The 498186-nt window shown below is 33.8% G+C and overlaps 2 protein-coding genes, 3 long non-coding RNA genes, 255 other non-coding genes and 24 pseudogenes across 261 annotated transcripts; 23 read left to right on the top strand and 261 right to left on the bottom strand.

Moving 5' to 3' along the window:
- Positions 1-14129: 14129 nt before the first annotated feature.
- Positions 14130-16037, bottom strand: LOC126887712 (uncharacterized). Its single transcript, XR_007699155.1, has 3 exons — positions 15357-16037; positions 14998-15259; positions 14130-14651 (listed from the first exon to the last, which is right to left on the bottom strand). It is a non-coding gene; the product is annotated as an uncharacterized LOC126887712 (long non-coding RNA).
- Positions 16038-33647: 17610 nt separating this feature from the next.
- LOC126888987 (5S ribosomal RNA) lies at positions 33648-33766 on the bottom strand. Its single transcript, XR_007699789.1, has one exon. It is a non-coding gene; the product is annotated as a 5S ribosomal RNA (ribosomal RNA).
- A 305-nt stretch (positions 33767-34071) lies between these two features.
- On the bottom strand, positions 34072-34190 carry LOC126888986 (5S ribosomal RNA). Its single transcript, XR_007699788.1, has one exon. It is a non-coding gene; the product is annotated as a 5S ribosomal RNA (ribosomal RNA).
- A 305-nt stretch (positions 34191-34495) lies between these two features.
- LOC126889152 (5S ribosomal RNA) lies at positions 34496-34614 on the bottom strand (annotated as a pseudogene).
- A 305-nt stretch (positions 34615-34919) lies between these two features.
- On the bottom strand, positions 34920-35039 carry LOC126889144 (5S ribosomal RNA; annotated as a pseudogene).
- Positions 35040-35344: 305 nt separating this feature from the next.
- On the bottom strand, positions 35345-35463 carry LOC126889026 (5S ribosomal RNA). The gene has a single exon (XR_007699831.1). It is a non-coding gene; the product is annotated as a 5S ribosomal RNA (ribosomal RNA).
- A 305-nt stretch (positions 35464-35768) lies between these two features.
- On the bottom strand, positions 35769-35887 carry LOC126889154 (5S ribosomal RNA; annotated as a pseudogene).
- A 3291-nt stretch (positions 35888-39178) lies between these two features.
- On the bottom strand, positions 39179-39297 carry LOC126889094 (5S ribosomal RNA). Its single transcript, XR_007699898.1, has one exon. It is a non-coding gene; the product is annotated as a 5S ribosomal RNA (ribosomal RNA).
- Positions 39298-39602: 305 nt separating this feature from the next.
- Positions 39603-39721, bottom strand: LOC126888985 (5S ribosomal RNA). Its single transcript, XR_007699787.1, has one exon. It is a non-coding gene; the product is annotated as a 5S ribosomal RNA (ribosomal RNA).
- Positions 39722-40026: 305 nt separating this feature from the next.
- Positions 40027-40145, bottom strand: LOC126888984 (5S ribosomal RNA). The gene has a single exon (XR_007699786.1). It is a non-coding gene; the product is annotated as a 5S ribosomal RNA (ribosomal RNA).
- A 305-nt stretch (positions 40146-40450) lies between these two features.
- LOC126889008 (5S ribosomal RNA) lies at positions 40451-40569 on the bottom strand. Its single transcript, XR_007699812.1, has one exon. It is a non-coding gene; the product is annotated as a 5S ribosomal RNA (ribosomal RNA).
- Positions 40570-40874: 305 nt separating this feature from the next.
- On the bottom strand, positions 40875-40993 carry LOC126889031 (5S ribosomal RNA). The gene has a single exon (XR_007699836.1). It is a non-coding gene; the product is annotated as a 5S ribosomal RNA (ribosomal RNA).
- Positions 40994-41298: 305 nt separating this feature from the next.
- Positions 41299-41417, bottom strand: LOC126888983 (5S ribosomal RNA). Its single transcript, XR_007699785.1, has one exon. It is a non-coding gene; the product is annotated as a 5S ribosomal RNA (ribosomal RNA).
- Positions 41418-41722: 305 nt separating this feature from the next.
- On the bottom strand, positions 41723-41841 carry LOC126889012 (5S ribosomal RNA). Its single transcript, XR_007699816.1, has one exon. It is a non-coding gene; the product is annotated as a 5S ribosomal RNA (ribosomal RNA).
- Positions 41842-42146: 305 nt separating this feature from the next.
- On the bottom strand, positions 42147-42265 carry LOC126888999 (5S ribosomal RNA). The gene has a single exon (XR_007699803.1). It is a non-coding gene; the product is annotated as a 5S ribosomal RNA (ribosomal RNA).
- Positions 42266-42570: 305 nt separating this feature from the next.
- Positions 42571-42689, bottom strand: LOC126889030 (5S ribosomal RNA). The gene has a single exon (XR_007699835.1). It is a non-coding gene; the product is annotated as a 5S ribosomal RNA (ribosomal RNA).
- Positions 42690-42994: 305 nt separating this feature from the next.
- Positions 42995-43113, bottom strand: LOC126888982 (5S ribosomal RNA). Its single transcript, XR_007699784.1, has one exon. It is a non-coding gene; the product is annotated as a 5S ribosomal RNA (ribosomal RNA).
- A 305-nt stretch (positions 43114-43418) lies between these two features.
- On the bottom strand, positions 43419-43537 carry LOC126889101 (5S ribosomal RNA). Its single transcript, XR_007699905.1, has one exon. It is a non-coding gene; the product is annotated as a 5S ribosomal RNA (ribosomal RNA).
- A 305-nt stretch (positions 43538-43842) lies between these two features.
- Positions 43843-43961, bottom strand: LOC126888980 (5S ribosomal RNA). Its single transcript, XR_007699782.1, has one exon. It is a non-coding gene; the product is annotated as a 5S ribosomal RNA (ribosomal RNA).
- Positions 43962-44266: 305 nt separating this feature from the next.
- Positions 44267-44385, bottom strand: LOC126889080 (5S ribosomal RNA). The gene has a single exon (XR_007699884.1). It is a non-coding gene; the product is annotated as a 5S ribosomal RNA (ribosomal RNA).
- Positions 44386-44690: 305 nt separating this feature from the next.
- On the bottom strand, positions 44691-44809 carry LOC126889001 (5S ribosomal RNA). Its single transcript, XR_007699805.1, has one exon. It is a non-coding gene; the product is annotated as a 5S ribosomal RNA (ribosomal RNA).
- Positions 44810-45114: 305 nt separating this feature from the next.
- Positions 45115-45233, bottom strand: LOC126889011 (5S ribosomal RNA). The gene has a single exon (XR_007699815.1). It is a non-coding gene; the product is annotated as a 5S ribosomal RNA (ribosomal RNA).
- A 305-nt stretch (positions 45234-45538) lies between these two features.
- On the bottom strand, positions 45539-45657 carry LOC126888979 (5S ribosomal RNA). The gene has a single exon (XR_007699781.1). It is a non-coding gene; the product is annotated as a 5S ribosomal RNA (ribosomal RNA).
- A 305-nt stretch (positions 45658-45962) lies between these two features.
- Positions 45963-46081, bottom strand: LOC126888978 (5S ribosomal RNA). Its single transcript, XR_007699780.1, has one exon. It is a non-coding gene; the product is annotated as a 5S ribosomal RNA (ribosomal RNA).
- Positions 46082-46386: 305 nt separating this feature from the next.
- On the bottom strand, positions 46387-46505 carry LOC126889104 (5S ribosomal RNA). Its single transcript, XR_007699908.1, has one exon. It is a non-coding gene; the product is annotated as a 5S ribosomal RNA (ribosomal RNA).
- Positions 46506-46810: 305 nt separating this feature from the next.
- Positions 46811-46929, bottom strand: LOC126889029 (5S ribosomal RNA). Its single transcript, XR_007699834.1, has one exon. It is a non-coding gene; the product is annotated as a 5S ribosomal RNA (ribosomal RNA).
- Positions 46930-47234: 305 nt separating this feature from the next.
- On the bottom strand, positions 47235-47353 carry LOC126888977 (5S ribosomal RNA). The gene has a single exon (XR_007699779.1). It is a non-coding gene; the product is annotated as a 5S ribosomal RNA (ribosomal RNA).
- A 305-nt stretch (positions 47354-47658) lies between these two features.
- Positions 47659-47777, bottom strand: LOC126889105 (5S ribosomal RNA). Its single transcript, XR_007699909.1, has one exon. It is a non-coding gene; the product is annotated as a 5S ribosomal RNA (ribosomal RNA).
- A 305-nt stretch (positions 47778-48082) lies between these two features.
- LOC126888998 (5S ribosomal RNA) lies at positions 48083-48201 on the bottom strand. Its single transcript, XR_007699802.1, has one exon. It is a non-coding gene; the product is annotated as a 5S ribosomal RNA (ribosomal RNA).
- A 305-nt stretch (positions 48202-48506) lies between these two features.
- On the bottom strand, positions 48507-48625 carry LOC126889027 (5S ribosomal RNA). The gene has a single exon (XR_007699832.1). It is a non-coding gene; the product is annotated as a 5S ribosomal RNA (ribosomal RNA).
- A 305-nt stretch (positions 48626-48930) lies between these two features.
- Positions 48931-49049, bottom strand: LOC126888975 (5S ribosomal RNA). Its single transcript, XR_007699778.1, has one exon. It is a non-coding gene; the product is annotated as a 5S ribosomal RNA (ribosomal RNA).
- Positions 49050-49354: 305 nt separating this feature from the next.
- Positions 49355-49473, bottom strand: LOC126889120 (5S ribosomal RNA). Its single transcript, XR_007699924.1, has one exon. It is a non-coding gene; the product is annotated as a 5S ribosomal RNA (ribosomal RNA).
- Positions 49474-49778: 305 nt separating this feature from the next.
- Positions 49779-49897, bottom strand: LOC126888974 (5S ribosomal RNA). Its single transcript, XR_007699777.1, has one exon. It is a non-coding gene; the product is annotated as a 5S ribosomal RNA (ribosomal RNA).
- Positions 49898-50202: 305 nt separating this feature from the next.
- On the bottom strand, positions 50203-50321 carry LOC126888973 (5S ribosomal RNA). The gene has a single exon (XR_007699776.1). It is a non-coding gene; the product is annotated as a 5S ribosomal RNA (ribosomal RNA).
- A 305-nt stretch (positions 50322-50626) lies between these two features.
- On the bottom strand, positions 50627-50745 carry LOC126888972 (5S ribosomal RNA). The gene has a single exon (XR_007699775.1). It is a non-coding gene; the product is annotated as a 5S ribosomal RNA (ribosomal RNA).
- Positions 50746-51050: 305 nt separating this feature from the next.
- On the bottom strand, positions 51051-51169 carry LOC126888971 (5S ribosomal RNA). The gene has a single exon (XR_007699774.1). It is a non-coding gene; the product is annotated as a 5S ribosomal RNA (ribosomal RNA).
- Positions 51170-51474: 305 nt separating this feature from the next.
- LOC126888970 (5S ribosomal RNA) lies at positions 51475-51593 on the bottom strand. Its single transcript, XR_007699773.1, has one exon. It is a non-coding gene; the product is annotated as a 5S ribosomal RNA (ribosomal RNA).
- A 305-nt stretch (positions 51594-51898) lies between these two features.
- On the bottom strand, positions 51899-52017 carry LOC126888968 (5S ribosomal RNA). Its single transcript, XR_007699771.1, has one exon. It is a non-coding gene; the product is annotated as a 5S ribosomal RNA (ribosomal RNA).
- A 305-nt stretch (positions 52018-52322) lies between these two features.
- On the bottom strand, positions 52323-52441 carry LOC126889099 (5S ribosomal RNA). Its single transcript, XR_007699903.1, has one exon. It is a non-coding gene; the product is annotated as a 5S ribosomal RNA (ribosomal RNA).
- A 305-nt stretch (positions 52442-52746) lies between these two features.
- LOC126888967 (5S ribosomal RNA) lies at positions 52747-52865 on the bottom strand. Its single transcript, XR_007699770.1, has one exon. It is a non-coding gene; the product is annotated as a 5S ribosomal RNA (ribosomal RNA).
- A 305-nt stretch (positions 52866-53170) lies between these two features.
- Positions 53171-53289, bottom strand: LOC126888966 (5S ribosomal RNA). The gene has a single exon (XR_007699769.1). It is a non-coding gene; the product is annotated as a 5S ribosomal RNA (ribosomal RNA).
- Positions 53290-53594: 305 nt separating this feature from the next.
- On the bottom strand, positions 53595-53713 carry LOC126888965 (5S ribosomal RNA). Its single transcript, XR_007699768.1, has one exon. It is a non-coding gene; the product is annotated as a 5S ribosomal RNA (ribosomal RNA).
- Positions 53714-54018: 305 nt separating this feature from the next.
- On the bottom strand, positions 54019-54137 carry LOC126889079 (5S ribosomal RNA). The gene has a single exon (XR_007699883.1). It is a non-coding gene; the product is annotated as a 5S ribosomal RNA (ribosomal RNA).
- A 305-nt stretch (positions 54138-54442) lies between these two features.
- On the bottom strand, positions 54443-54561 carry LOC126888964 (5S ribosomal RNA). The gene has a single exon (XR_007699767.1). It is a non-coding gene; the product is annotated as a 5S ribosomal RNA (ribosomal RNA).
- A 305-nt stretch (positions 54562-54866) lies between these two features.
- On the bottom strand, positions 54867-54985 carry LOC126888963 (5S ribosomal RNA). The gene has a single exon (XR_007699766.1). It is a non-coding gene; the product is annotated as a 5S ribosomal RNA (ribosomal RNA).
- Positions 54986-55290: 305 nt separating this feature from the next.
- LOC126889015 (5S ribosomal RNA) lies at positions 55291-55409 on the bottom strand. The gene has a single exon (XR_007699820.1). It is a non-coding gene; the product is annotated as a 5S ribosomal RNA (ribosomal RNA).
- Positions 55410-55714: 305 nt separating this feature from the next.
- Positions 55715-55833, bottom strand: LOC126888962 (5S ribosomal RNA). Its single transcript, XR_007699765.1, has one exon. It is a non-coding gene; the product is annotated as a 5S ribosomal RNA (ribosomal RNA).
- A 305-nt stretch (positions 55834-56138) lies between these two features.
- Positions 56139-56257, bottom strand: LOC126889020 (5S ribosomal RNA). The gene has a single exon (XR_007699824.1). It is a non-coding gene; the product is annotated as a 5S ribosomal RNA (ribosomal RNA).
- A 306-nt stretch (positions 56258-56563) lies between these two features.
- On the bottom strand, positions 56564-56682 carry LOC126889119 (5S ribosomal RNA). Its single transcript, XR_007699923.1, has one exon. It is a non-coding gene; the product is annotated as a 5S ribosomal RNA (ribosomal RNA).
- A 305-nt stretch (positions 56683-56987) lies between these two features.
- On the bottom strand, positions 56988-57106 carry LOC126888997 (5S ribosomal RNA). Its single transcript, XR_007699801.1, has one exon. It is a non-coding gene; the product is annotated as a 5S ribosomal RNA (ribosomal RNA).
- Positions 57107-57411: 305 nt separating this feature from the next.
- LOC126888961 (5S ribosomal RNA) lies at positions 57412-57530 on the bottom strand. The gene has a single exon (XR_007699764.1). It is a non-coding gene; the product is annotated as a 5S ribosomal RNA (ribosomal RNA).
- Positions 57531-57835: 305 nt separating this feature from the next.
- LOC126888960 (5S ribosomal RNA) lies at positions 57836-57954 on the bottom strand. The gene has a single exon (XR_007699763.1). It is a non-coding gene; the product is annotated as a 5S ribosomal RNA (ribosomal RNA).
- A 305-nt stretch (positions 57955-58259) lies between these two features.
- On the bottom strand, positions 58260-58378 carry LOC126889078 (5S ribosomal RNA). Its single transcript, XR_007699882.1, has one exon. It is a non-coding gene; the product is annotated as a 5S ribosomal RNA (ribosomal RNA).
- A 305-nt stretch (positions 58379-58683) lies between these two features.
- Positions 58684-58802, bottom strand: LOC126888959 (5S ribosomal RNA). Its single transcript, XR_007699762.1, has one exon. It is a non-coding gene; the product is annotated as a 5S ribosomal RNA (ribosomal RNA).
- A 305-nt stretch (positions 58803-59107) lies between these two features.
- On the bottom strand, positions 59108-59226 carry LOC126888957 (5S ribosomal RNA). The gene has a single exon (XR_007699760.1). It is a non-coding gene; the product is annotated as a 5S ribosomal RNA (ribosomal RNA).
- Positions 59227-59531: 305 nt separating this feature from the next.
- Positions 59532-59650, bottom strand: LOC126888956 (5S ribosomal RNA). The gene has a single exon (XR_007699759.1). It is a non-coding gene; the product is annotated as a 5S ribosomal RNA (ribosomal RNA).
- Positions 59651-59955: 305 nt separating this feature from the next.
- LOC126889077 (5S ribosomal RNA) lies at positions 59956-60074 on the bottom strand. Its single transcript, XR_007699881.1, has one exon. It is a non-coding gene; the product is annotated as a 5S ribosomal RNA (ribosomal RNA).
- Positions 60075-60379: 305 nt separating this feature from the next.
- Positions 60380-60498, bottom strand: LOC126888955 (5S ribosomal RNA). The gene has a single exon (XR_007699758.1). It is a non-coding gene; the product is annotated as a 5S ribosomal RNA (ribosomal RNA).
- Positions 60499-60803: 305 nt separating this feature from the next.
- Positions 60804-60922, bottom strand: LOC126889098 (5S ribosomal RNA). The gene has a single exon (XR_007699902.1). It is a non-coding gene; the product is annotated as a 5S ribosomal RNA (ribosomal RNA).
- A 305-nt stretch (positions 60923-61227) lies between these two features.
- LOC126888954 (5S ribosomal RNA) lies at positions 61228-61346 on the bottom strand. Its single transcript, XR_007699757.1, has one exon. It is a non-coding gene; the product is annotated as a 5S ribosomal RNA (ribosomal RNA).
- Positions 61347-61651: 305 nt separating this feature from the next.
- Positions 61652-61770, bottom strand: LOC126888953 (5S ribosomal RNA). Its single transcript, XR_007699756.1, has one exon. It is a non-coding gene; the product is annotated as a 5S ribosomal RNA (ribosomal RNA).
- Positions 61771-62075: 305 nt separating this feature from the next.
- Positions 62076-62194, bottom strand: LOC126888952 (5S ribosomal RNA). The gene has a single exon (XR_007699755.1). It is a non-coding gene; the product is annotated as a 5S ribosomal RNA (ribosomal RNA).
- Positions 62195-62499: 305 nt separating this feature from the next.
- LOC126889076 (5S ribosomal RNA) lies at positions 62500-62618 on the bottom strand. Its single transcript, XR_007699880.1, has one exon. It is a non-coding gene; the product is annotated as a 5S ribosomal RNA (ribosomal RNA).
- A 305-nt stretch (positions 62619-62923) lies between these two features.
- On the bottom strand, positions 62924-63042 carry LOC126888951 (5S ribosomal RNA). Its single transcript, XR_007699754.1, has one exon. It is a non-coding gene; the product is annotated as a 5S ribosomal RNA (ribosomal RNA).
- Positions 63043-63347: 305 nt separating this feature from the next.
- On the bottom strand, positions 63348-63466 carry LOC126888949 (5S ribosomal RNA). Its single transcript, XR_007699753.1, has one exon. It is a non-coding gene; the product is annotated as a 5S ribosomal RNA (ribosomal RNA).
- A 305-nt stretch (positions 63467-63771) lies between these two features.
- LOC126889014 (5S ribosomal RNA) lies at positions 63772-63890 on the bottom strand. The gene has a single exon (XR_007699819.1). It is a non-coding gene; the product is annotated as a 5S ribosomal RNA (ribosomal RNA).
- Positions 63891-64195: 305 nt separating this feature from the next.
- Positions 64196-64314, bottom strand: LOC126888948 (5S ribosomal RNA). The gene has a single exon (XR_007699752.1). It is a non-coding gene; the product is annotated as a 5S ribosomal RNA (ribosomal RNA).
- Positions 64315-64619: 305 nt separating this feature from the next.
- LOC126888947 (5S ribosomal RNA) lies at positions 64620-64738 on the bottom strand. Its single transcript, XR_007699751.1, has one exon. It is a non-coding gene; the product is annotated as a 5S ribosomal RNA (ribosomal RNA).
- A 306-nt stretch (positions 64739-65044) lies between these two features.
- LOC126889118 (5S ribosomal RNA) lies at positions 65045-65163 on the bottom strand. Its single transcript, XR_007699922.1, has one exon. It is a non-coding gene; the product is annotated as a 5S ribosomal RNA (ribosomal RNA).
- Positions 65164-65468: 305 nt separating this feature from the next.
- LOC126888996 (5S ribosomal RNA) lies at positions 65469-65587 on the bottom strand. Its single transcript, XR_007699799.1, has one exon. It is a non-coding gene; the product is annotated as a 5S ribosomal RNA (ribosomal RNA).
- A 305-nt stretch (positions 65588-65892) lies between these two features.
- Positions 65893-66011, bottom strand: LOC126888945 (5S ribosomal RNA). The gene has a single exon (XR_007699749.1). It is a non-coding gene; the product is annotated as a 5S ribosomal RNA (ribosomal RNA).
- A 305-nt stretch (positions 66012-66316) lies between these two features.
- On the bottom strand, positions 66317-66435 carry LOC126888944 (5S ribosomal RNA). The gene has a single exon (XR_007699748.1). It is a non-coding gene; the product is annotated as a 5S ribosomal RNA (ribosomal RNA).
- Positions 66436-66740: 305 nt separating this feature from the next.
- On the bottom strand, positions 66741-66859 carry LOC126889075 (5S ribosomal RNA). Its single transcript, XR_007699879.1, has one exon. It is a non-coding gene; the product is annotated as a 5S ribosomal RNA (ribosomal RNA).
- Positions 66860-67164: 305 nt separating this feature from the next.
- LOC126888943 (5S ribosomal RNA) lies at positions 67165-67283 on the bottom strand. The gene has a single exon (XR_007699747.1). It is a non-coding gene; the product is annotated as a 5S ribosomal RNA (ribosomal RNA).
- A 305-nt stretch (positions 67284-67588) lies between these two features.
- On the bottom strand, positions 67589-67707 carry LOC126888942 (5S ribosomal RNA). Its single transcript, XR_007699746.1, has one exon. It is a non-coding gene; the product is annotated as a 5S ribosomal RNA (ribosomal RNA).
- Positions 67708-68012: 305 nt separating this feature from the next.
- On the bottom strand, positions 68013-68131 carry LOC126889074 (5S ribosomal RNA). Its single transcript, XR_007699878.1, has one exon. It is a non-coding gene; the product is annotated as a 5S ribosomal RNA (ribosomal RNA).
- Positions 68132-68436: 305 nt separating this feature from the next.
- Positions 68437-68555, bottom strand: LOC126889093 (5S ribosomal RNA). The gene has a single exon (XR_007699897.1). It is a non-coding gene; the product is annotated as a 5S ribosomal RNA (ribosomal RNA).
- Positions 68556-68861: 306 nt separating this feature from the next.
- Positions 68862-68980, bottom strand: LOC126889116 (5S ribosomal RNA). Its single transcript, XR_007699920.1, has one exon. It is a non-coding gene; the product is annotated as a 5S ribosomal RNA (ribosomal RNA).
- A 306-nt stretch (positions 68981-69286) lies between these two features.
- LOC126889115 (5S ribosomal RNA) lies at positions 69287-69405 on the bottom strand. The gene has a single exon (XR_007699919.1). It is a non-coding gene; the product is annotated as a 5S ribosomal RNA (ribosomal RNA).
- Positions 69406-69710: 305 nt separating this feature from the next.
- LOC126888995 (5S ribosomal RNA) lies at positions 69711-69829 on the bottom strand. The gene has a single exon (XR_007699798.1). It is a non-coding gene; the product is annotated as a 5S ribosomal RNA (ribosomal RNA).
- A 305-nt stretch (positions 69830-70134) lies between these two features.
- LOC126888941 (5S ribosomal RNA) lies at positions 70135-70253 on the bottom strand. Its single transcript, XR_007699745.1, has one exon. It is a non-coding gene; the product is annotated as a 5S ribosomal RNA (ribosomal RNA).
- Positions 70254-70558: 305 nt separating this feature from the next.
- On the bottom strand, positions 70559-70677 carry LOC126888940 (5S ribosomal RNA). The gene has a single exon (XR_007699744.1). It is a non-coding gene; the product is annotated as a 5S ribosomal RNA (ribosomal RNA).
- Positions 70678-70982: 305 nt separating this feature from the next.
- LOC126889072 (5S ribosomal RNA) lies at positions 70983-71101 on the bottom strand. Its single transcript, XR_007699876.1, has one exon. It is a non-coding gene; the product is annotated as a 5S ribosomal RNA (ribosomal RNA).
- A 305-nt stretch (positions 71102-71406) lies between these two features.
- LOC126888939 (5S ribosomal RNA) lies at positions 71407-71525 on the bottom strand. Its single transcript, XR_007699743.1, has one exon. It is a non-coding gene; the product is annotated as a 5S ribosomal RNA (ribosomal RNA).
- Positions 71526-71830: 305 nt separating this feature from the next.
- On the bottom strand, positions 71831-71949 carry LOC126888938 (5S ribosomal RNA). Its single transcript, XR_007699742.1, has one exon. It is a non-coding gene; the product is annotated as a 5S ribosomal RNA (ribosomal RNA).
- A 305-nt stretch (positions 71950-72254) lies between these two features.
- LOC126889123 (5S ribosomal RNA) lies at positions 72255-72373 on the bottom strand. The gene has a single exon (XR_007699927.1). It is a non-coding gene; the product is annotated as a 5S ribosomal RNA (ribosomal RNA).
- Positions 72374-72678: 305 nt separating this feature from the next.
- LOC126889071 (5S ribosomal RNA) lies at positions 72679-72797 on the bottom strand. Its single transcript, XR_007699875.1, has one exon. It is a non-coding gene; the product is annotated as a 5S ribosomal RNA (ribosomal RNA).
- A 305-nt stretch (positions 72798-73102) lies between these two features.
- On the bottom strand, positions 73103-73221 carry LOC126889092 (5S ribosomal RNA). Its single transcript, XR_007699896.1, has one exon. It is a non-coding gene; the product is annotated as a 5S ribosomal RNA (ribosomal RNA).
- A 305-nt stretch (positions 73222-73526) lies between these two features.
- On the bottom strand, positions 73527-73645 carry LOC126888937 (5S ribosomal RNA). Its single transcript, XR_007699741.1, has one exon. It is a non-coding gene; the product is annotated as a 5S ribosomal RNA (ribosomal RNA).
- A 305-nt stretch (positions 73646-73950) lies between these two features.
- Positions 73951-74069, bottom strand: LOC126889125 (5S ribosomal RNA). Its single transcript, XR_007699929.1, has one exon. It is a non-coding gene; the product is annotated as a 5S ribosomal RNA (ribosomal RNA).
- Positions 74070-74374: 305 nt separating this feature from the next.
- LOC126889091 (5S ribosomal RNA) lies at positions 74375-74493 on the bottom strand. The gene has a single exon (XR_007699895.1). It is a non-coding gene; the product is annotated as a 5S ribosomal RNA (ribosomal RNA).
- Positions 74494-74798: 305 nt separating this feature from the next.
- On the bottom strand, positions 74799-74917 carry LOC126888936 (5S ribosomal RNA). Its single transcript, XR_007699740.1, has one exon. It is a non-coding gene; the product is annotated as a 5S ribosomal RNA (ribosomal RNA).
- A 305-nt stretch (positions 74918-75222) lies between these two features.
- On the bottom strand, positions 75223-75341 carry LOC126889124 (5S ribosomal RNA). Its single transcript, XR_007699928.1, has one exon. It is a non-coding gene; the product is annotated as a 5S ribosomal RNA (ribosomal RNA).
- A 305-nt stretch (positions 75342-75646) lies between these two features.
- LOC126889143 (5S ribosomal RNA) lies at positions 75647-75766 on the bottom strand (annotated as a pseudogene).
- A 305-nt stretch (positions 75767-76071) lies between these two features.
- LOC126889025 (5S ribosomal RNA) lies at positions 76072-76190 on the bottom strand. The gene has a single exon (XR_007699830.1). It is a non-coding gene; the product is annotated as a 5S ribosomal RNA (ribosomal RNA).
- A 305-nt stretch (positions 76191-76495) lies between these two features.
- LOC126889153 (5S ribosomal RNA) lies at positions 76496-76614 on the bottom strand (annotated as a pseudogene).
- Positions 76615-79905: 3291 nt separating this feature from the next.
- LOC126889107 (5S ribosomal RNA) lies at positions 79906-80024 on the bottom strand. Its single transcript, XR_007699911.1, has one exon. It is a non-coding gene; the product is annotated as a 5S ribosomal RNA (ribosomal RNA).
- Positions 80025-80329: 305 nt separating this feature from the next.
- On the bottom strand, positions 80330-80448 carry LOC126888934 (5S ribosomal RNA). Its single transcript, XR_007699738.1, has one exon. It is a non-coding gene; the product is annotated as a 5S ribosomal RNA (ribosomal RNA).
- A 305-nt stretch (positions 80449-80753) lies between these two features.
- On the bottom strand, positions 80754-80872 carry LOC126888933 (5S ribosomal RNA). Its single transcript, XR_007699737.1, has one exon. It is a non-coding gene; the product is annotated as a 5S ribosomal RNA (ribosomal RNA).
- Positions 80873-81177: 305 nt separating this feature from the next.
- LOC126888932 (5S ribosomal RNA) lies at positions 81178-81296 on the bottom strand. The gene has a single exon (XR_007699736.1). It is a non-coding gene; the product is annotated as a 5S ribosomal RNA (ribosomal RNA).
- A 305-nt stretch (positions 81297-81601) lies between these two features.
- On the bottom strand, positions 81602-81720 carry LOC126888931 (5S ribosomal RNA). The gene has a single exon (XR_007699735.1). It is a non-coding gene; the product is annotated as a 5S ribosomal RNA (ribosomal RNA).
- A 305-nt stretch (positions 81721-82025) lies between these two features.
- LOC126888930 (5S ribosomal RNA) lies at positions 82026-82144 on the bottom strand. Its single transcript, XR_007699734.1, has one exon. It is a non-coding gene; the product is annotated as a 5S ribosomal RNA (ribosomal RNA).
- A 305-nt stretch (positions 82145-82449) lies between these two features.
- On the bottom strand, positions 82450-82568 carry LOC126888929 (5S ribosomal RNA). Its single transcript, XR_007699733.1, has one exon. It is a non-coding gene; the product is annotated as a 5S ribosomal RNA (ribosomal RNA).
- Positions 82569-82873: 305 nt separating this feature from the next.
- On the bottom strand, positions 82874-82992 carry LOC126889121 (5S ribosomal RNA). The gene has a single exon (XR_007699925.1). It is a non-coding gene; the product is annotated as a 5S ribosomal RNA (ribosomal RNA).
- Positions 82993-83297: 305 nt separating this feature from the next.
- LOC126888928 (5S ribosomal RNA) lies at positions 83298-83416 on the bottom strand. The gene has a single exon (XR_007699732.1). It is a non-coding gene; the product is annotated as a 5S ribosomal RNA (ribosomal RNA).
- A 305-nt stretch (positions 83417-83721) lies between these two features.
- On the bottom strand, positions 83722-83840 carry LOC126888927 (5S ribosomal RNA). The gene has a single exon (XR_007699731.1). It is a non-coding gene; the product is annotated as a 5S ribosomal RNA (ribosomal RNA).
- A 305-nt stretch (positions 83841-84145) lies between these two features.
- On the bottom strand, positions 84146-84264 carry LOC126888926 (5S ribosomal RNA). Its single transcript, XR_007699730.1, has one exon. It is a non-coding gene; the product is annotated as a 5S ribosomal RNA (ribosomal RNA).
- Positions 84265-84569: 305 nt separating this feature from the next.
- On the bottom strand, positions 84570-84688 carry LOC126889070 (5S ribosomal RNA). Its single transcript, XR_007699874.1, has one exon. It is a non-coding gene; the product is annotated as a 5S ribosomal RNA (ribosomal RNA).
- A 305-nt stretch (positions 84689-84993) lies between these two features.
- Positions 84994-85112, bottom strand: LOC126888925 (5S ribosomal RNA). The gene has a single exon (XR_007699729.1). It is a non-coding gene; the product is annotated as a 5S ribosomal RNA (ribosomal RNA).
- A 305-nt stretch (positions 85113-85417) lies between these two features.
- Positions 85418-85536, bottom strand: LOC126888923 (5S ribosomal RNA). The gene has a single exon (XR_007699727.1). It is a non-coding gene; the product is annotated as a 5S ribosomal RNA (ribosomal RNA).
- Positions 85537-85841: 305 nt separating this feature from the next.
- On the bottom strand, positions 85842-85960 carry LOC126888922 (5S ribosomal RNA). Its single transcript, XR_007699726.1, has one exon. It is a non-coding gene; the product is annotated as a 5S ribosomal RNA (ribosomal RNA).
- Positions 85961-86265: 305 nt separating this feature from the next.
- Positions 86266-86384, bottom strand: LOC126889069 (5S ribosomal RNA). Its single transcript, XR_007699873.1, has one exon. It is a non-coding gene; the product is annotated as a 5S ribosomal RNA (ribosomal RNA).
- A 305-nt stretch (positions 86385-86689) lies between these two features.
- Positions 86690-86808, bottom strand: LOC126888921 (5S ribosomal RNA). The gene has a single exon (XR_007699725.1). It is a non-coding gene; the product is annotated as a 5S ribosomal RNA (ribosomal RNA).
- Positions 86809-87113: 305 nt separating this feature from the next.
- LOC126889068 (5S ribosomal RNA) lies at positions 87114-87232 on the bottom strand. The gene has a single exon (XR_007699872.1). It is a non-coding gene; the product is annotated as a 5S ribosomal RNA (ribosomal RNA).
- Positions 87233-87537: 305 nt separating this feature from the next.
- Positions 87538-87656, bottom strand: LOC126888920 (5S ribosomal RNA). Its single transcript, XR_007699724.1, has one exon. It is a non-coding gene; the product is annotated as a 5S ribosomal RNA (ribosomal RNA).
- Positions 87657-87961: 305 nt separating this feature from the next.
- LOC126889067 (5S ribosomal RNA) lies at positions 87962-88080 on the bottom strand. Its single transcript, XR_007699871.1, has one exon. It is a non-coding gene; the product is annotated as a 5S ribosomal RNA (ribosomal RNA).
- A 305-nt stretch (positions 88081-88385) lies between these two features.
- LOC126888919 (5S ribosomal RNA) lies at positions 88386-88504 on the bottom strand. Its single transcript, XR_007699723.1, has one exon. It is a non-coding gene; the product is annotated as a 5S ribosomal RNA (ribosomal RNA).
- A 306-nt stretch (positions 88505-88810) lies between these two features.
- On the bottom strand, positions 88811-88929 carry LOC126889128 (5S ribosomal RNA). Its single transcript, XR_007699932.1, has one exon. It is a non-coding gene; the product is annotated as a 5S ribosomal RNA (ribosomal RNA).
- Positions 88930-89234: 305 nt separating this feature from the next.
- On the bottom strand, positions 89235-89353 carry LOC126888918 (5S ribosomal RNA). Its single transcript, XR_007699722.1, has one exon. It is a non-coding gene; the product is annotated as a 5S ribosomal RNA (ribosomal RNA).
- A 305-nt stretch (positions 89354-89658) lies between these two features.
- On the bottom strand, positions 89659-89777 carry LOC126889066 (5S ribosomal RNA). The gene has a single exon (XR_007699870.1). It is a non-coding gene; the product is annotated as a 5S ribosomal RNA (ribosomal RNA).
- A 305-nt stretch (positions 89778-90082) lies between these two features.
- Positions 90083-90201, bottom strand: LOC126888917 (5S ribosomal RNA). Its single transcript, XR_007699721.1, has one exon. It is a non-coding gene; the product is annotated as a 5S ribosomal RNA (ribosomal RNA).
- A 305-nt stretch (positions 90202-90506) lies between these two features.
- LOC126889065 (5S ribosomal RNA) lies at positions 90507-90625 on the bottom strand. The gene has a single exon (XR_007699869.1). It is a non-coding gene; the product is annotated as a 5S ribosomal RNA (ribosomal RNA).
- Positions 90626-90930: 305 nt separating this feature from the next.
- On the bottom strand, positions 90931-91049 carry LOC126888916 (5S ribosomal RNA). Its single transcript, XR_007699720.1, has one exon. It is a non-coding gene; the product is annotated as a 5S ribosomal RNA (ribosomal RNA).
- A 306-nt stretch (positions 91050-91355) lies between these two features.
- On the bottom strand, positions 91356-91474 carry LOC126889127 (5S ribosomal RNA). Its single transcript, XR_007699931.1, has one exon. It is a non-coding gene; the product is annotated as a 5S ribosomal RNA (ribosomal RNA).
- A 305-nt stretch (positions 91475-91779) lies between these two features.
- On the bottom strand, positions 91780-91898 carry LOC126888915 (5S ribosomal RNA). The gene has a single exon (XR_007699719.1). It is a non-coding gene; the product is annotated as a 5S ribosomal RNA (ribosomal RNA).
- A 305-nt stretch (positions 91899-92203) lies between these two features.
- Positions 92204-92322, bottom strand: LOC126889064 (5S ribosomal RNA). The gene has a single exon (XR_007699868.1). It is a non-coding gene; the product is annotated as a 5S ribosomal RNA (ribosomal RNA).
- A 305-nt stretch (positions 92323-92627) lies between these two features.
- On the bottom strand, positions 92628-92746 carry LOC126888914 (5S ribosomal RNA). Its single transcript, XR_007699717.1, has one exon. It is a non-coding gene; the product is annotated as a 5S ribosomal RNA (ribosomal RNA).
- A 305-nt stretch (positions 92747-93051) lies between these two features.
- On the bottom strand, positions 93052-93170 carry LOC126889063 (5S ribosomal RNA). The gene has a single exon (XR_007699867.1). It is a non-coding gene; the product is annotated as a 5S ribosomal RNA (ribosomal RNA).
- A 305-nt stretch (positions 93171-93475) lies between these two features.
- LOC126888912 (5S ribosomal RNA) lies at positions 93476-93594 on the bottom strand. Its single transcript, XR_007699715.1, has one exon. It is a non-coding gene; the product is annotated as a 5S ribosomal RNA (ribosomal RNA).
- Positions 93595-93899: 305 nt separating this feature from the next.
- LOC126888911 (5S ribosomal RNA) lies at positions 93900-94018 on the bottom strand. The gene has a single exon (XR_007699714.1). It is a non-coding gene; the product is annotated as a 5S ribosomal RNA (ribosomal RNA).
- Positions 94019-94323: 305 nt separating this feature from the next.
- LOC126888910 (5S ribosomal RNA) lies at positions 94324-94442 on the bottom strand. Its single transcript, XR_007699713.1, has one exon. It is a non-coding gene; the product is annotated as a 5S ribosomal RNA (ribosomal RNA).
- Positions 94443-94747: 305 nt separating this feature from the next.
- Positions 94748-94866, bottom strand: LOC126889061 (5S ribosomal RNA). The gene has a single exon (XR_007699865.1). It is a non-coding gene; the product is annotated as a 5S ribosomal RNA (ribosomal RNA).
- A 305-nt stretch (positions 94867-95171) lies between these two features.
- LOC126888909 (5S ribosomal RNA) lies at positions 95172-95290 on the bottom strand. Its single transcript, XR_007699711.1, has one exon. It is a non-coding gene; the product is annotated as a 5S ribosomal RNA (ribosomal RNA).
- A 305-nt stretch (positions 95291-95595) lies between these two features.
- On the bottom strand, positions 95596-95714 carry LOC126889021 (5S ribosomal RNA). Its single transcript, XR_007699825.1, has one exon. It is a non-coding gene; the product is annotated as a 5S ribosomal RNA (ribosomal RNA).
- A 305-nt stretch (positions 95715-96019) lies between these two features.
- Positions 96020-96138, bottom strand: LOC126889060 (5S ribosomal RNA). The gene has a single exon (XR_007699864.1). It is a non-coding gene; the product is annotated as a 5S ribosomal RNA (ribosomal RNA).
- A 305-nt stretch (positions 96139-96443) lies between these two features.
- On the bottom strand, positions 96444-96562 carry LOC126889090 (5S ribosomal RNA). The gene has a single exon (XR_007699894.1). It is a non-coding gene; the product is annotated as a 5S ribosomal RNA (ribosomal RNA).
- Positions 96563-96867: 305 nt separating this feature from the next.
- LOC126888908 (5S ribosomal RNA) lies at positions 96868-96986 on the bottom strand. Its single transcript, XR_007699710.1, has one exon. It is a non-coding gene; the product is annotated as a 5S ribosomal RNA (ribosomal RNA).
- A 305-nt stretch (positions 96987-97291) lies between these two features.
- LOC126889058 (5S ribosomal RNA) lies at positions 97292-97410 on the bottom strand. Its single transcript, XR_007699863.1, has one exon. It is a non-coding gene; the product is annotated as a 5S ribosomal RNA (ribosomal RNA).
- Positions 97411-97715: 305 nt separating this feature from the next.
- LOC126888907 (5S ribosomal RNA) lies at positions 97716-97834 on the bottom strand. The gene has a single exon (XR_007699709.1). It is a non-coding gene; the product is annotated as a 5S ribosomal RNA (ribosomal RNA).
- A 305-nt stretch (positions 97835-98139) lies between these two features.
- LOC126888906 (5S ribosomal RNA) lies at positions 98140-98258 on the bottom strand. The gene has a single exon (XR_007699708.1). It is a non-coding gene; the product is annotated as a 5S ribosomal RNA (ribosomal RNA).
- Positions 98259-98563: 305 nt separating this feature from the next.
- On the bottom strand, positions 98564-98682 carry LOC126889057 (5S ribosomal RNA). Its single transcript, XR_007699862.1, has one exon. It is a non-coding gene; the product is annotated as a 5S ribosomal RNA (ribosomal RNA).
- Positions 98683-98987: 305 nt separating this feature from the next.
- On the bottom strand, positions 98988-99106 carry LOC126888905 (5S ribosomal RNA). The gene has a single exon (XR_007699707.1). It is a non-coding gene; the product is annotated as a 5S ribosomal RNA (ribosomal RNA).
- A 305-nt stretch (positions 99107-99411) lies between these two features.
- LOC126888904 (5S ribosomal RNA) lies at positions 99412-99530 on the bottom strand. Its single transcript, XR_007699706.1, has one exon. It is a non-coding gene; the product is annotated as a 5S ribosomal RNA (ribosomal RNA).
- Positions 99531-99835: 305 nt separating this feature from the next.
- Positions 99836-99954, bottom strand: LOC126888903 (5S ribosomal RNA). The gene has a single exon (XR_007699705.1). It is a non-coding gene; the product is annotated as a 5S ribosomal RNA (ribosomal RNA).
- Positions 99955-100259: 305 nt separating this feature from the next.
- On the bottom strand, positions 100260-100378 carry LOC126889056 (5S ribosomal RNA). The gene has a single exon (XR_007699861.1). It is a non-coding gene; the product is annotated as a 5S ribosomal RNA (ribosomal RNA).
- Positions 100379-100683: 305 nt separating this feature from the next.
- LOC126888901 (5S ribosomal RNA) lies at positions 100684-100802 on the bottom strand. Its single transcript, XR_007699703.1, has one exon. It is a non-coding gene; the product is annotated as a 5S ribosomal RNA (ribosomal RNA).
- A 305-nt stretch (positions 100803-101107) lies between these two features.
- On the bottom strand, positions 101108-101226 carry LOC126889055 (5S ribosomal RNA). Its single transcript, XR_007699860.1, has one exon. It is a non-coding gene; the product is annotated as a 5S ribosomal RNA (ribosomal RNA).
- Positions 101227-101531: 305 nt separating this feature from the next.
- On the bottom strand, positions 101532-101650 carry LOC126888900 (5S ribosomal RNA). The gene has a single exon (XR_007699702.1). It is a non-coding gene; the product is annotated as a 5S ribosomal RNA (ribosomal RNA).
- A 305-nt stretch (positions 101651-101955) lies between these two features.
- On the bottom strand, positions 101956-102074 carry LOC126889024 (5S ribosomal RNA). Its single transcript, XR_007699829.1, has one exon. It is a non-coding gene; the product is annotated as a 5S ribosomal RNA (ribosomal RNA).
- Positions 102075-102379: 305 nt separating this feature from the next.
- LOC126888899 (5S ribosomal RNA) lies at positions 102380-102498 on the bottom strand. Its single transcript, XR_007699701.1, has one exon. It is a non-coding gene; the product is annotated as a 5S ribosomal RNA (ribosomal RNA).
- A 305-nt stretch (positions 102499-102803) lies between these two features.
- LOC126889054 (5S ribosomal RNA) lies at positions 102804-102922 on the bottom strand. Its single transcript, XR_007699859.1, has one exon. It is a non-coding gene; the product is annotated as a 5S ribosomal RNA (ribosomal RNA).
- Positions 102923-103227: 305 nt separating this feature from the next.
- LOC126888898 (5S ribosomal RNA) lies at positions 103228-103346 on the bottom strand. Its single transcript, XR_007699700.1, has one exon. It is a non-coding gene; the product is annotated as a 5S ribosomal RNA (ribosomal RNA).
- Positions 103347-103651: 305 nt separating this feature from the next.
- On the bottom strand, positions 103652-103770 carry LOC126888897 (5S ribosomal RNA). Its single transcript, XR_007699699.1, has one exon. It is a non-coding gene; the product is annotated as a 5S ribosomal RNA (ribosomal RNA).
- Positions 103771-104075: 305 nt separating this feature from the next.
- LOC126889196 (5S ribosomal RNA) lies at positions 104076-104194 on the bottom strand. Its single transcript, XR_007699965.1, has one exon. It is a non-coding gene; the product is annotated as a 5S ribosomal RNA (ribosomal RNA).
- Positions 104195-104499: 305 nt separating this feature from the next.
- Positions 104500-104618, bottom strand: LOC126889053 (5S ribosomal RNA). Its single transcript, XR_007699858.1, has one exon. It is a non-coding gene; the product is annotated as a 5S ribosomal RNA (ribosomal RNA).
- A 305-nt stretch (positions 104619-104923) lies between these two features.
- Positions 104924-105042, bottom strand: LOC126889195 (5S ribosomal RNA). Its single transcript, XR_007699964.1, has one exon. It is a non-coding gene; the product is annotated as a 5S ribosomal RNA (ribosomal RNA).
- A 305-nt stretch (positions 105043-105347) lies between these two features.
- LOC126889052 (5S ribosomal RNA) lies at positions 105348-105466 on the bottom strand. Its single transcript, XR_007699857.1, has one exon. It is a non-coding gene; the product is annotated as a 5S ribosomal RNA (ribosomal RNA).
- A 305-nt stretch (positions 105467-105771) lies between these two features.
- Positions 105772-105890, bottom strand: LOC126889194 (5S ribosomal RNA). Its single transcript, XR_007699963.1, has one exon. It is a non-coding gene; the product is annotated as a 5S ribosomal RNA (ribosomal RNA).
- Positions 105891-106195: 305 nt separating this feature from the next.
- On the bottom strand, positions 106196-106314 carry LOC126889019 (5S ribosomal RNA). Its single transcript, XR_007699823.1, has one exon. It is a non-coding gene; the product is annotated as a 5S ribosomal RNA (ribosomal RNA).
- A 305-nt stretch (positions 106315-106619) lies between these two features.
- LOC126889193 (5S ribosomal RNA) lies at positions 106620-106738 on the bottom strand. The gene has a single exon (XR_007699962.1). It is a non-coding gene; the product is annotated as a 5S ribosomal RNA (ribosomal RNA).
- A 305-nt stretch (positions 106739-107043) lies between these two features.
- LOC126889051 (5S ribosomal RNA) lies at positions 107044-107162 on the bottom strand. The gene has a single exon (XR_007699856.1). It is a non-coding gene; the product is annotated as a 5S ribosomal RNA (ribosomal RNA).
- Positions 107163-107467: 305 nt separating this feature from the next.
- LOC126889192 (5S ribosomal RNA) lies at positions 107468-107586 on the bottom strand. The gene has a single exon (XR_007699961.1). It is a non-coding gene; the product is annotated as a 5S ribosomal RNA (ribosomal RNA).
- Positions 107587-107891: 305 nt separating this feature from the next.
- Positions 107892-108010, bottom strand: LOC126889190 (5S ribosomal RNA). The gene has a single exon (XR_007699959.1). It is a non-coding gene; the product is annotated as a 5S ribosomal RNA (ribosomal RNA).
- A 305-nt stretch (positions 108011-108315) lies between these two features.
- Positions 108316-108434, bottom strand: LOC126889110 (5S ribosomal RNA). Its single transcript, XR_007699914.1, has one exon. It is a non-coding gene; the product is annotated as a 5S ribosomal RNA (ribosomal RNA).
- Positions 108435-108739: 305 nt separating this feature from the next.
- On the bottom strand, positions 108740-108858 carry LOC126889049 (5S ribosomal RNA). Its single transcript, XR_007699854.1, has one exon. It is a non-coding gene; the product is annotated as a 5S ribosomal RNA (ribosomal RNA).
- Positions 108859-109163: 305 nt separating this feature from the next.
- Positions 109164-109282, bottom strand: LOC126889189 (5S ribosomal RNA). The gene has a single exon (XR_007699958.1). It is a non-coding gene; the product is annotated as a 5S ribosomal RNA (ribosomal RNA).
- A 305-nt stretch (positions 109283-109587) lies between these two features.
- Positions 109588-109706, bottom strand: LOC126889048 (5S ribosomal RNA). Its single transcript, XR_007699853.1, has one exon. It is a non-coding gene; the product is annotated as a 5S ribosomal RNA (ribosomal RNA).
- A 305-nt stretch (positions 109707-110011) lies between these two features.
- LOC126889114 (5S ribosomal RNA) lies at positions 110012-110130 on the bottom strand. The gene has a single exon (XR_007699918.1). It is a non-coding gene; the product is annotated as a 5S ribosomal RNA (ribosomal RNA).
- Positions 110131-110435: 305 nt separating this feature from the next.
- LOC126889188 (5S ribosomal RNA) lies at positions 110436-110554 on the bottom strand. Its single transcript, XR_007699957.1, has one exon. It is a non-coding gene; the product is annotated as a 5S ribosomal RNA (ribosomal RNA).
- Positions 110555-110859: 305 nt separating this feature from the next.
- Positions 110860-110978, bottom strand: LOC126889187 (5S ribosomal RNA). Its single transcript, XR_007699956.1, has one exon. It is a non-coding gene; the product is annotated as a 5S ribosomal RNA (ribosomal RNA).
- Positions 110979-111283: 305 nt separating this feature from the next.
- Positions 111284-111402, bottom strand: LOC126889047 (5S ribosomal RNA). Its single transcript, XR_007699852.1, has one exon. It is a non-coding gene; the product is annotated as a 5S ribosomal RNA (ribosomal RNA).
- Positions 111403-111707: 305 nt separating this feature from the next.
- Positions 111708-111826, bottom strand: LOC126889186 (5S ribosomal RNA). Its single transcript, XR_007699955.1, has one exon. It is a non-coding gene; the product is annotated as a 5S ribosomal RNA (ribosomal RNA).
- A 305-nt stretch (positions 111827-112131) lies between these two features.
- On the bottom strand, positions 112132-112250 carry LOC126889185 (5S ribosomal RNA). The gene has a single exon (XR_007699954.1). It is a non-coding gene; the product is annotated as a 5S ribosomal RNA (ribosomal RNA).
- Positions 112251-112555: 305 nt separating this feature from the next.
- On the bottom strand, positions 112556-112674 carry LOC126889046 (5S ribosomal RNA). Its single transcript, XR_007699851.1, has one exon. It is a non-coding gene; the product is annotated as a 5S ribosomal RNA (ribosomal RNA).
- Positions 112675-112979: 305 nt separating this feature from the next.
- On the bottom strand, positions 112980-113098 carry LOC126889089 (5S ribosomal RNA). The gene has a single exon (XR_007699893.1). It is a non-coding gene; the product is annotated as a 5S ribosomal RNA (ribosomal RNA).
- Positions 113099-113403: 305 nt separating this feature from the next.
- Positions 113404-113522, bottom strand: LOC126889184 (5S ribosomal RNA). Its single transcript, XR_007699953.1, has one exon. It is a non-coding gene; the product is annotated as a 5S ribosomal RNA (ribosomal RNA).
- A 305-nt stretch (positions 113523-113827) lies between these two features.
- Positions 113828-113946, bottom strand: LOC126889045 (5S ribosomal RNA). The gene has a single exon (XR_007699850.1). It is a non-coding gene; the product is annotated as a 5S ribosomal RNA (ribosomal RNA).
- Positions 113947-114251: 305 nt separating this feature from the next.
- On the bottom strand, positions 114252-114370 carry LOC126889035 (5S ribosomal RNA). The gene has a single exon (XR_007699840.1). It is a non-coding gene; the product is annotated as a 5S ribosomal RNA (ribosomal RNA).
- Positions 114371-114675: 305 nt separating this feature from the next.
- On the bottom strand, positions 114676-114794 carry LOC126889183 (5S ribosomal RNA). The gene has a single exon (XR_007699952.1). It is a non-coding gene; the product is annotated as a 5S ribosomal RNA (ribosomal RNA).
- Positions 114795-115099: 305 nt separating this feature from the next.
- LOC126889182 (5S ribosomal RNA) lies at positions 115100-115218 on the bottom strand. Its single transcript, XR_007699951.1, has one exon. It is a non-coding gene; the product is annotated as a 5S ribosomal RNA (ribosomal RNA).
- Positions 115219-115523: 305 nt separating this feature from the next.
- On the bottom strand, positions 115524-115642 carry LOC126889010 (5S ribosomal RNA). The gene has a single exon (XR_007699814.1). It is a non-coding gene; the product is annotated as a 5S ribosomal RNA (ribosomal RNA).
- Positions 115643-115947: 305 nt separating this feature from the next.
- Positions 115948-116066, bottom strand: LOC126889044 (5S ribosomal RNA). The gene has a single exon (XR_007699849.1). It is a non-coding gene; the product is annotated as a 5S ribosomal RNA (ribosomal RNA).
- A 305-nt stretch (positions 116067-116371) lies between these two features.
- On the bottom strand, positions 116372-116490 carry LOC126889181 (5S ribosomal RNA). Its single transcript, XR_007699950.1, has one exon. It is a non-coding gene; the product is annotated as a 5S ribosomal RNA (ribosomal RNA).
- Positions 116491-116795: 305 nt separating this feature from the next.
- On the bottom strand, positions 116796-116914 carry LOC126889179 (5S ribosomal RNA). The gene has a single exon (XR_007699948.1). It is a non-coding gene; the product is annotated as a 5S ribosomal RNA (ribosomal RNA).
- A 305-nt stretch (positions 116915-117219) lies between these two features.
- LOC126889043 (5S ribosomal RNA) lies at positions 117220-117338 on the bottom strand. Its single transcript, XR_007699848.1, has one exon. It is a non-coding gene; the product is annotated as a 5S ribosomal RNA (ribosomal RNA).
- A 305-nt stretch (positions 117339-117643) lies between these two features.
- Positions 117644-117762, bottom strand: LOC126889088 (5S ribosomal RNA). Its single transcript, XR_007699892.1, has one exon. It is a non-coding gene; the product is annotated as a 5S ribosomal RNA (ribosomal RNA).
- Positions 117763-118067: 305 nt separating this feature from the next.
- On the bottom strand, positions 118068-118186 carry LOC126889178 (5S ribosomal RNA). The gene has a single exon (XR_007699947.1). It is a non-coding gene; the product is annotated as a 5S ribosomal RNA (ribosomal RNA).
- Positions 118187-118491: 305 nt separating this feature from the next.
- LOC126889042 (5S ribosomal RNA) lies at positions 118492-118610 on the bottom strand. Its single transcript, XR_007699847.1, has one exon. It is a non-coding gene; the product is annotated as a 5S ribosomal RNA (ribosomal RNA).
- Positions 118611-118915: 305 nt separating this feature from the next.
- On the bottom strand, positions 118916-119034 carry LOC126889034 (5S ribosomal RNA). Its single transcript, XR_007699839.1, has one exon. It is a non-coding gene; the product is annotated as a 5S ribosomal RNA (ribosomal RNA).
- Positions 119035-119340: 306 nt separating this feature from the next.
- Positions 119341-119459, bottom strand: LOC126889177 (5S ribosomal RNA). The gene has a single exon (XR_007699946.1). It is a non-coding gene; the product is annotated as a 5S ribosomal RNA (ribosomal RNA).
- Positions 119460-119764: 305 nt separating this feature from the next.
- On the bottom strand, positions 119765-119883 carry LOC126889176 (5S ribosomal RNA). Its single transcript, XR_007699945.1, has one exon. It is a non-coding gene; the product is annotated as a 5S ribosomal RNA (ribosomal RNA).
- Positions 119884-120188: 305 nt separating this feature from the next.
- Positions 120189-120307, bottom strand: LOC126888896 (5S ribosomal RNA). Its single transcript, XR_007699698.1, has one exon. It is a non-coding gene; the product is annotated as a 5S ribosomal RNA (ribosomal RNA).
- A 305-nt stretch (positions 120308-120612) lies between these two features.
- On the bottom strand, positions 120613-120731 carry LOC126889041 (5S ribosomal RNA). The gene has a single exon (XR_007699846.1). It is a non-coding gene; the product is annotated as a 5S ribosomal RNA (ribosomal RNA).
- A 305-nt stretch (positions 120732-121036) lies between these two features.
- Positions 121037-121155, bottom strand: LOC126889087 (5S ribosomal RNA). Its single transcript, XR_007699891.1, has one exon. It is a non-coding gene; the product is annotated as a 5S ribosomal RNA (ribosomal RNA).
- Positions 121156-121460: 305 nt separating this feature from the next.
- LOC126889171 (5S ribosomal RNA) lies at positions 121461-121579 on the bottom strand. The gene has a single exon (XR_007699940.1). It is a non-coding gene; the product is annotated as a 5S ribosomal RNA (ribosomal RNA).
- A 305-nt stretch (positions 121580-121884) lies between these two features.
- On the bottom strand, positions 121885-122003 carry LOC126889169 (5S ribosomal RNA). Its single transcript, XR_007699938.1, has one exon. It is a non-coding gene; the product is annotated as a 5S ribosomal RNA (ribosomal RNA).
- Positions 122004-122308: 305 nt separating this feature from the next.
- LOC126889040 (5S ribosomal RNA) lies at positions 122309-122427 on the bottom strand. Its single transcript, XR_007699845.1, has one exon. It is a non-coding gene; the product is annotated as a 5S ribosomal RNA (ribosomal RNA).
- A 305-nt stretch (positions 122428-122732) lies between these two features.
- LOC126889161 (5S ribosomal RNA) lies at positions 122733-122851 on the bottom strand. Its single transcript, XR_007699937.1, has one exon. It is a non-coding gene; the product is annotated as a 5S ribosomal RNA (ribosomal RNA).
- Positions 122852-123156: 305 nt separating this feature from the next.
- On the bottom strand, positions 123157-123275 carry LOC126889038 (5S ribosomal RNA). The gene has a single exon (XR_007699843.1). It is a non-coding gene; the product is annotated as a 5S ribosomal RNA (ribosomal RNA).
- A 305-nt stretch (positions 123276-123580) lies between these two features.
- LOC126889086 (5S ribosomal RNA) lies at positions 123581-123699 on the bottom strand. The gene has a single exon (XR_007699890.1). It is a non-coding gene; the product is annotated as a 5S ribosomal RNA (ribosomal RNA).
- Positions 123700-124004: 305 nt separating this feature from the next.
- Positions 124005-124123, bottom strand: LOC126889150 (5S ribosomal RNA). The gene has a single exon (XR_007699936.1). It is a non-coding gene; the product is annotated as a 5S ribosomal RNA (ribosomal RNA).
- A 295-nt stretch (positions 124124-124418) lies between these two features.
- On the bottom strand, positions 124419-124537 carry LOC126889160 (5S ribosomal RNA; annotated as a pseudogene).
- A 305-nt stretch (positions 124538-124842) lies between these two features.
- LOC126889037 (5S ribosomal RNA) lies at positions 124843-124961 on the bottom strand. The gene has a single exon (XR_007699842.1). It is a non-coding gene; the product is annotated as a 5S ribosomal RNA (ribosomal RNA).
- Positions 124962-125266: 305 nt separating this feature from the next.
- Positions 125267-125385, bottom strand: LOC126889013 (5S ribosomal RNA). Its single transcript, XR_007699818.1, has one exon. It is a non-coding gene; the product is annotated as a 5S ribosomal RNA (ribosomal RNA).
- Positions 125386-125690: 305 nt separating this feature from the next.
- Positions 125691-125809, bottom strand: LOC126889005 (5S ribosomal RNA). Its single transcript, XR_007699810.1, has one exon. It is a non-coding gene; the product is annotated as a 5S ribosomal RNA (ribosomal RNA).
- A 305-nt stretch (positions 125810-126114) lies between these two features.
- On the bottom strand, positions 126115-126233 carry LOC126889140 (5S ribosomal RNA). Its single transcript, XR_007699935.1, has one exon. It is a non-coding gene; the product is annotated as a 5S ribosomal RNA (ribosomal RNA).
- A 304-nt stretch (positions 126234-126537) lies between these two features.
- On the bottom strand, positions 126538-126656 carry LOC126889151 (5S ribosomal RNA; annotated as a pseudogene).
- Positions 126657-126961: 305 nt separating this feature from the next.
- On the bottom strand, positions 126962-127080 carry LOC126889129 (5S ribosomal RNA). Its single transcript, XR_007699933.1, has one exon. It is a non-coding gene; the product is annotated as a 5S ribosomal RNA (ribosomal RNA).
- An 11724-nt stretch (positions 127081-138804) lies between these two features.
- Positions 138805-138923, bottom strand: LOC126889022 (5S ribosomal RNA). The gene has a single exon (XR_007699826.1). It is a non-coding gene; the product is annotated as a 5S ribosomal RNA (ribosomal RNA).
- Positions 138924-139228: 305 nt separating this feature from the next.
- On the bottom strand, positions 139229-139347 carry LOC126889117 (5S ribosomal RNA). Its single transcript, XR_007699921.1, has one exon. It is a non-coding gene; the product is annotated as a 5S ribosomal RNA (ribosomal RNA).
- A 305-nt stretch (positions 139348-139652) lies between these two features.
- On the bottom strand, positions 139653-139771 carry LOC126889106 (5S ribosomal RNA). Its single transcript, XR_007699910.1, has one exon. It is a non-coding gene; the product is annotated as a 5S ribosomal RNA (ribosomal RNA).
- A 305-nt stretch (positions 139772-140076) lies between these two features.
- Positions 140077-140195, bottom strand: LOC126889004 (5S ribosomal RNA). Its single transcript, XR_007699809.1, has one exon. It is a non-coding gene; the product is annotated as a 5S ribosomal RNA (ribosomal RNA).
- Positions 140196-140500: 305 nt separating this feature from the next.
- Positions 140501-140619, bottom strand: LOC126889109 (5S ribosomal RNA). The gene has a single exon (XR_007699913.1). It is a non-coding gene; the product is annotated as a 5S ribosomal RNA (ribosomal RNA).
- Positions 140620-140924: 305 nt separating this feature from the next.
- LOC126889103 (5S ribosomal RNA) lies at positions 140925-141043 on the bottom strand. The gene has a single exon (XR_007699907.1). It is a non-coding gene; the product is annotated as a 5S ribosomal RNA (ribosomal RNA).
- Positions 141044-141348: 305 nt separating this feature from the next.
- Positions 141349-141467, bottom strand: LOC126889137 (5S ribosomal RNA; annotated as a pseudogene).
- Positions 141468-141772: 305 nt separating this feature from the next.
- On the bottom strand, positions 141773-141891 carry LOC126889032 (5S ribosomal RNA). The gene has a single exon (XR_007699837.1). It is a non-coding gene; the product is annotated as a 5S ribosomal RNA (ribosomal RNA).
- Positions 141892-142196: 305 nt separating this feature from the next.
- On the bottom strand, positions 142197-142315 carry LOC126889002 (5S ribosomal RNA). The gene has a single exon (XR_007699807.1). It is a non-coding gene; the product is annotated as a 5S ribosomal RNA (ribosomal RNA).
- Positions 142316-142620: 305 nt separating this feature from the next.
- LOC126889102 (5S ribosomal RNA) lies at positions 142621-142739 on the bottom strand. The gene has a single exon (XR_007699906.1). It is a non-coding gene; the product is annotated as a 5S ribosomal RNA (ribosomal RNA).
- A 305-nt stretch (positions 142740-143044) lies between these two features.
- On the bottom strand, positions 143045-143163 carry LOC126889095 (5S ribosomal RNA). Its single transcript, XR_007699899.1, has one exon. It is a non-coding gene; the product is annotated as a 5S ribosomal RNA (ribosomal RNA).
- Positions 143164-143468: 305 nt separating this feature from the next.
- LOC126889134 (5S ribosomal RNA) lies at positions 143469-143587 on the bottom strand (annotated as a pseudogene).
- A 305-nt stretch (positions 143588-143892) lies between these two features.
- On the bottom strand, positions 143893-144011 carry LOC126889084 (5S ribosomal RNA). Its single transcript, XR_007699888.1, has one exon. It is a non-coding gene; the product is annotated as a 5S ribosomal RNA (ribosomal RNA).
- A 305-nt stretch (positions 144012-144316) lies between these two features.
- On the bottom strand, positions 144317-144435 carry LOC126889006 (5S ribosomal RNA). Its single transcript, XR_007699811.1, has one exon. It is a non-coding gene; the product is annotated as a 5S ribosomal RNA (ribosomal RNA).
- A 5402-nt stretch (positions 144436-149837) lies between these two features.
- Positions 149838-149956, bottom strand: LOC126889073 (5S ribosomal RNA). Its single transcript, XR_007699877.1, has one exon. It is a non-coding gene; the product is annotated as a 5S ribosomal RNA (ribosomal RNA).
- A 305-nt stretch (positions 149957-150261) lies between these two features.
- Positions 150262-150380, bottom strand: LOC126889149 (5S ribosomal RNA; annotated as a pseudogene).
- Positions 150381-150685: 305 nt separating this feature from the next.
- Positions 150686-150804, bottom strand: LOC126889062 (5S ribosomal RNA). Its single transcript, XR_007699866.1, has one exon. It is a non-coding gene; the product is annotated as a 5S ribosomal RNA (ribosomal RNA).
- Positions 150805-151109: 305 nt separating this feature from the next.
- On the bottom strand, positions 151110-151228 carry LOC126889148 (5S ribosomal RNA; annotated as a pseudogene).
- A 305-nt stretch (positions 151229-151533) lies between these two features.
- On the bottom strand, positions 151534-151652 carry LOC126889050 (5S ribosomal RNA). The gene has a single exon (XR_007699855.1). It is a non-coding gene; the product is annotated as a 5S ribosomal RNA (ribosomal RNA).
- A 5959-nt stretch (positions 151653-157611) lies between these two features.
- On the bottom strand, positions 157612-157730 carry LOC126889039 (5S ribosomal RNA). The gene has a single exon (XR_007699844.1). It is a non-coding gene; the product is annotated as a 5S ribosomal RNA (ribosomal RNA).
- A 305-nt stretch (positions 157731-158035) lies between these two features.
- LOC126889147 (5S ribosomal RNA) lies at positions 158036-158154 on the bottom strand (annotated as a pseudogene).
- A 305-nt stretch (positions 158155-158459) lies between these two features.
- Positions 158460-158578, bottom strand: LOC126889028 (5S ribosomal RNA). Its single transcript, XR_007699833.1, has one exon. It is a non-coding gene; the product is annotated as a 5S ribosomal RNA (ribosomal RNA).
- Positions 158579-158883: 305 nt separating this feature from the next.
- On the bottom strand, positions 158884-159002 carry LOC126889016 (5S ribosomal RNA). The gene has a single exon (XR_007699821.1). It is a non-coding gene; the product is annotated as a 5S ribosomal RNA (ribosomal RNA).
- A 305-nt stretch (positions 159003-159307) lies between these two features.
- On the bottom strand, positions 159308-159426 carry LOC126889122 (5S ribosomal RNA). Its single transcript, XR_007699926.1, has one exon. It is a non-coding gene; the product is annotated as a 5S ribosomal RNA (ribosomal RNA).
- Positions 159427-159731: 305 nt separating this feature from the next.
- On the bottom strand, positions 159732-159850 carry LOC126889003 (5S ribosomal RNA). The gene has a single exon (XR_007699808.1). It is a non-coding gene; the product is annotated as a 5S ribosomal RNA (ribosomal RNA).
- Positions 159851-160155: 305 nt separating this feature from the next.
- Positions 160156-160274, bottom strand: LOC126888992 (5S ribosomal RNA). The gene has a single exon (XR_007699795.1). It is a non-coding gene; the product is annotated as a 5S ribosomal RNA (ribosomal RNA).
- A 305-nt stretch (positions 160275-160579) lies between these two features.
- LOC126889081 (5S ribosomal RNA) lies at positions 160580-160698 on the bottom strand. The gene has a single exon (XR_007699885.1). It is a non-coding gene; the product is annotated as a 5S ribosomal RNA (ribosomal RNA).
- A 305-nt stretch (positions 160699-161003) lies between these two features.
- On the bottom strand, positions 161004-161122 carry LOC126889085 (5S ribosomal RNA). The gene has a single exon (XR_007699889.1). It is a non-coding gene; the product is annotated as a 5S ribosomal RNA (ribosomal RNA).
- A 304-nt stretch (positions 161123-161426) lies between these two features.
- On the bottom strand, positions 161427-161545 carry LOC126888981 (5S ribosomal RNA). Its single transcript, XR_007699783.1, has one exon. It is a non-coding gene; the product is annotated as a 5S ribosomal RNA (ribosomal RNA).
- Positions 161546-161850: 305 nt separating this feature from the next.
- Positions 161851-161969, bottom strand: LOC126889083 (5S ribosomal RNA). The gene has a single exon (XR_007699887.1). It is a non-coding gene; the product is annotated as a 5S ribosomal RNA (ribosomal RNA).
- A 305-nt stretch (positions 161970-162274) lies between these two features.
- On the bottom strand, positions 162275-162393 carry LOC126888969 (5S ribosomal RNA). Its single transcript, XR_007699772.1, has one exon. It is a non-coding gene; the product is annotated as a 5S ribosomal RNA (ribosomal RNA).
- Positions 162394-162698: 305 nt separating this feature from the next.
- On the bottom strand, positions 162699-162817 carry LOC126888958 (5S ribosomal RNA). Its single transcript, XR_007699761.1, has one exon. It is a non-coding gene; the product is annotated as a 5S ribosomal RNA (ribosomal RNA).
- Positions 162818-163121: 304 nt separating this feature from the next.
- LOC126889009 (5S ribosomal RNA) lies at positions 163122-163240 on the bottom strand. The gene has a single exon (XR_007699813.1). It is a non-coding gene; the product is annotated as a 5S ribosomal RNA (ribosomal RNA).
- A 305-nt stretch (positions 163241-163545) lies between these two features.
- Positions 163546-163664, bottom strand: LOC126889130 (5S ribosomal RNA; annotated as a pseudogene).
- Positions 163665-163969: 305 nt separating this feature from the next.
- LOC126889017 (5S ribosomal RNA) lies at positions 163970-164088 on the bottom strand. The gene has a single exon (XR_007699822.1). It is a non-coding gene; the product is annotated as a 5S ribosomal RNA (ribosomal RNA).
- Positions 164089-164393: 305 nt separating this feature from the next.
- LOC126888946 (5S ribosomal RNA) lies at positions 164394-164512 on the bottom strand. The gene has a single exon (XR_007699750.1). It is a non-coding gene; the product is annotated as a 5S ribosomal RNA (ribosomal RNA).
- Positions 164513-164817: 305 nt separating this feature from the next.
- Positions 164818-164936, bottom strand: LOC126889082 (5S ribosomal RNA). Its single transcript, XR_007699886.1, has one exon. It is a non-coding gene; the product is annotated as a 5S ribosomal RNA (ribosomal RNA).
- A 304-nt stretch (positions 164937-165240) lies between these two features.
- Positions 165241-165359, bottom strand: LOC126888935 (5S ribosomal RNA). The gene has a single exon (XR_007699739.1). It is a non-coding gene; the product is annotated as a 5S ribosomal RNA (ribosomal RNA).
- Positions 165360-166628: 1269 nt separating this feature from the next.
- On the top strand, positions 166629-166747 carry LOC126889036 (5S ribosomal RNA). Its single transcript, XR_007699841.1, has one exon. It is a non-coding gene; the product is annotated as a 5S ribosomal RNA (ribosomal RNA).
- Positions 166748-167086: 339 nt separating this feature from the next.
- On the bottom strand, positions 167087-167205 carry LOC126889145 (5S ribosomal RNA; annotated as a pseudogene).
- Positions 167206-167510: 305 nt separating this feature from the next.
- Positions 167511-167629, bottom strand: LOC126889135 (5S ribosomal RNA; annotated as a pseudogene).
- Positions 167630-167934: 305 nt separating this feature from the next.
- Positions 167935-168055, bottom strand: LOC126889163 (5S ribosomal RNA; annotated as a pseudogene).
- Positions 168056-168360: 305 nt separating this feature from the next.
- LOC126889132 (5S ribosomal RNA) lies at positions 168361-168483 on the bottom strand (annotated as a pseudogene).
- Positions 168484-168788: 305 nt separating this feature from the next.
- On the bottom strand, positions 168789-168907 carry LOC126888924 (5S ribosomal RNA). Its single transcript, XR_007699728.1, has one exon. It is a non-coding gene; the product is annotated as a 5S ribosomal RNA (ribosomal RNA).
- A 353-nt stretch (positions 168908-169260) lies between these two features.
- On the top strand, positions 169261-169379 carry LOC126889155 (5S ribosomal RNA; annotated as a pseudogene).
- A 1015-nt stretch (positions 169380-170394) lies between these two features.
- Positions 170395-170513, bottom strand: LOC126889136 (5S ribosomal RNA; annotated as a pseudogene).
- A 305-nt stretch (positions 170514-170818) lies between these two features.
- On the bottom strand, positions 170819-170933 carry LOC126889165 (5S ribosomal RNA; annotated as a pseudogene).
- Positions 170934-172683: 1750 nt separating this feature from the next.
- LOC126889033 (5S ribosomal RNA) lies at positions 172684-172802 on the bottom strand. Its single transcript, XR_007699838.1, has one exon. It is a non-coding gene; the product is annotated as a 5S ribosomal RNA (ribosomal RNA).
- A 305-nt stretch (positions 172803-173107) lies between these two features.
- On the bottom strand, positions 173108-173226 carry LOC126888913 (5S ribosomal RNA). Its single transcript, XR_007699716.1, has one exon. It is a non-coding gene; the product is annotated as a 5S ribosomal RNA (ribosomal RNA).
- An 830-nt stretch (positions 173227-174056) lies between these two features.
- Positions 174057-174174, top strand: LOC126889156 (5S ribosomal RNA; annotated as a pseudogene).
- A 1017-nt stretch (positions 174175-175191) lies between these two features.
- LOC126888902 (5S ribosomal RNA) lies at positions 175192-175310 on the bottom strand. The gene has a single exon (XR_007699704.1). It is a non-coding gene; the product is annotated as a 5S ribosomal RNA (ribosomal RNA).
- Positions 175311-180708: 5398 nt separating this feature from the next.
- Positions 180709-180827, top strand: LOC126889141 (5S ribosomal RNA; annotated as a pseudogene).
- Positions 180828-188337: 7510 nt separating this feature from the next.
- Positions 188338-190376, top strand: LOC126887705 (uncharacterized). The gene is made up of 3 exons (XR_007699149.1): positions 188338-188633; positions 189042-189932; positions 190005-190376. It is a non-coding gene; the product is annotated as an uncharacterized LOC126887705 (long non-coding RNA).
- A 2309-nt stretch (positions 190377-192685) lies between these two features.
- LOC126889191 (5S ribosomal RNA) lies at positions 192686-192804 on the bottom strand. The gene has a single exon (XR_007699960.1). It is a non-coding gene; the product is annotated as a 5S ribosomal RNA (ribosomal RNA).
- Positions 192805-193109: 305 nt separating this feature from the next.
- On the bottom strand, positions 193110-193228 carry LOC126889180 (5S ribosomal RNA). Its single transcript, XR_007699949.1, has one exon. It is a non-coding gene; the product is annotated as a 5S ribosomal RNA (ribosomal RNA).
- Positions 193229-195922: 2694 nt separating this feature from the next.
- LOC126889166 (5S ribosomal RNA) lies at positions 195923-196041 on the bottom strand (annotated as a pseudogene).
- A 3763-nt stretch (positions 196042-199804) lies between these two features.
- On the bottom strand, positions 199805-199923 carry LOC126889159 (5S ribosomal RNA; annotated as a pseudogene).
- A 4386-nt stretch (positions 199924-204309) lies between these two features.
- On the bottom strand, positions 204310-459256 carry LOC126887702 (DNA topoisomerase 2-binding protein 1). Of its 2 annotated transcripts, none has more exons than XM_050655370.1 (20): positions 459089-459256; positions 438196-438427; positions 427121-427263; positions 422700-422943; positions 415967-416235; positions 409539-409825; positions 407006-407088; positions 394616-394906; positions 380627-380744; positions 376800-377039; positions 358233-358424; positions 314512-314814; positions 298015-298191; positions 277096-277346; positions 269114-269257; positions 256437-256575; positions 249059-249123; positions 248723-248983; positions 215686-215909; positions 204310-204564 (listed from the first exon to the last, which is right to left on the bottom strand). In XM_050655370.1, exons 2-20 carry the CDS (start codon positions 438280-438282, stop codon positions 204360-204362), a joined length of 3723 nt encoding a protein of 1240 aa, XP_050511327.1. In that variant the 5' UTR covers positions 438283-438427; positions 459089-459256; the 3' UTR covers positions 204310-204359. The 2 variants fall into 2 exon arrangements, with proteins under 2 accessions (XP_050511327.1, XP_050511328.1); XM_050655371.1 differs by having other exon boundaries at positions 422700-422940.
- LOC126887704 (uncharacterized) lies at positions 222004-224696 on the top strand. The gene is made up of 3 exons (XR_007699148.1): positions 222004-222480; positions 222539-222733; positions 224514-224696. It is a non-coding gene; the product is annotated as an uncharacterized LOC126887704 (long non-coding RNA).
- Trnal-uaa (transfer RNA leucine (anticodon UAA)) lies at positions 371846-371929 on the top strand. Its single transcript has one exon. It is a non-coding gene; the product is annotated as a tRNA-Leu (tRNA).
- Trnal-uaa (transfer RNA leucine (anticodon UAA)) lies at positions 372193-372276 on the top strand. Its single transcript has one exon. It is a non-coding gene; the product is annotated as a tRNA-Leu (tRNA).
- Trnal-uaa (transfer RNA leucine (anticodon UAA)) lies at positions 372367-372450 on the top strand. The gene has a single exon. It is a non-coding gene; the product is annotated as a tRNA-Leu (tRNA).
- On the top strand, positions 372712-372795 carry Trnal-uaa (transfer RNA leucine (anticodon UAA)). The gene has a single exon. It is a non-coding gene; the product is annotated as a tRNA-Leu (tRNA).
- On the top strand, positions 372885-372968 carry Trnal-uaa (transfer RNA leucine (anticodon UAA)). Its single transcript has one exon. It is a non-coding gene; the product is annotated as a tRNA-Leu (tRNA).
- On the top strand, positions 373059-373142 carry Trnal-uaa (transfer RNA leucine (anticodon UAA)). Its single transcript has one exon. It is a non-coding gene; the product is annotated as a tRNA-Leu (tRNA).
- On the top strand, positions 373581-373664 carry Trnal-uaa (transfer RNA leucine (anticodon UAA)). The gene has a single exon. It is a non-coding gene; the product is annotated as a tRNA-Leu (tRNA).
- Trnal-uaa (transfer RNA leucine (anticodon UAA)) lies at positions 373926-374009 on the top strand. The gene has a single exon. It is a non-coding gene; the product is annotated as a tRNA-Leu (tRNA).
- On the top strand, positions 374273-374356 carry Trnal-uaa (transfer RNA leucine (anticodon UAA)). The gene has a single exon. It is a non-coding gene; the product is annotated as a tRNA-Leu (tRNA).
- Positions 374795-374878, top strand: Trnal-uaa (transfer RNA leucine (anticodon UAA)). The gene has a single exon. It is a non-coding gene; the product is annotated as a tRNA-Leu (tRNA).
- On the top strand, positions 374969-375052 carry Trnal-uaa (transfer RNA leucine (anticodon UAA)). Its single transcript has one exon. It is a non-coding gene; the product is annotated as a tRNA-Leu (tRNA).
- Trnal-uaa (transfer RNA leucine (anticodon UAA)) lies at positions 375142-375225 on the top strand. Its single transcript has one exon. It is a non-coding gene; the product is annotated as a tRNA-Leu (tRNA).
- Trnal-uaa (transfer RNA leucine (anticodon UAA)) lies at positions 375316-375399 on the top strand. The gene has a single exon. It is a non-coding gene; the product is annotated as a tRNA-Leu (tRNA).
- Positions 375838-375921, top strand: Trnal-uaa (transfer RNA leucine (anticodon UAA)). Its single transcript has one exon. It is a non-coding gene; the product is annotated as a tRNA-Leu (tRNA).
- On the top strand, positions 376012-376095 carry Trnal-uaa (transfer RNA leucine (anticodon UAA)). Its single transcript has one exon. It is a non-coding gene; the product is annotated as a tRNA-Leu (tRNA).
- Positions 376186-376269, top strand: Trnal-uaa (transfer RNA leucine (anticodon UAA)). The gene has a single exon. It is a non-coding gene; the product is annotated as a tRNA-Leu (tRNA).
- Positions 459257-459590: 334 nt separating the features above from the next.
- LOC126887703 (replication termination factor 2) lies at positions 459591-493373 on the top strand. Its single transcript, XM_050655372.1, has 4 exons — positions 459591-459660; positions 460348-460457; positions 460530-460921; positions 492786-493373. The coding sequence occupies exons 3-4, from the start codon at positions 460539-460541 to the stop codon at positions 493309-493311; spliced, it is 909 nt and encodes a 302-aa protein (XP_050511329.1). The 5' UTR covers positions 459591-459660; positions 460348-460457; positions 460530-460538; the 3' UTR covers positions 493312-493373.
- The last annotated feature ends 4813 nt before the right edge of the window (positions 493374-498186 follow it).

The following is a 498186-nucleotide window of genomic DNA, read 5'->3' as shown; positions in this document are numbered from 1 at the left end:
ACTTCATAAGTATGAGAATATTGAGGAAATCCAGCTCCTCGATATCTACTACTGGACAAACTAGAAGATTGAAGAGGACAAAGCCTTTTGAACTAGTTTGAGTGATAGGTGATAGTGAAAAGCAGAGCGTAGTGCTTGTGTGCCTGTGTATGTTAGAATAGTGCACGATCTTGTTAGATTAGATAAGAGACGCTATAGGGTAAGCTCTTCATTTTAAGGAACAGTAGTAATTTAGGTTAAATTAAAATTGCTCATTGGTCAGTTATGACCAGATTGTAATTCTCTGATGTTTGGCAAAAAGGGCTGAAGTCAGAATTGCACATCAATAATGTTTTGATGATTTCTGGACCATAAAAAAAGTGTTGCAGACTTAAACTGTATGTACCAATAAAAAGAGCCGATTTTTCTGGTCCAGAAATCATCAAAACATTATCGATGTGCAATTCTGACTTAAGCCCTTTTTCCCAAACATCAGAGAATTGCAATGTACAATTCAATACAAATGAATCATCATCGTAGTGATGATTATGGAAAAAAATATATATATATAGAAATATATATATTTTGTGCAATAAAAATGTTTATATTTATCAAGGATGTATTATTTGGTATGGCCACATATACTTCTGGTATATCGTCGGTGATGTGACAATACCTCCTATCTGCTTTTTCATGAATTTTGTAGGAGACGAAAAACCATTTTTAGGGTCATCTGTTTTCACATGTAAATTTTGACATGTTTTGTAGTAAATAGATAATTGAATTTACTACAAAACATGTCAAAAAATATCATATGAAAACAGGAGGTGACTGTAAAAAAAGTTTTTAGTCTCTCTTACAAAATGGTTAACAGTTAATAGAGAGACAGATAATCGAGGTTCCACTGTATAGTGAAATTTGGACACCCGACACCCCATACAAATTTTATGGGGGTTTTGTTCGTTTAAACCCCCCCCCCCCCCAAACTTTTGTGTAAGTTACAATTGAATTATTATTGTGGTACTATTAAACACAATGTTTTTAAAACTTTTTTGCCTCTTAGTACTTTTTTGAAGTCAGTTTTTATCGTGATATTTTGAATATTTGTCAAATCCACCACATATTTGTATATGGTTAAGTACGATTGTAGAGACTAATAATATGAAAATTTATTTATGATTTACATTTTTAGGTATATTTTGAACCATTTTAAAAAGAAGCCATATCTTGATAAAAAGAGCTTTATCGAAAAAATAGAAAGAGGTAAAAAAGTTTTAAAAACACAGTGTTTAACTAATGGTACCGCAGAAATAATTTAATTGGAACGTACCCAAAAGTTTGGGGGGGTTAAAGGGAACAAAACCCCCATAAAATTTTTATGGGGTGCACAAATTTCACTATAATTTTTCTTTAAGATGTTACTGCAATAATATTGCTTCATGTCCATTTTCAATAAAAAATCTTTAATAGTTTTCGATATATTCGAAAAAATCGAATTTTCATTTTGTATCTTCAAAGGGCTGTAACTTTTTTTGTGTGCATATTTGTACTAAGGTAAGTTAGGTTCATTCAAATTATTTTTGGTCCCAGAATATGTGATTTAATTTACGACCAATCTTTTCGGGACACCCTGTATAATAAATGGGATTAGCTGGCTTAAAAATTCATAATCTACGTTCTGTAGAAAATATACAGTTTTTGGTTTCTTTTTAACTAGATCTTAATATCTAACCAAGCATTTTAAGACCTTTTTATTATTTTTTCGATGATATATTCATGTTTTTAGTTTGTTCAAAATATTCTAGATGATTGTACACTATAATAGATAGCCAACTAAATAAACACAAAAATTTTATTTTTGTTACAGCCTGTATATAAGTTTACCTATATATACAGTGCATTACGCACCACCTTAAAAATTGGGCATTTTTGATGTCTCGAATTTCCTAAACCTGTTGTCCCATCTAAGTGATTTTTTTATAATAATATAGCCTGAGGCTATAGGTTACTGCCTTATGCTTGTCATGCACGGGGAGCTATACTGTAATATATATTATATCACGTCGCTCTCTATAGTAATGAGTGAGCCTGCACATACGGAACCATTAGTTCCCTGTCTGCAGGCTCACTCATTACTATAGAGAGCGATATGATATAATATACATATATTACAGTATAGCTACCAGTGCATGACAAGCTTAAGGATGTAACCTATAGCCTAGGCTATATTATAAAAAAATCACTCAGATGAGACAACAGGTTTAGAAAATTCGAGACATCAAAAATGCCCTATTTTTAAGGTGGTGCGTTAATTTCTTGGAGAAGTGTATTGTAATTTAATGTAAATAATGTAATATCCAATAATTGTAATTTAATATAAGATGTAATATAAGTTCCTTAAAAATATATTTTTTATTTCCCACCATACATTCTCCACAGGTCTAAATATCGATGCTAGACGTCCACCGGAGGTCCTCTCAGGACGTTAGATGGACGTTCGGCAGCAAGACATTGGACCAAACTGGGACATCCTATGAAGGTCCAATTGACATTCACTGAACGTCCCCTCGGACGTTAGGTGGACGTTTGGCAACGTGGCATTTGGACCAAAATAGGACGTCCTGTTAAGGTCCAATTTACGTCCCCTAGGACGTCCGATTAAGGTCCAATGTATGTCCCTTCGGACCTTAAGTGGACGTCCAACAGACATTCGGTAGCGCGACATTTGGACCAAAATAGGACGTTCCTTGGACGAAAACGGACCTCCCTAAAGTCTGTGAAGGACATCCTTGTGCTATTAGGGATGTAGGTATATAGTATCTTTATTCTATTATATTCTACTCTATTTCAAACCTATTCTATATAAGTATCTACACATTACACCTATTATCATCATCATCATTCTCTTTGCCTTATCCCTATGCAGTGTCGGCTTCCCTAATTGCATTTCTCCACACAATTCTATCTTGAGTCATATCAATGTTAATCCCCTTTACCAACATGTCCTGCCTTATCGTCTTCTTTGGTCTTCCTCTCCTACTCCTTCCAGGAATCTGCACTTCAGCTATTCTTCGTATTGGGTGATTAACGTCTCGATGTTGAACATGACCAAACCATCTTAACCTATGCTCTCTCATTTTGGCATCAATTGGTGCCACACCTAGACTTCCCCTAATATACTCATATCTAATTTTATCCTTCTTTGTCACTCCACTCATCCATCTAAGCATTCTCATTTCCACCACATGCATTCGTTGTTCCGCTTTCTTTTTCACTGCCCAACATTCAGTTCCGCGCATCATAGCCGGTCTTGTGGCTGTTTTATAGAATTTTCCCTTCAGCTTCATTGGAATTTTTCTGTCACAACACACCACTCGCTTCTTTCCACTTCATCCATCCAGCCCTAATTCTACTGCATGCATCTCCATCTATTTCTCCATTACTCTGTAATACCGATCCTAGGTACTTAAAACTATTGCTTTTCACAATCATTTCACCTATTATATTATATTTTACTTTATTCTATACTATATATCTATTCTAATCTATCTATATATTTCATTTAATCTGTTACATTCTACTCTATTCTGTTTTAAATCAAATACTTTATTAGTAAGTATCTACATATATATTACATCTATTCTATTATATTCTACTCTATTCTATTTCAGTTTATTTTATACTATATATCTATTCTAATCTATCTCTCTATTTTATTTATTTTATTAATCTGTTCTATTCTATTCTGTTTCAAATCAAACACTTTACTCAAACAAAGAAACAAACGACATTCAAAAGCTTCTAATAAAAAAATCATTGCATTGGTACTACTGAAAATATTGACATTTTTACAGGAGACGTTAATTTCATAGAGGTATATATTAACATAGAGTGAGCCTACTTTCCGCGCTTCCTGACGACAAGATCTCATGGACTGGTTTGCGGCATCTCTTTCTAACACATTGTATCCAGAATCTGTGATGACATTCAGTGTAAGTATAGGCACGGAAGGGGAGGACAACTGTAGCAGCTTTAATATGCGTAAGAGTGAAACAGCACTAATCCAAATAAAAAAGATGGTGTCGTCACTTCGCTCTGAATGACACTCTCTCTATGCTAATATATAACTCTATGGTTAATTTGTCCAATTCGTTCCTCTATTTGCGCATGTGCAAGCAATGTCATATAAAGGAATCTTTTATTTTGACAATTGACATTAAATAGTTTTGTAAATTTGTAAAAAATTATAAAAATAACTTTTAAAATGTGCTGAAGTTCTGTATAAAATCTGCTGTTACCTGTAATGTAGATAAAAAGTAAAATAAGATCATGGAAAAAAGTAAAACGTTGACTTTAATTAGTATTTTGTCATTTAAAGAACAGAACAACATAGAACATAACTGATAATAATCATCCTGCAATATAGAAGTACATTTAGAAATAAATACTCTATTTTAGGAGTTGTTAAATACTTGTGCATATTATGGGTATATAAAATGGGGAATTTATGGACAATGTATTGCTATCCAGTTCTCAACTGCAGCAGTTGAAGTGCTTCCATTATAAATATTGCTTGTTATTGAAAGATTTGGTATTTTGAAGAGATTTTTCATATTGATATGTGAAATGAGATGCAATGCAAGAAATCTTTTGTTCAAAGAATATCAGCTTTACAAATATTGCAGTTGTTTAGAGAAAACATTGAAATACTTTCAACTGAACCTGCGGTTATTTAATCGAACAAGCTGTGACAGTACATTTTTAACCAGGAGAAAATCTAGTGCAAATATATGTGTGTGTGTTTGTTTGTTTTAAAATGTTGCCATTTAAGGCAAATACAGTAAAAATTCCGTTAACCGAAATGTCTTGACAGTTTAAATAATTTTGTCAATAAAAAGTAAATTAAACAGCAATAAAATTAAGGAAATTGAACATGTTTAGACTGTTTTTTAAGGAAATCTTCTATTTTCTTTTGTGTTTCCCTTTGACAACGATATTTTGTAGCTCTATCTCTCCAATACTATGTAATTTGATAAAAGAAGAATACAAAAAACAATGTTATTTTTAACCGAAATTCTTGTTATCCGAAACAGCCTCCCCCTGAATTATTTCGATTAACGGAGGTTTTACTGTAAATGGCTAATGTTGATAATATATTATTTTTCTAGGATTGCAGTTTGTTAATAAATTTATAAATATGTACATACATGATATTGGTGTTTGATTTGAAATGATTTTAAGTATCATTTAAAGTATGTTATATCACATTCCGTTAAAAGAACTTCCACAACTAGCAAAAATGTATGATAAACAAATTGTTTTAAAGGATAAAAATAATAATAAAGGAATTAGCTGTATGGTGGGTTTTTTATAGTACATTTAAATAAACAAATGCTGACAGCATGCAAATGAAAGTGTAATTAATACTTTTGGTTCAAAACTTTATAGATTGTAATACATAATGGATTAGAATTTAAAAAATAAATACTTAAACCTTTGTTTTATTGTATTAACCTCTTTATATTGTTAATACCATTTGGATTGCATATCAACCAAAGGATAACATGGAACAAATACCTCCAAATGAAATGCAGGCAGTTGGATCTCAAGTTCAGACAAATGTACTGGTTCCTTGGTAGGACATCCAAATTGTCATTAAATAACAAATTACAACTATACAAAGCCGTGTTGGTCACAACTTTGATTTTATATTATTATGTTTTTGTTCCTTAGTACCCATTGTTTACTGCTATTTGTTGAATGATGTACTATTCTATCTTGAAGTTATTTATGGCATGGGTATTTCTGTCAGTGTATGTAACATATTATGTAGACTGCCAATAGGATTTTTCAGCCCTTCTCATTTGTTTAGAACTTCTGTTCTATGAGAATGAGAAGTGTTGAAAAGTCCTATTTATGTTGTGTTAGGATGGGATGATGAAATGTGTCAGTATTTTGTATTAGATAAAAAAAATAGCAAGTTGCCCGAATCATCATTGTAAATCAAAAACAGGTCTTTTGAGATATTAGACTTTGGCATCCATTTATCCAACGTTGTAATAGGCATCAGGAAAAGAACAAAAAGAAGAGAACAATACGTTGGGCAACTTGCTACTTTTTTTATCTAATACAAAATACTGACACAATTCATCATCCCATCCTAACTATTAGGGTAGCTATTGGAGCCACCTCAGAAAATTTTACTTTTGTTTAATATTGGTATGTAAATTTTTTCTTTATACGGTCCACGTTGCCTTTAAAACTTTAGAAATGGACGGTATGCTTCTGTTGGAGTGATTTAGTGTTAAATAATAAAGTTTTTATTTCTACTATTTTCCTTGGTGAGATGTACCACTAGTGTAATGAACGTGCAATGTTTACTAAATTCCCAAAAAATTGTATAAGACTGTCAGAATATCACTGGAGAGCAATGGAAACTCTCAGAGTTTATTATAACTGTAAACACCAAGAATACAAAATAAGAGGCACACGAGTTGCAAGCTAGCTGGGCAGCACTGATAAACAAAGGCATCTGAGTCACGCATTACCACTATTGTCGGACTATTATTTATTGCATTCATTAAGTGCAACAAGACAGTCAAATGGAAACAAATGCATTAATATATTATACACTTCAATGATATACCCTTTCTCTAAAACATTGAATTTTACTACGTGGCTCTAATAATTTGATCACCCACTGTATGTTACATAGACTGACGGAAATATCCATATCATAAATAACTTCGAGATATAATTATAGAATTGCACGCATCATGCAACAAATATATATATGTAGCAGTAAACAATGGGTACAAGGAACAAACAATTAACAGAATCGAAAATCAAAAACTGCATAAAAAAGCCTTGAAATTAGTCTTCCCATTATCATAGAAAAAACCAGTACCTATCTTCTTCTCTATCACAGGTAAGATATCAACAAATATGTAGCCAAACACATAAAAAGAAAGGAATAACGCCAGCTTTCAGAACTAACAACTTACAAATATTTTAAATAAATCTTGTGGGAAGATTGAAAACAAGTTTTGTTTATTGTTAGACATGAATTTCCAACCATCGAATCCGTTAATTCTTTTCATTACACTTTAAGCACACTACACTCTAAAATAAATTTGTAGTAAAGTGTACAATCTGATAAAATAATACCGTCTTTTCCGTTGGCATCGGTCCATTTTAATTCGTATCTACTTATCCAATATATTTGAAAATATCATTTAACCTAACCTATTTTTTATAGTTTAGACTTAGGGAATCCATCGACCTGTCAAAGTTAAATCACGTGATCTTTGGTTGGCACACAAAACTGTTGTTATACTACATTCGCTCTCGCGAGATTTTTTTTGAGACATTCGGAATAGGAAACCTACAACACAAAAATTCCTATACTACATTCGCTCTCGCGAGATTTTTTTTGACACATTCGGAATAGGAAACCTACAACACAAAAATTCCTACCTCACACTATTAACTGCTAAAATCAATTCAAATCAACTTAATCTTTTATTAAAAAAAGAAGAATTATTAGAAATAGTGGGAGTGTCTACTAATCTTATAAAATTTTGTGAAGTTTGTTTCTATAAAATATTTTTATTTTGTACAATAAATAATTTTCTCATTTGTTATCAATACATTATAATAGTTTAAATAAATAATTATTGATTGGGGTAAGGTTTATGTTATTTTTATGTCCGTTTACTATTAATAATATTGGATATGAGCAGGTGCGTTGGTTTTGTAGTAATGTGTGTGTGTGTGTTAGAGCATTATTGGCTTCGGAGTCAATGTCCATTCGCCATCTTACCTTTTTGGGATTATTTGTATTATTTATGCGGAAGCTCCAAAGGAGTGCTTCCTGCTTTCTACTGATTTGTTCAGGTATGTATCCAATCACAATCCTGCTCTAATTTTACAAAGAACTATTTTATATACCTATATCTAATTTTCAACGATTTTTGTTTTTATTTGGAATTATTTCTTTTCATTTTGATTTTTTTTTTATCATTTTTTTATGTATTTTTTTTTTATTTATTTATTTTTTTTTTTATTTTTTTTATATATATATATATATTTTTTTTGATATTTTTTTTTTATTTTTCATTGTCTTTTTTTCAATATAATTTGGGATATTAGACTAGGACACAATTTGACGCTCAGGGGTCGATCAGAGCATTTAGACGAGACAGGTGGACCTCGGATAGGCGTAGGGCTTAACACGAAAGGAAAAAAAACATAGGTTATAAACTTAATCTAATACATAAAATATGTTTGTACAAAATTTGATAAACATTGAAATCTTCTGCTCTTAATAGTTGAGTTAGGTTATATGGTCTGGTGATTTTGTGTATTTTTGCCATTTCTTCATTTAATAATTTAACCTCGTTTATTATTCTAGAACAGCCTAGGATCATGTGCTCCGCTGTACCTTCTTCTCCACATGAACAATTAGGAGAATCACTCAATTTTATTTTATATTTGTACTGGGGAGTTAAAACATGGTTGAACCTTAACCTGCACAAAACAGAGAAAAACCGCTTGCTTCCCGACAGTCTTGAGAACCAAGACTGGCCAGGAGGCTTGGTAACTATGTTTTTATAAAATTTTCCCTTTGGACTGTTACTATACATTTCTCTCCATTCGGCTAGTATTATGGGTTTTACGTGGCAGGCAATTTCACTGTGGGGACATTTATAACTTAAAAGCTCTCCAGTTCTACTTCCTTTCTTAGCATCTTCGTCCACTTCTTCATTCTCTTTTATTCCACAATGTCCTTTAATCCAAACTAATGATACATTGATTTTTTTTGTTTGTAATTCTTGAAGTTTAATAATTATATTAGTCAAAATATAATTACTACTGACTTGGTGGATATTTTTTATTTTCATAATAGCACTTTTACTATCAGAACAAATTGCAAATGATTCTGCTGTAATTTTCATATTACTTATATACAGGAGAGCTTCTAATATGGCTATTAATTCTGCAGTATATATTGTAAGCTTTTCATTTAATTTAAAGGATTTTTTATGATTTTTATGTGGATCAAATATAGCGCAACCTACTTTCTTGTTGTTCTTTGATGCATCCGTGAATATATATTGACATCTGGGAAGATACTTTTCTAAATCCTCCTCAAATATGTATTGTCTAATCCTTGGGTGAAATTTTGAATAGTCTTGGAGAAAAACACAGTTAATTGGATGGATGTTATAAATATTTATGCTATATAATGGATCTATATCTGAAGAGTATATTTCTTCTATTACGTTATTTATTACATAATATGACTCAGTAATAGTTAAACTTTTTTTCGACTTCCAATAACTATGGGTAAGATCCGATGTAAACAGTATATTGATTTTTTGGACTAAGTTGCTATTTTTAGAACTTAATTTAGCTATAAAATTGGAAGCTAAAATCTTTCGGCGATATTTTAGTGGAGTTTCTGCTACTTCGGCAAATAAGCAATCAATTGGTGTACTTTTTAAAGCCCCTAGGCATAGCCTTAGACACTTATTTACTACGTGATCTATTTTTTCTAGTTGACTTTTGGAAGCTTGGTCATAGAAGAAACTACCATAATCCAGTATTGACCTAATGTAGGATTTGTACAAAAGGATTGCTACGTTTGGATCTGATCCCCATTTTGTTCCACACACTGACCGTAAGATGTTAATTCCTTTTTCAGTTTTCTTGATTAAATAATCTATGTGGTTTTTCCATGTCATTTTTTTATCCAGATACATTCCTAGGTATTTTACAGATGCCCGTACACTATACTTTGTTGTATCCAATGTTATTTCTGTTGGAATGTGTTTTCTTTTCCTCGTAAAAATGCAGACTTCTGTTTTTTTCCTGGAAATTTTTAGGCCATTTTCATTGCACCATTTATTAAGGTTCTTATAGGCTATATTTAATTTTTTGCACCCTTCTTCAATATACTGGCATGGGGAATATATACAAATGTCATCGGCAAATTGTAGTATAGAAACGGTCTCACTACATTTAATTTTACTTTCCAGATCTGCTGTATATATTAAGTATAGTACAGGGCTTAGTATACTTCCTTGTGGTAACCCAATATTGGTCGTTTTAGGTCCCAATGTTTCATCATTTATATTTATTGACACTGACCTATCGGAATATAGTAATCTTATACGTGAGGTCAAAGATTGGGAGATTCCCATTTTTTCCATTTTTTCATAGAGAATGTCTAATATGACGTTATCATATGCTGATTCTATGTCTACGAAAATTGCTGGAACGGAGTTGTTATTAGTAAAGGCGATATTTATATCACTTACTAGGTTGCCGATATTTTCAATAGTTGAGCATCCTCTTCTGAAGCCAAACTGTAATTTAGGTAATTTTTTATTATTTTCGAGCCAATGAACTAGTCTGACTTTGATCATTCTTTCTACAGTTTTTAATACACAAGAAGCTAGAGAAATTGCTCTATATGACTCTGGATCTTCAGCATCTCTATTTGGTTTCAGAATTGGGATTGCTTTATATTCCTTCCAGCTTGTTGGAAATTCTGCCCGATTCCATATTGAGTTAATTATGTTGCGAAAAATTTCAATACTTGATTCTGACAAACTAGCGAGCATTTTATAATAAATGTTATCAACTCCAGGTGCTGTGTTATTGTTTGTTTTAATTGTTTTGTAGTAATTTCCAGTCACTTCTGACAACTGAACTTTTCAAAAAAGAAATTACTAACGTCAGTGTCAAAAAAAATCTCGCGAGAGCGAATGTAGTATACCTCACACTATTAACTGCTAAAATCAACTCAAATCAACTTAATCTTTCATTAAAAAAAGAAGAATTATTAGAAATAGTGGGAGTGTCTACTAATCTCATAAAATTTTGTGAAGTTTATTTCTACAAAATATTTTTATTTTGTACAATAAATAATTTTCTCATTTGCTATCAATACATTATAATGGTTTAAATAAATAAATATTGATTGGCGTAAGGTTTATGTTATTTTTATGTCTGTTTACTATTAATAATATTGGATATGAGCAGGTGCGTTGGTTTTGTAGTAATTTCCAGACACTTCTGACAACTGAATTTTTCAAAAAAGAAATTACTAACGTCAGTGTCAAAAAAAATCTCGCGAGAGCGAATGTAGTATACCAGAGAAGTTGTCAATTCCTAGTAACTTCCCTCTATCTTTGAACCCTTAAGCCAGGATCACACGAGGCTAGTTATTCAAGTTAGGATAGCAAGCTAGATATCCTGGTATCGTAGCTTGAGTTACTGTCCTGGCTTGGCGCATGCTAGAATGGTTTACATGTGGCTGGAAAATTTTCAGCCAGTCACTGTACTATTGCGAGATCAACAACTGTCAACGACAGCATACTAACCCCCTCTGTGGCTCAGTGGTCAGGGTGCGTACCTTTGGATCGAAAGGTTGAATGGTCGTGAGTTCGAATCTCACCAGGGTTTTTCGTTTATTTTAAATTAATAAATGAAAGTAATTTCTGTCCTTGTGGGATCGGTACTCACCAGAGAGACTGCAGATGTTTGGATACAATTAGCGTCTCTTTGGAAAGACAATGACGTCTACTTTGCAAAGTAACAAGACACTTACTCAACATACACACTACATATTACTCCCCTGAGTTAGTGATAAGTTATAGTCTAAAAAATCATTATGAAATTGACTGGCCAGTTGGTTGTGAAAACCAGTGCCAATACACAAAACACACACAAAAACGCTTTACCAGCAAGAGTTTTAGAAGTATGTGGTTATCTCTTTAAAAAAATAAAACAGGTCGACATTATGCGCTTGCCGTTTAAAAACACTAGCTTTGCGGGCCAGACGAGGGTGGTACACATGCCAAGATAATAAAACCAATAGAGAAGGAGCTTAACAAAATAGAACTCCATGCTATTAGCCGATCCTAGCTTAAGACACTGACTTACTGTCTTTCTCATTAGCATACTAGCCTACATGCGAAGCTAATTCTGTATACATGGAGCTAGTAATACTAACATGCTTGTTTAAAAGCGCTAGCTTGAAAATCTAGCCTCGTGTAATGCGGGCATTAGAATCATAAGGTCTGCTTATACATCATTCATAGATTAGGTCAAAATAAGAATAGTTGTAAATAATAAATAAGTTATTATCAATGAATATAGATGCTCTGTATTTATTGTTATTATTTAGAAAAAACTGACATCTTTAACATACTACATTTTAAGAAATCCTGATTGTTTTATTGATAATAACCTAAACTCAATGTAATTATTGATTTTTCTTATTTGTTTTTTGTCGTGATTTTGAGGTAGTATAGTATTTAAAGACATTCATTAGATTAATTATTTTATAAACTTTACGTTTTTGGTGATTTTGAGTGCTGACAACATGCCTGTGACTTGTATATTAGTGAACTGTGGAAGTCCAACTGATCCGGATAATGTTAATTTTAATTTGTTTTTTGTCCTGATTTTGAGCTAATATAGTATTTAAAGACATTCATTAGATTAATTATTTTATAAACTTTACGTTCTTGGTGGTTTTGAGTGCTGACAACATGCCTGTCACTTGTATAATAGTGAACTGTGCAAGTCCAACTGATCAGAATAATATTAATTTTAATTTGTTTTTTGTCGTGATTTTGAGCTTAATATAGTATTTAAAGACATTCATTAGATTAATTATTTTATAAACTTTACGTTTTTGGTGATTTTGAGTGCTGACAACATGCCTGTGACTTGTATAGTAGTGAACTGTGGAAGTCCAACTTATCAGAATAATGTTAATTTTAATTTGTTTTTTGTCGTGATTTTGAGCTTAATATAGTATTTAAAGACATTCATTAGATTGATTATTTTATAAACTTTTCGTTTGTGGTGATTTTAAGTGCTGAAAACATGCCTGTAATCTGTATAGTAGTGAACTGTGGAAGTCGAGCTGATTGGATAATGTTAATTTTTTTCATGTTCCCTCTATAGGGCTTTTCATTCACAGTCATTTGTTTTGAGCTTCTGTCATATGTCGTATAATCCGTGTATAGTAATCGATGAAAAGCCGTATTAGAAACTCATTTATGTTTCCTCACCTAACTAAATTGTCAAATAACAGGACGCACTCATGCTAGGAATTATGGTTTTTATTAATATTATGACAATTATGTATTTATATGTGACACTAACGTAACTAGTGACATTCATTTTTAGGCCAATGTGACAAACTTTATTAATAGTACTAAATTTTAACATTTATCCCCTATTTTGTTAAAACAATATTATTTTGTTTTTCATTCTATTCAAAATAAATGCAGTTTTGACAGGGAATTTGTTTTGTTATTGATTTATTCCATATAGACCTGGATCCCACGTACCAAAAAAAAGTTGATTAATAGCAAGCTGAAAATTTATTAATAGCTTAATGGTGTCTAGTCCGACAAACTTTGATGTACGGGAACACTGGAAGTTTTAACTGTGGAACAGGTTAAAAATTTGGAACGTCAAACTACGAAAATGTTTATGTAATTTGTCAGATAAAACTTCCAGTTGATTTGCTACCAATTCATTAAACTCTCATGCAAAAACCAGACTGGTGAAAAAATCACCAACTGGGCATTTTAATGATAGAACACGAAGACCATGTCAAACTACAGGAATCATGTTGGTTAGTAATAGCAGTCTGATTTTTGCATGAGAATTTAATGAAAGGATAATAGATCAATTGGATGTTCTGTCCGACAAAATATATGGGATGTTTTTGTAATCTGATGTTCCAAATCTGAGTTTCCAAACTGTTTCACAATTAAAACTACCCCTGTTCCAGTGTCACAATACATCAAAGTTTGTCCAACTGGACACCGTTAAGCTATTAACAAATTTTCAGCTGGCTATTAATCAATTTTTTTGGTACACGGGATCCAGACCTAATAGGTTTGTTCATAGTACGACACAAACGATTAGCAACTGCTGCCAACCATCAGATGCATGAGCAGTTAACAGTTAGCGTTGTGCAGTTAATAGTTAGCATTCATAGACTACGAATGCACATGTGTCTGATGGTTGGCAAGAGTTGCTGATCGTTCTACGAACAAACCTATCAGTAAGCACAATTTGTGATATCCATGGGTAGTTACTAACAGAAAGAGGCAGGATTCGATTTTTAAAACATTTATTTTAGAGTCAAAACATAGTCATACCTTAAACGATAAATGTATATTATCATTACAAGTTGATACTAATTACAAAAATAAATACACATTTAAAAGACCAATACATAATTACTCATGATGAAGAAGAACATTATAATTAAAAATGAATAACCATTTTCATATCGCTGCAACACAATGCCAAAGCCATCTTATATTTCAATTCGTTTAGTGAGCGCAACAAGCACTCTGACTGAACAGTTTCAAAACTCATTAGTTTTTCATCAGAGAATGCATATGTTGCTATCTCCAAACCATGTAGCTGTAACATATGTACATACATTGGGTTCTTCTTCGTCTGTCTTGCCCTGAGCATACTAAGCTAAAAATAGGATTGCTGCAATATGGCTGCAGACTTCACTATTACCGGCCATACGCATACAATGTAAATTTGCTATGTCATCAGAACTGGCTATCACCCCACCCAAGCATTTAGTCGTTTAGCAAGGTTTTTTGGAAATGCTTCACCTAAAAAAAATATTTTATTTTTTTGGAAATTCTTCAACTACAAAAATTTATTTTTATTAGAGTATTTGCGTTCTTTACAATGATTGAGAATATTTTATTTAAAATCAGACATTCATATAATATAATTTTAGAACAATCATGACAGTAATTCAAATATATGGCAGTAATAAATCATTTTCAGAGAATTATGGAGTTCGCAGTTTACAGATTAGGACGATGATATGTCTGGTTTCATACAGATATATAAACGTAAATAAATCTAATATTTAAAACCAATTTATCCAAAAGACACTAATACTGTTATCCATATATTTCTTAATGGTGAATAAATAAAATAAAGGCATACCTTTCCGACAATAATATGGAAATCAGGAAATCATTAACAATTTTTACTCCATTCAAAACAAATCCAGCTGTAAAATATTTATGTGCCTGAAGGCTTTTGTGTGCTTTCATCTGCTGCTTAGAGTAGCAACTGCGAGATTCCACCAGATATGTATAAATATCTATAATAGTAACTTGATGGACTGCACTTTACTGTAAAATCCAATTCTGACTGAATTGCGTATGGATCTAAATCCCCAATTATTTTCAGCTTCAATAAATATCTAGAACAATAAAAGAAATAATGTTATTGCTTGCAAAATTCATCATTATTGATAAATATCGAGGCAAAATGAACAGTAAAAAAATTGTTTCGCCTACCTTTCTCGCAACATCTGGAGTTTCCAATAATAATTTCCTTAAATAATCAGTTTGCATTGTGGTAAAGTTTATAAAGTTCACAAAAACAGGAAACGAAATTTAAATGAATCCAAAATACGACGATAAACAATGAAAAATCATTGAAAAATAGATGCAAACATAACCTCTTTGTTAGTTTGTGTGCCAACCAGAGGTCACGTGGTTTGGATTGCCTAATAGGTTCGTTCCAAGACGACACATTTGTACGATCCCTTGAACCGCCACGAAATCGATTGGACTGTTTTAATGCGCAGAATCGCCCTTGAACGGTTTTCTTTCGATCTCGATCCGATTACCGGTACGTAACCCTCTTGGAACGAATTCGTGTACCATTACCATTTCAAGTTCGAGTTGCGCCTGAGCCATTTTCAGTGCGAGTACCACTGTACCACTAGTAGTTTGCTAGATGGTTATGGTTAAAAATTAATATTTCTAATGTCCACTTTACATCAACAATAAATTGAATAAGAAATTGACAAAGTTATTCAATACCAAATTTGACGAGTACAAAATGTATGGTTTGTAAAAGAAAGTGAAATAATTTGATGAAATAGAACAATTGGATATGTTTTATTTTGTCAATTTTCTTTTTATTCACGGCAAAATTGGATGTAGAATTGTGTTTTGTATAAGCCAAATTTGACCTTAAATAACTTTTCAATTTCTTGTTCAATTTATTGTTGATGTAAAGTGGACTTAACATGTTCATTAAACATCACTTCAGCTTCAAAACCTTCCCCAGAATCGATATCTGACATTAAATCGTTGTCTTCTATGAAAAAAGAAAATAATAAATTATCCATTTTTATAAGATTAATTTGAAAAAAAAAGAATTAATAATTATTTAAACGGAAATCAAGATTCACAGGTACTAATAGCGTAAATTGTGGATTATTCTATTATTGAATCATCAGCTGATCTCATAGCAGTGACCAGTAAAAATAAAAACAATCCTAACTGCGCAAGTCAGTACAAATGGTTTCTGCTTGAAGGCATGTATCAAAAGGGCCGTTCAGTTACCGATTTCGAAGCGGTACATGGATCGCTTGGAACAACACGGTGTACGATACCAATCATCGTTCATGTTCGCTTGGAACGCATTTTTTATAATGCGCATGACGAGGGCAGTACGAAGGACGGTTTTCATGTCACTTGGAACGCGCCTTATATAAATAGTTATAAATAATTATAGATAAATAATTTAATTGAAATCTACACTAACATTTGTTTAAAAGCACATTTAGATATTATGAATACTTTGTTAAAGAAAGAATAATCTATAATAATGTTAAAATATACTACTAGTTAAAGAAAGAATAATCTTTTTTTAGCCGTAATAGGTCCACTGCACATTATTTAAATTTTGGCACGAAATTCAATATGACATTGCCTGCACATGCGCAAATAAAGGAACGAATTGGACAAATTAACGTCTCCTCATTTTTACAACATTTATTCCAAGTTCCTTCAATTTTTTTGAGGACAAGAAAATTTTGCTTTCAAGAAATTCACGAATTTATTGGCGTCAAGTTAATAACGAACAAACTTGGATGTCAAATTGTGCTTTGAGAACACGTCAAATTTGGCCTTGAATAACTTGGTCAATTTATTGTTCAATTTATTGTTGATGTAAAGTGCACTTTACATAATTGTTTAAACAAAAGAGACCCAGCCAGAGCAAAACTAACAGACAGAACTGCAAAAAAAGCCACTAATTTCCATTTTCCCACCCCCTTATCTTATATGCATTTTCCAATCAAAATTTTTAGGTTGTCATGAACATGAAAGACTCAACCTCAACAAATAATAATAAACAAAAAGCTCTACTTCCACTTCCCGCCAAATGGACACAGGTTGGTGACACTGAATTCACGCCAAATAAATGAAAAAATAGAACAATTTTCTTTTTCTTCACGTGAAGTTTATAACGAACAAACTTAGATGTCAAAGTGTGCTTTAACACGTCAAATTTGGCCTTGAATAACTTTGTCAATTTATTGTTCAATTTATTGTTGATGTAAAGTGGACTTAAGTTTGTTCGTTATAAACTTCGTGAAGAAATTGACGAAAAAGAAAATTGTTCTATTTTTTCATTTATTTGGCGTGAATTCAGTGTCACCAACCTGTGTCCATTTGGCGGGAAGTGGAAGTAGAGCTGTAGAGCTTTTTGTTTATTATTATTTGTTGAGGTTGAGTCTTTCATGTTCATGACAACCTAAAAATTTTGATTGGAAAATGCATATAAGATAAGGGGGTGGGAAAATGGAAATTAGTGGCTTTTTTGCAGTTCTGTCTGTTAGTTTTGCTCTGGCTGGGTCTCTTTTGTTTAAACAATTATGTAAGTATTATAAAAACGTTTTCAATTTTCTGTATTCTTAGGAAACGAATTATTTATGCATATTATTACCTGTAAATAGTAGTACCTATTTCCTATTTCTTTTGATTTTTAATTGTAAAGAATAGAAAAATTACCATTCATTTTAATTTTTTAGAATCAGCTGAAAGTGGTCTACAAAAAAACCAGGAAGGAAACGTATTATAGCCTTGTTGTGGCTATGAAAGGCAAAAGAAAGATACCTATAAAAAGTGTATTGACTAGTTGGAAGAAACTCCACATTGTCGATGCATAATAAGATATTACTTTATAAACAAATATCAAGACCTAGGAATGGAACCTGGATAATATAGTCATCAAGAAGATAGCAGGAGGTCATGAGCAACAACAACTTCATAAGTATGAGAATATTGAGGAAATCCAGCTCCTCGATATCTACTACTGGACAAACTAGAAGATTGAAGAGGACAAAGCCTTTTGAACTAAAATAGTTTGAGTGAGAGGTGATAGTGAAAAGCAGAGCGTAGTGCTTGTGTGCCTGTGTATGTTAGAATAGTGCACGATCTTGTTAGATTAGATAAGAGACGCTATAGGGTAAGCTCTTCATTTTAAGGAACAGTAGTAATTTAGGTTAAATTAAAATTGCTCATTGGTCAGTTATGACCAGATTGTAATTCTCTGATGTTTGGCAAAAAGGGCTGAAGTCAGAATTGCACATCAATAATGTTTTGATGATTTCTGGACCATAAAAAAAGTGTTGCAGACTTAAACTGTATGTACCAATAAAAAGAGCCGATTTTTCTGGTCCAGAAATCATCAAAACATTATCGATGTGCAATTCTGACTTAAGCCCTTTTTCCCAAACATCAGAGAATTGCAATGTACAATTCAATACAAATGAATCATCATCGTAGTGATGATTATGGAAATATATATATATATATATATATATATATATATATATATATATATATATATATATATATATAGAAATATATATATTTTGTGCAATAAAAATGTTTATATTTATCAAGGATGTATTATTTGGTATGGCCACATATACTTCTGGTATATCGTCGGTGATGTGACAATACCTCCTATCTGCTTTTTCATGAATTTTGTAGGAGACGAAAAACCATTTTTAGGGTCATCTGTTTTCACATGTAAATTTTGACATGTTTTGTAGTAAATAGATAATTGAATTTACTACAAAACATGTCAAAAAATATCATATGAAAACAGGAGGTGACTGTAAAAAAAGTTTTTAGTCTCTCTTACAAAATGGTTAACAGTTAATAGAGAGACAGATAATCGAGGTTCCACTGTATAGTGAAATTTGGACACCCGACACCCCATACAAATTTTATGGGGGTTTTGTTCGTTTAAACCCCCCCCCCCCCCCAAACTTTTGTGTAAGTTACAATTGAATTATTATTGTGGTACTATTAAACACAATGTTTTTAAAACTTTTTTGCCTCTTAGTACTTTTTTGAAGTCAGTTTTTATCGTGATATTTTGAATATTTGTCAAATCCACCACATATTTGTATATGGTTAAGTACGATTGTAGAGACTAATAATATGAAAATTTATTTATGATTTACATTTTTAGGTATATTTTGAACCATTTTAAAAAGAAGCCATATCTTGATAAAAAGAGCTTTATCGAAAAAATAGAAAGAGGTAAAAAAGTTTTAAAAACACAGTGTTTAACTAATGGTACCGCAGAAATAATTTAATTGGAACGTACCCAAAAGTTTGGGGGGGTTAAAGGGAAAGAAACCCCCATAAAATTTTTATGGGGTGCACAAATTTCACTATAATTTTTCTTTAAGATGTTACTGCAATAATATTGCTTCATGTCCATTTTCAATAAAAAATCTTTAATAGTTTTCGATATATTCGAAAAAATCGAATTTTCATTTTGTATCTTCAAAGGGCTGTAACTTTTTTTGTGTGCATATTTGTACTAAGGTAAGTTAGGTTCATTCAAATTATTTTTGGTCCCAGAATATGTGATTTAATTTACGACCAATCTTTTCGGGACACCCTGTATAATAAATGGGATTAGCTGGCTTAAAAATTCATAATCTACGTTCTGTAGAAAATATACAGTTTTTGGTTTCTTTTTAACTAGATCTTAATATCTAACCAAGCATTTTAAGACCTTTTTATTATTTTTTCGATGATATATTCATGTTTTTAGTTTGTTCAAAATATTCTAGATGATTGTACACTATAATAGATAGCCAACTAAATAAACACAAAAATTTTATTTTTGTTACAGCCTGTATATAAGTTTACCTATATATACAGTGCATTACGCACCACCTTAAAAATTGGGCATTTTTGATGTCTCGAATTTCCTAAACCTGTTGTCCCATCTAAGTGATTTTTTTATAATAATATAGCCTGAGGCTATAGGTTACTGCCTTATGCTTGTCATGCACGGGGAGCTATACTGTAATATATATTATATCACGTCGCTCTCTATAGTAATGAGTGAGCCTGCACATACGGAACCATTAGTTCCCTGTCTGCAGGCTCACTCATTACTATAGAGAGCGATATGATATAATATACATATATTACAGTATAGCTACCAGTGCATGACAAGCTTAAGGATGTAACCTATAGCCTAGGCTATATTATAAAAAAATCACTCAGATGAGACAACAGGTTTAGAAAATTCGAGACATCAAAAATGCCCTATTTTTAAGGTGGTGCGTTAATTTCTTGGAGAAGTGTATTGTAATTTAATGTAAATAATGTAATATCCAATAATTGTAATTTAATATAAGATGTAATATAAGTTCCTTAAAAATATATTTTTTATTTCCCACCATACATTCTCCACAGGTCTAAATATCGATGCTAGACGTCCACCGGAGGTCCTCTCAGGACGTTAGATGGACGTTCGGCAGCAAGACATTGGACCAAACTGGGACATCCTATGAAGGTCCAATTGACATTCACTGAACGTCCCCTCGGACGTTAGGTGGACGTTTGGCAACGTGGCATTTGGACCAAAATAGGACGTCCTGTTAAGGTCCAATTTACGTCCCCTAGGACGTCCGATTAAGGTCCAATGTACGTCCCTTCGGACCTTAAGTGGACGTCCAACAGACATTCGGTAGCGCGACATTTGGACCAAAATAGGACGTTCCTTGGACGAAAACGGACCTCCCTAAAGTCTGTGAAGGACATCCTTGTGCTATTAGGGATGTAGGTATATAGTATCTTTATTCTATTATATTCTACTCTATTTCAAACCTATTCTATATAAGTATCTACACATTACACCTATTATCATCATCATCATTCTCTTTGCCTTATCCCTATGCAGTGTCGGCTTCCCTAATTGCATTTCTCCACACAATTCTATCTTGAGTCATATCAATGTTAATCCCCTTTACCAACATGTCCTGCCTTATCGTCTTCTTTGGTCTTCCTCTCCTACTCCTTCCAGGAATCTGCACTTCAGCTATTCTTCGTATTGGGTGATTAACATCTCGATGTTGAACATGACCAAACCATCTTAACCTATGCTCTCTCATTTTGGCATCAATTGGTGCCACACCTAGACTTCCCCTAATATACTCATATCTAATTTTATCCTTCTTTGTCACTCCACTCATCCATCTAAGCATTCTCATTTCCACCACATGCATTCGTTGTTCCGCTTTCTTTTTCACTGCCCAACATTCAGTTCCGCGCATCATAGCCGGTCTTGTGGCTGTTTTATAGAATTTTCCCTTCAGCTTCATTGGAATTTTTCTGTCACAACACACCACTCGCTTCTTTCCACTTCATCCATCCAGCCCTAATTCTACTGCATGCAGCTCCATCTATTTCTCCATTACTCTGTAATACCGATCCTAGGTACTTAAAACTATTGCTTTTCACAATCATTTCACCTATTATATTATATTTTACTTTATTCTATACTATATATCTATTCTAATCTATCTATATATTTCATTTAATCTGTTACATTCTACTCTATTCTGTTTTAAATCAAATACTTTATTAGTAAGTATCTACATATATATTACATCTATTCTATTATATTCTACTCTATTCTATTTCAGTTTATTTTATACTATATATCTATTCTAATCTATCTCTCTATTTTATTTATTTTATTAATCTGTTCTATTCTATTCTGTTTCAAATCAAACACTTTACTCAAACAAAGAAACAAACGACATTCAAAAGCTTCTAATAAAAAAATCATTGCATTGGTACTACTGAAAATATTGACATTTTTACAACATTTATTCCAAGTTCCTTCAATTTTTTTGAGGACAAGAAAATTTTGCTTTCAAGAAATTCACGAATTTATAGCGTCATAAAGTTAGCGAAACGGTTTTTTCAAAGTCGTTATTTTGACTTCTAGCTTAGCTCAAAAAATTGCACCTCGTTTGCGGATAATTGCACCATTCAAAATTTCATTTGCGGAGTTTCCGTTTTCGAGATATGAGCAAATCAAAAGTGGAGATTTCGGCGCAGCGCTAAAAATAAATGTCGATTTTCAGGGTATAAAATGCCGTAAAGTCACTAAATAACCATATCAAAAAATTGCACCTCGTTTGCGGATTATGAATAAACTGGTTTTAATTGAAAATTGAAAATGTTATAAAGGAAAAACGATATTAATGTTGGTTGCCTATACTGTAGGGGCAAAGGAATGCCAGAATAATTTTCACTTCTGGTAAACCTAAACTGTAAGGCTAAAAGTAGTATGTACCATAGTCAAAATAACTCCTCCTGACTTAAAGGTAATGCCTCCTTTGAAATTTCATTTGCGGATATTCCATTTTTAAGTTATATCAAAATGAAATTTCTCGGGACAGCGCCAAAGTATATATTTCCATTATCGGGATATTTATTAAAAGCTGTAAAAATAACAATAACTATATCATTTAATTTCTTCTGGTTTGAGGATTACGAATAGACCTGGTTTAAACTAAAAATCATAAAGCTTAAAAATTTTCCGAAGAAAAAAATTTTCCATTTTGGTGGTCCTAAACTGTATTTGCAAAAGTATTATCTGTATTGTAATGTATATCTAAAATTACTGTTTCTGACGTAAGAAAATCCCTCCATTCGAAATTTCATTTGCGGATTTTCCGTTTTCGAGATATAACCAAATAAAAAGTTAAGATTTCGAATAAATTTTCATTTTCTGGGTATAAAAAGCCGTAAAATTGCTAAATAACCATATCACCTAATTGCTCCTCGTTTGCGGATGATAAATAAACTGGCTTTAATTGAAAATAATAAAAATTGAAAATTTTATAAAGAAAAACGATATTAATGTCGGTTGTGGTTGCCTACACTGTAGGGGCAAAGGCAAAGGAATAGTAGTGATGTTGATTATAGTTACTTTCGAGGATTCGTTACAAATCGTTACTTTTGTACAAAGTACTAATTTACAAAATAAAAATGTTTACCATTCTTATTCAGTTACAATGCGAAGACAAAATAATCTTACTTTTCAATTAGAATACGGAGTGCAATCCAGCACTCTGAATCGAGATTTTCGATTCTTATAGGAATCTCATCGGAGAGAGCTTAGGCTGGTTCTCCATATCCTAACTGACCAGCACCGAGAGCTTTTCCCACACATTGCAACTGAAACAAATAGGGTAGGTGACTAGCGTCATCTGGCAATTGAAAGATGAAGTTTTTCAATCCTAATAGCAACATTAATAATATTGAAAAACATTAAAAATATTACTAAAAGATTTTTAAATTGAAAACTTATTGGTCCACTTCCCTGGTGACACCTCCAAGGCTTCTACAATATGCAAGCCAAATGGATGCTGCAGTGAAGACAAAGGGAAGGAATTCTACACTATGCAATTCACATCCCCGTCTGCAGCTTGGTAAAGTTCCAACGGAAAATGCACCTAGTTACTCTACGGAGTAATACGACTATAAAGTAAAAATGTATACCATTTTCATCAGTTGCCATGCGAAGGCAAAACAATCTTACTTTTCAATTAGAATACGGAGTGCAATCCAGCTCTCTGAATTGCGATTTTCGATTCTTATTGGAATCTCATCGGAAAGAGCGTAGGCTTGTTCTCCATATCCTAACTGACCAGCACCGAGAGCTTTTCCCACACATTGCAACTGAAACAAATAGGGTATAGGTGACTAGCGTCATCTGGCAATTGAAAAATGAAGTTTTTCAATCCTAATAGCAACATTAATAATATGGAAAATATTAAAAATATTACTAAAAGATTTTTAAATTGAAAAACTTATTGGTACATTTTCCTGGTGACACCTCCATCCATCCATCCATCCATCCATCCATCCATCCAATGGCACTACAGCCCAAATTGAGCCTTGGCCTCCTTCAACAAGCTTCTCCAATCATTTCGATTTACCGCTGTTCTTTTCCATGAACGCGTTCCCAGGAAGTTCCTGGCATCCTCATCGACTTCGTCTTCCCATCTCTTTTAAGGTCTTCCAACAGGTCTTTTTCCCTGCATTCTTGCATTTAGCAATTTTCTGGGGATTCAATTCTCATGCATGCGGACCACGTGCCCTGCCCACCGTAATCTCTGCAGTTTAGTGTATTGTGCTAGAGTTGGTTCGCTATATTGCTCGTATATTTCTCTATTATACCTAATTCGCAAGTTGTTATTTTCACTTATTGGGCCCAGTATCCTACGGTATATTTTTCTTTCAAACATATCTAATGCATTGGCAGATTTCTGTGTCACCACCCATGTTTCGCAGCCATAACTTACTATGGGCCTGATTATTATTTTATATACCCGGAGTTTTGTTTTCCGGTGTACGTCTCGCGATTTGAATATGTGGCCCATCGCGAAATAGGCTTTATTTGCCAGCACAAGCCTTCTATTTATTTCCGGTTCTTCTTCATTGCTTGCAACCAGATCCATTCCTAGGTACGTAAATCTATTCACATGTTGTATATCGTCAATAAAGTGTTGTTGCGCCGGTCTATTTGATCTGGTTTGTATGAGTAGTTTTGTTTTATTTGTATTTATTGCTAGCCCTACTGCCTCTGCACTCTGTTTCAACTCAACGTAGGTTTCTTCCGCTGCATTTATTGTTCTGCTCATTATGTTTATATCATCTGCGTATGCTGCTAATTGGGTAGATTTGTTTGTAAGTATGTTATTTCCTCTCACCGTCAACCGACTAATTACATATTCAAGAACAAGATTAAAAAGCGTTGGAACCAGTCCGTCGCCTTGTTTCAGTCCTTGCGTTATCGTATATAAACGCATCAGTGATCTGTCCTTGAATACATACCTGTGCTTCTGTTTCTGTAATTGTCATTTGCACTAGTCGTATTAATTTTGATGGTATGCTAAATTCTTCCAATATATTAGGTAGAATTGTTCTATCTATTGAATCATAGGCTTCTTTAAAATCTACAAAGAGATTGTAAACGTCCATGTCATATTCCCATATTTGTTTAACTGTAAATAGTTGGTCAATGGTAGATCTATTTTGCCTAAACCCTGCTTGATATTCCCCGATGATTTTTTCCGTGAGAGGTTGAAGTCTTCGATTAAGGATGTTTGTGAATATTTTGTATCCCGAACAAAGTAAAGAGATGCCTCTATAATTCTGACACAACAGTTTGTCTCCTTTTTTATGAATAGGGCAGATTATACTTTTCTTCCATTGTTGGGGGATTTCTTCTTCTATCCATATCTCTCGTATTAGCTGGTACATCTGTTGTGTCAAATTCCTTCCTCCTTGCTTGAGTAGTTCTGCCGGTATTTTATCTATTCCCGGTGCTTTATGGCTTTTTTGTATGTGGATTGCCGTTTGGACCTCCTCTAGCTTTGGGGGTCTAGTTAATTCATTTTCTTCTTCATCTTCCCCCAGTTCTTGTTGTTGTACCTCCTGCCATGTCTGCTGCTGCCTTTGTTGTTGTAATGGTGGTTGTGCCCCTTTGTTTAATACTTCCTTAAAATATGTCATCCAGGTTATCTTAATTTCGTCCATATCGCTAATGATTTCACCCTTCTTATTTTTGCAGAGGCTAGTCTTCGGTTTGTATCCCTGTCTTAAATGTTTGATAAGTTGGTATGAACTACGTGTTTCATCGTTTCCTTAAACTCCCTTTCTATATTTAGTATCCGTTGATTTTCGTACTTTCTCTTTTTCTGCCTGCACAGTTTATCTGCTCTTCGTCTTTTGTTCTCAAATTCTGTTTTTCTCTCTCTAGTACGTCTGAGTATGTAATTATGTGCTTTATTTCTTTCCTGTATAGCTTGTTTGCATTCTTCATCGAACCATGTTTCTTCTCTCCGTTGTGTCTTTGTTCCTAGGACTTCTTTCGCTGTGTTTAGTATGATACTGCTTATGGTGTTCCATTGATTTTCTATTGTGGAGTCTGCTCTGTTTTCTTCTAGTAATTTTTCATCCACTGTTCTCTCAAATCTTTCTTGTACCTCAGGGACTATTAGGTTATGTAAGGTTAGTTTTTCTTGTTTTGGATATTTTTCCTTTACCTTTCGACTGATTTTGCATCTAAACCGTGTCTGCACTAGTAGATGGTCTGAGTCACAGCTTGCGCCACATCTGCTTTTTACATCTAATATACTCGTCGCCATTCTTTTTTCAGTCAGTATATGGTCTATTTGATTTATTGTGTTTCCCTATGTTTCCCTATTACCCCTATGTACTCTTCTTCTTTTCCGATGTTGGCGTTTGTGTCGCCTATCACCATTTTAATGTCGTTTCTTGGTATTGAGTCATAGATTCGTTCTAGATCTTGATAAAAGGCTACCTTAGTGTCTTCTTCCTGTTCATTTGTGGGACAGTGCACATTTATAAGGGTTATGTTAAAGAAATGCATTTTTATCCTAAGCTTGCAGATTCTTTCATTGATGGCTTGAAAATCTGTTATCAGGTGCTTCATTTTATTATCTACGATAAAGGCTACTCCAAATTCTTTATTTCCATCATCTTTACCGCTATACAGTATAGTGTGTGTTTTAGTGTCCCGGCTACGTTTTCCCAACCATTTAGTTTCTTGTACTGCAGTGATTCTAATTTTATATCTTTTCAGTTCGTGTATAAGGATCCTCTGTGTTCCTGGTCTATTTTGCGTTCTGACATTCTATGTTCCCAGCATAAATTCCATATTCCGTTGCCAAAGTCGTCGTCTTGATATCCGTCCATTCCGAGGCCTATCTGAAGGTTTCGTAGTAGTACTTTTTTACAAGAATAGGTTACTGGCCTATCGCCCAACCCCCTTTTCGGAGGACCATTTCTCCCTTGCTCGTCAGCCCTTACATACTTTCCACTGGGGTTGGTTACCCAATCTCCGGTAAGGTTGCTCAGGTTCTCCAGGGTTCACCCGTCGGTGACACCTCCAAGGCTTCTACAATTTGCAAGCCAAATAGATGCTGCAGTGAAGACAAAGGGAAGAAATTCTACACTATGCAATTCACATCCCCGTCTGCAGCTTGGTAAAGTTCCAAAGGAAAATGCACCTAGTTACTCTACGGAGTAATACGACTATAAAATAAAAATGTATACCATTTTTATTTAGTTGCAATGCGAAGGCAAAACAATCTTACTTTTCTTACTTCATCTTTCAATTGCCAGATGACGCTAGTCACCTACCCTATTTGTTTCAGTTGCAATGTATGGGAAAGCTCTCGTTGCTGGTCAGTTAGGATATGGATAACAAGCCTACGCTCTCTCCGATGATATTCCAATAAGAATCGAAAATCGCGATTCAGAGAGCTGGATTGCACTCCGTATTCTAATTGAAAAGTAAAGGCCGCGTCTCACCATCAAATAATTTGATCAAACAGTTTGAGCAAACTTGACGTATTTGAGGAAGTACGTCAAAGTGACGTCACAATTGCAGTTTTTTTGAAATTCTAAAAATCTGTGCTCTCACTATCAGTCTAGTTTGATCAAATTTTTTGTATTGAGTTGTCTAACTTGTTTGTACTTTATTTAAAATTAAAATTTTTCATTATTATCCACAATGAACATTCAGGATGTGACGTCACTAACTGTCACTTTCTTGTCACTTTCAGTTTGCTCAAACCAGTTTGATCAAATTATTTGATGGTGGGACGCGGCCTTAAGATTGTTTTGCCTTCGCATTGCAACTGAAAATGGTATACATTTTTATTTAATACGCTCTGAGCTTCGCTGGTGTCGCTCCTAGCGGATTACTAATGCAACTTTTACCGGTAATTTTTAAATTTATTATTTAATTGTTATCGCTTAATTCTTACAACACAAAAAAGTAATTAAATTGTAATCGATTCTTTAAAGATTTTGCTAACCATTTTAACGTTCTATTAATGAAATATTAATTTCTTACTTCGGATACTTTCACAATTATCGTGTAGATGGCGCTTAGATTAATTTATAATTACATATTACAAAATATTAAAAAAACTTAAAATTCAGTATTTAAAACGTAAGTATATTTAAGGTAAAAATATACACCAGAGCTTTGACCAACTAATATTATTTCCTATTAATGTTTTTAATTTAAATGTTTTAAATTAATCACTTTGACATTTATGTCAAATTTCCGGTAAAGGTTTACATACTTGTCAATACTGGCGCTCGCGACTTTTTAATTATCCCATCTACCTACGAGCTCACAGCGTATTGGCTCCGTGCGTCTCCCCTCTACGTACAGTCACGTGATACGCTGTCAGATTTTGTAAGGACGTTTTAACATTGAGTCTTATGGGATTATTTTGTTAAACTTGAATATTTTATTTTGTAGTGATAATAATCGAATACAATTGTTAGAATTCATTAGTTATTAATTTATACTGTAATTTATAGTGCAACAAAATATTTTCTTTTTCGTTAATAAATATTTATTGACATAAACTGCGATAGTGAGGTTATGCATACAAAATCAAACTGATAATCAATATTGGAAAGTGAAGAATTTATAGTGCGTTTTTATTTTCTGTTTATATTAATACATAATATCACTAGCGTAACACGATATTTTTTTAAATGTCTCATTTAAACATACACAAAGCGTCCTTATAAAATTTCAAAAAACCGCCACCATGAGCAGGTCGGTCGATTTTGCTTTGACACTTTGTTAACGCTCGGAGCGAATAGTCGTATTACTCCGTAGAGTAACTAGGTGCATTTTCCGTTGGAACTTTATACCAAGCTGCAGACGGGGATGTGAATTGCATAGTGTAGAATTCCTTCCCTTTGTCTTCACTGCAGCATCCATTTGGATTGCAAATTGTAGAAGTCTTGGAGGTGTCACCAGGAAAATGTACCAATAAGTTTTTCAATTTAAAAATCTTTTAGTAATATTTTTAATATTTTCAATATTATTAATGTTGCTATTAGGATTGAAAACTTCATCTTTCAATTGCCAGAAGTCCCCTACCCTATTTGTTTCAGTTGCAATGTGTGGGAAAAGCTCTCGGTAGCTGGATTGCACTCCGTATTCTAATTGAAAAGCAAGATTGTTTTGCCTTCGCATTGTAACTGAATAAAAATGGTATACATTTTTATTTTGTAAATGATTATTTTATACAAAAGTAACGATTTGTAACGAATCCTCGAAAGTAACTATAATCAACATCACTACTATTCCTTTGCCTTTGCCCCTACAGTGTAGGCAACCACAACCGACATTATACTACATTCGCTCTCGCGAGATTTTTTTGACACTGACGTTAGTAATTTCTTTTTTGAAAAATTCAGTTGTCAGAAGTGACTGGAAATTACTATAAAACCAACGCACCTGCTCATATCCAATATTATTAATAGTAAACAGACATAAAAATAACATAAACCTTACGCCAATCAATATTTATTTATTTAAACCATTATAATGTATTGATAGCAAATGAGAAAATTATTTATTGTACAAAATAAAAATATTTTGTAGAAATAAACTTCACAAAATTTTATGAGATTAGTAGACACTCCCACTATTTCTAATAATTCTTCTTTTTTTAATGAAAGATTTAGGGCCGGTACTTTATGTCCCGGTTAAACCTCGGTTAGCTAACCGGGGTTTAATCGGGACAGAAAAGTACTTCATAGAGCCTCTTGCGTTGTAATAAAAGCAATTATAATTATCATTATAATTATTTATGAATATAATAATAAGTATAATTGCGTTTATGTCTATGTTATGCATATATTTCTGTCCCGATTAAACCCCGGTTAACTAACCGGCTGTTAACGGAGACATAAAGTACCGGCCCTAAGTTGATTTGAGTTGATTTTAGCAGTTAATAATGTGAGGTAGGAATTTTTGTGTTGTACGTTTCCTATCCCGAATGTCTCAAAAAAAATCTCGCGAGAGCGAATGTAGTATAATATCGTTTTTCTTTATAAAATTTTCAATTTTTATTACAGTAGAACCCCGTAAATCCGAACCCCGCGAATCCGAACTTTCGGCAAATCCGAACCAACGGAAAGTGAAAAAAATTTAAAAATTCAAGACAAAAACTTAAAAACATGTTTATTATACAGAGTAAAGCCAGAAAATTGGACAATGTAGGATTACTAGGACTTTGACATTTAAAATTTCTTAAAAATAAATATTTTACTTTAATATATAGGTTTATAAAGTGTTTATAAAGGTTAAACACAAACTTACTTTGGTTCTCTCGTAGTCAACTTGAGTCCAAAAATATTGTCCACACTCTTGCGAGAACGTTTGGCTACTCAAAATCACAATGAAAGCTTTGAACTACTAGTTAAGGCTAACTTTCGGATAATCCGAACTTTTCGGAATCCGAACAGGCTGTCCCCCCAATTAGTTCGGATTTGCGGGGTTCTACTGTATTTTCAATTAAAGCCAGTTTATTTATAATCCGCAAACGAGGAGCAATTAGGTGATATGGTTATTTAGCAATTTTACTGCTTTTTATACCCAGAAAATGAAAATTTATTTGAAATCTCAACTTTTTATTTGGTTATATCTTGAAAACGGAAAATCCGCAAATGAAATTTCGAATGGAGGAATTATCTTCAAATCAGGAGGAATTATTTTAGATTTGGTGGATAATACTTTTGCTAATACAGTTTAGGCCCACCAAAATGAAAATCTTTTTTCTTCGGAAAATTCTTAATTTTTATGATTTTTAGTTAAAAGTTAAAAATTTTAGTTTAGTAAAAATAGTCCTGTCGCCAGGGGGGGTACAACGGCCTCCTTAATTCAGATGGACTTACTCAAGTTTTTTTTATATATTTTGACCCGCAGAATACGAATTTTTTGGGTAACAGTTGATCCGGATGTCGATAAGATTGTTATAGACAAAGAACTTGAGGAATTACATAACAGCGATTTCTCGCAAAACAAAACATCTTTTTGTATTTTTTGGGTCATTTTAAGCAAAAAATATTACTACAAGTTTTTTCGTAGAATGCATAGTTTTCGAGATAACCGCGGTTGAACTTTCAAAAAATCGAAAAATTGTAAATTTTAAACCCGAATAACTTTTGATTAAAAAATAAAGTAGCAATTCTGCTCACCGCATTTGAAAGTTGAAGTCAAATTATATCGGTTTTGATTATTTGCATTGCTAAAAATTTATTATTTTATTGTTAAAGAAAGCTGTAAACTGTAGTAAACACCTAGTATGTGAGTGATGTTTTCTATGATTTCTCATTTAAAATCGAACGAGTAGGTAGAGTAGCTACAAGTGCAAGCGAGGCAATTTCTACGTAGCATGCGTTAAAACGCATGTATTAGGCACGGGAAACCTATGTGTTTATAGATTAGTTTAACAATAAAAAAATTAATTTGTAGCAATGCAAATAATCAAAACCGATATAATTTGACTTAAACTTTCAAATGCGGTAAGCAGAATTGCTACTTTATTTTTTAATCAAAAGTTATTCGGGTTCAAAAATTGCAATTTTTCGATTTTTTGAAAGTTCAACCGCGGTTATCTCGAAAACTATGCATTCTACGAAAAAACTTGTAGGAATATTTTTTGCTTATAATGACCCAAAAAATACAAAAATATGTTTTGTTTTGCGAGAAATCACTGTTATGTAATTCCTCAAGTTCTTTGTCTATAACAATCTTATCGACATCCGGATCAACTGTTACCCAAAAAATTCGTATTCTACGGGTCAAAATATATAAAAAAAACTTGGGTAAGTCCATCTGAATTAAGGAGGCCGTTGTACCCCCCCTGGCGACAGGACTAAAAGGTATATTCATATTCATAATCCTCAAACGAGGAGGAATTAAAAGATATGATTATTTAGTGGTTTTATAGCTTTTGATATTTACAAAAAGGAAATAAACACTTTGGTGCGGCGCCGAAAATTTGGTGCTACTTCGGTATGCGGTCTACGGCAGAGTTTCTAGTTTGGTATGCGGTCTACCGTCTGATATGCGATCTACGGCAGTTTAGCTGATTCGGCATGCGGTCTACGTACAAAAACAAATTAGAGAAACTATTACAAACTTTTTATTTATTATTTATATTTATACTTTACTTTACTTGTCATACTTGTGCTTTACTTCACACTTCAGGTGTTATTCTGTCTAAATCCCGAACCGAGGATTAGCGGCGTGTAATTTGGGTTGCCTATATAAACTTGAATCAACGAAATGGGCCTTGAGTGTTAATTTAAAACGCTGAAAAGACCGTTTAGTGATAATAAAAAGGGTGGATTGTGATTGCGCGCAGCGGTCAAATACCTCCTGCCCTGCGGTTCTCTCACTCTAATACCCGTAAGTTGGGTTTGGACCGAAGGGTTAGGTCTTCCTCCTTTCAGGCAAAAACCGATATTTACTGCGGTTGCATGATATTTAATATTAAAATAGTATTGGATGTGGTAGAATGTAGACTCTTTGTATAATTACCAATTGAACAGTGAAGCTGTTAGTAATAATAAAATAGTAATGTTTGTAATAGTTTCTCTAATTTGTTTTTGTACGTAGACCGCATGCCGAATCAGCTAAATTGCCGTAGACCACATATTAGACGGTAGACCGCATACCGAATTGGCACCGAAAATTTTTATTTTTTATAACTATAAAACGGAAAATCCGCAAATGAAATTTCAAAGGAGGGATTACCTTTAAGTCAGGAGGAGTTATTTTGACTGTGGTACATACTACTTTTAGCCTTACAGTTTAGGTTTACCAAAAGTGAAAATTATTCTGGATTCCGTTGCCCCTACAGTATAGGCAACCAACATTAATATCGTTTTTCCTTTATAACATTTTCAATTTTCACAATTTTCAATTAAAACCAGTTTATTCATAATCCGCAAACGAGGTGCAATTTTTTGATATGGTTATTTAGTGACTTTACGGCATTTTATACCCTGAAAATCGACATTTATTTTTAGCGCTGCGCCGAAATCTCCACTTTTGATTTGGTTATATCTCGAAAACGGAAACTCCGCAAATGAAATTTTGAATGGTTCAATTATCCGCAAACGAGGTGCAATTTTTTCAGCTATGGTAGAAGTCAAAATAATGACTTTGAAAAAACCGTTTCGCTAACTTTATGACGCTCGAATTTATTGGCGTCAAGTTAATAACGAACAAACTTGGATGTCAAATTGTGCTTTGAGAACACGTCAAATTTGGCCTTGAATAACTTGGTCAATTTATTGTTCAATTTATTGTTGATGTAAAGTGCACTTTAGTGATAGTCCAGGTTGTGAGAGGTTGCTCCCTCATGTAAAATGTTTCTGATTTGGTTTCTTCTATAGCACAATTGTACTTGCAATATACTGTTTTCTTTCTGCTTTACTTCTAGTTTGCTTTGCTAAACTATAGAACACATGCCATAGTCCTACTGAATAATATTACACTTGAATGTACAACTTTCATAATATGTATTTAATTTTTGTCAATGGCCCAGTGTTATTCTTATTAAAATTATATCAAAAGTTAAACAAGGAAAAAAAGGAAGGCAACAACATGCGGTGTTCCCAAGCGGTCACCCATCCAAGTACTAACCGCACCCGACACTGCTTGACTTCGGTGATCGGACGAGAACCGGTATATTCAGTGTGGTATGGCCGTTGCCGATTATAACTGAAACAAATTGATTTAAAAATGAGTAAGTGATAGTCCAGGTTGTGAAAGGTTGCTCCATCATGTAAAATGTTTCTGATTCGGTGTCTTCTATTGCATAATTGTATTTGCAATATACTGGTTTCTTTCTGCTTTACTTCTCGTTTGCTTTGCTAAACTATATAACACATGCCATAGTCCTACTGAATAATATTACACTTGAATGTACAACTTTCATAATATGTATTTCATTTTTGTCAATCGCCCAGTGTTATTCTTATTAAAATTATATCAAAAGTTAAACAAGGAAAAAAAGGAAGGCAACAACATGCGGTGTTCCCAAGCGGTCACCCATCCAAGTACTAACCGCACCCGACACTGCTTGACTTCGGTGATCGGACGAGAACCGGTATATTCAGTGTGGTATGGCCGTTGCCGATTATAACTGAAACAAATTGATTTAAAAATGAGTAAGTGATAGTCCAGGTTGTGAAAGGTTGCTCCATCATGTAAAATGTTTCTGATTCGGTGTCTTCTATTGCATAATTGTATTTGCAATATACTGGTTTCTTTCTGCTTTACTTCTCGTTTGCTTTGCTAAACTATAGAACACATGCCATAGTCCTACTGAATAATATTACACTTGAATGTACAACTTTCATAATATGTATTTCATTTTTGTCAATGGCCCAGTGTTATTCTTATTAAAATAATATCAAAAGTTAAACAAGGAAAAAAAGGAAGGCAACAACATGCGGTGTTCCCAAGCGGTCACCCATCCAACTAATAACCGCACCCGACACTGCTTGACTTCGGTGATCGGACGAGAAACGGTATATTCAGTGTGGTATGGCCGTTGCCGATTATAAATGAAACAAATTGATTTAAAAATGAGTAAGTGATAGTCCAGGTTGTGAAAGGTTGCTCCCTCATGTAAAATGTTTCTGATTCGGTTTCATCTATTGCATAATTGTATTTGCAATATACTGGTTTCTTTCTGCTTTACTTCTCGTTTGCTTTGCTAAAATATAGAACACATGCCATTGTCCTACTGAATAATATTACACTTGAATGTACAACTTTCATAATATGTATTTCATTTTTGTCAATGGCCCAGTGTTATTCTTATTAAAATTATATCAAAAGTTAAACAAGGAAAAAAAGGAAGGCAACAACATGCGGTGTTCCCAAGCGGTCACCCATCCAAGTATTAACCGCACCCGACACTTGCTTGACTTCGGTGATCGGACGAGAACCGGTATATTCAGTGTGGTATGGCCGTTGCCGATTATAACTGAAACAAATTGATTTAAAAATGAGTAAGTGATAGTCCAGGTTGTGAAAGGTTGCTCCATCATGTAAAATGTTTCTGATTCGGTGTCTTCTATAGCACAATTGTACTTGCAATATATTGGTTTCTTTCTGCTTTACTTCTCGTTTGCTTTGCTAAACTATAGAACACATGCCATAGTCCTACTGAATAATATTACACTTGAATGTACAACTTTCATAATATGTATTTCATTTTTGTCAATGGCCCAGTGTTATTCTTATTAAAATAATATCAAAAGTTAAACAAGGAAAAAAAGGAAGGCAACAACATGCGGTGTTCCCAAGCGGTCACCCATCCAAGTACTAACCGCACCCGACACTGCTTGACTTCGGTGATCGGACGAGAACCGGTATATTCAGTGTGGTATGGCCCTTGCCGATTATAAATGAAACAAATTGATATAAAAATGAGTAAGTGATAGTCCAGGTTGTGAGAGGTTGCTCCCTCATGTAAAATGTTTCTGATTTGGTTTCTTCTATTGCACAATTGTATTTGCAATATACTGTTTTCTTTCTGCTTTACTTCTAGTTTGTTTTGCTAAAGTGTAGAACACATGCCCTAGTCCTACTGAATAATATTACACTTGAATGTACAACTTTCATAATATGCATTTCATTTTTGTCAATGGCTCAGTGTTATTCTTATTAAAATAATATCAAAAGTTAAACAAGGAAAAAAAGGAAGGCAACAACATGCTGTGTTCCCAAGCGGTCACCCATCCAAGTATTAACCGCACCCGACACTGCTTGACTTCGGTGATTGGACGAGAACCGGTATATTCAGTGTGGTATGGCCGTTGCCGATTATAAATGAAACAAATTGATATAAAAATGAGTAAGTGATAGTCCAGGTTGTGAGAGGTTGCTCCCTCATGTAAAATGTTTCTGATTTGGTTTCTTCTATTGCACAATTGTATTTGCAATATACTGTTTTCTTTCTGCTTTACTTCTAGTTTGCTTTGCTAAACTATAGAACACATGCCATAGTCCTACTGAATAATATTACACTTGAATGTACAACTTTCATAATATGTATTTAATTTTTGTCAATGGCCCAGTGTTATTCTTATTAAAATTATATCAAAAGTTAAACAAGGAAAAAAAGGATGGCAACAACATGCGGTGTTCCCAAGCGGTCACCCATCCAAGTAGGGGAAAGGTAGGTAAAGTGGAATGGGTGGGTAAAGCGGAATAAGCTTAAAATTTAATTTCAAAATTGGCGGTTTTTGTTGTAACTCCTACCACAATATACCTTTTGACATTTGGCAATATTTACTTCAATATGGCGCACTTTCATTGATATGTTCATGTGAGTTAAACAAGATCATTGTTTTTTAACAAAAAGTTGTAATATTTGGTGACTAAGACGAAATTTCTTATCAGCAACAGGTAAGTTTTTCTAACCGTATTTATTATCTATTGTATAAAATGGTTATTTGTGGACATAAATACTCTTTCTTTAACTTATTAGCACGTTTGGTTAGTAGCTATCGTGTTTGTACAGAAAAAATGTTGATGCGGGTAAAGTGGAATGAAACGTATGCGGGTAAAGCGGAATGACGTTCCACTTTACCTCCTAAAAGTTTAACAATGTTATTAAGTGACAACATTTTTTTAGCATGCCTAATTTTTACAAACGAAAGACTTCGCAGCAGAGTTGGGACGAGAAGGCAATGGCTGAGGCTCTAACTGCATGTCAAGGTGGTTTATCAATTCATTCTTCTGCAAAACAATATAACATTCCATCGACAACTCTTTTTAGAAGATTAAAGCGACCACCAGAAGAACGTTTAGTGAAGCAACTTGGACGATTCCGTTGCGTGTTCACGGTAGATCAAGAGAAGATGTTGGTAGACTATATTCTTAAAATGGAAGAACGCCTGTTTGGGCTAACTATTTCTGACTTAAAATATCTTACCTACGAGTTTGCCATACGAAATAACATTGAACATAGATTCAATAATGAGAAGAAAGAAGCTGGTAAAGTATGGTTGCTTGGTTTCATGAAACGGCACCCAGTTCTTTCACTTCGACTTCCAGAAAAAACGTCAGCAGCGCGAGCGTCAGCATTTAACGCAGTTAGTGTCGGAAGGTTCTTTGATTTATTGGAAGACTTATACCAAAAACACAACTACAAACCTAACCGCATCTATAATTGTGACGAAACCGGAATCTCTACCGTGCCAAATAAGCCTTCAAAGATTATTTCAAAAAAGGGGAAAAAGCAAGTAGGAGTTTTATCATCAGCTGAAAGAGGTACGCTTACAACTGCAGAAATTTGCTTCAACGCTGCAGGGGAATACATCCCTCCTGCTCTTATTTTTCCACGGGTGAGACATCACTTGACATTCGACATTGGAGTTCCTCTGAATACCAAAATTTTCACGCATGCTTCTGGATGGATGCAGACCGAAATCTTTACGGCTTGGTTTCACCATTTTATTAAATTTGCGAAGCCTACCTCCAAGGACAGGGTTTTACTAATTTTAGATGGCCATTCAACCCACATAAAAAACATTGAAGTCTTAGAGCTTGCTAAGAAAAACTTTGTAGACATCCTGGTGCTACCACCACATTGCACACATCGACTTCAGCCACTGGACGTATCATTTATGTATCCCATGTCGACCTTCTATGAACAGGCAGTGCGAGTTTGGCTGCGAACCCACCCGGGGAAAGTTGTGACGATTCATGATGTCGGTCCTCTCTTCGGAGAAGCTTACTTGAAGGCAGCTAGTATGGCAACAGCTATCTCAGGATTTAAGAAGACGGGTATTTGGCCGTTTGAGAGACCTGATCCAAACGTTTTCGTGGCTGCAGATACAACTGATCGTCCTGGGCCTCTACTCGCTACATCTAACCTGCCATCAGCGTCCACTCCAGTGTCAAATGACATTCTCCTCCATAAGACTATTGTTAGTCCTGCGGATATTTTACCTATCCCACGGGTCGCTTCAAATATCGAACATCCAACGAAGAAAAGGGCTCGATCAGGAAAAACTGTAGTAGCAACTTCTACCCCTTTTATTGAAGAGTTAAAGAATTTGAAGGCTCCGACCCCAAAAAATCCAACCAAGAAAGTTACGAAGCAACTATTTCAAAGCGACAGCGAAGAAGAAGATGATGCAAACATCACCATTTATAGTGACACCGACAGCGGTTCAGAGTTGGACCTACCAGTTCAAATTCCTACCATAAAAACAGAAGATATTAAGGAAGGGATATATGTAGCTGTAGAGTACAACGGACAAACATTTCCCGGTTTAGTAATTTCAAAATCAGGTGAATCAGCGTCTGTAAAGTGTATGGAAAGGACGCAAAAATATTTCAAATGGCCTAATAAAGATGATGTATTAGATTACAACATTAAGGACATTAAAATGATTATTAATGAACCAAAACAGTTAAGACGAGGGTTTTTCAATGTTCCTGAGCTCTGTTTATATGCTTAGTTGAATAAATAATATTAATTCATTTTAAGTTTTTGTATTCCGCTTTACCTCCAATATGGCGGGTAAAGTGGAATATTACACCACTTTTACTTTTGACGTTTTTCTCCGAAGTGGTGATATATTAGTTTAATTTCTTAACAGTACTACGTAGGGCTATAACGTAAGTGGCTTCTTCCATAAACTCAAACTTTTAAGACGAATACTTCTACCGGGATACAAGCTTGAATCGGTAATTATTCCACTTTACCTACCTTTCCCCTACTAACCGCACCCGACACAGCTTGACTTCGGTGATCGGACGAGAACCGGTATATTCAGTGTGGTATGGCCGTTGCCAATTATAACTGAAACAAATTGATTTAAAAATGAATAAGTGATAGTCCAGGTTGTGAAAGGTTGCTCCATCATGTAAAATGTTTCTGATTCGGTGTCTTCTATTGCATAATTGTATTTGCAATATACTGGTTTCTTTCTGCTTTACTTCTCGTTTGTTTTGCTAAACTATAGAACACATGCCCTAGTCCTACTGAATAATATTACACTTGAATGTACAACTTTCATAATATGTATTTCATTTTTGTCAATGGCCCAGTGTTATTCTTATTAAAATAATATCAAAAGTTAAACAAGGAAAAAAAGGAAGGCAACAACATGCGGTGTTCCCAAGCGGTCACCCATCCAAGTAATAACCGCACCCGACACTGCTTGACTTCGGTGATCGGACGAGAACCGGTATATTCAGTGTGGTATGGCCGTTGCCGATTATAAATGAAACAAATTGATTTAAAAATGAGTAAGTGATAGTCCAGGTTGTGAAAGGTTGCTCCATCATGTAAAATGTTTCTGATTCGGTTTCTTCTATTGCATAATTGTATTTGCAATATACTGGTTTCTTTCTGCTTTACTTCTCGTTCGCTTTGCTAAAATATAGAACACATGCCATTGTCCTACTGAATAATATTACACTTGAATGTACAACTTTCATAATATGTATTTCATTTTTGTCAATGGCCCAGTGTTATTCTTATTAAAATAATATCAAAAGTTAAACAAGGAAAAAAAGGAAGGCAACAACATGCGGTGTTCCCAAGCGGTCACCCATCCAAGTACTAACCGCACCCGACACTGCTTGACTTCGGTGATCGGACGAGAACCGGTATATTCAGTGTGGTATGGCCGTTGCCGATTATAAATGAAACAAATTGATATAAAAATGAGTAAGTGATAGTCCAGTTTGTGAGAGGTTGCTCCCTCATGTAAAATGTTTCTGATTTGGTTTCTTCTATTGCACAATTGTATTTGCAATATACTGTTTTCTTTCTGCTTTACTTCTAGTTTGTTTTGCTAAAGTGTAGAACACATGCCCTAGTCCTACTGAATAATATTACACTTGAATGTACAACTTTCATAATATGCATTTCGTTTTTATCAATGGCTCAGTGATATTCTTATTAAAATAATATCAAAAGTTAAACAAGGAAAAAAAGGAAGGCAACAACATGCGGTGTTCCCAAGCGGTCACCCATCCAAGTACTAACCGCACCCGACACTGCTTGACTTCGGTGATCGGACGAGAACCGGTATATTCAGTGTGGTATGGCCGTTGCCGATTATAAATGAAACAAATTGATATAAAAATGAGTAAGTGATAGTCCAGTTTGTGAGAGGTTGCTCCCTCATGTAAAATGTTTCTGATTTGGTTTCTTCTATTGCACAATTGTATTTGCAATATACTGTTTTCTTTCTGCTTTACTTCTAGTTTGTTTTGCTAAAGTGTAGAACACATGCCCTAGTCCTACTGAATAATATTACACTTGAATGTACAACTTTCATAATATGCATTTCGTTTTTATCAATGGCTCAGTGATATTCTTATTAAAATAATATCAAAAGTTAAACAAGGAAAAAAAGGAAGGCAACAACATGCGGTGTTCCCAAGCGGTCACCCATCCAAGTACTAAACGCACCCGACACTGCTTGACTTCGGTGATCGGACGAGAACCGGTATATTCAGTGTGGTATGGCCGTTGCCGATTATAACTGAAACAAATTGATTTAAAAATGAGTAAGTGATAGTCCAGGTTGTGAAAGGTTGCTCCATCATGTAAAATGTTTCTGATTCGGTGTCTTCTATTGCATAATTGTATTTGCAATATACTGTTTTCTTTCTGCTTTACTTCTAGTTTGCTTTGCTAAACTATAGAACACATGCCATAGTCCTACTGAATAATATTACACTTTAATGTACAACTTTCATAATATGTATTTAATTTTTGTCAATGGCCCAGTGTTATTCTTATTAAAATTATATCAAAAGTTAAACAAGGAAAAAAAGGAAGGCAACAACATGCGGTGTTCCCAAGCGGTCACCCATCCAAGTATTAACCGCACCCGACACTGCTTGATTTCGGTGATCGGACGAGAACCGGTATATTCAGTGTGGTATGGCCGTTGCCAATTATAACTGAAACAAATTGATTTAAAAATGAGTAAGTGATAGTCCAGGTTGTGAAAGGTTGCTCCATCATGTAAAATGTTTCTGATTCGGTGTCTTCTATTGCATAATTGTATTTGCAATATACTGGTTTCTTTCTGCTTTACTTCTCGTTTGTTTTGCTAAACTATAGAACACATGCCCTAGTCCTACTGAATAATATTACACTTGAATGTACAACTTTCATAATATGTATTTCATTTTTGTCAATGGCCCAGTGTTATTCTTATTAAAATAATATCAAAAGTTAAACAAGGAAAAAAAGGAAGGCAACAACATGCGGTGTTCCCAAGCGGTCACCCATCCAAGTACTAACCGCACCCGACACTGCTTGACTTCGGTGATCGGACGAGAACCGGTATATTCAGTGTGGTATGGCCGTTGCCGATTATAAATGAAACAAATTGATATAAAAATGAGTAAGTGATAGTCCAGTTTGTGAGAGGTTGCTCCCTCATGTAAAATGTTTCTGATTTGGTTTCTTCTATTGCACAATTGTATTTGCAATATACTGTTTTCTTTCTGCTTTACTTCTAGTTTGTTTTGCTAAAGTGTAGAACACATGCCCTAGTCCTACTGAATAATATTACACTTGAATGTACAACTTTCATAATATGCATTTCGTTTTTATCAATGGCTCAGTGATATTCTTATTAAAATAATATCAAAAGTTAAACAAGGAAAAAAAGGAAGGCAACAATATGCGGTGTTCCCAAGCGGTCACCCATCCAAGTACTAACCGCACCCGACACTGCTTGACTTCGGTGATCGGACGAGAACCGGTATATTCAGTGTGGTATGGCCGTTGCCGATTATAAATGAAACAAATTGATATAAAAATGAGTAAGTGATAGTCCAGTTTGTGAGAGGTTGCTCCCTCATGTAAAATGTTTCTGATTTGGTTTCTTCTATTGCACAATTGTATTTGCAATATACTGTTTTCTTTCTGCTTTACTTCTAGTTTGTTTTGCTAAAGTGTAGAACACATGCCCTAGTCCTACTGAATAATATTACACTTGAATGTACAACTTTCATAATATGCATTTCGTTTTTATCAATGGCTCAGTGATATTCTTATTAAAATAATATCAAAAGTTAAACAAGGAAAAAAAGGAAGGCAACAACATGCGGTGTTCTCAAGCGGTCACCCATCCAAGTACTAACCGCACCCGACACTGCTTGACTTCGGTGATCGGACGAGAACCGGTATATTCAGTGTGGTATGGCCGTTGCCGATTATAACTGAAACAAATTGATTTAAAAATGAGTAAGTGATAGTCCAGGTTGTGAAAGGTTGCTCCATCATGTAAAATGTTTCTGATTCGGTGTCTTCTATTGCATAATTGTATTTGCAATATACTGTTTTCTTTCTGCTTTACTTCTAGTTTGCTTTGCTAAACTATAGAACACATGCCATAGTCCTACTGAATAATATTACACTTTAATGTACAACTTTCATAATATGTATTTAATTTTTGTCAATGGCCCAGTGTTATTCTTATTAAAATTATATCAAAAGTTAAACAAGGAAAAAAAGGAAGGCAACAACATGCGGTGTTCCCAAGCGGTCACCCATCCAAGTATTAACCGCACCCGACACTGCTTGATTTCGGTGATCGGACGAGAACCGGTATATTCAGTGTGGTATGGCCGTTGCCAATTATAACTGAAACAAATTGATTTAAAAATGAGTAAGTGATAGTCCAGGTTGTGAAAGGTTGCTCCATCATGTAAAATGTTTCTGATTCGGTGTCTTCTATTGCATAATTGTATTTGCAATATACTGTTTTCTTTCTGCTTTACTTCTAGTTTGTTTTGCTAAAGTGTAGAACACATGCCCTAGTCCTACTGAATAATATTACACTTGAATGTACAACTTTCATAATATGCATTTCGTTTTTATCAATGGCTCAGTGATATTCTTATTAAAATAATATCAAAAGTTAAACAAGGAAAAAAAGGAAGGCAACAACATGCGGTGTTCCCAAGCGGTCACCCATCCAAGTACTAACCGCACCCGACACTGCTTGACTTCGGTGATCGGACGAGAACCGGTATATTCAGTGTGGTATGGCCGTTGCCGATTATAAATGAAACAAATTGATATAAAAATGAGTAAGTGATAGTCCAGTTTGTGAGAGGTTGCTCCCTCATGTAAAATGTTTCTGATTTGGTTTCTTCTATTGCACAATTGTATTTGCAATATACTGTTTTCTTTCTGCTTTACTTCTAGTTTGTTTTGCTAAAGTGTAGAACACATGCCCTAGTCCTACTGAATAATATTACACTTGAATGTACAACTTTCATAATATGCATTTCGTTTTTATCAATGGCTCAGTGATATTCTTATTAAAATAATATCAAAAGTTAAACAAGGAAAAAAAGGAAGGCAACAATATGCGGTGTTCCCAAGCGGTCACCCATCCAAGTACTAACCGCACCCGACACTGCTTGACTTCGGTGATCGGACGAGAACCGGTATATTCAGTGTGGTATGGCCGTTGCAGATTATAACTGAAACAAATTGATATAAAAATGAGTAAGTGATAGTCCAGTTTGTGAGAGGTTGCTCCCTCATGTAAAATGTTTCTGATTTGGTTTCTTCTATTGCACAATTGTATTTGCAATATACTGTTTTCTTTCTGCTTTACTTCTAGTTTGTTTTGCTAAAGTGTAGAACACATGACCTAGTCCTACTGAATAATATTACACTTGAATGTACAACTTTCATAATATGCATTTCGTTTTTATCAATGGCTCAGTGATATTCTTATTAAAATAATATCAAAAGTTAAACAAGGAAAAAAAGGAAGGCAACAACATGCGGTGTTCCCAAGCGGTCACCCATCCAAGTACTAACCGCACCCGACACTGCTTGACTTCGGTGATCGGACGAGAACCGGTATATTCAGTGTGGTATGGCCGTTGCCGATTATAACTGAAACAAATTGATTTAAAAATGAGTAAGTGATAGTCCAGGTTGTGAAAGGTTGCTCCATCATGTAAAATGTTTCTGATTCGGTGTCTTCTATTGCATAATTGTATTTGCAATATACTGTTTTCTTTCTGCTTTACTTCTAGTTTGCTTTGCTAAACTATAGAACACATGCCATAGTCCTACTGAATAATATTACACTTGAATGTACAACTTTCATAATATGTATTTAATTTTTGTCAATGGCCCAGTGTTATTCTTATTAAAATTATATCAAAAGTTAAACAAGGAAAAAAAGGAAGGCAACAACATGCGGTGTTCCCAAGCGGTCACCCATCCAAGTATTAACCGCACCCGACACTGCTTGACTTCGGTGATCGGACGAGAACCGGTATATTCAGTGTGGTATGGCCGTTGCCAATTATAACTGAAACAAATTGATTTAAAAATGAGTAAGTGATAGTCCAGGTTGTGAAAGGTTGCTCCATCATGTAAAATGTTTCTGATTCGGTGTCTTCTATTGCATAATTGTATTTGCAATATACTGGTTTCTTTCTGCTTTACTTCTCGTTTGTTTTGCTAAACTATAGAACACATGCCCTAGTCCTACTGAATAATATTACACTTGAATGTACAACTTTCATAATATGTATTTCATTTTTGTCAATGGCCCAGTGTTATTCTTATTAAAATAATATCAAAAGTTAAACAAGGAAAAAAAGGAAGGCAACAACATACGGTGTTCCCAAGCGGTCACCCATCCAAGTACTAACCGCACCCGACACTGCTTGACTTCGGTGATCGGACGAGAACCGGTATATTCAGTGTGGTATGGCCGTTGCCGATTATAAATGAAACAAATTGATATAAAAATGAGTAAGTGATAGTCCAGTTTGTGAGAGGTTGCTCCCTCATGTAAAATGTTTCTGATTTGGTTTCTTCTATTGCACAATTGTATTTGCAATATACTGTTTTCTTTCTGCTTTACTTCTAGTTTGTTTTGCTAAAGTGTAGAACACATGCCCTAGTCCTACTGAATAATATTACACTTGAATGTACAACTTTCATAATATGCATTTCGTTTTTATCAATGGCTCAGTGATATTCTTATTAAAATAATATCAAAAGTTAAACAAGGAAAAAAAGGAAGGCAACAATATGCGGTGTTCCCAAGCGGTCACCCATCCAAGTACTAACCGCACCCGACACTGCTTGACTTCGGTGATCGGACGAGAACCGGTATATTCAGTGTGGTATGGCCGTTGCCGATTATAAATGAAACAAATTGATATAAAAATGAGTAAGTGATAGTCCAGTTTGTGAGAGGTTGCTCCCTCATGTAAAATGTTTCTGATTTGGTTTCTTCTATTGCACAATTGTATTTGCAATATACTGTTTTCTTTCTGCTTTACTTCTAGTTTGTTTTGCTAAAGTGTAGAACACATGCCCTAGTCCTACTGAATAATATTACACTTGAATGTACAACTTTCATAATATGCATTTCGTTTTTATCAATGGCTCAGTGATATTCTTATTAAAATAATATCAAAAGTTAAACAAGGAAAAAAAGGAAGGCAACAACATGCGGTGTTCCCAAGCGGTCACCCATCCAAGTACTAACCGCACCCGACACTGCTTGACTTCGGTGATCGGACGAGAACCGGTATATTCAGTGTGGTATGGCCGTTGCCGATTATAAATGAAACAAATTGATATAAAAATGAGTAAGTGATAGTCCAGTTTGTGAGAGGTTGCTCCCTCATGTAAAATGTTTCTGATTTGGTTTCTTCTATTGCACAATTGTATTTGCAATATACTGTTTTCTTTCTGCTTTACTTCTAGTTTGTTTTGCTAAAGTGTAGAACACATGCCCTAGTCCTACTGAATAATATTACACTTGAATGTACAACTTTCATAATATGCATTTCGTTTTTATCAATGGCTCAGTGATATTCTTATTAAAATAATATCAAAAGTTAAACAAGGAAAAAAAGGAAGGCAACAACATGCGGTGTTCCCAAGCGGTCACCCATCCAAGTACTAACCGCACCCGACACTGCTTGACTTCGGTGATCGGACGAGAACCGGTATATTCAGTGTGGTATGGCCGTTGCCGATTATAAATGAAACAAATTGATATAAAAATGAGTAAGTGATAGTCCAGTTTGTGAGAGGTTGCTCCCTCATGTAAAATGTTTCTGATTTGGTTTCTTCTATTGCACAATTGTATTTGCAATATACTGTTTTCTTTCTGCTTTACTTCTAGTTTGTTTTGCTAAAGTGTAGAACACATGCCCTAGTCCTACTGAATAATATTACACTTGAATGTACAACTTTCATAATATGCATTTCGTTTTTATCAATGGCTCAGTGATATTCTTATTAAAATAATATCAAAAGTTAAACAAGGAAAAAAAGGAAGGCAACAACATGCGGTGTTCCCAAGCGGTCACCCATCCAAATACTAAACGCACCCGACACTGCTTGACTTCGGTGATCGGACGAGAACCGGTATATTCAGTGTGGTATGGCCGTTGCCGATTATAACTGAAACAAATTGATTTAAAAATGAGTAAGTGATAGTCCAGGTTGTGAAAGGTTGCTCCATCATGTAAAATGTTTCTGATTCGGTGTCTTCTATTGCATAATTGTATTTGCAATATACTGTTTTCTTTCTGCTTTACTTCTAGTTTGCTTTGCTAAACTATAGAACACATGCCATAGTCCTACTGAATAATATTACACTTTAATGTACAACTTTCATAATATGTATTTAATTTTTGTCAATGGCCCAGTGTTATTCTTATTAAAATTATATCAAAAGTTAAACAAGGAAAAAAAGGAAGGCAACAACATGCGGTGTTCCCAAGCGGTCACCCATCCAAGTATTAACCGCACCCGACACTGCTTGATTTCGGTGATCGGACGAGAACCGGTATATTCAGTGTGGTATGGCCGTTGCCAATTATAACTGAAACAAATTGATTTAAAAATGAGTAAGTGATAGTCCAGGTTGTGAAAGGTTGCTCCATCATGTAAAATGTTTCTGATTCGGTGTCTTCTATTGCATAATTGTATTTGCAATATACTGGTTTCTTTCTGCTTTACTTCTCGTTTGTTTTGCTAAACTATAGAACACATGCCCTAGTCCTACTGAATAATATTACACTTGAATGTACAACTTTCATAATATGTATTTCATTTTTGTCAATGGCCCAGTGTTATTTTTATTAAAATAATATCAAAAGTTAAACAAGGAAAAAAAGGAAGGCAACAACATGCGGTGTTCCCAAGCGGTCACCCATCCAAGTACTAACCGCACCCGACACTGCTTGACTTCGGTGATCGGACGAGAACCGGTATATTCAGTGTGGTATGGCCGTTGCCGATTATAAATGAAACAAATTGATATAAAAATGAGTAAGTGATAGTCCAGTTTGTGAGAGGTTGCTCCCTCATGTAAAATGTTTCTGATTTGGTTTCTTCTATTGCACAATTGTATTTGCAATATACTGTTTTCTTTCTGCTTTACTTCTAGTTTGTTTTGCTAAAGTGTAGAACACATGCCCTAGTCCTACTGAATAATATTACACTTGAATGTACAACTTTCATAATATGCATTTCGTTTTTATCAATGGCTCAGTGATATTCTTATTAAAATAATATCAAAAGTTAAACAAGGAAAAAAAGGAAGGCAACAATATGCGGTGTTCCCAAGCGGTCACCCATCCAAGTACTAACCGCACCCGACACAGCTTGACTTCGGTGATCGGACGAGAACCGGTATATTCAGTGTGGTATGGCCGTTGCCGATTATAAATGAAACAAATTGATATAAAAATGAGTAAGTGATAGTCCAGTTTGTGAGAGGTTGCTCCCTCATGTAAAATGTTTCTGATTTGGTTTCTTCTATTGCACAATTGTATTTGCAATATACTGTTTTCTTTCTGCTTTACTTCTAGTTTGTTTTGCTAAAGTGTAGAACACATGCCCTAGTCCTACTGAATAATATTACACTTGAATGTACAACTTTCATAATATGCATTTCGTTTTTATCAATGGCTCAGTGATATTCTTATTAAAATAATATCAAAAGTTAAACAAGGAAAAAAAGGAAGGCAACAACATGCGGTGTTCTCAAGCGGTCACCCATCCAAGTACTAACCGCACCCGACACTGCTTGACTTCGGTGATCGGACGAGAACCGGTATATTCAGTGTGGTATGGCCGTTGCCGATTATAACTGAAACAAATTGATTTAAAAATGAGTAAGTGATAGTCCAGGTTGTGAAAGGTTGCTCCATCATGTAAAATGTTTCTGATTCGGTGTCTTCTATTGCATAATTGTATTTGCAATATACTGTTTTCTTTCTGCTTTACTTCTAGTTTGCTTTGCTAAACTATAGAACACATGCCATAGTCCTACTGAATAATATTACACTTTAATGTACAACTTTCATAATATGTATTTAATTTTTGTCAATGGCCCAGTGTTATTCTTATTAAAATTATATCAAAAGTTAAACAAGGAAAAAAAGGAAGGCAACAACATGCGGTGTTCCCAAGCGGTCACCCATCCAAGTATTAACCGCACCCGACACTGCTTGATTTCGGTGATCGGACGAGAACCGGTATATTCAGTGTGGTATGGCCGTTGCCAATTATAACTGAAACAAATTGATTTAAAAATGAGTAAGTGATAGTCCAGGTTGTGAAAGGTTGCTCCATCATGTAAAATGTTTCTGATTCGGTGTCTTCTATTGCATAATTGTATTTGCAATATACTGTTTTCTTTCTGCTTTACTTCTAGTTTGTTTTGCTAAAGTGTAGAACACATGCCCTAGTCCTACTGAATAATATTACACTTGAATGTACAACTTTCATAATATGCATTTCGTTTTTATCAATGGCTCAGTGTTATTCTTATTAAAATAATATCAAAAGTTAAACAAGGAAAAAAAGGAAGGCAACAACATGCGGTGTTCCCAAGCGGTCACCCATCCAAGTACTAACCGCACCCGACACTGCTTGACTTCGGTGATCGGACGAGAACCGGTATATTCAGTGTGGTATGGCCGTTGCCGATTATAAATGAAACAAATTGATATAAAAATGAGTAAGTGATAGTCCAGTTTGTGAGAGGTTGCTCCCTCATGTAAAATGTTTCTGATTTGGTTTCTTCTATTGCACAATTGTATTTGCAATATACTGTTTTCTTTCTGCTTTACTTCTAGTTTGTTTTGCTAAAGTGTAGAACACATGCCCTAGTCCTACTGAATAATATTACACTTGAATGTACAACTTTCATAATATGCATTTCGTTTTTATCAATGGCTCAGTGATATTCTTATTAAAATAATATCAAAAGTTAAACAAGGAAAAAAAGGAAGGCAACAATATGCGGTGTTCCCAAGCGGTCACCCATCCAAGTAATAACCGCACCCGACACTGCTTGACTTCGGTGATCGGACGAGAACCGGTATATTCAGTGTGGTATGGCCGTTGCCGATTATAACTGAAACAAATTGATATAAAAATGAGTAAGTGATAGTCCAGTTTGTGAGAGGTTGCTCCCTCATGTAAAATGTTTCTGATTTGGTTTCTTCTATTGCACAATTGTATTTGCAATATACTGTTTTCTTTCTGCTTTACTTCTAGTTTGTTTTGCTAAAGTGTAGAACACATGACCTAGTCCTACTGAATAATATTACACTTGAATGTACAACTTTCATAATATGCATTTCGTTTTTATCAATGGCTCAGTGATATTCTTATTAAAATAATATCAAAAGTTAAACAAGGAAAAAAAGGAAGGCAACAACATGCGGTGTTCCCAAGCGGTCACCCATCCAAGTACTAACCGCACCCGACACTGCTTGACTTCGGTGATCGGACGAGAACCGGTATATTCAGTGTGGTATGGCCGTTGCCGATTATAACTGAAACAAATTGATTTAAAAATGAGTAAGTGATAGTCCAGGTTGTGAAAGGTTGCTCCATCATGTAAAATGTTTCTGATTCGGTGTCTTCTATTGCATAATTGTATTTGCAATATACTGTTTTCTTTCTGCTTTACTTCTAGTTTGCTTTGCTAAACTATAGAACACATGCCATAGTCCTACTGAATAATATTACACTTGAATGTACAACTTTCATAATATGTATTTAATTTTTGTCAATGGCCCAGTGTTATTCTTATTAAAATTATATCAAAAGTTAAACAAGGAAAAAAAGGAAGGCAACAACATGCGGTGTTCCCAAGCGGTCACCCATCCAAGTACTAACCGCACCCGACACTGCTTGACTTCGGTGATCGGACGAGAACCGGTATATTCAGTGTGGTATGGCCGTTGCCGATTATAAATGAAACAAATTGATATAAAAATGAGTAAGTGATAGTCCAGTTTGTGAGAGGTTGCTCCCTCATGTAAAATGTTTCTGATTTGGTTTCTTCTATTGCACAATTGTATTTGCAATATACTGTTTTCTTTCTGCTTTACTTCTAGTTTGTTTTGCTAAAGTGTAGAACACATGACCTAGTCCTACTGAATAATATTACACTTGAATGTACAACTTTCATAATATGCATTTCGTTTTTATCAATGGCTCAGTGATATTCTTATTAAAATAATATCAAAAGTTAAACAAGGAAAAAAAGGAAGGCAACAACATGCGGTGTTCCCAAGCGGTCACCCATCCAAGTACTAACCGCACCCGACACTGCTTGACTTCGGTGATCGGACGAGAACCGGTATATTCAGTGTGGTATGGCCGTTGCCGATTATAACTGAAACAAATTGATTTAAAAATGAGTAAGTGATAGTCCAGGTTGTGAAAGGTTGCTCCATCATGTAAAATGTTTCTGATTCGGTGTCTTCTATTGCATAATTGTATTTGCAATATACTGTTTTCTTTCTGCTTTACTTCTAGTTTGCTTTGCTAAACTATAGAACACATGCCATAGTCCTACTGAATAATATTACACTTGAATGTACAACTTTCATAATATGTATTTCATTTTTGTCAATGGCCCAGTGTTATTCTTATTAAAATAATATCAAAAGTTAAACAAGGAAAAAAAGGAAGGCAACAACATGCGGTGTTCCCAAGCGGTCACCCATCCAAGTACTAACCGCACCCGACACTGCTTGACTTCGGTGATCGGACGAGAACCGGTATATTCAGTGTGGTATGGCCGTTGCCGATTATAAATGAAACAAATTGATATAAAAATGAGTAAGTGATAGTCCAGTTTGTGAGAGGTTGCTCCCTCATGTAAAATGTTTCTGATTTGGTTTCTTCTATTGCACAATTGTATTTGCAATATACTGTTTTCTTTCTGCTTTACTTCTAGTTTGTTTTGCTAAAGTGTAGAACACATGCCCTAGTCCTACTGAATAATATTACACTTGAATGTACAACTTTCATAATATGCATTTCGTTTTTATCAATGGCTCAGTGATATTCTTATTAAAATAATATCAAAAGTTAAACAAGGAAAAAAAGGAAGGCAACAACATGCGGTGTTCCCAAGCGGTCACCCATCCAAGTACTAACCGCACCCGACACTGCTTGACTTCGGTGATCGGACGAGAACCGGTATATTCAGTGTGGTATGGCCGTTGCCGATTATAAATGAAACAAATTGATATAAAAATGAGTAAGTGATAGTCCAGTTTGTGAGAGGTTGCTCCCTCATGTAAAATGTTTCTGATTTGGTTTCTTCTATTGCACAATTGTATTTGCAATATACTGTTTTCTTTCTGCTTTACTTCTAGTTTGTTTTGCTAAAGTGTAGAACACATGCCCTAGTCCTACTGAATAATATTACACTTGAATGTACAACTTTCATAATATGCATTTCGTTTTTATCAATGGCTCAGTGATATTCTTATTAAAATAATATCAAAAGTTAAACAAGGAAAAAAAGGAAGGCAACAACATGCGGTGTTCCCAAGCGGTCACCCATCCAAGTACTAACCGCACCCGACACTGCTTGACTTCGGTGATCGGACGAGAACCGGTATATTCAGTGTGGTATGGCCGTTGCCGATTATAACTGAAACAAATTGATTTAACAATGAGTAAGTGATAGTCCAGGTTGTGAAAGGTTGCTCCATCATGTAAAATGTTTCTGATTCGGTGTCTTCTATTGCATAATTGTATTTGCAATATACTGTTTTCTTTCTGCTTTACTTCTAGTTTGCTTTGCTAAACTATAGAACACATGCCATAGTCCTACTGAATAATATTACACTTTAATGTACAACTTTCATAATATGTATTTAATTTTTGTCAATGGCCCAGTGTTATTCTTATTAAAATTATATCAAAAGTTAAACAAGGAAAAAAAGGAAGGCAACAACATGCGGTGTTCCCAAGCGGTCACCCATCCAAGTATTAACCGCACCCGACACTGCTTGACTTCGGTGATCAGACGAGAACCGGTATATTCAGTGTGGTATGGCCGTTGCCAATTATAACTGAAACAAATTGATTTAAAAATGAGTAAGTGATAGTCCAGGTTGTGAAAGGTTGCTCCATCATGTAAAATGTTTCTGATTCGGTGTCTTCTATTGCATAATTGTATTTGCAATATACTGGTTTCTTTCTGCTTTACTTCTCGTTTGTTTTGCTAAACTATAGAACACATGCCCTAGTCCTACTGAATAATATTACACTTGAATGTACAACTTTCATAATATGTATTTCATTTTTGTCAATGGCCCAGTGTTATTCTTATTAAAATAATATCAAAAGTTAAACAAGGAAAAAAAGGAAGGCAACAACATGCGGTGTTCCCAAGCGGTCACCCATCCAAGTACTAACCGCACCCGACACTGCTTGACTTCGGTGATCGGACGAGAACCGGTATATTCAGTGTGGTATGGCCGTTGCCGATTATAAATGAAACAAATTTATATAAAAATGAGTAAGTGATAGTCCAGTTTGTGAGAGGTTGCTCCCTCATGTAAAATGTTTCTGATTTGGTTTCTTCTATTGCACAATTGTATTTGCAATATACTGTTTTCTTTCTGCTTTACTTCTAGTTTGTTTTGCTAAAGTGTAGAACACATGCCCTAGTCCTACTGAATAATATTACACTTGAATGTACAACTTTCATAATATGCATTTCGTTTTTATCAATGGCTCAGTGATATTCTTGTTAAAATAATATCAAAAGTTAAACAAGGAAAAAAAGGAAGGCAACAACATGCGGTGTTCCCAAGCGGTCACCCATCCAAGTACTAACCGCACCCGACACTGCTTGACTTCGGTGATCGGACGAGAACCGGTATATTCAGTGTGGTATGGCCGTTGCCGATTATAAATGAAACAAATTGATATAAAAATGAGTAAGTGATAGTCCAGTTTGTGAGAGGTTGCTCCCTCATGTAAAATGTTTCTGATTTGGTTTCTTCTATTGCACAATTGTATTTGCAATATACTGTTTTCTTTCTGCTTTACTTCTAGTTTGTTTTGCTAAAGTGTAGAACACATGCCCTAGTCCTACTGAATAATATTACACTTGAATGTACAACTTGCATAATATGCATTTCGTTTTTATCAATGGCTCAGTGATATTCTTATTAAAATAATATCAAAAGTTAAACAAGGAAAAAAAGGAAGGCAACAACATGCGGTGTTCCCAAGCGGTCACCCATCCAAGTACTAACCGCACCCGACACTGCTTGACTTCGGTGATCGGACGAGAACCGGTATATTCAGTGTGGTATGGCCGTTGCCGATTATAACTGAAACAAATTGATTTAAAAATGAGTAAGTGATAGTCCAGGTTGTGAAAGGTTGATCCATCATGTAAAATGTTTCTGATTCGGTGTCTTCTATTGCATAATTGTATTTGCAATATACTGGTTTCTTTCTGCTTTACTTCTAGTTTGCTTTGCTAAACTATAGAGCACATGCCATAGTCCTACTGAATAATATTACACTTGAATGTACAACTTTCATAATATGTATTTAATTTTTGTCAATGGCCCAGTGTTATTCTTATTAAAATTATATCAAAAGTTAAACAAGGAAAAAAAGGAAGGCAACAACATGCGGTGTTCCCAAGCGGTCACCCATCCAAGTATTAACCGCACCCGACACTGCTTGACTTCGGTGATCGGACGAGAACCGGTATATTCAGTGTGGTATGGCCGTTGCCGATTATAACTGAAACAAATTGATTTAAAAATGAGTAAGTGATAGTCCAGGTTGTGAAAGGTTGCTCCATCATGTAAAATGTTTCTGATTCGGTGTCTTCTATTGCATAATTGTATTTGCAATATACTGGTTTCTTTCTGCTTTACTTCTCGTTTGTTTTGCTAAACTATAGAACACATGCCCTAGTCCTACTGAATAATATTACACTTGAATGTACAACTTTCATAATATGTATTTCATTTTTGTCAATGGCCCAGTGTTATTCTTATTAAAATAAGATCAAAAGTTAAACAAGGAAAAAAAGGAAGGCAACAACATGCGGTGTTCCCAAGCGGTCACCCATCCAAGTACTAACCGCACCCGACACTGCTTGACTTCGGTGATCGGACGAGAACCGGTATATTCAGTGTGGTATGGCCGTTGCCGATTATAAATGAAACAAATTGATTTAAAAATAAGTAAGTGATAGTCCAGGTTGTGAAAGGTTGCTCCCTCATGTAAAATGTTTCTGATTCGGTTTCTTCTATTGCATAATTGTATTTGCAATATACTGGTTTCTTTCTGCTTTACTTCTCGTTTGCTTTGCTAAAATATAGAACACATGCCATTGTCCTACTGAATAATATTACACTTGAATGTACAACTTTCATAATATGTATTTCATTTTTGTCAATGGCCCAGTGTTATTCTTATTAAAATAATATCAAAAGTTAAACAAGGAAAAAAAGGAAGGCAACAACATGCGGTGTTCCCAAGCGGTCACCCATCCAAGTACTAACCGCACCCGACACTGCTTGACTTCGGTGATCGGACGAGAACCGGTATATTCAGTGTGGTATGGCCGTTGCCGATTATAAATGAAACAAATTGATATAAAAATGAGTAAGTGATAGTCCAGGTTGTGAGAGGTTGCTCCCTCATGTAAAATGTTTCTGATTTGGTTTCTTCTATTGCACAATTGTATTTGCAATATACTGTTTTCTTTCTGCTTTACTTCTAGTTTGTTTTGCTAAAGTGTAGAACACATGCCCTAGTCCTACTGAATAATATTACACTTGAATGTACAACTTTCATAATATGCATTTCGTTTTTATCAATGGCTCAGTGATATTCTTGTTAAAATAATATCAAAAGTTAAACAAGGAAAAAAAGGAAGGCAACAACATGCGGTGTTCCCAAGCGGTCAACCATCCAAGTACTAACCGCACCCGACACTGCTTGACTTCGGTGATCGGACGAGAACCGGTATATTCAGTGTGGTATGGCCGTTGCCGATTATAAATGAAACAAATTGATATAAAAATGAGTAAGTGATAGTCCAGTTTGTGAGAGGTTGCTCCCTCATGTAAAATGTTTCTGATTTGGTTTCTTCTATTGCACAATTGTATTTGCAATATACTGTTTTCTTTCTGCTTTACTTCTAGTTTGTTTTGCTAAAGTGTAGAACACATGCCCTAGTCCTACTGAATAATATTACACTTGAATGTACAACTTGCATAATATGCATTTCGTTTTTATCAATGGCTCAGTGATATTCTTATTAAAATAATATCAAAAGTTAAACAAGGAAAAAAAGGAAGGCAACAACATGCGGTGTTCCCAAGCGGTCACCCATCCAAGTACTAACCGCACCCGACACTGCTTGACTTCGGTGATCGGACGAGAACCGGTATATTCAGTGTGGTATGGCCGTTGCCGATTATAACTGAAACAAATTGATTTAAAAATGAGTAAGTGATAGTCCAGGTTGTGAAAGGTTGCTCCATCATGTAAAATGTTTCTGATTCGGTGTCTTCTATTGCATAATTGTATTTGCAATATACTGGTTTCTTTCTGCTTTACTTCTCGTTTGTTTTGCTAAACTATAGAACACATGCCCTAGTCCTACTGAATAATATTACACTTGAATGTACAACTTTCATAATATGTATTTCATTTTTGTCAATGGCCCAGTGTTATTCTTATTAAAATAATATCAAAAGTTAAACAAGGAAAAAAAGGAAGGCAACAACATGCGGTGTTCCCAAGCGGTCACCCATCCAACTACTAACCGCACCCGACACTGCTTGACTTCGGTGATCGGACGAGAACCGGTATATTCAGTGTGGTATGGCCGTTGCCGATTATAACTGAAACAAATTGATTTAAAAATGAGTAAGTGATAGTCCAGGTTGTGAAAGGTTGCTCCATCATGTAAAATGTTTCTGATTCGGTGTCTTCTATTGCATAATTGTATTTGCAATATACTGTTTTCTTTCTGCTTTACTTCTAGTTTGCTTTGCTAAACTATAGAACACATGCCATAGTCCTACTGAAATAATATTACACTTTAATGTACAACTTTCATAATATGTATTTAATTTTTGTCAATGGCCCAGTGTTATTCTTATTAAAATTATATCAAAAGTTAAACAAGGAAAAAAAGGAAGGCAACAACATGCGGTGTTCCCAAGCGGTCACCCATCCAACTATTAACCGCACCCGACACTGCTTGACTTCGGTGATCGGACGAGAACCGGTATATTCAGTGTGGTATGGCCGTTGCCAATTATAACTGAAACAAATTGATTTAAAAATGAGTAAGTGATAGTCCAGGTTGTGAAAGGTTGCTCCATCATGTAAAATGTTTCTGAATCGGTGTCTTCTATTGCATAATTGTATTTGCAATATACTGGTTTCTTTCTGCTTTACTTCTCGTTTGTTTTGCTAAACTATAGAACACATGCCCTAGTCCTACTGAATAATATTACACTTGAATGTACAACTTTCATAATATGTATTTCATTTTTGTCAATGGCCCAGTGTTATTCTTATTAAAATAATATCAAAAGTTAAACAAGGAAAAAAAGGAAGGCAACAACATGCGGTGTTCCCAAGGGGTCACCCATCCAAGTACTAACCGCACCCGACACTGCTTGACTTCGGTGATCGGACGAGAACCGGTATATTCAGTGTGGTATGGCCGTTGCCGATTATAAATGAAACAAATTGATATAAAAATGAGTAAGTGATAGTCCAGTTTGTGAGAGGTTGCTCCCTCATGTAAAATGTTTCTGATTTGGTTTCTTCTATTGCACAATTGTATTTGCAATATACTGTTTTCTTTCTGCTTTACTTCTAGTTTGTTTTGCTAAAGTGTAGAACACATGCCCTAGTCCTACTGAATAATATTACACTTGAATGTACAACTTTCATAATATGCATTTCGTTTTTATCAATGGCTCAGTGATATTCTTGTTAAAATAATATCAAAAGTTAAACAAGGAAAAAAAGGAAGGCAACAACATGCGGTGTTCCCAAGCGGTCACCCATCCAAGTACTAACCGCACCCGACACTGCTTGACTTCGGTGATCGGACGAGAACCGGTATATTCAGTGTGGTATGGCCGTTGCCGATTATAAATGAAACAAATTGATATAAAAATGAGTAAGTGATAGTCCAGTTTGTGAGAGGTTGCTCCCTCATGTAAAATGTTTCTGATTTGGTTTCTTCTATTGCACAATTGTATTTGCAATATACTGTTTTCTTTCTGCTTTACTTCTAGTTTGTTTTGCTAAAGTGTAGAACACATGCCCTAGTCCTACTGAATAATATTACACTTGAATGTACAACTTGCATAATATGCATTTCGTTTTTATCAATGGCTCAGTGATATTCTTATTAAAATAATATCAAAAGTTAAACAAGGAAAAAAAGGAAGGCAACAACATGCGGTGTTCCCAAGCGGTCACCCATCCAAGTACTAACCGCACCCGACACTGCTTGACTTCGGTGATCGGACGAGAACCGGTATATTCAGTGTGGTATGGCCGTTGCCGATTATAACTGAAACAAATTGATTTAAAAATGAGTAAGTGATAGTCCAGGTTGTGAAAGGTTGCTCCATCATGTAAAAGGTTTCTGATTCGGTGTCTTCTATTGCATAATTGTATTTGCAATATACTGTTTTCTTTCTGCTTTACTTCTAGTTTGCTTTGCTAAACTATAGAACACATGCCATAGTCCTACTGAATAATATTACACTTGAATGTACAACTTTCATAATATGTATTTAATTTTTGTCAATGGCCCAGTCTTATTCTTATTAAAATTATATCAAAAGTTAAACAAGGAAAAAAAGGAAGGCAACAACATGCGGTGTTCCCAAGCGGTCACCCATCCAAGTATTAACCGCACCCGACACTGCTTGACTTCGGTGATCGGACGAGAACCGGTATATTCAGTGTGGTATGGCCGTTGCCAATTATAACTGAAACAAATTGATATAAAAATGAGTAAGTGATAGTCCAGGTTGTGAAAGGTTGCTCCATCATGTAAAATGTTTCTGATTCGGTGTCTTCTATTGCATAATTGTATTTGCAATATACTGGTTTCTTTCTGCTTTACTTCTCGTTTGTTTTGCTAAACTATAGAACACATGCCCTAGTCCTACTGAATAATATTACACTTGAATGTACAACTTTCATAATATGTATTTCATTTTTATCAATGGCTCAGTGATATTCTTGTTAAAATAATATCAAAAGTTAAACAAGGAAAAAAAGGAAGGCAACAACATGCGGTGTTCCCAAGCGGTCACCCATCCAAGTACTAACCGCACCCGACACTGCTTGACTTCGGTGATCGGACGAGAACCGGTATATTCAGTGTGGTATGGCCGTTGCCGATTATAAATGAAACAAATTGATATAAAAATGAGTAAGTGATAGTCCAGTTTGTGAGAGGTTGCTCCCTCATGTAAAATGTTTCTGATTTGATTTCTTCTATTGCACAATTGTATTTGCAATATACTGTTTTCTTTCTGCTTTACTTCTAGTTTGTTTTGCTAAAGTGTAGAACACATGCCCTAGTCCTACTGAATAATATTACACTTGAATGTACAACTTTCATAATATGCATTTCGTTTTTATCAATGGCTCAGTGATATTCTTGTTAAAATAATATCAAAAGTTAAACAAGGAAAAAAAGGAAGGCAACAACATGCGGTGTTCCCAAGCGGTCACCCATCCAAGTACTAACCGCACCCGACACTGCTTGACTTCGGTGATCGGACGAGAACCGGTATATTCAGTGTGGTATGGCCGTTGCCGATTATAAATGAAACAAATTGATATAAAAATGAGTAAGTGATAGTCCGGTTTGTGAGAGGTTGCTCCCTCATGTAAAATGTTTCTGATTTGGTTTCTTCTATTGCACAATTGTATTTGCAATATACTGTTTTCTTTCTGCTTTACTTCTAGTTTGTTTTGCTAAAGTGTAGAACACATGCCCTAGTCCTACTGAATAATATTACACTTGAATGTACAACTTGCATAATATGCATTTCGTTTTTATCAATGGCTCAGTGATATTCTTATTAAAATAATATCAAAAGTTAAACAAGGAAAAAAAGGAAGGCAACAACATGCGGTGTTCCCAAGCGGTCACCCATCCAAGTACTAACCGCACCCGACACTGCTTGACTTCGGTGATCGGACGAGAACCGGTATATTCAGTGTGGTATGGCCGTTGCCGATTATAACTGAAACAAATTGATTTAAAAATGAGTAAGTGATAGTCCAGGTTGTGAAAGGTTGCTCCATCATGTAAAATGTTTCTGATTCGGTGTCTTCTATTGCATAATTGTATTTGCAATATACTGTTTTCTTTCTGCTTTACTTCTAGTTTGCTTTGCTAAACTATAGAACACATGCCATAGTCCTACTGAATAATATTACACTTGAATGTACAACTTTCATAATATGTATTTAATTTTTGTCAATGGCCCAGTGTTATTCTTATTAAAATTATATCAAAAGTTAAACAAGGAAAAAAAGGAAGGCAACAACATGCGGTGTTCCCAAGCGGTCACCCATCCAAGTATTAACCGCACCCGACACTGCTTGACTTCGGTGATCGGACGAGAACCGGTATATTCAGTGTGGTATGGCCGTTGCCAATTATAACTGAAACAAATTGATATAAAAATGAGTAAGTGATAGTCCAGGTTGTGAAAGGTTGCTCCATCATGTAAAATGTTTCTGATTCGGTGTCTTCTATTGCATAATTGTATTTGCAATATACTGGTTTCTTTCTGCTTTACTTCTCGTTTGTTTTGCTAAACTATAGAACACATGCCCTAGTCCTACAGAATAATATTACACTTGAATGTACAACTTTCATAATATGTATTTCATTTTTGTCAATGGCCCAGAGTTATTCTTATTAAAATAATATCAAAAGTTAAACAAGGAAAAAAAGGAAGGCAACAACATGCGGTGTTCCCAAGCGGTCACCCATCCAAGTACTAACCGCACCCGACACTGCTTGACTTCGGTGATCGGACGAGAACCGGTATATTCAGTGTGGTATGGCCGTTGCCGATTATAACTGAAACAAATTGATTTAACAATGAGTAAGTGATAGTCCAGGTTGTGAAAGGTTGCTCCATCATGTAAAATGTTTCTGATTCGGTGTCTTCTATTGCATAATTGTATTTGCAATATACTGTTTTCTTTCTGCTTTACTTCTAGTTTGCTTTGCTAAACTATAGAACACATGCCATAGTCCTACTGAATAATATTACACTTTAATGTACAACTTTCATAATATGTATTTAATTTTTGTCAATGGCCCAGTGTTATTCTTATTAAAATTATATCAAAAGTTAAACAAGGAAAAAAAGGAAGGCAACAACATGCGGTGTTCCCAAGCGGTCACCCATCCAAGTATTAACCGCACCCGACACTGCTTGACTTCGGTGATCAGACGAGAACCGGTATATTCAGTGTGGTATGGCCGTTGCCAATTATAACTGAAACAAATTGATTTAAAAATGAGTAAGTGATAGTCCAGGTTGTGAAAGGTTGCTCCATCATGTAAAATGTTTCTGATTCGGTGTCTTCTATTGCATAATTGTATTTGCAATATACTGGTTTCTTTCTGCTTTACTTCTCGTTTGTTTTGCTAAACTATAGAACACATGCCCTAGTCCTACTGAATAATATTACACTTGAATGTACAACTTTCATAATATGTATTTCATTTTTGTCAATGGCCCAGTGTTATTCTTATTAAAATAATATCAAAAGTTAAACAAGGAAAAAAAGGAAGGCAACAACATGCGGTGTTCCCAAGCGGTCACCCATCCAAGTACTAACCGCACCCGACACTGCTTGACTTCGGTGATCGGACGAGAACCGGTATATTCAGTGTGGTATGGCCGTTGCCGATTATAAATGAAACAAATTTATATAAAAATGAGTAAGTGATAGTCCAGTTTGTGAGAGGTTGCTCCCTCATGTAAAATGTTTCTGATTTGGTTTCTTCTATTGCACAATTGTATTTGCAATATACTGTTTTCTTTCTGCTTTACTTCTAGTTTGTTTTGCTAAAGTGTAGAACACATGCCCTAGTCCTACTGAATAATATTACACTTGAATGTACAACTTTCATAATATGCATTTCGTTTTTATCAATGGCTCAGTGATATTCTTGTTAAAATAATATCAAAAGTTAAACAAGGAAAAAAAGGAAGGCAACAACATGCGGTGTTCCCAAGCGGTCACCCATCCAAGTACTAACCGCACCCGACACTGCTTGACTTCGGTGATCGGACGAGAACCGGTATATTCAGTGTGGTATGGCCGTTGCCGATTATAAATGAAACAAATTGATATAAAAATGAGTAAGTGATAGTCCAGTTTGTGAGAGGTTGCTCCCTCATGTAAAATGTTTCTGATTTGGTTTCTTCTATTGCACAATTGTATTTGCAATATACTGTTTTCTTTCTGCTTTACTTCTAGTTTGTTTTGCTAAAGTGTAGAACACATGCCCTAGTCCTACTGAATAATATTACACTTGAATGTACAACTTGCATAATATGCATTTCGTTTTTATCAATGGCTCAGTGATATTCTTATTAAAATAATATCAAAAGTTAAACAAGGAAAAAAAGGAAGGCAACAACATGCGGTGTTCCCAAGCGGTCACCCATCCAAGTACTAACCGCACCCGACACTGCTTGACTTCGGTGATCGGACGAGAACCGGTATATTCAGTGTGGTATGGCCGTTGCCGATTATAACTGAAACAAATTGATTTAAAAATGAGTAAGTGATAGTCCAGGTTGTGAAAGGTTGATCCATCATGTAAAATGTTTCTGATTCGGTGTCTTCTATTGCATAATTGTATTTGCAATATACTGGTTTCTTTCTGCTTTACTTCTAGTTTGCTTTGCTAAACTATAGAGCACATGCCATAGTCCTACTGAATAATATTACACTTGAATGTACAACTTTCATAATATGTATTTAATTTTTGTCAATGGCCCAGTGTTATTCTTATTAAAATTATATCAAAAGTTAAACAAGGAAAAAAAGGAAGGCAACAACATGCGGTGTTCCCAAGCGGTCACCCATCCAAGTATTAACCGCACCCGACACTGCTTGACTTCGGTGATCGGACGAGAACCGGTATATTCAGTGTGGTATGGCCGTTGCCGATTATAACTGAAACAAATTGATTTAAAAATGAGTAAGTGATAGTCCAGGTTGTGAAAGGTTGCTCCATCATGTAAAATGTTTCTGATTCGGTGTCTTCTATTGCATAATTGTATTTGCAATATACTGGTTTCTTTCTGCTTTACTTCTCGTTTGTTTTGCTAAACTATAGAACACATGCCCTAGTCCTACTGAATAATATTACACTTGAATGTACAACTTTCATAATATGTATTTCATTTTTGTCAATGGCCCAGTGTTATTCTTATTAAAATAAGATCAAAAGTTAAACAAGGAAAAAAAGGAAGGCAACAACATGCGGTGTTCCCAAGCGGTCACCCATCCAAGTACTAACCGCACCCGACACTGCTTGACTTCGGTGATCGGACGAGAACCGGTATATTCAGTGTGGTATGGCCGTTGCCGATTATAAATGAAACAAATTGATTTAAAAATAAGTAAGTGATAGTCCAGGTTGTGAAAGGTTGCTCCCTCATGTAAAATGTTTCTGATTCGGTTTCTTCTATTGCATAATTGTATTTGCAATATACTGGTTTCTTTCTGCTTTACTTCTCGTTTGCTTTGCTAAAATATAGAACACATGCCATTGTCCTACTGAATAATATTACACTTGAATGTACAACTTTCATAATATGTATTTCATTTTTGTCAATGGCCCAGTGTTATTCTTATTAAAATAATATCAAAAGTTAAACAAGGAAAAAAAGGAAGGCAACAACATGCGGTGTTCCCAAGCGGTCACCCATCCAAGTACTAACCGCACCCGACACTGCTTGACTTCGGTGATCGGACGAGAACCGGTATATTCAGTGTGGTATGGCCGTTGCCGATTATAAATGAAACAAATTGATATAAAAATGAGTAAGTGATAGTCCAGGTTGTGAGAGGTTGCTCCCTCATGTAAAATGTTTCTGATTTGGTTTCTTCTATTGCACAATTGTATTTGCAATATACTGTTTTCTTTCTGCTTTACTTCTAGTTTGTTTTGCTAAAGTGTAGAACACATGCCCTAGTCCTACTGAATAATATTACACTTGAATGTACAACTTTCATAATATGCATTTCGTTTTTATCAATGGCTCAGTGATATTCTTGTTAAAATAATATCAAAAGTTAAACAAGGAAAAAAAGGAAGGCAACAACATGCGGTGTTCCCAAGCGGTCAACCATCCAAGTACTAACCGCACCCGACACTGCTTGACTTCGGTGATCGGACGAGAACCGGTATATTCAGTGTGGTATGGCCGTTGCCGATTATAAATGAAACAAATTGATATAAAAATGAGTAAGTGATAGTCCAGTTTGTGAGAGGTTGCTCCCTCATGTAAAATGTTTCTGATTTGGTTTCTTCTATTGCACAATTGTATTTGCAATATACTGTTTTCTTTCTGCTTTACTTCTAGTTTGTTTTGCTAAAGTGTAGAACACATGCCCTAGTCCTACTGAATAATATTACACTTGAATGTACAACTTGCATAATATGCATTTCGTTTTTATCAATGGCTCAGTGATATTCTTATTAAAATAATATCAAAAGTTAAACAAGGAAAAAAAGGAAGGCAACAACATGCGGTGTTCCCAAGCGGTCACCCATCCAAGTACTAACCGCACCCGACACTGCTTGACTTCGGTGATCGGACGAGAACCGGTATATTCAGTGTGGTATGGCCGTTGCCGATTATAACTGAAACAAATTGATTTAAAAATGAGTAAGTGATAGTCCAGGTTGTGAAAGGTTGCTCCATCATGTAAAATGTTTCTGATTCGGTGTCTTCTATTGCATAATTGTATTTGCAATATACTGGTTTCTTTCTGCTTTACTTCTCGTTTGTTTTGCTAAACTATAGAACACATGCCCTAGTCCTACTGAATAATATTACACTTGAATGTACAACTTTCATAATATGTATTTCATTTTTGTCAATGGCCCAGTGTTATTCTTATTAAAATAATATCAAAAGTTAAACAAGGAAAAAAAGGAAGGCAACAACATGCGGTGTTCCCAAGCGGTCACCCATCCAAGTACTAACCGCACCCGACACTGCTTGACTTCGGTGATCGGACGAGAACCGGTATATTCAGTGTGGTATGGCCGTTGCCGATTATAACTGAAACAAATTGATTTAAAAATGAGTAAGTGATAGTCCAGGTTGTGAAAGGTTGCTCCATCATGTAAAATGTTTCTGATTCGGTGTCTTCTATTGCATAATTGTATTTGCAATATACTGTTTTCTTTCTGCTTTACTTCTAGTTTGCTTTGCTAAACTATAGAACACATGCCATAGTCCTACTGAAATAATATTACACTTTAATGTACAACTTTCATAATATGTATTTAATTTTTGTCAATGGCCCAGTGTTATTCTTATTAAAATTATATCAAAAGTTAAACAAGGAAAAAAAGGAAGGCAACAACATGCGGTGTTCCCAAGCGGTCACCCATCCAACTATTAACCGCACCCGACACTGCTTGACTTCGGTGATCGGACGAGAACCGGTATATTCAGTGTGGTATGGCCGTTGCCAATTATAACTGAAACAAATTGATTTAAAAATGAGTAAGTGATAGTCCAGGTTGTGAAAGGTTGCTCCATCATGTAAAATGTTTCTGAATCGGTGTCTTCTATTGCATAATTGTATTTGCAATATACTGGTTTCTTTCTGCTTTACTTCTCGTTTGTTTTGCTAAACTATAGAACACATGCCCTAGTCCTACTGAATAATATTACACTTGAATGTACAACTTTCATAATATGTATTTCATTTTTGTCAATGGCCCAGTGTTATTCTTATTAAAATAATATCAAAAGTTAAACAAGGAAAAAAAGGAAGGCAACAACATGCGGTGTTCCCAAGGGGTCACCCATCCAAGTACTAACCGCACCCGACACTGCTTGACTTCGGTGATCGGACGAGAACCGGTATATTCAGTGTGGTATGGCCGTTGCCGATTATAAATGAAACAAATTGATATAAAAATGAGTAAGTGATAGTCCAGTTTGTGAGAGGTTGCTCCCTCATGTAAAATGTTTCTGATTTGGTTTCTTCTATTGCACAATTGTATTTGCAATATACTGTTTTCTTTCTGCTTTACTTCTAGTTTGTTTTGCTAAAGTGTAGAACACATGCCCTAGTCCTACTGAATAATATTACACTTGAATGTACAACTTTCATAATATGCATTTCGTTTTTATCAATGGCTCAGTGATATTCTTGTTAAAATAATATCAAAAGTTAAACAAGGAAAAAAAGGAAGGCAACAACATGCGGTGTTCCCAAGCGGTCACCCATCCAAGTACTAACCGCACCCGACACTGCTTGACTTCGGTGATCGGACGAGAACCGGTATATTCAGTGTGGTATGGCCGTTGCCGATTATAAATGAAACAAATTGATATAAAAATGAGTAAGTGATAGTCCAGTTTGTGAGAGGTTGCTCCCTCATGTAAAATGTTTCTGATTTGGTTTCTTCTATTGCACAATTGTATTTGCAATGTACTGTTTTCTTGCTGCTTTACTTCTAGTTTGTTTTGCTAAAGTGTAGAACACATGCCCTAGTCCTACTGAATAATATTACACTTGAATGTACAACTTGCATAATATGCATTTCGTTTTTATCAATGGCTCAGTGATATTCTTATTAAAATAATATCAAAAGTTAAACAAGGAAAAAAAGGAAGGCAACAACATGCGGTGTTCCCAAGCGGTCACCCATCCAAGTACTAACCGCACCCGACACTGCTTGACTTCGGTGATCGGACGAGAACCGGTATATTCAGTGTGGTATGGCCGTTGCCGATTATAACTGAAACAAATTGATTTAAAAATGAGTAAGTGATAGTCCAGGTTGTGAAAGGTTGCTCCATCATGTAAAAGGTTTCTGATTCGGTGTCTTCTATTGCATAATTGTATTTGCAATATACTGTTTTCTTTCTGCTTTACTTCTAGTTTGCTTTGCTAAACTATAGAACACATGCCATAGTCCTACTGAATAATATTACACTTGAATGTACAACTTTCATAATATGTATTTAATTTTTGTCAATGGCCCAGTCTTATTCTTATTAAAATTATATCAAAAGTTAAACAAGGAAAAAAAGGAAGGCAACAACATGCGGTGTTCCCAAGCGGTCACCCATCCAAGTATTAACCGCACCCGACACTGCTTGACTTCGGTGATCGGACGAGAACCGGTATATTCAGTGTGGTATGGCCGTTGCCAATTATAACTGAAACAAATTGATATAAAAATGAGTAAGTGATAGTCCAGGTTGTGAAAGGTTGCTCCATCATGTAAAATGTTTCTGATTCGGTGTCTTCTATTGCATAATTGTATTTGCAATATACTGGTTTCTTTCTGCTTTACTTCTCGTTTGTTTTGCTAAACTATAGAACACATGCCCTAGTCCTACTGAATAATATTACACTTGAATGTACAACTTTCATAATATGTATTTCATTTTTATCAATGGCTCAGTGATATTCTTGTTAAAATAATATCAAAAGTTAAACAAGGAAAAAAAGGAAGGCAACAACATGCGGTGTTCCCAAGCGGTCACCCATCCAAGTACTAACCGCACCCGACACTGCTTGACTTCGGTGATCGGACGAGAACCGGTATATTCAGTGTGGTATGGCCGTTGCCGATTATAAATGAAACAAATTGATATAAAAATGAGTAAGTGATAGTCCAGTTTGTGAGAGGTTGCTCCCTCATGTAAAATGTTTCTGATTTGATTTCTTCTATTGCACAATTGTATTTGCAATATACTGTTTTCTTTCTGCTTTACTTCTAGTTTGTTTTGCTAAAGTGTAGAACACATGCCCTAGTCCTACTGAATAATATTACACTTGAATGTACAACTTTCATAATATGCATTTCGTTTTTATCAATGGCTCAGTGATATTCTTGTTAAAATAATATCAAAAGTTAAACAAGGAAAAAAAGGAAGGCAACAACATGCGGTGTTCCCAAGCGGTCACCCATCCAAGTACTAACCGCACCCGACACTGCTTGACTTCGGTGATCGGACGAGAACCGGTATATTCAGTGTGGTATGGCCGTTGCCGATTATAAATGAAACAAATTGATTTAAAAATGAGTAAGTGATAGTCCAGGTTGTGAAAGGTTGCTCCATCATGTAAAATGTTTCTGATTCGGTGTCTTCTATTGCATAATTGTATTTGCAATATACTGTTTTCTTTCTGCTTTACTTCTAGTTTGCTTTGCTAAACTATAGAACACATGCCATAGTCCTACTGAATAATATTACACTTGAATGTACAACTTTCATAATATGTATTTAATTTTTGTCAATGGCCCAGTGTCATTCTTATTAAAATTATATCAAAAGTTAAACAAGGAAAAAAAGGAAGGCAACAACATGCGGTGTTCCCAAGCGGTCACCCATCCAAGTATTAACCGCACCCGACACTGCTTGACTTCGGTGATCGGACGAGAACCGGTATATTCAGTGTGGTATGGCCGTTGCCAATTATAACTGAAACAAATTGATATAAAAATGAGTAAGTGATAGTCCAGGTTGTGAAAGGTTGCTCCATCATGTAAAATGTTTCTGATTCGGTGTCTTCTATTGCATAATTGTATTTGCAATATACTGGTTTCTTTCTGCTTTACTTCTCGTTTGTTTTGCTAAACTATAGAACACATGCCCTAGTCCTACAGAATAATATTACACTTGAATGTACAACTTTCATAATATGTATTTCATTTTTGTCAATGGCCCAGAGTTATTCTTATTAAAATAATATCAAAAGTTAAACAAGGAAAAAAAGGAAGGCAACAACATGCGGTGTTCCCAAGCGGTCACCCATCCAAGTAATAACCGCACCCGACACTGCTTGACTTCGGTGATCGGACGAGAACCGGTATATTCAGTGTGGTATGGCCGTTGCCGATTATAAATGAAACAAATTGATTTAAAAATGAGTAAGTGATAGTCCAGGTTGTGAAAGGTTGCTCCCTCATGTAAAATGTTTCTGATTCGGTGTCTTCTATTGCATAATTGTATTTGCAATATACTGGTTTCTTTCTGCTTTACTTCTCGTTTGCTTTGCTAAACTATAGAACACATGCCATAGTCCTACTGAAATAATATTACACTTTAATGTACAACTTTCATAATATGTATTTAATTTTTGTCAATGGCCCAGTGTTATTCTTATTAAAATTATATCAAAAGTTAAACAAGGAAAAAAAGGAAGGCAACAACATGCGGTGTTCCCAAGCGGTCACCCATCCAACTATTAACCGCACCCGACACTGCTTGACTTCGGTGATCGGACGAGAACCGGTATATTCAGTGTGGTATGGCCGTTGCCGATTATAACTGAAACAAATTGATTTAAAAATGAGTAAGTGATAGTCCAGGTTGTGAAAGGTTGCTCCATCATGTAAAATGTTTCTGATTCGGTGTCTTCTATTGCATAATTGTATTTGCAATATACTGTTTTCTTTCTGCTTTACTTCTAGTTTGCTTTGCTAAACTATAGAACACATGCCATAGTCCTACTGAAATAATATTACACTTTAATGTACAACTTTCATAATATGTATTTAATTTTTGTCAATGGCCCAGTGTTATTCTTATTAAAATTATATCAAAAGTTAAACAAGGAAAAAAAGGAAGGCAACAACATGCGGTGTTCCCAAGCGGTCACCCATCCAACTATTAACCGCACCCGACACTGCTTGACTTCGGTGATCGGACGAGAACCGGTATATTCAGTGTGGTATGGCCGTTGCCAATTATAACTGAAACAAATTGATTTAAAAATGAGTAAGTGATAGTCCAGGTTGTGAAAGGTTGCTCCATCATGTAAAATGTTTCTGAATCGGTGTCTTCTATTGCATAATTGTATTTGCAATATACTGGTTTCTTTCTGCTTTACTTCTCGTTTGTTTTGCTAAACTATAGAACACATGCCCTAGTCCTACTGAATAATATTACACTTGAATGTACAACTTTCATAATATGTATTTCATTTTTGTCAATGGCCCAGTGTTATTCTTATTAAAATAATATCAAAAGTTAAACAAGGAAAAAAAGGAAGGCAACAACATGCGGTGTTCCCAAGGGGTCACCCATCCAAGTACTAACCGCACCCGACACTGCTTGACTTCGGTGATCGGACGAGAACCGGTATATTCAGTGTGGTATGGCCGTTGCCGATTATAAATGAAACAAATTGATATAAAAATGAGTAAGTGATAGTCCAGTTTGTGAGAGGTTGCTCCCTCATGTAAAATGTTTCTGATTTGGTTTCTTCTATTGCACAATTGTATTTGCAATATACTGTTTTCTTTCTGCTTTACTTCTAGTTTGTTTTGCTAAAGTGTAGAACACATGCCCTAGTCCTACTGAATAATATTACACTTGAATGTACAACTTTCATAATATGCATTTCGTTTTTATCAATGGCTCAGTGATATTCTTGTTAAAATAATATCAAAAGTTAAACAAGGAAAAAAAGGAAGGCAACAACATGCGGTGTTCCCAAGCGGTCACCCATCCAAGTACTAACCGCACCCGACACTGCTTGACTTCGGTGATCGGACGAGAACCGGTATATTCAGTGTGGTATGGCCGTTGCCGATTATAAATGAAACAAATTGATATAAAAATGAGTAAGTGATAGTCCAGTTTGTGAGAGGTTGCTCCCTCATGTAAAATGTTTCTGATTTGGTTTCTTCTATTGCACAATTGTATTTGCAATATACTGTTTTCTTTCTGCTTTACTTCTAGTTTGTTTTGCTAAAGTGTAGAACACATGCCCTAGTCCTACTGAATAATATTACACTTGAATGTACAACTTGCATAATATGCATTTCGTTTTTATCAATGGCTCAGTGATATTCTTATTAAAATAATATCAAAAGTTAAACAAGGAAAAAAAGGAAGGCAACAACATGCGGTGTTCCCAAGCGGTCACCCATCCAAGTACTAACCGCACCCGACACTGCTTGACTTCGGTGATCGGACGAGAACCGGTATATTCAGTGTGGTATGGCCGTTGCCGATTATAACTGAAACAAATTGATTTAAAAATGAGTAAGTGATAGTCCAGGTTGTGAAAGGTTGCTCCATCATGTAAAAGGTTTCTGATTCGGTGTCTTCTATTGCATAATTGTATTTGCAATATACTGTTTTCTTTCTGCTTTACTTCTAGTTTGCTTTGCTAAACTATAGAACACATGCCATAGTCCTACTGAATAATATTACACTTGAATGTACAACTTTCATAATATGTATTTAATTTTTGTCAATGGCCCAGTCTTATTCTTATTAAAATTATATCAAAAGTTAAACAAGGAAAAAAAGGAAGGCAACAACATGCGGTGTTCCCAAGCGGTCACCCATCCAAGTATTAACCGCACCCGACACTGCTTGACTTCGGTGATCGGACGAGAACCGGTATATTCAGTGTGGTATGGCCGTTGCCAATTATAACTGAAACAAATTGATATAAAAATGAGTAAGTGATAGTCCAGGTTGTGAAAGGTTGCTCCATCATGTAAAATGTTTCTGATTCGGTGTCTTCTATTGCATAATTGTATTTGCAATATACTGGTTTCTTTCTGCTTTACTTCTCGTTTGTTTTGCTAAACTATAGAACACATGCCCTAGTCCTACTGAATAATATTACACTTGAATGTACAACTTTCATAATATGTATTTCATTTTTATCAATGGCTCAGTGATATTCTTGTTAAAATAATATCAAAAGTTAAACAAGGAAAAAAAGGAAGGCAACAACATGCGGTGTTCCCAAGCGGTCACCCATCCAAGTACTAACCGCACCCGACACTGCTTGACTTCGGTGATCGGACGAGAACCGGTATATTCAGTGTGGTATGGCCGTTGCCGATTATAAATGAAACAAATTGATATAAAAATGAGTAAGTGATAGTCCAGTTTGTGAGAGGTTGCTCCCTCATGTAAAATGTTTCTGATTTGATTTCTTCTATTGCACAATTGTATTTGCAATATACTGTTTTCTTTCTGCTTTACTTCTAGTTTGTTTTGCTAAAGTGTAGAACACATGCCCTAGTCCTACTGAATAATATTACACTTGAATGTACAACTTTCATAATATGCATTTCGTTTTTATCAATGGCTCAGTGATATTCTTGTTAAAATAATATCAAAAGTTAAACAAGGAAAAAAAGGAAGGCAACAACATGCGGTGTTCCCAAGCGGTCACCCATCCAAGTACTAACCGCACCCGACACTGCTTGACTTCGGTGATCGGACGAGAACCGGTATATTCAGTGTGGTATGGCCGTTGCCGATTATAAATGAAACAAATTGATATAAAAATGAGTAAGTGATAGTCCAGTTTGTGAGAGGTTGCTCCCTCATGTAAAATGTTTCTGATTTGGTTTCTTCTATTGCACAATTGTATTTGCAATATACTGTTTTCTTTCTGCTTTACTTCTAGTTTGTTTTGCTAAAGTGTAGAACACATGCCCTAGTCCTACTGAATAATATTACACTTGAATGTACAACTTGCATAATATGCATTTCGTTTTTATCAATGGCTCAGTGATATTCTTATTAAAATAATATCAAAAGTTAAACAAGGAAAAAAAGGAAGGCAACAACATGCGGTGTTCCCAAGCGGTCACCCATCCAAGTACTAACCGCACCCGACACTGCTTGACTTCGGTGATCGGACGAGAACCGGTACATTCAGTGTGGTATGGCCGTTGCCGATTATAACTGAAACAAATTGATTTAAAAATGAGTAAGTGATAGTCCAGGTTGTGAAAGGTTGCTCCATCATGTAAAATGTTTCTGATTCGGTGTCTTCTATTGCATAATTGTATTTGCAATATACTGTTTTCTTTCTGCTTTACTTCTAGTTTGCTTTGCTAAACTATAGAACACATGCCATAGTCCTACTGAATAATATTACACTTGAATGTACAACTTTCATAATATGTATTTAATTTTTGTCAATGGCCCAGTGTTATTCTTATTAAAATTATATCAAAAGTTAAACAAGGAAAAAAAGGAAGGCAACAACATGCGGTGTTCCCAAGCGGTCACCCATCCAAGTATTAACCGCACCCGACACTGCTTGACTTCGGTGATCGGACGAGAACCGGTATATTCAGTGTGGTATGGCCGTTGCCAATTATAACTGAAACAAATTGATATAAAAATGAGTAAGTGATAGTCCAGGTTGTGAAAGGTTGCTCCATCATGTAAAATGTTTCTGATTCGGTGTCTTCTATTGCATAATTGTATTTGCAATATACTGGTTTCTTTCTGCTTTACTTCTCGTTTGTTTTGCTAAACTATAGAACACATGCCCTAGTCCTACAGAATAATATTACACTTGAATGTACAACTTTCATAATATGTATTTCATTTTTGTCAATGGCCCAGAGTTATTCTTATTAAAATAATATCAAAAGTTAAACAAGGAAAAAAAGGAAGGCAACAACATGCGGTGTTCCCAAGCGGTCACCCATCCAAGTAATAACCGCACCCGACACTGCTTGACTTCGGTGATCGGACGAGAACCGGTATATTCAGTGTGGTATGGCCGTTGCCGATTATAAATGAAACAAATTGATTTAAAAATGAGTAAGTGATAGTCCAGGTTGTGAAAGGTTGCTCCCTCATGTAAAATGTTTCTGATTCGGTTTCTTCTATTGCATAATTGTATTTGCAATATACTGGTTTCTTTCTGCTTTACTTCTCGTTTGCTTTGCTAAACTATATAACACATGCCATAGTCCTACTGAATAATATTACACTTGAATGTACAACTTTCATAATATGTATTTCATTTTTGTCAATGGCCCAGTGTTATTCTTATTAAAATTATATCAAAAGTTAAACAAGGAAAAAAAGGAAGGCAACAACATGCGGTGTTCCCAAGCGGTCACCCATCCAAGTACTAACCGCACCCGACACTGCTTGACTTCGGTGATCGGACGAGAACCGGTATATTCAGTGTGGTATGGCCGTTGCCGATTATAACTGAAACAAATTGATTTAAAAATGAGTAAGTGATAGTCCAGGTTGTGAAAGGTTGCTCCATCATGTAAAATGTTTCTGATTCGGTGTCTTCTATTGCATAATTGTATTTGCAATATACTGGTTTCTTTCTGCTTTACTTCTCGTTTGCTTTGCTAAACTATAGAACACATGCCATAGTCCTACTGAATAATATTACACTTGAATGTACAACTTTCATAATATGTATTTCATTTTTGTCAATGGCCCAGTGTTATTCTTATTAAAATAATATCAAAAGTTAAACAAGGAAAAAAAGGAAGGCAACAACATGCGGTGTTCCCAAGCGGTCACCCATCCAACTAATAACCGCACCCGACACTGCTTGACTTCGGTGATCGGACGAGAACCGGTATATTCAGTGTGGTATGGCCGTTGCCGATTATAAATGAAACAAATTGATTTAAAAATGAGTAAGTGATAGTCCAGGTTGTGAAAGGTTGCTCCCTCATGTAAAATGTTTCTGATTCGGTTTCTTCTATTGCATAATTGTATTTGCAATATACTGGTTTCTTTCTGCTTTACTTCTCGTTTGTTTTGCTAAACTATAGAAGACATGCCCTAGTCCTACAGAATAATATTACACTTGAATGTACAACTTTCATAATATGTATTTCATTTTTGTCAATGGCCCAGAGTTATTCTTATTAAAATAATATCAAAAGTTAAACAAGGAAAAAAAGGAAGGCAACAACATGCGGTGTTCCCAAGCGGTCACCCATCCAAGTAATAACCGCACCCGACACTGCTTGACTTCGGTGATCGGACGAGAACCGGTATATTCAGTGTGGTATGGCCGTTGCCGATTATAAATGAAACAAATTGATTTAAAAATGAGTAAGTGATAGTCCAGGTTGTGAAAGGTTGCTCCCTCATGTAAAATGTTTCTGATTCGGTTTCTTCTATTGCATAATTGTATTTGCAATATACTGGTTTCTTTCTGCTTTACTTCTCGTTTGCTTTGCTAAACTATATAACACATGCCATAGTCCTACTGAATAATATTACACTTGAATGTACAACTTTCATAATATGTATTTCATTTTTGTCAATGGCCCAGTGTTATTCTTATTAAAATTATATCAAAAGTTAAACAAGGAAAAAAAGGAAGGCAACAACATGCGGTGTTCCCAAGCGGTCACCCATCCAAGTACTAACCGCACCCGACACTGCTTGACTTCGGTGATCGGACGAGAACCGGTATATTCAGTGTGGTATGGCCGTTGCCGATTATAACTGAAACAAATTGATTTAAAAATGAGTAAGTGATTGTCCAGGTTGTGAAAGGTTGCTCCATCATTTAAAATGTTTCTGATTCGGTGTCTTCTATTGCATAATTGTATTTGCAATATACTGGTTTCTTTCTGCTTTACTTCTCGTTTGCTTTGCTAAACTATAGAACACATGCCATAGTCCTACTGAATAATATTACACTTGAATGTACAACTTTCATAATATGTATTTCATTTTTGTCAATGGCCCAGTGTTATTCTTATTAAAATAATATCAAAAGTTAAACAAGGAAAAAAAGGAAGGCAACAACATGCGGTGTTCCCAAGCGGTCACCCATCCAACTAATAACCGCACCCGACACTGCTTGACTTCGGTGATCGGACGAGAACCGGTATATTCAGTGTGGTATGGCCGTTGCCGATTATAAATGAAACAAATTGATTTAAAAATGAGTAAGTGATAGTCCAGGTTGTGAAAGGTTGCTCCCTCATGTAAAATGTTTCTGATTCGGTTTCTTCTATTGCATAATTGTATTTGCAATATACTGGTTTCTTTCTGCTTTACTTCTCGTTTGCTTTGCTAAAATATAGAACACATGCCATTGTCCTACTGAATAATATTACACTTGAATGTACAACTTTCATAATATGTATTTCATTTTTGTCAATGGCCCAGTGTTATTCTTATTAAAATTATATCAAAAGTTAAACAAGGAAAAAAAGGAAGGCAACAACATGCGGTGTTCCCAAGCGGTCACCCATCCAAGTATTAACCGCACCCGACACTTGCTTGACTTCGGTGATCGGACGAGAACCGGTATATTCAGTGTGGTATGGCCGTTGCCGATTATAACTGAAACAAATTGATTTAAAAATGAGTAAGTGATAGTCCAGGTTGTGAAAGGTTGCTCCATCATGTAAAATGTTTCTGATTCGGTGTCTTCTATAGCACAATTGTACTTGCAATATACTGTTTTCTTTCTGCTTTACTTCTAGTTTGCTTTGCTAAACTATAGAACACATGCCATAGTCCTACTGAATAATATTACACTTGAATGTACAACTTTCATAATATGTATTTCATTTTTGTCAATGGCCCAGTGTTATTCTTATTAAAATAATATCAAAAGTTAAACAAGGAAAAAAAGGAAGGCAACAACATGCGGTGTTCCCAAGCGGTCACCCATCCAAGTACTAACCGCACCCGACACTGCTTGACTTCGGTGATCGGACGAGAACCGGTATATTCAGTGTGGTATGGCCCTTGCCGATTATAAATGAAACAAATTGATATAAAAATGAGTAAGTGATAGTCCAGGTTGTGAGAGGTTGCTCCCTCATGTAAAATGTTTCTGATTTGGTTTCTTCTATTGCACAATTGTATTTGCAATATACTGTTTTCTTTCTGCTTTACTTCTAGTTTGTTTTGCTAAAGTGTAGAACACATGCCCTAGTCCTACTGAATAATATTACACTTGAATGTACAACTTTCATAATATGCATTTCATTTTTGTCAATGGCTCAGTGTTATTCTTATTAAAATAATATCAAAAGTTAAACAAGGAAAAAAAGGAAGGCAACAACATGCTGTGTTCCCAAGCGGTCACCCATCCAAGTATTAACCGCACCCGACACTGCTTGACTTCGGTGATTGGACGAGAACCGGTATATTCAGTGTGGTATGGCCGTTGCCGATTATAAATGAAACAAATTGATATAAAAATGAGTAAGTGATAGTCCAGGTTGTGAGAGGTTGCTCCCTCATGTAAAATGTTTCTGATTTGGTTTCTTCTATTGCACAATTGTATTTGCAATATACTGTTTTCTTTCTGCTTTACTTCTAGTTTGCTTTGCTAAACTATAGAACACATGCCATAGTCCTACTGAATAATATTACACTTGAATGTACAACTTTCATAATATGTATTTAATTTTTGTCAATGGCCCAGTGTTATTCTTATTAAAATTATATCAAAAGTTAAACAAGGAAAAAAAGGATGGCAACAACATGCGGTGTTCCCAAGCGGTCACCCATCCAAGTAGGGGAAAGGTAGGTAAAGTGGAATGGGTGGGTAAAGCGGAATAAGCTTAAAATTTAATTTCAAAATTGGCGGTTTTTGTTGTAACTCCTACCACAATATACCTTTTGACATTTGGCAATATTTACTTCAATATGGCGCACTTTCATTGATATGTTCATGTGAGTTAAACAAGATCATTGTTTTTTAACAAAAAGTTGTAATATTTGGTGACTAAGACGAAATTTCTTATCAGCAACAGGTAAGTTTTTCTAACCGTATTTATTATCTATTGTATAAAATGGTTATTTGTGGACATAAATACTCTTTCTTTAACTTATTAGCACGTTTGGTTAGTAGCTATCGTGTTTGTACAGAAAAAATGTTGATGCGGGTAAAGTGGAATGAAACGTATGCGGGTAAAGCGGAATGACGTTCCACTTTACCTCCTAAAAGTTTAACAATGTTATTAAGTGACAACATTTTTTTAGCATGCCTAATTTTTACAAACGAAAGACTTCGCAGCAGAGTTGGGACGAGAAGGCAATGGCTGAGGCTCTAACTGCATGTCAAGGTGGTTTATCAATTCATTCTTCTGCAAAACAATATAACATTCCATCGACAACTCTTTTTAGAAGATTAAAGCGACCACCAGAAGAACGTTTAGTGAAGCAACTTGGACGATTCCGTTGCGTGTTCACGGTAGATCAAGAGAAGATGTTGGTAGACTATATTCTTAAAATGGAAGAACGCCTGTTTGGGCTAACTATTTCTGACTTAAAATATCTTACCTACGAGTTTGCCATACGAAATAACATTGAACATAGATTCAATAATGAGAAGAAAGAAGCTGGTAAAGTATGGTTGCTTGGTTTCATGAAACGGCACCCAGTTCTTTCACTTCGACTTCCAGAAAAAACGTCAGCAGCGCGAGCGTCAGCATTTAACGCAGTTAGTGTCGGAAGGTTCTTTGATTTATTGGAAGACTTATACCAAAAACACAACTACAAACCTAACCGCATCTATAATTGTGACGAAACCGGAATCTCTACCGTGCCAAATAAGCCTTCAAAGATTATTTCAAAAAAGGGGAAAAAGCAAGTAGGAGTTTTATCATCAGCTGAAAGAGGTACGCTTACAACTGCAGAAATTTGCTTCAACGCTGCAGGGGAATACATCCCTCCTGCTCTTATTTTTCCACGGGTGAGACATCACTTGACATTCGACATTGGAGTTCCTCTGAATACCAAAATTTTCACGCATGCTTCTGGATGGATGCAGACCGAAATCTTTACGGCTTGGTTTCACCATTTTATTAAATTTGCGAAGCCTACCTCCAAGGACAGGGTTTTACTAATTTTAGATGGCCATTCAACCCACATAAAAAACATTGAAGTCTTAGAGCTTGCTAAGAAAAACTTTGTAGACATCCTGGTGCTACCACCACATTGCACACATCGACTTCAGCCACTGGACGTATCATTTATGTATCCCATGTCGAACTTCTATGAACAGGCAGTGCGAGTTTGGCTGCGAACCCACCCGGGGAAAGTTGTGACGATTCATGATGTCGGTCCTCTCTTCGGAGAAGCTTACTTGAAGGCAGCTAGTATGGCAACAGCTATCTCAGGATTTAAGAAGACGGGTATTTGGCCGTTTGAGAGACCTGATCCAAACGTTTTCGTGGCTGCAGATACAGCTGATCGTCCTGGGCCTCTACTCGCTACATCTAACCTGCCATCAGCGTCCACTCCAGTGTCAAATGACATTCTCCTCCATAAGACTATTGTTAGTCCTGCGGATATTTTACCTATCCCACGGGTCGCTTCAAATATCGAACATCCAACGAAGAAAAGGGCTCGATCAGGAAAAACTGTAGTAGCAACTTCTACCCCTTTTATTGAAGAGTTAAAGAATTTGAAGGCTCCGACCCCAAAAAATCCAACCAAGAAAGTTACGAAGCAACTATTTCAAAGCGACAGCGAAGAAGAAGATGATGCAAACATCACCATTTATAGTGACACCGACAGCGGTTCAGAGTTGGACCTACCAGTTCAAATTCCTACCATAAAAACAGAAGATATTAAGGAAGGGATATATGTAGCTGTAGAGTACAACGGACAAACATTTCCCGGTTTAGTAATTTCAAAATCAGGTGAATCAGCGTCTGTAAAGTGTATGGAAAGGACGCAAAAATATTTCAAATGGCCTAATAAAGATGATGTATTAGATTACAACATTAAGGACATTAAAATGATTATTAATGAACCAAAACAGTTAAGACGAGGGTTTTTCAATGTTCCTGAGCTCTGTTTATATGCTTAGTTGAATAAATAATATTAATTCATTTTAAGTTTTTGTATTCCGCTTTACCTCCAATATGGCGGGTAAAGTGGAATATTACACCACTTTTACTTTTGACGTTTTTCTCCGAAGTGGTGATATATTAGTTTAATTTCTTAACAGTACTACGTAGGGCTATAACGTAAGTGGCTTCTTCCATAAACTCAAACTTTTAAGACGAATACTTCTACCGGGATACAAGCTTGAATCGGTAATTATTCCACTTTACCTACCTTTCCCCTACTAACCGCACCCGACACAGCTTGACTTCGGTGATCGGACGAGAACCGGTATATTCAGTGTGGTATGGCCGTTGCCAATTATAACTGAAACAAATTGATTTAAAAATGAATAAGTGATAGTCCAGGTTGTGAAAGGTTGCTCCATCATGTAAAATGTTTCTGATTCGGTGTCTTCTATTGCATAATTGTATTTGCAATATACTGGTTTCTTTCTGCTTTACTTCTCGTTTGTTTTGCTAAACTATAGAACACATGCCCTAGTCTTACTGAATAATATTACACTTGAATGTACAACTTTCATAATATGTATTTCATTTTTGTCAATGGCCCAGTGTTATTCTTATTAAAATAATATCAAAAGTTAAACAAGGAAAAAAAGGAAGGCAACAACATGCGGTGTTCCCAAGCGGTCACCCATCCAAGTAATAACCGCACCCGACACTGCTTGACTTCGGTGATCGGACGAGAACCGGAATATTCAGTGTGGTATGGCCGTTGCCGATTATAAATGAAACAAATTGATATAAAAATGAGTAAGTGATAGTCCAGTTTGTGAGAGGTTGCTCCCTCATGTAAAATGTTTCTGATTTGGTTTCTTCTATTGCACAATTGTATTTGCAATATACTGTTTTCTTTCTGCTTTACTTCTAGTTTGTTTTGCTAAAGTGTAGAACACATGCCCTAGTCCTACTGAATAATATTACACTTGAATGTACAACTTTCATAATATGCATTTCGTTTTTATCAATGGCTCAGTGATATTCTTATTAAAATAATATCAAAAGTTAAACAAGGAAAAAAAGGAAGGCAACAACATGCGGTGTTCCCAAGCGGTCACCCATCCAAGTACTAACCGCACCCGACACTGCTTGACTTCGGTGATCGGACGAGAACCGGTATATTCAGTGTGGTATGGCCGTTGCCGATTATAAATGAAACAAATTGATATAAAAATGAGTAAGTGATAGTCCAGTTTGTGAGAGGTTGCTCCCTCATGTAAAATGTTTCTGATTTGGTTTCTTCTATTGCACAATTGTATTTGCAATATACTGTTTTCTTTCTGCTTTACTTCTAGTTTGTTTTGCTAAAGTGTAGAACACATGCCCTAGTCCTACTGAATAATATTACACTTGAATGTACAACTTTCATAATATGCATTTCGCTTTTATCAATGGCTCAGTGATATTCTTATTAAAATAATATCAAAAGTTAAACAAGGAAAAAAAGGAAGGCAACAACATGCGGTGTTCCCAAGCGGTCACCCATCCAAGTACTAACCGCACCCGACACTGCTTGACTTCGGTGATCGGACGAGAACCGGTATATTCAGTGTGGTATGGCCGTTGCCGATTATAACTGAAACAAATTGATTTAAAAATGAGTAAGTGATAGTCCAGTTTGTGAGAGGTTGCTCCCTCATGTAAAATGTTTCTGATTTGGTTTCTTCTATTGCACAATTGTATTTGCAATATACTGTTTTCTTTCTGCTTTACTTCTAGTTTGTTTTGCTAAAGTGTAGAACACATGCCCTAGTCCTACTGAATAATATTACACTTGAATGTACAACTTTCATAATATGCATTTCGTTTTTATCAATGGCTCAGTGATATTCTTGTTAAAATAATATCAAAAGTTAAACAAGGAAAAAAAGGAAGGCAACAACATGCGGTGTTCCCAAGCGGTCACCCATCCAAGTACTAACCGCACCCGACACTGCTTGACTTCGGTGATCGGACGAGAACCGGTATATTCAGTGTGGTATGGCCGTTGCCGATTATAAATGAAACAAATTGATATAAAAATGAGTAAGTGATAGTCCAGTTTGTGAGAGGTTGCTCCCTCATGTAAAATGTTTCTGATTTGGTTTCTTCTATTGCACAATTGTATTTGCAATATACTGTTTTCTTTCTGCTTTACTTCTAGTTTGTTTTGCTAAAGTGTAGAACACATGCCCTAGTCCTACTGAATAATATTACACTTGAATGTACAACTTGCATAATATGCATTTCGTTTTTATCAATGGCCCAGTGTTATTCTTATTAAAATAATATCAAAAGTTAAACAAGGAAAAAAAGGAAGGCAACAACATGCGGTGTTCCCAAGCGGTCACCCATCCAAGTACTAACCGCACCCGACACTGCTTGACTTCGGTGATCGGACGAGAACCGGTATATTCAGTGTGGTATGGCCGTTGCCGATTATAAATGAAACAAATTGATATAAAAATGAGTAAGTGATAGTCCAGTTTGTGAGAGGTTGCTCCCTCATGTAAAATGTTTCTGATTTGGTTTCTTCTATTGCACAATTGTATTTGCAATATACTGTTTTCTTTCTGCTTTACTTCTAGTTTGTTTTGCTAAAGTGTAGAACACATGCCCTAGTCCTACTGAATAATATTACACTTGAATGTACAACTTTCATAATATGCATTTCGCTTTTATCAATGGCTCAGTGATATTCTTATTAAAATAATATCAAAAGTTAAACAAGGAAAAAAAGGAAGGCAACAACATGCGGTGTTCCCAAGCGGTCACCCATCCAAGTACTAACCGCACCCGACACTGCTTGACTTCGGTGATCGGACGAGAACCGGTATATTCAGTGTGGTATGGCCGTTGCCGATTATAACTGAAACAAATTGATTTAAAAATGAGTAAGTGATAGTCCAGTTTGTGAGAGGTTGCTCCCTCATGTAAAATGTTTCTGATTTGGTTTCTTCTATTGCACAATTGTATTTGCAATATACTGTTTTCTTTCTGCTTTACTTCTAGTTTGTTTTGCTAAAGTGTAGAACACATGCCCTAGTCCTACTGAATAATATTACACTTGAATGTACAACTTTCATAATATGCATTTCGTTTTTATCAATGGCTCAGTGATATTCTTGTTAAAATAATATCAAAAGTTAAACAAGGAAAAAAAGGAAGGCAACAACATGCGGTGTTCCCAAGCGGTCACCCATCCAAGTACTAACCGCACCCGACACTGCTTGACTTCGGTGATCGGACGAGAACCGGTATATTCAGTGTGGTATGGCCGTTGCCGATTATAAATGAAACAAATTGATATAAAAATGAGTAAGTGATAGTCCAGTTTGTGAGAGGTTGCTCCCTCATGTAAAATGTTTCTGATTTGGTTTCTTCTATTGCACAATTGTATTTGCAATATACTGTTTTCTTTCTGCTTTACTTCTAGTTTGTTTTGCTAAAGTGTAGAACACATGCCCTAGTCCTACTGAATAATATTACACTTGAATGTACAACTTTCATAATATGTATTTAATTTTTGTCAATGGCCCAGTGTTATTCTTATTAAAATTATATCAAAAGTTAAACAAGGAAAAAAAGGAAGGCAACAACATGCGCTGTTCCCAAGCGGTCACCCATCCAAGTATTAACCGCACCCGACACTGCTTGACTTCGGTGATCGGACGAGAACCGGTATATTCAGTGTGGTATGGCCGTTGCCAATTATAACTGAAACAAATTGATTTAAAAATGAGTAAGTGATAGTCCAGGTTGTGAAAGGTTGCTCCATCATGTAAAATGTTTCTGATTCGGTGTCTTCTATTGCATAATTGTATTTGCAATATACTGGTTTCTTTCTGCTTTACTTCTCGTTTGTTTTGCTAAACTATAGAACACATGCCCTAGTCCTACTGAATAATATTACACTTGAATGTACAACTTTCATAATATGTATTTCATTTTTGTCAATGGCCCAGTGTTATTCTTATTAAAATAAAATCAAAAGTTAAACAAGGAAAAAAAGGAAGGCAACAACATGCGGTGTTCCCAAGCGGTCACCCATCCAAGTACTAACCGCACCCGACACTGCTTGACTTCGGTGATCGGACGAGAACCGGTATATTCAGTGTGGTATGGCCGTTGCCGATTATAAATGAAACAAATTGATATAAAAATGAGTAAGTGATAGTCCAGTTTGTGAGAGGTTGCTCCCTCATGTAAAATGTTTTTGATTTGGTTTCTTCTATTGCACAATTGTATTTGCAATATACTGTTTTCTTTCTGCTTTACTTCTAGTTTGTTTTGCTAAAGTGTAGAACACATGCCCTAGTCCTACTGAATAATATTACACTTGAATGTACAACTTTCATAATATGCATTTCGTTTTTATCAATGGCTCAGTGATATTCTTATTAAAATAATATCAAAAGTTAAACAAGGAAAAAAAGGAAGGCAACAACATGCGGTGTTCCCAAGCGGTCACCCATCCAAGTACTAACCGCACCCGACACTGCTTGACTTCGGTGATCGGACGAGAACCGGTATATTCAGTGTGGTATGGCCGTTGCCGATTATAAATGAAACAAATTGATATAAAAATGAGTAAGTGATAGTCCAGTTTGTGAGAGGTTGCTCCCTCATGTAAAATGTTTCTGATTTGGTTTCTTCTATTGCACAATTGTATTTGCAATATACTGTTTTCTTTCTGCTTTACTTCTAGTTTGTTTTGCTAAAGTGTAGAACACATGCCCTAGTCCTACTGAATAATATTACACTTGAATGTACAACTTTCATAATATGCATTTCGTTTTTATCAATGGCTCAGTGATATTCTTATTAAAATAATATCAAAAGTTAAACAAGGAAAAAAAGGAAGGCAACAACATGCGGTGTTCCCAAGCGGTCACCCATCCAAGTACTAACCGCACCCGACACTGCTTGACTTCGGTGATCGGACGAGAACCGGTATATTCAGTGTGGTATGGCCGTTGCCGATTATAACTGAAACAAATTGATTTAAAAATGAGTAAGTGATAGTCCAGGTTGTGAAAGGTTTCTCCATCATGTAAAATGTTTCTGATTCGGTGTCTTCTATTGCATAATTGTATTTGCAATATACTGTTTTCTTTCTGCTTTACTTCTAGTTTGCTTTGCTAAACTATAGAACACATGCCATAGTCCTACTGAATAATATTACACTTTAATGTACAACTTTCATAATATGTATTTAATTTTTGTCAATGGCCCAGGGTTATTCTTATTAAAATTATATCAAAAGTTAAACAAGGAAAAAAAGGAAGGCAACAACATGCGGTGTTCCCAAGCGGTCACCCATCCAAGTATTAACCGCACCCGACACTGCTTGACTTCGGTGATCGGACGAGAACCGGTATATTCAGTGTGGTATGGCCGTTGCCAATTATAACTGAAACAAATTGATTTAAAAATGAGTAAGTGATAGTCCAGGTTGTGAAAGGTTGCTCCATCATGTAAAATGCTTCTGATTCGGTGTCTTCTATTGCATAATTGTATTTGCAATATACTGGTTTCTTTCTGCTTTACTTCTCGTTTGTTTTGCTAAACTATAGAACACATGCCCTAGTCCTACTGAATAATATTACACTTGAATGTACAACTTTCATAATATGTATTTCATTTTTGTCAATGGCCCAGTGTTATTCTTATTAAAATAATATCAAAAGTTAAACAAGGAAAAAAAGGAAGGCAACAACATGCGGTGTTCCCAAGCGGTCACCCATCCAAGTACTAACCGCACCCGACACTGCTTGACTTCGGTGATCGGACGAGAACCGGTATATTCAGTGTGGTATGGCCGTTGCCGATTATAAATGAAACAAATTGATATAAAAATGAGTAAGTGATAGTCCAGTTTGTGAGAGGTTGCTACCTCATGTAAAATGTTTCTGATTTGGTTTCTTCTATTGCACAATTGTATTTGCAATATACTGTTTTCTTTCTGCTTTACTTCTAGTTTGTTTTGCTAAAGTGTAGAACACATGCCCTAGTCCTACTGAATAATATTACACTTGAATGTACAACTTTCATAATATGCATTTCGTTTTTATCAATGGCTCAGTGATATTCTTGTTAAAATAATATCAAAAGTTAAACAAGGAAAAAAAGGAAGGCAACAACATGCGGTGTTCCCAAGCGGTCACCCATCCAAGTACTAACCGCACCCGACACTGCTTGACTTCGGTGATCGGACGAGAACCGGTATATTCAGTGTGGTATGGCCGTTGCCGATTATAAATGAAACAAATTGATATAAAAATGAGTAAGTGATAGTCCAGTTTGTGAGAGGTTGCTCCCTCATGTAAAATGTTTCTGATTTGGTTTCTTCTATTGCACAATTGTATTTGCAATATACTGTTTTCTTTCTGCTTTACTTCTAGTTTGTTTTGCTAAAGTGTAGAACACATGCCCTAGTCCTACTGAATAATATTACACTTGAATGTACAACTTGCATAATATGCATTTCGTTTTTATCAATGGCTCAGTGATATTCTTATTAAAATAATATCAAAAGTTAAACAAGGAAAAAAAGGAAGGCAACAACATGCGGTGTTCCCAAGCGGTCACCCATCCAAGTACTAACCGCACCCGACACTGCTTGACTTCGGTGATCGGACGAGAACCGGTATATTCAGTGTGGTATGGCCGTTGCCGATTATAACTGAAACAAATTGATTTAAAAATGAGTAAGTGATAGTCCAGGTTGTGAAAGGTTGCTCCATCATGTAAAATGTTTCTGATTCGGTGTCTTCTATTGCATAATTGTATTTGCAATATACTGGTTTCTTTCTGCTTTACTTCTAGTTTGCTTTGCTAAACTATAGAGCACATGCCATAGTCCTACTGAATAATATTACACTTGAATGTACAACTTTCATAATATGTATTTAATTTTTGTCAATGGCCCAGTGTTATTCTTATTAAAATTATATCAAAAGTTAAACAAGGAAAAAAAGGAAGGCAACAACATGCGGTGTTCCCAAGCGGTCACCCATCCAAGTATTAACCGCACCCGACACTGCTTGACTTCGGTGATCGGACGAGAACCGGTATATTCAGTGTGGTATGGCCGTTGCCGATTATAACTGAAACAAATTGATTTAAAAATGAGTAAGTGATAGTCCAGGTTGTGAAAGGTTGCTCCATCATGTAAAATGTTTCTGATTCGGTGTCTTCTATTGCATAATTGTATTTGCAATATACTGGTTTCTTTCTGCTTTACTTCTCGTTTGTTTTGCTAAACTATAGAACACATGCCCTAGTCCTACTGAATAATATTACACTTGAATGTACAACTTTCATAATATGTATTTCATTTTTGTCAATGGCCCAGTGTTATTCTTATTAAAATAAGATCAAAAGTTAAACAAGGAAAAAAAGGAAGGCAACAACATGCGGTGTTCCCAAGCGGTCACCCATCCAAGTACTAACCGCACCCGACACTGCTTGACTTCGGTGATCGGACGAGAACCGGTATATTCAGTGTGGTATGGCCGTTGCCGATTATAAATGAAACAAATTGATTTAAAAATAAGTAAGTTATAGTCCAGGTTGTGAAAGGTTGCTCCCTCATGTAAAATGTTTCTGATTCGGTTTCTTCTATTGCATAATTGTATTTGCAATATACTGGTTTCTTTCTGCTTTACTTCTCGTTTGCTTTGCTAAAATATAGAACACATGCCATTGTCCTACTGAATAATATTACACTTGAATGTACAACTTTCATAATATGTATTTCATTTTTGTCAATGGCCCAGTGTTATTCTTATTAAAATAATATCAAAAGTTAAACAAGGAAAAAAAGGAAGGCAACAACATGCGGTGTTCCCAAGCGGTCACCCATCCAAGTATTAACCGCACCCGACACTGCTTGACTTCGGTGATCGGACGAGAACCGGTATATTCAGTGTGGTATGGCCGTTGCCGATTATAAATGAAACAAATTGATATAAAAATGAGTAAGTGATAGTCCAGGTTGTGAGAGGTTGCTCCCTCATGTAAAATGTTTCTGATTTGGTTTCTTCTATTGCACAATTGTATTTGCAATATACTGTTTTCTTTCTGCTTTACTTCTAGTTTGTTTTGCTAAAGTGTAGAACACATGCCCTAGTCCTACTGAATAATATTACACTTGAATGTACAACTTTCATAATATGCATTTCGTTTTTATCAATGGCTCAGTGATATTCTTGTTAAAATAATATCAAAAGTTAAACAAGGAAAAAAAGGAAGGCAACAACATGCGGTGTTCCCAAGCGGTCACCCATCCAAGTACTAACCGCACCCGACACTGCTTGACTTCGGTGATCGGACGAGAACCGGTATATTCAGTGTGGTATGGCCGTTGCCGATTATAACTGAAACAAATTGATTTAAAAATGAGTAAGTGATAGTCCAGGTTGTGAAAGGTTGCTCCATCATGTAAAATGTTTCTGATTCGGTGTCTTCTATTGCATAATTGTATTTGCAATATACTGTTTTCTTTCTGCTTTACTTCTAGTTTGCTTTGCTAAACTATAGAACACATGCCATAGTCCTACTGAATAATATTACACTTGAATGTACAACTTTCATAATATGTATTTAATTTTTGTCAATGGCCCAGTGTTATTCTTATTAAAATTATATCAAAAGTTAAACAAGGAAAAAAAGGAAGGCAACAACATGCGGTGTTCCCAAGCGGTCACCCATCCAAGTATTAACCGCACCCGACACTGCTTGACTTCGGTGATCGGACGAGAACCGGTATATTCAGTGTGGTATGGCCGTTGCCGATTATAACTGAAACAAATTGATTTAAAAATGAGTAAGTGATAGTCCAGGTTGTGAAAGGTTGCTCCATCATGTAAAATGTTTCTGATTCGGTGTCTTCTATTGCATAATTGTATTTGCAATATACTGGTTTCTTTCTGCTTTACTTCTCGTTTGTTTTGCTAAACTATAGAACACATGCCCTAGTCCTACTGAATAATATTACACTTGAATGTACAACTTTCATAATATGTATTTCATTTTTGTCAATGGCCCAGTGTTATTCTTATTAAAATAATATCAAAAGTTAAACAAGGAAAAAAAGGAAGGCAACAACATGCGGTGTTCCCAAGCGGTCACCCATCCAAGTACTAACCGCACCCGACACTGCTTGACTTCGGTGATCGGACGAGAACCGGTATATTCAGTGTGGTATGGCCGTTGCCGATTATAACTGAAACAAATTGATTTAAAAATGAGTAAGTGATAGTCCAGGTTGTGAAAGGTTGCTCCATCATGTAAAATGTTTCTGATTCGGTGTCTTCTATTGCATAATTGTATTTGCAATATACTGTTTTCTTTCTGCTTTACTTCTAGTTTGCTTTGCTAAACTATAGAACACATGCCATAGTCCTACTGAAATAATATTACACTTTAATGTACAACTTTCATAATATGTATTTAATTTTTGTCAATGGCCCAGTGTTATTCTTATTAAAATTATATCAAAAGTTAAACAAGGAAAAAAAGGAAGGCAACAACATGCGGTGTTCCCAAGCGGTCACCCATCCAAGTATTAACCGCACCCGAAACTGCTTGACTTCGGTGATCGGACGAGAACCGGTATATTCAGTGTGGTATGGCCGTTGCCAATTATAACTGAAACAAATTGATTTAAAAATGAGTAAGTGATAGTCCAGGTTGTGAAAGGTTGCTCCATCATGTAAAATGTTTCTGATTCGGTGTCTTCTATTGCATAATTGTATTTGCAATATACTGGTTTCTTTCTGCTTTACTGCTCGTTTGTTTTGCTAAACTATAGAACACATGCCCTAGTCCTACTGAATAATATTACACTTGAATGTACAACTTTCATAATATGTATTTCATTTTTGTCAATGGCCCAGTGTTATTCTTATTAAAATAATATCAAAAGTTAAACAAGGAAAAAAAGGAAGGCAACAACATGCGGTGTTCCCAAGCGGTCACCCATCCAAGTACTAACCGCACCCGACACTGCTTGACTTCGGTGATCGGACGAGAACCGGTATATTCAGTGTGGTATGGCCGTTGCCGATTATAAATGAAACAAATTGATATAAAAATGAGTAAGTGATAGTCCAGTTTGTGAGAGGTTGCTCCCTCATGTAAAATGTTTCTGATTTGGTTTCTTCTATTGCACAATTGTATTTGCAATATACTGTTTTCTTTCTGCTTTACTTCTAGTTTGTTTTGCTAAAGTGTAGAACACATGCCCTAGTCCTACTGAATAATATTACACTTGAATGTACAACTTTCATAATATGCATTTCGTTTTTATCAATGGCTCAGTGATATTCTTGTTAAAATAATATCAAAAGTTAAACAAGGAAAAAAAGGAAGGCAACAACATGCGGTGTTCCCAAGCGGTCACCCATCCAAGTATTAACCGCACCCGACACTGCTTGACTTCGGTGATCGGACGAGAACCGGTATATTCAGTGTGGTATGGCCGTTGCCGATTATAAATGAAACAAATTGATATAAAAATGAGTAAGTGATAGTCCAGTTTGTGAGAGGTTGCTCCCTCATGTAAAATGTTTCTGATTTGGTTTCTTCTATTGCACAATTGTATTTGCAATATACTGTTTTCTTTCTGCTTTACTTCTAGTTTGTTTTGCTAAAGTGTAGAACACATGCCCTAGTCCTACTGAATAATATTACACTTGAATGTACAACTTGCATAATATGCATTTCGTTTTTATCAATGGCTCAGTGATATTCTTATTAAAATAATATCAAAAGTTAAACAAGGAAAAAAAGGAAGGCAACAACATGCGGTGTTCCCAAGCGGTCACCCATCCAAGTACTAACCGCACCCGACACTGCTTGACTTCGGTGATCGGACGAGAACCGGTATATTCAGTGTGGTATGGCCGTTGCCGATTATAACTGAAACAAATTGATTTAAAAATGAGTAAGTGATAGTCCAGGTTGTGAAAGGTTGCTCCATCATGTAAAATGTTTCTGATTCGGTGTCTTCTATTGCATAATTGTATTTGCAATATACTGTTTTCTTTCTGCTTTACTTCTAGTTTGCTTTGCTAAACTATAGAACACATGCCATAGTCCTACTGAATAATATTACACTTGAATGTACAACTTTCATAATATGTATTTAATTTTTGTCAATGGCCCAGTGTTATTCTTATTAAAATTATATCAAAAGTTAAACAAGGAAAAAAAGGAAGGCAACAACATGCGGTGTTCCCAAGCGGTCACCCATCCAAGTATTAACCGCACCCGACACTGCTTGACTTCGGTGATCGGACGAGAACCGGTATATTCAGTGTGGTATGGCCGTTGCCAATTATAACTGAAACAAATTGATATAAAAATGAGTAAGTGATAGTCCAGGTTGTGAAAGGTTGCTCCATCATGTAAAATGTTTCTGATTCGGTGTCTTCTATTGCATAATTGTATTTGCAATATACTGGTTTCTTTCTGCTTTACTTCTCGTTTGTTTTGCTAAACTATAGAACACATGCCCTAGTCCTACTGAATAATATTACACTTGAATGTACAACTTTCATAATATGTATTTCATTTTTGTCAATGGCCCAGTGTTATTCTTATTAAAATAATATCAAAAGTTAAACAAGGAAAAAAAGGAAGGCAACAACATGCGGTGTTCCCAAGCGGTCACCCATCCAAGTACTAACCGCACCCGACACTGCTTGACTTCGGTGATCGGACGAGAACCGGTATATTCAGTGTGGTATGGCCGTTGCCGATTATAACTGAAACAAATTGATTTAAAAATGAGTAAGTGATAGTCCAGGTTGTGAAAGGTTGCTCCATCATGTAAAATGTTTCTGATTCGGTGTCTTCTATTGCATAATTGTATTTGCAATATACTGTTTTCTTTCTGCTTTACTTCTAGTTTGCTTTGCTAAACTATAGAACACATGCCATAGTCCTACTGAAATAATATTACACTTTAATGTACAACTTTCATAATATGTATTTAATTTTTGTCAATGGCCCAGTGTTATTCTTATTAAAATTATATCAAAAGTTAAACAAGGAAAAAAAGGAAGGCAACAACATGCGGTGTTCCCAAGCGGTCACCCATCCAAGTATTAACCGCACCCGAAACTGCTTGACTTCGGTGATCGGACGAGAACCGGTATATTCAGTGTGGTATGGCCGTTGCCAATTATAACTGAAACAAATTGATTTAAAAATGAGTAAGTGATAGTCCAGGTTGTGAAAGGTTGCTCCATCATGTAAAATGTTTCTGATTCGGTGTCTTCTATTGCATAATTGTATTTGCAATATACTGGTTTCTTTCTGCTTTACTTCTCGTTTGTTTTGCTAAACTATAGAACACATGCCCTAGTCCTACTGAATAATATTACACTTGAATGTACAACTTTCATAATATGTATTTAATTTTTGTCAATGGCCCAGTGTTATTCTTATTAAAATAATATCAAAAGTTAAACAAGGAAAAAAAGGAAGGCAACAACATGCGGTGTTCCCAAGCGGTCACCCATCCAAGTACTAACCGCACCCGACACTGCTTGACTTCGGTGATCGGACGAGAACCGGTATATTCAGTGTGGTATGGCCGTTGCCGATTATAAATGAAACAAATTGATATAAAAATGAGTAAGTGATAGTCCAGTTTGTGAGAGGTTGCTCCCTCATGTAAAATGTTTCTGATTTGGTTTCTTCTATTGCACAATTGTATTTGCAATATACTGTTTTCTTTCTGCTTTACTTCTAGTTTGTTTTGCTAAAGTGTAGAACACATGCCCTAGTCCTACTGAATAATATTACACTTGAATGTACAACTTTCATAATATGCATTTCGTTTTTATCAATGGCTCAGTGATATTCTTGTTAAAATAATATCAAAAGTTAAACAAGGAAAAAAAGGAAGGCAACAACATGCGGTGTTCCCAAGCGGTCACCCATCCAAGTATTAACCGCACCCGACACTGCTTGACTTCGGTGATCGGACGAGAACCGGTATATTCAGTGTGGTATGGCCGTTGCCGATTATAAATGAAACAAATTGATATAAAAATGAGTAAGTGATAGTCCAGTTTGTGAGAGGTTGCTCCCTCATGTAAAATGTTTCTGATTTGGTTTCTTCTATTGCACAATTGTATTTGCAATATACTGTTTTCTTTCTGCTTTACTTCTAGTTTGTTTTGCTAAAGTGTAGAACACATGCCCTAGTCCTACTGAATAATATTACACTTGAATGTACAACTTGCATAATATGCATTTCGTTTTTATCAATGGCTCAGTGATATTCTTATTAAAATAATATCAAAAGTTAAACAAGGAAAAAAAGGAAGGCAACAACATGCGGTGTTCCCAAGCGGTCACCCATCCAAGTACTAACCGCACCCGACACTGCTTGACTTCGGTGATCGGACGAGAACCGGTATATTCAGTGTGGTATGGCCGTTGCCGATTATAACTGAAACAAATTGATTTAAAAATGAGTAAGTGATAGTCCAGGTTGTGAAAGGTTGCTCCATCATGTAAAATGTTTCTGATTCGGTGTCTTCTATTGCATAATTGTATTTGCAATATACTGTTTTCTTTCTGCTTTACTTCTAGTTTGCTTTGCTAAACTATAGAACACATGCCATAGTCCTACTGAATAATATTACACTTGAATGTACAACTTTCATAATATGTATTTAATTTTTGTCAATGGCCCAGTGTTATTCTTATTAAAATTATATCAAAAGTTAAACAAGGAAAAAAAGGAAGGCAACAACATGCGGTGTTCCCAAGCGGTCACCCATCCAAGTATTAACCGCACCCGACACTGCTTGACTTCGGTGATCGGACGAGAACCGGTATATTCAGTGTGGTATGGCCGTTGCCAATTATAACTGAAACAAATTGATATAAAAATGAGTAAGTGATAGTCCAGGTTGTGAAAGGTTGCTCCATCATGTAAAATGTTTCTGATTCGGTGTCTTCTATTGCATAATTGTATTTGCAATATACTGGTTTCTTTCTGCTTTACTTCTCGTTTGTTTTGCTAAACTATAGAACACATGCCCTAGTCCTACTGAATAATATTACACTTGAATGTACAACTTTCATAATATGTATTTCATTTTTATCAATGGCTCAGTGATATTCTTGTTAAAATAATATCAAAAGTTAAACAAGGAAAAAAAGGAAGGCAACAACATGCGGTGTTCCCAAGCGGTCACCCATCCAAGTACTAACCGCACCCGACACTGCTTGACTTCGGTGATCGGACGAGAACCGGTATATTCAGTGTGGTATGGCCGTTGCCGATTATAAATGAAACAAATTGATATAAAAATGAGTAAGTGATAGTCTAGTTTGTGAGAGGTTGCTCCCTCATGTAAAATGTTTCTGATTTGGTTTCTTCTATTGCACAATTGTATTTGCAATATACTGTTTTCTTTCTGCTTTACTTCTAGTTTGTTTTGCTAAAGTGTAGAACACATGCCCTAGTCCTACTGAATAATATTACACTTGAATGTACAACTTTCATAATATGCATTTCGTTTTTATCAATGGCTCAGTGATATTCTTGTTAAAATAATATCAAAAGTTAAACAAGGAAAAAAAGGAAGGCAACAACATGCGGTGTTCCCAAGCGGTCACCCATCCAAGTACTAACCGCACCCGACACTGCTTGACTTCGGTGATCGGACGAGAACCGGTATATTCAGTGTGGTATGGCCGTTGCCGATTATAAATGAAACAAATTGATATAAAAATGAGTAAGTGATAGTCCAGTTTGTGAAAGGTTGCTCCCTCATGTAAAATGTTTCTGATTTGGTTTCTTCTATTGCACAATTGTATTTGCAATATACTGTTTTCTTTCTGCTTTACTTCTAGTTTGTTTTGCTAAAGTGTAGAACACATGCCCTAGTCCTACTGAATAATATTACACTTGAATGTACAACTTGCATAATATGCATTTCGTTTTTATCAATGGCTCAGTGATATTCTTATTAAAATAATATCAAAAGTTAAACAAGGAAAAAAAGGAAGGCAACAACATGCGGTGTTCCCAAGCGGTCACCCATCCAAGTACTAACCGCACCCGACACTGCTTGACTTCGGTGATCGGACGAGAACCGGTATATTCAGTGTGGTATGGCCGTTGCCGATTATAACTGAAACAAATTGATTTAAAAATGAGTAAGTGATAGTCCAGGTTGTGAAAGGTTGCTCCATCATGTAAAATGTTTCTGATTCGGTGTCTTCTATTGCATAATTGTATTTGCAATATACTGTTTTCTTTCTGCTTTACTTCTAGTTTGCTTTGCTAAACTATAGAACACATGCCATAGTCCTACTGAATAATATTACACTTGAATGTACAACTTTCATAATATGTATTTAATTTTTGTCAATGGCCCAGTGTTATTCTTATTAAAATTATATCAAAAGTTAAACAAGGAAAAAAAGGAAGGCAACAACATGCGGTGTTCCCAAGCGGTCACCCATCCAAGTATTAACCGCACCCGACACTGCTTGACTTCGGTGATCGGACGAGAACCGGTATATTCAGTGTGGTATGGCCGTTGCCAATTATAACTGAAACAAATTGATATAAAAATGAGTAAGTGATAGTCCAGGTTGTGAAAGGTTGCTCCATCATGTAAAATGTTTCTGATTTGGTTTCTTCTATTGCATAATTGTATTTGCAATATACTGGTTTCTTTCTGCTTTACTTCTCGTTTGTTTTGCTAAACTATAGAACACATGCCCTAGTCCTACTGAATAATATTACACTTGAATGTACAACTTTCATAATATGTATTTCATTTTTGTCAATGGCCCAGTGTTATTCTTATTAAAATAATATCAAAAGTTAAACAAGGAAAAAAAGGAAGGCAACAACATGCGGTGTTCCCAAGCGGTCACCCATCCAAGTACTAACCGCACCCGACACTGCTTGACTTCGGTGATCGGACGAGAACCGGTATATTCAGTGTGGTATGGCCGTTGCCGATTATAAATGAAACAAATTGATATAAAAATGAGTAAGTGATAGTCCAGTTTGTGAGAGGTTGCTCCCTCATGTAAAATGTTTCTGATTTGGTTTCTTCTATTGCACAATTGTATTTGCAATATACTGTTTTCTTTCTGCTTTACTTCTAGTTTGTTTTGCTAAAGTGTAGAACACATGCCCTAGTCCTACTGAATAATATTACAGTTGAATGTACAACTTGCATAATATGCATTTCGTTTTTATCAATGGCTCAGTGATATTCTTATTAAAATAATATCAAAAGTTAAACAAGGAAAAAAAGGAAGGCAACAACATGCGGTGTTCCCAAGCGGTCACCCATCCAAATACTAACCGCACCCGACACTGCTTGACTTCGGTGATCGGACGAGAACCGGTATATTCAGTGTGGTATGGCCGTTGCCGATTATAACTGAAACAAATTGATTTAAAAATGAGTAAGTGATAGTCCAGGTTGTGAAAGGTTGCTCCATCATGTAAAATGTTTCTGATTCGGTGTCTTCTATTGCACAATTGTATTTGCAATATACTGTTTTCTTTCTGCTTTACTTCTAGTTTGTTTTGCTAAAGTGTAGAACACATGCACTAGTCCTACTGAATAATATTACACTTGAATGTACAACTTTCATAATATGCATTTCGTTTTTATCAATGGCTCAGTGATATTCTTGTTAAAATAATATCAAAAGTTAAACAAGGAAAAAAAGGAAGGCAACAACATGCGGTGTTCCCAAGCGGTCACCCATCCAAGTATTAACCGCACCCGACACTGCTTGACTTCGGTGATCGGACGAGAACCGGTATATTCAGTGTGGTATGGCCGTTGCCAATTATAACTGAAACAAATTGATATAAAAATGAGTAAGTGATAGTCCAGGTTGTGAAAGGTTGCTCCATCATGTAAAATGTTTCTGATTCGGTGTCTTCTATTGCATAATTGTATTTGCAATATACTGGTTTCTTTCTGCTTTACTTCTCGTTTGTTTTGCTAAACTATAGAACACATGCCCTAGTCCTACTGAATAATATTACACTTGAATGTACAACTTTCATAATATGTATTTCATTTTTGTCAATGGCCCAGTGTTATTCTTATTAAAATAATATCAAAAGTTAAACAAGGAAAAAAAGGAAGGCAACAACATGCGGTGTTCCCAAGCGGTCACCCATCCAAGTAATAACCGCACCCGACACTGCTTGACTTCGGTGATCGGACGAGAACCGGTATATTCAGTGTGGTATGGCCGTTGCCGATTATAAATGAAACAAATTGATTTAAAAATGAGTAAGTGATAGTCCAGGTTGTGAAAGGTTGCTCCCTCATGTAAAATGTTTCTGATTCGGTTTCTTCTATTGCATAATTGTATTTGCAATATACTGGTTTCTTTCTGCTTTACTTCTCGTTCGCTTTGCTAAAATATAGAACACATGCCATTGTCCTACTGAATAATATTACACTTAAATATACAACTTTCATAATATGTATTTCATTTTTGTCAATGGCCCAGTGTTATTCTTATTAAAATAATATCAAAAGTTAAACAAGGAAAAAAAGGAAGGCAACAACATGCGGTGTTCCCAAGCGGTCACCCATCCAAGTACTAACCGCACCCGACACTGCTTGACTTCGGTGATCGGACGAGAACCGGTATATTCAGTGTGGTATGGCCGTTGCCGATTATAACTGAAACAAATTGATTTAAAAATGAGTAAGTGATAGTCCAGGTTGTGAAAGGTTGCTCCATCATGTAAAATGTTTCTGATTCGGTGTCTTCTATTGCATAATTGTATTTGCAATATACTGGTTTCTTTCTGCTTTACTTCTCGTTTGTTTTGCTAAACTATAGAACACATGCCCTAGTCCTACTGAATAATATTACACTTGAATGTACAACTTTCATAATATGTATTTCATTTTTGTCAATGGCCCAGTGTTATTCTTATTAAAATAATATCAAAAGTTAAACAAGGAAAAAAAGGAAGGCAACAACATGCGGTGTTCCCAAGCGGTCACCCATCCAAGTATTAACCGCACCCGACACTGCTTGACTTCGGTGATCGGACGAGAACCGGTATATTCAGTGTGGTATGGCCGTTGCCGATTATAAATGAAACAAATTGATATAAAAATGAGTAAGTGATAGTCCAGGTTGTGAGAGGTTGCTCCCTCATGTAAAATGTTTCTGATTTGGTTTCTTCTATTGCACAATTGTATTTGCAATATACTGTTTTCTTTCTGCTTTACTTCTAGTTTGTTTTGCTAAAGTGTAGAACACATGCCCTAGTCCTACTGAATAATATTACACTTGAATGTACAACTTTCATAATATGCATTTCGTTTTTATCAATGGCTCAGTGATATTCTTGTTAAAATAATATCAAAAGTTAAACAAGGAAAAAAAGGAAGGCAACAACATGCGGTGTTCCCAAGCGGTCACCCATCCAAGTACTAACCGCACCCGACACTGCTTGACTTCGGTGATCGGACGAGAACCGGTATATTCAGTGTGGTATGGCCGTTGCCGATTATAAATGAAACAAATTGATATAAAAATGAGTAAGTGATAGTCCAGTTTGTGAGAGGTTGCTCCCTCATGTAAAATGTTTCTGATTTGGTTTCTTCTATTGCACAATTGTATTTGCAATATACTGTTTTCTTTCTGCTTTACTTCTAGTTTGTTTTGCTAAAGTGTAGAACACATGCCCTAGTCCTACTGAATAATATTACACTTGAATGTACAACTTGCATAATATGCATTTCGTTTTTATCAATGGCTCAGTGATATTCTTATTAAAATAATATCAAAAGTTAAACAAGGAAAAAAAGGAAGGCAACAACATGCGGTGTTCCCAAGCGGTCACCCATCCAAGTACTAACCGCACCCGACACTGCTTGACTTCGGTGATCGGACGAGAACCGGTATATTCAGTGTGGTATGGCCGTTGCCGATTATAACTGAAACAAATTGATTTAAAAATGAGTAAGTGATAGTCCAGGTTGTGAAAGGTTGCTCCATCATGTAAAATGTTTCTGATTCGGTGTCTTCTATTGCATAATTGTATTTGCAATATACTGTTTTCTTTCTGCTTTACTTCTAGTTTGCTTTGCTAAACTATAGAACACATGCCATAGTCCTACTGAATAATATTACACTTGAATGTACAACTTTCATAATATGTATTTAATTTTTGTCAATGGCCCAGTGTTATTCTTATTAAAATTATATCAAAAGTTAAACAAGGAAAAAAAGGAAGGCAACAACATGCGGTGTTCCCAAGCGGTCACCCATCCAAGTATTAACCGCACCCGACACTGCTTGACTTCGGTGATCGGACGAGAACCGGTATATTCAGTGTGGTATGGCCGTTGCCAATTATAACTGAAACAAATTGATATAAAAATGAGTAAGTGATAGTCCAGGTTGTGAAAGGTTGCTCCATCATGTAAAATGTTTCTGATTCGGTGTCTTCTATTGCATAATTGTATTTGCAATATACTGGTTTCTTTCTGCTTTACTTCTCGTTTGTTTTGCTAAACTATAGAACACATGCCCTAGTCCTACTGAATAATATTACACTTGAATGTACAACTTTCATAATATGTATTTCATTTTTATCAATGGCTCAGTGATATTCTTGTTAAAATAATATCAAAAGTTAAACAAGGAAAAAAAGGAAGGCAACAACATGCGGTGTTCCCAAGCGGTCACCCATCCAAGTACTAACCGCACCCGACACTGCTTGACTTCGGTGATCGGACGAGAACCGGTATATTCAGTGTGGTATGGCCGTTGCCGATTATAAATGAAACAAATTGATATAAAAATGAGTAAGTGATAGTCCAGGTTGTGAGAGGTTGCTCCCTCATGTAAAATGTTTCTGATTTGGTTTCTTCTATTGCACAATTGTATTTGCAATATACTGTTTTCTTTCTGCTTTACTTCTAGTTTGTTTTGCTAAAGTGTAGAACACATGCCCTAGTCCTACTGAATAATATTACACTTGAATGTACAACTTTCATAATATGCATTTCGTTTTTATCAATGGCTCAGTGATATTCTTGTTAAAATAATATCAAAAGTTAAACAAGGAAAAAAAGGAAGGCAACAACATGCGGTGTTCCCAAGCGGTCACCCATCCAAGTACTAACCGCACCCGACACTGCTTGACTTCGGTGATCGGACGAGAACCGGTATATTCAGTGTGGTATGGCCGTTGCCGATTATAAATGAAACAAATTGATATAAAAATGAGTAAGTGATAGTCCAGTTTGTGAGAGGTTGCTCCCTCATGTAAAATGTTTCTGATTTGGTTTCTTCTATTGCACAATTGTATTTGCAATATACTGTTTTCTTTCTGCTTTACTTCTAGTTTGTTTTGCTAAAGTGTAGAACACATGCCCTAGTCCTACTGAATAATATTACACTTGAATGTACAACTTGCATAATATGCATTTCGTTTTTATCAATGGCTCAGTGATATTCTTATTAAAATAATATCAAAAGTTAAACAAGGAAAAAAAGGAAGGCAACAACATGCGGTGTTCCCAAGCGGTCACCCATCCAAGTACTAACCGCACCCGACACTGCTTGACTTCGGTGATCGGACGAGAACCGGTATATTCAGTGTGGTATGGCCGTTGCCGATTATAACTGAAACAAATTGATTTAAAAATGAGTAAGTGATAGTCCAGGTTGTGAAAGGTTGCTCCATCATGTAAAATGTTTCTGATTCCGTGTCTTCTATTGCATAATTGTATTTGCAATATACTGTTTTCTTTCTGCTTTACTTCTAGTTTGCTTTGCTAAACTATAGAACACATGCCATAGTCCTACTGAATAATATTACACTTGAATGTACAACTTTCATAATATGTATTTAATTTTTGTCAATGGCCCAGTGTTATTCTTATTAAAATTATATCAAAAGTTAAACAAGGAAAAAAAGGAAGGCAACAACATGCGGTGTTCCCAAGCGGTCACCCATCCAAGTATTAACCGCACCCGACACTGCTTGACTTCGGTGATCGGACGAGAACCGGTATATTCAGTGTGGTATGGCCGTTGCCAATTATAACTGAAACAAATTGATATAAAAATGAGTAAGTGATAGTCCAGGTTGTGAAAGGTTGCTCCATCATGTAAAATGTTTCTGATTCGGTGTCTTCTATTGCATAATTGTATTTGCAATATACTGGTTTCTTTCTGCTTTACTTCTCGTTTGTTTTGCTAAAGTGTAGAACACATGCCCTAGTCCTACTGAATAATATTACACTTGAATGTACAACTTGCATAATATGCATTTCGTTTTTATCAATGGCTCAGTGATATTCTTATTAAAATAATATCAAAAGTTAAACAAGGAAAAAAAGGAAGGCAACAACATGCGGTGTTCCCAAGCGGTCACCCATCCAAGTACTAACCGCACCCGACACTGCTTGACTTCGGTGATCGGACGAGAACCGGTATATTCAGTGTGGTATGGCCGTTGCCGATTATAACTGAAACAAATTGATTTAAAAATGAGTAAGTGATAGTCCAGGTTGTGAAAGGTTGCTCCATCATGTAAAATGTTTCTGATTCGGTGTCTTCTATTGCATAATTGTATTTGCAATATACTGTTTTCTTTCTGCTTTACTTCTAGTTTGCTTTGCTAAACTATAGAACACATGCCATAGTCCTACTGAATAATATTACACTTGAATGTACAACTTTCATAATATGTATTTAATTTTTGTCAATGGCCCAGTGTTATTCTTATTAAAATTATATCAAAAGTTAAACAAGGAAAAAAAGGAAGGCAACAACATGCGGTGTTCCCAAGCGGTCACCCATCCAAGTATTAACCGCACCCGACACTGCTTGACTTCGGTGATCGGACGAGAACCGGTATATTCAGTGTGGTATGGCCGTTGCCAATTATAACTGAAACAAATTGATATAAAAATGAGTAAGTGATAGTCCAGGTTGTGAAAGGTTGCTCCATCATGTAAAATGTTTCTGATTCGGTGTCTTCTATTGCATAATTGTATTTGCAATATACTGGTTTCTTTCTGCTTTACTTCTCGTTTGTTTTGCTAAACTATAGAACACATGCCCTAGTCCTACTGAATAATATTACACTTGAATGTACAACTTTCATAATATGTATTTCATTTTTATCAATGGCTCAGTGATATTCTTGTTAAAATAATATCAAAAGTTAAACAAGGAAAAAAAGGAAGGCAACAACATGCGGTGTTCCCAAGCGGTCACCCATCCAAGTACTAACCGCACCCGACACTGCTTGACTTCGGTGATCGGACGAGAACCGGTATATTCAGTGTGGTATGGCCGTTGCCGATTATAAATGAAACAAATTGATATAAAAATGAGTAAGTGATAGTCCAGTTTGTGAGAGGTTGCTCCCTCATGTAAAATGTTTCTGATTTGGTTTCTTCTATTGCACAATTGTATTTGCAATATACTGTTTTCTTTCTGCTTTACTTCTAGTTTGTTTTGCTAAAGTGTAGAACACATGCCCTAGTCCTACTGAATAATATTACACTTGAATGTACAACTTTCATAATATGCATTTCGTTTTTATCAATGGCTCAGTGATATTCTTGTTAAAATAATATCAAAAGTTAAACAAGGAAAAAAAGGAAGGCAACAACAAGCGGTGTTCCCAAGCGGTCACCCATCCAAGTACTAACCGCACCCGACACTGCTTGACTTCGGTGATCGGACGAGAACCGGTATATTCAGTGTGGTATGGCCGTTGCCGATTATAAATGAAACAAATTGATATAAAAATGAGTAAGTGATAGTCCAGTTTGTGAAAGGTTGCTCCCTCATGTAAAATGTTTCTGATTTGGTTTCTTCTATTGCACAATTGTATTTGCAATATACTGTTTTCTTTCTGCTTTACTTCTAGTTTGTTTTGCTAAAGTGTAGAACACATGCCCTAGTCCTACTGAATAATATTACACTTGAATGTGCAACTTGCATAATATGCATTTCGTTTTTATCAATGGCTCAGTGATATTCTTATTAAAATAATATCAAAAGTTAAACAAGGAAAAAAAGGAAGGCAACAACATGCGGTGTTCCCAAGCGGTCACCCATCCAAGTACTAACCGCACCCGACACTGCTTGACTTCGGTGATCGGACGAGAACCGGTATATTCAGTGTGGTATGGCCGTTGCCGATTATAACTGAAACAAATTGATTTAAAAATGAGTAAGTGATAGTCCAGGTTGTGAAAGGTTGCTCCATCATGTAAAATGTTTCTGATTCGGTGTCTTCTATTGCATAATTGTATTTGCAATATACTGTTTTCTTTCTGCTTTACTTCTAGTTTGCTTTGCTAAACTATAGAACACATGCCATAGTCCTACTGAATAATATTACACTTGAATGTACAACTTTCATAATATGTATTTAATTTTTGTCAATGGCCCAGTGTTATTCTTATTAAAATTATATCAAAAGTTAAACAAGGAAAAAAAGGAAGGCAACAACATGCGGTGTTCCCAAGCGGTCACCCATCCAAGTATTAACCGCACCCGACACTGCTTGACTTCGGTGATCGGACGAGAACCGGTATATTCAGTGTGGTATGGCCGTTGCCAATTATAACTGAAACAAATTGATATAAAAATGAGTAAGTGATAGTCCAGGTTGTGAAAGGTTGCTCCATCATGTAAAATGTTTCTGATTTGGTTTCTTCTATTGCATAATTGTATTTGCAATATACTGGTTTCTTTCTGCTTTACTTCTCGTTTGTTTTGCTAAACTATAGAACACATGCCCTAGTCCTACTGAATAATATTACACTTGAATGTACAACTTTCATAATATGTATTTCATTTTTGTCAATGGCCCAGTGTTATTCTTATTAAAATAATATCAAAAGTTAAACAAGGAAAAAAAGGAAGGCAACAACATGCGGTGTTCCCAAGCGGTCACCCATCCAAGTACTAACCGCACCCGACACTGCTTGACTTCGGTGATCGGACGAGAACCGGTATATTCAGTGTGGTATGGCCGTTGCCGATTATAAATGAAACAAATTGATATAAAAATGAGTAAGTGATAGTCCAGTTTGTGAGAGGTTGCTCCCTCATGTAAAATGTTTCTGATTTGGTTTCTTCTATTGCACAATTGTATTTGCAATATACTGTTTTCTTTCTGCTTTACTTCTAGTTTGTTTTGCTAAAGTGTAGAACACATGCCCTAGTCCTACTGAATAATATTACACTTGAATGTACAACTTGCATAATATGCATTTCGTTTTTATCAATGGCTCAGTGATATTCTTATTAAAATAATATCAAAAGTTAAACAAGGAAAAAAAGGAAGGCAACAACATGCGGTGTTCCCAAGCGGTCACCCATCCAAGTACTAACCGCACCCGACACTGCTTGACTTCGGTGATCGGACGAGAACCGGTATATTCAGTGTGGTATGGCCGTTGCCGATTATAACTGAAACAAATTGATTTAAAAATGAGTAAGTGATAGTCCAGGTTGTGAAAGGTTGCTCCATCATGTAAAATGTTTCTGATTCGGTGTCTTCTATTGCACAATTGTATTTGCAATATACTGTTTTCTTTCTGCTTTACTTCTAGTTTGTTTTGCTAAAGTGTAGAACACATGCACTAGTCCTACTGAATAATATTACACTTGAATGTACAACTTTCATAATATGCATTTCGTTTTTATCAATGGCTCAGTGATATTCTTGTTAAAATAATATCAAAAGTTAAACAAGGAAAAAAAGGAAGGCAACAACATGCGGTGTTCCCAAGCGGTCACCCATCCAAGTACTAACCGCACCCGACACTGCTTGACTTCGGTGATCGGACGAGAACCGGTATATTCAGTGTGGTATGGCCGTTGCCGATTATAAATGAAACAAATTGATATAAAAATGAGTAAGTGATAGTCCAGTTTGTGAGAGGTTGCTCCCTCATGTAAAATGTTTCTGATTTGGTTTCTTCTATTGCACAATTGTATTTGCAATATACTGTTTTCTTTCTGCTTTACTTCTAGTTTGTTTTGCTAAAGTGTAGAACACATGCCCTAGTCCTACTGAATAATATTACACTTGAATGTACAACTTTCATAATATGCATTTCGTTTTTATCAATGGCTCAGTGATATTCTTGTTAAAATAATATCAAAAGTTAAACAAGGAAAAAAAGGAAGGCAACAACATGCGGTGTTCCCAAGCGGTCACCCATCCAAGTATTAACCGCACCCGACACTGCTTGACTTCGGTGATCGGACGAGAACCGGTATATTCAGTGTGGTATGGCCGTTGCCGATTATAAATGAAACAAATTGATATAAAAATGAGTAAGTGATAGTCCAGTTTGTGAGAGGTTGCTCCCTCATGTAAAATGTTTCTGATTTGGTTTCTTCTATTGCACAATTGTATTTGCAATATACTGTTTTCTTTCTGCTTTACTTCTAGTTTGTTTTGCTAAAGTGTAGAACACATGCCCTAGTCCTACTGAATAATATTACACTTGAATGTACAACTTGCATAATATGCATTTCGTTTTTATCAATGGCTCAGTGATATTCTTATTAAAATAATATCAAAAGTTAAACAAGGAAAAAAAGGAAGGCAACAACATGCGGTGTTCCCAAGCGGTCACCCATCCAAGTACTAACCGCACCCGACACTGCTTGACTTCGGTGATCGGACGAGAACCGGTATATTCAGTGTGGTATGGCCGTTGCCGATTATAACTGAAACAAATTGATTTAAAAATGAGTAAGTGATAGTCCAGGTTGTGAAAGGTTGCTCCATCATGTAAAATGTTTCTGATTCGGTGTCTTCTATTGCATAATTGTATTTGCAATATACTGTTTTCTTTCTGCTTTACTTCTAGTTTGCTTTGCTAAACTATAGAACACATGCCATAGTCCTACTGAATAATATTACACTTGAATGTACAACTTTCATAATATGTATTTAATTTTTGTCAATGGCCCAGTGTTATTCTTATTAAAATTATATCAAAAGTTAAACAAGGAAAAAAAGGAAGGCAACAACATGCGGTGTTCCCAAGCGGTCACCCATCCAAGTATTAACCGCACCCGACACTGCTTGACTTCGGTGATCGGACGAGAACCGGTATATTCAGTGTGGTATGGCCGTTGCCAATTATAACTGAAACAAATTGATATAAAAATGAGTAAGTGATAGTCCAGGTTGTGAAAGGTTGCTCCATCATGTAAAATGTTTCTGATTCGGTGTCTTCTATTGCATAATTGTATTTGCAATATACTGGTTTCTTTCTGCTTTACTTCTCGTTTGTTTTGCTAAACTATAGAACACATGCCCTAGTCCTACTGAATAATATTACACTTGAATGTACAACTTTCATAATATGTATTTCATTTTTATCAATGGCTCAGTGATATTCTTGTTAAAATAATATCAAAAGTTAAACAAGGAAAAAAAGGAAGGCAACAACATGCGGTGTTCCCAAGCGGTCACCCATCCAAGTACTAACCGCACCCGACACTGCTTGACTTCGGTGATCGGACGAGAACCGGTATATTCAGTGTGGTATGGCCGTTGCCGATTATAAATGAAACAAATTGATATAAAAATGAGTAAGTGATAGTCCAGTTTGTGAGAGGTTGCTCCCTCATGTAAAATGTTTCTGATTTGGTTTCTTCTATTGCACAATTGTATTTGCAATATACTGTTTTCTTTCTGCTTTACTTCTAGTTTGTTTTGCTAAAGTGTAGAACACATGCCCTAGTCCTACTGAATAATATTACACTTGAATGTACAACTTTCATAATATGCATTTCGTTTTTATCAATGGCTCAGTGATATTCTTGTTAAAATAATATCAAAAGTTAAACAAGGAAAAAAAGGAAGGCAACAACATGCGGTGTTCCCAAGCGGTCACCCATCCAACTACTAACCGCACCCGACACTGCTTGACTTCGGTGATCGGACGAGAACCGGTATATTCAGTGTGGTATGGCCGTTGCCGATTATAAATGAAACAAATTGATATAAAAATGAGTAAGTGATAGTCCAGTTTGTGAAAGGTTGCTCCCTCATGTAAAATGTTTCTGATTTGGTTTCTTCTATTGCACAATTGTATTTGCAATATACTGTTTTCTTTCTGCTTTACTTCTAGTTTGTTTTGCTAAAGTGTAGAACACATGCCCTAGTCCTACTGAATAATATTACACTTGAATGTACAACTTGCATAATATGCATTTCGTTTTTATCAATGGCTCAGTGATATTCTTATTAAAATAATATCAAAAGTTAAACAAGGAAAAAAAGGAAGGCAACAACATGCGGTGTTCCCAAGCGGTCACCCATCCAAGTACTAACCGCACCCGACACTGCTTGACTTCGGTGATCGGACGAGAACCGGTATATTCAGTGTGGTATGGCCGTTGCCGATTATAACTGAAACAAATTGATTTAAAAATGAGTAAGTGATAGTCCAGGTTGTGAAAGGTTGCTCCATCATGTAAAATGTTTCTGATTCGGTGTCTTCTATTGCATAATTGTATTTGCAATATACTGTTTTCTTTCTGCTTTACTTCTAGTTTGCTTTGCTAAACTATAGAACACATGCCATAGTCCTACTGAATAATATTACACTTGAATGTACAACTTTCATAATATGTATTTAATTTTTGTCAATGGCCCAGTGTTATTCTTATTAAAATTATATCAAAAGTTAAACAAGGAAAAAAAGGAAGGCAACAACATGCGGTGTTCCCAAGCGGTCACCCATCCAAGTATTAACCGCACCCGACACTGCTTGACTTCGGTGATCGGACGAGAACCGGTATATTCAGTGTGGTATGGCCGTTGCCAATTATAACTGAAACAAATTGATATAAAAATGAGTAAGTGATAGTCCAGGTTGTGAAAGGTTGCTCCATCATGTAAAATGTTTCTGATTTGGTTTCTTCTATTGCATAATTGTATTTGCAATATACTGGTTTCTTTCTGCTTTACTTCTCGTTTGTTTTGCTAAACTATAGAACACATGCCCTAGTCCTACTGAATAATATTACACTTGAATGTACAACTTTCATAATATGTATTTCATTTTTGTCAATGGCCCAGTGTTATTCTTATTAAAATAATATCAAAAGTTAAACAAGGAAAAAAAGGAAGGCAACAACATGCGGTGTTCCCAAGCGGTCACCCATCCAAGTACTAACCGCACCCGACACTGCTTGACTTCGGTGATCGGACGAGAACCGGTATATTCAGTGTGGTATGGCCGTTGCCGATTATAAATGAAACAAATTGATATAAAAATGAGTAAGTGATAGTCCAGTTTGTGAGAGGTTGCTCCCTCATGTAAAATGTTTCTGATTTGGTTTCTTCTATTGCACAATTGTATTTGCAATATACTGTTTTCTTTCTGCTTTACTTCTAGTTTGTTTTGCTAAAGTGTAGAACACATGCCCTAGTCCTACTGAATAATATTACACTTGAATGTACAACTTGCATAATATGCATTTCTTTTTTATCAATGGCTCAGTGATATTCTTATTAAAATAATATCAAAAGTTAAACAAGGAAAAAAAGGAAGGCAACAACATGCGGTGTTCCCAAGCGGTCACCCATCCAAGTACTAACCGCACCCGACACTGCTTGACTTCGGTGATCGGACGAGAACCGGTATATTCAGTGTGGTATGGCCGTTGCCGATTATAACTGAAACAAATTGATTTAAAAATGAGTAAGTGATAGTCCAGGTTGTGAAAGGTTGCTCCATCATGTAAAATGTTTCTGATTCGGTGTCTTCTATTGCACAATTGTATTTGCAATATACTGTTTTCTTTCTGCTTTACTTCTAGTTTGTTTTGCTAAAGTGTAGAACACATGCACTAGTCCTACTGAATAATATTACACTTGAATGTACAACTTTCATAATATGCATTTCGTTTTTATCAATGGCTCAGTGATATTCTTGTTAAAATAATATCAAAAGTTAAACAAGGAAAAAAAGGAAGGCAACAACATGCGGTGTTCCCAACCGGTCAGCCATCCAAGTACTAACCGCACCCGACACTGCTTGACTTCGGTGATCGGACGAGAACCGGTATATTCAGTGTGGTATGGCCGTTGCCGATTATAAATGAAACAAATTGATATAAAAATGAGTAAGTGATAGTCCAGTTTGTGAGAGGTTGCTCCCTCATGTAAAATGTTTCTGATTTGGTTTCTTCTATTGCACAATTGTATTTGCAATATACTGTTTTCTTTCTGCTTTACTTCTAGTTTGTTTTGCTAAAGTGTAGAACACATGCCCTAGTCCTACTGAATAATATTACACTTGAATGTACAACTTTCATAATATGCATTTCGTTTTTATCAATGGCTCAGTGATATTCTTGTTAAAATAATATCAAAAGTTAAACAAGGAAAAAAAGGAAGGCAACAACATGCGGTGTTCCCAAGCGGTCACCCATCCAAGTATTAACCGCACCCGACACTGCTTGACTTCGGTGATCGGACGAGAACCGGTATATTCAGTGTGGTATGGCCGTTGCCGATTATAAATGAAACAAATTGATATAAAAATGAGTAAGTGATAGTCCAGTTTGTGAGAGGTTGCTCCCTCATGTAAAATGTTTCTGATTTGGTTTCTTCTATTGCACAATTGTATTTGCAATATACTGTTTTCTTTCTGCTTTACTTCTAGTTTGTTTTGCTAAAGTGTAGAACACATGCCCTAGTCCTACTGAATAATATTACACTTGAATGTACAACTTGCATAATATGCATTTCGTTTTTATCAATGGCTCAGTGATATTCTTATTAAAATAATATCAAAAGTTAAACAAGGAAAAAAAGGAAGGCAACAACATGCGGTGTTCCCAAGCGGTCACCCATCCAAGTACTAACCGCACCCGACACTGCTTGACTTCGGTGATCGGACGAGAACCGGTATATTCAGTGTGGTATGGCCGTTGCCGATTATAACTGAAACAAATTGATTTAAAAATGAGTAAGTGATAGTCCAGGTTGTGAAAGGTTGCTCCATCATGTAAAATGTTTCTGATTCGGTGTCTTCTATTGCATAATTGTATTTGCAATATACTGTTTTCTTTCTGCTTTACTTCTAGTTTGCTTTGCTAAACTATAGAACACATGCCATAGTCCTACTGAATAATATTACACTTGAATGTACAACTTTCATAATATGTATTTAATTTTTGTCAATGGCCCAGTGTTATTCTTATTAAAATTATATCAAAAGTTAAACAAGGAAAAAAAGGAAGGCAACAACATGCGGTGTTCCCAAGCGGTCACCCATCCAAGTATTAACCGCACCCGACACTGCTTGACTTCGGTGATCGGACGAGAACCGGTATATTCAGTGTGGTATGGCCGTTGCCAATTATAACTGAAACAAATTGATATAAAAATGAGTAAGTGATAGTCCAGGTTGTGAAAGGTTGCTCCATCATGTAAAATGTTTCTGATTCGGTGTCTTCTATTGCATAATTGTATTTGCAATATACTGGTTTCTTTCTGCTTTACTTCTCGTTTGTTTTGCTAAACTATAGAACACATGCCCTAGTCCTACTGAATAATATTACACTTGAATGTACAACTTTCATAATATGTATTTCATTTTTATCAATGGCTCAGTGATATTCTTGTTAAAATAATATCAAAAGTTAAACAAGGAAAAAAAGGAAGGCAACAACATGCGGTGTTCCCAAGCGGTCACCCATCCAAGTTCTAACCGCACCCGACACTGCTTGACTTCGGTGATCGGACGAGAACCGGTATATTCAGTGTGGTATGGCCGTTGCCGATTATAAATGAAACAAATTGATATAAAAATGAGTAAGTGATAGTCCAGTTTGTGAGAGGTTGCTCCCTCATGTAAAATGTTTCTGATTTGGTTTCTTCTATTGCACAATTGTATTTGCAATATACTGTTTTCTTTCTGCTTTACTTCTAGTTTGTTTTGCTAAAGTGTAGAACACATGCCCTAGTCCTACTGAATAATATTACACTTGAATGTACAACTTTCATAATATGCATTTCGTTTTTATCAATGGCTCAGTGATATTCTTGTTAAAATAATATCAAAAGTTAAACAAGGAAAAAAAGGAAGGCAACAACATGCGGTGTTCCCAAGCGGTCACCCATCCAAGTACTAACCGCACCCGACACTGCTTGACTTCGGTGATCGGACGAGAACCGGTATATTCAGTGTGGTATGGCCGTTGCCGATTATAAATGAAACAAATTGATATAAAAATGAGTAAGTGATAGTCCAGTTTGTGAAAGGTTGCTCCCTCATGTAAAATGTTTCTGATTTGGTTTCTTCTATTGCACAATTGTATTTGCAATATACTGTTTTCTTTCTGCTTTACTTCTAGTTTGTTTTGCTAAAGTGTAGAACACATGCCCTAGTCCTACTGAATAATATTACACTTGAATGTACAACTTGCATAATATGCATTTCGTTTTTATCAATGGCTCAGTGATATTCTTATTAAAATAATATCAAAAGTTAAACAAGGAAAAAAAGGAAGGCAACAACATGCGGTGTTCCCAAGCGGTCACCCATCCAAGTACTAACCGCACCCGACACTGCTTGACTTCGGTGATCGGACGAGAACCGGTATATTCAGTGTGGTATGGCCGTTGCCGATTATAACTGAAACAAATTGATTTAAAATTGAGTAAGTGATAGTCCAGGTTGTGAAAGGTTGCTCCATCATGTAAAATGTTTCTGATTCGGTGTCTTCTATTGCATAATTGTATTTGCAATATACTGTTTTCTTTCTGCTTTACTTCTAGTTTGCTTTGCTAAACTATAGAACACATGCCATAGTCCTACTGAATAATATTACACTTGAATGTACAACTTTCATAATATGTATTTAATTTTTGTCAATGGCCCAGTGTTATTCTTATTAAAATTATATCAAAAGTTAAACAAGGAAAAAAAGGAAGGCAACAACATGCGGTGTTCCCAAGCGGTCACCCATCCAAGTATTAACCGCACCCGACACTGCTTGACTTCGGTGATCGGACGAGAACCGGTATATTCAGTGTGGTATGGCCGTTGCCAATTATAACTGAAACAAATTGATATAAAAATGAGTAAGTGATAGTCCAGGTTGTGAAAGGTTGCTCCATCATGTAAAATGTTTCTGATTTGGTTTCTTCTATTGCATAATTGTATTTGCAATATACTGGTTTCTTTCTGCTTTACTTCTCGTTTGTTTTGCTAAACTATAGAACACATGCCCTAGTCCTACTGAATAATATTACACTTGAATGTACAACTTTCATAATATGTATTTCATTTTTGTCAATGGCCCAGTGTTATTCTTATTAAAATAATATCAAAAGTTAAACAAGGAAAAAAAGGAAGGCAACAACATGCGGTGTTCCCAAGCGGTCACCCATCCAAGTACTAACCGCACCCGACACTGCTTGACTTCGGTGATCGGACGAGAACCGGTATATTCAGTGTGGTATGGCCGTTGCCGATTATAAATGAAACAAATTGATATAAAAATGAGTAAGTGATAGTCCAGTTTGTGAGAGGTTGCTCCCTCATGTAAAATGTTTCTGATTTGGTTTCTTCTATTGCACAATTGTATTTGCAATATACTGTTTTCTTTCTGCTTTACTTCTAGTTTGTTTTGCTAAAGTGTAGAACACATGCCCTAGTCCTACTGAATAATATTACACTTGAATGTACAACTTGCATAATATGCATTTCGTTTTTATCAATGGCTCAGTGATATTCTTATTAAAATAATATCAAAAGTTAAACAAGGAAAAAAAGGAAGGCAACAACATGCGGTGTTCCCAAGCGGTCACCCATCCAAGTACTAACCGCACCCGACACTGCTTGACTTCGGTGATCGGACGAGAACCGGTATATTCAGTGTGGTATGGCCGTTGCCGATTATAACTGAAACAAATTGATTTAAAAATGAGTAAGTGATAGTCCAGGTTGTGAAAGGTTGCTCCATCATGTAAAATGTTTCTGATTCGGTGTCTTCTATTGCACAATTGTATTTGCAATATACTGTTTTCTTTCTGCTTTACTTCTAGTTTGTTTTGCTAAAGTGTAGAACACATGCACTAGTCCTACTGAATAATATTACACTTGAATGTACAACTTTCATAATATGCATTTCGTTTTTATCAATGGCTCAGTGATATTCTTGTTAAAATAATATCAAAAGTTAAACAAGGAAAAAAAGGAAGGCAACAACATGCGGTGTTCCCAAGCGGTCACCCATCCAAGTATTAACCGCACCCGACACTGCTTGACTTCGGTGATCGGACGAGAACCGGTATATTCAGTGTGGTATGGCCGTTGCCAATTATAACTGAAACAAATTGATATAAAAATGAGTAAGTGATAGTCCAGGTTGTGAAAGGTTGCTCCATCATGTAAAATGTTTCTGATTCGGTGTCTTCTATTGCATAATTGTATTTGCAATATACTGGTTTCTTTCTGCTTTACTTCTCGTTTGTTTTGCTAAACTATAGAACACATGCCCTAGTCCTACTGAATAATATTACACTTGAATGTACAACTTTCATAATATGTATTTCATTTTTGTCAATGTCCCAGTGTTATTCTTATTAAAATAATATCAAAAGTTAAACAAGGAAAAAAAGGAAGGCAACAACATGCGGTGTTCCCAAGCGGTCACCCATCCAAGTAATAACCGCACCCGACACTGCTTGACTTCGGTGATCGGACGAGAACCGGTATATTCAGTGTGGTATGGCCGTTGCCGATTATAAATGAAACAAATTGATTTAAAAATGAGTAAGTGATAGTCCAGGTTGTGAAAGGTTGCTCCCTCATGTAAAATGTTTCTGATTCGGTTTCTTCTATTGCATAATTGTATTTGCAATATACTGGTTTCTTTCTGCTTTACTTCTCGTTCGCTTTGCTAAAATATAGAACACATGCCATTGTCCTACTGAATAATATTACACTTAAATATACAACTTTCATAATATGTATTTCATTTTTGTCAATGGCCCAGTGTTATTCTTATTAAAATAATATCAAAAGTTAAACAAGGAAAAAAAGGAAGGCAACAACATGCGGTGTTCCCAAGCGGTCACCCATCCAAGTACTAACCGCACCCGACACTGCTTGACTTCGGTGATCGGACGAGAACCGGTATATTCAGTGTGGTATGGCCGTTGCCGATTATAACTGAAACAAATTGATTTAAAAATGAGTAAGTGATAGTCCAGGTTGTGAAAGGTTGCTCCATCATGTAAAATGTTTCTGATTCGGTGTCTTCTATTGCATAATTGTATTTGCAATATACTGTTTTCTTTCTGCTTTACTTCTAGTTTGCTTTGCTAAACTATAGAGCACATGCCATAGTCCTACTGAATAATATTACACTTGAATGTACAACTTTCATAATATGTATTTAATTTTTGTCAATGGCCCAGTGTTATTCTTATTAAAATTATATCAAAAGTTAAACAAGGAAAAAAAGGAAGGCAACAACATGCGGTGTTCCCAAGCGGTCACCCATCCAAGTATTAACCGCACCCGACACTGCTTGACTTCGGTGATCGGACGAGAACCGGTATATTCAGTGTGGTATGGCCGTTGCCGATTATAACTGAAACAAATTGATTTAGAAATGAGTAAGTGATAGTCCAGGTTGTGAAAGGTTGCTCCATCATGTAAAATGTTTCTGATTCGGTGTCTTCTATTGCATAATTGTATTTGCAATATACTGGTTTCTTTCTGCTTTACTTCTCGTTTGTTTTGCTAAACTATAGAACACATGCCCTAGTCCTACTGAATAATATTACACTTGAATGTACAACTTTCATAATATGTATTTCATTTTTGTCAATGGCCCAGTGTTATTCTTATTAAAATAAGATCAAAAGTTAAACAAGGAAAAAAAGGAAGGCAACAACATGCGGTGTTCCCAAGCGGTCACCCATCCAAGTACTAACCGCACCCGACACTGCTTGACTTCGGTGATCGGACGAGAACCGGTATATTCAGTGTGGTATGGCCGTTGCGGATTATAAATGAAACAAATTGATTTAAAAATGAGTAAGTGATAGTCCAGGTTGTGAAAGGTTGCTCCCTCATGTAAAATGTTTCTGATTCGGTTTCTTCTATTGCATAATTGTATTTGCAATATACTGGTTTCTTTCTGCTTTACTTCTCGTTTGCTTTGCTAAAATATAGAACACATGCCATTGTCCTACTGAATAATATTACACTTGAATGTACAACTTTCATAATATGTATTTCATTTTTGTCAATGGCCCAGTGTTATTCTTATTAAAATAATATCAAAAGTTAAACAAGGAAAAAAAGGAAGGCAACAACATGCGGTGTTCCCAAGCGGTCACCCATCCAAGTACTAACCGCACCCGACACTGCTTGACTTCGGTGATCGGACGAGAACCGGTATATTCAGTGTGGTATGGCCGTTGCCGATTATAAATGAAACAAATTGATATAAAAATGAGTAAGTGATAGTCCAGGTTGTGAGAGGTTGCTCCCTCATGTAAAATGTTTCTGATTTGGTTTCTTCTATTGCACAATTGTATTTGCAATATACTGTTTTCTTTCTGCTTTACTTCTAGTTTGTTTTGCTAAAGTGTAGAACACATGCACTAGTCCTACTGAATAATATTACACTTGAATGTACAACTTTCATAATATGCATTTCGTTTTTATCAATGGCTCAGTGATATTCTTGTTAAAATAATATCAAAAGTTAAACAAGGAAAAAAAGGAAGGCAACAACATGCGGTGTTCCCAAGCGGTCACCCATCCAAGTACTAACCGCACCCGACACTGCTTGACTTCGGTGATCGGACGAGAACCGGTATATTCAGTGTGGTATGGCCGTTGCCGATTATAAATGAAACAAATTGATATAAAAATGAGTAAGTGATAGTCCAGTTTGTGAGAGGTTGCTCCCTCATATAAAATGTTTCTGATTTGGTTTCTTCTATTGCACAATTGTATTTGCAATATACTGTTTTCTTTCTGCTTTACTTCTAGTTTGTTTTGCTAAAGTGTAGAACACATGCCCTAGTCCTACTGAATAATATTACACTTGAATGTAGAACTTGCATAATATGCATTTCGTTTTTATCAATGGCTCAGTGATATTCTTATTAAAATAATATCAAAAGTTAAACAAGGAAAAAAAGGAGGGCAACAACATGCGGTGTTCCCAAGCGGTCACCCATCCAAGTACTAACCGCACCCGACACTGCTTGACTTCGGTGATCGGACGAGAACCGGTATATTCAGTGTGGTATGGCCGTTGCCGATTATAACTGAAACAAATTGATTTAAAAATGAGTAAGTGATAGTCCAGGTTGTGAAAGGTTGCTCCATCATGTAAAATGTTTCTGATTCGGTGTCTTCTATTGCATAATTGTATTTGCAATATACTGTTTTCTTTCTGCTTTACTTCTAGTTTGCTTTGCTAAACTATAGAACACATGCCATAGTCCTACTGAATAATATTACACTTGAATGTACAACTTTCATAATATGTATTTAATTTTTGTCAATGGCCCAGTGTTATTCTTATTAAAATTATATCAAAAGTTAAACAAGGAAAAAAAGGAAGGCAACAACATGCGGTGTTCCCAAGCGGTCACCCATCCAAGTATTAACCGCACCCGACACTGCTTGACTTCGGTGATCGGACGAGAACCGGTATATTCAGTGTGGTATGGCCGTTGCCAATTATAACTGAAACAAATTGATATACAAATGAGTAAGTGATAGTCCAGGTTGTGAAAGGTTGCTCCATCATGTAAAATGTTTCTGATTTGGTTTCTTCTATTGCATAATTGTATTTGCAATATACTGGTTTCTTTCTGCTTTACTTCTCGTTTGTTTTGCTAAACTATAGAACACATGCCCTAGTCCTACTGAATAATATTACACTTGAATGTACAACTTTCATAATATGTATTTCATTTTTGTCAATGGCCCAGTGTTATTCTTATTAAAATAATATCAAAAGTTAAACAAGGAAAAAAAGGAAGGCAACAACATGCGGTGTTCCCAAGCGGTCACCCATCCAAGTACTAACCGCACCCGACACTGCTTGACTTCGGTGATCGGACGAGAACCGGTATATTCAGTGTGGTATGGCCGTTGCCGATTATAAATGAAACAAATTGATATAAAAATGAGTAAGTGATAGTCCAGTTTGTGAGAGGTTGCTCCCTCATGTAAAATGTTTCTGATTTGGTTTCTTCTATTGCACAATTGTATTTGCAATATACTGTTTTCTTTCTGCTTTACTTCTAGTTTGTTTTGCTAAAGTGTAGAACACATGCCCTAGTCCTACTGAATAATATTACACTTGAATGTACAACTTGCATAATATGCATTTCGTTTTTATCAATGGCTCAGTGATATTCTTATTAAAATAATATCAAAAGTTAAACAAGGAAAAAAAGGAAGGCAACAACATGCGGTGTTCCCAAGCGGTCACCCATCCAAGTACTAACCGCACCCGACACTGCTTGACTTCGGTGATCGGACGAGAACCGGTATATTCAGTGTGGTATGGCCGTTGCCGATTATAACTGAAACAAATTGATTTAAAAATGAGTAAGTGATAGTCCAGGTTGTGAAAGGTTGCTCCATCATGTAAAATGTTTCTGATTCGGTGTCTTCTATTGCACAATTGTATTTGCAATATACTGTTTTCTTTCTGCTTTACTTCTAGTTTGTTTTGCTAAAGTGTAGAACACATGCACTAGTCCTACTGAATAATATTACACTTGAATGTACAACTTTCATAATATGCATTTCGTTTTTATCAATGGCTCAGTGATATTCTTGTTAAAATAATATCAAAAGTTAAACAAGGAAAAAAAGGAAGGCAACAACATGCGGTGTTCCCAAGCGGTCACCCATCCAAGTATTAACCGCACCCGACACTGCTTGACTTCGGTGATCGGACGAGAACCGGTATATTCAGTGTGGTATGGCCGTTGCCAATTATAACTGAAACAAATTGATATAAAAATGAGTAAGTGATAGTCCAGGTTGTGAAAGGTTGCTCCATCATGTAAAATGTTTCTGATTCGGTGTCTTCTATTGCATAATTGTATTTGCAATATACTGGTTTCTTTCTGCTTTACTTCTCGTTTGTTTTGCTAAACTATAGAACACATGCCCTAGTCCTACTGAATAATATTACACTTGAATGTACAACTTTCATAATATGTATTTCATTTTTGTCAATGTCCCAGTGTTATTCTTATTAAAATAATATCAAAAGTTAAACAAGGAAAAAAAGGAAGGCAACAACATGCGGTGTTCCCAAGCGGTCACCCATCCAAGTAATAACCGCACCCGACACTGCTTGACTTCGGTGATCGGACGAGAACCGGTATATTCAGTGTGGTATGGCCGTTGCCGATTATAAATGAAACAAATTGATTTAAAAATGAGTAAGTGATAGTCCAGGTTGTGAAAGGTTGCTCCCTCATGTAAAATGTTTCTGATTCGGTTTCTTCTATTGCATAATTGTATTTGCAATATACTGGTTTCTTTCTGCTTTACTTCTCGTTCGCTTTGCTAAAATATAGAACACATGCCATTGTCCTACTGAATAATATTACACTTAAATATACAACTTTCATAATATGTATTTCATTTTTGTCAATGGCCCAGTGTTATTCTTATTAAAATAATATCAAAAGTTAAACAAGGAAAAAAAGGAAGGCAACAACATGCGGTGTTCCCAAGCGGTCACCCATCCAAGTACTAACCGCACCCGACACTGCTTGACTTCGGTGATCGGACGAGAACCGGTATATTCAGTGTGGTATGGCCGTTGCCGATTATAACTGAAACAAATTGATTTAAAAATGAGTAAGTGATAGTCCAGGTTGTGAAAGGTTGCTCCATCATGTAAAATGTTTCTGATTCGGTGTCTTCTATTGCATAATTGTATTTGCAATATACTGTTTTCTTTCTGCTTTACTTCTAGTTTGCTTTGCTAAACTATAGAGCACATGCCATAGTCCTACTGAATAATATTACACTTGAATGTACAACTTTCATAATATGTATTTAATTTTTGTCAATGGCCCAGTGTTATTCTTATTAAAATTATATCAAAAGTTAAACAAGGAAAAAAAGGAAGGCAACAACATGCGGTGTTCCCAAGCGGTCACCCATCCAAGTATTAACCGCACCCGACACTGCTTGACTTCGGTGATCGGACGAGAACCGGTATATTCAGTGTGGTATGGCCGTTGCCGATTATAACTGAAACAAATTGATTTAGAAATGAGTAAGTGATAGTCCAGGTTGTGAAAGGTTGCTCCATCATGTAAAATGTTTCTGATTCGGTGTCTTCTATTGCATAATTGTATTTGCAATATACTGGTTTCTTTCTGCTTTACTTCTCGTTTGTTTTGCTAAACTATAGAACACATGCCCTAGTCCTACTGAATAATATTACACTTGAATGTACAACTTTCATAATATGTATTTCATTTTTGTCAATGGCCCAGTGTTATTCTTATTAAAATAAGATCAAAAGTTAAACAAGGAAAAAAAGGAAGGCAACAACATGCGGTGTTCCCAAGCGGTCACCCATCCAAGTACTAACCGCACCCGACACTGCTTGACTTCGGTGATCGGACGAGAACCGGTATATTCAGTGTGGTATGGCCGTTGCGGATTATAAATGAAACAAATTGATTTAAAAATGAGTAAGTGATAGTCCAGGTTGTGAAAGGTTGCTCCCTCATGTAAAATGTTTCTGATTCGGTTTCTTCTATTGCATAATTGTATTTGCAATATACTGGTTTCTTTCTGCTTTACTTCTCGTTTGCTTTGCTAAAATATAGAACACATGCCATTGTCCTACTGAATAATATTACACTTGAATGTACAACTTTCATAATATGTATTTCATTTTTGTCAATGGCCCAGTGTTATTCTTATTCAAAATAATATCAAAAGTTAAACAAGGAAAAAAAGGAAGGCAACAACATGCGGTGTTCCCAAGCGGTCACCCATCCAAGTACTAACCGCACCCGACACTGCTTGACTTCGGTGATCGGACGAGAACCGGTATATTCAGTGTGGTATGGCCGTTGCCGATTATAAATGAAACAAATTGATATAAAAATGAGTAAGTGATAGTCCAGGTTGTGAGAGGTTGCTCCCTCATGTAAAATGTTTCTGATTTGGTTTCTTCTATTGCACAATTGTATTTGCAATATACTGTTTTCTTTCTGCTTTACTTCTAGTTTGTTTTGCTAAAGTGTAGAACACATGCACTAGTCCTACTGAATAATATTACACTTGAATGTACAACTTTCATAATATGCATTTCGTTTTTATCAATGGCTCAGTGATATTCTTGTTAAAATAATATCAAAAGTTAAACAAGGAAAAAAAGGAAGGCAACAACATGCGGTGTTCCCAAGCGGTCACCCATCCAAGTACTAACCGCACCCGACACTGCTTGACTTCGGTGATCGGACGAGAACCGGTATATTCAGTGTGGTATGGCCGTTGCCGATTATAAATGAAACAAATTGATATAAAAATGAGTAAGTGATAGTCCAGTTTGTGAGAGGTTGCTCCCTCATGTAAAATGTTTCTGATTTGGTTTCTTCTATTGCACAATTGTATTTGCAATATACTGTTTTCTTTCTGCTTTACTTCTAGTTTGTTTTGCTAAAGTGTAGAACACATGCCCTAGTCCTACTGAATAATATTACACTTGAATGTAGAACTTGCATAATATGCATTTCGTTTTTATCAATGGCTCAGTGATATTCTTATTAAAATAATATCAAAAGTTAAACAAGGAAAAAAAGGAGGGCAACAACATGCGGTGTTCCCAAGCGGTCACCCATCCAAGTACTAACCGCACCCGACACTGCTTGACTTCGGTGATCGGACGAGAACCGGTATATTCAGTGTGGTATGGCCGTTGCCGATTATAACTGAAACAAATTGATTTAAAAATGAGTAAGTGATAGTCCAGGTTGTGAAAGGTTGCTCCATCATGTAAAATGTTTCTGATTCGGTGTCTTCTATTGCATAATTGTATTTGCAATATACTGTTTTCTTTCTGCTTTACTTCTAGTTTGCTTTGCTAAACTATAGAACACATGCCATAGTCCTACTGAATAATATTACACTTGAATGTACAACTTTCATAATATGTATTTAATTTTTGTCAATGGCCCAGTCTTATTCTTATTAAAATTATATCAAAAGTTAAACAAGGAAAAAAAGGAAGGCAACAACATGCGGTGTTCCCAAGCGGTCACCCATCCAAGTATTAACCGCACCCGACACTGCTTGACTTCGGTGATCGGACGAGAACCGGTATATTCAGTGTGGTATGGCCGTTGCCAATTATAACTGAAACAAATTGATATAAAAATGAGTAAGTGATAGTCCAGGTTGTGAAAGGTTGCTCCATCATGTAAAATGTTTCTGATTCGGTGTCTTCTATTGCATAATTGTATTTGCAATATACTGGTTTCTTTCTGCTTTACTTCTCGTTTGTTTTGCTAAACTATAGAACACATGCCCTAGTCCTACTGAATAATATTACACTTGAATGTACAACTTTCATAATATGTATTTCATTTTTGTCAATGGCCCAGTGTTATTCTTATTAAAATAATATCAAAAGTTAAACAAGGAAAAAAAGGAAGGCAACAACATGCGGTGTTCCCAAGCGGTCACCCATCCAAGTAATAACCGCACCCGACACTGCTTGACTTCGGTGATCGGACGAGAACCGGTATATTCAGTGTGGTATGGCCGTTGCCGATTATAAATGAAACAAATTGATTTAAAAATGAGTAAGTGATAGTCCAGGTTGTGAAAGGTTGCTCCCTCATGTAAAATGTTTCTGATTCGGTTTCTTCTATTGCATAATTGTATTTGCAATATACTGGTTTCTTTCTGCTTTACTTCTCGTTCGCTTTGCTAAAATATAGAACACATGCCATTGTCCTACTGAATAATATTACACTTAAATGTACAACTTTCATAATATGTATTTCATTTTTGTCAATGGCCCAGTGTTATTCTTATTCAAATAATATCAAAAGTTAAACAAGGAAAAAAAGGAAGGCAACAACATGCGGTGTTCCCAAGCGGTCACCCATCCAAGTACTAACCGCACCCGACACTGCTTGACTTCGGTGATCGGACGAGAACCGGTATATTCAGTGTGGTATGGCCGTTGCCGATTATAAATGAAACAAATTGATATAAAAATGAGTAAGTGATAGTCCAGTTTGTGAGAGGTTGCTCCCTCATGTAAAATGTTTCTGATTTGGTTTCTTCTATTGCACAATTGTATTTGCAATATACTGTTTTCTTTCTGCTTTACTTCTAGTTTGTTTTGCTAAAGTGTAGAACACATGCCCTAGTCCTACTGAATAATACTACACTTGAATGTACAACTTTCATAATATGCATTTCGTTTTTATCAATGGCTCAGTGATATTCTTGTTAAAATAATATCAAAAGTTAAACAAGGAAAAAAAGGAAGGCAACAACATGCGGTGTTCCCAAGCGGTCACCCATCCAAGTACTAACCGCACCCGACACTGCTTGACTTCGGTGATCGGACGAGAACCGGTATATTCAGTGTGGTATGGCCGTTGCCGATTATAAGTGAAACAAATTGATTTAAAAATGAGTAAGTGATAGTCCAGGTTGTGAAAGGTTGCTCCATCATGTAAAATGTTTCTGATTCGGTGTCTTCTATTGCATAATTGTATTTGCAATATACTGTTTTCTTTCTGCTTTACTTCTAGTTTGCTTTGCTAAACTATAGAGCACATGCCATAGTCCTACTGAATAATATTACACTTGAATGTACAACTTTCATAATATGTATTTAATTTTTGTCAATGGCCCAGTGTTATTCTTATTAAAATTATATCAAAAGTTAAACAAGGAAAAAAAGGAAGGCAACAACATGCGGTGTTCCCAAGCGGTCACCCATCCAAGTATTAACCGCACCCGACACTGCTTGACTTCGGTGATCGGACGAGAACCGGTATATTCAGTGTGGTATGGCCGTTGCCGATTATAACTGAAACAAATTGATTTAAAAATGAGTAAGTGATAGTCCAGGTTGTGAAAGGTTGCTCCATCATGTAAAATGTTTCTGATTCGGTGTCTTCTATTGCATAATTGTATTTGCAATATACTGGTTTCTTTCTGCTTTACTTCTCGTTTGTTTTGCTAAACTATAGAACACATGCCCTAGTCCTACTGAATAATATTACACTTGAATGTACAACTTTCATAATATGTATTTCATTTTTGTCAATGGCCCAGTGTTATTCTTATTAAAATAAGATCAAAAGTTAAACAAGGAAAAAAAGGAAGGCAACAACATGCGGTGTTCCCAAGCGGTCACCCATCCAAGTACTAACCGCACCCGACACTGCTTGACTTCGGTGATCGGACGAGAACCGGTATATTCAGTGTGGTATGGCCGTTGCCGATTATAAATGAAACAAATTGATTTAAAAATGAGTAAGTGATAGTCCAGGTTGTGAAAGGTTGCTCCCTCATGTAAAATGTTTCTGATTCGGTTTCTTCTATTGCATAATTGTATTTGCAATATACTGGTTTCTTTCTGCTTTACTTCTCGTTTGCTTTGCTAAAATATAGAACACATGCCATTGTCCTACTGAATAATATTACACTTGAATGTACAACTTTCATAATATGTATTTCATTTTTGTCAATGGCCCAGTGTTATTCTTATTAAAATAATATCAAAAGTTAAACAAGGAAAAAAAGGAAGGCAACAACATGCGGTGTTCCCAAGCGGTCACCCATCCAAGTATTAACCGCACCCGACACTGCTTGACTTCGGTGATCGGACGAGAACCGGTATATTCAGTGTGGTATGGCCGTTGCCAATTATAACTGAAACAAATTGATTTAAAAATGAGTAAGTGATAGTCCAGGTTGTGAAAGGTTGCTCCATCATGTAAAATGTTTCTGATTCGGTGTCTTCTATTGCATAATTGTATTTGCAATATACTGGTTTCTTTCTGCTTTACTTCTCGTTTGTTTTGCTAAACTATAGAGCACATGCCCTAGTCCTACTGAATAATATTACACTTGAATGTACAACTTTCATAATATGTATTTCATTTTTGTCAATGGCCCAGTGTTATTCTTATTAAAATAATATCAAAAGTTAAACAAGGAAAAAAAGGAAGGCAACAACATGCGGTGTTCCCAAGCGGTCACCCATCCAAGTAATAACCGCACCCGACACTGCTTGACTTCGGTGATCGGACGAGAACCGGTATATTCAGTGTGGTATGGCCGTTGCCGATTATAAATGAAACAAATTGATTTAAAAATGAGTAAGTGATAGTCCTGGTTGTGAAAGGTTGCTCCCTCATGTAAAATGTTTCTGATTCGGTTTCTTCTATTGCATAATTGTATTTGCAATATACTGGTTTCTTTCTGCTTTACTTCTCGTTCGCTTTGCTAAAATATAGAACACATGCCATTGTCCTACTGAATAATATTACACTTGAATGTACAACTTTCATAATATGTATTTCATTTTTGTCAATGGCCCAGTGTTATTCTTATTAAAATAATATCAAAAGTTAAACAAGGAAAAAAAGGAAGGCAACAACATGCGGTGTTCCCAAGCGGTCACCCATCCAAGTACTAACCGCACCCGACACTGCTTGACTTCGGTGATCGGACGAGAACCGGTATATTCAGTGTGGTATGGCCGTTGCCGATTATAAATGAAACAAATTGATATAAAAATGAGTAAGTGATAGTCCAGTTTGTGAGAGGTTGCTCCCTCATGTAAAATGTTTCTGATTTGGTTTCTTCTATTGCACAATTGTATTTGCAATATACTGTTTTCTTTCTGCTTTACTTCTAGTTTGTTTTGCTAAAGTGTAGAACACATGCCCTAGTCCTACTGAATAATATTACACTTGAATGTACAACTTTCATAATATGCATTTCGTTTTTATCAATGGCTCAGTGATATTCTTGTTAAAATAATATCAAAAGTTAAACAAGGAAAAAAAGGAAGGCGGTGTTCCCAAGCGGTCACCCATCCAAGTACTAACCGCACCCGACACTGCTTGACTTCGGTGATCGGACGAGAACCGGTATATTCAGTGTGGTATGGCCGTTGCCGATTATAACTGAAACAAATTGATTTAAAAATGAGTAAGTGATAGTCCAGGTTGTGAAAGGTTGCTCCATCATGTAAAATGTTTCTGATTCGGTGTCTTCTATTGCATAATTGTATTTGCAATATACTGTTTTCTTTCTGCTTTACTTCTAGTTTGCTTTGCTAAACTATAGAACACATGCCATAGTCCTACTGAATAATATTACACTTGAATGTACAACTTTCATAATATGTATTTAATTTTTGTCAATGGCCCAGTGTTATTCTTATTAAAATTATATCAACAGTTAAACAAGGAAAAAAAGGAAGGCAACAACATGCGGTGTTCCCAAGCGGTCACCCATCCAAGTATTAACCGCACCCGACACTGCTTGACTTCGGTGATCGGACGAGAACCGGTATATTCAGTGTGGTATGGCCGTTGCCGATTATAACTGAAACAAATTGATTTAAAAATGAGTAAGTGATAGTCCAGGTTGTGAAAGGTTGCTCCATCATGTAAAATGTTTCTGATTCGGTGTCTTCTATTGCATAATTGTATTTGCAATATACTGGTTTCTTTCTGCTTTACTTCTCGTTTGTTTTGCTAAACTATAGAACACATGCCCTAGTCCTACTGAATAATATTACACTTGAATGTACAACTTTCATAATATGTATTTCATTTTTGTCAATGGCCCAGTGTTATTCTTATTAAAATAATATCAAAAGTTAAACAAGGAAAAAAAGGAAGGCAACAACATGCGGTGTTCCCAAGCGGTCACCCATCCAAGTACTAACCGCACCCGACACTACTTGACTTCGGTGATCGGACGAGAACCGGTATATTCAGTGTGGTATGGCCGTTGCCGATTATAAATGAAACAAATTGATTTAAAAATGAGTAAGTGATAGTCCAGGTTGTGAAAGGTTGCTCCCTCATGTAAAATGTTTCTGATTCGGTTTCTTCTATTGCATAATTGTATTTGCAATATACTGGTTTCTTTCTGCTTTACTTCTCGTTTGCTTTGCTAAAATATAGAACACATGCCATTGTCCTACTGAATAATATTACACTTGAATGTACAACTTTCATAATATGTATTTCATTTTTGTCAATGGCCCAGTGTTATTCTTATTAAAATAATATCAAAAGTTAAACAAGGAAAAAAAGGAAGGCAACAACATGCGGTGTTCCCAAGCGGTCACCCATCCAAGTACTAACCGCATCCGACACTGCTTGACTTCGGTGATCGGACGAGAACCGGTATATTCAGTGTGGTATGGCCGTTGCCGATTATAAATGAAACAAATTGATATAAAAATGAGTAAGTGATAGTCCAGGTTGTGAGAGGTTGCTCCCTCATGTAAAATGTTTCTGATTTGGTTTCTTCTATTGCACAATTGTATTTGCAATATACTGTTTTCTTTCTGCTTTACTTCTAGTTTGTTTTGCTAAAGTGTAGAACACATGCCCTAGTCCTACTGAATAATATTACACTTGAATGTACAACTTTCATAATATGCATTTCATTTTTGTCAATGGCTCAGTGTTATTCTTATTAAAATAATATCAAAAGTTAAACAAGGAAAAAAAGGAAGGCAACAACATGCGGTGTTCCCAAGCGGTCACCCATCCAAGTACTAACCGCACCCGACACTGCTTGACTTCGGTGATCGGACGAGAACCGGTATATTCAGTGTGGTATGGCCGTTGCCGATTATAACTGAAACAAATTGATTTAAAAATGAGTAAGTGATAGTCCAGGTTGTGAAAGGTTGCTCCATCATGTAAAATGTTTCTGATTCGGTGTCTTCTATTGCATAATTGTATTTGCAATATACTGGTTTCTTTCTGCTTTACTTCTCGTTTGTTTTGCTAAACTATAGAACACATGCCCTAGTCCTATTGAATAATATTACACTTGAATGTACAACTTTCATAATATGTATTTCATTTTTGTCAATGGCCCAGTGTTATTCTTATTAAAATAATATCAAAAGTTAAACAAGGAAAAAAGGAAGGCAATAACATGCGGTGTTCCCAAGCGCTCACCCATCCAAGTAATAACCGCACCCGACACTGCTTGACTTCGGTGATCGGACGAGAACCGGTATATTCAGTGTGGTATGGCCGTTGCCGATTATAAATGAAACAAATTGATTTAAAAATGAGTAAGTGATAGTCCAGGTTGTGAAAGATTGCTCCCTCATGTAAAATGTTTCTGATTCGGTTTCTTCTATTGCATAATTGTATTTGCAATATACTGGTTTCTTTCTGCTTTACTTCTCGTTTGCTTTGCTAAAATATAGAACACATGCCATTGTCCTACTGAATAATATTACACTTGAATGTACAACTTTCATAATATGTATTTCATTTTTGTCAATGGCCCAGTGTTATTCTTATTAAAATAATATCAAAAGTTAAACAAGGAAAAAAAGGAAGGCAACAACATGCGGTGTTCCCAAGCGGTCACCCATCCAAGTACTAACCGCACCCGACACTGCTTGACTTCGGTGATCGGACGAGAACCGGTATATTCAGTGTGGTATGGCCGTTGCCGATTATAACTGAAACAAATTGATATAAAAATGAGTAAGTGATAGTCCAGTTTGTGAGAGGTTTCTCCCTCATGTAAAATGTTTCTGATTTGGTTTCTTCTATTGCACAATTGTATTTGCAATATACTGTTTTCTTTCTGCTTTACTTCTAGTTTGTTTTGCTAAAGTGTAGAACACATGCCCTAGTCCTACTGAATAATTAGTCCACTGAAATATTCTCAACTGCTCAAAATTGGCAAAGAAGACGAAAACCTTTTGCAAATATGTTTTCGACCCTCAGGAATCCGAATCTGAAATTAGTTTTGCGAGAAAATGCCGGGAAATCCGGAAAAATCGTAAAATAGAGCTTTTCTGCAGTTTTCTTGAAAACTACAATAGCTACCGGAAAAATAATCAAACCATCGTGTTTATTGGACGATTTTACATAAAAATAGATGTGGTTTTTTGCGAGAAAATGCCGGGAAATCCGGAAAAATCGTAAAATAGAGATTTTTCGCAATTTTCTCGACAACTACAGTAGCTAGCGGAAAAATAATTAAACCATCGTGTTTATTGGACGATTTTACATAAAAATAGATGTGCTTTTTTGCGAGAAAATACCGGGAAATCCGGAAAAATCGTAATATAGAGATTTTCCGCAATTTTCTCGAAAACTACAGTGGCTAGCGGAAAAATAATCAAACCATGGTGTTTATTGGACGATTTTACATAAAAATAGATGTGCTTTTTTACGAGAAAATGCAAGGAAATCCGGAAAATTGTAAAATATAAGATTTTACGCAATTTTCTCGAAAACTACAGTAGCTAGCGGAAAAATAATTAAACCATCGTGTTTATTGGACGATTTTACATAAGAATAGATGTTTACTAAAAGATAAAAGTAATCCCAACGATAAGGAATTAAATTCTTGTGTAAAGTGATAAAAACTTGTGTGATATCGAATATAAACAAAGCAGGTTTTACAGTAGGTGGAAACAAAACAATATAATATTATTGTGAATTGTGAATGGTGTATTTCTACAGGAAAATAAAGCATATTAATAAACAGAATCAGCTGAAAGTAGAAAACCTTATTATAATATAATTAATGTTATTATAAACAGATAACCAGGGCCGGATTTTGATTTTTACCTAGGAATAAAAGTGCTGGAAAATTAGTAACGGCCAGCGCGGGCGCGGGTGGGAATTTGAACTGTGAGTAGAGTTCTCCACGAAACTTCACCCGTGACGCATTGACTAATAACTCTAGCACGAAAAATAACTAGGAATTAAGAACAATGAGTTCAGATAGCGAATTAGCTGATGAAATGAAAAGGAGAAGGGAAGAGGAGGAACATGATGAAAATGATGAGAGAATTAGCAATGGATATAAAAGACATAAAAAAAGAACAATATAGATCTGGAGACGAAATCACACAACTAAAGAATTAAATTAAAGAACTGAAAGATCAACAAAGCGGCTACAAAGATTAAATAAAAAAGCTGCGAGAAACTAACGAAAAAGCTATAAAACAAATAGGTCAATTAGAAAAAGAAATTAGTAAAGCAAATGAAAAAATAGAGAAATTGGAAAATGAAAGAAAGAGGAAAAATGTAATAATCATCATCATCAATGGTGCTACAGCCCTATGAAAGAGCCTCGACCTTCCCAAGTCTATTACGCCAGTAATATTGCCAACCGTTGCCAGTTTGCTGCGCCTATTTTTCTCCCATCCTGATCTACGCCATCTTTCCATCTAAGTTTTGGCCTACCCCTATTTCTACTTCCCACCGGTTGTGACATAAGGATTCTTCTAGGAGGGTTGTTATGCTATGATCCTGCTAGATGTCCTGCCCATCTTAGTCTTCCTATTCTTATAAGAGATACTAAGTCTTAAAAAATCTAATAATACAAGGAATAAAAATTGATACAAATGATCAGAAAGTTTTACGAGGGGCTATGGAGAATTTTATAGAAAAAGAGCTACAAGTTTCAGTAGATGTAAATGGAGCAAGGAAAATAGGAGAAAATGCTGTCATAGTGGAACTTAACAGCGTGAAAAACAAAATAGATGTAATGAAATATGTCAAAAGAGGAAAGAATTATCCAGAAAGAAATTAGAAGCAAGGCTATGGTAGAGAGGCATAATGGAAAATGGACATGGAATAGCAGTCAACAACAACTCATAAGAGAGAAAAATATACAACCAAAAAACTAGCAATACAACTAAAGCAGACTGAAATAACAGAGACGACATGGCAAAGTAAAGGTACACCAAATAGACAAAGTGTACAGATTATTAATGAAAAGAAGCCCGTAAACGAACATATATTAGTAGGAACATGGAATGTAAGAGGAACATACGAAGAAGGAAAACTGAAACACCTAGTAGATGTATGCAAAAAATGTAAATTCGAAATAGTAGCACTACAAGAAACGAAACAACTAGGCCAAAACTCAATGGAAATAAATGACTATTTATTTTTCAATAGCGGAGGGGAAAATAGAATGTTAGGCACAGGATTTGTAGTAAACAAAAAGCTGAAAGATCTAATCGTTGACTTTAAACCAATTTCAGAGAGAATATGCATACTAAGAATAAGAGGAAAATACCAAAAAATAACATTTATAAACATACATGCACCGACTGAAGAGAAAAACATAGAGATAAAGGAAGACTTCTACAGTCAAATAGATACAGTACTTATTCGAAAATATTCCTAAATACGATATAAAAATAGTACTAGGTGATGCTAATGTCAAAATAGGAAAAGAAGAAATATACACACCCACCATAGGAAAATAAAGTCTGCATGAAACAATGAGGATTAGTAATAAATATGGATAAGTCAGAATACTTCATAGTGGGAAACGAAGACATTGAAAACCTACCATTGGAGCAAGGACATATTGTTTTTGGTGTGAAACAATGCAAATATTTGGGAGCTATATTTAACAAACGAGGAAATAGTGAAGATGAAATAAAACACAGGATCAATAAAGGTAGAAGCATCACTAGATCAATTCAATTTCATGGGACAAAGATATCAGGAAGGAAACAAAGAGAAGAATATATGAAAGTATAATGAAGATACGGTGCAGAGGTTTGGGACATAAGTGCAAGAAATAAAAAGAAGCTACTTAGTACAGAAATGGACTTTTTGAGGAGAAGTTGTCAGGTTTCGAGATTAGAACATGTAAGAAATGAAACAATTAGAGAACGTATGAAGGTGGAAAAATGGTTTGATAAGGAATGTAAAATAGAACTGGATGAAAGAAATAAGTTAAGACTCAAAATGATGCAAGTGAAAACACCAGAGATAAAGATAAATTACAAAGAACAAAGAAAACGAACTAAAAGAATCGTAAGAGCAAAGAAAAGAAAGTACATACAACGAAGATAAATTGAAATGCATATTGGAAAACTATAAAAATGAAGAAGTCAGAAACTTGTCTTTTTCAACATCTTTCTTCCATCTGGTTTTCGGTTTACCTTTCTTCTTCTTTCCTCCTATTCCTCTCGTTAGTATTTTTTTGGAATTCTCGTGTTTGGCATCCTTTGGATATGTCCCAACCATCTCAGTTTTTGTGATTTTATGATCCCTACTATGTTTGGTTCACCATACATCCTCTCCAGTTCTACATTTGGTCTTCTTATCCACATTCCATTCCATATCTTTCCGCTAAATATTTTTCTTAGGACTTTTCTTTCCCACACTTTAAGCATTACTTGCTTGGATTTGTTCATCGTCCATGTTTCACTGACATACAAGACTATAGGTCTTATCACTGTCTTGTATATTCTTATCTTAGCCCCTCTAGATATGTTGTTATTTCTTAATAAGTTGTTTAGAGCAAAAATACAACGACTACCAGCCATAATTCTCGCTTGGATTTCTTCTTTTATATTTGGTCTCCTAGTGAATGTCGCTCCTAGATATTGGAATCTCTCTACTTCTTCGAATTCATATATTTTGCTTCTGTGTTTATTGTCAGATATTGTCCTTGTGTGTATTCTCGTTCTGTCCATTCCATATATTTAGTCTTTTCTTCGTTTATGTATATCTCTTTCTTTCTTCCTATCGCCTCTAGTCTTTTTAGTATTTCTTTTAATTCTTGTTTACTTCTGGCTATCATTACTATGTCATCAGCGAATGCCAAGCATTGGTGTTTGTTTTCGTTGGTATACAAGTCATGTCCTGTTAATTTCGGCTTCTCTGATGACCATTTCAAGAAGGATACTGAACAACAGTGATGACAGTGGGTCTCCTTGTCGTACTCCTGCACCGACCCTAAACTTATCTGTTTCCTTTCGATTTATTTTAACCCTGTTCTGTTTCTTTGAGTGTAACTTTTACCATCTTTATTAATTTTTCACTAATTCCAATTTCACATAGTGCTTTGTATATTTCTTTCCGTTTGACTCTGTCAAAAGCTTGTTTAAAGTCAATGAATAGGGCCATTGTAGATTTCCCGTATTCGTAGCTTTCCGCTTGTATCTCATGCAGTAGGAAAATTTGATCCACCGTGCTGCTTCCTCTTCTGAATCCACATTGATATTCTCTTATGTCATTATCTATCTTTTGTGTTATCTTGTCTTTTATATGTACTGCAAATATTTTATATGCAACGTTCAGTAGGACTATTCCCCTGTAATTATGGCATAAACTTTTGTCGCCTTTTTTGTGAATTGGACACAGTGTAGCTTCTGTCGATTCTTTTGGTATGTGTTCTTGTTCCCAAATTTCTTTTATCAGCTTTTCCAAATGCTTAATTAATAATGGTCCTCCATATTTAAGAACATTTCGCTGTTATTTCATCCTTACCTGGGCTCTTGTTTTTCTTTAGTTTCTCTATTATTTCTTTTATTTCTTTTTCATTAGGCGGCCTGTATTTCTTCCTGATCAATACTTTCATTCGGTTCTTCTTCTTCTTCTTCTGCATATTCTGTTGTGGGAATTTCATTTAGAAGCTCTTCGAAGTATTCTCTCCATCTGTTCAGTATTTCTTCGTCGCTTACTAAATTCCTTATATTTTTGCTTTTTTAGTGTACAGGTTTTCTTTGGAACCCCCTTTTCTCATTTTTTTACTCCTTGATATAAGTTTCTGTCTTCTTCATTTTTATAGTTTTCCTCTATGCATTTCAATTTATCTTTGTTTCAGTTGTATTCCGACTATAAAGTGATCTGTGTCTGCATCTGGTCCTCTGTATGTTCTTATGTTCTTTATACATTTTTCCATGTCTTTTTCGACGAGCACATGATCTATTTGGTTTATGGTTTTCCCATGTGGTGATCTCCATGTTTCTTGGTATATTCTTTTGTGTTGAAAGTACGTGCTCATAACGATCATGTTTCTTTCTTTTGCAAAATCTATTAAGAGGTGACCATTTTCATTCGTTGTTTCATGCAGACTTTATTTTCCTATGGTGGGTGTATATATTTCTTCTTTCCTATTTTGGCATTAGCATCACCTAGTACTATTTTTATATCGTATTTGGGAATATTTTCGAATACTGTATCTATTTGACTGTAGAAGTCTTCCTTTATCTCTATGTTTTTCTCTTCAGTCGGTGCATCTCTCTCTCTCTCTCTCTTGTCGTTTCCCCATTACCGAGGATCGTGATTTCTTCCAATATTCCTAACAATCTTTCTCCATTGGTCCCTATTTTCAGCTACTCTAAGAGCTTCGCAGAATGAGTTTCCAGCTGAATTATTTATTTAATCGGACCATCTAGTTGGTGATCGTCGTCTTGATCTTCTCCCCGGAACGTTCCCAGAAACAATTAATCTCTCCAAACTGTCGTCACCTCTGCGAACCACGTGACCAAAGAATTGCAGAAGTCGTTGCAGTCATATTGTGGACAGCCTTTTTTTAATATTGAGTTGGTTTAGAATGGAAACGTTTGTTCTATGAGCTGTCTATGGTATGCGCAGCATTCTTCCCCAGCACCACATCTCAAAGGCATCAATTTTTTGGCGCTCGCATGCGCGAAGAATCCAAGTCTCTGCTCCGTATAGAAATATTGAGAATACAAGGGCATTCACCAGTCTCATCTTGATATTTTGAGAGATAGATCTGTCTTTCCAAACTTTAGTTAGGCGACTCATCGCATTTTTTGCCATACCAATACGTCTCCGAACTTCTGCTTCACAGTTGCCATCGTTAGTTATACTAGACCCAAGATAGACAAAGGTGTTTACTATCTGGTATTCCTGTAACATGTTAGTCAGTTGAATAGTGTCGAATCTGTCGACCACCATTATTTTTGTCTTAGCTTTATTGATTTTCAGACCAACTTTATTGCATTCGTGCTCAACTCTTCGCAGAAGATCAAACATTTCTTTCTCATTTGCTGCTATAAGTGTAGTGTCATCAGCAAATCTCAAGTTGGAGATTTTCCTATCCTTCTAAAGACCCATCCTTCTAAAACCATCCTCATGACATGTTCACCATAAATGTTAAATAAGTCAGGTGACAACACGCATCCTTGTCTAACACCTCTCTCGGTCTTGAATTGGTTTGAGAACTTCTGATCTAGTCGTAATGTCGCTATATTAGACTGGTACAGATTTTTAATAAGTGTCACCAGGTGCATTGGTGCGCCCATTTCTATTAAAATTGACCACAGATTTATCCAGCTTACACAATCAAATGCCTTTGGTAGTCAACGAAGCATATAATCATAGGTACTTGAAATTCTCTAGACTTTTAAATAAGTTGTCTCAGGTTCAGGATTTGTTCCCTTCTACCTTTACCCTTTACAAATCCCGCTTGTTCCTGAGGTATTTGGTAATGTAGATAGGTTTTTAATCTGTTTTTGATGGTATGCAACAAGATTTTACTAGCATGTGTTATTAGTGACAGTGTGCGGTAGCTTTCACATCTGGTAGTAGTTCCTTTTTTCTGTAGCGGGATATAAATTGAGGTGCACCAATCAGATGGCCATTTTCCTGAATTCCAAACAGCGACACAGATAGAATGGATGATATGTAGTCCTTTGTCACCTAGTAACTGTAGTATTTCACATGGTATTGAATCAATGCCTGGGGATTTATTTCTCTTTAGTGATTTAATTGTATTTTTGACTTCAGCGAGTAAGACAGTAGGTTCTCTAGGGTAGTTAGAGGGCCACTGATTTTCTGCTGATACCTCGTTATTTTTATATAGCTCGTCACAGTAGTTTCGCCATTTTTCCAATATTTCGTCAGTATCGGTCTTTAGATTACCTTCCTTATCTATTACAGACCACGTTTGAGGTTTAAATTCTCTGGTAAGGAGTTTGATCTTCTGGAATAAATCCCTCGGTTCATTTCGACAGCCATGTTCCTCTATCTCTCTGCATATTTGATAGATGTAATCAGCTTTGTCTTTGCCGCACTGTTTTTTGATTTCTTTCGATAACTCTCTATATTCATCGTTTGTTCCGTGTCTAGCTTTGTGTTATTTTCTGCGATGAATAACAGTCCACTTATTATCAGATATCCATGGCTTACGGCCAGTGGAAACCGCTGTCTCACAGTCTATTGCAGCCTCGATTACCTTATCTTTGAAATAAATCCAAGTGCTTTCAGGGTCACTATCTACTTGGTCTAAAGAGAGAGCTTCTTCTAGGTTGTGCTGATGGTGATGGATTTTTGATGGATTTAGAGACATGACTTTTCTCTGGGGTCTTCTTTTGGGAACTTTAAAAACGAAGTCGAACGTTCAATACCAGGAGTTGATGATCGCTTCCACAGTCTGCGATCTGACTTGTCACATCTTGATCTTATTAGGATGTAGTCTATTTGATTCCTTGTTGTTTCTACATTCTAGGTCTATGATGTTGATCTACAAGATGTTGTTCTACACAAAACTCCACTAGACGGTCGCCATTCTCATTTCTCTGTACCAGTCCATTTTTGCCCAGCACTCCTTCAATATTTTCATTAGATGACACCACTTTGGCGTTAAAATCTCCTAAAATTATGATGAGTTCACGTTTCGGAATAGCGCGAACAGTTTCTTCTAGACGACCATAGAACCTGTTGATGTCTTCTTGTGCAGCTGTTGTAGGAGCGTATACCTAGACAAGGTGTAGGGTATTGGTGGATATTCTCATTTTAGGGGTTATTATCCTGCCATCAATAGTATTATATCCAATTACGCAGTCGTTAAGTTTAGAGGGTACAATTATTGCGACTCCATTTGTACTTTTGTTATCTGGGCCTGAAAAATAGACGACGTTGCCAGCAGTTGTTTAAAATGCCCTTTACGTCTCCAGTGAGTTTCAGAGAGTCCCAGTACCGAAAGATTGTGGTCTGCCATTTCTTTTTCAATTATGTGTAACCTTCCTGGGTTTTGGATCAGTCCTTGGACGTTCCATGTACCAATTCGCTGACATTTTCTTAAATTAAATGAAAATTTGGATTCAGTCTCACAATTTCTGCCAGGGTTCTGGTCCCTCACACCTTGGCAGCCGGTAGCAAATTTCACACCATCCGACCCGGAACCGAGATGGCGTGAGTCGGGTCGCTACACATTCCATCTTCACTTACTGAAATTGTCATCGTTATGGGAAGAAATTCTCTTGGGAAAATAGTGCAGTGGTTTCCCTTTGAATTCTGCAACGCTGTATATGTGCCGTTTCTGTGGCTATGATTCTCGCCGCATGGTCAGTTTTGTAACAACCAGCTGCCACCGTCCAACCTATCACCATGTCTGGCTACCCTCACTTAGTTTAGCCTGCAGACCAATGCAGTTGCCCGGGATGTGGCACGTGGAGCCATAAGTGGTGAGAGTTGAGTGCCTTATGAGGACCAGTTATCAAAAACAATCTCCCGTCGATGACGTTTCATGTGGTCGTTCCAATAAAAGGTGCTACCTCTATAACACATTCTTACACCCCACATCGGTGCATGTATGTTTAAAAATGTTATTTTTTGGTATTTTCCTCTTATTCTTAGTATGCATATTCTCTCTGAAATTGGTTTAAAATCAACGATTAGATCTTTCAGCTTTTTGTTTACTACAAATCCTGTGCCTAACATTCTATTTTCCCCTCCGCTATTGAAAAATAAATAGTCATTTATTTCCATTGAGTTTTTGCCTAGTTGTTTCGTTTCTTGTAGTGCTACTATTTCGAATTTATATTTTTTGCATTCATCTACTAGGTGTTTCAGTTTTCCTTCTTCGTATGTTCCTCTTACATTCCATGTTCCTACTAATATATGTTCGTTTACGGGCTTCTTTTCATTAATAATCTGTACACTTTGTCTATTTGGTGTACCTTTACTTTGCCATGTCGTCTCTGTTATTTCAGTCTGCTTTAGTTGTATTGCTAGTTTTTTGGCTGTATATTTTTCTCTTTTGAGTTGTTGTTGACTGCTTTTCCATGTCCATTTTTCACCATTAATGATTAGCTTCTGGTATCCTATTTTTCCATTTTTTCCATTATGCCTCTCTACCATAGCCTTGCTTCTAATTTCTTTCTGGATAATTCTTTCTTCTTTTGACATATTTCATTACTTCTATTTTGTTTTTCACCCCGTTAAGTTCCACTATGACAGTATTTTCTCCTATTTTCCTTGCTCCATTTACATCTACTGAAACTTGTAGATCTTTTTCTATAAAATTCTCCATAACCCCTCGTAAAACTTTTTGATCATTTGTATCAATTTTTATTCCTTGTATTATTACATTTTTTAAGACGTAGTATCTCTTATAAGAATAGGAAGACTAAGATGGTCAGGACATCTAGCAAGGTCACAGCATAACAACCCTCCTAGAAGAATCCTTATGTCACAACCGGTGGGAAGTAGAAATAGGGGTAGGAAAAAACTTAGATGGAAATATGGCGTAGCTGAGGATGGGAGAAAAATAGGCGCAGCAAACTGGCAACGGTTGGCAATGGATAGGACTGACTGGCGTAATAGACTTGGGAAGGTCGAGGCTCTTTCATAGGGCTGTAGCACCATTGATGATGATGATTATTACATTTTTCCTCTATCTTTCATTTTCCAATTTCTCTATTTTTTTCATTTGCTTTACTAATTTCTTTTTCTAATTGACCTATTTGTTTTATAGCTTTTTCGTTTGTTTCTCGCAGCTTTTTTATTTCATCTTTGTAGCCGCTTTGTGGATCTTTCAGTTCTTTAATTTCATTCTTTAGTTGTGTGATTTCGTCTGCAGATCTATATTGTTATTTTTTTTATGTCTTTTATATCCATTGCTAATTCTCTCATCATTTTCATCATTTGTTCCATTTCGCTTATGTTTTCTTCACCTATTTTTTGTGATGATATAGCTGTTCTTTTTGATTTTTTGCTGGGATATTCCTCCTCTTCCCTTCTCCTTTTCATTTCATCAGCTAATTCGCTATTTGAACTCATTGTTCTTAATTCCTAGTTATTTTTCGTGCTAGAGTTATTAGTCAATGCGTCACGGGTGAAGTTTCGTGGAGAACTCTACTCACAGTTCAAATTCCCACCCGCGCAAGTGCTGGCCGTTACTAATTTTCCAGCACTTTTATTCCTAGGTAAAAATCAAAATCCGGCCCTGGTTATCTGTTTATAATAACATTAATTATATTATAATAAAGTTTTCTACTTTCAGCTGATTCTGTTTATTAATATGCTTTATTTTCCTGTAGAAATACACCATTCACAATTCACAATAATATTATATTGTTTTGTTTCCACCTACTGTAAAACCTGCTTTGTTTATATTCGATCACACAAGTTTTTATCACTTTACACAAGAATTTAATTCCTTATCGTTGGGATTACTTTTATTTTTTAGTAAACATCTATTCTTATGTAAAATCATCCAATAAACACGATGGTTTAATTATTTTTCCGCTAGCTACTGTAGTTTTCGAGAAAATTGCGTAAAATCTCCTATTTTACAATTTTCCGGATTTCCTTGCATTTTCTCGCAAAAAAGCACATCAATTTTTATGTAAAATCATCCAATAAACACCATGGTTTGATTATTTTTCCGCTAGCCACTGTAGTTTTCGAGAAAATTGAGGAAAATCTCTATTTTTCGATTTTTCCGGATTTCCCGGCATTTTCTCGCAAAAAAGCACATCTATTTTTATGTAAACTCGTCCAATAAACACAATGGTTTAATTATTTTTCCGCTAGCTACTGTAGTTGTCGAGAAAATTGCGAAAAATCTCTATTTTACGATTTTTCCGGATTTCCTGGCATTTTCTCGCAAAAAAGCACATCTATTTTTATGTAAAATCGTCCAATAAACACGACGGTTTGATTATTTTTCCGCTAGCTATTGTAGTTTTCAAGAAAACTGAAGAAAAGCTCTATTTTACGATTTTTCCGGATTTCCCGGCATTTTCTCGCAAAACTAATTTCAGATTCGGATTCCTGAGGGTCGAAAACATATTTGCAAAAGGTTTTCGTCTTCTTTGCCAATTTTGAGCAGTTGAGAATATTTCAGTGGACTATAATATTACACTTGAATGTACAACTTTCATAATATGCATTTCGTTTTTATCAATGGCTCAGTGATATTCTTATTAAAATAATATCAATCTTCTATTGCATAATTGTATTTGCAATATACTGGTTTCTTTCTGCTTTACTTCTCGTTCGCTTTGCTAAAATATAGAACACATGCCATTGTCCTACTGAATAATATTACACTTGAATGTACAACTTTCATAATATGTATTTCATTTTTGTCAATGGCCCAGTGTTATTCTTATTAAAATAATATCAAAAGTTAAACAAGGAAAAAAAGGAAGGCAACAACATGCGGTGTTCCCAAGCGGTCACCCATCCAAGTATTAACCGCACCCTACACTGCTTGACTTCGGTGATCGGACGAGAACCGGTATATTCAGTGTGGTATGGCCGTTGCCGATTATAACTGAAACAAATTGATTCAAAAATGAGTAAGTGATAGTCCAGGTTGTGAAAGGTTGCTCCATCATGTAAAATGTTTCTGATTCGGTGTCTTCTATTGCATAATTGTATTTGCAATATACTGGTTTCTTTCTGCTTTACTTCTCGTTTGTTTTGCTAAACTATAGAACACATGCCCTAGTCCTACTGAATAATATTACACTTGAATGTACAACTTTCATAATATGTATTTCATTTTTGTCAATGGCCCAGTGTTATTCTTATTAAAATAATATCAAAAGTTAAACAAGGAAAAAAAGGAAGGCAACAACATGCGGTGTTCCCAAGCGGTCACCCATCCAAGTACTAACCGCACCCGACACTGCTTGACTTCGGTGATCGGACGAGAACCGGTATATTCAGTGTGGTATGGCCGTTGCCGATTATAAATGAAACAAATTGATTTAAAAATGAGTAAGTGATAGTCCAGGTTGTGAAAGGTTGCTCCCTCATGTAAAATGTTTCTGATTCGGTTTCTTCTATTGCATAATTGTATTTGCAATATACTGGTTTCTTTCTGCTTTACTTCTCGTTTGCTTTGCTAAAATATAGAACACATGCCATTGTCCTACTGAATAATATTACACTTGAATGTACAACTTTCATAATATGTATTTCATTTTTGTCAATGGCCCAGTGTTATTCTTATTAAAATAATATCAAAAGTTAAACAAGGAAAAAAAGGAAGGCAACAACATGCGGTGTTCCCAAGCGGTCACCCATCCAAGTACTAACCGCACCCGACACTGCTTGACTTCGGTGATCGGACGAGAACCGGTATATTCAGTGTGGTATGGCCGTTGCCGATTATAAATGAAACAAATTGATTTAAAAATGAGTAAGTGATAGTCCAGGTTGTGAAAGGTTGCTCCCTCATGTAAAATGTTTCTGATTCGGTTTCTTCTATTGCATAATTGTATTTGCAATATACTGGTTTCTTTCTGCTTTACTTCTCGTTTGCTTTGCTAAAATATAGAACACATGCCATTGTCCTACTGAATAATATTACACTTGAATGTACAACTTTCATAATATGTATTTCATTTTTGTCAATGGCCCAGTGTTATTCTTATTAAAATAATATCAAAAGTTAAACAAGGAAAAAAAGGAAGGCAACAACATGCGGTGTTCCCAAGCGGTCACCCATCCAAGTACTAACCGCACCCGACACTGCTTGACTACGGTGATCGGACGAGAACCGGTATATTCAGTGTGGTATGGCCGTTGCCGATTATAAATGAAACAAATTGATATAAAAATGAGTAAGTGATAGTCCAGGTTGTGAGAGGTTGCTCCCTCATGTAAAATGTTTCTGATTTGGTTTCTTCTATTGCACAATTGTATTTGCAATATACTGTTTTCTTTCTGCTTTACTTCTAGTTTGTTTTGCTAAAGTGTAGAACACATGCCCTAGTCCTACTGAATAATATTACACTTGAATGTACAACTTTCATAATATGCATTTCATTTTTATCAATGGCTCAGTGATATTCTTATTAAAATAATATCAAAAGTTAAACAAGGAATAAAAGGAAGGCAACAACATGCGGTGTTCCCAAGCGGTCACCCATCCAAGTACTAACCGCACCAGACACTGCTTGACTTCGGTGATCGGACGAGAACCGGTATATTCAGTGTGGTATGACCGTTGCCGATTATAAATGAAACAAATTGATATAAAAATGAGTAAGTGATAGTCCAGGTTGTGAGAGGTTGCTCCCTCATGTAAAATGTTTCTGATTTGGTTTCTTCTATTGCACAATTGTATTTGCAATATACTGTTTTCTTTCTGCTTTACTTCTAGTTTGCTTTGCTAAACTATAGAACACATGCCATAGTCCTACTGAATAATATTACACTTGAATGTACAACTTTCATAATATGTATTTAATTTTTATCAATGGCTCAGTGATATTCTTATTAAAATAATATCAAAAGTTAAACAAGGAATAAAAGGAAGGCAACAACATGCGGTGTTCCCAAGCGGTCACCCATCCAAGTACTAACCGCACCAGACACTGCTTGACTTCGGTGATCGGACGAGAACCGGTATATTCAGTGTGGTATGGCCGTTGCCGATTATAAATGAAACAAATTGATATAAAAATGAGTAAGTGATAGTCCAGGTTGTGAGAGGTTGCTCCCTCATGTAAAATGTTTCTGATTTGGTTTCTTCTATTGCACAATTGTATTTGCAATATACTGTTTTCTTTCTGCTTTACTTCTAGTTTGCTTTGCTAAACTATAGAACACATGCCATAGTCCTACTGAATAATATTACACTTGAATGTACAACTTTCATAATATGTATTTCATTTTTGTCAATGGCCCAGTGTTATTCTTATTAAAATAATATCAAAAGTTAAACAAGGAAAAAAAGGAAGGCAACAACATGCGGTGTTCCCAAGCGGTCACCCATCCAACTAATAACCGCACCCGACAATGCTTGACTTCGGTGATCGGACGAGAACCGGTATATTCAGTGTGGTATGGCCGTTGCCGATTATAAATGAAACAAATTGATTTAAAAATGAGTAAGTGATAGTCCAGGTTGTGAAAGGTTGCTCCATCATGTAAAATGTTTCTGATTCGGTGTCTTCTATTGCATAATTGTATTTGCAATATACTGGTTTCTTTCTGCTTTACTTCTCGTTTGTTTTGCTAAACTATAGAACACATGCCCTAGTCCTACTGAATAATATTACACTTGAATGTACAACTTTCATAATATGTATTTCATTTTTGTCAATGGCCCAGTGTTATTCTTATTAAAATAATATCAAAAGTTAAACAAGGAAAAAAAGGAAGGCAATAACATGCGGTGTTCCCAAGCGGTCACCCATCCAAGTACTAACCGCACCCGACACTGCTTGACTTCGGTGATCGGACGAGAACCGGTATATTCAGTGTGGTATGGCCGTTGCCGATTATAAATGAAACAAATTGATTTAAAAATGAGTAAGTGATAGTCCAGGTTGTGAAAGGTTGCTCCCTCATGTAAAATGTTTCTGATTCGGTTTCTTCTATTGCATAATTGTATTTGCAATATACTGGTTTCTTTCTGCTTTACTTCTCGTTTGCTTTGCTAAAATATAGAACACATGCCATTGTCCTACTGAATAATATTACACTTGAATGTACAACTTTCATAATATGTATTTCATTTTTGTCAATGGCCCAGTGTTATTCTTATTAAAATAATATCAAAAGTTAAACAAGGAAAAAAAGGAAGGCAACAACATGCGGTGTTCCCAAGCGGTCACCCATCCAAGTACTAACCGCACCCGACACTGCTTGACTACGGTGATCGGACGAGAACCGGTATATTCAGTGTGGTATGGCCGTTGCCGATTATAAATGAAACAAATTGATATAAAAATGAGTAAGTGATAGTCCAGGTTGTGAGAGGTTGCTCCCTCATGTAAAATGTTTCTGATTTGGTTTCTTCTATTGCACAATTGTATTTGCAATATACTGTTTTCTTTCTGCTTTACTTCTAGTTTGTTTTGCTAAAGTGTAGAGCACATGCCCTAGTCCTACTGAATAATATTACACTTGAATGTACAACTTTCATAATATGCATTTCATTTTTATCAATGGCTCAGTGATATTCTTATTAAAATAATATCAAAAGTTAAACAAGGAATAAAAGGAAGGCAACAACATGCGGTGTTCCCAAGCGGTCACCCATCCAAGTACTAACCGCACCAGACACTGCTTGACTTCGGTGATCGGACGAGAACCGGTATATTCAGTGTGGTATGGCCGTTGCCGATTATAAATGAAACAAATTGATATAAAAATGAGTAAGTGATAGTCCAGGTTGTGAGAGGTTGCTCCCTCATGTAAAATGTTTCTGATTTGGTTTCTTCTATTGCACAATTGTATTTGCAATATACTGTTTTCTTTCTGCTTTACTTCTAGTTTGCTTTGCTAAACTATAGAACACATGCCATAGTCCTACTGAATAATATTACACTTGAATGTACAACTTTCATAATATGTATTTAATTTTTGTCAATGGCCCAGTGTTATTCTTATTAAAATTATATCAAAAGTTAAACAAGGAAAAAAAGGAAGGCAACAACATGCGGTGTTCCCAAGCGGTCACCCATCCAAGTACTAACCGCACCCGACACTGCTTGACTTCGGTGATCGGACGAGAACCGGTATATTCAGTGTGGTATGGCCGTTGCCGATTATAACTGAAACAAATTGATTTAAAAATGAGTAAGTGATAGTCCAGGTTGTGAAAGGTTGCTCCATCATGTAAAATGTTTCTGATTCGGTGTCTTCTATTGCATAATTGTATTTGCAATATACTGGTTTCTTTCTGCTTTACTTCTCGTTTGTTTTGCTAAACTATAGAACACATGCCCTAGTCCTACTGAATAATATTACACCTGAATGTACAACTTTCATAATATGTATTTCATTTTTGTCAATGGCCCAGTGTTATTCTTATTAAAATAATATCAAAAGTTAAACAAGGAAAAAAAGGAAGGCAACAACATGCGGTGTTCCCAAGCGGTCACCCATCCAACTAATAACCGCACCCGACACTGCTTGACTTCGGTGATCGGACGAGAACCGGTATATTCAGTGTGATATGGCCGTTGCCGATTATAAATGAAACAAATTGATTTAAAAATGAGTAAGTGATAGTCCAGGTTGTGAAAGGTTGCTCCCTCATGTAAAATGTTTCTGATTCGGTTTCTTCTATTGCATAATTGTATTTGCAATATACTGGTTTCTTTCTGCTTTACTTCTCGTTTGCTTTGCTAAAATATAGAACACATGCCATTGTCCTACTGAATAATATTACACTTGAATGTACAACTTTCATAATATGTATTTCATTTTTGTCAATGGCCCAGTGTTATTCTTATTAAAATAATATCAAAAGTTAAACAAGGAAAAAAAGGAAGGCAACAACATGCGGTGTTCCCAAGCGGTCACCCATCCAAGTACTAACCGCACCCGACACTGCTTGACTTCGGTGATCGGACGAGAACCGGTATATTCAGTGTGGTATGGCCGTTGCCGATTATAAATGAAACAAATTGATATAAAAATGAGTAAGTGATAGTCCAGGTTGTGAGAGGTTGCTCCCTCATGTAAAATGTTTCTGATTTGGTTTCTTCTATTGCACAATTGTATTTGCAATATACTGTTTTCTTTCTGCTTTACTTCTAGTTTGTTTTGCTAAAGTGTAGAACATATGCCCTAGTCCTACTGAATAATATTACACTTGAATGTACAACTTTCATAATATGCATTTCATTTTTGTCAATGGCTCAGTGTTATTCTTATTAAAATAATATCAAAAGTTAAACAAGGAAAAAAAGGAAGGCAACATCATGCGGTGTTCCCAAGCGGTCACCCATCCAAGTACTAACCGCACCCGACACTGCTTGACTTCGGTGATCGGACGAGAACCGGTATATTCAGTGTGGTATGGCCGTTGCCGATTATAAATGAAACAAATTGATATAAAAATGAGTAAGTGATAGTCCAGGTTGTGAGAGGTTGCTCCCTCATGTAAAATGTTTCTGATTTGGTTTCTTCTATTGCACAATTGTATTTGCAATATACTGTTTTCTTTCTGCTTTACTTCTAGTTTGCTTTGCTAAACTATAGAACACATGCCATAGTCCTACTGAATAATATTACACTTGAATGTACAACTTTCATAATATGTATTTAATTTTTGTCAATGGCCCAGTGTTATTCTTATTAAAATTATATCAGTTGTCTGTCAAGTCTCTTAGTGATTAGACGTGTTTGATTTAAAAGTCGATTCACTAATTGCCGCAAAAAATACACAGTTTTTTACCTTTTACTCATTTATTTGGTTAAGTTTTTTGGATTTCTACAAGTAAGTCGATTCATTACTTAATTTATCCTGGGAAATTATACTTAAAAATCCGACATCTGTCTGGGACGGATGTCGGGAACTTCACCTGGCGGCGGGAAGCCGCCGCGATCTTCAAATATAAGAATCGAGGATATCAGGGTTCTGGATGGCATGGAACTCGACGATTCAAATGTAAATATTAATCAAGATGGTTTTCGCGGATTTACAGAAGCCGATAAGAATAATATTGCAACAGGGGACAAAAATCAAGATTTTCCAGTAGATAATGATAACAATAAAAGCTCATTAACAACAACAGCAAGTAATTTAGACCAGCCAAACCAGTCTTTCAAACGCGATATTTCCATTAATAATCGATTTACGTCAAGAGATACAGGTCCGTACTTAATTTTTGTGGAACACGAAGTTTTGAATGTGGGAAGATTGCATCCAATGAGACTTGGTGAAAAACTGTTAGCACTTTCGGAATACGAAAAATCGATCTTAGAAATTAGTAGCGTGGGTCATAATAGACTTAAAATTGAAGTTAATTCAGGGTTAGTTGCGAACAAATTAGTGGAAAATTCGGTATTCAAAGACAATAAACTGATAGCTTATATCCCCTCACACTTAACTGAAAAAAAAAGGTATTGTGAGATCGGTCGATACATATCTGACTGAAAATGATCTTGTTAAAGTTATAAAATCAGAGTGTTCTGTTCGTAAGGTGCAAAGAATGTTTCGAAAAGTAATAAAAGACGGAGTGATTGAAAAAATCCCCCGTCAAATGATAATTGTCACATTTGCAGGGAACAAAATTTCCCAATTTATTTATATAAATAAAGTGAGATGTCCTGTAGACACGTACGTTCGTCCTGTTATGCAGTGTTACAATTGTCTTCGTTACGGTCACTCTGCATCTCAATGTAAAGGAAAAAAGAAATGCCGAAACTGCGGCAAAGAAAATGATAACGAATGCACTCAATGTGATAACTTCTGCATTTTTTGTAACTCTAATTCACACAACTCGACAAATCGAGATTGTTCAGAGTATAAAAAACAAAAACGAACTAAGGAAGCAATGGCACACCTTAATATTTCTTTCAAAGAGGCCGAAAAAGTTATTGACAATCCTGCCTACACTAGTATTGTTCAAAAAAACAGATTTGCTCCGTTACTGTCATCCACTACTGAATTCCCTTCATTAGTTTCCAGGCCAAATACCTATTCCAATATTGCTCAAAGCTCATCAAAACATTTGCCTTCCATTGCAAATATTTCAAATACTGCAGCTTCTACTAGGAAAAAACGAAAAATACACCCATCGTCTCCTACGCTTATTACCGCTCCAAGCGAATTTAGCTTTTGTGCTAGCCCCGTATTCCAGTTCGGAAACTATAATAAAAATGTATCTAAAAATAACGATGAACATCTTAAAAATGAATTCGCTACTACTTTGAAGGATTCAATCAATAATTTCTTTTCAGACATTCCTGCTCGAAACCCTGCGATCAATAGTTCAGTTCCCTCTATACAAGATGTAGAAAATATAATTAACAGCGTGATTAAACATTTCTTTACCTGATATGGCCGGTTTAAAAATTGTCCAGTGGAACGCTAGATCAGCGTACTCTAATAAAAACTCTATTACGCAACTTTTTACAGAAGAACACTTTGATATAGCTCTTATTTCGGAAACTTGGTACAAACCTAAGTATGAAATGTCCTTACAGGGATTTAATATTGTTAGAAAAGATAGACGTAATAAACGAGGTGGAGGTGTTAGCATAATTATCTCTAATAATATTAAATACAATAATATAGTATTCAACCAAACATTTAATAAAAATATTGAAGTTTGTGGCATTGATATTGATGTCAATGGCACCAAAATATCTGTGGTTAGTATTTATCGTCCAGGTAGCATTGCAGTCACAGTGAACGACTATGTTTCTCTTTTTCAACAAATTCCGCATAATTTTATTATTGGTGGCGACTTTAACGCCCATCATGGAGCCTGGGGCTCTATAAACAATGATCATAGCGGTAACATACTCATGGAAGCAGACTCATTGGGCAGACTATTGTACTCAACTCAATAGGAATTCAAATCCCTCGGAAATTTGGCGCCGGATTAATAGATTTCAAAAGAAGAAAAATGATATCCAACCATGTGAAGAAAATGAGGCGGAAATACTTTTTCATAAATTGGCTCCAAGTTTTGTTAGTCCTTACATTCACTACACACCCACCAGTAATCATGATCATTCTCTTCTAGCCCCAGTTACACTAAGAGAGTTAGAACTTAATATCAAATCGTCAAAACTTACTGCTCCAGGCTTAGATGGCATCAATTATATGATGATTAAAAAGCTCCCTGACTCGGCGAAACACTTTCTTTGCAAAATATATAACAATATACTTTCAGGAGATACGGATTACCCCTCACTAAAACAGTGTCTAATTATTCCTATTCCTAAGGCCAGTGACAACAAAGCTCTGCGACCCATTTCTCTAATGTCTTGTGTATTAAAAACTTTGGAAAGAATTATCAAACTCAGATTAGAATGGTGGTTAGAAAATAATAACATCCTCCCCCAATCCCAGTTTGGTTTTCGGCGAGGTAAAGGTACTCTCGACTGTGCAGCCAATCTTGCAACGGAAATTCAGTTGGCTTTTTCAGAAAACCATTATTCAGCTGCCTTATTTTTAGATATCTCTAGTGCTTATGAAAGTGTGCTGTTGGATTGTTTATATGAAAAGTTAACATACATCCATATACCACCACAATTTGCATTTGTTCTTATTAATATGTTCCTCAGACGACAGATCTTTATAAAATGCAATACAAATACTCTAGGTCCTAGAGAGGTTAACTCGGGTCTGCCACAGGGGTCGGTGTTGAGCCCGCTTCTATTTAATATCTATACCCTCGATGTTCACAACCTTGGTATGAACGCAAGAATTTTACAATATGCTGACGATTTTTCTATATACACTACTCATAAAAACTACTCTCAATGTGTTAGTAATCTTAAGTATATAGTACATTGCTGCTTTAAATACTTTCCTGAACAGGGATTTGAAATATCACCTCATAAATCTGCTATTGTATTTTTTACCAGACACCAATTGCCAGAACTTAATAGCCTTACAATTCAAAATCACACTATACCTGTTTGCAAAACATACACATATTTGGGTATCACATTTGATTGCAAACTGACCTGGTCCGATCACATATCAAGATGCATTAAGAAAAGTGAAAAAAGTCTTAATATCCTAAGAGCAATTAACAGATATCATTGGGGCGCTGACCCTAACATTAACTTGATTTTCTACCGAGCGTACACTCGATCTATCCTAGATTATGGTTGTTTCTTGTATGGATCAGCCACTAATTCCAGACTTTCACAAATAGATAGGGTACAGTTCAAGGCTCTACGCATTGTTCTTGGTGCATTTAAATCCACTCCCACAGCTGCTCTCCTTGCAGAGTGTGGCGAACCCCCCATGCAACTTCGACGACAGTTACTAGCTGAAAAATTCGTCGTTAAACAAAAACGATTTACACACAACGACCTTATTAAAAATTTAGGCATCTTAACTGCATATAGCTACACTAATAAATACTGGCACAACAGAAACTGTCCCCCTCTAGCTGATGCATTTGCAACAGTCTCAAACATCGAACTACGTGATGATTCTGGTTTGCCGTTCTTCACGGCTAAATTCGATATATGTCTTACACAACCAAATATTATTTTTCCAGAATATAATGATAACCCAGCAATTAATAACATATCTATGCAAATAGAATTAGAGAAATTAGGTAATGTACATAAATTTTTTACAGACGGATCCAAATCCCCTACTGGAACAGGATGTGCAGTGTACAGGGAAAACACAAACGAAAGTTTGTTGTTTAAACTAAACAAAAACTCTACAATCTTTACAGCAGAGGCACTTGCTATATTTAAGGCTTTGGATTGGGCAAACAATTCACTGCTACCCTTGTCAAACTTGGCTATAATATCGGATTCGAAATCTGTTTTATCAGCTCTGGTGTACCCGGTTACCTCCATATACAATAACTCAATAATCGTGGAAATTTTGACAACCTTAAGAGCCTTAGATTATAAACAGATAAATACATTCTTCATATGGGCCAAAGGGCATTCCTCCATAACGGGAAACGAAACAGCTGACAAACTGGCAAAAAGAGCTATCACTGATGGCAAACAAGCCCCCGAATTAACGCTAAAAGACGCATTATCTATATGTAAGCAAAACTTAAGAACTAAATGGGCAGACAAATGGACAACAATTAGATCTAACAATGCATTTCAGTACTGCACGCTTTTTCCAACACTTCCTTCTACAAAGCTTGCTAAAAGAAGCCATCCCAATAGAAAAATTAACACCAAATACATTAGGTGCCTCTTTGGACACGGAGCAGTCAACTCCAAGCTTTATAAGATGAAATTGGCCACATCCCCCCTCTGTGACTGCAGTGACAGTTTTGACGACTTTAATCACTGGATTTTTCAATGCAGTCATAATTCTAATGCCACCTCTTACCTTATTGCGGAATTAACTAAATTAAAAATCCCGTTTCCTCAAAATTATCTTTCCATTATGCTGGAGTGCATCCATAATCCCGAAGTAAGAGCTATTTTTTGTAACTTTTTGGGTCGTACGAGGAGACGCTTATAATTTCCTCAACTTTTAGGTCTGTATCAACCAATCCAAATTGTATTCAGTTAGGTATTAAATATATATGTATAGATTTGTAAAAACTGTATTTGTACCAAATAATTGTATTCAGTTACTGTATTTATATGTACAGATTTGTAAAAATTGTATTTGTACCAAATTTTGTTCAGTTATATGTATAGACTTTTAAATGTTATAAATTTTCGTGGCAAAACGGGTTCTTCCCAAAGCCAATAAACAAAAAAAAAAAAAAAAAAAAAAAAAAAATTATATCAAAAGTTAAACAAGGAAAAAAGGAAGGCAACAACATGCGGTGTTCCCAAGCGGTCACCCATCCAAGTACTAACCGCACCCGACACTGCTTGACTTCGGTGATCGGACGAGAACCGGTATATTCAGTGTGGTATGGCCGTTGCCGATTATAACTGAAACAAATTGATTTAAAAATGAGTAAGTGATAGTCCAGGTTGTGAAAGGTTGCTCCATCATGTAAAATGTTTCTGATTCGGTTTCTTCTATTGCATAATTGTATTTGCAATATACTGGTTTCTTTCTGCTTTACTTCTCGTTTGTTTTGCTAAACTATAGAACACATGCCCTAGTCCTACTGAATAATATTACACTTGAATGTACAACTTTCATAATATGTATTTCATTTTAGTCAATATCCCAGTGTTATTCTTATTAAAATAATATCAAAAGTTAAACAAGGAAAAAAAGGAAGGCAACAACATGCGGTGTTCCCAAGCGGTCACCCATCCAAGTAATAACCGCACCCGACACGGCTTGACTTCGGTGATCGGACGAGAACAGGTATATTCAGTGTGGTATGGCCGTTGCCGATTATAAATGAAACAAATTGATTTAAAAATGAGTAAGTGATAGTTCAGGTTGTGAAAGGTTGCTCCCTCATGTAAAATGTTTCTGATTCGGTTTCTTCTATTGCATAATTGTATTTGCAATATACTGGTTTCTTTCTGCTTTACTTCTCGTTTGTTTTGCTAAAGTGTAGAACACATGCCCTAGTCCTACTGAATAATATTACACTTGAATGTACAACTTTCATAATATGCATTTCATTTTTGTCAATGGCTCAGTGTTATTCTTATTAAAATAATATCAAAAGTTAAACAAGGAAAAAAAGGAAGGCAACAACATGCGGTGTTCCCAAGCGGTCACCCATCCAAGTACTAACCGCACCCGACACTGCTTGACTTCGGTGATCGGACGAGAACCGGTATATTCAGTGTGGTATGGCCGTTGCCGATTATAAATGAAACAAATTGATATAAAAATGAGTAAGTGATAGTCCAGGTTGTGAGAGGTTGCTCCCTCATGTAAAATGTTTCTGATTTGGTTTCTTCTATTGCACAATTGTATTTGCAATATACTGTTTTCTTTCTGCTTTACTTCTAGTTTGTTTTGCTAAACTATAGAACACATGCCCTAGTCCTACTGAATAATATTACACTTGAATGTACAACTTTCATAATATGTATTTCATTTTAGTCAATATCCCAGTGTTATTCTTATTAAAATAATATCAAAAGTTAAACAAGGAAAAAAAGGAAGGCAACAACATGCGGTGTTCCCAAGCGGTCACCCATCCAAGTAATAACCGCACCCGACACGGCTTGACTTCGGTGATCGGACGAGAACAGGTATATTCAGTGTGGTATGGCCGTTGCCGATTATAAATGAAACAAATTGATTTAAAAATGAGTAAGTGATAGTTCAGGTTGTGAAAGGTTGCTCCCTCATGTAAAATGTTTCTGATTCGGTTTCTTCTATTGCATAATTGTATTTGCAATATACTGGTTTCTTTCTGCTTTACTTCTCGTTTGTTTTGCTAAAGTGTAGAACACATGCCCTAGTCCTACTGAATAATATTACACTTGAATGTACAACTTTCATAATATGCATTTCATTTTTGTCAATGGCTCAGTGTTATTCTTATTAAAATAATATCAAAAGTTAAACAAGGAAAAAAAGGAAGGCAACAACATGCGGTGTTCCCAAGCGGTCACCCATCCAAGTACTAACCGCACCCGACACTGCTTGACTTCGGTGATCGGACGAGAACCGGTATATTCAGTGTGGTATGGCCGTTGCCGATTATAAATGAAACAAATTGATATAAAAATGAGTAAGTGATAGTCCAGGTTGTGAGAGGTTGCTCCCTCATGTAAAATGTTTCTGATTTGGTTTCTTCTATTGCACAATTGTATTTGCAATATACTGTTTTCTTTCTGCTTTACTTCTAGTTTGCTTTGCTAAACTATAGAACACATGCCATAGTCCTACTGAATAATATTACACTTGAATGTACAACTTTCATAATATGTATTTAATTTTTGTCAATGGCCCAGTGTTATTCTTATTAAAATTATATCAGTTGTCTGTCAAGTCTCTTAGTGATTAGACGTGTTTGATTTAAAAGTCGATTCACTAATTGCCGCAAAAAATACACAGTTTGTTTACCTTTTACTCATTTATTTGGTTAAGTTTTTTGGATTTCTACAAGTAAGTCGATTCATTACTTAATTTATCCTGGGAAATTATACTTAAAAATCCGACATCTGTCTGGGACGGATGTCGGGAACTTCACCTGGCGGCGGGAAGCCGCCGCGATCTTCAAATATAAGAATCGAGGATATCAGGGTTCTGGATGGCATGGAACTCGACGATTCAAATGTAAATATTAATCAAGATGGTTTTCGCGGATTTACAGAAGCCGATAAGAATAATATTGCAACAGGGGACAAAAATCAAGTTTTTCCAGCAGATAATGATAACAATAAAAGCTCATTAACAACAACAGCAAGTAATTTAGACCAGCCAAACCAGTCTTTCAAACGCGATATTTCCATTAATAATCGATTTACGTCAAGAGATACAGGTCCGTACTTAATTTTTGTGGAACACGAAGTTTTGAATGTGGGAAGATTGCATCCAATGAGACTTGGTGAAAAACTGTTAGCACTTTCGGAATACGAAAAATCGATCTTAGAAATTAGTAGCGTGGGTCATAATAGACTTAAAATTGAAGTTAATTCAGGGTTAGTTGCGAACAAATTAGTGGAAAATTCGGTATTCAAAGACAATAAACTGATAGCTTATATCCCCTCACACTTAACTGAAAAAAAAAGGTATTGTGAGATCGGTCGATACATATCTGACTGAAAATGATCTTGTTAAAGTTATAAAATCAGAGTGTTCTGTTCGTAAGGTGCAAAGAATGTTTCGAAAAGTAATAAAAGACGGAGTGATTGAAAAAATCCCCCGTCAAATGATAATTGTCACATTTGCAGGGAACAAAATTCCCCAATTTATTTATATAAATAAAGTGAGATGTCCTGTAGACACGTACGTTCATCCTGTTATGCAGTGTTACAATTGTCTTCGTTACGGTCACTCTGCATCTCAATGTAAAGGAAAAAAGAAATGCCGAAACTGCGGCAAAGAAAATGATAACGAATGCACTCAATGTGATAACTTCTGCATTTTTTGTAACTCTAATTCACACAACTCGACAAATCGAGATTGTTCAGAGTATAAAAAACAAAAACGAACTAAGGAAGCAATGGCACACCTTAATATTTCTTTCAAAGAGGCCGAAAAAGTTATTGACAATCCTGCCTACACTAGTATTGTTCAAAAAAACAGATTTGCTCCGTTACTGTCATCCACTACTGAATTCCCTTCATTAGTTTCCAGGCCAAATACCTATTCCAATATTGCTCAAAGCTCATCAAAACATTTGCCTTCCATTGCAAATATTTCAAATACTGCAGCTTCTACTAGGAAAAAACGAAAAATACACCCATCGTCTCCTACGCTTATTACCGCTCCAAGCGAATTTAGCTTTTGTGCTAGCCCCGTATTCCAGTTCGGAAACTATAATAAAAATGTATCTAAAAATAACGATGAACATCTTAAAAATGAATTCGCTACTACTTTGAAGGATTCAATCAATAATTTCTTTTCAGACATTCCTGCTCGAAACCCTGCGATCAATAGTTCAGTTCCCTCTATACAAGATGTAGAAAATATAATTAACAGCGTGATTAAACATTTCTTTACCTGATATGGCCGGTTTAAAAATTGTCCAGTGGAACGCTAGATCAGCGTACTCTAATAAAAACTCTATTACGCAACTTTTTACAGAAGAACACTTTGATATAGCTCTTATTTCGGAAACTTGGTACAAACCTAAGTATGAAATGTCCTTACAGGGATTTAATATTGTTAGAAAAGATAGACGTAATAAACGAGGTGGAGGTGTTAGCATAATTATCTCTAATAATATTAAATACAATAATATAGTATTCAACCAAACATTTAATAAAAATATTGAAGTTTGTGGCATTGATATTGATGTCAATGGCACCAAAATATCTGTGGTTAGTATTTATCGTCCAGGTAGCATTGCAGTCACAGTGAACGACTATGTTTCTCTTTTTCAACAAATTCCGCATAATTTTATTATTGGTGGCGACTTTAACGCCCATCATGGAGCCTGGGGCTCTATAAACAATGATCATAGCGGTAACATACTCATGGAAGCTTTAGAATACTTCGACAACTTTATCATTGCAAATGACGGATCTCCTACCAGAGTATCTGCCCCTGGCTCTCCTCCATCATGTGTTGATCTTACCCTCATTTCGTCCAACTTTAGCTCACAATTCTCTTGGTCTGTTAAAGCAGATACGTATGGCTCTGACCATTATGCTATCACATTTGTGTTACAACAACTCAGAATTGATAATATTAATATTACCCCCATTCATAAATGGTCTATGCGAGAAGCTGATTGGGCATTGTTTCAAACAAAAATTTATAAAGATTTCTCCGAGATTCCGCTTTTCAACAATACTAACGAAATGATTAACTTTATCACCAATTCAATGACATCCTCGGCGGATTCAGCTCTTAAAAAAACTTACCCCTTCTCTCCTAAAAAGGCTCCTCATCCCCCTTGGTGGGATGAGGAATGTCAACAGTTAGTTACCCAAAGGAAGGAAGCTTACAAAACGTACAAGCGCAATATGATAACTTCAAATTATATCAATGTAAAAAAAATAGATGCGCTCTGCAAAAGAACCTTCAAATTTAAAGCCAAACAGGCTTGGGCAGACTATTGTACTCAACTCAATAGGAATTCAAATCCCTCGGAAATTTGGCGCCGGATTAATAGATTTCAAAAGAAGAAAAATGATATCCAACCATGTGAAGAAAATGAGGCGGAAATACTTTTTCATAAATTGGCTCCAAGTTTTGTTAGTCCTTACATTCACTACACACCCACCAGTAATCATGATCATTCTCTTCTAGCCCCAGTTACACTAAGAGAGTTAGAACTTAATATCAAATCGTCAAAACTTACTGCTCCAGGCTTAGATGGCATCAATTATATGATGATTAAAAAGCTCCCTGACTCGGCGAAACACTTTCTTTGCAAAATATATAACAATATACTTTCAGGAGATACGGATTACCCCTCACTAAAACAGTGTCTAATTATTCCTATTCCTAAGGCCAGTGACAACAAAGCTCTGCGACCCATTTCTCTAATGTCTTGTGTATTAAAAACTTTGGAAAGAATTATCAAACTCAGATTAGAATGGTGGTTAGAAAATAATAACATCCTCCCCCAATCCCAGTTTGGTTTTCGGCGAGGTAAAGGTACTCTCGACTGTGCAGCCAATCTTGCAACGGAAATTCAGTTGGCTTTTTCAGAAAACCATTATTCAGCTGCCTTATTTTTAGATATCTCTAGTGCTTATGAAAGTGTGCTGTTGGATTGTTTATATGAAAAGTTAACATACATCCATATACCACCACAATTTGCATTTGTTCTTATTAATATGTTCCTCAGACGACAGATCTTTATAAAATGCAATACAAATACTCTAGGTCCTAGAGAGGTTAACTCGGGTCTGCCACAGGGGTCGGTGTTGAGCCCGCTTCTATTTAATATCTATACCCTCGATGTTCACAACCTTGGTATGAACGCAAGAATTTTACAATATGCTGACGATTTTTCTATATACACTACTCATAAAAACTACTCTCAATGTGTTAGTAATCTTAAGTATATAGTACATTGCTGCTTTAAATACTTTCCTGAACAGGGATTTGAAATATCACCTCATAAATCTGCTATTGTATTTTTTACCAGACACCAATTGCCAGAACTTAATAGCCTTACAATTCAAAATCACACTATACCTGTTTGCAAAACATACACATATTTGGGTATCACATTTGATTGCAAACTGACCTGGTCCGATCACATATCAAGATGCATTAAGAAAAGTGAAAAAAGTCTTAATATCCTAAGAGCAATTAACAGATATCATTGGGGCGCTGACCCTAACATTAACTTGATTTTCTACCGAGCGTACACTCGATCTATCCTAGATTATGGTTGTTTCTTGTATGGATCAGCCACTAATTCCAGACTTTCACAAATAGATAGGGTACAGTTCAAGGCTCTACGCATTGTTCTTGGTGCATTTAAATCCACTCCCACAGCTGCTCTCCTTGCAGAGTGTGGCGAACCCCCCATGCAACTTCGACGACAGTTACTAGCTGAAAAATTCGTCGTTAAACAAAAACGATTTACACACAACGACCTTATTAAAAATTTAGGCATCTTAACTGCATATAGCTACACTAATAAATACTGGCACAACAGAAACTGTCCCCCTCTAGCTGATGCATTTGCAACAGTCTCAAACATCGAACTACGTGATGATTCTGGTTTGCCGTTCTTCACGGCTAAATTCGATATATGTCTTACACAACCAAATATTATTTTTCCAGAATATAATGATAACCCAGCAATTAATAACATATCTATGCAAATAGAATTAGAGAAATTAGGTAATGTACATAAATTTTTTACAGACGGATCCAAATCCCCTACTGGAACAGGATGTGCAGTGTACAGGGAAAACACAAACGAAAGTTTGTTGTTTAAACTAAACAAAAACTCTACAATCTTTACAGCAGAGGCACTTGCTATATTTAAGGCTTTGGATTGGGCAAACAATTCACTGCTACCCTTGTCAAACTTGGCTATAATATCGGATTCGAAATCTGTTTTATCAGCTCTGGTGTACCCGGTTACCTCCATATACAATAACTCAATAATCGTGGAAATTTTGACAACCTTAAGAGCCTTAGATTATAAACAGATAAATACATTCTTCATATGGGCCAAAGGGCATTCCTCCATAACGGGAAACGAAACAGCTGACAAACTGGCAAAAAGAGCTATCACTGATGGCAAACAAGCCCCCGAATTAACGCTAAAAGACGCATTATCTATATGTAAGCAAAACTTAAGAACTAAATGGGCAGACAAATGGACAACAATTAGATCTAACAATGCATTTCAGTACTGCACGCTTTTTCCAACACTTCCTTCTACAAAGCTTGCTAAAAGAAGCCATCCCAATAGAAAAATTAACACCAAATACATTAGGTGCCTCTTTGGACACGGAGCAGTCAACTCCAAGCTTTATAAGATGAAATTGGCCACATCCCCCCTCTGTGACTGCAGTGACAGTTTTGACGACTTTAATCACTGGATTTTTCAATGCAGTCATAATTCTAATGCCACCTCTTACCTTATTGCGGAATTAACTAAATTAAAAATCCCGTTTCCTCAAAATTATCTTTCCATTATGCTGGAGTGCATCCATAATCCCGAAGTAAGAGCTATTTTTTGTAACTTTTTGGGTCGTACGAGGAGACGCTTATAATTTCCTCAACTTTTAGGTCTGTATCAACCAATCCAAATTGTATTCAGTTAGGTATTAAATATATATGTATAGATTTGTAAAAACTGTATTTGTACCAAATAATTGTATTCAGTTACTGTATTTATATGTACAGATTTGTAAAAATTGTATTTGTACCAAATTTTGTTCAGTTATATGTATAGACTTTTAAATGTTATAAATTTTCGTGGCAAAACGGGTTCTTCCCAAAGCCAATAAACAAAAAAAAAAAAAAAAAAAAAAAAAAATTATATCAAAAGTTAAACAAGGAAAAAAGGAAGGCAACAACATGCGGTGTTCCCAAGCGGTCACCCATCCAAGTACTAACCGCACCCGACACTGCTTGACTTCGGTGATCGGACGAGAACCGGTATATTCAGTGTGGTATGGCCGTTGCCGATTATAACTGAAACAAATTGATTTAAAAATGAGTAAGTGATAGTCCAGGTTGTGAAAGGTTGCTCCATCATGTAAAATGTTTCTGATTCGGTTTCTTCTATTGCATAATTGTATTTGCAATATACTGGTTTCTTTCTGCTTTACTTCTCGTTTGTTTTGCTAAACTATAGAACACATGCCCTAGTCCTACTGAATAATATTACACTTGAATGTACAACTTTCATAATATGTATTTCATTTTAGTCAATATCCCAGTGTTATTCTTATTAAAATAATATCAAAAGTTAAACAAGGAAAAAAAGGAAGGCAACAACATGCGGTGTTCCCAAGCGGTCACCCATCCAAGTAATAACCGCACCCGACACGGCTTGACTTCGGTGATCGGACGAGAACAGGTATATTCAGTGTGGTATGGCCGTTGCCGATTATAAATGAAACAAATTGATTTAAAAATGAGTAAGTGATAGTTCAGGTTGTGAAAGGTTGCTCCCTCATGTAAAATGTTTCTGATTCGGTTTCTTCTATTGCATAATTGTATTTGCAATATACTGGTTTCTTTCTGCTTTACTTCTCGTTTGTTTTGCTAAAGTGTAGAACACATGCCCTAGTCCTACTGAATAATATTACACTTGAATGTACAACTTTCATAATATGCATTTCATTTTTGTCAATGGCTCAGTGTTATTCTTATTAAAATAATATCAAAAGTTAAACAAGGAAAAAAAGGAAGGCAACAACATGCGGTGTTCCCAAGCGGTCACCCATCCAAGTACTAACCGCACCCGACACTGCTTGACTTCGGTGATCGGACGAGAACCGGTATATTCAGTGTGGTATGGCCGTTGCCGATTATAAATGAAACAAATTGATATAAAAATGAGTAAGTGATAGTCCAGGTTGTGAGAGGTTGCTCCCTCATGTAAAATGTTTCTGATTTGGTTTCTTCTATTGCACAATTGTATTTGCAATATACTGTTTTCTTTCTGCTTTACTTCTAGTTTGCTTTGCTAAACTATAGAACACATGCCATAGTCCTACTGAATAATATTACACTTGAATGTACAACTTTCATAATATGTATTTAATTTTTGTCAATGGCCCAGTGTTATTCTTATTAAAATTATATCAAAAGTTAAACAAGGAAAAAAAGGAAGGCAACAACATGCGGTGTTCCCAAGCGGTCACCCATCCAAGTACTAACCGCACCCGACACTGCTTGACTTCGGTGATCGGACGAGAACCGGTATATTCAGTGTGGTATGGCCGTTGCCGATTATAACTGAAACAAATTGATTTAAAAATGAGTAAGTGATAGTCCAGGTGGTGAAAGGTTGCTCCATCATGTAAAATGTTTCTGATTCGGTGTCTTCTATTGCATAATTGTATTTGCAATATACTGGTTTCTTTCTGCTTTACTTCTCGTTTGTTTTGCTAAACTATAGAACACATGCCCTAGTCCTACTGAATAATATTACACTTGAATGTACAACTTTCATAATATGTATTTCATTTTTGTCAATGGCCCAGTGTTATTCTTATTAAAATAGTATCAAAAGTTAAACAAGGAAAAAAAGGAAGGCAACAACATGCGGTGTTCCCAAGCGGTCACCCATCCAACTAATAACCGCACCCGACACTGCTTGACTTCGGTGATCGGACGAGAACCGGTATATTCAGTGTGGTATGGCCGTTGCCGATTATAAATGAAACAAATTGATTTAAAAATGAGTAAGTGATAGTCCAGGTTGTGAAAGGTTGCTCCCTCATGTAAAATGTTTCTGATTCGGTTTCTTCTATTGCATAATTGTATTTGCAATATACTGGTTTCTTTCTGCTTTACTTCTCGTTTGCTTTGCTAAAATATAGAACACATGCCATTGTCCTACTGAATAATATTACACTTGAATGTACAACTTTCATAATATGTATTTCATTTTTGTCAATGGCCCAGTGTTATTCTTATTAAAATAATATCAAAAGTTAAACAAGGAAAAAAAGGAAGGCAACAACATGCGGTGTTCCCAAGCGGTCACCCATCCAAGTACTAACCGCACCCGACACTGCTTGACTTCGGTGATCGGACGAGAACCGGTATATTCAGTGTGGTATGGCCGTTGCCGATTATAACTGAAACAAATTGATTTAAAAATGAGTAAGTGATAGTCCAGGTTGTGAGAGGTTGCTCCCTCATGTAAAATGTTTCTGATTTGGTTTCTTCTATTGCACAATTGTATTTGCAATATACTGTTTTCTTTCTGCTTTACTTCTAGTTTGTTTTGCTAAAGTGTAGAACATATGCCCTAGTCCTACTGAATAATATTACACTTGAATGTACAACTTTCATAATATGCATTTCATTTTTGTCAATGGCTCAGTGTTATTCTTATTAAAATAATATCAAAAGTTAAACAAGGAAAAAAAGGAAGGCAACAACATGCGGTGTTCCCAAGCGGTCACCCATCCAAGTACTAACCGCACCCGACACTGCTTGACTTCGGTGATCGGACGAGAACCGGTATATTCAGTGTGGTATGGCCGTTGCCGATTATAAATGAAACAAATTGATATAAAAATGAGTAAGTGATAGTCCAGGTTGTGAGAGGTTGCTCCCTCATGTAAAATGTTTCTGATTTGGTTTCTTCTATTGCACAATTGTATTTGCAATATACTGTTTTCTTTCTGCTTTACTTCTAGTTTGCTTTGCTAAACTATAGAACACATGCCATAGTCCTACTGAATAATATTACACTTGAATGTACAACTTTCATAATATGTATTTAATTTTTGTCAATGGCCCAGTGTTATTCTTATTAAAATTATATCAAAAGTTAAACAAGGAAAAAAAGGAAGGCAACAACATGCGGAGTTCCCAAGCGGTCACCCATCCAAGTACTAACCGCACCCGACACTGCTTGACTTCGGTGATCGGACGAGAACCGGTATATTGAGTGTGGTATGGCCGTTGCCGATTGTAAATGAAACAAATTGATTTAAAAATGAGTAAGTGATAGTCCAGGTTGTGAAAGGTTGCTCCATCATGTAAAATGTTTCTGATTCGGTGTCTTCTATTGCATAATTGTATTTGCAATATACTGGTTTCTTTCTGCTTTACTTCTCGTTTGTTTTGCTAAACTATAGAACACATGCCCTAGTCCTACTGAATAATATTACACTTGAATGTACAACTTTCATAATATGTATTTCATTTTTGTCAATGGCCCAGTGTTATTCTTATTAAAATAATATCAAAAGTTAAACAAGGAAAAAAAGGAAGGCAACAACATGCGGTGTTCCCAAGCGGTCACCCATCCAAGTAATAACCGCACCCGACACTGCTTGACTTCGGTGATCGGACGAGAACCGGTATATTCAGTGTGGTATGGCCGTTGCCGATTATAAATGAAACAAATGATTTAAAAATGAGTAAGTGATAGTCCAGGTTGTGAAAGGTTGCTCCCTCATGTAAAATGTTTCTGATTCGGTTTCTTCTATTGCATAATTGTATTTGCAATATACTGGTTTCTTTCTGCTTTACTTCTCGTTTGTTTTGCTAAACTATAGAACACATGCCCTAGTCCTACTGAATAATATTACACTTGAATGTACAACTTTCATAATATGTATTTCATTTTTGTCAATGGCCCAGTGTTATTCTTATTAAAATAATATCAAAAGTTAAACAAGGAAAAAAAGGAAGGCAACAACATGCGGTGTTCCCAAGCGGTCACCCATCCAAGTACTAACCGCACCCGACACTGCTTGACTTCGGTGATCGGACGAGAACCGGTATATTCAGTGTGGTATGGCCGTTGCCGATTATAACTGAAACAAATTGATTTAAAAATGAGTAAGTGATAGTCCAGGTGGTGAAAGGTTGCTCCATCATGTAAAATGTTTCTGATTCGGTGTCTTCTATTGCATAATTGTATTTGCAATATACTGGTTTCTTTCTGCTTTACTTCTCGTTTGTTTTGCTAAACTATAGAACACATGCCCTAGTCCTACTGAATAATATTACACTTGAATGTACAACTTTCATAATATGTATTTCATTTTTGTCAATGGCCCAGTGTTATTCTTATTAAAATAGTATCAAAAGTTAAACAAGGAAAAAAAGGAAGGCAACAACATGCGGTGTTCCCAAGCGGTCACCCATCCAAGTAATAACCGCACCCGACACTGCTTGACTTCGGTGATCGGACGAGAACCGGTATATTCAGTGTGGTATGGCCGTTGCCGATTATAAATGAAACAAATTGATTTAAAAATGAGTAAGTGATAGTCCAGGTTGTGAAAGGTTGCTCCCTCATGTAAAATGTTTCTGATTCGGTTTCTTCTATTGCATAATTGTATTTGCAATATACTGGTTTCTTTCTGCTTTACTTCTCGTTTGCTTTGCTAAAATATAGAACACATGCCATTGTCCTACTGAATAATATTACACTTGAATGTACAACTTTCATAATATGTATTTCATTTTTGTCAATGGCCCAGTGTTATTCTTATTAAAATAATATCAAAAGTTAAACAAGGAAAAAAAGGAAGGCAACAACATGCGGTGTTCCCAAGCGGTCACCCATCCAAGTACTAACCGCACCCGACACTGCTTGACTTCGGTGATCGGACGAGAACCGGTATATTCAGTGTGGTATGGCCGTTGCCGATTATAACTGAAACAAATTGATTTAAAAATGAGTAAGTGATAGTCCAGGTTGTGAGAGGTTGCTCCCTCATGTAAAATGTTTCTGATTTGGTTTCTTCTATTGCACAATTGTATTTGCAATATACTGTTTTCTTTCTGCTTTACTTCTAGTTTGTTTTGCTAAAGTGTAGAACATATGCCCTAGTCCTACTGAATAATATTACACTTGAATGTACAACTTTCATAATATGCATTTCATTTTTGTCAATGGCTCAGTGTTATTCTTATTAAAATAATATCAAAAGTTAAACAAGGAAAAAAAGGAAGGCAACAACATGCGGTGTTCCCAAGCGGTCACCCATCCAAGTACTAACCGCACCCGACACTGCTTGACTTCGGTGATCGGACGAGAACCGGTATATTCAGTGTGGTATGGCCGTTGCCGATTATAAATGAAACAAATTGATATAAAAATGAGTAAGTGATAGTCCAGGTTGTGAGAGGTTGCTCCCTCATGTAAAATGTTTCTGATTTGGTTTCTTCTATTGCACAATTGTATTTGCAATATACTGTTTTCTTTCTGCTTTACTTCTAGTTTGCTTTGCTAAACTATAGAACACATGCCATAGTCCTACTGAATAATATTACACTTGAATGTACAACTTTCATAATATGTATTTAATTTTTGTCAATGGCCCAGTGTTATTCTTATTAAAATTATATCAAAAGTTAAACAAGGAAAAAAGGAAGGCAACAATATGCGGTGTTCCCAAGCGGTCACCCATCCAAGTACTAACCGCACCCGACACTGCTTGACTTCGGTGATCGGACGAGAACCGGTATATTCAGTGTGGTATGGCCGTTGCCGATTATAACTGAAACAAATTGATTTAAAAATGAGTAAGTGATAGTCCAGGTTGTGAAAGGTTGCTCCATCATGTAAAATGTTTCTGATTCGGTTTCTTCTATTGCATAATTGTATTTGCAATATACTGGTTTCTTTCTGCTTTACTTCTCGTTTGTTTTGCTAAACTATAGAACACATGCCCTAGTCCTACTGAATAATATTACACTTGAATGTACAACTTTCATAATATGTATTTCATTTTAGTCAATATCCCAGTGTTATTCTTATTAAAATAATATCAAAAGTTAAACAAGGAAAAAAAGGAAGGCAACAACATGCGGTGTTCCCAAGCGGTCACCCATCCAAGTAATAACCGCACCCGACACTGCTTGACTTCGGTGATCGGACGAGAACAGGTATATTCAGTGTGGTATGGCCGTTGCCGATTATAAATGAAACAAATTGATTTAAAAATGAGTAAGTGATAGTCCAGGTTGTGAAAGGTTGCTCCCTCATGTAAAATGTTTCTGACTCGGTTTCTTCTATTGCATAATTGTATTTGCAATATACTGGTTTCTCTCTGCTTTACTTCTCGTTTGTTTTGCTAAAGTGTAGAACACATGCCCTAGTCCTACTGAATAATATTACACTTGAATGTACAACTTTCATAATATGCATTTCATTTTTGTCAATGGCTCAGTGTTATTCTTATTAAAATAATATCAAAAGTTAAACAAGGAAAAAAAGGAAGGCAACAACATGCGGTGTTCCCAAGCGGTCACCCATCCAAGTACGAACCGCACCCGACACTGCTTGACTTCGGTGATCGGACGAGAACCGGTATATTCAGTGTGGTATGGCCGTTGCCGATTATAAATGAAACAAATTGATATAAAAATGAGTAAGTGATAGTCCAGGTTGTGAGAGGTTGCTCCCTCATGTAAAATGTTTCTGATTTGGTTTCTTCTATTGCACAATTGTATTTGCAATATACTGTTTTCTTTCTGCTTTACTTCTAGTTTGCTTTGCTAAACTATAGAACACATGCCATAGTCCTACTGAATAATATTACACTTGAATGTACAACTTTCATAATATGTATTTAATTTTTGTCAATGGCCCAGTGTTATTCTTATTAAAATTATATCAAAAGTTAAACAAGGAAAAAAAGGAAGGCAACAACATGCGGTGTTCCCAAGCGGTCACCCATCCAAGTACTAACCGCACCCGACACTGCTTGACTTCGGTGATCGGACGAGAACCGGTATATTCAGTGTGGTATGGCCGTTGCCGATTATAAATGAAACAAGTTGATTTAAAAATGAGTAAGTGATAGTCCAGGCTGTGAAAGGTTGCTCCATCATGTAAAATGTTTCTGATTCGGTGTCTTCTATTGCATAATTGTATTTGCAATATACTGGTTTCTTTCTGCTTTACTTCTCGTTTGTTTTGCTAAACTATAGAACACATGCCCTAGTCCTACTGAATAATATTTCACTTGAATGTACAACTTTCATAATATGTATTTCATTTTTGTCAATGGCCCAGTGTTATTCTTATTAAAATAATATCAAAAGTTAAACAAGGAAAAAAAGGAAGGCAACAACATGCGGTGTTCCCAAGCGGTCACCCATCCAAGTAATAACCGCACCCGACACTGCTTGACTTCGGTGATCGGACGAGAACCGGTATATTCAGTGTGGTATGGCCGTTGCCGATTATAAATGAAACAAATGATTTAAAAATGAGTAAGTGATAGTCCAGGTTGTGAAAGGTTGCTCCCTCATGTAAAATGTTTCTGATTCGGTTTCTTCTATTGCATAATTGTATTTGCAATATACTGGTTTCTTTCTGCTTTACTTCTCGTTTGTTTTGCTAAACTATAGAACACATGCCCTAGTCCTACTGAATAATATTACACTTGAATGTACAACTTTCATAATATGTATTTCATTTTTGTCAATGGCCCAGTGTTATTCTTATTAAAATAATATCAAAAGTTAAACAAGGAAAAAAAGGAAGGCAACAACATGCGGTGTTCCCAAGCGGTCACCCATCCAAGTACTAACCGCACCCGACACTGCTTGACTTCGGTGATCGGACGAGAACCGGTATATTCAGTGTGGTATGGCCGTTGCCGATTATAAATGAAACAAATTGATATAAAAATGAGTAAGTGATAGTCCAGGTTGTGAGAGGTTGCTCCCTCATGTAAAATGTTTCTGATTTGGTTTCTTCTATTGCACAATTGTATTTGCAATATACTGTTTTCTTTCTGCTTTACTTCTAGTTTGTTTTGCTAAAGTGTAGAACACATGCCCTAGTCCTACTGAATAATATTACACTTGAATGTACAACTTTCATAATATGCATTTCATTTTTGTCAATGGCTCAGTGATATTCTTATTAAAATAATATCAAAAGTTAAACAAGGAAAAAAAGGAAGGCAACAACATGCGGTGTTCCCAAGCGGTCACCCATCCAAGTACTAACCGCACCCGACACTGCTTGACTTCGGTGATCGGACGAGAACACAAACTGTCAAAATATTACTGTAACCTCATCTTTTTCTGACTTATAGTGTTGCAAAAAAAATTAATTTGGGATAAACAAATTAAATAACTTTTAAACTATTTGACCAATTGCTTTGAAATTTAAAATATAATTTAAGCACCAGAATTCTCAGCATTCCGTGTAATAAGAAAGTTCTAACTTAATTTTTACATAAGTTATGAACATTTATAAAATCTCAAAATTTATGATTTATTCTGCAATTTTCTAAGCAACAAATAAGGATAGACATATGCAGCGAACGCCATATTAAAGTTTTTTATATGATTTATCAGCTTCTTACTCTCAAATTTATTTAAAATGCTTCACTTTTTAGTAATAGACGAAAAAAGCGAAAATTTAGAGTTTTTTGATCTTCATTTGTTTATAGCTATGTATATCATCAAAATCGGCTGCAGGAAACATATTAGTAGGTTATTAATATAGACGTCCATACTACTCAAAAAATTTGGTTTCGGCCTGGAGGGGGATGTGTCACGAGAAAAATCTTATTTCTCTGGACTAAAATGAGTAAGTGATAGTCCAGGTTGTGAGAGGTTGCTCTCTCATGTAAAATGTTTCTGATTCGGTTTCTTCTATTGCATAATTGTATTTGCAATAAACTGGTTTCTTTTTGCTTTACTGCTCGTTTGCATTGCTAAACTATAGAACACATGCCCTAGTTCTACTGAATAATATTACACTTGAATGTACAACTTTCATAATATGTATTTCTTTCTTGTCAATCGCCCCGCGTTATTCTTATTAAAATAATATCAAAAGTTAAACAAGGAAAAAAGGAAGGCAACAACGTGCGGTGTTCCCAAGTTTTTATATCAACTTGTTTCATTTATAATCGGCAACGGCCATACCACACTGAATATACCGGTTCTCGTCCGATCACCGAAGTCAAGCAGTGTCGGGTGCGGTTAATACTTGGATGGGTGACCGCTTGGGAACACCGCATGTTGTTGCCTTCCTTTTTTTCCTTGTTTAACTTTTGATATTATTTTAATAAGAATAACACTGAGCCATTGACAAAAATGAAATGCATATTATGAAAGTTGTACATTCAAGTGTAATATTGTTCAGTAGGACTAGGGCATGTGTTCTACAGTTTAGCAAAACAAACGAGAAGTAAAGCAGAAAGAAACCAGTATATTGCAAATACAATTATGCAATAGAAGAAACCAAATCAGAAACATTTTACATGAGGGAGCAACCTCTCACAACCTGGACTATCACTTACTCATTTTTATATCAATTTGTTTCATTTATAATCGGCAATTTGTCCTTTTTTACAAGGAAAAAAAGGAAGGCAACAACATGCGGTGTTCCCAAGCGGTCACCCATCCAAATAATAATCGCACCCGACACTGCTTGACTTCGGTGATCGGACAAGAACCGGTATATTCAGTGTGGTATGGCCGTTGCCGATTATAAATGAAACAAATTTATTTAAAAATGAGTAAGTGATAGTCCAGGTTGTGAGAGGTTGCTCCCTCATGTAAAATGTTTCTGATTCGGTTTCTTCTATTGCATAATTGTATTTGCAATATACTGGTTTCTTTCTGCTTTACTTTTCGTTTGCTTTGTTAAACTATAGAACACATGTCATAGTTCTACTGAATGATGTTACATATGAATGTACAATTTTCTTACAATGTATAGCCTTTTTATCAATGGCCCAGTGTTATTCTTATTAAAATAATATCAAAAGTTAAACAAAGAAAAAAATGAAGGCAGCAACATGCGGTGTTCCCAAGCGGTCACCCATCCAAGTACTAACCGCACCTGACACTGCTTGACTTCGGTGATCGGACGAGAACCGGTATATTCAGTGTGGTATAGACGTTGCCGATTATAACTGAAACAAATTGATTTAAAAATGAGTAAGTGCTAGTCCAGGTTGTGAAAGGTTGCTCCATCATGTAAAATGTTTCTGATTCGGTTTCTTCTATTGCATATATGTATTTGCAATCTACTGGTTTCTTTCTGCTTTACTTCTCGTTTGTTTTGCTGAACTATAGAACACATGCCCTAGTCCTACTGAATAATATTACAGTTGAATGTACAAATTTCATAATATGTATTTCATTTTTGTCAATGGCCCAATGTTATTCTTATTAAAATAATATCAAAAGTTAAACAAAGAAAAAAAGGAAGGCAACAACATGCGGTGTTCCCAAGCGGTCACCCATCTAAGTACCAACCGCACCCGACATTGCTTGACTTCGGTGATCGGACGAGAACCGGTTAATTCAGTGTGGTATATGGCCCTTGCCGATTATAAATGAAACAAATTGATATAAAAATGAGTAAGTGGTAGTCCAGGTTGTGAGATGTTGCTGCCTCATGTAAAATGTTTCTGATTCGGTTTCTTCTATTGCATAATTGTATTTGCAATATACTGGTTTCTTTCTGCTTCACTTCTCGTCTGCTTTGCTAAACTATAGAACACATGCCATAGTTCTACTGAATAATATTACACCTGAATGTACAACTTTCATAATATGTATTTCATTTTTATCAATGGCCCAGTGTTATTCTTATTAAAATAATATCAAAAGTTAAACAAGGAAAAAAAGGAAGGCAACAACATGCGGTGTTCCCAAGCGGTCACCCATCTAAGTACCATATAACCGCACCCGACACTGCTTGACTTCGGTGATCGGACGAGAACCGGTATATTCAGTGTGGTATGGCCGTTGCCGATTATAACTGAAACAAATTGATTTAAAAATGAGTAAGTGATAGTCCAGGTTGTGAAAAGTTGCTCCCTCATGTAAAATGTTTCTGATTTGGTTTCTTCTATTGCACAATTGTATTTGCAATATACTGTTTTCTTTCTGCTTTACTTCTAGTTGGCTCTGTTAAACTATAGAAGACATGCCATAGTCCTACTGAATAATATTACACTTGAATGTACAACTTTCATAATATGTATTTCATTTTTGTCAATGGCCCAGTGTTATTCTTATTAAAATTATATCAAAAGTTAAACAAGGAAAAAAAGGAAGGCAACAACATGCGGTGTTCCCAAGCGGTCACCCATCCAAGTACTAACCGCACCCGACACTGCTTGACTTCGGTGATCGGACGAGAACCGGTATATTCAGTGTGGTATGGCCGTTGCCGATTATAAATGAAACAAATTGATATAAAAACTTGGGAACACCGCATGTTGTTGCCTTCCTTTTTTCCTTGTTTAACTTTTGATATTATTTTATAACACGGGGCCATTGACAAAAAAGAATTACATATTATGAAAGTTGTACATTCAAGTGTAATATTATTCAGTAGAACTATGGCATGTGTTCTATAGTTTAGCAAAGCAAACGAGAAGTAAAGCAAAAAGAAACCAGTATATTGCAAATACAATTATGCAATAGAAGAAACCGAATCAGAAACATTTTACATGAGAGAGCAACCTCTCACAACCTGGACTATCACTTACTCATTTTTATATCAATTTGTTTCATCTATAATCGGCAACGGCCATACCACACTGAATTAGCCGGTTCTCGTCCGATCACCGAAGTCAAGCAGTGTGGGTGCGGTTAGTACTTGGATGGGTGACCGCCTGGGAACACCGCATGTCTGTTGTCTTCCTTTTTTCTTTGTTTAACTTTTGATATTATTTTAATAAGAATAACATTGGGCCATTGACAAAAAGGCTAAAAACTCATAGCATGTGATCTGTCTTTAAAAAGACAACCAAATGCAACGATGACAGTAAAATTCTCGCGTTAGAGATTCCATAGTAAATCACGAGGGAAAATCAGGAAAAAACTTCGTGATACTATCCCGACATTTATTTGAATATGAACAATTTTATTTAGGTGAAACATCAAGACCATTAAACGTTAGAATAAGTGAACATCAGTCTTATATTAAAAATAGAGAATTTGATAGATCTCAAATATGTCAACATGCATGGGATAATGAACATGGAGTTCAGTGGAGAGATTCAAGTATAGTCCTGAAAGAAACAGATAGTAAAAAGAGAAAAATCAAAGAAGCGGCTCTAATTATGCTAAATGAAACCAATTGTGTCGCAAATTCCTCGGTAGGATGCAGAAGGATGTGGTTACCCATACTGAAAGAGGAAGTCAATAGAAGGAAAATACCACAATTAGTAAGTCAATAACATATCGCGTTAGTACAAATTTTATAATTTAGTATTACTTATTGGATATCTATGTATTATTAATATAATTTATAATTCAAACATATTAATGTCAGAATTTGGTATTAGTTTTTTGAAGGTAAATTAAATGTAAGAACAAATACTTACGATGTCGGGATAGTATCACGAGGTTTTTTCCTGGTTTTCCCTCGTGATTTACTATGGAATCTCTAACGCGAGAATTTTACTTTGCTCCCTCATTTAAAATGTTTCTGATTCGGTTTCTTCTATTGCATAATTGTATTTGCAATATACTGGTTTCTTTCTGCTTTACTTCTCGTATGCTTTGCTAAACTATAGGACACATGCCATAGTTCTACTGAATGATGTTACATATGAATGTACAATTTTCTTAAAATGTATAGCCTTTTTGTCAATGGCGCAGTGTTATTCTTATTAAAATAATATCAAAAGTTAAAAAGAAAAAAAACAGGAAGGCAACAACATGCGGTGTTCCCAAGCGGTCACCCATCCAAGTTTTAACCGCACCCGACACTGCTTGACTTCGGTGATCGGACGAGAACCGGTATATTCAGTGTGGTATGGCCGTTGCCGATTATAAATAAAACAAATTGATTTAAAAATGAGTTAGTGATAGTCCAGGTTGTGAGAGGTTGCTCCCTCATGTAAAATGTTTCTGATTCGGTTTCTTCTATTGCACAATTGTATTTGCAATATACTGGTTTCTTTCTGCTTTACTTCTCGTTTGTTTTGCTAAACTATAGAACACATGCCCTAGTCCTACTGAATAATATTACACTTGAATATACAACTTTCATAATATGTATTTCATTTTTGTCCATGGCCCAGTGTTATTCTTATTAAAATAATATCAAAAGTTAAACAAGGAAAAAAAGGATGGCAACAACATGCGGTGTTCCCAAGCGGTCACCCATCCAAGTACTAACCGCACCCGACACTGCTTGACTTCGGTGATCGGACGAGAACCGGTATATTCAATGTGGTACAGGGCCGCGTTTAGGTCAAATGAAGCCCTAGGCAATTCTCTGGAAGCCTCCCTTCAAACATGTACCATTTTTGCGAAAATAAAAATGTTTGGAAATATGTTAAAAATATTCTTTATTTTACTCATCAGGCGTAATGTTACATACTACTATTATAAGTATGTTTGAGTGTTTTGACCTCCCAATGCATGCGTTTTAATGCATGATACGTAGAAATTGCCTGTTTGTAGGCGGGCCTACTCGTTCGATTTTACATGAGAAATGCATTGAAAACATTACTCAAGCACTATGTGTTTATAGCTCTGTTTAACAATAAAAAAATTAATTTCTAGCAATGCAAATAATCAAAACCGGTATAGTTTGAGATGAATTTCCAAATGCGGTAAGCAGAATTGCTATTTTATTTTTTAATCAAAAGTTATTCGGGTTGAAAAATTGCAATTTTATTTTCAATTTAATTGTGGCTTATTTCCCATCTAAATAGTTAATCACAAAAATTTCAATTTTTCGATATTTTGAAAGTTCAACCGCGTTTATCTCGAAAACTATGCATCCTACGAAAAAACTTGTAACAACATTTTTTGCTTAGAATGCCCCAAAAAAAATGGAACATTCTTTGTTTATAACAATCTTATCGACATCCGGATCAACTGTTAACCAAAAAATTCGTGTTCTACGGGACAAAATACATATAAAAAAACTTGGTTAAATCCATCTGAATAAAGTAGGCCGTTGTACAGAAATCTTTTGGATTTCAAAAATCGTCATTTTGAAGGTTTTTCAATGTTCTAAAAAAATAAATTTTGTATTTTATGTCAACTATTTAGCTTTTTAATTGAGTGCAAAAAATGGAAAAATCGGAATTAAAAAACGGACGCGAACTCTAGGCAGGAAACATGTAGGTTTTTATCCTATAGGTGAACAGTCAACAATAACTAAAAAAGTAGTCAGCCACCTCGATATTTTAGTGTCCCGGACATGGTCTATTTCTTGCTTATTTCCCTGGAGTATATCTGTGAGACGAAACGAACCTTGTAATAATACAGTTTGAAAATCCCAACTCTAACTCGATGTCCTACTGTAGACAAGTCAAATCTTTAGTTTCTGCAAAATGTGCAATATTGAAGTGTTCCTTGGCCCACCGCCTTTGCCCAGCTGCCGGCGGCCTAATTATCACTAAATTTATGACTTCCGTCCTTTTTCAATGAATAGTGTTAAGATAACAGAATGCTATGTTTGTTTTATTTTTGTTATGAATGCAATTTCTTTTATTCTATTTAGAAATGAATGCCCACTTATATTTCATTGATGGATGAACATAAATACTTGTTATTCGATTTTAATTTTTATATACAAATATTTTTTGTACAGTATTTTTGCCGCCATCTCACAATTTGCCGCCCTAGGCAACTGCCTATATTGCCTAATGGATAAAGCAGCCCTGGTGTGGTATGGCCGTTGCCGATTATAAATGAAACAAATTGATATAAAAATGAGTAAGTGATAGTCCAGGTTGTGAGAGGTTGCTCCCTCATGTAAAATGTTTCTGATTCGGTTTCTTCTATTGCACAATTGTATTTGCAATATACTGGTTTCTTTCTGCTTTTCTTCTCGTTTGCTTTGCAAACACATGCCATAGTCCTACTGAATAATATTACACTTGAATTTACAACTTTCATAATATGTAGTTCATTTTTGTCAGTGGCCCAGTGTTATTCTTATTAAAATAATATCAAAAGTTGAACAAGGAAAAAAAGGAAGGCAACAACATGCGGTGTTCCCAAGCGGTCACCCATCCAAGTACTAACCGCACCCGACAATGCTTGACTTCGGTGATCGGACGAGAACCGGTATATTCAGTGTGGTATGGCCGTTGCCGATTATAAATGAAACAAATTGATTTAAAAATGAGTCAGTGATAGTCCAGGTTGTGAGAGGTTGCTCCCTCATGTAAAATGTTTCTGATTTGGTTTCTTCTATTGCATAATTGTATTTGCAATATACTGGTTTCTTTCTGCTTTACTTATCGTTTGTTTTGCTAAAGTATAGAACACATGCCCTAGTCCTACTGAATAATATTACACTTGAATGTACAACTTTCATAATATGCATTTCATTTTTGTCAATGGCTCAGTGTTATTCTTATTAAAATAATATCAAAAGTTAAACAAGGAAAAAAAGGAAGGCAACAACATGCGGTGTTCCCAAGCGGTCACCCATCCAAGTACTAACCGCACCCGACACTGCTTGACTTCGGTGATCGGACGAGAACCGGTATATTCAGTGTGGTATGGCCGTTGCCGATTATAAATGAAACAAATTGATATAAAAACTTTGGAACACCGCATGTTGTTGCCTTCCTTTTTTCCTTGTTTAACTTTTGATATTATTTTAATAAGAATAACACGGGCCCATTGACAAAAAAGAAATACATATTATGAAAGTTGTACATTCAAGTGTAATATTATTCAGTAGAACTATGGCATGTGTTCTATTGGCTCCGTGCGTCTCCCCTCTACGTACAGTCACGTGATACGCTGTCAGATTTTGTAAGGACGTTTTAACATTGAGTCTTATGGGATTATTTTGTTAAACTTGAATATTTTATTTTGTAGTGATAATAACCGAATACAATTGTTAGAATTCATTAGTTATTAATTTATACTGCAATTTATAGTGCAACAAAATATTTTCTTTTTCGTTAATAAATATTTATTGACATAAACTGCGATAGTGAGGTTATGCATACAAAATCAAACTGATAATCAATATTGGAAAGTGAAGAATTTATAGTGCGTTTTATTTTCTGTTTATATTAATACATAATATCACTAGCGTGACACGGCATTTTTTTAAATGTCTCATTTAACCATACACAAAGCGTCCTTATAAAATTTCAAAAAACCGCCACCATGAGCAGGTCGGTCGATTTTGCTTTGATACTTTGTTAACGCTCGGATCGAATAGTTTAGCAAAGCAAACGAGAAGTAAAGCAAAAAGAAACCAGTATATTGCAAATACAATTATGCAATAGAAGAAACCGAATCAGAAACATTTTACATGAGAGAGCAACCTCTCACAATCTGGACTATCAGTTACTCATTTTTATATCAACTTGTTTCATCTATAATCGGCAACGGCGATACCACACTGAATTAACCGGTTCTCGTCCGATCACCGAAGTCAAGCAGTGTGGGTGCGGTTAGTACTTGGATGGGTGACCGCTTGGAAATACCGCATGTTGTTGCCTTCCCTTTTTTTCCTTGTTTAACTTTTGATATTATTTTAATAAGAATAACATTGGGCCATTGGGAAAAACGCTAAAAAATCATAGCATGTGATCTGTCTTTAAAAAGACAACCAAATTGCAACGATGACAGTAAAATTCTCGCGTTAGAGATTCCATAGTAAATCACGAGGGAAAATCAGGAAAAAACTTCGTGATACTATCCCGACATTTATTTGAATGTGAACAATTTTATTTAGGTGAAACATCAAGACCATTCAACGTTAGAATAAGTGAACATCAGTCTTATATTAAAAATAGAGAATTTGATAGATCTCAAATATATCAACACGCATAGGATAATGAACATGGAGTTCAGTGGAGAGCTTCAAGTATAGTCCTGAAAGAAACAGATAGTAAAAAGAGAAAAATCAAAGAAGCGGCTCTAATTATGCTAAATGAAACCAATTGTGTCGCAAATTCCTCGGTAGAATGCAGTAGGATGTGGTTACCCATACTGAAAGAGGAAGTCAATAGAAAGAAAATAACACGATTAGTAAGTCAATAACATATCGAGTTAGTACAAATTGTATATTTTAGTATTACTTATTGTATATCTATGTATTATTAATATTATTTATAATTCAAACATATTAAAGTCAGAATTTGGTATTAGTTTTTTGAAGGTAATTTAAATGTAAGAACAAATACTTACGATGTCGGGATAGTATCACGAGGTTTTTTCCTGGTTTTCCCTCGTGATTTACTATAGAATCTCTAACCCGAGAATTTTACTTTGCTCCCTCATGTAAAATGTTTCTGATTCGGTTTCTTCTATTGCACAATTGTATTTGCAATATACTGGTTTCTTTCTGCTTTACTTCTCGTTTGCTTTGCTAAAATATAGAACACATGCCATAGTCCTACTGAATAATATTACACTTGAATTTACAACTTTCATAATATGTATTTCATTTTTGTCAATGGCCCAGTGTTATTCTTATTAAAATAATATCAAAAGTTAAACAAAGAAAAAAAGGAAGGCAACAACATGCGGTGTTCCCAAGCGGTCACCCATCCAAGTACTAACCGCACCCGACACTGCTTGACTTCGGTGATCGGACGAGAACCGGTATATTCAGTGTGGTATGGCCGTTGCCGATTATAAATGAAACAAATTGATATAAAAAAGAGTAAGTAAGTGATAGTCCAGGTTGTGAAAGGTTGCTCCATCATGTAAAATATTTCTGATTCGGTTTCTTCTATTGCATAATTGTATTTGCAATATACTGGTTTCTTTCTGCTTTACTTCTCGTTTGTTTTGCTAAACTATAGAACACATGCCCTAGTCCTACTGAATAATATTACACTTGAATGTACAACTTTCATAATATGTATTTCATTTTGGTCAATGGCCCAGTGTTATTCTTATTAAAATAATATCAAAAGTTAAACAAGGAAAAAAAGGAAGGCAACAACATGCGGTGTTCCCAAGCGGTCACCCATCCAAGTACTAACCGCACCCGACACTGCTTGTCGTTTGGAACTATGGCATGTGTTCTATAGTTTAATTACCAAAGCAAACGAGAAGTAAAGCAGAAAGAAACCAGTATATTGCAAATACAATTATGCAATAGAAGAAACCGAATCAGAAACATTTTACGAGCAGCCTCTCATAACCTGGACTATCACTTAAGTGCACTTTACATCAACAATAAATTGAACAATAAATTGACCAAGTTATTCAAGGCCAAATTTGACGTGTTCTCAAAGCACAATTTGACATCCAAGTTTGTTCGTTATTAACTTGACGCCAATAAATTTGTGAATTTCTTGAAAGCAAAATTTTCTTGTCCTCAAAAAAATTGAAGGAACTTGGAATAAATGTTGTAAACATGTCAATATTTTCAGTAGTACCAATGCAATGATTTTTTTATTAGAAGCTTTTGAATGTCGTTTGTTTCTTTGTTTGAGTAAAGTGTTTGATTTGAAACAGAATAGAATAGAACAGATTAATAAAATAAATAAAATAGAGAGATAGATTAGAATAGATATATAGTATAAAATAAACTGAAATAGAATAGAGTAGAATATAATAGAATAGATATAATATATATGTAGATACTTACTAATAAAGTATTTGATTTAAAACAGAATAGAGTAGAATGTAACAGATTAAATGAAATATATAGATAGATTAGAATAGATATATAGTATAGAATAAAGTAAAATATAATATAATAGGTGAAATGATTGTGAAAAGCAATAGTTTTAAGTACCTAGGATCGGTATTACAGAGTAATGGAGAAATAGATGGAGATGCATGCAGTAGAATTAGGGCTGGATGGATGAAGTGGAAAGAAGCGAGTGGTGTGTTGTGACAGAAAAATTCCAATGAAGCTGAAGGGAAAATTCTATAAAACAGCCACAAGACCGGCTATGATGCGCGGAACTGAATGTTGGGCAGTGAAAAAGAAAGCGGAACAACGAATGCATGTGGTGGAAATGAGAATGCTTAGATGGATGAGTGGAGTGACAAAGAAGGATAAAATTAGATATGAGTATATTAGGGGAAGTCTAGGTGTGGCACCAATTGATGCCAAAATGAGAGAGCATAGGTTAAGATGGTTTGGTCATGTTCAACATCGAGACGTTAATCACCCAATACGAAGAATAGCTGAAGTGCAGATTCCTGGAAGGAGTAGGAGAGGAAGACCAAAGAAGACGATAAGGCAGGACATGTTGGTAAAGGGGATTAACATTGATATGACTCAAGATAGAATTGTGTGGAGAAATGCAATTAGGGAAGCCGACACTGCATAGGGATAAGGCAAAGAGAATGATGATGATGATAATAGGTGTAATGTGTAGATACTTATATAGAATAGGTTTGAAATAGAGTAGAATATAATAGAATAAAGATACTATATACCTACATCCCTAATAGCACAAGGATGTCCTTCACAGACTTTAGGGAGGTCTGTTTTCGTCCAAGGAACGTCCTATTTTGGTCCAAATGTCGCGCTACTGAATGTCTGTTGGACGTCCACTTATGGTCCGAAGGGACGTACATTGGACCTTAATCGGACGTCCTAGGGGACGTAAATTGGACCTTAACAGGACGTCCTATTTTGGTCCAAATGCCACGTTGCCAAACGTCCAATGGACGTCCACCTAACGTCCGAGGGGACGTTCAGTGAATGTCAATTGGACCTTCATAGGATGTCCCAGTTTGGTCCAATGTCTTGCTGCCGAACGTCCATCTAACGTCCTGAGAGGACCTCTGGTGGACGTCTAGCATCGATATTTAGACCTGTGGAGAATGTATGGTGGGAAATAAAAAATATATTTTTAAGGAACTTATATTACATCTTATATTAAATTACAATTATTGGATATTACATTATTTACATTAAATTACAATACACTTCTCCAAGAAATTAACGCACCACCTTAAAAATAGGGCATTTTTGATGTCTCGAATTTTCTAAACCTGTTGTCTCATCTGAGTGATTTTTTTATAATTTAGCCTAGGCTATAGGTTACATCCTTAAGCTTGTCATGCACTGGTAGCTATACTGTAATATATGTATATTATATCATATCGCTCTCTATAGTAATGAGTGAGCCTGCAGACAGGGAACTAATGGTTCCGTATGTGCAGGCTCACTCATTACTATAGAGAGCGACGTGATATAATATATATTACAGTATAGCTCCCCGTGCATGACAAGCATAAGGCAGTAACCTATAGCCTCAGGCTATATTATTATAAAAAAATCACTTAGATGGGACAACAGGTTTAGGAAATTCGAGACATCAAAAATGCCCAATTTTTAAGGTGGTGCGTAATGCACTGTATATATAGGTAAACTTATATACAGGCTGTAACAAAAATAAAATTTTTGTGTTTATTTAGTTGGCTATCTATTATAGTGTACAATCATCTAGAATATTTTGAACAAACTAAAAACATGAATATATCATCGAAAAAATAATAAAAAGGTCTTAAAATGCTTGGTTAGATATTAAGATCTAGTTAAAAAGAAACCAAAAACTGTATATTTTCTACAGAACGTAGATTATGAATTTTTAAGCCAGCTAATCCCATTTATTATACAGGGTGTCCCGAAAAGATTGGTCGTAAATTAAATCACATATTCTGGGACCAAAAATAATTTGAATGAACCTAACTTACCTTAGTACAAATATGCACACAAAAAAAGTTACAGCCCTTTGAAGATACAAAATGAAAATTCGATTTTTTCGAATATATCGAAAACTATTAAAGATTTTTTATTGAAAATGGACATGAAGCAATATTATTGCAGTAACATCTTAAAGAAAAATTATAGTGAAATTTGTGCACCCCATAAAAATTTTATGGGGGTTTTGTTCCCTTTAACCCCCCCAAACTTTTGGGTACGTTCCAATTAAATTATTTCTGCGGTACCATTAGTTAAACACTGTGTTTTTAAAACTTTTTTACCTCTTTCTATTTTTTCGATAAAGCTCTTTTTATCAAGATATGGCTTCTTTTTAAAATGGTTCAAAATATACCTAAAAATGTAAATCATAAATAAATTTTCATATTATTAGTCTCTACAATCGTACTTAACCATATACAAATATGTGGTGGATTTGACAAATATTCAAAATATCACGATAAAAACTGACTTCAAAAAAGTACTAAGAGGCAAAAAAGTTTTAAAAACATTGTGTTTAATAGTACCACAATAATAATTCAATTGTAACTTACACAAAAGTTTGGGGGGGGGGGGGGGGGTTTAAACGAACAAAACCCCCATAAAATTTGTATGGGGTGTCGGGTGTCCAAATTTCACTATACAGTGGAACCTCGATTATCTGTCTCTCTATTAACTGTTAACCATTTTGTAAGAGAGACTAAAAACTTTTTTTACAGTCACCTCCTGTTTTCATATGATATTTTTTGACATGTTTTGTAGTAAATTCAATTATCTATTTACTACAAAACATGTCAAAATTTACATGTGAAAACAGATGACCCTAAAAATGGTTTTTCGTCTCCTACAAAATTCATGAAAAAGCAGATAGGAGGTATTGTCACATCACTGACGATATACCAGAAGTATATGTGGCCATACCAAATAATACATCCTTGATAAATATAAACATTTTTATTGCACAAAATATATATATTTCTATATATATATTTTTTTCCATAATCATCACTACGATGATGATTCATTTGTATTGAATTGTACATTGCAATTCTCTGATGTTTGGGAAAAAGGGCTTAAGTCAGAATTGCACATCGATAATGTTTTGATGATTTCTGGACCAGAAAAATCGGCTCTTTTTATTGGTACATACAGTTTAAGTCTGCAACACTTTTTTTATGGTCCAGAAATCATCAAAACATTATTGATGTGCAATTCTGACTTCAGCCCTTTTTGCCAAACATCAGAGAATTACAATCTGGTCATAACTGACCAATGAGCAATTTTAATTTAACCTAAATTACTACTGTTCCTTAAAATGAAGAGCTTACCCTATAGCGTCTCTTATCTAATCTAACAAGATCGTGCACTATTCTAACATACACAGGCACACAAGCACTACGCTCTGCTTTTCACTATCACCTATCACTCAAACTAGTTCAAAAGGCTTTGTCCTCTTCAATCTTCTAGTTTGTCCAGTAGTAGATATCGAGGAGCTGGATTTCCTCAATATTCTCATACTTATGAAGTTGTTGTTGCTCATGACCTCCTGCTATCTTCTTGATGACTATATTATCCAGGTTCCATTCCTAGGTCTTGATATTTGTTTATAAAGTAATATCTTATTATGCATCGACAATGTGGAGTTTCTTCCAACTAGTCAATACACTTTTTATAGGTATCTTTCTTTTGCCTTTCATAGCCACAACAAGGCTATAATACGTTTCCTTCCTGGTTTTTTTGTAGACCACTTTCAGCTGATTCTAAAAAATTAAAATGAATGGTAATTTTTCTATTCTTTACAATTAAAAATCAAAAGAAATAGGAAATAGGTACTACTATTTACAGGTAATAATATGCATAAATAATTCGTTTCCTAAAGAATACAGAAAATTGAAAACGTTTTTATAATACTTACATAATTGTTTAAACAAAAGAGACCCAGCCAGAGCAAAACTAACAGACAGAACTGCAAAAAAGCCACTAATTTCCATTTTCCCACCCCCTTATCTTATATGCATTTTCCAATCAAAATTTTTAGGTTGTCATGAACATGAAAGACTCAACCTCAACAAATAATAATAAACAAAAAGCTCTACAGCTCTACTTCCACTTCCCGCCAAATGGACACAGGTTGGTGACACTGAATTCACGCCAAATAAATGAAAAAATAGAACAATTTTCTTTTTCGTCAATTTCTTCACGTGAAGTTTATAACGAACAAACTTAGATGTCAAAGTGTGCTTTTACACGTCAAATTTGGCCTTGAATAACTTTGTCAATTTCTTGTCCAATTTATTGTTGATGTAAAGTGGACTTTACTCATTTTTATATCAAATTTGTTTCATTTATAATCGGCAACTGCCATACCACACTGAATATACCGGTTTTCGTCCGATCACCGAAGTCAGGCAGTGTCGGGTGCGGTTAGTACTTGGATGGGTGACCGCTTGGGAACACCGCATGTTGTTGTCTTCCTTTTTTTCTTTGTTTAGCTTTTGATATTATTTCAATAAGAATAACATTGCGATGGCTTAACTTGCACAGCGGCTAACTCCGTTTTTTAAAACTTTACAGGAACACAAAAAAACTTCTTAAAATCACAGAATTTGTATATTGGGTAACTCCTCAATTCACATAGTACATAGTTACGTTAAAAATGAACAACTCCATCCTCAACATATTATGTTATAACTATGATATTTCTCACAAAAAGTTATGTATTAAAACTACTTACCGATAAAATGGAGTTAGCCGATTTGCAAGCCATTAGGCAATCCAAACCACGTGACCTCTGGTTGGCACACAAACTAAGGAAGAGGTTATGTTTGTATCTATTTTTCAATGATTTTTCATTGTTTATCGTCGTATTTTGTCTATTTTCAATTCATTTGGATTTCGTTTCCTGTTTTTGTGAACTTTATAAACTTTACCACAATGCAAACTGATTATTTAAGGAAATTATTATTGGAAACTCCAGATGTTGCGAGAAAGGTAGGCGAAACAATGTTTATTTACTGTTCATTTTGCCCCGATATTTATCAATAATGATGAATTTTGCAAGCAATAACATTATTTCTTTTATTGTTTTAGATATTTATTGAAGCTGAAAATAATTGGGGATTTAGATCCATACGGAATTCAGTCAGAATTGGATTTTACAGTAAAGTGCAGTCCATCAAGTTACTATTATAGATATTTATACAGATCTGGTGGAGTCTCACAGTTGCTACTCTAAGCAGCAGATGAAAGCATACAAAAGCCTTCAGGCACATAAATATTTTACAGCTGGATTTGTTTTGAATGGAGTAAAAATTGTTAATGATTTCCTGATTTCCATATTATTGTTGGAAAGGTATGCCTTTATTTTATTTATTCACCATTAAGAAATATATGGATAACAGTATTAGTGTCTTTTGGATAAATTGGTTCTAAATATTAGATTTATTTACGTTTATATATCTGTATGAAACCAGACATATCGTCGTCCTAATATGTAAACTGCTAACTCCATAATTCTCTGAAAATGATTTATTACTGCCATCGATTTGAATTACTGTCATGATTGTTCTAAAATTATATTATATGAATGGTCGCGTTCACCAGAATAATCCGAGTGCAATCCGATTAATTTGCGCTGAAACGCTGACAGTTTTTTTACTAGTGAACGACTGACGTTTGACATTCGATTGAGAGTGTTCTGTGTTCCATTTGTTTATGTTTTTATTCTTTGTTTATATAATTTATAACCTAGACAGTTTTGTTTTTAAATAAAACTGAAACTGTCTAAACTAAAATGGATAATATTCTTGAAGAACTTTTGTTTGGGGACGAAATTAGCAAATGCCGTTATACATTTAGCAGATGTACCTACCTCAAATTATTCCAGAAGGATGAGATGAAATTAAATATATATAAACCATAATTCAATATCCAATTTAGAGAACATTTTCATATGTCCAGAACTACTTTCCAGGTAAAATTGTATAACAAATTAATAACATCATGTATATTATATTGTTATATTTCCAGGAACTATTTAATTGTATTGGTCATATCCACCAATTTGAAAACAGAATAATTCTTCTGGAAAAAATTAATGTTTATGATGTCGATGCTAAGTAAACCAGAGAATTTGTTGCTGGGGATACGTTTGGTTTGCCAAAGAGCTCTGGACATAAGATTTTCACCCAAATAATATAGAATTACAAAAAATTGGAAATAACTAATCTTGAATATCAATGTGTATATTGAGTTTAATTTTATTGTAAATATTCTATAATATAATTTTATTGTAAATATTGTATTAACACATTTGTGGACACATCTTCATATGCAGACAGTAATTTCCCTTTGTAAGTACATGCATATTAGTCGTATCTGCGAATGGGTTAATTGTAAATCGTAATCAATAAAAATTTTTTGTGAATCAATAAAAAACTGGTTTGTTTGAAAATAAATGTAGTACAAATGTGGTCATAATATTTATTTTCATGCTTAGATAAAAACTAAATGTATTGTAACACAACCTTTCATATATCTTCCTCCTCCAGTGTTAAGCAGAATTTGTTAACAAGAATTGTCCCTCCATTCTTTTTTTAATAAGAGGAATTTCTTCCTTAGCGTTCCTAGTATTTGGTTGTGGCTCTAAAATTGCATTTGTTTCACTGAGAGCATCTAAAAGGTCTCTCAATCCTTATTTCGTTTGACATAGCCATACTCGTAGAAATAATTCTATCTGTATTGATGGTATTATCAGAGAACAAGGAACACATGGTGGTCTTCAGAGTGCTCCCAACCAACAGTACCTTATGCTGCTGCGTTTTCTTTTACTGTTTTAACCCTTATCCGGGCAAGTGGGGCTCAATAGGCCCGAAATGCCATGTCTTTTATATGGAAGTAAAATGTCTTGCCCGGATAAGTATTAAAGTGAGCTTTCTCGTTTCAGAATTTTTTATCGAATACAGCTTCAAGATAACGTAACCATGCAAAATAATTATTTTTTCCCTTTATAGGATGCCAGCAACAACTTTGTAATGTAAGATTGCTTGGAAATGTGCTTCTGTATGAGCATCATAAAGGGATGTCTACTGCATTCCCAGTTTATCTCAAGAGTTAGTTGGTTGTGATCAAAGAATCGTATTAAAAAATAGATATATCTCCCTCTAGTTCTTTTTTCATAGTACTTATATTAAATTTGGATTATGCCTAATTCCATGAAATGACAACAAATAATATGATTGTAAATAGTTTTGAAAAAGCTGTTTAAACTGTATAATTAAATTTTTTTTAAAACGTCTACTTTTAAAAATTTCGTACCTAGGCCTGGATCCCGCATACCAAAAAAAAGTTGATTAATAGCAAGCTCAAATTTGTTAATAGCTTAACGGTGTCTAGTTGGACACACTTTGATGTATAGAAACACTGGAACAGGGGAAGCCTTAATTGTGGAACGTGCCATCCTGACAAGTTTATGATTGTGAAAACTAGCAGGTTGTTTTTAAGTTTATTCAATAGCAAACTTTGTATATTATAATATATGAAAAAATTTTTGTCCGAAAAATATGTTGGGCAGTTGGCTGAAAGACTTTGGTCGATGGCCTTTTGGTACATTGTATCAATAAAGTATGTCTCTCTCTATGTTGGGCATTTTAATAATTCCGACACGTAGAACATGTCAGAGGATAGGAATTATATTGGTGATAAATAGCAGTCTAATTTTGCATGCTAATGAAAGAGTAGCAAATCAATTGGAAGTTCTGTCCGACACAACACATGAGACGTTTTTGTAGTCTGACGTTCGAAACCTGTAACCTGTTCAACAATTAAAACTTCCCGTTCCAGTGTTTGTTTTAAATTAAAACATCAAAGTTTGTCCGACTAGACACTGTTAAGCTAATAACAAATTTTCAGCTTGCTATTAATAAACTTTCTTTTGGTATGCAGGATCCAGGCCTATTAACTATTTAACTCGAGCAGATTCCATTTTACCAGCGAATATAAATCTCATTCAAAATTCGGCATATCTAGATACTTAACTTAATGAAATCTTACCAGAATAATAAACGTTTACTACAAGAACAAGAAAATTTTGATAATAAATTAAAGATTCGGTCAGCTGTAGAAAGGTTTGAACTAATAAAATGCAAATTTAGAGGATTAAAATTTGATACAGAAAATATTCGATTAACGAACATTGTGTTTTACACAATTTTATAATATAGAAGGTAATGATGTTCTGGATAAATGCAATATTGAGTAGGTATGCTAAATAAAGAAATTAATAATATAACGGTGGGTGAAGAAGAATAAAAAATTGGAAATATTATTGAAAATAACTAATATTGAGTATTATTGTATAGGTACCTACCTACCTATATTAAATTTAATTTTATTGTAGGTAAATATTAATTACAAATAGTTGGTATGCAATCAATACCAATTTTTATAAGATTTGTGAATCAATCAAAAACTGGATTGTTGGAAAATAAATGAGGTAGGTACCTACTATACAGATATTGTGTTAATATTTCTAGTACTATATAAATAAAAAAACAAATATTTCTAACTTAATTTAGATAATAACTATATATAGGATACATATTAATAATACTAAAATAAGAACTACAAATATTTACAATAAATTACATACAATAATTATTGTATTTATATTCAATTTTAATTAAATTATCCATTTTACTTTGAACTTAATTTTAAAGTTGGCGGGATTCAGCTATCACAGCACAATAACAAATTTAAGGCTGAATAAAATGGCGAGCGCTTCCAATCCGATTAATTCAGCGCACCGTTCACTAGTAAAAGAGCTTCCAATCCGATTGCAATCCGATTCCAAGCTCTCTGTTTGATGAACGCAACCAATGTCTGATTTTAAATAAAATATTCTCAATCATTGTAAAGAACGCAAATACTCTAATAAAAATAAATTTTTGTAGTTGAAGAATTTCCAAAAAAAATAAAATATTTCCAAAAAGCTAATGCTAAACGACTAAATGCTTGGGTGGGGTGATAGCCAGTTCTGATGACATAGCAAATGCACATTGTATGCGTATGGCCGGTAATAGTGAAGTCTGCAGCAATCCTATTTTTAGCTGAGTATGCCCAGAGCAAGACAGACGAAGAAGAACCCAATGCATGTACATATGTTACAGCTACATGGTTTGGAGATAGCAACATATGCATTCTCTGATGAAAAACTAATGAGTTTTGAAACTGTTCGGTCAGAGTGCTTGTTGCGCTCACTAAACGAACTGAAATATAAGATTGCTTTGGCATTGTGTTGCAGCGATATGAAAATGGTTATTCATTTTTAATTATAATGTACTTCTTCATCATGAGTAATTATGTATTGGTCTTTTAGATGTGTATTTATTTTTGTAATTAGTATCAACTTATAATGACAATATACATTTATCGTTTAAGGTACGACTATGTTTTGACTCTAAAATAAATGTTTTAAAAATCGAATCCTGCCTCTTTCTGTTAGTAACTACCCATGGATATCACAAATTGTGCTTACTGATAGGTTTGTTCGTAGAACAATCAGCAACTCTTGCCAACCATCAGACACATGCGCATTCGTAGTCTATGAATGCTAACTATTAACTGCACAACGCTAACTGTTAACTGCTCATGCATCTGATGGTTGGCAGCAGTTGCTAATCGTTTGTGTCGTACTACGAACAAACCTATTAGGTCTGGATCCTGTGTACCAAAAAAATTGATTAATAGCAAGCTGAAAATTTGTTAATAGCTTAACGGTGTCCAGTTGGACAAACTTTGATGTATTGTGACACTGGAACAGAGGTAGTTTTAATTGTGAAACAGTTTGGAAACTCAGATTTGGAACATCAGATTACGAAAACATCCCATATATTTTGTCGGACAGAACATCCAATTGATCTGTTACCCTTTCATTAAATTGTCATGCAAAAATCAGACTGCTATTACTAACCAACATGATTCCTGTAGTTTGACATGGTCTTCGTGTTCTACTCATTAAAATGCCCAGTTGATGATTTTTTCACCAGTCTGGTTTTTGCATGAGAGTTTAATGAATTGGTAGCAAATCAATTGGAAGTTTTATCTGACAAATTACATAAACATTTTCGTAGTTTGACGTTCCAAATTTTTAACCTGTTCCACAGTTAAAACTTCTAGTGTTCCCATACATCAAAGTTTGTCGGACTAGACACTGTTAAGCTATTAATAAATTTTCAGCTTGCTATTAATCAACTTTTTTTGGTACGCGGGATCCAGGTCTATATGGAATAAATAAATAACAAAACAAATTCCCTGTCAAAACTGCATTTATTTTGAATAGAAAGAAAAACAAAATAATATTGTTTTAACAAAATAGGGGATAAATGTTAAAATTTAGTATTAATAAAGTTTGTCACATTGGCCTAATATTAATGTCACTAGTTACGTTAGTGTCACATATAAATAATTGTAATAATATTAATAAAAACCATAATTCCTAGCATGAGTGCGTCCTGTTTTTTGATAATTTAGTTAGGCGAGGAAACATAAATGAGTTTCTAATAGGGCTTTTCATCGATTTTCATTTGTTTCGAGCTTCCGTTAGATGTTGTATAATTCATGTATAATATTACCATACACGGATTATAGGACATATGACAGAAGCTCAAAACAAATGACTGTGAATGAAAAGCCCTATAGAGGGAAGACGAAAAAAAATTAACATTATCGGATCAGCTCGACTTTCACAGTTCACTACTATACAAGTTACAGGCATGTTTTCAGCACTTAAAATCACCAAAAACGAAAAGTTTATAAAATAATCAATCTAATGAATGTCTTTAAATACTATATTAAGCTCAAAATCACGATAAAAAACAAATTAAAATTAACATTACTCTGATCAGTTGACTTCCACAGTTCACTACTATACAAGTCACAGGCATGTTGTCAGCACTCAAAATCACCAAAAACGTAAAGTTTATAAAATAATTAATCCAATGAATGTCTTTAAATACTATGTATATTAAGCTCAAAATCACGACAAAAAACAAATTAAAATTAACATTATTCTGATCACTTGGACTTCCACAGTTCACTACTATACAGGTCACAGGCATGTTGTCAGCACTCAAAATCACCAAAAACGTAAAGTTTATAAAATAATTAATCCAATGAATGTCTTTAAATACTATATTAAGCTCAAAATCACGACAAAAAACAAATTAAAATTAACATTATCCCGATCAGTTGGACTTCCGCAGTTCACAAGTCACAGGCATGTTGTCAGCACTCAATATCACCAAAAACGTAAAGTTTATAAACTAATTAATCTAATGAATGTCTTTTAATACTAAATTAGCTAAAAAATCACGACGAAAAACAAATACGAAAAATCAAAAATTACATTCAGTTTAGGTTAAGAACGGTTTTGTGTGCCAGTGCCAACCAAAGATCACGTGATTTAACTTTGACAGGTGGGAGAGATTAAGTCCAGCAAACGACGGCAATGTTGCCAGATTCCTTTTAGCGGGAATTTTAAAATTTTATAGCAGTTTGGTTTTAAATTTGACAGTTCTGTTTTCTCAAGTCAAAAATCTTAACCTTACTTTTACATTTACAAGTGATTAGGATTATTATTATATATTTTATTTACATGTAAATTGAAACAATAAATATTGTGCTGTGTCATAATTTCAAGCTCATTATGTTACAGTCATAGAGAAATATATTTCTCTATGGTTACAGTCTTTTCCAGTTGATAAAATTGCAATTCAAAAACTTTTAGGTAGGTAGGTGTAACTTCCACATTATTATTTATTTTTTAAGTATTAAGGTTGATGTTGATATCAAAAATTTAGATTTCAAAGATAGTTTTATGTAGGTAGATACTAATAGAGTAATACTAGATAATAGATTAGATACAAAGTAAGCTGTAAGTAGTATAACTGCCCATGTAATCACCTGTTATGTTGTTTTTTTAGATTTGCACTGATGGATGGCACAGAACAAGAGTACAAGAACATGAAACATCTTATTATGAATGTATATGTATGTGATCCTCAAAAAATTATTTTACAAAACAAGATAGAGAAAGAGCTTTAAAATCCCAAGGATCCTGCAAAATGTTTATTTGGTGTACTAGTCGAATAATAGTATCTAAAAATATTGAAACTACTTTAAAACACATTACGGGCATGAGGATGATATAGAGCACTTACATAAATACCAAAATCAGATAAATATCTCTTCAAAGTTTATTTTGAGACTTTCTTTAAAAATGTAAGTAAAATATTTGCATATCGACAGCGGAAAGGCAGGACTTCGTAACTGAAAATTTTTTATAACATGAGTTACTTCAGTTTTCGCTTTAGAATAAGTGTATCGGCAGCTATTAAACAGCGATTACAGCTGGGAAAGTTTCTGGAAGGCTTCCAAAAGGCTTTCTCAGCTCTAAAAGCTGTTTAGGTGCTGATACACTTATTCTAAAGCGAAAACCGAATAACTCATTTTATACAAATTTTTCAGTTATGAGGTCCTGCCTTTCCGCCATCGATATACACAATATAATTTAAAACAAGAATGTTACCACTAAACCACTTTTTAAATATTACTCATAAATATTTACTACAGTTTACAATTTCAAGCTAGTGTGTTTGATTCTCCTATAACTATATTTTACTTTTTTAGTAAACTTCAGACTGTTCAGGATAGCATAATAGCATAGGAGGAGAATTAAAAAGAATTGATTTACTTACAAAGAAAAGATATCACAAACATTAAACTCTCTTATGGCATTGATTTGAAAGATGGGTATATGTACAATGATGATGATGCAACCAGTGTTTATTTTTGGGTTGAATGCTTACAGACTTGTGTCCAATATTATTTTACAAACAACAGGGCATACTAATGGATATTCATTCTGAATTTAACATTTATGATTTTTGTCTAATTTTCCTTAATACTGTGTCAAAAGGAAATGTTAATTAAGTTTGGTAAATCCTTTATCGCAATTGATGGAACTCATGGGCTCAATTCCTATGACTTTGAACTTATGACAGTATTAGTAAACGATGAATTTGGGAATGGATTTTGTACTGCTTTCTTATTTTCAAATAGAAAAGATACCTATTTTAATTTACCAATTTTTTTAAATACATGTCTGTGTTGGTATTATAGTCAAATAGACTGTTAAGTGCCTGGCACATAGATAGGGCATGGTAAGTAAATCTTAATAAAATATCTGATTCTGAAAAAAATCCTATTATGTATACAAGATGTATTAATGATGGTTTAGAGAGTATTAATAGCTTTTTGGGTAGACTTCTAAGTGATGCAGATACATACAATTTTAGTAAGTATTTCCAGTAGAACTACTGCAATAACATCCAACAATGGGCCTATTGTTATAGGAAGGGGTTGTGGAATTAATACCAATATGACCATTCAAAATTTTCATAAAATTTTGGATAAAAGGGTATCCGTTAGTTGTTATCAGTTAAGCTTAAAACTTGGCACTCATGGAGAGCTATACCATAATATATAATAGGTATATCTCATAATATTACATCTCATATTGTTCACTACAGTAGTAATGAGTGAGCCTGCATACACAGAACCATAATAATATATTATAGTTCGTGTATGCAGGCTCACTCATTACAATAGTGAGCAATATGAGATATAACATATTATAGTATAAGTCTCTGTGCATGACCAGATTAACACGTTTGGTACCCATCTCGAACAAGCTCCACTTGGCTGGTACCACATAGTTAAATCATTTATTTAGTTACACAGTACTACTCACATAACTTATGTGTCGTCAGTACCTTCCGTAAAACCTTCGTGATGCTACCCATACGTCATGGCCACTGAATGTGTTAAAGCTTGTTAATGTAGGAGAGTTATACTAAAATATATATCGCCTATTATATTGCCTTAAATAGAAAAAATAAATATCTTATTTAAATTGTATCCATGTAAGTTTTGATTTAATGAAATAAACCTTTTAATCAAAAACGTGTTGTTTACTTGTGTACACCCAGCAATATCCTGATCATAGATAAATAATATAGTATTACCGGATCCTGATATGCAGACGCCAATAGGGCTTTTCATCGATTGCCATTTGTTTCGAGCTTCTGTCATGAGTCACATAATATTAATGTATCTACGTCATACATCTTTGGTTGGTATCATTGGTATATACCAATATCGTACGACGTAGATATATTAATATTATGTGACACATGACAGAAGCTCGAAACAAATGACTGTGAATGAAATGCCCTATTGAATAGGGCTTTTCATCGATTGTCATTTGTTTCGAGCTTCGGTCAAGTGTCACATAATATTAATATATCTACGTCATACGTCTGTGGTTTGTATCATTGGCAATATCAATAACATATGACATAGATATATTAATATTAGACAACACATGACAGAAGCTCGAAACAAATGACTGAGTGAAAAGCCCTATATCATGTATATACAAGTCATAAAGATGTCTTTCTACGGTTAAAATTTCACAGCCTAAAGACATCATTTATGTAACTTCTTAAGCCGTCACAAAATGACTGCAATAAGAAAATAGAATTTATTAACTCGACTCGCCCCCAGGCAAAGTAAAGGTGCTAGGCCACTAAGAATGTTTTTTTTTATTTTGCGGCTTTAGCGCTTAGCTATTTAGCCAGATACATGATGAGAATTAATACTATTATAATACATATTAAAACTAATTCAAATTACTAGTAATTTTAATAATATTCTGAATAATTATGTAACCACTTAATACTAAAATAAAAAAGTGTCCATCTATACTATCCCAACACATTTTCACCTTTGAAATCGTAAATTTCCATTCCCATTAAAAAATAATTTGTACTGTATAAGTATATTTCTTTTGAGCTTCATTTTTTTTTTCAAAATACTGCAACATGAGTTTTAAATTATGACACAGTACAATACTTGTTTCAATATTTACATTTAAATAAAATAATCCTAATTACTTGTAAAAGTAAGGTTATAAATTTAAGAATACAGAACTCTCTTTTAAAACCAAAGTGGCATTAGACTAATTTTAAAATTCCCGCTAAAAGGAAAAAGGTAAATCTGGCAACAGTGCCGTCGTTTGCTGGACATTTAATCTCTCCCTTGACAGGTCGATGGATTCCCTAATAGGGCTTTTCATCGATTGTCATTTGTTTCGAGCTTCTGTCATGTATCACATAATATTAATATATCTACGTCATACGTCTTTGGTTTGTATCATTGGTATTACCAATAACGTACGACGTAGATATATTAATATTATGTGACACATGACAGAAGCTCGAAACAAATGACTGTGAATGAAAAGCCCTATTGACAAAAAGGCTAAAAAATCATAGCATGTGATCTGTCTTTAAAAGACAACCTAAATGCAACGATGACAGTAAAATTCTCGCGTTAGAGATTCCATAGTAAATCACGAGGGAAAATCAGGAAAAAACTTCGTGATACTATCCCGACATTTATTTGAATGTGAACAATTTTATTTAGGTGAAACATCAAGACCATTACACCTTAGAATAAGTGAACATCAGTCTTATATTAAAAATAGAGAATTTGATAGATCTCAAATATGTCAACACGCATGGGATAATGAACATGGAGTTCAGTGGAGAGATTCAAGTATAGTCCTGAAAGAAACAGATAGTAAAAAGAGAAAAATCAAAGAAGCGGCTCTAATTATGCTAAATGAAACCAATTGTGTCGCAAATTCCTCGGTAGAATGCAGAAGGATGTGGTTACCCATACTGAAATAGGAAGTCAATAGAAGGAAAATACCACGATTAGTAAGTCAATAACATATCGAGTTAGTACAAATTTTATATTTTAGTATTACTTATTGTATATCTATGTATTATTAATATAATTTATAATTCAAACATATTAAAGTCAGAATTTGGTATTAGTTTTTTGAAGGTAAATTAAATGTAAGAACAAATACTTACGATGTCGGGATAGTATCACGAGGTTTTTTCCTGGTTTTCCCTCGTGATTTACTATGGAATCTCTAACGCGAGAATTTTACTTTGCTCCCTCATGTAAAATGTTTCTGATTCGGTTTCTTCTATTGCATAATTGTATTTGCAATATACTGGTTTCTTTCTGCTTTACTTCTCGTATGCTTTGCTAAACTATAGAACACATGCCATAGTTCTACTGAATGATGTTATATATGAATGTACAATTTTCTTAAAATGTATAGCCTTTTTGTCAATGGCCCAGTGTTATTCTTATTAAAATAATATCAAAAGTTAAAAAGAAAAAAAAAAACAGGAAGGCAACAACATGCGGTGTTCCCAAGCGGTCACCCATCCAAGTACTAACCGCACCCGACACTGCTTGACTTCGGTGATCGGACGAGAACCGGTATATTCAGTGTGGTATGGCCGTTGCCGATTATAAATGAAACAAATTGATTTAAAAATGAGTAAGTGATAGTCCAGGTTGTGAGAGGTTGCTCCCTCATGTAAAATGTTTCTGATTCGGTTTCTTCTATTGCATAATTGTATTTGCAATATACTGGTTTCTTTCTGCTTTACTTCTCGTTTGTTTTGCTGAACTATAGAACACATGCCCTAGTCCTACTGAATAATATTACACTTGAATGTACAAGTTTCATAATATGTATTTCATTTTTGTCAATGGCCCAGTGTTATTCTTATTAAAATAATATCAAAAGTTAAACAAGGAAAAAAAGGAAGGCAACAACATGCGGTGTTCCCAAGCGGTCACCCATCCAAGTACTAACCGCACCCGACACTGCTTGACTTCGGTGATCGGACGAGAACCGGTATATTCAGTGTGGTATGGCCGTTGCCGATATTATAAATGAAACAAATTGATATAAAAATGAGTAAGTGATAGTCCAGGTTGTGAGAGGTTGCTCTCTCATGTAAAATGTTTCTGATTCGGTTTCTTCTATTGCATAATTGTATTTGCAATATACTGGTTTCTTTCTGCTTCACTTCTCGTCTGCTTTGCTAAACTATACAGAGTCGGTATTTTCTTATCGATGGTATGCGTCTTTAATAAGAGCAACAAAGAGACATGTATTTATTATACATTTAAAACGGGTTAGAAGATGTGGGACGGCCGAACGTGGCGGAACTAGGAAGGGTCACCAAAAAATTTCGGGTCGTAGGTAATGGCTTTGTCAGACAGTGTTGCCAAAGTTGGAAATTATCAAAAGAAAATATTAAAATAGAAAAAATAATATATTTAACTTTTTGTAAACAGATATAATAAACAAATTATTTAAAAGAAAAAAACTTAAGTAAAAAAATATTGTTTTCGCCAATTTTAAAAAATGTGAAAACGTTGAATTATATTTCAACGTTTATTTTTTTATTAGTTTTTTCTTTTAAATAATTTGGTTAGTACCTACACTATTTGTTAACAAAAATTAATATAATATGTTTTCTACTTTAATTATGCAAGTTTTTCTGTCCCAGAGACTTTGTAAACACAACTTCCGTTATAAGATCAGACAGAAGGACAAATGAGGTGTAAGAGTGAAAGCTCTAAACCCAAGGATGTTATTAAAGTGAGAAACTTGATCGCACTTCCGGTTCGAGCGTTATTATTGGAAGTACTATTTTAAAGTCGCCGAAATAGTACAAGCGACATATTATTCGACGCGCCGTAGCAAGATGCTTCCGGTATTATTCAAGTCGGTCTGTCCGACAAAAAAATAGAATGACAAATGATGTGTCGAATGAGAGCTTATAACCCAAAGATGGCATTAGAAGTAAGAAATTTGACCTCTGACTTCCGTTTATAGAGTTACAACCGGGAGTACGGTTTTAATGACGCCGAATTAATACAAGCAATGTATTATTTAACACGCTTTAGCAAGACGAAAACAAATGTATTGTACTATTTCGGTGATTTTAAAACAGTACTTCCGGTTGCAACTGATACCATCTTTGGGTTATAAGATCTAATTTGATACCTTGCCTTCGTATTGCTAAAGCGCATCGAATAATATGTCGCTTGTACTATTTCGGCGGCTTTAAAACGCTACTTCCAGTTTCAACTCTGCAACCGGAAGTGTGAAGTCCAATTTCTCAGCTTTAATACCATCCTCAATTCGACACCTCATACTTACTACGTGGCGTTACAACCCTTCGTGGGTTTTAGCCCACCCGACAGCATGCCTTCACTCTTCTCTGTCTTAGACAATCTCTGTCCAGTTCTCCACGACCGTAGCTTTCAGGTCTCCTGCTATATTATCTCTCTACCGGAGTTGAGTGTTTTAATAACGTAGGAGTTATATTCGATAGACAGACGGACGGACAGACTTGCACAAAGCCGGAAAAATATAATGGTTTTCGTCTTGCTAAAGCGCGTCCAATAATAAGTCGTTTATAATATTTATTGGGCGACTTTAAAATAGTACTTCAAGTTTCAACTCTAAAACTGGAAGTGCAAGGTCAAATTTCTCATCTTAATAAGATCGTTGGGTAATGAGCTTTCATTCGACAGCTCATTTGTCCTGTCTTATCTAATGACGGAAAAGTTGTGTTTACAAAGTCTCTGAGAGAGACAGACATGCATAATTATCCCTCAAAGTAGATAAAAAAAAATAATACAGTGATGAGCGTGCCAATAACCGGCAAAATAACGCAAAAGATGGAAAACTTAATACGTTGTGAAATAAAAAGAGATGAAACTAGTAGATCTGTAAAATTATCGATAGGAACCTATAACTTTACATTACATCAGGTACATAGTTTCCCTCCTTTAGACGTCTGTGACAGAAAACATTTAGAATTTTATAAAATTCTCCTGTCACGGTTAGGTTTGTTATACTCCTCAGATATGTCTAAAGGTGCGAAACTATGTAATGTTATGTAAATTTATAGGTTCCTATCGATAATTTTACATATCTATTAGTTTCATCTCTTTTTATATTTCACAACGTATTATGCTTTCCATCTTTTGCGTTATTTTGCCGGTTCTTAATAGCGCACTCATTACTGTACCTATATTATTTTTTGTGAACAAATAAGTACATCTACTAAACAAATTATTTAAAAGAAAACTATAAGTAAAAAAATAAACGTTGAATTATAATTCAACGTTTTCACATTTTTTTAAAATGGGTGAAAACAATATTTTGTTATTTTTAAATAATTTGTTTATTATATCTGTTTACAAAAAGTTAACTATATTATTTTTTCTACTTTAAAATTTTCTTTTGATAATTTCCAAATTCGGCAACGCTGTCTGACAAAGCCATACCTACAACGCGAAATTTTTTGGTGACCCTTCCTACTTCGGCCGCCCAATATCTTCTAACCCGTTTTAAATGTATAATAAATGCATGTCTCTTTGTTGCTCTTATTAAATGCGCATACCATCAATAAGAAAATACCGACTCTGTAGAACACATGCCATAGTTCTACTGAATAATATTATTACACTTGAATGTACAACTTTCATAATATGTATTTCTTTTTTGTCAATGGCCCAGTGTTATTCTTATTAAAATAATATCAAAAGTTAAACAAGGAAAAAAAGGAAGGCAGTTCCCAAGCGATCACCCATCCAAGTACTAACCGCACCCGACACTGCTTGACTTCGGTGATCGGACGAGAACCGGTGTATTCAGTGTGGTATGGCCGTTGCCGATTATAAATGAAACAAATTGATATAAAAATGAGTAAGTGGGTGCGTTCGGACGACCATAGCGGTTGACTGTCAGCAGAAATCGGCTGAGTGGTTGTATCCAGCCGTGATAGGGAAAGCTTAGTAAATCTCTCAGCGGCTGACTTCCAGCGGTGACGTCTGACAGCTACTGCTAGCTCAGTATATTCAGTGTGGTATGGCCGTTGCCGATTATAAATGAAACAAATTTATATAAAAATGAGTAAGTGATAATCCAGGTTGTGAGGCTGCTCCGTCATGTAAAATGTTTCTGATTCGGTTTCTTTGCGGATTCGGAATAATAAATTTATTGATTTCATTGTCCTATCGTATAAGTATACTTTTGCCATATTAGTCCGTTCTTTAACGGTAAAATATTGCAAAACCTCTAAATTTTAAAGAACCGCTTGGATTGACATGAAATTTGGCATACACATAGCTAACAAGTCAAAGAAAAAAAGTGATATTGTGCCGATATGTGTTTTTGCCCTGGGGGTAGTTTTCACCCCCTATTGGGGGTGAAAAAATATTCGTCCAAAGAAAGTCAGGAAATGGATAAATTGGCTAATTTTAAGTAACTTTTGTTCTATAGAGTTTTTTCACTAAGTCAATACTTTTCGAGTTATTTGGCAGTGAATATGTTCATTTTTTCAACAAAATAACCGCGCTTTTAGAAGGTTTCTCGCAAATAACTCAAATACTAAGTATTTTGTCGAAAAAACATTCTTAGCAAAAATATAGCCTGTAAAAAATTTTAAAAAATGGTGTGTATGTCACGTCTTTACACCTAGTAGAAGCAGAGTTATAGCTAATGAAAAATTGGTTCATATTCGTCAAATTCCAAATGGAATAATTTAACGTGAAATAACCAAAAATGAAGCAGATTTCGGGGAAAACTTATTACAACTTATTTAAAGTGTTTAAAAAAGGCTTCATTTTTGTTTTATAAAAAAATTTCTAGTATCAAAATTAAACAAGTTACGCTCAAAATAAAGTTAGTCCCTTTTGGTTTTGGTAAAAAAATCGAGAAAATCACCCCCCAATTATTATCTTAAATGAACTTAATCGTTACGACTTCACAAGTTTCTTGACTCGTGTATATATTGTTTATATGATCTGTAAGTTTCATCGGTTCCAAGTCCTTATTATTGAAAGGGCTATAGTTAGAAAGGGTTGAACAAGTCACTGATCACGAATGTATGCAAATTTAGAAACACCAAATCTTAATCAATTTTTGTCTAACAGAAAAACAAAAAAATACATAATATTCAGAAAAGCAAATCTGACTTTTTTTGTTTTTCGAGATTTTTGGTATCTCCAACAATTTTTAAGTTATTTTGAAAAAAGCATATTTTCCAAAATTTAAGTTTTTAAAAATTTTACTTTGAAACCAAATTTTTTCAAAAATAAGCACTTTGAATCGATGAAACTTACAGATCATATAAACACAACATAAGTAAAATAATTTGTGGAGCGGTAACGATTAATTTAATTTAAGTTGCTAATTAGGGGGTGGTCTTCCCGATTTTTTTTGCAAAAACAAAAGGGACCAACTTTATTTTGAGCGTAACTTGCTTAAATTTAATGCTAGAAACTTTTTGTGAAAACAGAAATAAAGGTTTTTTTAAACACTTTAAAAAAGTTATAATATCTTTTTCCCAAAAAGTGCTTAATTTTTTGGATATTATACGTCGAAATATTCTATTTGAAATTTGGTGAATATGAATCTATTTTTCATTGGCTATAACTCTGGTTCTACGAGATCCAGAGACTTAACGCGTACACCATTTTTTTTTACTTTTTTATAGGCTATATTTTTGCTATGAACGTTTTTTTCGACAAAATACTTACTTTTTGAGTTATTTGCGAAAAACCGTCTAAAAATGTGGTTATTTTGTTGAAAAATGAACATATTCACTTGCAAATAACTCGAAAAGTGTTGACTTGGCGAAAAAGCTCTATAGAACAAAAGTTACTTAAAATTAGTCAGTTTACCCATTTCCGGACTTAGTTTGGACATATATTTTTTCAGCCCCCAGAGGGGGTGAAAGTCACCCCCAGGGCAAAAGCACACATCGGCACAATATAATTTTTAAATTTATTATTTAATTGTTATCGCTTAATATTTACAACGCAAAAAAGTAATTAAATTGTAATCGATTTTTTTAAGATTTTTCTAATCATTTTGACGTTCTATTGATAAAATATCAATTTCTTACTTCGGATACTTTGACAATAATCGTGTAGATGGCGCTAAGATTATAATAGATTATTTATAATTAGATATTACGAAACATTAAAAAAACTTAAATTCAGTATTTAAAACGTAAGTATATTTAAGGTAAAAATATATACCACAGCTTTGACCAACTAATATTGTTTATAATTAATGTTTTTAATTTTAATTTTAAATTAATCACTTTGACATTTATGTCAAATTTCCAGTAAACGTTTACAAACTTGTCACTACTGGCGTTCGCGAATTTGTAAATATCCCCTCTACGTACGAGCTCACAGCGTATAGGTACTGTACAAACTACTAAATTATGATAAGCAAACGTTTCTAGCTGCTACCAGTGGCTTACGACAGGGGAAAGTGAATGGTTGACCCTTTCCAAATTCTACGTCACTGGCGGAATTGCTATTTTAGTTCAATTTTTGGATTCTCCAATACTTTCTATCAAAATAATATACTATTCGTTCGTAACGATAAAGTCATTAGTTTTCGAGATCTTTGAAGTTAAAAATGAAACGACACGGTCATTTTGATTAAGGTATTGTGTCGCTTCATTTTTAATTTCAAATATCTCGAAAACTAATCATTTTATCGTTACGAATGAAGAGTATATTATTTACATAAAAAGTATTGGAAAATCAAATAATTACACTAAAATAGCAATTTCGCCTGTGGCGTAGAATTTGGGAAGGATCAACCTGCCACTATCCCCTGTCGTACGCCTCTGGTAGTAGCTAGAAACGTTTATTTATCTTAATTTAGTATGGTGTACAGTACCAACACTTTCTGCCAAGTATGATAAGGATACGCCAAATACGTTTAAAATAGTGGGTACAAATAGTTTTTAAATTTGAATCATATGAATCATATCATAAATTAATCAAAATGACTGTGCCGTTTCATATTTAACTTCAAATATCTCGAAAACTAATGACTTTATCGTTACCAATGAAGAGTATATTATATACGTAGAAAGTATTGGAGAATCTAAAAAGGGAAATAAAATAGTAATTCCTCCAGTGGCGTAGAATTTGAGAGGTGTCAACCATTCACCATTACCTGTCGTACGCCACTGGTAGTAGCTAGAAACGTTTGTTTATCATAATTTCAGAGAGTGTATAATACCTTCACTTTCTGCTAAGTACGAAGAAGATACGTCGAATAGTTTTAAAATACTGAGCAAACATAGTTTTTAAATTTTTAGATAAAACACCCTGTAACTCAGTAAGGAACCATATTTTATTTAAGTGTTTTAGGTTAAATCTTCGTATTTTGTACTAAGGTTTTTCCAGTTACTATATGGACAATTATTAATGAAACACCCTGTATACTGGTTTCTTTCTGCTTTACTTTTCGTTTGCTTTGTTAAACTATAGAACACATGTCATAGTTCTACTGAATGATGTTACATATGAATGTACAATTTTCTTAAAATGTATAGCCTTTTTGTCAATGGCCCAATGTTATTCTTATTAAAATAATATCAAAAGTTAAACAAAGAAAAAAAGGAAGGCAACAACATGCGGTGTTCCCAAGCGGTTACCCATCCAAGTATTAACCGCACCCGACATTGCTTGACTTCGGTGATCGGACGAGAACCGGTTAATTCAGTGTGGTATGGCCCTTGCCGATTATAAATGAAACAAATTGATATAAAAATGAGTAAGTGGTAGTCCAGGTTGTGAGATGTTGCTGTTTCATGTAAAATGTTTCTGATTCGGTTTCTTCTATTGCATAATTGTATTTGCAATATACTGGTTTCTTTCTGCTTTACTTCTCGTTTGCTTTGGTGATTAAACTATAGAACACATGCCATAGTTCTACTGAATAATATTACACTTGAATGTACAACTTTCATAATATGTATACCTCGTCCAATTTACTTACCGTTGCACGTCATCCGCGCCATAGCCTGTGACACGATACCAACACGAAATATTTAGGCGGTGGGTGTGTTCTTTTTTAGAATCAAAATGATTCTAAAGGGGAACACACCTACCGCCTAGATATTTCGTGTTGGTATCGTGTCACAGGCTATGGCGCGGATGACGTGCAACGGTAAGTAAATTGGACGAGGTATATTTCATTTTTGTCAATGGCCCAGTGTTATTCTTATTAAAATAATATCAAAAGTTAAACAAGGAAAAAAAGGAAGGCAACAACATGCGGTGTTGCATTTGCTAATGACATTTTGATGGAAAAGTTTGTAACGATGGGTACCGATGGCGCATACAGTTCGAGTCTCCAACCCGACAGCAATGCGCACTCAAACTTCCCTTTACCATGGACGAGTGTTAGGAGGAGGGTGCGCCGAAATTGTATAAAATAGCGATGGATGTAAGACTCAACTAATTCAAGCTGGAGAACTGATCTGGTTAAGAACTCAAACCTGGTCACCAGAAATTACGTGGTGGCCAACTGGGCTTCAACGTATTTAGTTGGAGCCAAACTGCAGTCTTTGGAGTACTGGTCTAAATACTCAACTGGTTCGACCCAGAGCATTGATCTGGGGAGAATCAACCGAGCTTTAACGTATAGAGTTAGCCAAATCATGTAGCGGTTCAGAATTGATGAATCGCTCGCGGATCGTTACTCTTCAACTATTCTGGTACCCGCTGCTTGTACTTTGTCGATGTGTGTGTGAATGTACTAACGTAGCACCGTATTTTTAACGTCTAGTAAATATGAGCCGCTCACAGGGAAAGTGGTATAACTGCAAATAACTTAACTTTTAGTAAACGAAAGATTTTGCATGTTAACCAACTAAAAAATCTCATTAATACTTACTGAGCCAGTTATGATGGATTCGTGATAAGAATTTGTTGAAATTTATATGGGATGCCGAATTGAAATGATTGAATTTAGTTGTTCTTTTGTAATTAGAAGAATACCATTTCAACAACAAACGTTTTTTAGTTATACCACTTTTCCTCTGAATATATACCACTTTTCGCTCATATTTATTTGCAGAAAGCTGCCGGGAGACCTCATTCAAACCTGCACGGAATATAATAATAGTCTCCCGTTTTATACCGCTGACGCGGCTTTGGGATTATATCAGGGTAGTCTGCTATATCTAGGGCCTACAGTATACAAGGAAGGTAACAGGGCCAGTGCTACGCGTCAACCGCCTAATATTACCCCTGGTTTTACCCAAGGTACTCATTTTATTCAGGCTGAGTCGACCTGGGGCATATAGACATTTTAAAAATGTCGAGTTACTCTTGCCGGCGCACAGTGGGGCAAGAGACAACATAAGTTGGCATTAAATTATTGTCGACATATTATGGCCAATTTTTTTTTCAAATATTATAAGTTGCGTGTACATAAACAAAAACGATGTTTTTTCAATGTTTTCTTCTTCTTCTCAATGTGCCTATCCGTGCTGAATGTTGGCGATCATCATGGCAATCTTAATTTTATCTGCAGCAGCGCGGAAAAGTTGCACAGATGTTGTGTTAAAGCAGGTTCTGAAGTTCTTTGACCAGGATGATCTTCTTCTTCTTGCTAGGCTTCGCTTTACAAATATTTTTCCTTGAAGGATGGCTTGTTCAAAAAGTGTTTAGCTCAAAATTTTAAAAGCTGCATGTCCGTAGTTGCTACCGATATTGATTTAAATGATATTTGAAGTTTAGTCATTTTAGTTTAAAATAAATCTACAGTCTAATTTACTTGTTTTTATGTAGATTTATTATCTAATATTATTTATATCTCAAAACAATTGTGTTAACATTATTTTTGAAAAATTGTTTAACCAAATTGTTCTATAAAACCATTTACCGCATATTTATAAAAATAACATAAAATTTCGTAAGTAAAATATTGAAAAACTTAAACTACAGATCATCATCAGAATCATCAGATGTGACGTCAACATCTTGCACATTCGGAGATTTGAAACATAATATATTATGCACTAATATGCAGTGCTTCCACTGGCAGGTCTTCTAATTTCTTTCTTTTTATATTTCTTTTGCTTGTGATCAGTGGATCATTACTAATCAACAAAAAGTGGAAAACATCTTAATTTGTTATGGATCTACTACACTTTCTTGAATTATTTTAATTGAATTATGCAAATAACCAAAAATTAGAATATTCAATTTAATTAGGTCAACATAACCTCACAAAAAATACAAGTATAAAAAAGAAGCAAATATGAGCAAAAAGTTAAAATTACTTTTTGAAGAATAATACTCAAGCTTTAAAAATAAAACAAAAATAAAGTTGGATCAGTCTGGGAACACCAACAAATCACTTGCTCTTTTTGAAAAATGCATATTTTGATATTTTGTACAGGTAATTTTAAACAACATATTATAAGAGACTGTATTTACTTAATTATTATATCACATCTGTAATAATATTGTCACTTTCCTGAAGATCAAATATCCGTAGCCAATTTTACTGGTAAATTAACTTTTGACTTGAAATAAGTGGATCAAACGTAAGTCGAATCACGTTATCGCGGCCTATGCATTGTTAACACGGGACCATGTGCTCTTTGCGACGCGTCGCAACTGGTGGAGGGGGATTTAATGGGAAAAAAATGATGCCAAATCATATGTAGGATTGTGTACTATTTAATTAAAATGAATGCGACAGAAAATACTGCATTTGGTATTTTCATTTTATGCCAACTTTTTAGCTCTCCTGCCCCATTGTGCGGCGCTGGGATTTGAACCCCGACCTACCAGCACGCGAGTCAAGCATACTACCGCCTGAGCTACGCCGGCCCGGAAGATTAATTTCCGTGCGGAACGCTCAGCACGGAATATTATTTTTGTTATTTTATTGGATTGTAAGAATATTTTTTTATTTAAATTAAACCTGTGTTTTACCGAGTCTGTTGTCCGACAGAGCCTACTTACTTATTTATTCCTCTTCACTCCATGCGGAGCATATGGTGTTAATTGTCTGCCTCCATTCTGTCCTATCCTTTGCACTGATCTTTATTTCTGCCCAGGTTTTCTCAATAGCATTAATTTCTTTCTCGACACTTCTTTTGCACGTTTCTAGGGGTCTGCCTGGTCTTCTCTTTCCTTGTGGTGTGTATTCTAAGGCTTGCCTCGCTATGTGTGTCATGTCTTCTTAGTGTGTGACCCATCCAACTCTATTTCCTTTTGTGTATTGTCTTACGATAAAGGTTCCTGGTTAGTTCTTGTCCATAACTCTTAGTTTGATATTCGGTTTGGCCAGTAAATGTTAAGAATCTTCCTTAGGCGTTTATTTATGAACACCTGCATCTGTCCGATACATTTTCTTGACACTTTCCAAGTTTTTGCTCCGTATAGTAGCACAGCTAGTCTTCATGTTGGTGTTGAATAATCGTATCTTGTTTTACTTGTCATCTGACGTGATCACATTTTCCTTAGCATATTGAATGCGTTTTGAGCTATTCCTATTCTCCGTTTTACGTCCTCCTCCGTCCCTCCTTTGTTGTTCAAGATACTGTCCAAGTAGTTAAACTCTCTACCGTTTCTGATTCCGTGCCTCCCAGTGATATTCCCATTTCTCTTGGTGTATTTATTTTCATTATCTTAGTTTTTCTAACGTTTATGTTAAGCCCGACCTTCTTCCCTGCTTCTGCTACTTTTTCAGTTTTGCGTTGTATGTGTTGTCTTTTTTCTGTTAAAAGTCTATCATCTACAAATTTCAAGTCCTCAAGTTGGTTAAAAACATTCCATCTGATTCCAGTCTTATTACTAGTAGCCATGGACGTGATCCAGTCGATTACTATCAGGAATAAGGTCGTAAAGAGCACACAGCCTGTCTGACAGAGCTAACCACTCAAAAATTGGTGCCCGAGAAGAAAACAACACTCATATTTAGAGACATAACAAACTGGTGCGAGATACCTGATGTCAGTACCATAATAAGAAGAGCAGATAAAGAATCTTTGTACATTCGATAACCAGCATGAACGTCTACACGTTGCATAATATACGGCACCCAAAGAAGTACTTTAAATAATTTTGAACAAACAATTCTTTAATTTTTTTTATATTTTTATTTGTATTTATATAAAAATAATTAGTTGTACAAATCACAATTTAAGTCTTTACTCAATTTCTTCCATAGTATTTTGAAAAATATGGTAAAATGCAGTCTCTTATATCCTTATTTGGATTATGTAAATGATCACTAATGTACACTGTATTAACAAGATAAATTCCCTGTTTAGCTAGGGGAATATAATCAGTGAATTTATCTACGCTTTTTTGCTCCAATAAACAATGTGTTGCATGAACTGTATCTTCGAACGGGGGTCTAAAACAAAGAAAAATAATTATTGCAAGTGTTAGCATTGTAACAGCATTTTGTGTGTTATAGATTACTATTTCACAATTAAAGTGATAACAAATAAACTGAATAACATTAAAACATTAGCAGAAGAACAACAGGATTAAGGTCGGGAAGATCATGCACCGACGCCATATTTATAATGAAACAGGTTCAAGAGAAGTCATTCGAATACAAAAACTGGCATATTTATGTTTCGTGGACCTTAAGAAGGCATTTGACAGAGTCAAATTAAAGGTTCCCTCAGTCCTCTATTGTTCAACCTGATCATGGATGAAATAGTGAAAAAAGTAAGAACTAAAAAAGGATAGTCCTGGATCCCGCGTAAGAAACAAAAGTTGATTAATAGCAAGCTAAAAATTTGTTAATAGCTTAACGGTGTCTAGTCGGACAAACTTTGATGCACGGGAACACTGGAACAAGGGAAGTTTTAATTGTGGAGCATGATAAACGTATCTTCCTGACAAGTTTATGATTGTGAAAAATAGCAAACTGATTTTAAGTTTATTCCATAGTTAATTTATAGTATGTGAAAAAATGTTTGTCTGACAAAAATGTTGGGCATTTTAACGAGTCCGACACGTAGAACATGTCACATTACAGGAATTATGTTGGTGATAAATAGCAGTCTGATTTTTGCATGAGAGCTGAATGAAAGGTTAAAAAATCAATTGGAAGTTCTGTCCGACAAAAGTAATGGCAAGTTTTCGTAGTCCGACGTTCTAAACATGTAAGATATAGACAAACATGCTGGTGTTAAATAGCAAGCTAATTTTGATTTTTTTCTGTACAAATTATATTTTGTAACGCAAAAAGTTATACAGGGTGAGTCATGAGGAACTGTACATACTCGTACCTCGTATAGAGGCTCCTATGGGGAATAACCAATGACCATTAAAAAGTGTCTGCTCCCATTGTTTAATAATATACAGGGCGAGTTTCGCATTTTGACAGAAATTTGTATTCGTCATAATTTTTGAACGGTCAGATCGATGTGTCTCTTATTTTGGCCAATCGTTACACTATTACCACCTAATCAACTAATTTATTCAAGCTAGAAAAAATCAGGTCCGGCTTTAAAAAAATTAGTTCGTTTGGGTCTTAGAAAAAATTTCACCCTGTATACGCTTTTTGAAAACTCTAATATGAATTTTACAAATTAGACAAATAGGCAATTAAAATGGCATATTTATTTTTTTCCGCACACGATTGCTTAATTTTTTATAAAAAAATCAAATTTCACTATGAACTAAAAGTTTGGTAAAGTGAACCATAGATTAAAAAAAATAACTTTTATTACAAAAATTAATTTTTTTTGCACAAATAAGTAATTTATGTTACCCTCCAATCAACTGATTTATTCAAACTAGAGAAAAATCAGGTCCGGATTTAAAAAATTAGTTCGTTTTGGTCTTAGAAAAAATTTCACCCTGTATACGCTTTTTGAAAACTCTAATATGAATTTTACAAATAAGACAAATAGGCAATTAAAATGGCATATTTATTTTTTCCCACACGATTACTTAATTTTTTATTAAAAAATCAAATTTGTCAAAATCGGAATTTTAACCTAAAAATGAAAAAAAAATGAACTCACGGTTTAACTCGCTACAACTCTGTTCCATTTTAATATTTTTTTTTCTGAAATTTTTACAGCACATACCTCTTACCATTGTGAAGACTATGAAAATTGTTGTAGACTTTCAGTCTTCTTCTTGTAAAAGTTGCAAACTTGTAAATCGTAAAAATTAGGTGGAAAAATAATTTAAAATTTATCAATTTGATCACGTCTATGTTAAACTATAGAGTCCAAAAAAAGTGTTATGGGAAGTTTTAGATCTAGACGTGTTATAGAAAAAAAAAATTGTAAAACTTTTAATTTTAAGAAAAACGTTGTTTTTGTAAATTAATTTTTGTAAAAAAAAGTTAATTTTTTTAAATCTATGCAAAAACTTTGCCAAACTTTTTATGCATAGTCAAATTTGATTTTTTAATAAAAAAATAAGTAATCGTGTGGGGAAAAAATAAATAGGTAATTTTAATTGCCTATTTGTCTTATTTGTAAAATTCATATTAGAGTTTTCAAAAAACGTATACAAGGTGAAATTTTTTCTAAGACCTAAACAAAATAATGTTTTAAATCCGGGCCTGATTTTTTTCTAGTTTGAATAAATCAGTTGATTGGGTGATAACATAAATTAAATAGTTGTTCAAAAAAAATTCATTTTTGTAATAAAAGTTATTTTTTTAATCTATGGTTCACTTTACCAAACTTTTAATTTCTCATAGTCAAATTTGATTTTTTTTTTATAAAAAATTAAGTAATCGTGTGGGGAAAAAATAAATATGCCATTTTAATTACCTATTTGTCTAATTTGTAAAAATCATATTAGAGTTTTCAAAAAGCGTATACAGGGTGAAATTTTTTCTAAGACCAAAACGAACTTATTTTTTAAATCCGGGCCTGATTTTTTTCTTGTTTGAATAAATCAGTTGATTGGTGGTAACACAAATTAAATATTTGTTCAAAAAAAATTAATTTTGGTAATAAAAGTTAATTTTGTTAAATCTATGGTTCACTTTACCAAACTTTTAATTCATAATCAAATTTGATTTTTTTATAAAAAATTAAGCAATCGTGCGCGGAAAAAAATAAATATGTTATTTTAATTGCCTATTTGTCTAATTTGTAAAATTCATATTAGAGTTTTCAAAAAGCTTATACAGGGTGAAATTTTTTCTAAGGCCCAAACGAACTAATTTTTTTAAAGCCGGACCTGATTTTTTTCTAGTTTGAATAAATCAGTTGGTTAGGTGGCAATAGTGTAACGATTGACCAAAATAAGAGACACATCGATCTGACCGTTCAAAAATTATGACGAATACAAATTTCTGTCAAAATGCGAAACTCGCCCTGTATATTATTAAACAATGGGAGCAGACACTTTTTAATGGTCATTTGTTATTCCCCATAGGGGCCTCTATACGAGGTAGGAGTATGTACAGTTCCTCATGACTCACCCTGTATGTCGGACAAAAAGTTTGGGAAAATCGAAGGAAATAAATAAAAAATAATTTTTTCACAATGACTTAGTCGCGTATTGATAAAGCTATTTTAGTTGTATATTATTATTTATATTCACATACTTGCATTTGTATATACATACATGCACACTCCAAAAACATTGAGGTAAGTATCAATGCATGTATATAGGGTGAGGCAGATAACTGGCCTATTAGAAATATCTCGAGAACTAAAGGCAACAAAATCATGAAAATTGGAATAAAGGGGTTTTGAAGGATGATCTATTAAATGAAAATATTTTCATCTCTTTGCAACTTCCGGTTATACCGGAAGTTGCTTATAACTTCGTTTTTTAAATGGGACACCCTGTATATTTTTACATTTTTTATTCTCCTCAATATCTTCTTTCTTAAAATATGAGGTTTTGCAATATTATACAGGGAATTTTAAGAGACATTTACGTTTTTTTAATAATTTCGTAGCAACATTCACACCCTGTAGAATTGTAATAGTTTGACATTAAAAACTCTGCTTACGTTCAAGTGATTTTTAATATAGTCTACTATTGTTAAGAATCATTAGTATAGCTAATTTTGAAATTTTAGTATACAGGGTTGGTCGAAACTCGGAATGAATATTTTCTGAGTTTTCTTAAATGGAACACCCTGTATTTTAGTATTGTAATGAAATGATATTTCATGGTACTTTTTTATTTTATAAGTATTCCCTATACCTAACTGCTTTAATTTGTGAGTTATTGGTGATTCAAGCTAAACATTAATTGCAACAAAAAATACGTAAAATTTTATTAGGTTGGACGTGAAAATATTTAATCACAAATAATCCAAAAACATTGAGGTAAGTATCAATGCATGTATATAGGGTGAGGCAGATAACTGGCCTATTAGAAATATCTCGAGAACTAAAGGCAACAAAATCATGAAAATTGGAATAAAGGGGTTTTGAAGGATGATCTATTAAATGAAAATATTTTCATCTCTTTGCAACTTCCGGTTATACCGGAAGTTGCTTATAACTTCGTTTTTTAAATGGGACACCCTGTATATTTTTACATTTTTTTATTCTCCTCAATATCTTCTTTCTTAAAATATGAGGTTTTGCAATATTATACAGGGAATTTTAAGAGACATTTACGTTTTTTTAATAATTTCGTAGCAACATTCACACCCTGTAGAATTGTAATAGTTTGACATTAAAAACTCTGCTTACGTTCAAGTGATTTTTAATATAGTCTACTATTGTTAAGAATCATTAGTATAGCTAATTTTGAAATTTTAGTATACAGGGTTGGTCGAAACTCGGAATGAATATTTTCTGAGTTTTCTTAAATGGAACACCCTGTATTTTAGTATTGTAATGAAATGATATTTCATGGTACTTTTTTATTTTATAAGTATTCCCTATACCTAACTGCTTTAATTTGTGAGTTATTGGTGATTCAAGCTAAACATTAATTGCAACAAAAAATACGTAAAATTTTATTAGGTTGGACGTGAAAATATTTAATCACAAATAATTTTTCAGAAATAAATATAGTCCGTTCGCTAAACTCAGACTCAAATGGCTAGTGATTTATGCTAGTAATTTTGCCAATTTGATAAAATTGCCAAAAAAATTATTACTAAATAGTTAATAATTACTACATATTTAGTAATTTTGCAAATTTTGTCAAAATTGGCAAAAAACAAAAAAGTTACGTACTAAAATCTTTAGCCATTTGCGTCTGAGTTTAGCGAACCGACTATACATATTAATCCAGACTGATCCTTAAAATTACCAATAATGGTTTAGCTATCAAAATACCTACGTAGTTAAGATTGTTGGTGCGATTAAAAATTAAGCACAAATTAAAGCAGTTAGGTATAGGGAATGCTTAAGGAATAAAGAAGTACCATAAAATATCATTTCATTACAATATTAAAATACAGGGTGTTCGATTTAAGAAAACTCAGAAAATACTCATTCCGAGTTTCGACCAACCCTGTAAACTAAAATTAAAAATTTAGCTATACTAATGATTCTTAACAATAGTAGACTATATTAAAAATCATTTGAACGTAAGTAGAGTTTTAGATGTCAAACTACTACAATTCTACAGGGTAAGAATATTGCTACGAAATTAATAAAAAAAAAACGTAATTATGTTTTAAAATACCCTGTATAACATTACAAAACCTCATATTTTAAGAAAGAAGACATCGAAGAGAATCCAAAAATGTAAAAATATACAGGGTGTCCCATTTAAAAAAACGAAGTTATAAGCAACTTCCGGTATAACCGGAAGTAGCAAATAGATGAAAATATTTTCATTAAACAGATAACTCTTCAAAATCCCTTAATTCAAATTTTCATGATTCTGTTGCCTTTATTTCTCGAGATATTTCTAATAGGCCCTTTATTTGCCTCACCCTGTATATTGAAAAAAAAATATATTTTTTTGGGTGGAGTTTGTTCTAGATATTCTCAAAATGAAAATAAAAACTGTCATAGAACATGTGAAAACAATCTCTTAGAGTTTTCTAATTAGGCGCATCAGAAATTATGGAAAATTTCCTACCAAAAACGTTTTATCCTTTTTTTTCCATGATCAAATCTTAACCCTGTAAACGACGCTGAAAAATATGAAGAGTGTAAAAATTCGGTGCTTATAAGCATAGACGTAAATATGACACATGCTTAGAAGTCTGTATATTTATCTAGAAGGCTGCATTTGTCTGAGTGACACTTTGTGCTCTATACTATACAAAGTAGTATTTGAAAGAGTACATGGTCTCTGATTTTCTGTTTGCCTCGTGTGTTGGAAATTAAAATTTATATTAACTATCCAGTATTTTTATGTCTATTTTTGAGTGTGAACAGTTTAAATCTTAAGCCACCAAATGAAAAAGTGAAACAATTCAAGGGAACATTTTTGAGTAGAGAGAGAGACATACTTTATTGATACAATGTAACAAAAAGCCATCGACCGAAGTCTTTCAGCCAAATTTTTGAGTAATTGTCGAAAATTCTACAAAGTTCGTAAAATACTTGTTCATCAATTCAATGAAGTTCAGTTGCCAGATAATTGTGAAAATTCTATTGGATATCATTCTTCGTGCTATAATGCTTTTTGAGTGAAAAAGGGCTTGATTGAAGAAGGGTACCTAAATAAATTATTTATTAAAATTATTTTAGTATATCGTAATTTTTCTGAAATTTTTACAAATGAAATATATAATGCCAAAATAAATCGATTAGTTTAAATTTGAAGTTACGATTGCAATTTATTATGAATTATTGTCAAAAGTGACAGTTTTTATTCTCTATAGCTTGGACTATATAATAGAAAAAAAGGTAAGTCCGTGATAATATACATTTTAGTGACATGACATTTTAGTTAAATCTGACAGTTGTTACATTTTATTTGCAATTTGGCATAAAAACAAATCATTTGTGTTTATTGCATTTATAAAATGGTATTTTCTTTGATTTGTATAGTCTTATAAATTGTACAGATTATATTTGTAGATATATTATATAATTCGTAAATTTTTTTTTCGATTATAGCGCCATTCTATTGACAACTAGAATAAATATTATAAATGTTACCGACGAAATGTAATCACCGAAGTGCGTTTTTTTCTGTCACATACAATTTAATGCATTAGAAAGAAATCGAAAAACTGTGACGCACTGAAAGATGCTCATGAGAAAAACAATATCATCTTTATATTTATCTGTTTACGTATTACATAGTTATTTAGTAAAAATTGGTGGCGACTATATACTGCCAACACGCATTAGAAATAAGGAACTTCACAAGCAATCAAATATTACTTAAAATTCTAATAATGGTTGTTTTTTCTGAAGTCTTCAGATTGATTTCATTACTAAAGAAAATATAGTGAAGAAAAGGAACTGAATTTATCGCCTGAGTGGGACGGCTTACAAATTATGTCACCATGAGAAGCACTGTCGACATGCCATATGCCCTTCATGTCAACCCTCCCATGGGATACCTCGTTTTTAAACTAGAAGGAGTAATTCGAATTTACCGCGCTGTAATACCTGTTTGTAATTGGTGTAACAGAGCATGTTTACTCCACTAAATTATGAAATTTTGACACATCCATATTTATAAAATTTTGGCACTATTAACAGTGAAAAATTAATAGATTATAACAGTGGCGGCTGGTGGGTAAAATTTTGGGTAGGCCACGCCAGCAAATTACAAAATACATATTAGGAAAATAAAAATTTATTTTTATGTATAAAAATACTTAGAAAGGTAACTGTAACAGATTTACATTTCATTATATTTTTAAAACTAAATAAAATTATGAACTAAAATATACAAATAGTTTACATATTTTATTATTTATACAGCAGGCTTATTCTTCTCTCTTTGCTTTGTGCAAATTTGTCAGTTACAATTCGATAATTATGTTACAAGTGGCAACGAGGCTTGGCGAAGGCCCGTTTTAATCGGGCCTATACATCAAGCATAACACGACAATGTAAAAATCATTCTCCGGCAAGCCGCTTAACTTCAAACGCTTTTTGTACGGAGATCTTATGTGAACGAGGTCCGAAAGGGCCTATTAATGATATTTAAAATGCCTGAATACAATTCGATGCTTTCTGTGATAATATTATATAACAAAGTTGTCTTAACGGACGCTGATGTATTGAGTGATTTAGTACATTTAAAAGTTATTTACATGCTTTAACATAATTTTTAAATATTTATATATTTTTCAATTTTAAAGCTCTTAAAATTATTGAGTAAGCCTATCCTGCCTACCCTCAAAAGCCGCCACTGTTAATTAAGTTATATGGCGATTTTTTTTGTGTTTTTTATGTAATCATAAAAAACAGAAAATCGTTTTTACTGAAATTATAACTTCTATACCCTGTTTTTAAACTAGAAGGAGTAATTCAAATTTACCGCGCCGTAATGCTTGTTTGTAAAATTGATTCAACCTCACGCAAGTTTATTCTACTGTTATAAAATTTTGACACTATTGGCATTTCATAGGTTAATTAAGTTACATCGGCGATTTTTTGTGTTTTCTGCGTTATTCCTTTCATTTTTATGTATTAAGTCGTAAAAAATTATCGATTACGTAATTACGCTCCGATGGATGACATCACTAGTATGATACGTATACCAACAAATCATAATTTAATGAAAGATTACCCATGAACGATCACATCAATCACTTATTTTGTATTTGCTGTCTTTTTCTATAAATAACAAACGTTTGTTATAGAAAAACACAGCAAATACAAAATAAGTGATTGATATTGATGTGATCGTTCATGGGTAATCTTTCATTTTTCCGACTGTATATCATGTATGTCTGTAATTTTTTTTATATGCGTGTCCGCGAAGATTATAACTCCCAAAATATTTATGACGAAAATATTTAGTTCTTAATAGATGCCGGCGAAAACAATTATTCCCCTTTCTGTTCTCGCGAAAAAAATAATTCCAGGAAGATTTACAGCGAAGGAATCATTTTTCAATAAGTGACCACAAAAAAAAATTTTGTTAATGTACCGGCGAATACTATAATTTTCAAAAAGTTTTGGGGAAAACAATTATTTCTCTACAGATATCGGCAAAAAAAATTATTGCCATTTACGTGCCCAAGAAGATTATACATTTAAACATATTTGTGACGAAAAGAATTATTTTTATACCAGGAACAACAAAAAATAATTCCTTCTATCTGTATATCCACGAAGATCATAACTCCCAAAATATTTATGACGAAAACATCTAGTTCTTAACAGATGGCGACGAATATAATTATTTACGTTTGTGTTCTTGCAGAAAAAATTACTCATCGAAGATTTACATTAAACAAAATTTATTTTCCAGTAGAGTAGCTACGAAAATAAAATTTGCCGTCACTTATTTAGGATTATTCTTTTCGCCTCGCATTATTAGGATTCATAATCTTCGCAAACATAGAAATAGAAATCATTTTTTTTGCTGTCATTCATCGAAGAGTAATTATTTTGGCAGAGAAATTTTTAGTAATATTAATTTTCGTGGAAACATAATCAGAAGTAATTCTTTTTACAGGTAATTATTGTGAACTTTTTCGTATCACCGCACCGCATTAGAAGTTATGGTCTTTGAAAGTATAGAACAGAAAAGATATTTTCCACCTACCTCTACCGAAAGTATACTTTTCCGGACCTGATTGTAGGGAGCAAAGTTGTACTTTTCCTCCCTAGGGAGGAAAATATTTTTCCTCCCTAGGGAGGAAAAGTAAAAGTGACGTCATGGTATTTCTTTCATGAAATATAACTTACTGACGCCCTGTACAATATCTATTTTCTATTACGTAAGTATCTATACATTTTAACGTATTTATAAAACACCCTGTTGCAGAATGGTAAAAAACAGTAAATTATTATTTTGATTTAGTAATGTTTACATTAATAATTTGACTTATATTTGACAGTTGACAGTTATATTGTACCTACTTGTTAGTTTTAGTTCTAATAAATTTTGTTGGTTAGTTACATAAATAAATTAAGTAAAAATGAAAAAATGACTTGTTATTTGAGTAAGGTGGAAAAACCATATGTATAACATGGGAGTAAAGTGCCTTTTTGCACGATTGATCATTTTTGACTGTTTACCGTGACAGATTTTACGTCAGTAGGTGACATTTACTAGCAACTCGACGGTAAGTAATCCAACTCGACGGTAAGTACTCCAACTCGACGGTAAGTAATTCACTTACCGTCGAGTTAAAAAATCTCTTAATTTTAATTTATTTTTTTAAAGAATAAAGAAAACTAACGAATTATTTATTAATATTGAAACTTATGGTACAATTTGTTAATATTACCTTGTGAACTAGAAATTCTTCATCCGGTGCTTCCATCAGAAATTTTTCAAATTGCTAACGTGTAAAAATGCTCGCTTTCTTAGGCCTATAGCCAACATTTTTTCTCTTCAAATACGCGATCAAAGTTGAAAACTTGGAAATATCAATGCCATCATAAAGAAAAACGGTGGATTTAATCATTGAATATTCTGCCCAGAGGCTTCCAGGAGCTTTTAACTGCATATGTCTTTGAACGAAATATGCCAATAGAGTCTTTTCTTCGATTCTTAAATTCTTGCCTTCGCACCATTTTTTAAAACTTCGGTAGGTATTTTGATAACGGATTTTGGATTTTTCGGGAATAATTGCGGAACACCCTTCTTCCCAAGCCCGTTCAATTTCTTCAAATTCACTTTCGCTCATATTTTAATTTATAATAATCAAAATTGTACTTAAAATTATTGACAACTAAATAAAAACTCAATTCTCCATTGTTGTTATGCACCCTAGTTACTACCTAACAACCAAAGTATCTATCTTGATAAAATGAATGAAACTAGTCAATATGACGAAAATGTTTAATTTTATAATTTATAATGGTATCAATCGTGCAAAAAACGTTATAAGCATGTCGAACGTTAAAGGTAACCGATCTCAGACAATAATTGGAGTCGTCGCTCCGCTCCTCCTCCAAACAATTGTCTTCGATCGGTATAAAACCCTTACCGTTCTCCATACTTAATATACTATTTCCTCCCTCGAATGATTACTGCCCTCCGCTACGCGTCGGGCAGTAAACTTCATTCTCGGGAGGAAAAGTAGCACTTTTCTCCCTTGTTATACAAATAGCTATTTTCGCTCTCATTCATTCAGGATCATACTTTTCACCGCGCATTATTAGGAGTTATAATCTTCATGAATACAGAATTAAAAATAATTTTTTTCAATGTTAATGATCGAAGAATAATTATTTTCAATGAGAACTTTTTAATAATTATAATTTTCGTGAACCCACAAACACAAATGATGTTTTTTGCGGATACTCCTCAAAAAATAATTTTTTTCGCTAGTACTTTATTAGGGATTATAATTTTCGCGATCATATATAATCGAAAATAATATTTTTCGCGGCGTTCATTGAAAGTTCTATTCTTAACGGCATTTTTCGGAGTTATACTTTTCGTAGGCGGCGGCGATATAATATCTACTTACTTTAGATTAATTACAACTCCTCCTCCAGCTTCTATTACCCGTATGATAGGTTCTCTTTTATTTGCTACGACAATCGCTCTCATATCATTAAAAGCCCCATATCCTCTTCTGCCGACCTCTTTCCTCCACCAATGCATTTGCTGTGTTCTTGTTTCTGTGTCTCTATCGTGCGAAATAGTGAATTTTCCTACAGATTTGGGATTGCCAAATTCAAACTCTTCTTCCTAAAAATAATTTTTAAAATTTTTAGTGGAGAATACATAAATACGATTAAATTTTTCCACATTATACAGGGTGTTTCATTGGGAAACGAAAATACTTGAATGAACGAAACGCGTTGTTTATACCCCTTTAGGTCTGAGCCTCTTCAGGGTGCTGGAAACTCCTTCTCAGGAGTGTAAGGATGAAAGTAAGCTTGTTTGTGAGTGTTAGGTTGATGTGAGTGGAGGAGCAAAATTGCTAGTGAAACAGGGGTTTAGAAGGTGAGGGTTGTTTTAGCGCAGAAGCTATAGAGATGAAGGAGAAGTTGCCGTGAATTTGCCCAAACCAGCCAGGGAGGATTCAAAGCTGCCACCAATGAGGAACGGCTCTTGGATTCAGCATGTAGGGATGCAGTTTAAGTTATCTGCGATATATTAGGGGGATTTGTTCTAGGATTTCGTAATACTCATCAGGAAGTTCGTTTCTGGTGGCCCAATTGTAGAAGATTGGCAGGAGAGAATGGAACTTATTTTTTGGAGTCCTGGTGAGTATGTGACCTTGCCGATTGCAAGGGGTTGATAGAACATATTTTGCTCTATGATTGTTACCGTTAATCGTCTCGAAAATGGAAGGAAAGAGTAATGGCATTCCAACCAATATCAGATAGATTACGCACAATAAGATTAAAAGGGGACAAACGAAGCATAAGTATAATAAATGTACACGCACCGATTGAAAACGCCACAGAAGAAGAAAAAGATGAATTCTACGAGCAATTGGAAAGAGAATATGATAAATTACCAGGGTTTGACATCAAAATAATAATAGGAGACTGCAACGCCAAAGTCGGAAGAGAGAATATATACGAGCACATAATAGGGAAATATAGTAAGCATGAGGTGTCGAACGATAATGGCCAAAGAATAATAGGCTTTGCAACAGAAACGCAAATGCTGCTAAGAAGCACACAATTACGCCGAAAAGATATACATATATAAAGGAACGTGGATTTCCCCTGATAAAAAGACAGTAAATCAGATAGACCATATTTTAATACAGAAGAAACATGCAAACAATGTAATAAATGTAAAGAGCATGAGAGGAGCGGACTGTAACTCGGACCACTACTTGGTGAGAGCAGAATACAAAATCGAGCATAACATAAAGAAAAACAATAAAACAAAACAAGAAATTGGAAAACAATTCAACATAGGACTATTAAAAGATAACAACACACAGAAGAAGTATGAACAGGGAATAACCAACAGACTAATCAGGGAACAAGAAACGTCAAACTCAGACAAACAATGGGAAAATATAAAAGAAGCAGTCTTGAACACAAGTAAAGTAATCCTAGCGAAATCCAAAAGAAAACACAAAACAAAAGAGTGGTATGATGAAGAATGTCAAGAAGTAGCAGAAGCAATAAGAAAGGTAAGACTCAAAAATCTCACAAATGACGAAGACAGCAATAGAGAAGAATACAAATAATTGAGAAAAATCATGAAAAGAAGATGTAGAAGCAAAAAGAGAAAATACAACGATAACAAACTGAAAAAAATATAAGAAAAATTTCAAAAAAAAGAAATAAGATCATTCTACCAGGAAGCAAAAAAACTGGAAAGAGGATATCAGAAAAACAACCCATATATGAGAGATGATAAAGGGATGTTGCTAAATGAGTCAGAAAAAATAATAGGAAACTGGCAAAACTATTTCATAGAACTGCTAAATAAGAGCGAAGTACAAAAGGAAACAAACCATGAAATTGAAGATGATCAGATAGCAATAGAAATACCCACAGAACAAGAAATAGAAAACGAAATAAAGAGCTTGAAAAATAACAAAAGTCCAGGAATAACAGAAATATCGGCCGAAATGATAAAATCAGGAGGGAAAAGACTACATAAAGAGATATATGACCTGATAAAAAGAATTTGGGAAGTAGAAAAAATGCCAGAAGAGTGGACCATAGCAAGGATATGCCCTATACATAAAAAAGGTGATAGAATGCTATGCGAAAACTACAGAGGCATCGCACTACTAGAAATAGTTTACAAAATCTTGACACAAAGTATACGAAAAAGGCTAAGTCAATATTCCGAAAAAATACTGGGAGAATACCAGGTAGGTTTTAGAAACAACAGATCAAGACTGACCAAATATTTGCCTTAAAAGAAATACAGACTACCTGTTACGAATATAAAACAGTACTATATGCTTTGTTCATCGAATTTAAGCAGACCTACGACACAGTAAACAGACAGCAGATGTACGAACTGTTGAAAGAATTGGAGATACCAAGTAAAATTGTCAGGATGGTAAAGATGACGATGGAAAACACAACAAACGAAATAGCTTGGAAAGGGTATACATCCAAAAAGTTTGAAACCAAGGAAGGATTACGACAAGGAGACCCACTATCAACAACTGCATTCAATCTAACATTGGAAGGAATAATCAGGAAAAGCAGAATAAACATGCCAGAAACGATATTTAAAAATCCATCAATGCATAGCATTTACAGATGATCTGACGCTATTAGCAACAAGCAAAAAAGAACTACAAAAGTTAATTAAAAACATAATAACAGAAGCCAAAAAATTCGGACTTAAAATAAATGAAGAAAAGACAAAGTATATGATAATGGGAGAGATCCAAAAAGAAAAAGAGAATAACATCATAGTACAAATAGATGGACAAAAAACATACTCGTTCAAAAGAGCCAAAGAAATTATTTACCTGGGAGCCAAAATAGATGAAAATGGTCATGAAGAAGGGGAGATAAAGGCAAGAATAAAAGGAAATAAAAAATATGGAGCATTACGCACACTATTGAAATCCAAATACGTATCAAGAAAAACAAAAATAAGAATTTATAAGACTGTTATCAGACCTACAGTAACATACGCATGCGAAACATGGGTGCTCAAAATGTCAGAAACAGACCTTTTAGAAAGATGGGAGAGAAAAATGCAAAGAGCAATATATGGAGGTGTGAAAATAGAAGGTCAGTGGAGAAGAAGAACCAATAAAGAATTGGAAGAACTATATCAAGAGCCATCGATCACGACGACGATCAAAGGACAGATAATACGATATTTGGGGCACATCGAGAGAATGGGAAGTAAACGCATGCCAAAAATGGTACTCTCACGAAGACCAATACAAAAGAGGAGGAAAGGCAGGCCAAGGAAAAGATGGAAGGACAGTGTGTACGAAGACTTGAAGAAAAGTAACATTGAGAGATGGAAAGAACTAGCATTGGACAGAAGGAGATGGAGGGAGGTGGTGAAGGAGTGTATAAAAAGACTGAAGTGTAATTAAATAAAATTTATAAGTTATGTAAGTTATATTGTTATTTATTATTTATGTAATCAGAAATGTAAACATTTTAGCCCTAGGCCTACAAGGCCTGTTGCGCTTAATAAATAAATAATAATAAAAATTCGTTACGGGTGCTATGAGAATGTCTGAAGGCAATCATTTGGGTTTTGGTTGGATTGAGGGTGAGTCTCCATTTGTTGCACCATTTAACCATTTTATTTAGCTCGGTTTGGGCCCAATCGAAGACAGAGGGATGTCTCAGCGTACCGTATGCAGTTCCAGCAGTGAGCAACGCAGTATCGTCGGCGTATAGTAGGATTGACTCGGTTCGATTAATGGGGTGGGGGATGCCACTGTTGTATGCTGTGTATAATATTGGAGCATAATCGACCCTTGTGGCACTCCTGCTTGTGGAGTGAATGGTGTGGAAAATTGGTTGGCGACTTTGACGTGTATTGTTCGATTTGAGAGGTAGGAATGAATGAGTTTGATGAAAGTTATAGGCAGTCCAAATCGTCGGAGTTTTTCAATCAGGCACGTGTGCCAGACCTGATCGAAGGCCTTTTGGACATCTAGGAAAAGGCCTACAGCATATTTTCAATGCTCATTGATAGTTTGGAAGATGAAAGTGGCTGCTTCAATCAATGCATTGTTTGTGGAGAGTTCAGCTCTGAATCCATATTGAAAACTGGGAAGAATGTGGTTTGTTTCTAGAAATTCTATGAGTCTCTCCTTAAGGATCCCCTCGTAGACTACCTAGTGTGTAAAGAAGTGATATTGGTCTGTAGGATTCTGTGCTGGTGGAAGGTTTAGGTTAGGCATTTTTGTAGCAGTCCCACGAATGGGCGCTATTTTTGTAGCACTAGCGAATGGGCTCCAGGGCGCCATTTGTATAACAGCATTATTATTAACACGTTAAATGCCAAATTAAACAAAATATAGAAAATATACTTGGTGCTACTTAACTTTTTGATGTACCTCGGTAGCTCTAAGTCTTCAGGTCTAGGCTTAGGAATAATACTTGATTAATTATTAATTAATAATAAATAAATGAAATAAATATAAACTTGTAGTTTCGCATTTAATTATTAAAAATACAAAAGGACCCCGCAGAAACCTTATGGGAAATGGTTCTCTGCCAAATGCTCTGAAACTTTGGGTTCTGGTAGTCCTTGATGTGTAGAACAAAAGACTCAATGGGCACGTAGCTCCAAAAAATCATGGTTTTGAGATATAAGCCTCTGAAGATATAGGTACAGTGAAGACGTTTGAGTTGAAATAAATTCATTTTCTCGAGAATGGGACGATGATATATATCATACTAGCGACGTCATCCATCTGGGAGTGATGACGCAATCGATGATTTTTTAAATAAGAATAGGGATCGTGTGATAGCTCATTTGGAAGGTTATTCAATTCTCTATTCACTAATGTAAATATTAACATAATTATTTATACAGGTTGCTCAAACATTTTGTTAAATTAAATTAATTGAGACAAAAAGAAGAATGTATACCTATAATTTATTTTATTCGAAACACATTTTATTGCTGTCAGAAAACAGAAAAAATATTAATTTGAAAAATAAACATTGCTTTTCGTTTAAATTAAATGTTCAAACTGCTAAGAGGCAGGTGAGTGGCAGCTTTAATATTGAATTTAAGCGAAAAACAATATTTATTTATCAAATAAACATTTTCTCCTGTTTTCGGACAACAGTAAAATGTATTTCAAATTAAATTATATACATTCTTCTTTTTGTCCCGATTAATTTAATTCAAAAAAAAAAGAATGTGTGTGTACTTTGTACGCACGTAAGAAGTTATACTTCTATTATATGATTATAAACGAAATTAATATAAAATAAAAATGTATACCATTTTTATTCAGTTGCAATGCGAAGGCAAAACAATCTTACTTTTCAATTAGAATACGGAGTGCAGTCCAGTCCCTTGAATCGCGATTTTCGGCTCTTATTGGAGCCTTCATCGGAAGGAACGTAGGCACTGTTCTTCATATTTTAACTGATTCGTATCGAGAGGTTTTCCCACCCATTGCAACTGAAGTGATGATAATAGGTGGCTAGCGCCATCTGGCATTGAAAGACGAAGTAGTTTTCAATCCTAATAGTAAATTATTAATATTGAAAATATTAAAAATATTACTAAAAGATTTTTAAATTGAAACTTATTGGTACACTTTCCTGGTGAAAATTAATATACTTTTTATTTATATTTTATTTAAATATTAAACTAATTTATACTTACTACTTCTCTAACATTTTTATTAAAACAGTGCCAAAAATTAAAATAATAAAAGAATAAAACACACACAAACACATTAAAAATGCCACAAATGATTTCTGAACATTAATTGTCGGAAAATTTTTTAACTAAATACGTATTTTCTGAAAATAAAATTATATAATAAATATACTTACAATCATAAAATGTATAAAAAAAAATATAAAAAATAAAAGTTTCTATTGGGATTCGAACCAACTTACCACGCGGCTGGTATTTGCGTTGTATTGGGGTTCACTCGCATTAAAACAGAGACAGTTTGTCATTATGTGCGAAGATCGACTAACTAAACGGATTTTGACATTTTTAACTTATGTAAATCAAATTATTTTGATTTTGAATTGAAAAAATACAACAAAACATAGAGTAAGAAAACAATATATTAGTTGAATATTGATAGAAATTTTGATGGTAATCAAATTATGTAAATAAAAGTATTACATACTACTTATGTATTTTGGTAGGTTCAAATACAAGAATCTACAGGTCGAGCAAGTCTCGTAAATTTCACGATTGCGAGCCACGCTTCACGCAACCGTGTTTGCGTACTTGTGTTTCAAGTTGCGTGGTCGTACGGAGTTATATTTACCAAATTTACTAAATATAATCGTTTTCAAAATTAAATCAATATGTCAATATGGCTACTGGGTGTAAAAGATAAATCTTATTCTATCTGTTCTTAATGAGTTTTAGATAATTTTAGTTGTATTTCTTTGTAATTTTGTGTTGTACAAAGATTAATTTAACATTTTCTCTGGAAGTATTAATTTAGAAAGATAATATGCTTCATTGGTGTTGTGTTTTGAAGTGTGAAATGTGATAAAGTCAAGATTAAAGTTCACTTTTAAACTGAACTAAATAAGGTATCTGAGAGACAACAATGGTTAAATGCAATACAATGTACAGGTTTTACTAGCGAAATGAAAATTTTCCTGTCCTGTCTGCTGTAATCATTTTATATCTGGTAAGTTACAATTACAACAGTAACGATTTTTGAAGATGTTAACATTTTAATCTTATAGGAAAACCAGCCGACTTAATAGATAATAACAATCTCCAGATTGGGTTCCTTCAATAAATATGGTCTATAAACACAATGAAATAAGTTCCCCAAAATCTAAAATGGAGTGGTATCAAAGGAGAATTAAAGGGAAAAATATTCATATTGAAATTATTTATAAGGCACTGGACTGTCTTAAATTCTACAATAATACTAGGTGGGTAAATGATTTTAGACATTTTTCATTAAGAGTAGATTAAGATTAAGTAGATTTTCATTCAGTAGATTTAAGACTTGTTTACACGGGTAGAGTAATGATGCAAGTACTTGATAGAGTAGAGTAACTCTACCTGTAAAAATGCTCAGCACAGTAGAATAGCTGGTAGAGTGTATAGTTGGAGTTAAAGTAGAGTGACTAGCAACCTATGGCAAAGTAACTACTCTATGACCACCACTACTGCCAAAATGTCTACTCGGCTGCACACTCTACCCATGGAACACGCTCAATTATGGCAGAATAGAGTAGGTAGGAGAGTACATGGGGGCGCTGTCATTCTGGCTGGAATTGTGTTTTGTGTAAATAGTGAAAATGAAGTTCACCGAAGATGAAACTTTAAAACTTGTAGAGCTATAATACGGCGAATACCAGTGTTTATGGAATTTAGGTAGTGTATACTACAGAAATAAAAGTTTGCAGCAAGCTGCGGAGGATGAAATCGTCGAAAGAATGGCAAAGGGGGCTTTGGAGTAAACAAGCTTAAGCAAAAAATTAAGAATTTAAGGTGCACTTATAATCAAGAGTGTTTAAAAATACAAAAATCGGTTTCACTATACTAGCATCAGTACTATACTTGTACTCTCCTCACGTGAATGGTATCAAGCCATTTTTGGTAGAGTACTACCACTACTCTACTCTCCTCAAAACTCTACCCATGTAAACAAGTCTTTAGAAACAGTGGAAAATGAGGTAGCTAGTAGAGTAGTAGTAGAGTAAAATATACTGGTTTAGCAAATTGCAATGTTTTAAGGTAATACAGTAGCGATAAACAGGTAGCCAAAACGTGTTCCAAGATTGTCACTGTAATTTTGAATATTTTTTCGAGGCATTTGGCACACGTATTCGTAAAATAATAAAGAATGGCGGTACAGAGCCCAATTTGAAAAATATATTAATATGTGGAAATTACTCTGTAATTATACAATATTTAAAAAATGAGCCTGTACCGCCATTAAGAAGAACAAAAAAATACACTTTCTTCAAATAAACTTTTTTATCCGATGCCTAGATTTTGTGTAATTTTGGAACTACTAATGAAATAAAAAATTTTAGTAGTTCCAAAATAACACAAAATCGGATAAAAAAGTTGTATTTGAAAAAAGTGTATTTTTTTGTTCTTCTTAATGGCGGTACAAGCTCGTTTTTTTTATATTGTATTTAATTACAGAGTAATTTCCACATATTAATATATTTTTCAAATTGGGCTCTGTACCGCCATTCTTTATTATATTACGAATATGTGTGCCAAATATCTTGAAAAAATATTCAAAATTACAGCCGCAATCTTGGAACACATTTTCGCTACCTGTTGATCTATACTGTTTCCTCTTAAGATAGTTTTAATAGTTATTTATGATATAAGTATTAAATTTTAAGACGCGCATGTGAAAGTTAACTTGAAAAAATAATTTTATTAATGTTTTGACTTCCACATCAGATGTCATTGTCAAAATACAAAATATTCATTATTATTAGGTTTGTTCTAGCAAACGGTCAAACTAGTCAAAAACCATCAGCAAACAGTTGGTCAGTAAAAGAACATAATACAGTCACCAGTGCGACCCCCTCTACTCGCGCTGGTCCACTATTCGCTGATGGTTTCAAACTGATGCTAGAACAAACCTATTATTATTATACATATCATTATCTGTAAATAATATTTCTTCTGATTGTTAATTGTAAAGGATAGAAAAATTACCATTTATTTTATTTTTTTTAGAATCAGCTGAGAGAAGTGGTCTATAAAAAAACCAGGAAGGAAACGGAATATGTGGCTACGAAAGGCAAAAGAAAGGTTTACAAAGCAAATGTGACACATTTTTTTGAAATATTTAGGAATATCAGTAAATTGCATTAAAAAAATGTATGAAAAGATTTTGTTCAATAAAAATGTTTATATTTATCAAGGATGTATTATTTGGTATGGCCACATATCGTCAGTGATGTAATAATACATCCTATCTGTTTTTTCATGAGTTTTGTAAGAGAGACTAAAAACTTGTCTTAGGGTCACCTCCTGTTTTCATATGATATTTTTTGACTTGTTTTGTAGTAAATTAAACTATCTATGAACTACAAAACAAGTCAAAACTTACATATGAACACAGGAGGTGACCTTAAAACATGTTTTTCCATCTCTCATACAAAACTCATGAAAAAACAGATAGGAGGTATTGTCACATCAGCAAGGATGTACAGTGATGAGTGCCCTAATAACCGGCAAAATATTAAGTTGTGAGATAAAAAGAAATGAAACTAGTCGAGCTGGGAAATTTAGCGAAATTAACCTTTAAATTTACGTTATATTGATCCCACCTTTACACATATCGGAGGAGTATGTCAACTAAAACTGTCACTGTGACAGTGGTAGTTTCCAAACTCGTCTGAAGGTGGTACACAATCAATACAATCTAAATGTATAAGTTAATATCGCTAAATTTCCCAGCTCGACTAGTTTCATGTCTTTTTATCTCACTACTTAATACATCTTTTGTGCTATTTTGCCGGTTATTAGAGCGCTCATCACTGTATTTCTGGTATATCCAGGGAATGTCTACAAAATATATTTTGAATGTCCAGAGAACATTCGTGGACATTCATGGAATGTTCCAATAAGACATTCAGGTAATGTTTAAAATGCTGACACAGGATTTTCCTGGGATGTTCTCAAGGAACATGTTTTCGGGGATATTCCAGGAATTTTTCAATGTCTGTGTACCTTCTATGGACCTATATGGAATATTTTGGTGTTATTACCGCCGCACTCCACTTGCGATTTGTAATCAGGAAGATTGAACACATTGTTTCAAATACAAGTCAATCCATTTGTGACTAAATAATCATGGATTGACTTCTATTTGAAAGAATGTGTTCAATCTTCACAACTACAAATCGCAAGTGGAGTCCGGCGCTTAGGGCTACTTCCTCTTCGGTATTATGTATTATACTACAGAAATCAGGAACTTTCCTTCTAAATATATGTATGCATCTTGGCCATCAAACATATTCTTCCAAACATTTTTTTAAGGGGTCTTGTGGGTAAAAAAAGTGACTTTTTAAAAAAATTATATCTCGAAAACTAAAATTTATTTTTATTTATAATTGGAACATGTAAAAGTATAGTACTTAAGGTAGTCTCAAAAAAAGTTTCAGCCAAAAATATTCATTTTTGTAGAGTTTAAGTTTTTTTGCGTTGGCAGCATAACTAAGTCCAGTCTCATCTGAACTCAAAAAGTTTCTTGTAGTTTATACCTCTGGCTAGAATATGAACGAAGGAATTAAAAAAAAATGAAATTTGAAGATTTTACATAAGTTTAAACACATTTTTGACCCCAATTTTTCTCATTTTTAAAGTAGTTTTTTTTATAAAACAAAAATGACCTCATCTAATAAAAAATCCTTTGTTGATTCACTAGCCAGAGGTATAAACTACAAGAAACTTTGATTTCAGATGAGACTGGACTTGTTATGCTGCTCACGGCAAAAAAGGGCTGTTGTGGAAAAATTGCAGTCAACTCTACAAAAATGAATATTTTTGGCTGAAATTTTTTTGAGAGTACTATACTTTTACATGTTTCAATTATAAATAAAAATAATTTTTAGTTTCCAAGATATAATTTTTTAAAAAGTCACTTTTTTTACCTGCAAGCATTGATTATAAATATTCCTCTGCAAGACAACAACTTAACAAATTGTTGATTTCAAATTGTAACAGTTGTTTTGCAAAGTATGCTGCCCTCTTGTATTTTCTGTGTTATCTTCATCATACAATTACTTCATCTAAAAACTTTCTGCGATATATTCGCAACAACAAAAACAAACAAAACAAAAAAAAATAAAACAAAAGTTTAACCACCTTCACACCACAGAATCAAGCAATCAAGTTACACAAATTTTCAAACACCTCACCTGACACAGCGTCTCAAGTACGATTGCGCGAATTGGTAAATATAACTCTGCACGACCACGCAACTCGAAACACAAGTACGCAAACACGGTTGCGTGAAGCGTGGCTCGCAATCGTGAAATTTACGAGACTTGCTCGACCTGTAGATTCTTGTGGTTCAAATAGGTAGGTATCGGAGCCCGTATAACGACTAATCAATTTCGCAATCACTTGCATCGTGCAAAGTGGCTATGTTCAAATATCATAACAAAATTTGATCAACTATTTATAAAACACTTACCAGTGTAAGATTCTTTAGCTTTGAATAAGCGAGATCTGCGGCACTCATATTAGTCACAGTTTGATGGGCTTTCACATTGGCATGCAACAATCATCTCTTCTATGTAAATAAGTCCAAAAATATAATATGAAAACTATTTAAAAAGGCAATATAACCATTAACTAACTTTTTGTTTGTTGTTTCTCTTCCTACAAATTTTAAAACGCAACAACCATACATTATAACCAAACCACAGTCCCACAGCTGTGCCACAGCTATTGGATAATTTTTGTCATGTCATTTGAACATCCAATCAGAATAAAGTTATAATGCGCATGCGCCCGGTCGCTAGGTTTTACCATATAAAAATTCACCGTCATTACGCCCGTAAAGAAGTATAACTTCAAAAATATTTTGGGCACTTGCGTCCCAAAAAGATTGCGTCATCACGCCCAGATGGGCGACGTCACTAGTATGGTATATATGCCAAAAAATTATAATTTAAAAATAAGAATCGACCCGATTCGTAATTTATCTCCAGAGTCGCCCATTCTCGAGAAAATGAAATTATTCCAACTCAAACGTCCTCACTGTACCTATAACTTCAGAGGTTTATATCTTAAAACCATGATTTTTTGGAGCTACGCGCCCATCGAGTCTTTTGTTCTACACATAAAGGACTACCAGAACCCAAAGTTTCAGATCATTTGACAGAGAGCCACTTCCCATAAGGTTTCTGCGGGGTCCTTTCGCCTATGGTTACTTATCAAAAAGATTGAAGTTGACGTAAAAACTACTAGAGAATTGAAAAACGTCAACTTTATTGACAAAAAGACTATAGGCGGACATTTGAATTTTTATTAATTAAATGCGAAACTATAATATTATATTTATTTAATTTATTCACCAAAATCAAAATCAACTTAAACCCAAGAAAATTAGTAAGCCTGAATAGGTATTTTCAATACCTTTCAAACGAGGTATCACTTGCCATAAGGTCCCATATAGAATTATTGGTCACAGTGGCTCTGTAACGTCATCTGTCACTATTACGTCACCTGTCATGAGTAGTTAAGATGCCTACGTCCGTTTATTTCCTCCCTCCAAATTTCACTATTATAGGTATAACCGTTTATAAGTTACGAGGGGGGGTAAGGACGTTTGACTAGCACTGTATTTAATTTCAACATTAAGTCATTAACTTTTCTGCGCAAAAAATTAAAGCAAACGTATAAACTCATCTTTTTGTACTCTTTTCAAATGTGCAAACGAATTTTGAAAATTTCAATATACAGAGTGTTGTATCAAGGTCACAATTACTTAATGTTTTTTTGTTAAACCGAGCCTGAATTTTTCTTGTGATTACTAAATGGGTCGTTCCAATGTAGTAAATAAGTATTGATTATTTTTAAAGAGTATTTGTTTATTCACTTTAATACTTTATTATTAAAGTTAATAATACCTGCTTTTTAATCTCAGAGTTCGTAAAAATTTCAATATAATTCCAAAATTAAAGTCATTAAATTGTCTGGCCAAAAAATTGAAGCGAACCATTAAACTTAGTTTTTGTGCTCTTTTTAAATATGCAAACAGATTTTGAAAATTTCAATATAGGTACAGGGTGTTGTTTCAAGGTCACAATGAATTTATAATTTTTTTTAATCCGAACCTGGATTTTGTTGTGATTCGTAGTTGGGTGGTTGGGGTTCTAAATGAGACATAATATGTGTACCAAATATCAAAAATATGTATAAGATGGTTCTAAAGTTATGGGTCTATAAAGAAATGGGCACCATTTAAGTATTTCCGTCTCCCAATGAAACACCCTGTATATACAAAAAGAAGAATCAGGCCGTCATAGCAACCGATAAATAGATATGGAATACATGATAAGAAAGTTCTTCTTCTTCTTCCTCTTTATAAACACTTCTGCTTGTTCATTAACGGACTGATACCTCTATGGAAGGTTATCACTCCATCTTTTGCACGGTTGGCCGATACTTCGTCTACCGATTGGTAATTTATCTCTTGCTATTTTGACCACACGTGTGTCCCCTATTCTTTTTTTTTTCTTTCTATTTTGTGTCACTTGGTTTATACACTGTATGTTATATTTTCTTCTAATTTCTTCACTCCTCTTTCGATCTCTTAACGCATTTCCTGTAATTCTTCTCAGTTCTCTAATCTCTGCCGTTTCCAGTAGTATTTGTGTTGTTCGAGTAGTGGCTGTATCGGGTCTTGTTTCTGATGCATATATTGCGGTTTTATAAATTCTTGACTTCATCTCAGTGTAAATGTCTGTTTCGCCATTTAGTGTTATTAAGGCATCCTTACAGTCTATTTGCTTTTTGTCTTGATTCCTCACTTCTTTTTCCAGGTCTCCGTTCCGTAGTTGGACAATGTAATTCCAAGGTATTTTATTTCCATTACTTGTTCAATACTGATGCCACCAATTTGTATTTTACATCTGATTGGCCCTTTACTGATTACTATTGTTTTAGTGTTCTGAGATGAAATTGTCATATTGAATTTTTTTGCTCTTATTTAAATCTGTGAACTAATATTTGCAGACTATCTTCATCTTGGGATAAGAAAGTTGGACGAAGAATATCAGAAATGGGGACTAATACCTAATACCGAAAAGAACAAATATCTCAGCATTGGAACAAACACGACAAATGTACTAGATAACAACAAGGAGATAGGTACTGCTGATGAATATGAATATACATATGTAGGAACAACATTCAATCGAAAAGGAACGAAATTTTATGAGACACGAATATGACAAATAAGAGAACGTTAAATAAAAAATATGCTGGAAGACGAAAAGCCCAAGATACAAAGTTTACTACATTTAAACAATTAAAATAATTGAAATAAAAATAATAAACAATATTTTAAATCCAAGACTTTTCGTTAAGAAACTGCTTCCTGGCTGCATCCCGTATCTCTGGCTTTTACAATATATAAGCAAAGAGACGACGAATATAGAATAAAGCAAATAAAGGACGCTTTGGCCACGTATTTACCTTCTCTTCGTCTAGGAAAAGGTCCGAAAGACAGTTTCAGGTACTCAAATCTGAGTAAAGATGAAAAAGGTAAAGGCAGTTTTTGTTTTTATTTGATTCAGAGTTGGACCATCATCTCCATATAGCTATTTCTGCATCTATGCGTCTTCAATGGAGCTATGCAATCACAACTCTAAACCAAATATCAACACCCTGCCTATTTAAGGGAAAACATCGCGATGCAATGATTCCACATTTGAAACGCAAAAAACAGCGACATCTCTCGTAATACGAGGAAGAAGAAAAGCCTTAGATACAAAGTTTACTTCTTCTTCTTCTTCTTCTTCTTCAAGTGCCATCTTCGTTCCGAAGGTTGGCGATCATCAGGGCTATACGTATTTTCGAAACTGCTGACCGAAACAATTCGTTGTTGCTACAGCTATACCATTCCCGTAGATTCTTTAGCCAGGAGTTTCGTCTTCTTCCTATGGACCTTTTTCCTGCTATCTTCCCTTGCATAATTATTCGAAGCAGTTCATATCTTTCGCTTCTTGTAATGTGTCCTAAGTATTGCAGTTTTCGTTTTTTGATCGTAAATATGACTTCCTTTTCTTTATTCATTCTTCTCAAGACCTCGACGTTTGTGACTCTCTCCGTCCATGATATTCTCAAGATTCTGCGATACATCCACAGTTCAAATGCCTCTAATTTTTTGGTATCAATATTTTTCAGCGTCCACGACTCCATTCCGTAGAACAGCACAGAAAGTACGTAACATCTCATCAGGCGAAGTTTCATTTCAAGGCTCAAATCTCTTCCACAGAACACTCTCTTTATTTTAGTGAATATGGATCTGGCTTTTTCTATTCTTATTTTGATTTCTGTTGAGCTATCGTTGTCTTCATTTATAAAAGTGCCTAAATATTTGTATTTGCTAACTCGATCGATAATTTCATTGTGTAGATATAAATTTCGGACATTTCGTGTTGATTTCGATATTACCATAAATTTAGTTTTCTTTATGTTCAAAGATAGTCCATATTCTTCGCTGCAGTCTGCTATCTTATTCACCAATGTCTGTAGCTCTTCAAGTGTTTCTGCGATCAGAACGGTGTCGTAGGCAAATCTCAGATTGTTTAATCTAACACCATTTATTTTAATACCTATGGATTGCTCAGAGAGTGTTCTATTCATTAAGTCTTCGGAATAGAGATTAAACAGGGTTGGTGACAGTATACACCCTTGTCTCACACCTCGCTTTATTTCAATTTCTTCTGTGGTATTATTCTCTACGCTCACTACTGCTTTCTGATTGTAGTACATATTTGCTATTAGTCGAATGTCTCGTTTATCTAAATTCTTTTCTGCCAGGAGTCTGATTAGATGATCATGCCGCACTTTATCAAAGGCCTTGTTATAATCTATGAAACACATGAATACATCTTGATTTATGTCAAGACATTTTTGAGACATAACGTTCAGTGCTAAAGTTTACTACATTTAAACAATTAAAATAATTGAAATAAAAATAATAAACAATATTTTAAATGCAAGACTTTTTGTTAAGAAACTGCTTCCTGGCTGCATCCCGTATCTCTGGCTTTTACAATATATAAGCACAGAGACGACGAATATTCGAGGTGTGCAAGTACTTGGAGGGGATACGAGAAACGATCGTGCGCGAATAGCGGAGAAATATTACAACTTTCTTAAATAATTCATATTGTCAATTGAAAATGTCAAATTGACGTATATTTCATACCTATTGTTATTCAAGAAGAAAAATTATATATTGCTCCACAATAATGATATGATATGCAATTATTATATAAAGGTAAATTTAATTAATTGTATTTTGCTTGCAGTACTGCATTTTAATAACTAATTTTATTTACTACATAAAATTGTTTACGTTTTAATAACATAATAACCAGAATCTGACTTTTCCTTCTTATTATTTTTTTGGACTATGGCCTTGACAATTATCCAGTAACCAGGACTAATATAATTGGTCAATATAATTAAAAGTTCGAAAATTTTTGCTGAGCGTAGAAACCAGGGCCCGCATTACGTACACTCGATACGCATCGTATCCGCCATGTTTTACAGTAGCGCCTTATGGGAAAACATGGCGGATACGATGCGTATCGAGTGTACGTAATCCGGGCCCTGGTGTCGCTTTGCCGAACTTGCACGGTCCCAATAGAACAAGGCAAATAAAGGACAACGGCCACATATTTACCCTCTTTTCGTCTAGGAAAAGAAGGTTTCAATTATTTTAATCGTTTAAATGTAGTAAACTTTGTATCTATGACTTTTCGTCTTTCTCGTATTACGAGAGATGTCGCTGTTTTTGGGTCTCAAAGGTGGAATCATTGCATCGCGATGTTTTCCCTTAAATAGGCAGGGTGTTGATATTTGGTTTAGAGTTGTGACTGCATAGCTCCACTGAAGACGCATAGATGCAGAAATAGCTATCTGGAGATGGTGGTCCAACTCTGAATCAAATAAAAACAAAAACAGCCTTTACCTTTAAAAAATATGCTATTAAACGGATGTGAAATAGACAAAGAGAGAAACAGACAAAAAATTTAATCCCGCTTTTTTTAAACCTATTAAGGCTCTTACATGGTACAAATATAGACAACGAAAATGAGGTATTTATTTTCTCCACACACAATTGCTCAATTTTAATAAGAAAAATCAAATTTAACTATAACTTTATATATGTTGTGCAAATTGGATCACAGATTTCAAAGAAATATAATTTTTCTTGCCAAAAAAATTTAATTATTTGTACAGACATTTAATTTTTAATAATTAATAGAACTGGATGGTTCAGAATACAAGTGAAATAAGTTCATTTTAGCTACATTTGAGCTGCAGAGGTTTAAAGTGAAAGCTTCGTAACAAAATCACCTGTCAACATTTTTAAAAGTATATACAGTCGGAAAAATTAAAGAATACCCATGAACGATCATATCAAGCACATATTTTGGATTTGCTGCCTTTTTCTATAAATAACAAACGAGAGAGATAGATTATTAAGTGTTGTCTACAAAGCAAAAACGTTATCCAAGACATACGCAGTTACATATTTATAATTGACAGAGTGAGACGGCGATACAATTGTTCAACGTAGTTATATTAATTTTGTAGAAAATTTAAAATCAAACTTGACTATTTCTGTACTTCTAATGTCATTCTTAGAAAAACATTCAACATCAGTAGAGATAATGATTGTATAAACTACTATTCGAGTAATTGTGCTGGTCAACTATAATCTGACAGATTCAATTTCTCTCACTTTGACAGTGGAACTGGGTTAGGTTAGGTCGCCGTTATTAGACTTTATTACTGTTGCCTTGACCGACGGTGGTGGGGAGATTTATATTTTTGACTTTACGTCACAAGAGTACACAATCTCATATTTTTAAATGATTTTCGATCATTGAATGTGTGTTATTGTGTATATATGTTTATTATTTGTGTTATTATTAAATAATAAGAAAAATAATACACATTTTATCTTATACCGGGTGGTGAATTGTAAAACGGACCATACGAAACTCAATGTAAAATTCTAAATTGTTGAATTCCTGCTTCCCTAATTATTTTACATCAAAAGTCATGAGAGAATACTTGTACAGAATTGAAAGCTGTATTAAAATCAAAAGTTAAAATTGTTCTACGATTTAAATGCATTCCAAAATTTTGAAAAATATGATACATTTGCCACAATAGGTATGCGTGTAAAAGTTAGGCCACACGTTACTATTTAACTGACAGTGCTCAGACCATTGACTGCATAAAAATCTTTATTATTAATACTTTCTCCGCAACTGAGGGTATCTTATCATCTGTATTGTTTTTAAACAATAAATGATAAAATAAAAATATTGACAGTTCAAAAATGTGAACATTATTGCATTGTGTGCGGCCTAATTTTGGGCTGAAAAACTGAAATGTATTACATTTTTACAAAAGTTTGGAATAGGTATGTTTAATTCGTAGACCAACTTTAACAGTTGTTTTCAATACAGATTTCAATCCTCTACAAATAGTTTTTAATGTCTTTTGATGTAAAATAATTAGGGAAACTGGAATTCAACAGTTTAGAATTTTACATTGAGCTAATGCAAAATTTTGACGCATGTCAAAATTCTCAATGTGTTTTAATTGTATTCATTTTTTTCGAATCCTGAGAAAACTAATAAATATTTTTGAAAAATTTAAACTCAGAATGAAAGACTACATTATTTAGTCCAGGGCGCATCTGTTTTGGGATGGACGTTGAGAGGTGACTCAAATTTTTTTGCAGAAGTTGCTTGAAAATAGCTCAAATAATAATATTTGAGTTATCCTCCCACTCAAAATGGTCCGGAACATTGTTTAAATAATAAAATTTCTTTCAATCTTTATCTAATATATTATTTTCTTACTCTATATTTTGTTGTATTTTAATATTTTAATTCCACAAAAATCAAACTAATTTTATCATTGTTTGTGAAATATTGTTTAAACAATTGCATATGTTAAAAATAATAAAGTTTTATTCTCTTAGTTAAAATATATGAACAAAGAAAGTTTTTACTAAAAAAAAGTGTTATTTCAAAGGATAGAGTATGTGTTTTTATTTTGCAATAAACAAATTTATTTATTGATATCGAAATGTAATAAAAATTAAAATGTATCAATCATTATCAAAGGTCATTGGAATGCCCAATCAGAGCAAACTATCCGCTGTCCTGCGCGTAGCACCAATAATTAATGTTTATTTAAAAAAATTCCTGGCGCCGCGCCGTGGTAGTTAATCAATTTTAGTTTTGTAAATTGCAAATGAAAGGTACAGTACACTTCTATAAGCAAAAAAAAGTTCAACTTGCTATCTGCTTTATTTTCAGTCCTGTAACATTTTGAAAAAATGAATTTTTTTTGCGAAAGCTGGATTGCAAAATTTATTTTGCAAAATCTATTAAACTGATCTTAATGAAATTTACAGTATTGTTTAACTGTATCATAAAGTTTTTCTGGGTGAAATATGAAGGTCCTAAGTGTAGCAAAAATGGTTGAAAAACGTAAAATGCGAATACTTGTTTTTGTATGTTTTTTTCGCAATTATTGCTATTTTGCAACAAGGGTGACTATTTTTTAAATTTTTAACTAATTCTATATTATAGGAAATTTAATTACGCAACTTTTATGTCAGTACAACTTTTCTCGAAAATGAATACTTTTAAAGGTATAATCAAAAAACGAAGAAAAATATCGAATTTTTCCTTCATTTTTTGACATTTTGATTATTTAAACAATGTTCCGGACCTTTTTGAGAGGGAGGATAACTCAAATATTATTACTTAAGTTATTTTCAAGCAATTTCTGCAAAAAAATTTGAGTCACCTCTCAACGTCCAAATGTACTAATATTTTTACAGATGCGCCCTGGTCTATATTACCGAGGGCCGAAAGTTGCTGAAAACTTCTATAATTTTTATTTTAATAAGTTACAGAGCTGAAAATAAAAGAGAAGTGTGATATTTAATTTAAAATATTTCATTCAATAGAAACTGCTTGTTTATTCTAAGGGGCTTTCCACCCTCGGTAATAATGTAACCTTTCATCCTGCGTTTAATTTTTTCTAAAATACTTAGTTTTCTCAGGATTCGAAAAAAATCATATTACGATTCAAATGACAGTACACTCTCGTGACGTAATCGCACCCTTAATATTCATTGGTTAGTCGATCTAGGCAACCGTAGTAATGTCTAAGAACCGTGAGGTTCGGTAGAGTTTATAAATTTTAATAATCAGTCCTATTAGGCCTTGGGCCCGCATATACAATTATTATTTATGACCACACCGTTGAAACTTTTTGTACTTGTTATTTTTGTGGAGTCGGACAAATTTTGAGCTTGGCGCATTATGGTAGTGGGGCGTTTGTCTGTCAAGCGGTGACGAAGTTGTCAATTTTATGCAAGAAAAAAATGTATTACCACATTGGTCATTCTATTTTAATCAATGGATTTTATCATATAAACAACGAAAACAATTTTGTCGGACAAAAATATTGGGGCATATGACGCGTCGGACACGCTAAATATGTCAAATTTATGAAAATAATAAATTTATTACCACATGGATAATTTTAACGGTATCTACCATAAAACATTTTTACAATAATGTGGTAACCTTGTCGGACAATTTTCACGGGGCATATGCGCAGTCGGACGCGCCGAAGATGTCAATTTCCTGAAATTTTTTTATTTACAACCATTTTTCCGACAACATTAGTAGGTTATAAGTAATTATATTCTTAATCAAAAAATCAAAGTGTCGGACAAAAATATTGGGGCAACTCGACAGTCGGACAAAAAATTTAATTTTTATTAGTAAAGTATACTTTCAAATTATGCTGGGTTCGTGCATCCCTTATCATTACAACTATTTTTCCGACAAAAGTAGTAGGTTACAAGTAATTATATTCTTAAACAAAAAATGTAATTGTCTGACAAAAATGTTGGGGCAAACGAACAGAAAACTTAATTCTTTTAGGCTATCGACGAGGAGGTATTATCAAAAAAAAATTTTAAAACAGTGTTTCTCGGTTACTTTTGAATCGATTTGGCTGAAAATTGGTACACACACTAAGTAAAGCATTTAAAAGGGTATGACGTAGATCGGAACCCAAAATTTTCTTAAAAAATTTTCCGACAAGAGGGAAAATTTTAGAAAAATTGTGATCTGATAATTTGTGTACATACTTCTTGAAAAACGACAAACGTCGTTCTGTATTTTTTCTTGAATTAAAAAAAAAATTTTCAGCACATGTATCAGGTTATAAGTAGTTATATTCCAAATCAAAAAATCTAAATGCCCGACATAAATAGTGGGGCACATCCAAAGTCGGACAAAAAATTTAATTTTTATTAATTAACTACACTTTTAAACAATTCTGGGTTCGTGCATCCCTTATCTTTACAACCATTTTTCCGACAAAAGTAGTAGGATACAAGTAATTATACTCTTAAACAAAAAATGTAATTGTCTGACAAAAATGTTGGGGCAAACGAACAGGAAACTTAATTCTTTTAGGCTATGGACGAGGAGGTACTATCCAAAAATATTTTAAAACAGATCTTCTCGGTTATTTTTGAATCGATTTAGCTGAATATTGGTACACACACTAAGTAAAACATTTAAAAGGGTATGACGTAGAGCTGTACCCAAAATTTTCCCAAAAAAATTTCGGACAAGAGGGAAAATTTTAGAAAAATTGTGATCTGATATTTGCGTACATACTACTTGAACAACGACAAACATAGTTCTGTAGTTTTTTTTTTCCAATTAAAAAAAATTTCCGACACAAGTATCAGGTTATAAGTAGTTATATTCTAAATCAAAAAATCTAAGTGTCCGACAAAAATATTGGGTCAAATCCAAAGTCGGACAAAAAAATTAATTTTTATTAATAAACTGTCTTTTAAAAAATACGGGGTTCGTGCAACCCTTACCTTTAAAACCATTTTTCCGACAACATTAGTAGGTTATAAGTAATTATATTCTTAATCAAAAAATCAAAGTGTCGGACAAAAATATTGGGGCAACTCGACAGTCGGACAAAAAATTTAATTTTTATTAGTAAAGTATACTTTCAAATTATGCTGGGTTCGTGCATCCCTTATCTTTACAACCATTTTTCCGACAAAAGTAGTAGGTTACAAGTAATTATATTCTTAAACAAAAAATGTAATTGTCTGACAAAAATGTTGGGGCAAACGAACAGAAAACTTAATTCTTTTAGGCTATCGACGAGGAGGTATTATCAAAAAAAAATTTAAAACAGTGTTCCTCGGTTACTTTTGAATCGATTTAGCTGAAAATTGGTACACACGCTAAGTAAAGCATTTAAAAGGGTATGACGTAGATCGGAACCCAAAATTTTCTTAAAAAAATTTCCGACAAGAGAGAAAATTTTAGAAAAATTGTGATCTGATAATTTGTGTACATACTCCTTGAACAACGACAAACATCGTTCTGTATTTTTTTCTCGAAATAAAAAAATTTTCAGCACATGTATCAGGTTATAAGTAGTTATATTCCAAATCAAAAAATCTAAGTGTCCGACAAAAATATTGGGGCAAATCCAAAGTCAGACAAAAAATTTAATTTTTATTGATAAACTATACTTTTAAAGTATGCTGGGTTCGTGTATCCCTTATCTTTACAACCATTTTTCCGACAAAGGTAGAAAGTTACAAGTAATTATATTCTTAAACAAAAAATGTAATTGTTTGACAAAAATCTTGGGGCAAACGAACAGAAAACTTAATTATTTTAGGCTATCGACGAGAAAGTAATATCAAAAAATTTTAAAAGAGTTTTCTCGGTTATTTTTGAATCGATTTAGCTCAAAATTGGTACACACACTAAGTAAAATATTTAAAAGGGTATGACGTAGAGCTGTACCCAAAATTTTTTAAAAAAAATTTCCGACAAGAGGGAAAATTTTACAAAAATTGTGATCTGATATTTGCTTACATACTCCTTGAACAACGACAAACATCGTTCTGTAGTTTTTTTTCCAATTAAAAAAAATTTCCGACACAAGTATCAGGTTATAAGTAGTTATATTCTAAATCAAAAAATCTAAGTGTCCGACAAAAATATTGGGTCAAATCCAAAGTCGGACAAAAAATTTAATTTTTATTAATAAACTGTCTTTTAAACAATACTGGGTTCGTGCAACCCTTACCTTTAAAACCATTTTTCCGACAACATTAGTAGGTTATAAATAATTATATTTTTAATCAAAAAATCAAAGTGTCGGACAAAAATATTGGGGCAACTCGACAGTCGGACAAAAAATTTAATTTTTATTAGTAAAGTATACTTTCAAATTATGCTGGGTTCGTGCATCCCTTATCTTTACAACCATTTTTCCGACAAAAGTAGTGGGTTACACGTCATTATATTCTTAAACAAAAAATGTAATTGTCTGACAAAAATGTTGGGGCAAACGAACAGAAAACTTAATTCTTTTAGGCTATCGACGAGGAAGTATTATCAAAAAAAATTTATAACAGTGTTTCTCGGTTACTTTTGAATCGATTTAGCTGAAAATTAGTACACACGCTAAGTAAAGCATTTAAAAGGGTATGACGTAGATCGGAACCCAAAATTTTCTTAAAAAATTTTCCGACAAGAGGGAAAATTTTAGAAAAATTATGATCTGATAATTTGTGTACATACTCCTTGAACAACGACAAACATCGTTCTGTATTTTTTTCTCGAATTAAAAAAAAATTTCAGCACATGTATCAGGTTATAAGTAGTTATATTCCTTATCAAAAAATCTAAGTGCCCGACATAAATAGTGGGGCACATCCAAAGTCGGACAAAAAATTTAATTTTTATTAATAAACTATACTTTTAAATTATTCTGGGTTCGTGCATCCCTTATCTTTACAACCATTTTTCCGACAAAAGTAGTAGGATACAAGTAATTATACTCTTAAACAAAAAATTTAATTGTCTGACAAAAATGTTGGGGCAAACGAACAGGAAACTTAATTTTTTAGGCTATGGACGATGAGGTATTATCCAAAAATATTTTAAAACAGTTTTTCTCGGTTATTTTTGAATCGATTTAGCTGAAAATTGGTACACACACTAAGTAAAAGATTTAAAAGGGTATGACGTAGAGCTGTACCCAAAATTTTCCCAAAAAAATTTCGGACAAGAGGGAAAATTTTAGAAAAATTGTGATCTGATATTTGCGTACATAATCCTTGAACAACGACAAATATCGTTCTGTAGTTTTTTTTTCTCGAAATAAAAAAAAATTTCCGACACAAGTATCAGGTTATAAGTAGTTATGTTCCAAATCAAAAAATCTAAGTGTCCGACAAAAATATTGGGGCAAATCCAAAGTCGGACAAAAAATTTAATTTTTATTGATAAACTATACTTTTAAATTATGCTGGATTCGTGTATCCCTTATCTTTACAACCATTTTTCCGACAAAGGTAGTAAGTTACAAGTAATTATATTCTTAAACAAAAAATGTAATTGTTTGACAAAAATCTTGGGGCAAACGAACAGAAAACTTAATTCTTTTAGGCTATCGACGAGAAAGTAATATCAAAAAATTTTAAAAGAGTTTTCTCGGTTATTTTTGAATCGATTTAGCTCAAAATTGGTACACACACTAAGTAAAATATTTAAAAGGGTATGACGTAGAGCTGTACCCAAAAATTTTTTAAAAAATTTTCCGACAAGAGGGAAAATTTTAGAAAAATTGTGATCTGATATTTGCTTACATACTCCTTGAACAACGACAAACATCGTTCTGTAGTTTTTTTTTCCAATTAAAAAAAATTTCCGACACAAGTATCAGGTTGTAAGTAGTTATATTCTAAATCAAAAAATCTAAGTGTCCGACAAAAATATTGGGTCAAATCCAAAGTCGGACAAAAAATTTAATTTTTATTAATAAACTGTCTTTTAAACAATACTGGGTTCGTGCAACCCTTACCTTTAAAACCATTTTTCCGACAACATTAGTAGGTTATAAGTAATTATATTTTTAATCAAGAAATCAAAGTGTCGGACAAAAATATTGGGGCAACTCGACAGTCGGACAAAAAATTTAATTTTTATTAGTAAAGTATACTTTCAAATTACGCTGGGTTCGTGCATCCCTTATCTTTACAACCATTTTTCCGACAAAAGTAGTAGGTTACAAGTCATTATATTCTTAAACAAAAAATGTAATTGTCTGACAAAAATGTTGGGGCAAACGAACAGAAAACTTAATTCTTTTAGGCTATCGACGAGGAGGTATTATCAAAAAAAAATTTATAACAGTGTTTCTCGGTTACTTTTGAATCGATTTAGCTGAAAATTAGTACACACGCTAAGTAAAGCATTTAAAAGGGTATGATGTAGATCGGAACCCAAAATTTTCTTCAAAAATTTTCCGACAAGAAGGAAAATTTTAGAAAAATTGTGATCTGATAATTTGTGTACATACTTCTTGAAAAACGACAAACGTCGTTCTGTATTTTTTCTTGAATTAAAAAAAAATTTTCAGCACATGTATCAGGTTATAAGTAGTTATATTCCAAATCAAAAAATCTAAGTGCCCGACATAAATAGTGGGGCACATCCAAAGTCGGACAAAAAATTTAATTTTTATTAATTAACTATACTTTTAAACAATTCTGGGTTCGTGCATCCCTTATCTTTACAACCATTTTTCCGACAAAAGTAGTAGGATACAAGTAATTATACTCTTAAACAAAAAATGTAATTGTCTGACAAAAATGTAGGGGCAAACGAACAGGAAACTTAATTCTTTTAGGCTATGGACGAGGAGGTACTATCCAAAAATATTTTAAAACAGATCTTCTCGGTTATTTTTGAATCGATTTAGCTGAATATTGGTACACACACTAAGTAAAACATTTAAAAGGGTATGACGTAGAGCTGTACCCAAAATTTTCCCAAAAAAATTTCGGACAAGAGGGAAAATTTTAGAAAAATTGTGATCTGATATTTGCGTACATACTACTTAAACAACGACAAACATCGTTCTGTAGTTTTTTTTTTCCAATTAAAAAAAATTTCCGACACAAGTATCAGGTTATAAGTAGTTATATTCTAAATCAAAAAATCTAAGTGTCCGACAAAAGTATTGGGTCAAATCCAAAGTCGGACAAAAAATTTAATTTTTATTAATAAACTGTCTTTTAAACAATACGGGGTTCGTGCAACCCTTACCTTTAAAACCATTTTTCCGACAACATTAGTAGGTTATAAGTAATTATATTCTTAATCAAAAAATCAAAGTGTCGGACAAAAATATTGGGGCAACTCGACAGTCGGACAAAAAATTTAATTTTTATTAGTAAAGTATACTTTCAAATTATGCTGGGTTCGTGCATCCCTTATCTTTACAACCATTTTTCCGACAAAAGTAGTAGGTTACAAGTAATTATATTCTTAAACAAAAAATGTAATTGTCTGACAAAAATGTTGGGGCAAACGAACAGAAAACTTAATTCTTTTAGGCTATCGACGAGGAGGTATTATCAAAAAAAAATTTAAAACAGTGTTCCTCGGTTACTTTTGAATCGATTTAGCTGAAAATTGGTACACACGCTAAGTAAAGCATTTAAAAGGGTATGACGTAGATCGGAACCCAAAATTTTCTTAAAAAATTTTCCGACAAGAGAGAAAATTTTAGAAAAATTGTGATCTGATAATTTGTGTACATACTCCTTGAACAACGACAAACATCGTTCTGTATTTTTTTCTCGAAATAAAAAAATTTTCAGCACATGTATCAGGTTATAAGTAGTTATATTCCAAATCAAAAAATCTAAGTGTCCGACAAAAATATTGGGGCAAATCCAAAGTCAGACAAAAAATTTAATTTTTATTAATAAATTATACTTTTAAACTCTGCTGGGTTTGTGCATCCCTTATCTTTAAACCCAATTTTCCGACAAAGGCAGTAAGTTACAAGTAATTATATTCTTGAACAAAAAATCTAATTGTCTGACAAAAATGTTGGGGCAAACGAACAGAAAGCTTAAGTCTTTTAGGCTATCGAGGAGGAGGTATTATCAAAAAAAATTTAAAACAGTGTTTCTCGGTTTCTTTTGAATCGATTTAGCTATAAATTGGTACATACGCTATGTACAACACTTAAAAGGGCATGACGGTGAGTTTTACCCAAAATTTTCCAAAAAGATTTTCCGACAAGAGGGAAAATTTCGGAAAATTTTTCTAAAATTTTGGAATGTTCTCTACGTTACGTCCTTATAAACATTATAAGGAGTATTTCTACAAATTTTCAGTTTGATCTATGTAGATCTTACCGAGAAAAATAGTTTATAGTTCGCTTTGGTCTCCTTGATGCTTATTATTTTTTTATATCCCAGAGAACGGCTGTTCCCGTACATGCGACACTATATTATACAAGAAATTTTCGATTTTCTAAATGTGACTGAATTGAAAAAATTGGGCCAAATCCAATCTTAAAATATAGGAAGAGAGAAATATGTCAACCATCCATTTTGGTACAAGGGTGTGGATGTTACGGCCATTCCCATTTAGGGTCTGTTTTTCGTTCTCGTCCCCAAATCTCCCAAAAATTTCGAAAATTTAAGTCCGATTTTCAACGCATGTTTAATTTTGAAAATTCTTCTCTTCTTCTTCTTCTTTTTATATAGACATTACTCTGTCTGTTTTTCAATGTGCCTCCAGTAAGTTGTCATTCCATCTTTTTCGTGGTCTTCCCCCTGATCGTCTTCCTATTGGGGAACCGTCTCTGTCCGTTCTTACTACTCTATTTGTTGTCATTCGGCTTATGTGGTCGTTCCATTCTACCCTTCTGCTTTTCATCCAGTTATTAATGTTGTCCACCTTGCATCCCCTTCATATATCTACACTTCTAGCTACATCCCACAGCGTCTTACCATTGATTTTTCGCAACGTTTTCATCTCTGCTGTTTCTATAGCTTTTTTTGTCCTTTCTGTATCAGGTTGTGTTTCTGCCGCGTATGTCATTATTGGTTTGATGACTCTTTTGTAAATTCTGCCTTTCACTTCTTTTCTGATGTTTTTATTTCTCCATATTGTTTCATTCAGGCAACCTGCGGCTCTGTTTGCTTTATTCATCTGATCTTCCACTTTTGTTTCGAGCTTTCCGTAGTTGCATAGTTTGATGCCTAGATATTTAAACTCCATGACTTGTTCTATTATTTGACCCTCCAGCTCTAATTTACACCTTATTAGATCTACTGTTGTAACCATGCATTTAGTCTTTTTTGGGGAAATTAAAATGTTAAATTTTCTAGCGGTTATATTAAATTCGTGCAGCATACGTTGTAAATCATCTTCACTTTGAGAGATTAGTATTGCGTCGTCTGCATAGCAGATTATTTTAAGTGGTTTTTCTCCCATTTGGTATCCTTTTTTTGTTATTTTATAATACTTTTAATAATATACTTTTTTAATACTTTTTTTATTATTTCGTCCATGATCAGGTTGAACAACAGAGGACTCAGGGAATCTCTCTGTCTTATCCCATTGCCATTTTGAAAATTGTATATATCATTCAAAAGTTACCGATCTCAGAAATTTTACTCAATTTCTATTTAAAAAGGGGAAAATGTTTTGTATGTTTGTGTGTATGTTTGTGGAAAAGTTATACCGATCTAAATTTCTTTTCTATGGTTTAAGAGGGGGTCAGGGCCGATTCAGAACCGGTATAGCTTGTGACTTTCGACCACCCATAAGCCAGCTATAGGACTTGGTAGGTACAAAACGGCATATTTTTTGGGGGTATAAATCTTAGGTTCAAGAAGAGACAGGAAAACCAAAAGTACACCAAATTAATAGCGTTGAGTTAAGCTTTCAAATAGTGCTTAAGTGGTTAAGATCAGAGATACACACGGCTCAGTACAGCTGAAAAACCGAAAAACTAAACTTTGAAAATTTTGGTTTTTAGACAATTACTCAAAATTTCAACCTACAAATTGCGCCAACAAATAAGGAGGACTCCAGATGCGTCTATCGGTGTATACCTCTATCTGGAAAAATTCGAATTTTTAAGTTATAGCCTTCATAAGTGTGATCAAATCTATTTCCTATAGGAAAACCGGTTTTTCAAGCTCAATAGTCCTATAATACCTTCGGTTATCCTACTTGACCTTGGATGCATCAGACACTACTTCTCAATACGTTTCAAACTCATATTTAGTGATCAAATTCGGTAATACCGATTAGAAGGTATCTAGTTCCAAAAGTATAATCCATTTGATCATTATCGCCGAAATGGTTTATGTAGTTGTAGTGGTTGCGACGCTAAATTTAGATAGATTTATATAAAAATAGAGCAATACGAGTTCATTTACCGGCCACTAAAAAAATTTTTTATTCTATTTCGAATAGAAAAAAAAAACTCTAGTGTACATTCGATGGACACTAGATCATTTGAGAGATAATCATAGAAGGCGACCATATATATCTTAACGTGGAATCGAGAAACAATACATTCAATTTCATTTAATTTATATACAGGTAAAATTTCGTAAATAATGGGCCATAGCTTAACGTCAGGTTCCTGAGCTAAAAATAGACCGATTTAAGCTTAGTTAGTTAGCTTAGATTTAAACTTATCTTAGTACAAATTTTATAATAACCGAGATACAGGATATCAAAGTTAAAATTTTTTTTATATATTATTGAATATTTCCTGACAGGTATGAGATAACAACATGAAATTTGGTATGTGGGGGTTTTTGGATCGAGAAAACTAAATTCCCTACCAAAAATTATGTATTGCCCAGAGGGCGCCACATACGCCTTTCAGCACTCATTTATTACGTTCAATTTTTTTTATACCTCACTCTGTATAATTTTGACATTAAAATTTTTATTTTCCTATTATTTTTACTTAAAAAAGGTATACTTCTTTGATCTCCCTAAACTCAACCGTTTTCGAGATAAACGCATTTTAAATCTGCGATACACCATCATTTTTAGCATAATATTAGCATAATATATAGCAGTTCTCAAATTTATGTCATTGCATCGCAAATTCCATTTGAAGAAATTTGCGATACATTTTTGTATCGCAAAATGATGGTGTATCGCATATTTAAAATGCGTTTATCTCGAAAACGGTTGAGTTTAGGGAGATGAAAGAAGTATACCTTTTTTAAGTAAAACTAATAGGACAATAAAAATTTTAATGTCAAAATTATACAGAGTGAGGGATAAAAAAATTGAACGTAATAAATGAGTGCTGAAAGGCGTATGTGGAGCCCTCTGGGCAATGCATAATTTTTGGTAGGGAATTTAGTTTCCTCGACCCAAGAAACCCCCACATACCAAATTTCATGTTGTTATCTCATACCTGTCAGGAAATATTCGATAATAAATAAAAAAAAAGTTTAACTTTGACACCCTGTATCTCCAAAACGCCCCATTATTTTTGTCCGACAAGTGATCCAATATGCATTACACATGTAAAAGAACAGCACAAAATAAAAATGACATCTGTGGTAATAAATAAAAATTTTTCAGGAAATTGACATCTTCGGCGCGTCCGACTGTGCATATGCCCCGTGAAAATTGTCCGACAAGGTTACCACATTATTGTAAAAATGTTTTATGGTATATTCTGATAAAATTAGCAATGTGGTAATAAATTTTTTATTTTCATAAATTTGACATATTTAGCGTGTCCGACGCGTCGTATGCCCCAATATTTTTGTCCGACAAAATTATTTTCGCTGTTTATACGATAAAAACCATTGATTAAAATAAAATGACCAATGTGGTTATAAATTTTTTTCTTGCATAAAATTGACAACTTCGTGACCGCTTGACAGACAAACGCCCCACTGCCATGATGCGCTAAGCTCGAAATTTGTCCGACTCCACCCAAATAACAAGTACAAAAAGTTTCAACGGTGTGGTCATAAATAATAATTTTATATGGGGGCCTAAGAACTATATTTACTTGAATAAACTCAGTTCTTTTAAAAGCTATTTTGATATTATATTGTATTTTTGGTTTGGTAAGTATTTATTTAATTAAAATAAGTCAATAAAATGTGTAAGTAATCATCTGTCAATATGGTTAATTTCTGTCTATGAGTTTGTCAAACGTGTACATATTACTCTGACTTTTCAATCATAGTGTACAAAATTACAGATTAGTATATTTTTACGAATATACATTTATTTGCAGATAATGTCTGGAAAATGATCTGGATACCAAAATGATCTGAATTCATTAAGGTGATACAGTAGCGATCAACAGGTAGCCAAAACGCGTTCCAAGATTGCGGCTGTAATTTTGAATATTTTTTAGAGATATTTGGCACACGTATTCGTAATATAATAAAGAATGGCGGTACAGAGCCCAATTTGAAAAATATATTAATATGTGGAAATTACTCTGTAATTAAATACAATATTAAAAAAACGAGCCTGTACCGCCATTAAGAAGAACAAAAAAATACACTTTCTTCAAATAAACTTTTTTATCCGATGCCTAGATTTTGTGTCATTGTGGAACTACTAATGAAATAAAAAAATTTAGTAGTTCCAAAATGACACAAAATCTAGGCATCGGATAAAAAAGTTTATTTGAAGAAAGGGTATTTTTTTGTTCTTCTTAATGGCGGTACAGGCTCGTTTTTTTAATATTGTATTTAATTACAGAGTAATTTCCACATATTAATATATTTTTCAAATTGGGCTCTGTACCGCCATTCTTTATTATATTACGAATACGTGTACCAAATATCTCGAAAAAATATTCAAAATTACAGCCGCAATCTTGGAACGCGTTTTGGCTACCTGTTGATCGCTACTGTTTCCTCTTAAGGTACTAGTACACTTTAGAAGACCAAAAATAAGCATTTTTTCAAGATTTTTTTCTCAGAACCTTTATTAAAAATGAACATAAAACTTTTTACATATTAATACCTAACTCTTAGAAAATACAAAAAATATTTCTTTTTTCATTTATGCACGTACACCCATATTGTAGAAGGCGCCAAAGTCGAGGAGCCGAAAAAAAGTAGTTCGGATGGCGGACAGTTAATCTCAGGATTGGGATCTCCGAAACAAAAAAATCGTACGGCATTTGAAAAAATAAGGTTTCTTACGTGACAATTTACCACCATTAGTGAAAAATTCAGCAAAAAAAATATTTTACGGAAATTTTAACAAATTTTGTGAAAAAATCGCCCGTTTTTCTTCAGTTTTTCATTGTTAAAAAATACTTATTTTTTATTTTTTGGTCAATTTGTGGTAAATTGTCACGTAAGAAACCTTCCTTTTTCAAATTCAGTACGATTTTTTTGTTTCAGATATCCCAATCCTGAGATTAACTGTCCGCCATCATTTTTCGAGGCCTCGACTTTTGCGCCCTCTACAATATTAGTGTACGTGCATAAATGAAAAAAGATATATTTTTTGTACACTCTAAGAGTTAGATATTAATATGTAGAAAGGTTTATGTTCATTTTTAGTAAAGGTTCTGAGAAAAAAATTATTGAAAAAAATGATTATTTTTGGTCTTCTAAAGTGTACTAGTATCTTAAGTTTACTTTCATTTAAGTGACTTAATGCAGCTGACATAAACGACATTTTTTAAATTCCTGTTACTATTTACGTCCGGCAACTTTAACATGGAGAAATTCATAATACTGTATTTGCTTACTCATTATTTTTGTATTGTTAATCTATATCAAATAATTAATTACGGTAGTAAAAGTAACATTGATTACCAATAAATATATAGGTATTATCAGAAAAAGAATAACATCACAAAAAATTTTTGACACATCGAAAAATCTTACTCATCGAAAAATCTTTGACACATCGTTAGCGAAAAATCTTACGGTGGGGTAGTAGTCACATCCGTCTTTTTATAATATTAACTTAGTTTAGACGTTGTTTTGACTAGAAATTTTTGATTTGATTCGTATGTATATCATCGATGACGCATGGGTATTCTTTCAGTTTCCTACTGTATTATGTATATATTCAATTTCAGAAGATCAAGGAGTAACTTAAGACATTTAAATTGCTTTTATTGTTGCATGCTACCTAGTTGGTGCAGGTTATATTTTCTCAAGATTCGAAAAAAAATGAATGCATTTAAATAGCATTGGACCAAGATTTTGCGCCTACCCCCTGAAATTAGTAAGGGAAAATACTAACGTTCAAAAAATGTCCAGCCTCTATCGACTTCTCCAGGTAAGACGTGTGTAAGATCCACTTTCCAGAAGCCATACAAGATAAAGACTTTTCATTTCTAGCAGGTTTTGGACATAATAGATGTGTACAAGACGGATCATAATTGGCTAAATTAGATACTGTGGCTCCTAATTGCTCCAGGTCCGTTACCATCTTTGCCCTCTCCGTGTCGTCTGCAATTCCAGAAAGCGAAAATATTTTCAGTTGGCTTTTAGCTTGCTGATGCTGAAATATGAAACATAAGTATTATTACAAAATAACAGCGTTGCAATATTATTAAATTTCGTTGTCAACACTCACCTCTTGCGACCTAAAATCCCATCCTACTGTACATGGTTGTGAATCCTTGTATTCTGACGTGCCAGCTAAAAAATAAAACCGTATTATTGTATAAATAATCGGACAGCTTGTATCTTAGTGCACCCTATGTAACCTACAGCTAAATCTTATGTTTGTGCGTCACAGTATTGCTATACTTTTTTTTATTTCTTTCATAATTTCAATCAATGTTAAATGTACCTACAAGAATAATAGAATAATTTTATAAGAACGTTTAAATTGAACCCAATTTTGAAAAAATGTGAAAACTTTGAATTATCCACGTCCATCCGTTTGTCTGTCTGTTTGTAAACTTAACTCTTCCGTCATTATACCAGGTAGAATGACAAATGAGTTTTCAAATGAAAGCTTATAATCCAAGGATGGTACTAAAGGTGATAAATTTGACCGTCTATCTGTTCGTCTGACCGCGAATATAACTCCTCCGTCATTATACCAGGTAAAATCACAAATGAGGTGTCAAATGAAAGCTTATAATCCAAGGATGGTACTAAAGGTGATAAATTTGACCTAGGCTGTCTGTCCGTCCGACTGCGAATTTAAATCTTCCGTCATTATACCAGGCAGAATGACAAATGAGGTGTCAAATGAAAGCTTATAATCCAAGGATGGTACTAAAGGTGAGAAATTTGACATAGACTGTCTGTCCGCCTGTCCGTCCGACAGCGAATATAACTCCTCCGTCAAACACTTCGTCCTATACAAGGTATATTTATCTATTAACGGTATTATTTATATTGAGGTTAGGACGAAGTATATGACGGAGGAGTTATATTCGCGGCCGGACGGACAGACAGCCTATGTCAAATTTCTCACCTTTAGTACCATCCTTGGATTATAAGCTTTCAGACACCTCATTTGACATTCTACCTGGCATAGTGACGGAGGAGTTGAGTTTACAAACAGACAGACAAGACGGACAGACGTGGATAATTCAACGTTTCACATTTTTTTCAAAACTGGTGAAAAAAACAACATAGAAAACTTTACCTAATTGGTGTTTGTTTAAACGCAAACTATTTTTTAAATGCAACTTTATGTAATGTGATAGTATGAAAAAATAGAGGATATGGCAACGGTGTTACATGTGATGCTCGGATCCAATGCCAAAATCTACACATACATATTAGGGTGCACTAATATACAAGCTGTCCGACGTGTTCATTTTTCAACAAAAAACAAAACACGTTTTTAAACAGTCTTTCGTAAATAACTCATAAAGCATTTTTTCGAAAAAAAAACATGTTTAGTAAAAATATAGCATATAAAAAGTGGGGTATATGAGGTCTGTAGACGCAGTAGGAGTTGTAGCTAATGAAAAATAGGTTCATATTCGTCAAATTCCCAATCGAATATTTCAATGTAAAATAACCAAAAAATGAAGCACTTTCTGTGAAAAACTGATTACAAATTTTGTAAATTGTTTTAAAAAAGCTTTATTTCGGTTTTTTAAAAAAGTTTCCAGCGTCAAAACTAAAAAGTTCTGCTCGAAATAAAGATAATCCCTTTTTTTTTGGTAAAAAATTCGTGAAAATCACCCCCAAATTAGCATCCCAAATGGAATTAATCGTTACCGCTCCACACGTTGTTTTACTCGTGTATGTAATGTTAATATGATCTGTGTCATCGGTGCAAAGTGCTTATTTTTGAATGGGCATGAACAACTCATTAATCACGAGTGTATGCAAATTTTGAACAGCCATATCTTAACCTTTTTTTTGAAGTTATACTTTAGGTGCGATTTCATTGAGGGTGAAATTTTATTAATCTGCGCGCATGCGCACACAGGCAGTATGGAGTTAGTTACTAAATGTTTTAATTTATGTATGTATCAGTCCAGAAAAGGTGTGGAAAGAATATATTAGAGTTTTTAAATATATTTTTCTACAAACGTGTTAAAATGCAATTTATAGCACTCCATAGGAGCGTTAAAAATGCTACTTTAAAGCCTAGTGCTTTAAAAATTTTAAGGCACTACAGTTAAAAGTGAATTGTCAAATTGTGAAACGTCAAAATATTTATATTTCATTTACTAATATTAATATTAATAATACAACTTGCGCAATTTGAAAAAGGTGGTTTAAAAGGTTTTTTAAAATTTAATTTAAACTGTATTATTGCATTTTTAACACGTTTGTAGAAAAAAAACTATTAAAATTTGTTAGAATATACAAAAATAAAAGTAGATGTTATTCTGATTTACGTATTGACAATATATGCAGTTTTGATGTAATGTCAAGAAAAATATAAAAATGGAATGTCAGTAAAGTTCAAGTAAAAGTTTTTGTAATTGAGAATGAATAAATTATAATTGTTGATATATAAGACGTTTGTAGAAAAAATATTGTATGATATAGGTACGTGTTTTTTTTCTCTGATTCTGGCCATGGTTTAGAACTAGACCCTTTAGCCACGTAATTGTATAACTGTATATCACTAACTCAGGTGTAATGTGTAGTGTATGTGTTGAGTAAGTGTCTTGTTACTTTGCAAAGTCGACGCCATGTCTTTGCAAAGAGACGCTAATTGTATCCGAACGTCTGCGGCCCCTCCGGTGAGTACCGATCCCACAAGGACAGAAACTATTTTCATTTATTAATTTATAATAAATGAAAAAATTTCTGACCCTGGTGAAGGTACGTGTTAAAAGTATATTTTTAAGGCACTTATGTGAATTGCAGAATGAGCGAAGCGAATCTTTCACACGAAACTTTCACATACGTGCCTTAAAATTGTACTTTTTTAACATTTATAAATCATAAGTAGGTAACTATTATTATAATTTTTGTGTATTTGGACTTGTCTACCTCGGGAATAAGATAATAAGTAATAATATTTAAAGTATTTTATAATTCACTTCGTCTGTTTGTCACTATGTCTTGAGAAATCTTGTAGCCCGGATAAACAAAAGGGTATAGCTCAGTGGTAGAGCGTTGGACTGGAGATCAAGAGGACCCCGGTTCGAATCCTGGTGTTTTCTAATCTTTTTTTAATTTTTGGTATTGTTTTAATAAAAATTTTTGGAAAGTAGTACGTAAAAATTAATTTAATCTTTAAATAAAATACAAATGAACTGTCCGAAAGTATATTTATTTCATTGAAATCATATTTAGAAGTATAACTTCTTACGTGCGTACAAAGTACACACACATTCTTTTTTTATTTACAATTTGGTTCAACCAAATATTTTTCATGAACCTATGAACCTATTTTTCATTAGCTACAACTCTGCTTTTACTAGGTCTAGAGGCCTCATGCATACACCATTTTTAATTTTTTTTCCTACCGCCGCCGCGTGCTAAAACAGCCACTTTCCCGCATGCATTTCGTTTCCGAAAGTTGCACTTTCCCGCACTGGTGCAGTAAAGTAGAATACCTTGTAATATGGTTTTATAATAAACTAATATTTAGATATTATTTATTAATTTATTTCAAATTTATCTTATTGTGTTCATACTTTAATGAAATTAACGAATTCATTACTTAATGAATTATTTTGACATACTATTCAAAAGTCAAATCAGTAGACAATAACAATGGTTTTGAAGCGTCGTCATGGAAACCAATGTCGTCGTCATGGTAACCAATTTCATTGAAAGTTTGATTTTGACAACCTTGTCAACGTACGGCCCTAGAAAAAATATTGTTCCTAACTCATGCGGAAAGTGACTTTCGCGCACTCAACTGCTTACCCGAACTCCGCTGTCGCGTCGTTCGGGTCAAAATAACTATTTTAGAATCTATATTTTTGCTATATTTATTTTTTTCGATAAAATACTTACTTTTTGAGTTATTTGAGAAAGAGAGTCTAAATACGTGTTTTTTTTTGTTGAAAAATGAACATAATATGGTTTAGTCAGCTTATCCATTTTTAGACTTATTTTGAACGTATATTTTTTCACCCCCGAAAAGGGGCGAAACTCAGCCTCAGCGCAAAAGTACACATCGGCACAATATCACTTTTTTTCTTTGACGTATTAGTTACGCGTATGCCAAATTCCATGTCAATCCAAGCGGTTCTTTAAAATTCACAACAAAAACCGAGAGTAAATGGACTATTACTTATTTACTTCTATCGAACTTATTTAGTTCACTTATTTTATCGCAGATGTGCAGATTATCGAAAGTGGCCATTTTTTGGAAAAGTTATTTACCAGTTTTTTTATTGCTGGAATCGAATCTTAAGATTACATATACAGGGTGTCCAGGAACTCTACCGACAAACGAAGGCAGGAGATTCCTCAGATAATTTTAAGACAATTCACCTAGTCCGAAAATACTTCTTAAGGCAGCTAGAGCTCTTTGAAGATGGCGTCATGAAATTAGTTTTTCTTAAATACCTCCAGAAGGCTTCTATTTAGAAAAACGAAAATTGGTATACTTATTTACTTTTCAGAGATGAATCGATTCCATCCATTGCAAATTTCTAGTACCGGTCATAGGCGTCCGTTTTGGGTAGAGCAACAGGTATTTTATCGCATAACTTTTTTGTCCTGAACTTTTATGCATTTTTGACACCGGATTATTAAATTGTGAGGTATTCTAGTACTAAAAGGTACTCTTGTTTTAAGTCGGTAGGACACACCGTTTTCTAGAAAAATCGATTTGAAAGTTTTTCGTTTTTGGAATTTGAAAAAAAATTGAAAGAACTTTTCAACAAAAATACGAAGTATTTTACCAACATAAAGTAAGAGTAACTTTTAGTACTCGAATACCTCATAATTTAACAATCTAGTGTCAAAAATGCTCGAAAATTCAAGACAAAAATGTTATGCTATAAAATAACTGTTGACCTACCCAAAACGGACGCCTATGACCAGTACTAGAAATTCGCAATTAATGAAATCGATTTATCTCTGGAATATAAATAAATGTACCAGTTTTTGTCTTTGTAAACAGTTTTTTTTTTTTGATTTTTTTTTAAGTCAGAAAGCGAAAAATTTTCAAATCGATTTTTCTAGAAAACGGTATGTCCTACCGATTTAAAACAAGAGTACCTTTTAGTACTAGAATACTTTACAATTTAATAATCCAGTGTCAGAAATGCATAAAAGTTAAAGATAAAAAAGTTATGCGATAAAATAACCGTTGCCCTACCCAAAACGGACGCCTATGATCGGTACTGGAAATTTGCAATGGATGGATTAGATTGATATCTGGAAGATAAATACGTGTACCAATTTTTGTTTTTCTAAATAGAAGCGTTCTGGAGGTATTTAAGAAAAACTAATTACAAGACGCCATCTTCAAAGAGCTCTAGCCCCTTAGGAAGCATTTTCGGACTAAGTGAATTGGGTTCAATTATCTTAAAATTATCTGAAGGATCTCCTGCCTTCGTTTGTCGGTAGAGTTTCTGGACACCCTGTATATTAGTAATAGTCCAGGAACCGAAGCTTTTCACCTCGCAATTTTTACAGAATGGATAGATTTGCTTGAAAATTTGAGAATAAGTAGTGGATAGTCCAAGGATCAAAATCTATATGATGCCGAAAGGCGCTTTTACCATGGGGGTGGTTGCCACCCCATCTTGGGGGTGAAAATTTTTTATTATATTTTGACCAAAAAAGTTGATAAAAACATTAATTTTAAGCAAAAAATGTTCTATACATGTTTTTGATAAAATTAATATTTTTCGATTTATTCGCTATCGAAAGTGTTAGTTTTATATCGAAAAACTCAATGTTTTTCGATATTATACTTATTTACGATTCACTCAATTTTTGCCGTAGAAAAAATTTAGTCAAAACAATTTCTTAGGAATTAAATAACCTACAATTTCATATTTAAACATTTTTTCGTATCTCTGATCCTAATCGTTCTATTCTGAAGAAAATGGCATTTTTTTAACAAACTATAAAACTTCGTTATTCGCTTTTAACTCCAGTTTTTTTTAAAACTAATCATTATAAGCTAGTCAGACTTCTGGAATCTATTACTAATACATAAATAAAGAAGTATGAATAAGGCCAATGACTAAAAACATAGCTAACTTACATTATTATGCTACCAATTGGATTTTCCTTTTTTTTTCAAAAAAATATATTGATTTTTTAACCGTAACTGTTTTATTTTTCATCCTAGAAAGTTTGTTAAAAAAGAATTTTGTAGGTTTCTATAAGATCTATAAGGCTATTAATATTAAATCCTTTTAAATTCCTCAGTCGCAAAAAGAGGTGACTGTAAAAGGGTTGGTAAAGATGGTTTTTGCATGGTATTACAAGTTTTAATTGTCAATAGCTCACTCAATTTTTGCCATAGAAAAAATTTTTGCTAACCCCGTTCTTGGGAATTAAATAAGCTACAATTTTATATTTAAATATTTTTTTCGTATCTCTGATGATAATCTTTCTATTCTGAAGAAAAGGGCATTTTTTACCAAACTAAAAAAAACGTTATTCGCTTTTTACTCCATTTTTTTTAAAACTAATCATTACAAACCAGTCAAACCTCTAGAACCTATTAAAAGTACATAAATATAGAAGACCAAATAAGGTTAATGACTAATTTTAATTAGGGTGGTAAGTAGGGGGAAGTTTCTGATCACTTTTTCGCTGAAAAAAAAAATAGGGACTGAAATTCTTTCCATAATAAGTCACTTAATTTTTGAGCTAGAGACTTTTTTTATTCCTGTAGATGGATATTTTTAATAACTCTAAATTAGTTTGAACAAGTTATCCTCGAAAAATGCACAGTTTTCCCGTGTTTTGAGTTTGAAACTACAATATTTAGCATTTGACGAAGAAGAGCTAACATATAATGAAAGTATAGCTCGATTACTATTGGTGTCAAAGAAAATAAAAAAACTGTTTTGTTTATTTTTTCAAAAGGTATATTTTGTTAAGCAAAGTTGTTTTGATAAAACGAAAACTTTTTGAGTTATTAGCAGAAAACTGATTAAAGACATTGATTTGTTCGATATAAAACTAACACTTTCGATAGCGAATAAATCGAAAACTATTAATTTTATCAAAAAAATGTATAGAACATTTTTTGCTTAAAATGAATGTTTTTACCAACTTTGAGGTCAAAATAAAATAAAAAATGTCCACCCCCAAGATGGGATGGCAACCACTCCGATTGGTAAAAGCGCCTTTCGGCCTCATATAGATTTTGATCCTTGGACTATCTACTACTACTACTTATTCTCAAATTTTCAAGCAAATCGATCATTCTGTAAAATTTGCGAGGTTGTGTCCTATTTTAAGCTTCATTACCTGGACTATAATAATGTATGTAAATTCCGCAGAAAGTGTAGCATTTTGTTTAAAAACAAATTATTTACAAACCGAAATCTTATTGTTTCAATTATTGTAGTAATTATACTAAAAATTATTAATACCTGGACCTGGGATCAGCGCCTGGAAGTTCGTACTTTGTCTTTTAGCAGACCCACTGGCACTAAGCAAGTCTTCTATTTGTTTAATTCTGCTTGCTATCTGTTGGTTTTCCGGCGTTATATCTGCCTCATTTGGCGTGACCTAAAAACGCAATGATATTTAATTAACATAATAAGAACAACTATAGTCTGTTTTTAAACTAAGAGGAGTAATTCAAATTTGCCTCGCCGTAAAGCTTGTTTGTAATTGGTCCAACCTCAGGCAAGTTTACTCCACTGTTATCAAATTTTGACACTAATGGCATTTATAAAATTTTGACACTTCTGTCATTTTATAGTTTAATTAAGTTATATCTGCGATTTTTTGTATTTTTTACGTTATTCGTTGAATTTTTAGATTTTTAATGTTTTTATATAAAAACTGTTGTTTTTAGAATTTTTTAGCGATGTATTAGTATAATATAATATTTATGGATTACCGTAAAATGCCGATATGATCAACCAAAAAAGAATATGTATTTGGTGATATTTCTAGTGACTTTCTTGGGTGTGGATCTGTCTTTTTAGTTTACTCCTCTTGGTTTAAAAATAAAGCTTAGCCGCGACTATTTTTGATATATGCAAAAAAAATTAAATTTAAAAACATGGTGAATAAAATTAACAAGCAGTAATATAATTGTATAAAATAAAAAACAATCAAGCTATATTTTTGAAAACTTTCCCCTATAATTACTTATACATGACTACAATTCAGAGTTTCTGTATAAAGTGCTGTATTTAAAAAATCGATTTATTTTGTGCTAAATGTCCTGGTCTATTAATATATTATTCTCAACTATTTTTAATGGAAAATAAGCCACAATTTTACCAAAAAAAATGATTTTATTAACGTTTCGTGGTGAAAGTAAAATTGTGGCTTATTTCCCATTTAGAATAGTTGATTATAAAAATGCCACAAGGAAATAGCTTCAGAACAATATATTATTCATTCTAAATATTATCAATTTTGGTCACTTCACGCATGTATTTAAGCACTCTCACTTGCGAAATATGCGTTCCTTGCTGTTCCTTCTTCTTAAAATTCAGTACAAAACATCATTGTAGTAATCAAGTATTATTTATATATCTATATGTATTAATACTATTATTTTTATAATTTAAAATAACATATTAAAGTCAGAATTTGGTATTAGTTTTGAGAGTAAACTAAATGTAAGACCAAATACTTTCGATGTCGGGATAGCATCACGAGGTTTTTCCTGGTTTTCCCTCGTGATTTACTATCAATACAATCTCTAACACGAGAATTTTACTGTCACCGTTGCATTTGGTTACCTTTTTAAAGACAGATCACATGATATTATTTTTTGTGGCGGATATTCTTGGCTTGGGGTTGATTTCATGTAATCGAATGAACTATCTTTCAGTAAAGTCGTAGCAGGAACGCAACTCATAAATATTGGCAATATCATTTTAAAGTCTTCTGCTTTAAAATGTATAATATATGTCTGAATTGCCGATATACATGAGTCAGATTAAATAAATTTTTAGAAGAATTTTTTACTAAGCAACAACATTTTTGTTTAATTTAGTAATATTTTGTATTTTGACAACGACATCCGATTTGGGCGTCGAAACGTTAATAAAATTAGTTTTTCAATTTAATTGTGGCTTATTTCTCAATCAAAATAGTTAACTATAAATAATTATTATGTAAATATTCATTTAATGCTACACTTGAGAGCAAAATAATCGACTCACTTGCAGAACTGTAAACGTTAGAAGTCTCGAATTCCCTAAACCTGTTGTCCAATTTGAGTGATTGTTTTAGTATGTTATAGCCTTATTATTTAAGAAAATCGATGTAATATTATTGTTGCTAGACAGGAAAGGTCATTTTATACCGGGTGTAACAACCGTACTGTATTTTTTTCTTAAAGTTCGGAACACCCTGGGTAATATTCTAGCAAATAAAAAATGTTTAAATTAAAACTCAATTGTAGCCTTAGGCTTTCCTAACTTCTTGTTCTTTGATTCATTCGCTTATGTTCGATAATAAAAGAGATATGTACTTTTACATTACAAATGACGTATATGCTATTTGGTCTTGATCAATATCATTCCAAATCTCGAGAGCTACTGTTTCTACCCCTTGTAAGGTTCTAGGAGGTGGCAAACCTCCTAGTCCTAGTCGTAGTCTTCTGCCAATTATGTCCCACAAATGTTCGATCCAGTTAAGATCTGGACTATGCGATGGCCAATGCGAAGCCCGAAGATGTACCTGTTGTTAATATGCGGTTACAGTCCGTGAACGTGAGGTCTTGCGTTATCGTGCGTTAGCAAAAACTTGTTACCAATATAAGGATCCGATAGCATAGTAGCTAAGTCTTTCGCTATGTAAGATCACTGCTTGAACACACTCATCGAGGGTCAAATTCTTTGTAGCGCGTTCCATTTCCACCAAATAACAAAAAAAAAAACTACGGACGCAAATGAAGTTTTAAATAATAAATCTACTAATTTTCACAGCAAACCAGACACTTTTTGACTGTTAACCATTTGACATCCATTAAATTGTTAAATTCCAATAGCCTACTTTAGGCTTGTTTATTAAACTAAGCAGAAAAAGAGGATTATTTGATGAAAAACATCGCTAGTTGTTAACGTACCTAACTTCTTTATTGTGCAACATAAGGAAATGAATCAAAAAATAAAATGTTAATAAAGCCTAAGGCTACAATTGAGTTTTAATTTAAATATTTTTTATATGCTAAAATATTCCACAGGGTATTCCGAACTTTAAGAAAAAACACAGTATGATTGTTACACCCGGTATAAAATGACCTTTACCTGTCTAGCAACAATAATATTACATCGATTTTCTTAAATAATACGGCTATAACATACTAAAAAATCACTCAAATCGGAAAACAGGTTTAGGAAATTCCAGACTTCTAACGTACACAATTCAGCAAGTGAGTCGATTATTTTGCTCTCAAGTGTACATACATTCGTACAAAGAACAATATCTTACATCTTAGTTAATATTCGATAAAACATTGGAGATTATCTGAATGATACAATGATTTCAATTTAAAAATGTTGCCCAGAATATAAAGTTTCTATCCTTCTCTAGTTCTTAATATTGTTCTGAAGCTATTTCCTTGTGGCATTTTTACAATCAACTATTTTTAATGGGAAACAAGCCACAATTTTACCAAAAATGATTTTATTAACGTTTCGAACCCCAAATCAGGTTTTGTTGTCAAAATTCAAAATACTACTAAAATAAACAAAAATGTTGTTGCTAAGTAAAAAAAATTCTTCTAATAATTTATTTAATCTGACTCATTTATATTGGCAATTCAGACGTATATTATACATTTTAAAGTAGAAGACTTTAAAATGATATCGCCAATATTTATGAGTTGCGTTCCTGGGACGACTTTACTAAAAGATAGTTCATTCGATTACATGAAATCAATCCCAACTCAAGAATATCCGTCACAAAAAAATCATAGCATGTGATATATCTTTAAAAAGACAACCAAATGCAACGATGACAGTAAAATTCTCGCGTTAGAGATTCCATAGTAAATCACGAGGGAAAACCAGGAAAAAACCTCGTGATACTATCCCGACATCGTAAACATTTGGTCTTGCATTTAATTTACTTTAAAAAAAAATAATACCAATTTCTGACTTTAATATGTTTAAATGATAAATAATATTAATAATACATAGATATACAATCAGTAATACTAAAATATAAAATTTGTACTTACTCGATATGTTATTGACTTACTAATCGTGGTATTTTCTTTCTATTGACTTCCTCGTTCAGTATGGGTAACCACATCCTACTGCATTCTACCGAGGAATTTGCGACACAAAGGGAATAATTAAATCCTTATATGATAGAGCCAAAATTACTTGTTCTAACGAAAATTCATTTTTAGAAGAAAAATAATTGTTAACATCTGTTTTATTAAAAAATGATTATCCTTTATCGTTTATAAATAAGGAATTGTCAAGATTGGATCGAATAGAACAGAACAACTTAGAACGGGATCCGACAACATTCACAAGAAATAATACGAGGAAAATATCAATACCATATATAAAAGGACTATCCGAGAAACTTAAAACAATATTAAATAAGATAAAAAGATAAAGTTGGAACTTTACCAAGCTGCAGACGGGGGTTGTGAATTGCATAGTGTAGAATTCTTTCCTTTTTGTCTTCACTGCAGTATCCATTTGGTTTGCAAATTGTAGAAGCCTTGGAGGTGTCACCAGGGAAATGTACCAATAAGTTTTCAATTTAAAAATCTTTTAGTAATATTTTTAATATTTTTCAATATTATTAATGTTGCTATTAGGATTGAAAAACTTTATCTTTCAATTGCCAGATGACGCTAGTCACCTAATCCATTCACGTCAGTTGCAGTGTGAGACTAATATATGTCGATAAGATTTACTGGATGAGAGAAAGCAACCTATGCATTCTCTGAAGAGCCTCTAACAAGAGGTGAAATCGTCTATAAGAGTGCTGGTTGCGCTCTCTAATCCAAGTAAAAATTAAGACATTTTTGGCTTCGCATTGCAGCTGAATAAAAATGGTATACATTTTTATTTTAATAGGAAATAAATTCAACATTTCAACAACATTCAAAACAACAAACACATTGAGATCTATTCTATCTAAAACTAAACCTAACAATGAACAAGAAAGAACAAAAAATTGCATTTATAAAATACCTTATGAATGCGAACAATTTTATTTAGGTGAAACATCAAGACCATTAAACGTTAGAATAAGTGAACATCAGTCTTATATTAAAAATAGAGAATTTGATAGATCTCAAATATGTCAACACGCATGGGATAATGAACATGAACACGAGTTCAGTGGAGAGATTTAAGTATAGTCCTGAACGATAGCAAAAAGAGAAAAAATCAAAGAAGCGGCTCTAATTATGCTAAATGAAACCAATTGTGTCGCAAATTCCTCGGTAGAATGCAGTAGGATGTGGTTACCCATACTGAAAGAGGAAGTCAATAGAAAGAAAATACCACGATTAGTAAGTCAATAACATATCGAGTTAGTAAAAATTTTATATTTTAGTATTACTGATTGTATATCTATGTATTATTAATATTATTTATAATTTAAACATATTAAAATCAGAATTTGGTACCTATTAATTTTTTTTTGAAAGTAAATTAAATGTAAGACCAAATACTTACGATGTCGGGATAGTATCACGAGGTTTTTTCCTGGTTTTCCCTCGTGATGTACTATGGAATCTCTAAAACGAGAATTTTACTGTCACCGTTGCATTCGGTTATATTTTTAAAGACAGATCACATGCTATGATTTTTTTGTGCCGGATATTCTTGGGTTGGGGTTGATTTCATGTATTCGAATGAACTATCTTTCATTACAGTCGTCCCAGGAACGCAACTCATAAATATTGGCAATATCATTTTAAAGTCTTCTACTTTAAAATGTATAATATATGTCTGAATTGCCGATATAAATGAGTCAGATTAAATAAATTATTAGAAGAATTTTTTACTAAGCAACAACATTTTTGTTTAATTCGACAATTTTGTTTAATTCGTACAACGACATCCGATTTGGACGTCGAAACGTTAATAAAATTAGTTTTTAAATTTAATTGTGGCTGATTTCTCAATCAAAATAGTTAATTATAAATAATTATTATGTAAATATTCATTTAACCTTCCGATGACCAACCTTTTTTTGTTACACGGATGACCAAGGGGGGGGAAAATGACCCCAGGTCAAAAATGTCAAAAATGACAATTAACAAAAAAATAAACTTTTTTTTTTTTTTATTTTTTTTTGCATGGACTTTATGTCGTTCAGCCAGTCACAACATGAGTATTAGTGTCATGTGTAGTGTGTATGTTGAGTAAGTGTCTTGTTACTTTGCAAAGTCGACATCATTAGCGTAAAACTACTTGTAATTACACATAATAGACGCTATTTTACTAAACATCAACTTCAGAATATATTTTTTCAAAATCAATGGGAAAGTCCCCGTAGCTGGCTGTATACCATAGTTAAAAAACCATACTGAAGTAACAACTTCTTTTGTATATTGGTATAAAAAGTTTTATTAAAAAACATAAAAGTCCTCCAAAAGGATTTGCAAAACGTTTTCAATCTGAATCCGATCATCCTCAGTGCCTAGAACGAAGTATTTCCACGTTAAAATGAATGCAAAAGGTTTAAAATTGTGACTAGGTTAAAGAAAAATGTGGCAATACTTACGTTCTGCTTCATAAAAGAAACTAGCAACTTATTTAAAAAGGTTACATCGATATAAATGGTTTACATAATAATTAAGTGATATTTGTAGCGACTCCAAGTCGATGTTACAAGATGAAATGTGCTAGGAGTGCTCAAAGGGCAACATGGTTCCCTGCTCGTTAAGAACTCGTGGTTCTTGCCAGTTCAATGGACACAGACCAACTAAAGTGAAGGAGATGGCAATCCAATTATCAGACCGAAGTGACATGACAAGACAGGTAGTCAATTTTTGGTTATGAATTTCAAATTATTATTGTTGTTTAAAAAATTTTTGGATTATATATTAGTAACTGTATAAAATTGAAATTTAAATTATAATAATTAGATTTTATTGTAAAAGTATATAAGGCAACTCTCTACTCTCTGTTACAGAAAGAACTGTTGTTAGTGTTAGGTAGATAAAATGCAAGTCAGTCACGTCATCGGTGATTGAATTTGAGAAAGAAGGCAAACAGTTTTATTTAGTTTGAAAGAAAAGGAAAATTAGTTCTATGTACGCCACCTATATGATAGGTACCAAGATAAGGTGTATTTAATGTTGTAAAAATAGCTAGGTGATGTTGGTTGCCTATGTATATGTTTGTAATGTTTATTGACAAATTGAAAATATTATAATTTAATTGGTTGTCTGAATTAGAGAACTAAAAACTAGAAAAGATAATGGAGCAAACAGACTGATATGAAAGTAATGTATATCATTGTGAAGCTTCCCACATAGGCGAGAAGATTGTTTAGCAAAATCAAGTTGAGAACGAGTGATGTTGGTTGCCTGATATTCTAGGTTGAAATTAAAATTGTTTAATTAAAATTACTGAAAAAATATTAGTTATTTAATGATAATTACCTAAAAGATGTTGTCAGAAAATTTTTTATAAAACATTTTTAAATTTTATAATTATGATTTAAAAGAATCCAGTCAAAGATGGAATAACCAGAATGATAATATCAGAAATGCAAAATGAATTATGTGTCAAACAATTGTTATTATTAAACTGAATGGATGAAGTTAATGAGTTATAACATAAGAGGCAACCATAGGAATTAGTTAGGGTGTGAGTGTATATTGGAATGATATTTATATAATACAGGCTGAGAGTTGGGGTTATTGTCAATATGAGGCAAAGATCTTGATGGAATAATTCATTGGATGGGTTAACTGAGAATTTGAAATTTTATAGTCAGTAATGGAAAGCAGGTTGATATATTGTTGAGAGAAAAAAGTAGAGAGTAGTGTTGCCAAATGGAAAAAGAAGAAGAACAACCAGATCAAGAAATGCATGGGGAACCGGAAACATCAGAAACAAGAGGTATGGCCATGTAACTATGTGGATTGGGAAATACATTTTCTTTTCTTTCAAACTAAATAAAACTGTTTGCCTTCTTTCTCAAATTCAATCACCGATGACGTGACTGACTTGCATTTTATCTACTTAACACTAACAACAGTTCTTTCTGTAACAGAGAGTAGAGAGTTGCCTTATATACTTTTACAATAAAATCTAATTATTATAATTTAAATTTCAATTTTATACAGTTACTAATATATAATCCAAAAATTTTTTAAACAACAATAATAATTTGAAATTCATAACCAAAAATTGACTACCTGTCTTGTCATGTCACTTCGGTCTGATAATTGGATTGTCATCTCCTTCACTTTAGTTGGTCTGTGTCCATTGAACTGGCAAGAACCACGAGTTCTTAACGAGCAGGGAACCATGTTGCCCTTTGAGCACTCCTAGCACATTTCATCTTGTAACATCGACTTGGAGTCGCTACAAATATCACTTAATTATTATGTAAACCATTTATATCGATGTAACCTTTTTAAATAAGTTGCTAGTTTCTTTTATGAAGCAGAACGTAAGTATTGCCACATTTTTCTTTAACCTAGTCACAATTTTAAACCTTTTGCATTCGTTTTAACGTGGAAATACTTCGTTCTAACGTAAAATATAGGGAATTTTTTTTATTTCAAAATATGAGGATATCTAGAATGATATTAAAGTCAAATAAAAAATAATGAGTTAAAAATTAAAAATACTTTTGAATTTATTAAAGAAAAACATACGCTGGGGTCACAATTTCCCCCGCTTGGTCATCCGAAGGTTAATACTACACTTGAGAGCAAAATAATCGACTCACTTGCAGAATTATTGTACACGTTAGAAGTCTCGAATTTCCTAAACCTGTTGTCCGATTTGAGTGATTGTTTTAGTATGTTATAGCCTTATTATTTAAGAAAATCGATGTAATATTATTGTTGCTAGACATGTAAAGGTCATTTTATACCGGGTGTAACAACCGTACTGTATTTTTTCTTAAAGTTCGGAACACCCTATGTAATATTCTAGCATATAAAAAATATTTAAATTAAAAGTCAATTGTAGCCTTAGGCTTTCTTAACTTCTTGTTCTTTGATTCATTCGCTTATGTTCAATAATAAAAGAGATATGTACTTTTATATTACAAATGACATATTATGCTATTTGGTCTTGATCAATATCATTCCAAATCTCGAGAGCTACTGTTTCTACCCCTTGTAAGGTTCTAGGAGGTGGCAAACCTCCTAGTCCTAGTCGTAGTCTTCTGCCAATTATGTCCCACAAATGTTCGATCCAGTTAAGATCTGGACTATGCGATGGCCAATGCGAAGCCCGAAGATTTACCTGTTGTTAATATGCGGTTACAGTCCGTGAACGTGAGGTCTTGCGTTATCGTGCGTTAGCAAAAACTTGTTACCAATATAAGGAGCCGATAGCATAGTAGCTAAGTCTTTCGCTATGTAAGATCACTGCTTGAACACACTCATCGCGGGTCAAATTCTTTGTAGCGCGTTCCATTTCCACCAAATAACAAAAAAAAAACTACGGACGTAAATGAAGTTTTAAATAATAAATCTACTAATTTTCACAGCAAACCAGACACTTTTTGACTGTTAACCATTTGACATCCATTAAATTGTTAATTTCCAATAGCCTACTTTAGGCTTGTTTATTAAGAGGATCGATACGTATTTTCGGCTGCAATGCTATTCAAATGGGGATTCATTTTTTTCGAATCCTGAGATAACTAATAAGTATTTTTGAAAAATTTAAACGCAGAATGAAAGATTACGTTATTAGCGAGGGCCGAAAGTCCATGAGAACTTCTATAATGTTTATTTTAATAAGTTACAGGGGTGAAAAACTAAGAGAAAATTTAGTGTGATTTTTAATTTCAAATATGTCATTCAAAATAAACTTTTTATTTATTCTAAGGGACTTTCGGCCCTCGGTAATAATTTAATCTTTCATTCTGCGTTTAAATTTTTCAAAAATATTTATTGGTTTTTTCAGGATTCGAAAAAAATAAACACAATGCCGTGGTAATATTTTCCAAATCTATCTTTGTCTTACAACGCACTCAGCCGAATATAATATTGTCAGCATATATTGTCAGTCAGACACTGACAATCAGTGACAATTTTAAATATTTGACATTGCATCGGGAATATTTTGAGTTATTGATGAAATATTATTGATATATAGTGTATTTGATAAATAATTGATTTAAGACGTGAACTTAATATAAAGTTATTTATTGTGTATTATTTGTGGAAGATCCAAGCAAAGAATACATCAGGATAATATATTCTGTGATCCAAGTATTTTGTTGTTAAAGATGTTCAAAATTGTAGGCGTTCCATAACAATATATTATTAAAAAATCACTTTAACACTTTTCCTCTTTTCTCGATTGAGTATAAGTTTTTGTTGTACAAATAAATTATTACAATCACTGAATACATAGTTAGTGAAAAAATTATCACATTTATTAACTGAATTAATAATTTGCAATTATAAAAATAACAGTTATCCAAGAACATTCAAAAGCCATCTCTTTAAATTAATGATGACATTTTCAAGTAGAATGACATTCTAGTAATGTTTACATATCCATATCAGTGTGAATTTTACTACACGTAATTTGCCGTGTAAAGACAGAAAAAGTAGGGATACACGTAAAATATTTGCGAATTATGTACACATAGCCTTGAACTAAGTAGAAAATGAGGATTTATTGATGAAAAACATCGCTAGTTGTTAACGTACCTAACTTCTTTATTATCCAACATAAGCAAATGAATCAAAAAATAAAATGTTAATAAATATGCTAGAATATTCCACAGGGTATTCCGAACTTTAAGAAAAAAACACAGTATGATTGTTACACCCGGTATAAAATGACCTTTACCTGTCTAGCAACAATAATATTACATCGATTTTCTTAAATAATAAGGCTATAACATACTAAAAAATCACTCAAATCGGAAAACAGGTTTAGGAAATTCGAGACTTCTAACGTACACAATTGAGCAAGTGAGTCGATTATTTTGCTCTCAAGTGTACATACATTCGTACAAAGAACAATATCTTACATCTTAGTTAATATTCGATAAAACATTGGAGATTATCTGAATTATACAATGATTTTAATTTAACCCTTATCCGGGCAAGGTGGGTTCAACGGGCCCGAGACGCCAATTATTTTATCATAAACTGATAAAAAAAAATTATTAAATTTTATGCATCAATTAATTTGTTTAGAAGTATGTTTCCGTTAACATACTCGTAGTCATGAGCTATTCAAAATATTCATTATCATTTTTGAACTTATTGCGTCGAAAGAATTTTGTCACGTAAAGGGACAATACGGGTCGATCGGACCCTATTTGTATTTATACCTAAAGTCCAAATCTTTGTTACAAAATTTAATCTCAGTCAGGTGATGATTTTAGAAAATGTTTTTGTGGGTTATCTAAACGACTTTTATGATTCCGGAAATCCAATAATACAGTCTAAACGTGTAACAAACAATGTAAACATCCCTTTGTTTACAATAGGTGTACATATATCTATTCTAAATGAATTTTAAGAACTGATAATCGTTGTTGGAATGCAATAATATCGTTAGGTACGTACCTATACATATTTTAAAATAAATAATACATCTGCTGTCAGTCGTTTGATATCTATGTTAGTGTCGACAACTAAGCTCCCAAGATTAAGATTATATTGAATTACAGTGAAAGTAGATAGATCAATAAAATGTTGCGAAAACCATTATCAGCTGCAGAACTGCAAGAGAAAAATCTTCTGAAGTAGGTGGCATTGAAAGTGACTCTGAAGTTGAAGATCATCTTTCGGAAGCAAGTGAAGAGGATTCCAACAACAATAAGCAAGTAGTATTGTGTAATACTGAAGAAGAATGTGTAGCTATGTGCAAGTTCCCAGATTTCAGAGTGTGTAATTTTTGAAACTAAGGATGGAATTAACTGGAAGAGTCAACCACAACAGAAAGGACGTATGAGATCCTGCGACATAATAAAAAGCAAAGTTCACAAAGTAATGTTAGCCCCTGGTCAATGTGTAGATGATCCTGTTGATTCCTTTCGTTTGTTTGTGGACGAAAAAATTGTGAACGAAATAGTGAAGTGTACAAATAAAGTCCGCAGAAAAAGTCCAGGGGATAGAGAACTGGAAATATTGCGACTATACAGAGCAATAAGCCTTTATTGGACTACTACTAACTGCATGGCAACTGAATGTCAACAATCATAGTGTAAATGTACTTTGGTGTAAGTTTTATGGACCTACAATATTTAAAGCTACTATGGAGTTAAAACGATACAAAAATTTGCTAAGATTTGTTCGATTTGACGATAAGTACACGAGGTCTGAACGAAGAAGGAACGATAAATTAGCAGCAATATTTTCCAAAATCAAAACTTTTAGAAGTACTTTTTACCAGGAAAAAACATGACGGTGGATGAGCAACTTGTTCCGTATCGAGGAAGGCGTTCTTTCAAGCAGTATATACCTTCAAAGCCAGATAAGTATGGCATGAAATATGGTGGGCCTGTGACTCGGAAACATACCCTTCAGGTAGATTGCAGCCTCGAGGTAGACCGCATACTATGGTAGTACCGTTTTTTTTAATTTAGACGATTTAAATTTAACTTTAATAAAACATTAAAGAAGAATATTAGAAATATATAGGTAAATATGAATAGTACTTTCAAGAACAGTGGAGGGTCCAACGGACCCGAGTTGCCCGGTTACATAAGTAAAATGTGTTGCCCGGATAAGAGTTAAAAATGTTGCCCAAAATATAAAGTTTCTATCTCTCTCTAGTTCTATCTCTCCTTAAGGAGTATTGGGCACTATTGCGTTTCTTGACCAAAAGTGTAAGATTGCTGACTGACCGGCTCAGCGCAACTAAATATAGTTTCTATATTAAAATGTAAATATAAAAAATTAAAGAATACAATTTTTCTATAAATATAATTACTATACCTCAGAATTCGTATCAGTAGTATCCAATTGTTGTTGTTGTAATCGTTGCTCTGGAAGGTCTTCCCCCGTTTCGTCGAAATTCAACTTATAGGCTCCAATTTTGGCAACTTTTTCAGCTAACTGCCGTTTTATTTCAGAGAGAGGCTGAAAATAAAAAAAGCAATGTATTATGTATAGCCAAACTATATTCAAACGGATTAAAACAACCCTACAAATGGAGAATATTCAGCCATAGCGTTCGATGACGTCGTTTGATTCCATTGCATCCTATCTTGAGCACCCTAAATTCAGTTGTGCTGGATGCGTTTGATGTCGTAGGACCATCTTGTCGAAGGACGTCCTCGATTACGACATGCATCATGTCTAGGTCTTCATTCTAGAATTTTATTTGTCCATCTTCCAACTTTGATTGTGGAAAAATGTCCCGCCCAGTTCCATTTCAGTGTCGTTTCACATTATAAGAATTTAAACGTGCGAGGGTTAGAACGCACGACGACATTCCAATGGTGGCTCATGTAATCATATTATGGAGCCTTTCTCACTAGACGGTGGTTGGAACGTTCGGTGAAGTCGCCGTGTTTATGTCGTCCCTTGCTACAACAACAGACGGCAGCCGTGCCGTCTTTAAGCACCCAGTAGCATAGGTGATTTAATGCATCCTTTCATATATGATACTGTCGTTCAGTCGCACGAAGGTAGTTTCCTTGGTTGTTTGGTACATTATTTTCATTTACACTTTTTGGCTGTTTGAAGTAGGTGCATATATTTTATATTATGATGTCTCAGATTGATAGTGAAATATTAATAACAATAATTGAAGCGAGACCTGTTCTTTGGGACAAAACAATAGAAATATATAAAAATAGAAACTTGACGAGAAATGCTTGGAATGGTGTATACCATGCACTTAACAGTGAATTTGACGAATTAGGTGACCAAAGAAAAAAACATTTGGTAAGTACAGCAAAATTATTTATATGTTACTGATAATAACAATAATTTTTATTTTACATAGTTACAATTAAAGTTGAGTATAGAGGGTGTTCCATCAATATGTGTGAATATAAAAATATATAAATCGTATCTTTTTGTGTTAATAGGATGGACCCAATGTATTCGGTTCCTCTTATTTCTCTTTCTTCGACGATAATGTAACCACAACGCTATAATTTGATTTCGCTCCATATAATACCTTTATAATTAGATACCATTATAATACCTTTTATTATACGAAATTATATTTAGTTTTATAGGGTAAACGACTCGGTGAAGACTGGAGTAGGGCGGCGGTCACGTCTTGTGTGAAATTATCTAAAAACATTTAAAACGAGGGGAACAACATTTAAAAATGAGTGGATGACAGAGGGTCTTTTAAATTATGTACATGAATAACATAGATTGTAATGTTGTTCTGAAGCTGTTTTCTTGTGGATTTTTTGTTATAAACTATTCTAAATGGGAAATAAGCCACAATTTAGCTAAAAAATAACTTTATTAACGTTTCGACGCCTAAATCGGATGCCAAAATAATCATTTCTTTAGTTCAATTGTGGCTTATTTCCCATTTAGAATAGTTTATTACATAGATTGTATGAGCTAATCCAAGATCCCACAAATAACTTAGTAGAACAACGATTATAAAAACAAATTAAGACTTTTAATTAAAAACATAAAAAATAATAACTGACCAAATAGAAATTGCAAATGAATTAAACGCGCATTACAGTACATTAGGACAAACATACCCATTTGTAATGATACATCGTAATGATACATATCAGACATCGTACCATGTACCTACCTCAGCCACAAAGTGTAAATAAAAATAATATACCAAACAACAGAGCAAAATATCTTCCGTGCGACCCAATTCTTATTGTGTGAAAAGGATAGGTGCGTCAAAACTACCGCACGAGAAATCCCTCGCACGTTCAAAATTCCTATAATGTGAAACAGCCCTTATAATCCTCTTAACTGCGTTCGTAACACGCGTTTTTTTTTCTCCTAACTATTGTATTTGAAACTCTGTCTCTGTGGGATATATTCAGCATTAACCTCTCCATCGCTCTCTATGTCACTTGTATTTTATTGATTCCTTTACTGGTAAGCGTCAATGTTTCTGCTCCATACGTTAGAGCTGGGAGTACACATTGATCAAAGACCTTCCTTTTCAAGCACATGGGAATATCTGACCTAAAGGCATCTCTCAGTTTTCTGTAAGCCGCCAATGCCAGTCCTATTCTCCTGTTTAGCTCAATTGCTTCATTATCTCTTCCTAGTTTAATCTCATGACCCAGATATTTATAGCTATACACCGGTTCGATTTGCGTGCCATTAGTTGAGATGTGTTTCGCCAGTACAAGGTTGGTCATGTATTGCGTGGAAAAATTAATGTTAAGTTCAACTCGTATACAAGAGCTCTGAAGGTCTTGAAGAAGCTGGCAGGCATGATCTATCCGTTCTGCAATAAGGACTATGCCATCTGCAAATCCTAAGTTGTTCAGAAACTCCCCATTTATGTTGACTGCAATATTTTTCCCAATTATTGTTTCTCATAGCACTCTGTAACAAAGCGGTGAATAGTTTAGGAGATATGGTGTCTCCTTGCCTAATACCCCTGTCCCTACATAGTATTGATAGATACAGAATGGGCCAAAGAAAACAGTCCACCTCGATATTTCTCAGTATTTATTAGATTTTAAGGAAATTACGAAACTGGTAGATTTTTGATCTAAGTGGGACGCATTTTTACGGTGCATACATCTGACATTTGTCAGCTCCCTCCCTTCCACTTCTCCCACTTCTTATTTTTAAATAGGGAATAGGTGTCCTGTGCGAGCTCATTTTAAAAGTTAATCAATTCTTTATTCAGTAATATAAATATTAACATAATTATTTATACAGGGCGTCCAAGAAAAAAATATTTTAATTAAATTAATTGACACAAAAAGAAGAACATATGTAATATATTTAATTCAAAATACATTCTACTGTTGTCATAAAACAGAAAAAATATTTTTTGATAAATAAACATTGCTTTTCGCTTAATTTCAATGTTCAAGCTGCCACCCATCTGCCTCTTGGTAGGTTGAATATTGAATTTAAGCAACAAACAGTGTTTATTTATCAAACAAACATTTCTTTCTGTTTGCTGTCAGCAGTAGAATGTATTTTGAGTTTAATAAATTACATACATTCTTCTTTTTGTGTCAATTAATTTAATTCAAAATAATTTTTCTTGGACACCCTGTAAAAATAAGTATGTCAATGTTAATATTACTGAATAGAGAATTGAATAACCTTTCAAATGAGCTAGCACACGACCCCTATTCCCTATTTAAAAATAAGGAGAGGGGAAGTGGAAGAGAGGGGATTGACAAATGACAGATGTATGCACCGTAAAAATGTGTCCCCCTTAGATCAAAAATCGACCTGTTTCGTCATTTCCTTAAAATCTAATAAATAATGCCAAATATCGAGGTGGACTGTTTTCTTTGGCCCAATCTGTATATCAAAATAAACAGGCTGCGGTGGCTAAGCCACTTAGAGAGAATAAATAAGGTGGAAACACATTTATAACCAAAGACCGGGTGGAGTAAGGAGAAGAGGCAGGCATAGAGCACGATTTAATCATTTTTTATTCACACGTTCTACACCTTCGTTGCGGGGTATGCCTCTCAGAGGAAAGGGGGGGAAACTCATATGCAAGCGAAAGTTGGTAACAATACATTTATAGCAGAATACTCAAATCATATGTTTCAGTATTGAATACTTTATAAAAATAAATTATAATAAATTACGGAAACTACGGAATAAATTACGGAATTAATCCTAATAAATAAATTAAAAATAAATGGTACGGTAAACAATCCTCATTTTTTAATATGTTATTCCTTATACCCTATTCCACGAACATACGCCTGTTTTGGATTACTTCGACAACGAATATTTTACTGTGCAAAATAAGAAGAACGAAAGTAAATTGCAAATTACATTGTTGTTTATTGGTATAATTATTAGCGCCATTTACTTTCGTACTTCTTATGTTGCACAGTAAAATATTCGTTGTCGAAATAATCCAAAACAGGCGTATGTTCGTGGAATGGCCCATTACAAGAAAACCTGTAATTTAAGCACAAATAATTAAAAATCGTAAATTTGGGTCAAAAGTTATTAACTTTTTAAGAATTCCCATAAGAGCCCATGTTAAAACTTAACTTTGACCCTTAATAGTAATTAAACGGCACGGTAAAGAATTTTTAAAAAATCAAGTCTCAGTTTTTTTAAGTAAACTATAACATACTAAAATTTCATGCAAATCCTTAATTCTTTGTCGAAGGTGTAGAACGTCGTTAAGGACCAGGTGGAAGACGACTTGTGAGTGTTAAGAGTACGAAATTGGAAAACCAAGGCGAAGAATAGGGAGGAATGGAAGCTGATTCTGGAAGAGGCCAAGACCCACGATGGGTTGATGATAATGGAGCCGATGATGATGATTATTAGCAGATCTACTATCCGTTGCGAGATGATTCGGATGGAATTCCCAGATTATTTTGTGCTTGATATCGACCCAGGACCTCGATTTTTGACCTTAGTTTCGTTATCGAACGTATTCGCTTCGTATCTGTTTAGTGTACAGATAGCGAATGATCGATAATCGACCAATAGCAACGTCGGGAAAACAAGAATTTTAAGACACTTGGTTTTTTAATATATTATTCCCTATGCTTCCTCGACCACCTTACTGGCCATCTGGCTACTGAGACAGGTTGCGTTCATTACTGCGCAGCGCACCTGTACAGGTAAATATATCGAATTTAAAATTATTTTAAGACGAAACATTTTTTTGCCGTTACTTTTGAAACATTATTAGAAATATGAATTATAATTCCCAGACATTTCTGTGCCATACGCGCCAGACGCTATTTTTTATAAATAATAATTGAACAATTTGAATCATTTCAGTATGTCTGTAATTTTAATATTATACTATTTACACATAAATAAATGCAAAATTAATTTGCCAGACATTAATTCGGTTGCATTCACCAGGCAGATGGATTTAAATTCATAAAAATATTGTGTATAAAATATTAAAACCAACACATACCAACAGATATCTCAATTACAAATCAAATCACAACATCAACGTTAAAAAGGGAATCATAAAATCCTTATATGATAGAGCCAAAATTACTTGTTCTAACGAAAATTCATTTTTAGAAGAAAAACAATTCTTAACATCTGTTTTATTAAAAAATGATTATCCTTTATCGTTTATAAATAAGGAATTGTCAAGATTGGATCGAATGAAACAGAATAACATAGAACGGGATCCTACAACATTCACAAGAAATAATACGAGGAAAATATCAATACCATACATAAAAGGACTATCCGAGAAACTTAAAACAATAGGAAATAAATTCAACATTTCAACAACATTCAAAACAACCAACACATTGAGATCTATTCTATCTAAAACTAAACCTAACAATGAACAAGAAAGGACAAAGAATTGTATTTATAAAATACCTTGTGAATGCGAACAGTTTTATATAGGTGAAACATCAAGACCATTAAACGTTAGAATAAGTGAACATCAATCTTATATTAAAAATAGAGAATTTGATAGATCTCAAATATGTCAACACGCATGGGATAATGAACATAGAGTTCAGTGGAGAGATTCAAGTATAGTCCTGAAAGAAACAGATAGTAAAAAGAGAAAAATCAAAGAAGCGGCTCTAATTATGCTAAACGAAACCAATTGTGTCGCAAATTCCTCAGTGGAATGCAGTAGGATGTGGATACCCATACTGAAAGAGGAAGTCAATAGAAAGAAAATACCACAATTAGTAAGTCAATAGTAGAGTTAGTACTTATTTTATATTTTAGTATTACTTATAAATATATCCATGTATTATTGATATTATTTATAATTTAAACAAAATTATAGTAAAGTCAAAATTTGGTATTAATTTTGAGAGTAAATTAAATGTAAGACCAAATACTTACGATGTCGGGATAGTATCACGAGGTTTTTCCTGGTTTTCCCTTGTGATTTACTATGAGATCTCTAACGCGAGAATTTTAATGTCACCGTTGCATGTGGTTGTCTTTTTAAAGACAGATCACATGCTATGATTTTTTGTGACGGATATTCTTGAGTTGGGGTTGATTTCATGTAATCGAATGAACTATCTTTCAGTAAAGTCGTCCCAGGAATGCAACTCATAAATATTGGCAATATCATTTTAAAGTCTTCTACTTTAAAATGTATCATATGTATCTGAATTGCCGATATAAATGAGTCAAATTAAATAAATTATTAGAAGAATTTTTTTACTAAGCAACAACATTTTTGTTTATGTTAGTAGTATTTTGTATTTTGACAACGGCACCCGATTTGGGCGTCGAAACGTTAATAAAAATCATTTTTTAATAATATTGTGGCTTATTTCCCATTATAAATAGTTAAAATTGTAAAAATGCCACAAGAAAATAGTTTCAGAACAACATTAAGAAACCGGTATGGGCCTAGCGTGTGTCAAAATTTTAGGAAATTGGAAACCTTCTACGAGAAACTGGCACACTGTCAAAATTCTATCAAAAGATACGACAATTTCGGAGGTGCATGTTGTCCGCACATGTATGAAGATGGGTCAGTCACAACTCACCGTGCGTGTGTTAGTTAACGATTCATGTCGAGTTTCTATTTAGTGAAATAATTGTGATACAATATAATGCGCTGCGCAGTAATGAACGCAACCTGTCTCAGTAGCCAGATGGCCGGTAAGGTGTTCGAGGATGCATAGGGAAATAATATATTAAAGAATCAGCTGTCTTAAAATATTTTCTTGAAAACGTTGCCAGCTCTTAGACCATAACGAAGCGAAGGGTCAAAAATCGAGGTCCAGTCTCTTAAGGTGGGGTATAGTTTGAAATCAACATATCAAGCACATTTTTGTGATTTTTTTTCAAAGCTATGGTAGAATTATTTTATTTTTATATTAAATAAACATATTAAGTACAATTCAAAGAATATTTAAGAAAAAATTCAATCCAAAATATTAAAAAATAAGCCATTGGCGACAAATTTTGGCAGGCAGCTCAAAAAAAATTGATTTTGCGGTGCACATCAGAACTCATCACTGGATCATAAGAAACAAAAAATTCAAAAAGATTTAATTAGCTTATGAGTTTCACGAGGTAACAACGTCAAGTTTTTTTATTTTTAATGATTTTTGAATTTTTGGTATCACTCAGAAGTCAAAAATACGAAATTTTTGATAAAAATTTTGTGAAAACCAACAGATTTAATATTGTTGAACAGAAAATAAGCAAAAAACGAAAAATATCTCGACGTTGTTACCTCACCAAATGTCTAAAGAAAATCTGTGCAAAACTTCAGGTAGATCGGTCAAGTAGTTTTTCAGTTACAATGTCCACCGCATTTGAAAAAGCAGTTTTGAGAAAAATGCGTTTAAAGTTTTGACAACTGCATCTTCATCCTCTTATTTGTCTGCCAAATCGTAAAGTGATGAACATTGGAATATGTTTTTTGAATTGCGGAGTAATCTACAAAAGAGAAGGCGAACAGTTGTTTAACGTTTCTCACTACGCTCAAGTGTGCTGGCGCGAAGCCGCGGCAAAGCGAGTCGAAGGTAGGGATATTCAACACCCTATATCTCTGGTAATTTTACTCCGATTATTTTGAAATTTTCAGAGAGTATTCTTGAAAGTATGCACTTTTATTTGAAATAATAAAAAAAATTAAAAATATTTCAAACCATACCCCCCCCCCCTTAATCTGGGGAATTCCATACCCAGTATCTTGCAACGGATAATACATTTTATTATTTTTTTTTCTCATACTATTGATTTAGAGATAATAAAAATATATTTCAGCAATGATTTAGAAATGTTACACAGTGATTTTTTGATAAAAATATTAGAAAAGAAATTATTGAGATACTCACCGTACTTTTATTACTTTTTGGAGAAGGCTTGTCTGGAAACTGTCCCAGCCAATATTCAAACTGCTTTTTCAAATTAGGCGAGGGATCCGGTTTTAAAAACGCACCAAGCGGCGTTTCTGGCGTCTTTACAAACGCCCAAGGTTGCGGTATGCTGTACTCTTTTGTTTCTTTATTGCTTTGACTGAAATTTAAGTTGCTCTCCCTAAATTGTTTCATAATTTTATTCACTGGTGTAACTTGGCTAAATTTCTCTAAAATCAAATTCATAAAGACATTTGAAACGATAAATTATATTAGTAATATACAGGGTGTCCAGAAACTCTACCGACAAACGAAGACAGGAGATTCCTCAGATAATTTTAAGAGAATTTAACCCAATTCACTTAGTCCGAAAATGCTTCCTAAGGGAGCTAGAGCTCTTTGAAGATGGCGTCTTGTAATTAGTTTTTCTTAACTACCGCCAGAACGCTTCTATTTAGAAAAACAAAAATTGGTACGCGTATTTATCTTCAAGATATAAATCTAATCCATCCATTGCAAATTTCTAGTACCGATCATAGGCGTTCGTTTTGGGTAGCGCAACGGTTATTTTATCGCATAACTTTTTTATCTTTAACTTTTATGCATTTCTGACACTGGATTATTAAATTGTGAAGTATTCTAGTACTAAAAGGTACTCTTGTTTTAAATCGGTAGGACACACCGTTTTCTAGAAAAATCGATTTGAAAATTTTTCGCTTTTTGAATAAAAAAAAAATTAAAAAAAAAACTGTTTAGAAAGAGGAAAACTGGTACATTTATTTATATTCCAGAGATAAATCGATTTCATTAATTGCGAATTTCTAGTACTAGTCATAGGCGTCCGTTTTGGGTAGGTCAACAGTTATTTTATAGCATAACTTTTTTGTCTTGAATTTTTGAGCATTTTTGACACTAGATTATTAAATTATGAGGTATTCGAGTACTAAAAGTTACTCTTACTTTATGTTGGTAAAATACTTCGTTTTTTGTTGAAAAGTTCTTTCAATTTTTTTTCAAATTCCAAAAACGAACTTTCAAATCGATTTTTCTAGAAAACGGTGTGTCCTACCGACTTGAAGCAAGAGTACCTTTTAGTACTAGACGCCTATGACCGGTACTAGAAATTTGCAATGGATGGATTCGATTCATCTCTGAAAAGTAAATATGCATACCAATTTTCGTTTTTCTAAATAGAAGCGTTCTGGAGGTATTTACGAAAAACTAATTTCATGACGCCATCTTCAAATAGCTCTAGCTCCCTTAAGAATTGGGTTTAAATTGTCTTAAAATTATCTGAGGAATCTCCTGTCTTCGTTTGTCAGTAGAGTTTCTGGACACCCTGTATAGTCAAAGCCCGAATTCCAGGCACTCCTAGGTCTGACTAGGCAATCCTCAGGTCTGAATGACGGTCTTAGCCAAAGCCCGAAATAAATTACAGTTTCGGCCTTTGACTACTCAAACCTAGGAGATACTAAGTTGGTCAGGCAAAGGTCAAAATTTAATTTTATGAAATCGGTGTTTGACTAGTCAAACCCCGATCAGCTATTAAAATGTCGTAATTTGTTAGATTATGTTTAATAAAACGTCATTTTTTATGTTTATTATTTTTATATTGTCGTAATTAAAATAAAAAAATTAGTGTTTATTCTCACATGTTGAGGCATTATGGCATTTAGAGTTGCACAATACGTTAGACCTTTTACACTTACGTAATGTGGAAGAGCATTTCTTATTGTAGTAGCATTTTATAAATCCTTGTCCTCCAAATTTAGAATCTTTTGTACTAATTTCTCTTAGAGACAGAGACAGCTTAACGTCTGGAACATCTTCAAATTTAGGAAATTTCTCTTTGCATTCTCTTATTTGGTTTCTTGAAAAAACTTGTGTTTATTGTTCCGTATTTCGTACCAACTCTATATAAACCGTTAATTGTTTTATCTTGTATGATACCCAAAATATTTCAAGCGTCTCCTTTGGCTCTTATCAAAGTTGGGGATAGGTATTGTTACAGTTTTTTAAATCGAAATTGGAGGAATTTTTTTTTCACTTAATTGTTTCCTAGCATTATAGACTGGTCATGAAGACCTTCAATCGCATTTCCTTTATTTATTTTAATATTTTCTGTCTGTGCCAAGAACGCGTGCCAAGGAGATGCTCGAAATATTTTGGGTGTCATACAAGATAAAACAATAATTGACGGTTTATAGAGTTGATACAAAATACGAAACAATAAACACACTTTTTTCAAGAAATCAAATAAGAGAATGCAAAGAGAATTTTCCTAATTTCGAAAATGTTCCAGACGTTAAGCTGTCTCGGTGTCAGGGGATGGCAAGAGACTCGAATTGAATCAAAACGAAACGATTATTTTGTTTTTTGTTATACCTTACTCGGTTTAAGAGTACAAATGACCACGTTTCATTAAAGTAATCTGCGACGCATTATTGGAGTGTTCTCCTAGCGGCGCCGCTTGGTACTACTGTATCTCGGTTAACAGATTACTGACTCGTGGTCGAAATGATTTTCACTCATTTCGTCATTCCCCGTTAGAGGACAGTCTAACCACACTCCGCTGAAAATATTTTAATATCTGCAGTTATTTTTCGTTTCGTTATGGTGCAATTCAGTCTTCTTGTAAAGCTTTTTTGACAAGGGATAGATTCCGAAACACCAGCTGTCAGGGGATGGCAAGAGACTCGAATTGAATCAAAACGAAACGATTATTTTGTTTTTTGTTATACCTTACTCGGTTTAAGAGTACAAATGACCACGTTTCATTAAAGTAATCTGCGACGCATTATTGGAGTGTTCATCTAGCGGCGCCGCTTGGTACTACTGTATCTCGGTTAACAGATTACTGACTCGTGGTCGAAATTATTTTCACTCATTTCATTCCCCGTTAGAGGACAGTCTAACCACACTGCACGGCAAATATTTTAATGTCTGCAGTTATTTTTCGTTTCGTTATGGTGCAATTCAGTCTTCTTGTAAAGCCTCTTTGACAAGGGATAGATTCCGAAACACCAGGTGTCAGGGGATGGCAAGAGACTCGAACTGAATCAAAACGAAACGATTATTTTGTTCTTTATTTATAAAATACCACTGCAATAAGAAATGCTCTTCAAAAACCATGTAAGTGTAAAAGGTTAAACGTATTGTGCAACTCTAAATGCCATAATGTCTCAACATGTGAGAATAAACACAATTTTTTTATTTTAATTGGGACAATATAAAAATAATAAATATTATAATTAAAAAATGACGTTTTATTAAACCTAATCTAACAAATTACGACATTTTAATAGCTGATCGGGGTTTGACTAGTCAAACCCCGATTTCATAAAAATAAATTTCGACCTTTGCCGACCAACGTAGTCTCTCCCAGGTTTGACTAGTCAAAGGCCGAAACGGTAATTTTTTTTGGGCTTTGACTAAGATTTGAGGATTGTCTAGTCAAACCTAGGAGTGCCTGAAATTCGGGCTTTGACTATAACATATAGACCACTCATCAGCGGTAAAAAACTGTAAAACCGTGGAATTTTGAGAATCAACACCGATTTTAATGAAAAGTTGGGTTTAAGCTCTGTTGACACTCTTCTTCAAAATCTACCCTATGCCGAACTGCGCTTTTGCCCTGGGGGTTGAAAACAACTCCATCTAGGGAATGAACATTTTTTAACCAAAATAACTATGAAAATCAATAGAGTGACCGATTCTGAGTAAATTTTGATCTATAATTTTTTTTTTGTAAAATTGACACTTTCCAAGTTATTTGCGATTGAAACTATGCATTTTTCATTGAAAAAACTCACGTTTTATATAGTCCAGAGAAATAAGATTTTTCTTGTGTCACATTCCACTCCAGGCCGAAACCAAATTTTTTGAGTAGTATGGCCATCTATATTAATAAAATATGTTTTCTGCAGCCGATTTTGATGATATACATAGTGATAAACAAATAAAGATCAAAAAACGGTAAATTTTCACTTTTTTCGTCTATTACTAAAAAGTTAAGCATTCTAAACAAATTTGAGAATAAGAAACTCATAAATCATATAAAAAGCTTCAATATGGCGTTCGCTGAATATGTCTATCCTTATTTGTTGCTTAGAAAGTTGCAAAATAAGTCAGAAATTTTGAGATTTTATAAATGTTCATAACTTATGTAAAAATTAAGTTAGAACCTTATTCTAGTTTTCTGTTGACCTAGATATCAAAATATCAACAGGCACCGCTGGGAAATATTCCAAAAATGCGGTTCAGAGAAACTATATGAAACGAGTCTTTGTACTCTTATACAGAGTATGGCATTAGTAAAAATACAAAAATAGACGGTTTAGTTTTGTTTTAAATCTGTCTCCTGCCATCCCCCGATAGCGCTATTTCTAGGTCTACCTTTTGTCAAGGAGGCTATGCAAGAAGACAAATTTAAATCAAAACTTCCGTAGTTCTCGGTATACAATAAAACTATTTATACCGGAGTAAGGTTAGAACGCCCTCTAACGGGGAATAAGTGAAATAAATGGCGACTCGATTCTAGTTTTCTGTTGACCTAGATATCAAAATATCAACAGGCACCGCTGGGAAATATTCCAAAAATGCGGTTCAGAGAAACTATATGAAACGAGTCTTTGTACTCTTATACAGAGTATGGCATTAGTAAAAATACAAAAATAGACGGTTTAGTTTTGTTTTAAATCTGTCTCCTGCCATCCCCCGATAGCGCTATTTCTAGGTCTACCTTTTGTCAAGGAGGCTATGCAAGAAGACAAATTTAAATCAAAACTTCCGTAGTTCTCGGTATACAATAAAACTATTTATACCGGAGTAAGGTTAGAACGCCCTCTAACGGGGAATAAGTGAAATAAATGGCGACTCGATTCTAGTTTTCTGTTGACCTAGATATCAAAATATCAACAGGCACCGCTGGGAAATATTCCAAAAATGCGGTTCAGAGAAACTATATGAAACGAGTCTTTGTACTCTTATACAGAGTATGGCATTAGTAAAAATACAAAAATAGACGGTTTAGTTTTGTTTTAAATCTGTCTCCTGCCATCCCCCGATAGCGCTATTTCTAGGTCTACCTTTTGTCAAGGAGGCTATGCAAGAAGACAAATTTAAATCAAAACTTCCGTAGTTCTCGGTATACAATAAAACTATTTATACCGGAGTAAGGTTAGAACGCCCTCTAACGGGGAATAAGTGAAATAAATGGCGACTCGATTCTAGTTTTCTGTTGACCTAGATATCAAAATATCAACTATCGCTATCAAATAGCGCTATCGGGGGATGGCAGGAGACAGATTTAAAACAAAACTAAACCGTCTATTTTTGTATTTTTACTAATGCCATACTCTGTATAAGAGTACAAAGACTCGTTTCATATAGTTTCTCTGAACCGCATTTTTGGAATATTTCCCAGCGGTGCCTGTTGATATTTTGATATCTAGGTCAACAGAAAACTAGAATCGAGTCGCCATTTATTTCACTTATTCCCCGTTAGAGGGCGTTCTAACCTTACTCCGGTATAAATAGTTTTATTGTATACCGAGAACTACGGAAGTTTTGATTTAAATTTGTCTTCTTGCATAGCCTCCTTGACAAAAGGTAGACCTAGAAATAGCGCTATCGGGGGATGGCAGGAGACAGATTTAAAACAAAACTAAACCGTCTATTTTTGTATTTTTACTAATGCCATACTCTGTATAAGAGTACAAAGACTCGTTTCATATAGTTTCTCTGAACCGCATTTTTGGAATATTTCCCAGCGGTGCCTGTTGATATTTTGATATCTAGGTCAACAGAAAACTAGAATCGAGTCGCCATTTATTTCACTTATTCCCCGTTAGAGGGCGTTCTAACCTTACTCCGGTATAAATAGTTTTATTGTATACCGAGAACTACGGAAGTTTTGATTTTAATTTGTCTTCTTGCATAGCCTCCTTGACAAAAGGTAGACCTAGAAATAGCGCTATCGGGGGATGGCAGGAGACAGATTTAAAACAAAACTAAACCGTCTATTTTTGTATTTTTAGAACCTTATTGCACGGAATGCTGAGAATTCTTGTGCTTAAATTATATTTTAAATTTCAAAGCAATTGGTCAAATAGTTTAAAAGTTATTTAATTTGTTTATCCCAAATTAATTTTTTTTGCAACACTATAAGTCAGAAAATTATGAGGTTACAGTAATACTTCGGACAGTTTATGAAAGAAGAACATTTATACTATTAACTTAATTAAAATAAAATGACAAAAAGTAATTTTAAACAGTGTAAAATTATTTTGCAAAAACATGTCGATTTTTTGTATAAACAATTAGAATCACTTTTTAACCGTTACCCGTAGAAAAATTATTTTTTCATATTTGGAAAGACTGAATTTTTATACTTATTTAGAAAGAAAAACAATTGTCCTAGGACAATTAGGGACGAAGTTAGCCCCCCCTTTTTTAAATCACATGTTCTTGCAAAATAATTTTGCAATATTTAGAATTATTTTTTGTCATTTTTTTAAATTAAATTAATAGTGTAAATCTTCTTCTTTCATAAACTATCCAAAGTATTATCGTAACTTCATCATTTTCTGACTTACTGTGTTGCAAAAAAAATTTGCGACCGATTGCTTTGAAATTTAGGGTATGATTTAAGCACCAGAAGTCTCAGCATTCCGTCTAATAAGAAGGTTCTAAGTTAATTTTTACATAAGTTATGAATATTTATAAAAAAACTCCAAATTTGTGATTTATTTTGCAATTTTCTAAGCAACCAATAAGGATAGACATATTCAGCGAACGCCATATTGAAGTTTTTTTTACCATTTATGAGTTTCTTACTCTCAAATTTGTTTAAAATGCTTAACTTTTTGATAATAGACAAAAAAAGCGAAAATTTACCGTTGGTTGATCTTCATTTGTTTATAATTATGTATATCAAAACTACTACTCAAAAAATTTGGCTTCGGCCTGGAGGGGGTTGTGTCACCAACAGGATATTTTTTTTCCTTGTTTCTCTGAACTAATAACCGTTTTTCATGAATAACTTAAAAAATTGAATTTACAGAAAAAGTCATAAAGAACAAAATTCTAGCTAATAAAAAAATACAAAGAGATTCGCGTCGGAAAGACCTAGGTAAACCCAAAAACGACTGAGTTATTGCTCTTTAAAGGATGGATATTTTCGAAGGACCTCGAAATGGATAACCTTAAATTTCAAATAATTCGAATGTGGTGCAATTTTTTGGGAAAACTTGAGAGCCATGTTTTAAAGTTCATTAAAAAATCTTTCAAATGAGCTCTGGCAAAAGTTTTTTGCATAAGAACTGACTGACTTATGATGAAAATAAAGTCGCTATCTGCCTTTTTCTTTTCAAAATGTAAAAATTAAACCTTCGTCATTACAATCCTAATAGAAATGAATAACTTCCCACTTGAAATTAACTTTATTTAGGTATAATTGATACGATCGTTGAGATTCGACCGGTTTGTAATGCTTAGTTTAGAAAAAATAGTTGATTAAATCGAAAATGACATTATTAAAATTTTTGAAAAAAGTGAATTTTTCTTTAAAAACCTAAAAGTATTCATGATACAAAAACAAAAGATCAAAATTTCCAGTAAAAGAAATTCTACAATTACAATTAATATTTGAAACATTTTTTCATATTATGAATACTTTTAGATTTATTTAAGAAAAATCCACTGTTTTTTTTAATTTTAAAAATGTCATTTTTATTTAATCAACTATTTTTTTCTAAGATAAGCATTCCAAACCGGTCAAATCATATGGATCGTATCAATTATACCTAAATAAAGTTAATTTCAATTGGGAAGCTATTCATTTCTATTAGGATTGTAGCGACGTGGGTTTAATTTTTACATTTCAAAAAGAAAAAGCAGAGAGCTACTTTATTTTCGTCTTAAGCGAGTCAGTTCTTATGCAAAAAACTTTTATCAGAGCTTATTTGAAAGGTTTTTTAATGAACTTTAAAATGTTTTTTTTAAGTTTCCCCAAAAAATTGCACCACCTTCGAGTTATTTGAGATTAAAGGTTCTCAATAAGCAATAACTCAGTCGTTATTGGGTTTACATAGGTCTTTCGGACGCGAATCTCTTTGTTTTTTATTAGCTACAATTTTGTTTTAAAAACGGTTATAAAACGTGAGTTTTTTCAATGAAAAATGCATAGTTTCAATCGCAAATAACTTGATAGTGTCAATTTTGCAAAAAAAATTATAGCACAAAAATTTACTCAGAATTGGTCACTCTGTCGATTTCCATAGTTATTTTGATTAAAAAAATTTCATCCCCTATATGGGGTTGTTTTCACCCCCAGGGCAAAAGCGCAGTTCGGCAAGGGTAGATTTTGAGAAAGGTTATAATTAGGTACTACCTAGATCCAAATTTTCAAGGAAATCGACCTTGGTTCTCAAAATTCCACGAGAAAATAGCTGTTGATTGAGTATGAAAATGCCACCATGTAAATAGAGCTGGACGAAAGACATTTTTAGTTTTTAAGTATGATCGACGGATCATACTTAAACCATTGGAATTGAACAGAAAAGATGAAAAGGGTGTCAAAGTTAAATATTTATAAAGATATAAAGTTTTTCAATCCTAATAGCAACATTAATAATATTGAAAAATATTAAAAATATTACTAAAAGATTTTTAAATTGAAAACTTATTGGTACATTTCCCTGGTGACACCTCCAAGGCTTCTACAATTCACTATTTCACCGATTTTTATTTTAAATATTTATCCTTGAATATTTCCTGACAGGAATGGGCTAACAACACGACATTTGGTAAGCGGGAGTTTTTGGGACAAGAAATCTAAATTCGCTATCAAAAATGATGTATTACCCAGAGGGCGCCACACACGCCTTTCAGCGCTCATTCAATACGTTAAATTTTTTTTATTGCCCACTCTACATACTTTTTGAATCAAAACCATTTACAATTTAAACAGTTTAAACTGCGATGCAACATAATTTTTTGCATAATGCCATTGTAGTTACATCCAAAAAATAAACTTAAAACCATAATAATTTCCAAGAATGTATCGCAAATTTCTTTAAATTGCATTTTCGATGGAATGACATAAATATGAGAACTTGAGTTCAACACATGAGAACAGTTGGGTTTAGCGAGATGAATGTAGTATACCCTTTTTAAGTAAAAATATTAAGAGAAAAAAAGTTTTGATTCAAAAAGTATGTAGAGTGGGGGATAAAAAAATTGAACGTATTAAATGAGCGCTGAAAGACGTATGTGTCGCCCTCTGGGTAATAAATCATTTTGGTGGCAAATTTAGATTTCTCGTCCCCAAAAACCCCAGCCTACCAAATTTCGTGCTGTTATCCCATGCCTGTCAGGAAATATTCAAGAATAAATAAAATAAAACTTTAACTTTGGCACCCTGCATTTCAGTTACTATCAACTTTCGTACTAAATTAAGTTAGCTTAAATCCACCTATTTTAAGCTCAGGAATCTAAGGTTAGGCTATGGCCCATTCTTTACCAAACACCATGTACAGGAGAATCCTGAAAATATCATGGATTGATTATGTAACAAACAATGAAGTCTTGAGAAGAATGCATAAGAATACGGCAATAATGGAAACCACCAAAACCAGACGGCTACAGTATGTACTTAAGACATGTTATGCCTGACGAATCATATTATATGCTTCAATTAGTTAAGGGCACAGGCGCAAAATTTCGGCTTAAATGCTTTTTAAATGCATTTTTTTAATCCTGAGTAAACTTATTAACATTTTTGAAAAATTTAAACGCCGAATGAAAGATTCCATTATTACCGAGGGTCTTAGAATAAACAAATGAATCCTTTGATTCACATTCTCGAAAACCATCTTTGACTCGAAAACCATCAATAATTATTAAAACAAATGAATCCAAATCCTTTTGAATGAGATATTTGAAGTTAAAAATCACACTAAATTTGCTTTTTTTTCACCCCAGTAACTTATTAAAATACAGAAAGGTAAAGTTTTCAATCCTAATAGCAACATTAATAATATTGAAAAATATTAAAAATATTACTAAAAGATTTTTAAGTTGAAAACTTATTGGTCCATTTCCCTGGTGACACATCCAAGGCTTCTAAAATTGGCAAGTCAGATGGATGCTGCAGTGAAGACAAAGGGAGGGAATTCTAAAAAGTTGCAATTCACAACCCCCGTCTGCAGCTTGGTAAAGTTCCAACGGAAAATGGACCTAGTTACTTTATAGGAGTAATACTAATATAAAATAAATAAAAATGTATACCAAATGTATACCTTGATTCAAAAACTATGTAGAGTGAGGGATAAAAAAATTGAACGTATTAAATGAGCGCTGAAAGACGTATGTGTCGCCCTCTGGGTAATAAATCATTTTGGTGGCAAATTTAGATTTCTCGTCCCCAAAAACCCCAGCCTACCAAATTTCGTGCTGTTATCCCATGCATGTCAGGAAATATTCAAGAATAATGCCCAGTATTATAAAACATTTAACTTATCAAGTAAAATTTAGTTTGAAAGTAAAACAATTCTACAGATTTGCGTATTATAAACGCAAAGTAAATTATCTCTAGTAGTAAATCTGCGAAATAACCTATTCTTTAGTTTTCTACCAAGTAAATTTTATTTAACAAGTAAATTTGACACTAATGACAGTTTCAATGTATTTTCGGCTGCTGTGAAAATATAAGTAATACCTAAGGTTAAGTTTTAGATTATAACCATTTTCTGTTTGCAACTACGTAGTTGAATATTTAGAAATGTACTTCTTCAGTAATAAACTAAAAATTATTAATTTTTTTTATTTTAATAACTAATTTACAATAAAATAAAATAAAATTAGGCAAACGGGTATTACATTTTTAAATTCTCGAACTCATCCCCATATTGATGTTTCAGTTGTAGAATCTTTTCTTTAACTGCCAACTCTAGTTTCTGTTTTTCTAATTTTAAAATGTCTCTACTTAACTCTTCCTTTTCTTTTCGAACTTTAAGAATTTTTAAAATCTTCTTTCTTCTTCACACTTATTGTTTTTGTGATGTGGGACTCCCGATAGATAATTAGGTCTTTTACACTTTTCCGGTAGTTTAACATGTTCATTTCCAGTGCATTGTTCAAGACTACCGTTGATCCTGTACTTCTTCAGCAACTTGTGCAACCCAACCTTCATTACGAAGAAGTTCATCAAATGGAGCGGTGCTATCATAAATATTAACTATTGGCCGCGTTCCACTAGTACTCACCACAGATAAATATTTCTCCCAATGGAATCTGTCGCTTGAAAATTATTTGAACCACCACCGGTTTTGTAAATTTCCACTTTTTGATTGGCCTTATCTTTTTTGGCTATTTTTAATGCTATCATAAAGAAGTCTTAACTGGCCTGCATTTCTTATTCCACTTTGTGCAGTTGCATTAAACTCCTCGGTGATAACCTCCCATACTTCGTTCTTCAATTTTACACTTGTGCCATCCGTTTGTTTATTGTCAATTACATTAAAGTATTGTTTTACGATTTCTAAAATGTTTTCTTTCTCCTGCTCTGTGTACTTTTTTTCCTCGCTCTCGTTTCTTTTCAGCCTTATCCATTTTTTGATAATAATTTATGTATGTTTTTCTAATTTAAAAAACATATGTTGACACTTCAGGAGGGCCCAAAAATTAAATTAACCGAATTTATATAATCTTTTTCTTACTTCTTATACATATTTTGTACACCGCCATCTGTAATTATACTAAGAAACTACAAACAGTTTTCAATAAATATTTTATTCATCAGTTAGTTATTTACTTGGTAGTTTTGCTTTATAATACCGAATTAAATTAACTTGTCGATTTAGTAGCAAAGTAAATTTAACCCACAGATACTTATTTGATGATTTATTTGTTGTTTATAATACCGGCCATAAATAAAATAAAAGTTTAACTTTGGCACCCTGCATTTCAGTTACTATCAACTTTCTTACTAAATTAAGTTAGCTTAAATCCACCTATTTTAAGCTCAGGAATCTAAGGTTAGGCTATGGCCCATTCTTTACCAAACAACAGGAGAATCCTGAAAATATCATGGATTGATTATGTAATAAAATGTCTTGAGAAGAATGCATAAGAATACGGCAATAATAGAAACTACCAAAACCAGACGGCTACAGTATGTACTTGGGACATGTTATGCCTGACGAATAATATTATATGCTTCAATTAGTTAAGGACACAGGCGCAAAATTTCGGCTTAAATGCTTTTTAAATGCATTTTTTTTAATCCTGAGTAAACTAATTAATATTTTTGAAAAATTTAAACGCAGAATGAAAGATTCCATTATTACCGAGGGTCTTAGAATAAACAAAAAGCTCCTTTTGAATGAGATATTTGAAGTTAAAAATCACACTAAATTTGCTTTTTTTTTCACCCCCTGTAACTTATTAAAATGTGAAAGTGAAACATAAGATTGTTTTGCCTTCGCATTGCAACTGAATAAAAATGGTATACATTTTTATTTATTTTATATTAGTATTACTCCTATAGAGTAACTAGGTCCATTTTCCGTTGGAACTTTACCAAGCTGCAGACGGGGGTTGTGAATTGCAACTTTTTAGAATTCCCTCCCTTTGTCTTCACTGCAGCATCCATCTGGCTTGCAAATTTTAGAAGCCTTGGAGGTGTTACCAGGGAAATGGACCAATAAGTTTTCAATTTAAAAATCTTTTAGTAATGTTTTTAATATTTTTCAATATTATTAATGTTGCTCTTAGGATTGAAAACTTTAGCTTTCAATTGCCAGATGACGCTAGTCACCTAATCCATACACGTCATTTGCAATGTGGGGATAAACTTTCATGGTTTGGTCACTTCGAGCAGAGAGCTGCGGGCCTACGTCTCTCCGATGAGACTCCAATAAGAGTCGAAAATCGTCGATTCAGAGTGCTGGACTGCGCTCCCTGTTCTAAGTGTTGTTTTGCCTTCGCATTGCAACTGAATAAAAATGGCATACATTTTTACTTATATTAAAATACACATGTAAAGAAAAACTATTGTTTATTTTTCTTTAATAGCTTTTCTTTTAATATTTATTTATATTCTCATTTTGTTACGCCACTGTCAAAACATTAAGTTCTTCTTTTTATTTTTATGTTGACTTATGACGTGTGAGGTGTTTTGACAGTGACAATTAATTAATTTCGATGATTGAAATATTTGTTACCTGCTGAGCATTATAAACTAAAATCTAGAATATAAGCTTTAAATGTTGTTTCTTTTTCTTACAGGTAACGTTTTTGTAAATCGTTAATATTGTACATAAAATAATAAAGTTCCTTTTTCTTACAGAGAGAAACACAATTGAGTTTTTTATTCACCAAAAGTTTGATGGTTAAAAACATTATTACAAAACAACATTTTTGCTGATAGAAATATAATAATTTTCCATTATAAAATGGCAAAACTGAGATTTGAATTTACCGTTAAATCATTGCAGACTGATACAAAAACAAATATCATCACGATCACCTCAATTGAGACTGAGGAAAATGAAATTTTTTCAATACCTAATGATATGCAAAATATTTCCTATCATAAAAAAATCCAGACGACAGCAGCTTTTGAGAAAGTAAAAACGGGTTCTAACAAAACGGGGCACTACAAGAAAAGTTTGGATCGCAGATGAAGATATTTTGAAAGTTTATATGGACGAATATGGGAATATACAATTCAATGATTTTCTCTTAGAACAACAAAGCATTCAAGGGAGAGAATCTTTAACATCCACACCTGGTATCTCACTAGATACGTTAGAACAGATCTTAGAGAGAGTATCAAAGTCAAATGAAACACAATGTATTGAATCCTTTAATAAAAAAAAAGTATCAGAACAATTTGTGATAGAAAAATTTACAGGAAAAAATGTGAATGTTTTACAATGGATGGAAACATTTGAAAATGAGTGCACAAGATTGCAAATAGATAAAAATACTGAAAAAATTGAAATTCTAAGACTATTTTTAGAAGGATCATGTGTGGATTGGTACAGGTCAATGCTTATAAAATATTCAATAAATTCTGATTGGGATGAATGGAAAAACAAATTTTGTGATACCTATGCAGACAAAGGGTGGACTCCAGTGAGGTATGCGTTTGAGTTCAAATACATGAATGGTTCTTTATTAGAATATGCTCTTAAAAAGGAAAGACTCTTACTACAAATAAACAAGTCATTGAATAAAAAAATTATGATTGATTTGATAGCTCCCAAATTATATTGCTGATAGAATTGATAGAGACACTTTGAAAGAAACGGAAGATCTCTTCAATGAAATTAGAGGTCTAGAACACTTGATAAAAATGAAGACTTCAGAAAAAAAAGAAATATCATACTTTAAGAAAAAACAAGCCTGCAAAATTTGTGAAAAAGAAGGAAAAGGTTTACGTTATCATCTGGAATCAAGTTGCTGGTACAAAAGCAAAAGTGAAGTCCCGAAAAATCAAGAGGTAAGAACTGTCAACAACCATAAACTAGAATTAGAATTAAACGAAACAAATCCAAAAAACTGTTAATTCCACCACTAATTAGAATCAAGTTACTATTAAATGACACTTTAGAGATCTATGGAGTATATGACTCAGGATCAAATATATCATTGATTAATGCAAACTTATTACAGATAAAGGCACATAATAGAGGTGACCTTCAAATAGTAAACTTGAGGACAATTAATGGTGTGAAAAAAACAAATGGTATAGTAACACTTAAGATAAAAATCTATGACATTGAAAAAAAAATGGATGTATTTATTGTAGATGATGAAAATTTCAATTATGATTTTTTAATTGGGTTAGATTGTATTAAAAGTTTTAGATTAATTCAAAATGAGGATCTAAGGATCACACAATGCAACAGCTCTAAAGAAATTGAAAATGTGTCAACTATTGATAAAGTAAGCATTCCTGACTTTCCAGGTAACATATATTTAAATGCAACTAAAGAAAAGATTAATGATATATTCAAATATGAAATAAATTTTAATGAGAGTATAAATACTGACAATTTTGAAATAGCAATTAATCATTTAGATTTAAATCAGCAATCAGAAATTGAACAATTGATTAATAAATATAAATCAGCATTTGCTAAAGACAAATATGATGTAGGTACTATAAGAGAGTATGAAGCTCATATTGACTTAGTTGTAGATAAATACTGCTCCAAACGTCCATATAGATGTACCATTGAAGATAGAAAAGAGATAGAAAGTCAGATAGCAGAACTTTTGAAGAATAATTTAATTGAAGAGTCATATAGTCCAGTGACACTAGGATTCAAAAAAGGAGAGGACAGAAAGACCAGACTCTGCATAGATTTTAGGGAACTAAATAAAATCGTTGTTCCCCAATCGCAACCTTTTCCATTGATCGAGGACTTAATGGTAAAAACTAGCAATTGTAAGTACTTTTCTACTTTAGACATAAATTCAGCATTCTGGTCAATTCCAATGAGAGTACAAGATAAAGAAAAAACAGCATTTGTGACACAAGAAGGCCATTTCCAGTGGACTTGCCTCCCATTTGGTTTGAAAACGGCTCCAGCAATTTTTCAACGTATTTTAAGCAGCATTATAAGAAAATATAAACTTTCAGATTTCACAGTCAATTATATAGATGATATCCTAATTTTTTCAAAAACCTTTGACGAACATATATTACACTTGTCCAAGTTATTTGATGCAATATTAAATGAAGGTTTTAGACTAAAATTTTCGAAATGTACCTTTGCAGAAAAATCAGTAAAATACTTAGGACACATAATAGAAAATAATTCCATAAGACCTGTAAAAGACTACTTGATTGCTGTGAAAAATTTCCCTGTTCCACAAACTAGAAAGAATGTACGTCAATTTTTGGGAAAAATCAATTATTATCATAAGTTTGTCCAAGATATTGCAATCATTTTAGACCCGCTGCACAACTTATTGAGAAAAGATGTTGACTTTATTTGGTCTAAGGCAGTCATGTCAAAGATACGGCCCGCGGGCCGCATCCGGCCCCCGGGCCATACCAATACGGCCCGCGATCGCAATGTGTCACAGAAAGAAGAATCATGTTTTTTAGAGCTTTTAGACTTCACTCGATTGCTCTACGGAAGTTTTAAAATGCGTACACTACACTACATTTATAAGTCATTTCAAAGGCAGCGCGTGCCTAGACAAGCGAGAGAGATAGACAGTAACACCATCTCTTAGCGGAAACACCCTATTATTTTTGTTGAGAACAATAGAATCTTCCATGCGCTTCGAGTCTAGACTAGAACCTTCCTTATCGATTTAAAGAAGTGCGTCGACGTGTCACGTGAGTCAGTTGCGAAGTAGTGGTTGAGAAGGTATTGTACATTTGTTTGTGTCGTGCGTGTGCGATATCCATAATTGTGTCGAGTTCCATATTTGTTACGATTTCGGCATAATGTCACAAAAACGTAAAGTTGATAGTGAACGTAGAGTTTTTCAGTCTAAATGGGAAAATGCATATTTTTTCATAGAATGGAAAGGTAAACCACTGTGTTTGATTTGCAATCAAACAGTTGCTGTTTGTAAGGAGTTTAACTTGAAGAGACACTATGATACGAATCATAAATCAAAATTCGATTGTTACACTGAAAAAATAAGAATGGACAGATTGTCATCTTTAAAATCTAAACTTCAAGGTCAACAATCGATGTTTACTAAAGCTAATACTGAGAGCGAAGATGCCCTGAAATCAAGTTTTATTATTGCATTAGAAATCGCGAAGAGATCAAAACCTTTCACTGATGGTGATTTTATTAAAGACTGTATGTTGAAAGTTGCCGATGTTTCATTTCCATTTCAAAAGTCAATAATTCAAAATATTTCGCTGTCAAGAAACACTGTTGCTTCAAGAATAAATGATTTATCTCAAAATTTGGTTCTTCAACTGAAGGAGAAAATTAAGGAATTTACAAACTTTTCACTGGCTGTTGATGAGAGCACTGATACTGTTGATACAGCTCAACTTGCTGTTTTTATACGAGGTATTAACAGTAACTTTGAAATAACTGAAGAACTATTAAAGTGCGTTCCATTGACAGGTACTACAACAGCAAATGATATTTATTCTGCATTGGAGCATTTGATGGCAGAATATGGACTTGATTGGAATATACTTAGCAGCACAACTACGGATGGCGCTCCTGCCATGGTTGGCCAACATTCGGGCGTTGTAACTAAATTAAAACAGAAAACATCAGGAAATTTTGTGGGATTTCACTGTATAATTCACCAGGAATCATTGGCATACAAACATTTAAAAATGGACCATGTCATGCAACCTATAATTAAAATAGTAAATTTTATAAGGAGCAGAGGACTAAATCACCGACAGTTCAGGCAGTTTTTACAAGATTTGGACGAAAAGTTTTCTGATGTCCCTTATTTCACCGAAGTTCGTTGGCTCAGTCGAGGAGTAGTTTTAGAAAGATTATTTGCATTACGTGACCCTATTCAAGCTTTCATGTTAGAAAAAGGCAACCCAATTGATTATGACAATGACTGGTGGGTTGATTGTGCCTTTTTGGTAGATATGAATAAACACTTGACTGATCTGAATGTAAAGTTACAGGGTAAAAATCTGATTGTCACTCAAATGTACTCATGTATTCAAGCCTTTGAAACAAAGTTGAGGCTGTGGGAAAATCAGGTAAAAAATCAAACTTTGGATCATTTCCCTCATTTAAAATCATTTGGCACAGTGGATCAAAAAAAATTGGATCAATATTCTCAACTTCTGCAAAATCTTATCACGGAATTCAACAATCGTTTTGAAGACTTCCACAAAATGAATGAAATGGAATTCCCAATTTTCAACAATCCATTCAATTTTGAAGCTTCACAGGCACCAGTTCATTTGCAAATGGAGTTGATAGATCTTCAATCGGACAGTATTTTGAAAGAAAAATTTAAAGAGGTTAACGCACTTACATTTTATACACAATATTTCAAGAGTTTGGATAACTACCCGGAATTAAAAAAGCATGCAGCACGCATTCTGTGCATGTTTGGTAGCACCTATTTATGTGAGCAGATGTTTTCCGTCATGAAAATAAATAAGAACAAACATCGCACAAGACTTACAAATGAACATCTCCAATCAATTCTTAAAATAAATACAACGAATATGATACCTGACATCAATGAGCTTGTCAAAAACAAGAGAAGTCAGGTATCTGGATCCTCGAGCTCAAAATAATTACCCTCTTTTATAACTTTGATATGATTTTTAACAACCGTATATTATAAGTATACTATTAAATAAAATGTTATAATAATTCAGTACATTTTTTTTTATTTGAATCTGGCCCGCCGACACATTCTGAATTTAATATATGGCCCTCTGCAAAATTGAGTTTGACACCCCTGGTCTAAGGAATGTCAAGAATCTTTCGATAGAATAAAGTCATTACTTTGTTCGGAACCAATATTAAGTATTTTCAACCCTGATTTGCCAATTAATATATATACAGATGCCAGCATAAAAGGAGTAGGAGCTGTATTAAAACAAATTGATAAAAACGGATGTAGCAAGCCTGTGGCATATTTTTCCAAAAAATTAATGGAAAGTCAAAAGAAAAAGAAGGCAATATATTTAGAATGTCTAGCGATAAAGGAAGCTATAAAATATTGGCAACATCTGCTCATTGGAAAAGAGTTTATAGTATATTCAGATCACAAACCTTTAGAAAATTTAAACATAAAAGCTAGAACAGATGAAGAATTGGGAGACTTGACATTTTACTTATCTCAATATAATTTTAAAGTAAAGTATAATCCAGGAAAATATAACCAAGAAGCAGACAGTTTAAGCAGAAATCCAGTTTTAGAATCTCAAGAAAATACAGATGAAGTATTAAAAGTAGTAAACTTGATTAATCTGGAAGATATAAAAATTGACCAACTCTCAAATATTGATCTACAAAATAATAAGACTAAATACAGTTTCAAGAATGATATTTATTATAAAAAGTCAAACAGAAAAGACAAAATTATTTTATCTGAAGATTTAAGTAAAACATTGATAAAAAGTGTACACAATACTTACTGTCATTTAGGAACAAACCAGATGTTAAATAAAATATCACCATTTTATACAGCCAACAATATGACTACTAACATTAAGAAAATATGTGAGAACTGTGATATCTGCATTAAAAATAAATCAAGAAGGAAACCTGACTATGGTTTAATGTCACAATTAGGACCAGCGACATATCCATTTGAAATTGTCTCGATTGACACGATTGGTGGTTTTGGAGGATCTCGTTCAACAAAAAAATATCTTCATCTCCTAGTAGACCATTTCTCAAGATATGCCTATTGTTTGACATCAAAAACACAAAACTCTGATGACTTCATAAAGTTAATTAAAAAGGTAACAGAAGATCACAAAATTAAAACTGTGATGACTGATCAATATCCTGGCATCAACTCAAAAGAATTCAAAAATTTCCTAAAGGTCAATAACATAAAAATGATATTTACTGCCGTTGATGCACCATTTTCAAATGGTATCAATGAAAGGTTAAACCAAACATTGGTTAATAAAATCAGATGCAAAATAAATGAAGGTGACAGGAAAACAGCATGGACAACAATTACTCAAAAATGTATAGAAAAATATAATGAAACTGAACATACCATCACAAAATTTTCACCAAAATATTTAGTAGAAGGAGAAAGTGTAAGCATCCTACCAAACGAACTAAAACCTAAAGTCACAGATGCAGATCTCGAAATAGATAGAACAGTTGTTTTGAAAAATACAAAAAAATCACATGATTATAATAAAAAGCAGTTCGATCGACATAGGAAGGAAATTGATTTGAACATTGGGCATTTAGTATATGTGGAGAACGGTAACCGTCTAAATAGAAAAAAGTTGGACGAATTAAGGATTGGACCATACAAAATACTAAAGAAGATTTCCAATTCAATTTACGAAGTTGATACTGGGCATAAGAAAACAGAATCAAACCTCTTCCATATAACTAAACTTACTCCAGTATTGAAAGAAAATATTTAGTGAAAGTTCAATTTTTGTTTTGAAACTCTCCAAGGGGGGGGGGAGATGTAAAGAAAAACTATTGTTTATTTTTCTTTAATAGCTTTTCTTTTAATATTTATTTATATTCTCATTTTGTTACGCCACTGTCAAAACATTAAGTTCTTCTTTTTATTTTTATGTTGACTTATGACGTGTGAGGTGTTTTGACAGTGACAATTAATTAATTTCGATGATTGAAATATTTGTTACCTGCTGAGCATTATAAACTAAAATCTAGAATATAAGCTTTAAATGTTGTTTCTTTTTCTTACAGGTAACGTTTTTGTAAATCGTTAATATTGTACATAAAATAATAAAGTTCCTTTTTCTTACAGAGAGAAACACAATTGAGTTTTTTATTCACCAAAAGTTTGATGGTTAAAAACATTATTACACACATTAAAGAAGTTTTGAGGGACTTTCGGCCCTCGGTAATAACATAATTTTTCTGCGTTTAAATTTAAAAAAAAAATTTATTTTGGGCCTACGTCCGTAAGCAAGAAACAATCCAGGAAAGAAGGGTAGAAAGGAAAAGAATATAGAATGGTATGGATAGATTTATCGAAACATTTAGGACAGTCGCATCTAAGGTCAGAATAGCCATGATTGTTGTCAACCGCCGCCCCGGAGATGTCACGTTAAGAGAAAGGTATTATACAATTCTTTCTTCCTATTACATTTAAAAAAGAATGTATAATAAAACTTCTTTTTCAAGTTAATTTGAGCACAAAAATCAATTTAGTACCAATTTTTCTAGAGCTAACTGTAATTACCTGCACTATTTAAAAATCTTTTGTGATAAGGTGTGACATTATTAACCGGCGTTAATACTTTCGACGATTTGCTCGAACCTGCTAAATCTGAAGGAGTTACATACACTTTTGCCGTGTCATTGGGAACTTTACATTTTTGTGGAGTATTTTCTACATATTCTTCTCTCCTATCGGGTGCTAAAAATTCAAATTCAAATTTAATAAAATTTTAAAATGACTGAATAAAATAGAATAGTTGAAAAAATTACCCAATTACATTTTGACCAAGAAAATGTTATGACTAATATCTAGTTTTTAATGAATATAGCATTTACGGAACTGGCATAATAGACAAGGCGAAAACGGCGGGTTCACTGGAAAAAATATTCCCATGGGATTTTTTTGCATCATCACATTCGTGAGACATCCTAGAATTAGGTTCAAGAAGTCGCCCACGTAAAAAGTGGTCGGTCCAAATTTTTTTGAACATTTTTTTTTGTTCAAATTGCAAAATCCAATGTTTTTGGCCCGGACAATTTTTTTTTAGATTTTTTGGACCATTCTGGACAACAAAGATCTTTTATAGTTTTTCTCTAAAGTTGATGGTTTTCGAGTTATAAGCAATTTAAAATTGAAAAAAACGAAAATTGGCGATTTTCAAGGCTTAATAAATCGCTTAAAAGTTATTATTATGAATGTCTGAAAGTGACTAAAACAAAGTTTAAAGCCCCTGCTAGATGCTGAACAAATTTTTGTCATTATTTTATTACCAAGCTATTATTTTTAAGTAATAATAATGAGCGGTAAGATCGTATTGACGCGGCTGTAAATGTGAGTGCGAGTAAGATGCATGATTGGACTGCCGGAATGGCATCTCTTTCGCACTCACAATTGACGGCCACCTAGTACGTGCATGGCGCTCATTATTATAACGTAAAAGTAACAGCTTAGTAATAAAATAATGACAGACATTTCTTTAGGATCTTGTAGGGGGGGGGGGGGGCTTTAAACTTTGATTTGGTCACTTTCTGACTTTCATGATAATAACTTTTAACCGAGTAAAAATCGCCATTTTTCGTTTTTTTTCAATTTTAAATGGCTTATAACTCGAAAACGATCAAATTTAGAGAAAAATTATGAGAGATATTTTTTGTCCAGAATGGTCCAAAACCCTAAAAAACTTGGTCCGGGCCGAAAGTATTGATTTTTTCAATTTGAAAAAATAAAAATTGTTCAAAAAAATTTGGACCACTTTCGCGTGGGCGACTTCTTGAACCTTATTCTGGGATGTCTCACGAATGTGATTATGCAAAAAAATCTCATGGGAATATTTTTTCCAATGAACCCGCCGTTTTCGCCTTGTATAATATAATACCAATACCATGGTTTACATCTAAATTTATAACATAACCATCCCAAAGAAATCAATTGCCAAACACCACAATGAATATGGCACGATATTTTAACGAGCCATTATGTTAATAAACCTCAGACTATATGCCAAACTCGAAAAAGACATCAGGCACATCCACTTTGGATTCAGAAAAGGTCTGAGAAAAATAGAAACACTGTTTGCATACAATATATTGACTCAAAGATGCCTAGCTGCAAACCAAGATGCCTAAGTATGTTTTATTTTTGTCAGCTAGGTGTTACCTTATTAAATATCAAGACGCAACTTCAAAACTCTATTTTATCAAAGCTGGCGTACCACAGGACAGCGTGCTGGGACCTACCTTGTATCTCTTGTTTACCTCAGATATACCTACAACTCTTCAGGAACCACTACAGGAGAGACCACCTGCAAAAGAAACGGTGCTAGGAACATTTTTGTCGACGATACTGCAATCCTAGCCTTAGATACTGACTCTATGCCTCGCATCTCCTTCAAACGTATCTAAACAGAATACACGATTGGTTTTTGGAATAGAAAATTAAACTCAACCGAGGAAAATCTATTCATGTTAAATTTACAAAACGAAGAGAAACCTGTCCTCCTGTAACTTTAAATAATCATCAATTACCTTCCGCCAACGAGGTAAAATACTGGTACTTGAAAGAAAGATACTGCGGACTATCTATGGGCCTTGCAGAGAAGAGACAACCGGAGAATGGAGAAGAAGTCACAATGATGAACTCCAGACAATATATGGAGATGAAAACATAGTACGCTACCATGGTACAATAAAGTTTCATGGTACAATTTTGCGCATGACATTTGACAACTGAGGTCAAGCGCGTGACGTAGCAAAGATCCCTGTGGGCCATTATTTGTAATGGTAGTTACTATTATATAGTGGATTATTTTGCAAAACCCTTATAATTAATTCGTTTTCAGCGATTTTTTCCGTTTTTTTATATTATATGTGTTATAGTTTGTATAGACTACTTTAAGAACATTTACTCGTTAGTGTCTAGTTTTATTTGCTTTCGTGTATTTGTTTGTTTTGTGTTTGGTGTTTGTATCTATTACAAAATGCGCTGTGCAGTTGCTTGTTGCAATAGTCACAATAAGGATAACTACTTCTTGTAAATGCCAAGAATTGAGTTGTAATTCTCTATGATTGTTAGAGGAATGTTAGTTGAATAATGAATGGAAATTTTACTATCTATTCATTTTTATTTATTTTTATATGTATTATATGTTTACGAATGTAATAATGTAGAAATTTACATGAATAAATATATCTATCTAGTTTTTAATTTTGCTACTTAGGTATATGATATTTAAACAAAACCAAGATAATTGTACGTGTGAAAATTATAAAAGATTTCATATAAAACATTGTGTAATATTGCGTGACCTCGCTGTGCTCATATTCGATGTCCAGCTAGCTCATCTGATCTAAATAAAGTTTACTTTATAATTATTTATTTCGATTTTATAAATTACAAAGTGATCATTAACAAATTAAGAAGTGGGATACCCTGTATATTTGAAAATAATTTTAAAATTTGTTGCTATACTCGACCCATTTTTATGTGGATATCCTTTTTTTTGTATCTTTAAACAACTGAAATATCGAACTCTGGAGTACCACTTGATCAACCTGTATGTATAATAAACAAATAATAATTAAAAAATGTTTTATAATGGATATCTATCTTAACAAAATAACAAGTTTCTAAATAGACCAGGGTAGAAAAATAAAAACGGGAAAAAAATCAATACAGGTATTTGAAGGTGCTAAATCGTAGGGAGGATATAGTTAATTAAAAATACATACAGAGGTACTCGTAAATCGACCTCATTTTTTTATAAAAAAATACCAAAGTCAGAAAATATTGTTTTTTGCCTATAGCATTTTTAGTATCATATTTACAGCAAAAGTTGTGTTAAGAAAGTTGTGTATCACAAAAAAACGATTAATATGAATTTTTACAAGTTAAAATCCATCAAGAATTAACCGAGATAATTGCAAAAAACCACGTTTTTTGCACTATTTTGGAAATGTTAATAACTTTTACTAAATAGGTCGTAAGGAACTTATTGTACCTTGATCATGAAGTAATTAAGTGCGTTTATTAGTTTACAAAATCTCAAGAAGATCTGTTTGTTAGTTTACAAGTTATGTTAAATGTTTATCCCAGACATCAAATGTTTAAACAATCATTGTTGCCCAAAGAGTGTTTTCAGAGCTTTTTGGCAAAGTGCAATGACTACTTAAAGACTCAAAGTACTAAGAAAGTTAAAAAAAATAATATATTTGTTTTTTAAATGTTGTTAAACAAGTCGATAAAAAAATGGTAAGTTTTTTCCTTATAAACAATTAGAATATCTTTGCCATTTTTTCTCATAAATAATTATAATTGGTTGTGTCAAAAATCTGGTAAAAAAGTGCACATTAAAATGAAAAAAATAACTTTCTAGGACCAATAATAGCCAAGTTATACTTTTTTTTTTGAAAAATCACATCTCTATTGTTTATAAATATTAAGAGTTGAAATTTTTACAGCATGGTAATAAATATCTATATTTTATATGACAATTGATAAGTACGAAATATCTTCTATTTAAAACGAGTAATAACCCTGTAAAATCAAGTTACTCACGCTGACTGAGCTGGGACCGTGTGATATGGAAGAATGTCGGAGTTCAGTTTCTCTAGTCGAGATTTTGCTATAGAAAGTTCAATTTGGAGCGCTTGAAAATTTTTATAATATCTCAGCTTCCAGAGAACGTAGAGCCTTCAATTTTTTTTTAAATTGGGGTAACTCGACGAAAGAATAACAACTAGCTAATTTTCATTGACCGGGAAAATTCTGGAAAATGGATTTTTTTATTCAACATTCTATTTACAACGTTAACAGTAATATATTTTGATAAATATTTTCATAAAATATTATAAATTTGTGAATAAATATTAAAATATAATTATAGTATGTATATATTTATTTATATACAGGGTTGTTCATTTTATTCGCCTCAGTGTCTGTACGGAAAACGACTTGATTTAAAAAAAATTTTTCAGAGAAATATATAAAGCCATTAACACTACAATCTAAAAATAATATGAATTATACAGGGTGCTTCAAATAAGAGTGGTATGTTAAAGATATATTTTTTATGGAACACCCTACACCTGATCAATTTTTTGAATTGCTCAATTTGAAACAATATGCTAGCTGCTATCTAGACTATACCTAAGTACAGGGTGTTTTAATTTATTTAAATTTTTAGAAAAATGTAAAATTTTAGAAAAAAATAAATATTTACGAATCTAAGAATCGGTGACAATTTTTTCTTGGATCTTCATAATATACTATTTAGCATATTTAAACAGATGTTTATTGTAACAAAATTTATAATTACTTAGGTCCAGTTTCACCAACAACAAATAAATCAATGAATGCTATTCGTCGAATAAAATGTATTAGATGTTTAAGTTTATATTTTGTTTCAATATAATTTTAATAATTTAAAGTGAAATTGGCGAATTTACTTTCTTCTAAATATTTACAGTCAGATTAACTTGCCAATTTACTCAAAGAGTAAGTATTTTTTTGATAAATAAATAAAATAAGTCTTATTTGACGTTAGTAAAATGGAGATATGTCAGTTTATTGGTCGAATAACTTTAATCATAGAATAAACTACTATTCGTCATTGGTGAAACCGGCCATTAATCGTACATTTTTAGATTTAAAAACTAATTGGAAACAAAATCATTCTCAAATTAAGAAAAAATGTATATGTATAGATTGTAATTATTGATCTTCGTTAATTCTACACAGTTTATGTACAGATTTATTAATTTCTTAAACATTATCCCTAATTTTTTTAAACAAATCTTCCTCAACTTCACTTTTGTCATCTATAATAACTGTCAAAAGGTTGTAGCATCTTTTTTCGTCAGTATCATCTTTGCAATTTATGCAAAGCTCGGTACAATTGATTTATTTTAAGAAATTATGGATAATGTGGAAGAAATTGATGAACATGTATAAAAACTGTGTAGAATTAACGAAGATCAATAATTATAATCTAAACATTTTTTTTTCAACTTGAGAACGTTTTGTTTTCGATTAATTTTTAAACCTGAAATTGTACGATCATGTAATTATAAATTTTGTTACAATAAAAATCTGCTTAAATATGCTAAATAGTCTATTATGAAGATCCAAAAAAAAACTTGTCACCGATTCTTACATTCGTAAATACCTGTTTATTTTTTTTAAACATTACATTTTTTTTAAAATTGAAATAAATCAAAACACCCTGTACTTAGGTATAGTCTAGCTTATTGTTTAAGGGCAAATTCAAAAATTTCATCAGGTGTAGGGTGTTCCATAAAAAATATGTCTTTGATATACCACTATTTTTTGAAGCACCCTGTATAATTCATATTATTTTTAAATAGTAGTGTTAGTGGCCCTGTATATTTCTATGAAGAATTTTTTTTAAATAATGAATACCTAATGAATAATGAATAACGAATAAAATGAACAACCCTGTATAAATACTATAATTATATTTTAATATTTATTCACAAATTTATAATATTTTATGAAAAATATATTAGTGTTAACGTTGTAAATGAATGTTGAATAAAAAATACATTTTCTAGAATTTTCCGATTTTTTTGGCCAATGAAAATTAGCTAGTTGTTATTCTTTCGTCGAGTTACCCCAAAAAAATTAAAGGCTCTACGTTCTCTGGAAGGTGAGATATTGTAAAATTTTTCAAGCGCTCCAAATTGAACTTTTTATAGCAAAATCTCAACGCAAGAAACTGGACTCCGACATTCTTCCATATCACACGGTCCCAGCTCAGTCAGCGTGAGTAACTTGACTTTAAAGGGTTATTACTCGTTTTAAATAGAAGATATTTCGTACTTATTAATTGTCATATAAAATATAGATATTTATTACCATGCTCTAAAAATTTCAACTCTTAATATTTATAAACAATAGAGATGTGATTTTTCAAAAAAAAAGTATAACTTGGCTATTATTGGTCCTAGAAAGTTTTTTTTTTTCATTTTAATGTACATTTTTTTACCAGCTTTTTGACACATCCAATTATAATTATTTATCAGAAAAAATGACAAAGATATTCTAATTGTTTATAAGGAAAAAACTTACCATTGTTTTATCGACTTGTCTAACAACATTTAAAAAACAAATATATTATTTTTTTTTAACTTTCTTAGTACTTTGAGTCTTTAAGTAGCCATTGCACTTTGCCAAAAAGCTCTGAAAACACTCCTTGGGCAACAATGATTGTTTAAACATTCGATGTCTGGGATAAACATTTAACATAACTTGTAAACTAACAAACAGATCTTCTGGAGATTTTGTAAACTATACTAAACTAATATTTTCTGACTTTGGTTTTTGTTTATAAAAAAATGAGGTCGATTTACGAGTACCTCTGTATGTATTATTAATAAACTATATCCCCCTACGATTTAGCACCTTCAAATACCTGTATTGATTTTTACCCTGAAATCGTTCATATTTATTTTTCTACCCTGGTGTATTCTGGAGAAACACAAAAACACATACTTATTATGTGTTTTTGTAGATACACGTTAAAACCCCTTGGCCCTATAATGAGGTATGTTTTTGTTTATGTTTTCAGTTTTGTTAAATGTTTTTGTTTTTAATTAATTTTTAAATCTAAAAATGTACGATTAAATAATTATAAATATTATTACAATAAATATCTGTTCCCATATGCTGAATAGTCTATTATAAAGATCCAAGAAAAAATTTGTCACCGATTCTTAGATTCGTAGATATTAATTTTTTTAAGGGAAAATGAAAATGTAGTATGTCAAAGTGTGTAAATAATTTATTTCCTTAGCTGAGCTCTTTCGACATAAACGTCATCATCGGAGCTAATGGTCAAATACTAAAAAAGTACTGCTACATAGAGGTGTAAACAAGTGCATCTTAGGAATGTAAATTTGATTTTTAAATTGTGAATGCTAACTTAGTCCTCCGTACAACAGCAAACAGCAAAAAAACAGAAAGAAACGGCCACATACACGTTGCACAAAAACATATAAACTTTTTTCAGCTGTTGTTACTATAGTATAAGAGCTGTGAGACATTTTTGAGTAGGTATTTTAGGCAACCTGAAAAATTGTCAGGTGATTCTTTTATGATAGCCGAATACAAAAATGCCGGTCTGGCTGGAGGATAGCGGTTATTTTCCCCAAAAATCCCCCCCAAATTTAAAAAAAGGGTACACATTTTTATTACAAAAAATATCATTGACGTAACTTTAAGTAAATTTAAATATTCAAATATAAAGGAAATTAACAGGCCAGGCGATTTGAGGGCGATTTTAACTCTGCAAGATCCTTGCATGGGCGCCCCAGGATTATTTTCAGGGGTGCATCTGAACTTCAGAAGATTTCATCTGAATCTGTACACACTGTTAACGAGTATAAAATATACAACTATACATGCATAGCTATGTACATTCCTTCCCGACAGGGAGGTGCAATTGTTATTTTGACAGGGTATTTTTAATATTAAAAATAAATATTCTAAAAAAGACAGGAATTTTTGGTGAAATCTTCCAACTGCCAGCTGATCAAACAAATTACACGTGCATGTAAATGAAAAGCGTTATAGGTAAGCAGCAGTGTGAGAAAGAGCGTATACCGATAGCTGTTTGCGTTCTCTGTTGTAGCTGAGCGAGTCCGTTCGCTCGAGAAAAATAACGTGACCTGGCGATTCCCATGTTGTTGTGCCTCGAAAGGTTAGAGTAATTATTATATATTATAGTTTTTTAAATGACTTTTTATTAATTTTGCACATATAATAGAAAAAGACAAATTTATTATTATAAATATACGTACAGGTAGAAAAGTATAAAACTAATAAAACTATAAACTAAATTAATTCTGTGTCCGAATATGGTATTTCTTCTTCAAACTCCTCATCTGAGCTTAAAAATTCATTCTCTTCTTCTTCGTCAGACTCCCCTCGAGACCCAGATTCCTCTTCTACACGATGTGTAAATAGTTGTAAGATGTATTTAGAATTAATTAAAAATTAATTAATGATTAATTAATTGAGTTAATACGTATACTCTCTCCTTTTATACGGAGTCGAAGCCTGGACAATCACGGGCGCATCTGAAAAAATCTTGCCATTGTTGAGATGTGGTGTTATCGAATAATGTAAAAAATATAATGGACACAAGACGTAACAAACACGGAAATATTAGGAAAGATGAAAAAGGCAAAAGAACTGCACTATGAAGGAAAGAAAAATGAGCTACTTTGGTCATATACTAAGAAATAAAAAAGGTGATGTGATTGGTTATATAAGGAAAAGTGCAAGAAAAAAGAGAACAGGGAAGACGATGCCTATCCTAGTTGAAAAATTTAAAGTAGTGGAGTGTAATCTAAATACAAAAAAAAATTAACTCAGTATATCACGAGCTGAGTATATCCATGATATTTTTTACATTACTCGATAACACCACATCTCAACAATGGCAAGATTTTTTTAGATGCGCCGGTGATTGTCCAGGCTTCGACTCCGTATAAAAGGAGAGAGAATACGTAGCAACTCAATTGATTAATCACTAATTAATTTTTAATTAATTCTAAATACATATTACAACTATTTACAGATCATGTAGAAGAGGAATCTGGGTCTCGAGGGGAGTCTGAAGAAGAAGAAAATAATGAATATTTGAGCTCAGATGAGGAGTTTGAAGAAGAAATAAAAGATTCGGACACAGAATTAATTTAGTTTATAGTTTTATACTTTTCTACCTGCACCTACCTATATTTATAATAATAAATTTGTCTTTTTCTATTATATTTGCAAAATTAATAAAAAGTTATTTAAAAAACTATAATATATAATTATTACTCTAACCTTTCGAGGCCCAACAACATGGGAATCGCCAGATCACGTTATTTTTCTCGAGCGAACGGACTCGTTTAGCTACAACAGAGAACGCAAACAGCTATCGGTATACGCTCTTTCCCACACTGCTGCTTACCTATAATGCTTTTCATTTACATGCACGTGTAATTTGTTTGATCAGCTGGTAGTTGGAAGATGTCACCAAAAAAATCCTGTCTTTTTTAGAATATTTATTTTTAATATTAAAAAATACCCTGTCAAAATAACAATTGCACCTCCCTGTCGGGAAGGAATGTACATAGCTATGCATGTATAGTTGTATATTTTATACTCGTTAACAGTATGTACAGATTCAGATGAAATCACAGCTCAGGAAGTTCAGATGCGCCCCTTGAAAATAATCCTGTGGCGCCCATGCAAGTATCTTGCAGAGTTAAAATCGCCCTCAAATCGCCTAACCTGTTTATTTCCTTTATATTTGAATATTTAAATTTACTTAAAGTCACGTCAATGATATTTTTTTGTAATAACAATTTGTACGCTTTTTTTAACTTTGGGGGGGATTTTTGGGGAAAATAACCGCTACGCTCCAGCCAGACCGGCATTTTTGTATTAGGCTATCATGGAAGAGTCACCTGTAAAATTTTCAGGTTGCCTAAAATACCTACTCAAAAATGTCTCACAGCTCTTGGACCACTAGGCCAAGGATGGACGGGTGATATCGACACCCGTACCATGAAAAAAGTTTATATGTTTTTGTGCAACGTGTATGTGGCCGTTTCTTTCTGTTTTTTTGCTGTTTGCTGTTGTACGGAGGACTAAGTTAGCATTCACAATTTAAAAATCAAATTTACATTCCTAAGATGCACTTGTTTACACCTCTATGTAGCGGTACTTTTTTAGTATTTGACCATTAGCTCCGATGATGACGTTTATGTCGAAAGAGCTCAGCTAAGGAAATAAATTATTTACACACTTTGACATACTACATTTTCATTTTCCCTTATTCATTCAAGTGTGTACAAACTTATCAGTCTTTCAACTATTATTAATTTTTTTTCTTAAACCTTACATTCTTATAAAAATCGAAATAAATCAAAACACCATGTATTTACGTGTAGGAAACCCTTATAAAAATATAGCTTATTTTTTAAGGAAAATTCAAAAATGGCTCACGAGTAGGGTGTTCCATAAGAGAAAATATAACTAATATACCCCTCTTTTTTAAAGCACCCTGTATAATTTTCATTAGTTTTAGATTGTAGTGTTAATTGCCCTGTAAATTGCTGTCAAGAATTTTTTTTAAATATCAAGTCGTTTTCCGTACAGAGACCGAGGCAAATACGATGAACCACCCTGTATATATATAAAGATATATATACTATACATTTATTATTTATTTACAAATTTATAATATATGTTATGAAAATATTTATTAAAATATATTAGTGTTAACGTTGTAAATTAATGTTGAATAAAAAAGTCCATTTTCCAGAATTTCCCGATTTTTCCGGTGAATGGAAATTAGTTAGTCGTTATTATTTCGTCCAGTTACCCCAATTTAAAAAAAAATGAAGGCTCTACGTTCTCTGGAAGCGGAGTTATTGTAAAATTTTTCAAGTGCTCCAATTTGAACTTTCAATACCAAAATCTCGAAGCGCGAAAGCGGACTCAGAGATCCTTCCCCCATCACACGGTCTCAGTTAAGTCAGTTCGAGTACCTTCATTTTAAAGGGTTATTACTCATTTTAAATAGAATACAGGGTGGGGCATTAGTGTGACAAAGTCCAATTACTCGTTTCTCGTAAGAGATACGAAAAAAAGTTATTTAGATAAAAGTTGGGGCACACATAGTACCATAATCTAAAAATATTTTCAAATATACAGGGGCGTGCGTATTGACAGGGTGACACAAACTTATGTTTTTTTAAATGGAACACCCTGTATATTTTTACATTTTTGGATTCTCCTCAATGTTTTCATTCTTAAAATATATAGTTTTGTAATATTATACGAGGTAGTTTAAAAGTTAATTACGTTTTTTTGTTAATTTCGTAGCAACATCTACACCCTGTAGAATTGTAGTGATTTGACATCAAATTTTCTATTTATATTCAAACGATTTTTAATATAGTCTACTACTGTTAATCATTAACAGTATAGCGAAATGTTTAATTTTAGTATACAGGGTGGGTCGAAACTCGGAATGAGTATTTTCTGAGTTTTCTTAAATGGAACACCCTGTATTTTAGTATTGTACTAAAATGATATTTTATGGTACTTTTTTATTTCTTAAGCATTCCCTATACCTAAGTGCTTTAATTTGTAAGTTATTCGTGATTCTTTAAGCCAAACATTAATTACAGGAAAAATGACGTAAAATTTTATTAGGTGGCCGTGAAAATATCCAATCAAAAATAATTTTTCAAAAAAAATACATAATAATCTAGCCTGATCCTTAATTTATTAATATTGGATGAGATATCCAAATACATTCGTAGTTAAGGTTGTTGGTTCTTAAAATATTAATCAGACATATAAAATTTTCCCTAGTTGGCTATGACACAAAATTTGCTTAAAAATTTGACATTATACTATTTATATAGTTCCAGTTGATTTGTTACCATTACTAATATTAATTTTTCTAATGAGGTACTGATTAAAATGGCTTTGTGCTAGGACAGTATAACAAAAATGAGCTACTTGCAATAAAAAATTATCATCAGCAATTCCCTGATAGACGACAACCAAAAAGAGAAACTTTTGAAAGTGTACTAAAACGGTTTCAACAGACTAGATACTTAGATTGTAAGAACGGTTGTACTAATATGCAGATCCTCAGTGAAACTAAGGATTACATTTAATTCCTGTTTTTTTCACTTACAATAGTTTTTGTTCGATCAGATTTATCATAATCTAAGTGTCCAGCCTGTTGAAACCGTTTTAGTATATTTTTAAACGTTTCTCTTCTTAGTTGTCGTCTATCAGGTAATTTCTGATGAAACATTCTTATTGCTAGTAGCACTTTTTGGTATACTCCATTAGCACAAAAATCTTATCAGTTCCTCACTAGAATAATTATTCATATTATGTAGTAATGGTAATAAAGCAACTGGAACTATAAAAATAGTATAATGTCAAATGTTTAAAGAAATTTAGTGTCATAGCCGACTAGGTAGAATATTGTATGTTTTTATTAATATTTTGAGCACCAACAATCTTAACTACGAATTTATTTGGATATCTCATCCAATATCAATAAATTAAGGATCAGGCTAGATTATGATGTATTTTTTTTGAAAAATTATTTTTGATTGAATATTTTCACGGCCACCTAATAAAATTTCACGTAGTTTTTCTTGCATTTATTGTTTGGCTTAACAAATCACGAATAACTTACAAATTAAAGCACTTAGGTATAGGGAATGCTTAAGAAATAAAAAAGTACGATAAAATATCATTTCATTACAATACTAAAATACAGGGTGTTCTATTTAAGAAAACAAAGAAAATACTCATTCCGAGTTTCGACCAACCCTGTATACTAAAATTTAACATTTCGCTACACCGTTAATGTTTAACAATAGTAGACTATATTAAAAATCGTTTGGACATAAAATAAAAATTTGATGTCAAATGACTACAATTCTACAGGGTGTCGATGTTGCTACGAAATTAACAAAAAAACGTAATTAACTTTTAAACTACCTCGTATAATATTACAAAGCCATATATTTTAAGAAAGAAAACATTGAGGAGAATCCAAAAATGTAAAAATATACAGGGTGTTCCATTTAAAAAAACATAAGTTTGTGTCACCCTGTCAATACGCACGTCCCTGTATATTTGAAAATATTTTTAAATTATGGTGCTATGTGTGCCCCAACTTTTACCTAAATAACTTTTTTTCGTATCTCTTACGACAAACGAGTAATTGGACTTTGTCACACTAATGCCCCACCCTGTATATACTGTAGTTATTAATTGAAATGTAAAATATAGATGTCTATTATGATTTTTTGCAAATTTCGACTCTTAATATTTATAAACAATACAGATATGATTTTTCAAAAAAAAAAAGTATAACTTGGGTATTATTGGTCATAGAAAGTTTATTTTTAGTTTTTAATGTGTGTTTTTTTACCACTTTTCTGATACAACTAATTATAATTATTTGTCGTGAAAAATAACAAAGTTATTCTAAATGTTTATAAGGAAAAAACTCGCTATTTATTAAACGACTTGTTTAAGAACATTTAAATAACAAATGTATCATTTTTTTTTAAATTTCTTAGTAGTTTGAGTCTTTAAAAACTCATTTCACTTTGCTAAAAAGCTCTGAAAATACTCCTGGGGCAACAATACATGTTTAAACATTCAATGTTTTGGATAAACAATTAACGTAACTCGTAAATTAACAAAACGATCTTCTTGATACTTTGCAGTCTAATAAGGGCACATAATATCCTCATAATTAAGGTACAATATGTTCCTTAGGGCATATTTAGTAAAAGTTATTAACATTTACAAAATAGTGCAAAAAATGTGGTTTTTTGCAATTATCTCGGTTAATTATTTATCAATTTTAACTAATCAAAATTAAAATTAATCGTTTTTTTATGATACACAACTTTTATAATAAAACTTTTGCTGTAAACATGATACAAAAAATGCTACAGGCAAAAAACAATATTTTCTGACTTTAGCCTTTGTTTATAAAAAACTGAGGTTGATTTGCGAGTACCTCTGTATGTATTTTTAATTAACTATGCCCCCCCTACGATTTAGCACCTTCAAATACCTGTATTGATTTTTACCCTGAAATCGCTCATTTTTATTTATCGTCCCTGGCGTAAAAGTATTTAAAGGCGGAATTTATTGTACCATGGTACGCAACATCAAAGCAAACCGAATAAGATGGGCGGGTCACGTGCTAAGATCAAGTGACGAAAGACTTCCGAACGCCACATTCTGGGAAAGGCCAGATGGCAGGTCAGTTGGTCGCCCAAGAAAGAGATGGAAGGACGCAGTAGCCAGTGATCTATGCAAAATGGGAGTACAGCAATGGGAAATAGCTGCTCAGGACCAACAACAATGGAGGGAAATAGTAAACGCGGCCAAGACTCACATAGAGTTGTAGAGCCAAATGATGATGATGATGAACGAGGTAAAATATATTGGTATTCATTTGGACAGAAGTCTCACATGGAGGAAACATATTTGGACCAAGAGGAAGAAATTAAGTCTACAATTCAGAAATATGTATTGGTTAATTGGACGTTCATCAAGACTATCCTCTGGATAAAAAATTACTGCTCTATAAGCCAATCTGGAAATATGGGTTGGAACTATGGGGAACAGGCAGTCACTCCAACATCGAAATCATCCAACGCTTCCAATCAAAAACCCTCAGAATCATCACTAATGCACCTTGGTACATCAACAACAGAATTATACATCGAGGCCTTAAAATGGATATGGTACAAGAAGTCATCAAAAAACGTAGCGCTGCATACATTGCCAAGTTGGAGGATCATGAAAACCAGTTTTCACTTAAACGTCTAGACAATTCCCAAGAAAAACGTAGGTTAAAGAGGTTCAAACCACTGGACTTGCCATTTAGAGTAAACTTGTGAACTAATTAGTGATTAGTTATAACATGTAATTATTTCCTATAATACTTCCACTCTAACTTTTCCCATGCATGAAATTATTCACGAATTACTTTTTATACTATGTCTCTTTTTAACTCACAGAAACTAGTATCGCAAAATTAAGCCGCTTTTCCATAGAAATCATAATAAATTAAACAAGGATAAACAATACAGAATGTGTGATAGCTTATGAATTTTGACGTTTATAATTTTCAATGACAGTGACAGTTTATTGGTTTATTTCCATTTCTTGTTTATTTGATTTTATAAATCAATAAAGTTTATTTGGTTTTATATTTAAAAAAAATACATATAATATTTCAGTTAAATAAAGGAAGTGTTGCAATAGCGACTTTTGGGTCCCCAGACAAAGACGAGAAATATCCTAGTATTGATAACTCAATTTGTGAAAAATTTGCACTTGTATCACTGTTTCCCCAAAAGTAAAATATATTAAAAATATTAATAATTTATTTATGTAATTCACTCGATAGTTTTGTATTTCTCAACCTTAGGTAATATTAAATCTTCTTAACAATATTAACTTTTTTGTTGTGACTGTTTTTTAATTTACTTATTACTGTTCTATATTTAGCTTTATGTTTAATGGTCATCTTTATGTTTAATGTTGAGTCCATCAATCTCCTCAATAGCGAAAGAAGATTAAACACTTCAATAAAATAACTTTATAAAATACGTTCACGTGATAATAGCCAGTTCTTAATTATTACCACTTTTTATCACATCAATCTATACATATTAATACAACCACATTTAATAAATAACTATTATTCTAAATTATTCACTCATTTCATTGTTCCCCGTTAGAGGTCAGTCTAACCATACTCCGGTGTAAATATTTGAATATTTATACCATCTTCTCGGTGCGTTTTGATTCAAATCATTCTTCTTGCAAAGCCTCTTTGATAATGAGTAGACCCCGACACACGGTGTCAGAGGATGGCACGAGACTCGATTTGAATCAAAACGAAACCGATTATTTTCTTTTTAAATTATTACACATCAATCTCCTCAGTAGTGAAAAAAGATTAAACACTTCAATAAAATAATTTTATGAAATACGTTCACGGGATAATAGTCATTTCCTAATTATTACCACTGACACTCTGACAGAACGTATCAATGATCTACACATCGACGTACGTTTCACTTTATTTTTTGATTTAACTTGTTTGAAAATGAATCGTAACGCATGGGAAAAGTTAGAGCGGAAGAACTATATATAACTTTGTTGTAGTAAAATGTCAACAATATACATGCATTGTGCAAGTCAGTCCCCAATTGCATTGCGATTCTTACTTTTAGTTGAGTATCAAAATTACCGTTCTGAAAACGATTCTGGAACGATTCTACTTCAAATATAAATGTTAGCGTACTCGGAATGGTAACTAAACGGTTGGAACGCATTTTCTTTACTGCGCATACGCGTAACACGTGACGGGTTGGAACAAACCTACTATACCTTTAATTTATAATACAAACTATTATTTATAACACACTTTACCTGTAGATTCTCCAAGTAGAAAATCACCTTCATACACTTTTTTTCCGGTTTTTGCACATTCCAATAACCAATCTTTGCTTATTACAGGTAAACCCCATTTTAAAGCCGCTTCATATTTCTTTCCGCTCGCTTCGAAACTTACCAAGTGCGTAGAAGCAAAAAGACCTTTGTTTTCTGATCGCACTCTAGCAAACTGTTCTTGAGCTAATCCTCCTAATGCTTCGATGAGGTGTCGTAGAAAATTTCTTTCGGTTCCCGAATAGCTGCTGATCGTTATTACACAGTCTTCTACCGGTTTGGTATCTAAAAGTAAAATAAGTTTATAAAAGTGGAATACTATACTAGAAAAAAAATAACTAACGAAACCTAGGAGTTGGAATATACTGAGGTAAACCAAGGCTAAGCATTAGTGAAAGCCTTGGTAATCACTCTACTATCTTCTAAAAATCTTTCTTCTTCTTCTTTTGCCCTTTAATTCGTCCAATTTTGAACATAGGCTTCTCCCAGTTTCCTCCATTCGCTTCTGTTTAGTGCTTTCTGTTTCCAGTGCGTTCCTCCTATCTTTTTAATGTCGTCTCCCCATCTCATCTGGGGTCGTCCTCTTGCTCTCTTTCCTGTCCATGATCTTCATTGTTGTATTGTGCTATTCCACCTATTGTCCATTTGTCTAGCGTTATGACCTGCGAAGCTCCATTTTAGCCTGGCTATATGTTGTCCTGCGTCTTTGACTTTTGTTTTATTTCTTACCCAGTTGTTTTGCTTTTTGTCTGTCAATTTTACTCCTAACATTGCTCTCTCCATGGCTCTTTGTGTCTTCATTATTTTATCCATGTTTGCCTTGGTCAAGGTCCATGTTTGGCATGCGTATGTGAGAAATGGGAGTATGCACTGGTCAAACACTCTTGTTTTTAAGTATTGTTGTATTTTTTTATTCTTTAGGACCCATTTTAATTTTCCAAATCCTGCCCAGGCTAATCTGACCCTTCTTTTTACCTCCACTGTTTGGTTTTCCTTATTTATTTTTATCATCTGTCCCAAATATATATAATCATTAACCGCTTCTATTATGGTGTCATTTAGTATTACGTTGTATGGCGTCTAAAAATCTAGCAAAACCTAAATAATCAACCAAAGAATCTCTAGATAATATAACTGAGGAAATAACTCTCGACAATAATTATATAGAAAATGTTGAGTCGTATAAATATAATTAGGACTATTTCACTAGACTGTTTTTAACTGATAAAACGTCATAGCAACGCCACGTTTCCTACTGACAAAACTCCTTCCTGCCCGTGATTTCTCAGCGACAAAATTATGACAGATCCGTCACGAAGGTGTCTGGTAATTCTATTGTTGTCATTTTGACAAACTTCATTGAGGCGTAATCCGTTTTGGGCAGATATAATGAATCCAGACGAAAAATCCAAGATTTGGATGCCAGTCAGGTGAAGAAATCAAAAAATTGGTTTTTGTCTCGTGAAATAGTCTTGTAGAATATCATTCGAGAGAAAATTATTTACCGGCAAAATTTTCTTCTGGTTTTATTCAAGTTTGTTGCCTTATAGCAATTTTCGCTTATGAAATTTTGACACAATCACTCGACTGACGTCTCGTGATTTAACTGTCAAAATTTAATTCGCAAAAATTGCTAGGCAACAAACTTTCATACCAGTCGAAAATATTGCCGGCAAAATTTTCTCTCTTATGATATTATATACGACAAAAAAATCGCACTGTCAAACCTTAACTTAAAGGCTCATTTTAATAGATGTTCTGAGCATTATTAGCATTTGTAGTATTTAACTCAAATAGTATTTAACTCAAATTTAAATGCAAAAACCTTCAATCCGTACGTATTGCCTGTTCTGACATTGAAAGATCGAAAGTAACAGATGTAGTCGAAAAGATAGCCATGTTAAATAGGATTGGATAGGACACATAGGAAGAATGAACGACAAAAGAGGAAGAATGAAAAGAGCAAGTAAGAGAAGTAGAGGAAGACCTCAACCAGATGTACCTACTGATGACTTCTAGCGAGTGGCTGGCCAACCCTCGCGCTGTTGCCGTTTGCACTCAAAAGTGTACCAAGTAAATCCGTCAAAGATAAAGAGGGTATTATCAGCCGAGAATCAGGCAACATCCCGTTGCAGCACTCAACTCAACCATCCGAGCAACACCCTGTTGCCGGACGCACCTCTCAAAAGTGTGAGTAAAGCAGTGGACTGTACGTACAAGTCATTCTACCTCTACACCGGGATCGTCGTGATGATGATTCATAGACAATAGTGCAGATACACAGACATTTGAAAGACTGTAAATCAGAGCCAAGAAGTGGCATTGGTAATATTCACATGATTTATTGATATGGCATTATAGTCCAACCATTTTTAATTAAGGGGATGGGTACGAACTTTCGGCTTCAATGCTATTTAAATGGGATTCTTTTTTTGAATCCTGAGAAAACTAATACTTAAGTATTTTTGAAAAACTTAAACGCAGAATGAAAAATTACGTTATTTCCGAGGGCCGAAAGTCTCTGAAAACTTCTATAATGTTTATTTTAATAAGTTACAGGGGTGAAAAGCTAAGAGAAAATTTAGTGTGATTTTAAGTTTAAAATAAGGTTATTTAAAATTTTAAGTAGAGCTGCATTCCCGAGACAAATTTCCCGGGAAATCAGTAAAAAATGGAAATCCCGATTCCCAGGAATTCTTACCAATTTCCCGGGATTTTTTTAAATATTTTATTTTAAATTATGAGCGGAGATATATTACTAACTCAAAATGAATAAATGATTCTGATACAATTATTATCTCTATCTGCTTAATAATCATTTTAAATTATTCCACTTAACATATTTATTTTTCAATTATATTTTAAACCTTCCAATTTTGGCGTTAAATCAGAATGTATCATATCATATCGGTCAGCATAAATATTATTCTATTTATGCGACGATCTGATTCATTTGGAAGTTTAAAGGAATTAGTATGCTTTTTCTCATGAGGATCTTTCAGTGCGTCAGAGTTTTTCGATTTCTTTTTAACGCATTAAATTGCATGTGACAGAAAAAAACGCACGTCGGTGATTACATTTCGTCGATGACATTTATAACATTTATTTTAGTTGTCAATAGATGGCGCTATATCGAAAAAAAAATATTTACGAATTATATAATATATCAACGAATATAATCTGTACAATTTATAAGACTATACAAATCAAAGAAAATACAAATTTATAAATGTAATAAACACAATTGATTTGTTTTTATGCCAAATTGCAAATAAAAAGTGACAACTGTCAGATTTAACTAAAATGTCATGTTACTAAAATGTATATTATCACGGACTTACCTTTTTTCCTATCATTTGTGACGCACTGAAAAATGCTCATGAAAAGAATCATAAATGGGAAATTTAATACGTTATTATATTGGCGCAAATCATCGGGGTGTAGTAAATTCTGCGATTTAAAAGGCTATCTTAGAGAACAACACTTGAAGATTATTCAGTTAAATTTTTATTGAAAAATATTTAAAAATTAAGTGGTGGCGTCATTTTTAAGTAAACGATCCAAAAAAAGATGATTTGCGGTGTACACTATACAGAATCATCCGAAACATACAAACCAAAAAGATTATTTTAGTTTAAGAGTTTCTTGAGGTAGTGACGTCGAGTTTTTATGATTATATTGATTTTTAAATTCATGGTATAACTTTACAGTGAAAAAATAAAAAAAAAGTGAAGTGTGTTCGGTTAAGAGAAAAATGATAATATAAAAAAATTGTTAAAATAAGCAAAAACTCGACGTCACTACCTAGTAAAATATCTAAAAAAGAAGTGTGCAAAATTTCAGAAAGATCGGTGCATTACTTTTTGAGTTATGATGTACACCGCCTCAAAAAAACATATCAATCATCAATACTAAGAAATATACAGTATGTCCCTGTAAGTTGTATCCATATGTAAAACTTTTTTATTATTAATTTTACGAAAAAAAGTTATTCTTCATAAAAAGCTCTGCATGGTCCAAAACCTAAGATTAAACCATCAGATATCAAATTTTATAAATATTATACGAGGTATGTCAAAAAGTTTGAATTTCACTCAAGAGTAAAGTAGCTTTATTTTTCACAATATTGAAAATTGCTATTATGAAAAGTTGTTTGGAATTAAAAACTATATTATAATATGCAATTACGTCCTTCTAACTGAAAAAATTTATTTTTGAAAAATTATGGATAACTAACATTATTTTCAGTAATTTTAATTCTAATAACTCTTTTATTATTAATTTTACGAAAATAGTCATTCTTAATAAAAAGTTCTGCATGGTCTAAAATACTCTAAAACCTAAAATACAACCATCTTATGTCACTTTTATACGAGGTATGTCAAAAAAGATAAATTTCGATCAAAAGTAAAGTAGCTTTATAGTTCAAAATATTTCAATTAGAAGGATGTAATTACATACTGAAACATGGTTTTTAATTCTTAATAACTTTTCATAATAACAATTTTTGATATTGTGACAAATAATGGTATTTTACTCTTGAGCCAAATTCATATTTTTTGGTATACCTTGTATAAAATTGATAAAATTTGACATAAGATGGTTGTATTTTAGATTTCAGGCCATGCAGAACTTTTTATTAAAAATCACTTTTTTTCGTAAAATTAATAATAAAAGAGTTATCAGAATTGAAATAACTGAAAATAATATTAGTTATCCATAATTTTTCAAAAAAAATTTTTTTCAATTAGAAGGATGTAATTGCATATTAGAATATAGTTTTTAATTCCAAACAACTTTTCATAATAGCAATTTTCAATATTGTGAAAAATAAAGCCACTTACTCTTGAGTGAAATTCAAACTTTTTAACATACCTCGTATAATATTCATAAAATTTTATATCTGATGGTTGAATCATAGGTTTTGGACCATGCAGAGCTTTTTATGAAGAATAACTTTTTTTCGTAAAATTAATAATAAAAAAGTTTTCCATATGGATACAACTTACAGGGACATACTGTATATCATACTAGTGACGTCATCCATCTGGGCGTGATGACGTAATCGTATATATTATATACTATAGAAATATATAATATTTTTGTATATATCCATATCTCCGTCAACTTTGCTCGGATTAACTGGAAATTTTAATGGTATACTCTTGAAAATATTTACAATCGAATAAGCCAATAAAAAAAATCGAAAAAAATAATTAAAAATACCATACCCCCACCCTTAAAAAAATACTCACTGCACTAAAAAGCATCAGACCTACATCAACAGAAAGTCTGTTTTTAACTTCAGCAAATTTCTGTACAAAAAAAGAGCCACCCTGACAGGTCAAACACTCAACAATTTTTGTTTTTTTAAAACATAAAACAAATGAAACTGTGAATGTGGAAAAATCCCCTTACGAATAATTCACACATCCACTATTTCGGACTGGGAAAATTTTTTGAATAGAATCAAAGATCCAAACACCAGTTCTTAGAAATGTGTTTCGCCCTCTTCAACCTCTCTGGGCTCATCAGTAAAGATGAGAGGTTGAATATCTTCAGACACATTCCAATCAAAAAACAACATTCGAGACCTAGACATAGCAGGAGCGTAAATCTACGCCCAATCTGACAATGACAGTCTCAAGTTTTAATTCCCTAATTACTTAAAGTAAAATATATGTTTAAAAACAAAAAAACAAAAGATGTAGATCTTTGAAACATATTTCAATAATAAAAACCACGAAAATTCAGATTAAACAAAAATTTATAATTTTTTTATTTTTAAAATTTCCTTTAAAATTTTGAAGTTCTCTAAACATTTTTAATTTGTTATCAAATTTATACGTCTGTATACTAATCGCATTGAAAAATTAAAACAAAAACAATTTCTTCTTTTTATTTTTAAAATTCCTGATTCCCGAGAATTCTCGGGAAATCCAAAGACTCCCGATTCCCGGGAAATCAAAAGGGGCCGGGAAAATGGAGCTCTAATTTTAAGTTTAAATTTTTCCTCAGGTTCCTGAGGTTAAAATAGGCCGATTTAAGCTAACTTACCTTAGTACAAAGTTTATAATAACCGAGATACGGGGTGTCAAATTTAAACTTTTTTTTTATTTATTATTGAATATTTCCTGACAGTTATGAGATAACAACATAAAATTTGGTATGTGGGGGTTTTTTGGGTCGAGAAAACTAAATTCCCTACCAAAAATTATGTATTATCCAGAGGGCGCCACATACGCCTTTCAGCACTCATTTATTACGTTCAATTTTATTTATCCCCCACTCTGTATAATTTATTAAAATTTTTATTCTCCTATTAGTTTTACTTAAAAAAGGTATACTTCTTTCATCTCCCTAAACTCAACCGTTTTCGAGATAAACACATTTTAAATTTGCGATACACCATGATTTTTAGCATAAAATATCATTGTAGTTACACCCGAAAAATAACTTAAAACCATAATAATTGTGCCAGTTCTTAAATTTATGTCATTGCATCGCAAATTCCATTTGAAGAAATTTGCTTTTATCTCGAAAACGGTTGAGTTTAGGGAGATGAAAGAGTTTTTTTAAGTGGAACTAATCGGGGAATAAAAATTTTAATGTCAAAATTATACGGAGTAACGGATAAAAAAAATTAAATGAGTGCTGAAAGGCGTATGTGGCGGCCCTCTGGGCAACACATAATTTTTGGTAGGGAATTTAGTTTTCTCGTCCCAAAAAACCCCCACATACCAAATTTCGTGTTGATATCCCATGCCTGTCAGGAAATATTCAATAATAAATAAAAAAAAAGTTTAACTTTGACACCCGGTATCTCGGTTATTATAAACTTTGTACTAAGGTAAGTTAGCTTAAATCGGCCTATTTTAACCTCAGGAACCTGAGGTTAAGCTATGGCCCATTCTTTACCAAACACCCTGTATAAAGATTTTTCTAAAGTTAAATCTGTAGCTTCTATAATTTTCTATTTATAACGGTAAACTCACCCTTCCCACAAACAGCGCACTGTAAACTAGCTTACGGCGAAGTGCATGGTTGAGTTATTTTAATGTAATTCTTTAACTAATGGATCAAATGAAATTTTGCAAGATGGTCATGAAAGAAGAATAATTAAGCTATCTTATGGTTATAATATAAAGAGATAAAATGTATGTGCATAATTACAGTGTGGGCGGAAAATGAGACTTTTTGTTTAAATGTTTTGAATTTTGTTTAAAAATGATTTAAAAATGTGTAACTAATAAAATTTTTCTTCTATAAGACTCTCAATTTTGCACAACTTACCTTTCAAATATCTTACTAAACGATGGTGTATTCAAAAAAAATCTAAAAAATTTAAATCAAATGATACGGACGTCTCAAAAAATGTAATTTTTGAAAACGTAGTTTTACAGAATTACCAACAGTTTAATACGGTATTACTCAAGTTTGAACAGAGTTATTACAGTTTAAAAGACGCTTTTTTAAAGCTTAGGATGTAATCTTTAAAATGCACTAAACAAGTTTATTTTAGAAATGAAATAATCTATTTCTTTTTGAGACAATTCAGGAAGATAACAAAAATGTAATACAAAAGCCGAAAATTACCAGCCAAAAAAATGTTTATACAAAGTGATCAAAACTTTTTTCTGTAAAAATTACCTAAAATACATTTAATAATAAGATTCAACAATAATAAATGTTCAACAAAAAATTTTTTTTAGCTCTTATACGGTATGTCTGCGTAACTTGGAACTTATTGATAACTTTTTATTATCAGTTTTATCAAAAAAAGTTATTATTTATAAAATACTCTGCATCGTATATGTATATAGTCTAAGATGCAAGCATGAAATATCAAATTTTATACGAGGTATATAAAAAATATGAATTTCAATCAAGAGTAATGTACCTTTATATTTCACAATATCGAAAATTATTATTAAAAAAAGTTGTTTAGAATTAAAAAAAAGTGTTTCAGTGTTCAATTACATCCTTCTAATTAAAATATTGTGAATAATAAAGGCACTTAACTCTTAAGAAAAATTCATATTTTTTACATACCTCGTATAAAATTGAAAAAGTTTGATATCTGATGGTTATATTTTAGACCAGGTACAGCATTTTATAAAGAATAACTTTTTTTCGTAAAATTAATAATATAATAGTTACCATAATTGTAAATAGGAACAGTAACCAAATATCAGCCCTGCATTCTAGATGCTTTTGCTTGTTTAAGAACTGAACAGATGAAGAACTGGAAATCACACTGGGAAAGGTACTGTAACATATCAACAACACAATACAGTTTGATACAACCGATTATTCCGGAAAACCCTTGGTATAAGAATTTCACCCACCCTCGCAAATACATATCCACCATCAGTAGAATTAGATTTGGACATGCATGTTATCCTGCACATTTATTTAAAATAAACTTATTAGATTCAAATATTTGTCAAGAATGTGAGGTTAAAAGTGATTTGAACCACATATTTTTTGAATGAAAGAAGCATAAACATCTAACCAATCACCTAATTAAAAGAATTATAGACCAGAACATCCCACTCCCTGTAAATATTCTCTTTATTCTGTCACTGAATAAAAAGAAAATTTTTGACTCTTTGGTATCTTTCTTGTCGGATAGTAAAATATTATTGTAGTTAGTTCTAGGTATTTGTAAAATATGTTTAAAAAAATATTAAAAAAAAATTAAAAAAATAATAATGAAACAAAAAAATAAAAAAAAATGATTAAATTAAAAAAATCTACTATCTACAATAATCTAATAACAAAAATACAAAAAAAAATTTAAAAAAAATTAAAAAATAATTTAAAGAAAAAAATCACTAAGAGGATTTAAACCTCCGAGGGGTCGAACCGGGTTAACATCTTATCGTAGTGACAAAAGAAAAACAAAACAAAAGACAAAACAACAAAAAACTAAAAAAAAATACAAAAAAGAATGCATTTATTTTAATATTAACATTAATATTTCTATTTGTAAAATGTATACACTATGTGTTCTTGATAAACATTAATACCCCAGGCTGTGGGTGAAAAAACGTGATATAATTCAGGAATTTTTGAAACCTATCAGGTGTTGTAAAGGACGATGCCAGGAGTAACTTCTACTAAAATGTAACCAAAAATATTGTGCGCTTTTTTTTCTATTGCGATTTTCATTTGTTAAATTTGCAATTTTTAATGATTTTTAATTTTGCAGCTTAGGATATTGATTTTAGAGAAAAACTTTTTAATAGAAAGTTGTAGTAAATTAAAAAACCTACATTTGAGCTATGGTAAGTTTAATTTCGTTAATTGGTTATTGCAAAACAGCCTGGGAATGGTACAAAATGGCCGTTTTTTACAATTCCATTATTTATTGTACAAATAATTTTTTTTATTTTTTAAAGCTTTAAAATAAAGATCTTTCAATTCTAAACATAAAAAAAATTGTAAAGCCAGATTAACGAATTTGTTGCTTAGATATTCTAAATTGTTTATCACAAGAGGTCAAATGTCGAAGGCTATAACTTTTTGAAAAAAAAATCGTAGAGAGTTGGTGAAACATTCAATCTCCTTCTAAAAAGCTATATTTTCATATTCTGATAAATGCGTAAAACATTTTTAAACCTCTAATTTTTGGGTTTGAAAATAAGGGGGCAAATTTCGTTAAAAACATTTAGAGCTGAAGCGGCCCTGTACATCCTATGAGTTTTTAACTTACAGGTTATTGTTGCTGAAGATGAAACGAAGATTTATAAAAAAGAATAAAAAATTTCTACGACCAACTGAAGCCGAGATAATTTTTGGGTTTGAAAATAAGGGGGCGAATTTCGTTATAAACATTTAGAGCTGAAGCGGCCCTGTGCATCCTATGAGTTTCTAACTTACAGATTATTGTTGCTAAAGGCGAAAGGAATATTTATAAAAAAATTAAAATTTTCTACAACTAACTGAAGCCGAGATAATTGTTTTTTTTTTCTTAAATCGTAGTGCCTTTATTTATAACAATTAAGAAATTATTTTACCGTCATTGACTAAAGAAAGATTTATATTATCTTAAAATAAAAATTATTATAAAATATAATTACATTTAATTATTAAAAATTATTTTTTAAATCGGTGCTTTTGCAAGCGGCCGAATATTGCAAGTCGCCCGGCTCGCTTCAAATCCGCGCGCTCGGAAAATTTTTACGTAGCTTGTATTAAATTTTGACAGAAAACAATTTAATAATATTGCCATTATAATATACAGTCTATTTACCACTGTATTTGTTTTTCTTGATAAACTTTTATATGTGAAATCCAAAAAGAATAGTCACTACAAGAAGAAAAAGTTTTATATTGTATATTATAGTAAGAAGTAACATTATTATTAGTATATTTATATAACAATGAAAAAATTAAAAATATAGTTATACATTTCATATATATGTATCATTTTTGTAATATTATTTCTTCAGAAATGAAATTTCACATATAAAAGTTTATCAAGAAAAACAAATACAGTGGTAAATAGACTGTATATTATAATGGTAATATTATTAAATTGTTTTCTGTCAAAATTTAATACAAGTTACGTAAAAATTTACCGACCGCGCGGATTTGAAGCGAGCCGGGCGATTTGCAAAATTCGGCAGCTCGCAAAAGCACCGATTTTAAAAATAATTTTAAATAATTAAATGTAATTATATTTTATAACAATTTTTATTTTAAGATAATAAAGTCTTTCTTTAGTCAATGACTATAAAATAATTTCTTAATTGCTATAAATAAAGGCACAACGACTTAAGAAAAAAAAAAACAATTATCTCGGCTTCAGTTGGTTGTAGAAAATTTTTATTTTTTTTTATAAATCTTCGTTTTGTCTTCAGCAACAATAATCTGTAAGTTAGAAACTCAGGATGTACAGGGCCGCTTCAGCTCTAAATGTTTTTAACGAAATATGCCCCCTTATTTTCAAACCCAAAAATTATCTCGGCTTCAGTTGGTCGTAGAAATTTTTTATTTTTTATAAATCTTCGTTTCATCTTCAGCAACAATAATCTTTAAGTTAAAAACTCATAGGATGTACAGGGCCGCTTCAGCTCTAAATGTTTATAACGAAATTTGCCCCCTTATTTTCAAACCCGAAAATTAGAGGTTTAAAAATGTTTTACGCATTTATTTACATCAGAATATGAAAATATAACTCTTTAGAAGGAGATTAGATGTTTCACCAACTCTCTACGATTTTTTTTTTCAAAAAGGTATAGCCTTCGACATTTGACCTCTTGGGATAAACAATTTATAATATCTAAGCAACAAATTCGTTAATCTGGCTTTACAATTTTTTTTATGTTTGGAATTGAAAGATCTTCATTTTAAAGCTTTAAAAAATAAAAAAAATTATTCGTACAATAAATAATGCAATTGTAAAAAACGGCCATTTTTGACCTTTCGCAGGCTGTTTTGCAATAACCAGTTAACGAAATTAAACATACCATACCTCAAATTGTAGGTTTTTTAATTTACTACAACTATACTATAATGAAAATCGCAACAGAAAAAAAAGCGCACAATATTTTTGGTTACATTTTAGTAGAAGTTATTCCTGGCATCGTCCTTTACAACATATGATAGGTTTCAAAAATTCCTGAATTATATCCTGAAATCGACCTATTTTTCACCCACAGCCTGGGGTATAAGTAGTATAATATATTTACAATATTTATTAACATAGTATGTACATTAGCTGTAATGAGTAGGTAAATAAGAATTAAAAAAATTGTAATATTATTATAATAACCATGTTTCACTAATTGGCAATATCTTTAATACATTTACTTTTTATTGAGACTGGCTGAATGACTAGAGTCCAAGCCAAAAAAAAAATCATAATTGTAATAAAATGATTGGTATCCGTAGTCTGAGAAAAAATTATAATTTTTTTTTTTTCGATTAGAATGATGTAATCGTGGTTTATTAAAACATAGTTTTTAATTTCAAACAACTTTCCATAATAGCATTTTTTGATATTCTGGAATATAAAGGTACTTTACTCTTTAACAAAATTCATATTTTTGACATAACTCGTATAAAATTGATAAATTTTGATATCTGATTTTAGATTTTTGACTATCCAGAGCCTTTTATGAAGAAAAAATTTTTTTCGTAAAATTGATAATAAAAAATTTTCCATGTGGTTCCTAGCTACGCAGATATACTGTACAAGAGCTTCTGTATAAGAATTTTCAAATTGTAATGCTATATTCGGATTCAGCATAATCAAAAGCAAAATAGAAACATATTTGATCAAAGTAAAATGATAAATTCAACGATATTTTTAAAATTATTTATACAAAACAATTGTTATTGTTTAAAAAATGAATAAACAATTAGCGGCCAAATCTGCGAGTAGAACTTTTTACTTTAACATGTATATAAAATAACAAAAAAAGTTTTAGAAAAATATAAGCTTATTTGAATTTTTCCGAAACAATGCATGTTTTCGTTCTAATTGCACTCCCCTATTACTGAATTTGGCTCGACTCCTGAAAGAAGGGATTCAAAGCATTTTTCAAAGCGTTGGACGTCTGACTAGCATTCACCCACGTTTCGCCCAGGGACCTGATTCTAATTCATTTCGAGATCGCTATTGAATTTCGAGGCCACCATGATGGTCGCAATTTATAGCGATTCTTATTCATTTCGATACTAGTTACAACTGGGGATATTAACGTTATCATTTTGACACTGCTCAGAATTTGGGTTGGCGCTCCGGTTTATTGATTTTATTGGCTACGCAACATTTGTTGATAGTCTGGGAAAATTATCGAAAAAATGCCATTGTTGGGAAAAGTTATTTACCAGCTATTTTATTGCTAAAATCGAATCTTAAGATTGCATATATTAGTAATATGGGGTATGGCAAGTCCGCAGAAAGTGTTATTTTATTTATAAACAAATAAGCACTCCTAAATCTTCTTTTTTTTCAATTAGTGCTCTGTAACTTCTAAGATTTTTCCTTTAAGCCAAAAACACTCAAATAAAAATTCACCGTAATTTAGTTCGTCTCAAAGATATTTTAATCCTATTTCCTTCAACAAAAATTTAACTCGGAAAATCCGAGTTTAAAAAAAATCTGCAATTTTCAATTAAATTTTTAGGGAAGTAATTATTTATCAATAATGAAATAAATTGATGACATGAAAGATTTTTTATAGGTAGTAGATTATACAGAGAGGGGCTAAATTATGGAATAAATTCATTTTCTCTAAAATGGACTATTTTGGAGCAAAATCCCGAAACAGGTCGATTTTTATTTTTAAATTACAATTTTTTGGCATATAGTTCATACTAGTGACGTCATCCATCTGAGCGTGATGACGTAATTAATAATTTTTTTTAATGGGAATGGGGGTCGTGTGGTAGGTCATTTGAAAGGGCGTTCAATTCTCTATTCAGTAATATAAACATTAATATCATTATTTATACAGGGTTGCCAAAAAATAATTTTTGAATTAAATTAATTGGCACAAAAAGAAGAATGTATGTAATTTATTTAACTCAAAATACATTGTACTGCTGTCAGAAAATAGAAAAAAAAAGTTTATTTCTCAAATAAACATTTCTTTTCGCTTAAATTAAATCACAAACAGCCTCCCTCCTACCTATTGGCAGTTTGAACATTTAATTTAAGCTAAAAGCAATGTTTATTTGCCAAATAAACATTTTTTTCTATTTTCTGACAGCAATAGAATGTATTTTGAGTTACATAAATTACATACATTCTTCTTTTTGCGTCAATTGATTTAATTCAAAAAAATTTTTTGGCCACCCTGTATAAATAATGATATTAATGTTTATAATACTAAATAGAGGATTGAACGCCTTTTTAAATGAGCTACCACACGACCCCTATTCCTATTTAAAAAATAATCGATTACGTCATCACGCTCAGATGGATGACGTCACTAGTTTGAAATATATACCAAAAAAAAATTTAATTTAAAAATAAAAATCGACCTGTTTCGGGATTTTTCTCTAAAATCGTCCATTTTAGAGAAAATGAATTTATTCCATAATTTAGCCTCTGTATATCAGGAGACCGGCGACAATCTAACCAATAGCGTAGCAATAACTAAAATGTTAATTAAAAAATTTCGGTCGAAATAATAACCAGAAAGATTATGATACACCAGAATAACTATGATTTTCGTATAAAAAAACACTATACCTATTCAACGTACTTTACAGAATTGAAATTGGACTATTTGAGCGTTCTCAGGAATGTTATAAAGAAACAATTTTTTGGCTTATAAATAAATAGAACCTCTCAGAAAATATTAGGTTAAATTAAATTAAGTTAACGCTGTTGAAAAGGGCACGGCTTCTGTGCCCTTTTCGAAGAAAAAAAAATTGAATTGCAAGGAGTGGTTCCAGGTATAAGCGGCCAAATTTGACCGGCATTTGCGACAAAGTTATAAACAACAGGATTTCAATCTTTGAACCATTACCTTTTTATTCCGGTCCTCTTTGTACATACAAATGTTCATATCTTCAAGACACTTAAAGATTTTGTTTGGAAAACCCGAATTTTCCGAGGAAAATTTCCGCCGAAGGAAATCGGAAAAAAATACATATTTATGTGCAGAATTAAATAACAGTGAATTTTTATGTGAGTGTTTTTGGTTTAACGTTAAAATCTTCTGAGTTACAGAGCAATAATTGAAAAAAATATTTCGGAGCGCTAATTTGTTTATAGACCAAATTAGTTCAGAGAAATAAGGAAAAAAAATATCGTGTTGGTGACACAACCCCCTCCAGGCCGAAACCAAATTTTTCGAGTAATATGGTCATCTATAATAATAACCTATATGTTTCCTGCAGCCGATTTTGATGATATACATAGTTATAAACAAATGAAGATCAAAAAACGGTAAATTTTCGCTTTTTTCGTCTATTACTAAAAAATTTGGCATTTTAAACAAATTTGAGAGTAATAAACTCATAAACCGTATAAAAAACTTCAATATGGCGTTCGCTGAATATGTCTATCCTTATTGGTTGCTTAGAAAATTCCAAATAAATCATAAATTTTGAGTTTCTATAAATATTCATAACTTATGTAAAAATTAACTTAGAACCTTCTTATTACACAAAATGCTGAGACTTATGGTGCTTAAATCATACCCTAAATTTCAAAGCAATTGGTCAAATAGTTTAAGGGCCGGTTGTTCGAACGCTAATCAACAATGATCATTATCAAATAATTAATTACTGTCAATGTCAATTGTTAAAACATAATTAATTACAATTCTGAGACTATAATCAATTAATATAACAATAATTATTAACATAATTAATAATAAATCTCATAATTGTAATTAATTATGTTTTCAGCAACCCAAACAAAGTTGACATTGACAGTTTTGGTGACAGTAATTAAATATTTAATAATGATCATTGTTGATTAGCGTTCGAACAACCGGCCCTAAAAGTTATTTAATTTGTTTATCCAAAATTAATTTTTTTTTGCAACACTGTAAGTCAGAAAATGATGAAGTTACAGTAATATTTTGGATAGTTTATGAAAGAACAAAATTTACAGTATTTATTTAATTTAAAAAAAAATGACAAAAAATAATTATAAATATTGCAAAATAATTTTGCAAAAACATGTGAATTAAAAAAATGGGGGGGCTAACTTTGTCCCTAAATGCCCTAGAACAGTTGTTTTTCTTTCTAAATGTGTATAAAAATTCAGTCTTTCTAAATGTGAAAAAATAATTTTTCTACGGGTAACGGTTAAAAAGTTATTCTAATTGTTTATAAGTAAGCAAAAAATCGACATGTTTTTGCAAAATAATTTTACACTGTTTAAAATTATTTTTTGTCATTTATTTTTAATTAAGGTAATAGTATAAATGTTCTTCTTTCATAAACTGTCTGAAGTATTATTGTAACCTCGTAATTTTCTGACTTATAGTGTTGCAAAAAAAATGAATTTGGGATAAACAAATTAAATAACTTTTAAACTATTTGACCAATTGCTTTGAAATTTAAAATATAATTTAAGTACAAGAAGTCTCGGCATTCCGTGTAATAAGAAGATTCTAAGTTAATTTTTACCTAAGTTATGAATATTTATAAAAACTCAAAATTTATGATTTATTTTGCAATTTTCTAAGCAACCAATAAGGATGGACATATTCAGCGAATGCCATATTGAAGTTTTTTATACGATTTATGACTTTCTTACTCTCAAATTTGTTTAAAGTGCTTAACTTTTTGGTAATAGACGAAAAAATCGATAATTTACCGTTTTTCGATCTTCATTTGTTTATAACTATGTATATCATCAAAATCGGCTGCAGGAAACATATAGGTTAATAATATAGATGTCCATACTACTCAAAAAATTTGGTTTCGGCCTGGAGGGGGATGTGTTACGAGAAAAGTTTTATTTCTCTGGACTAAATAGCACACTTTCTGCGGACTTTGCATAGCTATATTACTAATATATGAAATCTTAAGATTTGATTCCAGCATTTCCAGCAATAAAATAGCTGGTACATAATTTTCCTTGTTTTATACTAATTTTCCCAGATTATTACCTAACATCTTTCATTGAGTTGATAATTCACATTGTGGAAATTCTCAATTATTATATTTCTAATTTAATACTATTCTATCTAATTCCTCCAAAACCAGCAAATTTCCATACAACCCAGCCATATTAATATTTTTTGTTTTAGTTTTCCTTGCAAGAAACAAACAAAACACATCTTCTAAACTAAACCTAACCTCGCTTTCGGGCCATTCGCCATTCATTCATGCCCGTGTCACAATAATTTCGAGTTGAAATTATAATATCAACCACTTTTTTGAATTCGCTATTAATTTCGATAGTCGCTATTTCGTGACGTCATTTCGTTAGTTCAACTAAAATCCACAAGGCTCGCACAGTCGCATTTCAACGTCGCCATATCTCTCTCGTTCCATCCCTCCTTGTGGAGTATTGGGCGCTTATGCGTTTCTTGGCCAAAAGTGTAAGATTGCTGTCTGGCCGGGACAGCGCATCTTCTTTTGTTTTTATTCTCTGGATAAATTGTGAACTAATTCCCTCCACTCTCTTCTATCTTTTGCTCTCTTTTTGACTTCGCCCCATCTTAGTCCAATTTTTTCGTGTTCTCTCGTTGTTGTTCTTTTCCAGCTGTTGTCTGGTCTGCCCCTCTTTCTTTTTCCCTCTGGTTGGTATTCAAGTGCTTGTCTTGCTATGCTGCTTTGGTCTTTCCTTAAAGTGTGGCCGATCCATTTCCATTTTTTTTCCTTGACTGTAGTAGATACGTTAGTTTGCTTTGTCCTTTCCCATAGTTCTGTATTAGTTATTTTATTTGGCCAGTATATTTTTAGGATTTTTCTTAGAGATTTGTTTACAAATGTTTGTAGTTTTTTAGTTGTATTTTCGTCCTGTTTCCATGTTTCTGCTCCATAGAGCAGTATACTTTTAATGCAACTGTTAAAGATTTTAATTTTTGTTGTTTCCGATATTTCGTTTGTTTGCCAAATTTTATTTAAAGCGTTGAATGCGTGTTGCGCCTTTGTTATTCTCGTCTGTATATCCTTTTTACACCCCCCGCTCCTTTCCATGACAGATCCCAGATATGTGAACTTGTCTACCTCTTCTACTTCTTTACCGTTTATCATTATTTTATTATTTGGATGGTTATTATTTTTTAGAAGTTTAGTTTTTTCTGTGTTTATTCGAAGTCCGATCGTGTCGGAGTACTGTGCCAATTTGTCAATTTTTGCTTGCATATGATTTCGGTGTTCAGTTATAAGGCAGATGTCATCTGCAAATTCGAGATCTTCTAGCTGTTTGAAAAGGTTCCACCTGATGCCTGTTCGATCGTCGATTACTTTCCTCATTACCCAATCTATCATAATAAGAAATAGGGTAGGGGATAGTACACAACCCTGTTTGACTCCACTTTCTATGGATATCTCTTCTGTTACTTCACCTGAATGTTCTAGTTTGGCTTTGTATCCTTCGTAGAAGAGTTTAATAAAGTTTATGATTTTTTGTGGTATCCCATATAATCTAAGGATTTTCCACATCTGTGCCCTATTTACACGGTCAAAGGCCTTTTCGAAGTCGATAAAACTCACATCTATATCTTTATTCCATTCATTTGTTTGTTCCAAGATAATTCTAAGGGTGCAAATGTGATCAATAGTGGAATGGTTGGAACGGAAGCCTGCTTGGTTGTTTCTCAGTTTTTTATCTAGTTCCGGCTTCAATCTTTCCAAAATGATTTTGGTCAGCACTTTGGATGTGGCACTTAGTAGTGTTATTGCACGCCAATTGTTGCATTTGCTCAGGTCTCCTTTTTTGGGTATTTTTATAATCAATCCCTCTTTCCACTCCTTTGGCAATTCTTCGTCCGTCCATATTTTATTCAAAAGTGTATGTAGCATCTCTACTGACTGCTCGGTGTCTGCTTTTATTATGTCAATGGGTATATTGTCGATTCCTGCGGCTTTGCCATTTTTTAGTAGTTTTAGAGTGTTTCCAATTTCTTCCATTGTAATTTCTCCAATATTCACTTCTAGCTCTGGTGATTCTACTTCATCTTCTATGATTTGAGTTATTTCATGCTTAGCATATATCTCTTCGAAGTATTCCTTCCATCTTTGTATTATTTCTTTCTCATTTTTTATTCTATTTCCTTGTTTATCCTTTACTTCTCGTATATTTCGTTGTGCTTTTCCTGTTAAGTTTCGTATGATTGTATATTGTGTTCGTAAGTCGTTTTCTTTCGCTGCTTCTTCTGATATATTTAGCATCTCATTTATATAGTTTCTTTTATCTTTTCTGGCTTGTTTTTTTACTTCTGCGTTTTTTGCCTTGTATTTCCTTTCAAGTGCCCTCTCTTCTTCCGATCCTTCCTTTTGTAGAATTTCTTCTTTGATCTTTTTTCTTTCTTCTATCAGTAGTAGAGTGTCTTTGGTAATCCATTTTTTATTTTGTCTTCTTTTTAATCCGATTGTTTCTTTTGCTGTATTCATCATCACTTCTTTAAAATATTTCCATGTTTCTTCGACTGACTCTCCAGTTTGTTGTGATACTGTTCGGTTAATTGCCAGTTTCTCACTAAATTTATTTCTTATACATTCTTGTTTTAGGGCATCAACGTTGTACTTGTTCCTTCTGCTGATTTTTTGGTTTTTATCTCTGGCTAATTTCATTTTTAGTCTCGCTTTGAGTAGCATGTGGTCTGATCCCACATCAGCACCTCTTAAGCTCCTGACATCTTGCAGCCAGCTTCTCCATTTATATTCAATTATTATGTGGTCTATTTGATTCTTGTATCTCCCTCCCGGTGATTTCCATGTTTCCTTATGTATCCGCTTATGTTTAAAGATGCTTCCGCCTATTAAAAGTTCATTTTGCTCACAAAATTCGATTAATCGATTTCCATTGTCGTTTCTCTCTCCGATTCCCTCCTTTCCCATCACATGTTCATGTCCTTTATTATCATTTCCTATTTTTGCATTAAAGTCTCCGATTACTATTTTTATATCTCTTCTATATTTATTATTAATCTTATTAAACGTTGTTTGTAGTTGCTCGTAAAATTCTTCCTTCTCATTTTCGTCGTTTTTATTTGTGGGAGCATATACATTTATTACTATTATGTTATAATATCTTGCCTTCAGTCTCGCCCAAATAATCCTTTCTGACACTGGTTCCCACTCTACTAGAGCCTTTCTCCCCTTTTGGGCTAGCAGTATTGCCACTCCCTTTTCGTGTTTGTCATTTACATCCGTATTCCCAGAATATATCATTAGCTGTTGGTCACCTACTCGGGTTGATCCACTACCATTCCATCTTGTTTCGCTTAGTCCGACAATGTCTAATTTGTACTTATCAATCTCTTGGCTTACCTGCTCCAATTTGCCGGTTTCGTGTAGGGTTCTTACATTCCATGCACCTATAAATATGTTCTCTGTTATGTCTATTTCATGTTTATCTTTCGTTTTTGCTCTATTTCTATTTTCGTCCTTACTCAATTCCTTTTTCTGTGCCTTGTCTGTCGTGATTTGTGCTTTTGTTTGTGTATTTTCATCTTCTGTTAGTTTTTTGGATTTCCCTGGTCTTCTTCTAGCTGGTTGCTGTATTGATTCCATTTGTGTGTTTTTCCATCTATTATTAATTTATTATATTTTATTGTAACACTTTTACCCTTATTAATTTCTTCATTTGCGACTTGTCTTATTTTTTTCTGTGTTTGTAGTTCTTCTTTTGTTATGTCATTATTTATATATACTTTATTGCCTTTTATGTGTTTTAGTTTAGCTTTATTTTGCATGATCTTTTCTTTTTCAAACTTGTTCTGTAGTTTGACCAAACATGTTTTTTCTCCCAGTTTGATAACTTCTTCGATTTGAACATTGATATTCATTTCTTTTTCCATGAAGTTTCCTACAGTTTGTTTCAGTGCATTTCTATCGATTGTATCTATTGGCAAGCCTTGTATTACAACATTATTTACTTTTCTTTCCTTTTCTAGTCTTTGTACACGTATTTTCATATAGTTTAGTTCTTTTTTCATTTCTTCCTTCTCCTTGTGTTTAGTTTGGTTTTCTTGTTTAACTTTCTCCAATTCTGTTTTCAGGTCGTTTAATTCCTCCCAGTACTTTCTCTGTTCATTCTTTATCTCTTTTACTTCCGTTGTTAAATTTTTTGTTTCTGTGGTTAAGTCATGCATCATTTTAATAATTTGATCGAGCTTATTATCTTCGTTACGGGTTTTGTTAGGCGATCTAGACACTTTTTTACTTTTTTGGAACAATTCTTCCTCTTCTTCTCTGTTCCTCTTTCTATGGTCTTCTGATGTGTCGTCGTCCGAATCCACTTTGTATCTATCCATTATTTTTACCGGTGTTAACAAATTCGAAGCCATTTTTTGTGGCGCAGCGTGCATGTATTACTCACTCCCGTTACTTAATAGTCCAATCGGTGTTTTGTCACTGTTCGGTTTGCGAAAAAGTGCCGAGCCCGCCTCAAAAGCGCGGAGGCTCTTCACCTTATCAAACCTAAATAGTTACTGTTATTTATAGTTCGTTAATTTGCATACGATATTTTTGTTCTTTCCCAATAAATATAAGAAATTGTACACATACAGATTATTTTCACTTACTTATATTCACTCCCGTTACTTAATAGTCCAATCGTTATTTTGTAACAGTTTGGTTTGCGAAAAAGTGGCGAGCCCGCCTCGATGGCTCAAAATCAAGTCACCTTATCAGAACTAATTAGTTTCTGGTTTTTATAGTTCTTTAATTTGCAAGCGATATTTTTGTTCTATTCAATAAATGTAAATATAAGATATTGTACTTACAAATTATTCTGCTTGTTTTCTTGACTCACTTTCTGCACAATTTCACTTTGTCAGTTTATGGTTTCTTTGGCGCTTTAAAAGCTTTTTAATTATAGCCGTAATAATCACAAAACTTGATAAAAGTTACGAGCACTCATAAACACGTCTTACCAATTCCAACGTCGCCATATAGGGCTTTTCATTCACAGTTAGACCAGGACGCATCTGTAAAAATATTAGTACATTTGGACGTTGAGAGGTGACTCAAATTTTTTTGCAGAAATTGCTTGAAAATAAATCAAATAATAATATTTGAGTTATCCTCCCTCTCAAAAAGGTCCGGAACATTGTTTAAATAATCAAAATGTCAAAAAATGAAGGAAAAATTCGATTTTTTTCTTCGTTTTTTGATTATAACTTTAAAAGTATTCATTTCCGAGAAAAGTTGTACTGACATAAAAGTTGCGTATATAAATTTCCTACAATATAGAATTGGTTAAAAATTTAAAAAATAGTCACCCTTGTTACAAAATAGCAATGATTGCGAAAAAACCATACAAAAACAAGTATTCGCATTTTACGTTTTTAAACCATTTATGCTACACTTAGGACCTTCATATTTCACCCAGAAAAACTTTATGATACAGTAAAATAATACGGTAAATTTCATTAAGATCGGTTCAATAGATTTTGCAAAATAAATTTCGCAATCCAGCTTTCGCAAAAAAATTCATTTTTTCAAAATGTTACAGGACTGAAAATAAAGCAGATAGCAAGTTGAATTTTTTTTGCTTATAGAAATGTACTGTACCTTTCATTTACAATTTTGCAGAATTAAAATCGATTAACACCACGGCGTCAGGATTTTTTTTAAATAAACATTAATTATTGGTGCTACGCGCAGGACAGCGGATAGTTTGCTCTGATTGGTCATTCCAATGACCTTTGATAATGATTGATACATTTTAATTTTTATTACATTTCGGTGTAAATAAATAAATTTGTTTATTGCAAAATAAAAACACATACTCTATCCTTTGAAATAACACTTTTATTAGCAAAAACTTTCTTTGTTCATATATTTTAACTTAGAGAATAAAAGTTTATTATTTTTAAATATATGCACTTGTTTAAACAATATTTCACAAACAATAATAAAATTAGTTTGATTTTTGTGGAATTAAAATATTAAAATACAACAAAATATAGAGTAAGAAATATATTAGATAAAGATTGGAAGAAATTTTGGTGGAAATCAACTTGTGTGAATCGAACACCGCTGTCCTGCGCGTAGCACCAAAAATTAATGTTTATTTAAAAAATTTCCTGACGCCGTGGTAATTAATCGATTTTAATTTTGCAGATTGCAAATGAAAGGTACAGTACACTTTCAGAAGCAAAAAAAAATTCAACTTGTCATCTGCTTTATTTTCGGTCCTGTAACATTTTGAATAAATGAATTTTTTTTTGCGAAAGCTGGATTGCGAAATTTATTTTGCAAAATCTATTGAGCCGATTTTAATGAAATTTACAGTATTGTTTTACTGTATCATAAAGTTTTTCTGGGTGAAATATGAAGGTCCTAAGTGTAGCATAAATGGTTGAAAAACGTAAAATGCCAATACTTGATTTTGTATGTTTTTTTCGCAATTATTGCTATTTTGCAACTAGGGTGACTATTTTTTAAATTTTTAACCAATTCTATATTGTAGGAAATTTAATTACGCAACTTTTCTCGGAAATGAATACTTTTAAAGTTATAATCAAAAAACGAAGAATAAAATCGAATTTTTCCTTCATTTTTTGCCATTTTGATTATTTAAACAATGTTCCGGACCTTTTTGAGAGGGAGGATAACTCAAATATTATTATTTGATTCATTTTCAAGCAATTTCTGCAAAAAAATTTGAGTCACCTCTCAACGTCCATCTCAAAACAGATGCGCCCTGGACTAAGTCATATGTTTCGAGCTTCTGTCATGTGTCACATAATGTTAATATATCTACGTCATACGTCTTCGGTTTGTATCATTGGTAATACCAATAACGTATGAAAAATCCTATTGAAAGCGACTTGTTTTCAGTCGAAATTTGAATTAGAATCAGGCCCCAGATAATAAATCTTTTTGTGAGCAGAACGAACCTTCTCTTTATATTAATCATTTGGCATATATGTATAAATTTTAAATCTTATATTATTATCCTTAACGACTCTTTGCTAATTTTGGAATGACATCATTCTCCATTACTTTTGTCCTAATGGATTCGAGATTCGAGGGTTGGCGCTTTATTTAAAAAAAAAGAAAGAATGAATAGTAGTGCGTACAAAATTTTTCTGGTACTTGTCCAATTCAATTTTTTTTTCTACCAAAATAATGTAGTTTTGGAGCTTGCACAATCTTCCTACAGTTTCCACTGTAGAAAGTGTATTCTGCTTTTCTTCTACTGACATAAACTTCCACTTTTTTGTACATTACTTGGACCTGCTACGGCATCCATCTTAATGTTATAAAAGAGAATAAACATCATAATATCAATCATACTATTTTGCTATTTGTCTGTTGTTTACTAGAGATGGCAACCTTGTATCGATATATTAAATATATCGATAAATTCTAAGACTGTATCGATATTTTTATATCGATATTCAACTTTCGATAATCGGAACATACATACCGATATTTAGATTCAATGTATGGGCCACACAGGATTAATAAAATTAATATATCATATTGGCACGTATGTAATATAACCCAGAAAAAGATTATAAAAACAAACTAATTAAAAACAAGCTGAAAATGCGAGCATTATCATAACGAAAACTTTGTTTATTTACGTATTTAAATTCATAATATGGAAAATTTCTATTATGAAAAGTTGTTTAGTATTAAATGCTATGTTTTAATATGCAATTATATCCTAATTTAAATATTGTGAACTATAAAGGTACTCTACTCTCGAGCGTAATTCATATTTTTTGACATTATCTCGAATAAAATTGATAAAATTTGATATATGATGATTGCATCTTAGATTTTAGACCATGCAGATCTTTTTATGAAGAATAACTTTTCTTCGTAAAATTAATAATAGAGTTATGAATGAAAATGATATTGGTATTCGTAATTTGAGAAAAATTTTCAAATATTTTTTTTTATCTTTAGAAGGATGTACAAGTAATTGCATATTAGAACATAGTTTTTAACTCCAAACAACTTTTTATAATAATAACACTTTTCAATATTGTGAAAAATAAAGACACTTTAATCTTGATCGAACTTCATATTTTTTGACATACCTCGTATAATATAGATTTGATATCTAATAAAAATAAATAAATACAAAATAAACAGAAAATAGTGAAGTGTAATTTAACATTACATTAACATAAATAAATAAAATTTGTTTATCTGACATTTCAATTTTATGTTGACGTTTAGTTGCGTCAAACGAAAACAAAGTAGAGTTGACGTTTCTATGTCGGAAGAAAATGACAATTTAAAGGAGGCTTGTGACGTCACAATGAAGACTTTGAGGTCGGATATCTCGAAGATGGTTAGAGATAGCGAAATGCCGTTTTCAGATTTGCATTCAGAAGACAAAACTACATAGGAATCCATCGCTAGGTGGCCTCTAGATATTTCAGGAGCGGCAACGCAATAACACACACACTTTTGCGAATTTATAAACGAAAAGTTTTCGTTGAAAACGAACATTTTCTTTTACCGCTGATACGTCAATAGATTATTTAATAATCTATTGATGAGCCTGCAATTGCAATAGAGGTCAAACTCCACTTTAAATTATGTCTGTATGATGTGTGTTTATAATTAGTATTAAGTTTCATTCTCTATATTTTTTATTGGGTCTTTGGGAATGATATGAATGTATTGTTGTGAAGTTAATAAAACGGGAAAGGCAACCAAAATAAATGTTTGGTTGCATTTTAATAAACTCAATAAAGAACAATCTCGCTGCAATTTTTGCCTCAAATTTTTAAAAACATCATGAAACTAATTTACACGCACCTTCAGAACAATTATTTTGTATGTTATTTAATTAGATATATTGCATATATCTAATTAAAGTTATCTTCATTCATGTTATATGGTACGATATATCGATGTACCTCAAATAGTCCAGGGCGCATCTGTTTTGAGATGGACGTTGAGAGGTGACTCAAATTTTTTTGCAGAAACTGCTTGAAAATAAATCAAATAATAATATTTGACTTATCCTCCCTCTCAAAAAGGTCCGGAACTTTGTTTAAATAATCAAAATGTCAAAAATTGAAGGAAAAATTCGATTTTTTTCTTCGTTTTTTGATTATAACTTTAAAAGTATTCATTTCCGAGAAAAGTTGTACTAACATAAAAGTTGCGTAATTAAAGGGCCTAGCCGGGTAAGATGGTGAAAAGTGCCCCCAACCCAATTTAAATTCCATATAGGCCACTTTTTAGCACATATAGAGGAACTCACTTTCTGAAATTTTTAGCCCCCTAGGTGGTCACGTGACCCCCTAGAGCCTAATTAGGCTTTTTAGGTTTTTATTTTTTCTCTCAGCCGTATCAAGAGCTAGCCAAAAACTTTATTTAAAAAAGTTGTGTCAAAAAGATCTAGATGAAAAATTTTTTTTTTATTTTTTTTGGCGGGAAATTCGAATTTTTAGAACAATTTTAAACTTTTAAATACCTCTGAAAAAAAAACTAAGACACTCGTTTTTACGAAAATTAATTATAATGTGTATTTTTGAACAATCTTTCACCCTTAATTTTTTCAGATTTTTAAAATTGGTGAAACGTACCTTTAAAAATAAAAAACCGCATTTTTTCGGTTTTTTTTTTCGTTTTTTGATACAATTTTATACATATTTTTCAAAAAATTTAACACCGTAACTAGAATAGGTAAAAAACTGAAAAATAATTGGGGTTTGCTTAATAAAAATTTTTTGTAACGATATCCATTTTCAAGATACAGGGCGTTGAAGAAAACAAAATTTTACATATTTTTTACGATTTTGCCGAAACTACTGGCAACATTGTAATAAAACTTGGCGGGTTTTAAGAGGTAGTTATTGTGCATGTTTTGACATACAACTAAGGATTTGATATTCATCATTGGCGCGCATAGGGGTAATGGTCTGAACTTTTCAAAGAAAAAAAGATAGTACGCCACTGACATATTTCAAATTAACAATCATTTTTGAATTCCTCGTTCAATTTTCAATAAAAAATCTATCTTCTCATTTTTTCATACGACGCGCCGTTTTGCTGCAAAAAATAAAATATCTTAACGCTTCCAAAGTATTCGAATTAATTTTGATAATAATGGATGTACGAGTTTATTATGTAGATGTAGAAAGTACTAGAAGTTCGAATACTTTGTAAGGGTTAAGATCTTTTATTTTTGGAATAAAAATGGCGCGTCGGATGAAAAAATAAGAAGATACATTTTTTGTCACAAATTGAACGAGAAATTCAAAAACCATTGTTAATTTGAAATATGTCAGTGGCGTACTATCTTTATTCTTTAAAAAGTTCAGACCATTACCCCTATGCGCGCCAATGATGAATATCAAATCCTTAATTGTATGTCAAAACATGCACAATAACTACCTCTTAAATCCCGCCAAGTTTTATTACAATGTTGCCAGTAGTTTCAGCAAAATCGTAAAAAATGTGTAAAATTTTGTTTTCTTCAACGCCCTGTATCTTGAAAATCGATGGCGTTACAAAAAATTTTTATTAAGCAAACCCCAATTATTTTTCAGTTTTTACCTATTCTAGTGACAGTGTTACCTTTTTTGAAAAATATGTATAAAATTGTATCAAAAAACGAAAAAAAAAACCGAAAAAAACGCGGTTTTTTATTTTTAAAGGTACGTTTCACCAATTTTAAAAATCTGAAAAAATTCAGCATGAAAGATTGTGCAAAAATACACATTATAATTGATTTTCGTAAAAACGAGTGTCTTAGTTTTTTTTTTCAGAGTTATTTAAAAGTTTAAAATTGTTCTAAAAATTCGAATTTCCCGCCAAAAAATAAAAAAAAAATTTTTCATATAGATCTTTTTGAAACTTACAACTTTTTTAAATAAAGTTTTTGGCTAGCTCTTGATGCGGCTGAGATAAAAAATAAAAACATAAAATGCCTAATTAGGCTCTAGGGGGGTCACGTGACCACCTAGGAGGCTAAAAATTTCAGAAAGTGAGTTCCTCTATATGTGCTAAAAAGTGGCCTATATGGAATTTAAATCGAGCTGGGGGCACTTTTCACCATCTTACCCGGCTAGGTCCTTTACTACAATATAGAATTGGTTAAAAATTTTAAAAATAGTCACCCTAGTTGCAAAATAGCAATATTTGCGAAAAAACCATACAAAAACAAGTATTCGCATTTTACGTTTTTCAACCATTTATGCTACACTTAGGACCTTCATATTTCACCCAGAAAAACTTTATGATACAGTAAAACAATACTGTAAATGTCTTTAAGATCGGTTTAATAGATTTTGCAAAATAAATTTTGCAATCCAGCTTTCGCAAAAAAAATTCATTTTTTCAAAATGTTACAGGACTGAAAATAAAGCAGATAGCAAGTTGAATTTTTTTTGCTTATAGAAGTTTACTGTACCTTTCATTTGCAATTTTCAAAATTAAAATCGATTAATTATCACGGCGTCAGAAATATTTTGAAATAAAAAATAATTTTTGGTGCTACGCGCAGGACAGCGGTGTTCGATTCACACAAGTTGATTTCCACCAAAATTTCTTCCAATCTTTATACAGGGTGATCAACTTCTGTGACAAAGTCCAATATATCTGTTATTATAAAATAAATGAAAAAAAGTTGTTAATATAAGTTATAGACACTTTTAATGTACACATTTTAAAATTAGTGAGAAATATACAGGGTCCTCCATAACACGGGGCGAAACTAAAGTTATGTTTTTTTTAAATGGAACACCCTGTATTTTATTCAAAATCTGGTTTCTCTACATTTTTCTCATTAAAAAGATATAACACTTGTCTAGGGTTATACTGAGTGTTTTAAAGTTATGAGCACTTTTATCAAAAAATCATACTGAGTTGATCGCCCTGTATGATTCTAACAGTATAATATAAACTTATTTTTTTTTACTGCTGTTGACTGTCAATATTAAAGTAGTTTTGCAACAACGTACAATTTTTTTATCACTACACAAATTGTATACAGGGTAAGTCAAAATGCAAATAAAAGATTTTCTTCATAATTTTAAATGGAACACCCTGTATTTTATATTACCATCGAAAAGTTCTTTCATTATACTTGCATATCTTTTAAATATTCCCTATACCTAAAGTTATTAGTTTTCGAGCTATTTTAGTTTTATTGTTGATAACTCATAGATACGTTTATTACTGTAAATTAATTACCCTTATAGGTCTGGATCCCGCGTATGAAAAAAAAGTTGATTAATAGCAAGCTGAAAATTTGTTAATGGCTTAAGGGTGTCATAGTCGAATAAACTTTGATATATGGGAACACTGAAACAGGGGTAGTTTTAATTGTGGAACAGGTTAAAAATTTGGAACGGTCACAGCACGAAAACAGCACGTTTATTTTGTCCGACAGAACAGACTTAAACTCTCCGAACAGAGATTAAACTCTCATGAAAAAATCAGACTGCTATTTATTACCTGTCATAATTCCTGTCATTTGACATATTCTACATGTTCCACTCATTAAAACGCCCATTTGGTGATAAATAGCAGTCTGATTTTTGCATGAGAGTTTAATCTCTGTTCGAAGAGTTTAAGTCTGTTCTGTCGGACAAAATAAATGTGCCGTTTTCGTGCTGTGACCGTTCCAAATTTTTAACCTGTTCCACAATTAAAACTACCCCTGTTCCAGTGTTCACACATATCAAAGTTTATTCGACTAGACACCCTTAAGCTATTAACAAATTTTCAGCTTGCTATTAATCAACTTTTTTTTCATACGCGGGATCCAGACCTATTAATATTAGAAACCTCCAATGAGTTTGTTAATGATAATTAAAATTAGACTGCATTTAATTTTTTTCCAATTTTATGGTAAATTCTATACAATAACGACAATTTTATATTTACTAACAAAATGATATTAATTTTCCGCGAAGAAATGGGAACTATAAGTTGCTGCAAGTTCTTGTTTAAGGTGGCTTTGAAATAATTGACACAAGAACTGTCAGATGTAAGATTTTAATTATCTGTACGTTTTTACTTTTATTATTGATTATAATTGTTTGCCATATTGTTATAATTGTTACCTAACAATGAATTTTAGTCGTGAAGAAATGACAGACATGATATGGATTTTAGGAGAGTGTTTCAAAAACTCATTAGTTGCCACAAGAATTTATAAGAAACGGTGTCCATAGCGTCAACAGCCAAATAAGAGAGCATTTGACAACTTATTAGACACGTTTAATAGTACTGGTTCTGTTTATGAAGCAAATGAAAAAACAAAAATCATTATTACGGATGAAAATGAATTAAATGTTACAGAAAATCCTCATACAAGTATTCAAAATATTACAAGAGAGCAAGATATAAGTTATGGATCTATCCAAAGAAAACTCAAGGAACTCAAAGGAAACTATCTACTCAAGAAAAACAACATGCACCCATATCATATACAATTACATCAGGAACTTGTTGGGGATGATTTCGAACAAAGAGTACAATTTTGTCAATGGTCACAAAAACAAATAGTTATGCTAAGAGATTTTTTTGAGTTTGTCCTTTTTTTTGGAGACGAGGCAACATTCCACAAAAATGGTAGTGTAAACAGACACAATTTTCAATATTATTCCACAACCAATCCGTACTGTGCTCAGACACATAGTCAAACGAGATGGTCCTTAAATGTTTGGGGTGGAATCATAGGCAATTACGTTATAGGTCCTTTTTTCTTTGAGGAATCGGTAAATGGTGAGGTTTATTTAAATTTTCTAGTGAATCATTTACCTATTCTACTTGAAAATGTACCAATAAACATCCGCCAACATATGTGGTACCTTCACGACGGAGCCCCTGCTCACCACAACGCACTTGTCAACGGTGAACTCGATGAACTATTTCCTGAAAGATGGATAGCAAGAGATGGGCCAGTTCACTGGCCACCCAGATCACCAGAATTAAACGAAGGTGACTTCTTTTTTTGGGGTTATATTAAAGACGTAGTGTATAGGGCACCTCCAACAATAGTTGACGATATGAAAATAAGGATTCAAAACGTCTTTCAAAGTGTCACACAACAAATGGTTACAAACATCAGTAGGTCTTCGAAACTCGTCTCCAGGCTTGTGTAGACGTTATGGGAGGTCATTTTGAACACCTTTTATAACGTAAGAAGTACGTTGAACTTTTTTTTATTTAATTTAGTTTTTTAATAAATTTTAATAAATTAAAATATTGTTATTAATAACTAAGTAATACATGTTGTTATCAACGATAAAACTAAAATATCTCGAAAACTAATAACTTTAGGTATATGGAATATTTAAAAGATATGTAAGTATAGTGATAGAACTTTTCGATAATAATATAAAATACAGGGTGTTCCATTTAAAATTATGAAGAAAATCTTGTATTTACATTTTGACTTACCCTGCATACAATTTGTGTAGTTATAAAAAAATTGTACATTGTTGCAAAACTACTTTAATATTGACAGTCAAAAGCATTAAAAAAATAAGTTTATATTACACCATTAGAAACATACAGGGCGATCAATTCAGTATGATTTTTTATTAAAAGTGCTCGTAACTTTGAAACACTCAGTATAACCCTAGACAAGTGATATATTTCTGGAATCATAAAAATGTAGAGAAACCAGATTTTGAATAAAATACAGGGTGTTCCATTTAAAAAAACCTAACTTTGGTTTTGCACCGTGTTATGGAGGACCCTGTATATTTCTCACTAATTTTAAAATGTGTACATTAAAGGTGTCTATAACTTTTATTAACAACTTTTTTTCATATATTGTATAATAACAGATATATTGGACTTTGTCACAGAAGTTGATCACCCTGTATAGTATATTATTTTCTTACTCTATTTTTTGTTGTATTTTAATATTTTAATTCCACAAAAATCAAACTAATTTTATTATTGTTTGTGAAATATTGTTTAAACAATTGCATATGTTTAAAAATAATAAACTTTTATTATTTAAGTTAAAATATATGAACAAAGAAAGTTTTTGCTAATAAAAGTGTTATTTCAAAGGATAGAGTAGGTGTTTTTATTTTGCAATAAACAAATTTATTTATTTATATCGAAATGTAATAAAAATTAAAATGTATCAATCATTATAAAAGGTCATTGGAATGCCCAATCAGAGCAAACTATCCGCTGTCCTGCGCGTAGCACCAATAATTAATGTTTATTTAAAAAAATTCCTGACGCCGTGGTGTTAATCGATTTTAATTTTTCAAAATTGCTAATGAAAGGTACAGTAAGTACACTTCTATACGCAAAAAAATTTTCAACTTGCTATCTGCTTTATTTTCAGTCCTGTAACATTTTGAAAAAATGAATTTTTTTTACGAAAGCCGGATTGCAAAATTTATTTTGCAAAATCTATTGAACTGATCTTAATGAAATTTACAGTATTGTTTTACTGTATCATAAAGTTTTTCAGGATGAAGTATGAAGGTCCTAAGTGTAGCATAAATGATTGAAAAACGTAAAATACGAATACTTGTTTTTGTATGTTTTTTCACAATTTTTGCTATTTTGCAACAAGGGTGACTATTTTTTAAATTTTTAACCAATTCTATATTGTAGGAAATTTAATTACGCAACTTTTATGTTAGTACAACTTTTCTCGGAAATGAATACTTTTAAAGTTATAATCAAAAAACCAAGAAAAAAATCGAATTTTTCCTTAATTTTTTGACATTTTGATTATTTAAACAATGTTCCGTACCTTTTTGAGAGGGAGGATAACTCAAATATTATTATTTGATTTATTTTCAAGCAATTTCTGCAAAAAAATTTGAGTCACCTCTCAACGTCCAAATGTACTAATATTTTTACAGATGGGCCCTGGTCTAAAAAGCTATTTCAAGTTAATATCCATTTAATAATAAATATAAAAGAAAGTCACATTCACAAAAAACAGAACACACGACGCGACGCCGATTCAGATATGACGCTTAACGATGAATAAACTATTTCACAAATTACCACTTTTTCCAAAGACAAACATTTAGAAGCGAAGTATTGATAAGTATGTTAATGTTTCAAAGTACTCAACGAACTTGTTTAAGGTACTAGTACACTTTAGAAGACCAAAAATTAGCATTTTTTTCAAGAATTTTTGAAGTTATACTTCTTTACGGGCGTAATGACGGTGAAATTTTATATGGGAAAACCTAGCGACCGGGCGCATGCGCATTATAACTTTGTTCTGATTGGATGTTCAAATGACATGACAAAAATTATCCAATATGGCAGCTGTGGCACAGCTGTGGGACTGTGCATGGTTTAGTTATAATGTATGCTTGTTGCGTTTTAAAATTTGTAGGAAGAGAAACAACAAACAAAAAGTTAGTTAATGGTTATACTGCCTTTTTAAATAGTTTTCATATTATATTTTTGGACTTATTTACATAGAAGAGATGATTGTTGCATGCCAATGTGGAAGCTCATCAAACTGTGCCTAGTATGAGTGCCGCAGATCTCGCTTATTCAAAGCTAAAGAATCTTTAACTGGTAAGTGTTTTATAAATAGTTGATCAAATTTTGTTATGATATTTGAACATAGCCACTTTGCACGACGCAAGTGATTGCGAAATTTATTAGTCGTTATACGGGCTCCGATACCTACCTTGAACCTACCAAAATACATAATAAGTAGTATGTAATACTTTTATTTACATAATTTGATTACCATCAAAATTTCTATCAATATTCACCTAATATATTGTCTTCTTACTCTATGTTTTGTTGTATTTTTTCAATTCTAAATCATTTCAATTCAAAATCAAAATAATTTGATTTACATAAGTTAAAAATGTCAAAAGGTTAATCTGTTTAGTTAGACGATCTTCGCACATAATGACAAGCTGTCTCTGTGGCGAAGTTTTAATGCGGGTGAATCCCAATACAACGCAAATACCAGCCGCGTGGTAAGTTGGTTCGAATCCCAATAGAAACTTTTATTTTTTTATTTTTTTTTTATACATTTTATGATTGTAAGTATATTTATTATATAATTTTATTTTCAGAAAATACGTATTTAGTTAAAAATTTTTCCGACAATTAATGTTCAGAAATCATTTGTGGCATTTTTAATGTGTTTTTTGGCACTGTTTTAATAAAAATGTTTGAGAAGTAGTAAGTATAAATTAGTTTAATATTTAAATAAAATATAAATAAAAAGTATATTAATTTCGTTTATAATCATATAATCATATAATAGAAGTATAACTTCTTACGTGCGTACAAAGTACACACACATTCTTTTTTTCTCAGAACCATTATTAAAAATGTACATAAAACTTTTGTTGTATAAAAAAATGTACATAAAACTTTTGTTGTATAAAAAAATGTACATAAAAAATATATATCTTTTTTATTTAATAGATTAATTAATTAGTAGACTAATATTGTAGCGGGCGCCAAAGTCGAGTCCTCGAAAAAAGTTGGCGGACAGTTAATCTCAGGATTGGGATCTCTGAAACGAAAAAAATCGTACGGTATTTGAAAAAGGAAGGTTTTTTACGTGACAATTTACCACAATTTGGCCAAAAAATAAGAAATTAATATTTTTTAACCATGAAAAACTGAATAAAAATTTATTTTTTTCACAAAAATTTCCGTAAATTTTTTTTGCGGAATTTTTACTAACGGTGGTAAATTGTGACGTAATAAACCTGCCTTTTTCAAATGCCGTACAAGTTTTTTGTTTCAGTGATCCCAATCATGAGATTAACTGTCCGCCATCGGAACTATTTTTTTTCGAAGCCTGAAGTTTGGCACCCTCTACAATATTAGTGTACGTACAGAAATGAAAAAATATATATTTTTTGTACTCTCAAGAGTTACATATTAATATGTAAAAAGCTTTAAGTTCATTTTTAATAAAGGTTCTGAGAAAAAAATTCTTCTTACTTTTCACTTATCCACATTGGCGAATAAAATTACCAGAGAACGGCAGTTCTCGTCAGTGGCGCACAACCCCAACAACAATACCCCTACAAGCGACACTATATACAGTGAGCACGTAAAGGTTGGAATAAATTCATTTTCGCGAGAATGGACGATTTTGGAAAAAAATTCCAAAACAGGTCGATTTTTATTTTTAAATTACGAGTTTTTGGTATATATATCATACTAGTAACGTCACCCATCTGGGCGTGATGACATCATCGATGATTTTTTTAAATAGGAGTAGGGATCGTGTGATAGCTCATTTGAAAGGCAATTTATTTCTCTATTCAGCAGTATAAATATTTACATAATTATTTATACAGGGTGTCAAAAAAAATATTTAGAATTAAATTTATTGACATAAAAGAAGAATGAATTTAATTTATTTAGCTCAAAATACATTTTATTGCTCTCAGATAACAGAAACAAATGTTTATTTGAAAAATAATCATTGCTTTTCGCTTAAATTAAATGTTCAAACTGTCAAGAGGTAGGTGGGTGGCGGTTTAATATTAAATTTATGCAAAAAGCAATATTTTTTGTCAAATAAACAATATTTCCTGTTTTCTGATAGCAGTAAAATGTATTTTGAGTTAAATAAATTACACACATTCTTCTTTTTATGTCAATAAATTGAATTCAAAAAATATATTTTTTGAACACCCTGTATAAATAATTATGTTAATGTTTATATTACTGAATAGAGAATTGAATTACCTTTCAAATAAGCTATCACAAGACTTCTATTCCCATTTAAAAAAATTATAGATGACGTCATCACGTGCAGATGGGTGACGTCACTAGTATGATACATATGCCAAAAAGTCGCAATTTGAAAATAAAAATTGACCTCTTTCGGGATTTTTTTTTCAAAGTCATCCATTCTCGAAAAAATGAATTTATTCCAAGCTTTACGTGCTAACTGTATAAATGAAATTCTCGATTTTCTAAATCTGACTGAATTGAAAATTGGACTAAATCCCATCTTAAAGTTTAGGAAAAGACTCACCCATCCATATATTAACTTTCCATTTTGGTCCAAGTATGTGGATGTACCCATTTAGTGTCTGTTTTTCGTTCTCGTACGCAAAACTCCCAAAAATTTCAAAAATTTAAAACCGACCTTTACGGCTTCTGATAATACTGACCATTACCTTTCCAATGGATGTCTAATTTTGAAAATCGCTTATACCATTCAAAAGTTACCGAGCTCAGAAGTATGACTCAATTTTTATTTAAGTTTGGAGAAAATGTTTGTGGATATGTATGTGTGTTTGAAAGTTACACCGATCTGAATTTTTTTTCTGTGTTCCAAGAGGGTGTGGGCTGATTCAGAACCGGTGTAATTTTTGACTTCTTACTACCCGTAAGCCAGTTAAAGGGCTAGGGAGATACAAAATAGCATATTTTTTGGGCGTATATATCTTAGGTTCAAGGAGAGACAGGAAAACTGCAAATACACCAAATCAATAGGGCTGAGTTCAACTTTCAAAATGTGCCTAAGCCACAGCATAATAAACGAAACCAGCAAGGACACTCCCCGATGCCGCCTTTGAAGTTGAAAAGTACAGAGTCGCCATTTTTAGCGTAGTACATCTCAGTGGTGATGTGATGTGTTCGTTCGTCAGTGTTGCCGATGTCACTATATGAAATTATATTAAGCCACTGCTAAATGATCAGATTTTGCCAAAAATTATGTTAAAATTTTTGATGTTGGTAGTTTCTAAGGGTAATAAAAATACATTAAGAAAAAAGTTATTTTATCTAACTTGTTAATTCAAAAATACTTGTAACAAAATTATTTGTAATATATTATACTATAATAAAACTACATCTGGAACGCTTTCAAATAATATTTCCTCATCCTCATCTTGTGAAAATGAAGACTTTATGTGATTAAAATAATTTAACATTTTTTGTCTGTTTGAAAGGAGTAACATTCTTTTACTCCTTCACTTTTGCTAACACTAATTTAATATTTGCTGACACATCGCATTTAAACGTCGACAGACAACGATATCTAAGAAAACGTGATTTTTTTTATTTCTGAACTGCTGCAGTATCAGTTATTGCACTAACTGTATTACCCGTAAGAGATTATTTTTGAATATTTTCTGAAATTTATGCAAAAGGTTAACAATACAATCGCCATTCATCGTCAATATTTTGTGTTTTGTCCCAATTATTGACATAATTCCCACAGGCATACGTATAAAATTATGTTAAGAAATATTTATTATCAGAATGTCATAAAAGTTAAGTAGATCTGATAATTATGTACAAATCGGCAACACTGTCGATTTTCTACACTGTCTGGTACTACGCACAAAATGGCCGACGATCCGCGCAGTAATAGTGCGCGAACTTTTCCCGCCTTCTAGTGTGTCACTGCTGTTGCGTTTATTATGCTGTGCCTAAGCTATCAAGATGAGACATATACACTGCTCACCATAGCCGAAAAACTGAAAAATTAAACTTTGAAAATTTTGGTTTTTCGACAATTACTCAAAATTTCAAACTACGAATTGCGCCAATAACTGAGCGTTTGTAAGAGGTCTCTAGTCGCGTCTACCGGTGTATACCTCATATCTGGGAAAATTCGAATTTTTAAGTTATAGGCTTCATAAGTATGATATGGGAAAACGGTTTATCAAGCTCAATAATTCCTGTAATACGTTCAGTTATCATATTTAATCTTGGATGCATCAGATACTACTTGTCAATACGTTTCAAACTCATGTTTATTGATCAAAATCAGTTAAGCCGTTCAGAAGTTATAGAGCTCCAAAAGTATAATTAGTCCAGGAACTGAAACTTTTCACTTCGCAATTTTTACAGCTTGAATTGATTGAAAATTTGACAATAAGTAGTGGATAGTCCAAGGATCAAAATATATATGATGCCGAAAGACGCTTTTACCATGGGGTGGTTGCCACCCCATCTCGGGGGTGGAAATTTTTTATATTTTGACCGCAAATCTTGGTAAAAACATTAATTGTAAGCAAAAAATGTTTTATACATTTTTTTGATAAAATTAATAGTTTTGGATTTATTGGTTATCGAAAGTGTTAGTTTTATATCGAAAAAATCAATGTTATTAATCAGTTTTCTGCTAATAACTCAAAAAGTTTGTGATTTATCAAAACAACTTTCCTTAACGAATATATACCTTTTAAAAAAGAAACAAAGCGTTTTTTTTACATATTCTTTAAGACCAATAGTAATCGAGCTGTACTTTATTATATGTTAGCTTTTCTTCGTCAACTACTAAGTATTATATTTTCAAAGTCAAAAGACCGAAAAACTATGCATTTTTCGAGGATAACTTATAGAAACTAATTTTAAATGTTTAAAAAGATCTATCTTCAAAAATAATAAAAAAAAAATAATAAAAAATCTAACACATTCGTCAAAGAAAAGCGTGGGGCGAAAACCGTTTATTCGATGAAGAAGCGCCACGATTTTCTTTGACGAATGTGTTGGATTTTTTCAATTTTTTTTTATTTTTTGCTTTTTATTTGACTTTTTTTATAATATTTTTAATTTTAGTCACTCGTATCTAAAGAAAAGCGTTTCTTAAAAATTTTTTTTTCATATTTTTTTATTTTTTACTTTTAAGTCTTACACTTTTCAAACATTAAAATATATCGTCATGTTTATTAAAATATGTATAAAACATATGATATACTAACATGAAAAATAGTCGGAATCGGAAAACAATTTGAAACTTTATTGTTTATTTATGAAGCATAACGTAAGCAATTAACGTAAAAAGTGACATTATGTATACTTCATAACATTAGCTACAATCCGTAAAAGTTTCAAATTTTTACATTGTAAAAAACAAGAGAATTTAAGCATTTTCCATTAAAATCGTTTTTTTATTTAAACAATTAATAAACATAAAAAAAATTGTTTTTAAACGCTTTTATTTAGTTCAATAGTTTGCGTCAAATCTTTAGACGTTAATTTGACTGCGTTCTCTCCAATGTAAATGAATGAAAATTTGCAGACATATACATTCGCGGGAACAATACACGAATAGTCGACAAAAACAATTTTTTTATGTTTTTTAATTGTTTAAATAAAAAAAACGATTTTAATGGAAAATGCTTAAAATCTCTTGTTTTCTACAATGTAAAAATTTGAAACTTTTACGGATTGTAGCTAATGTTATGAAGTATACATAATTTCACTTTTTACGTTAATTGCTTACGTTATGCTTCATAAACAAACAATAAAGTTTCAAATTTTTTGCCGATTCCGACTATTTTTCATGTTAGTATATCATATGTTTTATACATATTTTAATAAACATGACGATATATTTTAATGTCTGAAAAGTGTAAGACTAAAAAGTAAAAAATAAAAAAATATGAAAAGAAATTTTTTTAAGAAACGCTTTTCTTTAGTTATTAGAGACTAAAATTAAAAATATTATAAAAAAAGTCAACTAAAAAGCAAAAACTAAAAAAAACATGAAAACATCTAACACATTCGTAAAAGAAAAGCGTGGCGCGTCTTCATCGAATAAACGGTTTTCGCCCCACGCTTTTCTTTGACGAATGTGTTAGATTTTTTCAATTTTTTTTAGTTTTTGCTTTTTAGTTGACTTTTTTTATAATATTTTTAATTTTAGTCACTCGTAACTAAAGAAAAGCGTTTCTTAAAAATTTTTTTTTATCGACTATTCTTGTATTGTTCCCGCGAATGTATATGTCTGCAAATTTTCATTCATTTGCATTGGAGAGAACGCAGTCAAATTAACGCCTAAAGATTTGACGCAAACTATTGAACGAAATAAAAGCGTTTAAAAAATAAAGTATGTAGATTAAAAATTAAGTGACTTATAATGAAAAGAATGTCAGTCCCTATTTTTTCAGTCAAAAAGTTATCGGAAACAACCCCCTAATTACTACCCGAATTAAAATTAGTCATCGACCTTATTCCTTATTTTTTATTTATGTATTTTTAATAGACTACAGAAGTTTGACCGGCATAAAAAAATTAGTTTTAAAAAAACTGGAGTTAAAAGCGAATAACGAATTTTTGTAGTTTGGTAAAACATGCCCTTTTAGCCCTAGCATCACAGACGCGAAAAAATGTTTACATATGAAAATGTAGCTTGTTTAATTCTTAAGAACTTGGTTTACGAAAATTTTTTCTACGACAAAAATTGAGTGAGCTACAGACAATTAGAACTTGTAATAACATGCAAAAACCACCTTTACCAACCCTTTCAAAGTCACCTCTTTTTGCGACTGAGGATTTTAAAAAGATTTAATATTAATAGTCTTATAGATCTTATAAAAACCTACAAAAAAATTTTTTAACAAACTTTCTAATATAAAAAATAAAAAAGTTAGGGTTGAAAAATCAATAAATTTTTTTGAAAAAAAAAATTTGAAAAATCCAATTATGTATGAAGCCTAATAATGTAAGTTAGCGGTGTTTTTTTGTATGATGTACGTTAAAAACTTATTACCAGAGAACGGCAGTTCTCGCCAGTGGCGCATAATATCCCTACATGCGACGCTATTTATAAAGCTTAACGTGTATTCAATAAACATTGCATTCAACTTCATACATTTAATTTATTATTTATTAATTTTGAAAAACTCCTGATACAAGAGTAAAAAACCGCTATAAGCCGTAAAAATGAGTGGCGCACACAGTATTCCAGCTACAAAAGAGCTGATATGAATATTACGTAGCGCGATAATGTATTTTCATTTTGATGGAAAATAAAATTCTAGTTTTATTTTTAAAGATTTTTCCATAATATTTGCTAAATTTGAAGTAAAACGCGCTACAAAAGAGCTTTAAATGTAAATTGTGTCAAAGTTATCCTTTTGTGGCGCGTTTTACTTCAAATTTAGCAAATATTATGGAAAAATCTTTTAAAATAAAACTGGAATTTTATTTTCCATCAAAATGAAAATACATTATCGCGCCACGTAATATTCATATCAGCTCTTTTGTAGCTGGAATACTGTGTGCGCCACTCATTTTTACGGCTTATAGCGGTTTTTTACTCTTGTAGAACATACACAATAAAAATGACCCCGGTAAGAATTTAGTCCTAAGATTTAACATTGTTGCCGTTAGCACTCACTTCAATTTGTAGATAAGTTACCTTCAATTAAAAATGGTTTGAGTATAGTAAATTCATGGTTTATCTACAAACCAGTCAATAAGTAGTCAAATATTATTTTATTAGAATTTCGTCGATCTGTAGCAGTTCCGACTAAAATTGACTCTTAGTACAAGAAGTTTAGTACAAAAACCGAGTACATCATCATCAAAAGTTTTTATAGGCATAAGATTAGATGGAAAAAGACACTTCATGAAAAAACGTGAAAAGCAGAGACGATGTCAAAGAAATAATTGTAAAGCCAGACCACCAATATATTGGTGTAAATGTACTGAACATTCTGTAAAAATTGTTTTATAGTAAAATAAAAAATAAATTTTAACTATTTATAATGGGAAATAAGCCACAATATTATTAAAAAATGATTTTTATTAACGTTTCGTTAATAAAAAATAAACTTGTTTTTATTACGGTTTATTCGCATGAGTTATGCACTAGATTTAAACATTAGTTGACAGCGATGTCGTCACCAGCAATGAACCAGGTGGTTATTTGGTTCAGGTTTTGAATATTTTTGGATAACAGTTACTTGTATAATCGCGTAAATTATTCATTAATTTAATTAATAGAATTATTTTTTCACTGTCTATCTATTCAGTGATTACAATTATTTTTTATACTATACAATAAAAACTACTTAATAATCTAGAAAAGAGAAAAAGTGATAAAGGGATGTTAATAATACACTGTAAGGAACAAGTAGATACATTTTAAACACCTTAACAACTAAAATCGTTATTTACATGCACTGCATGTGTTATTGAAATTTAGTATAGATGTAAATAAAAATTTTAATTATCATAACTGTTTTGAACTCATTCATAAATAGGTACTTGCAATTATGATAAGCCTAACGCCCAGTGTTATATTTATAGATCGAGACATAGTTCAAAAATGCAAAGATGTAAATTAATTTCATGAATATTTCAATGCTAAGATCAAGATTACTGATATATATGTATATAGTATGGTATAGTTAGACCCAAACCCAGACATCCAAAGTGAAAGTTATCCTCCAACACCAAATTGTTCTATATGGTCACATAATGTTCAGAAAAAAGTCACACCATTTTGAGCGTCGGGTTTGGGGGGGAGAGGAGGGAGAAATCTGCAAATTCGTAGTTTTTTATGTTTTTCGTCAATATTTCTAAAACTAAGCGGTTTAGCATGAACAACCTTCTACACAAAATTGTTCTACATTAAATTTGAAATAAAAAAGGCCCTATGCATAACCCTTCTAAAATGAACGGTTCCAAAGTTACGGAGGTAGTATAGTATAATTGGTCCAAAAAAAAGGCCTAACCCAGACATCCAAAGTAAAAGTTTTCCTTCAACACCAAATTGTTCTATATGGTCCACATATTGTTCAGTAAAAAGTTACACCATTATGAGCGTCCGGTTTGGGGGGGGGGGAGATGGGGGAGAAGTCGGTAAATTAGTAGTTTTTTACGTTTTTCGTCAGTATTTCTAAAACCTTGCTTTAGCGTAAGGAATGTTCTATAGAAAAATGTTCTACATAAAATTTAAAACAAAAAAGGTTCTATTCGAGGTGTGCAAGTACTTGGAAGGGAAACGAGAAACGACCGTGCGCGAGTCGCGGAAAAATATTGCAACTATCTTAAATAATTCATATTGTCAATTGAAATTGTCAAATTGACGTATATTTCATACCTTCTGTCATTGAAGCAGAAAAATTATATATTGCTCCACAATATTGATATGATATGCAATTATTATATAAAGGTAAATTTAATTAATTGTATTTTGCTTGCAGTACTGCATTTTAATAACTAATTTTATTTACTACATACAATTGTTTACGTTTGCATAACATAACCTGCATCTTATTTTTTCTTCTTATTATTTTTTTGGACTGTGGCCTTGACAATTATCCAGCAACCAGGACTAATATAATTGGCCAATATAAATAAAAGTGCGAATAAAAGTACAGAGCGTAGAAATAGAGGTCGCTTTGCCGAACTTGCACGGTCCCAATACATAATTGTTATAAAATCAATGGTTCCAGAGTTACGGAGGGTGAAAAGTGGAGGTTTTCGATACTTTTTATATTTACCGATTTCTGCCCCCTCTCCCCCCAAACCCGACGCTCAAAATGGTGTGACTTTTTCCTGAACATTATGTGGACCATATAGAACAATTTGGTGTTGGAGAATAACTTTCACTTTGGATGTCTGGGTTTTTGGTATAGTTATATCATAAATATTGCCCAAAAAATATAAAAAGTATCGAAAACCTCGACCTTTCGCCCTCCGTAACTCTGGAACCGTTAATTTTATAACAATTATGTATAGAACATTTTTTGTTTTAAATTTCATGTAGAACATTTCTGTATATAACATTGTTTACACTAAAGCATAGTTTTAGAAATATTGACGAAAAACGTAAAGAACCTACTAATTTACCTACTTCTCTCCCATCTCCCTCCCAAACCGGACGCTCAAAATGGTGTAACTTTTTACTGAACAATATGTGGACCATATAGAACATTTTGGTGTTGGAGGAAAACTTTTACTTTGGATGTTTGGGTTAGGCCTTTTTTTGGACCAGCTTTACTATACTACCTCCGTAACTTTGGAACCATTCATTTTAGAAAGATTATGCATAGGGCCTTTTTTATTTCAAATTTAATGTAGAACAATTTTGTATAGAAGGTTGTTCATGCTAAACCGCATAGTTTTAGAAATATTGGCGAAAAACTTAAAAAATCTACGAATTTACCGATTTCTCCCCCCTCTCCCCACCAAACCCGACGCTCAAAATGGTGTGACTTTTTTCTGGACATTGTGTGGACCATATAGAACAATTTGGTGTTGAAGGATAACTTTCACTTTGGATGTCTGGGTTATGCTATCTTTTGGATCAACTGTACTATACTAATAAGCAACATCTTGATATTAAAAAAACAATAATTTGGGCTTTAATGGGTTAACAAGAGACATATTAAACAACAAAATAAACAGTAAATGTAAAAAACACAAACCTGGTATATCGACAGGCCGGTGGTAATAATCAATGCTCAATAAAAGTTCTTCTTGCTTAATGCATTCCCTAATAAAAAGCTCATTTACTATTTCGGAGGCAGTATGGTGTAGCTCATTTTTGTTAAACATTGGGACAACAGCATAGTCTGGTATTCCTTTATATGATTTGGATACTACATCACCTCCCAAATCTGGAAAACAAATTAGATATAGGTACTAAAAATGCTCGATGAAGTAAAATAGGTTGATTGCGTAGTCAAAGGAATTACTTTGATGCTGTAGTAACTTAATCTTTAGCAATATTTCTCATACGTAGCAGACGACATAATTTTGTTCACTGACAACCTCAAGGAGATATGTACAATGCTACATGAACATCAGTTAGTGTGTGCCAGTGTAGGTCTTAAAATAAACATCTCCAAAACAAAATTTATGACAAACATAGTACCTAGCGGAAATATCAATACTGGAGACAACGAAGTAGAGCTAGTGGAAAAATACATATACCTTGGACACGAAATAAAGATCACAAGAGGCAACCAAACATGCGAACTACGAAGGAGAATAAAACTAGCATGGGCAGCCTATGGAAAGTTCAAAGACATCTTTAAAAGCGATATACCAATTTCTTTAAAACTTAAAACATTTGACCAATGTGTGTTGCCTGTAATGACTTATGGTGCCGAAACTTTGATATTGACAGCTACAACTTCTAAAATGCTGCAAATAATTCAGAGGAAAATGGAAAGGTCAATGCTGAGTATATCGCTTCGTGACCAAGTTAGAAATGAAGACTTAAGGTACTAGTACACTTTAGAAGACCAAAAATAAGCATTTTTTCAAGATTTTTTTTCTCAGAACCCTTATTAAAAATAAACATAGAACTTTTTACATATTAATACCTTACTCTTAGAGAATACAAAAAATACATCTTTTTTCATTTATGCACGGACACTAATATTGTAGAGGCCGCCAAAGTCGAGGCCTCGAAAAAAAGTAGTTCCGATGGCGGACAGTTAAAAAATCGTACGGCATTTGAAAAAGGAAGGTCTCTTGGTGATAATTTACCACCGTTAGTGAAAAATTCCGCAAAAAAAGATTTTACGGAAATTTGAAAAAAAATTGTGAAAAAATCGCCCGTTTTCTTCAGTTTTTCATGGTTAAAAAAAATTTCTCTTTTATTTTGTGGTCAAATTGTCGTAAATTGTCACGTAAGAAACCTTCCTTTTTCAAATGCAGTAAGATTTTTTTGTTTCAGATATCCCAATCCTGAGATTAACTGTCCGCCATCATTTTTCGAGGCCTCGACTTTCGCGCCCTCTACAATATTAGTGCACGTGCATAAATGAAAAAAGATATATTTTTTGTACTCTCTAAGAGTTAGACATTAATATGTAAAAAGTTTTGTTTATTTTTAATACAGGATCTGAGAAAAAATTCTTGAAAAAAATTATTATTTTTGTTCTTCTAAAGTGTACCTTAAGACGAACAACAGGAGTTACCGATGTAATTTCTGGAATTGCCACCCTGAAATGGAACTGGGCCGGACACGTCGCCCGAATCAGTGATGGGAGGTGGACGAAGAGATTACTGGAGTGGAGGCCGAGATTAGACAAAAGAAGTAGAGAGATCTTTCTAAATTCATATTATTTGACACACCTCGTATAAAATTAACAAACTTGGATAACTGATGGTTGCATCTTAAGGTTTAGACCATGCACAGATTTTTATGAAGAATAACTTTTTTTCCTAAAATTATTAATAAAAGAGTTATTACATGTCTAATAAATAAAAATGATGTTCGGAATCGGTAATTTAGGAAAATTTCAGAAATTTTTTTTTTCAAGTAGAAGGCTGTTATTGCATATTTGAATATGGTTTTTAATTACAAATAACTTTTCATAACAAAATTTTTGGATATTTTGTAACATAAAGGTAGTTTGCTCTTGAGCGAAATTCATATTTTTTGACATACATCGTATACTGTTGACAAAATTTGATATCTGATGATTGCATCTTAGGTTTTAGACTATGCAGAGCACTTTATAAAGAATTTCGTAAAATTAATATTAAACAAGCTGAAAATGCGAGCATTATCATAACGAAAACTTTGTTTATATACGTATTTAAATTCATAATATAGAAAATTGCTATTACGAAAAGCTGTTTAAAATTAAAAATTATGTTTTAACGTTGACTGATAAATATACTGGAAGATACGAAACTAAATGAGCGTTTATGTACGACACCAGTGGTTTTAGAAATAGATGGCGTTAGCAGCTTTCTAGGTACGAGATTGAATTTACCTGAGACAACGATGAGACGTATTCAGGTAGCTTTGGTTATCGGAATTTGGGGTCGGTCGGGTCGAACGGATTATAATGAAAATTATTTATTTCTTTTGATGCATTTAAATTTGAGTTCTCATTCAACGATAACAATGGCAATCTTTAAAATAATTATTGGAGTGTACCTATGTATTACTTTCTAAAAAATCGTTTTTAAATTAGCAAGAATAATTGTGGTTGTAATTTGTCTTTTAATTTGAATTCTTGAAACAAATCATTGAATATTCTAAAGTTTATTTAATAATTTTATATAATATATATAATAATATAATTTATTTAATAAGAAATTTATTTAACGAGAAAAATACTCACTGGGTGATTTTAGATATTGTAAATTTCTTATTTGCCTCATAATCTAGATACAAAATTAGGTAGTTATTTTCGTTAATTACAGTCTCTTCTGATGACTGTATATTTTGTTTGGAGATATTGCAACCGTATTTACTTAAATGAAATTGACTTAGTAACCCGCTCGGCCACTTTAAACTCTTCGAGAGAAAAATGGTAAGGACTCGTAAATTGTTGCAATCGCGATTTCCTACAATTTCTTCCAAGTTTTTTCGTGCGGTCGATATTTTCCGAGTTAGGGGGAAAATAGTGACTAATATAAGTATAATTATTGAATTATTTATTATTAACTTTACTTCTTAAAGGCGCCGTGTATTTGTGCGTAGGCGTCCACCGTGCATTGTATTGTCAGGTGAGATATTAGATAGTCACGATTACATTATTCTATTAAGAGTAATTTCATTAATATCATTTGGCGAATATTACCCAGCCATGACATCTTTTTCTAGACCTCTCTTACCCTCTATGTTTCCTTCGAGTTCCAGTTACCGACAAGTATATCGTTCCCCTCGCAATATGTCCCTAAGTATGTCCATGATATTTTAAGCATTCGGTGCAGGCACCTCATTTCAAAGACTTCAAGCTTGTTAGGAGCTGGCCTTTATTATCCATGCTTTCATTCCATACAAGAGAACAAGCCAAACGTAACACTTTAGCGTATTGTTTGTATCTCAGGTTGAAACCCAACTTTCAGTGAACAGTCATAAGAGTTTGGAAGTCGGCATCCCATTGTTTATGAGAGATATTTTTCATTAAGTTGAGCCCGTTTGAACTGACATTCGGAGTGAGTGTATATTGTCTTACCAAGATAGACGATTATCCAGTTTTATTCCCAAGAAGTTAATCAATTCTGAATAATTTATTGTAAACTCTTTAGGAACTACTTATTAACTTTTGCTCTCAGAACGAATTTCGAATAAACAATACGTTCTTCAGACACAAAGATCAACAAAAATATACATTCAAAAATACAAGAGCACACAGATCCGATATTGATTATATATTGAAAAACAGAAACATCCATCATTCTCAAGTACTAGACATAAGATGTTTAAGTGCAGCTAATATCGGAAGTGATCACAACCTAGTACTTGGAAAAATCAGAATACATCTACAAAAAAACAGGAAAAAGACCCTATTAAATGTGAGACAAGAATAAAGGTAGAACAGCTACAAGACTTGTCAACACGAGATCTATACCAGAAAAGACTGCAAAAAGTACTGAACGAAAACTACATAACACCAGATGAAGACATAGAAGAAAGTTGGAGGAAGATTAGAGATAATATCAAAATGGCAGCAACGGACGCACTTGGAGAACGTAAGATAAGTAAACATATACGAAAGAAAAGGAGAACACCATGGATCTGTGAAGAAATAAAAATAAAATGACAAGAAAAAGAGAAAATCTAGCTAGAATACAAATTCAAAAGAACGAGACAAACATATGAAGAATATAAAAGAGTTTGAAATGAGTTAAACTCAACAGTAAGAAGGAAGAAAACAGAACATTGGTAAGCATTTTCAAAAGAGATGGAGCACGACTTATACGGGATGCAAAACGAAATGTGGAAAATGATAAGAGGTCAAACAGCAGAGATGAAGGAATTGATAGAAGTAAAACATATTGATACAAATACATGGACAACTTACCTAGAAAACCTGTATCAAACAGCTAATCATGAAGAACTGGAAAACCAGGATTAGAATCGGATGAGCAAACAGAAATTAAAGAGGAAGATATAACAAACGCCTTAAAACAGATGAAAAATCGAAAAGCGCCAGGGAAAGATTGAATAGCTAATGAAATTTTAAAATACGGAGGAGAGAGACTTCACAAAGAACTGAATATCCTGATAAGTAAAATAATAAATACAGGAAGAATTCCAGAAGAATGGACTACCACTCAGATGATAGCGTTATTTAAGAAAAGTGATAGGACAGACCCCAGTAGAGCACTATACTGAAACTCACAACAAAAATACTGATGAAGAAAACAATGGCGTGCATAAATATATCGGTTTAAAAACAAGGATTTAGAAGTGGAAGATCATAACGATGCAGTTTTTGTGATAAGACAAATAGCGGAAAAATCATTAGAATATAACAAGCGAGGGTTTTTCTGTTTTATATACCTAGAGAAAGCGTTTGATAGAATACAATTAAAAGATGTGATACACCTACTATATGAAAAAAATTTACCACTGGATATTATAAAACTGATAGAAAACATTTAAGTACGAAATAAAATAGGAATGAAAGTCAATGGAATAATAACAGAACCCATATAGAAGCAAACACAGGAATCAAACAAGGAGATTCACTAAACCCTCTACTGTTTAACATAACGCTGGATGCAATAATAGAACAAGTGAAGAAAAAACGAGGGTAAAAAATAGGCGATAAAGAGATAAAAATATTCTGTTACGCTGATGACACCGTGTTAGTAGCAGAGTGCGAAGACGACCTACAAAGATTACTGCACGAATTCAACATTAACGCAAAAGAAATGAATATGAAAATATCAGCCCCAAAAACAAAAAGCTTAGAAATATCAAAAGAACCAATAAGATGCAAATTGGACTTAGACAATAAAAGTAAATACCTGGGAATTAATCTATCAGCCGACAATAATATCGAAGAAGAGGTTAAAGACTAATAATTAAAGCCAGTAGAACAGCCGGATGCCTAAACGACACAATTTGGAAAAACAAACATCTTAGAGTGGAAACAAAGGACCGAATATATAAGTCATTTGACTGAAGTTATTAGACCAGTTATGACTTACACTGCCGAAACAAGACCAGATGCAAGCAAAATACAAAGACGTCTGGAGACCAACGAAATGAAGATCTTAAGAAGGATTGCTGGAAAAGGACTACGGGATAGGGTAAGAAGTCAGGAAATCAGATGCATATGTGGGGTAGACAATATAAATACCGGGGTAAAGAATAGAAAAGAAGAGTGGAATGAACACATAAGCAGGATGTCTGAATCAAAGATAGTAAGAATAGCCAGGGACAAGTCACCGTTAGGCAGAAGAAGTATAGGACGCCCAAGGAAAAGATGGAATGACAACTTAGGGGCAGAATGAAAGGCACCATTGAAGAAAAACAGGCAGTACTGCCTATATAAAAAAAGAAGAAGAAGAAGAAATTCTTTAGGTAGATTTTTGGTAGTATAATGTGCTTTTTTGGAGTTTTACTGAAGATTATTGTTTTCGTTTTAGTGGGAGAAAATTCTAGGCCAGTAGTGTTCGACCAATTCTCTAATTTCTAAATGACCAGTGGGTTAAGTGATTTAGCGATGTCATTGATGGCAATAAGGAAAAGTGCAACGAGTAGACCATTGAGGAATGTCGTTTAATTGGATTTTTGAGTCTAAAAGAACGTTATCTATTCGAATAAGTTTCATCTATATAGGAAATTACTAATAAATTTTATATTTCTTGGAATTGACCAACTTAATAGAATTCTTACATCTAATCCCCAAATGGCACGCGTTATAAAATATAATAAAAGATAGCCATAAGCCAAAAATACTTGATCACATCCAAATGACCCATGAATTACAGATTCAATATCCACTAGGTTGTCTAATGTAGATGTGGACTTTCTAAATCCACTTTGTATAAGACTAGGTAGCTATAATAACAATAAGTCTAATACTATCTAGTATCTATCAAGTGGATAAACTGATTAAATTGTAGCAAGTTTTCTTCTATTGAGTTTTTTCACTAAGCTAATACTTTTCGAGTTATTTGCGAGTGAATATGTTCGTTTTTTAACAAAAAAAAACACGTTTTTAGACGGTTTTACGCAAATAACACAAAAGTAAGTATTTTATCGAAAAAAGTATTCAATAAAAATATAGTTTAAAAAAAATTTAAAAAAATGTCTGTATCAAGTCTTTATACTCAGTAGAAGCAGAGTTGTAGCTAATGAAAAGTAAGTTCTTATTCGTCAAATTCCAAATCGAATATTTCAACGTGAAATAACCAAAAAATGAAGCACATTTCTGGGAAAACTCATCGCAACGTTTTTAAAGTGTTTAAAAAAGCTTTGTTTTTGTTTTTAAAAAAGTTTCTAGCATTAAAGTAAGCACGTTACGCTGAAAATAAAGTTGGTCCTTTTTTGTAAAAGATAGTTTTAAAAAGCGCGAAAAAGCATTTTTTTACAAAAAAAAAGGGATCAACTTTATTTTATGCGCAACTTGTTTACTTCTGATACTAGAAACTCAAAAAAAATAAAGCTGTTTTTAAACTTTTTAAAAAAGTTATGATGAGTTTTCCCCGAAAAGTTCTAATTTTTTGGTTATTTCATGTAGAAATATTCAATTTTGAATTTGACAAATAATAAGAAACTACTTTTCATTAGCTACAACTTTGCTTTTACTGGGTCTACGACTTCATATGTCATATTTATATAAAACATATTTTTTCCCTTTTTGATAAGCTGTATTTTTGCTATGAATGTTTTTTTTGTGAAATACTTCCTTTTTAAGTTATTTGCGAAAATCCGTCTAAAAACGTACTATTTTTTGAGAAATGAATATATTCACTCGCAAATAACTCGAAAGTTATTTACTTGTGAGGTCAAGACTAGTGAAAAAAAAACTCTATAGTCAATTTATATTTTCAACATTTTTGCAGAAACAAAAACAAAAAAAAATAATACAGATTAATATGATAGTGACTGCTGCGTTAAAATTTTGAATACGCGCCACGTAAAATAACCGCGTGTTCTTGGCTAGTTCCTTGAGTAGGGAGAATTTTACACTTCCCTCTAAGGCTAGTTGCAACAAATTTAAGCTAGGCGCGCCACTATACGGGCAGGTTTTAAAGACAACAAAATAATGCATAGGCTTTCGTATCTTTCCGTATTTATCAATCAACGGTTTTAATGTGCAAGTATATCATTCTAATTTAAATGTTGTGAACTATAAAGATCATCATCATAGTCATTAACATCTTAGTAGATGTGTTGTGGTTCATAATTGGGCTTCAGCAGCTCGGACAGTTTGATTGATAATATTTCTCCACTGGTCGCGGTCATCAGTTACATGTATTGCCTCAGTATACTGTTTGTTGAGAAGCTTTTTAGTAATGTCCGCCCATCGCTGTGGAGATCTTCCGCGTTGGCGTTGAGTCTGAGGCCTTCCTTGGACCACCAACCGCTCCATTTTGTGATCACTTCGATGGATATGACCAAAGAACTTTAAAATTCTAGAGTAAACGGTACTGGAGAGACGCTGATCCGGTTTAATTTCATCCAGAACCGAGATATTTGTACGGCGAGCCGTCCATGGAATTCGAAGCAGGCGTCTCCATGTCCACATTTCAAAGGCGTCTATACGTCGTCTATCTGATTCTTTGACTGTCATGTCTCGCATGCATAGTAAAATATGGAAAAGACCAGAGTTGAAACGAGTCTCTTTTTGTTTGTCATAGTAATGTGACGAACACGCCAGACCCCGTTTAGTTCACTCATTGCTGCTCTTGCTAGTTGAATGCGTCTTCTTTAAAATTCTAGAGTAAACGGTACTGGAGAGACGCTGATCCGGTTTAATTTCATCCAGAACCGAGATATTTGTACGACGAGCCGTCCATGGAATTCGAAGCAGGCGTCTCCATGTCCACATTTCAAAGGCGTCTATACGTCGTCTATCTGATTCTTTGACTGTCATGTCTCGCATGCATAGTAAAATATGGAAAAGACCAGAGTTGAAACGAGTCTCTTTTTGTTTGTCATAGTAATGTGACGAACACGCCAGACCCCGTTTAGTTCACTCATTGCTGCTCTTGCTAGTTGAATGCGTCTTCTTTAAAATTCTAGAGTAAACGGTACTGGAGAGACGCTGATCCGGTTTAATTTCATCCAGAACCGAGATATTTGTACGACGAGCCGTCCATGGAATTCGAAGCAGGCGTCTCCATGTCCACATTTCAAAGGCGTCTATACGTCGTCTATCTGATTCTTTGACTGTCATGTCTCGCATGCATAGTAAAATATGGAAAAGACCAGAGTTGAAACGAGTCTCTTTTTGTTTGTCATAGTAATGTGACGAACACGCCAGACCCCGTTTAGTTCACTCATTGCTGCTCTTGCTAGTTGAATGCGTCTTCTTTAAAATTCTAGAGTAAACGGTACTGGAGAGACGCTGATCCGGTTTAATTTCATCCAGAACCGAGATATTTGTACGGCGAGCCGTCCATGGAATTCGAAGCAGGCGTCTCCATGTCCACATTTCAAAGGCGTCTATACGTCGTCTATCTGATTCTTTGACTGTCATGTCTCGCATGCATAGTAAAATATGGAAAAGACCAGAGTTGAAACGAGTCTCTTTTTGTTTGTCATAGTAATGTGACGAACACGCCAGACCCCGTTTAGTTCACTCATTGCTGCTCTTGCTAGTTGAATGCGTCTTCTTTAAAATTCTAGAGTAAACGGTACTGGAGAGACGCTGATCCGGTTTAATTTCATCCAGAACCGAGATATTTGTACGGCGAGCCGTCCATGGAATTCGAAGCAGGCGTCTCCATGTCCACATTTCAAAGGCGTCTATACGTCGTCTATCTGATTCTTTGACTGTCATGTCTCGCATGCATAGTAAAATATGGAAAAGACCAGAGTTGAAACGAGTCTCTTTTTGTTTGTCATAGTAATGTGACGAACACGCCAGACCCCGTTTAGTTCACTCATTGCTGCTCTTGCTAGTTGAATGCGTCTTCTTTAAAATTCTAGAGTAAACGGTACTGGAGAGACGCTGATCCGGTTTAATTTCATCCAGAACCGAGATATTTGTACGACGAGCCGTCCATGGAATTCGAAGCAGGCGTCTCCATGTCCACATTTCAAAGGCGTCTATACGTCGTCTATCTGATTCTTTGACTGTCATGTCTCGCATGCATAGTAAAATATGGAAAAGACCAGAGTTGAAACGAGTCTCTTTTTGTTTGTCATAGTAATGTGACGAACACGCCAGACCCCGTTTAGTTCACTCATTGCTGCTCTTGCTAGTTGAATGCGTCTTCTTTAAAATTCTAGAGTAAACGGTACTGGAGAGACGCTGATCCGGTTTAATTTCATCCAGAACCGAGATATTTGTACGGCGAGCCGTCCATGGAATTCGAAGCAGGCGTCTCCATGTCCACATTTCAAAGGCGTCTATACGTCGTCTATCTGATTCTTTGACTGTCATGTCTCGCATGCATAGTAAAATATGGAAAAGACCAGAGTTGAAACGAGTCTCTTTTTGTTTGTCATAGTAATGTGACGAACACGCCAGACCCCGTTTAGTTCACTCATTGCTGCTCTTGCTAGTTGAATGCGTCTTCTAATTTCGGGTTCACAACTGCCTGTGTTGTTAACTAGAGCTCCAAGATATATCATAGATGAGACTACCTCGCATCCCGCAATAGTTTGGGTTTCAGGAAACTGTTGTTGGCGATCAATAACCATGATTTTGGTTTTGTTGTAGTTAACCATGAGTCCAAATTTAGCACTTTCTACCTCGCGTTTTTTTAATAATTCAGTAATTTCTTCTGGAGTAGAGGCTAGAAGTGTAGTGTCGTCTGCGAAACGCAAGTTAGATATCTTAACACCACCTAGGTTTACTCCTCCCTCCCAACCATCCAAGACTCTGCGCATTATGAACTCCGAATAGATGTTAAATAATAAGGGAGATAAAACGCATCCTTGGCGTACTCCCTTCTCCAAAGTGCATTTGTCAGACAGGTATCCGTCCATTCGAATATATGCCAGGTTATCTTGGTACAGTTTGCTAATAAGGCGAGTCAAGTGTTTAGGTACACCCATTGTCGTCAATATGTTCCATAGTTTGTCCCATCTAACATTATCAAAGGCCTTTGTATAATCGACGAAACATATAAATATCGGGATCTGGTATTCTCTGGCATTTTCTATGATGTTTCTTACATTAAGGATTTGTTCTCTAGTACCTCTGCCCTTTACAAATCCAGCCTGCTCAGGTGCTATTTGCCAACTTATGAAGTTTTCTAGACGCCGCTGCAGTATGTAGAGGATCACCTTACTGGCGTGTGATATTACAGCTAATAGCCTGTAGTTGTTACAATTATTTGTTGAACCTTTCTTATGAAGAGGTATGATTATGGTCTTTCTCCAATCCTCAGGCCAGACGCCTGTGTGCCATATTTCATTACACAATCGATGTAATATTTTCACTCCACATTCCGGAAGATGCTTCAAGACGTCTGCAGTAATGAGATCATATCCTGCTGCTTTGTTTAACTTAAGTCTTTTTAAAGCGAATTCCACCTCGGAAAAAAGTATGTCAGGTTCAGATTCAAAACTAGTGTGGTGTGTCTCTGTTGAAGGAGAATGGAAAGTGGAGGTCTGGCAGTCAGGTACAAACGGGGTGTCCGCTGGCATCTGGTCCGTATTGGTCCGTATAAAGACTTATAATAAGCCCTCCAAACATCAATAACCTTGTCCAAATCCGTCTGTACATTACCTTCACCATCTTTGATAGACCAAAATTTCTGCTTGAATTTACGTGTGAGTAGTCTGACTTTATCAAAGAGTTCTTTGGTGTTATTTGTGTCGAAATGTAGTTGAATTTCTCTGCAGATTTTCTCTATATGTTTGTTACTATAAAGATACTTTACTCGAAATTCATATTTTTTTATATACCTCGTATAAAATTAATAAAATTTGATTCATGATGGTTGCATCATAATTCTTAGACCAAGAAGAGATTTTTATGAATAATAACTTTTCTTCGTCAAATTAAAAATACAAGAGTTATAAATGAAAATGATGTTGGTATCCATAATTTAAGAAAATTCGTCAAATATTTTTTTCCATTAGAAGGATGTAATTTCATATATCAGAACATACTTTTTTATTCCAAACCACATTTTAAATAACAATTTTCCGATATTGTAAAATAAATAATACATACATGATAAAGATATTTTTTACTGATGTACTTTACTTAGATCTACAGACCGAGCGAGTCTCGTAAATTCCACGGCTATGCGCCACGCTTCACGCAACCGTATTTGCGTACTTGTGTTTCGAGTTGTGTGGTCGTGCGCTGGTCGAGTGGAGTTATAATTTACCAAATTTAAATATATATAATCGTTTCTACTGATTCATTATTAATGTGGTATAATATGTATTATTGCTTTCAAAATATACTCACATTGTATTTTTATACATTTATTACACATATTATTTTATATAATAATTAAATTCACTATAAAATGTCATTTATATTTTATTAATAGCTAAATAATTTAAAATTTAGTTTGACATTCACGAAGTGTCAAACTCAAATGTAAATAATAACATTTGCTTTGCTTAACAAATTCAGATTAAAAAAGTAGCCTACTTCCTAATCAAAGATTTCAGCTGACGTTTAGTGCGTGGTAGGAAATAACCGGATTGTGACGTCACATTTTAGATTTTGAGGTCGATTATCTCGAAGACGGTTAGAGATATCGAAATGCCGTTTTCAGATTTGGATTCAGAAGACAAAACTACATAAGAATCCATCGATACATCTGCTCTAAGTATTGCAGGAGCGGCAACGCAATAACACACAGACTTTTGCAAATTTATAAACGAAAAGTTTTCGTTGAAAGTTTCCCATAATATGGTTCCAAGTTACGCAGACACCCTGTATAAAAATGTACCTTTTTCTACGACCGTTTAATAATATACTCATTATTCGCTATTTTTGAATAGATAATAACACCCATTACTTTACCCGTGAGTAATAATTCATGACTCACGGGCTGAAGTTACTCGCGGGTTATTACTCACGGCACAGTATAAAGAGGGACAGTAGTTCTCACGGGTTGAAGTTAGATTTAAGTGGTGCATGGCACTTTTAATATACCTATTAGCAAATAAAATTACTTAAACTTGTTTATTTAATAAAATAATCATTGTAATTTATATGAACAATTAAATTTGAAAAATGTTTAAAGGATTTTAACTTTAACAATGGGTTAGTATATTTTTTACGTTTAGATTTCAACATTTGACATTTTAAGATTGACGTTATTAAAAGGTAAACAATAAACAATCGGTATTAATTTCGTAAAAGGACTTACGGATATGAAATTCATATCAATGAATTCTGTTTTACTTACTGTTCATTGCACAATACATTTTAATTGAGAGCACACGTTCTTTTTCATGTAATTGCCTTAAAATATGTCTTATTTTTAAAAAGCCACCGCCATTCCATGACATAATGACAACTGTTTGATTGTTTTATAAGGTCAACGAGTGTAATTCTGACAGTGTTGCCATAGTTATATAAAATATATGTTCTTATGAAAAATAAAATATTTCGTTTTAAATAATGTTAGTAGTTGATAATTATATTTTTCTACTAATCCAAATAAAAAAGGTCGTAGAAAAAGTATAGTATTCTACTTGCATTTAATGGCTATTACTCACTCTGATGAATTACGACACTCGCCAACGGCTCGTGTCGCAAACTTCATCATCGTGAGTAATAGTAATGATCATTACATGCTCGTTGAATAATATACATACTATTATTTAGTTATAGTCAGGTTGGCCGAGCGGTCTAAGGCGCCATATTTAAGCTCTGGTTACCGAGAGGGAGCGTGGGTTAGAACCCCACACCTGACAAACTTTTTTCCTATTTTGAGCTTGATTAATATTGTGCAATATTTTGAAATATAAATATGTAATATAAAAATGTACATTTATTTAGTTATAGTCAGGTTGGCCGAGCGGTCTAAGGCGCCAGATTTAAGCTCTGGTTCCCGAGAGGGAGCGTGGGTTCGAACCCCACACCTTACAAACTTTTTTCCTATTTTGAGCTTGATTAATATTGTGCAATATTTTGAAATTTAAATATGTAATATACAAATGCACATTTATTTAGTTATAGTCAGGTTGGCCGAGCGGTCTAAGGCGCCAGATTTAAGCTCTGGTTCCCGAGAGGGAGCGTGGGTTCGAACCCCACACCTGACAACTTTTTTCAAATTTTGAGCTTGATTAATATTGTGCAATATTTTGAAATATAAATATGTAATATACAAATCTATATTTACTTAGTGATAGTCAGGTTGGCCGAGCGGTCTAAGGCGCCAGATTTAAGCTCTGGTTCCCGAGAGGGAGCCTGGGTTCGAATCCCATACCTGACAAACATTTTTCAAATTTTGAGCTTGATTAATATTGTGCAATATTTTGAAATATAAATATGTAATATACAAATGTACATTTATTTAGTGATAGTCAGGTTGGCCGAGCGGTCTAAGGCGCCAGATTTAAGCTCTGGTTCCCGAGAGGGAGCGTGGGTTCAAACCCCACACCTGACAAACATTTTTCAAATTTTGAGCTTGATTAATATTGTGCAATATTTTGAAATATAGATATGTAATATACAAATGTACATTTATTTAGTGATAGTCAGGTTGGCCGAGCGGTCTAAGGCGCCAGATTTAAGCTCTGGTTTCCGAGAGGGAGCGTGGGTTCGAACCCCACACCTGACAAACATTTTTCAAATTTTGAGCTTGATTAATATTGTGCAATATTTTGAAATATAAATATGTAATATACAAATGTACATTTATTTAGTGATAGTCAGGTTGGCCGAGCGGTCTAAGGCGCCATATTTAAGCTCTGGTTCCCGAGAGGGAGCGTGGGTTCGAACCCCACACCTGACAAACATTTTTCTTTTGAGCTTGATTAATATTGTGCAATATTTTGAAATATAAATATGTAATATACAAATGTACATTTATTTAGTGATAGTCAGGTTGGCCGAGCGGTCTAAGGCGCCAGATTTAAGCTCTGGTTCCCGAGAGGGAGCGTGGGTTCGAACCCCACACCTGACAAACATTTTTCAAATTCTGAGCTTGATTAATATTGTGCAATATTTTGAAATATAAATTGTAATATACAAATGTACATTTATTTAGTGATAGTCAGGTTGGCCGAGCGGTCTAAGGCGCCAGATTTAAGCTCTGGTTTCCAAAAGGGAGCGTGGGTTCGAACCCCACACCTGACAAACATTTTTCAAATTTTGAGCTTGATTAATATTGTGCAATATTTTGAAATATAAATATGTAATATACAAATGTACATTTATTTAGTGATAGTCAGGTTGGCCGAGCGGTCTAAGGCGCCAGATTTAAGCTCTGGTTCCCGAGAGGGAGCGTGGGTTCGAACCCCACACCTGACAAACATTTTTCAAATTTTGAGCTTGATTAATATTGTGCAATATTTTGAAATATAAATATGTAATATACAAATGTACATTTATTTAGTGATAGTCAGGTTGGCCGAGCGGTTTAAGGCGCCAGATTTAAGCTCTGGTATCCGAGAGGAAGCGTGGGTTCGAACCCCACACCTGACAAACATTTTTCAAATTTTGAGCTTGATTAAGATTGTGCAATATTTTGAAATATAAATATGTAATATACAAATGTACATTTATTTAGTGATAGTCAGGTTGGCCGAGCGGTCTAAGGCGCCAGATTTAAGCTCTGGTTCCCGAGAGGGAGCATGGGTTCGAACCCCACACCTGACAAACATTTTTCAAATTCTGAGCTTGATTAATGTTGTGCAATATTTTGAAATATCAATATGTAATATACAAATGTACATTTATTTAGTGATAGTCAGGTTGGCCGAGCGGTCTAAGGCGCCAGATTTAAGCTCTGGTTCCCGAGAGGGAGCGTGGGTTCAAACCCCACACCTGACAAACATTTTTCAAATTTTGAGCTTGATTAATATTGTGCAATATTTTGAAATATAGATATGTAATATACAAATGTACATTTATTTAGTGATAGTCAGGTTGGCCGAGCGGTCTAAGGCGCCATATTTAAGCTCTGGTTCCCGAGAGGGAGCGTGGGTTCGAACCCCACACCTGACAAACATTTTTCTTTTGAGCTTGATTAATATTGTGCAATATTTTGAAATATAAATATGTAATATACAAATGTACATTTATTTAGTGATAGTCAGGTTGGCCGAGCGGTCTAAGGCGCCAGATTTAAGCTCTGGTTCCCGAGAGGGAGCGTGGGTTCGAACCCCACACCTGACAAACATTTTTCAAATTCTGAGCTTGATTAATATTGTGCAATATTTTGAAATATAAATTGTAATATACAAATGTACATTTATTTAGTGATAGTCAGGTTGGCCGAGCGGTCTAAGGCGCCAGATTTAAGCTCTGGTTTCCAAAAGGGAGCGTGAGTTCGAACCCCACACCTGACAAACATTTTTCAAATTTTGAGCTTGATTAATATTGTGCAATATTTTGAAATATAAATATGTAATATACAAATGTACATTTATTTAGTGATAGTCAGGTTGGCCGAGCGGTCTAAGGCGCCAGATTTAAGCTCTGGTTCCCGAGAGGGAGCGTGGGTTCGAACCCCACACCTGACAAACATTTTTCAAATTTTGAGCTTGATTAATATTGTGCAATATTTTGAAATATAAATATGTAATATACAAATGTACATTTATTTAGTGATAGTCAGGTTGGCCGAGCGGTTTAAGGCGCCAGATTTAAGCTCTGGTATCCGAGAGGAAGCGTGGGTTCGAACCCCACACCTGACAAACATTTTTCAAATTTTGAGCTTGATTAAGATTGTGCAATATTTTGAAATATAAATATGTAATATACAAATGTACATTTATTTAGTGATAGTCAGGTTGGCCGAGCGGTCTAAGGCGCCAGATTTAAGCTCTGGTTCCCGAGAGGGAGCATGGGTTCGAACCCCACACCTGACAAACATTTTTCAAATTCTGAGCTTGATTAATATTGTGCAATATTTTGAAATATAAATATGTAATATACAAATGTACATTTATTTAGTGATAGTCAGGTTGGCCGAGCGGTCTAAGGCGCCAGATTTAAGCTCTGGTTCCCGAGAGGGAGCGTGGGTTCGAACCCCACACCTGACAAACATTTTTCAAATTTTGAGCTTGATTAATATTGTGCAATATTTTGAAATATAAATATGTAATATACAAATGTATATTTATTTAGTGATAGTCAGGTTGGCCGAGCGGTCTAAGGCGCCAGATTTAAGCTCTGGTTCCCGAGAGGGAGCGTGGGTTCGAACCCCACACCTGACAAACATTTTTCAAATTCTGAGCTTGATTAATATTGTGCAATATTTTGAAATATAAATTGTAATATACAAATGTACATTTATTTAGTGATAGTCAGGTTGGCCGAGCGGTCTAAGGCGCCAGATTTAAGCTCTGGTTTCCAAAAGGGAGCGTGGGTTCGAACCCCACACCTGACAAACATTTTTCAAATTTTGAGCTTGATTAATATTGTGCAATATTTTGAAATATAAATATGTAATATACAAATGTACATTTATTTAGTGATAGTCAGGTTGGCCGAGCGGTCTAAGGCGCCAGATTTAAGCTCTGGTTCCCGAGAGGGAGCGTGGGTTCGAACCCCACACCTGACAAACATTTTTCAAATTTTGAGCTTGATTAATATTGTGCAATATTTTGAAATATAAATATGTAATATACAAATGTACATTTATTTAGTGATAGTCAGGTTGGCCGAGCGGTTTAAGGCGCCAGATTTAAGCTCTGGTATCCGAGAGGAAGCGTGGGTTCGAACCCCACACCTGACAAACATTTTTCAAATTTTGAGCTTGATTAAGATTGTGCAATATTTTGAAATATAAATATGTAATATACAAATGTACATTTATTTAGTGATAGTCAGGTTGGCCGAGCGGTCTAAGGCGCCAGATTTAAGCTCTGGTTCCCGAGAGGGAGCATGGGTTCGAACCCCACACCTGACAAACATTTTTCAAATTCTGAGCTTGATTAATATTGTGCAATATTTTGAAATATAAATATGTAATATACAAATGTACATTTATTTAGTGATAGTCAGGTTGGCCGAGCGGTCTAAGGCGCTAGATTTAAGCTCTGGTTCCCGAGAGGGAGCGTGGGTTCGAACCCCACACCTGACAAACATTTTTCAAATTTTGAGCTTGATTAATATTGTGCAATATTTTGAAATATAAATATGTAATATACAAATGTACATTTATTTAGTGATAGTCAGGTTGGCCGAGCGGTCTAAGGCGCCAGATTTAAGCTCTGGTTCCCGAGAGGGAGCGTGGGTTCGAACCCCACACCTGACAAACATTTTTCAAATTTTGAGCTTGATTAATATTGTGCAATATTTTGAAATATAAATATGTAATATACAAATGTATATTTATTTAGTGATAGTCAGGTTGGCCGAGCGGTCTAAGGCGCCAGATTTAAGCTCTGGTTCCCGAGAGGGAGCGTGGGTTCGAACCCCACACCTGACAAACTTTTTTCAAATTTTGTGCAATAATTGATAAATATTGTGCAATATTTTGAAATATAAATATGTAATATACAAATGTACATTTGTTTAGCGACAAACTTTTTTGAAGCGTTTAACTGTTATGAAATATTTTGTATTTTATGAATAAATATAATAATTTACTTTAGAAAATTATTTTTATTTTTATGATAAATGGATTGGTTAGTGATTTTGGTAAAGTTATATTTTGACATATATTGAACTAAATACCGAAATATTGATTAATATATTGTTTATTTACTTGAAATTATTATTATAACTGATTAGTTTTATAATAAATTTTGTTAGTTAATTACATAAATAAATTATTTAAAAATGAAAATGACTTGTTATTTGAGGAAGGTGGAAAAATCAGATGTATAACATGGGAATAAAGTGCCTTCTCCTCCCTTGAATGATTACTGCCCTCCGCTACGCGTCGGGCAGTAAACTTCTTTATCGGGAGGAAAAGTAGCACTTTGCTCCCTTGTTATACAAATAGCTATTGGTTACCTGTTATTGATTTTTTTAGTTCAGCAAATTCTTCATCGTCGAATCCAACAATTAAGAATTTCGAATGTTCAAAAATTCGACTAACTTCAGTCTCTGCGTCTTGAGTAACTGACATTGAAGACTGTTGTGTAGACGCTTCCGTTGGTTGAAACTGGGGTGTACACTTGGGGGGTTCTTGAATTTCCTTAATTAATTTTGTGCCATCTATTCCATTTAATAACATACCCAAAGTATCAGATTCTAAAATATAAACGATATATAAATCAAAAATTTAAACTTAGGGTGGTTTGGTAATATTATTTGTTTCCTTGTCTACTACTTGTGTTTAAATGTTGTGCGACAGGTGAACTTCCTCGCATTGCTCTTAGCAGATAACTAAGTGTATGCTAGCATCCCTAGCAAATGTGGGATATACGAGTAGTCTATTCATTCACGGTAAAATATTGCAAAACCTCTAAATTTTAAAGAACTGCTTTAATTGACACGAAATTTCCATACATATAATTAACATATCAAAGAAAAATAGTGATATTGTGCCAATGTGTGCTTTTGTCCTGAGGGCGAGTTTCACCCCTTCTTGGGGGGTGAAAAAATATACGTTCAAAATAAGTCCGGAAATGGATAAACTGACTAAATCTAAGCAACTTTTATTCTATAGCGTTTTTTCACTAAGTTAATATTTTTCGAGAATATTGAGAATATAATAGGGTATATTCTTTAAAAAGAGAGAAACTCAACTTATTACCTACAAAAGTGGATAACATCAATCCCAAATAGACTACTTCATGATAAGGAAAGAAGACATACGTGAATGCAAGGACTGCAAGGTAATAGTTAGTGAGACAGTAAGCCAACAACATAAGCTGCTTGTTCTGGACATCGAAGTAAAAAGCGAAACTAAACAAAAATATCGGAGAGGACCACAAAAAATCAACTGGTGGATGCTAAAAGATGAGAAAGAAGGTCTATTCAGGAAAAGAATAGTAGAAAAACTATGTTGGAACATGAAAGGACGCCCGAAAGGAACACAATTTGGAGAAAAATGGCCAATATTATTAGAGAGACGGCTATTGAAATACTTGAGAAAACGTCAGGAAAGAAGTTTGAGGATAAAGAGACTTGGTGGTGGTCAAATGAAGTACAAGGAAAAATAAAAGAGAAGGGAAAATTATATAAAAAGTGGCAAGAAACCAGATCGGACATAGATCTTCAAAACTATATGGTGGCCAAAAAGGAAGCGAAAGTAGCAGTAGCAAAAGCTAAAGCAGAAGCGTATTCAAACCTATACGATCAACTTGGTACCAGGGAAGGCGAAGCAAAGATAAATAAAATAGATAAACAGACAGCAAAGAAAGCATGAGATTTTAATCAGATTAGATGTATCCGAGATGAAAATAATAAAATACTAATTCACGAAAAGGATGTCAAAAAGAGATGGAGAAAAAATTTTGACAGTTTATTAAATGAAGAATTTGACAGACAGCCTGTGGAGTTAACGGAGACAGTAACAGTAATGGTTACCAGAATAACAAACGAGGAAGTGGCTCAAGCGCTTCAAAAAATAAAGAAAGGAAAAGCAGTCGGACCAGATGATATTTCTGGGGAAGTATGGAGAGCATTGGGAGAGACAGGAATAAGTTGGCTAGCAGGTTTATTTAATAGAAAATGTTTTAAGTAAGTGGCTCATTAGGTTAATTATTATTCGGTCCTCGCATGTTGAAATGAGAAATGAAATGAAAATGTGAAATTTTCCGAGAAAAAACTCCCCCTGTTGACATTCGATATAAAAAAATGTTATTATAGTGACGCTGTTTTTCAATTGACTTACGTATTTTACATTTCTTAAAAATACTATTCTTACAAATAATAACTCGATCTTCATTCCGAGAATTAGCATAATCCTTTTTTGGTCATTTAGATATAGGTACTTACTTGTATTTCAAATAACTGCAAATTTCTTTATCGGTTTGAAATAAATATTTTTGAGCAGGTAAAGAATTACGAATTGCCGTCTGTAAATATAATATTAAATAATAGCTAGTTCCAAATGAATGAACGTTTAGTATCTATTAATGAGAATTTACCCTTGACAGGTAAAGAAAGGATTATGAACTGTCGTTTGTACCTATATACAAAGTACGATTGAGAGCGAACTGAGCCGATCGTAAGTTCGAGTAAGTGGCATCAATGCTGTGTCGTTCAGAGAACTAAATTTAATAATAAATTAAATGTACGTGCTGCCATCTATTCAAAGAATTGTTAAACATTAGTTCATATAATTGCAACCTATTTTGACTGCTGCGCGAACATACCCCTTAAGCCTATTTATAAAATAAGAAGAAGAAGAAAATTTTTCTAGTTTTCGAGTGAATATGTTCATTCTTCAAAAAAAAACACGTTTTTAGGCGGTTTTTCGCAAGTAAATAAAAAAGTAAATATTTTATCGAAAAAATATTCTTAGCAAAAATATAGCTCATAGAAGTGAAAAAAAATGGTGTTTCAAGATCCAGTAGAAACAGGAGTAGCTAGAAGAAAAATAGGTTCGTATTCGTCAAATTCCAATATTTCAACGTGAAATAACCAAAAAAATAAATAACTTTTTGAGGAAAACTTATTGGACCTTTTTTTCAAGCGTTTAGAAAAAGTTCTATTTTTGTTGTTGTTTTTAAGTTTCTGGCATCAAAAGTAAGCAAGTTAAAAAGTTTTCCCTTTTTTTTTGGTAAAACAATCGTGAAAATCATACTCTAATTAACATCACAAAAGAAATTAATAGTTACCGCTTCACAAGCTGATTTACTCGTGTATGTATTGTTTATATGATCTGTAAGTTTCATCGTTCAAAGTGCTTATTTTTGACAGGGCTGTAGTTGAAAGGGCTTGGACGAGTCGCTAATCACGAGTGTATAAAAATTTTGTACAGCCATATCTTAACCAATTTTTGTATTACAGAAAAACAAAATATCCAAAATATTCAAAAAAGCAAAACCTAGATGTTCTTACTTTTTGAGATTTTTAGTATCACTAATAATTTTTAAGTTATTTTGAAAAAAAAAGCATTTTTTCAAAATTAAAAAAAATTACATACTTTAAAACAATTTTTTTAAATAAGTAATTTGAACCGATGAAACTTACAGCTCATATAAATAATACATAAGAAAAGCAACTTGTGAAGCCGTAAATATTAATTTCGTTTTTTTTTAAATAAGAATAAAGCTTTTTTAAAACACTTTAAAAAAGTCGTAATGAGTTTTCCCAAAAAAGTGCTTTTTGGTTATTTCTCATTGAAATATTCGATTGGGAATTTGACGAATATGAACCTATTTTTCATTAGCTACAACTCTGCTTGTACTGGATCTAGAGACCTCATACGTACACCATTTTTTTTCACTTTTTTAGAACATATATTTTTGCTAATATTTTTTTCGATAAAATACTCACATGTTGAGTTATTTGCGAAACACCGTGTAAAAACGTGGTTTTTGTGTTGAAAAATGAACATATTCTCTCGCAAATAACTCGAAAAGTATTCCAACCGGTTCTTTAAAATTCACAGCAAAAACCGTGAGTAAATGGACTACAAAGTGTAGCAGAGAAATAGGAAATAAGAAAATGTGGGAATATTCGAACTAATCAAGATAAGAATACATACAGAACTGTAATTCGGGAAATAGATCACGCATAACGATAATGACAAAAAGGATAAAAATATACTTTTCAAACGTAGTAATACATAAAAATTTTGGAGATGGTCCTGTCATACAATAAGTTAGATAAGCATCGTATAAAAAGTATACAAATTAGACTATATTTATGTGAGTTTACCTTACCATTTGGTGGTGCCATACTTTGTGGAGTGAAGTCATTATCCATTTCTTCTTCGTTCATATTATTCAGTTCAATTTCTTTTTCAGTAACTGTTCTATTTGACCGCAGCAAACTTAATCCCTAGAAAAAAATTAAGAAAATGGAGTACCTATAGTCAAACGGAAATCGGTCAGAATGCGCAATAAAGTGGCGGTATCAATGTTTGGTATAAATGTTTAAGAAATTCGATCTGTCGCTTTGAAGATAAGATATTTTAACATCCCATTCATCATTGTATTAGTCATGTTAGAACTTATAGTAAACAGTTGGCTATTAGTACAGTTAAAATAATCAGACGATAACTATTACGCAAGAGAAATTAAACGGTTTTTCTACTGTTAAAGACAAAAAAGCAAGTTCATTAGCGGAAACATTATTTGGTTAAAACATCTCATTTTTTTATATCCTAGGTGACTTGGTATTACCCTGGATGGATGTGTGGACCCACTAATTCAATTTAGAAATGACTTTTTTCATATTTTCATTACTATAACAATTTCTGATGCCGTACAGAAGAGTGTAGCGATAATCCGAAACAGACGCAAATTCGTGAAATACAGTATTCAGGGGTGTCCAAGCTCCTTGATAATCGAGCCATCAAAATTCGAAATTTTTCGCGAGGCGCAATTAAACAATTACAAACATGGACCCCGCAGAAACCTTATGGGAAATGGCTCTCTGTCAAATGCTCTGAAACTTAAGGTTCTGGTAGTCCTTGATGTGTAGAACAAAAGACTTAATGGGCGCATAGTTCCAAAAATCATGGTTTTAAGATATAAGCCTCTGAAATTGTAGGTACAGTGAGGACGTTTGAATTGGAATAAATTTATTTTCTCGAGAATGGGCGACTCTGGAGATAAATTACAAATCAGGTCGATTTTTATTTTTAAATTATAATTTTTTGGCATATGTACTATACTAGTAATGTCATCTATCTGGGCGTGAGGGCGCAATCGATGATTTTTATAAATAAGAATAGGGGTCGTGTGATAGCTCATTTGATATATATAATCATATCCCTTCTACCATACAATGGTGTAGGGTTGCAACATTAATCTACCAAATTAACATATCTAGTTTTACATAGGTACTTACAAATATACAAATTACACTTTTACATCTAATTCTACATTTCTAAAATTAATTTCATTAATTCTATAAAAGTATCAGTTATCTATATACAAATTTTTTCCACTCTTTTCTGTCTTGTGCTATCGCTTTGGCATCTATCCAGTTTGATCTTTTCTTTTGCAGAATGGCTCCTATTGCTTTATCCCATGTTTGTCTGGGTCTTCCTCTCTTCCTATTTTTTGATATTTTTGCTTCCCATACTCTTCGAACTGGTCTAGTTTCTTTCATTCGTTGTAGATGTCCCCACCAACATAATTGTCTTTGCTCTATATACTCCAATGTGGATGGTATTTTTAACTCTCTTCTTATGTCTACATTCCGTAGTCGGTCTAATTTAGTGACGCCTTTTACTCTTCTCAGGAACTTCATTTCCATGGCTTGGATCTTGCTTTTTTGTCGGTTTGTTAAGACCCAAGATTCGCTGCCGAAGGTTAGTACTGGTCTATAGATTGATTTGAACACTTTTATTTTTGTTTCTCTTGAAATTTCTTTTCTACTGATAAATTTTTTATTCATTGTATGGTACAGCTTTATTGTTTTGTCTATTCTATTGTTTACTTCAGCATCTTGAGTGCCTGCCTGGTCAATTATTACACCTAGATAAGAGAAAGTTTTCACTTGTTCAATTTGTGTTCCTTCAATTTCTATTCTTAGCTCCTGTCTCTCTTCACCGATCTGTAGTACTTTGGTCTTGCTTTTGTTTATTACCATTTCATTTTCGATGAATATTCTGTTCCATATTTCAATGTTGTGTTGTAAATCTTTTTCACTTCTTGCAATTAACACCAAGTCGTCTGCAAACACTCCTTCTGATATTTCTACTCTACGAAGATATCTGTGTCCAACATTTAATTTTCTGCTTTCTATTGTGCATCTTTTAATTATTTGGTCCATAAACAATATAAACAGCGTTGGGCTAAGAGCTCCGCCTTGTCTTAGGCCTCCTGTTACTGTGAAAGTGTTTGATCTATTGTTGTTACTAATCACCGAGTTCACATTCTGACTATATATTTTCTGGATGATTCGTATCATTTTATGTCCTACACCTTTCTCTCTTAGCACTTTCCACACTCTCTGTCTGGGTACTTTGTCGAAGGCCTTTTCTAGGTCTAAGAAGGCTAAGTATATGTTCTTTTTCTCTTGAAGCGCTTTTTCGCCTATTTGTTTTAGCGTGAATATATAATCTTGTATGCTCCTTCCGCTTCTGAAACCACTTTGTGACTCGTCTAGTGTATCTTCCGCGATTATTCTTATTCGTTTATCTATGATTTTCTCTAATATTTTCATGGATACACATAGCAATGTCAATCCTCTATAGTTATTACATTCTCTTTTGTCACCTTTCTTATGTATGGGAACTATCAATGCGGTTTTCCAGTCCTCTGGTAATATTTCATCTTTCCATACTGTATTCATTATTTCTAGTAGTATTTCAGTACCTTGTTGTCCCATGTTTTTTATTATTTCCACCGTTACTTTGTCAATTCCCGGAGCTTTTCCATATTTTAGCTGTTTTACGGCTTCTTGTAGTTCTTCTAATGTTATTGGTTCTTCTACATTTTCTTCAGGTGTTTCTTCTGGTTCAGTATTGGTTTCTGTATTGTTGTCATGGTTCAATAGTTCTTCAAAGTATTCTTGCCATCTATTCATTATTTGAGTTGGTTCTGCTAATAAGTTTCCATTTTTACTCTTAATATTGTGTACTTTTTGTTTGTTCTCTGTTCTTAATGTTTTTAGTGTTCTATAGAAGAGCTTTTGATTACTTTTACTGTCTTGTTCCATTTTATCACCAAATTTTGTCCATGTTTCCTTTTTAGCTGCAGTTACTAGTAGCTTTACTTTTTTTCTTTCATTTTTATAAATGTTGTAGTATTCGTTTGTCTTGTTTTGCAGATATTGTTTCCATGCTTTTTTCTTAGCTTTTACTTGTGTTTTTATTTGTTCTGTCCACCAAGCTGTCTGTTTTTTCGTGGGATTTGTTTTACTTATTCCACATACTTCTTTAGCTGAGTCTAGTAATAGGTGTTTAAACAAATTCCACGCTTGGTTTATATTCTCTTCGTTCGTTTCTATTGTATTATTGAGTTTTTCGTTTACTTTCTTCTCATAGTCTCTTGCTGTTTCTTTATTTCTGAGTTTATAAGTATTAATTGTCTCCACCGTTACCATTGTTTGATTATCTGGTCGATTAACTTTTATGTCTATTGTTTTCTGTCTTATCTTTGCAACAACCATATAGTGATCACTACCTATTTCTGGGCCTCTAACTACTTTAGTATTCATAACTTTTTTTCTGTCGTTGCTTTCAACTAGTACATAGTCAATTATGGATTTTTCGTTACGGCTCTTTACTTCTCTTGTGTACATATGGATATCTTTGTGCTTAAAGCAGTAAAATGTATTTCGAATTAAATAAATTATATACATTCTTCTTTTTGTCTCAATTAATTTAATTGAAAAAAAAATTTGAGCACTCTGTATAAATAATTATGTTAATGTTTATATTAGTGAATAGAGAATTTAATAACCTTTCAAATGAGCTACCACACGACCACTTTCGCTTAAATTAAATGTTCAAAGTGCTATGAGGCAGGTGAGTGGAGCTTTAATATTGAATTTAAGAATTTAAGGGAAAAACAATATTTATTTATCAAATAAACATTTTTTTCTGGTCTCGGACAACAGTAAAATGTATTTCGAATTAAATAAATTATATACATTTTTCTTTTTGTCTCAATTAATTTAAGTCAAAAACATTTTTTGGGCACCCTGTATAAATAATATTGTTAATGTTTATATTATTGAATAGAGAATTTAATAACCTTTCAAATGAGCTATCACACGACCCCTATTCTTATTCAAAAAAATCATCGATTGCGTCATCACGCCCAGATGGATGACGTCACTAGTATGATATATATGCCAAAAAATTATAACTTAAAAATAAAAATCGATCTGATTTGTAATTTATCTCCAGAGTCGCCCATTCTCGTGAAAATGAATTTATTCCACCTCAAACGTCCTCACTGTACCTATAACTTCAGAGGCTTATATCTTAAAACCATGATTTTTTGGAGTTACGCGCCCCTTGAGTCTTTTGTTCTACACATCAAGGACTACCAAAACCCAAAGTTTCAGAGCATTTGAAAGAGAGCCATTTTCCATAAGGTTTCTGCGGGGTCCTTTCTCTATCACTTTTTGGACTACACGAATTTTAAAGTGAAATAAAATGGTTCACACCGTTGTTTCAAATATGCAAATTACTACTCAAATATTACTATACAAATTCTACAAGCAGCCTGTACTAATTCAGAATACTTCAATTCTTCATCACCCTTCCATTTTTTTCTGGGACGGCATACTGATCTTGTACCGTCTATCAAAAAACACTGTCTTTAACTGATAGAATAAATTTATGTTTCCCTTCCAGCCGCCATATTGACATAATCTTGACAGCATGTTGGAATGGTCTATTTGGAAAAATAACCTCGTATTTTCTTGAACTCTTGAAAACTTGAAACTATTTTTCTGCCCAAGAAATTTAAAGTTGGAGCTAACAGCTATGTTGGCTAGGAACTACGTTTTCTCGACTTTGTTTTATGGAATGGAAGCTTGGACATTGAATGCGGTATCAATGAAAGAACTGGAATTACTCGAGTTGGATTTGTATAGATGACATCCAGTTTGGATTCTGAGGAGGACTAGGAACGATAGAGGCTCTGTTCGCTTTTAACGTTCTCGCACAAAGACGACTAGATATGAACCAGGATCTCTATGTCTGCTTTATAGATTATCAAAAGGCTTTTGATAGAGTACATCATAAACTCGTAGAACTTTTAAAAGAAAATAATGTGGACAGTCGAGATATACGGGTTATTGTCAATCTGTACTGGAACCAAAAAGCAAAGGTTAAAATCGAAAATATCGAAACGGAAACCATCGAAATCAAAAGAGGTGTTAGACAGGGTTGCGTGTTGTCTTCATTGTTATTCAATCTGTACAGCGAAGCTATTTTTAAGGAAGCAATATCAGAGGAAGAACAGGGCATATCAATAAACGGAAAAATCTTGAACAACAAAGATTCGCAGACGACACCGCTACTGTTGCAGACAGTCTAGAAGCAACGATTAGTAAATAGATTACATCAAGTCAGTATAAAGAGTCCGGTCCTGAACATGGTAACACAAACTGTGTTTACATTTCAGTCCCAAAAAATCATCTTTTTCACAGTAGTTTATATCCAAATAAACTTGAAAATAAGAAAAAAGTAATAGTATACAGTGCAGTTACCTTACGGAATAAACCAGTGAGTTTTTATTATTTATTTATTCAAAACATTACAAAGCATACCGTTTGTAAGGTTAAGTGACGGCCGAAAGGCCAGTTATCAGAAACAGTTCTGGTTCTACAACTGGTCCATAATTACTAATGAGTTTACCAAATGATACCAGATCCGGCTTAACTAATTTGTCAACAATCATGACTGAAGATCAACAACCTCAAAACAAAACCTCATATTCTACTGTGCTTAACAATGCTTCAATTCAGTTTCCTTCAAAGCTTCAAGCAATTTTATTTAATTATTTACCTGATACTAAAATAGAAGAGTACTTAATAGCACATGGTGAAGTTGTTCATCCACGGAATATTTTATTTTCGTCAAGGCTATCAAATAACAGAATATGTATTTATCTCTCCAGTGAATCCTTGGTGGAAAAATTTATGTCCGGTCCAGCAGAAATAACAATTAAAGGCGAAAATCTCAAAGCACGAAAATTGATAACTCCTAACGAAAGACTGTTACTATCGGGTGTTTGCCCTTCTATTCCACAGAATCTAATAGAGAATGAGTTAACCAAATTAGGTCTTAAATTAATGTCACCTTTAACCTTCCTTAGAATCGGTAGTCAACTTCCAGAATTTCAACACGTCCTCAGTTTTAGAAGACAAACTTATATTTAACCACTCGTAGATATAGACCTTCCTTCTTCTTTCTTAATTTCATATGATCAGACTTCGTATCGCATATTTTTAAGTTTAGATAAACCTTCATGTTTTATCTATAAGAACACAGGTCACATTGCAGCAAATTGTCCAAATCATAATCAACAAAATGATTCCTCTCATATCCAACACCAACCACAACAACCAATACAACAACAACCAATACAACAACAACCACAAGAACCTCCCCAGTTTATTCCATCACTCCTAGAAATGGAACTAAATCATCCAGTCAGTAATTCTAGTGCCGAACCTTCACTTAACCAACAAACAGATACTAATTTAATGCCCCCCGTATTAATTATGGAAACTAATTGTATATCTAAGGATCAGTCAACGACCAATAAGAGAACAATTTCGGAAATTAATACTACTCCATCTCCCACTGAAGAATTAAATAAAGAATTTAAAGTACCAACACAAACCAAAAAGAAACAAAAAAAGCAAACTGAATCTACCAGATCAATTCAGGAAATAATGATGCCAACAAAAACAGTATTTCACGATACGTCAAATAATTTTAACTTAACATATGAACAAACACTTGACTTTTTTGAAAATTATACTAGCTCGACTGATCCCATTAGTTTATTACAAACATACACAACGGATATACCCAACTTTATTTACATGTTAACAACAATTAAGCCATATTTTACAGAAAAAAGCATGAAAACCAAATGCATTAAATTAATAAACAAAATCGAAAAAATGCTAGACGATCCCGCTTATCAAGATAGTGATTGTTCGACAAATTCAGCTCCAGAAATAAACTAAAACCTTCTAACCGATACTACCATGGAATGTTAACGGGTTTTATCCCCGTTTAGAAATGCTTAAACATTTATGTTCAATAATCTCACCATCAATAATATGTTTACAAGAAACAAACTTTAAAGGACATCATAGTTATGGCATGAAGAATTATTCTTGTTTCTATAAGAACCGAGACAACGCAAACATCGCTAGTGGAGGAGTTGTTACGTATGTTAACAAAAAATATGAATCGGAAGCATTAGTAATCAATAGTAATTTAGAAGTAGTAGGAGTATCAGTGTCCTTTCCCCAAAAAATGAATATCTGTAATATTTATATTCCACCTGACTTACCTATCACAGAAGCAGATATTTCAGATGTATTAGACCAGATTCCCACTCCCAGGATAATCGTTGGTGATTTTAACAGCCATAATCCAATATGGGGATCTCTCGGAATAAACTCCAAGGGCAAAATTCTAGAAAACATAATTACCTCAAAAAAACCTAATTACCTCAAAAAAACCTAAACTTGCTGAATGATGGACAACCAACAAGATATAATATTCATACAGGTAGTTCATCAGCTATCGACCTGTCATTATGTGATCCTGTACTGTCAGCAAAGTTTGCATGGGACGTGATTCCGTTTTTATTTGGAAGTGATCATTATCCTATTAAAGTCTCTTTTAACAGTAATTATGAAGATACTAATACAACCCCAATACAAAAATGGAAAGAAGTCACCGAAAATCATCATATAGATGAACTTTTGAATTCATTTGTTTCATTAATCCATCTTGCCGGTGAAAATCATATAGGTAAAACACAAACTCTACATAAAGGAAATTCATTACCATGGTGGAACGCAGAGTGTACTGACATAATAAAGAAATATAAAAAATCCTTTAACAAATTGAAACGTCACAAAACACTTGAAAATACTATAGAATATAAGAAATTACGGGCTCGAGCTAGATATATAACTAAAAAGAACAGAAAAAAATCTTGGCAAGAATTTATGTCTTCTATTAATTCCACTATGCCTATAAGCACCGTATGGGAAAAAGTTAAAAAAATATCTGGAAGTAATACCTATAAAAAGATTCCATTTCTATGCAATAACAAACAGATAGTAACGTCTAATAACGAAATAGCAGATTTATTAGCAAAACAATTTGAAATGAACTCCAGCAATAACAACTTTTCTAAAGAATTTATCAATAATAAGATGATTTCCGAAATTAAATTAATAGATTTTAATTGCATTGAAGATAATCCTCTTAATATAACATTTACCATGGAAGAGCTTAACCACTCTTTAAGTACCAGCAAAAAAATCGGCGCCAGGACCAGACGATATTCCTGTTAGTTTCTTACAAAATCTACCAGATAATGGAAAACAATATCTTCTTAACCTATACAACAGAATTTGGACCAATAATGAGTTTCCCACAAAATGGACGCAGGCGAGAATAGTTCCATTACTAAAACCAAATAAACTACGAACTGATCCCGAATCATATAGGCCAATTTCGCTTACCAATACAATGTGTAAAATCTTAGAAAAAATGGTGAATAATAGATTAAGGTGGTTTTTGGAAAATAATAACTTAATAATCAATGAACAAAGCGGCTTTCACAGGAACAGATCCACTATAGATAATTTAATTGACCTGGAATCCGAGATAAATGAATCTTTTGCAATCGGACAGGGATGTCTTGCGGTTTTTTTCGATATAACAAAGGCATTTGACATGGCTTGGAGATACGACATTCTTAACACCCCAAGTCATTGGGGCGTCAAGGGTAACATGTTATATTTCATTAAAAATTTTCTTAGTAAGAGACAATTTAAGGTTAAGATAAATGGTACACTATCCAGCACTACAGACCAAACAAATGGAACACCTCAAGGATCTGTTATTAGTTCAACACTATTCTTAGTAGCAATAAACAAAATCTTAGAAAACTTTCCAAAACTTGTTAAAGCGAGATTTTACGCTGACGATTTGGTTATATATTCAAGAGGAAAAAATATTCTTTCTATACAGAAAAACTTACAATGTGCATTAAATCACCTTGAAAACTGGTCGAAAGCTGTGGGATTGCAATTCTCTACAACCAAAACTAAATGTATTTTATTTTCAAAAAAACGGCAGTATACAACTCCAGATCTTCAGTTATATGGAAACAACTTAACTTATGTGGAACACTTAAAATTTCTAGAAATGATCTTTGATAAAAAACTATCTTGGAAGTACCACATTATGCACATTAAACAATCTTGTCAATCTGGTCTCAATTTAATGCGTACACTGTGCAATCGTAATTGGGGCTCAGACTGTAAAAGTTTGATTCTTATTTACAAATCTCTAGTACGATCCAAACTCGATTATGGATCAGTTGTATACTCATCTGCAAAGAAGACACTTCTTGCTCAACTAGAAGTCATACAAAATACAGCATTAAGAATAGCCACAGGAGCATTCTGTACTAGCCCCATTAATAGTTTACAATGTTTAACTGGAGAACCACCTTTAAATTTCCGAAGAATGTACTTGTCATTAACCTACGCATCATCCATATATGCAATAAAATCGCATCCCTCTTTCCATCACACTATTGCAGAATGTTTCAAAAAAACTTATGTAAATAAAAAAAGAACGAACCCTCCCTTTTACGAGAGAATCAGAAGATATCTCTCTCTCCATAATATTCAATTCCCAAAATTTTTTGATCAGACCAATACAGTAACTCCTCCCCCCTGGACATTTTCTCCTGCAATATGCGATCTAACTCTTTCTAAATACAATAAGTTTGACACCCCCATGCAACAATTATTCAATCTTTTCTCAACATACTTGCTTCTTTCCCAGATCATTGTCATATTTATACAGATTCATCTAAGACTGCTGATGGTGTGGGATCGGCAGTAGTAAATTCAAACACTATATTAGAGGAACTGGTCCGAATATGGGCCCCTCATTTGTTTTTTTATTGAAACTTGCTTATTATATTTTGATAATACTGTTTAAATGTCATGTATACATGCTATAAGACCTTAGAAATAAAACTGCTAACTATGTATTTTTTATTATAAAGCTTAATTATTTTACAGGTAATAATATGAAGTGGGGCATATTTTTCTAACCAGGCCAGGCTGTCTGAAATATGGGCCCCATTAAAAAACTATCAAAATTTTCTTTTGACAATAAAAATACGACATAACTTAGCCAACAATTCATGCTTAAGGAATAATAAATATCTCTGAAAAATAAAATAAAATTATCTACAAAAATCGCAAACGTAGATAAGAGTCTCTTTCTGCTCCGGAACACTGTTCATGTGCCCAAAGATTGCACATTAAACATTGAACCAGTTTCTTCTCCATTATCTAGTATCATCAGAAAACTGTTTTTTACATACGTAATAGACATGTGGCTCCACTGCTTTCAGGAGATTACTGTCCTATCTGCGCTATGTCAAGGTCTTCATCAGCGGGCAAAAATTCCTCTTTATTTTCTTCATCCGAACTGAATTTGGTTTTGTCTTTTCTCTTGGATTTCTTTATATTTTTCCCCTATTAGCTTCCCCTTTCCTTCCTTTATCTTTACATTTTCTTTTAATTCAACTGAAAATACTGTTCTTTTTTCCTTCCCTTCTTTTGATTGTCTTATATTCTCAATTGATAATTTACGAACCAATTTATACGGAGATAAAGTTATAACTTAAGAACCGAGAAGTTTTCCTTCCTCTTAAAAACGCTCGGTTCGTAACTGATGGGGCAGGTGAATGAACGAATGGACTGATGAATATTTTTGAACAATGTTCTGGCATACTTAGTTGTTGCGTTCGCTGTGTTCCTTAATGGTCGATCTGGGTCTTTAGAATAACTTGGTCCTTGATCTTCTGAACAAACTGTTATATTTTATAAAGAAATCGGTCCTTGATCTTCTGAACAAACTGTTATATTTTATAAAGAAATCGTTTCTGCAAGGTGACCTGTAAATCCTTCCAAATAAATTCCAGTCGAGTTACAAGTTTTCTCAGATTCAAGTTTCTCAGCACCGAAATCAGCATCAGAAAAAATGGTTATATTTATTGGCCCTAGTCCTGTTACTTTAAACCCATTCTTAGCTATTTCTGCCGTCTGGCATTTCAGAAAGGCTTTTTCCAATAGTTCTTTTATATCAATGCGGGCGGTCTGAATATGAGCCCCTAGCCCATATTTACGTCACACAAGGGGCCCATATTTCAAAATATGTACGTTCAAGAAAAATATTAGCTTATGATTTTGTAATTGCTTTTTGGCCATAATCTACATTAACACCCTTTTCTTCCCTCTTTCTGTCGCACAAGCAAAATATATCAATTCCGAAATAATGTCCATAAACACAAATATCACTTTATATAAACTTACCCAATAAAATTTTTTCAAGAGTCAAAATCAAACGGTCTACACTGTGTAACAACAACATATGCACTGGTGGAGGAATCTGTAAATATATGACAAGAGAGGGGCCCTCTAGTATATTTGGGCATTTTCTAACAGATAGCACTACTTGTTTCCTAGGTAGTGTGGTGGCCCATATTAAATACATAGCCCATATTCGGACCAGTTCCTCTACAATTTAAATTATCTTCCACTTGCAGTATTTACTCTGGAGAACTATATTCAATTCTGCAAGCCCTCATTCATATTCGTACTCAAAAAATTCCAAAATCTGTCATAATTACCGATTCTCTCAGTGCATTACATAGGATAGAACAGTTATATACAAGTAATCCTATAAGCATTTTAATAAAAGAACAATTACATTTACCTAAAGAACACGATGCAGCAAGTAGGCTTTATATGGGTTCCATCACACATTGGACTTCAAGGAAACGAAAAAGCAGATTTTCATGCCAGAGAAGCAATACGCAGTGCGTCTTCAGTGTTAGTGAACGTAGTGCCTGTTTCCGATTACAAAGCGTTCCTTAAAGGAAAAGTGATAAGCACATGGGAAAACGAATGGAATCTTTCGCAATCAACTCTACGCACAATAAAGCCCTCAATTGAACCTTGGTGTGAGATAGACTTAAATCGCCAGCTGTTTGTGAAGCTAAATCGTTTACGCATAGGGCATAGCAGACTTACTAACAGCTACCTAATCTCCAAATCAAATCGCCCTATTTGTGACCTGTGTAATTGCGACATCAATGTAACACATATTAATAGAGTGTCCTAAATACAATAGTGAAAGACAAAAACACTCAATACCTATCAGTATAAAAGCACTCTTAGGACCACACTGTAAGCTTACACATTTGTTTAATTATTTGAAAGACATTAATGTTTTAAACAAACTATAACCACTGTTAACATTTTGTAAACCCCATTCTTAATTTGTAAATTATGATACTGTTACCTAAATGTGAACTTAAGTAATAATCAAAATACTATTAGATTTAAGTAACCATATGTATCAATGATAGTACAGCTAATAACCCAGAGTGGTTGATGCTGTTAACAATAAAATAAAAAAAAAGTCAGTATAAAAGATGGACTACAAATGAACGTTAAGAAAACCAAGTTTATGATTATTTCTAAGCAACACACAGTAGGAAGACTAGATATCGAGGGAAAACAAGTAGAAAGAGTAAATAACTTCAAATATCTGGGAACCTGGGTAATATAAAACATCGACCAAGGTAGAGAAATCAGGACGCGCATCAAAGTTGTAAGAACAGCATTTATAAAAATGAAAAAAATGTTTGTTAATCGAGACCTACATCTGGAACTGAGAGAGAATAAAAGCCTTAAGATGCTACGTGTTCTCGACTTTGTTGTATGGAATGGAAAGCTGGGCATTAAAAGTAGACAACATAAAGAAGTTGGAAGCATTTGCGATGTGGTGCTATAGAAGGATTTTGAAAATACCATGGATTTACCGAGTTACGAATTCAGAAGTGTTAAGAAGGCTACAAAAGGATTGCGAGGTGATAAAGAACATCAAAACAAGAAAGCTGGAATATTTGGGTCACATTACTAGAGGAGCGAAATATGAGATATTAAGGCAGGGCAGAATTCAGGGGAAAAGATCTAGAGGTAGAAGAAGAATTTCCTGGCTGAGAAACTTAAGAGAGTGGTATAGTTTACTAAAAGTTTATGTAATTGAGACGTAGAAACTTTTAGTTTTGTGACTTTTTGGCTTTTTACTATAGCATAAAAAATTTTAATGTATTTGTTAGCTACTAAGTTTGTAACATCAAAAACCATTGTAATGACATTGTTTTTTACATCTTTATGTTAACTTCACAATCATTTAGAACTGATGAAGTGCAGGAATACTGCACGAAACGTATGCTAGTAAAATATTGAAATAGTTTGATCATTCTTTATTTCTCCTTGACCGATAACCTCATTTACAATGAGATTGTCTCAGTAGATCTTTTCAGAGCTGCCGCCAATAAGGTACGGATAGCTGTGATGATAGCCAAACTCCTATAGGAGAAGGAACTACAAGAAGAAGAAGGTGTATAGAAGAATTCTAAAAATATCAGGGACCGGTAATAAACGAAGAGGTTCTGAGAAAGATGAATAAAGAAAAAGAAATATTAAATACAAATAAAACAAGAAAATTGGAATATGTCGGACATACTACACGTAGAGAAAGATGTAACTTGCTGCAACTGATTATGCAGGGAGAGATTCAAGGAAAAGAAACACAGGAAAACTTAGAATATCATGGCAGTGCAACATGAGAGAATGGTACGGATGTACATCAAATGAACTTTTCAGAGCAGCGGTCTCTAGCCGGCTCGAATAGCTATGATGCTTGTCGACCTCCGTCGCGGAGATGACACTTGAAGAAGAAGAAGCTTTTCATGAAGTGCTGTGGCAAACTTTAGTTATCATATTAAGAGACCATCGCCTTATTATTAATCGGTACCCGGAAAAGCGATTCATAAAAAAAATAAAAAAATTATAAATAAATTATAGTCAATATAAAAAGGGTCAACGATATCGATTGAACAATAGACAGAATAATATACCTACTAAAATATTCTACTTACTTTTTTACTAAGAGGTGATCCCAAATTAACATCTACGTCTACAGTTACAACTAAATATTTATCTTCAACAACAGGTTGTTTTTGCTCCATACTATCTATTAACCATTGAAGAGATACCAGAACAGCTGACGAATTTTTATTCTTAATGATAGCAACTTCATGGGAGCTACTATCACCAACTATGACATGAGTCACTCGGTCTGAAAAAGTGTCATACCGAGTGGCACCGCTCAAATTTATGATTTTGTTGAGTTTGTCAATGTGCTCAGAACCAAAACCCGTTAAATAAACCTGTAATAAAAATATTAACATTATTGTTCTGAACTATATATATACAGGGTGTTTGGTAAAGAATGGGCCAAAGCTTAACCTTAGATTCCTGAGCATAAAATGCGAAAGTTGTAAGTTATTTTTCGGGTGTAACTACAATGATATTATGCAAAAAATTATGTTGCCGCGCAGATTTAAAATGCGTTTATCTCGAAAACAGTTGAGTTTAGCTAGATGAATGTAATATACCTTTTTGAAGTAAAACTATTAACAGAATAAAAGTGTTGATTCAAAAAGTATGTAGAGTGGGGATAAAAAAATTGAACGTATTAAATGAGCGCTGAAAGGCGTATGTGGAGCCCTCTGGGTAATGCATCATTTTTGGTGGCGAATTTAGATTTCTCATCCCAAAAAACCCCGCTTGCCAAATTTCGTGTTGTTATCCCATTCCCGTCAGGAAATATTCAAGAATAAATAAAATAAAAGTTTAACTTTAGCACCCGGTATTTCGGTTATTATCAACTTTCGTACTAAGATAAGTTAGCTTAAATCAACCTATTTTAACCTCAAGAACTAAGGTTACGCTATGGCCCATTCTTTACCAAACATCCTGTATAAAGGATTGTCTACCTACAGCTAATGCCGTTTCCCTTCCGTCAGCCAGGACCCTTTCAGGACCAGGAAAAAAAAATGGAAGTCCTAGCTGAACTACACTCAAAGCATTAAACAGTTATAAACCGGGAGATATTAACAGAACTTCAACCAAGAAGTCCTGCCCTTTGCAATACTGGAAGGTTAGAAAAAATAGTTACAATTTATGGAAAAATCCACGGGTTTCCTGTGACATTTTCCTGTGAAAATTAGATTTTTCATGAGGAAAAAAATGGGGAATTGCGATGAATTTCTGAGTCCTGCCATATCTGCCATATCCATAGAATGACAGGATACTATCAATTTTACGAAGAAAATTTTTTGGGCAGGAGGGTTGCAAAAGGACTAAGGGAGTATATAGATATACAAACATGTAATGAAAATAATGAAATTTTCATAATTTTCTGAGTCCTGCCAACTTAATCAATTAAACATAATTATTTGAAAATGGTCGAAAAAAATATTGGCATGACGTCTCCTAATGTTTAACTGCATTGTCCCTTTTAAAATTCTGTGGAAAATTTTCACCCTGGTTCTGTGATTTTCTGAGTCATAAAATAAATTTTATTATAAAATAAATAATTTAAGTAGACATTATTTAAAATGGCAGGATGTTTAGTTACACCTTTTTTCCTATACATAGTTAAAAAATGTGTGAGAAAATTCGTGGAAAGTTACACGATTTTCTGAGTCATGCCATTTTGCATATACATATCTCAAGAATGTTAATAAAGCTCTTTACAAAGAGGCAGGATGGTTGTGTAGTTATTTCGTATATAAAAATAAAATTTTAATTCTGTAAAATTATTGCTGGTTGTTATATAAACATATTCATATCACCACAATTTTCTGAGTCATGGCATGTCAAGTATGCTTAAAAAACACTAAACTAAAACCGTTTACAACGTGGTAGGATAATCGCAAAGATGTTTAATACACAAAAATTAATTTTTATATCGTTAAAACAATCGTACGGTATTAAATATTATTTTCCTGAGTACATTATTATTTACACACCTTTAAATCTAATAGCAAACTGTAAGATCTTTATTTTAAGCGATTAGATCATATTTGTATCTAAGTAAACGTAATAAAAGTAATAGGAAGAAAATCAACAATTTTACAATTAATTGGTTATAGTAGGGATTGTACCTATTATACAGGGTGTCCAGAAACTCTTCTAACAAACGAAGCCCGGAGATTCCTCAGATAATTTTAAGAAAATTTAACTCAATTCACCTAGTCCGAAAATGCTTCCTAAGGAAGCTAAAAGCTCTTTAAAGATGGCGTATTGTAATTAGTTTTTTTAAAATAGCTCCAGAACACTTCTATTTAGAAAAACAAAAATTGGTACAACTATTTATCTTTCAGAGATAAATCGATTCCATCAATTGTCAATTTTTAGTACCGGTCATAGGCGTGCGTTTAGGGTAGGGAAACGGACATTTTATCGCATAACTTTTCTGTGTTTAACTTTTAAGCATTTTTGACACTGGATTATTAAACTATAGGTTATTCTTGCACTAAAAGGTACTCTTGCTTTAAGTCGATAGGATCCGCCAGGTTCTAGAAAAATCGATTTGGAATATTTTGCGGTTTTTGAATTTAAACAAAAAAAAATTTTAAAAAAACTATTTAGAAAAATTAATTTTATATTAAAAACTATTTCTCTTCCAGAGATGAATCGATTTTATCAATTGTGAATTTCTAGTATCGGTCATAGGCAGTCTTGGGTAGATCAACGAAATCTCATAACTTTCTTTAATTTTTAAGCATTTTTGACAGTAGAGTATTAAATTATGGGGTATTTTAGTACTAAAAGTTACTCTTGCTGTAAGTCGATAAATAGACCGTTTTTTTTATTTTTTTATTCAAATTTTTCTTAAATTCAAAACACGAAAAATTTTAAAATTGATTTTTCTAGAAAACGGTGCATTCTACCGACTTAAAGCAAGAGTACACCTTTTAGTACTAGAATACCTCACAATTTAATAATATAGTGTCAAAAATGCTTAAAAGTTAAAGACAAAAAAGTTATGGGATAAAATAACCGTTGTCCTACCCGAAACGGACTCCTATGACCTGTACTAGAGATTCGCAATTGATGGAATCGATTTATCTCTGGAAGATAAAAAGGCAGACCAGTTTTTGCGTATCGAAATGGAAGCGTTCTGGAGATATAAAAAAAGAATGTGTGTACTTTGTACGCACGTAATAAGTTATTATATGATTTCAACGAAATCAATATACTTTAAACAGTTTCTCTACTACTTTCCAAAAAAAAAAAAAACACACACAAACACATTGAAAAATGCCACTAATGATTTCTGAACAATAATTGTTGCCAAAATTTTTAATTAAATACGTATTTTCTGAAAAAAATTATATAATAATATAGTTACAATCATAAAATCTATAAAAAAAATAAAAAAATGATATAACTTGCATTGGGCTTGAACCTACTTCCCGTGTATCCCGCCGTACGAGAGTCGAAGCGATTTCAAACTGCACCACCTTCGCGTATACGTCATGTGGGAATATACACAAACTGAACAACATTTTGACATTTTGTTTACATTAATTTTTATTAGTTTGATTTTTGTCGAATTAAAATACAACAATATATAGAGTAAGAAAACGATACATTAGATGAAAATTTGTAGAAAGTTTGTTCGTAAACAGATTACGTAAATTAAAGCATTGCCTACTAGGGATATAGCATAGCAAGTACTAGGTAAGTACATTATTTTTTTTACATTTTCCAAATAGGTATGAAGATAATTTTTTATTGGAAACAACTGAAACATTTAGAATTACGTACCTGTGGCTTTTCAAAACTATTTAAAAAATCACTATAATTATAAATTTGATTTATTTCTGTCCTCACAACAATAAAAACTAATATATTATACATTTTTGTTTACCGATAACCTCCATATCGAATAATTATTGACAGATCATTTCAACACCCAATCAGAGCCTGTATAAAGACTAATACCAAACTGTCGGTGTGCGCATGCGCGCAGATCAATATGAATTCACCCTCAATCTCAATCGCGCCTAAAGAAGTATAACTTCAAAAACTAATTACAAGGCGCCATCTTCAAAGAGCTCTAGCTACCTTAGAAAACATTTTTGGATTACGTGAATTGTGTTAAATTGTCTTAAAATGATCTTAGGAATCTTAAAATTATATACAGGGTGTTCAATTTAAAAAACATAAGTTTGTGTCGCCCTGTCAATACGGGTAGCCCTGTATATTAGAAAATATTTTTAAATTATGATCCTATCTTTGCCCCACGTTTTACCTAAATAACTTTTTTTCGTATCTCTTACGACAAACGAGTAATTGGACTTTGTCACACTAATGCCCCACCCTGTATACGAAATAACTATAAAACCATCCTGCCTCTTTGTAGATAGACTTATATTAAGATTCTTGAAACATATGCAAAATGGCATGACTCAGAACATCGTGGAATTTTTCACGATTACAAATCTAGGACTCCGTATACTAAACAGATACGAAGCGAATACGTTCGATAACGAAGCGAATAGTCAAAAATCGAGGCCCTGCCGTCTTACTAGAACTGTTTAACCTTCCTGCCGAGTACCGAAAAAGTATTGATTGCATTTGAGTATTAAAACTTTTTAAAGGCAGGACTCAGAAAATCACGGAATCAGGGTGAAAATTTTCCGCAGAATTTTCCAAGCGATAAGTATACTTAAACATTAGGAGACGTCATGCCAATATTTTTTTTGAACATTTTGAAATAAATATGTTTAATTTATTTACTTGGCAGGACCCAGAAAATCATGAAAATTTCATTATTTTCCTTACATGTTTGTATACATATATAATCCGTTAGCCCGTTTACAACTCTCCTGTCCAAAAAAATTTCTTCATAAAATCGATAGTATCTTGTCATTCTACGGATATGGCAGGACTCAGAAATTCATCGCAAAACCCTATTTTTATTTTTTGGGAAAATCAAGTTTTTACAGAAAATTTGTCACAGGAAATTTGTGGATGTTTCCACAGATTGTAAGTACTTCGTCTACCCTTCCAGTATTGCGAAAGGCAGGACTGAGAAAATCGTGGCTGAACTTCTGTATAATATCTCCCGGTCTATTACAGGAGATAATGCAATCAATATAAACCGTCAGTTTACCACAAATGGCAAACTTACGCTTACTGGAAGCTATTGGACGATGTTGAGAATAACCTTTTATTCCCACAATCATCATCATCATTATGCAACCTCTTCCGTCCACTGCTGGACATGGCCTCTCCCATTTTTCGCCACTCTCCAGGAGCGTTTATGTTGCTATTTCTTGGATATTCGTTTAATGTCGTCCATCCAGCGTGTTGGTGGTCATCCTCTGCTGCGTTCGTCTTCACTTGGGCGCCAGTCAATTAGTTTTCTGGTCCATCTTGAGTCTTTTAGTCTCGCTATAAGACCTGCCCGATTCCATTTCAGCTTGACTATACATTCTACGACATCAGTGATATCTGTTCTTTTCCTCAGGTCTTGGTTCCTTATTTTGCCTTTTTTCGACAATAAATTAATAAATTAAATTGTTATTGTTAAATTGTTAAATTTTGTTTTTGTTATTTGGTAAAAAATTCTTGCAATAATTTAATTTTATCTGACTCATTTCATAATGACAATTCAGACCTATTATAACAGGTGGACCAAAAGACCCGTGTTGAGCTGCCCCCCCCCCCCCCACTTGCAAAAATTAAAAAACTAATAGTCCTGATTTATGAGCTATTTATGAGCTCTCATATTCCGCAAACTAAAAATTTTGAGCTCGTTCCACTGAGCAGGAATTTAATACTTTAGTGGGGGGGGGGGGGCGGCTGAGTCAGCCCCCCCACTACTTAAAAATAGGAATATTGAATCGGTTTTTGTAACAGAATTACGAGCTATTTATGAGCTCTTGAAATTATATAGTTTCGATTTTTGAGCTCATCCCCTTCACCCCCAAACAACCCTTTAATTGATTTAACTTAAGAGAAAAATGCTGAGAAAACTTAAAATATATCGTATTGCGGATTTAATTCCTATAGCGTATATACTCTAAGAATAAACTATTAAATCACGTGCATTTCGATTATTGAGCTACAACCCCTTCGCAAGAAAACCACCCTATCTTCCCGGCTTAAGAGAAAGTTGTACTTAAAATGCATTAAATTAATTATTTGGCGACTACATTCATTTAATAATTTATAAGCTTTCAAATTACGCGCATTTAAATCAGTAAATTGCAATTTATTTTATATAGTGCAGTCACTGAAAGTAAAAATCAACGATTATCTTCAATTTCGGTGAACCTTCATCGATTTTTACGAAAATTGGTCAGTGGTTAGAGGATACCTCAAGAAACAAAGGTGACATGGTACCACCTTGCGCCTTTACCCTGAGGGTGGATACTGGGGGTGGATACCCTGGGGGTGAAAAATTATTTTGTAAAAAAATAACTGCACAAATCTATAAAAGAACAAATTATAAGCAAAATTTATTATATAAAGTTATTAAAATAAGTCAATACTTATTAAGTTATTAAAGATAAAAATTTTTAATTATTCGTGAAAAAAATCCATGTTTTGAAGCGGTTTTTCGTAAATCACTGAAAAACTGTAAGTTTTTACAAAAAAGTTATTAGTAGTTTTATTCGTATAGCTTATATTCTAAGAATAAACTCTTAAATCACGCGCCTTTCGATTATTGAGCTACAACCCCTTCGCAGAAAACCATACCATATTCCCGGCTTAAGAGAGAGTTGTACTTAAAATAATTTAAATTAATTATTTGTCGCCTAGATATCGTTTAATAATTTATGAGCTCGCAAAATATACGCATCTCAATTATTGAATTGCCATTTTTTTTCTATAGTGCAGTCACTGAAGGTAAAAATCAACTATGACCTTCGATTTCGGTAAATCTGCATTCATTTTCACGAAAATTTGAATAAAAAAATTGAATGAAATTGCTCATTTTTGATAGGTATTTCTAAGTACTTTGACAAGTATTTAGTACCTAAGTGTTATAAAATGTATATCTTTCCCGTTATTTAAGCTTGAATCCTTAGATTTGAAAAGTCGCAGAAAAAATTATACATTTAATTACCAATAACTTACTTTAAATTAACATTAAAGGGTTTTTCAAGTAATCAATTTATTATATTTTTTATTAGCTTCAATTTTATTGATGAACAGTTTTTTGTAAAAACTTAAGAGTTTTTGAGTTATTTATGAAAAATCGCTTTAAAGCATGCATTTTCTTTCACAAAAATTAAAATATTTGATCTTAATAACTCAAAAAATATTGATTTATTTTAATCACATTATATAACAAATTTTGCTTACAATTTGTCCCTCTCTCGATTTGTGGGGTTATTTTTAATAAAGTAATTTTCACCCCCGAGAAGGGGTGACATATACCCCAGGTTAAAACCCCAAGTTGTTATTGTTAATTCGTGAAAATGAATGGAGATTTACCGAAATCGAAGGTCATAGTTGATTTTTACCTTCAGTGACTGCACTATAGAAAGAAAATGGCAATTCAATAATTGAGATGCGTATATTTTGCAAGCTCATAAATTATTAAACAATATGTAGTCGCCAAATAATTAATTGAAATTATTTTAAGTACAACTCTCTCTTAAGCCGGGAATATGGGATGGTTTTCTTGCGAAGGGGTTGTAGCTCTATAATCGAAAGGCGCGTGATTTAAGAGTTTATTCTTAGAATATAAGGTATACGAATTAAACTACTATTAACTTTTTTGTAAAAACTTACAGTTTTTCAGTGATTTACGAAACCGCTTCATAACATGAATTTTTTTCACGAATAATTAAAATCTTTGATCTTTAATAACTTTAAAAGTATTGACTTATTTTATTAACTTTAAATAATAAATTTTGCTTTTAATTTGTTCTTTTATTGATTTGTGCAGTTATTTTTAATAAAATAATTTTCACCCCCGAGAGGGGGCGGTATCCACCCTCAGGGTAAAGGCGCAAGGTGGTACCTTTGTTTCTTGACGTATCCTCTAACCACTGACCAATTTTCGTGAAAATCGATGAAGGTTCACCGAAATTGAAGGTAATCGTTGATTTTTACCTTCAGTGACTGCACTATACGAAATAAATTGAAATTTACTGATCTAAATGCGCGTAATTTGGAAGCTTATAAATAATTCAATGATATATAGTCGCCAAATAATTAGTTTAATGCATTTTAAGTACAACTTTCTCTTAAGCCGGGAAGATAGGGTGGTTTTCTTGCGAAGGGGTTGTAGCTCAATAATCGAAATGTACGTGATTTAATAGTTTATTCTTAGAGTATATAAGTTATAGGAATTATATCTGCAATACTATATATTTTAGGTTTTCTCAGCATTTTTCTCTTAAGTTAAATCAATTAAAGGGTTGTTTGGGGGTGAAGGGGATGAGCTCAAAAATCTAAACTATATAATTTCAAGAGCTCATAAATAGCTCGTAATTCTGCCGCAAAAACCGATTCAATATTCCTATTTTTGAGTGGTGGGGGGGGGCTGAGTCAGCCCCCCCCACTAAAGTATCAAATTCCTGCTGAGTGGAACGAGCTCAAAATTTTTAGTTTGCGGAATATGAGAGCTCATAAATAGCTCATAAATCAGGGCTATTTGTTTTTTGATTTTTGCAAGTGGGGGGGGGGGCAGCTCAACACGGGTGACCAAAAGTCAGTTAACGCTATCAAAAAAAGTCACACACAAGTTTGCGGCGTCTTCAAGAAAATATATCATGCTCTGTGAAGGGCCTTGCAAATAATCCACAGATACAAGGTATTCGATATTTTCAGCAAGATGGTGCACCGCCTCATTACGGATTGCAAGTTCATGAGTTTCTAAATGACCAGTTTAGTGATTGGATAGGGAAAAAGAGTCACCATTGAATGGCCCGCGCGTTCGCCAGATTTGACGCCCTGTGATTTTACCTTGTGGGGAGTACTTAAAGTTTTTGCCAATTTGAAGTTATCCATGCCAACTTGGAAGTCTGTAGAAAGACTTGTTTTACTGTGTATAAACGTTGCCAAATATGTATTGATGAAGGTGGTTTAGATTTTGAACATAAAATGACATGCACTTCTGTGTACCTACTTATTTACAATAAACAATAAATGTTTTTTTACTTCAGTTATTTTTGCTTTTATTAATATACAAAAGGGTTAACAGATTTTTGGTCCACCCGGTAGATTAAAAAAAAGTTTAAAATGATATCAATATTTATGAGTTGATTTCCTGGGACGACTTTATTGGAGGATAGTTCATTCTATTATAAATAATGAAATTAACTTTAACTTCATCAAAAAAATCGTAGCATGTGATTTGTCTTTAAAAAGATAACCACGTGCAATGATGACAGTAAAATTATCCTGCTAGTGATCCCATAGCATATCATAGAATAGAATAGAAATATGCTTTATTGTCACTGAAAATTTTACAATTTTATGGAAAAAGCTTACATACAGTCAAAAAATACAGTAACAAATACGATTTACTAAAATTAGATAAATCGTCAATATACAGTATTATCAGAGTATTACAGTAAAGCAAAAACAAAAACAATATATTGCAAAATTTATATAAATTTCAAATTGAACATACAACAAATAAAATACAACATTAGGAACTAATCAGTTTAAACTGCTGCATATGAAACCCAATTTTCTTAGTTATTCATTAAGAAATTCTTCTATCGAATAATATGGTCATTTAGATAGATAGGCTTTTGTCATTTTACGGAACTTTAGGAAATATGTTGCAGATTTAAGTTGTAATGGGAGATAGTTGTATAGTTTTTTTGCCGAATATAATATAAATTTCTTTACTAACTCAGTGGACGGGATCGGTAAATAAATATCAAAGGTTGAAGTTCTGATGGAGTAGATATGATTAGACCTTGCTGGAAAGACATGCAGGTGTTTACGAATTAAACAAACCGTTTTTAGAATATACAGGGTAAGTCACCACTAACGGGACGGAAGATTACAGCGAAATGGTAAAAGATTTGTAAAAATTTTTAAATGAATAGTTTGTAAGTTGATAAAAGCTACATTTTAAAATTATTTTGAAATATACAGGGTGTCCCAACAAATGACGACGTATCAAAGTCATATTTTTTATTATGGAACACCCTGTATTTTATGGCATTTTTTAATTGTCCGCAAAAAGTAAGGTATAGTTTCATAAGGCTTCCCTATACCTATGTAGAGAGTGTTCGGAGTTATGTTGACTTTTATTAAAATTTAAAGTTTTAAAAGAAGGCTTATTCTCAAGTTATTTAAGAAATTATAAAAAAATTACTTTTACATTTAAATAGCTGGATACTGGTTGAATGGTACATTTATTTACAGAGTGTTTAAAATTTACAGTTTCATTATTGAATTACTCAATATATGTCATATTATCCTTATTTTAAATGGAACACCATGCATATTAATAAATAATTATACTAAACAGATTTACCTCTTTCGAATGTTGTATGGATGTCCTGTACCTAGGTCTCATAGTTTTTGTGTAATTTGCAATTATTTAAATTCTTAATCGGTAAATCGATTTTAAAACAAAAGATGTAGTTAATTAATGTCATTGGATGACATTGTCATTTTATTACAGTACGATCTGGTAAAATGAACAATCATGCTATCTACGAAAGCCACCTAGGTCGCCAGGATTGACAAAGATGGATTTTTTAAATGGGGTTTTATTAAAAATATTGTATATTATGCTGCACTTCCTATTACTCCAGATGATATGCAATTAAGAATTTCGAACTCTTTTGCGCCTATAACACCATCTATGTTAAACGATGTAAGCAAATAATTTGAAGATAAAAATCGCTTGTTGTATTGCACAAGAAAGCAAACATTTTGAACATCTACATATTACATAACTGATAATTTTTTACTTATAGTAATTTGTGGTTCATTTTATATTATTTATGTATTTGTTTTAATAAAATTCTTTGTTTCGTTATGTATTTAATTATTTTCAATAACGAAAAACTTTATTTTACAAATCAGCAACTAAAAGTATACATTTTATTTACAACTACACTCGTTTATACCAACGATGCCAAGAGAATGGGTTTAAAATTCGAGAGTGACTCTAAAATAAATATTTTTAAAATCGATTTACCGTTTAAGAAAATTGTAAATTACGCAAAAACTATGACTCCTAGTTATAGAAAATTCATATACCATTCGAAAGAGGAACATGTGTTTAGTATAATAATTTATTAATATACGGTGTTCTATTTAAAATAAGCATCATATGACAAATTGAATAATCCAATAATGAAACTGTAAATTTTGAACACCCTGTAAATAAATGGGTAATAATCAATCATGGAATACATTAATTATAAGATAATTACCAGACCGTACTGTCATGAAATTACAATGCGATACAATGACATTAACTGCTTCTTTGGTTTTAAAATGGATTTACAGATTAAGAATTTAAATAATTGTAAATTAAGCAAAAATGAGACCTAGGTATAGGACATCCATATACCATTCGAAAGAGGTAAATTTGTTTAGTATAATTATTTACTAATATACATGGTGTTCCATTTAAAATAAGCAACATATGACACATTTAATGATCCAATAATGAAACTGTAAATTGTAAACACCCTGTAAATAAATGTATAATCAATCATGGAATATATTCAACAAATATCCAACTATTTAGATGTGAAAGCAATTTTTTTATAATTTCTTAAATAACTTCAGAATAAGCATTTTTTTTAAACTCTACATTTTAAGAAAAGTCAACATAACTCAGAACACTGTACATAGGTATAGGGAAGCCTTATGAAACTATACCTTTTTTTTTGCGGACAATTAAAAAATGCTATAAAATATAGAGTGTTCCATAAGAAAAAATATAACTTTGATACGCCGCCATTTATTGGGACACCCTGTATATTTCAAAATAATTTTAAAATGTAGCTTTGATCAACTTACAAACTATTAATTTAAAAAAATTTTCAAATCTTTTATCATTTCGCTGTAATCTTCCGTCCCGTTAGTGGTGACTCACCCTGTATAAAGATGGAAGGATTAAAATTCCGTGATCTCTGAAGTAACTTCTGTAATGTGTAGTTCTTCTGAGGCCAAACAGATATCTTATTATTCTTTTTGACGAAAAATCATGAAAAATTTTGGTGTTAATATTGAGAGTAAACTAAATGTACCTAAGACCAAATACTCATCATGTCTGGATAGCATCATGAAGTGTTTTTCCTGGTTTTTCCTAGTGATTAACCATGGGATCACTAATAGGAGAATTTTACTGTTAATGTACAAATTAAGGTTCACAAATCATTGTCTAAGGATTTAATGTAATCTTTTTGTCCCAAATACTTAACTAATATTAAACATATAACATAAATCTAGGCCTATAAAATACTTACCGAACATCCATCTAAATACTCTCCTGATTTTTTAGCTTTCTTAATATCCAAGCTTTCAATTAATTCGTCTAAATTATCTTTAGCTAGAAATAACAAAAATAATTTTTGTTAACAATTTAATAAATAAATAAAAAAAATAACGAAAATATTTTTTAACTTAATAAATATTTTTTTTATTAAAAAAAAATAACAAACTAAATAACGGATATCAAAATGAGAGAGAAGATGAAGAAATAAATACCGAAGATTTTAAAAAGATTTAATAAATTTAAAAATTAAAAAAGCCAATTTGGACCCAGAACAGGTGAAATGTATGGGAAAGGAGAAGGAATATAGTTCAATTTACTATTTTATTTGGGAAATAAGCCACAATTTAAGTTTGAAATGAATCTATTTTTGACGTTTCGACTTCCATTGGAAATCGTTATCAAAATACAAAAAATTATTATTTATTAATTAAAAATTATATCAATTATTATTTAATTATCATCATCATCATCCAGTCTTCTGCATCCAAAGTTGAACATAGGCCTCCCCTATTATAAACATTAATAAATAATGTTTTGTATTTTAATAATGATTTCCGAAGTGGAAGTCGAAAGGTCAAATATAAAATAATTTCAAGCTTAAATTGTGGCGTATTTCCTAAATAAAATAGTAAATTACATAAGATGCCACAAAGAAATAGCTTCCGAACAATATTAAGAAATATAGTTCAACCCATTAGCGCCCAGCGTTACTATATGGTAACGTAAAACACACGATTTTTACAAATTCTGCGGTATGCCCATGGAACTAGTCAGCCACATATTTTGAAAACTATCTTTTCTAGGAATACTTCAGGCACCCATAAAACGTAACGGATTCGTATTTTAGTCGTCTGTCAACCGTCGAGAGATAATCATATGACAGTGTGGTTTAAATTTATAGAAAAAGATGGACGTCCGTTTTGCGTAAGCAATTTTTGATAGTCTTCTAGTAACTATATTTGCATATTTAAAAAAACTGCGTTTATTATACCCCAACTTATTATAAATTGTTTTATTTTATCGGCATTTAAATGTAGCGAATTTGGTAGGAATAGTCAAAGTGCGCTGTTACCATATGGTGGCGGTGGGCGCTTACGGAGTCATAATCTTATTTTTTTTTCAGTCGTGGATTTTCGTTAGCAGAAGCGATAGTGTTACTGGTGCGATGGAAAGACAACTCTGTTGTTACAATGGCATCTACGAGTTGCAGTGGTTCAGCATTGGGCACGGTAAGAAGATTTTCTCGTGAAGAAAAACGCCACATTCAAGTAAGTCGGCCTCACTGTATTGCTGAATACAATAAAAATATGGGGGTACCGACTTGATGGATCGAGGTGTTTCAACCTACCGAGTAACAATTCGCAGAAAAAAAAATGGTACTGATGGCCAATTGTAACATGGTTGTTGAATGTTGCAGTCCATAATTCATGACATTTATATAAAAAAAAAATAAAAAAAGATATATCCTTGCTATCATTTAGGAGTTAGGAGAGAATTGGCCCAAGTTCTTCTCGCAAGATATGGAAGTCCTCCCTTATATACAGGAAGACCTAGTCTACATAGACAGAACTTGCTTCGACCATTTCGTTACACCAAGCAGTAGAAGGCGATGTGCTGGTGACGAATGTACAACATCTGGACGAACAATGTGCCAAAAATGCAACGTTGGTTTGTGTGTTAATGGTTTTATAGGAAACCACACCAGACGATGGAAATATTCTCAAATAAATATTAAAAAAAAAATAAAAAATTTTGATTTCAACAATACTAAAAATTCCTTAAGCGTCCAGCGTTACCATATGGTAACACCATATATATTTTTTTAAAAGACATGAATCCGAAAAACTTGTTTTTTTTTTATTAAATTATTAATATTTTCATCTAATTAACCCTAAAATAAAGATTTTCAAATAAAAAAAAACTTAGGCGCTAATGGGTTAATGCCTGGTTGCACCAACAGATCTTAAGCTTAAGAAGTGCCTTAAGGTTAGCTTACGAAACATACGCGTTGCACTATTGAGTCTTAGATCAATTTTTAGCTTGCTACAATGGATTGAATTGATAAGAATCGAAAATTATGGTGCAACATAAGTGAGACTTAGAGCGGCCCTATCTATAAGCTGAGCTGGAGCTTAAGATTTGTTGGTGCAACCAGGCGTAGTTATTTAACAATGCATCGAGAACATTGGCATTTATAGCCTTAGAGCGGCTTTTGATGGATTCGACAGAAAGATAATTTGGGACTTAGGCAGAGGCTTAGAAATATAGGAATACTTACTGCCAATTATAAAATGCGTATATGATAAGATAATAAAAGATAAAAGGGAAACATATACACGAAGTCAGACAGAAAAGAAGAAAATCGATAAAAAAAGAAAAACCTATATGGGGACAGGAAAAAATGGAAGCCATAGATAAGAGAATAGTTGTTATTAACAGGCATTGAAGAATTACGATATTGAGGAGAAGCTGAAAGAAGTTCACAATTAATCTATACTACATACCTTTTCTTTTATTATTTGAAACTCTTTCTCCATCTGATGATGTCATACTAAGTGTTTCTTCAATATGAGTTCTCGAAGAGGTATTAAATCCTCCTATAGCACTTAAAACCGAAAATTCAGGATTGACGTATTTATCTCTTTTGGTAGGTGTCGAAGTTATTTTCTGAACTTTATATAAATCATGAGAAAGTGCATACCCTTTGGCAACACTGTCTGTAACCCAGTTTACATTTACGCATTTTATATGTTCACACTGACGGGCGGCTTTGTATTTTTCACTCTTCACACTAAAAAAAATCTTTATACAATGCTTTTCACCTAAAACTATCCACCTTAAATAACTTTTGAACCACTGAGTTTTAGGAAAAACGCAAAAACAAGCAAATAATATTTGAAGAGGGAGCGAATATGACATATTTAAGCTTGCTGGGAAAGGTACTCTCTCATCCCCGGTATCATCCCTTATTTTTTTAAAATTACTTCCCCCCTTTTTATTTTATATTGGGATTCTCCTTTTTGTGCTGATTTCAAAAATGTATAATACATTCGGCTTAAAGTAATTTGTTTACGAGATAAATATTTTTTTAACAAGACAGTATCTCTCTATCTTAATTGACTGTAACAAAATAGGTTGTAGCATAATTTAAACTTTTTATATATTTAACCATACAATTTTTAGTACACTTCGCGTCATAAAAACTGGTACAACTCTGATAACCGAAAATAATGTTTTTCAAGTTGTGTAAGTTGATCTTGTTACACAATGTCACTCTAATTTCTAGTTCAACGTTGCCAGTTCAACGAAAATATATCAAACCAGCTAAAAGCAGCTAAAAGTCAGTGCGACAGACCGCAATTTTTTAATATACTAAAAACTAAAACAATATCAAGAATTCTCGATCAGTCAGTTCCATTTATTTAAACATGGAACATAAAAAATTCTCCTATGAAGTTTGTAATTTTCCATCAACTCAATTAAGTATATACCCATACATTCTTTCGTGTTTTATTATAATTTATGAAAATATTTCAATTCAAAAATAATGATAGATAATAAATCTAGACATGGCTTTAAATTATTATACATTTAATTTCAAATAGAGAGGTTTGATGGGTTTCTCGTAAAGTGTAGCACAAATATGTATTGAGTTGTTTAAAGATCCTTCAAACCTTTTCGGACATTAACTCAACCTTCTCTGTGGTTATTAAATTTATTAGCTACGGTTTTTTGTTGTTAATGATAAAAATAATACATACAGTCGGAAAAATGAAAGATTACCCATGGACGATCACATCAATCACTTATTTTGTATTTGCTGTCTTTTTCTATAAATAACAAACGTTTGTTATAGAAAAAGACAGCAAATACAAAATAAGTGATAGATGTGATTGTACAGGATTTATATTAGCATTCAAAAAATAAGAGTAATCCATATCGATTTAATTCTTAAAAGTCTCAAACAAATATTATTTACATGCATTGTTTTGATTTCGTAAAGTAGGTGACATTGCTTCGGCAATGTAGACCACTCGTTTTGAAAAACAACGGAGTCAGCAATTTTGTACTATTAGTATTTCATGGTCAACAATTACGATTTATTTATAGATACGGAGAAAGTAAAGCAGAGATCATTCATTATTCATCATTCATTCTTTAATCCTCAATGTAGTTAGAATAAAGACTTTTGTTCACCAACTCGTTACTGGCATATCTAGTGTTGGCAAATAAATATATGTCTGGTAAATAGTGTTGAACTTAATCAACCCCATCATCGGGGGTAACTATGTACCCCAACCACCATATGATCGTTCATGGGTAATCTTTCATTTTTCCGACTGTATCTAAAAACTTTATACATTTTTGAACGTTATTTTTTATTTAGATTTAGTGCAATTCCGTAATCTGTGATGGCAACAACGAAGTTATTCACGAACCATTGTGTCCAGTCTGAACACAGGTTTACATTGGGAAAAAAGTGTACCAGTTTTATATGATGGGAAGACCTTCTAAAACTTTTTGAAGGTACTTCAAATCTATCTAGTTATCACCATAATTCCTGTCATTTGACATGTTCTATGTGTCGGACAAACATTTTTTCACGTATTATAATGATGGGTATTGAATAAACTTAAAAACAACCTGCTAGTTTTCACAATCATAAACTTGTCAGGATTACACGTTTATCACGTTCCACAATTAAAGCTTCCCCTGTTCCAGTGTTCCCTTACACTAAAGTTTGTCCGACTCGACACCGTTAACACATTCACGGACACGCTGTCATTGTATACGTTACAGTTCAAGTTGATTATCCAGTTGGAGTTGACTATTCCTAGTTCGAGTCAACTCAAACGGCTGGTTTCAGTAAATGTTGATTACAAATATAAAATGAAGATTTTTATTCAACATTTACTAGTAAAAGTAGACTCCAACTAGTTAAAGTATACTCTTCCCAATGCCATTTAGTAAAAGTTGATTCACACAAACAACCGATTCTATTTAGAGATTAAATGTTACTGGATATTAGTTCAGGAAATGAAGCATTTTGGTTGGCAATTTTTTCGTTTATCATGGATTTACTTGAAATCTTCACAGAAGGTAGGGAATAGCCCAAGGATCATTTTCTATATCATGCCGCTGTACGATGAAACCTTCGAGGTGGTTGCCAACCCATCTCGGGGGCGGGAATTTTTCATTACATTTTAACCAGGGAAATCAATGGAAAATGCACTTCTTAAAAAATTGTTCCTCACGTTTTTTTCGTAAAGCTAATATTTTTCGAGGTATTCGCGGTTGAAAGTAACAGTTTTTCGACAAAAAAATCGACTTTTTTGAGGGTTTTTTGAGAATAACTCAAAAAATATACAGTGAATAAAAAAACTGTAGCTTTAAAACTTGTATCTTTTAGAAACAGAAACAAAATCCTTTTTTTATAATTTTTCTACAACCAATACACACTGAGATACGGCATGTTAAAGGTTAGCTTTTTTCGTCAAATGCATAATTTGAAATATTCCAAGCCAAATAACGGAAAAACTCTGCATTTTTCGAGGAAAACTTACAGAATATTTTTTTAAGTATAAAATTAGACCTTTCAAAAAAAAGTTACTACTTAAAGTTTTAGCATAAAAATTGAGCGACTTAGGATCAAAATAAGGTCGGTACCTACTTTTTTCTACGAAAAAATCAGTGAAAATACTTTTTTTCGAAATTTCGTCAAATATCTCTTATTCAAAATATCTCTTAATTAACTAAAATTAAACTTTGCAAAGATTTTCTTTACAGTGAACATTTGGCGAGGTATAGCTGCTTAAAACCTATATTTACAAGAAAACAACTCCTTATTCGAGCCCTTTAAAGTCACCCTACTTACTAAGAGATCTTACGGAATTTAATTTACAAAGTCTTTATGCTTACAGATGATATAAACAACACATACAGTGAGCACGTAAAGGTTGGAATAAATTCATTTTCTCGAGAATGAACGATTTTGGAAAAAAATCCCGAAACAGGTCCATTTTTATTTTTAAATTACGACTTTTTGGTATATATATCATACTAGTGACGTCACCCATTAGAGCGTGACGTCATCGATGATTTTTTTTAAATAAGAATAGGGGTCGTGTCATAGCTTATTTGAAAGGTAATTCAATTCTCTATTCAGCAATCTAAACAGTAACAATATTATTTATACAGGGTGTCCAAAAGATTTTTTTAAATTAAATTTATTGACTAAAAAAGATGAATCTGTGTAATTTATTTAATCCAAAATACATTTTACTGCTATCAGAAGACAGGAAAAAATGTTGATTTGACAAATAAATATTGTTTTTTTTTTTGCAAATTCAATAGATATTAAAGCAGCCACCCACCTATCTCTTGACAATTTGAACATTTAATTTAAGTGAAAAGCAATTATTATTCTTCAAATAAACATTTTTTTTTGTTTTCTGAGAGCAGTAAAATGTATTTTGAATTAAATAAATTAGACATATTCTTCGTTTTATGGCAATAGATTTAATTCAAAAAAATTGTTTTTGGACACCCTGTCTAAATAATTATGTTAATGTTTATATTACTGAATAGAGAATTGAATTATCTTTCAAATGAGCTATCACACGTATCACACGACCCCTATTCTTATTTAAAAAAATCATCGATGACGTCATCACGCCTAAATGGGTGACGTCACTAGTTTCATATATATGCCAAAAAGTGGTAATTTAAAAATAAAAATTGACCTATTTCAGGATTTTTTCCAAAATCGTCCATTTTCGAGAAAATGAATTTATTCCAACCTTTACGTGCTCACTGTATAATTTAGCTCTTATAGCTATAAGATAGCCCACCAGTTATAGAAAAAGACGAAGACGAAGATGACATCGATCTCGATGAATATTACTAAAAAACTATTTGTATTTGTATTTGTAAATTCGTATTTTTGTGTACAGTATTTCTCATGATCATCTTTCAGTGCGTCACAGTTTTTCGATTTCTTTCTAACGCATTAAATTGTATGTGACAGAAAAAAAGGCACGTCGGTGATTACATTTCGTCGGTGACATTTTTATAACATTTATTCTAGTTATTCTAGTTGTCGATAGATGGCGCCATAATAAAAAATAATTTTTTTTTAAATTAGATAATAATATTACAAATATAATCTGTATAATTTATAAGACTATACAAATCAAAGAAAATACCATTTTATAAATGCAAGAAACACATTTGACTTGTTTTTATTCCAAATTGAGAATAAAATGTGACAACTGTCAGATTTAACTAAAATGTCATGTTAGAATAAATGTCATAAATGTGTATTATCACGGACTTACCCTTTTTCCTATCATTTGTTACGCACTGAAAAATGATCATGAAAAGGATAATAAATAAATGTTTTTGTACGTAATTCTCTAAAAATTTTTTCTGTATAGATCTATTAAATTACTTATAAAAATTGCAATGTTATTAAAGATGATTTTTAGGGGTTGAAGTATTATGATATTATATCCTAAAGCATAACACAGTCACTATTTAACTAATCAAAACCAAATTTTACCCATATTAAGGTTTACAATGGTTTATATAATTTTTGACAATAATGGGAAGTTTACACCCCTAAATATAATCAACGCCCTTGGGCATGATATAGAATATGAAGTACAGGGTGAGATGATCCTAATTCCAAATTCTTATTCAAATCGATGCAAGCCGAACTCATTCTTTTAGGATAAATAATTTTTTTATATATAGCTCCAACAAGGGTGGTTTTAAGAGTTGAAATATTATAATATTATATCCTAATAAAGCATAAAACAATGATGATTTAACTAATAAAAACTAAATGTTGACCATATTAAAGTTTAAAATGTTATTTTATAATTTTTTACAATAATTAGGGGTAGTTATTACCCTTAAAAAACCAAAAGCATACAACGGCTCAATATAGCAAATGTACTAGAGGGTAAAATGAGCCTAATCCCAAATTTTTTGTACAAATCGATGCTGGACGAAAAAATTGCGAGGTTTTTCCATTTTTTTTTTCAGCTTCATTTCCTGGCCTATATGTTCAAATCATGATAAGTAGTTGAAACGGTCAAAACAAAGAGACGCACAGTCATCAAAAAAGCACGTGAGATTATACTCATACATATAATCTACATTTACTGAATCGATCCAGGAATAGTCAACTCAAACTAATAGTAAAAGTTGAATTAAATTTTTCAAATCAACTTTTACTGCTCGTTTTAGTTGGAGTTGACTCGAACTAGGAATAGTCAACTCTAACTGAGAATCAAGTTGAACTGTAACATATACACGTATTCTTATGGAGTAAATGACTTCATATACAGTCATGACAGTGAATGTGTTAAGCTATGCACTCAGCTTGCTATTAGTAAACTTTTTTTTGGAACGAGGGATCCAGCACTATTATGGCGACTATGCTACTACTGATTTGTATAAATAAGTGATTTCGATTTTTCGATGGCTCTACATTATAAAATAAAAATATATCTCACTATAAAAATATACAGGGTGTCCCAGACTAATTTATCCAGGCTATATCTCTTAAACGAATAGAGATTTTCGAATGGGACAAAAACTGATATATTTCATTTGTAATACACTTTAATATGGCGTAGAAAAAATCATCCTCTAAATATTCATCCCTTAGTTACAACCCATAACTTTAATTTTTATTAACTATACCATAATTAACAAAAATAAAAAATAAACTGATATTTTGTTGATTATTTACAAAACGATTTTATTTTTTTAAAATCTGTTTAATAGACGATAGAAGACCACATTCAAAAATTAAAGTTAGGGGTTGATTTTTTCTACGCCATATTAAAGTGTATTACGAATGGAATAGACCAGTTTTTGTCCTGTTCGAAAATTAGTCTGGGACACCCTGTACAACACTTACACGTCTCCAGAACATACTAATACGTCTGTTGTTGCCAAAGTAAGTTTTCCGCTAAAATTTCCTCCATTTTCAGTGACCAGTTTCTCAATTTTAAGTTTCTCCGCTAAATTTGTAATGCCGGTTGAACTTATTGTAAGATTGTGAAATGTTAAGCATTTATGTTTTTGAAAATCTTCATCATCGGCATGGACGTTAGCAGTTTGACTAGCAGTCCAAACGTCATCTATCCAAGTTGGACGCATTAGTTTTAAGCCAGCCTCGGCAGCAATCTAAAATTAGATACAGTTTAAAGTATTTAACTACATATTTATAAGAACAATACAAATGACCAAATCATTACTTTTACCATTATCTTTGCCTTTATACCTTTATGGGTCAGCTACCCTAAGTTTCTATCATCAATAATACCACTATCAATCCCATTCCCAGATCCTGTCCAAGAGTCCCTTTCTGAGGGAGACCCTTCTTTAGTCTTCCTCTCCTACTCCTTCCAGAAACTCAACAATTCTTCTTATTGGATGATTAGCATTTCGAAGTTAAACATGACTACCACCTTAATCTACTCTTCCTCATTTTACATCAATTGGTGCCCCTTCTATCCATCTAAGCATTCACATTTCCGCCTCATGCATTCGTTGTTCCTCTTTCTTTCTTGTTAACTGCCCAACATTAGGTTCGGTAGCTCGTAGCTGATCTTATTGCAGTTTTATACAGAGTGTCCCAAAAGTAGTGGAACGGTCGCATATCTCGCGAACTAAACATCGGATCGAAAAACTAAAAAATAAGTGTTCAATCATTTTCAAAAATCTATCCAATGACACCAAACACTAACCCCCACTACACCCCCTGGCGGTGGGGTGGGGGGTAACTTTAAAATCTCAAATGGAAACCCCTAGTTTTTCTTGCAGATTTGGATTGGTTACGTAAAAGTAAGTAACTTTTATTTAAGACATTTTTTCGAACTGTGGATAGATGGCGCTACAATTGGGAAAAACGATTTATCCTGATACTATAGGTAAATTATAGAAACGGTCTAATATCTTGAGAAATACACTTCCAAATGAGAAACCAAAAAAAAGATTTTTAATACTTTTCGAAAACCTATCGAATAACACTAAACATGACCCTCCAACCCACCCCCTAGAGGTGGGGTGGGGGGTAACTTTAAAATCTTAAATAGCAACCTCCACTTTTTATTACAGATTCGGATTCGTCATGAAAAATTAAGCAACATTTATTCGAAACATTTTTTAGAATTGTTGATAGATGGCGCTTTAATTGGAAAAATACGATTTATTAGCGCCATCTATCAGTAATTTTAAAAAATGTTTCGACTAAATATTATTTAATTTTTCATGACGAATTCGAATCTGCAATAAAAAGTGGGGGTTGCTATTTAAGATTTTAAATTTACCCCCCACCCCATCTCCAAGGGGTGGGTTAGAAGGTCATGTTTGGTGTTTATCGATAGGTTTTCGAAAAATATTAAAAACCTGTTTTTTGGTTTCTCATTTGGAAGTGTATTTCTCGAGATATTAGACCGTTTCTATAATTTACCTATAATAACAGGATAAATCGTTTTTTCCAATTGTAGCGCCATCTATCCACAGATCGAAAAAATGTCTTGAATAAAAGTTGCCTACTTTTACGTAACGAATCCAAATCTGCAAGAAAAACTAGGGGTTTCCATTTGAGATTTAAAAGTTACCCCCCACCCCACCTCCAGGGGGTGTAGTGTGGGTTGGTGTTTGGTGTCATTGGATAGATTTTTGAAAATGATTGAACACGTATTTTTCAGTTTTTCGATCCGATGTTTAGTTCGCGGAATATTCGACCGTTCCACTACTTTTGGGACACCCTATATAATATTCCTTTCAGTTTTATTGGAATCTTTCTGTTACAACTTTGTAACATATCGATAAGAATATTTCTTTATTTATACGATCTTAATATAATTTATTGCATCTTCGACTACTTCTTAAATGGACACACATGTTCGGCCATCTGTCCCTGACAGATTCCAATCAACTCATATGATAAAAATCATTAAATTACTACGGTATTTTCTTTTGGCACTTTCGCAACCTTTGACTTAACGAATTTATAATCTCTATCCCCAGTCAGTTCTTTTTCACACGTTTTCAGCCTTCATAAAAACAATATATAGCCTAAATTCACAATACATGTGGATTAACATAGCTCGGAATAGAAACACAATCTCAGTTCGCTATATTGCATTTTTATGTTCCCCAAAACTCTAAGGGCCGGTTGTTCGAACGCTAATCAACAATGATCACTATCAAATATTTAATTACTGTCACCAAAACTGTCAATGTCAACTTTTATTGGGTTGCTGAAAACATAATTCATTAAAATTATGAGATTAGTTAATCAATTAACATAACAATTATTAACATAATTGATTAAGTAATTTCATATTATGTTTTCAGGAACCCAAACAAAGTTGACATTGACAGTTGGTGACAGTAATTAAATATTTGATAATGATCATTGTTGATTAGCTTTCGAACAACCGGCCCTAAAGGCCGACCGAACTAAAAGGTTTTATTTGCTTATAATTTAAATTAGACACACAAAAATTAATTGATTTTCCCCCCTCCTTGTAAAAATCCGAAAGAAGTCTATTTCTTATGCATCAGTTACCACCCAGTAACAGAGTTAGTCAGTCGCATTTAGTGCATCTCAGAATGTAGTACCTATCACGACTGTCAAGCAGTCGTAATTCACAATTCTCTACGTACTCTCTTACACATACATACTAGTTTTTACAATCTCACGCTTATTACGCGAATTATTCTCGATTCTATCATTGTTACTTTTAAGTTGTTTGACACTCAGAACGAGGTCCATGTTTACTTACGGTTCGCTATGACATAGCAAAGCTGTGTATTAAAATTCGTAACAGTTATTATTGTACAGTGTTTGTAAAAAGTGTCGTGTGTTATAAAATAAAACAATTATCTCCATTTATTATTCATTTCAACACCGATTTACACCTTGCTTCGACTCAACAAAGATAATCTGAGTCTTCGTAATCAACCACTACAGAAGCTGGTTCCCGTCTTATGTGAACAATAAGAGACATTCACTAAGTTAATTTACCAACTGGTGAAGTGTTCTAAACACTTTCTGTTACATAACACAACACTCGCTTCCACTTCTAACCTTCCACTTCATATATCCCACTCTAATTTATTCAACTGCATGCATCATTTGAACATCTAAGTTAGCATCTTATTTTTAGTAACTACATCTTCAAATATGCATTCCTTTCATCATACTGCCCTTTAGAAAAACTCTCTTCGGCCATTTTAAAAAAACTTGTCTTAACAAAAACACTCAAATATTATGAAATGTAGGTATAGTTCACACAGCAACTATCTAAAGATTTATAAAACTGAGATATACCATAACACGATTAAACAAGTAGACGAATATCAAACATAATGAATTAATGGCGCGGACCTCAAAAATTATAATGATATGACATCCCACCAATGGGGGTGCGTTTTGGGATAGCTGCTATAATTTTGAATTTTCTCTAGATTTTAATAGTCTTTAGGGGATAAACGAAAAACAAAAACAACTTTTTTTTCTTTGATATAATAAACTGCGCGTCATAGAAAACGGGCACCCTAAAAAATGGGTCATTTTTGATGTCGCGTATCTCCTAAACCTGTTGTCCGATTTAAATGATTTTTTGAATATGTTATAGCCCTATTCTTTGTCAATATCCCTGTAATAATATTTTTGCTAATCAGGTAAATGTTCATTGTATACCGGGTGTACGAATGAAACTGTGTTTTTTCTCAAAGTTCGCAACACCCTGTGGAATATTCTATCATTTGTAAAATACTGAAATTAAAACCCAACTATAGCCTCAGGTTTTTTTAACATTCTGTTTTTTTATTCATTCGCTTATGTTGGATAATACAAAAGTTACGTACTTTAACATCTAGCCATGTTCTTCATCAGTACAGGGTGTTATTAGTCTAAGGGTTTTAGGGACTAAATAAGTTCGACAAACTTTAAGGGGTAATTCTGCATTAAAAATAATGACAGTTTGCTTTATAATCATATATCCGCAAAAGCTTCGTTTCCGAGATACGGGATGTTCAATTTTTTTTACAAACTGATGATTTATTTATTGCTTTAAAACCGGTTGAGATATGCAAATGAAATTTGGTAGGTTTTAAGATATGGTTATTGCGCATTTTTTGACATTCAACTAAGAATTTTATATTCACTATTGGAGCGCATACGGGTAATATGACCGATCATGTTATTCATGTTATAAAAAATTCTTAATTGTATGTCAAAATATGTTCAAAAATTACGTCTTAAAATCCACCAAATTTCATTTGCATATCTCAACCGGTTTTAGGGCAATAAATAAATCGTCAGTTTGTAAGAAAAATCCAACATCCTGTATGTCGGAAACGAAGCATTTGCGGACATATGTTTATAAAGCAACCGGTCATTATGTTTTCATGCAGAATTACCCCTTAAAGTTTGTCGTACTTCTTTAGAAACACCATGTACTGATAAAGAGCATGCCTAGTTTTTAAAGTACATAACTTTTGTATTATCCAACATAAGCGAATGAATCAAAAAACAAAATGTTAAGAAAACCTGAGGCTATAGTTGGGTTTTAATTTCAGTATTTTATAAATGCTAGAATATTCCACAGGGTGTTGCGAACTTTGAGAAAAAAACACAGTTTGATTCGTACACCCGGTATACAATGAAAATTTACTTTTGCAAAAATATTATTATAGAGATATTGACAAAGAATAGGGCTATAACATATTAAAAAAATCACTTAAATCGGACAACAGGTTTAGGAGATACGCGTCATCAAAAATGACCCATTTTTTAGGGTGCCCGTTTTCTATGACGCGCAGTGTATATATTTTTTCTACAACCGTGTTAAAAATGCAATTTTTAGCACTCCATAGGAGCGTTAAAAATGCTACTTTAAGGAACTAGTGCTTTAAAATTTTTAACGCACTGCAGTTAAAAGTGAATTGTCAAATTGTGAAACGTCAAAATATTTATATTTCATTTATTAACATTAATATTAAGAGTAAACAGTAGCGATCAACAGGTAGCAACAAAATATAACTTCGGGAGATAGTATCATAAACTTTAGCAACAGTGGTAATCTTTGACATTATCTAAGATTAATATTTTGACAATATCATAGTCGCGCTAAATGGAAGTAATAGAAAACGATTTTATTATTAATAAATAGATATTTATAAAAATAAACCAAAATAGGTGAAAATTTTATGTTAAGATAGGTATTTAGAAAGGTATTTGCATGAAATATCTAATAATAAAACAATAATAAATAATCATTTTTTGTTGTGAAGCGAAACAAATTTCGATTTTCGCATAATTTTGGCACGGTCTTTAATGTTTTTCTTGAAAGGTTTCACTTTATTTTTTCGTTTGATTTACTTTTTCCATTTTGTTAAACTATTGATAATATTTTTAGAATAAAAAATCCTCCTAAAACTTTATATACTCGCATTAGAATTCGAAATATTTTTACGTAAAATATACTTACCTACCTACATATAACTAAAACTCACAATTAACAACAATCTATTCTTTCAAAGAGGCCAACAACTTATACAACAACAACAAATATATAATAAATTAACTATCAATAAACACTACTTTCCTATGAAACAACAATAACAAATCCTTAAATTAACACACTACTGCACTGAACAGATAAAGATGACAGAACAGATTAGAGAAAATCTGACGCAGGTTTGCCAAAATGACAGTGATAATTTCTCTATGATGCCTAATTAGTTATTTAGTTATAATATGTTTGATTTCTTGTTAGAAATAAAAAATTTTAGTAGTTCCAAGATTACACAAAATCTAGGCATGGGATAAAAAAGTTTATTTGAAGAAAGTTTTTTTTTCTTCTTAATGGCGGTACATGCTCCTTTTTTCAATATTTTATTTAGTTATAGAGTAATTTCCACGTACTAACATATTTCTGAAATTGGGCTCTGTACCGCCGTTCTTTATTATATTACGAATATGTGTGCCAAATATCTCGACAAAATATTCAAAATTAGAGCCGCAATCTTGGAACGCGTTTGTTGATACCTGTTGATCGCTACTGTAGCCTCTTAACAGTCCAACTTGCGCAATTTGAAAAAGGTGGTTTAAAAGGTTGTTTTAAATTTAATTTAAACTGTATTATTGCATTTTTAACACGTTTGTAGAAAAAACAAGTTTATGTAACGGTATAATATTTTCGCTAAGAATTTTTAGACATTCCCCTCGAGTGTAGACAACCAGCTCTACCTTTTACGGGTCACAGGTTTCATGGTTTCAGAAATTAACAAAAATATTGTATTTTATAAATTTATAACGTTTGTAGAAAAAATATTGTATGATATACGTGTTAAAAAGTACATTTTTAAGGCACTCATGTGAATTGCGGAATGAGCGAAGCGTGCCTTAAAATTGTACTTTTAACACTTATATCATAAATAACTATTAAATGATGTTCTGTTGTGATTTATAGCATTTTTTTCGAATTAAAAATTTTATGCAAGTTCCTTATTCTGCAAACACTCTAACGAGAAAAAATGATGAGTTATTCCAGTAAAATATAACAAGAAGTTGTTAGAAATTGGTGTAGAACTGTATACATAATGTGAAAAAGGAAAAAAATACTTACCAAATATTTTTCAGATTTAGCACTTCCAGTGACCAAATGAGTATTTTTTTCCACTAGATTATCCACATAACAACCTCCCATTAATTCAACTTTATTCCTAACCTCCATTTTATGGTTTTTAGTCAAATGTGAACATGTAACTATACAATTATACATAGCAACGTTGTACATAGGCCATTCATAGTTGGGTATTGCCTTTCCTTCCGTTAGGCAGATGGAAACAGCCCATGGTCCAACAATCCTACTACAAAAGTAGTTACTGTATCAAAGTATTAAGTATAATAGTGATTATTTAAATTAATATTAGTGGAAAAATATTAGTCCAAGATCCGAATCTAGGTCGACCTTGACCCATCTGCTTTCCGGATGAAACATTTTTTTTATTAAATTTCATACATAGACAAATTTACTTGCATGCCTATCAAAATCCTGTCATAGCTATCCTTAAGGGGGAGGGGGCGTAGGGTTTGAAATCAACATTTCAAGCAGGTTTTTGTGAACTTTTTTTGAAAGTATGGCAAAATTAATACCCGTGTTGAGCTGCCCCCCCCCACTTGCAAAAATCAAAAAACAAATAGCCCTGATTTATGAGCTATTTATGAGCTCTCATATTCCGCAAACTAAAAATTTTGAGCTCGTTCCACTGAGCAGGAATTTGATACTTTAGTGATTACTTAAAAATAGGAATATTGAATCGGTTTTTGCAGCAGAATTACGAGCTATTTATGAGCTCTTGAAATTATATAGTTTCGATTTTTGAGCTCATCCCCTTCACCCCCAAACAACACTTTAATTGATTTAAGTTAAGAGAAAAATGCTGAGAAAACTTAAAATATATCGTATTGCGGATATAATTCCTATAGCTTATATACTCTAAGAATAAACTATTAAATCACGTGCATTTCGATTATTGAGCTACAACCCCTTCGCAAGAAAACCACCCTATCTTCCCGGCTTAAGAGAAAGTTGTACTTAAAATGCATTAAACTAATTATTTGGCGACAACATATCATTGAATAATTTATAAGCTTCCAAATTACGCGCATTTAGATCAGTAAATTGCAATTTATTTTGTATAGTGCAGTCACTGAAAGTGAAAATCAACGATTACCTTCAATTTCGGTGAACCTTTATCGATTTTCACGAAAATTGGTCAGTGGTTAGAGGATACGTCAAGAAACAAAGGTGACATAATACTACCTTGCGCCTTTACCCTGAGGGTGCATACCGCCCCTTCTCGGGGGTGAAAATTATTTTATAAAAAATAGCCGCACAAATCAATAAAAGAACAAATTAAAAGTAAAATTTATTATATAAAGTTAATAAAATAAGTCAATACTTTTTAAGTTATTAAAGATTAAAGATTTTAATTATTCGTGAAAAAATGCATGTTATGAAGCGATTTTTCGTAAATCACTGAAAAACTGTAAGTTTTTACAAAAAAGTTAATAGTAGTTTAATTCGTATAGCTTATATTCTAAGAATAAACTCTTAAATCACGCGCCTTTCGATTATAGAGCTACAACCCCTTCGCAAGAAAACCATCCCATATTCCCGGCTTAAGAGAGAGTTGTACTTAAAATAATTTAAATTAATTATTTGGCGACTACATATCGTTTAATAATTTATGAGATTGCAAAATATACGCATCTCAATTATTGAATTGCCATTTTCTTTCTATAGTGCAGTCACTGAAGGTAAAAATCAACTATGACCTTCGATTTCGGTAAATCTCCATTCATTTTCACGAATTAACAATAACAATTTGAGGTTTTAACCTGGGGTATATGTCACCCCTTCTCGGGGGTGAAAATTACTTTATTAAAAATAACCCCACAAATCAAGAGAGGGACAAATTGTAAGCAAAATTTGTTATATAATGTGATTAAAATAAATCAATACTTTTTGAGTTATTAAAGATCAAATATTTTAATGTTTGTGAAAGAAAATGCATGTTTTAAGGCGATTTTTCATAAATAACTCAAAAACTGTAAGTTTTACAAAAAAGTGTTTATCACTAAAATTGAAGCTAATAAAAAATATAATAAATTGCTTACTTGAAAAACCCTGTAATGTTAATTTAAAGTTAGTTATTGGTAATTAAATGTATATTTTTTTCTGTGACTCTTCAAATCTAAGGATTCAAGCTTAAATAACGGGAAAGAGATGCATTTTATAACACTTAGGTACTAAATACTTGTCAAAGTACTTAGAAATACCTATCAAAAATGAGCTCTACAAAAAGTTAATAGCATCAAAATCCGCTCACCAATTTTCGTGAAAATGAATGGAGATTTACCGAAATCGAAGGTCATAGTTGATTTTTACCTTCAGTGACTGCACTATGGAAAGAAAATGGCAATTCAATAATTGAGATGCGTATATTTAGCGAGCTCATAAATTATTAAACGATATATAGTCGCCAAATAATTAATTTAAATTATTTTAAGTACAACTCTCTCTTAAGCCGGGAATATGGGATGGTTTTCTTGCGAAGGGGTTGTAGCTCAATAATCGAAAGGCGCGTGATTTAAGAGTTTATTCTTAGAATATAAGCTATACGAATAAAACTACTATTAACTTTTTTGTAAAAACTTACAGTTTTTCAGTGATTTACGAAAAACCGCTTCAAAGCATGCATTTTTTTCACGACTAATTAAAATTTTTGATCTTTAATAACTTAATAAGTATTGACTTATTTTAATAACTTTATATAATAAATTTTGCTTATAATTTGTTCTTTTATAGATTTGTGCAGTTATTTTTTATAAAATAATTTTCACCCCCGAGAAGGGGCGGTATCCTCTAACCACTGACCAATTTTCGTAAAAATCGATGAAATTCACCGAAATTGAAGGTAATCGTTGATTTTTACTTTCAGTGACTGCACTATACAAAATAAATGGCAATTTGCTGATTTAAATGCGCGTAGTTTGGAACCTTATAAATTATTAAATGATATGTAGTCGCCAAATAATTAATTTAATGCATTTGAAGTACAACTTTCTCTTAAGCCGGGAAGATTGGGTGGTTTTCTTGCGAAGGGGTTGTAGCTCAATAATCGAAATACACGTGATTTAATAGTTTATTCTTAGAGTATATACGCTATAGGAAATATATCCGCAATACGATATATTTTAAGTTTTCTCAGCATTTTTCTCGTGAGTTAAATCAATTAAAGGGTTGTTTGGGGGTGAAGGGGTTGCTCAAAAATCGAAACTATATAATTTCAAGAGCTCATAAATAGCTCGTAATTCTGCCGCAAAAACCGATTCAATATTCCTATTTTTAAGTAGTGGGGGGGCTGACTCAGCCCCCCCACTAAAGTATCAAATTCCTGCTCAGTGGAACGAGCTCAAAATTTTTTGTTTGCAGAATATGAGAGCTCATAAATAGCTCATAAATCAGGGCTATTTGTTTTTTGATTTTTGTAAATGGGGGGGGGGGGCAGCTCAACACGGGTAAAATTAATTTAATTTTTAATTAAATAAGCATATTCAGTACAATTCAGAGATCATTAAAAAAAATCAAGGAAAAATATTGAAAAATAAGCCAACGGTGACAAATGTTTAAAGACACCTCAAAAAACAATGGATTTTGCGGTGGACATAAGAACTCAGCATCGGATCATGGCAAACAAAAAATTCAAAAAGACTTTATTGGCTCATAAGTTATCGACTTTTGACTTTTTGGTATTACTCAAGTCAAAACAACGATTTTTTTCAAAAAAAAAAGGTGAAAATCAACATATTTATTATTGTTAAACAAAAAATATCTCGACAGCATTACCTCAAGGAATGCCTAAAGAAAATATATACAAAATTCCAGGTGGGTCGGTCAAGTAGTTTTTGAGTTACAATGTCTACCACATTTAAAAAAAAAGCAGATTGGAGGAAAAAACAGATTTAAAGTATTGTCAACTTTTATTTTCAAGAACACAAAAATAAGCTAGTCATTTGAAATGAGGTGTTAGAGGAGGATGCTTAAAATAGCATGGACACAGAAGAAAACGAACACAGAGTATTGCAAGAAATGGACAAAGAATACGAAATAATAAACACAATATAAATAAGAAAGTTACAATATCTGGGACACTGAAGAATTTAAGGGACTGGTTGAAATGCAGTTCTATAGAACTCTTTATACCAGAGTAGATAAAGTAAAGTAAGTAAGGCCTCAAGGGCTTCCCTAAAGACAGTTGAGGTCTTAAACCCATTTGCACTCATGAAATCCTGCTATGGGGCGGTAAGAACAACCTTTCAGAATAAAATGTTCAAAATAAAGTAAGAGGTAAAATCAAAGAACTGTGGTGGGTTACAACGTTTTGCACTTATGATATTATTATACTATATAATTCGGACAGTTAACTAATAAGTAAGAACAGTAAGAAATATTATAGAATTTTAATTTGTAATACTTACGTGCTTTTTGTATTCTGCAGTTCTTCAAATAGTGGTCCCTCAAATTTTTCAAAAACAACAAAATCAGTTTTGTTTAAAGTCAGAGACTTAAATTTTGATTCCTTTATCCAGCTGACATTTGTATTGACATTTTGTTTGCATACCTTGAATAAAATACAAATGTTACTAATTGTTCTTTAATACATTGCATGCGTGCGGATGTCTGATCCTAAGACTTAGACTTTGAACGGACAAAAAAACACACATTAAAAATGTGTATAATCAATGGCATACATGAGCGCCGTCCGCACATTGGTGAAGGCATCATGTGGCTCACATGTATGCCATTCGCATGGAACATGTTAACAATTATTATATTATGACTATATGCAATCCCTCAACTAATTATCCAACGGCAAGAAAGGGGCATGAAACTAAAGGCAAACCAGCTACGACCTGTTATTAAGTTAAAACACATGTTATTTTTATGAGCGCTCTAGACTCAGTATATTGAAAAGAGATAAGTACAAAAAAATATGCTTAGGAATGTTTTCAGATTTTAAGTACAATTTGTGACGTTTCTGGTGTGTTTACTTTTGTGGCTGTCAATCTGTTGAATTTTTTGCTGGTTTTTTTCGAATTTTTGCATTTTGAAGTTTTTTTATACGAAACGTGGACGATGACAAAGACAAACGAAGAGAGACTACTTGTTTGGGAAAGAAGAATCCTAAGGAAGATCTTTGGTCCTGTACTGGATGAAGCATCAGGACAATATAGGATAACAAAGAGCTCGAAGAACTTTACCCAGACGCCAACATCATAAAAGAAATAAAGTCCAGAAGACCCCAATGGGCGGGACACCTCAGAAGACATTCTGGCCAAAGAACAGCAAGACTGGTGTGGGAGGAAGTCCCAACTGGAAGGAGACCACGCGGACGCCCTCGACTCCGGTGGCGAGATAATATAGCAGGAGGCCTAAGCGCGATGAGCGTGGAGAATTGGATGGAGGTTGCTCAAGACAGAAAACAGTGAAGGCATGTTGTCGAGTCGGCTAAAACCCACGAAGGGTTGTAACGCCACGGAGTAAGTAAGTAAGTAAGAAAGGGGTAGGTTACAAAACAAAGGCATAAATAACACTGGCGAGTTCGCGGCTAGTCATACCACGAAAGAAAAGACTATGGCCTTAAGATAATTCTTTAACATACTAGGGGTGAATGGCACTATCAGAAAAGAAGATCGACCTCTCGCAATCCCTGTACCGAAAGCATGCCAATAGTTTATAAAACAAATAAAAAGCTCTTGTTATCGCTTCTATACACTTGAGTCCAGGGTTCTTTACCCGTGACGGCTGTAAAGAAGCACAGAGGAAGCCTCTGTTGAATGTAGTAAGCTCATACAAGACTGCATCAACCGTGGCTCTACAGGTGATCGCGGGCGCCCCTCCCATCCATCTGCTAGCTAAAGAACGCCAGTTCCTATATGAGCACCGCCACGGCCACTTACCCGAGGTAAGATCGGCCGCACGACAACAACTCCTGGCGGACTGGCAGCTGGAATGGGAGGCGGAATCTACCAAAGCCCAGTGGACCAAAAGGCTGATCCCGAACGTAGTCGTGGTACGCCTGCAAGTTCAAGAGAGTAAATTTTTACTTTACGCAATTTTTGACCGGTCATGGATCATTCAGGGCATTCACCCACAGGACCGGGAAGTCGGACGATGACCTATGTCGGGCCTGTCGCGTGAGGGAAGACGCAGAACACTGTGTTTTCCGGTGCAGCGTCTTTGCTCACGAGCAGGTCAGGCTTCGTAATAGGTTTGGCGACATCGGCCCTGATAATATTATTAATTTCGCGATAGGAAACAAGGCAGATTTCGAGGTTATAATTGACATTATAACCGGTATCATTAAGAGAAAATCCGAGTTAGAACGACTGGAGCAGAATGGGTGAGGCGGATCTCCACAATACCTATAAAACAAAAAATATATAAAAAATAAAAAACAAAATAAAAAAAATAAGAAATAAAAAAATTAAAAAACATAAGCGTAGCAATCCTATAACATGAGTTGGTAAGTGTATAAATTCCTTTGGGCACAACCACAAACCCAACGTATTAAGTTCCTCTGTATGTGTAAAAGTTATATTGGCACAACGAAAAAATCCACACCGTAATCCGCGTCAGAGAAATATGACCCTAATTCTTCTAGGACTCATTTTATCTGTCACACTACAGAACAGCTACCCAAGCCCTGCCGTTTTCAGGCAGGGTTTGGCCCACCTTTCTCCGTGTAGGAATCAGACTTTTTCTCTATTTGTAGATTGTAGATTGCAAAAGGGGTCGATTGGCCCAGTTGACCTTACTACACTGCGACCTATAAGATCTTTTGTGTATACCCTACATCTATATTTTAGTCCAAAAGGTCTAGGCTTCTAAGAAAGTCCATTATCCGTTTTGGAGCTAGGTTTGTAATCTGATCAGGATCAAGGAATACCTGTTCCAGATATTTATGGCGTTGCCGAACAATTACTCTGCAATTGCAGATAATATGTTCTGACGTCTCATCTGCCTCATCGCAGAATCTACATGTCCCACTGTCCAGTATGCCCATTTTACAGAGATGGTATCTGAGTGAGCAGTGTCCAGTGAGAATTCCTGTGATTACTCTGAGATCAGATTTCTGAAGCTCTAAGAGTAATTTCGCGTAGCGGGCAGAGGGTCGTAATAACCTTTTTGCCTGTCTTTGGCCTGGAACATTTTTCCAGTAGGCTGCACTGAGTTCCTTTTCATATTTTCGAACTTCTTCCATTATGCGGCTTTTTGGTATGCCACAAAATGGTTCAGGTCCGATGAAAGGAGTACAAGCTCCGTCCTTTGCGAGACTATCGGCAATCTCATTTCCGACAATTCCTTTATGCCCTGGCACCCATAGCAACGTTAGTTTGTTGCGACTAGCCAGTTGTTTAAGGGATTGTTTGCAATTCCAGGCTATTTTTGACTCGTAAGTTGTGGAATTCAGAGCCTTCAAAGCAGCCTGACTATCAGACGCAATAAATATTCTTGCTGAGTTGAGGCCTTTTCTTAGGCACTCTTGAGCACAGAACTCTATTGCTATTAGTTCTGATTGAAATATTGTTGGAGCATTTCCAAGGGCTGCGGATATCCTAATATTAGGACCTGTGATCCCTATTCCTACTCCTTCGTTTGTTTTTGACCCATCAGTATAGTAAGTGAGGGCACCTTTTGTGATTTGAGCGATTTCGTTTTCTGTCAACTCGCGGTCGTTAATAATAACATCTAACGCGAGTTCGAAATCTTGTTTTGCAGGCATTACGTCTGTAGGCATCTTCATGATTTGGGTTGTTCCAGCCCTTAATACCTCAAGATGTCCCGTTAAGTCACCGGGTTTTAGAGATTTAGTCTGTGTCAGCCTATAGGCATTTTCTAGAGCGATCCTCTGTACATGTAAATGTAGTGGAGGAAGGTCTAGCATTGCCTCTAAGGCTGCGGTAGGACACGATCTCATTGCACCCGTGATCCCAATACAGGCAAGTCGTTGCACTTTTTGCAACTCGTTTATTGCCTTTTGCTGCTTTGTTTTGGTCCACCAAACCATCGCAGCATAAGTGATAATAGGTCTGACAACCGTTAAATATGACCAGTAGATCATTTTTGGCTTCAGACCCCAGGTTTTCCCAAAAAGCCTACGGCACATCCAGAAAGCCCTTGTTGCTTTTATGGTAATATGAGTGAGGTGTGCATTCCACGTAAGTCTCGTATCAAGGATGACTCCTAGGTACTTAACCTCTTCTGAGAAAGAAAGGGTTATTCCATTCATGATCGGAGGCTGTAATGTTAGTTTCCTCCTGTTAGTGAACGGAATAAGTGTCGTTTTGTTGGGATTGACTGATAGCCCTTCCCTCGAACACCAAGTGGTTATAATGTTTAAGGCCTGCTGCATGCGTTCGGCAATAATACCGTCATGTTTGCCTCTAACCACTATAACTAGATCGTCAGCATAGCCCAGAGCACGAAATCCTGTTCTTTTGAGCTTTGTTAGGAGGTCGTCAACCACTAGCGACCACAGTAGAGGTGATAAGACTCCTCCTTGAGGACAACCTTTTACTGCTTTTATAGTAGTTGATTTGCCTACTAGGTAGGTAATAATTTTCCTAGTGTTTAGCATGGATTGAATCCATTTAGTAATGGAAGGTTGGATACCTTTTGCTGTTGCGGCGGCGCTGATTGATTCATATGAGGTGTTGTCAAACGCACCCTCTATATCTATGAATGCACATAGCGCCACTTCCTTTGATCCTATTGCCTTTTCTATGTCTTTTACGAGACAGTGCAAGGCATCCACGGTGGATTTGCCTGATTGGTAGGCAAATTGTTCTTTGTGAAGCGGTATATTTGTTAAATATTCGCTTCTTATATATATATCAAGTATTTTTTCCATACTTTTAAGTAGAAAGGAGGTAAGGCTTATGGGTCTATATGACTTCGGCTCCTCTGGAGGGCGTTTACCACTCTTAGGAATGAAGCATACCCTAACCTCTCTCCACCCTTTTGGAATGTAGCCCAAGATGAAGCTTATCTTGAATATTTTGACTAGATGAGGAGTTAATGTATCAACGCCCTGCTGTAGCAGGGCTGGAAAGATACCATCCTCTCCAGGAGATTTGTAGGGCTTAAAGCTATGTATTGCCCATTTAATTCTATTTTTGGTGAAGATTTTTCCCGCTAGGCTTTTTGCAGCTCTTGATGTTCTGTAATTAGATTCATCAAGATTAACCCTTAGGTCATCTTCAATGAGTGTTGACCCAGGAAAGTGAGATTGTAATAAGCAACTCATGCTTTCCTCTATGGTTTCAGTAAACTCTCCGTTTGGCTTTTTTAGAAGTCCAATACCGTTTGAGTGGTCCTTTGAGATTACTTTTTGGAGGCGTACTGCTGGGGCTAATTCAGTTATCCCCTCGCAGAATTGCCTCCATGTTCTTTTCTTAGACCTTCTAAGTTCTTTATTGTATTCTGTTAAAGCCTTTTTGTAGTCATCCCAGTTACCTATACTTTTGGCTCTATTAAAAGCTTTACGAGTTTGAGCTTTTAACTTACTGAGTTCCCTGTTCCACCATGGCACATCTCTTTTGACGGCTTTGGTCTTGATGGGACAGGCCCCCTCATAGCAGCTAATTATCGTACGATTTAGCCATTGTGAGGCACCTTCCAGTTCCTCTATGGTTTCAATCGAATAAGTTACGCCTTCAACATCTGACCTTAGGGTGTCCTTATATGCACACCAGTCAGTCTGTTTCGGTATTCGACAGGACTGTATCTGTTCCCGCTCAGCCTCGACATCGAACCTTATGGTTCTATGATCCGACATCGATACCTCATCGGAGACATGCTAGTTCTGTATTAGATTTGTAGCAGAGCAACTAGTTAAGGTGATGTCAAGCACCTCTTTCCTATTGGCAGTGATAAAAGTTGGTTTGTTACCTCTATTGATAATGTCTATATTGGAGTTAGCCAAATATTCTAAAAGGTACTCACCACGTTTGTTCGTGTCTGTGCTGCCCCATACTATGCTGTGGGAGTTCGCATCACATCCAAGGATAAGTTGTCTGTTCTTTTTGTTGCACCAACTGATGAGGCCTTTCACTTCCTCTGGCGGAGGTTGGTCTTCATCACCCGGGAAATAGGCAGAGGCAATTATAATTTGCCTTTTGCCCCTTTCCGTGGGGAGCTCCACTTCAGCTGTTGCTAAGTCTCTTGTGATAAACTCCGGAACAGAAATGAATTTTAGTTTTTTAGAGATGAGCAAAGCTGCTCTTGGCAAGTCATGCATTTGTGAATAAATCAACTTACATGTATTATTTGGAAGTCCTTTGATAAGTCCTTTGTCAGCCCAGGGCTCTTGAATGAGCCCGATATCAGTTAGGTTTCTGCTAAAATTCCTGTTAAGCACACTAGTTGCGGCTTTTGCGTGATGGAGATTTAACTGCAGAAACCTAATATTTTTGTTGGAAGCCATTTTACTGGCTTTTGGGACCTTTATCTGATCCCTTTTTGAACTTCGCAGGGCCCTTTTCCTGGGCCCCTTTTTTTGTGGCCATTTTTGCTGCTTCACTAGTTGAAGCAGCTTCTGGCTCACTAGGTTTTGGATGGCCTTTTTTTGGTAATATTCTTACCTGGCCAAATTTATAGTTGGCTTTATAGCCATTTTTTTCACCCTTTCAGCGGAGTTAGGGTCCATTGAAAGAGTGAGCTCTACAGTAGGGCCTTTGTCAACCCTTCTTACAACTCTCCAATTCTGTGAGTTGAGGTCTTCATTTTGGACCTCTAAGAATCGAAGAATTTTTGCATTCGTGGTGTTCAGACTATCAGGAAGATATGTCACAAAGATCTCGGAGTGAGGAATATTGCTTTCCTCTTCCAGTCTCAGCGAGATACCCTCCTGTGGCTGCAGCTCCTGAATTATGCTTTTAAGCCACTCAACTGTGGCTTTGTCAGCACAAGACAGAAGCATCCAACCCGGTCTGAATTGTAGGTTGCTGAATTTAGGCCTAATTGTTGCCTTTGGATCCAGCTCCACTATTTTTTCCAGAATCTTCTCTTTCGTTGCGGCTAGTTGTTCCACTGTTAGTGAAGATTCTGGATGGTTTTTGGGCATTATTCCTACCCTTATTGCCGCTGCAACCTGTCCATAGGATGGTTTGTTTTCTTCACCACCGCTGGTTATCCCAACGGTGGTGCCAACTCCCTTTTTCCTAGGATTTTCTGGCGTGCTCTCCTCAGACCGGATTCTCTTGGACCCTTTGCCCTTGGATACATCCTCGGGTGGTTTTTGTATAGGCTTTTGTGCCTGTTGTCGAGCCTCTTCATATTTAAGGCCTTGTTTTAACAGGTACTTAAACCTTTTTCGGGCAGCGCCACTCAGTTTCTCTCTTTCGGTTTTTTTTTTATTTAGTCCTACCGTTTTTAGACTGGAAAATAGACCCGTAAATGACCCAATGTTTCTGGTTATTTTCTTTCATTCAGCTCGGGATATCCCCATGCATCGCTCCCTAAGGAGCACGTCCAGGGATATTCCGGGTCGGAAGAGGGGGTGGTTTTAGTTGGTAGGCGGCTGGTGATGGGGGGCATGTGGGACGCATGGGCCATACTGTGGTTGGTGCGCCCTAGCGTGTTCTCCTCTCCTGTCCGAGTCCAACAGTACTAGGGACTCCTTCCCTAGTCTGCTAAGAGCGTTCCACCTCAGTCCAAAAAAAAAGTTCTTTACCCGTGCGTCATTAATACATGGCGAGATAAAACACATACTTTTTATCTAGCATTATTCTCTTCCACGCATGAAACTAAAGGCAAACCAGCTACCGCCTGTTATTAAGTAAAAACACATGTTATTTTTATGAGCGCTCTAGACTCAGTATATTGAAAATAGATAAGTACAAAAAAGACGCTTAGGAATGTTTTCAGATTTTAAGTACAATTTGTGACGTTTCTCGTGTGTTTACTTTTGTGGCTGTCAGTCTGTTGAATTTTTTGCTGTTTTTTTGTCGAATTTTTGCATTTTGAGGTTTTTTATACTATACAAACAGTTTTTTTCACAACTAATTTTATATTGGAATTTGAAAAGGTAAGTGTATTTTTTTTTGTTAAGGAAGTTTTGTTAAGTGACAGTTAAGGAATGGCTGACTGTGTTAAATTTCCGCCAAAGTGAATGAAATGACAAAAATAAAATATGGTTATGCATTTTTTTTATAAATTGTTTATTTATTTATCATTAATGACATTAAAAGAATTTATTAAGCTACTTAATACAAAAATGTAGCTGTAATTCTGCACCAAAACTTACATTTGACATTCTATTTATTTGATAACGTCAAATTTTAACCCGTGATCGGAGCAGTAGCTACTTACTGTCACTTGCTGTTGCGTTTAGTAAAGGACATCGCACACATCTTATGGAAAATATAATGTCACTCAAATTCAATAAAATTTATACGATTAGATTCGTTTTAATATAACGATCAATTCTTATCATTGCGCCAACTCTTAATTATGATTAATTACGGCGCAAATTGCAATTAAAGTTTATCGAAATCACATTTTTGGAGTCCATAAAATGTTAGTTTACAATCATTATTGCTCTGAGTGCTATTCATGACAGCTTAAATCCCGCTGGGCCTAAGCGGATTAGTGAAACTAATCCGCTGATTTATGGAGTACCGAAAATCTGGGTATTTTAAAATATTTTTCTCTCTCTAACTTATGTACCTACCCATTTGATTTCAGATTTATTTATATCAATTTCTGCTCTTATTTTTGAAAATAGAGAGTTGGCGCAATGATAAGATTTGATCGTTAATTTAAAACGAATCTATTGGTATAAATTTTATTGAATTTGAGTGACATTATATTTTCCATAAGATGTGTGCGATGTCCTTTCTGACTTATTTCATATGCTTTAAATGATGACGCAAGGGTAGAGAAACCTGGACTCAACTGTAACTGCAGATACACTAAGAGCTTTGGGTATTGTAGATCACCTTCTTCAATGGATTTCGGAATTTGTTAGTGGCCGTACACAGGCAGTTAATTTGGGAAGTGATACTTCAATTGAAATATCGGTACCATCGGGGGTGCCGCAAGGCTCCCATTGTGGATCTGTTTTGTTTAGCTTGTTTCTGGTTGATTTAGTACCAAAAATAAAAAATTGTAGTGTTCTTATGTTTGCTGACGATGTAAAACTGTTCCGAAAAATTCAATCCTGGAATGATGCTGTTATATTACAGGAAGACCTTAATTTGTTTTGGAAAACCAATTACATTTGTTTATTATATAAATAACTTGCCATTAGCCTCTAAAAATGAAGTATCAGATTTGGGAATCTGGTTAGATACCAAACTGTCTTTCTCAAGCCATATCAAACAAACAGGGCAATGAAACTACTGGGATTTACCTAACGCACATCTGTAGACCTGTCTTTACTCACTTTTAGAAGACTTTATTGTGGTCTTGTTAGTCCCATTCTAGAGTTTGGATCAGTTGTATGGTCCCCATCATACAACTGTTACATTGAACAAATTGAAAGAGTCCAAAATACATTTTTGAGGATAGCAGCTTATAAGAGTGGAAACTGGAGAGAGGAATATGACTATCAGTGGGTAAGAGGTAGTCTGAATTTACCAACACTTGAGTCAAGGAGGACATTGTTAGATTTATGTTTCCTACACAAAGTTATTAATGCTATTGACCTCAATTGTTATCCCTTATTAATGTTAAACTTCCTTGTAGAAACAACAGACAGTCAGAAATCTTTTCAGTGCCATTTCAGCACAATAATTATGGTATAAATGAACTGACTACACGATTGGTCTGGAGTGCCAATAGCCTGCCAAGACAAATGGATATTTTTGACTATAAAATTAGTTTATTTAAAAAACAATTAAAATGTATCTTATAATAAGTGATCTATTTTACATGTCAACCCTAGTATAACCTTGCTAGCTGTATAGTAGCTGTTTGATATTTAAACATTTATTGTTAAGCTGTAGCTTTGTTAAAACTGTAAATAGACGCTGTTAATAAATAAATAGATATCTAGGACATTAAGAAACTGTCTATTATCAATAAGAGCATGGTTGGTTTGGTGATGTGTGAGCTCATTGGACCATGTCTATTTTGTGTTTCTTGTAATTTCGAGTGTCCTAAACAGATTCAAATTCTTTATAAAAATGTGTTCTTCTTCTCTTCTCCTTTTCTTTGGTTGGTGTATGTGCATTGATTATACTTAAATTGAAGAATTTTTCCCCGGTTTTAAAAATATTTAATATGTGGCCGATCAGTTTGAAGTCAAGGACTATTTGCTGCACTACCTTGAAATATAACAGCAGTCATCCGCCAAATGTATGAGGCCTTCTTAATATACAGCTGTAATATACATATTGGTGTATTCTGTGTTGTGTTCATTAGGTATCCTATCTACTCTGCATGTCCTAAATTGCTGTAAAATCGACCTTGTATTTGGTTAGCGCCATTGGTTTCATTTCAGGTGAAATTTTTTAAGTTATTTGTCTTGTTTCGTAGCTTGGATAACTTCAGTAAATTCTATCCAGTATTTTAGCTTCACATTTCATAACAATATTTGTTTAGAGGGTGAAGGTGTTAGCCTCATGCCCAAGTCCCAACCTGGAGGGCCAGGAACTCTTCTGTTAGCATTGCCACGCCATATATTACTCTGTTTTGGTTCGTGAGTGATATTTATTTTCCATCTACCTGCTGACCTTAGAAACGATTAGGGGTTTCCCCTATCAATTACCTGGGGATGCATCCAACGGAAGACTGTGTACCTCTCATGGTTCATAAATTATTAATTTTAAGATAAAAATTTCACAAAGACTTAGTTGTTATTTATTAATCTTCTTCTTCTTCATGTGCCTTATCCGTTGCAGACGTTGGCTATCATCATAGCAATTTAATTTTGTTTGCGGTGTCTCTGAATAACTCAATCGATGTTAGTTCCAAACATTGGCATAAGTTCTCAAACAATGACCGTCTTCTTCTTCCAGATCCACGTTTGTTCTCTATATTACCCTGTATTATCAGTTGGAGTATACTATATTTATCAAGTCTCATAATAAGATCGAGATATTCAAGTTTCCGTTTCTTAAATGTAAAATAGATTTCTTTTTGTTTTCCCATTCGGCGCAATACCACAATGTTGATGGTGTGAGTATTCCAGGATATTTTGAGGATACGTTGGTACACCCAATTTCGAACGCCTCTAGCTTTTTCATTAATGTTTCTGTTATTGTTCAGGCCTCTGCCACATACAGCAAGACTGGAAAAACATAGCATTTTAGCAGCTGTATTTTTAGTGGGAGAGATATGTCGCATTGGGTGAATATATTTCTCATGCTGTTAAATGTTGCTCTGGCCTTTTCAACTCTAGATCATATTTCAGTTGTTTGATCCCATTTTGAGTTGACTACTGTTCCAAGGTATACATATGAGTCAATGTGTTGAATTAATTGGTTTTTTTATTTATTAATAACAACTTTAATTTAATAAATAAAAAATAATACTATAGACATACCTCAAAGGCTTGTAGCATTACTTCAGAGCTTTCACTCTCATCTGCATAATTTTGTGGGCAAACAAATAAAATTCTAAGTTTATCCATGATGTTTAAAATATCGGTTTCACAATGAATTATGGGCAAAATTTATTACAAAATAATAGATGATTTTTCAAGTAGGTACATTCAGTGTCTAAGAGATCTCATTTTGTTTTAATTCATCATTTCACATTAACCTCCTGGAGTGTTGCTAAAACATAACATTGCATTAATTAATTATATGAACACTTGAACAGATTTTTATATAAAATCATACAGTAACCACCACGCTACTAGACACAAGTGTACATTGAGGTAATACAGTCCTAGACCCTTCACTTATTGCACTGTTTACTTTTATGTCTAGTGACGTCTAGAATGCCAGAAAATGTATAGAAACCAATATAAATATAGAAAGTTGGGGCGTCGATTTCAAGAAATGTTGCTGGCTAAATGGGCGCAGTTCCCAAAGGCCATAAAAGAAAAAAACAAAAAATAGAAAGTTGACAGTTTATAAAACACCTGTATTTGAAGTTTATAGTTGTCATTGTATTAAAGTTGTAAAAGTTATAAAATATTGTATGTAATAATGTTGGTGTTTGAATAAAGCTTTTTTTAAACCAGAGTAACAATACTATTAATTAATGTATTTTTTGTATGGAAAAACAATTATTTTGAATAGTTCCGTGACAGACATCAAAGTCGCAAGTGAGAAGGGGCCAGATTAGCCCATGTCTAGAAATTAGGTACTCGTGTGTCTACTAGTGTGGTGCTTACTGTATACCATATAAGTGATAGGTAAGTTTATTTGAAATTGGAAGTCCTAATACATAAACAATTTTAAATAAAATTAAGCCAATAATAGTGTCTGTAAAATAAATGAACAAAATTAAAAAATAAAATAAACAATACAATAAACAAGTAAAATTTAAAGGTGCTAAAATGATACAAACTACAGTTCAAAATATATAAAACCATCATACAACCAATAGCAAAATATGGTGCAGAAACATGGATCATGACAGAAAAGACAATAAACCTTAACACCTTCCAAAAAGGATATTGAGAAGGATATTGGGACCCATCTGCAACAATGATTTGTGGAGAGCAGGTTCAACCACAAGTTTAAGCAACATTAAAAGTATCCTCTAAGATGTAAAAACACAATGATTCTAGATTGGTTAATGTATGAACCTATAAAGAATGAAAACAGAACACCTATACTGCGTTCCACGGTCACCTTTCAGTACAGACTCTTATAAAGAATAGTGTTGCCAAGAGACATTAATATTTATATTAAATAAATTTTATCACCTTTCAGTGCAGACTCTTATAAAGAACAGTGTTGCCAAGAGACATTAATATTTATAGTAAATAAATTTTAAAGTATTTTTATACCTCACTTGGTCTATTAAATTTGTCAGTATGTATGAGAAATCTTGTAAGCTGTCAAAGCAACGGGAGTTTAGCTCGGTGGTAGCTCGTTCGACCAGAGATCGAGAGGTCCCTGGTTCGAATCCGTGTGTTATCTAACTTTTTTTTTATTTTTAGTATTGTTTTAATAAAAATTTTTGGAAAGTAGTAAGTAAAAATTAGTTTTGTTATGAAGCTATTTCCTTGTGGCATTTTTATAATTAAGTATTTTCTATGGGAAATAAGCCACAATTTTACTGAAAAATGAATTTATTAACGTTTCGAAGCCCAAATCGGGTTTCGTTTTTAAAATACAAAATACTATTGAATAATATTATAAAATAGAATAGTATTTTGTATTTTGAGAACGAAACCCGATTTGGGCTTCGAAACGTTAATAAATTAATTTTTTAGTAAAATTGTGGCTTATTTCCCATAGAAAATAATTAATTATAAAAATTAGTTTAATCGTTAAATACAAATAACCTGTTGACAGTATATTTATTTCGTTGAAATCATATAATAGAAGTATAACTTCTTGCGTAAAGTATAAATACGTGCGTATAAATACGTTGCGTATAAATATGTGCGTACAAAGTACATGTGTTAAAAAGTACGTTTTTAAGGCACTCATGTGAATTGCAGAATTCGCTTCACTCATTCTGCAAACTTTCACATGCGTGCCTTAAAATCTTACTTTTAACACTTATACAGTACGTAAATCGTACAGCTGGACATAGGGAATATACATTGAGAGAATTCTGGCAACTGCGCTAACCTGTGTTAGTTGAAGCTTCTGTTCGAGTACGAGTTTTTGGTGCAATAGAGCTGTTAGAACGAATATAATGAGTGAGTTTTGAAGCAAGGCTGTCCGTAAATAAATCAAAAACAAAGTTTATGAATAATGAGTTAATAATTTTACTTTAATTTTTAAAATATTTTTAATTTAAAAACTAATTTCAAAACTAAACAGTTTTCCCATTCCCTTAGGCCAAAAATATTTAGCTACTACATTGTCATATTTTGACGTTTATTTGTGTCAATCGAAATGAGTTATTAATTTTGAGGTTAATGCTCCTTAATGCTAACAACCATATTGTCATCGAGAGACCTCAGTTGCCACAATTATCTCAATATAATACAATTTATGTATTTATGTAGCTAAATATGTACAATGTATGTTCCCTATGTCCAGCTGAACGATTTACGTACTGTATCATAAATATCTATTAAGGCTATCGGTACATAATTCGCAAATATTTTACGGCTATCCCTATTTTTCTGTCTTTACACGGCAAATTACGTGTAGTAAAATTCACACTGGTATGGATATGTAAACATTACTAGAATGTCATTCTACTTGAAAATGTCATCATTAACTTAAAGAGATGGCTTTTGAATGTTCTTGGATAACTGTTATATTTGTATAATTGCAAAGTATTAATTCCGTTAATAAATGTGATAATTTTTTCACTAACTATGTATTCAGGGATTGTAATAATTTATATGCACAAAAAAACTAATACTCAATAGAGAAAAGAAGAGGAGAAGTGTTAAGGTGATTTTTTAATAATTTATTGTTACTATGGAACACTTACAATTTTGAACATCTTTAACAACAAAACACTTGGATTTCTGTGTGGATACACACACACACACACACACACACACACACACACACACACACACACACACACACACACACACACACACACACACACACACACACACACACACACACACACACACACACACACACACACACACACACACACACACACACACACACACACACACACACACACACACACACACACACACACACACACACACACACACACACACACACACACACACACACACACACACACACACACACACACACACACACACACACACACACACACACACACACACACACACACACACACACACACACACACACACACACACACACACACACACACACACACACACACACACACACACACACACACACACACACACACACACACACACACACACACACACACACACACACACACACACACACACACACACACACACACACACACACACACACACACACACACACACACACACACACACACACACACACACACACACACACACACACACACACACACACACACACACACACACACACACACACACACACACACACACACACACACACACACACACACACACACACACACACACACACACACACACACACACACACACACACACACACACACACACACACACACACACACACACACACACACACACACACACACACACACACACACACACACACACACACACACACACACACACACACACACACACACACACACACACACACACACACACACACACACACACACACACACACACACACACACACACACACACACACACACACACACACACACACACACACACACACACACACACACACACACACACACACACACACACACACACACACACACACACACACACACACACACACACACACACACACACACACACACACACACACACACACACACACACACACACACACACACACACACACACACACACACACACACACACACACACACACACACACACACACACACACACACACACACACACACACACACACACACACACACACACACACACACACACACACACACACACACACACACACACACACACACACACACACACACACACACACACACACACACACACACACACACACACACACACACACACACACACACACACACACACACACACACACACACACACACACACACACACACACACACACACACACACACACACACACACACACACACACACACACACACACACACACACACACACACACACACACACACACACACACACACACACACACACACACACACACACACACACACACACACACACACACACACACACACACACACACACACACACACACACACACACACACACACACACACACACACACACACACACACACACACACACACACACACACACACACACACACACACACACACACACACACACACACACACACACACACACACACACACACACACACACACACACACACACACACACACACACACACACACACACACACACACACACACACACACACACACACACACACACACACACACACACACACACACACACACACACACACACACACACACACACACACACACACACACACACACACACACACACACACACACACACACACACACACACACACACACTCGTGCATCCTCAGTGAAGCTATGCAGTCACAACTCTGAAAGAAATATCAACAATCTGCCTATTTAAGGGAAACCATGGCGATACGATGATTCCACCTTTTAAGACACACACACACACACACACACACACAATAAAGCAAAAATGTGCAAGTTCCCTATTTTGGGAAAAAACAAAAAACAAGGAATTATAGTTCTGCAAGCAAACTAAGAGAGTCATTAATATTCATCAGGGGTGTACTATTGATGGAAATGTGTACTTAAATAAACAAGAGATCATTCCATAAAACAGGTAGATCCTTTGTTGATAGAATTTCACACCTTGAAGAATAGCACCCCGCTGAGCCGAGTATTAATGACTCTCTTAGTTTGCTTGCAGAGTTTTACATGTTTATTTGTGTTTTTTATGTTTATTTATAAATGTTTTTCTCTTGGAGCAAATCTTAATGAGGAATTCTGCTTTACATAAAATATAACGCGAGAAATACAGTAGAGAAGATTTTTAATAGAAATCATTATTCATTCTTTTGGAAAACACTGATCAATGCAAGGCATTTACAAACAGCATAAACGCCAAAATGGCCACTTTTTAGTTAGCTGCACCAAAAAATACGATTTTAATATCCGCATGAGACAGTCAACACGGCATAACCACACACAAAGTACAATAATTTTAATATTGGTTTAAAGTTTTTATAAACGCCAATTTAGTCACGTGTGTGGACACCGATTGACATAACCGCCAAGCGCCGGTAAGAGAAACATTGTGTATAGTTTGGCCCAGTATTACTACTAAAGATATGTATCATTGCAATTTCTATACACCAGTAACATGATTTTACTTACCTCTGCTAGGTTTTCAATTTGTATCGATTTTTAAAGCGTAAACCGAATTTCTTTAAAAACTTACAAGGCGTTTGTGCCAAAACCAAATATTTACATCGTGGTTGACACAAGCGCCATCCATCCATGGTATTCTTATGCAGGTTTCATATTTAAAAATTGCGCACATAAAAAGATTATTTTAAAATTTTCTATTGTAACTTTGTACTAGTATGTTGAACGATTCTTTTTAGGTATTACAGCAAAGTTCAAATTGTTTTTAGATAGCTAAAAATGACGATTGATTTTTGGCGTTCACGCCATTTTTTTGTTGGAGATGAATAGCAGAAGTAGTAAGAAAATAATGTCGTTACCAAAGAAAAATAATACATAGAATTACAAAATGATAAGAATTATTGTAATTTTAGTGATAAACACATGTACACAAAATGTACACATGTAACTGAAACAAATCAATAAAATTATACAAAACACAAATACAATAATAAAATACAACAACATTGCAAGATGAAACCTAATTATCACATGGCAAGAGATCTCCTCAGTTGGCCCAGGCTTATATTAAACAGATCCATATCAAAATCGTTAAGGAAGCACATATATCTATCTAAAGGCATGTTTCTACCGTAGGATGTTCTGTGAAAGGCCGTGTTAAAGGTAACATTGTAGCGTAAACCTGGATATGGAACATTAAATCTTATACTATCCAACAAACTGGGACAATCAATAAGTCCATTAATGATTTTGAAAACAAAGACACCTCCCGAAATATCACGCCTAACACTAAGGGGAGCTAATGATAAACGTTGTTCAATCCCAGTGTAATCATGGTTCTCAATATAAGTCTGAGTTTTATAAGCACAGTATTTTAGGAACTTATGTTGGACTTTTTCAATAGTGTCAATATGTATTTGATGGTACGGAGACCAAACTACCGAACAATATTCTAATATAGATCTGACTAGACAACAATAGATCAACCTAACAGCATCAATAGAGAAGTATTTAGAGTTTCTTTTAACAAATCCAAGTAATTTAGAAGCTTTTACGGATAATGAATTGATATGTTCGACAAATGAGAGCTTTTCATCTATGATAACACCTAGATCTCTAACAGACGAGACATATCTAAGAGGTTTAGTGTCTATGTGATAAGCAGTATCAATTCTGTTTAACTTACGAGAAAAACTAATATAACAACACTTCTCAACACATAACTGAAGATTATTGCAAATGCACCAATCAAATAAGCGATCCATATCAGCCTGTAAAAGTGTCTGATCCTCAGTATCATTCACAACACGCCAAAATTTTACATCATAAGCTAACATTAAACATTTACTATATAAGAAGCAATTAACGATATCATTAACAAATAAGTAAAAAAACAGGGGAGACGTATGCCCACCCTGTGGAACACCAGAACTTACAGTAATAACATCAGAAAAAAGACCACCCACTTTAACTCGTTGGGTACGACCAGATAAAAAGTTTTTAACCCACTCAACAAAATGGACGTGAAAACCTACGGATGCCAATTTATTAAGGAGAATTTGGTGATCAACACGATCAAATATTCAAATGCCTTACTGAAATCCGTATAAATAGCATCAATCTGCTTACGATCTTCCATATGCTTTAAGAGATCAGATTGGTAGCAAACTAGATTCGTTACTGTAGATTTTTGTCTGCAAAAACCGTGCTGAGATTCAGAAATCAGACCCCTGCACACCCATGACAACTGCTTAGCTACCAAACTATCAAAGAGTTTGGGAATTGCGGATTGAATGCATATACTACGATAATTTTCTATGTCATTCTTCTTACCTTTTTTAAATATGGGTACAACAAAACTCTCCTTCCAAGCACCTGGAAATGTAGAAGACTGTAAGGATTTATTAAATAATAACAGTAATGGCGCAACAACAGTGCAGACACATTTTTTTAAAAGGAAATTAGGAACACCATCTGGTCCGCTGGAAGTTTTGTTTGGAAGAGAACATATACCATCAAAAATATCAGTGACAGTAAAGTCAGTGATATTGAAGCAAGCACCGATGTTGCTAACTAAATGTGCACTGGGTAACTTGAGATCGTTATTACTGGGTAAGTAAACAGTCTGAAAGAAATCTTTGAATAAATTAGCAATACCTTGTCCATTAGAAGCTGACCGTTCATTATAAAACATCAAATCAGGAAGGCTGTGACTAGACAGTTTATCCCTAATATATTTCCAAAAAAAATAAGGGTTATTCTGCAATTCAGCATCTAAACCTCTAATATACAGGGAAAAGCATGCATCAGACAACCGTTTACATTCTGATCGGAGACGAGAGAAATTGAAATAATTAACATCAGACCGATTCTTCATGTACAGAGAGTGGGCATACTTCTTTTCTCTCGTCAAACATCTAAGATCATGAGAAAACCACTTAGGAAAAGTAGAAGATCTATAGCGTTTCAAAGGTAGAAAAAAAGCGATACCTGTAGCAAGAATTTCATTGAAGACTTGAGTTGATACATTTATATCGCTATAACCTAAGCATTCCTGCCAATCTACAGCAGCCAAGAAGTTATTAAACTCAAAGTAGTTGCCGTTCTTGAAATCATAGTAGAATTCATCATAGGACAGACATGAAGAGGAGGATGTGTTTAAGACCATCAAACTAGCTTCATAGCCGAAATGATGTAAACTAGAGTTCAAGAGAGGATCACCCGCCTTTGTGATAACCAAGTCCCTATCGTTAGAGAAAACCAGGTCTAAAAATACATTTCTGTCATTAGGTAAAGAGTTTAGTTGGTAAAATTTTAGGTAACCATAAGCTTGTGCTACATCAACAGCTGGATCACCTCCTGGACAATGAACTAGGACACCAAACTCATCATTGGACCATACTGCATTTGGTAAGTTGTAATCGCCAAACATGTAAATATTAAGTGATGGATACTGAAGAACAATTTCTTCCATGGATTGGCAGTGCCACATGTATGCTTCCCGGGGAGAATGAGGAGGAATGTAAGTAGCCCCAATAATAAACTTGGACTTACCAAACTGACACAAAATAAGAAGTTGTTCAATATGGTCTTCATTGATAGAGATATAATGAGATTGCAGCTTGCTCCTAACAAATATCAGGACACCTTCTTCTTAAAGTTCCATCTCCTAGCGGAGGTTGGATATCATAATAGCTATGGTCACTTTGTTGGCTGCTGCTCTGAACAGTTGTAATGAACTACAGTTAAATCATTCTCTAAGGTTCCTCAGCCAGGAGATGCGTCTTCTTCCTATGCTTCTTTTTCCTTGGATCCTTCCTTGCATAATAACTCTCAGCAGCTCATATTTCTCTCCTCTGGTAATGTGACCCAAATATTCTAGTTTTCTTGTTTTTATACTGTTCATAATTTCTAACTCCTTATTTAAACGTCGTAGCACTTCAACATTGGTAATCCTTTGAACCCACTGAATTTTCAACATTCTTCTGAACACCACATTTCGAACGCTACTATTTTTCTTATATGTTGCCTTTTCAATGTCCAAGCTTCCATTCCGTATAGTAATATAGCAAATATGTAGCATCTTAGAGCACTCAATCTGAGAGGCAACTGAAGGTCTTTGTTTGTAAGCAGTGTCTTCATTTTTATAAATGCTTGCCTTGCAGTTTCAATTCGGACTTTAATTTCTTTGCTTTGGTCATTTTTGTCATCAACCCAGGTTCCCAGATATTTGTATGTCTTTACTTTTTCTATTTGGGTTTGCTCTAGTATTAACCTTTCATTTCCATGTTGTGTTTTTGAGACAATCATAAATTTAGTTTTTTTCTTGTTTATTTTGAGTCCATATCGAATGCAATAATCGTTAATTCTATTTAACAATTCTTGTAGCGACTCAAGGGTGTCTGCCATTATAACGGTGTCATCAGCGAATCTTATGTTATTTACTGTTCTTCCGTTTATAGATTCCATCACTTAGTTCCGCTATCGCTTCCTGAAATATAGCTTCACTGTACACGTTAAACAGTAGCGGCGACAGTACACAACCCTGTCTTACCCCTCTCTTTATATCAATATTCTCGGACTCTTGTTCGTCTATCTTTATATTGGCCTTTTGATTCCAATACAGATTGATGATAATTCGTAAGTCTCGTCTGCCTATATCTCTGTTTTTCAATAATTCTATTAGTTTTTCATGTCGGACTCTGTCGAACGCTTTTTCGAAGTCGATGAAACAGGAATAAATATCCAGGTTCGTATCTAAGCATCTTTGAGAGAGGACATTAAATGCAAACAATGCCTCTCTTGTTCCAAGTCCTTCTCTTGTTCCAAGTCCTTTGCGGAACCCAAATTGGGTATCATCCATATCATTTTCTAGCTTTCTGTATAATCTTCCATGAATCACCCTTAGAAATATTTTGAGGGTATGGCTTATCAGTGATATTGTCCTATAGTCTGAACAATCTTTGGCATATATTGTTTTAGGTATTGTTACAAAGGTGGACACCAGCCATTCCTGAGGTATTTTTCCGGTTTTATATACTTCATTAAACAGATCCAGTAGTACAGGTAGAGTTTCATCGTCTAGACATTTCAGTAATTCTGCAGGTATTTCGTCTGGACCTACAGTTTTTCCGTTTTTTGCGTTTCGTATTGCTTGTTCGGTTTCCTCCATTATGATCTCTGGTCCCGTTTCGCTATCGATTTCTTCCGGTTCTTGTCTATTATCCTCAAACAGATCTGTTATGTACGCCTTCCATTTTTTTAATTTCTCCTTGACTTCTATAATAATTTTTCCATTTATGTCTTTAAGAAGGCCATCTTTCTTTTTTCGCTGTGTATTTGTGATTTCCTTTATTTTCTTATGCATATTAAAGCTATCATGTTTTTTAGAATATTCCTCTATTTCACTGCATTGATTTGTCAGCCAGGTGGATTTGGCCTCTTTTATTTTCTTTATTATTAACCTCTGTATTTCTTTGTATTTTGCCTTATTCCTGCCTTTATGTTTTCTTCTTTCCTCCATTAACTCTAGGATTTCTGAAGTCATCCATCTCTGTTTTTTTCTTATTTTTGTCTGTAATATTTTCTTTCCTGCCTCTACCAACGTTTCTTGTATCATGTTCCATTTGTCATTAACATCTGTTGTCTTTATCACGTCTTGTTTGATTTTCTTTAAGTTATCATTTATTTCTTGTTTTAAACTCTGACGTATAGGTTCTTTTTTATCTTTCGAGACATCGAATCGTGGTATATTTGTTTGTTTTTGGATCTTTTTTAATTTTATCTTCATTACGCCTACTAGTGGATTATGGTCTGAATTTATGTCAGCTCCGGGGTATGTTCTCACAGACTTTATAGTGTTTTTATATCTGGATTTGATTAAAATGTAATCTATCTGGTTTCTTACAATGTGATCTTCCGAATCCGCCGGTGATTTCCAGGTATAAAGTCTTCTTTTAGGTAGTTTAAATAATGTATATATTACTACCAGCTCCTCGCTTTGGCAGAATTCGACAAGTCTGTCCCCCCTTTCATTTCTTTCATTAGGACACCACCCCCATTCAATTTGTCACTAGATTTCAGACTTCTGTCACAACGAAAAACATCAAAACCATCACATCTCAATTCACTGTCCCTGAAGTTATCATTCAAATTACTCTCAACTAGTATGATTATGTCGTATGGACAGCATGACACATTTATTAACAAATCAGAAAGTCTTGTACGCAGGCCACCAACATTCTGATAGTACACTGTTAATGGGTAAGAGCAAGGTTTTTTGGTTTTGATTTGACGACTACTGGCTCACCGTGACGGAACTGGATAGACAAATTCTCCTCACCCACATTTTCTCTCTCCAATAACGACTTTTCGCTGCTTTATAAGCCTCTTGTTCCATTTTGGTTTGATCACCAGACATTTTATATCTAGATCCACTAAGCTTATTGCGAGATTTCAGGGCCAATTTTACAGTGTTAGAGTCACAGATAACTTTGACTGGTCTAGCACGATCAGTGACTTTACCAATATGTAGTACATGAGTAATTGTAGATTCTTCATTCTGTATACCAATCATTCGGAAAACCTCATGAACAATATTTTTATCATGGTCAATTCGATCATTTAAAAGGGTGGAATTGGATTCAGGAATATTGTATAATATGAGATTATTAGCTCTAACTAAGCGCTGTTGTACTTCATAGAAAACTGAACTAGTTTTAGTTTCGTTTTTTGTTTGATTTTTTAAATTAGCCAATTCTAGCTCTAAAGAACTAATCTTATCTGTCAGTGCTTTAATCTCTCTGAGCACTGCTGGGGCAGATTTGAAGGCATCTTTGCAATCACGACAGAAAAAAAACATGGATCTTTTCTGCAATGCAATCGCCCTAAATTCAGTGCTAGACAAACCAAGACATTTCGCATTTAGGTGAAATGGTAACTGGCAGCTATCACAAACGGCAATTTTATCATCATCAGCAATTTTATTGCAACCACCACATGTAAATTTGCCAGACATAACCTCCAATATATAAACAAAACTTGTACTAGGTTAAAACATAAAAACAACTACAGTCTCCACTTGAGGGACAGATTCAACTTATAAAGAAGCACAAACACTAATGGAATCAATTAAAATCAGACTGGTATATAGGTCTGGATCCCGCGTATGAAAAAAAAGTTGATTAATAGCAAGCTGAAAATTTGTTGATAGCTTAAGGGTGTCTAGTCGGACAAACTTTGATCACTGGAACACTGGAACAGGGGAAGTTTTAATTGTGGAATAGGTTAAAAATTTGGAACGGTCAGACCACGAAAACGGCACATGTATTTTGTCCGACAGAACAGACTTAAACTCTCCGAACAGAGATTAAACTCTCATGCAAAAATCAGATTGCTATTTATCACCAAATGGGTGTTTTAATGAGTGGAACATGTAGAATATGTCAAATGACAGGAATTATGACAGGTGATAAATAGCAGTCTGATTTTTGCATGAGAGTTTAATCTCTGTTCGGAGAGTTTAAGTCTGTTCTGTCGGACAAAATAAATGTGCCGTTTTCGTGGTCTGACCGTTCCAAATTTTTAACCTGTTCCACAATTAAAACTACCCCTGTTACAGTGTTCCCATATATCAAAGTTTATCCGACTAGACACCCTTAAGCTATTAACAAATTTTCAGCTTGCTATTAATCAACTTTTTTTTCATACGCGCGATCCAGACCTAATAGTTAAAGTTTCATGCATAACGATTAACAATGTATACATAATATTTGTAATAGTCCCTCTACTGAGAATTTAAACCGTACAGACTGACAATAATTGTATTGGCTATAATACCTACTTCTATATTCCCCTTATGCCTGGTTGCACCAACAGATCTTAAGGTCCAGCTTAGCTAAGCTCTACTTATAGATAGGGCCTCCTTGAGTATCACTTACGTTGCACCATAATTTTAGATTCTTACCTTATTATCAATTATATCTATTATTATATTATGGTATTTTTATTGTAATATATTATAATTATATTATATTAATTCTTATGATATTCTCGACTTAAGCTTAAGATCTGTTGGTGCAACCGGGCATTAGAAGCTTATAACCTTTATGATGTTCAGGGCCGCGTTTAGGTCAATAAACGCCCTAGGCAATACTGTAGTAGCCGCCCTTCAATCACGTACCATTTTTTCGAAAAAAAAAATTGCAGAAATTTGCAAAAATACTAAAAATGAATTCAAACTACGATGTTTATATACCTATAACAGAAAAAAATTTCATTCCAGTTCGATCACATCAGACTTCTTTTCAAAAAAAAAATTTTTTCTTGACAAAATCGACAAATTGTTAACACGTTCTTGCGCCATACTTAGTGTGACCAACTAGTCCGAAAAATCCGGGACATGGCCCGAATTACGAAGTCGTGTCCCGGTGTCCTGGACAAGGCTTCCGGGCCATCCGAATTTTCAACGTTTTGGTAAAATTCTATTTTGAAATTTTGAATACGTTATTCTTCTAAGAATTCACAAGAAACTGAATTGGTGGGACGAAAAAATTCATGGTGGGTCACCGTCATTGTTATAAAGCAAATTTCATCGCAAGGTAAATAAAATTTTAAGAAACAAGCAATACAAACAGTGAATATATTTTGTTCGTTGTCGTTGAGGTCAATTTAAAATATGAATGGATTGCTTTTTAAAGGTTTTCTTCTCATTTTTAAGCAAATTCAATCGTTCGACAAAAAATATGATACTTAGTAAGAAGTAATCAGCATAATGATGTTCTGAAGCTGTTTTCTTGGGCATATTTGACAATTATATTTTGGATGGGATTAAGCCACAATTGGTTGTAATGATAATTACATTTTTATACTAACCTAAATTTATATTTACATGGAAATCCAACATCAGCTGATTTTCTAATTTTTCTTTTTTTGAGAACGATTTGCCGATTGGAAGTCGAAACGTCAAAAACAACAAAAATGTAATACTTATCATTACAACCATTTGTGGCTTAAATCCCATAAAAAATATCATTATCAACATAAAAATGTTAAATAATCAATAAAACGATGATATTAAGTTTCTATATTAAAAAATGGCCCGATTTTCATTGAAAAGTCCCGGATTTCAGGTATTTTTTCAGCCTTGGCCCGGATTGGACTGAATTGGAGTTGGTCACACTAGCCATACTTGATGTGAAATTATTTTTAATTATTGACGTTTTCGAAAATGACCTTTCAGCGGACACGTTGGCAACTGGGATGCACAAGTAAATGTGCAAAGCAATGCCAAAATTAGGGAAAATATCTTTCAATCCACTTAGTGCAGTCACTGAAGGTTTTCACCTCCGATATCGTTGAACCTCCTTCAATTTTCATGCAAATTGGTGAGTAGTTAGAGGATACCTCTAGGAGTAAAGGTGACATGATGCCAACTTGCGCTTTTACCGTGGTGGTGAATGCCACCCCTTCTCGAGGATGAAAATTATTTTTTTAATAATACCATAAATCGATAGAGAAACAAATTCTAAGCAAAATTTGATATATAAAGTTATTAATATAAATCAATACTTTTTGAGTTATTAAAGATAAAGATTTTTTTAATGCATGTTTTAAAGCTGTTTTTCACTTAGAACTCAATAACTATAAGCTTTTACAAAAAAGTTATTATTATCAAAATTGAAGATAATAAAAAGCTGAATACACTCCTTACTTAAAGAACTAAACTAATGTCAATTCAAAGTGAGTTATGGGTAATTGAATGTATATTTTTTTCAACGAGTACTCAAATCTACATAAGTATTCAAGCTTAAATAACGGGAAAAGATGCATTTTATAAAATATACCTACTAATTAAACACTTGTTAAAGTACTTCGGAGTACCTATCAAATGAGCTCTAGTAGAAGTTAATATCATCACAATTAAGCAAGTTATGATGAAAATAAGAGAACCCTTTAGAACTTTTTAGGAGAAAGTGAAAAATAAAACATACACCATTTCCACAAAAATTAAAATTTATAGTAATCCTTAGCAGAATTTCTTTATATTAGCATAAATAATGATTTCAACAATTTTGACCGATTTAGAATTCATATTAAAAATAAAAAAAAAAATTAAAAAATCAGAATTTTTAAGATTTTCATTTCCTTTTGATAATAACTCCAAAAATACTTAATATACGTAAAAAGTGATATATGTAACCAAATTTTAGTTTTCTCTGTATCAAATATTTTAACTTTTTATATCGTAAAAACTAACGGAGGTGTTTAAAAAAACAATAACTTTTTTGGAAAAATTTTTAAAAGATAAATTTTGAAAAATATTTGGTGCATAAATTTTAATGCTATCAACTTGTTCGGGGGCTCATTTGTTAGATATTTGTAAGTACTTTGACAAATATTTAATAAGGTTATTTTATAAAATGCACCATTTTCCCGTTCTTTAAGCTTGGATAATTAGATTTGGGTAAACGCCAAAAAAAATATACATTCAATTACCTTAACTCACTTTTAGTTAACATTAAAAGGTTTTTTCAGTAAGGAGTTTATTTCCTTTATTATTAGCTTCATTTTTCATATTTCCCATTAAAAATAGTTTCAACAATAGAAAAACAAACACTTCTACATACGCACTTCACCTTCTAGATCATAATCATTCTTTCAATGAAGAGTTTCAAATTCTGCATATTCAAAATAAAGGCCTTAAGCTATCTTTTTTAGAATCTATGGAAATTAATAAATTGAAAAATACGGATATAATTCTGAATGACCAACTCGAGACAAACAGCTCCCCACTCCTCAACCTCTTCAGTTAAAGACTTAAAAAGGCAAACACATTGTAAACTATATCACTTGAGAAAGGCATTCTGCCGAAACAGCTGTAGTCACTTAGTTGTAATAAATTTTGTGGAAGTATAGAAAACTAACCTTTTCAGTGTTTTATTGTTAGATAAAAATAATTTATTATTAGCTTCAATTTTGGTAATAATAACCTTTTTGTAAAATCTTATAGTTTTTGAGTTATTTATGAAAAATCGGATAAAAACATGCATTTTTCTCACAAAATATTAAAATTTTTGATCTTTAATAACTCAAAAAGTTTTGATTTATTTTAATAATATGTAACAAATGTTGCTTAGAATTTGCCCCTCTATCGAATTCTGGGGATGATTTTAATAAAATAATTTTATAATTTTCACTCCCGAGAAGGGGTGGCATCCACCCCAGGGTAAAAGCGCAAGTTGACACCGTGTCACCTTTGTTCCTTGAGATATCAGATATCCTCTAACCACTCACCAATTTTCATGCAAATCGATGGAGGTTCAACGAAATCAGAGGTAATAGCTCATATCCACCTCAGTGACTGCACTAACTCTTCTTTAAATATTAAGATATGTCAATTATTGGTGATTTTATTGTGGTATTCAAATGACCCTTTAAGTGAATGCATTCATGCATGAATGATGTATCTTGGTCGTCTTTATTTTGTACCAGATTTTCAGCTTCTTTAATAATTTCTTCACTGCTTAATTTTGGCAAATCTGTTAACACGAAAACGTTAATAAATAAGTCGATAAGGTTCCAGACGTCTATTTAGGTCCCTTATCAGAGTGTCGATTATAATATACATAGAATGTGTGGATTTTCATCTCATTGCTAGCTAAAAAGTTTAGTTCATCATCGGCCCCCTCATCAAATTGATTTTTTCTTTTTGTTTTTTTATTTCTGTATATTATGTTTTATTTGGGCACAATTTTTTCGCTTCCTTGCGTTTAAGTAATTTGAAAGAGCTTCATGCTTTTTAATGACAGAACCCAGATTCACAATTTTTATATACAAATATTTTTTGTACAGTATTTTTGCCGCCCTTTCATAATGTGCCGCCCTAGGCAACTACCTATATTGCCTAATGGATAAAGCAGCCCTGATGATGTTTATATTACAGAAGCTTTCAGCAATCTTTGATGCACGGTTATTAGACTTTATTATGGTTGCCTTGACCGACTGTGGTGGGGAGACTTATATTTTTGACTTTACGTCACAAGAGTACACAATCCCATATTTTTAAATGATTTTCGATCATTGAATGTGTGTTATTGTGTATATAATGTGTATTATTTGTATCATTATTATTAAATAATAAAACAAATAATACACATTTTATCTTATACCGGGTGGTGAATCGTAAAACGGGACATAGGAAACTCAATGTAAAATTCTAAATTGTTGAATTCCTGCTTCCCTAATTATTTTACATCAAAATTCATGAGAGAATACTTGTAGAGAATTAAAATCTATATTAAAATCAAAAGTTAAAATTGTTCTATGATTTAAATGCATTCCAAAATTTTGAAAAATATGCTACATTTGCCACAATAGGTATGCATTTAAAAGTTAGGCCACACGTTATTATTTAACTGACAGTGCTCACACCATTGACTGAATAAAAAATCTTTATTATTAATACTTTCTCCGCAACTGAGGGTATCTTATCATCTGTATTGTTTTTAAACAATAAATGATAAAAGAAAAATATTGACAGTTCAAAAATGTGAACATTATTGCATTGTGTGCGGCCTAATTTTGGGCTGAAAAACTGAAATGTATTACATTTTTACAAAATTTTGGAATAGGTATGTTTATTAATTCATAGACCAACTTTAACAGTTGTTTTCAATACAGATTTCAATCCTCTACAAATAGTTTCTAATGCCTTTTGATGTAAAATAATTAGGGAAGCTGGAATTCAACAGTTTAGAATTTTACATTGAGTTAATGCAAAATTTTGACGCATGTCAAAATTCTCAATGTGTTTTAATTGTATTTATTTTTTTCGAATCCTGAGAAAACTAATAAATATTTTTGAAAAATTTAAACTCAGAATGAAAGACTACATTATTACCGAGGGCCGAAAGTCCCTGAAAACTTCTATAATGTTTATTTTAATAAGTTACAGGGCTGAAAATAAAAGAGAAGTGTGATATTTAATTTAAAATATTTGATTCAATAGAAACTGCTTGTTTATTCTAAGGGTCTTTCCGCCCTCGGTAATAATGTAATCTTTCATCCTGCATTTAAATTTTTCTAAAATACTTAGTTTTCTAAGGATTCGAAAAAAATCATATTACGATTCAAATGACAGTACACTCTTGTGACGTAATCGCACCCTTAATGTTCATTGGTTAGTCGATCTAGGCAACCGTAGTAATGTCTAAGAACCGTGTCTTTGATGAGCCAACAAAAGCTATAACAGAAGAAGACATATAATTTATCCACGATCTCATATGTTTTAATTTGGCAGCAGATAATGGTTTGGATACAAGTACAATTAATCAGGATAAGGAAATGCAAGCAAGGGAACCAATAAGAATGTTGATCCAAATATTAAATTTGACAGTGATTATGAATAAGTATCCGTCGATTCAGAAACTTTTTTTTGATTAACGACGTTCTACACCTGCGTTGTGGGGTATGCCTCTCAGAGGAAAGGGGGGAAACTTATATGCAAGCGAAAGTTGGTAACAATGCATTTATAGCAGAATACTCAAATCATATGTTTCAGTATTGAATATTCTATAAAAATAAATTATAATAAATTACGGAATTAATTATAATAAATAAATTAAAAATAAATGGTACGGTAAACAATCCCCATTTTTTAATATGTTATTCCTTACAAAAAAACCTTTAATTTAAGCACAAATAATTAAAAATCGTAAATTTGGGTCAAAAGTTATTAACTTTTTAAAAATTCCCATAAGAGCCCATGTTAAAACTTAACTTTGACCCTTAATAGTAATTAAATGGCACGGTAAAACAATTTTTAAAAAATCAAGTCTTAGTTTTTTGAAGTAAACTATAACATACTAAAATTTCATGCAAATCCTTAATTCTTTGCCGAAGGTGTAGAACGTCGTTAATTAAAAATAAAGGCTGTCAAAAATCTTCATAATTTTATAATTTCCTTTGTTGGCATTAACGATAATTTTTAATTCTCGTATTTTTTTCATTTATGGCATATATCCCTTTTAAGCGCCATATTGGCTAACGTTACAGCTATGCAATCGACATAAACGACAGAGGTAAGTTTGGCATATTCACCAGTGCTATATTTTGATTTGGCATAGGTAAGCTCCATTTTTTAACTTTTAATTTATTTCATCTTATCTTAAGCCACATTAATGTTCACGTGATATCATAATTTGAAAAAAAAATCACCAATTTTATGAGCCACTGTTCAGATAAATAGAATTGGTGAAAATAAAAATAATCAGTTTTTTGTGTTTCCTGAAAAATCAAGTTAATGTCGTTTATGCAATTTGGTGCAACAAACAATTCGGTTTCAGAGGATTGGGAACAAGGGAAGCTTTGTTCTCAATGTTAACATTACTTCAACGATCATGGGAAGTACAGAAACCAATTTACGTCTGCTTTATAGATTTTGAGAAGGTGTTTGATAGAGTTTAACATGATAGGTTGTTTGAATATCTAGAAATGCTTGGAATAGATGATAAAGATCTGAGACTTTTACAACATCTATATTGGAATCAAGAAGCTTCTATTCTGGTAGACGGCAAAGAAACAGACAAAATTTGCATTCAAAGAGGTGTCAGACAGGGTTGTGTGTTATCCCTAACTTTGTTTAACGTATACTCAGAAATAATTTTTAATGAAGCCTTGGAAGGACAATGTGGAGTTCGAATCAGGGGAGAAACTATTAACAACATCAGATATGCAGACGACACCGCGATCATGGCTGAAAATATCGAAGATCTTCAATTCTTGATAGATCGAGTCACTAGAGAATGCTTCAATAACGGACTTAACATAAATGCAACAAAGACAAAGTTACTTGTGGTTAGTAAACAAGACGTCGGCCCTATGTAGCTAATTGTCAATGATGAATCAATAACAAAAGTTAACCATTTTAAATACCTAGGATGTTGGATAAACGAGACACTAAATCCGGATGAAGAAATTAAAACTCGTATAGAAATTGCAAGAGCAGCATTTATGAAACTTAGATCTATTCTGAGCAACTCTCAGCTGAACTTACAACTAAGAATCAAGTTCCTAAAATGTTATGTGTATCCTGTATTACTATATGGATGTGAAACCTGGATCATGAAGGTTAACATGATGAACAAATTAGAAGCCTTTGAGATGTGGTCGTATCGTAGAATGCTCAGAATATCTTGGGTTCAACGCATTTCAAAAAGAGAAGTCTTAAACAGAGTAGGTCAAGGCGAAGGTGACTTAATGAAGATGATAAAAAAGAGAAAACTTGAATATCTGGGGCATATAATGAGAGGTAGCAGATACAGGATGCTGCAGTTAATACTCAATGGAAAGATCGATGGAAAAAGAGGAATTGGTCGAAAGAAATATTCATGGCTCCGAAACCTTCGTCAATGGACTGGCTTATCAGCAGATCAATTGTTACATGCCGCACAAGATCGAGAACGATATCGGCAAATTGTTATGGATGCTACCCACGCCTAAAAATTTGGGCAGGGTACTTAAAGAAGAAGAAGAAGAAAAATCAAGTTAATGTCGTTTATGCCGTTTTGGCTTGGCACTGGCAGCGTCGATTTATCATGAATAAAATAGGAGTTAAACTTTGGGTATGGTTATCATTATAATATAATCATATTATGATTTTATAACTTTTGTAACAATGATATTTGATTTAAATTAAATAACAATAAAATGGAAGAGCAGTTTTCACAATATCTGATTTGATCTGATTACTTTTAGAGTTTATTGTTAAAAAATCATGCCTTGGGAAGGTTAAATAAATTTCATAATTGTATTCTGTATGTACTTACCACCTTATCAAATGTTATAATAACTACTGGCAAATCGCTTCTAATCTAAACTAATAATCAACTAATATAATGAAAATGTAATTAATTAAAAATATAAAATTAGGAAAAACTTTGTGTATTTTCCGTTTTCCTCATTTTTAAAATCTGCTGTCAATGTCAAATGTTAGTGTTACCAAATTTATAAAATGAAAAGTGTCAAACGGTGTCAACGGAAACCAGTGGTCCCGAAAGAGTTAAAATAATATTTTTTATTTCTCTAACTTTATTTATCTTTGTACAAATATTTTATTTTTGTATCGGTTATCAAATATTAAAAACTTATATTAATTAAGAAAACAATTCTAGTTTTACTAAATACAAGTGAGGCCTCCTCAGTGTAGGTGGCTATAATTAACTCATTAATAAATTTCAGAGAATAAGAAAAAAAGAAGAATTGTTGAAAATTTAATTTGACACATTTGACAAGTCATTTTTCATTTAAGTTTCATTTTATGAGAAGAAGTAGAAGTAGGAATGTAGGAAATCCGAAGTCGAAAGTAGAAAAGAAGAAAGAAAAAATTAAGGTAGATGAGAGATACTTGCGGTTAGCGAAAACCAAATACTTTGGCTTCGGAGCTTCTAGACAATTGACAGTTATAATTATTGGGGACTTAGAAATTTTACACCCGTATTTTGATCTCTAATAGATGGTTTGTTTAAACCCTAAATTTTCCTTTAAGGTTTTTCTTATTAATTGAAAACAATCATTTTTGTTTAAGAATATTTTTATTATGTGAAATATTTATGTTTTTCTTTGGTAGTAGGTACCTACATGGTTAATTATTTGACTGTAATTTATAACTTTCCTACGGTTAATTATTTTATAGAGAAATTCAAAATACTGGTAAAATTGCTAAGTCCCCAAGAGGTACCGAACTATCGTTATAAGTAACATATCCTATACATATATAAGTACATATAAGGTACCTACATGACAAAGTTTTTTATTTAAAATATTGCTAATATGTACTATATAATTAGGTTAATAAGTATATTTTGAATTTCATTTACATTTATATAGATAATCTACCAAGCGAAGTGAGGTTTTTCATTTACTGTCTTAAACTCAATGATGTATAAGTTGTATATGATATATAAGTAGTATAGGTACAATATATATACTTTTCAAATTGCCCGCCAAATCCAGAGAACTGTCAATTGTCTAGAAGCTCCGAAGCAAAGTATTTGGTTTTCTCTAGACGCAAGTGATGAGAGATGAGTTGATGTTGACAAATATTGACAAAATATAGCGATAAACATTGAAGACAAAGAGTTATTAACAGTTATTAAATATTACCTTCTATATTGTTTCTTATTAATATAAATTTTGGTAAGTTTTATTGTAGATGAAATAGCCAATATCATTTTTTGTTAAATTCTTTTACATTGTTCCATTTTTTAGCAAATTGAAATGGGTTGTGATGGTGGTACCATTCCAAGACGAGACGAACTTGTTAAAGTTAAAAAGAAGCCCGAAGCTAAAGATAAGAATGCAGAACTAGCATTCAAGTGGAGATGTTGTTTTATAACTCAAGAAGTTCTCCAACAACCAATTGTTGTTTGCCACCTGGGAAAATTGTACAGTAAAATGTCTCTAATTGAAGCCTTGCTCGATAGAAGTTCATTGCCAGAGTCGATCAAGTACATTAAGAGTTTAAAAGATGTTAAGGATCTTAAGTTGACCCCAAATCCAGAATTCTTGAAAGAGGAAGGCAAGAAGGAAGGTTCTTTGGACAATAGAGCTGCACCTTACATTTGCCCAGTATTGGGACTAGAAATGAGTGGAAAGTTTAGGTTAGTATTTTTTGTAATGGCATAAATATTAATGATTCAGCCAGTCGCAATCAGATTTATAGTATAATGTGTAGTGTGCACAGGGTTACCAGGTGTACTGATTTTTCAGTAGACCTACTGATTTTAACCTCAATCTACTGAGAACTGTATAAAACCTACTGATTTGAACTCCAATTTACCGCTCTACTGAAACTTTTACTGAAAAATCTAAAAAAATTCAAAATCCAACATCCAGCAACGTGTTAAAATTCTTTCGTTTCACTTTACCTAAATTTTGGGCTGTTTAGAATTTTCTTGGTAATAATGATGTCAAGTGGTTAGCCTTATGATAACAAGGGACTCTGCGTCGAGAGAGAATTGCTTTGTTTTCAATAGACAATATAGTGGAGTCACTGAAGGTTTTCACCTCTGATTTCGTTGAACCTTCATCAATTTTCATGAAAATTGGTGAGTAGTTAGAAGATACTTTAAGGAACAAAGGTGACATGATGCCAACTTGAACAGAAATCGATAGAGGGGCAACTTCCAAGCAAAATTTGTTATATAAAGATATTAACATAAATCAGTACTTGTTGAGTTATTAAATATCAAAAATTTTATTTTTTCTTAAAAAAATGCATGTTTTAAAGCTGTTTTTCACATATTACTCAAAAACTGGAAGCTTTTGTAAAAAAGCTATTATTACCAAAATTAAAGATAATAAAAAATTTAATACACTCCCCACTTAAAAAACTAAACTTATGTTATTTCAAAGTAGGTTATGGGTAATTGAATGTATATTTTTTTCGACGAGTACTCAAATCTATGTATTCAAGCTTACATAATGAGAAAATGATGCATTTTATAGAATATACTTGTTAAAGACTTGTCAAAGTACTTTGAAATACCTATCAAATGAGCTCAAGTAGAAGTTAATAGCATCAAAATTAAGCAAGTTGTGATGAAAATGAGAGAACCCTTTCGATTCTTTTAGGAAAAAGTGAAAAATAAAACATACGCCATTTCCACAAAAATTAAAATTTGTAGTAATCCTCACAAGAATTTCTTTAGGTTAATGTTACGTTTTTTAGGAAATATTACGTGAATTGACTTTTAATTATTCTCTCTGTATCTGTAGACTAGGGAGTGTGAGTCAAGTCCCACAGCACTTAGGCCACAATTGACCCATTGTACATCCTCCCAGGGGGTTGTCGTCCTTAGTTCATTATCCATCCTGCCATTTCCAGGAAGGTGGACAAATCACCTGGTGACATCTCCCCTATATCAGCAGGTGTAGGCCAAGGCTCGCCGAACGCATACTCTCGTATTGACGATAACTCCGGACATTCACATAGGACATGCTCGACAGTTTCGTCATCTCGTTCACACCTCCTACATAGAGATGTGTCTACTAGCCCCAGTGTGTGGAGGTGTTTTCTTAATTGACAATGGCCAGTTAAAAAACCAACGGTCAAGCGTAGGTTTTTCCTGGTCATTCTCAAGTACTTTTCTGATGCTGACTTCCCAAGGTTCCTTAGTGTTACCCTGGCAAGTCTACATCCTGGCCCTTCTTCCCATCTTCTTACGGTTTGCGAGTGGGAGTGACATTTGACAGTTTCCGTGATTGTTGTAGTCGACAAGCCAAAAAGATCACAAGGTCCTAAGAGTCTTAGGCCTGCTGCCCTTCTAGCCAGCTGGTCAGCAATGCGGTTGCCTTTATTTCTGTTGTGTCCTTTAACCCACCTCAGGATGATGTTGTTACCATCCGAAGCTTGGGCTAGTGATTCATGACACTCCATTACTAGCCCTGATATGACGCGTGGTCTGTTCAGGGTTAGTAGCGCTTGTCTGCTGTCTGTGCAGATTATTACAGTTTTGCCGGCTATACCTTTCCCGATTATCTCTTTTGCAGCTATGGAGATACCAGCCAGTTCAGTCTGAACTACGCTGGCATTTTTGCCCATGCCCCATTTTATACTAAGGTTCAATGATCTGGAGTATATTCCACATCCTGAGCCTTCTTTCGTTTTGGAGCCATCGGTGTAGATGCAATATGCATTTGCCACGTTTGACTCCCTATGTTGACTTGTTTCGATTTTGTAGGGTTTGTCGAAGACAAACGTAGGTTTAATTGAGTCGCATCCATGGCCCGCATGCAGCTGGGGCAGTGCCTCCAGCTCACCCCGCCAGAAACGACATCTCAATTGTCCCATTCCTACATCAAGGTTTGCACCCGCTGAGCGTAACCTCATCATCGTCATCAGCGCCACCTCTCTGACATATATGTCTAAAGGGGTAATGCCAATGAGCAACTCCATTGCAGCAGTTGGTGTTGTTTTCATGGCACCTGTTATATTTAGGCAAGCCATCCGTTGAATATGGTTTAGTTTGTTGATCGCTGTTGCCTGTAGCACTTTTGGTACCCAAGCAATGGCTCCGTAAGTTAGCATTGGCCTAATGACAGTAGTGTAGATCCAGGCGACCACCCTGGGCGAAAGGCCCCAAGTGCGTCCGACCGTTCGCCGACACTGTTCATAGGCAATATATGCTCTTTTAGCTCTACTATCTAAGTGAGAGTTCCATGTTAACTTCCTGTCAAGGGTAATACCAAGGTATTTCACCTCTTCAGAGAAATTCAGACTGCAGTTTAGAATCCTAGGGGGTATTAAGCCCGTGATCCTTCTTTTTCTGGTGAAGAGGACCATCTCTGTCTTTTTTGGATTTATAGACAGTGAGTGTTCCTTACACCATGTTTCTATTAGTCTGAGAGCAACTTGTAATCTCTCGCATAGTGTGTTCTCAAACTTACCGCTTTGCAAGACGGTTATATCGTCTGCATAGGCTATTGTGTAGAAACCGTTCTTGCTGAGTTGGTAAACCAGGGTATCCAACACTATGTTCCAGAGGAGTGGTGATAGCACCCCCCCTTGTGGACATCCCCACGTAACCATCCCTCTAACCAAAACGTCTTCTACATTTATGTTTATTGCTCTATTTGACAGCATACTGAATATCCATTCGCTCACGGCCAGGGGGACATTCCTGACATTGAGCTGTTGGGTGATGGTTGGGAAAGTTGTTTTATCAAACGCTCCCTCAATGTCTATGAATATACCTAGGGTGGATTCTTTATTATCCAGCGATCTTTCAATTCTTCCCACTACTTGATGAAGTGCAGAATCGGTAGATCTTCCCGAAGTATATGCATGTTGATTTGGATGAAGTGGATTATGAACCAGAACTTCATCTCTTATGTACCTCTCGCATAGCCTTTCCATCGTTTTCAAGAGAAAAGATGTCAGGCTAATTGGTCGGAAAGCCTTCGGTAGGGTGTAATCCATCCTACCTGGTTTTGGTATGAAGACCACACGTACCTCTCTCCACTCTCTAGGAATATATCTCAGAGCCAAGGAGGCTCTGAACATTCCCACAAGGTGCGGCAAAAGAATATCCAGTCCCCACCGTAGTAGGGCTGGATATATGCCGTCAGGCCCTGGTGACTTAAAAGGGGCGAAGCACGATATGGCCCATCTTATCTTTTCCTCACTAATTAATGTTCTGGCAAGATGCCAGTCATTTGGTGTGGGTATGATTATTTCTTCCGTCCAGTTTGGTGCTTTTGAAATACTAGAACCGGGGAAGTGTGTTTTCATCAGGACCTCAGCACTTTCGCAAAGGTTGGAAGTTTTGCTTCCATCTTCCTTTGTTAGTATGCTGATATGCCGATGTGGATCTTTTGAGAGCGCTTTTTGTAGCCTGGAAGCTTGCGGAAAATCTTCGATTTCCTCACAGTAGGCTCTCCAAGCAGCTCTTTGTTTTTGTCTACAGACTTTCTTAAACTCTCTGAGGTTTGATTGATAAATATCCCAATCCTCTTTGAGTTTGGTGCGTTTTGCTTTATTAAAAGAAGTTCTTGCTGTCTTTCTAAGGTGTTCCAGTTCAGTGCACCACCAAGAGTTGGTTTTGCGACTTTCCTGGACCATCCTTATCGGACAGGATTTTTTATTTATTTTATTTATTAAGCTCAACAGGCCGTGAAGGCCTAGGGCTGAAAGATTTAATTTTTCCTTACAATTACTATTACATATTTATATATAATGCTATATCCTATACTACTATAATATATACAATATTACATTTGTTTGTATAAAACACTTAATACTACACTTAACATTATAGTCTTTCCATACATTTCTTCACCACTTCCTTCCATTGTTTTCTGTCCAAAGCTTTTTCTTTCCAGTTTACAATATTACTTTGTTTTAAGTCTTCATATACGCTGTCCTTCCATCTCCTTCTTGGTCTTCCTATTCTTCTTTTTTGTATTGGCTTACGTAATAGAACCATTTTTGGCATTCTCGCCTTTCCCATTCTTTCTATGTGTCCTAAGTATCGGATTCTCTGTGCTTTGATGGCCGTCGTTATTTTTGGTTCATTATATAGTTCTTCAAGTTCCTTATTATTTCTTCTTCTCCATTGACCGTCTATTTTCACGCCTCCATATATTGCTCGTTGTATTTTCCTCTCCCATCTTTCTAAAAGGTCTATTTCTGATTTTTTAAGCACCCATGTTTCACATGCATATGTAGCTGTAGGTCTGATAACTGTTTTGTAGATTCTTATTTTTGTTTTTCTTGACACATCTTTGGATTTCATTAATGGACGCAATGCTCCATACTTTTTGTTTGCTTTTGCTATTCTTGCTTTTATTTCCCCTTCCCCATGTCCCTTTTCATCTACTTTTACACCCAGGTATGTAAATTCTGAAACTCTTTTAAATGCGCATACATTTTCTCCTTCTATCTCCAATGTGAAATTGTCTTCATTTTCTTTATCTGTTTCTCCCATTATCATGTATTTTGTCTTTTCCTTATTTATGAGAAGACCAAAAGGTTTGGCTTGTTTTATTATATTGCTCATTAATTTTGTTAGCTCTTTCTTACTTGTCGATAATAATGTTAGATCATCTGCGAATGCAATACATTGGTGGCCATTTTTAAAAATCGTTTCCTGTGTGCTTATTTTACTTTTCCTGATTATTCCTTCCAGTATTACATTAAAAAGAGTCGTTGATAGTGGGTCTCCTTGTCTTAATCCTTCCTTTGTTTCAAAATTATTTGATTTATGTCCCTTCCATGCTATTTCGTTTGTGGAGTTATCCATAGTCATCTTTACCATCCTGACGATTTTACTTGGTATGCCCATTTCTTTCATTAGTGCGTACATCTGTTGCCGCTTTACCGTATCATAGGCCTGTTTAAAGTCGACGAACAGGACGTATACTGCTATTTTATGTTCGTAGCACGTAGTTTGGATTTCTTTTAACGCAAATATTTGGTCTGTCGTCGACCTATTACTTCTGAATCCTGCCTGATATTCGCCCAATATCTTTTCCGTGTATTGATTCAGCTTTTTTCTTAAGATGTTTGTCAATATTTTGTACACGACTTCTAGCAACGCGATACCTCTATAATTTTCACATCTCATTTTATCACCTTTTTTATGTATGGGGCATATCCTTGCCCTGGTCCATTCTCCTGGCATTCTTTCTGTTTCCCATATACTTTTTATCAGGCTATGTATCTCCTTGTGTAGTCTTTTTCCTCCTGCCTTTATCATTTCCGCCGATATTTCCGTTATTCCTGGGCTTTTATTGTTTTTTAGCCCTCTTATTTCATTTTCTATTTCTTCCCTCGTAGGTGTTTCTATTACTATATGGTCATCTTCAATTTCCTGGATTGTTCCCCTTTCTTCTTCGTTTTTGTTTAAAAGTTGTGTAAAATAAGTTTGCCAATTTCTCATTATTTCCCCGGGTTCATTTATTAATATTCCTTCCTCATTTTTCATATATGGGTTATGTTTCTGATATCCCCTTTCCATTTTTCTTGTTTCCTGGTAAAAGGATCTTATTTCCTTTTTTTGGAATTTTTCCTCTATCACTTTGAGTTTTTCTTCGTTGTATTTTCTTTTTTTATTTCTGCATGTTCTCTTCATAATTCTCTTCAATTCTCTATATTCTTGTGTGCTAATGTCACTATTATTTCTTAAGTTTTTTATTCTTATTTTTCTAATTTCTTCTGCTATTTTTTGACATTCCTCATCATACCATTCTTTTGCTTTTTGTTTTCTATTACCTTTAATTAATATTTCTTTACTGGTGTTTAAAACTGCTTCTTTTATGCTTTCCCACTTTTCTTCCGGGTCTAGTGTTTCTGGTTCTTCGTTTAGTCTGCTGGTTATTTGTTGTTCGTACTTCTTCTGTGTCATATTATCTTTTAGTATTGCTGTGTTGAATTGTTTTTTGATTTCTTTGTCCCTTTGATTGTCTTTCTTTATATTAGCATTTATTCTATAGGCTGCTCTTACCAAAAAGTGATCTGAGTCACATTCCGCTCCTCTCATACTTTTTATATTTATTATATTATGGGCGTGCTTCTTCTCTATTAATATGTGGTCTATTTGATTTATTGTCCTTTTGTCAGGGGAAATCCACGTTCCTTTATGTATATCTTTTCTGCGTTGGTATGTGCTTTTTATTACCATTTGTCTTTCTGTGGCAAAACCTATAATTCGTTGACCATTATCATTTGATACATCGTGTTTACTGTATTTTCCTGTTATATTTTCATATATATCCTCTTTTCCCACTTTAGCATTGCAGTCTCCCATTACTATTTTGATATCAAATGCTGGTAATCTGTCATATTCTCTCTCTAGTTGCTCATAGTATGCATCTTTGTCTTCTTCGGTGGCGTCTTCTATTGGTGCATGTACATTTATTATGCTTATGTTTCGTTGATTCCCTTTTAACCTGATTGTGCACATTCTATCTGATATCGGCTTGAAATTCATCACTCTGGTTTTCCATCTTTTCTGTATGATAAAGCCTGTTCCTAGCAATCTGTTATTCCCCCCACTTTTAAAAAATACTATATCATCTATTTCTACTATTTCTGTGTCTAATTGTTTTGTTTCTTGTAAAGCTAATATATCTATTTCATATCTTTTTGTTTCTCTAATTAATTCTTTAAGTTTTCCCGTTTCATAAGTGCCTCTTACGTTCCATGTTCCCAAATTAGTTTTCATTTTCTTGTTTTTAATCCCAATCGTCTCCTTGTCCATTGCCGTTGTTGCTACCGTTTCATTTACGTCGTTTAGTTTTTTTGGTTTCTGTTTTGGTTTTCTATTTTTGAGAGTTGTTGCTGATGTTTATTCCATGTCCATACCTCCTCATTTATTTTTATTTTTTGAAATCCTACCTTGACGTTTTTTCCTTCCAATTTAGCCTCTTTTGCCTTCGTTCTGATTTTACCCTGTATCATCCGTTCATTTTTGTCCATGTCGTCATTAATATATATTTCTTTTCCCTTTATGTCTCTCAATTTGCCTTTATTTTTCATAATTTCTTCTTTGTCCGTTGCATTTTCGAGCTCAATCAAGCAGGATTTACTTCCAATTTTTCTTGCGCTTTTTATTTTTGTCTCAACTTTTAGTGCATTGCATAAAAAATCTTGGACGTTATCTTTTGTTATGTTTTGATCGTAGGTATCCATATCTACTCCCTGCAGTATTATATTATTTCGTCTTTTGTCCTTTTCCATTCTGTCTATTTTATTTTCCAATTCTTCCACTTTTTGTTGGGTTTCTCTGTTTTCCTGTTTCAGCTTTTCATTTTCTTGTCTGAGTTCCTTCATTTCCGCTCTGTACTCTTTTTGCTCTTCTCTTAGTTCCCTTATTTCCATTGTGATAATATTTAGGCTCTCCAATATTTTTTCTAGTTGCCTATCATTCCCAGGCGACCGATGTACTTTTTTACTTCTGCTATCGTCTGCCTCATCTTCCGATTCATCTCCTCTTTTTCTTGTCTTTTCGTCCACACTATACTCGTTCTCAGCCATTTTGTACGTAGCGTTAACTGGGCACACCCGTTTCAACCACGAGGAGGTATGCCCAATTATCCACGCACCAAAATTGCTTTTGTTTTTCGGCAGGTGTTTCTATTTTTTTTAAATCCGGCAACACCGCTTGAAATTTGACCAGCGTTCGCCAGTGTTTATAAGCTTATCTGTTAGCTGTTAACCTCACTTTTATTTGTCCGTTTAGTATTTTATACTATTTTTTACCGTTTTTACTTATATTATTCTTGCATTAGGTAGGGCACAGTTTATACCTTACCTTTTTCACTCACTCAGCATTCAATGTTCGTTGCACCACGCGAAAATCGGGTAAAATGCAGGCGAAAATTAAAACACTTTGTTTTCTATCTAATGCCACGTTGCCACCCCAGGATTTTTTATAAGCGTAGCTTATTTTATTTTGGATAGATACCGTGTACCTTTCCAATTCTGTATTAGTTCCTGGAGTTAAAGCCTTTTCATTCCGCAGAGCATCTTCTAAGAGGCGGTTGTAGAGTTCTACATCCTTCCACCTAGGGTCGCGAGATTTGATAAGGCTTTTTTCCAGACTAATAATATAGGTCAACCAGCGGTGATCAGACAGAGATGTCCTCTGAGACCTGCCAGTTCTGAATTTTATTAGATATTTCTGCTGTTGCTAGCGTGATATCTATAACAGTTTGGCTACGAACATTAATAAATGTAGGTTCCGTGCCTCTATTTAAGATATACAAATCTTTACTAATAATATAGTCATAAAGAGACTTACCTCGAGAGTTGTTATCTTTGCTGCCCCAGCCTAGATGGTGAGAATTCGAATCGCAGCCGATAATAAGTTCTACCTTCTGGCTGAGAGAATGGTCTACCAGATCTTCCATCTCCTTTGTTGGTGGTAGGGTGGCTGCATCTGAGGGTAGGTAGACCGATGCTAGTATCAACTCTCTGCTTTTGCCTTTTCCCCATGGGCATTTTACTTTAACAGCAGTTACGTCTGAAGTACAAAACTGCACCAGGGGGGAGGCTTTAATTTTCCTGGGAACATATATTGCTGTTCTCGGTTGTTGGTTGCTTGGTAAGCTGAAGATTTGACCATTTAGACTGCCAAAACCAGTTATTTTGGTCTTAATTATCCAAGGTTCTTGGATTAATGCTATTGCATCCTCCTTTACATCCAGGTGGCGGCAGATTGTCGCTGTTGCCACCTTTTTGTGCTGGAGGTTGCATTGAATAATGGTTACCTTTTTCCTGACGTCTTTGCCCATGGCGAAGGTGTCGTATTGGTTCTTTTTAGGCGTCCATTTCCTCCTCACTTGAGGAGGCGGCAGCCTTAGTCGTTTCGGTGCTTCCTCTGCAGGGTTCGTCGACCACCATCTGATGGTCGTCGTCCTGCTGTGGAACCACGGGTGTTTCAGTCTCAGTGACCGTATCCGGTTGCCGAGTATCTGAGGTCCCTGGTTCCGAGGAGGTGCCCTCCATTTTTTGTTTGCTTGCTTTTAGAGTCAATGAGGTGAACGCGTAGCTCAGCCTCATTGCTCTTTTCTTAAGGACAGCCATGTCCTCGTGTCCGATTCCGAAGACGAACAGGTGTCCGTTTGGATCGGTTTTTAATTATTATTAAATAAATAAAAGACTTACTTGAAATTGTTTATTTATAACACTTACAATTAACACTTATTTAACAACAATATCTAATTTATTTTACACTTTCTAACATTTAATTTATTTACAAATACGACTTATCTACTTTAAAAATACATACATTTCAGCAACCCGATCAAACAATAAAACAATATATCGCGTCGAATATATTAACTGACTGCCTGCTGCTTAAAAATCATCCGCTTATATAGATACGGCTCTGCTTCGAGAACAGTCAGGAAGGCCTGAGGCGGGTCCACGCCTATCATCGGGGAAACTTCTGGATTAGCGGAGACAATACTCGTCGATGACGTGTCGCTGTTGTTTGTTGACTACTAGGGGCAGGGCCGGCCTCAGTTAGAAATTCGTCACATTGCCCCCTCCTTAAAAGATGGTTCCTCCTGGAACCTTGTCAGGACTGGAACTGGATGCTGGTATCGGCAACTGGACCCTCTTTTACAACTCCCAGTTGTATAAAAGTGACAGGGGACGGTCTTCTTTCCGCACCAGTAACTATGCGGATTGCAACAGACTAACACCTGGACCTCGGTGTCTTGGAAAATTTCTTCTACCATATTTCGGATAACTCTCCAGTCTAATTGGCTGCATTCTAACTTTGGTATGGCTAACTTTTGCACGTCGGACTCCAACACGTGCTCTCTCAATTGAATTAATGCATCCCATACATCTTGGTAGGTAGGTTGGTCACGGACAGTGTCTTTTGTTACCAGATAGAATAGGTAACGTGATGCATCTTGGAGTTTCAATGCTTTGCCAGGAGCTGGCAGTTGGCATTGAAGTTCTGCAACTCGACCAAACTTCCTTCGGAAGGCGGATGCCAACCCTCGTGCGTCTTTGATACTGGCCGGGATGGTATGGGCCAGCGAATAGTCATCGGGAAGTGCGAGAAGATCTCGCTTTTCTTCAGTGGTAACACCATGTCTTGCTTTACCGGTACCTCCGTAGGCACCCATGAACTCTTCAAAGGTAAGGTCAGGTATTTCTCGAACTTGGTTGACTTCCACTTCCTCATCTACGTCGTGGTCTCCCTCGTACGGCGCCAACCGATTATGGTGGACTATCATCGTCTTTCCCCTAGGAATCTTGCTTATTCGGTAGATAACGTCATTGATTTTCTTGACAATGAGGTACGGACCTTCCCAGAACTGCTGCAACTTGGGAGAACAACCTGTTCGCTTCTTTGGATTATAAAGCCAGACTTTGTCGTTCTCCTTGAAACATCCCTTCTCAACTTGGGTATCGTATCGTTTCTTCATTCGGTCGCTAGCGATCTGAAGATTAGAACGGACCAACTCATGTATATCGTCCATTCTTCTTCGTAATTCATTCACGTAATCCTCACCAGCAACATCTTCTCCAGGTCGACATCCAAACTCTAGATCACAGGGTAGACGCATCTCACGTCCAAATAGGACTTTTGCTGGTGTTTGGCCAGTTGATTCATTAACAGCAGATCTATAGGCCATTGCGAAGAACGGAAGGTACTGGTCCCAGTCTCGTTGATGATTGGACACCATCTTTGTCAAATACTTGCCGACTGTCCTATTCATACGCTCCACCATTCCATCCGATTGCGGGTGATAGGCCGTGGTTCTTGTCTTCTTCATGCCTAGTTTATCACAGATTCCTTGAAATAGATCGCTCTCAAAGTTTCTTCCTTGGTCACTATGGATCTCCAGAGGTACTCCGAATCGGCTGATACAGTCTCTGATTAGCACATCTGCAATAGTGGCGGCCTTCTGGTCTGGAATTGCGTAGATCTCAACCCATTTCGTGAAGTAATCCATTACCACCAACATGTATTTGCATCCATTGTCACTTTCTGGAAATGGCCCGGCAATATCCAAAGCTATTCTTTCAAACGGACTTCCAACATTGTACTGTCTCATAGGAGCCTTTCTTTTCCGGTAGGGTCCGTTACTTGTAGCACAGGTAGTACATTTCTTACACCAGTCCTTCACATCGTCAGAACTATTCATCCAATAAAATCGTTCCCGAATTCTCTGAAGGGTCTTCTTTACACCAAAATGTCCTCCTGATGGACTGTCGTGTAACTGACGAAGTACTTCGGCTACTCTGCTCTTTGGAATCACCAACTGTGTTCTCCTCACCGAACCATCATCATTTTCTATTACTCGTTTAAGCAAGCTGTCTTCCAAGATAAATGAGTCCCACTGGGCCCAATACGTCTTAACTACTGAGCCTAGGCTTGATATTTCTTGCCAAGATGGTCGACGATTTTCTTCTTTCCATTTTCGAATCTTCTGTAAAACTGGATCTTTTTCTTGTTCTTCCTTGATCTTGGTAGGCGTCCACTCGTCGTTGACCACTGTTGTTCTTAGTACTGCTGCTTCCTTCGACTCTGTTTTGTTGCAATGGGAACATTCTGCTGGACACGGTCTTCTAGATAGAGAATCAGCGTTTCTGTGGCTAACTCCGGCCCGATGTTCGATCTTGAAATCATATTCTTGAAGTCGTTCAATCCATCTGGCTATCTGACCCTCTGGATTCTTAAACTGCATTAACCATTTAAGGGCGGCATGGTCGGTTCGGATTAGAAACTTCCTTCCGTAGAGGTATTGATAGAAGTGTTCCACTGATTTTACTACTGCTAGAAGTTCTCTTCTCGTGACGCAATAATTTCGTTCAGGTTTTGAAAGCACTTTACTAAAATATCCAAGGACTCGTTCCTGTCCTCCTTGGATCTGCGACAGCACTCCTCCAATTCCCACATTACTTGCATCCGTATCTAAGATGAACTCTCCTTCTGGCAGTGGATACCCTAATATTGGCGCTGTAATTAAATGCCTCTTCAAAGTTTCAAAGGCCGTTTGGCAGTCTCCATCCCAGCAATAATCCCTTGCTTCCTCTGTAAGTCGCGTTAATGGCTTAGCGATATCCGCAAACTTCTTAATGAACCTCCGGTAGTAAGTACATAGTCCCAGAAAACTTCTCACTTGATGTTTATCAGTTGGTTCAGGCCATTCCTTAATGGAATCGATTTTTCCTTTATCCACGGCCACTCCTTCTTTGCTGACTATATGACCTAAATAATTGACTTTTCTTTGAAATAACTGGCATTTCTTGGGATTTAACATTAACTGGACAGCTTTAAGTCGATTAAAGACGTTTTCTAAATTCTTCAGGTGGTCTTCAAACGTCTCTCCCAAAACGATTATGTCGTCTAAATACACCAGGCACGTTTTCCAAGATAACCTTCTCAACACATTTTCCATAAGCCTCTCAAATGTCGCAGGAGCGTTACAGAGTCCAAACGGCATAACGTTGAATTCCCATAATCCAGATCCTGTCGTAAAGGCCGTCTTCTCTTTGTCCACTGGATCCATTTCTACCTGCCAATATCCAGACTTCAAGTCCAACGTAGAAAACAATTTACTTCCAGCTAATGTGTCCAACGTGTCGTCGATCCGAGGCAGAGGATAACCATCTTTCTTGGTAACATTGTTCAACAAACGGTAGTCCACACAGAACCTCGTAGTTCCATCTTTCTTCTTGACCAGGACCACCGGAGAGACCCATGGGCTCGTAGAAGTTTCTATCACCCCGTCTTTCTTCATTTCTTGAACAATCCTTTCAGCTTCCTCTCTCTTCGCCTGTGGTAATCGTCGAGCTGATTGACGAATTGGCCTAGCGGTACCAGTGTCAATTTTATGTTTGACAACTGTCGTTCTTCCTGTCTTTCCTCCTTTCGGTACGAATATGTCACGATATTGCCTAAGAAATTCCCTTAATTTCCTTTTCTCCACTTGATTCAGAGATTGGCCTGCAACTGCAACCATTTGGTCGAACTTGTCGTTGGAATTATCTGATGTTGTCGTCTGACGGATTATGGACGTCACGGGTACACAAGTTCCTACTTTTGTCTCCTTCTTGATGGTCACCGGGTAGTCATTGACATTAATCAATCTCACGGGAATTTCTTTAGCAGAAGTAACCAATTCCTTTCCAATTATGATCCCTCGGCCAACCTCCTCGTCGTGGTTCCATGGCTCCATCATAACAGGTGTTCCTTCTTCTACAATTCCCTGTAGCCGCGCTACGATGATCGTTTCACTCCTCGCAGGCACAACTGTATCTTCTCTAATAGCTGCTAGCATAGTGCTGTCATCATGTGGATGAAGAAATACCTCCTCGTTGCCAACTTTGATTACCCTGTTCTTAAAATCCAATTGAAATCCACGCAAATTCATTACGTCCATTCCTAATATAACATCTTCGATGTCTGCAACTATGACAGTATGGACGAACTTTTCTGCTCCAATCCCCAATTGTATCTGGATTTCTCCGTGTATGTTGGCATTTTCACCTGTGGCAGTCCGCAGTCGCAACCTCGTTGGTAAGAGTTTCTTACGACTGTTTATAACTGACGGTCGTATAATGGTCCTGGTCGCTCCGGTATCCACCAACAATGTATAGTTTTTACCATTTATTTCTCCATCTACATATACATTATCTTCACGACATTTCAAAGAAGCTATTAGTATTAGATGGTCTTTAGAGGAGTTCTGAGTCGAGGCTGCCCCCCTAGGGTCTGTGTGTTCTCTTCTTTCCTGCTGGTGAGTTTCTTGATTTGCGTTCTTCCTTAAACTCCGTGCGTACCCCTTTTCACCACAATTGCAGCAATTCATGGTCTTTGTTTTCTTGTAGGAAATGCCCTTTATCATATTGACAATCTGGTCCAGTTTGTCTTCATCCTCTTCCTCTTTCACAGTCCTAACTTTACTGTACCCGCCAGAGGCCTGGGTAGCTGATTCGTATTCGAGGGCGGCAGATAAGACATCAACCAGCGTCTTGTGACGAGCTAATCGCAGTGTTCTTTGCATTTCATGATCACGAAGGCCATCAATGAATGTTTGAACAGCCAACTTTTCCATCATGTCTTCGGGAGCTGTTGGATATGCATATCGTACCAACCTGGCAATATCGACCTCGTATTCTTGAAGAGCTTCATCTTTCTTTTGTCTTCGATTTTTAAACTGCGACTGATAGACATGCTCTAAATGTTCGTGTCCGTATCGCATATTCAGTCTCTTTTTAAGCTGCTCGAAGTCATCTGTCTCCTCTACGGCTATGGTCTGGAGGACATCCAAAGCGTCGCCTCGAAGAGCAATAGTGAGGTTTACAGCTTTTTCTTTTTCGGACCATCCGTTCGCTCTGGCCGCCGATTCGAACTGTTTCATGTAGTTGTTCCATGATGACTTTCCGTCGAAATTTGGCACCTTAACACGAGCATGACCTACACTCCCTTCAACTATCGACCGTGGCTCCAACTTGTATTTGGTTTCATCATCTTTAATATCTGTTAAGATGGGTTCCACCACTTTGTCCACTTTTTCCGTTTCCTCCAGTTTCTTTTCTATTTCCTTGATCTTTTCTTCAAAGGTAGATTTTATGGACGATATCTTGTCGTCAAAATCCGAAGTGACTTTAGAGATCTCGTTAGTCATTTTGCTGTCAAGGGATGAAATATCACCCGAAACTTTCAGAATATCACTAGAAACTCTATGTTCTAACGATGTAATGTCTGTCGAGACTTTGTTCTCTAGTGATGTAATGTCTGTCGATACTTTGTTCTCTAACGATGTAATGTCTGTCGAAACTTTCAAAACATCCGAGGAAACTTGGGAGATTTCACTAGAAACTTTGCTCTCTAACGATGTAATTGACGAAATCAAAGCAGCATGCTTGTCTTCAAACAAATAGGTTTCTGGATCTTGGCCCTCTTCTTGAAAAGCGTTCTTTAGACGTTCGACTAGATCAGCCTTTTTCCCAGTAGTGTCCATGTCTCTCTCTCTTCTAACTGGTTGCGGAGCTCCTTAACGATCAATTCAGTGATTTTCTTATGTTGTGAAGACATTGTCACACACTTTATTTATTACGATTTATATTTTATTTATTTTTAAAAGTTCCACACTCTATTTAAACCGAAAATTTACGTTAAATTTATGTATTTCAAGTATCCTCACTTCTGCACCATTTTGTTACGTTTTTTAGGAAATATTACGCGAATTGACTTTTAATTATTATTAAATAAATAAAAGACTTACTTGAAATTGTTTATTTATAACATTTACAATTAACACTTATTTAACAACAATATCTAATTTATTTTACACTTTCTAACATTTAATTTATTTACAAATACGACTTATCTACTTTAAAAATACATACATTTCAGCAACCCGATCAAACAATAAAACAATATATCGCGTCGAATATATTAACTGACTGCCTGCTGCTTAAAAATCATCCGCTTATATAGATACGGCTCTGCTTCGAGAACAGTCAGGAAGGCCTGAGGCGGGTCCACGCCTATCATCGGGGAAACTTCTGGATTAGCGGAGACAATACTCGTCGATGACGTGTCGCTGTTGTTTGTTGACTACTAGGGGCAGGGCCGGCCTCAGTTAGAAATTCGTCACATTAACTTAGTTAACGATTTCAACAATTTTGACCAGTTTAGAATGCATATTTTTGAAAAAAAAGATATAATTTAAAAAAATCAGGATTTTTAAATTTATCGTACTTTTCATTTTTTTTTTGATAATAACTCCAAAAATACTCAATATACGTAAAAAATTATATCTAACTAAATTTTAGTTTTTTCTGTTCCAAATACTTTACCGATTTTGCTATTTCCGTAGAGTAAAAAATAACAGAGATAGAAATGTTTAAAATTTCAATTTTGCTGCGAAAAACCATGTAACCAGGGCCATTTAACCTTTTATTTTTAAAAAACTAAGAGGTTTAAAAGACTAATTTCGACGTTTTTTAATAGCTCTTGGAATCAACTTTTAATTAGTTTTTAGGTAACTCCGTTAATATAAATTAACGGAGTTAGTTACAAAAAAAAATAACATTTTTTGGAAAAATTTTTAAAAGATACATTTTGAAACATTCTTGGTGCATAAATTTTAATGCTATTAACTTGTCCGAGTGCTTATTTGATAGATATTTTTAAGTACTTTCATAAATGTTTAATAAGTTTATGTTATAAAATGCATAATTTTCCCGTAATTTAAGCTTGAATACTTAGATTTGAGTACTCGTCGAAAAAAATATACATTTAATTACCTATAACTTACTTTTAGTTAATATTAAAAGGTTTTTTTGGTAAGACGTTTATTTAATTTTTTATTAGCTTCAATTTTGGTAATAACTTTTTTGTAGAAACTTATAGTTTTTGAGTTATCTATGAAAAATCGGTTAAAAACATGCATTTTTCTTACGAAAAATTAAAATTTTTGATCTTTAATAACTCAAAAAGTTTTGATTTATTTTAATAACTTTATATAACAAATTTTGCTTAGAATTTGTCCCCCGATCTAATTGTGGGGTTATTTTTAATAAAATAATTTTCACCCCGAGAAGGGTTGGGATCCACCCCCAGGGTAAAAGCGCAAGTTGGCACCATGTCACCTATGTTCCTTGAGATATCCTCTAACCACTCACCAATTTTCATGCAAATCGATGGAGGTTCAACGAAATCGGAGGTAATAGCTCATATCCACCTTCAGTGGCTGCACTAATAGACCATATTATGTCCCATGTGTTTCCAATTTAGGAATACTGATACAATAGATACAACCAAACCGGCAAACCATCGGGTATTGCGACGCCTCGGAAAAAATTTAGGAGTATCTGATGAATAGATAGGTACCTACCTACTTTATTTTTTGGTAAAAGTAATGGGTAATTTTTGTCTTTTTTTTTTATTTATTTTACGAGAAAACCCCATTAACAAATTACAGTTAACAAAATAAATAACAATATGTAAACAGATTGAAAATAAACTTAATTCTAAATTAAAAATTTAAAATAAATTATTTCCATTATACATTATCATATACACCCTTAAATAGAGACTAGGTTACATCACGTCATATTGCAATTTAAAAATTTATGCTCCTTAACTGACTTTTAAAATAATATAAACTAATACCAAAGACCTCTAGATGATACTGATTTATAATTCTTGCATATCTATCTAAAGGAGAGTAGTAACCATAGTTTGTTCGGTGAAATGGTACAAAAAATGAGATAGAACGATTTCTCCTATTTCTTGAGGGAATCCCAATGTGTAATTGATTCAATAGATCTGTACAATATATTGTACAATTTACTAATTTGTACAGAAATATTAATCCAGCACAAAGCCTGCGATCTACCAGGGATTGTAACTTAAGTTGCTTTTCAATTTCACTATACTCATGATCTACTATAATCAACTTAAGTTTATAAGAGCACACCCGCAAGAATTTATGCTGAATGCTTTCAATTGTTGCAATGTGCACTGCATGATATGGAGACCATATCACCGAAGCATACTCTAATCTAGACCTAACTAATGAACAATAAAGAATTTTGAATGTATTTACAGAAAAAGTTTTACAACTCCTAACTATAAAACCTAGCATTTTTGATGATTTCACTGTAATTGTATTAGCGTGTTCCACAAAAGTTAAGTTTTCATCAAATATAACCCCTAAATCCTTAATTTTAGAAACATAATTCAGTGTTATCCCTTGTAATGAATATGAAGTATTCAATTTTCTAATTCCTTTAAAGAAGCTTATGTGACAACATTTAGAAATGTTTAACCTTAGCTTATTTATCCTACACAATTGATCTAATCTATCAACATCTTCCTGCAGAAGTTTTTGATCCTCCAAACTGCCAATTACTCTAAAAAATTTCAAATCATCTGCAAAACCCAGGGCTTCACAGTTCTTAAAACATTCAAAAATACTATTTACAAATAAAACAAAGAAAATCGGAGAACAGTGTCCTCCTTACGGAACTCCTGAGGTAACATTTATAGAATCTGATTGATACGAACCTATTTTAACTCTTTGCTGACGGTCAGACAAAAAGCTTGTACAATAAATATATTATACACGGCTCACTAAAATAATTAGTTACGCCCCTGTACTACTGATTACTTAAAATTCAAGTAGTATTTATGTAACCTTTCTGGAAACTCCAGGTTATTGTTGAGACTCGCATTTGAACCCCTCGCCGGGGCAGATCGTCAAAAGCTTCCTAACGAGAATCATCTCTAATCTATCGACGCTCCCGCTATTCGTAAAAAGGCCGCATTTTACCGGCTTTTTTTGCTATCGTTTTATACCGCTCAGATAATTCAATCTGCTCAGTATTATCGACGATGATTTATTTAGCGTATTAGTGAGTGCCTTACAAATGAACCAAATGGATTATGGAATTCAATCAGAGCTCTGATGTGACACGTCATCAAGGAATAAAACTGTAAGTACTCTACATGTATGTGAACATAACTTATTAGTCGTGATACTGTATGCATTTTGAACCATATACCTCTCGTAGCAAATATTCTTTGTGCCATTTATGCAGATAATACTTTAAATTACATATGAAAAATCGTTATCTACTCTTAACCAGCTTACCTATGGGAATATACTCTATAACCGTACAATAAGTATAGGTTACTATTGTTAAGGATACTTTACGTATTGCCTAAACATTTCTGTTCCATCGAGCCGTATCATATTAATTATTTATTAATTAAATCCTCAAGGTCCTTCGTATTTGCATATTTTGATAATCTCTATTCTGAGAATAACGGTTTTTCATTTATAGTGTCTTTCTGTTGCATTTGGAAATTTCCAAGCCACGCCGCCCCGGCACAAAAATAAAATATTCCTCTCTTTCTGCACTCAAATTCTCAGTATTTAACCCAGCACGTCTCTACAATAGCTGGTAGGTTGTTAAGCCCGGTCTACACGTGCAATTTCAGAAACTACTTGCTTTGTTCAAATAAAGGAGTCGTTTTGTTTGTATGAAAAAATATTTGCATATATTACATTATTTTATTTTCGTAAATATATTTTTCTGTTTATAGTATACAAAAAGTGTACTCATTTCTTGGCTGATAGTACGGGTGTTATAATTTTAACATTGTTTGTTCAACCTTTTGATTTAAATTAAATTTATAATTTTGAATCCGATTAAGCCTGGTTCACAGGTTACAAAAATTATTAAAAATAATTTTGTTTTCTTGCATAAATTGTAAGTTTTTGCTACATTTAGCTTCGCTTAAGCTCATTTTACACTTCTAGAAAACTATAGAAAATAAATAATTGTTTTTTCCTTCAATTTAATTAATTTAAATACTTGTTAAGGGTGTCTCACACTTGCTGAAAAATACCCATTTTGGAAAATTGCATATATTTTGAAATTTTATAGTTTTGCATTTCATATACTAATCTGCGCTCATACAGGGTGATACTATTAAGCCAATCTCACACTATTAAACGTGTAATATATAATATATTGTACATATTCTCTCATTTTCGCATCGATTTATAGGTTTAGACATTTGCAAATAATCTATCTAATCTCACATTCTCGCAACATGGCTGACCGATCAAAATATAACCGACAGAGGCTCACCGCAAAACTTGATATAACCAAGTTGGCTGATTCGGTTCCCACAACTCTTAATTCTCTAAACAAATATAAAATTCGTGAAATAATTTCACAACTCAAACATTCTTACGGACTTTTCCGCGATGCTCAAAATGTGCTGGAGACGATCCCCGAGGAACCTACCCCCTCTACTGATTCCTCTGTGGTTTTTGATAAATATTTGGATACAATTTCTCTATTGGAAGAAAGATTAGAGGTCATTGAAAGTTCTAATGTGACTGCTACCCCCTCCCTCCAATTTGACCCTAATTCTTCTCTAACCTCACAGTCTATGGCTAGGCAACGAACAGTAAACCTCCCTCGTATTCAGTTAAAATCATTTAGTGGCTTAGTTACTGAATACAATTCATTCATTGAGACCTTTGATACAATAATAGGATCTGATACTACATTAAGTGATCTGGAAAAACTCATTTACCTCAAAAGTTTTCTAACTTCCGAGCCTTTGACGCTTCTCGAGCATATCCCACTCACAGGTGACAATTACAAAATAGCCCGGGATAACCTGACACAAAGGTACGCCAACTCTAAATCGCTTATCAAAACTCTCATCTCTCAAATTCTTGATGCGCCTCCTATTTCTGGAAACGCAAATCACTCACAATTAAGAAATTTTCATACGGTCATGTCAAATAATTTCAAGGCCCTATTGAACTTGAATAGGCCCCCTTCAGATCTCTTGCATTTACTTCTCATACATATCGCTACTCAGAAACTCGACGCACCTACCATTAGGGCTCTTGAGTTCCAATCCGGTGGTAGCCAAGCTACCCCTGATTTTGTCCATTTTCTAGGGGAAATCGAGACACGCGTTGTTCATCTTGAGAATATTCAATCTCAATCAAAACCAAAATCGACTACTACTTCCAGACACTCTTTACACCTAGCCTCAGACACTTCTACCAGTAACCTTTCGCCTCGCTTAGGTCCTAAGAAATGTTCCTATTGCAACGACTCTCACTCGATCTACTCTTGTCCTCAGTTCAAGCAGTTGAATTCTAAAGAACGTTTTAGTTTTGTCAAACAAAATAAATTTTGTATTAATTGTCTTGGGTCTCACATGCTCGATCAGTGTAAATCCAAATTCTCTTGCATAGTTTGTAAATCTCGTCATCACACGTTGCTCCATTTCGACAAAACGGGTCATAGTAACCCTTCCGCGGCTGTTGGCCAACACAACTCAAATAATCATAATAAAACCGCTATCTCAAATAACTCCCATACACAGGGTAATTCACAACAGGGGCCCTCACATGTTAGAGCTCCTGAAACGGAAGTTAATCTTCAAAATTCGACTCCACATTCAATGGCTCTATCTGCAGCCTCGCTTGATAATCATTTGGTGTTATTAAGCACACTCCAGGTCTATCTTGTCGCTCCTAGCGGCAAGAGGGTCTTCGCAAAGGCACTTTTAGACTCGGCCTCACAGGTTTCATTTATTAGTGCTGACCTCGTAAAGGAACTGTCACTCACCACTAGAGATGGAAAATTACGGATCAATGGAATTAACTCCACCTCATCCTCGTCTCAATCTATTGTAGATACAACAATTTTCGCTGTCGCTAACGACGTTCCTTTTGACATCTCGTGCTCTGTACTCCCAAAGATAACAAATCCGCTTCCTCAAATTTCTATTTCGGCGAGCAAACTAAACATACCCTCAGAGATACCATTAGGTGATCCGATGTTCCATGTAACATCCCCAATTGGTATCCTGCTCGGTGCAGACCTGTATAACGATATCATTCAACCTGAAATAATTCGTTTGGGAAAAGGTCTTCCCGTTCTTCAACGCACTCTACTCGGGTACACGATATCAGGGTCAGTTCCAGACTTTGCTCTTAAGTCGAAAAATACTAAAAAGGCTTTGGAATTTTATTCAAACTCTCTCGTTACTTGTTGTTCTCATAACACTCCTTCCGCCGTAAATGAGCCGGTAGTGTCCAACGAGGAACTATCCGATCATTTACAAAAATTCTGGGAGCTGGAAGAAGCCGCTCCTCAGAACACCGATCTCATTAATGATCACCCCGCTGAAATTAATTTTGTAAAACATGTTAATGTTCTCCCCAATGGACGATATGAGTCCACACTCAATCTCAAACTCCCTATCGAAGATATAGACATGGGAAATTCGTTTCTCTCGGCAAAAAGACGTTTTCTCAGTCTCGAGAAACGTTTTCAACTCAACCCTGATTTATTGGAAAAATATCAGGACATTATATCGGAATATCTCAATAACGGACAAATAATTCAAGTGCCGTTAAAAATGCTAAATGACTCAGGTAAACCTAATTACTTTCTCCCTCACTTTCCCGTTTTCAAATCCAACTCTACTACTTCCACTCGTATAGTTTTCGATCCAAACAATAAATCGTCTACGGGAATCTCCCTCAGTGACGTCATAGACAAAGGTTATGTCGTCCAACATGAACTTTTTGACATTCTCGCTAAGTTTCGTCAGTTTAAATTCGCACTAGTAGGCGACATCAAGGCTATGTTCCTACAAATCGCCATTTGTCCCACTGAAACATTTCTGTTAAATTTTCTCTTTAGGGACAATATTCAGCAGCCTTTACGGTGCTATCAATTTCAAAGATTACCCTTCGGGCTCCCAAGTAGCCCATTTATCGCTCAAAGAGTTATCAAGCACATCGCTGACAACAACAAACATACCCACGAACTTGCTACTAGTGTTCTGCAAGAATCTATCTATATGGATGACCTGATCAGCGGTGCTGACAGTCTTCATGAATTAAGTTGTCTTTTCGAACAATTAACTTCTTTGCTAGAAACCCATGGTTTCCTCCTCCACAAGTGGAACTGCAGTTCTTCAGAATTTCTGTCTCAACACAATTTAAATCCCATCTCTGAAGTCAGTCTTAACTTCACGGGATCTGATAAAGTCTTAGGCATATTCTGGGATTCAGAACGCGACCACTTTTCGTTTAAAACTCCTATCTTCAAATTGGCTAATGTTGTTACTAAACGTACTATTCTCTCCTACATTGCTACTTTGTATGACCCGCTAGGATGGTTATCCCCTGTCCTTGTGAACGCTAAGCTCTTGATACAGGAAATATGGTCCCAGAAATTGGACTGGGATCAACCCATTGACTCACCCATCATTATGAAAAATTGGCAAAACCTCTTATCGACATTCAAAACTATAGAAGAGGTCAAGGTACCTCGATGCTTACTTTTACAAAAGAAAGTTGTTGATGTTCAATTAATTATTTTCACCGACGCATCGGAAAAAATATACAGCACTTGTGTGTATCTCAAAGCGACATACTCAGACTTTTCTGTATCGTCGCGGCTTATCGCTTCTAAAAACAAAATTTCTCCGCTAAAAAATAAACTCACCATCCCCAAATTGGAACTTTGTGGAATAGTGTTGGGAGTCACTCTGGCTCATAGACTTTTTCACATCTTCAAGAAAAATTTGAGTATATCTTCATCTCATCTCTTTGCTGACTCTACAATTGCCTTGTCTTGGATACTTTCTAAAAAACACATTTGGAACATTTTTGTACAAAACAGAATTCAAAAGGTCAATTCCTTGTTGGAAACTTTTCCTTGTGATTTCCATTTCGTCAGAAGTCACGAAAACATCGCTGACCCCGCTTCCAGAGGGATAAATGTCTTTGATAATCCCCAGACCACCGAAGACTGGTTATGCGGACCTAGCTTTATTAGAGACAATCCCATCGATTTTTCTCTTCATCAAATTCCTCATTTTCAGGATGATCTTCCTGAATTAAGGAAGTTAGTTGTCTCAAACATAGCAACAAATCACGAACTCAACGACACCTTTGAAAATCTATTCGCTAAATCTTCTTCTTTTCGTAAAATTCAAAGAATTGTCGCTTATCTTTTTAGATTCATCAGTAATATTAAAAAGAAAATAAATAACTCTCCACGAGATACGGATATATTGACGCCACCCGAAATGGAGATCGCTGATCACGCGATCATCAGGTATATCCAAAGTATCTACTTTAAAAAAGAGATTCTTGAATTGAAAAATGCTAAACTCGTGACCAATAAAGCCATTCGTAAACTCAACCCCTTCCTACAACATAATGATGGGCTGATTCGTGTGGGAGGACGTCTCCGACACGCCCCCATATCGTATAATCAAAAACACCCCATTCTACTTCCTTCTAAATGTCGAGTTGTAGAACTAATCTTGACTCAAGCTCATCATAAGTTATTACATTCAGGCGCGCAAACAGTACTTTCGTATGTCAAAATGAAGTACTGGCCAATTGACGGATTAAGACAGATTAAACGCTTAATTCGTAAGTGTGTAAACTGTTTCCGATTCATGACACCCAATTCTGTTCAACAGATGGCAGATATGCATCCCGATCGTGTACTCCCCACTAGACCCTTCCAAGTCGTCTCAGTGGACTATGGGGGGTTCTTCTTAATTAAGTCCTCACATTTGAGGAAGGCACCGCTTTACAAAGCATACGTAGCCTATTTCATTTGCATGAGCACTAAATGTGTTCATATCGAACTCGTCACAGGATTAAGCGCAGAAGCCTATATTCTTACTCTGAAAAGGTTTATTGCCAGAAGATCCACGCCCAGTATTATTTGGAGCGACAATGCCACAAATTTCCATGGGGCAAAAAATGAAATGCGCGAATTCTATGATTTTTTCTTAAATCAAAATAATTCGGAACAGATTAAGGAATTCTGTACTCAAAACTCCATAACTTTCAAGATGGGTGTTCCCCGCAACCCCCATCAATTCGGCCTCCATGAGGTAGGAATAAAGAGTGTGAAGTATCACCTCTATCGAATTATAGGAAATTCCCACTTCACCTTTGAAGTGTTTAACACAGTATTATGCCAAATCGAGGCTATTCTAAATTCGAGACCCATCACTAGGATGTCGTCTGACGCCAATGACTTCGCTTTCCTATCTCCAGCTCACTTCTTAGTTCAAAGAAGTTTAACCGCGCCCCCTGAACCAAGTGTTTCAGAGATACCTGAAAATAGGTTGAATCTTTTTCAGCGTATTAGTAAAATTCAACAGCAATTTTGGAAATTGTGGAAAAAAGACTATCTTTGCCTCCTGCAGCAAAGAAATAAATGGACCGACCCTACTGACCCTGTCAAGATCGGGGATTTGGTTCTGTTGAAGGAGGATGGTACTCCTCCACTCTTATGGCCAACTGCCAGGGTAATAGATGTATTGCCTGGTAAGGATGGTCTAGTTCGTACTGTCAAGATTCACACTACTCACGGTGATTTTCTTCGTGGTATTACGAAAATCGCTGTGATTCCCCTGGAAGATTAAAATCTATCCCTAGGGGGAAAACTTATCGTTTTCCTCCATTTTATCGTTGTTACCCCTTGTGTATATAAACTCTAATTTCTTCAAACATTTCTTATCGTTGTGCACATCTTTGCCAATCCCCTCTCTTCGAGGTGATATAGGCCATCTCTCTCGCCTGTCGCCCCCGGCAATATGTACAATAAATATATTATACACGGCTCACTAAAATAATTAGTTACGCCCCTGTACTACTGATTACTTAAAATTCAAGTAGTATTTATGTAACCTTTCTGGAAACTCCAGGTTATTGTTGAGACTCGCATTTGAACCCCTCGCCGGGGCAGATCGTCAAAAGCTTCCTAACGAGAATCATCTCTAATCTATCGACGCTCCCGCTATTCGTAAAAAGGCCGCATTTTACCGGCTTTTTTTGCTATCGTTTTATACCGCTCAGATAATTCAATCTGCTCAGTATTATCGACGATGATTTATTTAGCGTATTAGTGAGTGCCTTACAAATGAACCAAATGGATTATGGAATTCAATCAGAGCTCTGATGTGACACGTCATCAAGGAATAAAACTGTAAGTACTCTACATGTATGTGAACATAACTTATTAGTCGTGATACTGTATGCATTTTGAACCATATACCTCTCGTAGCAAATATTCTTTGTGCCATTTATGCAGATAATACTTTAAATTACATATGAAAAATCGTTATCTACTCTTAACCAGCTTACCTATGGGAATATACTCTATAACCGTACAATAAGTATAGGTTACTATTGTTAAGGATACTTTACGTATTGCCTAAACAAAGCTCTTAATCCATTTTAGAGTGTCTATGCTAAACCCAACATTATAAAGCCTATTAAGGAATTTGTGGTGATCTATTTGGTCAAAGGCTTTGGAAAAATCAGTATATATAGAATCCACTTGTTGAAAGTTTTCAAGTGCTTTTGTAATTTGCATCTGATACGATAATAAATTGGTGACCATAGATCTACCTGCACAAAAGCCATGTTGGTTATTGGATATTAATCCTCTACAGACACTCCTATAGTTAGTAACAAGATTTATTGCCCCACTTTTAAATATAGGCATTATAAAACTATGCTTCCATTTATCTGGAAATATTGAGCACTTCAAAGATTGATTATATAGTAAATATAATGGAACAACTAAAGTGTAAATACAGTGCTTAAGTAAACTGTTTGGTACCCCATCTGGACCTAGTGTGTTTTTATTGGGAAGCTCCAAGATTTTGTTAAAAATTTCTACTTTTGAAATATAAGTGAAGTTTAAACTTTCAGAAACATTTTCAGGTATCTCTATTGACAGTGAATCATCCTGGTTCCTGGAAGTATATACTGATTCAAAAAAGTTTTTAAACAATGCAACACTTTCTTGAGCATTTCTGGCTTCTTTGTCATTGTAAATTATGTTTTGAGGCAGAGAATGATTTGACTTTAAGTCTCGGATATATTTCCAAAAATATCTAGGATTTAATTTAAATTCTTGATCCACCTTAATTAAATAGTGTTGCCAACATACCTCCCTGACTCGTTTACACTCCCCTCGCAACCTAGAAAACTCATTATAACTAGCATAGGATTTCGTATGGACATAGGCTCTGTGTGCTGCTCTTTTAAGGTAACAAAGATTTCTAAGCTCAGATGAAAACCACTTAGGATACGTCCCAGTTTTATATTTCTTTAGAGGCACAAAAAAAGAAATTCCCAAACTCAAGACTTCATAAAAAACCTCCAAAGATGTATTTATATCCTGGTACAACAGACACCGCTCCCAATCTATACCTGCCAAATAATCATTAAGACCCAAGTAGTTGGCATTTTGAAAATCATAGTAATAGTCTTCATAAAATAAACCAGAGGGATCCTGTTTCTTATAAATATTTCTAATAATACATTCATAACTGACTATCTCTGAAAATTTGTTCCCTTGCCAAACTTAATTCTACATATTTATCATTTGTGAACAATAAATCTAAATAAATGTTCCTTTTATTTGGAATATCTATCTTTTGAAGTAATTGAAGGTAACCAAAAGACTGAGCCACTGGAAGTGCTGAAGAAGTATTAGGACAAACTACTGTAACACCAAAATCATCATTAGACCATTGAGCTTCTGGAAGATTGTAATCACCAAATACATATAATTTATGAGATGGGTAGTTTACCAATATAGTTTCCACGGCGTCACAATGAGTTCTATAGTAATTTATGGGCATGCTAGGTGGAATATATACTCCTGAAATTATAAATTTACTTCCCATATACTCACAAGATACAAATAAATGTTCCACTGTGTCTTGAACCCTGAGCCTCTGAGAACAAATTGATTTATTCACAAACACAAGAACACCACCACCACTGGCTTTCTGACTTGTGAGACTTGATCTATCCTGTCTATATAAACAAAAGTGTGTGCAGTTTAGTTCACTGTCCAAAATATCCATGTTTAAATTCGTTTCAACCAAAATTATAACATCATACATAGAACTATTCACAGCCAGCTTGAGATCATCTAACTTAGTAAGTAATCCGCTAACATTTTGGTAGTAAATAGCTAATGGGTAGTGTTTAGTTTTCCTGTACAGTTTGTTTCTTAACACAAACCGATGGTAACCCCTTTATGAACTTGATTATTAAGTTAACTTCCCCGTTTGTTGACCTCTGTGATAATTCTTGCCGTGCAGCTTTATAAGCATTTTGCTGCATTTGTGTGGAATCATATGATATCTTATATGGTCAGGACTCTGTTTTTAACTTGTGCTTTAAACGCATTGCTTTGTGAACGATATCAGAGTCTTTACAAATAATTTTAAGTGGTCTCATTTTTCTGTCTTTCTTCTGTCCAACTCTTACAATTTTCATTATGGAGTCACTTACATCATTAAAACCCAATTTGTTGAATACTTCTTTCACTTTTTCCATATCATGATTAATTCGATCCTGTAATACTACTGCTGAAGACTCTGGTACATCATATGCCATTAAATTTTTTGACCTGATTGCTCTCTCATTTGCCTCATACAAAATCTGCTCGCTGTTTAAGACTGGAGTTGATTTAAGCACTTCTATGTCCCTTTTTAAATTAGCAACCTCTTCCTGAAGCTCCTGCACTCTTTTTATTACCATAGGGGCTGATTTAAAAGCCTATCGGCAGTCAACACACAAATACATCAAGTTTCTTTTTTGGAGAACTACAGCTCTATTTTCTGAGGTAGTTAAACCTGAACAGGCTTAAGATGAGTGGAAGACAATTCTGCAACAGTCGCAGAATACCTGAGATTGATTACCATCAATCTCATTTTTGCACTTATTACAAACTGGCATTGTTAACCTCACTTTTTAATTTTATGATATATCTTCAAGAGTTTCACTTATATGCAAATTTATTCTGATAAATTGCAAACACTAGATATTACTCACACAATATATGTTTAATAACTATTTAATATTGCATGAATATATGAAAATGCTGCAGATAAAAATGCTAACAACAATCTGTCATCATAACCTCCACTAATCAAAGTCTTTAGTACTACTGTATAATATCAATATCTTTTGTTGTAGTTTTGTTCTGTCCTAGTCTGTTCTTTTTCCAAGATTTGTACATTTCATTCAATTTGATCAAAATATCACTTTTACAAATTACAAACTAGCAAAAAGTGTAAACATAAAATTTATGTATATTTAATATAAAGTGAAGTATGTACATACCTAATGTTTATATAATTAAAGTGCTTTTGAAAATGGCACGTAGCCGAAACGGCAAGCAATAATAATGTGTTTTATTTATAACAGATCGACAAACCCAGGATTTGAAAAAGTTTTTATTTATAAATTCGTGGTCAGGTAATAACAAATAATATACTAGTGAGCACGTAAAGGTTGGAATAAATTCATTTTATCGTTAATGGGCGTTTTTGGAAAAACATCCCCAAACAGGTTGATTTTCATTTTTAAATTATGATTTTTTGGCATATATATCATGCTACTGACGTGCTAATTTGAAAGGTTATTCAATTATCTATTCAGTAATAGGGCTTTTCATCGATTGTCATTTATTTCGAGCTTCTGTCATGTGTCACATAATATTAATATATCTACGTCGTACGTCTTTGGTTTGTATCATTGGATATATCAATAACATATGACGTAGATATATTAATATTTAGTGACACATGACAGAAGCTCGAAACAAATGACTGTGAATGAAAAGCCCTATTTAAACATCTTCTTCTTCTTCCTTTTTGTATGTAGGCTTTAAACCCTGTTTCTTTTTCAATATTAGCCTCCTAAATTGTTTATATTAAGTTATTAAGTTATCGCACCATCTTTTTCTTGGTCTGCCAATACTTCTTCGTCCATTTGGTGACTTATCTCGTGCTATTCGTACTATCCTATCATCTGCCATTCTACTAATGATTATAAATATTAATACAATTATTTATACAGGGTGTCCAAACAAATAAATTTATTGACACAAAAAGAAGAATGTATGAAATTTAATTTATCGTTATCAGCGTTACACTAATCGATGCTATTAAAGAGCTTTATAAGAACACAATAGCAAAAGTTAAAATAGGAAAAAAGGTGTCTAATGGTTTTCAGGTAACAAAAGGACTTAAGCAAGGTTGTTGTTTATCTCCCATACTGTTCAACATATATATCGATGAAGCACTCAGGCACTGGAAGAAGAAGTGTAAAGGGATGGGGCTATCTATTGGGGATGAAACGTTATATACGTTGCACTATGCAGATGACCAGGTAGTTATTGCCCAAGACAAAGAAGACCTGGAGTATATGGCTAGAAAACTAATGGAAGAGTACAAAAAATGGGGCCTCGAAGTAAATGTCCAAAAAACACAATATCTTTGCGTAGGAGGAGAAAATAATCCAGATGACCTCGACTTAGAAGATGAAACTATTAAGAAATGTGACCAATGTACATATTTGGGGGTAAAACTGACAAAGACAGGACGAAGTGATGAAGCCATAAAAGACAGAATAACCAAAGGAAAACAAGTTATAGGTGCGTTGAATTCAGTATTATGGCAAAAAAATATAAGACCGGAAACGAAAAAACGAATATATAATACCATATTAAAACCAGTAATCGTCTATGGCTCAGAAGTGTGGCAGTTATCACAAAAACTTAAAGGTAACCTATTGGCAGTTGAAATGGATTTTTGGAGGAGAGCAGCGGGAAAGTCTAGATTAGAACATGTGAAAAATGAGGACATCAGGAGACAAATGAAAGTACAAAGATCAATTATAGAAGACATCGAAAAACAACAACTAATATGGTACGGACATGTTAGACGTATGGGGGAAGAAAGACTACCCAAAAAGATATTAGAATGGGTACCACCAGAGAAAAGAAAACGAGGACGACCACCAACAACATGGATCCAAGGAATCTCAAAAGCAATGTCAGCAAGAAATCTATCTGAAGAAGACTGGCAGAATAGACAGGCTTGGCGAACGGGAACCCAAAGGCGTATTACGCTGTGAACGGGATTTATATATATATGAAATTTAATTCAAAATACATTTTACTGCTCTGAGAAAAGAGAAAAAAAATGTTTATTTGATAAATAAACATTGCTTTTCGCTTAAATTAAATGTTCAAACTGCTAAGAGGTAGGTGGGTGGAAGCTTTAACATTGAATTTAAGCGAAAAACAATATTTTCTCCTACATTCTCCTTTTTGTGTCATTTAATTCAATAGTTTTTTTGTATCCTTTATAAATAATTATTTTAATGTTTGAAGCAATAAATGTTTATTACACTGAATAGAGAATTGAACAACCTTTCAAATAAGCGAACACACAATCATATTCTTATTAAAAAAATATCATTGCTATATATGCCAAAAAAGCATAATCTAAAAATTAAAAATGACCCATTTCGGGATTTTTTCCTAAAGTGACCCATTCACAAAAAAAATATTTTATTTCAACTTTTACGCGCTCACTATATATTATATAAAAGACCAAATAAATAAATAGTACCTATCTATGTAAATTTCTATGAAGGCTTTAAAAATATGAGATAACTTGGCCGCGTCCGTAATATAGATGTGACCGTAGATACCAGTTCTACATAATATAATTAGTTTGGAGAATTTTAAACTGGTCGTTATTTAGATACTGGCCGTTATTTAAAAACTGGCCGTTGGTAGAAGTGGCCGATTTTAACAGGTGGCCGTTAACACAGGTTTTACTGTATTATAAATGGTTTAAAAAATCTACTGATGGCTACTGATTGACGACACCAAAACTGACCTGGCAACCCTGAGTGTGTATGTTGAGTAAATGTCCTGTTACTTAGTAAATTCGATGTCATTGTCTTTGCAAACTGAACGATAAGAAGTGTTCACTTCAAAAACCCATTCATTTTTACTACAAGTAATAAAAAAAAAACATTTATTTTCATAAAATTGAATATTTTTTTATACTCTAATGTAATTTGATCATTAATTTGATTTATTTTATAAAAAAAGTTTAATTTTTGCAGGTTTGTAGCAGTTTGGTCCTGTGGATGTGTATTTTCTGAAAGAGCTTTAAAAGAAATTGGTACAAAAAATTGCCACAAATGTACTAAACCATTTGAAGATGATGATATTGTTATAATAAATGGGAATGAGGAAGATTTAGAGCTAATGCGTCAAAGAATGGAAAAAAGACGTCAGAATACGAAGAAAAATAAAGAAAAGAAAATAAAACAAGAACCCGAAGAAGTTGCAGGAAATTCTTCTGAAACCATAACTACTGAAACAAAAAGCATTAAAAGAAGTGCAGGATCATCCAAAACAGAAGATCCAAAAAAGATGAAAACTGATGTATCACATTCAAAAATTGGAAATATGGTATCCGTAGGAAAAGTGACCAAAGCTGAAGAATTAAGAAAAATTAAGCCAGATTACAGTGTTGCTAAAGACAAACAGGTTTCTAATGTATATAAATCTTTGTTTACAAGTCACAAATCAGAAAAGGAACAAAATAGAGCTCACTGGGTTACCTATAATCCATTTTATAATTAAGTATAATATTAATTAGCAATATATATCTTTATCATTAATAAATTTGGTTGTAAGTAGTAAAATATTGCGTGTGTTATTCATTCATTCTCCTTACTTTTTTCCATATACAGGATGGGAACTCTAAAAAATGAATATATGAGATACATCTTGAACACTGCATAGTTTAGTCCTTTCCACTTATACTTTTGACAGGGTCATTATTGTCCTATTTAAATATCGAATACTATTTTATCAATAGCAACCTAAATATTCACCTCTTCTATATAAATAAAAATGAATGTTTGTCTGTATGTACCTTATAGAATCGTAAACTATGCATTTGATCACGTGATGATCTTAAGCAAAATTGTCCAAGAATTCGGGAAGGTTTTAGAGTTGGTATGACCAACCTAAGTGATCATTATTTACGCATGCACCACAAGAAAAATATTGTTTATCAGAAAAAAGTATACACAATATTTTTTGAGTATTTTTTTGGTTTTCTGGTAATTTTTAATTATGGATTTAACTTTTAACATTATTTAGCTCTAAGGCAGTACCTGTCAGCTAGTGATAAAAATAAATATTTATCTTTCTTTTAATCTCTGTTTTCACCCAAACAAGACATTTTGTTTGGGCAACATAAAGAAGCTGTGTCTGCACAGGGATAGTTAAATGGTCATTCTCTCAAGACCTGATGGGTAATGTTGGACATGATGCTCTCCTTTAGGAAAAAAGTGGACTCAGTTACTAAGACATGTTCCACTCTAAGTTTTCTACCACTCAGTTATATGGAATTTACTATTTTAGTTGGGAATAAGCCCCATTTTTTCTTTGAAATTAAGTTTATTTGGCGTTTCGATTTCCTCTTTGGAAATCGTTATCAAAATGTTTGATTGATATTTGATAACGATTTCCTAATTGGAAATCGAAACCTCAAATAAACCACCATCATCATCATTAATGACGTTACAACTCTCGTGAGTATTTGCCGCGTTTACTATTGCCTTCCATGTTTGTCGGTCCTCTGCCACTATTTCCCATTATCTCACTCCCACTTTCTCCAGATCTCTGACTGCATCTTTCCACCTTTTTCTAGGCCGTCCTAGAGGCCTTCTTCCATCTGGCCTTTCCCAAAACACATTGTTTATAAGGCGATTGGCGTTACCGCGTATCACATGCCCTGCCCATCTGAGTCTATTGGCCTTTATATATCTGACTAGATTTTCCTTTCCGAACAGAGACCCTAACTCGTTATTGTATCTGCGCCTGCATTCGTTTGTCACGCTGTCTCTGCAAGGGCCATATATCATTCGGAGAATTTTACGTTCCCGCACCAGCAATTTATTGACTTATCTTTTTGTTGGCGTCCATGTTTCGCTTCCATACGCGACTGCTGGTCGTATTATTGTCTCTTATATCTGGATTTTTGCACCTCGTGAGGGGACTTTTTTGACTTCATTAGATGTTGCATTGCAAAAAAGATCCGTTTGCCGCCATTATTCGCGTTTCAACTTCTCGATCTATTTTGTTGTCAACCACTTCGAAGTTACGATCGTTTATAGTAAATATTTTGCCTTATTTGCCGTCGTTCTTGTTTTGAGACGACCATGTATTTTGTTTTGTCTTTTTCAAAGCTCGAGAATATATCCTAAACCCCTAATGTTGATTGTGCTACTATAACTACGTCATCTGCAAATGCGAGTATGATTTTTGCTCCCCGAGCAGTTACGTCTGGTTTGATTTTTGGATACATTTTTCGCATGACATTCTAAGGCCAGGTTAAACAACAATGGGGTCAACGGACCTCCCTGTCTCAGTCCAGAATTTACGCAGAAAGCATTTGATATTTTCCCCGATATTCTAACTTGTGGAAATAGTTACTTACACACATTTGTGTTACCGCAGTTAGTTTCTTGGGTACGCCGAGCTCGATCATTGCCTTCCATAATGTTGCACGATTAATTGAATCATAATCCTGTTTGAAATCTATAAAGATCTGATGCACGTTCTGATTATACTCCCAATACTTTTCAAGCATTTGTCTTATTGTAAATATTTGATCAGTGGTCGATCTTCCACGCCTGAAACCACACTGGTAGTCACCAACTATTTCTTCCGCGTATGGTATTAATCTTTTTAATAAATAGTTTTCAAATAAACCAGAAAATTATTAATATAAATTATTTTTATTGTACAGAAGTTAATTTTATTTTGTTATTTATTTCGAATATATTTTTGTTTAAATTAAACTTGGTTTAGTTTGGTATCTAACAGAGCTGTCCGTTACATTATCTATATAGTCGATGTGGTGAGACGCACCCGTCTGAAAAAAATTTCTGATTCGGTTTCTTTGTGGATTCTTATTCAAAAATGTCCCCTTTAAACAAATTTGAAGGGTGCCGGGCGGAATTTTTGGGCACACAATTTTTAAACAATTTTTTTAAACAAATACAAAAGATCACGTTTTTTTGCCCTAGCAGATATATTTTTAGGTTTCTTGGGGCATTCTTAACAAGAAAGGTTTCTTGTAATTTTTCTTAAAAATTAATAGTTTTCGAGTTATAGGCGATTTAAAATCTGAAAAATACGAAAATACGCATTTTCGAGGCTTAAAAACTCGTATTTAGATTAGTATTTTTTAGGTTTCCAGATACTTAAATTGAAGTGTAAACATTCAGCTTCAAGATTCTGAAGAGTGATCGCATCTAACCTTAATTTATACCGTTGTTTTTTAATTGTTAAATATGCGTGTTTATCCGATTTTTTTGCCGGTGCGGCGCGCTCTATTTCAAAAATCTTCTATTTTCCACCGAAAAATATTTTTTCTAGATTCTTTGGGATATTCTAAATAAAATAAATTTTTTGACATTTTTCTGAAATGTTAATAGTTTTAAAGTAATAAGCGATTTAAACTCCGAAAAATGCCAAACAAACGCATTTTCGGATTTTAAATTGCTTATAACTTTAAAACTGTTAACTTTTGAGAAAAATGTCAAGAAACTTATTTTATTTAGAATATCCCAAAGAATCTAGAAAAAATATGTTTTGTAGGAAAATAAAAGATTTTTGAAATTGACCGCGCCGCACCGACAAAAAATTCGGATGAACATGCATATTTAACAATTAAAAAACAACGCGGTTTAAATTAAGGTTAGACGCAATCACTCTTCAGAATCTTGAAGCTGAATGTTTAAACTTTAATTTAAGTATCTGGCAACCTCAAAAATACTAATCTAAATACGAGTTTTTAAGCCTTGAAAATTCGTATTTTCGCATTTTTCAGATTTTAAATCGCCTCTAACTCGAAAACTATCAATTTTTGAGAAAATTTACAAGATACCTTTCTTGTTTAGAATGACCCACAAAACTTAAAAATATATGTTCCCGAGCAAAAAAGTGATCTTTTGTATTTGTTTAAAAAAATTGTTTAAACAATTTCTGCCCAAAAATTCCGCACGGCATCCTTCAGATTTGTTTAAAGGAAACATTTTTGAATAGGAATCCACAATGAAACCGAATCAGAAATTTTTCCAGACGGGAGCGGTCTAACCACATGGACTAATATGTACTCTTGATCTACAGCCATTTAGACATATTTTAACGAGCTGGATAAGTTTTTTGGAAAAAGTTCTGTCACATTCCACATCTGATTCCTTTTAATGCTGTCGTATGTTTGTCGGAAATCTATGAAGAGATTATGGATAATTCTCTTAAATTCCCATTCTTTTTCAAGCAGCTGCCTTAAGGCCATCGGTACACAATTCGCAAATATTTTACGGCTAGTCCTACTTTTTCTGTCTACACGGCAAATTACGAATTACGTGTAGTAAAATTCACACTGGTATGGATATGTAAACATTACTAGAATGTCATTATAGTTGAACATGTCATCATTAACTTAAAGAGATGGCTTTTGAATGTTTTTGGATAACTGTTAATTTGTATAATTGCAAATTATCAATTCAGTTAATAATAAATGTGATAATTTTTTCACTAACTATGTATTCAATGATTGTAATAATTTATATGTACAACAAAACTAATACTCAATCGAGAAAAGAGGAAAAGCGTTTAAGTGATTTTTTAATAATATATTGTTACTATTAGGTCTGGATCCCGCGTATGAAAAAAAAGTTGATTAATAGCAAGCTGAAAATTTGTTAATAGCTTAAGGGTGTCTAGTCGGATAAACTTTGATATATGGGAACACTGGAACAGGGGCAGTTTTAATTGTGGAACAGGTTAAAAATTTGGAACGGTCAGACCACGAAAACGGCACATTTATTTTGTCCGACAGAAGAGACTTTAAACTCTCCGAACAGAGATTAAACTCTCATGCAAAAATCAGACTGCTATTTATCACCTGTCATAATTCCTGTCATTTGACATATTCTACATGTTCCACTCATTAAAACGCCCATTTGTAGCAGTCTGATTTTTGTATGAGAGTTTAATCTCTGTTCGGAGAGTTTAAGTCTGTTCTGTCGGACAAAATACATGTGCCGTTTTCGTGGTCTGACCGTTCCAAATTTTTAACCTGTTCCACAATTAAAACTTCCCCTGTTCCAGTGATTCCATATATCAAAGTTTTTCCGACTAGACATCCTTAAGCTATTAACAAATTTTCAGCTTGCTATTAATCAACTTTTTTTTCATACTCGGGATCCAGACCTATATGGAACAATTCGCTTACAATTGTGAACATTTTAACAACAAAATACTTGGATCACAGAATATAATATTATCCTGACGTGTTCTCTGCTTGGATCTTCCACAAATAATACACAATAAATAACTTTTTATTTATTAAGTTCACGCCTTAAATCAATTATTTATCAAATACACTATATATCAATATTATTTAATCAACAACTCAAAATATTCCCGATGCCA

This window comes from Diabrotica virgifera, chromosome 7 (assembly GCF_917563875.1).
Source record: "Diabrotica virgifera virgifera chromosome 7, PGI_DIABVI_V3a".
In the NCBI taxonomy this organism is placed as follows: Eukaryota; Metazoa; Arthropoda; class Insecta; order Coleoptera; family Chrysomelidae; genus Diabrotica; species Diabrotica virgifera.
This window is presented reverse-complemented; position numbering and strand designations above follow the sequence as displayed.

Coding starts and splice junctions, on each gene's coding strand:
- LOC126887703 (XM_050655372.1), top strand. CDS start 460,539: ATGGGTTGTGATGGTGGTACCATTCCAAGACGAGACGAACTTGTTAAA. Junction 460,922..492,785: donor GAAATGAGTGGAAAGTTTAG/GTTAGTATTTTT, acceptor TAATTTTTGCAG/GTTTGTAGCAGTTTGGTCCT.
- LOC126887702 (XM_050655370.1), bottom strand. CDS start 438,282: ATGGATAAACTTAGAATTTTATTTGTTTGCCCACAAAATTATGCAGAT. Junction 407,089..409,538: donor TTCAAATAATAAAAGAAAAG/GTATGTAGTATA, acceptor TGTTATTTCTAG/CTAAAGATAATTTAGACGAA. Junction 204,565..215,685: donor GGAGTTGTAATTAATCTAAA/GTAAGTAGATAT, acceptor TCTTTGTTTTAG/ACCCCCGTTCGAAGATACAG.